This window comes from Pongo abelii, chromosome 12 (genome assembly GCF_028885655.2).
Source record: "Pongo abelii isolate AG06213 chromosome 12, NHGRI_mPonAbe1-v2.0_pri, whole genome shotgun sequence".
In the NCBI taxonomy this organism is placed as follows: Eukaryota; Metazoa; Chordata; class Mammalia; order Primates; family Hominidae; genus Pongo; species Pongo abelii.
Genome location: NC_071997.2, coordinates 32,492,791 through 33,069,506, shown reverse-complemented (window position 1 = coordinate 33,069,506; position 576,716 = coordinate 32,492,791). Strand labels below are relative to the sequence as shown.

At 39.1% G+C, this 576,716-nt stretch overlaps 4 protein-coding genes and 1 long non-coding RNA gene across 9 annotated transcripts; 2 read left to right on the top strand and 3 right to left on the bottom strand.

Moving 5' to 3' along the window:
• Positions 1-198,175: 198,175 nt before the first annotated feature.
• On the bottom strand, positions 198,176-308,615 carry TMEM182 (transmembrane protein 182). 5 transcript variants are annotated; one of them, XM_009236730.4, is made up of 8 exons: positions 308,488-308,611; positions 286,552-286,631; positions 285,372-285,493; positions 284,445-284,529; positions 280,217-280,316; positions 278,476-278,574; positions 245,350-245,487; positions 228,050-228,659 (listed from the first exon to the last, which is right to left on the bottom strand). In XM_009236730.4, the coding sequence occupies exons 4-8, from the start codon at positions 284,445-284,447 to the stop codon at positions 228,439-228,441; spliced, it is 561 nt and encodes a 186-aa protein (XP_009235005.1). In that variant the 5' UTR covers positions 284,448-284,529; positions 285,372-285,493; positions 286,552-286,631; positions 308,488-308,611; the 3' UTR covers positions 228,050-228,438. The 5 variants fall into 5 exon arrangements, with proteins under 5 accessions (XP_054403807.1, XP_009235005.1, XP_024098356.1 ...); XM_054547832.2 differs by lacking the exons at positions 228,050-228,659; positions 285,372-285,493 and adding an exon at positions 198,176-200,356 and having other exon boundaries at positions 308,488-308,615; XM_024242588.3 differs by lacking the exon at positions 285,372-285,493.
• On the top strand, positions 258,558-280,313 carry LOC129057634 (uncharacterized). Its single transcript, XR_008522263.1, has 3 exons — positions 258,558-258,624; positions 261,043-261,103; positions 280,184-280,313. It is a non-coding gene; the product is annotated as an uncharacterized LOC129057634 (long non-coding RNA).
• A 16-nt stretch (positions 308,616-308,631) lies between the features above and the next one.
• On the top strand, positions 308,632-328,837 carry MFSD9 (major facilitator superfamily domain containing 9). The gene is given in 7 exon segments (NM_001135366.1): positions 308,632-308,853; positions 313,116-313,186; positions 313,370-313,484; positions 314,412-314,455; positions 318,766-318,895; positions 322,011-322,220; positions 326,693-328,837. Coding segments are annotated over 3 exon segments (297 nt in total). The 5' UTR covers positions 308,632-308,688; the 3' UTR covers positions 313,431-313,484; positions 314,412-314,455; positions 318,766-318,895; positions 322,011-322,220; positions 326,693-328,837.
• A 5,008-nt stretch (positions 328,838-333,845) lies between these two features.
• SLC9A2 (solute carrier family 9 member A2) lies at positions 333,846-435,858 on the bottom strand. The gene is made up of 12 exons (XM_024242575.2): positions 435,274-435,858; positions 397,687-398,150; positions 389,927-390,177; positions 371,798-372,015; positions 370,953-371,155; positions 352,488-352,577; positions 351,880-351,950; positions 344,343-344,504; positions 343,055-343,151; positions 340,879-341,010; positions 339,634-339,724; positions 333,846-337,785 (listed from the first exon to the last, which is right to left on the bottom strand). Exons 1-12 carry the CDS (start codon positions 435,560-435,562, stop codon positions 337,415-337,417), a joined length of 2,439 nt encoding a protein of 812 aa, XP_024098343.2. The 5' UTR covers positions 435,563-435,858; the 3' UTR covers positions 333,846-337,414.
• Positions 435,859-517,349: 81,491 nt separating this feature from the next.
• On the bottom strand, positions 517,350-576,376 carry SLC9A4 (solute carrier family 9 member A4). The gene is made up of 12 exons (XM_024242735.2): positions 576,121-576,376; positions 570,841-571,304; positions 546,381-546,640; positions 544,614-544,831; positions 541,800-542,002; positions 541,144-541,230; positions 537,824-537,894; positions 535,833-535,994; positions 530,118-530,214; positions 524,931-525,062; positions 523,738-523,825; positions 517,350-517,708 (listed from the first exon to the last, which is right to left on the bottom strand). The coding sequence occupies exons 1-12, from the start codon at positions 576,374-576,376 to the stop codon at positions 517,350-517,352; spliced, it is 2,397 nt and encodes a 798-aa protein (XP_024098503.2).
• Positions 576,377-576,716: the final 340 nt, after the last annotated feature.

Genomic DNA, 576,716 nt, shown 5'->3' with positions numbered 1-576,716 from the left:
CGTTGTTCATTCTGTTGGGCTTTGTACTAATTTAGGACCGGTTACCCTTTTTTCTTGCCTGTTTCTTTCTTTTGGAACAAGAAAGTCTATCCTAAGCCTCTCCCAGCATTGTATTTTGGAAATGAATAACTTGTTTGATTTCATAGACTCACAGTTGGAGGGGAATTTTCCTCAGAGTGAATTGTACTTTGAGTCTCATTCATATCTCATTGAGTTGAGACTTTGAATTTATAATAGTCCATTTTCATGCTGCTGATAAACACATACCTGAGACTGGGTAATTTATAAAGGAAAAGAAGTTTAATAAACTCACAGTTCCATGTGGCTGGGGAGGTCTCACAATCATGGCAGAAAGGGGAATGGCATGTCTTATATGGAAGCAGGCAAGAGAGAATAAGAGCCAAGCAAGAGGCAAAAACCCTTATAAAACTACCAGTTCTTGTGAAATTTACTCACTACCGTGAGAATAGTATGGGGGAACCACTCCCATGATTCAATCTCAGGTTTGGAAACCCCTGGATGTCGAGGCAGAATAACTGAGGTTCCTAAACCTCAATTGTTGACTTCTGTGTGCCCACAGGTCCAACACCACATGGAAGCTGCCAGGGTTTGGGGCTTGCACCCTCTGAAGCCATGGTCTGAGCTGTACCTTGGCTTCTTTTAGCCATGGCTGGAGCAGCTGGGACACATGCCACCAAGTCCCTAGGCTGCATACAGAGGCAGAGGCCTTGGCCCGCCCCACAAAACCATACTTTTCCTCCTAGGCCTCTGGGCCTGTGATGGGAGGGGCTGCCAGGAAGGTCTCTGGCATGCCCTGGAGACATTTTCTCCATTGTCTTGGTGATTAATATTTGGCTCCTCGTTACTTATGCAAATTTCTGCAGCAGATTTGAATTTCTCTCCAGAAAATGGGTTTTTCTTTTTTCTTTCATTGCCAGCCTGCAAATTTTCCAAGCTTTTATGCTCTGCTTCCTCTTGAACACTTTGCTGCTTAGAAATTTCTTCCATCAGATACCCTAAACTATCTCTCTCAAGTCCCACAGATCTCTAGGGCAGGGGTAAAATCCCACAAGTCTCCAGTTCCCAACCAGTTCATCATCTCCATCTGAGACCACCTCAGACTGGACCTTATTGTTCATATCACTATCAGCATTTTGGTCAAAGCCATTCAACAGATCTCTAGAGACTTCCAAATTTTCCCACATTTTCCTATCTTCTTCTGAGCCCTCCAAACTATTCCAACCTCTGCCTGTTACCCAGTTCCAAAGTCACTTCCACATTTTTGGGTGTCTTTACAACAGCGCTCCACTCTACCATTACCAATTTACTGTATTAGTCAGTTTTCATGCTGCTGATAAAGACCTACCCAAGACAGGGTAATTTATAAAGAAAAAGAGGTTTAATTGACTCACATTCCACGTGGCTGGGGAGGCCTAACAATCATTGCAGCAGGCAAAATGTACGTCTTACATGGAGGCAGGCAAGAGAGAATGAGAGCCAAGCAAAAGGGGAGACCCCTTATAAAACCATCAGTTCTCATGAGATTTATTCACTACCATGATAACAGTAGAGGGGAACTACCCCCATGATTCAATTATTTCCCACAGGGTCCCTACTACAAAATGTGGAGATTGTGGGAGCTACAATTCAAGATGAGATTTGGGTGAGGACACAGCCAAACCATATCAGGACCTAAACTTTTGAGTTAATACTGGAATGAGTTAAAACTTTCAGATTTATGGAGATGGAATTAGGGTATTTTGTATGTAAGAAGGATAGGAATTTGTGGCAACTTGGGGTTAAATATTCTGGTTTGAATGTTTGTCCCCGCCAAAACTCATGTTGAAACTTAATTACCATTATAATAGTTTTAAGAAGTGGACCGTTTTAAGAGGTGATTAGGCATGAGGGCTCCATCCTCATGAGTAAAATTATGCCATTATAAATGGGCAGGCTCAGCCTGCTCTTTTACTTTCTCTTTGCCCTTCCACCTTTTGCCATGTTATGACTCAGCAAGAAAGCTCTCATAAAAGGCTGGCACCATGATGTTGGACTTTTCTGTCTCCAGAATTGTGAGCTAATAAATTTCTGTTCATTATAAATTACCCAGTCTATAGTATTCTCTTACAGCAACCTAAAACAGACTACTACAATAGTATTCTTAGTTTAACTTCTTCAGATTTGCAATTTTTTTTATTTTCTATTTTTCCATAAGTTATTGGGTTACAAGTGGAATTTGGTTACATAAGTAAGCTCTTTGGTGGTGATTTGTGAGATTTTGGTGCATCGATCACCCAACCAGTATACACTGCACCATATTTGTAGTCTTTTATCCCTTGCCACTCTCCCCCTCTTCCCCCCATGTCCCCAAACTCTACTGTATCATTCTTATGCCTTTGCATCCTCATAGCTTAGCTCCCACATATCAGTGAGAACATACGATGTTTGATTTTCCATTCCTGACTTACTTCACTTAGAACAATAGTCTCCATTCTCATCCAGGTCACTGCAAATGCTGTTAATTCATTCCTTTTTATGGCTGCATAGTATTCCATCATATATGTATAAAACACAGTTTCTTTATCCACTTGTTGATTGATGGGCATTTGGGTTGGTTCTGTGATTCCATGATTTCACTATGTTGAATTGTGCCACTATAAACATGCATGTGCAAGTATCTTTTTCAAATAATGACTTCTTTTCCTCTGAGTAAATACCCAGTAGTGGGACTGCTGGATCAAATAATAGTTCTACTTTTAGTTCTTTAAGGAATTTCCACACTGTTTTCCATAGTGGCTGAACTAGTTTACATTCCCACCAGCACTGTAGAAGTGTTCCCTGTTCACTGCATCCATGCCAACATCCACTGTTTTTATGATTTTTTTATTATGGCCATTCTTGTGGGAATAAAGTGGTATTGCATTGTGGTTTTGATTTGCATTTCCCTGACGATTAGTGATGTTGAGCATTTTTTCATATGTTTGTTGGCCATTTGTATATCTTGTTTTGGGAATTGTCTATTCATGTCCTTAACCCACTTTTTGATGGGATTGTTTTTTCCTTACTGATTTGTGTGAGTTTGTTGTAGATTCTGGATATTAGTCCTTTGTCAGAGGTATAGACTGTGATGATTTTCTCCCACTCTGTGGGTTGTTTGTTTACTCTGCTGACTGTTCCTTTTGCCATGCAAAAGCTCTTTAGTTTAATTAGGTCCCAGCTATTTATCTTTGTTTTTATTGCATTCACTTTTGGGTTCTTGGTCATGAAATCTTTGCCTAAGCCATTGCAAAAGGGTTTTCCAATGTTATCTTCTAGAATTTTTATAGTTTCATGTCTCAGGTTTAAGTCCTTAATCCATCTTGAGTTGATTTTTGTATAAGGTGAGAGATGAGAATCCAGTTTCATCCTCCTACATGTGGCTAGCCAATTACCCCAACACCGTTTGCTGAAATGAGTGTCCTTTCCCCACTTTATATTTTTGTTTCCTTTGTTGAAGATCAAATGGCTGTGAGTATTTGGGTTTATTTCCGGGTTCTGTATTCTCTTCCATTGGCCTATGTGCCAGGTTTTATACTAGTACCACAATGTTTTGGTGACTACGGCCTTATAGTATAGTTTGAAATCAGGTAGTGTGATGCCTCCAGATTTGTTCTTTTTGCTTAGTCTTGCTTTAACTCTGCAGGCTCTTTTTTAGTTTCATATGAATTTTAAAATTGTTTTTTTCTAATTCCATGAAGAATGTTGGCAGTATTTTGATGGGGATTACATTGAATTTGTAGATTGCTTTTGGGAGTATAGTCATTTTCACAATATTGTATCTACTCATCCATGAGCATGGGGTGTGTTTCCATTTGCTTGTGTGGTCTATCATTGCTTTAAGCAGTGTTTTGTAGTTTTTCTTGAAGAGGTCTTTCAACTCTTTGGTTAGGTATGTTCCTAAGTTTTTTCTTGTTTTCTTCTTTTTTTTTTTTTTTTTTTGCAGCTATTGTAAAAGTGGTTGAGTTCTTGATTTGGTTCTCTGCCTGGTGGCTGTTGGTGTATAGAAGAGCTACTGATTTGTGTACATTAATCTTGTATCCAGAAACTTCGGTGAATTCTTTTTTCAGTTCTAGGAGTTTCTGGAGGAGTACTTAGTGTTTTCAAGGTAAATAATCATATTGTCAGCAAACAGTGACAGTTTGATTTCCTCTTTACCGATTTGGATGTCCTTCATTTCTTTCTCTTGTCTGACTGTTCTGGCAAGGACTTCCAGTACTATGTGGAAGAGGAGTGGTGAGAGTGGGCATCCTTATCTTGTTCCAGTTCTCAGAGGGAATGCTTTTAACTTTTCCCTATTCAGTATTATGTTGGCTGTGGGTTTGTCATAGACGATTTTTATTGCATTAAGGTACGTTCTTTGTATGCTGATTTTGCTGAGAGTCTTACTCATAATGTGATGCTGAATTTTGTCAAATGCTTTTTATGCACCTATTGAGATGATTGTGTGATTTTTGTTTTTAATTCTGTTTATATGTGGTGTATCACATTTATTGACTTGCCTATGTTAAACCATCCCTGCATCTCTGGTATGAAACCCACTTGATCATGGCAGATTATCTTTTTGATATGTTGTTGGATTCAGTTAGCTAGTATTTTGTTAAGGAGTTTAGCATCAATTTTCATCAAGGATATTGATCTGTCATTTTCTTTTTTGTTTATGTCCTTTCCTGGTTTTGATATTAGGGTGATGCTGACTTCATAAAATGAATTAGGTAGGGTTCCTTCTTTCTCTGTCTTGTGTAATAGTGTCAAAAGTATTGGTATCAATTCTTCTTTGAATGTCTGGTAGAATTCTGCTGTGAATTTGTCTGGTCCTGGACTTCCATTTGTTGGTAATCTTTTTAACTACCATTTCAATCTTACTGCGAGTTATTGGTCTGTTCAGGGTATCTAATTCTTCCTGATTTAAGGTAGATGGGTTATATTTTTGAGATCCATCCATATTGCTTCATGTATTAATATATTGCTATTTATTCATTACTGAGTAGTACTCACATCTTGTTGATGAACGTCTTGAATTTTGGGGGGTCAATATGAATATTGCCATCATCATAAGCATTAGTGTGGACATGTGCTTTCATGCGTCTTGGTGAAATAACTTGAAGCAAAATTTAGGTTAAAACATGGATGATAAAGGCAATTATGACGATGTCTCAGAGACAAATGAGAAACATGTTATTGAACAATGGAGGAAAGGTCATATTTGTTTCAAAGTGGCAAACAACTTGGCTTAATTGAGTTTATTCCCTGGTGTTTTGTGTAGAGTAGAACTTGTGAATGATGAAATTGGATATTTGTATGAGGAAATACCTTAGCAAAGTGTTAAGATGTGGTCTGGTTTCTCTTGATTGCTCATAGTAAGAAGTGAGAAGACAGAAATCACTTAAAAATGGAATTGTTAATCAAAAGGAAGCAGAACTTGAAGATGTGGAAAATTCTTAGCCTATCCATATTGTAAAGAATAAGAAAGTGTGTTCAGTGGAAAAGACCAAGAGTGTGACCAAATGACTATCTCCTAAGGAGATTAGTTAACCACCTAAGTAGAAGCCAGGATTCATTTTCTATGACAATAGAAAAAATGCCTCAGAAGGTAATTCAGAAATCAGAAGGACTGTGCTTCTTATTACAAACCCAGAGTGATAAAACCTCAGTCAGCATGGAGCCATTGCAGAGACCCCCAGTTAAGGCACTATCCCACAAAATCATGGAAACATAACTACCTTTGTGACTCATACTGGCAGGGACATGGCATGTGATTCCAGCTCAAGAGAGACACAATCACATGACCCAGGCATAGAACTGCTGCAGGGGCAGGGTTAACCAGAGACATGTAGACAGAGCCACCACCACAGTGTGTCCAGGTGAAACACCCTCAGATTCATATGGAATTGCAAGTGGTTTCAAATGGCCAAAACAATCCTGAAAATGAGTAAAATTAAAGGATTTAATATTTCTCAATTTCAAAACTTAATACAAAACTGCTGTAATCAAAAGTACATGGTAAGTATAGACATACAGATCAGTGGAATAGAATTGAGGTTCCAAAAAATTAACATATACATCTATGGCCAATTGGTTTATAAGAAGGGTGTCAAGACCATTCAATTGGGAAAGAATATTCTCTTCTGTGTAAGGTGCTGGAACCGCTGGATATACACATCCAAAAGAATGAAGTTAGACCCTTTTTTTACACTCTATACAAACTTAACTCAAAATGGGTTAATTATCTAAATATTAAAGCAAAAACTATATAATTCTTACATGAAAATATAGGAATTAATCTTCATGGTTGTGGATTAGGCCATGGATTGTTAGATATTACACCAAAACCCCAAGTAACAAAAAGATATAGATATACATATATAGATATATATACCTACATATATGTAGGTATATATATATGTAGATATATATCTATATATATGTATACCTATATCTTTTGTTTTAGAATATATATAGGTATATATAGATATATATGTAGATATATATATCGATATTATGTACCTATATATATCCATATATATGTATATCTATATCTTTTGTTACACAATTGTGGTTTTGCACACATATATAATATGTGTGTGTGTGTGTGTGTATATATATATATACACACTGTATATATATATATATACACACTGTATATATATATATATACACACTGTATATATATATACTGCAGATTAGTTGTTTCTATGGCCTGAGGTTAGGGAGGAGTTGGGAGTGACTGCTTAATAGATACAAGGTTTTATTTTTGAACTAGATTAAAGTAGTGGTTGCATCACATTATGAATGTACTAAATGCCACTGAGATATACATTGTTAAATGATTAATTTTATGTTATCAGAATTCATCTCTTTAAAAAAATATGCTTCATGGTAGGATAAGAAATGAGATAGACAATTTGATATAAAAGTTAGTTTCAGCTGGGCATATAATTTTTAATAGATGTTTTTAAAACACATTGTGCCATTTATTACTATTTTCTTCATTTCTGTAAACAATGGATTAATAACTCATTAAAATACTACTTTTTATCAAATAAATACTTATATAGGCCAATTTTGGGAAAAGAAAAAAAAAACTTGACACTGAAAAAAGTTAGGCCAGCACCCATAGTCTCAGGCTGCATGTCTTCTCCAATGTCAGACTGTTCCTGGCAGCACAACAGTCCAGGTTTGCTTCTGCAGACCTGGGACATAGGTCTGTTCCTAGAATCCCAGTACCTAGGCCTTCACTAGTGGATCCAGTTTCCAGGCCCATAATTGCAGACCCAGGCACTAGGGAAGGTCCTGTAGTCCCAGGCATCATGGCCACCCAACTTCTGACCTAGACACCAGGCCATCCAGCCCAAACACTTTCTAGCAGCAATCTCACCTCATGGACCCCACTAGCTGGCCCACCAAAATTTTTAAACAGGCTGATGGGTGAAGGCCTTTCCCAGTCAAAGCCAGTGTGCAAAGACTACAAGAGGTGCCTACATCTTTGAATGCACAGATACTAATGCAAGATGAAAAGAATCACAGTCAGGAAAACATGAAGCCTCCTGAGAAACAAAATAATGCACCAATGACCAACTCTAAACCAATGGAGATCTATGAACTGCCTGAAAAGTACTCAAAATAATCATTGTAAGTAGTGCAGTGAGCTTCAAGAGAACAAAGATAAACAATTAAAAGAAATCAGGAAAACAATAAATGAACAAAATTAGAAGTTGAACAAACAGATAGACATCATTAAAGAAAGAACAAAACAGAAATTATGGCACAAAGAACACAATGACTGAACTAAACATTTCCATAGAAAACTTTAACAGCAGATTCAATCAAGCAGAAGAAAGAATCAGTGAGCTTAAAGATGGAGAGGTCATATGAAATTACCCAATCAAAGGAATAGAAAGGAAAAAGAATAAAAAAGAGTAAAAAGTTGTTTATAGGACTTTGAGAGATCATTAAGTAAACCAATATATACATTATGAGAATCCTAAGAGGAGAAGGGAAAGAGAAAAAGGGAAAAAACTTATTTAAAAACATAATTACTAAACTTCCTAAATCTGGAGAGGAAAATGAACATCTAGAATGATGAATCCCAAAGAGTACCAAAGATATCTTTCCAAAGATGTATTATAATCAAATTCTCAAAAGTCAAAGATAAAGAGAAAATTTTGAAAGCAGCAAGAGAAAAGTGACTTATCACGTACAGAAAAACTTCTAAAACATTATCAGTGGATTTCTAAGAAGAAACTTTGCAGGCCAGGGGAGAGTGGAATAATATATTTAAAGTTCTAAAAGAAAGAAAAAAATCTAACAACCAAGAATACTATGCAGAGAAACTTTCCTTCAAAAAATGGAGGGGAGATAAAGACATTTCCAAACAAACAAAAACTGAGGGAGTTCATCAACACTATACCTGCATTGCAAGAAATACTCAAGGGAGTTCTTCAAGCTGAAACAAAAAAACACCAATTAGTAATATGAAGACATATGTAAATATAAAACTCACTGGTCAAAATAAGTACATTGTCAAAATTAGAATATTCTAATACTGTAATGAAGTTTTGTAAATAAGTTTTTACTCTAGTATAAAAGTGAAAAGGCTAATACAAAGGTATTAAAAATAATTATAGTAGTTTGTTAATGGATACACATTATATAAATATATAAACCGTGACATCAAAAACATAAAATATGAGAGGAGAAGAAATTAAAGCATAGAGATTTTATTCATGGTGAAAAGTTGTCAACTTAAAATAGAATGTTATGAATATAAGTTATTTTATGTTAGCCTCCTGGTAACTACAAAGAAAAAAACCTGTAGTAGGTACACTAACGATAAAGAGAAAGAAACTAAATTCCACCTCTACAAAAAAAAAATTACCAAATTACAAAGGAAGACAGCAAGAGAGGATGAAAGAAACAAAGGAACTGAAAAACAGTCAGAAAACTATCAACAGCTGGATGCAGTGGCTCACGCCTATAATCACAGCACTTGGGAGGCCAAGGTGGGTGGACCACCTCAGGTCAGGAATTCAAGACAAGGCTGGCCAACATGGCAAAATCCCCTCTCTACTAAAAGTACAAAAATTAGCCTGGCTTGGCAGTATGTGCCTGTAATCCCAGCTACTTGGGAGACTGAGGCAAGAGAATCTCTTCAACCTGAGAGGCGGAAGTTGCAGTGAGCCAAGACTGAGGCACTGCACTCTGGTCTGGGCAACAGAGTGAGACTCTGTCTCAAAAAAAAAAAGAAAAGAAAAGAAAAGGAAAGAAAAAAGAAAATAACAAAATGAAAGCCGTAAATTCTCACCTATTAATAAGTGCTTTAAATATAAATGTGCTAAATTCTCCAATTAAAAAAAATGAAGGAGCTGGATAGATAAAAACCATGATCCAACAATATGCCCCCTATGAATCACTTTAGCTTAAAGGATAAACACAGGCTGAAAATGAAGGAGTTATAAAAGCTATTTCATGCAAATGGTAAAAAAAAAAAAAAAAAAAAAGAGAGCATGGGTGGCTATACTTACAACAGACAAAATAGACTTTAAGTCAAAAACTATCCAAAAAGTCAAAAAATATGATTATATCAGGGTCAATTCATCAAGAAGGTATAACAATTTAAGATATATATGTACCCAACATCAAAGCACTTAATATATATATATGCTTATATATATTTTATATATATATAAACTATAATATATATAGTAAATGTAAATGTTAGCAGAACTGAAGGGAGAAATAGATAGCAATGTAATAATAGTAGTGGAACACAGTACTCCACTTTTTATAATGTGTAGGTTATCCAGACAGAAAACAGCAGACATAAAAAACACTATAGATCAAATAGACCTAACAGATATATACAGAACATTCCATCCAACAGCAGCAGAATATGCATTTTTTTTTTCAAGCTCACATGGAACTTTCTCCAGAATAAATCACATGTTAGGCTGCAAAACAAGTCTCAGCAAATTTTAAAAGATTAGAATTATACCAAATATCTTTTCTGACCACAATGGTATAAAATTAGAAATCAGTGACAGGAGGAAAATTGCAAAATTGACAAATATGTAGAAAATAAATAACCACCATCTGAAAAACCAATGGGTTAAAACAGAAATCAAAGAAACTTTTTAAAAAATTATGTTGAGACAAATGAAAAGGGAAACACTACATAACAAAACTTATGGGATACAAGAGTTCTAACGGAAAGTTTTTAAAAATGCCTACAATAAGAAAAAAAGAAAACTCAAACAACCTATCTTTATACCCAAAGGAACAGGAAAAAAAAGAAGAAAATAGGCCCAAGTTTAGTAGAAGGAAAGCAATAATAAAAATGAGAACTGAAATAAATATAATAGAGACAAAAATTAAAAAGACCCATAAAATTAAGATTTAAATTTTTGAAAAGATCAACAAAATTTCTCAGGTTTGTCAAAGATCAGATAGTTGTGGATATGCGGCATTATTTCTGAGGGCTCTGTTCTGTTCCATTGATCTATATCTCTGTTTTGGTACCAGTACCATGCTGTTTTGGTCACTGTAGCCTTGTAGTATAGTTTGAAGTCAGGTAGATTGATGCCTCCAGCCCTGTTCTTTTGGCTTAGGATTGACTTGGCGATGCGGGCTCTTTTTTGGTTCCATATGAACTTTAAAGTAGTTTTTCCAATTCTGTGAAGAAAGTCATTGGTAGCTTGATGGGGATGGCATTGAATCTATAAATTACCTTGGGTAGTATGGCCATTTTCATGATATTGATTCTTCCTACCCATGAGCATGGAATGTTCTTTCATTTGTTTGTATCCTCTTTTATTTCGTTGAGCAGTGGTTTGTAGTTCTCCTTGAAGAGGTCCTTCACATCCCTTGTAAGTTGGATTCCTAGGTATTTCATTCTCTTTGAAGCAATTGTGGATGGGAGTTCACTCACGATTTGGCTCTCTGTTTGTCTGTTATAGGTGTATAAGAATGCTTGTGATTTTTGCACATTGATTTTGTATCCTGAGACTTTGCTGAAGTTGCTTATCAGCTTAAGGAGATTTTGGGCTGAGACGATGGGGTTTTCTAGGTATACAATCATGTCATCTGCAAACAGGGACAATTTGACTTCCTCTTTTCCTAATTGAATACCCTTTATTTCCTTCTCCTGCCTAATTGCCCTGGCCAGAACTTCCAACACTATGTTGAATAAGAGTGATGAAAGAGGGCATCCCTGTCTTGTGCCAGTTTTCAAAGGGAATGCTTCTGTTTTTGACCATTCAGTATGATATTGGCTGTGAGTTTCTCATAGATAGCTCTTATGGGGAAAGGACTCCCTATTTAATAAATGGTGCTGGAAAAACTGGCTAGCCATATGGAGAAAGCTGAAACTGGATCCCTTCCTTACACCTTATACAAAAATTAATTCAAGATGGATTAAAGACTTAAACATTAGACCTAAAACCATAAAAACCCTAGAAGAAAACATAGGAATTACCATTCAGGACATAGGCATGGGCAAGGACTTCATGTCTAAACACCAAAAGCAATGGCAACAGAAGCCAAAATTGACAAATGGGATCTAATTAAACTAAAGAGCTTCTGCACAGCAAAAGAAACTACCATCAGAGTGAACAGGCAACCTACAAAATGGGAGAAAATTTTCGCAACCTACTCATCTGACAAAGGGCTAATATCCAGAATCTACAATGAACTCAAACAAATTTACAAGAAGAAAACAAACAAACCCATCAAAAAGTGGGTGAAGGACATGAACAAGCACTTCTCAGAAGAAGACATTTATGCAGCCAAAAAACACATGAAAAAATGCTCACCATCACTGGCCATCAGAGAAATGCAAATCAAAACCACAATGAGATATCATCTCACACCAGTTAGAATGGCAATCATTAAAAAGTCAGGAAACAACAGGTGCTGGAGAGGATGTAGAGAAATAGGAACACTTTGACACTGTTGGTGGGACTGTAAACTAGTTCAACCATTGTGGAAGTCAGTGTGGCGATTCCTCAGGGATCTAGAACTAGAAATACCATTTGACCCAGCCATCCCATTACTGGGTATATACCCAAAGGATTATAAATCATGCTGCTATGAAGAGACATGCACACGTATGTTTATTGCAGCACTATTCACAATAGCAAAGACTTGGAACCAACCCAAATGTCCAACAGTGATAGACTGGATTAAGAAAATGTGGCACATATACACCATGGAATACTACGCAGCCATAAAAAATGATAAGTTCATGTCCTTTGTAGGGACATGGATGAAATTGGAAATCATCATTCTCAGTAAACTGTCACAAGGACAAAAAACCAAACACCGCATGTTCTCACTCATAGGTGAGAATTGAACAATGAGAACACATGGACACAGGAAGGGGAACATCACACTCTGGGGACTGTTGTGGGGTGGGGGAAGGGGGGAGGGACAGCATTAGGAGATATACCTAATGCTAAATGACGAGTTAATGGGTGCAGCACACCAGCATGGCACATGTATACATATGTAACTAACCTGCACATTATGCACATGTACCCTAAAACTTAAAGTATATTAATAATAAAATAAAATAAAAGATCAACAAAATTGACAACCCTTTAGCTACACTAATAAAAAAGGGAAAATATTCAAATAAATTAAATTATAAATGAAAGAGAAGACACGACAACTGATGTCATAGGAATACAAGGGATCATGAGAGACTGCTATGAAAACAATAGTTCAACAGATTTGAAAAACTAGAAAAATAGATAAATTGTTAGAAACATACAATCTACCAAGTCTGAATTATGAAGAAACATAAAATCCGAATAGACCAATAATGAGTAAGAAGATTGAGTCATTAATCATTTTTCTTTTTTTTTTTTTTTTTTCAAAAAGCCCAAGACCTGATGCCTTCACTGGTAAACTCTATCAAACATTTAAAGAATTAATTCCATTCTATATTAAATTCTTTCAAAAACTTAAAAAGTGGGAAATGTATCCAAACTTATTTTATGAGGCAAGCATTATCCTGTTACCAAAGCCAGAAAGAGATACTAAAAGAAAAGAAAATCATGGGTACAAAAATCTTAGATACAAAAATATTCAAAAAATAGTAGCAAACTGAATTCAACAGCTTATTAAAAGGATTATAAACCATCGTCAAGAGGGATTTATTCCTGAGATCTAAGGATGCTTCAAAATATGCAAATCAATAAATGTGATACACCTCGTTAACGGAATGCAGGATAAAATACAAACGATTATCTCAATAGATGCAGAAAAAGCATTTGATATCCTTTCATGATTACAAACAAAGTTCTCAACAAATTGCATATAGAAGGAATCTACCTCAACACAATAAAGACCTTATTGGACAAGCCCACAGTTAACATCATACTCGTTGGTGAAAAGCTGAAAATGTTTTCTGCAAGATCTGGGAACAGGAGAAAGATACAATCTTTCACCACTTTTCATTAAAATAGTACTGGAAGTCCTAGCCAGAGCGAGGTAAGAGAAAAATATAAAGGGCATCCACATCAGAAATGAAGAAGTAAAATAGTTTTTGCATACAGATGACATGATCTTATATATGAAAATCTTAGATACCTACCAAATACTGTTAGAACTAATAAACCTATTTAGTAAAGTTACAAGGTACAAAATTAACACACCAAAACCAATTGCTCTACAGTAGCAATTAAACAATTCCATTTAAAAAATAAAGAAAACAATTCCATTTACAAAAGCATCCAAAAAAACTCACTTAGGAATAAATTTAGCCACGAAGGTAAAATATCTATACACTGAAAATTATAAAACATTAATGAAATAAATTGAAGAAGACACAAATAAGTGGAAAGATAGCCTATGTTCACAGATCAAAAGAATTAATATTGTTAAAATGTTCACTACCCAAAGCAATTTACAGATTCAATGTAATCTCTACCAAAATTCCAATAGCATTTTTCAAAAAAACTTTTTAAAAAATTCTAAAATTCATATGGAACCAGAAAAGACACAGAATCACCAAAGTCATCTTTGGCAAAAAGAGCAAAGTTGGAGGCATCACATAAGCTGATTTCAATATATAACATAAAGCTATAGTATTTAAAATAGTATGATACCAGCATGAACAGACATACAGAACAATGGAACAGACTAGAGAACTCAAAAATAAGCACATGCTTTTGTGGTCCACTGATCATTGGCAAAAATGCCAATAACACACATAGGGAAAGGATTATCTCTTCAATAAACTGTGATGGGCAAATGAGTGTTGGAAAAGCTTAAAAGAATGAAATTGAACTCTTATTTCATACCATACACAAAAATCAACTCAAAATAGATTTAAGACTTAAGTATAAGATCTTTAGCTGCAAAACTACTAGAAGAAAACTTTTGAAAAAAGCTTCTTAATATTGGTCTGGGCAATGATTTTTTTTTCTTTTTTTTATTATTATACTTTAAGTTCTAGGGTACATGGATGAAGCTGGAAACCATCGTTCTCAGCAAACTATCGCAATGGGCAATGATTTTTTTTTTTTTTTTTGGATTAGATCTCCAAAGCATTGGCAACAAAAGCAAAACTAGACAAATGAGAAGCTTCTGCACAACAAAGGAAACAATCAATAGAGTGAAGGGAATGGGTAACTATGTACAAACTATACATTTCACAAGGTTTTAATATCCAAAATATAGAAGGGACTCAGCTCAATAACAAGGAAACAAAGAACTCAATTAAAAAACAGGCATAGGACATGAATATAAATTGTCTAAAAGAAGACATACAAATGGGCAGAAAGTATGACAAAATTCTCAATGTCACTAATCACCAGGGAGTTGTATGCAAATCAAAACCACAGTGAGATATCACCTGATACCTGTTAGGATGGCTATTATCTAAAAGACAAATCGTACAAAGTCTTGGTGAGGATGTAAAGAAAAGGGAACATTTGTACACCATTCATGGGAATGTAAAATAGTACAGTCATTATAAAAAACAGTCTGGACATTCCTCTGAAAAATAAAAATAGAATTACCATATGATCCAGCAACTCCACTTCTGGGCAAATATTCAAATGAAGTGATATCAGTATCTTGAAGAGATATCCTCTCTGTTATGTTTGTTGCAGTATTACTCACAATATTCAAGATATAGAATCAACCTAAGTGTTCACTGTCAGATAAATGGATAAAAGAAATGTGCTGTATATACACATATATAAAATGGAATACTATTCAGCCTTAAAACAGAAGGAAAATTCTGTCATTTGTAACAACACAAATGAACCTGGAGGACATGATGCCGAATGAATCAAACCAGGTACAAAAAGACAAACACTGCATATATGACTTATGTAAGGACACTAAAAAAGTCATACTTGGGCTGGGCACGGTGGCTTACGCTTGTAATCCCAGCACTTTGGGAGGCCGAGGTGGGCAGATCATGAGGTCAGGAGATCGAGACCATCCTGACTAACATGGTGAAACTCCATCTCTACTAAAAATACAAAAAATTAGCTGGACGTGGTGGTGCACGCCTGTAGTCCCAGCTACTCGGGAGGCTGAGGCAGAAGAATGTCATGAACCCGGGAGGCAGAGCTTGCAGTGAGCCGAGATCATGCCACTGCACTCCAGTGTGGGTGACAGAGCGCGACTCTGTCTCAAAAAAAAAAAAAAAGTCAAACTTGTAGAAACAGGGTAGAATGGTAGTTACAGGTGGGTAAGAAGTAGGGTAATAGTGAGATGTTGGTCAAAGTATCCAAACTTTCAGTTGCAAGATGAATAAGTTCTGCGGATCTAACATACAGCATGGTGACTACAGTTAATAATACTGTATTGAATACTTCAAATTTCCTGAGAGGATAGATCTTAAGTGTTATTACCACACACGCACACGCACAAAGGCAGCTACGTGAGATGATAAATACGCTTATTAGTTTGATAGTGGTAATCATTTCACAATATATACATAGCAAAACATCATGTTGCACACCATACATATATAAAATTCTTATTTGACAATTATATCTCAAAAGAGCTGGGGAAAAGATAATGAACAAAATTATTTTTGGAAGTGAGAAGATATCATTGTATATCACAGAAATATATTATTCAATTTAATTATCAAACATTTCACTTCATATACAAGGATCTCTTATTTTGTAAAATATTAAGAATATTTCTCATTATTTTTCAGAAAAAAAGTCGTTGTAATGTGAAAAACATTATATATATTTAGAATCAGACAACATAGGAAGGTATATCCTACTTTGATCCAAAGATAGTAGATCCAAAGTAGGAAAAAGTTCCTTGTAGTTTTCATCAGTGTTTTTTTATTTGGAAGAAAGTGGTCTCATTACACACCCTCTCCAAATATTTTCAAGTCTCTTATCTTTTTAAAATATATTAGAATAATGAGTCCAGCCCAACTATATTTTATCCAACACACTAATCTGGAATCTTATTATTTAGGGAGCCATGAGGCCCAGTGAAAGAAGGCACTACCTACATTTTCAAGAGAGGAAAAAAGAAAGTGAGAAGTAATTCAATTAAAGCTACTATAATTTTTTTTTTTTACAACTGTCATACAATATGCCTGACATATACCTGACAAGTTCACGGATATTCAACTTCAGAGATGACTGATATTTCAGTGTCAACTGAAGTTAACAAGACTAGCTTCTCTTAATTTCCCTTGATTCTGCTCTCTTGCATGTAGCGGCTATTAATTGCACCAGCCTACACCTATGCTCATTACCAGAAGAAAAACACTGTCACTCCCATTCAAGTCCAGAATTCTAGAGGCTGTAAAGGCAAGGAAATAAATCCCTAGATCCTCCAGAAAAGAACACAGTCTACCACCACGTAAATTTTGGCCAAAGTCATGTGGATGTCTGACCCACAGAATGGTAAGATAATAAATTTTTTTAATTTTATGCTTTAAAATCTATCACTTTAATCTTATGTTCTTTAAGTAAGTGGTAATTTGTTGCGGCAGCAAGAAAAAAAGAGAAAGAAAAACCAACACAATAGTATTTTAGTCATTTATAGAGATATAAATTTGTATTGAAATTGGGAGTGGGTGGGTAGGTATGACTGGGCGTACTACCTGTCTGGCCATTAATACAGTAAATACGGAGTCATGGGATAGTAACCCACAGCACTCCAGGTCCCTCCCAGCATTTGAATCCTTAGACTTTACTCATACGAGCTCCTTTCATTGATATTTTCCAAAAGATAATATCAAGAGAAAAAGAAATTAGTTTCAGGGAGAAATAGAAAGTTCAGGGTAAAAATGGTCACTGGTTACTAGCACAGAAAGAGAATCAACATAAACATCATTCATCCTTACATGCTAGGACATATCCAATGCCTTATCCCATTTAGTATTTCCAAAAACATTCAAGAAGATTGTATTATTCATACTTTTACTAGTAAATACAGAAACAGAGAAAGACTCTTTGACCAATGTTACAAGCTAGTAAAGATTAGAGTCAAGCTTCGAATCCAGATTTTTCTGAATTCAAAATTCTTGCCAGTTCTCCTCTACGAGAGCTGCCTTCCAGGGAAAGTAAAGTGATGAACTTGTGGCTACATTTGATGTGATTATGCTTTTTACTCAGACATGCTCACACCAAACAAGGGGTTAGTATAATGGAGAGGCGGATCTTTTCTAGTGCTTTAGAAATCTCCTTTTTCTCCACTCACAAACCAATCAACTTCACATACCCTCAGCACCATGCTAAGCGCTAAAGACAGGCATCTGGGAGAAAAACAAGGCACATTTTTTTCTGTAAGAGACTTGAAAATATTTGGAGAGACAAGAAAGGGGGGAATTTGAAGAATGTAATTGAACACTAAATAATACTGTGCTATCACCAACATAGTGGCACAGGTATACATATGTAACAAACCTGCATGTTGTGCACATGTACCCTAGAACTTAAAGTATTAAAAAAATTTAAAAAAAAAAAAAAAAAGAAACAGGACCGTGAAAAAAAATAATAATAATAATAATGTGCTATATGTTCCTAGAAGGAAGAAATTAGTGTGATCTGCCAGGCACGGTGGCTCACGCTTGTAATCCCAGTGCTTCGGGAGGCCAAGGCGGGTGAATCACCTGAGGTTGGGAGTTCGAGACCAGCCTGACCAACATGGAGAAACTCCATCTCTACTAAAAATATATATATACACAAAATTAGCCGGGTGTGGTGGTGCATGTCTGTGATTCCAGCTACTCAGGATGCTAAGGTGGGAGAGTCGCTTGAACCAGGGAGGCAGAGGTTGTGGTGAGCTGAGATCCTGCCATTGGACTCCAGCCTGGGAAACAAAAGTGAAACTCTATCTCAAAAAAAAAAAAAAAAGAAAAGAAAAGAAAAAAAAAGAAAGAAATTAGTGTGATCTGAGAGTATCAAGAAAGCCTGCACAGAGTGAGAAGGACTCAGGCAGACTCAAGGTGGGGCTGAATCCCTATGGTGCCTTCAGACAAGTGTGGTGCACACTTGTCTGAGAGTCAGATGGATACCAAGAACTTGCTAAGTGCAGGAAGGCATTCCTTGCCCTCAGGGCACTCAAGACACTCACAAACATTGCATGAGTTTGTGATAAACAAGAATTCATCTTGGGATGTGATATGTTTACATCAAAGAATTTACATAAAAATTGGAGAAGAGAGAGTATTATCAATCCTGACGCTGTAGGACAGGTTCATTAGACTCAATATTATGCCATGGTTTGTCCTTTGTTTTTTAACAGGTTCATGCCTGCAATAGTTCAAACTTTGGCAGTTTCATCATGTTGTTCAAAAGGCACCGACTTGACAATTTCTACGTAAACGGAAGCCCAGAGGCAGGCACCCCTGGTGTTCTGATGACTGAGAAGTAGTGCTTATTGGCAGAAATGAAGGGAACTGGCTAACCTTTATGCCATTCCAGTTTCACTTCCACATCCAGAGGGTAATCCTTTGATGGTATGAAATCGATTTTGAATTTGTTCATTTATAAATTCCTCTTTATAAACTTTCAGAAATATCCTCATTGAATTTTACTCACCTAACCTTTATATATTGGATATATTCAGCATCCTAATCTGAGAGTAGTTAATTTAACATAAAGTGTATTTCAGAAAATTGGTCTCTTTGTGCCTGTGGCCCTTATAGACTTCTTCTGCCCATTTCTTGTTTGATGGGTTTGATTCTATTTTTTTTTCTAGGGGAACCAACCTTGTTTCTCTGTCAGTTGCCTCTCTTTTCTACACAGCATCAAATCTAACATCTTCTGCTTTCTCTCACTTGGGATAATTCACTGAAATACAGCTCCAGCTCATGCTTATTTTTTTTATTACCTTGAAAAAAACAAAAACAACAAAAAAAAAACCTGTTGCCCAAGAAGCTCAGCCTGCCCTCCTGAGCCAGCCTGCCCCATGCACTCAGACCCAGAATACAGGACATAAGAATGGAAGGTGCCAGTGACATGATGTATTCCCCGTGGGCAGCTATTCTACTTAATTTCTTTATCTAGAAAGACAAGTTTGCAGAAATTTTAGATCAGTCACAGCTAAAGCAGTTTATAGGCAGCCAAAGCCAGAAGGGGTTAAGAACAATCTCTGAAGTCTGGTTGGGCAATGGTGTAGGAAAATAAAAAAATAAAACTTACAAATGTTGAAGGTGTTTAAATTTGTTTAATACATGTCTTTTTCTTTAAGGTAACTGCTTTATATGTGGTTGATGTTTTGAAATTATGCCAATTGAAATGTAAAATAATCAGAATTTTCCTGCCCTATTCTTATTTGAATAAATCTTATTACACATTGCTTTTACCCATGACTAGGTTATTGCAGTGCCGAGTCAATATCATTCACATGATTTGGATTAAATTACAGCAGTGCAGGTCTCTTTTCTTTCTTTTCCTTCTCTCCTGAATATAAACTCACTATGATTTTTCTTTGGCTGGCATTTGCTCCTTTGACTTTCCCCCATATTCAAGAGATGGTGTATGCTCCAAACACATAACATTATCAACTTTAAGGGCTGCAATTGATTGAATATTTTGACAAATATACCTCTCTAATTCCTGAAGCCATATGGACGTGCAGGATGCCATATGGAATAAAGTACTCTGCCTCATGAAATGATCCAAAAGCATTTTTTTTATTAGCGGTTATTTCCTTGAACTGAAAACTGATTAAATTTTGAATATTCCATCACTGGGGATAGTAATCTAGCCAACTCTATATTCTTAGCAGCATCTCTGGTGATGGAAGTATACTGCTGAAGTGAAAGTCCTTGACAGGGGTCACCACATTTTTTAAAATGTCAGGGGAAAGGTTACTTCTGTATTATTTGTATATCCATTAAGATGTTTGCTGCAGGAAGCAACAGAAAACCCTCGATTAGCTGTCTTAAAACTAGGAGGAGATGTGGTTATCTTGTATAACAGGAAGTCTCAGGCATGACAGTGAAAGGGTTGGTGAAATCTGAGGTTCCAGAATGCCAAGAACCAGCATTCTGTCTGCCGTGACTCTGTCCTCCCTGCCTGCCAGCTTCATTCTCCAGCTGGCTGCCCTCATGGTTGTGGGGCAGCTACAGCAACCTGGGTGGGACACAGACGTGTGGCAGTGTCCGGTGGAAGCTAATTCATCGGCTCCTGCTGACAGTCTCTTTTATAAGAAGAAATTCTCAGAAATCATTCAACAGGAACACCCTCACAGCTCATTCTGTGTGTGTCACATGCCTGTTCTAACAGTTAGCATGTCCAAGGGAGGTGGGATTCCCATGACTGGCCCAATGTAGCATGTGGATGCAGAAGAAAGACGTTAGACCCCCCAATTAAGCTGGAGGTCTCTTAGAAAGGAAGTTAGAAGCAAGAGCTCGATGAGGAGGCTTGTAACCAATAAAGTTTGCTACATGCTTATAATATTTCCTTGTACTTTAAAAATTGACTTGGCCATTCCACCTCCATGAGATCTGCTGAGTAAATTCTTTTACGTGGGAGAAGTAAGTGGAGTCACCCCCAAAGATCATTAGGAAAATATTTCACTGAAATCTGAGGCTGCCCAGCCATGGATATTTGTTGAAGTCTACCTTTCCAGTACTCCAAGGACTATTTCTTAGAGAAAATCTTAATGAAAATAAAGGACATGTAGGACTGGCTTTCTTCTTCATTGCTAAATGGCTGTAGAAGTATTTTCAAACCACTAATCTCTAATCTGCAATTCTATTTCTATTTACAGAATGTAAGGCTTTTTGAATATCTTCTATGAAGTATTAATGAAGACGGAAAAGCAAAATTAAGAGCATCTAATCCATTAGACATTCAGAACTGAAGCTTGTTTCAATAAAGTAGGTACAGGACATCCCATGCAGCTTAGAACATGAATGTCCTGGTTCATCTTGACCCTGTTGAATCAGGACAGTGGTGTCTTGAGCAGAATCCAGATTTTTTTCTTCACATTTGCAAATAGTTTGGACTGGCTTATCTCACTGAGAAGCAATGAAAGCCCTGTGATTTGGAATTCCTAATGTCTGTGCAAGCTCTTTCTCTGATTGGCTGAGTGAACTACAGCAACTTACTCTATCAGGAACTCAGAGTTATCCATCCGGTGGTGGTGGGTGAAAGTGGTATTCAGTGATTTCTAAAATTTCATTCAACTCTGACTCTATGATTCTCAGTTGAGTTAAAATAAATTGAATCTTCAAAAAGGTCAGATGAAAGCAAATCATGGTGTCTGACCAAGTCTCAAAGCCATAGCTAATAATCATTGGTATTAAACATTTAACTATAGCTCCTAAGCAAATATTGGAATAGAAATCAAATTTTCAGTGAACTACACTTCACAGTTAATAGATTGCAACCTGGAATGGATTTCTCAAGCCCTCCTTTTCTCAAACATTAAAAAGTTGTTGGTTTTTTATATCCAAAATCTGACTTTCTTACTATTGGCTACAAAGTATTCTCTGGTAGGAAGTCTAGGTTTTAGAGATAAATACATAAAACAAATAAGAAAAGGCATTAGAATTTATCTTTCCTTGTCTAAGATGCCATTGAACTTCAACCTCTAAAATCTAAAGTAACAAAGAGCATTTTGTATAAGTATATGAGAAAAACAGACAGTAATGTTTATAACCTACTTATGTCATCTGCTCTCAATTTCTCATTCACAATTCATTTGGATTCATCTTCATCTTATGTATTGAAATTTTTTTAGCCCATTAACACTTTTTCAAAGGTCTATAAATGAACATAATTAAGGAACATATTTTTGTAAGCACTAGCTTCTGAAATATTCATTATTAACCTGCTGGCTACACTTGTCCTTTTTTATATTTATATAATTAATTAAGTCTCTCTCTTCTAATCCATACATTTTCAAAAAATTATTAATGCTATTCAGGTTTTGACTTGTCTATTTCTCCTTTCTGCAGTTAAAGGAAATAGTTTTTGTTAATCAGAATGTCTCTCACCTTTCCATTTTCTAGTAGAGTTGAAGCACTTGAGGATAGTGACAGTTGGACCATTTTTCTAGTTTGCTAGAAAAAGAAAAAATGACAATACATTTAGAAGAGCTTGGGGAGAGGAGTAGTTCTAAATATAAGTGTTCCATGATAACAACATATAAGATGCATGGTCCAGATGTCAGCTCTAGGATATTTATGGGAGCAGGTTAGTGCCAGATCCAAGTAATTTAAATTGCTGCTCTTGTATAGCATTTGAATTCTGGCTGATGAGACCCATCCATTAGTTTTTCACAGATGACTTATATAAATAAGTCTTAGACAATTTCCAGATTGTAATTTTCTGTATTAGAAAACAAATTGGGTCAAGGCTAGTAATGAAGTCACATCTCACAAAGAGAATGAGCTAGGGTCATCCAGTGAGCTGCAACTATTTAGGATCAGGAGCCTCACAACCTAGAAGACATCCTAACCTGTCTAGCGTTACCAAGAAGGAATCAAAAGTTTATTTTAACTGTTTTAAATAACAAATTATCTACCTTTGATATTTTCAAACCAAATAAAATAAATATTTTTTAAATGAAAAAGAGGAAGTAGAAAACTTGGCATCACTTTTTCAAAGTGTTCCCAGATCTTGAGTCTTCTGAAATGACTAAATTACAATGGAAAATCAATTTCATGCTGGTTTACTCTGCAAAAGGCCTTAACTGGATGGCTAAGAAAAATAAAAATTGGAAATGGTCATGGTGACACCAAAAGCTGCAGCTGATTTCCCTGTGTAAGAGTTTCCATATGTACAAAAGTCAGTGAACTTTTACACAGATTTGCTGATTCTAATGAACTAATTTGACAGAATTAGGTCTGAGAGTGGTTGTCAGAGAGCAATCTGAGGCTACCCACTGAAAGTTGGGCCTCTTGTTTAAAATCTCAAAAAGAATATCCATGCTGAGAAAGCAGCTTGACACTGTGCATCTATTGTGTGTCAAAATACTTACAATTTTTAAAAAATTGTATATCTCTAAAAATGCCTGGAAGAGGCTTATACTCTCTTTCTTTATTGCAGCCAAATGTTCCACCTGGGGAAGACAACTGAACAAAAAATAAAGGAGATAATATCAGCTATGTAAAGTGTTTTTTAAAAAGGAAAACAGATTGATGTGATATAATGTATATGTGCTTGTTTGTTTCATTCTGGTGGTGGTGGATCAGCTCCAATTGCATGGCTGACCTTTGGACAAGGTGACAGGAGCGATGACACTTGAGCTGAGTCTTAAATGACAAAAATGAATCAGCAATTGGCATATCTGGACAAAGGGCTTTCCAAAAAAAGAGAACAGCTGATATGAAGACCTAAAGACTAGGAAAAAAATGTTGATGTGTTCAAAGGCAGCAAGAAAACCAGCGTGGAGTGAAGGTTGAACTTGAGGGAGGTGTTGTAGGAGAAAGAAAGGATAAGTTCACATCCAGGTCGGTGAGTTTGAAAGCTTTGCAAAAGAGTTTGATATAATTCTAAGAGTAGCAGCGAGCTGCAGGAAAGTATTAGGTAGGAGGATGAGTCATGTGTTCAAAAATAATTCTGACTTTATTGGGGAAAATAACTTATAGAGGCACAAAAATAAGAAGGGATTGATTACAAGGCTATTGCCTATTACTGAGGGAAGAAATAGTGGTGTGTTGGATTGGGTGGTAGAGGCAGGACTGATCAGACATAGATTCAGGACATATCCCAAAGATACTTTTGAAAGGGCTTGCTGATGAGTTGAATGTGGAGAAATGGGGGGAGCGGTAAGATCATGCATGATTTGGTGGCTTTGGCTTGAGTACTCTCTGGGGAGGTGGTAGGTTAGTTGCTATGGGGAAGGCTGAGCATGTTGAGGAATGAGGAATCAGGAGCTCTCTTTTGTATATATAAGGTTTAAGATGCTAATTTGACATCAGAGTAAATATTTCAAGTAAGTAGTTGGATACATGACTCTGGAAATTTAGAAATAATTTAGGGCTAGAATTTTAAGTTTCCAAATTTTCAATATTTAGAAGGAATGCACTCTCAAGGAGCTGCTGGAAATGACCTAGGACATGAAGGGTAATTGCACAACAAACTAAGAGCAAGAAGACAGCAAAGGAGACAAAGACAGGCTGTCCTAGGAAAGAGGAGGGAAATCAGGTCACATGATAGTACAGCTAAGAGATGAAGGAGAGAGTGGTCAATGAAATAACAACAAACAAGTGATCAATGGGTGGCAATAGGGGTCACCAATGCCCATGATGAGAACAGTTTTAGTGGAGTGGAGGGAACAAAAATTTGATGGAAATGAACTAAAGAGAAAATGTGAGGTAAGAAAGATGGAGTGGACTACTATAGATCACTTTTGTAAGTTTTTGGTTTTATTATGTTATTGTTTTGTTTGTTTTAACTCAAAAAAGTATCTGAAATAAGGTTGTAGCTGGAGACAGGAAGTCTGGATTCAAGGGAGAGGTTTTGATTTTACTTTTAAAGACCAGACATTATGGTAGATACGTTTATATGCTGATGGGACATATTAATAATGCACCAAATGAGAAGATACTTGCTGGTTCCTTCCTTTCAAAGGAAGAAAATAAAACTAAGCGGCCTGGAGGGAAAAGGTACTGCAGTGACTACTAGGTGCATTGCAAGATCAACCTGCAGCTGCATAGCCCTTCAGAGATGTCATTGCAAATGATGGAAACACTCTGGAGACTGAGGGTTCTGGAGTAAGAGATTTTAAGGCCAAGTTTAGAGATACATACAAGATGCACACATGCCACAACACAATTTTGTCGACAAAGCAAAATTTTCTGGTTGAATTCATCCATTAATTCCTTGATTTAATTCATTCATTCAACAAATATACATTAAGCACCTAGTATGGTCCGTTTACTCTGTTAAATACTGAGGGTAAAATAATAAAACAGACATGGTTCCTGTCTCTTTAAATACATTTCATTATATTGCTTAAATGTGGACCATGTCTTATGATACTCACACATACACACATGCACTAAACTATATATATTTTATATATAAACACTAAAACTATTTATAAATATATAAATATATGTAATATATAAAACTACATATATAGTTTTATATATAAAACTAAAACTGTATATATTTTTATACATATATAAAACCATATATGTATATGGCATTATTTTGGATGAAATTCTGTAACAGCCTATGTGTCCTAAAATTTGAAAAATGTGGATTTGCTTTAAATGCTTAGATCTAGGACTAATTATCATAGGCACTCAACTCCAGATTACTATAGGAATGATTTGGATAGACCACGAAAATTGAAAAGTTTGTCAAACTCTTGATTCTTAATCTAAATAATAAGGGACCTCAAAGTAAATTCAAGATGGAAATATATAAATATATGTTATCTGGGCTGTGAGGCCTCTTCTACCAAACATCCTTAATGGCGGAGGTAAGAAAGAGCTACACTATTCATTCATACACATTCACTCATTCCCGATCAGGGGAGATGTACCACCTAGGTTCAGCCTGACTTCAGGGAGGTCCACAGAGTGCAGACAATCTCACTGTGACCAAGAGTGAAACTGCATCTCCATGAGCAAAGGGGGTGAAGAGCTTGAGAGGCCAGTAAAAAGTCTATGGAAACTGTGTATTGGCAGGGATTTGAGGTGACCTGAGATGTTATTTCTGGTGGCAATTGGGAAACTTTGGGAACTTGATATCACCCAAGGCCTCTCAGTATCTACGATGTGCCTATTGCAGATTCTTGATTTTCTGATGTTGCTTTCTCGGATGTAATTTTATGCTGAAAAAAAAATAACTGCTGTCTCCTGTTCAAGTGCCTATTCATAACCACATACATGGTTATGAAATGATTAAGCAACCTGTGCTGCTGGGGCCAAGGAAAGTGTGTGTAGTGGAACACACGGTGAACTATGGGAAGTGATTTGGAGGAATAGAAGGGAGACTATTCAAAAGCCAACTTGCAACTGGAAGTTTTTGTTCTCTGACAAAAATAATCCTGTTTCCAAGGTCCTTCTGTACTCTTCTGTGTAGACAAAGAAAGAAACATTTCTAGTTGCTAATTTGAAACTTGCTGTAGCAGAGAGGTATATTACTGTAGTTTCCAAAATTATACGGGTACATGCAGAGGTTAACAGGAACAACAAGGTTAGAGTTGCAGAATAACTACAGTCCACAAAAGTGTTTGCTGTTAGAATAATAGCAGCCATGGGTATGAAAACAAGAAGACATAAAGCATAGTGAAATATCAGAGACAATCACCAGCACAGAAATGAGACAATATCAGAAAGAAAGATGTGAGGATAGAGAAGAAAATAGACACAGCTCGTTTAGCAACTGTTCTCTAACTCTTTACCTAGTCTCTATCAGAGGATAAACAGTTAACACCAGAATTGCACAATATAATATCTGCAGAGTATTCATGATGACTAGTTCTTTCTGTATATGTCTATAGATAGGTGTCATACTTTATCTTGTTATCTGTTAGTAAATTGTACTTGTTTTGCCATAATATGGGTCAGTTATTCTCAAATGTGCCTTTAAAAATAAGACCTTGGCTAAGATCAACACTATTTTATTTTCCAAAATACTTTGTTTATCTGGTAATGAAGTTTACTTTCTTCTTAGATATACTTATTATTGAAATGCATGTATTGGCTTGGCATGGTGGCTCAGGCCTGTAATCCCAGTACTTTGGGAGGCCCATGCAGGAGGATCTCTTGAACTCAGGAGTTTCAGACCAGCCTGGGCAACATGGTGAAACCCCATTTCTACTAAAAGTACAAAAATTAGTCAGGTGTGGTGGCATGTGCCTGTAATCCCAGCTACTGAGGCCGGAGAATTGCTTTAACCCAGGAGGCGGAGGTTGCAATGAGGCAAGATGGTGCCACTGCACTCCAGCCTGGAGACAGAGCAAGACTCCGTTTCAAAAAAAAAAAAAAAGAAAGAAATGTATTTATTAAATGCCTAATTGGGGCACTCTTTGGACACCCTACCTACTGAAAACTAGTAATTTAAGAATATATTAAATTAATATAATTTACCATTTTTAAGTTTACCTTCTCACTAACTTTTCCACAATGTTTATAAGAGTTTTGAATATTACTCATTTTGTTCAATTAATCGATAGTTATAAAAATAAAATATGGAATTTATAAAAACACTAAGTTAAACTATAAGTATAAAATGAAAGATAAATGCTACAAACTTTCTAATTTAAATAACACAAGATGCAAACAGGCAAGCATTACATAGACACATAAGAAAAGCAGAGATAATCTATGTTAAACGTTCTTCTGAGCTGCCTGGTAGCAAAAGCAAAGGGGTCTATACAAAAAGGTGGTCTAATTTCTCTGTTCAATAATATAAAATGAACATAATCTGAGAGAGTTTCACACATCAGTGCTTAAATGTGGGCCTCTGAGCTGTGTAATGAGGAAGACCTGTGAGCATTTTTTTCCAAGATGCAGAATTATTCTTATACGACCAATTTTTCTGTCATCTCATTCTATTAAGCATTTTCTGGTTTTGGTCTCAGTGAACAGAGAGCCAATCAAGTTTGCCTAAGTAAACAAAATTTAAGTTTGCTTAAGTAGTGGCAAATTGAAAGTTGACCTCACTGGTATCTAAAAATATGAGACCTATACATATTTCAAAGCATCATGTTGTACATAATTAACATACATACTTTTTTTTTTTTGACACAGAGTTTCGCTTTTGTTGCCCAGGCTGGAGTGCAATGGCTCAATCTCAGCTCACCTCAACCTCTGCCTCCCAGGTTCAAGCAATTCTCCTGCCTCAGCTTCCCAAGTAGCTGGGATTGCAGGCATGTGCCAGCACGTCTGGCTAATTTCGTATTTTTAGTAGAGACGGGGTTTCTCCATGTTGATCAGGCTGGTCTACAACTCCCTACCTCAGGTGATCCACCCACCTTGGCTTCCCGAAGTGCTGGGATTACAGGTGTGAGCCACCGCGCCCGGCCTAACATATATATTTTTAATTTGTCAATGAAAAAAAAAAAAAAAGATGAGGCAAATGTGGTTGGCTGTCCAGGGCCTGGATATTTAATTTGGTAACCAAGGTTAATGTCTTCACATAATGCCATCTCTGCATCTCTCTTTCTTATGACTTCATTTCACTCTGTACATCTATCCATTTGTCATTCTCTCCTCCAAGGGTATCTGATGTTTGATTATCTTATGCTTTGCTGAAAATCACTACTTCCATGGAGCCTCCATATGACTCTTCAACTCAAGTAGCTCTGTCTCTTTCAGTTCAAATTTCTGAGAGTCAGTGGTTTTACAGGTTTTTATTCACTCAAACACCTATTCCTGGTCCAATCAGTTATGGCTGAGGACTGGGGAATTAGAGGTCTTCAAAGTAGGATTAACTTTCTAGGGGCTGTGGAAAGACGACAGAATAAGACATATCTAATAATAGCTTTCAGTAAAATATGAGAACAATGTAAGAGGGTATTTTTGGGAGTTGATTAATCTTACATTGTTATTGAATTGTTACTCCAAACACACTTTGCAGCATGAATTACTATAGGGACATAGTGCTTTTATGTTTCTAGATTCTGCGTGCAAGCTTTACATAGTGTGTTCTGATGTAATGGGCAATGTCACAAGACAGCAGATCAGCTGAAGATGTGGCTGGACTCTAGGAGACAGTCTCTCTTCTCAAGTCAACCTTTGGCAGAACCAATGAGTCACACTGGATTATTCGCCTCCGGAAGCCTGGACAATACTATCTGCCTTGATCCCCATGTACACTCTACTAGCTATCAGCTCTATTATTGCACCTCTGGCATTCATCAAAAGCAGGGGCATTGAAGCTTGACCATCATTAAATTGAAGGAGACAGCTGGAAATTCTATATTTCAAAAATCCTTATTGATGGTCTACTATATGTTAAACTTTTTGCTAGGCTCTGGGATCACCAAGATAAACAAAACACAATTCCTTCTGAGTAACTCCCAGGTACTGAGCAGAAAGAAACACCCAGATGGAAAATGTTGTGTAATGTGATAAGTGTGGTAGAAGTACTGTGGACAAAGTGCCATGAAAAAAGAGAGGAAATGTAATTAGGAGAGACTCCTCTTCCTTTTGTGTATCGTAGAAGAATTCAAAAAATAATTTCTAAATAGTTGAAGAATTATAAACTGAGTAATCATTAGAGAGGTTTTTAGTGTTTTCTATTCATTTTATAATGGGTTATTGAGTTTGTAGTACATATAGCTCCAAATTGAATCAAGATCTCCAAAATTTTGCTCAATTTATATGTTTCTAAAATATTGTGATTTAAACCTATGTGTTTTAGAAAAAATACAGTGCCTTTAAGAAGGCTGTGATTTTCTACGTGTTCTTTTATTTTTTTCTTTTGGAATAAGCTCTTATCTTTTAAGGGAGAAGAATTTAATTTACCAAATTTTAGAATATGAGTAACTCCCAGGTACTGAGCAGAGAAATTCAGAATATGAAATTTGGTAAATTAAATTCTGTGGCATTTTCTATGGATAAGACTTTGACTTGTACACCTAGAAGTGCTCATGTAAATATACAATTGTTTATATTTAAAATGCTATTCCTGAGATGTCTGAATGCACCTGGATTAAGTTATAGTATCTGGACCATTTCTATGTCCACTTAAAATTGCAGTAATCATTTTGCAAAAAATATATACAGATATAGACATTCAGTCAAGGGATTAGGTATGAAGGTATGAGGTCTGCAGAAGAGGCTATGGTTCACAGCTGACTAACTTCAGGTTGATAAGTTCTTATCGGGATGCCACGAGAACATGCTCCCTGGCTTCCAATCTCCTTTCCCATCATCATCTAGACAGATCCAGTCTTCAATATATGCTTTATTCACATGGCAATTTGAATCAGAGTGTTGCTTATCTTGGATTTTGTTTCTTACACACTAACTAGATGTGGGAAAAGAGGCAGACAGCCAAATGTCTGTGGGACCCAAATGCCCATCTGGAAAATGAATGGTAGACTAAGCCAGTAGCCTCTAAAATTTTTATTTTTTTGATAGGCACCTCATCAGATTAATAAAAAGTGCATCTTCTTAAATGCAAACTTATTTATTCTAACTTGTAGGAAAGTACTACCACATAGCTACATTATATACATTATAAACTATATGTGAAACAGAAAATAAAATAATCCCGAGATATATGTACATGTAAATTGTTGGTAACATTTTAGTTCTTGCCTTGGGTGATGAATTCATGTATACTCATGAATCGTGCCTGTTTCAGATGTCATACAATAAAGTATAATTAAAATGAGAGGGGGCCTTGCATGAACCAAGGTCGACAGAGCGTCCTGAATTTAAAATAAATTAATCATTTCTATGGACCTGATTTTCTAAACTTAGATTTTTAAAATTTGAGATGATGAAAAAATTGTGCAATATTTTTAAATGTCTTCCTAACCATGATTATATAATCCCGTTTTATCTAAAAGACAATACACACTTAGAGTGCAATTCAGCATTACTGAATTGGATGCAGATCCATATGTTAAATAAAATTTTTAAAGACTTATTTATCTCCTTTTTTTGCAAGCCTCTGCATTTCACGTTTTAAAATGTCATGACTTATGCTATATGAGCTCTTCCCTCAATTGTTTCAACTGGGCTTATCTTACCAGTGGCATCTGAAATCAGTGGCTTCTTTACAGGAATAATTTAAATCACTTGTCCATTTTGTGCTGGTTAGTCTAGCTGAAACTACATAATCTAGTTCCTAAATCTGCTTAACTAGGTATACATAAACTCTACCGTGTAATGATATATTAGGCAATCTTGTGATTAAAATCGTCCTGTCCCTGGCTTTACATGGAAGAACTCCCTTTTTCTCCCTCAGTTTACCATGGGTACCACAAGGGACTCATACAGCACTGATACGCAAATGGAAAGCAACAGTGTTGCTATACTGGTTGTTAAAGAATTGAATCACTTTCATACTAGATGTAAATAGTCACTTTCCCAAGCTCCTCAAAATACCCACTACTCTGGCCCTTCCTCTAAACCCTCACGTCTCCCCAGGATACAGCAACTAAAGAATTAGCATCTGCATCTCTGTGGGTGGTGTCCATCCTGATTGGTCTGATGAGTGTACAAAGTTGGGGGATACAGCCCTGGACCTCTGACCTTCAGACTGGGTGACAGCATGGAAGAGAGCTTATATATTAAATATTAGTAAAGTTCAAGTTTTTTTGTTTGTCTAAGTAAACATAAATAGATAAGAATTAATTATCATATACTGTCCCCAAAACCTTCTTTAAGACCTCTGGACTTAACAGTATCTAAGATTCCTTTGAGATTACCAGGAAAAAAAATCTCCTGTGTTTTTTATAATCGACAAATGGAACTCTTCAAATTCAAAATTACATTTTTGCATAATGTTTCATACATAAAATTCTATTTTGGAGACAACTTTTCAGAAATATAGCTGTTCTAAACATATTTACTGATACTTTTGTTCATATAAACAGATGTAGGGGAACTAAAATATGATGTCTAAATTCAAATCTAAGCTTCATCACTTAGTCTTATCAACTTGATAAGAGGAAACTCAGTGTCACATAATTAAGGGTAATATTGAATATGTGAATTCTTCAGCAGTTGATCATATTTATACATTTAGACTTTCTATTTGGCTGCACACTTTGTGGGAAATTTTTCTAATTCTTTTGAATTAATTTAATGTCACTGCTTGAAATAGCCTAGGATATAGAAAAATGTCAATGATTTTCAAAAATGTCACCTTCTCTATGTAAAGAATGGCTTTTTGTTTTCTTTAAAAAAAGAATAAAGCATTTATATTGAAACACTCTATGGGATGGCTGCCACAGGAATCTGTGCATTACTCCACAGGTAGAAACCAATTGATCTTCAAGTGGGCAAGTTGGCCTTACCCCAATTTTGAGCAGATACATGTTGTATCATCAAAACCTTTGGGGCAGTTGTCCTGACTTGAGCATAGCAGGATGAATAAAACACTCCCAGAAAAAAATCATATTTAGAACTTTCTCTTTTTAGCGAAGGAACAGAAACAGGTTTATTGAAGTCCATCAGATCTTCCAGTTTTTTTTTAAGAAATACATGTTGCTGTATCCTATTGAATTCTGGCATCTTAAGAGAGAACTAATAAAGCGTATAAACATTTCTCTCTGTGCAAACATGTATGAGATTCAGAAAAATGTTAGCTCCAGGATCAAACACAAAACCCTTATCAGGCTAGCCCCTAAAAGCACTAAGAACATCAAAAGCAGTATTTAGTCCACATGTCAAAACAAAACAAAACAAAATCAAATGAATTTGTTGATACCTAGAATGATTTTGTTTTAATAACACAAATCATATACATCACCGTGGATTACATAGATTCTGGGTTAAGTTTGCATTTTAGCTGCTATTTTGATATCCCTAAGCGGATGGATGAGAAGAAAGTATAGAGTGGTACCAAGCACCCACATGACAAAGGGAGACAGGAGAAAAACAAAACAAAACAAACATCCAAACCACAATAATAATAAAGAATGGATCTGCCAAATATCTTACTGCAGTATCTCACTTGGTCCTTTCAACTATTTTGTTAGGTATTATGATAGATTCCATTTTATTAAGGTTCATAAAGACAAAACAAATCAGTTGAGGGTCTAACAGGTAGTAAACTGTGGAACAGGGATTAAAATTCGGATCTATCACATCAAGGTTTCTGCCCCTAATCAGGATTGTATCATGAAAGGGAAAGCAAGGTATTTATGGGCACACTTTGTGCCAGAGACTTTGCATACAATGTTCCATTTCATCTCCACAGCATTAATCTTTCTCAACACGGTTGGAAGTTAAAAAGTATATGTTGAAAGAATAAATGTAATAACAGAAAAGAGAGCATTTTATGTCTGGGAAAAATAATTGTGGAAGAGAAGGAAATAGGAACAAAAGGCAGAAGCCAGAGATCAGACCAGAGGTAACTGCGCTAAATGTAACATCACCACCGTCAGTCCAGGAGGAATATTATTTCTACTATTTGTGGGATAAATATTCTAGGATTATTATTTAATGCTTAAGGGACAGGATTACCCCAGTAGATATGAAGATTTGGGGGAATATCCAAACATCAGGGTTCAAAGAAAAAGACATCTAGGTGGTAAAAGTCTGACACAAGTGGTTCTGTTCCTCAAAGGCATTTTAGTCATTGTGGTTCTGTTTTCTTTGACAAATAAAGCAATAAAGCATTTTCTCCTAATAAGTTAAATTGGAATGAACACAGGAGGTATCAACCCAAATTTCAGAATGACACTTTTCTTTTTTTGAAAGGGTCTCACTCTGTCACCCAGGCTGGAACAGAGTGGCACGATCATGGCTCACTGCAACCTTAAACTCCTGGGCTCAAGCAAATCTCTCTGCTCAGCCTCCTGAGTAGACAGGACTAGAGGCATGCATCTCCACACCCAGCTAACTTTCTTTTTAACTTTTTTGTAGAGAGAAGGCCTCACTATATTGCGCAGGCTGGTCTCAAACTCCTGGCTTTAAGTAATCTTCCCCCTTTGGCATCCCGAAGTGCTGGGATTACAAGCATGAGGAACTGTACCCACCCAGAATGACACATTTTTTTAGAATAGAAGAGAATATCTAGAAAAATATTATCCTTCAAAGTAGTCAATTTTTTAAAAAGTACAGCAACATTGCAGGAGTTAATTGCAGATGCCATCTGGTTCCATTTCTGTATCGTATTATCTCCTACTGATTGTAGTAGTTAGGCTACGTTGGGTACAAGTAACAAGAAAAGTAGAGCAGGCTAAACAGCCAGGAGCTTAGTTCTCACCTTGATGAGCCCAGTGGAATGTAGGTGCTGGCATAAGTTTGTCGGCCTCCTGATGCCATTGGGGGCCCACAGAACAGGGCAAGCTGCATGCCCAGCAGTGCATACATGCTCAATGTCAAAAGAAGGAGACAGACAGGAAGACAAAGTGGTTTTGTGTGGAGACATTTTGTCTTTTTATCAGGAAGGAAACCTTCCTCCCACCTGTGTCCTGGCACACCACCGTTTGTTCCTCCATGCTTCTAGTGGATCTCGTCTTGAGTTCAAATCGTCCGCACTGTCCCATGCTCACTTGTTATCCAGTCACTGGCCACGGGGAAGGAAATTTGGGTAACAGAGTGATATCATCAGGAATCCTCCCAGACCTGGCTCATCTTGACTTCAAGGGATCTCAACCAGATGCCTGACAAATCAAAGTTGCATTGACAAGGATACCTGCAGGTGGGATAAGATAGCTGGCTGCTGTGTAACCACTAAGCCGTCTGCATGTCGATGACAGAGTTATTATTTCACAAGGAGGAGTTGTTTGGTTGAAATCAGTGTAAGCCTCTTTATCCAAAGATAATAGAACAAAAACATTCATTTTAAAATGAATTTTAAATCCATCCATATTTACTTTTACAAGTAAAACAAATAATGAGGCCACATTTATTGAAGGCATTTGGAATAAAAATGTAACTTAAGACTCGAGATTGTATTTCCTTTCAAATGACAATATCCGTATTTCAGACCACATTTTAATCTGCAGTTTTGAAATATGCAAAGTGCTTTTTATACTAAGAAAATACAATGATTAATATAACTACTACATATACTACATCCTTTTTCTAGTAAAACGTCAGTTTTCTTCAATGTAGTCGGTGTTGCACCATTATTTTAAAAGGCCATGGACAGTAACAACATGTTTTTGAAAACTAACTCCTAGATGGCAATGACAATGTGTAAATGTACTCATTTATATATAATGAAATGTTAAGTTCCTAAAAGGCAACTCTAATTAAATGGAAGAGGCAGAAACTCCACTGCTTGGTTGCATTCATTTGTCACACATCTCAATAAGACACAATTACTTATTTAATGTTTTAATGATTTGGTTAATGCTGTCCAACCCTTATTATAAACAACGAACATGGTAACATCAGAGGAAAATGTTAAGAAAAGGGAGAAATATTTCAAAATACATGTATGTAAAACAATGCTATTTATAATTTAATCATCTCAATTCTGTGACATTAATAATTTATCAGAAGCTGCAGCCTGGGTAACAGCCCAATATGTGTAATTCATCTCCTGGAGTCACTGCTGGTGGTCAGTTAACCTAATAAGTCCAGAGTGATTCAGCTTCCTAAAAATTAATTTAGTAACTGTCCAGCAGTTGGTTCCTTTAGAAATTTCATCATCTGCCATCCTCTGCGTAAAGTTCCAGTAGAATTGTGCTAGGAATGGTGGGGCTTGGATTAAATACTAAACTGCATTCAGGTAGTTCTTGTATAAATAGTCAGTGCCACTGTCAGATGTTTTCTGATAGCAGCATACCAAGAATTCACAATTACTGGACTCTGTTAGGGTAATACAGTTTTATTCTCAAACTATGTGAAAACAGCTCATTCTTTGAAGACCAAAACTGACTTGTTTTCTTAATCCCATAGCCCTCAGCTTCATAGAATTTCATGTGCTATTTATTTTGGGCATCAATCATAAAATGTCTCTTGTGATTTAGAAAGTGTGTATATATCAGAGTCAGAATTTTCTTATAATATCAGAAGCGGGGAGGTGGATAATGGTCTACATATTTCACTAGCAGACTTTGAGGCATGGGAGAGCATGAATCACAGTGAGAAACCTAAACAGAAGGGAGGAACAAAGCAAAATAGAACACTAAACTTTAAGATTCTGTGTGTGTGCTTGTGCGTGTGTGTCCATTTATAACATAGTTTTCTACCTTGGTAATGAGTTGCCAGTTAAGCAATTTTGCTACTAAGGAAACTGTCCTAACTTGGAAACATGTTGCTTTCACTCAAAGGCACAAGGAGAAATCTGAGTAAGTCAAGATCAGAGGGAGCATCTTTCCTAGACTAAGATAATAATCAGGTAAATATGCCATGAGAAATCACAATGTGTTACTATTTCTCATTCTTAACCAAAGATCAGCTGCAAACAGCAGGACAGTATCTCATGTAGTAAGTTATTTAGGTTGGGTTTTACCTAATAGTCTGAAAAATGCATTAATCCTTTGCTTCAGTCCTGAATTTAGTGGCTGGCTTGAGTTCCTGTTCTCTGGCATGAATACAGCATAACAGACAAGGTGTCTTTCTCATCCCGACCTTTCCTGAGGCTGCAGGAGTAAAGGGGACTGTGAGCTGTGACTGCTTGATTACTTGGGAGTATTTATGAATGGATTTTTTTTCTCAGTCCTTGAGCCAGTTCGTTCACACCAGTGTGTTTCTAATTTCACAAAACTGCTGAGTTTTGTTCTTAGAAATAAAGATATCACTAGGACCATAACTAATTACTAAGTCATGACTTTTGTCATGCCCTTGAATACAACCATCGTTTTTCTTCCCATCACAGATCTGTCCTGCTTTTTAAGTTGAGAGGCTGATCCATGAGAGTCCAATGATTTGGACTCTCAAATCATTTTCCTCCTGATTTAATTGCTTATGACTTGGGACCTATGCATAAATAACCCTTTTATTGTCATTCAAATCTTTTTCATGGCATTGTAGTATTTATAATCAATATGTTGTTTATGATTTAGAAAACTCCTTGGAATTATTTTATAAGATTCAAAGAAAATCCTCATGCTGTTTTTTGATTTGTCCAGAAAAAAAAAGAAAAAAAATAAAGGAGAAGGTAGGGGAAGGAGAAGATGCATACTTTAAAAATGCAAGGAGTTATATGGGAGAAAGGAAATGAAGGAGCAGGGGAGAAATGTGTGAAATACAAACAAAAAGACAAAAACTGATTCTGTGAAGAATGGAGTGAATTAAAGCAAGCAAGGAGAGCCGCTTAGCAGAACAGGCTGTCCTCCACGTACGAGGATCTTGCCAGTGAACTTTGCAAGAGTCTCTAAAGTAAGAACAGAGATATAAATGCCCACCAGGAACCAGACACAAGGAAAACACTTTTTTTTTCCCAGGCAGAAAAAGAAAGAAACGATATGTTTAACACGCACCGACCGTCTATACGGTGCCAACTGCGTTCAAAAGCTCGTCTCTCAAATGAAAACCACGCTTGCTTGGACTCTGCAGATCAAACAAAGCTGTTTGAAGATAATTATGCTCTAATCCATCTGTAGTCTCCTTATAGGTGTTTGGGAAAGTGAACTCAATTTTCAATAGGAGAATCTTCCCTAATATCTCGGGTCAATAGGATTGCCGGCAAGAGACCCCAATTTAAAGGAACTGGGCCTGGATCGAAGGCCCTTGCTAGGTGGTGGATTTTTATGACGTTTGAGTCTTCACTTTACTTTTGCTTTTCCCTCAAAGCCAAGAACAGAAAGAGATCATGTCTCTTCGTTGTAACTGTATTTCTGTTGTGGGCACTTTGCACTGAAACATTCGAGTCTTATTTATAATCAACAAGGTTATGATTTTCCTTTCTCTGTTTCCTCTTTTATTTTTGCCATATTTGGCAACAGAAGATTGGCAAGGCATTCTCCTTTTCAGCATACATCCCTGCTCAGGGACTTGATTAGCACATTTTTGCCAATAAAGCAGGCAGTAATTAATTTTTAATAATCAGTACATTTCTGCTATATCAGCAAGCCATTCCGAAGCCTGAGATATTTTAAAAACAGTGCTCAATAGCACAGGATGCCACATATTAACTTTGGGGCAAATATAGCTTTTAGAATAATGTTTTGAAAAGCAGCCTCCTGTAAATATAAGGTGGTATGGCACCATATGGAGACTGGCTTTCTGACATATGGCTTGAATTAACAAGTTTAAAACTGTTAGGATCAGTTTTTCTTTCACTGAAGGCAAAAACCACAAGATTCAGAAGTGAAATATGCTCCAGTCACTGATACAAAGGCTCACCAAACGCAGGGCCTCTTGGGCTAGATTTTTTTTGTTGGCAGTCAGTGCAAGTTATCAATAGTAAAGCAAGTCGTAACACGACGAGAAATCACAAGGCTGCCAAGCCTTAAGATTTCACTTCAAATAGCGCTTACATGGGCCCACACCACACTCCCTAGCAAAGGACATTGCCATTTTTGAAAGTGGCTTTTGAATTATGATTATTACATCCTCAACATAAATTGTTGTTCTTGGGTTGACATAAAAGATATTTGAAAAGATAAACTTGAGTGACAGATGGAAACGGTGTCTTCTGATCTCTCCTAATTGAACTTTTGTATGATGAATTGAACAGGAGAAGTTCAAAGATCCAGGATCTGTATTACACAAATATTGTTTCATTTAATCAAAACTGTCTTTGAAGTGTGGTGCTTGTGGGCCACCTGTAGCTTTGAAATTTAAAGTCACATAAAGCCTTTGGTGATACTGAAGAGGACAGGACGCAGCTAGAATAACTGCTGGACAAAAAAGGGAAAAAAGTGAAGATGCGAATGAAGGCAGTTTTCATATTCATGATTCCTTTTATTGCCCTTTCAGTTTTTCAGCAAGCTGAGCTCTCTAAAGTTGTAAAGAAAAGCATTCGTGCATCCAGACACTTACAGGGCTGATTTTCGTCATTGGAAATGTATTTGTTTGTGGTTCAGCATCTAAACTATAATTATTGCAGCTTTGAAATATCCCATCAGGGTGAAGTTAAGCCCGGCTAATCTGATTCCACTTTCTCTGTCTGCAACTCCCTGTATGAAGATGATTATAAGATTTCTCTCATAGAGATCTGGAAATCCAGTTCTTTTTTAAATCTTGATCCAAGTGGCATCAAATACATTTGTGGCCAGAATGGGAAACCTCTATCGGGATAAAATATTTTACTAATAAGAGGAAATGTTATCGAAATGATATTTTATATTTATACAGTTTGCAAAATACTATCAGGTATGTTGTCACCACTTAATTCACAGAACAACTCTGGGACATAGTCATCTTGCCATTTTATAGATTAAAAACAGCAAAAACAAAAGCCTGAGGCTTAGAAGGCTTAAATGATTTGCCTAATAGGTCACAGTTAGTCAGCAGCAGGAGGGAGATGAACTTGGGATTGGAGTTCAGGCTCCCAGCCCTGTCCATCATGTCCCTTCCCACAGGCTGGTCTCTCCAGCCACTTTCCTTGCAGTGTGGTGCTCCCTCGGAGTGGAAGGGAGCTGTGTTTCAGACACTGTGGAAGCTGCTCCTTGGTCTCTTTGTTTGCACTGTTATCCATGCTCTCTGCCATAGGAGGGCAGCAGGAAAGCAATGAGATGTGGGGAGGGAGAGCAGAGGTAGCAAGGCATTTGAGTCACCTGAAAACTCAGTATCCTGGGGTCTTGCTTTATTAATCAGCAGGGCACTCATTGCGCATAAACAATAGGTTTCCTGGGAGCCCGAGATGGTGGATCACAAGGTCAGGAGTTTGAGACCAGCCTGACCAATATGGTGAAACCCCGTCTCTACTGAAAATACAAAAAAAAAAAAAAAAATTAGCCAAGCTTGGTGGCAGGTGACTGCAGTCCCAGCTACTCAGGAGGCTGAGGCAGGAGAATCGCTTGAACCCAGGAGGCGGAGGTTGCAGTGAGCAGAGATCATGCCATTGCACTCCAGCCTGGGCAACAGAACAAGAATTGTCTCAAAAAAATAAATAAATAAATAAAAGGTTTCAAGTGAATCTGTGTTCTTGCTATAAACAGGTATATAGGCCTTTCTGTAAAAGCATTCTAGAAAACCCTTTCACAATGACTGTGCCCTCTTAACCTAGATCAGATAGCAATTCCTTGTGATTCTTCTGGATCCCCAGATACTGTTCTTCTATAGGTACTTTTAGATGTATGGAGGCCTGAAGTGAATCTAGTAATGATTTTTTTTTTGAAGCATTTGTTTCTGCCATGGGATAAGTCTTTTTGGCCTAGTTCGAGAAATTTCACTTAATCAGTTAGTTTAAAAATCAGGAGAGAATCACAGAGCAGACAGCAATCTTTGGGAGCATTTGGTTCAATCCAGCTAGGTTACAAACAAGACAACTGAGGCTTAAGAAACATTACTTATAGAAAATCGCACAACTACAGAGATTGGCACCCAGGCCTTCTGTCTCCCATAGTCCAAGGCTTTTTTAGTCAAACTACCTTGTCTTAAATGTTATCTAATAAAATGAAACAAAACAAAACAAAACAAAAAACAGACAAAAAGCACAATGTTTCAGGCATCTCAATCCATTATTCTCTCAAGCCCCTGCTGTTTTTTATCCTTCTTCAGAGGATAGCCATTACCTACCTGACCTATCACATATTTATGGTTTATTATTTGTCTCCTCAGCCCCCAGGAGATTGTAAGTGGTAAACATACTGGTAAATGCTTAACAACCAGCTCTCTGAAGAGAAGGAAAAAGCAATGACTTGTAGCATTTGCTGATTTTGTGGTGTGAATCCACCCACCAATGGTTGATGTCAAGCTATCAATGTGGCCGAACACAAAGTTGAAGATGCATGTCTACTAACCTTGCCGAGGCACTCCAACTGTTTCATAAAAGCTCTGGCTGTATCCCCAGTGTCTAGAACGGAGCCTGGCATGTATTGACTGCTTAATAAATATCTGGAACTGCCTTATGGGAGTCATGAGACTAGTTTTCTAAAAACTGCTGGAATTCTGCTGCTCTAATTTTCCCCCTAACGTGCAAGGCTACAGCATACCTTCCTTGGGGAGAATGTTCATTTTCCCAGCTTGTCTCTTTCTGGTTGTTGGACATTGGCCAGATTCTGTTTTAACTTAAACTTTAAGTGAAAAAAAAGCATAAAGGGTTTGTCAGGTGAAATTTTAAATGCAGATTGAGAAAAACTAGATTATCATAATGAGACTCGTGTTTGGGAACATTGTGATAACAATGTGATTCTTTTTCTTCCTCTTCTTTTTTAAACACTTGGGATGACATCATTCATTCTCTCCTTGGGGGTACAGGTCCAGCCCTCTGGCAACCATTTCTACAACCTTTCCCTCTGTAGCCTCTGCCTAGAAGCCACTCGCAGGAAACTAGTAAGCTCTGACCAAAGCTTTAAGCAATTGGAGAATCAGTGTCTTTGTGGCGGATAACATAACCCATTATGAACTGAGTTGTATGCTTTATTAATGAGAAAAAGAAATCTCAATTCTGCTCTGGTAATTAGTGTAACTGGAACTTATGTCGAAACCAAATGTGGGAGGGCTTTGTTCGGCCATATTCTTTTGACATTTTTATGTGCAAAACACTGTAAGAAATGAAGCCACCATAAAAAACATGTCCAATAATTTTGGTGATCTTGAAGTTAAAATATCCATGAATGCACAAAGGAAGAAAAGGGACACAAAATGAAAAATTAAAACCACATCCTCCTGTGCTGTAGGAGAGAGGTGCATCTTCAAATATTGAGCAGCTCTCTCAAAGGTCAGTTATTTTTTAAACATGAATTTTGGTGTTTTCTGTAGAGTTCCCAAAACATGACCAACAAGGCCTAACAGCAACTCTGTATATTTTTCACACAAATATATACATTTTGCATGCGTGTTTTATAGAAATTATAAAAAGAGATGAGCGTCTTTTTGGACCTTTCTTACTACGGCATGTAGTATAACTTATATTAAATTCCACAGGAACAGTGCAAATCAACAAGACATTTAGCCTGAAGATTTCAGTACTAGCATAAGCAAACAGTCTACTGGAAATTTATGCATTCAGAAGTTTCAGGAAATTTATACCTTTCAGAAATTCATATATTCAGATATTTTATTTTGGGGGACACATTTAATTTCAAGCAAATGATTTGAGGGGAAACATCTTAACTATGGAAAATTCTTAACGAAACATAAAAGGCTGCAAAAAAATGGCTTTCTGTTAGGGCACACTGAATACCTGAGTGATCATATACCCGCTGGAGGCAGCACTCATAGGCAGACATCTTTGTGCACTGTCCCCACCACACACACTGTGTGCTCAGCCAACGTACACGCATTAGGATTAAGGGAAATGATTCAAATGGACTCAAAAGCTAATTGAAAATGTACCCTTGTGATTCATAATTGTAACGACATGGGAAGACTTCATTTTGGATTGATTATTTAGACAAAACTTGTATCTTTCCTTATGAACACTATGACTTCCATATTTATCGAAGTAATGTTGACTTAAAACAAAAAAGAAAATTTTAGGCACTGTGGTTCTTCAAAAGCAGCCCAATTCAGTTGCCTAATTTTGGTTCCTATGGAAAACATAATATTTGTATTTTTCTTCTGCCTCTAATGAATATCTTAAGCAAAATCTAAACCATGTTGGCCTGTTAAATGAGGAAAGTGATGGAAATACAGACACAGGAGGAGAGCATTTCTGGGTTTTTTTTTTTTTTCCTATTTACATGAAACTGGCTAATAGCCAAGAAGTCTGGTGTTTCACTTTAAACATACAGTCGTTTACCCCACAGAGCATAAGTCAGCTGCCTTACCTGAGACAACCTGTTCCCTTCCAGAGCTGTTCTTTTAAGGAGGTTTATTTTGAACTGATTCATAATCAGCCATCACAAGGATATTAATACAGTTATTTTAAGGCAAGGATCCGTTCAATAATTAATTACTAGTCCGTCAAAACACAACTGGTAATTCCCAACTAAAAAGTGCAATAACTTACTTAATGTGCTGAATGAAATTCTTTAAAGCGTTAAAAAATACTTTATGAGTATTTTTAGAGTACACATAATCATAAAACCAGAGCTTAATTCTATGTTCTACATACAGGTGCAAAACAAAACAAAACCAAAAAAGAAAACGGAAAAAAAATCCTCCAGGTTTTCTTATGAAAGGCATTAAGACTAAATTCTCTATCAACAATTGCACTGTCTTTCTTTTAAATGTGCTGATCTAGGAAGCTTGAAGAAACTTTTAAATGTAAAAATTATAATGCTATGTATGAAGGAAAATATTTAGAATTGTAGGGATTTCTGCAGCCTAGAAAACTGCTTTGTGAGGGTCAAGGATTGTCAGTAAACAAGGCAGAGCAGACCACCATTTATACCTTTAATTTCTCCTCCCTGACTGAGAAATGTTAAAATTCTTGAAAGCTTTCATTAGAGAACTTTCCAAGCAAAAAAGAAAAGTCTAATCAAAAAAGGGGCATTAGCTTAGCTTTAAAATAAACGAGCTTTTATAGCTCAGGTGAAGTGTGCTATCTCTCTTTCTCTCCTCCTTACCCATCTCTCTCTCTCTCTCTCACTCTCCCCCTTCCATCCACCCCCTTCTCTCTGTCTTAGGCAAACAGGTATATTAATAGATCATAACCACAGCATTTTGCTAACAGTCACAAAGCTATATTTAAATGCAGAGTGCCTCTGCCATGAATTCTATAGTATCTTTATAATCTTGTCTTAAAAATACTTGCTATGGCACAGCATCTTTGATCCCAGGTGTGTGACCGTGACCTCAGAGATCTAGCTACCACCACCTTCTTTCTGCCTCACCCTCCAAGAGAGGCTGCAGGTGGAGGTGGCCCCAGGCTGACCCCTGCCCTTCAGACAACAGGAGGCAAATTCAAGTGTCTGGGGCCCAAACTTAGCTCTTTAACTCCCAGGTAAGCTGATTTGGGGAAGCTTTGCTCCTTTTAACCTAATAATTAAAATACATAAGAGTTTGCATTGAAAGGGCCCAGAGGCGCTGACCCAGGTAGGCTCAGACTCCTTTCTGGCTTCCAGTGTCCATGAGACCCCCACCCTGCCCCCAGTCACACATCCATTCACTGCAAGATAATTATGCAAATATATACTAACTAGGCTTAGTTCCCTACTTAGACTTCCTTCCCACTCCCTGCATCCTAGCATGGGTGCTGACAGTGTTTTGGAAGAGTTACTAAATAGCTGGAAGGCTTTCTGAATATATCTATCCTGGCCTGTCAAAGCTAGAACGGCGACGGTCCATCTGGGCCTGAAAGACAATTTCCATGGTGTAAAATACTCTTTCAATTCTTTCCTACCATAGACAACCAGCTGGTGCTACAGTGAGACAGCCAAATCCACTGTGTGTAGACCTCCGCTCCAAGCTACAGAATGGCCTGGGATGACCCTGAGGCCGTATCTTCAGAGCAGTGAGCACAAGCCTTTCCGAGGGGAGAAGGCAGGTCCGGTATTAGAGTCACAGTCTAGCGCTGAGGCTGTGGAAGGCAACAATGGCAGGATACACAAAGCAGTTGAAAAATGAATGAAAACGTATTTTTTTCCAACTTTCTGGATATTAAGCACAGAAAAAGATTTATGGGGAAAAGAGCCTAAAGTTTTTCAAACAAATGCCTACTTTTCAAATGTCTATCTTAACCAGAAGCCCTTTCTGGCACATTTCTGTTGTGTGATTCTGTATACCATTATAAAATCATAAACAGCATTTGAATCTGGCTATGTGGGCACAGTGGAGGAGACTGTTTCTTTCCCTGGAAGTCCTGGGATTCTGCTCACCCTTTAGTTCTTCTAAAAACATCATTTGCGAATGTGCTCCAGTACTGATGTATATAGAGTATTTATGAGCCATGTGGGCCTGAAACTCATTCAGGCTCCTCAGTAAGGATTTCTGGATACACATCTTTCATTATTATTATTATTATTATACTTTAAGATCTAGGGTACATGTGCACAATGTGCAGGTTTCTTACATATGTATACATGTGCCGTGTTGGTCTTTTATCCATATTACATCTTCTGGGAAGCATGAAAAACATGATCCTTTTCTGAACCACCAGGTCAAGGTAAGTCAGACTCAATATTTGTAAGGAGTCACAAAACACAAGCAAAATTCTCAAGCAATGGAAGTCATTAAGGCTCCATACTGCACTGCCAGCCCAGAATCAAAGGCAAAGGGCTGGGAAAGCATACATAGCTAGCAGCAGCCAGTGGGAGAGCAGAGTCAGTCATTGCACTATTCATTGGTCAAACCAGTTAGGAAGAGCAAGAACAAACAAACAAACAAACAGAGAACAAGTTGATTTTCTCAGGCAAGGTAAGAGTCAAAAAGGGTGGAAAAGTTTCAGGGGAAAGTAGTCATGGCACCCTGCGGGGGGAATAATTCTTAGGGACCTTGAATAAGCAGCTTTGACCTTGAATGAGTGGCTTTGATAACCACTACTCATAAGCTTTTTCCTAAACCTCAAGTCTTTGTTTTTATCAGGACCCCTGCAGAGACTGCAGGCCACAAGAGGTCAGTTGCTGAATGCCCTGGGCAGGGCCTTGTCTTCACAATTCTCAGTATTCAGAAGACTTCTTGCTGGTGTCCCAGGAGCAGGTGTTCAGGAAGGTGGGCAACATCCCTGTCTCAGTGACATCTGGTTTGGCAGCCTTCTGGCTATGCTACTACAGCCAGGAGAAAAATATCCAAACAATATGTTCTGGTTTAATCATGAGCTTGGCCAGTTTAAATAGAACTTTGTTCTCTGCTAGTGTGACCAATGTATTCCTTACCATCATTGGACAGGTAGGTCAGGGCCAGAGTGTGCCCATGAGAACCTCACTAATGGGATGCCACAGAGGAAGAGAACACCATCTGGATTTATTCTGTGCTATTGCCAGGGTTATAGAGAAAAGCAGTAGAGGTTGACAGTGTCCATGTACCATTCCAGAATCCCTGATGGTTAGAGTAGTGAGCCCTGGGATGGAAAAATGCAATTGAATCTCTCAATCTAATGATTTCTCTGAACTTGGCAACATTGCTGTTTGTTGCTAAGAGCCCACCCTGCTTATTCACATACAGTCAAGAGCGTCCCTCACTTTTGTAAATGAGTTTCAGATAAATATAGCTCCCTCAGGCACACTGACATCTCTGACACACAAGAAGCAATGTGTGTTAGAGTCTAGACTGCTTAGAATTGACCTGAAAGGTAACCATACCCCAAGTCTGCCTGGGTGCCAGTAGTATCCTGGTAAACAGTTTAAAAAGAGGCCTATAACAAATTAAAATTAAATGAGATGCCACTACATACCAACTAGTGTTGTTAAAATTAAAGCCTGATGATTCCAAGTGGGGACAAGGCTGAGGAGCAACTGACTCTTAGAATATACTAACAATGGAAGTGTAAATTGATAGAAAATTTACACTACAACTGTGGGAAGCTATGTAGCACTATCTATGAAGTTGAAGACGTCCATATCCTTTGAACCAGCAATGCCATTCTTGTGTATATAACCAACAGAACTACTTGAACATATTCATTAAGAGAGGTACATAAATGCTTACAGCAGTATTATTCGTAATAGCATGAAACATGGAAAAGCAAATAAATGTCCTTGATTGTCAAAATAGATAAATAGTTTCTGGTCTTATATTTAAGTCTCTAATCCATTTTGAGTTGATTTTTGTATGTGGTGAGAGATAGGGGTCAAGTTTCATTCTTCTGCATATTTATATGCAGTTTTGCTAGTGTCATTTTTTAAAAGGGTGTTCTTTCCCTGATGTGAGTTCTTGGCATTTTTATTGAAAATCATTAAGCTGTAAATATGTGAATTTACTTCTGGATTTTCTCTTCCATTGTCCTTTGTGTCTGTGTTATATCAATAGCATGCTGTTTTGATTGCAATGGCTTTATAGTAGATTCTGAAGTCAGATAATGTGATGCCTTCAACTTTGTTCCTTTTATTCAGTATTGCTTTGGCTGTTTGAAGTCTTTTGTGATCCCACATGAATTTTAGGATTATTTTTTCTATTACTATGAGAAATGCCGTTGGTATTTTGATAGGGATTGCCTTGAATCTGTAGATTGTTTGGGGTAGTATGATCATTTTAATAATATATATTTTTTCAATCCATGACCATCTTATACCTTTTCATTTGTTTGTGTCATCTTGATTTATTTTTTCATCTGTGATTTATAGTTTTAATTGTAGAGGTCTTTCACCTCCTTGGTTAAATTTATTATGGGTATTTTGTTTTATTTTTGTACTTATTTTAAATGGGATTGCTTTCTTGATTTCTTTTTCAGCAAGTTCATTATTGGTGTATAAAAATGCTACTGATTTTATTTTTATTTTTATTTCTATTTTTTTGAGGCAGAGTCTAGCTCTGTCACCCAGGCTGGAGTGCAGTGGCCTGATCTCGGCTCACTGCAACCTCAGCCTCCTGGGTTCAAGTGATTCTCCTGCCCCAGCCTCCTGAGTAGCTGAGATTACAAGCCTGCCACCACCCCCAGCTAGTTTTTGTATTTTTAATAGAGAAGGAGTTTCTCCTGTTTGTCCAGGCTGGTCTCGAACTCCTGCCCTCAGGTGATCTGCCCATCTTGGCCTCCCAAAGTGCTGGGATTACAGGCATGAGCCACTGCACCCAGCTGCTACTGATTTTTGTATGTTGATTTTGTATCCTGCAACTTTACTGGCTTTGTTATCAATTTTAAGAGTTTTTTAGTGGAGTCTTTACGGTTTTTTTCTATATAAGATCATTTAGTCTGCAAAGAGAATCACTTTGACTTCCTCTTTTCCTGTTTGGATGCCTTTTAGTTCTTTCTCTGCCTAATTGCTCTTGCTAGTACTTCAGTGCTATGTTGAATTAAAATGGGTAAATAAATTATGCTATACTCCTAGGGTAGCTAACTATCCTAGGGTGTCCAGACTAAGACATTTCCAGCAACATAGAACTTCCAGTACTAAAACACAACTGTTTGTGTTTTAGATACAGTGTGTAAGAAGGTTAGCAGTTACTACTCTCTCTTAAGAAATAAAAAGCAGATAAAACTGAAAAATCAACAACTCTTCTTAGATAAGTCAGAGAAATGAAGTCACAGGACAAACTTCCACCTCGTAATTGGACAAACAAACAGGTGAATACAGAGACTCACAACTTAACCTGAGCAGAAACCACAAGTTGAAACCAGTGCCAGGGTAAGGAAATTAAGCAACTAATTTCTGGAGGATCTCTGTGAGCAAATCTGAAAGTTAAAAAGTCCTGGGGGGTTTAGGCGCAGTCACTCATGCCTGTAATCCCAGCACTTTGGGAGGCTAAGGCAGGAGTGCTTGAAGCCAGAAGTTCTAGACCAGCCCGGGCAACAAAGTGAAAGCCTGTCTCTGCACTTTTTTTTTTCTTTTTTTTTTAAGCTGACATAGTGGCATGTACCTGTAATCCCTGCTACTATGGGGAGCAGAGGCAAGAGGATCTCCTTAACCCAGGAGTTTGAGGTTGCAGTGAGCTATGATCATGCCACTGCACTCTAGCTTGGGTGGCAGAGGAAGACCCTGTTTCTTAAACTTTTCTTTTCCTAATCTTAAATTTTTAAAAAATATTTTAAAATTCCATCCCAGTTCTCACTACTCTAATCATCAGGGATTTTGGAATGGTACGTGGACATTGTCAACCTCTACTGTTTTTCTCTATAACCTTGGCAGTAGCACAGAATACATCCAGGTGGTATTCTCTTCCTAAATTTATCTAAATTAAAATTTTCTTAATTAAAACAAAATCATGTGGGGTTCCCACACTTTTGTGGATTTTACCTCCTGAGACACCATCAAATTCTCATAGTGAATATCAGAGAAAAATCTTCTCAGGATTCTACAGGAGCAGAGGTAAAATAACCATTTTTGAACACCCCAGGGCAGCAGTCCCCAACCTTTCTGGCACCAGGGAATGGTTTCGTGGAAGACAATTTTTCCACAGATGAGGTGTGGGGATGGTTTCGGGATGACACTGTTCCACCTCAGATCATCAGGCATTAGATTCTCATAAGGAGTGCACATCCTAGATCCCTCACATGAGCAGTTCACAATAGAGTTCGCATTCTTATGAGAATCTAATGCTGCTGCTGATCTGACAGGAGGCAAAGCTCAGGCAGTAATGCTTCCTTACCTGCCACTCACCTCTTGCTGTGCAGCCCAGTTCCCAACAGGCCACGGACTGGTACCAGTCCACAGCCCAGTGGTTGGGGGTCCCTGCCCCAGAGCATACTGTGCTCCTTAACAAGATATGCCCTCAGCAGAAATTACTCAGTCAGAACCAAACTTTCTGGAGTTTTATTAGAGCCTAACTTACTTGGGGAAAGGGAAATGTCAAACTCCAGGCCCCACTAGCCATCCTGTCCCACCTAAGGATGGGAAAGAACTGAAAAGAACTTGTGAAAATCACAATCCAGAGATAGAGCCTTATGAAAAGACTGAAACCTAATCATAGGACCGTAAAACACTTCCCCTCTCACACACCTTACCACTATATTGCTAAATGCCTATTCTTCTTTTATCAAGTATTTAATGTCCATCTTTCAACAGAAAATTACAAGGCATATTAAAAGATAATGAATTCAGTTGAACAGCCTGAACAAGCATCACAACAAGAGTCAGATACAGCAGGGATGTCAGAACTACCAAACCAGGAATTTTGTTATTGTTAACATGCTAAGGGCTTTCATGGAAAAAGTAGACAACATGAAAGAACAGATGGATAAGGTAAGCAGAGACATGCCAATAAAAAATAAACGCTAGAGATCAAAAACACTATAACAAAAATAAAGCTTTTGATGAGCTTATAAGTAGAATGAACACAGATAAGGAAAGAAACTCTGAGCTTGAGGATATCACAATGGAAACTTACAATACTGAAAAAAGGAGGGGAAAAACAAAAAATCAGAATATCTAAGAATTGCAGAGCAGCTACAAAACATGTAGCAAATGACTAATGGGAACACCAGAAAAAGAATTAAGAGAGAAAGAAAGGGAAGCAACATTTAAAGCAATAATGACAAAATATTCCTAATTCCTCCTTTTGTCCCTGGATCATTGCTTTTATTCATTTCACTTAATATAAGCATATATATTTGCACCCATGCATCAAAAAATAACATTGTGGTCAATGACAGCCTACATATATGACAGTGATCCCATAAGCTCAACAAATTCCCCCAAAGGCCCAATTTTCCCAAATTAATAACAGACAGAAAACCACAGGTCCAGGAACTCAGATAACATGAAGCGTAAAACAAAACAAAACATTTTACCTATAGAGAAGCAAGGATTAGAATTATGTCTGACTTCTCAAAAACCATGCAAATAAGAAAACAGTGGAGTGAAACACTTAAAGCATGAAGAGAAAAAAACTCACCAACCTAGAATTCTGTACTCTATGAACTTATACTGTAAAATGAAGGACAAATACTTTCTTAGACAAACAAACATGCAGCAAATATTTTGCTAGTAGACCTGCCTTGCAATAAATATTAAACAAAACTTCAAAGAAAAGGAAGATGATATAAAAAAGAAACTGATGTAAATTTAAAAAGAAAGAACATCAGAGAATGAATAAGTGAAGTAAAATAAAAACATTTTTTATTATTAATTGATATAACAGACAACATTTTTTTCAAAATAGAAGCAATAATGTATTAGATTATTTAGTATATATATGCATGTGTATACATGTCTATATGTAAATATATGTATATATACACACACACATACAGGCATATGTGTCATTATGTGTCATATAACGACAGGGATACATCTTGAGAACTGTGTTCTTAGTTGATTTCATCATTATGTAAATATCATAGAATGTACTTATACAAATCTAGATGGTACCGCCTACTACACACCTAGGCTATATGATATTGCCTATTGCTCCTAGGCTACCAACCTGTACAGCATAGTACTGAATACTGTAGGCAATTGTAACACAATGGTAAGTATGTGTGTATCTAAATATATCCAAATGTAGAAAAGGTACAGAAAAAATATGGTATTATATTCTCATGGGATCACTATCGTACATGCAGTCTGTTATTAACCAAAATGTCATTATGTGATGCATGAATATATATACATATATGCCTATATATAAGGGAAATGAAGGAAAGCAATGACACAGGGCACAAAGAAGGGAATTAGGAATAATTTGTTATTATATATAATTGCTCTACCTGTGAAATGGTACATTGTTATTTGAAAGTAGACTTGAATTTGTTGTTAATGTATGTTGCAAAATATAGGGCAACAACCCGCAAAAAGTAAATTATATATACATGTATATATACATAGACACACACACACACACACATATACACACATATATGTGTGTATATATATATAATATAGTAAAAAAAAAAGCAGAGAAAATATCATATAAAATGCTCAAATGAAACCACAATAGGCAGAAAAACTGTGGAAGACAAAAACAGGAACAAAAATGAGGGCAACAAATAGAGAAAAATAACAAATATGACAAATATTAATCCAACTATATCAATAATCATCTTAAACATCGATGTTCTAAATACATGATTTGAAAGACAAAGATTGTCAGAGTGGATCAAAAAACAAGATTCAACTTATTTTCTATATGTTGTTGACAAGAAACCCACTTTATGTAATTTCAGATTGAGTAGGTTTCAGGGCAAAGAAATTAGTTAGGGAAAAAGAAGGGCATTATATAATGATAAAGGGGTCAATACTCCAAGAAGACATACCAGTTCTTAATGTGTATTTGCCTACTAACAGAGCATCAAAGTACAGGACACAGAACTTTAGGAAGAAACATTAATCCACAATCATAGTTAAAGACTTAAACCTCCCTGTATCAGAAATGGGGAGATTTCAAAGCCAGAAGATCGTAAAGAACATAGCTCAACTTACCAGGACCATCAACTGAATATAATGGACATTTATAGACCATTTCATTCAACAATAGAAGAAAACCCATTCTTTTAAGCTCACATGGAATAGTCACAAAGATAGACCACATTCTGAGCCATAAAACAATCATAATCAGTTCAAAAAAATAGAAACCATACAATGTTTGCTCTCAAACCAAAATAGAATGAATCTAAATATCAATAACATAAAGAGAGCTGAAATATCCCAAAATACTTGGAGATTTAATAACATACTTCTAAGTAACACAGAAGTCAATGGAGACTATTAAGAGATATTTTAAAATATTTTGAACTAGATGAAAATGAAAATATAATTTTTTGGAATATGTGGGATGCAGTGAATGCAGTGCTTAGAGGAAAATTTATAGCATTGAATGCATACATCAGAAAAGTCTAAAATCATTCTTCTAAGCTTTCACCTTCAGAAACTAGAAAAAGAAGAGTAGATTAAATTTAAAGTAAGCAATAAAAGAAATAATAAAAATTAGACTGGAAATAAATTTAAAACAGGAAGACAATAGAGAAAATTAATAAAACCGACAGCTGTTTATTTGAAAAGAGCAATAAATTGATAAGCCTTTAGCCAGGATAAGAAATGAAGTGAGAGAATACAAATTACTAATATCAGAAATTAAAGAGCAGACATTACATGTCCCATGGACATGTAAAGATAATCAAAGAGTACTGTTAACAACTCTATGCCCACAAATGTGAAAATCTAGGTGAAACAAAAGAATTTCTTGAAACACACAAGATGTCTAAACTCACACAAAAATAGACAATATGAATAGGCCTATATTTTGTAAAAAAAATTAATTAATTACCTTCTAAAACAGAAAGGGTCAGGACCAAATGAGTTCACTGGGGAATTCTATCAAATACTTAAAGAAGAATTTATATCAATTGTCTACAATTTTTTTCACAACATCTTAATCAAAATTGATCATTAATCTAAAGGTAAAAAATGCAAAACTATAAAACTTCTGAAAAATAACATAGAAGAAAATCTAGCTGACCTCGGATATCTCGATTACTTTTTAGGTACAACAATAAAGGTACTAATAAGCTGGACTTCATTAGAACTAAAAACATTCGCTCTATGAAAAACAAGGTCAGGAAAATAGAGTACAAGCCACAGATAGGAGAAAATATTTGTAAAATGCATATCTGCTAAAAGATTGCTACCCAAAATATACAAAGAACACTTAAAACTCAACAATAAGAACACAGACAACCTGATTGAAAAATTGGTCAAAGACTAACAGACACCTCAACAAAGAAGATATGCAGATGACAAACACGCCTAGGAAAAGAAGCTCCACATTCTGTATCATCAGGGAAATGCAAACTAAAACAACAATGAAGTATCATTAAACACCTATTAGTAAAGCCAAAATCCAGAACAAAAAGCTGGTAAGGATGTGGTGCAACAGGAACTCTTATTCATTGCTTGTGGGAACACAACATGATACAGCCACTTTGGAAGACAGTTTGGAAGTTTCTTACAAAACTAAATATACTCTTACCATACAATCCAGCAACTGAATTCCTTGGTCATTATCAAAGGAGGTGGAAACACATCCATACAAAAACCTGCACATTATGTCTATAGAAGCTTTATTCATAATTGCTAAAACATAGAAACAATCAAGATGCCCTTCAGCAGGTAAATGGATGAATAAACAGTCTGGTTCTGGGAAAACTGGGATGACTGGTCGTCATACAGTAATGAAATAGGATGAATGAATATAATACCTTGAATGAATCTCATAAGCAAATTGTTTGATGGAAAGAAGTAAAACGCCAAACAATAAGTTCTGTATCATCCATTAATATAAGTCTAAAAGAGGCAAAACTAAACTATGGTATTTGGAGGAACATACAAACTATGAAGAAAAGGAAAGATGGTTACTCATTGAGTGGCTACCCTTTCTCTGGGTGGGCCTGGGAGATTCATGAGGAAGGTTTCTGGAGTGGAGAAATGCTCTCATTCAGAAACAGAGTGGGGGTTTATCAGTATTAGTTCTATAATAAATCATTAAGATGTATTTGTGATTATTTCATATTTCTATACTTATGTTGTATTTTAGTTTTAAAAGGTTAAAACAAAAGATAGAGTGAGAAAGAATAGCTGTATTCCACAGCAAAAAAAAAGCCTTTCTGTGTCTATTCTGGAAGACCATATATTAGAGTGGAAACTGCATAGATCTTTGAGTCAAAATACCAGGTTTAAATTTTGGTTTTACTCCATGACCTTGGGCAAGTTGCTAAATTGATCTGAGCGTGTCTCTTCCTCTAGGGGCAAAAATATATTGGTTTCATTTTACTGAAGACATATCTATACAATATGCTTGGCACTTCACTTAAATACTCGGCATCATCTAACAGGAAGACAATAGCACCCATTTCACAAGCTGCTGTGAAAAATAAAAGAGATAAAGAAAGTGAAATGTACAGCAGGAACCCACCCATGTGAACCAGTCAGTGGGTGGCAGGGCCCCACTCTGCATCCTCATTTCTTATGTTTTTAGGACTATTCACTGCAAATGCAGTTCTCCCACAGTGCCAGGAAATATGATGTTTTACATTTGATTTCAGTTCTGCAACCATAAAACTGCACACGTAGTTGCAAATTGTTGGGAGCAGATGCTGCCATGTTGTGGAACGGTGGACCCCTGTCTCCTGCAAGAATGTCTTGTCTAACTTGAAGTCCCTACCAGCCAGCCCTCATCCACTCTTGCTCATGGGTCTGGAGAAGGGCCTCTATCAAGAGGGAAGAACCCCAGATATTTAACTAGAATGGCCAAGATAAGACTGTAACAAAAAGGGATAGGAAATACCAATTCCTGCTATATATCGCCATGTTTGAGTCAGTGCTATCCCATGGCACAGCTTCAAGCAGAAAACAGCGGCTCTGTATTGTAGATTTAATGATGAGTGAAGCATGGTCTCTACCTTGAAGGAGCTTAGAAACATGGTGGGCTCATATATTAGGAGGGTAAGCTCAGATCATTAAACAAGAGCATGTCTGACTTGCTGCCAAGGCATGCAAATGAGTTGGCCTTGCACTTGATTACATGGGACACATTCAGCTGCTCTTATAAAAATTCTGCCAAGGACAGAGAACCCAAGGTAAGCTTGACCAACACCTATGCAATATCTCCTCCATGGCAGACACCTCACTGACTGCAGTTACATTAATTCCCTTGGTCCTCATATTGCCCCTTAGAAGTGAAGAAATTGAAGCTTGGGAAAATTAAGTGGTTTATTTTTGGTGTCGCTGGAATGAAGTATTAGAACCAATTTATACAGCTGGAGTTAAAGTAAAGCCCATTTTCTTTCTGCCATAACCAGAGAGCTATTTATGAAGCCTTTTCTGTGGCATGTCACAGGTTAGCATTTCCCACATCATGGTATTCCGTAATACATCAGTGTCCCACAAAATGTTAAAATAAAAGGTTCAATTTAGTCAGAAAAATGAGCTAAACAGTTCTTCACCCTATAGGAGTTTTCATCACCTTAAGGGTTTCTATTACCAATTATGACCCTCATGGGAGAATACGTACTTCATTTTACAAATTAATTAATTAATTTATTTATTTATTTATTTATTTATTTATTTTGAGACGAAGTCTCACTCTGTCGCCCAGGTTGGAGTGCACTGGCGTGATCGCATCTCACTGCAACCTCTGCCTCCTGGGTTCAAGCGATTCTTCCACCTCAGCCCCCTCGGTAGCTGGGACTACAGGCACGCACCACCATGTCCTGCTAATTTTTATATTTTTAGTAGAGATGGGATTTTGAGATGTTGGCCAGGCTGGTCTCAAATTCCTGGCCTCAAGTGGTTCGCCCGCCTTGGCCTCCGAAAGTGCTGGCATTACATGCATGAACCACCATGCCCAGTCACGAATTTATTTTGACACTCAAATATTTTACTCTCTCTCTTGGTACACAAGTGTTCTATGGAACCCAGTGTGGGCAATGATGCCCACTCTCACTGAGATGCTTCTCGGTGCTAAATTGGATATGTAACTGCGCAGAGAAAATAATAAGCATCTCCCCATAAACCCAGCAGAATAAAGCTCACAAACTCACCTATCATCCTCCTTGTTTGAACATAAACTCAACTGTGTGCTTTGTGACAAGGCTAGGGGAAAACTCATGTTTCTAAGCAAACATCAGCAAGCTTGCATTTTTTGTTGTTATTGTTTGTTCTTTAGAGGAGTTCAGAACTTTAACTAGAATTAACTGGAAATACCATTTGACCCAGCCATCCCATTACTGGGTATATACCCAAAGGACTATAAGTCATGCTGCTATAAAGACACATGCACACATATGCTTATTGTGGCACTATTCACAATAGCAAAGACTTGGAACCAACCCAAATGTCCAACAACGATAGACTGGATTGAGAAAATGTGGCACGTATACACCATGGAATACTATGCAGCCATAAAAAATGATGAGTTCATGTCCTTTGTAGGGACATGGATGAAATTGGAAATCATCATTCTCAGCAAACTATCATGAGGACAAAAAACCAAACACCGCATGTTCTCACTCATAGGTGGGAATTGAACAATGAGAACACATGGACACAGGAAGGGGAACATCACACTCTGGGGACGGTTATGGGGTGGGTGGAGGGGGGAGGGATAGCATTAGGAGATACACATAACGCTAAATGACGAGTTAATGGGTGCAGTACACCAGCATGGCACATGTATACATATGTAACAAACCTGCACATTGTGCACATGTACCCTAAAACTTAAAGTATAATAATAATAAAATTTAAAAAAGAATTATAACCAAAAGACAAGAGACTTAGAAACAAAATGATTCTTAAATTCATAAATAGAAAACAATGTCTCCATGGCCTCACTAGTAAAAGGTTCTTAAAGCTAGATATCCACCAGAATTATCTATGGAGACTTTTAATTAATTGTAATTTTTTACATTTATTTTCTTTTATTTTTATAGATTTAGGGGGTACAAGTGCAGTTTTCTTGCATGAATATATTGTGTAGTGGTGGAGTCTGGATTTTTAGGGTATCCATCACCTGAATCATGCACATTGTCCCCATTAGATAATTTCTCATCCCTCACTCACCTCCCACTGACTTACCTTTCTGAGTCTCCAGTATCTATCATTCCATTCTCTGTGTCTAGGTGTACACATTATTTAACTCCCACTTATAGGTGAGAACAACAGTTTTCGACTTTGTATTTCTGAGTTATTTCACTTAAGATAATGGCCTCTAATTCTATCCATGTTGGTGCAAAAGACATAATTTCATTCTTTTTTGATGGCTGAGTAGTATTCCATGGTATATAAACATATACCATGGAATAAATGTATATAGTATATATAGATATGGATATATATCATTTCTTTATCCAGTTATCCATTGATGGACACTTAGATTGAATCCATGACTGTGCTATTGTGCATAGTGCTGCAATAAATATACAAGTGCAGGTATCGTTTTGACACAATGATTTCTGTTCCTTTGGGTAGATAACTAGTAGAGGGATTGCTGGATTGAGCAGTAGTCGTATTTTTAGTTCTTTGATAAATCTCCATACTGTTTTCCATAGAGATTGTACTAATTTACATTCTCACCAACAGGGCAGCTCCCATCATCCACGGTTCTGATTCAGCAGGTTTATTTTGTGTTGTTTAGTTTCATTTTTGTGTTCCATTGGTCTAGGCCACAGAGCCATCGCTCTCCAATGAAGTAACTCTACTTCACTGATAACAAAGACAGAAAATTATGATTTCAAGTATTGCCTTTGTGTTCTTGATTTAAAGTGTAGTTTTGTGAAGAAACTGGAAATATCCTAATGCATAAGAATAAAGAATTTCTTGGATAAAATATGGCACTTCCTTACAACTGAATACACTGTGGTTCATTACATATCATATTATGGAAGGAATTTAGTACCTCAGCTGTCCCTGCTAAATGGCCCACCCCACAGCCCTGACCTCCCAGTCAGTTTCTACTTTGCTGTGACATTCTTCTATCCCACCTGCCTAGTCAAGATCACAGATAAATGTCCCCTCCTCCCTTGGGTGCACATGCAAAACTCTGCAACTTATAAGCAACTCAGAGAGGAGAGATGACAGGTCCACCTAGGCGCTACTTTTCACCCCTAATCTCTGTATCTTCCCATTTCCTGAAAGGGAGTAGAAGGCTTCCCTGCTCACATTCTGTTCTGAGTTCCCTCTGTCCTTGACACATGGTCAAATTCAAAGACAGAATCCATCAGTTCTTCCTCTTTGTGCGGGTTTTTGTCATTTAGAAATCCCTTCCTCTCCCCACAAAACTGGCTTTTAAAGTGATCACTTTCTGAGAAAGTTGAGAAAGTGAGCTTTGAGACATAATGAGCAACAGGCTTGTCCTCCAGGCTGCTGCTCATGCCAGGAGCGTCAAGATTCAGCCTTGGCTGTGGACAGTAATGAGGAAACCATGGGAAGAGGAAAATTAAAAGACAGTCTTTCTATTTGCAAAATATTGGACTTATTATACTTTAAAAAAAAAACTTTCTTTCTTTCAATGGTAACTTTACCATTCTTACTTTCAATGGTAACTTTACTTCTGCCTGCCTGGTCACTTTCTCTCATTCTTAGGGACCACCTCCTTCCGTCCTTGCCCATCACTTGGGCCACACCAGCATATGGGGCTCTACTGGGACCCATGATTGAGAGGGACTGATTAGCCCAGCAGGGCAAGGGAACTGGTCTCACACTGTGATTCAGACAACCAGGGTGGGATCAGCCAAAGCTGGGACTAAGCCTGCAGTGCCCACAGCCACCTCCACTGCACAGGAGTGGGCTTCTGAGGACAGACATAGAATCCCTGTTCATATCATGTCCCAGCCCTTTGATAGAGATGCTGGAAATGAATCAATAGCTACAGCAGGGATCATTAAGCCTACCAGTAGTATTTGCTTCTGTGTTCAATGATCCACTTTTTCTGCCCCCAAACATTCATCTTTCTTTTCCTTACTGGGTTATTTTTATCTCTCTCTTCTTATCTCTTCCATCTTTCCCCCCGAGCACCAATACATATATGTAGCTCCATTGTCATAGGACAGACTTGGCATATTCTTGAACACTCTAACAAAATCACTACCTTTTATAGCTTGAGCACACCTCAAGAAGATATCAAGACCAATTCGTTTATTTTGTCAGTGGCACCAAGAGATGTTATCAGACGTCTCCAGGATTACACAGCCAGGTAGCAATGGTATGGAAACTAGAAATCAGGTCTAATATTGCACCTCTCCAGTTCTCCTGAAGTGTATTCATAAAAGGCAAATCTATTTTAACATTAACTCAAGAAATGCACAGAATGCTAAATCTGTGTACACACACACATACTCACACATAGCTCTCAACACCACACATAAATACTTTTGATTATCTGTCTTTTTTCAAAAAAAGTGCTTTCCTTGCTTATCCCCTGCAATTTCATTAGCTCAGAGAGCTAAAAGTTGACTCAGTATCTACATTTTTTTAAAGCTCTCCTTTTCAGAAGGAATGCCCATTTTGAAACAAGCCTACACATACGTGAAAAATGTCATGCTTTATATCATGTTGTGCCTCTGGGCATTTTGTCAAATTATTTTCTTTTTTTTACTTTGGGTCCTAATGATCCCAGACACTCACTATGCAAAGGAGTGAAATATGTTGCTCGCCTCCCTCCACTTGAAATATTCAAGTAAGAAGGGGCTCTGAGGCTCTGTGTCCTCTGCTCAGCTGGATCGCCCATGTCCTCTATTCATATTTGTGCCTGCATCCTTGCTGTTACCTTCATCTACATACATTCCCTGATCATCTGCAGGCTGTCTTTTCTCCTTTGAAACAATCTCTGTTCTTTATATCCAAGCTGCCAAATTCATGCATTCATTTTACTGTTTCCACTGCTACTTTGCTATCTGGGTATTTGTATCAATGATGGGGAGCAACTAGCAGTACATAAAATACATTTGTCCGGCATTTTTTCCATGGAAACAAAAGCAGGACCCCCTCCATGTCTCATGCAAGAGCTCCATTGAAAAAGATCTCCACCGGGTTCCAAAGGGAAAGTCATGCCTACCAGAACCAATCTGGCAACAAGAGTGATAGGCATGTTCTTCCTTTAATTCTAACATTTTCTTGTGCTGTTAGCATTTTCTACGGATCTTTGAGAGGGGGCAAAAATCAACATACTCTTTTCCCAGGCTGCAATGTGTCTCATGATGTGTGGGGCACCATCAGGACCTAGGTTACAAATCTTCATCACCTGGGCATATGCTCAGAGCTTCTGCTGCTTGCCAGCCCTGGGTCTAGGGTTGGCTCTAATAAGAACCACTTTCCATTAAAAATGCTGGCTGTCCCCTCAAACTCAGGAGACAACCTGACTTTCTTCAAGACTGATTAGAGTGTCCACAAAATAGTTCATTTAATGCAAAATGTTTATAATTTATTGGGATCATTAGAGCATCAAAAATCAGATAAAACATTTCAGCAATGGGATAGTCCAAAATCACAGAAAGTAGTTCATTAGGAAAATAAAATATACCATTGTGCTTAAATTAGAGAATATTTTTTCATTAGTAAAATAGGGTAATGCAAGATATCTGAAGGAATGAGGGAGAGCTTGCTACCCTTGAGGACATAACAATTCATCTTGACACTATTTCTTATACAGATAAGTGATTCTCGTACTTCAGCCTCCTGTGATGCTTGCTGATGCTTTCTTGAAGAGAGAATTCTGCCCAGGGACACAAGACAGCTGCCCATGGGAGATGATATAAGGCTCCCAGAAGGCTTTGCAGCTGGCAAGGGGAGATAGAGTAATGTTTTTCCAGCCACTGATGGGAGCCTGAAATTTCACTTACAGTGAATAATGAGTTTTTTTTTACTTAAAGATTTGGGCTCTGATAAAATACGAATGTCCCCAAGAGGAAAGAGTCTTCTGAGCTACGATTGTCTGCATATATCTCAGAGTGAAATATTTTTCAAAACATTTCTTGGGAGTGGGCTTTGATAGGGCAAGGGATGTGTTAAGGAGAAAGCCTTTAGATAGCATTAGTTTAAGAAGATGGGGAAAGGTACTAACCCCTGAATACACTGTGGAAAACTTTGTATTCAGTTGTTCACACCTTTCCCCTTTAGCAACTGAATGCACTGGAGGCAAAAGGAAGAATGGGAAGATGAAAAATTAGCACTTTTGTCTTGAGTCATCTCGGCCCTTGTTACTATATCCAGAGTTGAGTTCCCTGTCAGTGGAGGTGTTCTAGAATAGAATGAACAAGGGTTTGGCTGGCAAGAGGGCCATAGACAAGATCTAAATATCATATGCATGGCTGGACTCAATCCATGTAATCATTAATTTTGCAGGCACTTACTGTGTACCTTCTACCAGACACTGTGATAGGATGCGTATGGCATTGTTGTGGCTTCAAGGAGCTCACTACGTCAAAGGTAAATCCCACCAGCTCTGCTTGCCAGCCTAATGCCTCTTCTTTGTGAACTCTGCCGAGGATAATAAAATTTTTACTTGAGCAATAATATTAACCAAAGGCTTTGCCCAACTGTGTGTGTGTGTGTGTGTGTTTTTAAGCCAGTTAAGTGGCACACTGACTGAGCTTCTCACCCTGTGGCGGCTGCCAATAGAGCAGTTCATCATTTCTTAAGACAACTGCCGGAGTAGAGAGCCTACAGGACTCTGTGTAAAGAGATCTGATTAGGGATTGCAACATATGACTAATAAAGGAACGTGGTACCTTAGATGTTCAAAGCATTCCTTCTAAACAGAATTCCGAAGAGCTGTTTCTTAAGAACTATTTAAATAAATAATTTGCTGAACAGGAAAGACAAATATTCACTAGAAGTAATTGGCTTTTAAAAAGTAACTGATTCAAGGGAAAAATCAAAGTAAAACCAGCCTCTTTCATTTTTGTTTACAACATCATTGAGGGGCTCCCAAATCACCAATGTCCATGTTCTCGGCTGCCTGCTAGAGCCCACCCACAGGGAATAGGGGATAGAAGCTCAACTCAAGTGCATGAGAGCAGCAGTTTGATCTGAGTAGAACCAATGAATTGTACTTACTTGTCCTTTTTTTTTTCTTTTATAAGAATTTTTCCTTTTCCCATTTCAGTGTTTGAGGCCAGGAACTTGTATAAGTACTTCTCTTTCTATGCGGGATCTGAATGTGACCATATGAGTAAGACAGCCATGATCATCTTCCCAGTGGAAAGGCCACCAGTAGTTAACAGTTTTGAATCAACAATACACCTGCAAATGAGGACTGAAACAGTACACAGACCTCAGCAGTGGAATCATTTCTTCAAAACTAAATATTATGTAGTTATGATATAAGGATTGTGGTAACCATAAAAACGTAAACCAGAAATTCATCTTGACACTATTTCTTTGTTTTTTGTTTGTTTGTTTGTTTTTTGAGACAGAGTCTTGCTTTGTCTCCCAGGCTGGAGTGCAGTGGCGCGATCTCAGGTCACTGCTACCTCCGCCTCCCAGGTCAAGCCTCAGCCTCCCGAGTATCTGGGATTACAGGTGCCCACCGCCATGCCTGGCTAATTTTTGTATTTTTAGTAGAGACGGGGTTTCACTATATTGGCCAGGCTGGTCTTGAACTCCTGACCTCATGGTCCATCTGCCTCGGCCTCTCAAAGTGCTGGGATTACAGGCATGAGCCACTGTGCCTGGCGACACTATTTCTTATAAAGATAAAATTCCCTGTAATAATAATACTTTCCAAAGCATTTTCACATACATTATTGAATTCAGTCCTCAAGAAAAAAAGTAAGTAGATATATTACCTTTAGTTTTAAAATGAGCAAACTGACAATAAAAAGGTTAAATTCTACTCCAAAGTTAACAGATGAGTAGGGGAAAGACCTGATATTTGAACCAAAGTCTTAATACTTTAAGGTCAGGATTCTTTTAGTTGAAATGTACATTCTCTAACATATTGTCTTTTTGACAGTCTCCACGATTTTTAGCTATGCAAATATAGAAAGTGCTTTCTTTATTCTGTAACTCAATCAATCTATCTATTAACAGATATTGTGCATCAGAGCTGACACATGGAAGATACAGGGAAATCTCAGAGGTGATCTCTACCTTCAAAGGAGTCAAGTGTCAAACAAAGAAAAATATAATGCATACTTAAGGAAAATAATAAGAAGCAAAATATCAACGATGATTGCAATAATTAAGGGAGGCTGGGGGAGTAGATTGGAGTTGATAAGTAGTTTGTGAAAAGGCTTCAGAGGAAGGATAGAGTGGATATGGATATGTATAGGAGGGGGTAGGTGATGTCTGCAGTCACGTGGGCTTGTAGAATGTCATACACTTCTAGAATATCAGTCTGAAGGATAATGGGGGTTGTGTCCTGGGTGGAGACTGTCCAGTAAGTTCCAGACACACATAAACTGAATTTTGAGATAAGGATACAGTAACAGTAAGGATCTCAGGGACTTGAACAGGGCAAACCAAAGAAGTGACCACTGCCCACTGTGCAATGGCTTTGTAGGCACCAAGGATAACCCAAGTGTAAATGTTCAGTCTACAGCTTGGTCAATATCCTGCCAGTGGCTGCTGGCCCTGAACCCACTTAAATAGTGTGTTTTCTCAAGCTTGGCTCAAAAATGCAGATACTCCTTAACATACAATGGGGTTACAATCCAACAAACTCGTCATAAACTGAAAAATTCTAAGCCAAATCATGTAAGGTCAGGGGCCATCTGTACAGGTTAGATGAGATTGTCACACAGTGTCAAAAGTGGAACAAGGTGCAGAAGTCAGGCTGTGGCTGATAGATGAAGAACCAAAAAGTTAAGGACAACAAAAGTCAATGATGGTGGAAAATGCACGTAACTCCATTGAGAGGGAACTGGGAACCTACAATAAATATGGCACCGTTAATTTAGAAAGCAGAATGTGTGGATAACTTCCATGTCATCAGAAGATCTCTATCTTGCAATATAGTTGATGAAAGGGCTGTAATGGGTAAGAATCAACAATAATTACTAGAATTGCAATATCAATAGTATTATTAACAACATGTAGCAGCTAATATATATGGAGTATTGACTCTGTGAAAGACTTGGCTAAGCACGGCACACACAGTCTTCCAGTTAACTGGCAATAATACTGAATGACATGCACACTGTCCACTCACTCTATACACGTGAAAACTGAGCCTGTGACTTTCCCAAAGACTCTTCACTAAGGAGTAGCAAACCCAGTGTTCTTACCCCACTCTGTCTGATGCAGAAACCAAGTTATAACCATTATGCACTAAAGGTGTCCTTTGCATGAAAGATTAACTTGTAGATACCAAAGTATTCAGGGAGAAGAATTCCACTGTGCATTTATGAAATAAGTAAATAGCCACGTATGGTCCAATGAGGAACACCAGGTCAGAAAAATCCAGAGAGCAAATGAGAGTATGTCCAATGCCCTGTTGCTAAAGTTTGTATTTCTCTAGGTTAAGGAGAAAGAACCCCTTCTTGAAACCCTGTCTTGTGCCCTAATGTCATGAGTCTTCTCAGCCCCCTTTGGGGATGTCCTCAAGCTCATGGAGGGAATTCTTCTCTCATCTTATGGTTGAATATGCTGAGACAGAGGATATTGTCCTGCTTTCCACCTCCTTCAAGAAGTAAGTCTCTTGCACTCCCCATCCCCAGCCCCAGGACCTTATCCCAACCACAAGTCCATGGGATTTTAATTAAGAATATGAAAGCCTAAACCCTTATGCAGAATTTTCTTTTAAAAATTTCCTCTCAACCTGGCATCTGTGGTAGAGAAATGAAACAATTCATTTTGACAAGTTGCACTAAACTGAGGCCTGAAGCATACTGTGAGAGCCTCTCTTTGGATCCCATAAAGTACTCAGGAAATATGCACTTAACATCTGGTTTGCTGGATTCCTGCTGAGAAATGGAGGCTTTGGTGTGAGGCTGTCGGTCCGGACTGGCAGATTGGCTGTGCATATAACTGCATGAATCCATACAAAGGGGTCATGTTCAGGCAATACTTGGGCATGTTCCAACGGAATCTCAAGAAGGCATATGAATAGAGATTGAACAGTTGGATTCTTGTACAGAAAAGGCAGTGGTAACTTACGGATGGGAATGTTAGGCATGCACCTCTAAGAAACAGGGAATGTGAGGTGCGTGCTGCAGAATATGATTCAAACACCAAGATACTTTAAAGTACATATACTTGGAGGAAAGGGGGAAAAATAATAAGACCTTGGTAATTGTTAGCAGAATTGTAAAACTGCACTTCTCAGTGCTTTTTGGGTAGATCACAATAAAATATTTTTAAATATTTTAAGTTTTGATGTGAGTTTCAATGTATATCCACAAAACAGAAATGAAACGTGTGAAGACTAGCTTACCATACTTAAAGTCCAGTGGCAAAAAGACTGTTAAATAACAAATCTAATTGAATTTTTTACAACTTTTTGTAATACGTAGCAGCACCTTATTGAGCAGTATAGCATAACGGTGAAACATGCAAGATTTACGGTTAGGTTGCAGGGTTCAAGGTTGAAATCTACCACTTCCTAATAGTAGCCTTGGGTAAGTTAGTTACTGAAATGCCTTCTGCCCAGTTTTCCTCATCTGTAGAATAAGGACGTTAATATATTCTTCATGGCATTGTTGTGAGTTTTAAAGAAGAGTAATAAAAGCACCTTGAAGCTTCTCCACATAGATGTCTCTATGGACTGCTTGGGCTTCCTGACAGCATGGTGGTGGGGCTCCAAAATCCAATTTTCCAAGAGACAGGAAGAGGAAGCTATCATTCTCTTTTGGCTTTGAGCTGGAAACTGACACAACTTTATTTACACTGTGTTCAATTTGTCAAAGCAGTCACAGAATCTATTCAGGTTCAAGGGGAAGGAACCTAAACTCACTTCTCAGTGGGAGATCTGTCAATGAATTTGTGCCATCTTTGATCTGTCACATGGGGTCACAGAATCTTTTGCAAACTTAGTGAAATCGATGGGCCCTCTTTCCAAAAATTCAGGTATGCAAATGTACTGGGTTCAATGTTGGCTCAAGGCTTTATGAGAAACTAACATAACCATGGCTAAAATTAGATAGATAGGTTAATTATCTTTTACAGAAAAGTTTGGGATGGTGGGATACAGCTTCAGCTACAGAAGGTCATTCAGGGACCCAGGTTCCTTCTGATTTAATGGTCTGTCAATTTCTGGGGTATTGCATTTCTTAAACAAAACTGTTCAACATCATCATATTCATGCTCCATTCCAAGAAAAGAGAGGAATAGGAAATGGAGGACAGGTATATGGTTATAAAAAATATACCCATATCACTTTGGCTCACACTACTTCAGTCACTTGCTTACTCAAAACTTTGTCACTTTGCCACACCCAACTTCACAGAAGACTGGAAAATACACTTGTCTTAGTGGCCATGCAATCAATTAAATCTTTAAATGTTCTATTTCTAAAGAATAGAAGAGACTGGATATTATTTATCAATTCGTAGGCTCTTCTACGGCAAGTAACAAAAACAAGAAAACCTTGAACACAATTTCACGTGGTTCACAGAAAATCTAAGCACGCATTCTGGGATCTTAACCAAGGATCTAAAACTAAGAATCACCTTGTTTAGAATTTTAGAAGAAAGCATTTCAGGTTATAATATTTTTAGAGCTGGCAGTATCTTTTTTTATCATCTAATCCTGTTCTCTGATTTTAGAGATAAGAAAGCAGAAACCTAGAGAAGCAATTTCTTGCCCAAGGTCATACACCTAATTACCAGGACCAGCCTAGTTCTCCTCAAGGTTAATCAGTGTTCTTTCCACTATGCAGTAACCCCCTCTCTTTCAGTTCACCAACTAAATAAGTGCAAAACAATGGTGGCAGATAGCTATGAGGAAGTGTATAATCTCTTTGGAAATTTTAAGCTATTCATTCTCTCTCGTATTTATCAAAAACATGTGCCAAGCACCGAGTCAGGTGCTGACAATATGGTTTGCATCATAACAATAAACAAAAAAATCGTGCCTTTAGGGAGCTCACAGTCTAGTTTTGGAGGGAGAAGTAAATAAGTATTTATTATGCAAAGTGATAAAAGTGTTCCACTAGAATAAGTGGAAATATGAAATCACAGAGAAGGGAATGACAACTTGAGTAAGCCATGACAGGCATTCCAAAGACAGCAATGCTTGAGTAGGAATGCAGTAGGAGGAAACAGAAGGAAGCAGAGGACACATGGTGAGAGGGAGAGAGGAATGGCAGACTCGAGGTATGGTTAATGGAGATATGCCTAGACAAGAGGCATTTGCCACTCCTTAAGCGAGAAGCAATCATTTAAGCAAGGACAATCACGGAGAAGTTGAGAAGATATATTCAACGGAGCTCAGGAAATCATAAGATTTGTCAATGAAGTTGCTCTCAGGTATCAGGAAGAGTTGGAACCTAGGATAGTTCCTCTGTATTTGGATCAGACAACTGTGTGAGTGGCAAAGAAAGGAATAGTGGAGGCAGTCTGTTTGAATATACCATGATTAAGATAACTTTGTTTGTCTAGGTGAAAATATAGAGTAAGAAGTCAATGGCATGGTCTTAATATAGGAAAAGTAATCAGGCCTGAAGATATAAACAGGAGACTTTGTTGTTTACAAGGTAGAAAGCAGACGAAATGGCGTACAGAGAGAGTGTAGCATGAAAAGACATGTAAGGGGAGTATTTGTGACTCCCAGTATTTAGTGGCGGTATGAGAAACTGTAGCCAACAAAGGAAATTAAGGAGTATCAGAGAGGAAAAAGGAAAACCATGGGACCTTAGTGTCTTAAAAGCAAAAAGAGAAGTTGTGAAATTCAAAAGGACAGTAGCTAGCAATGCCAAATATTGCAAAGCTGTCAGGTGAGCAGGCGGATTGGAAATTGTTCCCCGGATCCTGCATCTGGAAATGATTGGCATTAGAGAGAGCAGTCCCAGAGGAGTGCAAGGACAGAAGGCAGATTTCAGCAGATTAAAGAAGTGAGATAGTGGCCACTGCTGGTGTCAACTTCTTGCTTAAGCAGGCTGGCTTATGAAGGGCAGGAGAGGAATAGGGTAAAGGCTGAAAGAAGGTACAATATGAATAAGACTTTTACTGATGGGAGATATTTGAGCATGTTTCTATGCTGATAAAAATTGGGTAGCAGAAAAGAGGAAGTTAAAATACCTTTATAAAGAGAAGAGAAAATCGATAGAGAAAAGTGTGAAAGGAGGCAAAAATTGACTCTCAAGAAGACATGGGGTTAGGCTGGAAGTTAAATGAGGAAGATAATAGAAAGCAGTTTTTCTCTGTTTATTTGGAGATAAAAGGAGGATGGAAAGAAAGGTAGGACAGAAGGGAAGAAAGAACAAAGGAGAGAGGGAGAGGAAAGTTACTGAGGGAAGAGTTGAGGAAAACTTACATAAATACATTTGTAGGTATGTGGGTGTGAGGTTGAGAAAACTCAAGCCTGAGCATTCTCTTCTGGAACCAGAGACAAGCTCAGAATCTGCTGGGAATAAGCATGGAGATGAGGAAAATAAGTCTAAGGAGAAACATAAAGGCTTGGAATGGACAAGGGACATGTGGAAATACAAATGGTATGTGCTTTTGTTCAGAGTTGCTCAACAGCTCTAGGAGGATTTGGTCTGTCATCGGGAGGGGGGGTACATTCAGTTGGAAAGGGAGAACAACAAGGACATTAAGGCTATATGAAGATGCAGATGAAGTGGTCCAAGGGACTAGGCTGGATACAGAGGTAGAAAAGCTAAAAAGAGAAGTCAGAGAGCCTGGGATCCGAGGAGAATAGCCTGGGGATTGAAGATGCCTAAAGGCATGAGATAGAAATGACTACAGATAATGAAAGGCGCGGAGTGAGAAATACTTAAATAGTCCCAGTAAATCCCATGTGGGTGGCAAAATAAAGGATTATTGAGAGTTCAGTTGAAAATTGATTGATTACGCAAACAGTAATGGTCAAAGTAGGAGTGGAGAGGGGGATGGCTGCTTCCATTCTGCCAGTCAGCAAGAAACAGTCACTATCTCCTCTAACTAGGGGAAACCTTCTACGATGTATGCACCAGATGGTTTTACATGTTCTTGGCTGGTGCGAGGACCTGGACCTTTCAAGGCGTTTGTTAACAATGTAACCATGTTATATAGTTTATGAATTAATCATAACACATCTATTGCCTTTCTCCTCAGGCTATCAACAGCCATGTATGAGAGGAAAATGCAGAAAAGATGAAAATATAGTATAACTAGCTATAGAATGACCACTGGGCAAAGTTCAAGAGTCATTCCTTTCTCTGAGATTATCAGATCACAAAGGGCACAGTTACAAATTTGGCTTCGCCCATGGAAACAGGCCTGCAGGTGCAGGGTTATATAATGTCCTGCTCCATTTACCAATGCTCTGATGTCATGGATAACGCATTCTCTATATCTGACTGTGGAAAACAGTGGTAATACTTCAGTATTTTCACTAAAAAAAAAAAAAAAAATGATTCTGTGTGTGACAATGGGGTTTATGTCCTGTTTCTGACTTTGGTACAATCCCCAGAATTGCACAATTATCATTTAGTCCTATGGCCACAGTAAGGAACGATGGAGGAAGAGAAAGAAAGAAGGAGTGAAGGACATCAGTAGGAAACATCTAAGCAACAAGTTAACAGAATTTGTGAAGCACCGGAAATTTCTTAAATACGTTTAAAAATGCATTGCAACAAAAATGGGCTAACTCCTCTATTACATTTCTTGGCTCTTTTTTGAGCCAGAGAACCATAATGAAGCCCATTTGCCTACCTTCTGTATTTCACTTTTCCCAGATTCCTCCACATGCCCATGTGGCAAAATACGCCCTTTAATGGGTGAAGGTTAAATACATCCGAACCTCAAAACCCATTCATATGGCAAAAAAAATATACTCACTATCTGTCCCCTTCATTCACCCTAGGCATTCTTGTAACAGGCTTCTCAATGGTTCTCAGATTTGCAAATTGTCTCCCATTCAATTCACTTGAGCAGATGTTTATTGAAAACTTCCTAGATGCTCGGCATAAGAGAGCATGGACTCTGGAGCCAAGATCTGTAGGTTAAAATTTACTTTGCCAGTTTAACAAGCTAGTTTTAAAAATCTCTTCTTCAATTTCCTTGCCAAAAAAATGTAGAAAGTAGTAATACTCTACATCATAAGATTATCATGAGTATGAAATGGCATAACAGGTGGAAAGAGCTTAGCACATTGCCTATGGGACAGTAAGTACTCAACCAGTGTTTGCTATTATCATTAGATGCTATTGAGTTTATTTAAAAAAAGTAGTGTATAATGTAATTCTTGCTCTCAGTCTTGTTTGTGGTAAAAAGAGAAATGACACAGGATCAGTGGAAGAAAAAAAAAACATATCCAATGTATACCAAAATGTGTAAATACTCTAAATGAGAAACAACCAGAGTTAGCAGAGGTTTCATTAAAAAATGCCTACATAATATGAACTTACAAGAAGTGGAGGAGCTTTGCTAAATTAAAAGGGAAAAGGAGACATTGCAGAATAGGATTTAAAAAATAGACTAGGAAGCTATAAAGGTAGGAATGATTGTATGAGACAGAGGGTAAGAAGGAGAACCATATGCCCTCTGAGCAACGTGCTGAAATGCAGGGAAATTGGATGGAAAGATTGGCATTCCAAAGCAATACTGCAAGAACACCAAAATGTGATAACTGTGTCTTGAAGAGTGCAAGACACACACTCTGGCATATTGGGAGAGAGAAGTCTGGTGCTGTGATTCCTTCTATGAATTTGTTCCAGTTTTCCCGCCACACCAAGAACTCCTGAGATAGACCATACCGTATTCACCATCAAAACCACAGCTTCTTTCTGTGACTGACACAAAAGAAGTGTTGAATAATTTGTGCAATTAAAAGAAAAGAGGAAGATGAGAAGGAATAAAGGGAAAGAGGAAGGGAGGGAGGGAGGGAGGGAAGAAAGGAAAAGAGGGAGGAAGGGAGGGAAGGAAGGAAACAATTTGCAATGTCAGAGCAGGATGATGTAATGTCTGGCTCCAGGAATGGGGGGGTATGTATTTGACTGTGCAGACTATGCCAGTCTAATGCCCATGCTTGTTCACTAGGAGGAGACTGCTTCAACTAACTGTTTCTGCTAGCGATGGAGTTTGGGCTGCAAATTAAACTGTTTTCTCCTCTTTCATTTTTGATGACTATCCCAAGGCATTTCATCCAGGGTCAGCCCCAATAATAAGGAGGCAGATCTGTATACCAGGCAGAATAGTAAACATGCTAATTTAAAGGTCATCAAGCAGTCATGTGATAAAAGACAAGCTAAAATAAGGGTGCCACTGAGCACTGAGATGAAAGCTGAGTAACTTCCTGATAGAAAACAAATGTAGCAGAACAGACTTCCCTCTCTTTTCCTTTTTCTCTAAATATGAAATTTACTAACACTTTAACTTTCCCCAGAGAGCTGCATACGGCTTGAAATATATATATATATGGTTTGTGTGAGTTCATCAAGGATTGAGGAGACTAGGTGATACATAGTAGGGGTTAATCACAAATTCCCTCAGTAGGGATCACAGGCAATCTTGACTGGTTTCACTGAGAAAGAATGGATGCATCTCGGAAAGAGAAAAACTCTGACACGACATTCCAAGAGTAACACGGAGTGTGAGGAGACAGCAGATAGCATCCCAGCAGAACCCTTTCTGCCCTTTAGTGAAGATTAACCAGCACCTTTGCCTTTGTGAAAATAAAGGATGGAGAAACATTTATGCAACTTGCAATCACCTGAGCTTTGCATGCTTCCTATTTCAGGAGATTTTCCATCCTTTCAAAAATTCCACACACAAATCACCAGGGCTCCGAAACAACAGAGCAGAGAGATTTTTAAGGAGTCCCACAAAGGGGGAGGGGATGGGCAACACCAAATCTTTAGCCTCATCTGTTTCGTTTTTGTTGTTGTTTCTAAAATAAAGCTGCAATTGGCCCGGTGTAATCTGATAAGTGTCTTATTATAAACTTGAACATCAACGGAGGGTAAAAAAAATGATGAAACTTGCAACTTACAAAAAAAAGAAAAAGAAAAAAGAAAGAAAGAAAGGGTCTAAATGACTGGCAGTTCCCATTTCTTTACAAGTGTTACATTTCAGTCCTCTGCCACTACCACATGTTTCCTGTTCACAGATAATTTGTACAACATATTTTATCATTCAGTTTTAGACACAGTTGAAAGGCTTTTGCCTAAGGCTTGGAACACTTTGAAAATTGTATACCATTTGCAAGGCTTTCTTCTGCTTCACTGTGCAATTAGGTGACTGTCTTTCTACAGACATCGAATTTATCATTTATGGGAGTGTGTGTGTGTATGTGTGTGTGCGTGTGTGTAAAACCAAAGTGAACTAGAATGAATGAGAGTAGCTTTCAATAACCTATAGATGAGGGATTAAGAAGCAAAACAGTGATTTCAGCTCCTTGAAGGACTACACTTCTCAAACAGCAAGTGGGTTTTCTCCGTTAAAGAAGTTAGGTTCTGGAAGATTTTAGTTCCAAATATTGTTTCCATCTTTACTCCACTCTACATTCCCTACTGGTAGTTAAATCACAGTGTAATAATCCTAAAGAAACCCAGTCTCATTAGTTTCTACAAAAGCGATTTCAGGACTTTTTGTTAGCTTCCCCTGCCGCCTTCTTTGCCCTGTCTTGCCTGAATTTCGCAGTTTGCCTGTGAAGCACTGATGTGCTCAGAGCTTCCCCTGGTGGAAGTTGCTGGCAAAAGGTGTTCTAGCCAGGAAGGGCGAATCTGAGACTTGCTCCCAGGCATGGACTCAGCGGAGTGTTCAGTTGCCCAAGAACAGAGAGTACACAATGTGACTGGAGGTTCTGATTGAATTTCCTATGCGTTTCTATGTTTTACATAACCTGAATTTTAAAGTCAGATTTGATAAAAGATAACTTATTCCCATCATTATGCCACTTTGTATTTTTCCACTGAATAATGCAAAGGAAAAGACAGAGCAAGGAAGCCCGATTCAACCCTCCCAGGAAGAGCTTGACTTTCCTCTGAGGTTGAATTCAGCATCCATCATTATGCAGGCAATGTGGTGCTTCTCCTGTATTTTAAAAATGTGCCAATAAAATGGTTGTGGAAAAGTCTAAACAGCATTGACCCTTTTGAAGAGAGAAGCTATTTAGGCCTGCATATGCTCTTTAAAGCATTGTTGTCTTTTCTTCTTCAAAGGTAAACTTCCCGTGTTAATTTCACTTGTATCATGTGTCTATAATATTTGTTAGTCTATAAATCCTGAATATAGCTTTGTGTATGTTTTAAGTCATAAACCCTGTCAAGGCAGGTTTTAGGGGTGTGGGTGGGGTTGGAAACTAAAAACCATAGTCAATTAATAAATGCGAGCACTGTTAATTATAGTGACAAGGATGATAGGTTTGTAATCCATGCCAATGGTGAGGAAGAAATAACAGAATTTGAAATCTATTTAGAACAATCTTTAAAAGCTCCTAACAAAACTTAGCTTTAACTAACGGGGGAAAGAGGGAGGGAAGAGAAATGTTTCATTTGTTATTTTGTTTCAGGAGACATTATCAACCTAACAACAGCAACTTTTTGAAACAACAAATCATTAGATTTAAATAATTTTATAGTCCATATCACTCTGAATGTTTAACAGGCTAGAAACACCAGAAACATGTTCTGATGTAAACCTATTTAAATAATTGCCTGAGTAATACACTTTCTATGATTATATATTTATTAGAGACAGATTAAAAAAAAAACCACACAATTATATTCAAAGATGAAGTCCACCTATCGATGACCCTGTCTATTCAGAAATAGAAGCCGGACCACGGAGGACTCGTAGGTCTCCAACTCAACACAGGCACGTTTGACTCCTTCGCTTCTTCGACAAAACACTGAGGATAATGTAAAATAAAGCCACTTAGAAATGCTATCCTCTGTAAGTACTAGGAAAGGACGATTAGAGTTGTACAGACATTTGTTAGATTTACACATGTACACAGAGCCAAGACCAAGGGGTTTGGGTCAGTGGGAATGCCATTATAATAATAACTTATGCAGCCGGAAGCAGCAAAGACACCCACGCTGAAAGAGCCATCCTAAATAAAGTGGAACGTACTTTCTTTTTGAAATCCATCCAGATTCTTTGCAATGACATAGACTTTTGGACCCCAGAAATCAGGGCAGCTTAAGCCATCGTTTATCAGAGGCCTGCTGCCCCTAGGCGGACCTGCAGGTGGACGTATGAGACTCAACACAGCAGCTTTTCATCAAGGCTTGCCTACTGCCCCTTTCAGTTTCCAGAAAGCAAGGACACGATTCCTGACGATTTGCCTGAACACCTTTCACCTAATCAGCTCAGTTCTTCAGCCCTTTATGAGGAACTTTCTTGTAGACTGAAGAGGCTACATGAGAGGCTACGCTATTCTTTACTGGCCAAGTGAGGATGGGAAAGTATGAGTGGGTGGGGGAAGGAGGGCTCTCTTTTTAAACTGTTGCTTCCTTAACATATGGCCCAAGTGAGAGCAAATCCTGAGAGATGAGAGAACAGCATCTGCTCTAGTTTGAATGTGTCCCCCAGAAAGCATGTGTTGGAAACTTAATCCCGAATGCAACAGTGTTGGGAGGTGGACCCTAAGGGGAGGTGTTTAGGTCATGAGAGCTCCACCCTCATGAATGGATTAATGCCCATTATAATAGGACTGGAGGCTGTGAGTTTCATATCTTGCTCTCTCACACTCACTGGCCCATCAGCCTGCCACCACGGGATGACACAGCACAGAGGTCTTCACCAGATGCCAGCACCTTGATATTGGACTTCCCAACCTCAGAACTGTGAGAAATAAATTTATTTTCTTTACAAATTACCCAGTCTGTGGTATTCTGTTATGGAGACACAAAATGGACTAAGACAGCATCTTACAACAATCTGATCACCTTGTGGATATGGACTTAGGAAAATTCTTAACTGTGCACTTCAAAAATACCCCACATCTAAGAGGCAACTTCCTATATACTGAGTTCGTGGGTGTACACACAATGAGAATACATCTTCCAGGGCAGGGCATGTAAGCAGATGAATTCACATGCAGGAATTGTTCAAGAAATTGAACCACTGTGGGCTGCTTTTTAAAAACTGTGGCTTTCAGGATTCTGAGTTGAGCCTATTCTTGCCATTGACTTTCTGTATGACCTTGCGCAAATCATTTAACCTGTAGTGCCTCAGCCACAAGAACAGTATGATTCTTGGTCTAAGATGCAATTTCAAAACAGAAACCCCATCTTCATTTTCCTTCCTTTTCCACTGCTTGATCTCTTCATTGCAATGCAGACAGCTGCTCTTAAGGTGCTTTCTGATTGACCTGCCTGCCCGTGGCATTTGAAAGCCTCATTCCTTCTCCTGGGCTGACTCACAATGTGTACCTAGCTGGAAGGGGGCTCTCTTGGTAAGGAGACACACACATCTGGCTCACCTGTACAACGTGCAGATGTGCAGACTTGAGCTCCTCTATAGACTAGACTATGCTCCACCCCCAGATCGCAATCAGAGACTCAACATGAACTGAAGGTCTTAGTGTCATCTCCTAATCCTACTGTATTCTGTGCCTCAGCACTTCATGCACTGTAGATGCACACAGAAGCCACAGAAATTATGCCTCCCATGTGCAAGGGGGCAGTAAAGCTCATGTTAAAAGGTCAGCTTTGGTGGGAACTAGCTCTGGGTTCAAGGAGTAGGACTTTCAGTTCCCTCTCACAGATAGAAAAGTTCCTGGCTGATAGTATTGCTGCCTGTTGGAGGACCACATTTTCATTTTGAGATCGACTGGCCCAGGGCTTTAATAGAGGTGATGAAGAACAAGTCAGGCTATATAGGAGAGCACTTGTGTCTTTCAAAGGTAGAGAAGTTAGGAAGCTCATTGCTTCCTCTCTTAATATCCCCTATTCTAACGGGAACCAGATGTCTCAGGCTTTCTTCTCCCAGCTGAAGGAAAGGATGGAAATTCTCATCTAGGAATGCTGCTCCAGGGGTCAAAACCTTGGCATGGCCTCCTTGGTATGCCATGAGGATCCTCCAGTCATTTCTTAGCTCTTGGGGGCACCACAGAACGCAGGCACTTGTTCATAAAGCTTAATAAAGAGTACCTGAACTAACAGCACACATTTGTCTCAGCTTGTAACTGAGCAAGTGGAGATATTTCCTGATCCACTTCAGGAACTGGCAAGTTGGTGCCACTTCATACTAAGGACTGGTACACTGCCTGCTGCCAGGGAAACCACCTAACCCCTCGTCTCAAGCACTTAGTTGAATTGAACTCAAAAACATTTAGAAATCCTTCTAAGAACATTCAGCAAAAATTGACTCTACTAATCTTATCACCTTCTACTTCAGACTCCTATTTATGCTAGTTCACCTATTTCCCCTACACATCCTGCAACTAATAATTCATCTAACACTACTCAATTTGTGGGACTATTATTTTTGGAAAGGACTTCATACATTCAGTACTTGTTTACATTAAATTCTATTTTTTTCTTTTCTAAATCCAAATTTTCCTAGTTAATAGGACTTGGAGGAGCTAAGAATATTAATAGTTCTTTTAGATGTAAGTCTTAATTCCACATCACCCTATTTGTCAATTCTCATTGGCTGCATGAAAAAAGTCATCCAAACTTTCCTTTCTTTGAATGTTTCTTTTATTATTGTTCTTGGGCTTGATAAAAAGTGATGAATACAGTGACTTTTCTCCCACGAGAAATGCAATGACTCATACTGCACTGCACAGAAAAACAAAGTAGAGAAATAAAAGCATACAAACAACCTAATGCTTTAATAAAAGTAGACCCCAGTGGCCCTTATGTTCCTTTGACTGCTTCCAAAATCTCCAAAGTTCATTGGAGGTCATGTCCAATGGATTGTAGTTTGTAGTGCTATACCCTATGTATCTTGAAATTCAGACTTCATACATTCTACATATTTTAGGCTAAAGGTGAATTCAAATTGCACATTTCCTCACACATTTTCTTGCTATAATCATAAATGTGATCTTGCAGGGAGTACCATTTACCTTTTGATTGAGAGATCAACATTAATTGAATAATCATAAAGAAATGCTTCCCAAGAATTCTCTTGAAAACATACAAAGCCTAGAAGGGAGGCAGAGTGCAAAAGCTTAAGTGCTCTTCTAGCTCGTGAATCTCAGGCCCATGTCTTATGTTTTTCAATATTACATTTTGTCCTGGACATTCCCCCCATGTGTAGGAAGGATTGATGCAATTTCAGGCAATAATGAGATACCTGTAGTATTAGAGGACAATGAGTGGGGTCCTGTGGGGAGGAAAAGCACTAAGCATTAGTTCTGCCTCTAAGCCTGACATCACCGTTACCAGTTGGGTGGTTCACGGGCTCCCCAAACTCTCTGAGCCAGAGTCCGGCAACTCCAAAATGGAAGTTGCATGAAAGCCAACCTCACAGGGTACTATGTTGCTACTGAGAAAACGTTTTAAAAGTAAAGCAAATTATAAATGTAACAGGGAATCAGACATGCCCAGGATGTTGATCCTATGTATAGATCCAACACACAGACATTGATGTTTTTGTTGTTTGACCAGGAAGAAAATGCTAAGTACGAATTTCCACTTTTCTCCAGTCCCTTTCCTATTGCTAAATGAAGATCATCTCATCATTGTGTATCAAATGCAGCATATGTAAAAATACCTCCCAATCATCTTTCACAGGAATTCTTTCCAAGTGAGAAAGTAATGGGGTCATGGGCTTTCTGGAGTAATACAACCCAGGTTTCTAGTGTGATTTTGATTAGCAGATTCTATCCCCAGTTTTATTTGTGTGTGGGTAAGCTGCAATCTATGATTTCATGCATTTTCTGCAGGAAAAAGAAGGAAACTCAGCTAAAGGTACTTTATCACATTTCATAAGAAGGAATCCTGGAATTCATGAGGAGTCATTTGAGACAGCCTACTGCTAACCCAAGCCAGGCAATTAATCATAACACAACAGACAGAAGTTGTGAATTGACAGTTAATGGAGCATACATTTAGATAACAGCTTATCACCTTCACTATCACCCTCTTCATCCTCTTCCTCATCTTCATCATCCATGGCAAAAGTAGTGAAATGGAGGTGGAGTGATTCCTTCTGTTTTGGTTCTTAAAAAATACAAGTCAGTCAAATGTCAGCCCGCGCCAAGCTTTCTTGCGGAAGATTTCAATCTATATTGAGAAAGGCTTCCATTGTCCTCTCTATCCTCCCCTAGATGTTTAACATCCCGTGCTAACAAGTCAAGTCAAAGTGACTTCTAATGCTGGAGAACACATACCAATGTATAGATTCCTCTTATTAAATTTGGGGGGTTTTGACCTTTCCAGATTACCTGACGTTATCCCAGATGTTGCCTGTTTACGGTGGGGCCTCAGTAACTCATGTTGGCATTTAACAAAATTTAGAAATATGGGAATTTTTAAAATGGTTTCACTTTTTTTCAAGGAACTTTGATTTAACCTGAAGCCATGAGTAAACTCAGATGGGTAACAATTTTAACTAACTCAAAATGAGAGATCACCTGTAAATCATTACGGTAGATTTTGGAGCAAAAGCAGAAATTTTTGCAATACCTTCTTTGGCAAAAATCACTCTGCCTGTAAGTTAATTAGGGTGATATTGCCATCTAGTTATTTGTGGCTGGATCATAGACAGCAACAACGGGGAAATGTATCAGCTCAGTGAATAAAAAGAAATGCTTCATTGCAATGATAGAATAACAAATTAGCTGATAATTAAACTGGTCTGAATTTACAGTGTCCACAAAGGTCTGGGAATCAGCACAGCTCAGTCTTTGTCTCATTCCTCCATGACCCCTATAAGCTTTGTCATAGGAAATTTGGGAACAGAATTTGATGAATCTGGTTACAAAAAAGCACATCCCTGTTATATAAAATATTTTTCAAATGCTAATTCCAAAATGAATATATTAGACACATAAGAAAGAAGATTGATAGAGAAAATGATGCTCTGAGTCACTCCAGAGTAAGAAGTCACATGAATAAAATCTGTCTTATCCACGCACACGCACATACACGTGCACACATACATGTGTATACATACCTGTGCACACACACACATTCTCACACACTTGCACAGGTTGAAATCTTGCTCTCCAGCATCTGTGGATAAATTGTGAATTCCTAACACGCCCAAGATCAGATTGTAGACAGAATTTTGGCCCTCCCAAAGCACTGGTGACTGGCATTAGTCAGGAACTCAGAATGGTGAGCTTCCAACTAGGTTGCTACACTTCTCTATCCCTCTCTAAATGAAAAGAGGGTCAATTTGTTTCAACTGTCCCTGTATTTTGGTTTGTAATAGGAGCTCCTTGCCTCCCTCCTAGAATTTCATCCCTTTTCAATTCTTTATGCTGTTTTTGGCCTTGTACTTACTTCCTTTTTGCTCACTCTTTGGGTGATTTCAAATCAGTTTTCAAAATATTTAGAGGTGATTCATTTTTCTATGTTCTTTTTTGTAGGCCACCATAAAAGAAGAAGGCCACCATTGTATTTATGAAATATGCCCTGATATATTTCAGGAGGCTGGTGAACACTCATTATAACATTTAAGACTTTGTACAGTTTAATCACATTCAGGGAATTCCATTTTCTAGATGGAATGTTTGGGTCTGTTTGGTTACCTGTACTCTGTCACTTCACTGTATCTCATATCTATAGGGGGGTGGAAGAGGAGGAAATTGTGAAAATGGAAGAAATTTTGCTGCCTAGATTTTAGCTCAATGGATTTGGAAAAAGATTTGCTCCCCAGATTTGACCAAGATTAATAAGGACCACATATATTAAGTGCAAATTTCATTCCTAATCATTCTCTCTTTAAATACGTGAGCCACACTGGGTTGAAAAAGCGGCTCTGAGTTTGATGTATCATCTGCTACGGAGCAGAGTTCATGTTGCTTCCATGTTGGTGCCTGGTGTGTTTTATCTGGTCTACATCTGCCCCTGGTTTCAATAATTCACTTTGTTCCAAGTCTGGGGCATGTGTGTTTATCAACGTTCTTTTTTGTTCAAAGGGATGTTCTATGACCCAAGTCACAAGTTGTTCCTTTAACTGTGTCCCTCCAGCTTCACACAGGGAATGTTGTACTTTTGTTTACATGGATATCCTCATCATTTGTTTTTCCTGGAAGGAAGGGCAGCAAATTATTTTATCTTGAAAAAAAATCATATTTTCCCAATGTTGTAATATTATTGGCACTGATGTCCTTAGGACCATTTCTTAGAAGTGCACATTTCACTTATAATCATCTAGAATCCAATTGCATTGGGCAATTAATCCGATTTAGATGAAAGGCATGTTTAATTACCCATTTACTTTATTTCTCACCAAAGAACTCCAGGACCCTGATTTATCTCGCAGAACCATGATCCCAGGTTACTACTGCTCTTATACTTTTTAGAGGAATCCCATGAGATTGACTCTTGGACCTCTCTGAAAGAAAATATAATTTATTTTGGAAATGACATTGATAGACTAAATCTCCATGAAGGAGAATAACAATGTTGATAAGCATTAAAGGAAATGCTTCTTCCCCATCCCTCTAGTTTCTACCAGCTCGCTCTCCTTTCTTGTAACTCCCCACAGGAAGCAGTCATTCTCCTTGGCTCTCCCCTGCCAATCATTTTATAGGAGCTGACCCCCAGCAGCATCCTACACTGCCTGGTCCTGGATGGGTGAGACTATCATTAGTAGAGTTCAGTAACAGAAAACCCACTTTGCTGCACACCCAAGCCACATTCTCCAGAATCAGTTTTAGCAACAAGAAAAGAAATCTAATTATAGGCCTCATAAGAGCCCTCCCTCTCATAAAATGCTGCCCAAATCCAAAACATGCACATATAATTAGTCATCTGCTGGCATCGTTCTCCTGTCGCTTCCAGTTATTGCCTAGCTAACCAGCAAACCCCAGGTCTGGACCGAAGGACTCATCTGCAGTCATTTGAGGTTACAAATGGTCACAGCTTTTACAGTACTTTCCAACATCTAACCTATATCCCTTCCTTTATTGCAGGAGTAATGAATGAAGTTAAGACTGACATAAAGCCCAGTATTCTCAGCAGGATGGCATGTGGCAAATTCACAGCAATAAAATAACAACATGCATTGAAACTTGTGTGTGTGTGTGTGTGCGTGTGTGTGTGAGAAGGGGTGTTACTAGCATCTAATAAGTAGAGGCCAGGGAGGCTGCCAAGTATCTTATGATGCATGGGACAGCACCCACAACAAATAGTTATCCAGCCAAAAATGTCGCTAGTGCCAAGGCAGGGAAACTCTCATCTAACCTCATATCACAAAGCATCATGGTGGTTTTCCCTACCCAGAGAGGCCCCTATTCTTTGGTACTTCACAAGGACACCACAAGATGTATGCTATTTAGGCAACAGTCATTTATAAACACAGAATGAAAAGGACACTTGTGAGTCCCCAACTGCAATTTGAACTCCATAATTCAATTTAAAATCCATAATATTAATACAACATCATACAAGTGTGATTGCAAAACAAAATTCCAAAACCATAATTCATCATGCCACAAGTATCTGATTAGCTACTTGGTATAAGCCATTCTCCATTATATATCCCCAAATTATCTAATTGTATTAAAGACATAATTCTGACATTTCCATCCTGTTGTGTAAAATCTCTAAGGATAGACTTAAAATGATTTTCCCTTCCGATTTACTCAAAATAAATAAATCACTAACCTCCACATCTAGCTCTTGTATCCTTTTATCCACCCCACCTCCTGTCCCCCCAGTCCTGAGCTACAGTCAACTTAGCACTTCATTTTCTCATTTTTTTCCCATTAGATTGAAAATATCTCATGGGATGGCATCAACTTTAATTTCAAAATATGGGGAAACTTTGAGTTAGAAAACCTGAATCTACTTTTCTTTTCTTTTTTTTTATTTTATTTTTATTTATTATTATTATTATTATTATTATACTTTAGGTTTTATGGTACATGTGCGCAATGTGCAGGTAAGTTACATAAGTATACATGTGCCATGCTGGTGCGCTGCACCCACTAACTCGTCATCTAGCATTAGGTATATCTCCCAATGCTATCCCTCCCCCCTCCCCCCACCCCACAACAGTCCCCGAAGTGTGATGTTCCCCTTCCTGTGTCCACGTGTTCTCATTGTTCAATTCCCACCTATGAGTGAGAATATGCGGTGTTTAGTTTTTTGTTCTTGCGATAGTTTACTGAGAATGATGATTTCCAGTTTCATCCATGTCCCTACAAAGGACATGAACTCATCATTTTTTATGGCTGCATAGTATTCCATGGTGTATATGTGCCACATTTTCTTAATCCAGTCTATCATTGTTGGACATTTGGGTTGGTTCCAAGTCTTTGCTATTGTTAATAATGCCGCAATAAACATACGTGTGCATGTGTCTTTATAGCAGCATGATTTATAGTCCTTTGGGTATATACCCAGTAATGGGATGGCTGGGTCGAATGGAATTTCTAGTTCTAGATCCCTGAGGAATCGCCACACTGACTTCCACAAGGGTTGAACTAGTTTACAGTCCCACCAACAGTGTAAAAGTGTTCCTATTTCTCCACATCCTCTCCAGCACCTGTTGTTTCCTGACTTTTTAATGATTGCTTTTATTTTCTACTGGTTGTGATTAAGCAGGTTACTTAATCTCACTGAGTCCCATTTGCTTGAATACAAAATGACCCAGCTCCAAGAACCACTCTGATGACCTCAAAGAGTTGCTGTGCAGGTTGAATTTAAAGCATGTACCTTGAGTTCTCTGAAAGTTTTGAGTTACCAGACATAAAATATACAAAAGTAACAACAGTGTCCTTGTGGTAGGTAGAAACTACAATGGCCCCAGTAATCTACCTACCTCAGTGCTACTCACACACTTGTGCCATTTCCTCCCTTCGAGTGCCAGCTGTACATATTAATTAATCTCTAACAAATAGAATATGACAGAAGTGGTAGGAAGTCATTTTTAAGATGAGGCTCTAGAGAAAAAGTGGCTTCTATCTTGGGTGCTGTGTTCTGCTCTCTCTTGGGTCACTTGCTCTGGAAGAAAACAGTTGCCATGCTGTGAAGCAGTCTTGTGGAGAGGTCTACGTAACTGCCCTTGAGGTCTTCCAGCAGCTTTGTGAGTGGGCTTCGAAGAGCATCCTCCACACATGAGCCTTGAGATGACTGTAGCCCCAGCTAACACCTTTGCTTGCAAACTGTTAAGAGACCCTAAACCAGAAGCACCCAGCTAATCTGCTCCCAGATTCCTAACCCACTAAGACATAACAAATGTTTAATGCTTCCAGACACTAAGTTTGGGAGTTGTTGCTGGAATGAGCTCAAAGTCTTAACATCCTTCCTCAGCTTGGTGATAACTTACGATTGCTTTCACTGGGTTTCTGCACCCACGGCTTAGTTGTCTCCTGTTTTCATTTCTTCAGACTAGTCCTAGCCCACAGGCTGCTCACTTTGTCCTGGAGTGTCATCGAAGAGAAGTGTGTGTCACTGACTCTGTCAAAGCAACCAATCTTTGGGGAAGACATACCTCAGGAAAGGTTGCTGAGAACTTGAAATTTCAGACCTTCATTCAGAATTCTCTTAGTTCGTCATTATCTTCGTGCTCTGCTACGAACGAAAAAAGTGCAAAATGAAGAACTTGAAAGAAAAGTGAAGCATTCACTTAACTCTTTCATATTCAAATATTAACAAATCTCTTTAAAATAGATCGCTATGTAATTCCATGAACAATGTTAATTTAGGAAAATTACATTTAAAACAGTGGAGTACCTTTGGTTTATTTTCTCTCTTTTACTATGTTTGACAATAATACTGTTTATCGATGTTTAGCTACATACCTTTATTTCTGCACATTATATTTCAATATATTTGGCCTTTTTGTTTGTATGAAGTATATGCATGTGTATAAGGCACAGCTTCTGCATGCCTTTATGTGAACATTACTAATAATTCTTGTGAGCCAATTCATTCTACTATGTGCTCTTCTCTCTATTCCTCAGTTGCTAAAGTCAACCCATGGGTTAGTCTTTATTTTACATAGATTCATGCCTGTGTCTTTGCAAATGCCATAAATTGTCAGTTCTCTATATAGGCTTAGTGCACTATATGAAGAATTAAAAAATTCCTGGCTGGGCGCGGTGGCTCAGGCCTGTAATCCCAGCACTTTGGAAGGTTGGGGTAGGCGGATCACAAGGTCAGGAGATCAAGACCATCCTGGCTAATACGGTGAAACCCCGTCTCTACTAAAAAAATACAAAAGAAAAATTAGCTGGGCGTGGTGGCAGGCGCCTGTAGTCCCAGCTACTCGGGAGGCTGAGGCAGGAGAATGGTGTGAACCCAGGAGGTGGAGCTTGCAGTGAGCCAAGATCGTGCCACTGCACTCCACCCTGGGCAACAGAGCAAGACTCCTTCTCAAAAAAAAAAAAAAAAAAAAAAGAAAGAAAAAAATTCCTACAGTATTCCACCTCCATTCAACCTGTTCCCAAACTGTTTCATTTCTCTGTCTTGCTATTTTGTACCTCTGACTACACCTTCAAAAGAAGTGAAAATATAATGGAAATATGTGTACTCTTTGGAAATATTTAGTGTAATCCCTGGGGGAAGAAAAACATAAAAATACCTTTGCAGTGTCTGCTCTGATGGGGTATCCCTTTATTAATTTATCTAATGGAACTTCTCTTTAATATGCATTTATGGTTTTTTTCCATTCCTGAACCAAGGCTCATGGAAAAATAATGAAGAGGTTGGTTATGTAATCTGTGTTGCCCTAAATTTATAATTAGGACAAAGAGATGGATGTGATATTAATTTGAGCATATGTAAAAATAAGGCAGATCTGAGGACCCAGGAGAAGAGATGCAGAAGGCACATATAGTTTTTAAGTCCTGTACTAAATTGCCTGACTTACGTCCCTGGAGATCTGATCACTATATCATAATGTTGAACAGATAAAGTGAGGTGTTTGGTACCCCTGAACAGAACAGAAGGCAGCTCATTTCCTACCGGCTTGGAACTTCTGAAATGTTCAACAATAATGTATATTTGATGAAAGAGATGGTTTTCTGGCCTTTATGCTACTCTGTATTAACATAGCATTCTTGGTACTGTGCCTATATCCTTCAGTGATAAATGCCATCCATACAGCTTTCCCAAATGCAGAAGGAAGGATAATTAAAACCAACCATCTAATCTCAGAGATGTGTGAAGATTAATAAAATTATTTCTCTAAAGGTCCCTGAGCTTTTGGAAAGAAGAATTCAACATACAAAGTATTACTCTGTAGTTTAATTTGTAGTTATGTGAGGTAGTTTATAAGCACTTTACATCAAGTGAAAAACATAATTAGTGCTACATTACTATTTCAAAGGTCATTTTATATACAAGGCAACAAATGTAAAACACAAGGATTTAATCATGAATTAATTTATTGCACAGCATATGTTATGTATATTAAGATACAGGTTTTTGAATTTAACTAATAATAAAAATGAAAGAAGTAACAATACTGGTGAGTTACTTGATTTTCTTCAAGTTTAAAATTGATGAAAAAATTTAAAGAAACTTCTTCTGCTCTATTTTTGTGTGAATTCCAAGTTAAGGGCAGGTTTCTGAAGACCATAGAGTTCAATGTGGGAGATAACTTGTTTCAACTGTTTTTGAATTTTTAATTGAAGCTCAGCAATGAACCTGGAAGGGATTGGACTGGAGGGAAGCTGGAAGGAAATAGATTAGGTAAGACCGAGCAATGATTCGTAGGGTGAGTAGTGGGACCTGAACTTTATGGGGATAGTAGAAGTGGGAAGAATGGAGGAGAAAAAGACACATTATCAAAGAAGAGTCAGGTCTTGTAACTGACAGCATAAAAGAGACAATGGTTTTTTTTCTATAAGGAAAACTGCCAGTGTGGAGGACTAGAAAAGTGCCATCCAAGAGAACTTTCTGCGATGATAGAAGTCTTCTACCTCTGCTCTGTCCAATATGGGAGCCACAAGGCACATGGGGCTATGGGGCATTTGGAATGTGGCTGGTGCAGCTTCGGAGGCTGAATTTTTTTTATTATGTTTCATTTCAATTAACTTAAATTTAAAACTCATATTTTACCATATTGGCCAGTGCTGATCTAGAAGAATAAATAGTATCAGAAGCACCATTGGTAAGAAAAAAAGGGAAGCCAGGAACAAGAGTTTGCTCGAGGAATGGCAGGGGCACAAACAGCGGATGAATATAACACACATACACACACACACACACGCACACACATATACACAAAACTGTATCATCACATGGTGAAAAAGTAAGATAAGAGCTACTTTAAAAAAATCCCTTTTTAAAAAACTCATTTGAAATCTTGATTATTTCGAAAGATTTTCAGGATTTCCTGTTCACAGTCTCCATCCGTGTGTGCCATTCCTGTACAGAGGTTTCATCTACATCACCTACTGGTGGCCACACACACTACCCAGGAGATCATGTGAGGAAAGAGGAAACTGAGACCTTGCAAAGGCAAGTAGATACCAAAGTAGCGGGGGGCAAAATGTCTTAGAGTGAGTCTGTCCCATTTCTTTTAGATCATCATATTGACATTTATTAAAGGCACATGATCTCTACAGGCAAGCCACGTGCAGTTCACAACACAGTCAGAGTTGATATATAGAATAAAATTCAGAGAGTAGTAATAAAGGCCTTTCTCAATTGCCTTAATAACTCATAAAGGGACAAACGTATTTGGTGCAAGAATTGTTTTAGGTTGCAACTGCTAACTTAGCAATATATTTTGCTTCTCTTTGCCTGCTTCCAAATTGCCAACATTTCCCTGAGGTTATAGATAAACAAACAGTTTACTATCTACTAGGAGTTTTCATTTTTTTTCAACTTTAGCTACTTTCCCAGGAATAAATAACATGGGTATTGTATTTGAAACTGCAAATACTAAACGTATGATAAAAATTAATATGCATAATGGGAAGTTTCCAGGGTTTTCCATCTTAAGAGATTTTATAAAAGTAGAAACTATTAGATCTGTGTATACGGTAGCAGTTTATTTACATCATAAGCATGTTTGTACACAAGTTGATTACTTCTGTATTTATTGCTTCTGATTAGCAACAACTTTAAAAAAAAATGGCATACGTTGTCAGCATGCTGTTATATGTAACCGTAATAATAAAACAGTTCACCAAGTGTACCTTAGAGGTATGAGCTTTCATCTTATATATGATTAAGGCTTCATCATACCATGATATTACAGTAGAAGGCCCTTTTCAGCTGCAGTATTCTATGAGTCTATAATGTTCAAGGAAGGAGAATGCCACAAGTGGCTTATTAGATTGTTTTTCAGTTCACAGTTTCAAAAACAAAAATGTCTGTTAGATTAGTTTGTACACTCTTCATGGTGATGATGTAAAGGTGTACCGTATTCCATTCACTGCATGCCCCTGTAACAATATATCCCACTAATGCAGTAGTTTTCATACTATATTATCCAGGTTGCCGGAAGATAGGGGGACGTGCTTCAGGTAGGGCCCCAGGCTTCCCTGCCTTTGTCTCAAATCAAACAGCTTTGTTTTTGTGTTTCATCTATTGTTCGTTGTAAGGTTTTGTTATAAAAGTGATTCTGCTATTAAAGCCAAAGGAAAAAACTAATATTGCATACACACACACACACACTCAGAACACATCTGTTATTTTTCTTTCATTTGTTGCCCCAGATGCCACTCCTCTGGTTTTCACCCTGAATTTGCTCCAGGAGGTAGAACATTACAGACAAGCCATGAGCTGCATCACTCTCTGCCTTTCACACAGGTTTAAGCAAGAGGAGGCCACAGCAGGAGCTCTCAGAGCAAGACGGGTGCAAGTCAGGTATGTATCCCTCCTCTCTTCCTGTGGAGATCCAGAGATGGCTGTGCCCCTCAAGGAAGGCCACCACACTCATCAGGTAGTCCACTCCATAGAATTATTCTCTCTAAATTCACAAAGTGCCCCCTTTCCTGGCCCTTTAAGCCTCCTTCCAGGGTATTGTGCTATCCTGCTTAATCTCCTAAACCCCATCCATGACTCTGTAAACAGTAGTCCATTTAACTCTCCTCAAATGACCTAAGTCAAGAGTGCCATTTGCTTTCGCTGGGCTCCCACCTAAGAAACACATGTATATTTGTGCAGACACAAGTCATAAACATACCACACACACACACCCCCCACATACAGAGAGAGAGAGAGAGAGAGAAAACCCAAACCTCTAAGTATAATTTCAACATCAAATCAAATATCAAATATCAACATCACAGTAAACGATTCATTTACTATAAAGCAAAAAGAAGATACTCATCCAGCCTACTCATAGTTTTTCTAAGTGGTTATAATTCTTGGAATTACATAGAACATTCACTTTTAAAGAGAGACAGTAATTTTAAAATATTAGGAAAGACACATTTAATGTTTTATTTTATTTATTTATTTATTTATTTTTGAGACAGAGTCTTACTCTGTCACCCAGGCTGGAGTGCAGACTGCAATGGCACGATCTTGGATCACTGCAATCTCCACCCCCCAAGTTCAAGCAATTCTCTTGCTTCAGCCTCCCACCATGACTGGCTAATTTTTGTATTTTTAGTGAACACGGGGTTTCACCATGTTGGCCAGGCTGGTTTCAAACTCGTGATCTCAAGTGATCCACCCACCTCAGCCTCCCAAAGTGCTTGGACTACATGTGTGAGCCACCATGCCTGGCCGTTTTAGTTTATTTTCAATGACTCTTTGCCACAATTAGAACTGGGCATAACCTTTAAATCAGTAATAACACTTCTAGGAAAACAATCTTTGAAAATGCACGTGCACAAAAAATGTACGTTGAAGAACATTCTTTGCTGCAATGATGTAATAGAGGAAACAGGAACACTGTAAAATAGGAAAGCTGGGAAAATTGTTAATGGCAATCATTAGGTGCTGTGGTCTGAATGTGCCTCCCAAAATCCATGTGTTGAAACTTAACCATTCATGTAATTGTATTAAGAGCTGGGGCTTTTAGAAGGTGATTAAGTCATGAGGGTAGAACCCTTGAAGATGATATTAGGGCCCTTATAAAGGGCTTGAGAGAGTGGGTTTGCTCCCTTCCATCCCTTCTGCCATGTGAAGACATAGTGTTCCTCTCTTCTGGAGGATGCAGCAATAAGGGACCATCTTGGAAGCAGAAAGCAGCCCTTAGCAGACACCAAACCTGCAGCCATCTTGATCTGGACTTCGCAGCCTCCAGAACTATGAGAAATACACTTCTGATTTTTATAATTTAGACCCACAAACAGACAAAGACATTACAGAAACATAAACTGTGATACATTTATACTATGTAATATTATGGAAAAAATAAAAAGAATATTAATATGCTCTGAAAAAGAGGTTAAAAACAAGCTGAACTGATAATAATGCATATACTATTATCCCATTTATATAAAGGAAGTTCACATATCTGTGTACATGTACATATGTCAAGTCACATAGGTGGTTATGAAAGGTGTTTTGAGTGGTTGTCTCTGAAGAGAAAAGTTAAACATTAGAGGCATATGGAGGGGCAAGTGTATACAGTTTTAGATGGATGATGAGAGCTTACATTATTTGATGACAAATAAATCCAACATATCAATCCAACCCAAAGATTTTTAGACACTGTCTCTTGATCATGTAGTGTGACAAATATTAATTTCACAAAGTATGTGAACATGTAATTATTCATATCTGTTTTTAGAATTGCCTATGTAGGCAGTTCTGTTTATTTTCCTCTACTTTTTTGTAGTTTCACATTGTTACCAACATCTTCTATATATGATCTTACTAAGTTTTTTTCGGGGGGTGTTAATTTTCTAAGTTATTTTGCCATTTTTATATACATTAACTTTATATTCTACCCAGGTATAACTATTTTCCATTTACAAAAAATATTTAGCCAAACACAGGGATTTCAGATAAAAAATAAGTTTTATTTCAGAATTAAAACTTATTTTTATTCTGAAATAAACTTAAATAAAAAGTGTTTTATTTCAGAATAAATCCTGGTGATAATTTTTCCACTGTGTTTAATTTTCTAATATTTTTTGAAATTTTAAAATATTTTCTCAAATAATAACAAATAAAAAATATTAACTATTCTTTTATCTGGGTTGTAAGTATTCCTATATTTTCTTCATGTAAAGTGTTATATCAATGCTATGGTATTTTTTTGAGGTAAAAATATGACCAAGTAGAAAAATTAGGTATTATTTATTATGAGGAATTTAAAAATAAAGGCAAACTAATTAAATATGTAAAAAAAATCCTATAACGCATAGTGGTTATCAATATGTGAATTAAGAGTTTGAAATATTTATTTTAGGGCTTACTTGTTTTCAAAGAGTTTATGTAAAGTTAGAGACAACATTCAAAATATAATTAAATCATTGGAAAAGAAATTAAAATTGGCATGATTGTTTTAATATGGACTAAAGAAGTATTTGCAAAAGACTGAAAATATAAAATCAAGTATAAATATTGTAAACTGACCAGGTACATGCATAGAAAACATTAAAAAAAAAAAAAACCTGATGAAAAGTTTTACAGATAAAAGCTTGAAAATGCTTAAAAGTTGTTAAAAAAACTGCCCGTATGCAAAACTCTCAAACTGCTTGTAACATGTTTCTTTTTCATTTATTTATCAGTGCATTTTCTGGTAAGTCATCTACTTCTAATCTCTAAGTAATTATTTAACATTCAGAAGAGATAAGAATAGAAAATCGGGGTGGGCCAGGCGAGGTGTAATCCTGTAATCCCACGCCTGTAATCCCAGCACTTTGCGAGGCCCAGGCGGGTGGATCACCTGAGGTCAGGAGTTTGAGATCAGCCTGGCCAACATGGTGAAATCCCGTCTCTACTAAAACTACAAAAATTAGCCGGGCACGGTGGCACACACCTGTAATCCCAACTACTCGGGAGGCTGAGGCAGGAGAATCTCTTGAACTCAGGAGATGGAGGTAGCAGTGAGCCAAGATCACGCCATTGCGCTCCAGCCTGGGTGACAGAGAGAGACTCTATCTCAAAAAAAAAAAAGAAAAGAAAAAGAAAAAAAAAGAAAATCAGGGTGGAACCATGTAATGATAGACGATAGACCTTGTATACCCTTCTCAGCCATTTGGTATGGGGAAGAGGGGTTATTGAAGAATGTTATAAGAGAATATATAAATGCTTTAGATTATCCAAATAATCTAAAATTTTTAGTTATTTCTTTAGCACTAAGTGGAAGAAAGGTGGAGACAGAACCAATATCAAACATCAAGCCAAGTTAATTAGGACGTTATTTTTTATTTATTTATTTATTTTTTTGAGACAGAGTCTCTCTCTGTCGCCCAGGCTGGAGTGCAGTGGCGCGATCTCGGCCCACTGCAAGATCCGCCTCCCGGGTTCACGCCATTCTCCTGCCTCAGCCTCCCGAGTAGCTAGGACTACAGGCACCCGCCATCACGCCCACCTAATTTTTTGTATTTTTTTTAGTAGAGATGGGGTTTCACCGTGTTAGCCAAGATGGTCTCGATCTCCTGACCTCGTGATCTGCCCACCTCGGCCTCCCAAAGTGCTGAGATTACAGGCGTGAGGCACCACGCCTGGCCAGGAGGCTGTTAAGATAGCCCAGCAAAAGAAACAGAAATGAACAAAGATGAACGACCTAGAATCAAGATTTGAAAAATGGATGTGTGGGATGAAAAGAGTCTGATAAAACTTCCAGTCTTGAGTGGCTTGTTGGTTCCACCAGAAAAGCCTCCCTTGTCCTCCTCAAGGCCACTTTCTCCTGTCCTTCTGGTATCAGTCTCTCCTTACAGTGCTGGGGATTCATTTGTGATTGAAGGCCAAGAGTTTATGTTGGTGCCAGATATCAAAGTTATGGGGACCCTAACATAGACAGGTATTGCTTCCTGGTCCTTTCTGAGGAGGACAGAATTCAGATTTTCTGTCCCCTCCTGACCATTTGTCTAGGTCCATTCAGAGAAATCGAGTCCCAGGAAATAATTGCAAAAGCAAAAAGCCCTGACTTCCAGGGCAGTCATATGACCTTGTGTTTTCTCTTAGGACATATGGTTCCTGGAGGTCAGCACTGTAGGCAAGAGGGAGAAAGCACAGAATCCCCTTAAGTCGTTCAGGCTATTTTGGTCTCTGACAACGCAGATTTCTTAAGAACCCACGTAGCAGGTAGGAGGTGGCACCTTGAGAGCCGCGCAGGGCTGTCAGAGGAACGGCAGCTGAAAGTGAACTTGAAGTAGGAGCATCGTGTATCCACCAGCCTTCCACTGTGGGCCTCAGAAGGAGCTGATTGTCATAAAGGGGCTGACTGAAGCCAGGAAAAGTCTACATGGTGAGCAAGCACGTCTGGGTGGATTACTCCATCTTTCAGCATGATTACATAAGAAATGGAGAAATAGTGTCAGTAAAACAGAAAAATACAAAACAAATACAAACCTAAAGTACAAGGGAGAAGAGCATCCGAAGGAAGAACACTGGCTGAAAATGACATGTGACAGCAACTGGAAGAAAATGTCAAGACACATCCTTAAGAGAATGCAGGAAAATAGGCCTCTGTCAACCAGGAGCACTGGACGGTCAGGAGAGGACAGGTTAAGATGAATAAGCAACACGATTCCATAACATAGAGTGAAAGAGAGAGAGAGAGAGAGAGAGATGATATAAAAAGACTAACAAGGAAACTAAAAACACACACCAAAATCAAAACCAGACTAATGCAATAAAGAAGAGAACTGACAAGGTAGGTATCAAATTGGTGATAGATCACATTAGAGAGGCTATTCCAGGGTGCAAAGAAAGTTGAAAGAAAGTCATATTAGTATAGAGATTTTTTTCTATTCTTGAAGAAGTGATGGAAGCAAATAGATAAGTCATAATCAAAGAGATGAAAGAGGGCTAGCTAGGCAGACTTACAGCTGATCACCTTTTTACAGGCACAATTCATTGAAAGTATTTACAGGTATAGTCTTGAACAGAGAAAATTCAAAACATACCACTTTGCCTTTACTCCAGAAATTAGAATAAAACAATAAGGTTTTGTTTTGTTTTGTTTTGTTTGAGACGGAGTCTCACTCTGTTGCCCAGGCTGGAGTGCAGTGATGCAATCTTGGCTCACTGCAACCTCCGCCTCCTGGGTTCAAGCAATTCTCTCACCTCAGCCTCCTGAGTAGCTGGGATTACAGGCATGCGCCACCACACCCAGCTAATTCTTGTATTTTTACTAGAGACAGGGTTTCATCATCTTGACCTGCCCGGTCTTGAACTCTTTACCTCAGGCGATCAATCCACCCACCTCGGCCTCCCCAAAGTGGTGGGATTAAAAGCGTGAGCCACTGCTGTCAGACAATAAGGGTAATATTAATAATTGAAAAAATGTACACCTATTGAGCTCTAACTATGTGCTAGTCCTAGTAATTCTTTTTTTTTTTTTTTTTGAAACAGGGTCTCTCTCTGTCACCCAGACTGGAGTACAGTGGCATCTTGGCTCTCTGTACCTGGGACCACAGTTGCGTGCCACCAAGCCTAGCTAAGTTTTGTATTTTTAGTAGAAACAAGATTTTGCCATGTTACCCAGGCTGGTCTCAAACTCCTGGACTCAAGTGATCCATTTACCTTGGCCTCCCAAAGTGTTGGGATTACAGGCGTGAGCCACTGTGCCCAGCCTGTATGCTAGTAATTCTTCTAAGCACTTTATGTGTATTAATTCATTTAATAATCTCTTTTTATTACTCATCGTCTACAGCTAAGGAAACAGACACAGAAAGGGCAAGGAACTGGTCAAAGAACACACAGCTAGCAAATGTCAGAATTGGATTCAAAGCCAGGTACTATAACTGCAGCTTCACACAGTAAATAATATTTTAAAAAATTAAAAATAGAAAATCTAGTAGAATATAAAACAACATATGCCTTCAGAATAGTGACAAAAATAAAAACGGCAAAAACAATATGCCTATTGCAAAAGAAATAGAAGGATTTATCAAGCAAGCACACATTTGCACATACACAAAACAGCATAAGGTGACTTAAGTAATACTGAACATCACAATAATAAATATAAACTAATTTGCTTGTCTATTAAAGATAAAAAACACTAGGCAAAAACCAAATTCAAACAATGTATCTTTAGGAAAAAATGCATCAAATACAGAGTTTTTACTGTAGGTAAGCAACAGGATAGAAAAAAATAGAAGTAACAAGTGCAATAACGGGAAATCAGGAATTGCAATATTTATATCAAAGAAAGCTGAATTATAAAAAATTTACGAGGCAAATAATTTTTTATAAATGTTTGTTATCAAAGGAGACATTGTTCCCTTAAGCCTGTAAGCATCATATACATTTTTATTAAGACATATTAATCATTAACTACCACTTATGTAACATAAAGAGAAAAGGACAAATAAAGGTATTCCATGACATTAATGTACTGTCATTGACGGATGTGGTAAATGAAAAATAATCTGGAAGACATAATTAGTAACACTGAGTTAAATAAATAAAAATTAAATTTTGTACTAAACGACAGAATTCACTCTCTTTCATATCATCCTTGAACATTTATAAAATTTAATCATTTATGGGCCACAAAAAAAAATTCACTAAATTTCCAACAGAATGAAGCATAAAGTCACACTCTTTCAGCTGAGGCTGCAGCCAGCAGAAAATAAAAATAAAGAAAAAATGAAGTCACATTCTCTGCTGTCATCATAATGAAACTAGCAAAGAAACAAATTTTTAAATAGAAATATTTAAAAATATTTCTATTTCATATAAAAGAAAAAGTATAAACTGCAGTTATTCAATATGTGTAAAATCATGACAATAATACAACTGCATACAAGTGGTTTTCATTTTCTTCTTTTTGTCAGCTTGTATTTTAAAAATTTCCAGCAAAAGGCATGTTATATCCTTTGAGATATTCTAAAACATAATTTTTTGAAAGATAAAAATAGCAACATCAAAAATATTACATATCAAAACTTTTGAGATAAGGCCAAAGCAATATTGAGAAAAAATCAAAACCATAAACACTTTTAAAGGAAAAAGAACTAGTAAATACAAATGTATGAAATTTTAGGTACAGAATTCATAGCATAACAAAAATTCTAGAAAAGTATGATGAAATAATAAGAAATATAAAAGAGTAAATTAGAAAACAATAGACAAATAAATCCAATGATTGATTATTCAAAAATCCTAATAAACTTAATAAAATTATAATGCATCTGGCAAAAACAAGTTAAAAAATAAAAGCACACATATTCCTAAACAGGTACAAAAATAGAAGTTTATAAATTCTGATGGTTTTTTTCTCAACTATCAGGATATACTACAGACAAATTTATGCTTATAAATTTTCAAATATGACAAAAGTAAAGTCTCTAGGAAATAAATAATAACTAAAATTGACACATATATGTGTATCCAAACTGATCAAATATTTAATTTTCATAAAATACAAATAATTTAAAATTTATGTCCACAATGGACATAAATGCCCAGTCCAGATAGTTTATGTAAGTTGGTACTTTTAATACAGTACTTTCAAGTTGGTGCTTTTAACACTCCAAAGTAAAGAGAAATTTTATTTTTTTCAAATATGATCAACACTAAAACATAACAGCTATTTTCACAAGTAATCTTGATACAAATATGAGACAAAAATAGTGATCCAAAATAAAAAATGCAGATAAATTTCACTCATGATAAAGATCCAAAAATCCTAAATAAAATACCAGCAAATCAAATTCACCAATATATTGCAAGAAAATATGCAGTAACAAAGCTAGTTCAGAAATACAAAAGATTTTCACATTAGAAAAATCAAAATATGGAAAATATTGCATTAATAGTAAGAAAAACTGTCCAGTCGAAGTAGTATGACATTGTGGAAGAGAGAGATCTTGTTGAAAATGGCAACTATAGTTTCTCCTCCCTGAGAAATGTCCACACATGTACAAAATGGGGTGCACAATGCCAAGGCTTTCTTTCAAGACCCATGAAAGTTAATCAAATTCATTATTATTAATTTTTAAAACAATAATAATCTTCCTGCAATACTAATAAAGGATATTTCCTTAACATTACATGCAATAAGCTGCAAGGATTTGGTATGGTATCAGAAATACAAATATACACCTACGTATACATAGGGACACACACAGTATATATGCACTATCATTGGGAAACATCTTCCGATTGTTCTAGCAAGTTTAATAAAACTATAGGAAAAAATGAGGTATAAATAGTGGAAATAAGATAAAAATTATGATTAGTTATTAATGATAAGATTGCCAACCTAGGAAATTATAGAGTCAACTCAAAAACAAATAAAATAAACAAGAAAATTTAGCAAGGTGGCTAACTTCAAAACACACCTCCCCTATACATACATGAGAGCTTTTTTACATACTAGAAATAACTAATTAGAGAGTATGATTGGAAAAGTCTCCATTCGCAAATACACAAAAAATTGCTCAGACCAAGTTTTTAAAAAGGTAAGACCTATATTAAGAAAACAATAATGTTTTACAGTGGAGAATGATACGAGATTTTAATAAAAGGTTGATATATCATTCTTCTTTATCAAAAAGTTTAATTTTTTACATCTGTTAATATTCTCATATATTGTTTATAATGTATAACCATAATTATAATTTTTGCAATAGTATACTTTATTATTATAATTCAAAATTGTAATATAAAATTAATACACAACTGATATACCAATGTAGCCTTGAGGTAAGCCCTAGTATCTCTAAACATTTAGCGTATGACAACAATGGCACCTCAGATAAATAGAGAAATAATAGAAAATATTTTAAATGATGTTACAACAATTGACTAACTGGATATTGTCTCTCATGAAAATATTTCCACTTACAAAAGTAATTCAAAAATACTGAGTACCAAATACTAAAAGTGGGAAAACTATCAATGAACTCCTGAAATGTAAAATGAATTCAATATAGTCCAAAAGTCAATGCATCAGAATGAAGAATGCCTTTTTCAAGTGAATGGCAAAGCCAAATTTACAAAGCAAATGTTGTGCTACTCCATAAAAGTTCAAATCTTTGTGCATCAAAACATATATGTGTGTTATTTTAAAAGATGGGACAAAAGAAGGTAAAATGTTTGCAATATTACATTTCAAGTGATCAATCACCTCAACAATAAACTGGCATAAACTATGGGACCATAATTACACAGAAGCATCAAAAGCCTTAAAAATCTTCACTAGATTTCATCATCAATTCCTCTTCTAGAATTTTTTCCCTAATTAATTAATCATATATATGTTCAAAGTTTTGTCCACTAGGATGTTTGTGGCAGCATTGTTTAAGATGGGTTTTTAAAGATGGAATTGATGTGGTATGCTAGACCAGTGCTCAGAAAATGTTCTGTGCAATTGTTTGCTTTTGATTTGGATGTGTGTGAGGACAAGATAATTTCATCTCCTACTCTTACCCTCTCAAAGTTGTCTCAGAGAGTCTCCAACACAGACTCTCCCAAAAGTCTAGGAAAACTAGTCAAGGTGTTTTATGTCATATGTATTATGTAGAAAATAACTTGGGAGTCCCATGAAGCACTTCTCTTCTTCCCACACTCATCAGTATCACGCTGCCACTGAGATCCCTTTTCCTCCCTTATCTTCACACAGGACCCCACTGCTGGCTCCTGATGCTGCCTCCTGAATTTTCAAACTGACCCTTCATAGTCCTCTTCCCTTTATATACACACAGCAATTCACCGGTGCCCAGCCTCTCCCTCCAAAAATGCCTACTCATACCTGCAGCCCAACAAACCACAAGCCCTGGAATGATAAGACCCACCCTCATCAGAAGGCAGCAGGGGCTTAGAAATAAAATTTTTCTTTATACTTACACAAGCAAAATAAACTTCCTAATAAATATTTATTTATGCATAAATAAAAATGCATATATGTACATATGCATCCATGTATGTATCCATTAAATGACTAGACTATATAGCAATTTCATAAAAATTTTACTTTCTTCTATGACAGACAGTTAGCTATCCAATGATGTATTCTCTACTTTCATAGTTGTCTTAGATTAGGCTCCTTGGAAAAAGAGTCAGAGCGAGAGTTGGATGCAGAAATTTGACCTACACCTATAAAGAAGTGGTGGCAGGATTCAGTAGAGGGAGAAGTCCACACACTGTGCAGTTGCAACTGAGTTTTCCGTCAATCCTTCAGATAGTTCTGGAGCTGTGATGGCCCTTCAGAATTTTCCTAAATTGAAGCAAAGGGCCTGGGTCTATGAATCAGCCAGTCATTAGCCACTAGCAATGCCCAGTGAGCCAACCAGCTGTGGGCCTTCAACAGCTGATATTCCCACAGCCAAGGACCACCATATCATATCTAACAGTGTAGAGAAGCTGTGCAGAAGAGGCTGGCCTGACAAAAACAACCTCTAGAAGAGCCCCAGGACTAGTTCCTACCAATAAAATGTGTGTGAACACTGCTTGGCAAGGTGGTTAAGAAGTAAGCCTGTCTTCCTGCATGAGTCAGAAGAGGTTAGGCTGAGAATGATGATTTCCAATTTCACCCATGTCCCTACAAACGACATGAACTCATCATTTTTATGGCTGCATAGTATTCCATGGTGTATGTGTGCCACATTTTCTTAATCCAGTCTATCATTGTTGGACATCTGGGTTGGTTCCAAGTCTTTGCTATTGTGAATAATGCCACAATAAACATACGTGTGCATGTGTCTTTATAGCAGCATGATTTAAATCATCATTCTCAGTAAACTATCGCAAGAACAAAAAACCAAACACCGCATATTCTCACTCATAGGTGGGAATTGAACAATGAGAACACATGGACACAGGAAGGGGAACATCACACTCTGGGGACTGTTGTGGGGTGGGGGGAGGGGGGAGGGATAGCACTGGGAGATATACCTAATGCTAGAAGACGAGTTAGTGGGTGCAGCGCACCAGCATGGCACATGTATACATATGTAACTAACCTGCACATTGCGCACATGTACCCTAAAACCTAAAGTATAAAAATAAATAAATAAATAAATAAAATAAAATAAAATAAAATAAAATAAATATTTTTTTTAAAAAAGAAAGATACAGGCAACTTAGACATTAAAAAAAAAAAAAAAAGAAGAGGTTAGGCTGTGCTGTGGCAACAAACAACTCCAAAATTCTAATAATTCTCAACACAAGAAAATCTTATTTCTTTCCAATGCAGTGTCCACTGTGCTTCCAGACATTTCCCCAGGGCAGCTGTCCTCCATCTGGTAACTCAGGGATTCAATCTGCTTCAATCATGTGGCTCTGTGTTCTCAACGTGAGGCGTTTATATTCACTGTGCAAAATGGAGACTAGGGAATTGAACCACTCGTGGACTTTTCACTGCCTCTGTCTAAAAGTGACACACATTATTCTGCTTACATCTCAGTGGCCAGAACTGATCCTCGTAACACCATATAAAGGGCAGAGAAGTATCACTTTCCAGGAATAAAGAATAAGATATGGGATCTGGTGAATACAGATTTGTCTCTGCCACACTCCTTCCCTGTTTCCTCGCTGCCAGAGAGAAGGAAATAACTCTGAGGCCCTGGGGGATAGCAGTGCCACCAGACAGGAGACTGGGTCCTTGAATTTCCACATGGAGGGCACTTGGCCAAACACTCACATTGGGCTAAGCAAGAAATAAACTTCTATTAAGACATTACACATATTAGATTAATCTATTACACCATTAACCATCAATTACAGCATCTAGTGTTGTGTTAACCACAATATTCTCTTTGGGCTTTGCTGAATTTTTAAATTTTTCTACACTTAACAGGCATTATTTTATAACTAGACAAAAATTATTTTTAGGAATCCATGATATGTATTTGCTTATTTAGAAATCAGAGTGGAAGAATGCTGGAGGATATTGCAGCAGTTTTTTGAGGATGAGGATTGTGTCTGATGTCTGTGGGCTCACAGAACCTGGCATCGTTCAAAGTCTACAAGGTGCTCAATAATACATCCAGAATTTACTTCATAATCACAGCGACTATTAATCATTGCCTGGACAGTATTAGGTATTTAGTGTTTATTGTTAAATATATAGCTGACTGACTACGTGAAGAGATGGATCAACTATCAAAACTAAGAGCAGCCAAAATATCCAGCCCGGCTCAGTGCTTTAGAGCATTCTGTTGGTTGCTCTTGTTCTTAGAAAAACTCTGCTTTTTAGCTGGACGTTTGGGAATGTTTATGATGTGACAGAACCCTCCTTTCTGGGGTCATCTCCTATCATAGGTGCACATGCTGTTTGCAATATAATTATAAAAAACTATGCATGATTCCTTAAGCAATCGCTGTGTCCTTTCTCACACTCCAGAGTTTTTGGCCTAGGCTGTGCTCTCTGTGTGAAATGCCATTTCTCTCCCTATGCTCCTAGCCAACACCAGTTCATTTTTCAGGATGGAGAATCAATGTCTTCTCTTACAGAAGGATTTCCAGGAAATGAACTATTTTTTCATCCCTCTTTTTTCATGGTGCTTAATTGGGCCTCTGTGGTGCTGGCATCACAATTTTGACCTTGTCTCTGGGTGCTGCTGTTTGCATATCTGTCCTCCTCACCAGACACGAGTCTGTCCAGGACAGCTCCTGTTTGCCCTGGGATCACATTTAATGTCTCATACACAGAATTATTTCCCCTAACCTACCGCAGTGCCTGAACAGACATTGCAGTGTATGTCCATTAAATAATCGCCTAGACTTAAGTGGGGAGACTATTTTTTTTCCTTTAAATGTTTAAACTTTTGGGGTACCTGTGCATCTGCTTACTTGGGATTAGCACACATCAAAATCCACCACCCCTGGAGGACTCAGTAATTCAGGGTCCACCAAGTGCTTTATCTCAAAATGAGGTCTGGACTCACTGATTGAATCCGGGAAGCTGCTAACTCAGCACCTGCGGAGTAGGTGTTCTTGCTTGCATTTAACCTAGTGCTTGGGGGAGGAGGGTTGCAACATATATGGTAGTGTTTAGATTGCTCTCCATTTAAATATCTTAAAATTCCCAGAAAATGTAATTTGAAGCCCTTGTCTTGCCACAATCAAGCCATTACAAAAAACCTGAACAAAAGTTATGCCAAAATTTAATTGTAATTTTCAGGGTCATGCCATTACAACCTAGTCATTGGGGTACTTTTAAAGATACTTTATAGGATGCAGTAAATCGAAAGTTTAACTTCTTAATATAACTGATTTTTAAAACAGAATAGATTTTAGTGGGTTCAGTAAAAAACAACCCTAAACCATCACATTTCTCTTAGTGTTAAATATCTTTCAATGAGAATGTTATCACAAGCTGGTAATTATGACGATTACATTTTTCAATATTAGGTACAATGAAGAATTTTGAAGCAAAATAATTGAAAGCAACTTCTTATTAAGAATTTTAAATTAAGCGATATATTGCCCATTACTACATGATTACTATTAAAACATTTATATGTACTCATGTGTGTATCACCCTCAAAGAGACAGACTACGTAACATACACATACATTTTGCTCACCTCCGTGTAAAATATTTAGATAGGATGTTTTATCATGATTCTTAGTCATGTGACCTACATATGTCTTTAAGATATTTGAAGATACTTTCTGTACTATTATTTAAACTCAAACCTTAATGCAAATGTTTTCTACATATGGTACTATAGTCAATGGCATAGTTTACATATATTGCATGTATATAGCATGTTTATTTCTAAATAGATTGGTGAATATAAATACACTTAATGGATATAGTCTTTCTATGCTACGTTCTACAGATCTAAGATACAATAGAGAACTTTAAATTCAACCAATTTACACTTGAGATATAATTTCTGTAGGTCTTTTGAAATAATCAGAGCAAGAAAACCAACAACTAAAAATATTTATTCTGTAATTTAATCCAGTCATAGTAGTAGATGCCTATGGACAGGTACGGTTAGGAAATATATGGTCACATAAAGGGGAGTCCTACTAAATCTCTTGGTTTGAATAATATTTTATGTTTACATACACAGAAATGTAATTATCTATTTGTAAATTTTTTACTCTTATTCTTACATTCTAAATTGTATAATTGCTGAGTAGTAAGTTAGGGGATGTTAAATTGAAATGTTTATAAAACTAAAAAATGTTGAAACATAAATTATCATCCTTAACACATTATATGAAGAGTAATATATATAGACATCTCCTTATAATTATTATCATATTGAATCCGGCATCACTAAATTTAAAATATTTCTGGATTATAATATATTTTATAGTATTTGGCCAGAGATTCAATAAATAACATTTACTTCAGACGTTAAATATTTTTTATCATACATTTATAAAAATGTGTACTCGTTTGGGATCTATGAGCTGAGATTTTATTTTATGTGATTCTATGGGCAAATTCTGACTTTTCTATTTTTTACCACTTTGTGGAGAGTAAAAAAAAATGACATCAATGTCAAAATCCTCTGAAATAGAAGTATCTAGAGAGCTGGAAAAATAGGCAGTCGTGGGACCAAGTTCAATAAATTATGTGAGGAGAATTGCTAACTATGTATAATTATTTTAATATGTATCATTAGGCCATATTTTTTGTAGTGTGCTGTTCCACTTTTACATTGTTTCCTTGTTTCCAGCCCAAGGACATATTTCAGCATTATAATTTGTTCCTCTTAATGTGACTGTTATTTGTGTTTTAGGAATGATTTGTAGATTTTTTTGACAAGGGACAGGGGCCTCCTTATATCATAAATATATTATAGAAAATTGGAACCAAACTATTGTTACTCATTGTTATGCTGGCAATTTAGAGAATTCACAGTTCATGAGCTTTGCTAACTTACATTTCCAGGACTTCATCTCTCTCTGTTAAGAATTTCTGTTTCTCCATCATTTTGACAGGGCTTTTTCTTCTAAGTGACTTGCCTTGTATATTTGACCTGCCCTGCCTGCATCTAAAGAAGAATGAAGCTTTGAGGGGGACCCATCCTCTGGTCTAAGACCATCCCCCATGCTTGAGCTAGCTGGAACAAAGAAGACCTGCATGCATCGTGCAGACTTGAACTTATTTGATCTACATGAAGGTCTCTTGCCATCAGACTTTCACAGGTGGAAAAATGGGGGCCAGAGACAATAATTGTCTGCCCGAGAGGTTCCAGTTAGTGAGGGGGCCAGCCAGGATCTGAATCCAGGCTTCTCCTCAAATCCTCTCGCCTTACCTCTACCATGTTGCAGGCGTTGGTGCATTTGTAGTTGGTAGAATGATATTAGGATTTTTTTCCCCTGAAGTTACCACTTTGGTTTGTAAGCAGTAAAAACAGGAAGTTTGGGATGCAAGCTGCTCTGCAGTGGCACCAGACATTACACACTAGAGTGTGTCCATCTTAGCCTGTGAAATATGCAGTCGCCTAGCTGCATCCGGGGAAAGACTATGCATCTTTCTTGTGTGTCTAAAATAATGCAGAGTCCATCTCACCTCTTTTTATTTTTTCTCTCATATTAAGCACTGAGAGCAGTTCTGACCCTTGAAAGCTGTGACAGCATAAGGCTGTCAGCCCCAACAGAAGGCTTCCTCATAAAGAATGAGTATTATGTCTTTTTCATAAGAATTAAAGATCTAATCTGACCAAAGCTCCATCGATGCTGATAGGGGATAGAGCCTTCTTCAGAAATGGAAGACACATGATTACCTTTTATGGGTGAGATATTCTAATTATTCAGTAGGGATTCGTTTCAGGTTACAGGATTTTTATTGGAAACCATTTAAATTTCAGTACCTGTCATTCGAAGTGGACAACGTAGAAGCACATATAAGAATTACTGGAGCACAAAGCCAGGCCCTCCGTAATTTGCATACACCCATATAATATAATTTTTATCTTCTTTTCACATAGGAAGGCAGTGAATTGCAGATATCATCCACAGACTGCTGCATAGCATATTGGTCGTAGCAAACTGTTAATAATAATAATGCAGGAAATTCAATTTTAGGAACTAGCTATATTTATCCACACAAGAAGAACTTTCTCAGATGCTAACTCGAGCAAATGAAGGGGAGAATGTATATTTTCTCCTGCTCTTTACTGTTCACCAAGTTAGAAATTGAGCCTAGTGCAGAATTTCCGGCAGCAACTTGATCATTTTAATAATGAAGATTAAACAAAAAGCGGACAGATGAGTAAGGAAAAAACTGTAAGCAAATAAGTAAGAGTTGAAATCTGTAAGTTGTTTCACTAATGTATGCTCCTGGTTGATCTTAGGTCTATTAAAGCAATTTGTGAAGCTATTACGCTTGGTTTATACAGTTGAGGAGTATCACCAAAGTCAGACAGCAAATACTCACACCATGCACTTACACTCATGCCTGCTAATATCCTTAGAGATGCTATTTGTCACCATTCAAATGAAGCTTCCAGACAATACCTTGTCTTCAGAAAATATCACCTTGTCAATAAATTTGCATTTCATATGTTGCAGAATTATTCTACGAAATGCCTTTTAGAATAGTGTACTTAAGGCAATGCTTTTTCCCAACTGTTTAAGATTCATACAGCACTGACTCAAAGCTTCCTCCCAAGCTCCTCACACATTTCTACCCACTCAACGTTATCTTCCAAATGCTACCACCAGCACAGCCATGAGGACACAGGATCAGATCCCATGGTCTTAGAAAGAGGTGAGTGAAGACACTGTTTTCCCTCTGGGAGAGAAGCTTTGATCCTGCCCATATAGGACCAAAATGTTCAATAAAATGATTCATGGCTAAAAGACTATCAGAATCCAAAGACAATGAAAAACCAAATTGGAGATGTCAAAGGGGACTTGAGGACTCCCGGAGTGATAGGAAAGCAGGTAAATGCATGGTTATATGGATGTGGTAGGGCTCCTGCCTGAGGATCTGCCAGTATCTCCAAGTGTCTCTCAATCCAAGAAATACTGATTAAATAGGTGGTCATGAGACCTAATTGGTTCTTCTATGGGCTCTATAATATAACGTTCAACATATCCTATAAATAAGGGCTCCGAGGAGCCTGTCAGGATTTAGAGCGCGACGATGGGAAGAAAGCAATAAACTTTAGCCATGGATCAAAGGAAGCCAATGCCTTTCCTATGAATTCAGGTTTTTGGTAACTGAAGGCCTCAAAGCTGCTAAGCTTTCTCTGTTGCCTCCTGTAAAGTTAACTCTGATGTAAACACCCTGGACCAGTGGCTTACAGGCCTCCATGAAGTTTCAGTAAACAGGGCCATCCCCTATCATGATATGCCCCTTCCCAGAACACTTGGTAATCCCAGCCAGTCTTCCAGCTTTGAGTCTTCAGTGCCCACCACCTGTGAGCAGAGACTTAAGGAAAGTGATCTGAAGAGAGCCCAGTGTCGAAAAATTCATATTGACACTTTGATCACAAGCAGCGTGGAACCCAAAGTTTTTGAACAAACCATTTGAGAGTGTGTAACATGTTTGTGAAAATATTCGAGGCATAATTAGATAAATAACAGATCCAGTGTCTATTTTTACTTTGCCTTGATGAGAAGCTTTGCAGGAGAGACTGCTGGTAGTTAATTCTCCTTAACAACAATCTGTGTAATCACAAACCCCAATTAGCCGTGCCTGTTCTATGCTATACAAACTATTTCCTTAGCGCGTCACATCACTACTTTGTAATTAGCTTTCACCTACACGATCTTTGACTAAAAAAATATAAAAGAGTGTAAGTGATTGTACTGCCACTCAGTATTCTGCGAAATAATCGCTACCGATTTCAATCAGATTAATTTTATCACCCGTATTAAGGAAAATTACCTCCCTCTTCACTCTCTACAGCTGAGGGCTATTTCATTTCCTGAGATGTTCATAAAAGCATAATATAAAGCAATCTGTAATTGTAAATATCCTTCCCTAATAACTTTGAGATATTTCCTTAATACATCTTTACATTTGGAGTTTCCGTTCCATAAAATACAGTAACAAGTGCTCTATTATGTTTTAAGTGTGTGCTGTTAAGCTGGACAACTTAGTGCTGTCCTTCCTGTTTTTACATAGGGTTATATTTAACTTGCAGATAATGGGAACAAGGTTTAAAAGTGATGGAGCGGAATAATGGCGTTACAGCAATAATATATCTTGCCTTTGTGAGGAATAGAACTTTACAGCCCTATTTCAGGTCAGCCAACACTGATGCCATTTTTCACAGCCTGACAACTTTCACCTTCACCCAAACTCCAAATGGGTTTTAAACACCCTTTCCAGCCAGGACACAGGCCTCTCGCTGCCTGTGTCCTTCCTCGTGGACCCTTTCAGAGATTAACAAAAAAAGAGCAAAATAAAATAAAATAAAATAAAGGGTGGGAGAAAGACTATTATACTCTTGCAGTTGCAGATTCTTCTTTGGGCATCCAGAGATCCCCAAATGTTGCAATTCAAAGAATTGAGATCTTCCACGAAGACTGAGTGATCACGGGAAAGGTTTCAATACTAGCTGTGCAGGGGGCTGGGACTTTTCTATTGGATTGTATTGCTTCTATCAGGCCTGGAGTGGAGTGGTTTTTCTGACGTGGTTGCAGGCAGCCCTCTATGCCACGCTGAACACTGCGTTGCAGCCCGCTGCCTCCCTGACAAGAAGTTTTATTAGATGGATCATTCCATCAGAGTTGTAACTGCAAGGTGGATTTTAGAAGTCCTCTGGATTCTGAGCTCAAAAGCATGCCAAAGCTGGGGACCCTGGGGAGTTTACTTGAAACCGCACTGATAATATTAAAATATAATTTGTATCCTGAGCTAACTATCCATAGTTTCATGCATAAAAAGTCTACCAACATCTAATACCTGACATACCTAGACAACATGCAACTGCATGTATCTGTCCTGGTGAGCACAGGTCATTCACATTTGATAAAGACCACGGGGGGTAGGCTGGTGAGGAGGGGAAGTTCCATCACTCAAGGCAGTGGACCTTGAATTGTTCTCATATAGTCAGGCCCCATAGGGAAATGAAGTGTTTAGGAGACTTTAATCTGCTCCCCTGCAGCAAACACAGTGGCTTTTGCCAGCTCGACTCAAAAGTGTTCTTCCTTGCTTAATATTCTTCCTGCCCCTCTGTCTCCTGGCAGGTTTGCACAGGTTTTTGTTTTTGTTCTGTTTTGTTTTCCTGCAAAATAATGCAGTGTGGAGCAAAACTTTGGGGTTCAAAATGGGAAAGGGTAAGAAAATAAAGTAAAATCATTTGTTCTTTTCTTGGCTTACCAATGCAAGAGTGGACACAATGGAGGTCTGTATTCCTGTGTGAAACAACACCCAAACAAAAGGGTTAGAGTATCCATTTCCTGTATTGCTATTTTTCTGGAAAAGTGTTATGCTCCCATCAGTGACTGCTGATGTAGTCAATGCTTTGGAGTGCCAAATGAGATCTGGGACACCCAGTGACATCGTGCTACCTCTGGGGACGGGCCGTCCAGGATGTTAGCAATGAGACAAAACAGACCCTGCAAATGAATAAGCCTCCTTCGTTGTATTTCCCCATTGTCTGGGTAGTCAAAAAATTTGGTTTAATGCAAGTTCTTGCCCTTTATAGTGTGATGTTCTCATCATGATAGAATTGGTTTTAGAAAGTGAAGATGTCATTGGCAATTATGAAAGAGACTCCGGCTTGTGCATTTTCTAAGAAATCTAGCCCAGACTACTGGAAGGCTCACCATGATGCAGCATTCATTTGGAGCCATCAACAAGGCTACATCAAGTTAAGGTCTAGCATAAAATCTTAACCCTGAGCTGGGAAACCCCAGTTGGTAATATCCAAACTTACAAATTCTACCTTAATGCGTATCTCCCAACATGTCAAATGTTAATGGACTATTACAAGTGAAGGAATTTAAGGCTAACAAATTAGAGACACAGAATGCATACGTAGAGATGGGGAGGTGCGTGGAGGAAGATAGTAGCCTCACATTGTACAAATAGCTGCTTCAAAAATAGTATTTCTATTTTGAATAGCTCTCATCAAGCATTAGTGATTAAAGGAGTCTTCTGGAGGAATCTAAATCCTCTGCTATTTTCTTTAAAGCTCTAGGGTGTAAGGAAAAGCCAGCAGGCACATAAATGGTGGTGACCGGGACATATATTCACACCAGTGAACCCACCTAATAAGCCGGTGTTCAAGATGGCCAAAGAAATGGGGCTCTGCCAGTACAACTTCCCATACTGTTCTGTTAAATGGGCTCATGTAAGAACCAAAGATCAACTGCTCTTTGAGATACACAATTAATATAAAGATTTTTCTTTCCCATTGTAGAAAAACTACCTCAAGAGAAAAAGTTTAATATCAAAATACTTTTAACCTGTGAATTTTAAAATCTTACAAAGACAGTTTAGTTTAGAATTGTCACTTTTAAATAGCTTTGAAGAGTTATAGCAATTCATTTCATAATTTCTTTATTCCTCAAGCAGTGATTTTTATTGAACATTTACTATGTCAAATGCTATTCTTTTTTTTCACACTTAGCCACTATTACACAGGTAAATAACCTGAGTAAGAGATGCAAGGCTGAAAACTATAAAATTCTTTTAAAAGTTTTCGCTTCACATTACTGGAAAATACTCCTTAGAGAGGATAAAGGTGAGGAAACTCAAATAAACCTAGCATATTTAAAATTTTCATGTTTTAAGAATGAATATAACTAAAAAATACCCATGCTGATTTATTAATTTACGTGAATAAAGTCAAAAATGTTTAATTCTCTTTTTATAGTAATACAGTGCAGCAAAAGAGATCCAGCTTCATTAGCAGAGGTGTCCATACCCACGCGTCTGACCCTGAGTCACACTGCTGGCTCCCGTAGCTAGGAACCGAGCAGATTGCACTGGTCTGGTGCCTTCTGTTTGAATTTAGCAAACAAAAGCAGGTCTGGCCAGAATGACAGCAAGACCCCATTTGGTTTATAGGCAAGAAACACTGACATCACTCTCTTCAGCCGGGAGCACTGTTAACATGCAATAAAAGCAGAATGATGGCATTGAGACAATATTCATCTAAGCTGAAAAAGTCACAAATGAATGAAAGGATAAAGAGGACTACAAGGCAGCTGGAACTTCATGTTCCCTAGGTTGGATGGGCTCCCACAAACCCTCCCTTTCTGCCCAGCGTCTCTGTGGAGAGATGCCAACCAAAACCCCAATATACTTGGTGGAGCCACAGGGATCCTCAGGATTAAGGAATACACACAGTTCCAATCTTGAGTGATGGGAAAATCACCAAACATTCCCCTAACTTCAGTTGGGATCAAGGTACAAACTACATCAAAATGAATGGTTTCAGAATCCTCTGCTTCTGTGACTCAGGGATGCATGAATCAGCTCAGGCTGCTGTAACAAAATACCCCTAACTGGGGAGCTCAAACAACAGAAATTTATATGCTCATAGTTCTGGGGGCCACAAGACCATGATCAAGGTGCCAGCAGGGTTGGTGTCTGGTGAGGGCTCTCCCCTTAGGTTGCAGATGGCAGCCTTCTCACTGGGTTTTGTTACGGCCTTTCTTCAATGTGTGTGCGGGAAGAATGGTCTCCCTGGTGTTTCTTCTTTAAAGGACACAGTCCTATGAGATCAGATCCCCACCCCATCACCTCATTTAACCTTAATTATTTTCTTAGAGGCACTATCTCCAAATACAGCCATATTGGGAGTTAGAGCTTCAATATAAGAATTTTTGGGGAAAACAAACATTCATTCCCTAATAAGAGAGTCTAAATGCCTCAAGTAAGATCAACACACAATGAGTGTCCTAATTTGCTTAGATGTCATCACAAAACGTAGACGAAGACAATGAAATAGGCCTTGGTGAATAAGTTTAACTGCATCATGCAGTTGAAGAATTGCAGCTGCTTACTCCAACATTTGCTAGCATTTACTATGTGCCAGACGCTAGGAAAACAAAGATGAGTAGGGCAGGATTCTTGTCCTCAAAGAGTTTCCAATCTCTCTCTCTTATTCATTGCATGAATTCGTTATTCAGAAAAGAATTCGAGAGGACCCGCTGCAACCTGAAGTACAACCGTGTTTTGCTTTGTTTTGTTCTGTTTTTTGAAGAAGGCTCCTCCTTTCCCCCAAGCTTTATCTGAACAAAATCCATTAAACTTTGACTGTTTTCTGGGATGCCAATGTGAGCTGCCCAAGATCAACAACGTTACTACCCTTTAGTCCTTTACCTACTACAGCAATCAGTAGGCTGCAATCAATCAATCAATCTAGTAGTATTCACTACTAGAGATAATTTTAGTCTATATGCAAATATCACAAATATATCAGGATACTATTATACCCAGCAAAACATCTCCCTGCTGAAAATTTTCCTGGTAGAAAAATTATTGGTGATTTCATCTTATGGGGATTTTGTTTGTTTATTTTATTGCTTGTTTGTTATTTGTTTTTGAGTATATCTTTTTGTTTCCCCTTTAATGGTTGCTCTAGCATTTAAAATATATATCTTTATGTTATCACAGTCTAACTTAAATCTTATCAGTACTCATGTACTATAAGAACCTTATAACAGCATACTGCATTTCACAATTCACAACTTCAGTGCTATTATTGTCACATATTTACATATGTTAGACATCTCATAATACATTGTTATTACTTTTGTTTTAGGCAGTGAATTGTCTTTAAATAACCACACAAATGAAAATGTATATTTTCTATTTACCCTTGTATTTACCAACTTGGCACTCTTCGTTCCTTTGTGTAAATCCAAGTTTCCATCTGTTATTATTTTTCTCTAGCCTAAAGAATTTTCCTTAATATTACTGGTAGCACAGGTCTGCTGATGATGAATTATTTCAGCTTTTGTTTATTTTTAAATTTCTATTTTATCTTTATTTTAAAGGCTATTTCACAGGATACTTTTAATAGGAAAAGTTTATGTTGACTTTTTTTTCCTTCCAACATTAAAAAAAAATTAATTGACATTTGCCTTGCACAGTCTCTAAACAGAATAGGCAACAATTCTTATCTTCGTTTCCCTTTACATAATGTGAAGTTTTTTCTTCTAGCAGACTTCAATATTTTGACTTTGTTATTGATTTTTAGCTACTTGATTATCATGAACTACAGTGCTTATTCTACTTGGATGTGTTAAGTTTCTTGAATCAACGGATTTATAATTTTAATTATATTTGGAAATTTTTGTTATTATTTCTTCAATTATTTCATATCCCCTCCTCTCTCCTTTCCTCCTGAGACTTGAAATATACATATTATAGGCCACTTATTGTTATCCCACAGGTCTGCTCATTCTTTTTATCATTTTATTCTCTGCATTTTTGTTCAGATATTTTCTGTTGTCTTGCCCTCAAGTTTACTGACCTATTCTTCTGTACTATCTAATCTGCTATTAATCCCATCCAGTTAATTTCTCATTCCAGATACTGTATTTTTTTTAGTTCTATGGTTTTATTTGCTTCCTTTTAAGGTTTCCATTTCTATCTCCATTATGTTCATGTTTTTCTTTTAAATAATTGAATATATTTATAATAACATTTTAAATTCCTTATCTGCTAATTACATCATCTCTCTCATTCATGTATCTGTTTCTATTGACTTATTTTTCTCCAGGTTATGGGTTACATTGTCTTCTGTCTTCAAATGTCTGGTAATTTTTTATTGGATGCTGCATATTATGATTGTAACATTGTTGAATGCCTAGATTTTGTACCCTTTGTATAAAGTGGTAGATTTTGCTCTGGCAGATAGTTAAGTTACTTGAAAATTATTTTTATCCTTTGGAAGCTTGTTTTTAAGCTATATTAGGATGAACCCACAGTAGCCTTTTGGGGTGCTAGTTCAGCCATGGTAATAAGGCCTTATCCTGCTGGTGTCTCTACTGAGTGTCCTACGTATGCAACAAAATTTCATCACTCTGGCTGAGTGGAATATAGGAAACTCCTCCTTTAGTATCTCTCTCTCTCTCTCTCTCTCTGTCTCAATATGTCTGGATATCTCTCTTCTGCTTTGTAAATTCCAGCCACGTGAAACTACCTGAACTACAATCATTTCCCAATGGCAAAAGCTTCTCCCCAAAAAAGAAATTCTCCCAATTCCAAATCTTCCCAAGGAAGCACATTCAAATCTTTAGCAAGCCTCAAATACTATCTAATAATATAAAGAATAGTTTTAGGGCTCATTTGAACAAAATCAGAAAGAGATTATCTAAAGAATATTTGAATCCTGACATTTGAGTCCTGCTGAAAGATGAGGAATTCAACCATTGATCCAGGCTTACCCCTGAACTGGCTCTAGTAAATAAAAGGAAAAATCAAGAGAAAACCTGAAACCTTTTGACCTAAAGAAGAGTTAATAGCAGCTGGGGACGATGTTGTGCACCTGTAGTCCCAACAACTCCAGAGGCTAAGGTGGAAAGATTGCTTGAGCCCAGGAGTCTTGGCCTGCAGGTAGCTATGATGGCACCACTGCACTCCAGCCTGGGTGACAGAGTGAGACTTTATTTCTTAAAATAAATAAATAAGTCAATATGATGAAAGGCTTTTGTGATGAATACACATTAAAAGTTCTTGTTATAAAGGAAACAACAGTTCATTAGAGTGTTGAGCACAATTTCTTCTGATGTGTAGTAGTTAAAAAAAAAAAAATACAAAAGCCCAGTACTGGGGGCTGATAACTCAAAATTCACAGAATGATTTTTTTTGACCAAAACTCATTAATTTGTAGGAGTTAAATAAGACCAAATCCTTTTAAAATACAAGAGCCCAATTTACTAATGATTTGTACCTATGCACAAATCAAATTAATTGCACTATTTCTGGAAAAATTACAAGTAGAGAGGGAAATTTCACATTCATCAAATCCATTTAAATCCATTTGGAACCCTTTTTGAGAGGCATTAAAAAGATTTAGCTGTTTAAGGAGTGAGCAAGGCTATTTGGACACAATTATTTAAAAGTATTAAAGCACACTCTGGTTTCCCCTAAATTTAGTAGCATGATGCCTAGGACCTCTTATAACACTCTCTTATGCAGTGAAACTGTCCTGTGTTTGACATTGGCCTCAGTTGTTTTATTTTAGCAAAGCTTCTGGCATTCATAAGAGCCCAGACCACTTTTGTCTTCAAGAAATATATATTATTAAGTCTCTAATTAGAAAGGAATCAAGAAATAAGCTGTCAGCTGAAATTTATGATTACTTATAAAATGTTAAGGGCCACAATGGTTCATTTTAAAATGCTGGCTGCCACTAACATTTCCTTTCCTTTTGCTGCAATCACTTAACAAGAAAAAAAAAAAAGCATTTCTGAGCCACCAAAATTACATCTAAAAAACTCACAGTAGTGATACTCAATGAAGTACTTTGCAGGATGGAATCTAATCATTGAGATGGGATTAGGTTTTAGTCTTGCATACAGAGACTCTGTTTTAAAGGCCCCTAATGACCCTTTTTGGGGGAAAAATGCAACCATTTCCCCAAATTTCACATGTCCTAGTTTAGTAGCATTAATAGACTTATATGGGTGAGGCTAGGCGTGGGCACAGCGGACGGGTGAAAGAGGTAAGAGATGCATTCTGTGCAGAGCAGGAGAGTTTAACAGCACTCCTGACATTTTTTTTGTTAATAGAAATCATGTGGTTATAGCCCCATTCACTCAGTGGACAAGTACGGTACCCCGACTTGTCCTATTACAGCCTTCCATTAGGGAACGACTGCATCTCTCTTCTTTCAACATTAAACGTGGGCTGCACTTTGTGAACAAAAACACTCAAGTATTGGACCAGTAACTTGGCTCCAGCTTCGACTTTGTTTACCCCTTGGTTCAGTGCATTTCTGCTCCATCACGAGGCTGACATGTGCAGGCAGCAGGCGGCAAGTCTGTGCATGCAGATCACCGCCCTTTCAGAAGGGCAGCTTCAACATTCCCAATGGAATTCGCCTTGCCAATTGCAGAGTCCCACCTGCTCGAAGCCATAGCCACTAACAGAAAGGTTTCCTGGGATGTGCAAATAAAGGGGCCGGGAAATTTTCTTTTTCAGATGTGTGCTGCGAAATGTATATCAATCTGAACAATTCACGTAAGCACGCCTAACGCAAATTATAAAGCTGGCTTTAGTGCTTTCTACTTTCTGCGTCTATAGTCCTATTTTCAAGAACATTTTTCACTGACTATTAAAATATTGGCAGGACACAGTGGCTCACACCTGCCATCCCAGCACTTTGGGAGACTGAGATAGGATTGCTTGAGCCCAGGAGCTCAAGACCAGCCTGGACAACATAGCAAGATCCTATCTCTACAAAAAAAAACCAAATTTACCAGGTATGGTGGTGGACACTTGTCCCAGCTACTGAGGAGGCTGAGGTGGGAAGATTGCTTGAGCCCAGGAGGTCCAGGCTATAGTAAGGCAGTAAGCCATGATAGTGCCACTGCACCCCAGCCTGGGTAACAGAGTCAGACCCTGTCTCTCGAAATACACACACAGACACACACACACACACACACATATATATATATATACACACACACACACACACACCTTTCTGCTTAGCACTACATGGTCCCATGAAAAGACTGGGGAATATTTTGTAATGCCAGAATGTTAGCATTCCCATGTCTAACAGATGCTTTACTCCCTCAATCACCCCAACTTCTAATGTGTAAAATGGTCCCAGTTTATCTTCTAGACTGTGTTCTGATCCCGCTTCACCTATAGAGTAACAATTTCTAATAACATAACAACCTTAGTGACAACCTTGTTCTGTAGGCAACTGGACCACCTTCTAGTCACACCCACTTACTCTCTGCAGTGCTTCAAGCTGTTACCAATGTTTTCACATACCAAGCCTCCCTCATCTCATTGAATTTGTTGATCTTTGAAAGAAGTGTTTTCACTATCTGGATTGGGTCAGACATCATCTTGCTAGCAGGATCAGCCAAACGATATTAGCCTGCTCTTGCTTCCAGCATCTTCTATGCCATTGAACAGCTCACACCATGCCCCAGGCAGCAATGGCTCTCCATCCCACTTTGGGATCTTGTGTTCTTCTCTGCCCCCCGGGCCTTTAAAGTTTCCACTACTTCACCATCCCTAGTTCTACTTCTACTAAACTTAAAGGTCCACTCTTACATTTAAAGAATCATGGACTTTTAAAGAAGAGAAATAAATGTGAGGTAACCTCACCCAAATGAGGAAACTGAAGAGCATGTTGATGAAGTGAGTTGCCCAAGGCCATGGCACTAGTCAGCGGCACAGCTGATGTCGGCAATTCTGTCCAAGGGTGATGCTTTCCCTATTTCAAGTGAGTGTTGCCCGAGGACTAGCTATTTGTGTGATGACTAGCTATTTGTGTTGCCCGATGACTAGCTAATTTGTGTTTCAAGACCATGCCAGCCTGCTTTCCAAAACAAGCTTAAGGTTAATTTGCACAGCTCCTTTGTGATCTAACTGAAGGAGAGACAGGTAGAGAAGTTATAGACACCATGCCATTTCCCCTTCTTCTAGGCTGGCAGCCACTTCCATCAGGACTAGTACTACCTGCTAAAAGGAAACAAAAATGCACCACCAATTCTGTTGTTAAGCTGGGGAGGTTTTCTCCTTTAGAGACAATGCCATCATGAATTATTTGTGTCTCCTACCCTCCAATTTGACCTTCAAGCCTTTTCTTCAACTCCCTTAACAAAGGGAACAATAATAAAAACAAGTTTCTTTATGAGGAGTTTGGAAGAGCTAAGAGACCAAGACATGCAAGGATGGCTGGAAGAAAGAATTCACTCAGGGGAAACCCTTGACTCTGAGGAGTCCTGATCCACTGGGGCAGAGACTGTGGGAGTGGTGGCTGCAATATCAGAGGCATTTGAGAGACAACCTTGGGTCACACTCAACTCATTTCTGCTCATCAACAGGTGGTTGTCTTGAAGGAGCACCAGTACATACATCTATGCCCCAAGGCAATGATCTACCTCCCTGTCCTTGGAGGTGTTCAGGCTTGGATATATGAGAGAAAAGGCTCCTTGGACAGAGGCGGCACTCCATGAGTACAAATGCTCTGTGGTTTTGTGATGGGTTTTACACAGTAATGATTTCGAGTATTGTTATTGACCTTGAAAGCTGCCATATCAGTAACCATCCCCCATCACAACATCTGTACACACTTCAGATGTGTGTAATTTCTCATGCCAATTAAGGGGCTACTGTTTTTCCAATCTCTAGTTTGGAATCCATGTTTAATCTTATTTTTGTTTTTCTTCAGAAGTCAATGGCAGTCTTCCTTTGTAAGGATCAGCTGAGCACTTTAAAAGAAAAAAAAAGAAAAACCATCAAAATATATGGTATTATCATTGTGGTTGTTCATTGACTTGGGAGAAAAGTGGGGAAACAATACATGTATTGACAGGAAGTGATCCCTTCGAAAATTTAAGTATATTTGCTTTAAAAATACAAATAATAAAACCGCCCAAGATATCATGCCAAATGCCACCAACAACAAATTAAAAGCTTTATACCTTCACACTACAAATTTTAAAAGCCTCAATATTTAGGTGCAGAGAAACCATAGCTATATAAATTTAAGACACAGACACCTGATCAGTACATACAAACATATATTTTTGTATCCACAGAAACTTATATGTGGAAAAAGAAAATCACACATGCAAACGCATTGGCTGCTTCCAAAAACTTGGCCCTGAAAGTTGACTATATTTTGCCATCGGCAGATGTTGTTGTTGTTTTTATCATTGGAGACGATGGTATTTTTACACATTTCAGAAAGGATCTCTGAAATCACGAATGCTTTTTAAAACACACTGAAAGTGATCATTTACATTCAGGGTCCAAAACAAGGTGCACATAGGAGCCGGCGTCATATCTTGGCACTTTAATGAGATGTCCTTTTTTCTTCTTCCCTAAACAAATGCAGAATGATGTGTGATTCCCTTTTCAAGCCAGGTCACCTTTAAGAGCCCAGGGATGGCCGTCACCGCTGAATTGCTAGCCGGCCCTCGCCAGAGATGTCTGCCCATGCAAAACCTGTGACAAAGGACTGAAATGACAGCTCTCTGACTCACTCCTACATTGTGTTTGTTTAGGAAGGCCCTAGAAATTGTATTTCACCAACCACATTCGCTATCAACACACAATTATCTGGCTTAATCATGTGGAACAGTGGCAAATTCACCTGGGGCTTAAGAATTAATGACATTCTCGTCTGAGCTGCTTTAGTGAAATGGCCTAGCACCTGAAGCAGGAACAGCGAGATTGCTCAAGAAAATTTGGTTTTCTGTTTTCATTTCACAGCATAGGGCCTCTGCTCAAATCAACAAACACTCCTGATTAAATAGCTGTGGTAGTCGACTTCTTCGCACTCGTGTGCGTGGCTCTGAATGTACATCGAGCACCCCAACCTTTACAGGAAAAGAATTGTCTGTGACTTGTTGGCGATGCATTGTCTTTTTGATGGGGGGAAGTAAGTAAATAAATTGGCATTGAATAATTTGGGTATGATCACAGTTATTAGTGTGGATGACCCCTCTATGGCTGAAGACAAGTCTGAGACAGGAGCCCCCTCAATGCACTAATACGCTCAGGTATATATTTTCATTTCCTCTCTCCATCTGCAGCGAGGGCATTGAGATTCCGCTTACTCCTGAAAAATCCAGCCCCTTCCTCAGCCTTAAACCCCCCATGTACAAGGGCTTTGTGGAGTCACTGCTGACTCTGCGGCTAAATCCCAAGGAGGGGAGAGGCCAATTTTCAAAAGCTGGCAGTGGCAAGAAATTGAGTGTTCAGACTTCCAAATGCTTCAAAGAAAGTGTCAGGTGCAGTGTTCTCCCTGAAAGGCTGCAGGAGAAATGGCCTTCATTTATCAGAATAATGATTTATTTTCATTAGTATGCAAAGGCTGAGCAGAATAGCGTACCAAATTCCTGGTATCCTTCTTGGTGTGCACACTACACCAAATGTCCTTGTATTTATTATTTAAAAAAATTTTTATTTTATCTCTCTTGTTAGCAAGGACCATGGGGCTCAAAGCTGATAGGCAGAACTGCAGAATGTTTTAACTTTTTGCTAAGTTATTTGGTATTACTGCTAGCACTGATGCTGAGCTTCTCGTATCAGAGCTCCAAAGCCTGCTGTTTAGAGAACATTGGGAAGTCCTTAGGTTTGCTTCTGTCAGCCCTGCCTCTAATTCATCTGCCTCTCATCTCTTTCTGCCTCTCATCTCACCACTTCTGACGGTCCCTATCACTACCACTACCCTCTGCCCCCAATAAGTTTGCAAAAATACACAGACTGAGTTAAAAAGTACTCAGGGCAGAAGCAGTAATAAACCCAAAGCAGTAAGATTCAAAAAAATGAAACAATAAGAGAAACTCAGTAAAGGTTAAGAATTGGTAAAACTCTAAAAATTCATCATCAAACAGGCTTAAATATTACTCTTTTTTCTTTTTTTTTTTTAAAGGGGGCATTTTATGGGAAAGTGTTTTTGATACTCGACAAGCTAAAGGGGTGTGTGTGTGTGTGTGTGTGGGTGTGTGGGTGTGTGTGTGTGTGTATGTGTGTGTGTGTGTTTTAGGTTGAGCTCCAAAATTAAACTGCTTTATAATAAAATGCCTAATGGCACAAACAGTGGCACAGAAGGATCCAGAGTGGGTACATTTGCTGCACTATTTCTCACCAGCCAAGTGAAGTTCATGTGGCTCCTTGGTATAGAGACTCATGATATCACTGTTTCAATTGTTCTGAGACAAAGTGTAATCAGCCTTCATTGTGCAGTTCACATAAAGTTACAACACACTAATCACAAACAGGGCGTGGATACTGATCATTGATTGTAACAGGCAGCTCCCAACTTCATCAGAAAAGGGGCCATGATATAGTCTGAATACAATAAATTATGAAAGATTTCTCATAAGAAGTAGGCATTTACAGAAGAGATAAGAAGTAGTCTACATGTGAAGAATTGGAGCTCAGATAGGAAATATCATTAATTCAAAATCAGTTAGCTATGAGAAGCTTGTCTTCAACCTGCATCAGTACCTTTTCAAGTACTTATATGAAGTTTCCAAAGTGCAAAGCACCTACAAAAATCTAAAACCATATTCTTCCAAAATATTACATATCTGGAAGTCTCTCGTCTTGCTAGACAGTTCGATGCTTTGTTGTATCTGCATCTGTTTTAGATCCAGTCTGCTCCCCAGAGTTTTTTTCCCAACTGTCCTTTTACCCATCGATTCAAAATGTTGATGTATCTTTATTCATCACCCACTAAAGGAAAATATGGATTAACAAGACACATTCTGCCATTAAGTAGACCACAGTGTGGAGGTTGCAGGGGAATAGAAAAATAAAACTCCTAAGTTTTATAGTATGTACTGTTGCCTTATGATTATAGAGAGATATGCAAAGGCTTAATGAGCAGAAATGAAAAAGATTACTTTTTTCTATTCCAGAAGAAAATGCAGAAACTTTCCACAAGAACAAAAATAATATGATATCTAAACAGAGTCTTCAAATAGTACTAAAGCTTTTGTTTTCATTTCTCTGAGAGAAAGGACAGGAAAAGTACATTTCAAACGGAGAGTGAATAGCATTTCAGTGAACAGCATTCATTCACTTATTCATTCATTTATTCACTCAATCATAATTGCTGTTGCTCTAGACACTGAAAATACAATACTGGAGGGAAATGATATGATCCACATTCTTGTGGACTGGAAGTCTACCAGGAAAGACATAAAATTATCAAATAATTACATAGCTACAAATAAGGCTGAGTGGCATAAAGAGAAAGAGCAGGGGGCTATAAGGTCCAGGAACAGGGACACAGTTCCAAGCACAGCCAGGACTCTCAGAGCAAGTGAGCGTAAGCTCAGACCTGAGGGAAGAAAAGGAGGAGGCACACACACACAGTGGTGAGCATTCTAGGCAGAAGGGGGAGGAACCTCCTTCTAAGAGCTGTTACTCTGATGCCTAAACCAGTTAAATCCTGACTGTGGCTGATGAGTTCAAACCTCTGCCCCAAAAAGGATAAAACCAAGTCAACAGCCCACTTTACAGAATTCTGCTTGACTCTTCTCTCACACCTCTTGCATGCATCCACTTCTAGCTGGGTGGAAAAAAAAAGGAAAAAACCCAAATCTTATGATAAAATAATAAAAGCAGTTCAGTGGAAAAAAAAATCTCCCGAAAGCTCTGGTTTTCTTTGGCATTACCACACTATCTCTTTACCTCTCCTACAAGGTCCTGCAGCCACAGTGATCTTCCCTACTGCCTCAGAGTGAAAAGTTTCCATCATCTCCCACAGCAAGCTGAATTATATACATCCCATCTGACCATTCAGTATTTACATGAACTATTTATCTAAGAAAAACAAAACAAACACTTCATCTCTTTCTTCCCTAGATGTAAACCTTCTACTTTGCTCTGTAATCCACAAATTTCCAAAATAATCTCATGATTTCTAATTAAGTATGATAAAGTAATACCCACATTAACTTGTTATTAAAAAGAACACTATTACCATCTAACCTTAGCAGCCTATTTTAAGTTTCAAAAGGAAAATAGCATTCATGAGCTGTACACCAAGTAAATCCCATCAAGTAAATAGTGGGGATCATTTATAAATGGTACAAAGGGAGAGAATCAATTCTCAACGAGGTAGAAAAACTAGGGACTGAGAATGTACAGAAATCTAGACTCTACTCAGCTGCTGGCCAGCTGTGCAACCTGTTATAATCCTCTTAAGTTCTCTGGGTTTTGTTGGCCTCAGATTCTCCATTAAATGAAGATGGGCCCTTGTTTTGCAATCTACTTGGGTAATGGAAAAACAAATGAGCTTCCATGGTTTAAAAAAATACTTTTCAAATTATGAAACTAAATACATCTAAACTTAGTATTCTGCCTTTACAAATGAGGTCCCTTAGATCATCAAAAGATGATAAGAAAAAGCTTCATCATCAGCCTAGTGGGAGCAATGCTCCTCAGGAGTAAAAAGAGATAGGCACAAAATATTGCACAGTGCTATGAACAAACCCACTGTTGGCTTATAAACCATTCTCTTCATGAATTCTCTGTAAGAGTCCCGGTATGTATTCCAAAATAGCCTCTTCCCTTTTACCAAAATATCCCTCTGCCCCTTGCTACAAATTGTAAACACTGAACTGACTAAATGTTTTTGGCAAAAGTTTCTAACCAGGAGATTATAAGAGTGCATTGCAATCTGTAAATAGTAATCAGTCTGGCATAGCTTAAAGGATGACATTTGAAGCTGGATTCATAGGCCTTGAATGGCATGGAAGGAATTCAGGCAATAATTTTGAGAAGGCTGTTAAAATCTGCCAGATGTTATCACCCAGGTTGCTTGTTAAGAAGAGCTGAGATGACCCACTGACTCCGTTCCTGGAGACTCTGATTCAGTAGATAGGGAAGAGATTCTGAGGATCTGGACATTTAACAAGCACCCCAGGTGATTTTTGCTATCAGGCAGGGTTGAGAAACACCACCATGGGCCTTGATGAGCCACTGGAGAGCTGTAAGCAGGAGATTGGCACCATCCATCTACACTAAGGGCCAATTTACAAATGCCATCATCTGGAGAGCTTCAGACTTTAGGAGCCTGACTTCTTGGAATTGGCAAAGGAGCTGTTAAAAATCCCAGTGCTCAGGCCAGAACACCCGAGGCCAATCACAACAGAACCTCTGGAGACAGGATCCAGGCACAGCATTTTTATTATTTTATTTTATTGGATTGTATTTTGGATTCAGGGGTACATGTGCAAGTTTGCTACATGGGTATAGTGGCTGATGCTAGAGTTTGGGCTTCAGGGAACACATCATCCAAATAGTGAAAATAGTACCCATTGTTTTTCAACACTGGTCCCTCCATTCCTCCTCCCTTTTGGAGTCCCCAACGTTTACCGTGTCCATCTTTCTGTCTATGCAGGCGCAGTGTTTTTAAAGCTCTACATGTGTTTTCAGTGTGCAGCCGGGTTTGAGAACTGAGAGGATACTGAGTATAGCTGTCTCTGACTCCTTACCAAACAGGATGGCAGTCCATCCTGGGGGCCTGGGGTCAGATAAGGAATAGTCAAAGCTCACTGGATTAGCTGTGTCACTTGCTTTATTTTTCTTCATTGAATTTATCATTACCTAACACTTTAATATACTTTAGCAATACTCAAAACCCACACATATATACTCACAAAGGAAAATACACACACACAATCTCCCCTTCTAGAATGTGTATTTCATTAGACCAGGGACTTTAGAATAATAGTTCCTAGTAGATTGATCATGCATGCATATTACATACATAGTTTCAATTATCAGGAAAGGGGAGCAAATATCATTAGCCAGTGCAAACTTAACAAAGCTTATAGGTTTTTCAAGACAAAAATAAAGAAGAAAGTAAGTATTAAGATTTTGTGGGCAATGGTAATGAAGAGAGAGATGTTATATGCAGAGGCAGAAACTGTCCAAAATATGAGCCTAATATTAGTAATAAAATGGGCATATTGGTAATGAATTCACCACTCCTTAAAGGGAAAAATTCTCATGGATAGCCAATCATTATTATTTTTTATTACAAAGTCCTTTAAATAATACAAAGATTTAACTACATCTAAACTCTGTACTCACAACCTCCTGTACCTTTATTCAACTTGACTCAGGCACGAACAAAACCACCAATCAATAAACTTGTATTGTAAAATTCTCATGGATAGCCAATCATTATTATTTTTTATTACAAACTCCTTTAAATAATACAAAGATTTAACTACATCTAAACTCTGTACTCACAACCTCCTGTACCTTTATTCAACTTGACTCAGGCACGAACAAAACCACCAATCAATAAACAGATTAATGTGACACAAGATATCTTGCAGAAACAAAAATGCTAATTTTGCATTTATTTCTACATTTAGTTGTATTTGTGTTTTTATTTTTGAGTTGTCTCCTTTTTTAACTTTTTAAGCATAATGGAACATTATCTGAATCACTATTGTTGAAATATTGGTATTTTCTGTTTGAACAATAAATTTGCATTTTCCTTAACTTTAACTATCAAATATATTTAATACTGCACCTCAAAATAAGATATTGACAAAATGTAAAATGCCAGTTTAGTCAAGCTCTTCAATGTGTAACAACTATGATATTAACAATAAATATAAATTGTTTTCTGCAGAGATTGGATGTCCTTCCACAGTAAGTGTTGCTGACCACAGGTTTCTTTGAGAGCAACATTAGAACCCAGGTTACCAAGGGCATGATAGTAGATAACATTTGTGTTTAGGTGTTTGTATTTATAGACAGATAAACATGAAAAAGGAGATGAAAGTACTATAAAAGGCCAATAGTAGTTATGTCCAAGTAGTGAGGTTATAGATCAATTGGAATTTTGTTTTTGTTTTCAAAATAAATATGCATTAGTTGATTTATGAAAAGTTTTTGTTTTACTGTATAGCCCATTATTAAGTGAGGGGTTTCAGAAAGTTGCATATGGTATGAACTAATTCTTTGAGGAAAATGATACAAATGGATTTCAATGTATTGATAAATGTCTGTATGTGCATGTACTAAAAATTTAACTATAACTCTCCTTGGGTGATAAGATTACAGATGGGTTTTCTAAGTGCTCGTCTTTGTGCCTTTATGCATAGGGTAGGTACCTATGAATGTGGCTGCTAATGATTCCCACAAGCCAGGTGTCAGGCCCTTCTGTGATCTGCCACCCTTGACAATGAGCAAGACTCTGATTTGCTTCTAACAGAATCCAGCAAATATGATGGAATGTCACTTTCAATATTAGGTTTTAAAAAGACTTGCTTCCTTCTCAAGCTCTGTCATGTTCTTTCTTGGAACACTTGTCTTGGGGAAGCCAACTGCCATGTTGTGAGTCTGTGTGGTGAGGGACCAGGGGCTAGAGAACTTATAAACAAATTCACACTCTCCTTCCTATACCCCTCCCCAGTAGAGTCTTCAGATGAGACCACTGTCCCAGCTGTCAGCTTGGCTACAGCTTCAGGAGAGACCTTGAATAAGACATACCTAGCTAAGCTGTACCCAGATTCCTGACCTAAGAAACATTCAGGTAATAAATGTTATTCTTTGTAGACACTAAATTTGGGGGTAATTTGTTATGTGGCAATAGATAACTGGTTTTCTATATTAAAAAATTAATATAACTTTATAATCAGAGTTTTGGTTGATTGGTTGGTTTCCTCTTTCCTTGTTTTCTGCCTTCCTTTCTCCTTTTTTTTCCCCAGAATGATATGGCTGAGTAGGATTACTCAGTGGCTTTTGATAACACTGCATTCAAATCATTTGTCCTATTGTTCTGATTTCTATTGGACCCATGTTTTTCATTTTCTATGGCAAGCCATTGTTAGAATATACACTATTGCACATATTAAATAGGTGGACTATATAAAGAAGTCCCTTGTGCTCTGAAAACACTTCCTGTGGACTGACATTGCCCCACTTTCCTCTTAAAGCTATCATTCAAATGGCTCTGATTTTTGCCTTGAGATACCTTGTCATAAAGATAGAGCAGCAATTTCTTACCAAGTAACACAATTAATGGATTAGGTTCACCTCAAAACACTAAATAATATATCTGTTCCTTACTCTAGTCAGAGACACAAAAATTGGAATCTTAAAGATGAAGAGGAAATGATGGAAAACGAGAGGAGAACCGTGTGATTAGACATCTAAATGGAGGTATGCAAGCATGTCCCATCATGAACAGCAGCAAGCGCCACTTCCCGCACAGAAGCTACTGTATACACAGCACTTATCACTGATCCCAGATTCCATATGACATGTCTGAATCAGGAATAATATGGTAATTTTCACAGTTACAGAGTGGAAAATCTTTATGGCGTAGCAGCAGAATGTGTCTTTATTTCACATTTTAAGAATCGTGCCACAGGATGGAAGTAAAAACATTTTGAATAGATGTAGGCGAGCTTCCGAATTCAGGCCTCAGAAGCTACACAGCTTTTTGATAGAAAATACTCTTCCTGTTCATCAGGGTTGCTAGCCTATGGTGAGCTTAATTAAAATCAATGGAGAAAAAAATTGAATACTGAGAAGCACTACTGGGGCTCATGAGATGTAAATGAGTCAAAATATGAAATACTCAAATAACCTAGGGTCATGGACTTAGTTTAGTGATCACCTTATTGATCTATTGAAAATCATCTCTCTTCTTTTGCTCTCTTGTGCTATCTCAGATGGAACTGGGAGTTGATAAAGCTTCCATTTTGGAGCGAGAATTCCTGCTTTTTTTAGCCCATACTGTCCCCACCCTCCATCCACCTCCTGTGCTGTTTCTCTATTAGCAGTTTTTACACCATCTCTGTTGCTCTTTTATTCACACCCTCATAGCAAAAAGAATATCAGCTGTCTAGAGGAAAAGCTTGTGTCTGCTAGTGGCCTGGAACCGAACCTGCCTCTTGATTTCAAATATGAGAGAAATGTACATTTCTTCCTTTTATCACATTTGAGCACAACAATACTATATTTTATGCACATGTAACTAGAGGTCAGAAAGGAGTAAACTGAACCCCAAGTGCACTCAATTCAATGTGATCAATATTCCTTTATTTTAAAGTGATTCATAAAATAGCAAATGTGCAATTTATGAAAACAGCCAAATTATTCACCCCTCCCTCTAACCATGCCTTTTGGCATGTCACTTTGAATTTCCTCCTACAAAAGCAGAGTATAGTCTTCTACCCCGTCTATTTTGTTTGGACCAATAGAGTAGAGAGGAAGTGGCAGTTCCAGGCCAAGACCTTAGAAGCCTCCAGGTTTCTCACTCTTACAACTCTGCCATCAATGGGGACACACTCAGACTGGGCTGCTGGAGAAACACAGACACGTGGAGCACAGCTAACCTGCCCTATTTGTCTAAGTGGAAGCCATCATCGATCATGCAACAGCTGATCCCCAGACCCCAAGCCCAACCAAGAACAGCAGAACCATTTATGCAACCCCCAGCTGACCCCAGATGGAACTGTGGGAGTTGATAAAGCTTCCAGTTTTATCTGTGTCTAATCACATGGTTCTCCTCTTGTTTTCCATCATTGCCTCTTCATCTTTAAGGTTCCAGTTTTTGTGTCTCTGCCTGGAGTAAGGAACAGATATATTATTTAGTGTTTTGAGGTGAACCTAATCCATTAATTGTGTTACTTGGTAAGAAATTGCATATATTGCATATAAACAATAAATGTTTTTTGTTGAATGCCATTGAAGGTATTGTGGCTTTGTTACATAGTATTATAACGGCACTAGATAACTGATAAAGCAGTTTCAGTGTCTATCCTCGTTAAAAATAAGACCTATTGTGGAGTGTAATTTGGGACGTAAATTAGAGTATAAGCATTGCAAGTGCATGTGTGCATGTGTATGAAATAGAGAGAAAGTGCACAGTCAGTGATTTTGCATGTGAATGACTAAAACCACATTTATTTCTTCAGTCTCAAAATGACACTGGATAACTCACCCACAGAACACTCATTCATTCACTCACTCACTTCATTATCCATTACCTAGCTAACAACATATTAGATATCAGGGATATAAAGGCAAATAGGCTGTGATCACTGCTCTTGAAGAACCTTTTTTATACTTGATGATACATTAGAAAATACGCTACGATAGAATGACAGCTCTACCTTCTCTCTGTTGTAAATTATAAACATGAGCCAATGTTTCATTACAGCTAATAGTTACTAGAAGGTTGCAAGTACTATTTTCTGTTTAATTGTCTATTAAAAATTTGTCTAAACTTTTCTTTTAAAAAGTCAATTTGTTTATTCCTCAGTGCATAATGTTACACCTCAAGGTAAGACTCCCTTTCAAATCTGAAACTCTTGACACTGGCAATATAGAAAAATAAAGTACATGTTGCACAGTGGGTGCCAGAGACCTATATTATGTCCTACTGTTGGTTACAGAATTTTCAATATTTCCTTATCCTTTTCACTCATATGAACTGCAGCTTATAGCAGTGGTAATCATTTCCTGTGTTTGAAAAAGAGATGAAAGCATTCATGGATGAAAGCAAGTTGGATTTAATCTCCTTCTCTCTCATCCAGTGCACTGTACTGATCATTTTCCAAAAAAACAAGACTTAAGCTCATATTTGTCATGACAAAACTAGTTTCATAATAATCAGATGGCAATTCCTAGTGTACACAATTCTAATATAATTACCAGGAGGAAATGTAGAGGGAGTTGCAGGTTTGAGATAAAGAAAAGCCTGTGAATTTTGTATTAATGTCTCAGACTCTCTTATTTGTGCAAGTAATCAATCTTTCAGGGAGTAGAATAGTAATTCTTTGTGAAAAAAAATGACAAGAGTCAGAGGAAGAAAGAAGATAATCTGAGTTCCATTCGGTACACAGCAGGTCAGCTGTGATTGACAAAGCTCATCACAAAACTATAGCTCACAGAGTAATCCCAGTAGCAGAGTCTCATTTGCAGCCGAAGCAGTGTTAATGACATGTTTAACAGCTGCTTGTTGAAGTTTGGAATCTGCATTAACCCGCAGAGCAGTGAACAGAGAAATGAGGAAAAGTATTGAAATCAAGCCTTCATTATTCTGACAGCCCAGGTGAAAGGGTGCCCAGAGGTTGTGGAGAGGTGGATAGGAGGGTCTGGAAGGTGGAGGGTTCAATTGCATGTAAGGACCATCTTTGAGATGACAGGGTCTGATCAATAAACAGAGGACTACAAAAGCAAACTGACGTGCTCAACTCAGAGACAATGAGGCAAGGAAGTCAGGCAACCAGAATGAAACCATAACTTGGACACCAAATGTTATGCAGGCATTACAGTCGCTAAAGATCAACTCAATATTATGCAGCAGTGGAGTTTGTTGCATGGAGAAGACCAAGTGATGCCATGGCTTTAGGCTTCTTTACCCCCAGAAATCTTATTTTTTCATCCCAGCTCAAAAAGCAAAGGAGCATATGTATCACAGTGTATTTTCTAGACTACTTATAATAGTATATGTTGAATTCACTTAAATTAACCACCAAACAGAGTTTCTTTAAATGCAACTCTTTATAATATTCCTTTTTTTTTTTCATGGAAGTATATCTCTGGCTTTTCCATTGGCTGAGGGCATCTGTCGCTGAGGGAGAAGAATGAGAACACAAAGGAGTTGTCAGGGGATTTGGGGCAAATCCTAACTTCTTCACACTTTTTAAAAGTAGCCTTAGGCAGCTTGTGCAAATGCCTTGAGCTTCAGTGTCCTTATCTGTAAAAAGAGAGTAATAACACCCACTTTATAGGGTTGTCGTAGAGAATAAAGTAAAATATGTAAATCCCCCAGCACAAGTACACACTTCATAAAACATTGGCATTATTTACTAGAGATGGCCGACATCAGTGGGTAAGTGTGGCAGATCTGCCAAAAGTACCTCATTGGTATAAATTGGTATAAAAATCTCACAAAAACCTGACTTTGGGTAGAATTTTAGCTGCATGTTACCAATGCATTTTTTTTTTCTACTTTGTTTACGGAGTTGTGTCAAATACCTAAAAACCATGACTGGCACATGACAGGCACTCAGAAAATATTGTGGGTGAGTATACCTGCTGTAGGAATCTGAAGAGTCTTTTTCTATACTGTATTTTGCTTCTACGGAGGCCTTTCTTCATTAAGAAGAAGAAAGCTGGAACTCCTGAATTATAGGATCTTGGAGCTCATTTCATCAACTCTTTCATTCTGCACATGAAGAACCAAGGCTGAGGGAGAGGCTGACTTGCTTTAGGCAAAGCAAACCATGAATGAAGGTTTCACAATCTTACAGTATTTCATAAGTCACAATGTGTTCCAACCCTTCTTTTCCCTTAACACAGACACTAGGCAATGAATTTCCATGGCAGTTTCAGTCATTGAACGGGCCTGCTCACAAGGTATTCTTTCTTTAGCTTCAAGTTATTTTACCCCTCAGATCCTCTAGGTTCTCCTATGTAAAATGAGAAGGTTGGAGAAGAAACTTTTGTTTTGCACTGTTTTCTGTAAAACTTGGTGGTTTGGGGGAAGTCCTACACATGAACGCTGTAAACTCACTTTCCATCCTTGTATTCCCATCTAAAATAGAGTACTTCTTTTTAAAAATATTATATATACCAGATTCTACGTAAGATTTATTCAGGACTAGAAAGAGTTTTTTCGGTTAAATGACGACTGACTAGATGATCTCTGGGATACCTTCCCTCCTGTCTATTATGAGAGTGGAAAAAGTGAGGCCAACCCACTGGGAATTCATTTATTTTTATTACAACGTTCACCAACTTTTCCTTCCCAAAGGATAAGGGGCCCAACAAAGCAAGCAGGAGGGAGAAAGGAGAGGGGGAGAAAGAGGACAAGAAGGAAGAACAAGAAAGCCACCACTAGTAAGAGGAAGAAAGCAAAAAATTCACTAACACTTTCAAATTATTTTGGTCCATGTATTTCTGTACCCATCATCTTAATCTTCCCAAAAGTTCTATAATGGAAGTAGCAAAGGCATTATTTCCATTTGTCTGGGAGAAACCGAAATACTAGAGGTTAAATTAATGTCCAGGGCTCTGTGTGCCATCAGTGCTGGAAGTATGGGAATAGAATGCCCATCTTGAATTCTTTCTACATTGTACACTGATTAAAGCAAGATGACATCACATCACTCGGGCTGCTTCCTTAAGGCCAATGTGTGTTACATTTGGAAAACAAGAGTGGTCCGTTGGGTTACATCTTTGAGGTCTCAGAATACAGACAATCAACTCTCTTTCCACACAGATTGTGCCATGTGTCTGAAATAGCCAAACCCTTCACAGAACTCTGTCATTGCCACCAACACTGCATGCATTTTTCTACTTTGCATCTAGGTAGTAAGTTATCTGTTTCAGATCAATTACCTGGCCATGAAGCCAATAAACAGTTAATGTAAGGTCAGGCACGGTGGCTCACACCTGTGATCCCAGCACTTTGGGAGGCTGAGGTGGGAGGATCACCTGAGGTCAGGAGTTCAAATCAGCCTGGCCAACATGGTGAAACACCGTCTGTACTAAAAATACAAAAATTAGCTGGGGCATGGTAGCAGCCACCTGTAATCCCAGCTACTTGGGAGACTGAGGCAGGAGAATCACTTGAACCCGGGAGATGGAGGCTGAAGTGAGCTGAGATCGTGTCATTGTACTCCAGCCTGGGCAACAAGAGCTAAACTTTGTCTCAAAACAAACAAACAAACAACATTTAACATAGACAGAGGTATTATACTCAACTTCATTTCCTTCATTTGGTGCAAATGAAGATAATTGGATCTTACTGAAATTTTGAGGTGTGTCAGGTGTTTCGAGCATGGACCCCCTATCTCTGGTTTTGTGACATTCTGGGATTTTCCCCCTCACACCTACCCCCACAACTCTCGGCCCACCCACAGAACCTCAAAGCCTTTTTGAAATTCTTCAAATGTTTTCAAATGCAAATGGTTTAAATTTACTTTTTGCATACATCTACATATCTGTTGGTATAAAAATAAATATTCATTTTATAAATATATCTACCTACGTGTTTTTAAATATACATATGGAGGTCACATGCCTTAGTTCTTTCTAAAATCCTAATTCAGACAGCCACTTTGGAGACATGGTGGGGAAGTTTTGGGGTCTCTCTTGCTTCCTTCTGCTCTAATACAGTGCTTCCCCATTAATTATGGTTTGCCCCAGCACCTCCCATGCTCAGACTTAAAGTGTGATGCCTTCCTTCTCCCCCACTTGGTTTTAATAATAATGATAATACCTACAGGTTATTCAGCACCTGCTATATGTGAGGTACCACATTGGTTGTTTTATAAACATTCTCTCTTATGATCTTCCCAATAGTAAGAATTTCTTCTATTATCTGTCTTTTATAAAAAGAAACTAGTTTAGGGGTTAAATAAAAGTCTAAGGACACATAAATACTAAGAGAAATGATTTGTATTCAAACCTAGGACTAGTTTTCCCTAAAATCTACAATATTATCCATTAAATTGTGTGCCCTGGGTCCCACTTTCTAAGGTTGTTCCTATGTATGAATGTGGTCTTCATTCCACAAATCTTTGCTGAATGTCTCCTCTGTGCCAGGCATCCTTCTAACATGTCAGATACCACAGTGGGTGAAACTGACAAAAGTGCCTGTGTTCAGGCAGCTCACACTCTAGTGATGAACACAATAACCACAAAAGAAGAAGAGGAGTAATCTGACACCATTCTTATTTCACAAATGATTGTGGTCGAGTCAATTACAAAGCAGGGGAGACTTGCCTTTTATTGTAGCCCCCCTGGAAGCCTCATGCTTGGTTAAAGAGAACTGCTTATAGAGAAGGGCAGGGTCGAAGAGGATGTTAGGGACATGGGGGTGTGTAAGGCACATTGGCAGGTAGGCTCTGGGTTTCCAAGGGAGCTCACCAAATCATACTTGCCAGCAATCAGCTTCTTACACAATTCTTGCCAAAAATAATGGTCCTACTTCAAAACTATGAAAATCACTCTTTTTAAGGGATAATTCACCATCAGATGAGAATTTGATAGCATATTAGAGTGCATAGGCTGCTTTAGGATACAGATTATATAAATGCGGTATTTGATGGGCACCATGAAAGCATATGTGAATGATGTTATTTGGCTCCGTGTCCCCACCCAAATCTCAACTTGAGTTGTAATCCCCATGTGTCAAGGAAGGGACTTGGTCAGAGGTGGGTGGATCATGGGGGTGGTTTCCCCCATGCTGTTCTCACGATAGGGAGTTCTCATGAGATCTGATATTTTTATAAGTGTTTGGCAGTTCTTCCTTCCTCTCTCTCCCTCCTGCCACCTTGTGAAGAAGGTGTTTGCTTCCCTTTTGCCTTCCACCATAATTGTAAGTTTCCTGAGGCCTCCCCAGCCAAGTGGAACTATGAGTCAATTAAATGTCTTTCCTTTATAAATTACCCAGTCTCTGGTATTCTTTATAGTGGTGAAAATGGACTAATACAGTAAATTGGTACCAGTAGAGTGGGGTGGTGCTATAAAGAGAACTTGAAAATGTGGAAGCTACATTGGAACTGGGTAATGGACAGAGACTGGAAAAGTTTGGAGAGCTCAGAAGAAGACAGAAAGATGCAGGAAAATTTGGATCTTCCTAGAGACTTGTTGAATGGTTTTGACCAAAATGCTGATAGTAATATGGACAATGAAGTCCAGGCTGAGATGTTCTCAGATGGAGATGAGGAAATTTTTGGGAACTGGAGCAAAGTTCACTCTTACTATGTTTTAACAAAGAAGCTGGCAGCATTTTCCCCCTGCCCTAGAGATCTTTGGAACTTTGAACTTGAAAGAGATTATCTAAAATTTGAACTTATATTTAAAAGGGAAGCAAAATATAAAAGTTTGTAAAATTTGCAGCCTAACGATGTGACAGAAAAGAAAGACCCATTTTCTGTAAAGAAATTCAAGCTGGCTGAAGAAATTTGCATAAGTAGTGAGGAGTCAAATGTTAATCACCAAGACAATGGGGAAAATGTCCCCAGAGCATGTCAGAGGTCTTCACAGCCCCTCTCATGACAGGCCCAGAGGCCTAGGAGGGAAAAATGATTTTGTGGGCTGGGCCCAGGGCCCCACTGCTTTGTGCAGCCTCAGGACTTGGTGCCCTGCATCCCAGCCTTTCCAGCTCCAGCCATGGCTAAAAGAGGCCAAGGCATAGCTCAGGCCATGGCTTCAGAGGGTGCAAACCCCAAATCTTGACAGTTTCCATATGGTTTTGGGCCTGTGGGTGCACAGAAGACAAGAGTTGAGTTTTGGGAAGCTCCGGCTAGGTTTCAGAGGATGCAAGGAAACACCTAGATGTCTGGGCAGAAATCTGCTGCAGGGATGGAGCCCCCATGGAGAACCTCTGCTAGGGCAGTGCAGAAGGGAAATGTGGGGTTGGAGCTGTCACACAGAGTCCCCACTGGGTTACTGCCTACTGGAGCTGTAAGAAGAGGGTCACCATTCTCCAAATTCCAGAATGATAGATCCACCAACAGCTGGCACTGTGTGCCTGGAAATGCCACAGGCACTCAATGCCAGCCAGTGAAAACAGCTGTGGGGGCTATACCCTTCAGAGCCACAGAGGCAAAGCTGCCCAAGGCCTTAGGAGCCCATCTCTTGTATCAGTGTGACCTACATGTGAGACATGCCATCAAAGGAGATCATTTCAGAGCTTTAAGATTTAATGACTGTCCCACTGGATTTTGGACTTGCATGGGACCGATAGCCCCTTTGCTTCATCCAACTTTCTCCATTTGGAATGGCAGCATTTACCCAATGCCTGTACCCCCATTGTATCTTGAAAGTAGCTAACTTGCTTTTGATTTTACAGGCTCATATGAGGAAGGAAGTTCCCTTGTCTCAAATAAAACTTTGGACTGTGAACTTTTGAGTTAATGCTGAAATTAGTTAAGACTTTGGGGGATTGTTGAGAAGGCAAGATTGGTTTTGAAATGCAAAAAGGACATGAGATTTGAGAGGTGCCAGAAACAGAATAATATGGTTTGGCCCTGCATCCCCACCCAAATCTCATCTCAAATTGTAATCCCCATTCATCAAGGAAGGGATCTGGTGGGAGGTGACTGGATCATGGGGATGGTCTCCCCCACGCTGTTCTTATGATAGGGAATTCTCATGACATCTGATGTATTTTATGAGTGTTTGGCAGCTCCTCCTTCCTCCCTTTCCCTCCTGCTGCCTTGTGAAGAAGGTGCTGGTTTCCCCTTTGCCTTCCACCATGATTGTAAGTTTCCTGAGGCCTATCCAGCCACGTGAAACTGTGAATCAATTAAACCACTTTCCTTTATAAATTACTCAGTCTCGGGTATCTTTTATAGCAGTGTGAAAGCAGACTAATACAGTGAGAAAAATGCAGAGGACACTAAGGCAAAATGCCAGTTACCACTGAGACCTGGGCAGAAGACCTTAGAGATCTGGTAACCTGTGGGGTTCCTCCCAAGGGCATGCAGAAGATGTGGTAACTGAATAGGTTAAGAAAGCACATGAGACTTCTGTATTTGAGACACATTAGTAGTGTAGATACAACCCAAGCTCTTCTACATATCCCATTCCTTTAATTACTAATAGACTTAAAAAACTGATTTGTTAAAAGTTTGATGCTTTGATATGTATTTTAACATAAAAAAGTTGCTTTGAAAGAAGTGTTATTTTATTTAACCTAGGGAGTCATTTCCAAAGTGTAGTTATGAGGGTCTACCAGGAAGTAAAAATATTCAGAGAATGGGCACAGGACATGTGTGCATAAAATCATACTTAATATTTTTTAATGAGGGTTCAAAGTAGGATAATACTTAATTTTTTAATCACATAAATATTTTCTCATAAAATGGGACAAAAATAAACTTCACATTTTGACCTCATTTTCATTAAAACTCATATTTTTGGTACTGTCTTTACAGTTACAAAATAAAACTCATCATGAGATATTAGTAAAAAAAAAAAAAAGAAAGAAAAGAAAAGTCGAGGAAGAGCTATTAACAAAATAATGTCCAGCTCTCTGCCTTCTAGGCATATCATAGGATTTCACTTTCCTGCCTACTGTGAAGTAAGCCATGACTGTGTGGTATGATTCAGCACATTCCCATCTCTATGCTGCAATAATCCTGGGAGGAAATATAGAGGAGTCACCTGGGTTCTACTGACTCCAAAAAGCTCAGACCCTAGCTGACTCACAAGGCACATGCTGTGTAAGTGAAATATCATCTTTTGTTGGATTAAGGCACGAGAAATGTGAGGGCTATTTGTTACCATAGCACATTTTGATGGTTAATACTGAGTGTCAACTTGATTGGATTGAAGGATACAAAGTATTGATCCTGCATGTGTCTGTGAGGGTGTTTCCAAAAAAGATTAACAATTGAATCAGTGGGCTGGGGAAGGTAGATCCACTGTTAATCTGGTGGGCACAATTTAATCAGCTGCCAGCAAATATAAAGTAGGCAGAAAAATGTGAAAATGAGAGACTGGCCTAGCCTCCTAGCCTATATCTTTCTCCCATCCTGGATGCTTCCTGCCCTCAAACATCAGACATTCTTCAGTTTTTGGACTTGGACTGGCTCTCCTTGCTCCTCAGTTTGCAGATAGCCTATTGCAGGATCTTGTGATCATGTAAGTTAATACTTAATAAACTCCCCTTTATATATAAATACTTAATACTTAATAAATTCCTCTCTCTCTATATATATCTTATATATATGGTATCTATATTATATATAGATATATAATATATATAATATATAGATATATAATATATATAATATATAGATATATAATAATATATATATGTTATTAGTTCTGTTTCTCTAGAGAACCTCGACTAATACAGATTTTGGTACCAGGAGTGGTTTTAGAAGAATGGAATATTAAAGATGGAGTTCTTTCATTGGTTTCAGGGTCTCTGGATTTTGCCACTTAATATTATTAGACCTAAAAATGCTAAGGACTCTACTTGTAATAGTAGGGAGAACACTGATAGTCTTTGGTATGAAGTGTTTAGAGAGTTATGCAAAATAAATGCATTTGACACTCCTGATTACTGCTTGTGAGAGTCAAGGAGTTTAGTGACACTTTGCATAATACCTTCAGCCATATGCGGAGAACCGAGGAACATAATGAAGCTGGTTGGTTGCTCCTAAGTTCAGGCGACAAAGTGTTGAAAGCAAATGATAAACTCAGAGATTCTGTCTCCCGGCTTCAGAAGCAGAAACTGAGCCTCAAATCTGCTAAGACTGCCCTGAGTGAAAGTCTTATCTCCTACAGAGAAAGAGATGAAATTGTGCAAAAACAAACACAAGCTCTTATCATGCGAGTGGCTGACCTGCAATGAAAGATGCATCCACAGCCTCACCAGGTGTCTACTGTTAAAGTGAGGGCATTGATTGGAAAAGAATGGGACACTGCAACTTGCAATGGGGACATGTGGGAGGACCCTGATGAAGCTGGGGACGCTGAGTTTGTAAACTCTGATGGACTTTTTGCCAAAAGGAACAGCTTCCCCATCCCCAGTAGTGACAACATCCTCTCCCTGGCCCATGATGACATCAGCCTTTTCACCTTTGTCTGAGGAGATAAACCCTGCGCTGCTTGAGGCAATAGTGATGGCCTTTCCTGAGGCAGTTGTCAGGCATGATAATGTTGATTCTCCTCAGGAGCCACCCCCAACACTGCTGTTTGCTTCTAGACCTATAACTAGACTAAAGTCCCGGAGGGCCCCTAGAGGTAAGGTTGAGAGTGTGACTCATGAAGAGGTGCACTATGCTTGAAAAGAACTGTTTGGGCTCTCAAATTTATATAAACAGAAATCCAGAGAACAGGCATGGGAATGGATATTAAGGGTATGGGATAATGGTGGAAGGAACATAGAGTTGGATCAGGCTGAATTTATTGAGTTGGGCTCACAAAGTAGGACCCTGTCTTTAATGCTTCAGCTTGGGGAGTTAAGAAAGGTTCTAATAGTTTACTTGCTTGGTTAGCTGAAATGTGTATTAAAAGATGGTCCACTGTGAGTGAGCTGGAAATGCCTGATCTCTTTTGGTTTAATGTAGAGGAAGGGATCCAAAGGCTTAGGGAGATTGGGATGGTGGGATGAATTAGTCACTTTAGACCTCCTCATCCCAGCTGGGAGGGTCCGAAGATATACCCTTGACCAATGACTTGCAAAACAGATTTGTGAGGACAGCACCTGCATCTTTGAAGAGCCTTGTAATTGTTCCTCTTTGTATGTCAGATCTAACAGTGTGAACTGCAGTCACTCAACTACAAAATTGAAATATAGTGGGGATAACTGGATGCTGAGGTGGCAGGGGCCAAGTGGTGGCAATCAACTATCAAAGGCAAGCTAGGCGTAACTACTGTAATGGACAGCAGAGGCAAAGCGGCAATCAGAATAGTCTGACTTGTGTAGAGCTCTGGAATTGGCTAATTAATCATGGTGTTCCTAGAAGTGAAATTAATAGGAACCCTACTGCATTCCTACTTAATTTATACAAGCAGAAAGCTTCTAGGTCGAATTATAAAAACAGAGAATCACAGCCCCTCAAACAATTTCCAGACTTAAGCCAGTTTACAGACCCAGAACCCCTTGAATGAATGGGAGGCTGCGTCTCATTAAAGAAGGACCCCACTACATTACCAACAATTTATGCAGTTAATCTTTCTCCCATTCTTCCCCAAGAAGATCTCCAGCCATTTATCAGGGTAACTGTGCATTGGGGAAAGCGAAATGATCAGACATTTTGGATACTACTGTATACTGGATCTGAGGTGACATTGATTCCAGGGCACCCAAAATGTCACTGTGGCCCTCCAGTTATTAAAGTAGGGGATTATGGAGGTCAGGTAATAGAGTTTTAGCTCAGGTCCAACTTACAGTGGGTCCAGTGGGTCCCCAGACTCATCCTGTGGTCATTTCCCCAGTGCCAGGATGCATAATTTGCATAGACATACTTAGCAGCTGGCAGGACCCCCACATTGGCTCCCTGACTGGTAGGGTGAGAGCTATTATGGTGGGAAAGGCCAAATGGATGCCATTAGAACTGCCTTTACCTGCAAAATAGTAAATCAAAACAAATAAAAAACAATATGGCATCCCTGGAAGGATTGCAGAGATTAGCACCACCATTAAGGACTTGAAAGATGCAGGGGTGGTGATTCTCATCACATCTCCATTCAACTCTCACATTTGGCCTATGCAGAAGACAGATGCATCTTGAAGAATTACAGTGGATTATTCTAAGCTTAACCAAGTGGTGACTCCAATTGCAGCTGCTGTACCAGATATGGTTTCATTGCTTGAGCAAATAAATACATCTGCTGGTACCTGGCATGCAGCCATTGACTTGGCAAATTCCTTATTCTCCATTCCTGTCCATAAGGCCCACCAGAAGCAACTTGCCTTCAGCTGGCAAGGTCAGCAATATACCTTTGCTGTCCTACCTCAAGGGTATATCAACTCTTCAGCTTTGTGTCAAAATCTTATTTGGAGAGATCTTGATCACTTTTCACTTCCACAAGATATCACACTGGTCCATTACATTGATGACATTATGCTGATTGGATCCAGTGAGCAAGAAGTAGCAAACACACGGGACTTATTTGTGCGGCATTTGCATGCCAGAGGATGGGAAATAAATCCGACTAAAATTCGGGGAACTTCCACCTCAGTAGAATTTCTAGGGGTCCAGCGGTGTGAGGCCTGTCAAAATATTACTTCTAAGGTGAAGGATAAGTTGCTTCATTTGGTCCCTCCTACAACCAAGAAAGAGGCACACACCTAGTGGCCCTATTTGGATTTTGGAGGCAATACTTTCCTCACTTGGGTGTGTTACCCCAGCCCATTTATTGAGTGACCCAAAAGGCTGCCAGTTTTGAGTAGGGTGCATAACAGGAGAAGGCTCTGCAACAGGTCTAGGCTGCTGTATAAGCTGCTCTGCCACTTGGGCCATATGACCCAGCAGATCCAATGGTGCTTGAGGTGTCAGTGGCAAATAGGGATGCTTTTTGGAGCCTTTGGCAGGCTCCAATAGGTGAATCACAGTGGAGGCCACTAGAATTTTGGAGCAAGGCCCTGCCATCTTTTGCAAATAACTACTCTCTTTTTGAGATACAGCTCTTGTTCTGTTACTGGGCTTTGGTGGAAACTGAATGTTTGACTATGGATCATCAAGTCACCAATGTGACCCGAGCTGCCTATCATGAACTGGGTGTTTTGGACCCATCTAGCCATAAAGTGGGTCATGCACAGCAGCATTCCATCATCCAATGGAAGTGGTATATACGCGATTGGGCTCGAGCAGGTCCTGAAGGCAAAAGAAAGTTACATGAGGCGGCTCAAATGCCCATGGTCTCCACTCTTGCCATCCTGCCTTCTCTCCCCCAGCCTGCACCGATGGCCTCATTGGGAATTCCCTGTGATCAATTGACAGAGGAAAAGAAGACAAGGGCCTGGTTCATAGATGGTTCTGCACGATATGCAGGCATCACCTGAAAGTGGACAGCTGTAGCACTACAGCCCTTTCTAGGACATCACTGAAGGAGAGTGGTGAAGGGAAACCTTCTCAGTGGGCAGAACTTCAAGCAGTGCACCTGGTTGTGCACTTTACATGGAAGGAAAGATAGACAGATGTACAGTTATATATGAATTAATGGTCTGTAGCCCATGGTTTGGCTGGATGGTCAGGGACTTGGAAGAAGCATGATCGGAAAATTGGTGACAAAGAACTTTAAGGGAGAGGTATGTGGATGGAACTCTCTGAGTCATCAAAAACCATGAAGATATTGATATCCCATGTGAGTTCTCACCAACAGGTGACCTCAGCAGAGAAAGATTTTTAAAAATCAAGTGGATAGGATGACCCATTCTGTGAATATCACTCAGCCTCTTTCCCCTGTCACTCCTGTCATCCCCCAGTGGGCCCATGAACAAAGTGGCCATGGTGGCAGGGATGGAGGTTACACATGCACTGAGCAACATGGACTTCCACTCACCAAGGCTGACCTGTCCACAGCCACTGCTGAGTGCCTAGAGCAGAGACCAACACTGAGCCCTCATATGGCACCATTCCTCGGGGTAATCAGCCAGCTACCTGTTGGCAGGTTGATTATATTGGACCTCCTCCATCACAGAAAGGGAAGAGGTTTGTCCTCACTGGAATAGACAATTACTCCAGATATGGATTTGCCTATCCTGCACGCAAAGCTTCTTCCAAGACTACCATCCGTGGACTCACAGAATGCCCTGTCCCCCATCGTGGTATTCCACACAGCATTGCCTCTGACCAAGGCGAGTGCCAAGAGATAACTCACTTTATGGCTAAAGAAGTGCAGCAGTGGGCTCATGCTCATGGAATTCACTGGCCTTACCATGTTCCCCATCATCCTGAAACAGCTGGATCGATAGAATGCTGGAATGGCCTTTTGAAGTCACAATTACAGTGGCAGCTAGGTGACAATACTTTGCAGGGCTGGGGCAAAGTTCTCCAGAAGGCCACGTATGCTCTGAATCAGTGTCCAATATGGTACTGTTTCTCCCATAGCCAGGATTCATGGGTCCAGGAATCAAGGGGTGGATGTGGAAGTGGCACCACTCACCATCACCCCTAGTGATCCACTAGCAAAATTTTTGCTTCCTGTGCCTGCAACATTACGTTCTGTTGGCCTAGAGGTCTTAGTTTCAGAGGGAGGAACACTGTTACCAGAAGACACAACAACAATCCCATTATATCGGAAGTTAAGATTGCCACCTGGACACTTTGGGCTCCTCCTACCTTTAAGTCAACAGGCTAAGAAGGGAGTTACCGTGTTGGCTGAGGTGACATGCCCTGTGATTAAGGACAATGGGAAACTACAACAGCCCAATTCAGGCAGGACTACAAATGGCCCAGACCCTTCAGGAATGAAGATTTGGGTCACTCCACCAGGAAAAATAAAAACCACGACCTGCTAAGGTGCTTGCTGAAGGCAAAGGGAAGACAAAATGGGTAGTAGAAGAAGGTAGTCATCAATAGCAGCTATGACCACGTGACCAGCTGCAGAAATGGGGACTGTAATTGTCATGAGTATTTCCTCTTTCTTTTATTTAAAACAGATTTGTGCATGTATACACTTGTACTAAGAAAATATCTTCATTTTATTATCTTTTTCTTTTATCATATGACATAAGATTTATTGACTTCATATCAGCATTTAAGTATTGTTAACTCTATGTAGTAGTATTTGGGTTGGAGATTGGTGCATTTCTGGTTGTATGAAGGATAGTTGTATTATGTTAGGTATAATTATGACCTTATTATTGTCTTTATTTGAAGATTATGTATGATCTCATGACATGTGTGTGGGTTAAAGTTGCCAAGGGATGGACTTGTGATGGTTAATACTGAGTGTCAACCTGATTGGATTGAAGGATACAAAGGACTGATCCTGGGTGTGTCTGTGAGGGTGTTGCCAAAAAAATTAACATCTGAGTCCGTGGGCCGGGGAAAGTAGATCCACCCTTAATCTGGTGGGCACAATCTAATCAGCTGCCAGCGAATATAAAGCAGGCAGAAAAACGTGAACATGAGAGACTGGCCTAGCCTCTCAGCCTACATCTTTCTCCCATGCTGGATGCTTCCTGCCCTTGAACATTGGACTCAAAGTTCTTCAGTTTTGGGACTTGGACTGGCTCTCCTTGCTCCTCAGCTTGCAGACAGCCCATTGTGGGACCTGGTGATCATGTAAGTTAATACCTAATAAACTCATAGGTATTAACTTACATGATCACAAGAGAAATACAGGCAGCTGAGAATGTGTTTTATATATATATATATATATATATATATATATATATATACACACACACATATATATACACATATGTATATAAATATACATGTGTGTGTGTATATATACATATTTGTTCTGTCTCTCTAGAAAACCCTGACTAATACAAGCACCCTAGCCCACCCCGACTGATTCAGCTGAGAAGTACACCCTTGAAGTCCAAGAGTCAACACACAAGAAACTATGTACAGTTTAATGGCTTCAGTGTTGGCTTTATTCCTCTGCTGTACTGATTGTTCCAAGTGGGAGATTAGCAGTTAGTGCAGAGACTCTGTAGCCCTCAAAATACAGATTCAGAAAGCTCATTTTATAGCTCACATTAATACACCTGCTATGTGTTCCTGAATCCCACTTCATCCTTCCACCCCTGAGACATCAATATTGTGGCAGAATGTCTAGCCCTACTTTCAAAACAGTACATAAAGTTGTTATTCGATCACTTCTTTCTACATTAGCAACCAATTAATGATAATGAATTTAACCTTGCATGCTGCCTCCTACTCTTCTATACTTTATTGTTGAGAAATGGGGAAATGAAAACAGAAGAGAAATGTAGGCGGCTGAAAATTTGTATGAAGCTGAGCAGGCTGGATTTAAAATCATGGGTTTTAGAAACATGAATGTAAGCTTTTATTTACATTCTCTATATATAGCTCAATAAAATAGAGGGAAACTGTGTATTAAAGTAAACATTTAGCTCTCTTTTAAGAGCAATATATAAAATATTAATCTACTGCTCCTTTCCTGATTGTCGCCCAGAATTTCCCCAGGTGTTGCTCTTCTTGATGGACCTGCTGGCCTCTGTAGACCCTGGAGAAGCAGCAGGTGGCTGAGCATTGACTTAGAAAAGAAAATATGCAACACAATATTAAATGGGACTTTTCTGGTAGTCTTGGCAGAGACCACAAAGGTGAATACAGTATGGAGACAATCACCTCCTGCATTCTCAAAAGAGAAGCCAAACCATCTGTATTCATTTTTCTATTCTTGCTGTAATAGGTCACCACAAATTCACCAGTTTAAAGCAACACAAATTTATTATCTCATAGCTCTGTCACTCAGAAGTCCAGGCAGGTTTGGTAGGTTCTCTGCTTAGGGTATCACAAGGTGAAAATGAAAATGGCATCTGGCCTGGACTCCTTATCTGGAGGCTTTGGGGAAGAATCTGCTCCCAGCTCACCCAGAATGTCAGCAGAATCCAGTTCTTGTGGTTGTAGAAGTGAAGCCTCCATTTCCTTGCTGACTGCTAGCCAGGAGTTATTCCCAGTTTCCATAGGCCACATTCTTTCGCTGGCTGGTGGCTCCCTTTGTCTTCGAAACCAAGAACAACAGATTGAATCTTTCTCACACTCTAAATCTCACTAACCTCAAATTCTGTCTCTGACACAGCTCTTTCCTTTTAAGGGCTTATGTCATTAGATTGAACATATTGGAATAATCCAATATTATGTCCCTATTTTAAGATCCCTCATCTTAATTACAACTGCAAAGTCCTTCTTGCTAGGTAATATAGCATATTGACAGGAATTAGGGCATGGGCATCTTTGAGGACCATTCTGCCTTACCCCACATTCATGTTTTGCTAAAGGGGTGGCCAAATTTAATTATGTGACCACATTACCAATTCCTATCCTCCAGCCTAGATATTAGAAGGCTAGAAGCTGATTGGAGAGAGTGAGAGGCTTACTTGAAGAGATGGAGGTTAGTGTGTATCTGCCTTCAGGGAAGGTGTCTGGGGATGTTTACTCCCACTCCCAGCTAAGGTGAATGGGCTCTGTGGCCTGGAGAATGATGAAAATATTTGGGGAATTGACCTGTGTCCCAACAGTTTGAGAGGCACAGAAATGATACCCCCAGAAATCTGAAGTCAAGAGGCTGCCTTTGACCAGAGAGCCATGAGGAGTGGCTGAGTGGGAGACGCTTGCACTCCTAATGCTGGGTGGACATGCATGGTTCTGGTAGGTCTGCCTGAAAAGGCTCCCCAGCAGAAAGAAGCTGCGAGCCAGAGGGCAAGCTGAGGACTTCATAAGGGTGAGAAAGAAAACTCCGCAGCCAAGTTGGTGAACCATGGAATAAGGGAACGCCCCATGTGAGATCTGGAAAGAGCCTATAAAAGTGTCTTGTTAGAGAAAGCACAGTATTTGCTATGTACCACACAGGGAATCCCATGATCCTAGTGCAAAAGCCCAGCTGGAAAGAGCTCACTTCTTTACCTCCACCCCAACTATAGAGGAGCTGGAAACATCTAAGCATAGAAGCTCAGAGAAACAGGAAGCAGAAACAAAGCAAAGCTAGACACGTTCCCCCCTTGTGAGGCCTCAAGCTGGGGTTGAGCTTGAGCTGGGGGCAGAATTGCAGCTTTCTCCTGGATGCCAGGTTCAAGTCTTGATTTGGATGTACTTTAGGCCTCAGGACCAACTCCTGATGTGGCAAAGTGACCAGCTTAGAATTGAGCTTCTCCTGCTCTGTCATCCTGGGTCAGGAAGGGAATGCATCAGAACTCATTTGAAATAGTGGTTTGAAATAATGGAGTTGTTTCCTGCTTACCTAGCAAATGTAACTCATTGGATAACCCAGTCACATTTGATTTCCTGCATGATATATGGAGATATGAAAATGCATAGAAAGATATTCAATTGTATATTTGAATTTTAATTGACATATAGGATATTTATGGTACAGATTTCAGGAAAGTAAGGTACAAGAACACTTGCATAATTCTGAGAAAGAAGTTTAGCCATATTTCCCCACCATCTTATATGCTTACGCATCAGAGGCTTTACTCAACACCAGGAAGAAACTCTGGAAAAATATTGGTTGGAATGAATCTAGTATTCAAAAATATTAAGGATGTGTTCAAGACAGAAGCTAGAACTTACACCTTCATAAGTTACCAATATCTAGTTTCTTTTTATTTGTCTTTTTGAAGACAGACAGCAATATTTTAAGACTCATAAAATCCCTAAGTAGTACCTAATCTCTCTCATATCCTCAATTTTATTTTTTAATCAATAAAATAGAGACATTAATACTAAGCTTATGGGGATTCAGTGAGGACTAAATGAAATGAAATAGCACATATAAAGGATTGAGCGTAGTCTGCGGTGAGTACTCAAGAAATGTCAATTATTAACACATAGAATTCTCTGCTTGAAAGTATAGGCAGATATTTTAAGTGCTACCCTTGCAGCACAGGCAAATTGGAAGCTAATCCAATTTACCAACTTTTATTGAGCATTTAGTTGCCAGTGGTACAAGGTTGAGAAGATATGGACGGTACCTGAGAACACAGAGATACCTAATTTATTCTGAAGAAGCAGACATAGGATACATGTTTAGTTCACTATGGGAGATAGACATGTAAACAGACCACCCAATGCAGGCTGATGTTTACTCATATACAAGTGTACGGACTACAGCAGGTCCTGGAATAACATCATGACACTATAATATTGATGAGAAAAAGAATTGATTTCTGCTGGGGCCACAGTCTGTGTGGAGTTGGCACGTTCTCCCCATGTCTGTGTGGGTTTTCTCTAGGTACTCTGGTTCCCTTGCACATCCCAAAAACATGCACATTAGGTGAATCCATGTGCCTACGTGGGCCCAGTCTGAGTTTGTGTGTGTGAGTGCAACTTGTGATGAGACGAGTCCTATCCGGGACTGGTTCCCGCCTGGCACCCTGAGCTACCAGGCTAAGCACTGGCCACCTCCCACCCCAAACTGGGATAGGAAGGGAAATAATTATCTTGTTTTTATTATTTTTTAAATGTATGTACAATTCACATGTATTTTAGTCTTTAATATTAGAAATGTTTTGGTCTTTATTTAGAAGTTTGGTGATGTTTTTATGACCAACAACAGGCCATAGGAACCTAACTCTTGTTTAGGTTCAATTAGCCTAAACATTGATTTCCTTATAAATACAGAGTTTCACTTAAAGTCAGTTTCCAACAACCAATGGATGGTGTTAAGTAAGGACTTACTGTCCTTAGACTGACAGATAGTGATGACTAAACTGTGTGGGGCCCTGGCAAGGCAGTGAAAGGGTTAAAAAAGAAAGTGTCCCAGAGGGAAGGTTTCTGCTGAGTCCTGAAGAATATTGACCAGGAAAATGCATGGGGAACCAAACCGTCATCTATGTTGTGCCACAGACACTCACTATCTGAGAGGCTGTATTCACATGGTGAGAGATAGAGGAAGTGGCAGGGCTCAAATTTCATTGTTTGGACCCTTGACTAAGCTACAGAAAAATATTCCAATTAGATTGGACTAGGTTATCAAATCCCCACTTTAAATAGATTGGCCATATTGAACCCAAAGTAACATTATGAAGACATGCAAAAACAACTCTCTACTGCACTTGCAATGGCCATGGTGAGCCTCCAGACATTCCCAGTAAGTAATCCCCGAGAAGTATTATAGCATATTAGCCCCTCCACAAAGATGGGCTGGCGTTGCTCTATTGCCTCCTGTGAGGCAGAGTCCCTTCTGGCATATGTGTCCAGCATGTTCTACAGCACTGGTTCCTGACAATATGCTCTGCTGAGTTCCGCACACTTCACTTCAAGTCCACAAAATATGTGGGTGCATAACTGTTGCTCCCAGGTTCTCCCACAGGAGCTAATGCTTAATAGATATCTAGTCAGTAATTAGATTTTTTTGCACAAAGAACTAATTACTGACTAGATATCTCTCTTTACATTCAGCTGCCAAACTGGACATTTTTTGATTTAAGGCATCCAACCACCAAAGAAATCATTGACCTCTGCCTTCGCCAGAATCAGATGTCTTATCTATTGCCTGAAGGGCTATTTGCTAATCGTACAGACACTGGAGGAGAATTATTTTTCTCCTTAGCTTATTTATCTGTTAGGTTAAGATACTGGGTATGCTCTGGACAAAGCTAGATTACCAATTTCTTCTTAGGAAACTGGTAGGTTGTGTTACTAGTTGAAATAAACACCACCTTTTCTGGTGGGAAGATAATATGTCTTCAAACCATTGACATCGGGTTTAGCCATATGAATTAGAATGCCCCTCCCTAGGAAAGGGTTATACATTTTTTATTCAATGACATCAATCATGGCCATATGACTTCCTTTGGCCAAGAAAATTTCAGAGCAAGTGGCATGTGACACCACGGAGCAAAAGCTTTATAATCTCATTTGAGGCTCTGTCATGGTCTCATTATTTTCTGCCATGAAACAGGCAATATTCCAGACAGGAGCTGCTTCTTTATTCTGGGTACAAGACATGTAGCTGACTTGTACCAGATGAGTAGCATGACCCAAAAATTAACCTAGATTTTTACAAGCCACAAAGACTTGGAGCATGTTTGTTACTACCACATAACTTAGCCTAAGCTGACTGATGCAGTACTTGAGCCCTGAGGTCAGCTGTCAATCTGATGATGACTAGAGAGCTTGATTCTCAGAACATATATCTCACTGAAGATATGAAACACTGAGTTGATCAAACTTTGTAATATGGCCTGCAGAAAAGGAATTTCTAGGATACATCTGCACAATTTGATATTGCTAGTTGATGCTACCATTGAGCCTCAGCCTGTACCCTGGGCTCTGTGAGGAGTCCAGTAAAGAAGTTCAATTTCTACAAGTCACAGCAAACCAGGCCCTTCAGATAATCTATCAGTAAAATGTCGTCATGTTTACATTCAGCCAAACACTATTCAAAATTCAGACACTATAATTCAGACTTCCCACAATGCCCTGGGGCTTTCTCCTGAGTTGGGAATGATGCAAAGAAAGAATGCACCCAGCTCTAATAGCACGTGTTCACCAACAATATTTCAGAGATCCTCTTTGCATTATTCTAAGATTATTACCAAAAAGATAATCTGTTACATCCATTTACTTCCATTTAAACATATACAGCCTCCTTTTAAAATTTACGCCACCCCCTTTTTAGGGATAATTATCTCTAAGGTCAGAATCCACTACTCAGATAGTAGGACTGTTATGTTTAATCCTACCTAAATGAGCAGGTCCTAAGAACACATATTCAATAATACTAAGCTATTAAAACACATCACAAACCAAAAAATATTAAATATGTAGCTAATGAAATAATGTTTTTAAAGAATTTAGTTTGGAGACTGTGCCTCTATAACCACACATGCATAAAATATTTAAAATTTCTGACATTTAAATTATAATTATAATTGCTTATATAATATCTATTCTATTACAATTTGAAGAATTATAAAAACCTGGAACATTCCTGTCTGCTTTCTTCTTTGTTTTTGCCATAGAAATGCTGTATTACTTATCCTTCAGACTAGGAGCAGAAATTATACAACTTTTAAAATAAACAATGCTATGTGACCACCAAGAAGAATGGATCTCACAGAGTTTGGCTGCAAGAAGTTGACGACAGCTGTATAGACAATCTTATGTCCAATTGTAATTGATTCCTTACTTAAAAATTATCAATCTGTTAGCTAGAAAATCTAATTTTTTTATTTTCTTTGTTGTTTCCATTTGAAATGGAAATGAACCATAATTTATTCCTTTATGTATCCAAAGAGCTTCATTAGTATTGATCTGAGATATCTGGTGAAACAAATCCTGACTGCCGCTTAGTAGCACGGAGGTGTGATCCTGATCAAGTTTCTCGACCCATTTGGGGTTCTTAGCAGTAGCGTGGGCTATAGTAGTTCCCTTATGAAATGGTAGTGACAAGTAAAGAAGGAATCTCACGTAAAGAAGGAATCTCACGTAAAGCACAGCCCGGTGCCTCGTGCATCGTACATCAATATTAGCTTTTACTATTATTATTACAGCTGCTTTTATTGCCGTTGCTATTTTTCTCAGTATTTATTCCTAATAATTATCCCTAAGATGTTTCAAAGAGAAAGTAGACAATGGAAGGCGTGGAGAAGAGATACGCTTTACTCTTAGCCCGGGTGTATCCATTCCTAGGCAACAGCAAAAGTGTCTCCGATTGCCTGCCGTGTACATTCCAGATGTTCTCCTGGTTATTTGTCAATTTCCCTGTGAGGACACTATCCCTGAGGTAAATGAGGAATCTTGCCTACATCAACAAAGATCTTAAATGGGGGAGTGCAAGAATTTGACTCTCTGCCTTCAAAATCCCAGCCTTTTTACCATCATAAAGAGCTTCCAGGCAGACTCTTACTAAAGAACCACAAAAAAGGAGTAGTACAATCTAGCTTGGGATTTTTAAAACATTCTGGTTTGTCGTACAGTCAACATTTTCAGGTTGTAAATTACAAGCAGAGACAAAAAGGGATAACACAGCAGATTTGTATTGCCTGTGTCCTATGAAAAGAATAATATAAAAAAAGGAATGTTGTTATAAAAACAGCATGTCCAACATCGATGTTAGTTACTGTGCTAAGTGATAACAACTGAGGAATATCTCTTCAGAATACTGACACTTTTGTTATCACTTCTCAGCCTTCTGGCTAAGATCAGGTGTAAAATTATGTTTTAAAATTATTCAAAAATGTCCACTAATATTCAGTCTGTTTAAAGCTTTTCAGTGGAAAATGGAACTCTGAGCTCCCTTGAACTTGAAGCCTCTTTGAACACTGCCTGTTGCATGAATGGCTAATTTGTACTAATTATCCTCTTCCAGCCTCTTTGTTAATGTGCAATGTCCTGAAAGAGTAAAATTTTAAAAAATGAATTAATTTACATACAAAAGCAGTGGCATTGAAATTTAAAAGAATAATGTCGAAAGAACAAGAATACAAATAAACAATAAATTTCAAAGTAGCAACAGACAAACCTGAATAAGAACTTCCATGAGGGAATCATCAACCACAGAATGAAGCCACCTGTCCTTCTTCACTCTCTCCGGGTGTCTGTGGCTACAAGTTTTCAAGACTGCCCACCCACCTGTTGTCCCAAACTGTCCTTTTCTCTCCTTGAGTTGTGTCTTCTAGGCACTAGAAATCTACAAAACCAGGATCGTCCCAGCACCAGGATCGTCCCAGGACTGTGCACCAAATACCAAGGCAGGGCAGCACTCTCCAGCCAACTCCTCCTTATCTGAATGCCAGTGAAGTTTGGTCTTCGGTGAATGATGGCAAACAAAGAAATAGTACTTCATGGTTTAACCACTTCTTGTCAAAATTTCCTGATAATATGCACTTCTTTGTTACGTAAACAAAAGATCTGTGGCAATGGAAGCTTTTCCCATCATTGTTACTGCTGTATTTTTAAGAGTTTCAAGGGATTAAATTTCCCTGGCTGGGGAAAGGGCACCTTCAGCAGTGGTTTCTTTATATAACTTAGGGACATCAAAGTCATAGGCATTCTTTTTTTTTTTTTTTTTCAACTTTTACTTTAAATTCAGGGAGTACACGTGCAGGTTTGTTACCTGGGTGTATTGCGTGAAGCTGAGGATTGGGGTACGAATGATCCCATCACCTAGGTACTGAACATAATACCCAAGAGGTAGTTTCTCAGCCTCTGCCCCTCTCCCTAGCATTCCTTTTTTTTTTTTATACTTTAGGTTTTAGGGTACATGTGCACAACATGCAGGTTTGTTACATATGTATACATGTGCCATGTTGGTGTGCTGCACCCATTAACTCGTCATTTACATTAGGTATATCTCCTAATGCTATCCCTCCTCCCTCCCCCAACCCCACAACAGGCCCCAGAGTGTGATGTTCCCCTTCCTGTGTCCATGTGTTCTCATTGTTCAATTCCCACCTATGAGTGAGAACATGCGGTGTTTGGTTTTTTGTCCTTGCGATAGTTTGCTGAGAATGATGGTTTCCAGCTTCATCCATGTCCCTACAAAGGACATGAACTCATCATTTTTTTATGGCTGCATAGTATTCCATGGTGTATATATGCCACATTTTCTTAATCCAGTCTATCATTGTTGGACATTTGGGTTGGTCCCAAGTCTTTGCTATTGTGAATAGTGCCACAATAAACATACATGTGCATGTGTCTTTATAGCAGCATGATTTATAATCCTTTGGGTATATACCCAGTAATGGGGTGGCTAGGTCAAATGGCATTTCTAGTTCTAGACCCCTGAGGAATCACCACACTGATTTTCACAATGGTTGAACTAGTTTACAGTCCCACCAGCAGGGTAAAAGTGTTCCTATTTCTCCACATCCTCTCCAGCACCTGTTGTTTCCTGACTTTTTTATGATTGCCATTCTAACTGCTGTGAGATGGTATCTCATTGTGGTTTTGATTTGCATTTCTCTGATGGCCAGTGATGATGAGCATTTTTTCATGTGTCTGTTGGCTGCATAAATGTCTTCTTTTGAGAGATGTCTGTTCATATCCTTCGCCCACTTTTTGATGGGTTTGTTTGTTTTTTTTCTTGTAAATTTGTTTGAGTTCTTTGTAGATTCTGGATATTAGCCCTTTGTCAGATGAGTAGATTGCAAAAATTTTCTCCCATTATGTAGGTTGCCTATTCACTCTGATGGTAGTTTCTTTTGCTGTGCAGAAGCTCTTTAGTTTAATTAGATCCCGTTTGTCAATTTTGGCTTTTGTTGCCATTGCTTTTGGTGTTTTAGACATGAAGTCCTTGCCCATGCCTGTGTCCTGAATGGTATTGCCTAGGTTTTCTTCTGCGGTTTTTATGGTTTTAGGTCTAACATGTAAGTCTTTAATCCATCTTGAATTAATTTTTGTATAAGGTGTAAGGAAGGGATCCAGTTTCAGCTGTCTACATATGGCTAGCTAGTTTTTCCAGCACCATTTATTAAATAGGGAATCCTTTCCCCATTGCTTGTTTTTCTCAGGTTTGTCAAAGATCAGATAGTTGTAGATATGTGTCATTATTTCTGAGGGCTCTGTTCTGTTCCATTGGTCTCTATCTCTGTTTTGGTAACAGTACCATGCTGTTTTGGTTACTGTAGCCTTGTAGTGTAGTTTGAAGTCAGGTAGCATGGTGCCTCCAGCTTTGTTCTTTTGGCTTAGGATTGACTTGGCAATGCAGGCTCTTTTTTGGTTCCATATGAACTTTACAGTAGTTTTTTCCAATTCTGTGAAGAAAGTCATTGGTAGCTTGATGGGAATGGCATTGAATCTATAAATTACCTTGGGTAGTATGGCCATTTTCATGATATTGATTCCTCCTACCCATGAGCATGGAATGTTCTTTCATTTGTTTGTATCCTCTTTTATTTCATTGAGCAGTGGTTTGTAGTTCTCCTTGAAGAGGTCCTTCACATCCCTTGTAAGTTGGATTCCTAGGTATTTCATTCTCTTTGAAGCAATTGTGAATGGGAGTTCACTCATGATTTGGCTCTCTGTTTGTCTGTTATTGGTGTATAAGAATGCTTGTGATTTTTGTACATTGATTTTGTATCCTGAGACTTTGCTGAAGTTGCTGATCAGCTTAAGGAGATTTTGGGCTACGACGAAGGGGTTTTCTAGATATACAATCATGTCATCTGCAAACAGGGACAATTTGACTTCCTCTTTTCCTAATTGAATACCCTTTATTTCCTTCTCCTGCCTGATTGCCCTGGCCAAAACTTCCAACACTATGTTGAATAGGAGTGGTGAGAGAGGACACCCCTTTCTTGTGCCAGTTTTCAAAGAGAATGCTTCCAGTTTTTGCCCATTCAGTATGATATTGGCTGTGGGTTTGTCATAAATAGCTCTTATTATTTTGAGATACGTCCCATCAATACCTAATTTATTGAGAGTTTTTAGCATGAAGGTTGTTGAATTTTGTCAAAGGCCTTTTCTGCATCTATTGAGATAATCATGTGGTTTTTGTTTTGGTTCTGTTTATATGCTGGATTACATTTATTGATTTGCGTATGTTGAACCAGCCTTGCATCCCAGGGATGAAGCCCACTTGATCATGCTGGATAAGCTTTTTGATGTGCTGCTGGATTCGGTTTGCCAGTATTTTATTGAGGATTTTTGCATGGATGTTCATCAGGGATATTGGTCTAAAATTCTCTTCTTTTGTTAGCATTCTTAATTATGTGCCAAAGCACTGAACCTAACAGCATAGCTGGAGACAGTTCTATTGCGGAGATCACCTAGACTGAACTAAGCTGATTGTTTTTATTTACCCCTTGTGATGCGCTGAATTATGTCTCCCAAAAATCAAACACTGAAGTCCTAACCCTCAGTAACCCAGAATATGACAATATTTGTAGATAATGACTTTAAAGAGGTAATTAAGATAAAATGAGATTATTAGAATGAACCCCACTCCAGTGTGACTGGTGTCCTTATAAGGAGGAGATTAGGACACAGACCCCCACAGAGGAAAGACACAGAGACACAGAGAGAAGGCAGCATCTACAAGGATCAAGAAACCAACCCTGCTGACACCATGATCTTGGACTTCTGGCCTCCAAAATTATGAAAAAATAAATTTCTGTTGTCTAAGCCACCTAGTTGATGGCACTTTGTTATAGCAACCCTGTCAAACACTTTTCTTTGAGCGATTCCAATGAAACAATATTTTCTAAACCAAAATCCCTAAAGCTAATATTTGTTGGATGCTTACAGTGTGCTAAGAGCTTCACAGTGGTATCTCTGTACCTGGATATCTACTTCTGTAAATCAAGAATATTAATCATACCAGCATTGTTGTATGTTGTAGTGAGTGAGGATTGCATCAGTCTGTTTTAGCTGCTTGGTTACATCATTAACCTTTAAACTTCACAGCAGCCTTGCAAGGTATTTTTGTCCCCATTTTACAGAAGACAACACCAACGTCCAGGTTCTACTAACAAAAACGATGAGAAAACTGAAACTCGTGCTTTTCTCCCAAGTATTTAAACACAGTCATATGTCACTTAACGACAGGGATACATTCTGCAAAACACATTGAGAGGCAATTTGATTGCTCTGCAAGTGTCATAGAGTGTGCTTACACAGACCTAGATGGTACAGCCCGCTACACACTGAGGCTATGTGGTATGGCCTATTGCTCCTAGGCTACAAACCTGTGCAGCATGCTTCTGTACTGAATACTGTAGGCAACTGTAACACAATAGTAAATAATATGTATCTAAACATAGAAAAAAATAGTAAAAATATGGTATAAAAGATTTTTTTCAAATGATCCTCCTGTATAGGGCACTTACCATGCATGGAGCTTGCAGGACTGAAAGTTGCTCTGGGTGAGTCAGTGAGCGAGGACTGAATGCGAAGCCCTAGGACATTAGTGTACACCGCTGTAGACTTCATAAACCCTGGATTCTTAGGCGGCACTAAATCTATTTTAAAATGTCTTTCTTTGATAATAAATTAATGTTAACTTACTGTAACCTTTTTACTTATAAACTTTAAAATTTTCCACTTTTTGACTCTTGTAATAACACTTAGCTTAAAATACAAACACATTGTACATCTGTACAAAACAAAAGCTGTTTCTTTATATCATTATTCTATAAATTAGTTTCTATTTGTTTTTCACCTTTTACACTTTTTTGTTAAAAATTAAGATCCACATACAATGAGCCTAGGCCTACACGGGGTCACGATCCTCAATGTCACTGTCTTCCATCTCCACATCTTTTTCCACTGGAGGGTCTTCAGGGGCAATAATATGCATGGAGCTGTCATCCCTATGATAGCAGTGCCTCCTTCTGGAATCCTCCTGAAGGCTGTTTTACAGTTAACTTTTTCTTTTTTCTCTCTTTATTAACACTCCAAAATAACAATTAAAAGTATAATCTAATAAATAAACCAGTAACATAGTTGTTTACCATTATTATCAAGTATTCTGTACTGTACATAATTGCATGTGCTATACGTTTATACAAGGGCAGTGCAGTAGGTACCTACACCAGCATCACCACAATCATGTGAGCAATGCATTATACTGTGACATCCCATGGCTATGAAGTCACTAGGCAACAGGAAATTTTCAGCTCCATGATAATTTCACATGACCACCATTGAATGTGCAGTTCCTTGATTGACGTGTCCTGATGCCGTGCCTGACTGTAGTTCTGCAGCTCCACTGAAGAAGAGGCACTGAGGACTACAGGCAGCCAGGGGATTGCAACTCAAAGAGGTTAGTGACCTGCTGGCTCATATCCCAGCAGGTGGCTGATGGGTGTGAGAGAGAATTGGCTTCCAGGGCCATGTGCTTACCCATGACAACTTACCTCCCCTTTCTTCCTGTTCTTGGAATTGTAACTTCCGGTGAGCCTCAGCTATCAGGAACCATCGTTGAACCAGTGTGGATTTACACACTGCATAAGAGTGTGTAGCATGATCTGTTTAAAACTTGAGCCTGGATTCCTACCGATCTTAATTCAAGCCATTCCAAAGTTTTTAGTAGCATGATTTGTTTTCTGATTTTCTTCCTATTTACATATTTATTTATTGAATGAATGAGTTTGGACTTCTAGGTTCAACTTTATGTATTTCAAAATTTATCTCTGTTGCTAGCTCTGTTCTATTCCCATTTAACACATGAGTTTCACGTAATGGAATTAGAAAATGAGACAGAGCCTTTTCTCCAGGAAAGCTCCATTGCATCTCTTTTTGCTGTAAGGCTGGAGGAGCTGCCTTCCTGAGAGGCAGAGGAACACAATGTCTTGTCCTTGACATTCAATCCCTACCCCCTTCAGACGCTGAGGCCATCCACAGAACAGACCCAGAGAATATCCAAGCAAGGTGCAGGATGCCAGCTCTGTGTCCACTTGCAAGCCCATGTGTGTAGGACCACCCACTTCCATCTGCTCTGACCTCAGAGATTAGCCTAACCCGCTCCCACAAGCTGCACCCCAGTTTCTGCCCTTCCAGCCTGTCTCCTCCACCCTACCAGATGGTTCCTGGTAGCTGAGGCTCACCAGGAGGGGAAGGGAGATCTGGAAATATATATCTCTTTGCTGACTCTGTATGCTTTGTTTGTCATTCTTAGGTTTTCTAGAACCAGTTACTTCCAAATTATGTTCTATTAGGAAAGAGAACTAAAGAATATGCCTCTGATATACTTATTTCTCAGCCTGAATGCTGACTTCATCGACTTTCAAAGCAAAGCAATAGGTGAGGAGCAAAGGAAGTAGTTCTGCTGGTGGTTCAGGACCTGTGTGGGTAGGGTGGTTCACTAGTCATCCTGAAAGGTAAGCTCTGACATGGAGACGTTCAAGCATGAGCAGCCTGGGTCCTCTGGAACAACAGTTTCCAACTTTTTTGGCACCAGGGACTGGTTTTGTGGAAGATGATATTTTTCCACAGACAAAAAGAGGGGGAGATGGTTTGGGGAGGATTCAAGAACATAACATTTATTGTGTACTATCTATTTCTATTATTATTACATTATAATATATAATGAAATAATTATACAACTCGCGATAATGTAGAATCAATGGGAGCCCTGAGCTCATTTTCCTGCAACTAGATGGTCCCATCTGTAGGTGATGGGAGACAGTGACAGAGCATCAGGTGTTAGATTCTCATAAGGAGCCCACAACCTAGATCCTTCGCACGCACAGTTCATAATAGGGTTTATGCCTCTATGAGACTCTGATGCCGCCACTGATCTGAGAGGAGGCAGAACTCAGGGGGTAATGTGAGCAATGGGGAGTGGCTGTAAATAGAAATGAAGCTTCACTGGCTCACCAGCCATTCACCTCACACTATGTGGCCCGGTTCCTAACAGGCCACAAATCAATACCAATCTGTGGCCCGGGGGTTGAGGACCCCTGCTCTGGAGCGTTCGATTGGCATTGGTGCCAACCATTCACCTCAAACTTGCCTCATTTAAGATGCAAATAACATAAGTGACAAAGCTGGTTTTTAATCTGTTGGGATCGCTGCTCTAAAGATGCAGTGAATGAGAATCACAATAAGAAGTAGAGAACTGTTTGCATGTCAAATTAAAAATGACTTTTTTCCTGGATTTTCCTCATATAATTAAAACACAAGTAAACTTGGGTTATGAAGCTTTTAACTATTAAACTATTTGGTTAGCATAAGGATTAGCCAGAAAGGGACCGAATACTTTTTTTTTTTTTTAGGTTTTTGAAGTGATCGTATAACCGTAAGAAAAAAATTCTCACTCTTGAGATGAATGTTATAATCGTACTTGTGATAAAACTCATTCCTGGTTTGTTCTAATCTCAATACAATCTTGGCTGTGTATTTAATATTTTAAAAGATTTTCTACAAGATTTTTTACAATAAAATATTATTTTTTTTCTTAAACATTATTCCAATCAGCTTGGTTAATGTGATGAGAAGTGCGTAGCAGGGTAACGAGTGCCGTGTTATTAGCCACCAAATGCTCCACACGATGCTGCAGTGTTTCAGAAGCAAAGGGCACATTGAAATGAAATCACACTAAAAGTGTTCTTCTAGGTTTATATCCTATAATAGCAATCACCGCCTCAGTGCAGGCGTTTCTTAGGAAGGACTGACTGGCTGAGGTTAACTGCCCAGAGTACAGTTGAAGGCCACCAATTCCTCCCAGCTACTCATTAATCCCCAGGAAATCTCCTGAATGCTGGCAGTTATTGTTCAATCCTTTATAGACGATTTTTCTGAGTATTTTGAGTGTTTGTTCTCCCCAGGAACACCTACAGCTGGCCAGATCGTGTGTGTATAGAGAAGAAAACTCTTTTTCTTAAAAGTGGATTGAATTTCAACCTCCCTATAAAGACCCCTTATGGGCCAATGACTCAGAAAAAGCCACTTTAATTGCATTTTGGCTTCTCTCCTTTCTAAGGGAGCAAGAGACTAGAGAAGCCAGGGAAAGTCAGGGAGGGAAGACAGAGGAGCCCAGCCACTCACATTCTTTCTGGCTTCCAGCAATCACCCAGTCAAATGTGGGGCTGCTGGTGAGGACAAAAGGACCCGGCAGAACAGGTGCACCTAGGAGGGGGGTTCAGAGCCAAGAGACCAAGAGCCCTCCCTCAGGACAACCGGGGTGGCCAACTGGACCCCAGACTCAACTCGGCAAATGGGGGCAACTCCAACGATCTACTTCCACAACACTGAGTAATTTCTAGCCACAGAGCCCCACGCACGCAGTTTTAATATTATAAAAATGTGAAGACAAATTAGTCAAGTCAGGGCACTAAATAAAATTAAAAATTCTTGTCCTCTATTCAGAAAGGATTTTGTATTTTTACCTCAGCATTTAATGTTTTCTAAATCAGGTGTCTGATATTTAAAAGCTAAGTAAATAAGAGAGGTTATTCTACAACTACAAATTAATTATCGTTGCCCAATGTTAATTGAACTTGCTAGGAAGATTTCATTATCGTGTGTGTGTGTGTGTGTGTGTGTGTGTGTGTGTGTGAGAGAGAGAGACAGAGAGAGTCTTCTGAAGTCAAAATGACCCTTTATGTTTTATATGTTAATATCCTTTATTCCAAAATCACTTTTCTACCACTTATTTGTATCCCATAAGGGAAATAATTCTTCAGTGAAAATACAGATTTATCAACTTTATAGTTGAAAATTAGTATATCCCTATTCTGACTGAAGACTGTTAGATTCTCTTCCTAAGTCACTTAATATCAAAGACAAAAGACTGGATACATAGAAAAGACACATATTTTGTTTATAAATTAAAAAGAAAAAATGTGTGGACCCTGTCTCAAAGCAGCATCAATAAGTCTTCTGAAGTCATCATCAGGAAAATCTCTAGAGTCTTCTTTTGAACAAGAGAATGGAAGAAAACTTGTTCTCAAAATCAAATCCATTCCCAATTGCCCTATATCCATATACTCATTCCCTTACTTCTTGCAGTGGGCTTCCCAATGTAGATTTATGAAACATTGTCTTAAATCAGTCCAATAAAAGTCAACAAGCTATGATGGGGCAGCGGGCAGGGAAGTCTGGCTCCGTATTTCCATGAGGAGTTTAAGGTGCATTGTGATGTGGTAAACACAAAGGGAATAATGAGAATTGCCTTTTAAACAGGGTGGAGTTTGGGGAAATTTCTTTTCATTGTTTCCTAATTTGACAATGTCCATACAAGCAAAATTACAGTATTGGGCAAAGCAAGTTTCATTATTTCTACATTTTAGACATTCACAGAAATGCATAGCAATTCAGCCAAGCAAAAATAGTGTTGGGTCCAGTCTTTATGTGCTTTGGTATTGGCATGGCTTTAACCACAAAATGCTTCAAACAGAGCCCTGAGCCAAAAATGTGGGTTGGAGGAAGTGTTCTTACACCATCGGCCTTTATGACTTCTAATTCAGAGGGAAGCAAACCGTTTGGCTCAATTGAACTTCCTTTCTCTAAAATAACTCCAAATTCCAGAGCGTGAGAAGGAGAAATACTGTCTGTGGCTGACTTCGGCCTTACACATGATCACCCTCTCCCTGAAGGCTGTTGGACGACTTGCTAAATGCAGCAAATCCTGTTGAAACCTGCAAAGTTGTTATAAAAACAGATGGACCAGGACTTCCGCAATAACTGTTTGGATGGGCAGGTATATAGTTAATTATTATGTTTTTGCTCACCTTTCCAGAATTCATAAACTCTGTTTCAAGGTCAGGGGATGGTTTTGCTGTATTTTTAACAGGTCATTTATTCCTAAAATGTTTTGGGGCTGGGTTTCGTTTTTTTGGTTTCTTTGTTTTTGTTTTTTTAATAGCTATGTATCTCTATGGGGAAAACCAATAGCCCAGTTTGAAGGAGATGACATGTGACCAAATGTTTGTTTTTCTTAAAATTTTTATTTTTTTACCTTGTTTTTTAAAAAGCTGTATGTATCAAATTATTGGTATATGTCAAACACTCTGCTAAGAACTTTATGTATGTTATCTTTTTAAATTTTTACAGTAATTTTATGAAGTGGATATTTCATGACCATTCTCATTTTATACACTGGAAGTCAGAAAATTTTTAAACCTTTGCTGAATCTCTTTATCTTATTTATTGCAAAATTTTGCAACTGAAATGTGTTTTTGCGAGGATTGACTCAGCAAACAAAATGAGATTTGTATTTCCCTCCCTATAGTCATATTCACTCAAAGGACTTTTTTAAAGCACTGTATCAGATATTCATTACCTTGTCATTTTGTTTAGTTTTCTTCATTTCATGAAACAAGAAGCCACATCTCAAAGACCAAATTACAAACCTCAGGTAACTAACTGTACCCTAATTATATTTCACCTTTAAGAGAATCTTATAGAGTTAAGGAAGAGGGTGGCTACCCCCATTTTTACATAAGCAAACCCCTCTAAATCACCAGAGCTTTGTAATGACAGGTTGAAATTATGATGGTTTTCCTTTTTACACTAGTGTAGAACTAACTAGAAAATTTTTAACTAGAAAATTCAAATAATCAATGTAGAAATGTTATAGAATAAATAAATTCAATATCTGCAGTCCCCTTGGAATGTTGAAGTCTTTACATCTTTTTAAATAAAGCTTTTTTCCTCTTCTCTTCCCAAGGTCTCTTAAAAAAAATGGTACCAATATCATTACATTCCTACTTTTGCCCTACACACACGCATACACACACACACACACACACACACACACAACAGTCTCATTCTTAGAGGAAGAAATAATGAACAGGGTATTTGAATAAGCAGCTAATTAACTGCATTCAGCCTACACTACTATCAGCTTTCTATTCAGCTTAATGTATATTTCTTTACCTATGTAATCAAGAACTACACCTTGGGCTATCAACACCTCAGCCCAAATAATCAAAGCAGCTCCTGGTTAATAAAGAAACAAAATGCAAGCAAAGTAAATCTATATTCTTATGAATTTATGTATGGCTCAAAGTTCTTAGATATTCTTTCTGTGAATTTCTGATTCTATCATCATTGTTAAAAATTAGTGAAATATTCATGAACAGTTTCTTATGCCAGTTTACACTGTTAACACAAACATTTACTTAATAAACCTTTTATCTAAGTATAAAAGAGTCTTCATCATAAACTATAACAAAGTAGCACATGTGGCAGAATCACAGGAAACATGTTATCTCCTAAAAGGGTATCTTTTAAAAAGTTCAAATACAGCATAACTATTGAAATGGGTGTTTCAGCCATCTGAATGTTTTCACAGGAGAAACCTGCAAATCTGTATTTGTTTTACAAATATATTTCACATTGATTACCAGATCATTATCAGTCTGGAAGGAATTGTTGTTTTTCCAAATTTCAATAAATAGGAAACAATCCTTGAGGAATAAATACATAATAAAATACAAAGTGGAATTGCCTTGTTTTCCAGCTGCAAAATTGCTAATCTGTGACCCCAGTTTACATCACCACAATTCTGAAGGGGAGAATTAGGTTACGAATGAATGCGGCTGAGAAACAGAGGTTGAAGAGAAAGGATATGACACTTCTCAATCAAGCCCAGGGTGTTATGAAAATGCATAATATAGTGTGAGGTCCTTCCTAATAAACCAGTGACAAGTACAACTGAAATACAACCACCAGAGCCCATGGTTGGAGGCCAGGCAAAATAGTCATGAAGAAATTATCTTCTTAGGTGAACATCACATTGCAGATTATATTTATGTGTTTTTACTAGAATTGATTAATAGACCAAGGTGTATGCACATTGTAAACACTCAGGATGTGCAATTATTTTAAGGTGACATTCTGTGCTCCAGGGAAATAGAACAGTTACGTGAAGGTAAAAATCAGGAAAATGTACTGATATTGAAAAAGTTTAAACCTTCACCAGCTTTTGTTTTATACTAGTGTAGTACTAAGATTTTAATTTAAAAAAAATTTAATGATCAATGTAGAGATGCTATAATATAACAAAATCAACCCTTGTGGTTTCAAAGTGATTCAATATCTCTGTTAGCCACACAGCATTTTAAAAGTAGAAAGATTTATTGTTTTGGGACAAACATAATAGACTGTAAACCAAGCTACCATAACAACTATAAAAACTTATCTTGTGATTCTCTACCTCTAGGCTCACCTCTGCCCAAGGAAGTTCTGAAAACCTTTCTATTCAATCAATAGACTATGTTTTGAAACATTTATCACCCCTTGTGATAAGGTAGCTTGACTATTGCAGTGAAGTGCCTAGACACTTGGTTTGTCTTAACTTGTAGTAATAAGAACAAAGGAAATTTTGATTCACTTGGTTTTGATGAAATGTATCCATATCATAGCAATATTAGGACCTTTTAATCATCTTTCCATAAGAAAAGATTAAAATGCCTTAGTTATGGGAGATTAAATGCTCATTCAGTAATTGCAATGGACAGTATGCTTTCAGAGTGGGAGAATTAAATTAAAAGAAAGACAACTCTGGAAAATGTACTAGTGGTAGAATTAGAGAATGTTTCATCAGATCCTGATGCCTCTACAGTAATGAATCTGCCAAAAGATAATAATATTTTAGTGAAAGGTGTGATTGGATAAGTCACATTATTTATTAACTGTTACCCTAAAATATCACTTTTGTCTTATTATTAAGAATGGTTAGAGGGCAGCAGGGATGCCTGACACAAGGCATTAAAAATGGATTATGTCTATCAGAAATCCTGGAAGACGTGATCTGCCACACTGTGTGTGTGGTGATGGAACTTGCTAAGACCTGATGGCCGGGCATTCACAGCCCACAACTAGAAAGGTCTCAGTCAAGTCCCCAAGATCAGCCAGTTGTCACTTGATCTTTTTCAGTGCCCTAATTAAGAACTGGTCTTTAATTTCTAAATTTGCTTTTTGAAGAATTTCAAATAGATACAGGTGTTTAAGAAGATGGCTAGAGACCAGGGAAGATGAAGGTTATGACTGATAGAAAAGTGTCCTCAAGCTATCTCCAGAGGTTACTGTCATTCTTCTGCCTTTATTAGGAAATAATTATTTCCCTGTTTTCATGACCAGTTTAATTTAACTACTCATATTCATTCCCAAGGAGTGTATGTAATATGGATTATGATGTGAAAATAGATGCCACCAAAGAACAAAAGAATATACACTGCTTCAAGCAAAGCAGGCATGAAGGCTAAGGAAGCAACTGGCAATCCAGGGTCTTAGGTTTCTGAGAGCTTGGAATTAATGCCCTGAATGGTGATATTAATCATAAGTCTAAAACAATTCTGACAAATTGATAGGCATTTAGTTGGTCAACATTAAAAAAAAAAAGCTGGAGGAGAAGTAACGAAAAATATAAGATGGAAATAGAGTGGTAAGGCCAGGCATGATGGCTCATGCCTGTAATCCCAGCACTTTGGGAGGCCAAGGCGGGCAGATCACTTGTGGTCAGAAGTTTGAGACCAGCCTGATCAACATGGTGAAACACTGTCTCTACTACAGATACAAAAATTAGCTAGGTACAGGTGAGCGCCTGTAATATCAGCTACTCAAGAGGCTGAGGCAGGAGAATTGCTTGAACCCTGGAGGCGGAGGTTGCAGTGAGCTGAGATCATGCCATTGCGCTCCAGCTAGGGTGACAGAGCAGAACTCCATCCACAAAAAAGAAGGAAGGAAGGAAGGAAGGGAAGGAGGGAGAGAGGGAGGGAGGGACTGAGGGGAGGGGGGAGGGAGGGAGGCAGAGAAGAAGGCAGGGAGGAGGGGAGGGGAGGGGAGGGGAAGGGAGGGGAGGGGAGGGAAGGGGAAGGGAGGGGAGGGGGGAAGGGGGGTGAGGAAGAAAGGAAAGAAAGGAAAGAAAGAAAGAGAAAGAAAGAAAGAAAGAAAGAAAAGAAAGAAAGACGGAAAGGAAGGAAGGAAGGAAGGAAAGAAGGAAGGAAGGAAGGAGGGAGAGAGAGAGAGAGAGAGAGAGAGAGAGAGAGAGAGAGAGAGAGAGAGAAAGAAAGAAAGAAAGAAAGAAAGAAAGAAAGAAAGAAAGAAAGAAAGAAAGAAGAAAGAAAGAAAGAGAAAAAGAAAAAGAAAAAGAAAGAAAGAGAAAGAGAAAGAGAGAAAGAAAACCAAAAAGCTAACCACCCCAGGATATCCTTTCATGAAACAAAGAGTAGACATTACACCCACAGGAGGTTTCTAAGTGTGATGCCTCTTTCTCTAAGTCTCAAGTAGGGTTAATGTTAGCAGGAGAGAAACAGGTCCTTATGTACTGGGAAAATGATCTAAATTCTCGGTACATTTCTGTTTATACTCTTTGTGGATAACATAAACTTAAAAGTGAAACAAAACCTAAGGGATAGCAAGAAAGAAACCCCCTCCTAAGGTGAGCCCACACACAGGCAGGAACAGAGCTATGCTTGCTCCAGCTGTGCTAGCACACTGCTAGGACTGCTGAGACACTGCACAACGTCCACAACATCACCCTGGTCAGGCTTCCTGAAATTGTTCGCATCAGAGTTTTGTCACTTTTCTTACAAAGACTTTGAAATGCAGCTCTAGCCCTCTTGGGTCAATAGAGCATATTTATTAATAGCATCTCATTATTCTGGTTTTAGTTTTCTTCTTACTGATCACAATTTTACAATCTGGTCAATAGCTTTGCCTACTAAATCCCTGCATATATAAAGTGCCAAATATTATTAAATAAAACTTTTTATTTAATTACACTATATTTTCAAAATCCCACCGAAAGTCCACAATAGTGAAAAATTCAGTAAGTTAACTGGTTATTTCATGTAAAACAAGCCCACAAAAGTTAGCCTTCTTTCCCTGACACCCATGCAATGACTTGGCTTTTCGTCGAGTTGCCTGACTTAGTTGTTTTCTAACACATTCTGCTTCCAGATCAGGTGTTCCCAATATTTTCTACATAAAAGTCCAATTTAATGATTATCCACGCCCCACATTCTTTCAAAAAGTTTGTCCACCAAACTGCCTTTATGAGGAAATAATTATTTCCCTGATTTTTGTTTTTTAAAAGGGCAGCAATTGAAATTGCTACAAAACAGTTAATAGCAATGGGAATCAGATGAAAACAGCTTCTCCAACACTGAGCACAAGGTCAGCTATATACTTTCTAGGGCCTAGTGCAAAATGACAACATGAAGCCTTGTTTCAAACAGCGGGGAAAAAAAAAAGCTTTTTTTTCTTCTACCTTTCTTCTGAGTTATGATGGTATTTTTAAATCGTTATTTAATGTGGTATTGCAGGCACAGTAGTAATTGCCAGGTGAGTGTGGACAACTCTGTGTGAGGTGCATGCACCTGCTCTCGCCCCTCCCCATGCCATATCCAGACCTGTGGGTGAAGTGAGAAGTCAGCAGCCTAGAACTCGTTCTGGGGAGCAGGAGGCTGGAGGCAGCAAGAGGCAGTCACCAGCACACACCTGAGTCTCACCTAATTTTATTTACAAAACACAAATTCAAAGACAAAATTATAAGAAATTCAAAGTAGTGATCATAGCACATTCAACCCCTTCTCACCCTAGGTGACCTCACGTTCCACATACCCCATCTCAGAACCTAAGTGTTAGTTTGACTTATGCAGTGATATGACTGCCATTGATGTTAGTCTGACAGTGTATTTTTTTATAAATGTATAACATTACTAAATAGACTTGTGAAATATTGAAAGTTATTAGTTAATATTTTAATACCTTCAGGGAACCCAAAGTCCTAAAGGCCTAGGTAGAGAAAATAAAATTATCATTCCAAATATTACCACTAACTGCTATTATCTATTAGGTCCTATTTTGGGTGTCAGGCAATTGCTCTCATTGCCCCTTTAGTAGGTACTTCTATTTGACATTTCCTCATTCTTCTAGAGCAGCATCATTCAACAAGATCGTCACTGGTTGAATGAGGTTATTTTGCTCCTTTGAAAGATGGCTACTCTGAATTGAGATGTGCTAAAAAGTAGAGGGTACATACTGATTCAAAAAAAGGAATATAAAATTTCATTATATATATGTGTGTGTATATATATATATATATAGAGAGAGAGAGAGAAACAGAGACAGAGAGAGAGTTTTGCTGTGTCGCACAGGCTGGAGTCCAGTGGCATAATCTCAGCTCACTGCAATCTCTGCCTCCTGGGTTCAAGTGATTCGCATGCCTCAGCCTCCCAAGCAGCAGGGATTACAGGAACACACTACCATGCCAGGCTAATTTTTTTTGTATTTTTAGTAGAGATGGGGTTTTGCTATGTTGGCCAGGCTGGTCTCAAACTCCTGACCTCAAATGATCTGCCCACCTCAGCCTCCCAAAGTGCTGAGATTACAGGCAGGAGCCACCACTCCCAGCCTCATATATAATTTTAAAAATATTGATTGCATGTTGAAATGATCATATTTGGGATATGGGTTAAATAACGTATATTATTGCAGTTAGTTTCATCTCTTTATTTTCATTTTTTTAAATGGTTACTTGAAAATTTTAAATTTCATATGTGGCCCAAATCTGTGGCTCACATGATATTTTATTTATTATAGAGCCAACACCTTCTGCTGTTATTATCCCGAATACACATCTCCAAGAATAGCATAATCTATCCTTGTCCATGGTGCCCTTCCATCTTCTTTTGATTGTCCAAGATTTTGCTCTGGTTCTTGAAGGACTAAATAAATGCACCTCAAAAATAATAGAAAGAAAATTGGACTGGAATCAGGGGATCTGGAGTATGGTTCTTACTATTTCACTGAGATGGCTTGAGCTCCTTTTCTATAAATAAAAAATGAAATTGAACCAGATTATCACTTGGGTCCCTTCCAGCCCTAACTTGAGTGTCTTTCACTGCATATGGAAAAGCACACTTCTGCAATCAGTAAAGTCACGTTGAACTTTTACTAGAAGAACTTCCACCAACACCCAACTCCCCAAAACTGACTCAGAGCTTTAAAAACTATGAATTAGCATGTACATTAATACCACTCCTCAGATTAGCTATTAATTAGAAAGGAGGTAATGCATCTTTACAATGGAGAGATCTGTCAATCACCCTCTGGAAAAGAAAGAGGATGAACTGGGTGAGCATCGCGCCAGTCAGGAGTCAACCTGGCATCAAGTGCCTCCCAATGTGGAGAAGAGAGCACCTCCCAAAAGAACAGCAGTAGTGCTTTCCTCAGAAAGCTTTGTCCTACATCTAATAAGGAGGAATGTGTCACATTCAGAATGTGGTACATCCTGCAGGACATATCAAAGCCTTCCATATCTTGAAGAGCACAGAGTGGGTTTAGGGGTATGTTCGAGATTGGGAAACAGCACAGACATTCAGCAGTCAAATGTAATGAATAAGTCTCAATTAGATCCTGAATTAAAAAACAGTTCAAATAAAAAAGTTACAAAGGCACTCCATCAGACTTAAAAAAGGAGGAAATCCTGCCACTTGCAACAACACGGATAAACCTGGAGGACACTATGCTAAACGAAACAAGTCAGTTACAAAAGGACAAATACCACATGATCCCACTTAGGTGAGGTATCTAAAATAGTCAAACTCATAGTAGCAGAGAGTAGGAGGGCGGTTGCCAGGGCTTAGTGGGGAGAAGCGGATGGGGTGGTTTTGGTCAAAGGGTACAAAGTTTTAGTAATTCAAGATGAATATGTCCTAGAGATCTGCTTTACAGCATAGTATTTACAGAAAAAAAAAAGTTTACTAAGAAGGTAGATCTGATGTTAAGTGTTCTGGTCACCAAATCATATCAATAATAATACATAAAAAGGCCAGGAAGTATCTTGTGGAAGAGATAGATATGTTTTTGGTAGAGATAGTGGTGATCGTTTCACAGATGTGTGCCTATCTCCAAACTCACCAAGTTGTATATGTTAAATATGTATGCATTTTTTGTATGTCAATTAGACCTCAATAAGTGGTTTCAAAAAAGATATTTGAGAAAAACTGAGAAATTTGTGTTTGGATTGTGTGTTAGATCTCATTTTTACATCAGAGACTTTCCTGAGTGTAGACATGGTGAAGTGGTTACACAGGCTAATTCTGGTAACAGTGGGGTGATTTGTCATCATATCCGTGAGCTACTTATGAACAGTTTGACAAAAGAGGAGAAAGAGAGTGAGAAAGAGAATAGATATGACCACATGCTAAGAGTTGGTGAATCTGAATCTAGCTGGGGGACATAAAGATGTTCATTGTATTATCCTTTCAACTTTTCTGTGCGTTGGAATATTTTCAAAATTTAAAAAATTAAACTAATAAATAATTTATTCAAGAATATTAATAAAACTTGCATAGAATTAATATGCATTGTGTTTACCTTTGCAAAACATTTCGTCATTATGGAATTATTACTTTTATAAAACAGACTGTCTTCAATTACATTGTATTTGCTCTTCTCAGTTTTTACTTCAGTCCAACAATGTCTATACTGGCCGGCACATGTATGAGCCCACTAGGGATTGCTAATGCATCATGAAAAAAAATCATTTGTTTTATTAAGACCAAAGTGGATGTTTCTTAAACTTCCATTTATTTTAAAGATAGAACATTCTTCTTGGGCACATTTGCCAAATGTTTGTTTTCAGGAAGTTGTCAAATATTTCTTTTAGAGGTCAATTTGCTGTGGGTGATTTTTTTTTCTATTTACTATCTATCTTCCCATTCCTTTCCCTATTTTTTTTAATATTATCTTTCAAAGGAATTTTTTACTCAGTTATATTTGTATTAACTCCAAATACATAATGTAGCAATTCTTTCCCTGTCTTATTGTTTATTTCACAGATAATGAAGGTAAATTGGATATAAATCAAGTCACATGAGCTAAAACTTGCCATGTCATTAGTATCATGCTCTATACAGAATAATTCACAGGATGTGAGTAAACATGCTACAAAGTCCGTGCCATTCACAGGGTGAATGGGATCGACACCTGGACCGCAGTTAGAAGTTATAGATTGGTAATCAATACGTAAAATATGCAGGCATACTTTTGCTCGATTGGTAATCAATAGGTAAAATATGCAGGCATATTTTTGCTCGAAATTCTTCTCCTAGAATCAATTCCCAACTTCTTCCCCTGGCATCAGGTCACTCAACCATTGGCTGCAGTCTCCCTATCCAGCATTACTCCCTCTTCCTCACTTCATTTAAAACACCATCCTCTCAGACCAGTCTTTGGAACTTCCTGCTCTACTGGGCATGCACTCTTTTCTCTCCATCAAACACTGGTCTCACTGTCCTCTGCTGCATTATCTCATCCTAAGAGATCCAGTTCAAATGACATGTTCTTCTTTAGTTTCTTATTTTGGAAGCAGCCTGTGATTGGTCCCATTTTTTCTTCCGGACCACCTACTTTTGTGTTTCATTTTCTTATATCAGCCACCCCATTCTGGTTTGTTTTTCCCATGTTCTCATCTAAATAAAGGCAGAGACCAAAACTTATTCATCTTTCCTAAAACTGCACCTTAACTTTACACATAGCACTTATTCATTAGCTATTTGCATTTAAATACATAAAAGATGCTTATAGCTTAATTAACTCCCCTCAAAAAATTTTTAAGCATTTTAAAAAATACATAAACTCATGGCTCCAAGAAGTTCCGTCAATCAGAGTGCTAGTTTATCAGATTAGGAAGTCTAAGCATTTGGCATCTGAGTTGGTCCCTAGGAATGCCTAGAAACCAGAATTTTGTAGGACCCTATCACATGACCACTCTGATCCATCCTGGGTTCCTCCCGCAGCTACAAAACATGAGCCCCCAACACTGCATTGTCTCAGTTCTCTGAAAGCAGACACCAAGATGGTACAAGACATGCAAGAGATTTCTTAGGAAAAATAAAAAGCCTAAGAGGGGAATGAGGAGGGAGGGAACCAGACAAGGCTGAGAGGACTCACAGACCACAGTGAAGCTGTGACAAAGGGAAGGAAGTTGTGATGAGACCAGAGTCACAAAGAACACCTCAGAAGGGTTTCTTCACATAACAAAATCATTTAAACCAAGGGTGTCCAATCTCTTGGCTTCCCTGGGCCACACTGGAAGAAGAATAATTGTTTGGAACCACACATAAAATACACTAACAATAGCTGATGAACTAAAAAAAATGTAAAAACAACTCATAATGTTTTAAGGAAGTTTATGAATTTGTGTTGGGCTGCATTCGAAGCTGTCCTGGGCCACATGTGGCTCATGTGTCGTGGGTTGGACAAACTTGATTTAAACATTTAAACTTTTTTCAAATTGGACCAAGTAAATAATGACATGAGAAAAATAAAATATTTGTACATAAGATATTAAATCAAGCCCGGGTATAATTGTGTAAGAGCATGTGATGGATAATTTTAAGTGGCAACCTGGTTAAGGTATGGTGCCCAGCTATTTGGTAAAACACCAGTCTAGAGGTGGCTCTGAAGTTGGTTTGTGTGTGTGTGGTCTTTATCTAGGTTAACATTTAAATCAGTAGACTTTGAGTAAAGTAGTTTACCCTCCATAATATGGCTGAGCCTCATCCAATCAGCTGAGTAAGAAAAAGCACTGAAGTCCCCTGAGAAAGAGGGAATACATCCTATCTTACAGATTTTGTCTCTCTGGAGAACCCAGACTAATACAGTGAAAGACTGGGTTTTATCAGAAAATGAGCCTAGTACCTAAAATACTTCTCTTCCAAAATTGGTGTGCTGGTCTTTAAATAATCCTTATATCTTTTTTTAAGTATATGTTTATATTTGTTTACTTTTATGTTACATGAGACACACTTCACAAGCAATTCACACAAAGTTCTGGGAGGCGGATACTTACTATAAGTGTGCCTGGGATTTGTTCACTGTCACAGAGCGAGCACTTTTTGAGTGAATAAAGCTTACTAATTATCACATATCTTGCTACATTACAGTTAAATTGTTTAGCCATTTCTACAATATAACTGTAACCCAGTTACAGGAAGAGGTTTGTGTACTCTCCAGTGACTCTAACAGGAGGCTGCCTATGCAAGTACAAAATGAGTGGAATGATGTTCTTTAGTTGATAGCAGAAATGGACAGTCAGCCTTCACCAACCCACCCCACCTTGTGTCTCATACACAGCAAGTTTTAAAGATTTCCAGGAAACATATTTTACCAACTTCCTTAGTAACTGACTCCAGAAGAAATGAAGAAATCCACCTGCGAGCTAGAAACGATGTTCGCTTGATGGCACAGAATATTCAAGTGAGTTTCTAACTCAGTTAACAATATGATAAAACCAAACATATGCACATGCAAAATTATTAAAGATTTGTTTATGTGAGACTCTGATATTTGCCATGAGAATTTCTACAATTAAAATTTGATTAAAAATATAGAAATATTTTCCCCCTTTCAAAATCAGTTTCAAGAAACCCTTGATAGAATCAGCTCATTAATTCTTGGCCCCTTTAACTAATACCACATTTGAAGTCACGTGTTATAAATCAGTTTCAGTTGAGATATTAAAATCAGATTATAAGAGAAAAGCCTTGTAAATATTTGCCTCCAAATGAGTTTAAGAATAAATATATATTCAGTAATTCATCCATATTTAGCAGATATTAATAAGACAAAGCATAGCTTTAAGTTCACTTATCATTTAATACAAAGAAGGGACTAGGAAACTGTGCCTGATTAGCTTGTTTATTCTTGGGCTTGGTAATACCTTATGAAAATTTGAACTTCAAAATTGATATAATCAGTCAAATATCAGCAGAAATATTTATTCTGTAGATGAAGCTTTAGTTAATAGAACTTTAATTTGAAGTACTTTATATTTTCTTCTTCTCCATAAGAAAAAGGGAAAGGAAGGATACAGGAAAGTTTGATAGAAATAACACAGAGGTTTGAATTTTCCTTCAGGTCTGTGCCAACACTAGAGGTCAGCAACCTTCCAGAAATGACATGTCAAGTCTTCACTTATTGTAATTTACTTTTTTATTTTTATTTTTTTACATTGGAAGAACTTTAGGTTCTAAAGTTTAGGTTTTAGGTTCTAAAATTCCAAAAGGCAGAATTTTAGGTCAAAAAACAGTCTTACTAATGACTAATTTGCTGTCTTTTTAGAGGTAAAGTTCTGCTGAGGTGTCAGGACACGGCTAGTCTCACAGTTATGCTGAGGTAGAACTAACCTCAAGCTCCAATGAGCTGCATAGGGTTAGGAACTTCCACGGCCCCCAAGAGCGACAGAAATTAGGTGTTATTAATTGTGGATAATTGTGCGGACTGATGTTGTCAGAAGGGATGGGGAAGGAGAAAAGAGTGGTTGGAAGCTTTGACAAATCTTGGCTCCTGGGGAAGACAAGGGATGAAAAATGTATAAAATGTACCAACAGCTGAAAGGTTCCAACTTCAAAGGTCTTCTTTCTGACCTCTTCTCTACATGGATCCCAGGACTTGGACCCTTGCTTCATTTCTTTACAAACCCCAAATTTTTTTCAAACCCCAAATTAAATTCCCACAGAGAAAATTGCTCCAATTTCTAATTAACCTGGAATTTTACTAGGTTCATTGCCCTCAAAACGACTCTTGGCCTCAACGCCATCACTTGCCAGCCCTGACCCACACTCTGGGTGGCAGGTTTCATTTAGATCATGTGACCCCCACCACCTCCATTGTGGGGCAGCCTCTCAGAAATGATCATCAACAAGGGGAAACGAGGAGGAACGGCTAAGCCTGGGCGTTGGGAAGCCAAAGTCTTTCTGAATCTCTGCCCTGCCAGGAGCTAGGTAATTTTAGACAACTTAGTAAGCTTCTCTAAACCTCAGTTTTCTCATCTTTACAATGGGGATTATAATTATACCGGTTTCATGGATTTTTATATGCATTAAATAAGATGTGTGTGGCCAGGTGCGGTGGCTCATGCCTGTAATCCCAGCACTTTGGGAGGCCGAGGCAGGTGGATTGCCTGAAGTCAGGAGTTTGAGACCAGCCTGGCCAACATGGTGAAACCCTGTCTCTACTAAAAATACAAAAATTAGCCAGGTGTGGTGGCGGGTGCCTGTAATCCTAGCTACTTGGGAGGCTGAGGCAGGAGAATCACTTGAACCCAGGAGGTGGAAGTTGCACTGAGCCAAGATTGTGCCATTGCACTGCAGCCTGGGCAACAAGAGCAAGACTTCCTCTCAAAAAAAAAAAAAAAAAAAAAAAAAAAAAAAAAAAAGATTTGTGTATATATCCCAGCTCGTTTGTATGTGAAAGGAATTCGGCCCAAACTTTCTTATTAAAAAAATAAAATGGGCCTAGGGTGAGGAGGAAATATCTGGACATTTAGCTGCCAGGAGGGGAAGATGCCTGTGCCTCAGCATCCCTGGCCATGTCTTGACAGTTCTCCAATCTGCCTTTCCTCCTGCAGGTGCCGTTCTCCAAAAAAAAAACAATGAGGGCAAGTGACAGAGAGTCCTGATTTGGTGTAGGTCTGTGCTTGGCACATGATAAGGGTTCAGTAAATGTCACCCATCTTTACTGTTGCTGTCATCATTATCATAAGTCACACTCACCTGTGTCTTGCTGACATGACAAACTGCCATGTTTTTTACTAAAGAAGGGATCAAAGCTCATGGAAGTGAAGAAATGTGTTCTGATGATTTGGATGGTATATTCATACTTACACCCTTCTCAACTCCCCCATCATGGCCCGGGCCTACAGCCTGGTTTTATTAATGCACGAGGCTCACCAGGAATGGCTCCAAAGGCTTCTCTGTGCTGAAATGTGGATGTTACTGAAGACATTGAAATAAAATTGGCTACGATACTCAGATTGATGCTGAGTCCAAAGATACCAAGATAATTGGTTGGCAATTTGTTTTAAGATGGAAAGGAAAATTGTATTCAATAACCAGGTTGTCTACAAGACATCAAATGACCAATTTCAATTTTTTTATTGAGAAAATCCACTTGATTTCAATATTTTCAGTACCACATAGACATGATCTCAGTACAGTGATTTTTGTAAAATTGGCCCCTGAATCTAGTCCAATTCAGGTTTGTAAAATGTCTACTTTTTCTACAATGGGAAATGTTCAACATTAGCTACAGGATGCATTCAAAGTTTTCCCTCCATTGGGTTTAGAATACCTATGACATTAGGGAGACAAAGACCCAACTGTTTCACTTATCTTGGAGAGGTTTAAATAGTTGTTTCTCCTCTGTCCTCCCTCCATCTGGTACTATCTTTTGGAAATACAGAAGAAGAATATAAGTTTATGACTCTTGAAAAGGTCAATTAGAATATCAGCCTAAGTGAATATGTAAAACAATGTAAACACTCTAAATACCCCAAATTAAACATTTTGATGATAATTTTTTTTAAAAAATAGTCACTACCATAAGTAAATAAATCCAAATGAGCTAACGTAAATAAATATTACTTTTCAATTGTGGAAGTGGGCAAACGGCACGTAAGGAAATTCAAGTGACGGGCAGCCATCCAGAATGACCCTTTCATAAGTTATGTTTTTTGCATCAGAACTGACCACTTTCTCTCAAGTATCTTTCCTTTTTTTTCTGAGACATGCAGTGGGTCAGGAGAAGAGAAATACGTTAAAATAAAATTGTTAGCCTTACTCTACACCCCTTCTTTTCCACCAAAAAATGTACAAATTGACTTCCAGTTTGGGTGAATTTGCATAAATTTTTCAAAGATAGGTTTTTCTGACCAAAATTTTGTAGTGTTTCTGTAGATTCTACATTTATTAAAATCTATTATAGTTAATTTTGAGCTTCTCCTGTCTTTCAATAATACTGTCATTCAAACTTACTCAACTGAAGAGAAAAATTATGTTTGGATAGACACAACGTATTTGTTTGCCTTTGTAGCATCATTCATGAGAAAAACAAGAGATTATCTTGAAGCAAACCCATGATATTTTACAATAAGTACCATTTTTAATATAACTCTTAAATCCTCTAAATCTCTGAGTATTCTATTGGCATTTGTACCAGGTATTATTTCACCTCTGTAAATCTGTGTCTGACAAGCGTGACAGAAAGCCCATTGCAGCTACCATGTGCCTTTGGCCCACCTTTTCCCCTTCTTCCTGTCTGGATCCCAGAAAAACGTGCAGAGGTACACAAGGTACTAACAACTGAGAGGAAGAAATCTGCAGGCTATGGATGGAAGAAATCTGTGGGCTATGGATAGAAGAGCAGGGAGCTAAGGATCACTTGGGTTCCCAACGGCATCACTGAGCCTCCACACCAGGCCTAAACTGCCTATCCCCAGGCCTTCTGTTACTTGCAAAAGAGGCAACTTGAAGTTTCTTTAAGGAATGATGGGTTTGATTTATCATAATCCAATGTAAACTCTTTTTTTTTTTTTTTTTTTTTTTTTTTGAGATGGAGTCTCGCTCTATCTCCCAGGCTGGAGTGCAGTGGCGCGATCTCGGCTCACTGCAAGCTCCGCCTCCCGGGCTCAAGCCATTCTCCTGCCTCAGCCTCCTGGGTAGCTGGGACTACAGGCGCCCGCCACCACACCTGGCTAAATTTTTTTGTATTTTTAGTAGAGACGGGGTTTCACTGTGTTAGCCAGGATGGTCTGGATCTCCTAACCTCGTGATCTGCCCGCCTCGGCCTCCCAAAGTGTTGGGATTACATGCGTGAGCCACTGCGCCCAGCCATAAACTCTTAAGATGATAAAACAAATACTATTATTTTTGGTTTAGTTTCTGCATTTAAATTATAAGTTTCTTGAGGGCAAAAGCCATATCTCACCTCTTTAGTACCTTTGCGTAACAAAGTAATGTGATCAAAGCAAGCATAATAATGATTAATAATAAGTATGAAATGAATGAAACCTCCTAGCCCACATTGGGCTTCATTGATACAACTTCTTGTGTTGAGCGCAAACTTCATTATATGTTATCTATTGCTTCATAACACATTAACACAAAACTTTGTGGCTGGAAACATGAATATTTATTATCATTTGTTTTCTGTAAATCAGAACTCCAGGAGTGGCTTAGCTTGGAGACCCTCACGAGACTGCATTCATGGCTTTGGCAAGGGCTGCAGTCATCTCAAGGCTTGCCTAGGAGAGGATCTGCTTCTGAGCTCACTCATTTGGCTACTGGAAAGACTCCCAAGGTCTGCACCCAAGACCATGCACATGGACCTCCCCAGGTGGCCTTCTCAAGACATGGGACATGGCAGCTGTCTTCCCCAGAGCAAGCGAAAAGTCGGAAAGAGAATGAGAGAGAGAGAGAACCCAAGACAGAAGCCGCTATTATTGATAACCTCATTTCAGAAGTGGCTTCCCACCACTGTTGCTGTATCCATTGATAATACATCACCAAGTCCTTCCAACAACATTAAACCCAGAGGACATACAAGGAGAAGGAATCACACCAGTGCACGAGTCCAGGGGTCACTGGGGCCGTCTTAGTGGGTACCTACCGCACAAATGTAGATTTCAAACCTGTATAAAGACACTTAATATATCACTCGCATACATGAATGTTTATAGATTTTTAACAGTGAAGATCAATCAGAATCTATTCTTCATGATTCACAGGGTTTTCTCTTAGTGACCTCTACTCAGCTGAGAGAGAGAATTAAAAAACTATAGAGAAATACATTTCAGATATTTATCATCACAATGTTTTTCCAGAATCTAGCAAAATATTTTTTGGGTATTTCTGAGGTCCAGCACCAATGGCAACCTAAAGCCAGCAATGGCAGTGACTACTCACTGTCCTGTCATATCTGCTTTTCTTCTTCCAACTTAACAGCATTGTTAGCTGCATGTATTTTATAGTTGCTTCAGCTACCATAAAAAGAAAAATAAATTTAAAAAAAACACTGTTTGAATGGTTTACACAACAGGCATTTATTTTCTCACAGTTCTCAAGACCACAAGTCATGATCAAGGTGCCAGCAAATTTGGTTTCTACTGAAGGTTCCCTTCCTGGCTTGTAGATACATTCTCACTCTGTCCCCACAAAGCCTTTCTGATCTTTATTTTTTTTAATTTAGTTCCTTGTTGTTGTTGTTGCTGCTGCTGCTGCTGTTACTGTTGCTGTTGTTGTTGTTGTTGTTGTTGTTTTAAGAGACAGGGTCTCACTCTGGAGTGCAGTTGTACAATCATTGCTCATTGTAACCTCAAACTCCTGGGCTCAAGCAATCCTCCCACCTCAGCCTCCCTAGTAAGTAGGAGTACAGTGCCCAGCCCTCTCTCCCTTTAAAAACACCAATTATATTGTATAATGACTCCAATCTTATGACCCCATTTAACCTCAGTTACTTCCCCAAAGGCCTTATCCCCAAATTGCTATCGCACTGGGGGTTAGGGCTTCAACATATGAATTGCATCAGGAGAGGACACAATTCAGTGCATAACGGTACATCAGTGCTTAGTGTGAAGGCTACATTTCATAGCTTCCTTTGAAGTTAGGTCACTAAATTCTCATCAATGAGATGGAAAAGGAAGACTCGTGAGATAGTTTCTGGTCTTCTTTAAGAAACTGCCTGCCTTCTTCCCTCTTTCCCTCCTTCTGCCCTTCCATCTTTCCTTCCTTCCTTCCTTCCTTGCTCTCTTCCTTCTTTCCTTCCTCCCCTTTCTTTCTTTTTAATGTAAAAAAAAAAAAAAGAAAAAAAAAAAAGAAACAGCCCTTTGTTCTGTCTTCTTCATCCCTTCCTCCATCTCAAAGCCTGGAACATAGACTATGGGGACAAGAGTCACACCTTTGGAATGGCCTGAAAGTGTCTGGACCCCCAAGAGCATTGTGGAGTGGAGCTGCTGATGTTCTCTGAACTCTTATAAGAGTAAGAAATAATTTTCTGTTTTATCTAATTTACTACCTTTTGAGGGATTCTTTTTTACTTGCAGCTGAATGTAATCCTAATTAATATACCATACTTATGCAACTAAAGTGGAGATGTCACATAATTATCAAATGCTTTGTGGAACATTTGTATTTACATTGTCAAATGAAAAGAAACTTCACAGTTGATTTAAAGTAGTCATTTACAAACTATATGTACCTTTACTAAAACCCAGCATAGTGTTAAAAACAAATTTTAACCTTTTTTTTTTTAAGACGAAGTTTTGCTCTTGTCGCCAAGGCTGGAGTGCAATGGCGCGATCTCGGCTCACTGCAACCTCCGTCTCCCAGGTTCAAGTGATACTCCTGCCTCAGCCTCCCAAGTAGCTGGCATTACAGGCACGCACCACCACGCCTGGCTAATTTTTGTATTTTTAGTAGAGACGGGGTTTCACCATGTTGGCCAGGCTGGTCTCGAACTCCTGACCTTGTGATCTACCCTCCTGGGCCTCCCGAAGTGCTGGGATTACAGGCATGAGCCACCACACCTGGCCAAACTTTAATTCTTTTAATTAGGGCTTGCATGGCTCCAGTTTGCCTCAGGCTCAAGCACCCCCTCTCATTGATACTAGGCCTGCTTTACACACTTTCCTCACCTGCCTGGCTTCTTACACATTTGAAATTGCAATGACTGATTTATTCTAATCCAACCCCTTATTTTATAGATGAGAAAGCAGAGATCCAGAAAAGTAAAGGAATCAGAGATTATGGAGAAATAAGTACTAGAACTGAGGATATGGACTCCCAGTTCAGACCTCTTTCTGTTGTTCGGGCACAAATTATCCCCTTTGAATTTCCCTGGGAAGGAATACCTTTGGGTGGACCCTTCCCTCGGTATTCCTGCAGCTACGCTGTGGGCCTAGCCCTTTCATACCACAGTAGCTCAGCAGTAGGACCAGTGAGAGGACACCTCTCCCTGCAGTGGAATTCCAGGATGACTAGTTGAAGGCATCCCCACTCTAGACCACCTAAACCTTCCCTCTAGATGTGGGGACCTGGGGAGGTTGCACATCTACCTCTTGGAAGTTCTCTCAGCACTCATTTTTTTATCACACAGACAGAGGGACCAGAGTATTACATTCTCAACCCTGTCATCTCCTATCACATTAATGTGATATTATTTTAGTCTATTAGAGTGTCATCACAAAAACAGAGGTGTTAGAGCATGGCAGCACCTGTCAGGGGGTTGCAGAGAGTTATTTGAAATATTGGATTAACCCAGTTTCATGACATTAGTGGCAGTAACTTGTCCCTGCAGACTAACTTCATTATTTGCAATATGTAAATGAAGGTGTCCTGTGCGGGCTACCATTAAAAAAAAAAAAAAGGTCCCCTTACAGAGTTGTGGAATTTTAAAAGTCTAGCACTGAGAGGAGTTCAGAGACCATTAAAGGCCACGTTACAGCATTTCTCTCCTCGCTTTTCAACTTTGAGATGACCAACCACCTTGTCCATGGGCACTTGCTAAGCTTCTCCATCTATATGGCTGAACACAGACCATTTTCAAATAGGGCATTAAAAGTATTCAGTTTTACACTGTAAATTAGCTGCATCTGTACTTGTTTCCTTGACTAGATTATAGACTCCTCAAAGGAATGGGAATAATCTTCTTTTCCTCTTTTTTTGTAGCATCCAGCATCAGGCTTTCTATGTACCAAGAGCACAGTGTTTATTGAGTGATGATCTAGTGGAATCTTTTAAAAAAAAAAAAAAAAACATAAAGACCATTCAATGTAAAAGAGTTATTCAGTGGGGGCAAATTATTTATTCACCTCTCCAAAGCTCACATTTACTTATTGTACAGAGTAATAATCTCACTTTATAAGAATTTATGTGGACCTTACACCAGGCACAATGGCTCACGCCTGTAATCCCAGCACTTTCAGAGGCCGAGGTGGAGGGATCACCTGAGGTCAGGAGTTCAAGACCAGCCTGGCCAACATGACAAAAACCTTTCTCTACTAAAAATACAAAAATTAACTGGGCCTGGTGGCACGCGCCTGTAGTTCCAGCTACTCAGGAGGCTGGGGCAGGAGAATTGCCTGAACCTGAGAGGCGGAGGTTGCAGTGAGCCAAGATTGTGTCACTGCACTCCAGCCTTGGCAACAGAGCAAGTCTGTCTCAAAAAAAAAAAAAAAAAAAAAAAAAAGAATATATGCAGACCTTAAATCAACAATTTATGACTAGGCCTTCACATCTAAAAATGGGATATAAAATTATCCATCTAGAAGTTGAAGACACTATTTTCTAGTCACATATTATTACTAGGTGGCTAAGTTCAAATACCCACCTTAAAATATCCCAATGATGTTCTAAATTGGTGATGAAATACTGAAAGAATTTGTTTTAAATGTTGGCAAAACCCATTGATTTATGTTCCACATTAACAGCCTATTTGGAAAATACTACCATTGGCGATGATGATCTTGGTTGGGGTTGGTGACACAGTAAAAACAGCCATAGGAAAACTCGAGGGCCCAAGATACAATCAAAGTGGAATGTGACTCCAAGATTACAACCAGTTTTTAATGTTCATGACTCTACCAGCTTCTCTTCTAACTGGTTTCCATGTTTTCTTAATGTACGAAGTAACAGGTTTAGAAGAAGGAAAATGAAGTTGCCTCCCTGCTTTGGAGTGTAGGAAAATAAAAATGTTCGGTTTAATGCATGTAAATAAATATACTACAAACCTCAACAAAAAGTAGAGCATGGCATTCCCTCAGAAGCCCCTCTCTGCCCTCATCAAAGGGCACTTTGATGTCAGGGCACTGTCCTGACATCCATGGAAATCACTTCTTTGTACTTGTACCACATGAACGTGCATATTCCAGACACTATGGCTTTAGGTACACCTGTTTTGAAACTTTTCTGCTCAACATTATGTTTGTGAGACTCATCTATGTTTTTGTTTCTAGTTGTGAATTTATTGTCAGTGCTATATATTATGCCACCGTATAAATATATCCAATTTATTCATCCATACTACTGATAATGGCAATTTGGGTTTTTTCCCTGCTTGATACAATAATGCTGTAAAAACTTTCTCATATATATATAATTTTCATATATGTGTGTATATATATATTATATAGGGGGAGAGAGAGATGAATGATAGCTATAGATGATACCTTAGTGCACATTTCTAGGTGTGAAATTTCTGGATCATAAATTTGGATTATCTTCAACTTTAGCAGCTAATTCCAAACCATTTTCCAAAGTGATTCTACCAAGATTTACCATCATTAGAAGTGCATTAATGTTAATATTGCTTATTTTCCTTGAACACATCATTGGTCTTTTTAAATTTCGGCCACTCTGTAGGTTACTTGCATAGCAGATCTCGTTATGTGTGTATGTGCGTGTTGGATGCCTCGTTCATGAACAACGTTAAGTATGTTTAAATACACTTATCGGCCACTTTTGAGAGGTACTTTTGCAAGTCTCCTACTTTTTTTTTAAATTAGATTGCTTGTCTTTCCCCTACTGATATATAAGAGTTCCTCATAAATGTTTGACATGAATTTTTGGGGTGTACCTGTATTACAAATATATGCTCCAACTCTGTGACATTTATTTTAATCCCTTACTGAATGACTTTGTAGAACAGAATTTCTTAAATTTAAAATCATCACTGTATTCTATTTCAATTGTATGGTTGCCTATCTTTGAGATGATGAGACCTTGTCTTATTTTTTTAAGTCTGATGTCTAGTAAGTTCTACTACGTTACTATTCTTTCCTCAATACTGTCTTAGCCATTCTTAGACTTTTGCATTTCACAGCAATGGTAAAATAAAACAAAGTTCCGGAAAAATCAAAGTTGAATTTTGATTAAAATTGCACGGAAACTGTAAATCAGTTTGGAAGCAATTTGCATATTTCTCAAATTGGGTCTTCTCGTTTATAAACTCGATATATCCCTTCATTCATTTAGGTCTTTTATAGTTTTCTGGGTGGAGGTTTTGGGCATCTTTTGTATGATGTACTTTTAGGTGTTATATCATTATAAATGGCATCTATTTAAATTTTCTAATGTTTTTCGTTGGTAAGTAAAAATTCAATTTATTTATAAATATTTTGTGTATTATATATGTACTTTGCATATTTATATATTTGTATGCTGTTACAGACTGAATGACTCAAAATCCATATGTTGAAACCCTAACATCTAATTTGATGTTGTTTGGAGGTGTGGGCTTTGGAAAGTAATTAAGTTTAGATGAGGTCATGAAGGTGGGTTCCTCCTGGTGAGGTCAGTGCCTTTAGGAGAGGAAGAGAGAGAGGAAGGCACCAAGGAAAGGCCATGTGAGCACAGAGTGAGACGGCGGCTGTTCACAAGTTGGAAAGCGGGCCCCCATCAAGAACCAAATCTGCCAGCAACCTGATCTTGGACTTCCATCCCCTAGAACTGTGAAAAATAAATGATTGTTATTTAAGCCACTCAGTCGATGGTATTCTTTTACAGCAGCCTGAACTAAGACATATGCTGCTCACCTTTCTTGCTGAACTTATTGATTACAACAACATATCTGTAGATTCTTCCAAAGTTTCTTCATATATAGTCCTATTTTATTACATCATAGTGGCTTTTGTATTTACTATTTTCCAATTATTAAATCTATTATTTATTTTTCTTACTCTACTCTGTTCAAGTGCATCAAGTATGATATTGAATAAAATGGTGACAGCAACGCTTTTGTCATTTTCTGATCTCAAAGGGAAAGCCTTCACGTTTTACTTCTAAGCGTGATGTGTGCTGTAAGTTTTCTGTAGATCCTTTTCAAGTTAAGAAAGTTTTTTTTTCTATTTCTAGTTTGTTGGGAACCTTTTGTAAAATTATAAATGGATTATATTATTTATAATTTTTAAGATTCGATTTATAATTTTTAAGATAAGATTTGATATTATTTTATTTAGAGGTTTTATATTTATGTTCACGAGTAAAATGACCTATAATATTTCCTTTCTCATAGTTATCTTAGCAGATTTTGACATCAAGGTTACACTGGCATTTTAAAACTAGTTCTGGAATGTTTCCTCCTTTCCTCTCTATTGTCTGCAAGAATTTGTGAAAGATTGATAATACTTATTCTTTAATCGCTTGGTAAACCCACTGGTAAGCCATCTGGATCTGGAATTTTATTTGTGGGAAGGTTTATAATTACTCTTCAATTTTTTTTAAGTGAAAAGATTATTAAGGTTTTATATTTCTGCTTTAGCCAGCCTGGGAATTGACACTTTCTCACAACTTTACCAATTTCATAATAAATGCATTGAAACAAATGTGTTCATGATAGTGTTGGTATTTTTAATGACTGTAAATTTTTACTGAGGTCTCCTTTTCCATTCCTGTTATTGCTGTCTGTGCCTTCAGCTGTTTTTCTAGATCTGTTTCAACAGGTGTCATTAAAGTTATACAAGTTATTTCTCAATGAATTATTATCAGTTATTACTATTTTAATTATTATCCTTTTGTTTTAATAATTTAAAAAATATTTTCAGCTCTTTATTCTTTTCTTTTCTCCAATTAATTAGGGTTTAATTTGATTGATTTTTTTTTGATGTTTGCCTTGAATGCTTAGTTCATGAATTTTTAAACCTTCTTCTCAAATGTAGGTACTTAATGCTATATATAAATGTCTAAGTGTGACTTTAGTTGTATTTCACAAGTTTTGGTATATATGGTAATTTCATTTTTTAAGTTTATAATTATTTTTCTTTGCTATATGGGTCATCCAGAACTTTTATTTTCCTAAACATCCAAACATACGGGGACTTTGTATTATCATTTTGTTATTGTTTTCTAGCTTAATTGCATCAAGGAGATATATATATATATATTTATATACATGTATATATTTGTATATATGTACATATATTTATATATGTGTATATATGTATATATCTGTGTATATATGTGTGTATATGTGTGTATATATGTGTATATGTGTATATATGTATATATATACATATATGCTACAAGATTTCAATTCCCTGAAACCTCTAAGGCTTGCTATGAAAGAATGCACTATTATTTAAAACTTACCACCTTGCCTCTGATGCTCCACTCTGCAGTGGAAGTATACTTCCTGCACTGTTGATGTCGGCCTTAAGCCATGTAACCTGCTTTGTTCAGCCAAATGTGCATGGAAGTGACATGAGATATTTCCGAGATCTCTTTTCCCTCAGCCAAAAGACTATCAGTGTCCCTGATAGAGGTAACTATGCCAGCTTGAGTCATGAAATGAAGAAGACATGACAAAGGGCCAAAGGCAATCTCAATGACATTTGGGGTCTGAAATGGTTTGGATGTGTGTCCCCTCCAAATCTCATGTTAAAATGTGATTCCCAATGTTGGAGGTGGGGCTTTCACGTTAGCCAACTTCTTTTATCATCTAGTTCTCTGGTTCCCCTTAAACCTCTTTTATCAGCAATTGCTATATCCTGAGGAGGTCCAGGCAGCCCGTGCAGTGATTCACATGGCAAGGAACTGAGGCCTGCCAGTATAAGTGAGTTTGGAAATGGATCTTCGGAGCCAGGCAAAAAGTGAGCTGCAAAATGCATTCTTTAGCCCCAGCTGGGCCTTCAGATGATTGTAACCCCAGAAAATAGCTTGATTAGCAGACTCATGGGATTCTGAGCTGGACTCATTCTGCTTAGCCACTTCCACACTCTTGACCCACAGAAACTGTAAAATAATAAATGTTTGTTGTTTTAAGACACTAAATTTGGGGTAAGTTATCATGCAGCAACAACTAAATAACACATATTTTAGTATCTGGAAATGGGGTGATACCATAACAAATGCCTTAAAATTTGGGAGTAGTTTGGAACCAGATAACAGCTGGAAAGATTTTTAGGAATATATTAGAGAAGCAACAATTTTTATAAACAAATTGTTAACACAACTGTGGATATTGAGGACACAGACAGTGAGGATTTACAAGAAAATGGCACGCATGCTATTGAAAATTGAAGGAATTGAAATCATTGTTAAACTGTGATAAATAGGTCTGCAACATCACTGGCAGTAACATGGAAAGTAGAGCATGTGTCAAATGAACTAAGGAGATGTCTAGGCAAATTGTCGACATACCATATAGTTTCTTTTTGCTGCTTATGGTAAAATGCAAAGGGAGAGAGTTAAACTGTGGGAAGAACTGTTAGTCACAAAGGAACCAGGACTTTCTGGATTTGAATTCTCAACCCCTCAGGAAGACAGGTGATGCTTAAGTTAAGAAATGGCTTCATAGTGAAGGTCAAATCAAGGGCACATTCAACAAAACAGTCTAGAGGTGAAACCCAGGGTGGAATTAGAAAATCTTTGCAGACCTCAGAAAGTCCAAAGTTGATATCCCAGAATACTATGGAGTCACACAAAGATCCTTTAAATACATTTAGGGTGTGCCTCGTAGATCCTCTTAAGTGAACAACAGGGCCTCTAAAAAGCCTAAGGGCTTATCTAAAAGGGATTTGGATTTACGGCTATTATCTAATGGAGTGAATCACAAGGAAATTCTAAGGAGACCCACAAAGTTTTTGAGATAATTATATTAGGAGAAAAAATGACCAGTTTAGATTGAAGCAGTCAGAGAGAGTACAAATTGAAAAAAAGCATGCAGACCCCAAAAATTCTACTGGCAGGAAGCAGGCTGACAAAACCACTCAGCTGCAAACAAGTGCTACATTTCATGAAAAAGAAAGATGACTTACAGGATGAAATCAAGAGCCATGGAGAATTTCATCCAGGCCTTAAGAACTAATCAAGGAGATTCCAATATTTTTTACAACTAGATTTCAAAATTACTATGGACCAGTGAGTTCTTTATGGTCTCAATTTTTTGCTTTTTTGAAGAAGAACATAGCAATTTTTCAATCCTTGTTTTATGCTGGATATGTGCAGGGACAGATAACTTCTCTCCTTAATTTCACAAATTTACATATAAGGAGAAGTTACAAGTAAGGAATTATACTTAAAGAAATACACCTGAGGCACCTCATCCATAGCTGGACCTGATTCAAATAATAACATTCTGAAGTTTGAGCTGAGATTATAATGGGATGAGACTTTTATATCCATTTAGAAGGTATACATGTATTTTGCATGTGAGACAGACAGGACCGATTAAGGGCCAAAGGGAACATTGTGTTAGGCAACTTGTAAGATGTCCCATCCAATCCAGCTCCTGGTAATCACATCCTTGTGTGATTCTTTTTCCCTGAGTGTGGGCCAGATTAAGTGATTTGTTTTTATTGCATAGAATGCCACAGAGTTCATGGGACATCACTCTTGAAAACACACCTCCAAGAAGACAATTTGTACTGCCTTGGGCATCCTCTTTCACTCTCTCGGTCACTTGCTTTGAAGAAACCTGCTGCCATGTTGTGAGGTGCCCTATGGAGAGGCCCACATGACAAGTAACTTATGTCTCTGGTAAAAGGCAGAGAGAACCTGAGGCCTCTAAACAGCCCCACGAGTGATCTTGGAAGTGAAGCTTCCCTCATAAAAGCTTTAAGATACCTGCAGTTCTGGCCAATATCTTGACTGCAGCTCTGTGAAAGACCTTGAGCTAGAGGCACCTAGCTAAGATATATTTCCTGACTGTTGACCTACCAAAAAAGAAAGAGACAACAACTATTTGTATTGTTAGGCAGAATATTTGGGGGTAATTAGTTACAAAACAGTAGATAACCAATACACCTAATTTAACCCAAGCCAACTGATAATGTTGCTTAATGGCCTAAATATAGAAATTTATGTAAATGGTATATGCATGCTTAAACTAACAATAAGACCACATATTCTGCAGTCATTAGATGACATTTGAGTCTGTAAAAAACTGTCAGCCACTATCCCTTTAACTTTTGTTTCTGTCCTATCTTGTCCTCCCTTTCTTGTGGGATTCCAATTAAACATGTATTAAAACTTCATCATATAAATTATATATCTTTTATCCCCCTTTCTAACTTTTTGTCTTTCTGTGCTTCAATCTGCATGATATTTTGTGAGTTATCATCTAATTTATTCCTTCTCTTTTTAGCTATGTCTACTCTATTCTTAAAACCATCCACTGATTTTTAAATTTCATTTATTATATTTTTAAGCTTTAGAATATACATCTGCCACTGACAACTCCAGTACCCAGAATTCTTGGATGGGCTCATTTTATTTTTATTTTTTCTGTTGCTTTATGTTCAGGCTGTCTTATACCACCAAGTCTCAATCAGATAAGCTTACCATATTTTTACTGTTTACAGTAAAATAAAGTAAAATGCTAAACTTATATTTTTACTGTTTACAATAAAATAATGTTTATCTGATCGAGACTTGCTGGTAAGTCAGGCAATCTAGCTAGGCATGGTAGCTAATTCCTGTAATCCTAGCACCTTGGGAAGCTGAGATGCGAGAATCGCTTGAGTCCAAGAGTCTGAGACCAGCCTGGGCAACAGAGTGATATTCTGTCTCTAAAAAAAAAAAATGAAAAAAAAAAAGCCAGGTATGGTGGTGCATGCCTGTATTTTTAACTAATCAGGAGGCTGAGGTGGAAAGATCATGTGAGCCTGGGAGGCTGAGGTTGCAGTGAGCCATGATTGTGCCACTGCACTCCAGCTTGGGCCACTGAGAAAGACTCTGCCACAAAAAAAAAAAAAAAAAAAAAAAGTAAGCACATGCCTTCATGGAATGTGCTCTTACAGGTACCTGGATACTGTTATACTCTGGGATTCAGTCCAGTTTCAATGATTGAGGTACAATCCTCACAAAGGCATCTGTCTTCATTTGTAGCTTTTAAGGGTCCCAATCCAAAGCTAAAGGGGCTCACCAGAGCACTTCTTCTTTCAACAGATCTTGAATACCAGTCCACATTGTCACAGTCCCCAGAGCTTGTCCAAAGCAGGGCTCGTTTTCTCCCTATTTCAGACTCTCCTTTATGAATCATCATTTGTCCTGTGCAGAAAAAGGGTCAAAAGCCAATGCCAACTTTTTGGACCTGTCCTCCGTTTAATCCCAAACCACTGTAAAGATAATTATCTTCTTACTAAAACAGTAATAGGAGGCTTATTCAGATCACACAGAGGCAAGGGGACAGGAACCAACATTTGTGGGCAATGAGGAGATGACATGTGTTTACTATATGATATCTCTTTTATTCATCACTTTTTAAATGTGATCTGTAAGGTAATTCTCTTCTCCTTATTTTTACTGAAGAAAACCCTGAGATTCATAGGGATTAGTATATCTTCCCCAGGAAGTCAGCGAAGAATGGAAACAGAATTTGTATCCCAAGTGTGCTTGACATCCAAGACACAGTCTCTACTATATCCTCTATGCTGACCTCTCTTTAGGCTTCCATTACAGTTAGAAAGGAGAGAGATTTTTAACATTTTATTTGCAAATAACAAAATAAACAATAACCCACCCTACTGGAACACATACTACTTACATGTCCTAGAGTTTTCAACTTTGGAAATCATGTATTTAATAGCTCTATATTATGCACTCTTCTGAATTTGCTAAGCCTCTGACAAATTGATATTTCTGCTTCTTATGAGATATAATATTTGTAATAAAAGAAGAGACAAAGTCAAAACTGGAGAACTTGATAAAAAATAATCTATACTTGCTGATATGGTTTGGCTGTGTCTCCCCCAAATCTCATCTTGAATTCCCACATGTTGTGGGAGGGACCCAGTGGGAAGTAATTGTATCATGGGGCAAGTCTTTCCCATGCTGTTCTCATGATGGTGAATAAGTGTCACGATACCTGATGTTCTATAAGGAGGAATTGCCCTGCACAAGCTCTCTCTCTTTGCCTGCTGCCATCCATGTAAGACATGACTTGCTTCTCCTTGCCTTCCATCACGATTGTGAGACTTCCCCAGCCATATGGAACTGTAAGTCCATTAAACCTCTTTCTTTTCTAAATCACCCAGTCTCAGGTGTGTGTTTATTAGCAGTGTGAAAACAGACTAATACAGTAAATTAGTAATGAGAGTGGGGTGCTACTGTGAAGATACCCAAAAGTGTGGAAGCAACTTTGGAACTGGGTAACAGGCAGAGGTTGGAACAGTTTGGAGGGCTCAGAAAAAGACAGGAAAATGTGGGAAAGTTTGGAACTTCTTACAGACTTGTTGAATGGCTTGCCCAAAATGCTGATAGTGATATGGACAATAAAGTCTGAGGTGGCCTCAGATGGAAATGAGGAATTTGTTGGGAACTGGAGCAAAGGTGATTCTTGTTATGGATGGAAATAAGGAACTTGTTGGGAACTGGAGCAAGGAGACTGGCGGCATTTTGCCCCTGCCCTAGAGATTTGTGGAATGTTGAACTTGAGAGAGATGATTTAGGGTATCTGGCAGAAGAAATTTCTAAGCAACAAAACATTCAAGAGGTGATTAGGGTGCTGTTAAAGGCATTCAGTTTTAGAAATTTGTAAGCAACAAAACATTCAAGAGGTGACTTGGGTATTCAGTTTTATAAGAAAAGCAGAGTACAAAACTTCAGAAAATGTGCACCCTGACAATATTATAGAAAAGAAAATCCCATTTTTTTGAGGAGAAATTCAAGCTGGCTGCAGAAATTTGCGTAAGCAATGAGGAGCTGAATGTGAATTGCCAAGACAATGGGGAAAATGCCTCCAGGGCACGTCAGAGACCTTTGTGGCAGCCCCTTCCATCACAGACTGGGAGGCCTAAGAGGAAAAAGTGGTTTCATGGGCCAGGCCCGGGTCCCCCTGCTGTGTGCAGCCTAGGGACTTGGTGCCCTGCATCCCAGCAGCTCCAGCCAAGGCTGAAAGGAGCCAACATAGAGCTCAGACCATGGCATCAGAGGATGCAAGCCTCAGGCCTTGGCAGCTTCCACTTGGTGTTGAGCCTGCCAGTGCACAGGGGTCAAGAATTGGGGTTTGGGAACCTCTGCCTAGATTTCAGAGGATGTATAGAAACACCTGGATGTCCAGGCAGAAGTTTGCTGCAGGGGTGGGGCTCTCATGGAGAAATTCTGCTAGGGCAATGCAGAAGGAAAATGTGGGGTTGGATCCCCCACACAGAGTCCCTACTGGGGAACCATGTAGTGGAGCTATGAGAAGCACATTAGACCCCAGGATGGTAGATCCACTGACAGCTTGCACCATGTGCCTGGAAAAGCTGCAGACATTCAGTTCAATGACAGTACATGAAAGCAGCTGGGAGGCGGGCTGTACCCTACAAAGCCACAGGAGCAGAACTGTCCAAGATCATGGGACACCACCTCTTGCATCAGCATGACCTGGATGTGAGACATGGAGTCAAAGGAGATCATTTTGGAATTTTAAGATTTGACTGCCCTGCTGGACTTTGGACTTGCATGGGGCCTGTAGCCCCTTTGTTTTGGCCAATTTGTCCCATTTGGAACAGCTGTATTTACCCAATGCCTGTACCTCCATTGTATCAAGAAAGTAACTAACTTGCTTTTGATTTTACAGGCTCATAGACAGAAGTAACTTGCCTTGTCTCTGATGAGACTTTGGACTGTGGACTTTTGAATTAATGCTGAAATGAGTTGTTAAGACTTTGGGGGACTGTTGGGAAGACATGATTGGTTTTGAAATGTAAGGATGTGAGATTTGGGAGGGGCCAGGGGTGGAATGATATGGTCAGGCTTTGTCCTTACCCAAATCTCATCTTCCCATGTGTTGTGGATAGGACCTGATGGGAAGTAATTGAATCATGTAGGCAGGTCTTTCCCATGCTGTTCTTGTGATAGAGAATAAGTGTCATGAGATCTGATTTTTTGTTTGTTTGTTTGTTTGTTTGTTTGTGTGTTTGAGGCAGAGTCTCACTCTTGTCACCCAGGCTGGGGTGCAATGGCATGATCTTGGCTCACTGCAACTCGTGCCTCTTGGGTTCAAGCAATTCTCCTGCCTCACCTTCCTGAGTAGCTGGGATTACAGGTACTCGCCACCATGCCAAGCTAATTTTTGTATTTTTAGTAGAGACAGGTTTCACCATGTTGACCAGGCTGGTCTCAAACTCCTGACCTCAGGTGATCCATCTGCCTCGGCCTACCAAAGTGTGGGATTACAGGCACGAGCCACTGTGCCCAGCCAATCTGATGGTTTTGAAACAGGGAGTTGCCCTGCATGAGCCCTCTTTCTTTCCCTGCCGCCCTCCATGTGAGACATGACTTGCTCTTCCTTGCCTTCCACCATGATTGTGAGGCTTCCCCAGCCACATGGAACTGTAAGTCCATTAAACCTCTTTTGTAAATTGCCCAGTCTCAGGTATGTCTTTATTAGCAGTGTGAAAACGAACTAATAACACTTGCACTCTCCAAAGAGTGGTCTGCAGACAACCTGGTCTGCTAATTGTTATCAGTTCATGAAGAGAAAGGGGCAGAAAAACAGTTGAGAGTCAGTATTTGCAAATCTTCACAGCAACTTGACATTGCCACGACATCTGTGTACGTGAGCAGTGGATTCTCCTGCTTGAACAAGATTCAGGCTTCTCTGGGTGTTGCTGAGCCAATGTACTGAGTCACATCACATGTGGCACTGCATGCTGTCAGGCACAAGAGGACACAGTGGGGCAGGGATCTATGAACCAGTGGCAACTTTAAAACCATATTTTTCACAGCAAATAATTTGAGAAGCACTGATCATTTACCAGGGTCGGTTTATATGCTACTCTGGGTGGGGGCTCTTGTTTTCTGGAAAAAGCTACCCTCCCAGAGGCTGGTGCTTTACAGAATCTTGCTGCCAAGCCTGTAGACCTAGGAGCCCATGCACATGCCAACTGCCCTCTGGCAAGATCATATCTATGGAGCTTGGCTTCTCCAGTGGCTAACTGGACAGGAAGGAGACACAACTTGGAAGTAGAGGGAACGTCTGAGAGATATGGTAGGTAAATTCTTTTTTCTTTCTCTCTCCAGGTCACGTCCACAGCACCATAACACACCCTCAGATCTATTTGCCCTCCTTCTGGACTTCATGTTCCTTTTCCCTCACACTAGCTTCCCAGGGCTTGCATACTCCAATAAAGCATTCACATATAAGCTTTTGCCTCAGGTTCTATTTCTAGAGAACCTGAGCCAAGACGTATACTATGTAAAACGAACCTGTGAATGACTATTCTAATGCTTTTGACCGGTGCTGATACCACCAGACCAGTAGTATCAGCATCATTCACAAATTGTTAAAAATTCAATTCTTGGGTCCCACCCAGAACTACTAAATCAGAAACTCTTGGTGTGAGCCCCATAAATCTGTGTTTTAACAAGTTCCAGATGATTCTGTTGTAAGTTTGAGAACCACTGCTTTACACTGACAATGAGAACCGGAAAACGTTCCTTCTTTTTAAAGTATGTCAATCTGCTAAATCTTAGCTCAAGACTGGACCGTTTTGCAGGCAAAATCCATTATGCTAACTTGACAGTATTATAATAGCATATATCTAGTAGCAAAATGTAACATTTTTGTCTTAGTGTGAGATCAACCGAAAAAAGAATGTTGCATAGCACATTTGTCATAACTTCTATCTTTTTAAACAAAACTTTCTTTTATATATTTTTTCATAACTTAGACCCACATAGAGGAAACTTAACCCTCTAAATCATTATCCCTGCCTTTTTAGAATGAAAACATCATTCTGTTGAGTACTTCATTTATTTTCCTCTCATTGCCTCCTTCCTAGTTGATCTACCCTCCAAAATTGCTATCTAAAGTAGTAACTACTTTGTCTCAAATAAAGCATATTAAAAGTAATGTTTAGGCTTTTGTGACATACCTGGAGATCTATAGAGCTCGCCATGGCTGTGGACATCGATGTTTGGAACCAGTACTCTGATCTACAACACAGACTGCAAATTAAAATCACCTGGGGAATTTTAAAAGCATACTCATACATTTGGCCCAACCCAAAGAAACTGATATAGTTGGTCCGCATGTGAGACCCAGGTACTTAACATCTATTTCAGAAGCCTCATACGAGTATTCTAATGTGTAGCCAGGGTTGCAAAACACTTTGAGTCCAACTGTAGCTCATAGAGTGCTTGATTTTTGCTCCTTGACCTCCTAAGCCCGGGATAAACACACTGACTATTTCAGGTGTTTCTGCCTTTCCAAGACAACGTAAAAGGAAAGCCACCACTACAACCACCTCACAACAGTCATGAAGACTTCTAGTAAAATCACATTCTGCAAGTTGAAGCCAAAAGACAAACCAGAGTCCTTGTAAAATTAGTCTCAAACTGAACTTTCAAAGGATATAGACATCTGGGTTTTGTTAAAAAAAAAAAGCTTGCAACCTTCCTATGGAATTTTCATTGTCTTAGTTCCTGCTCAAAGTTGCAGTCAGAGAAAACTTTGTCTCCAATCATCCCAGCCTAAGGACTGCAGCCTGCTGCTCTCCAAGTGCAGAAGGCAGGATGGGAAAGGTGTGTACATTGACACAGAAGGTGAGCTCTCAGCCTCCCTGCAGCTCCACGGTGCAGTCTCACGGCCGGGCTGGCTCTGGAGGAGCACTGTCAAGACACAGGTACTCCTGAGCCAACACCCAAGATTCTGCACACCAGCTTTTAGCCTTATCCTGTAGGGTGGCTTGTACTAAAATGTTTGTGTCTGATTCTCACTTTCTATTCCCTTAGTGAAAATCCCATTATCTCTAACAGCTGTGTGTCAAGAAAAAACATGAATTTTGTGTAACAAAAAAGAATCCCATACTTGTTTCTCTAGATAGCCTTAGGCAAAACCATTTAATCTCACTTTCTTTATTTATACTATAAAGACTTTGTGCGGAAAGGGGATAGGTACTTTAAGGTGGGAAACTTTTGAAAGAATGAATTAATCTCTATAAAACAGAAGGAAGTTTATAATTATTATTATTTTTTAACAACCTGGACCAAAAAAATAGAACAAATGTGCCATTGAAATAGTATTTGAAATTTACCATTTCCAGATAAATTCATAAAGGGGAAGAAAACCAAAAAGGTGACACACACTGCTTGTGTAAGCTTGGAAATTGATTTCCAAAGCATCGGAGCTCACTACAAAAGAACTTCACAGTTTAATTAGGATGGCTCAAATCCAGAGTCTATATTTAGGATAAGCTGGAAATTACAGTGTAGAAATGAGAATCATTTAGCAAGAGCCTAAATGGGGAGGGAGGGTGTCTATGGAAAAATCACCACAGCATTTCTCAGCTAACCATAAAATGTCTTAACTTTGTGTTTCTCTGGACACACACTAAATAATCTCTAATGATTTTACCTATGCAGCTGAGGAATGTGTGTTTTAAATTTGCCTTCATACATGTTACCCACATTCTCAATACCTGTATGATCTGCTTAAGTGCAGATGAATTTGGCATTTAACTCACAACATATCAAGAGAATCTCATTAAAATTCTGAATGTATATAAACATATTTTATACCATTAATATTTTGGCTTCTTATTTTTAAGTGGTTGGCAAAGTACTCATGGCACTATATCATTAATTTCTTAAATATTCCTGTTTTCTTCTCATCATTGATGTATCATCAAATAAATTAGTTCATACCCAAAATGTGACAGAAAGAACCATATGATTGATTTTTTTTCTGAATTTTTACTTCTGGAAATGTTTAAGATGATTTTGTACAAAATATATTGGCTTACAATCTAATAATTTATTAGAGGAATACATGATTATTCATGACCTAAATTATGGCTTCTGGATGTTGAATGAGGGTGTTTATCTTCTTCCTCTTTTTCTTCTTTACAGTGACCTGGCTCTGAATTTAAATATGCTTGTCAGTAATTTCCCTAAAAGCCGTTTAAATGGTCTAAATAATATACTCAAAATTGTTAAGAAAATAAATCGTTTCAGCAAACTGACCTCATCAGCAAAGATGCTCTAATGCACAATGACTATACAGGCAGAAAGACACAGAGACAAATTGAATCGCAAGAGTAGAGTTTGAAATTCATTTAAATTAAAGTTACTTGCTTTGGCTGAAGGTTTAATTTTAAATTACAAGGAAGGAGATACTCCAGGTAAAATAGCTCTTACTTAATTTTAACTAACAAATTTCAGATATCCATCTTAGAGCTTCAGTGTGCACTAGTCACCTACTAGTGAATTAATTTATCCTCATTAATTTTGCAAAAGTACACACGTGGCCCTACTCCATCATTCCAAGGCCAGGCCTCTCATTCAGTGTGATGACTCAAATTTTAAAAAGGCAAGAAACTCGCCGAATTCCAGCTCTGAAGACCCAATCTAATTGAGTTTCCTTGCTTTTATGTTAATGCTAATTGAACAACGACTATATGACAGGTACAGCAATTCACTCCTTTAGTCCTTACTACTTAGTGATTGTTGTTGGCATTCTACAAATGAATAAACTGAGGTTAAGTATGATTTAGTAATTTGGTGCCACAGCCTTAATGTAGACTACACTTCTAAGCAAACATTGTCCCCGTGCTGTGCCGGTCACTGTTTTGATCTCCAAGGAGGCAGTGTTGGAAAGATGTAGATGACTGTTCCAAGACTTTCCTGACATTTGGATGAAAAAATGAGCACTGAAAGTGTCTCAGAGATTGAAGGTTAAAGTAACGGAATTGGTGGTTATCTTTTGTGAGGAAGCAGGAAAGGGGGTCGTGGCTGAAGTAACAACTCGGGCTGCCATCAATTTCTATCGAATTGGCTGCTGTCTGGAACATTCTGCAAATCTTACTGCTTATTTTAACTCAAATGGAAAACTCTCAGTTTTTAATCATCGAAAAACTGTCTTATACTTTTGAACCAATGAATCCGAAGCACAGCCAGTGATTTCTGCAGCAAGGCAGGCAAAGCCGTCAGTCACGCCCACTCCAAGTCCCCAGTGGACCCAGGGAGCGGCTCCCCGGCAGGCAGAGCGGCCCCCGGGCTGGAAGCTAGTCTTTCCGCATGCGCAGGCGCTGCTGTGGCTGGCAGGCACCGGGAAAATAAGAGAACTCAGGGGAGGGGCAAGGTCCCTGGCATTGAGGAGACTCACCCAAGGAAATGTTGTGCCTAACACTGCCACCAGGTGGTCTTTCCTGGGAGAGGTTTATTAAAATAAAATTTAAAAAAAAAAACCTCCTAGGAAATTTCCCTGCTGATGATAAGAATCTAATGAAGTCTCAGATGTATCATAAGTTTGCACTCTAAATGACTCTGGAGGATCCCACCAGCCAAATCCAGAATGTGCCAATCTTCAGGACATAACCTGCTGATTTGAACAAACTGATGTTAGGAAAGAAAAAAGAATGAAACGGAGGTAGTAAGTAGAAAGACAGGCAGGAGAGGGTCACTATTTATTTCAAGACTACCTAATAGATCAATGAAATGCACTCAATGTATGGATCTTTTATAGGTATTTATTCAAACAAACCATGATTAAAAGTTACCTTCGAGCCAATGTTCGACAATTGGTTAAGGCCTGGGTAATTAGATGGCATTAAGAAATTATTGTTAATTTTGCCAATAATGGTATCGAGATTAATTTTTACAATGGGGGAAGGGCTTTAGCTATGAGATAGAGAGTATCCATTGGTGAAATGATGTAGTATCAGGGATTTGCTTTAAAGTATCCCAGAAAATAGTGGGGCTGGAATAGATGAAAGGAGACTGGAAGACTGTTGATAACCTGTTGAATGTGGAGGATGAGCACATTGGGGAGGGGTTCTTTTCTTGTTCTTTAGGCTTAAATACAGTATTTGAAAATATCTACAATAAAGTTTCTTTGCTAAGTTGCAGGGGAAATGATTGATGACTCTAAGTTAAGTAAAATACTATATAAAGGTTGGTGCAAAAGTAATTGCAGTTTTTGTCATTACTTTCAATAGCAAAACCGCACTAACCTAATATATAAAAATATTGCTTTTTTAAATCTATCTTGTGGCAAAGTTTCATGAGCATATCACCTTTCTCTTCACACACAGAGACACACATATTTACCATATTAGTTGTTACAAATGTCATATGTATTGCTGTAAATAACTAGGCATCAAATCCTACCAAAAAATTGGCTTTCGAAGTAGTAACAACTTTATTAACCAAAGCATTCACAATTCCACTTTATAAGTCTAGCGATATTAGAAATCCATTTTGTCCTCTCTGATTAAAGGCTTTTCTCAGTGAAACACTTTATACTCTCTAATTTATATATTTCCCTCTTCATTCATTTCTATGACATGGAAAGGTAGAAAGCCAGTATATGAGATGTCTACTTCTCATTTTTTAAAGCTCATTCCTTGGACACATGTAAATATATTTCTCTAGTACTTGAAGGAAAACATCATTATTGTTGATAATGATACAACATAGTATCTGCATTCTGAAAGTCAAGTGGATATTCTGTATCTAAATTCCAAAACAGTAGCACTCACACAATAAGATATTGTTTATATGCTCAGGAAATGAAGAAAATCAGAGCATTCTCATAAAATTGGGCACCAATCTGCTTTGATTTTCCGGCTTGAATTTCAAGAGTGACAACTCTGCCCATAGTGTAACCATGCATTTACAAAAAGTTCGAGATATTTTCCCCAAAGATTTGTATTAGTTTTTGGTGTTCTGTTTTTTGTTTGTTTGTTTTGCTTGGGAGTGGGTGGGGTGGAACGTAAATAAACATACCAAATATGTTCAGGGCAGTGGTAACCCTCCTTGTTAATCATGTGTTTTGTTTCTGAATCGAGACGATCACTTCAGGGGATTAAAAGGTGCTGAAAAATCATTGGATACTTTTCAATTTTCCCCTAATTACCATTTCTCTTACCCAAAAGAGGAGAGCTGGTTTTGCTTCACAGATTTCAGGGAAGTCTTCATCTCTGATCATATACTCATGCAGAGAGACTTCCACTGGCCTTTCATTAAATTACTAACTTGGTTACCAGAATAACTTATTTCATCTCTCAGTTTCCCCCATTTTAAAATGGGCGTGAATCATACCAAGGTTGTGAGGATCCAGGTGACTCTATTCCCTCAAAGTGCCCAGGGAAAAGTAAGCCTGTGAGAGCAGCAGCTAAGCCTAGCCAACAGGCAGGGCCCACCCAGCTCTCACCCCACTGCCCGCCTTCACACTCACACCCCAGATGGGACCAGTCTCTGCCCAGGGGGAAGAAACGCAGGCAAGATTATGACCTCCTCCCTATCCATGCCTTTCTAATTCAGGGCTTCAGCATCTTCTAGTCCCTCTGCCTAGAAACCCCTCCATCAATGCAACTGGCCAGCTCCTGCTTATTCCTCAAGCCTCTGTTAGCTGCTCGGTAACCCCACTTCTAAGAAGGTGAAGTGCCCCAAAAATCTCCTTACAATTCCTGGGTTTTTAATATGTATTGTTGAACAAGAGTAGTTGTTGAATAACTAAACACCACTCTCACTGGATGGTGAGTTCCAGTAGGGCTAGGGGTGCCTGTCATTTCCACTGCTATGCCCCATGTGCTTGGCACATAGGAGGTCCTGAATAAATATATGTGACAGGAGCTTGCACTCTATAGAGAACATACACAGCTTTACAGAAAGCGACAAGAGGGACAGCGAACATGCCGCACAGGAAGGTACTGGGAGGGGGTCAGGTGTCATAGGAGGCTTCCAGGAGGAAGTGCCTTTCTCCAAATGAGCAGGCAATTGTAGATACACGGAGAGATGCAAAAAGGTAAGGGCAATCATCACTGCAATTTATTGATTGTTTACAACGTGCTCAGACTATTCTAAACAGTGAAGTGAACATGTATCATTTTGTCTAATCCTTATAGTAGTCCTGAAGAATTAGGAACTATAATAATACCCACTGTACAGTGAAAAAACTGGGATACAGGAAAATTAAGCAGACATCCAATGTCTGGTGCTAGTGAGCAATGGAGTTACTTACTATTTATTATTTATTATTTATTTATTTTGAGATGGAGTCTTGCTCTGTCACCCAGGCTGAAGTGCAGTGGCGTGATCCCGGCTCACTGCAACCTCCACCTCCCAGGTTGAAATGATTCTCCTGCCTCAGCCTCCCGAGTAGCTGCGATTACAGGCACGTGCTACCACACCCGGCTAATTTTTTGTATTTTTAGTAGAGATGGGGTTTCACCAGGTTGGCCAGGCTGGTCTTGAACTCCTGACCTTGGGTGATCTGCCCATCTCAGCCTCCCAAAGTGCTGGGATTACAGGCCTGAGCCACCATGCCCAGCCAATGGAGTCATTTATGAACATACGTGGGGTATCTGGGGACTGTTCTCCTACCCACTAGTCTGTGCTGCTTACAAAACCCCCAGAACAGTGCCTACATCCCAGGTCTTTCTATAGATGCAGGGACATCCACAAAACACCCACACCTAGAGAAAGAAAGAGAGACACGCAGAGAAAGTATCTTTTCTTCTAAGCTATAGTGCAAGCAATTACTTTTTGGCATTTATTTTAGCCTGTAGAACAGGTCTACATGTAATAGGTGCCCCAAAATAGTTGCTGAGTGATCAAGTAGGAGGCTCTTACCTAACCTCCTGCTAAGCGTACAGTTTACCCATATACATATCCTGAAATATAGCTGCAATGAGTAGTTGATTAGTAAGAGCATTTATAGGAGTGCTCATTATTCTTATAAGAGTACGTATGAGAGTAGGAGTGATGTGGCTTTAGACAAGTTATTTAACTTCTCAGTGCCTCAGTTTCTGCCTCTTTAAAGTGGGATTAATAGAAGTACCTGCCTCATGCTGTTGCTGTGAGGGTTAAGTGAGAAAATCCATTAAATGTGTGCAACACTGCCCAGGCCTCATTCGGCTCATGTGCCATGGTACACTAATAGTTCTGCACTAGTGCTAGTATGCTGCTAGCTCCCAGTGACCTGGGCCATTTCCTGGAAGGGGAGAACAGAAACAATAACGGAAGGCAGCCCTCTGGCCTTCCTAGAGGCAGTCTTGGAAGAGCACATTCAAAGCCTCATTTCCTTGCTCCCAGTATATGGGCTTTCTTTGCACCTGCGGCTCCAGCCATTGCAGATTTTCTCCTCGAGAAGGAAGCACTGCTTTCCACCAGGTGAGCAGAGCAGTTGTGGCCAGGAGTAATCCAGGAGTCTCAGAAAAAGAGAAACAAGGACACTCGCAACAGCAACGTGAAGAATGGAACGGTTAGGCCAGACATCCCTCTAACCTCAGTGACTGGGCAGTGAGCCAGTGCAGGAGGGATGGGGAAGCCCTACTTCCTATTGCCTCCTGACCCTCCAGCCACCTTTGGCCCTGCAAGGCCAGCAAAGAGATCCTCAGCCTGAGATGTCAGCAGAGGGCAAAACAGGCCCAGGCAGAAGAAAGCCAGCCAAGAGGAAGAAAACACATTTGGCCCAAGGCACTGGCCCTACTCCAGCCTGGATTGACCATCCCACCTCCAGTCGGGAGGAACTGCCGAGCAAATCAGTCTTCCCGCCTGGATGCAATTAGCTATCGACAGGCTCCGGGAATCTGCGGGCAAATGTGCCCATATTGCAACCTTAGTTCTTTTCCAAAGCCAAAAATTTTTTTAAAAACCTTATGCAGGGGCAGAAATATCTGAGACAAGGTGGCCTCTGCTGACCACCAGGTCACCATGGAGGTTCCTGGTCATAAACTGCTATCCATTAATCACCCTGACAGGGGTAATTACAAAGCGGACATTCTACAAAGGGAATGTTGCATTTCCAGCCTACATGGGAACTGACAAGGGAATGGGTAATTGGAAACATTTTTGGAAAAACAAATACTATAATCCCAAATTGCCTTTAATTAGAAATATAAGCAGCTATACATTTCATCCATTCATTCAATCAATATTTATAAGGCATGGTATAGTAGGAGAGAAACTTTTAAACAATAAGGATTTAGAAAGAAGAGTAGTACGGAAACATTTAGGCATTAAGCATTTATGAGAAAAACATTAAAAAACAAATGTAAGTCTTGGTCTGTGCTTCCAATTGTCTTGCAACTAAATGGGAAAACCAGTTATATACAAGTGTAGAGGTAAACGTCAATATAAGCCCACTGTAATGCAGGTCCAGTGACTGGTCCATCCCAGCAGTGGCATAAGGGCTTGAAGGAGTGAGATGTCATTGATGGCTGAAGACGTTTCACACAGAGGCTGGGACAATAAGGACTTTGAGAGGCTTGAGTAACAGAGAGAAGAAATTCCATCTAGAAAAGAGTGAAATTTATTAGAAGAGTCACCTGGTTTTAGAGAAGAATTTATGACCGAGAATTATGGAGAATAACATGAATTAGGTAGATTGGAACTGTGTCATGAGCAGACGAAATTCCCAACAATGTGTCAGATTATGCTCTGTCATTTGCTGGTAAGAGGGACTGACTCTAAGTGACTTGAATACAAAGGGAGAAAAAGAGACAACTTACTGGAGGTGTCATGGTATCTCCTGACAGGGCGGATCTGAGCAGCCAAGGCTCAGGACGCACAAACCCTGGCACGCATCGGGGAGCCATGGCAACAGGAGACCTTAGCACAGGGCCTGCCGTTCATGTTCATGTGACTACGTGTCCATGACATCTGATCTCAGGGTCTCTCCATTTTCTGTAAAGAGTATGTTTGTATACATTGTATCAAAAGCCCGCCCTCTGTGTCAACAGCTATGGCCAAGGGGCGGTGTCAGTGGCCCCTCCATCTATGTCATGAGCAACCCTGGAAGGGGCAATGGCTGTGATCCAGGCAACCACCCAAAGGGAGCTATTGTCAGGTCTACGAGAGGCCAGGCACTTGGCTCTATGATGAGCAAGGTGCACACTGTCCCTTCCTTCATGGCACCGAGAATGGAGTGACATCATCTCATTCTGAAGTTAAGTCCATCCTCCAGGAAGTGGGAAATCGCAAAGATGTGCAGCAAGGAAGGAACAAAATTAAAACGTGGCTTTAAGAGGAGCTTTATGTCAGTGACATGCCCTTTGGTTTGGAAGGTCAATCTAACTTGAGGTCAGAGATGTATGCGACAGGGATTCCCAATGAAATCCAAGTGTATGTATGCTAGTCCCATGCCGTCCTGGGCCCCTCTACAATTCTGACCCTGTGGATCTAGGTGGAGCCCTGGAATTGGGATACAGGGAAAGCTCCCCAGAAGCCAATGAGGTAGGAAACTGAACTAGTAATCCCGACAAGGAGCTTTGTGAGGGCAGCAGGTAGACACAGAAGATAGTGCAACATTGGAAATGGCACTGCAAGTTCAAGGATCTGTTTAGATATGGAAGATAGTGATGAAGGAGAAATTGAGGTGATCCTAGCAATTCAAGGTTCAGGAAAAGGGGACAGCACCATCAATCGGAATAAATAATGCATAGAGGGAGGTAGGAGCATACAGATAATAATTCTGCATTTGAGTTCTAGCAGGACATCTGAGCAGAGATGGCGAGTAGTCATTGCAGGTGGGAGCAGGGGACTTAGCCCAAAGGAGACAAGTGAATTATCCTCCTAGAGGTTATACTTTATATATGGGTAATACGATATGAACAGAATGTATTCAAAATGAAATTAAAATATTAGAATGATAATGAAATCTAAACAGTATTTCAGTGATGCATCTGGATTCAGATGTAACTAACCATACTAGATACTTTCCTGAATACATTTTATTTAACCTTCGCAATTACCCTGTCATGGAATGGAGTCTCAGAGCTCTAAATTATGTAAATTGTCCAAAGTAACATACACATAAGGAGATGGAAGCAAGAATCTGAATCCAGATTTTTAGATTCTGCATTCTTTCCATGTCATCAAGTTACCTCCCACAATGAAAAAACAAACGAACAAAACTACCTGTCCAAACAGTCAGAAAATAGGACAAAAATTGATATAGCTATTGCCACCTTGAAATGGAGCTATCTATCTTTTTAACATCCATATGGATAATTGTTCTGCTTTAGCTCCCATTTTAAAACTTGGAAGATCTGGTGAACTTAGTTCAAAGACAACAGACACCGCATGCTCACAGCATTGGACTCAGTGGTGGAGGGAGTTTTTAAAGCTGCTGAGTGTCATTGCTGCGGAGCCTGTGTGCAGTTTTGGTTTAAGATCCTTTACTGGGGCTCGGCTTGCTAAAGCACAGCTCTTTTTTTCTCCGTTTTAATGACTCCACAGTGACACCTGCTGGGAAGAAAGAACTGCTCAGTCCTCTGCAGAATACTCACAGGGCCATGCTGAGGGGTTTGCAGGGCCATAGAGCATTGGCTGTCCCCTGTGCTTCTGCAGGGGACGCTTCTGCACGGTTGCTGTATCACATGGAGACTGGAGCTCTGCCACACGATTAATACCCAGACCCTGGTGCCCCTCGAAGTTGGGCCGGAGTCCCAGCCTGGCCCCAGATCAGTAGAGCTCCGTGGGACTGTCACGTGCAGGGAACACAGACATCGCCTCAGTTGCCCTTTCCACTCCAGCTCCCCGATCCGCCTCCGCCTGCAGCTGTTAGTTCCTCCACCACAGGCCACTCTTGATGCCACTATTTGTTTCCCCATGGATCTCCGTGATCCTGCACTTAGTAACAAAGTAACACTGAAAAAAAAAGTCCCCTGGCATCATTGAGAAGAAGACGACTTCCGCAGAAAGTGCCAAAATGTTTTAGAAATAAACGGCAGACAACAGAGTCGTTGCATATTTCACTAGGCAGGATAGTAATTTATGTAATGTATTTTTAACTGTGAGAAGTGATGGGGAAACCACTTAAATATAATGTGAATTGAAGATTTGTCAGTTATGTAGTTCATGCAGTGGCAGATCTAGAAAATGTTATAAAAATTGAAGGATTACCAACAGAGAATGCCTAAAATCAGAACTCTTATTCGAGTTCTAACTCCCCCTATCTCAGGGAATTCTCTGCTTTCTGGGAATATTCTGCTTTCTGTGAAAGGAGCTGGAGTTATACATTGTCTGTAAAATGTTCTTTTTTAATCGGCCTTCCTCATTTTTGTTTTAATTCTTTGGCTCTTTATTGTAGCCTCTATATGAGCCTGATGCTAACTCACTCTCCCTCACCCGCTATGCCTCAGGATCACTTACCTGACCCACCAACGCCGGTGTTTACATTGGTTCCTGCCCCGTTTTAGGTGGAGGGGCCCTCTGGAGAACAATGGTGCATTCACCAAGTCTAGATTCCTCTGTAGAAGAGTTATATGGGAAGACGTAGTCTACTTTTTTCCTGGAATATGTGCTGCAGGTACCCAGGTTACAACGATCAGGAAAATGCAGCATCCACAATACATGGCGATTTCGCACTTAGGCACACACCTTTCCCCAGAGTTAAGCAAGTCAATAACTCTCTATCTCATATTCCCTTTTGCCCCTCCACCTCCCATTCCCTCATCCCTCCCCAGGCCCGCCACCCTTTGAGATGTGCTCAAAAGCCTTTTGAAAAGTTCCCGGGTTTTCAATGGGAAGGTTTCTTTATAGATGAAATGCGCCCTCTAGTGGCAGATGTAAAAGTTGCAGCCTCTATTTTTAGGATTTGGGGGATGTTGGTTCCTTCTCCCCGTGAGGCACTCAGAGCTACTTCTCACTAAGAACAGATGCAAATCCCATGCTTTGTTGCTGCTTTTTCTCAAAACAATTCTACACTCTTTCCCAAAGTTTGCAGCATCCCTGAGAATATGTCTTTTGCCTATTATAACCTTATGACTCATTCTCCTGTATTGGCTGCCAGAAAATCAATCAGGGATCCTCTAATCTTCTGTGCTTCCCTTGTAGAATTGCTGGGCTTCTGACTTCAGAAGTGGCACGCTGAGAGTGATAGCACCACCTTGGCAATTCATCAGGTGGATAACAAACACGTATTTCTGCACTCTTCTCACAGAGGACTAGTTTCACAGTGTGGCTAGGAACTAGAGCTACATTGCATTTGAGTTTCATGGTATTTCAATTTTTACCTAAAAATTCATGTCATCCATCATGTTGGTCATAAGTAATACCTACGCTCTTGTTTTTATGCTCCAAACAAAAAAGACCAATTTTGAAAATTTAGGATAGGTGCTGGGATCTAAAGTTTAGATCTTTAAAATCTACTCTTTTAGCACCTTGATTTAATAATTCCACTATATAGAGAGGAATTATTTTTGTGTGTATATATTATATATATATATAGCAAAACATCACAATGTACCCCATAATTATATATAATTATTATTTGTCAATTAAAAATAAATGGTTTAGACCTTCACAATAGTTATGTGAAGCCACTAAAAGCAAAGAAATTGGAAATCAGTGCTAATCCAGATATGCAAATTGCTCTATCTCCTTCTTTTCCAAGCATTCCAGTCAATAGAGGAAGTCCAAGTAGCCACTTAGACAGCTTTGATGTGCTCTGTGGGATCTTCATCAGTCAGAAAAAAGTGGCATGTATTTAGTACCCATTGTTTATGCCATGTGAAACAAACAATTACAAAGGCAAAAAGAAGAATCCTGGTCACCTAGTGCTCATGCAGGAGGCAGCAAGACAAAGAGGTAAAAATCAATTGAGAACCTCTTTATCAGAAGCTAACACACAAGCACAATTACTACTGGTGTCTTGATGCTATACGGGGTATTACTAATCACGAATGCATGCTATTCACTCAGATGAAATACAGGACTCTGTACAACCTTGGCGAAGATGGCAGTTCTTTAACCATTCTTGACTTCTCTCTCATTCCTTTATTTTTCACAGCATCAGTGTATCTCAAATTCATTCTCTTGCCATCCTTCCTCTGCCAATGGCTTGGTTGAGGTCTCATGGTCTCTCTGCCTAAACATCTGTGAGACTTTATGGACTCAAACCTTCTACATTCATTTCACTACAGGCCGTTCCACCAATTCCCCACAGAGCCCCAGAACACACGTCTGAACTGATTTCTACTTTTAAAATGGTCGTCCAGCCCCTGTTGTCCACTTCAACATTTGCCCCAAGTGTTTTCAGGATTTTGATTCTTCAGGTTGTTACTAATGACAAATGAAAGGGGCACCCCATTAGGAAAATAGCCAATGCATACTGCGAATTGCCAAGAGGCAGAGAGGACAGATGGAGGCAGTGCCTAGGTCCTTCCATCCTGGAGCCCTCTGAAGAGCCTTCCCTGACCACCTGCAGCTGAATTTTCAGCCCTTCCCCCTCTTCACACCGGCATGATTTTATGCATGCATTCTATACACACCACATTGCACTACACTCATTTAGTTATGTGCTTCACACATTGTGAAAATAGGAGCCCTTAAGAGGAGGAACAATATATAGCCATCTCAGTAGTCCACTGCACCAAGCAGTGAAGCTAGGAAAACCAAAATCACAACTTCTAGAATCAACTAAGTTAGACCTTAAGTTAACACTATAGCTATCCCTCAAAAGTAATAATGGAGCTTCACAGTTTCCTGTTTTGAAATTGAAGACTTACAAAACCTACTTCTGTGCAACATTTGAGAATTAGGTTTATCAAGTAAAAGGGAATAAGACTTCATGAATTTATAAACAATCATCCACTGATGCTGGGGCAGGGCCAGCTACCGGGGTAGGGTTGACTTGGGCAGTCACACAGGGACTGGCGCTTAGAAGGGCCCTGCACTTTGTTTAGTGCTTTGCTGCCGCCATCTTAAAATTCTCAGTAATTTTTCAACAAGGGGCCCTGCCTGTGTTTACATTTTGCCCTAAGCCCCATGAATGACGTAGCTAGCCCTAAGGGTGAGGAACTCTCAGAAGCCACTTCTGCCTCCTTAAACAGGTAACTTCCCTGGAAGTCTCCTCCCCAGAGCAGAGAGAAAACAAAACCAGCCTGCATGGTTGGGTCTGGGGACAGCAGGAGAGTGCAGCTAGACCCAAGGCCACTTGAGGCACTCAGGGCCCATCAGCCCCATTCTGCTCTATGTGGTCAATGTGAAATGAACCAAGTGATCCTGCAGCAGCTCCTCTTGTTCTTCTGCTCTGGTATCCACCATTACTTTATTAACCACATTTCACGCAGGAACCTTGGCACTATCAAGGTGACACCACAACAGCCCCCAGACCCCCTGAACCCCCCACAGCACTGACACACACTAAGATCCTACAAGGCCCGCACTGGCCTCCTACACCCTCAACTCTGCCATCAGTTTCAAGAGTTTCCATATTTAATTTTCTAACAGAATCTCCACCCTATTAACAACAGCAAATCATTCTTCAGTGTATTGGTAGAGTCTAGTCAACGCTGTGCTGTTTGTGCTTTTCTTCTCTCTAGTTTAAGTTAAAAACAAATAACGTTTTTCTTATTTATCTTAATGAACAACTTTATAATTCTTGACGTTTTAGGGATTACAGCCCTCTAAATTGGGGAAAAAAAACCCACAAACTTCACCTTCTTATGTCTAACATTTGTTTTTCAAATAGAATTGGGTTGGAACTAATGTTCTAAGAATTATCTATGACATATGAAAAAATTAGAAACACCACAGGGTATCAGAGAACTGGGAATGGAAACTACCTAAGAAAACAATTAAGGTTGGAGGGAGGTACCATAATAACACAGAGCTCTCATCTGCAGCTGGTGTTCAGGCACAGGGCGGGCAACATATTTCAACCGATCATGAGGCGATGCTAAGTTTTATGTGTTGCACTCAAGAGAGGTATTGTCTCCAATCAGAGCATTAAATGCATTCAGAAATAAGCACTGGATTGGAGAAGCTTGGAATAGCCATCAGGATTCCTAGTATAAGGCCAAGGACTGAACGCTTTCTATTAATGGCCAACCCTGCCATGACTGAAGGCTGAGAAGTTGTCTGTGGGACAGCACAGCTGACAGAGACCGAGTTCTCTTCCTGTGTCCTGCTCTGTGTGGCACTCCGAGTGAGTCCTTTAACAGATCTAGAATCGAGGCCCTCCTTTGTAAAAGCAGGGAGTGGACAAGCAAACCAGCACTGAGAACGCCTCTGAACACCTGGCTTTGTGCTTGCTGTTCATGGAATCTTGGGCAAGTTATGCAGCCTCTTTAAATTTGCCTTTACTAATTTGGAAAATGGGAAGACAAAAGCACAGCACTCACCTCATAGCATTCTTATAAGGATTCAATGAGATCATTGTTTAAAGTGCTTAGTCCAGTATCTGGCACTTAAAACACTTCAGCAAAATGAGATACCATTATATACCTATTACAGTGGTCAAAATCCAAAAAACAAACAGCATTAAATGCTGGTGAGGATGTGGAACAACAGGCATTCTCATTCATTGCTGGTGGGAATGCAACATTGTGCAGCTACTTTAGAAGATAATTTGGAGGTTTCTTATAAACCTAAACATATTCTTATCATATGATTCAGCAATTATGCTCTTTTTATTTACCCAAAGAAGTTAAAAATTTGTGTCCCCACAAAAATCTGCACATGGATGTCCATGGCAGCTTTATTCATAATTGCCAAAACTTAGAAACAGCCAAGATACCCTTCACTAGGCAAATAGAACTGTGGTACCTCCAAACAATGGAATATTATTCAGTGCTAAAAAGACATGAGCTATCAAGCCATGATAAGAAATGGAGGAACCTTCAATGCATATTACCAAGTGAAATAACCCAATCTGAATGGACTACATACTGTATGATTCCAACTATAGAAAATTCTGAAAGGCACAAAGCTATGAAAATGGTGAAAAGATCTGTGGTTTTCAGGGGTTGGGTGGAATAAACAGATGGAACACAGAGGATTTTTAGGGCAGTGAAACAATTCCATTTGTACTATAATGGTGGATACATTTGTCCAAACCCAACACCAAGACTGTACAGCACCAAGAGTAAACCCTAAGTAAACTATGGACCTTGGGTGGTTACAATGTGTTATGAAGGCTCATAAACTGTAATAAATGCACCATTGTGGTGGAGGATGATGGTAACAGACGAGGCTGTGCCTGTGTGTGGGCAGGGAGCAAGTGAGAAATTTCTATACCTTCTACTCAATATTGCTGTGAACCTAAAACTACTGTAAAAAATGTCAATTTTAAAAATCGAGTCATGACTATTGTTATCCAAAAACCCTTCTACCTTTGGATTTCAATGTTACATGTAGCCAAAATATATTTGTTGAATGAAGTTACCATTTGCCAAGCATTTGTATTATCCTGGCCTCTGGTGGTGAATTTGCAGGGATGTCTTAATTCTTCCTACTGCATTTAGCATTTCTACAGCACTTCTCCCTGATCCTGGTTTTTCTGTGAGCTGTTACAGTCACTGAGCCTTTCCCACCCCCGCCCCCCATAATTGCTTTGTGTGCAGCTGATTACTGTTATTATCCTTAATTTCCAAAGGAGGAAACAGGCACAATAAGTCCTCATCTAGGAGGTGTTATTTGGGCATAAATAACACCTCAGGTGAAACGGGTGAGGCACAATTTGCATCTTGGCATTAAATTAGAACTAGACCCCAGGAATATTTTATTCCTAAGATAACAACCGGCAAGTGGAAAACCCAGAGTGATTAACGAAGGATGCTTGGCTTTTGTAACAGCTTGGTAATAAATCGAGAGTTCGAGTCACCTGCTTATATGTTGGACTGCTCTGGACCTGCAGGAGCCCTGAGCCTGTTTTCCTGATGGGAAATATGTGGTGAGCCTGACCAGCAGACTAACTATTCAGAGACCCTGGATCCTACAACCCACTCCGCACTGTCACAGCCATATGACCTTGACAAGTCCTTGAACGTTGTTAAGCATCAGTTTTGTTTTGTTTTTCTATTTGTAGCAATAACACTCTCACTGATCTGCACACCTCCCAAGGCTCACCTATATCTGTTGAAATGAGACGGTGCATCTGAAAGTGGGTTGGAGACCATGGGGAACTGGCAGACGTTTTTACATTCCACTTCACTTCCATCCCCCCATCTTCTAGATTTCTGTTTACAGCACAGGATCCCAAGAGAAGTTCAGAAGGAAAAAAAAAAGGGAAATGTTACATATACAGAAAAAAATAGACAAGTCCTAAGATGGTAAATGGATGAGGGTTTTTTTCTTTACAGAGATTGTTGTGCACGAAGTTCATCAATGGATAATCCTTCAGCCTTAGAGTTAGGCCGACGGCAAAGTAGGGATGGCTATAGGCAGCCATGTCATTGCCAGAGACATATTTAGACCTATATACCTTTGTGGTCACACTTCATAGAGCAGAGAAATTAAAAATGCAAGCCCACCCAATGACTGGAAACACTGAATCCTTGCTCAAGATACATATATACTATTTAACTTATGTATTTATTAAACTAATAATTAACATAAGGTTATCTAGGTTCCATGGCTGACCCAGGTCCCATTTACACAAATGGGATAAGTTATTGATTTAGCAGACCCCATCTTAATCAATAGAATCAATGGTGCCATCACCAGGAATAGGATATGTTAATATTTTATGTCCTCTGATACAATGCGTTCGGAAGGGCACATGGCCTCTGCTGGTATTCTTTCCCAAAATGTATGGTTCCAATCTATCAAAACATCAGACAAATATAAATGAGACACACTAGACAAGGTCCTTGACCAGTACTCTTCAAATGTTTCAAGGTCATGAAAGACAAGGAAAAACTGAGACATTGTCACAGATGAGAGGAGAATAAGGAGACATTGCAACTAAATGCATGGTGGGATCCTGGACCCAATTCTGGAACAGAGAAAGGATATTGGAGGAAAGACTAGTGGACTCCTAATGAGGTGTGTAGTTTAGTTCTTGGTATTGTACCAAGGTTAACTTAGTTTTAAGAGTTGAACCATGGTTTCCTGGGATGTTAACCTTGGGGAAAATAAATCAGGGTGTGTGTGTGGGAGCACTCCATTCTCTTTGCAACTCTTCTATACGTCTAAATTTTTTCAAAATTAAAAGTTTAAAAAACAAGCATGATATTTGACCTGATTTTCTAGTCCCCATGCACAATTCCAGGGAGAAATTAGAGCTGCAATTGGATCTGGTGATGGGAGGGGGATGATATCTAAGTTGTCTAAATTGAGGCAAAGGCTCAAAATTAACATGGTTGTTATTCCTGCAAAAAGTCTATCTATGACTGATACCAGACTGTGAACAAATAACTGAGAATTAGTTCAATAAGCCCCTGCCAGCAACCCTCTTCTCCCTAACCCACCACTCCTCCTCCAACCTCCCACCTGCCTGGGAAAGGGGAGCTCCTCCCTGAAATCATAGCATGTTCCAATTTTTGTGTAAACCACGGCAAAGGCACTGACTCTTTTCTTTTTGCATTGTTCCCATGAAGTGTGCCATTAGGGGCTCAGAATAATAAAGACTGCTGTCATAATTAAGCTCCGGGATGTATTTCAAAGACTCACAGACATTAGAGATGAGAAAGACCCAGCAGGTCATCCAAGCCTGTCTCCCTGCCAGTGCAGGATGGCTGTGTGCAATTTGGAAGATCTGTTATCAGGCTATAAAAATTCTAAACTATTCAAAAAATTACCACATTGTATAAATTATAATAAAAAGTTTACCTTATTCCTGGGCAATTCTTGAATGTGTGTGTGGTGGGGGAGAAAGTAAGTCACTGAATAGCTTTCTAAAAACAATTACTGTCCTATTTAGAATATATTTTCCAAGGTGAAAGTGTGGTTATTTTCTGCTCAATGTGACAGCCTGCGCTTATTGTTATGCAAGAGTTGTCTCCCTGCATCTGATAATTTAAAATTTAGCACTGACCCCAGCTGTCCCTCAAATGATATTATAAATGTGCTTGCAATAGTTCCAACTTCTGGCTTTTATTTAAGTGCTGGACTTGAGCACAGTTGCATAGGATTCTGCCTCTGGCTCAGACATCCTGGCCCCAGTATCTTCGTTCTTTAAGAATAAAGGCTGGAAGGAAACACTTCAAAGGCCTTCAAAGGATGATACTCAAGACATTGCACCTTATTAAGCTGAGTGAGGCCTTTTTTGATGAGAATTGTGAAATGACTGTGATGTATGTGTTGATTTACAATCCTAGTAGAAATGAACAAAACAACTATAACAATACCAAAAGTAGGATGTAATTTCAAGGGGAAGAATTTAGAGGAATATTGAGGAGAATTAGTTAAATGAAAGAGTTAATTTATAGTTCAGAAATACACCCCTGGAATACATTTGAATTCTGAACAAAACGGCACAGTGGAATAAAGAATGTAGGCAGATAGAATCCAGTGAAATACATGACCACTATATCCATCAAGAATGGCTATCCGTCTGTCACTCTGTCATGCCAGGTATGGGGATATGAGAGCATGGCAATATGAAATACATCAACATTTCCCATTGTCTTCTTGCGTTTCCTCTACTTGGCATACACAATTCACCTTTACATAATACATATGAAACTGTAAGCCTTGTCCTATGAAAAGAAAGAACACTGTCACAAGGAGAATGCCTAGCTCTTCTTTGCAATCAGTTGGTGGTTGGGTGCCCCATGTTTGCAATAAGTCATGGTGAAGACTCCCATTAAGAAGCATATCCCAAGACCCAGAAGTTCTGCATCTGGCATTCGTCATCACTCTTCTTTTTCTTTTTTTTTTTTCTCTAGACAGAGTCTAGCTCTGTTGCCCAAGCTGGAGTGCAGTGGTGCGATTTCAGCTCACTGCAACCTCCGCCTCCCGGGTTTGAGCAATTCTCGTGCCTCAGCCTCCTGAGTAGCTGGGACTACAGGCATGCACCACCACACCCAGCTAATTTTTGTATTTTTAGTAGAGACTGGGTTTCACCATGTTGGCCAGGCTTGTCTCGAACTCCTAACCTCAGGTGATCTGCCCACCTTGGCCTCCCAAAGTGCTAGGATTACAGGCATGAGCCACCATGCCCGGCCCACCACTCTTCTTCTTTTAAGATGACTGCATGTTAACATATCGGTTGTGTATGCAGGGTGGATCCTGTTTACCTTTGTGTATCAAACTTTCATTTGTTAGCTGGTTAAAATGTAGAATACATAACAAATGCTGGCAAGGATTGTGGAGAAAAGGGAACACTTGTCCACTGTCAGTGGGAATGCAAATTAGTACAACGACTAGGGAGAACAGTTTGGAGATTCAGCTACCATATGATCCAGCAATCCCACTGCTGGGTGTATACCCAAATGAAAGGAAATCAGTGTATTGAAGAGACATCTGCACTCCTATATTTGTTGCAGCACTGTTCACAGTAGCTAAGATTTAGAAGCAACCTAAGCGTCCATCAACAGATGAGCAGATAAAGAAAAGGTGGTACATACACACAATGGAGTACTCTTCAGCCATAAAAAATAATAAGATCCAGTCATTTCCAATAACGTGGATGGAACTGGATCATTATGTTAAGTGAAATAAGCCAGACACAGAAACACAAACATCACGTGTTCTCACTTATTTGTGGGATTTAAATATCAAATCAGTTGAACTCATGGACATAGAGAGTAGAAGGATGATTACCAGAGGCTGGGAATGGTAGTGGAAAGGTAGTGGGAGGGTGGAGGTGAGGATGGTTAATGGGTATGAAAAAAATAGTTATAAAGAATGAATAAGACCTACTATATGATAGCACAATAGGGTGCCTATAATCAATAATAATTGTATATTTTTCAATAACTTAAACTGTAACTGGATTATTTGTACCTCAAAGGATAAAATGCTTGAGGGGATGGACACCCCATTCTCCACGATGTGCTCTTTTCACATTGCATGCCAGTATCAGAACATCTCATGTACCCCATAAATATATATACCTACTATGTACCCACAGAAATAAATAAATAAATAAATAAATAAATAAAATCCAGAGCCAAAAAAAAAAGCACTTGGAATTCAGTTTTTCAAAGTCCCAGTGTTGTAAATAAAGCTTACTTCCCATGTTAGCCCACAAAATTCATGATTAGAGCTAGGATCATGGCCTTGACCATATCTATACACAGAACCCTTAAAACCCAAGTGCTGAAAGCCCCATGACTTCACACAGCTATCAATGCCTGATGCCAGCATTTCAAACCTTCACTCAAGTGTTGAGTTTCCACTCCATAGAGAAAGCATAGTAATTTGTATGAAGTGGTTTTCAAAACTTGATTGTTCATTAAGTCTGAGTATTGTAGTTTTGAAAATAATAGGTAAAGATTTAGACACACGAAAACAGCAAAAGCAATAAGACATCTCTGTGACCATAACAAGGAATGGCGGGCCGATGAGAAATCACATAGACTGCAGAAGACATAAACTCTTAGACAAAACTGGGTGAACACTAACATCTCAAAAAACACAGCTTTCTCCATTCCTTTAATGTTTTACAAGCAATACGAACACACTTCCCTTTACCCTTCAACTCTCACTCTTACCGGTAATATGAACAGTAACCTATTGTGGGAAAACTGCTCCTAAATTTTCCTTTTCTGTTTTGGTTCAGATCTTTGGGTTTCCAAATATGGGGAAACCTTCCATGCAGTTTAATTGGGGGAGGAGAGTGGTCAAGCAAAATACGTGATGCAAGAAGGGAAAGCCTCACAAAAAGCCAAGAACAGGAATCATAAAGCCCCAGGCTGCCTGGATCCTGGCACTAGAGGCAGGAAAGCTCCAGGCAAAAAAAAACTCTGGACCATTCAAGAGTCCTCTGCTATCCGATGGACTCCTCTACACTCTCTGTGTGGGTGGCTTTCTGACCTGCTGGCAAAAGCTCCTATACTTTCTCATGGTCTCTGTCACCTAAGCCTTATGCCTATGCCTAGCACATCACTATCTCTACTTTTTCCATGGTGACTCTTGGCACATCCTTCAGGGTTCTGTCTACTTCTAACACCTTCTGATATTTTCTGATATTTCCCCAGTATAAATTGCTGTTAGGATAGAGATGGGGGCGAAAAGAGAAAGAAAGGTGGGAGAGGGAGAAGAACCTGACTGTCCAATCCACCTTTCTTTAGCCATTGGCTATAGGTCATAACTTGTAAGTCGTTGGACAGGCAATGGACTGGCTATCCTCCAGTCAGGTGTCCCACCCTGATGCAGTTAGCATATGGATCCTGTGGCATAAACTAGGGACCTATCCCCTAGAAACTATACCAAGAGCCAGGTCTGTGACATGACTGTCCCCTAAGCCTTCTGCCCACGAATAGACCATCACTGTCAAAATACATGATGCAAAAAGGTGCTACCTGATTGGGAATGCCAGCTACTCCATAACCTCAGCCTTCCACTTAAACTTCTCATGCGGAGAACTGAAGAAATAACTTGCTCATCAGGATGCATTAAAAGAGAAAGATGGAACCCAGAATATTTGCTGACTTCTGTTCTGTTCCAACCATTTAAATGAACAACTTTTATTTTTCTGAATAACCATAAATGGGCCACAGAATATTTGCTCAATATACATATTCACAGGCTGTTCTTCATACTCCTTATTTGCTGGAAATCAATTCTTAGGCAATTTCAGGTTAAATGTTTAGTCTTACAGTCTTTTTAGATGCTACTCCTTCATTTTTCATTCTCCAGTTTCTTCTAAGGCATCAATAAAAGTGACCTTGCCCTGGGCAAAAATTTCCCAGCAGCATGACCCACTCACTCCATGCAGTCATTCATCTAGCCAAGATCTACCGAGCTCCTATTGTGGCGCAGCCTAGTGTGGAGACTTGGTTAGAGAAGGTTCAGCTAGAAAAGTTAGGAGAAAAGCCCGGGGCCCCAGAAATCTTGGGCAAACTGTCAGAGACACTTCCCTCACCTTGGCCATCACTTGGAAGCGTTAACTGCCATGTAAATCTTGACCAACAGGTTATCTCCTACTAGAAGCAGAAGAGATGTCAAAACCATGAACATTTTTCCTAATGACTTTTTTTGCAAAGATATCATGTGGCAACCTGGGACTTGAGCTGGCTACCTTGCTCTTCAAAATCTCTATTTCACTATTTCAATTACACAGGCAGAAAAAAGTAAGTGACATTTTTCCTAAGATTATGACACATATCAGCCCTGAGTAGAAACAGTGTCTCCATGCCCAATTTCCCTTACGTGCTAGCAATTCTATCAGTTTGCTCTGACAGGAGTTAACTCTGTTACATGTGATCTCCTGAGACACAGTTCACATCCTTTGACCACTCATTTAGCGGGGATTTGTTTTCTCTTCCCTGGTTAATAACTACAGAGAGCCATGTCTCCAAACCAAGCCGCATTCTGAAACATTTTCATTGGTCTACACTTAAAGCCACAAGTCACTTTCTATTTATTTATTTATAAGATGGAGTCTCTGTTGCCCAGGCTGGAGTGCAGTGGCACGATCTCGGCTCACTGCAACCTTCGCCTCCTAGGTTCAGATGATTCTCCTGCCTCAGCCTTCCGAGCAGCTGGGATTACAGGCACCCACAACCACACCCGGCAAATTCTTGTATTTTTAGTAGAGATGGGGTTTCGCCATGTTGGCCAGGCGGGCCTCGAACTCCTGACCTCAGGTGATCCCAAAGTGCTGGGATTACAGGCGTGAGCCACCACGCCCGGCCTAAGCCACAAGTCATTTTTATCCAGCGTACGTATTAGCCAAATCTTTGTGGAAGTTGCTCGTTTGTTTTTCTTGAATATTCTGGGAAATTCCAGTCTGGTGTAGGGTAATGAAGGCGAGGTTAACAGCTGCTTTCCTAACACTCAGCACTCAACCGCACCTCCAAATCTTGTCATAGGCTGCTTAGGAAGGGGCAAAATGGTTTCTTTTCAAGAAACAGTCTTCCAAGATCAGTGATGCACGAAGTACTTTGATTTGAAAGGAGTGAAAGAAAGGAGAAGACAGCAAAGGAAAAGGAAGCTTCGAGATAGCACAGAAACCCAGACTGGAGGGCCGTGAAGCTGAGAACATTTTTGAAGTTGTTCACAAATGCCACATCTACCCTTGACAGGTCATTTCATTCCACTTAGCACTTTTTATTCACTGTGGTTTATAAGCTCTTAAGCAAATGTAGAAGGAAGGAAAAGCTAACATATCTGGTAGTATAGTATATCAGACTGACAATCCAACTGAATTTCCCCTGCATTGTGAGCAAGACACTTCCAAAAAGAAATTATACAAAAAGAAAAGAGAAGGAGGATTACAGAGATCATGGCTTCACATTGAATTTCAGAGAAGACCTGAGTTGATTTCTGTTTAGCTCAGTGGTACACCAGTTGGAACATGGTGCCTGGCCATGCTGCACTGTAACATGATCTGTGCTATAAATAGCTGCCAAATAGCCATGTGGCGGCTGGCAGCATGCTACGTGTTGTGATGAGAGTGACCCGTTTCAAAGGGAAGCCACATAAGACAAGGGCAAGTAAAGCTGAGGTGCAGGGGAGCAGTTTTTCATTATCTTGCTGTGTTTTCCTTTTTAAATGTATTAAAGTGTATTCCTCATTTTAAAAGGGCACTAATTGAATTAGGATTTTTTTTTTTTTTTTTGATTGGCCAACCAACCACATTTGGAACACATCCATGTAACTTGTGGGATGATTTATCTTCTTTGGTGGTCTGTTTTCTCCAAAAGGGACATGATATTACTATTGCCACCCCCTCCCTCAAGTTTTCTGATTATGCTCCTGGGCAATCTTAGACATCCAGAAGCAGTGAGATGTAAGAAGTCCCTAAGATGAGTGTGGGAATGAGGAAAAAATAATTAGTACTGAAGAAACTGTATCCAGTGACTTCGGAATAGTAAGGTCAGAAATCTTGGATCAGAAACCCTAAAAACATGGTACAGAAATTCAAAACTAGAATAATAATAATAGTTGATAACATTTATTGAGCACTTACTTTGTGTCAGATACTTTTGCAAACACGTTGCATGAACATTTTCACTGTCCCTGCTTCGTGGGTGAGGAGACTGAGGCATTGGAACTTTACACAATTGCTCAACACCACACTGCCAATGGTGGAAGTTGGATCCTAGCCCTGGCCATCTCTCGCTCTCCAGGGACCTCTCTCTAAGCCACAATAGCCCCCACCGCCGCTCTAATGAACATCAATTGGGAACTTTGTTAAAAAAAATAAAAAAAAAAAAGGCCAGCTGCAGACTGCACGCTGCACTGGGGCTTTGCCCAGTTATTTTGCTTGGAGGAAAGTGAAGAGGCTCAGTAACTTGCCCGAGGGCATCTGGGTAGGCTTCAGATGCAGAAGTTTTCTCCCTACCACATGCCTGGATGCCCTCATAAATGTTATGAGTCATGGCACCATGACATACCCATGGTCCCATTTAATGGTTCAAGCCCAAGCACTAAATCACAGTGAGTGGCCAGTGGAGAATTTAAAAGTGGCTGACTTTATGCATTTCAGTTGTTCATTCATGCAACTAACCCAACATGTAGCCTCAAGCAATTGTTCCGTTTTCATTCAAAAGTGTGCAAAACATCTTCTCTCTGCTATTAGGAAGAAACCAGTTGGTATCATGGAGAGAACATGGAGACTCAAACACCTGGAAATCCACCTCCAGTGGCTTTTTGGCTGTGTGGCCTTGGGCGAGTTACCTATTCTTTTAGTTTCAGTTCCCTCAAATCTCCAACGGGACTGACACCACCAGACAAAGTAAGAAAAGCTACTGGCATGGAGAAGTGTTCAAACATCACAATCACCGCCACTGTGAATCTTCTCTTGACTTCCATTCAGTGGCAATTTAGACAGCACATTTTATTTTTCTTACAGGATTTCAATTGTCCACAATTATTTAACTCACAATAATTTTGGGTGGATAGTCACTATTGTTCCTTTGTTTTTAAATATGGTCACCTGGAAAACAGCAAAGTGACTCAAAAACTCAATGGGCTTTCTAAAGCCAAAGACTCAAACACTGACCGTGTCTGAGTGTGTGTCTGAGCTATGCTGGCTTGGCTGTGATTCAAAGAGTCTCAGTAATACTGGAAATATTTAAAGACACAAAAAATGTTAAAACGATACAATTAAGTAAAAAACTAAGTTTAGGAAACTTTGCTCTGTATTATCTGCTTCTTGTTACCTATTAGAACTATTAACACCAGTTGACTCTGAGGGCAGAATTGTAGGTAAAAGTTGTTTCTTCCTTTCTGTTCCTTTGTCCTTTTTGAATTGTCTAATGAATATTTATTACTTTTGTAAAGAAAAACAGCTTGGAAAATTAAAATATTTCTTTAACATCTTTTTCTGTCCTGTTGTGTCTTCCAATAGGCAATAACAGACCTTAGATACCATGTGTTTTTCTAAAAGCTTGATAGGTACTGAAATTTTTGCCTTTGAGGCTCATCATTTCATGATTAAAACAACATAAAATAACATGTTATAAAGCAACAATGTTATGAAAGCAATTTGGAATATATTTGTATTAGTCCCTTCTCACACTCCTATAAAGAAATACCTGAGACTGGGAAATTGATAAAGAAAAGAGGATTAACTGGCTCACAGTTCCTCATGCTGCACAGGAAGCATGGCTAGGGAAGCCTTAGGAAACTTTCAATCGTGGCAGAAGGCGAAAGGGAAGCAGATACATCTTTTTTTCTTTTTCTTTTCAGATGGAGTCTCGCTCCGTCACCAGGCTGGAGTGCAGTGGTGTGATCTCGGCTCACTGCAACCTCCACCTCCTGGGTTCAAGTGATTCCCCTGCCTCAGCCTCCTGAATAGCTGGACTACAAATGCACACCACCACCATGCCTGGCTAATTTTTTTTTGTATTTTAGTAGAGACAGGGTTTCACTGTGTTGGCCAGGATGGTCTCAATTTCCTGACCTTGTGATCTGCCCACCTCGGCCTCCCAAAGTGCTGGGATTACAGGCATGAGCCACCACGCCTGGCCAGCAGGTACATCCTACATGGCCAGAGCAGAAGGAAGAGAGAGAAGGGGAAGGTGCTTCACACTTTTAAACAACCAAATCTTGAGAGAACTCACTATCATGAGAACAGCAAAGAGGAATTCCACTCCCATGGTCCAAACACCTCCCACCAGACTCCTCCAATACTGGGGATTATGATTCGACATGAGATTTGGGCAGGGACACAAATCCAAACCATGTCAAAATATTGCTCTCCACAAACAATCACTGAGGACAGGTAAAAGTATTAACTATTATAAACTGGGGAAGATGCTGAAGATCAGTCAAAAACCACAGTATCTATCAGCATAAAATATAGTCATTTACTGTGATGTAGTCAACTGAGTGAGGTATAGAGAGTGGTAAAAACAACTCTTCTCCCACGTCACCTCTTAAGAATCAAATCCCCTGCTTTTATTAATAAAAAATTCAATACAAGAGTTGTTCAGAATCCAAATGGATCCATTTTTAAAACCTCTTTCTGAATCTTTTATTTCATCACCCCTCTTTCATAAGCTGCACTTTCCTTTTATCTTAAAGCATTTTTCTTGCTCAAAAATGGACAACTTCAATGATGTGGAATCTATTAACAAGTCCAATGTTCTAGTGCAATATTATGATACGCCTTTTGATTGGCCTTAGACAGAAAGCTGAGTATTCCCATTAAACTAGTGAATGGCTTTTGGACAGTCACTGGGATTCTTCTAGATAGGAACAAAACTAAACTAATGTTGAGAATGTGCTATTGAGTGGCATTGCTTCACTTTCTTTCTAAGGCCTAATTTGAACGGGTTTACATATCTCCTTTAAAAGTTAATGTAAGCATCTCTCCTTGAGGATGCATTATGTGCTATTTTCTTTCAGTGAATGGAACTGTTTAAGAAGGACAGAACTGGCTGGGCATGGTGGCTCATGCCTGTAATCCTAGCACTTTGGGAGGCTGAGGTGGGCAGATCACGAGGTCAGGAGTTTGAGACCAACCTGGCCAACATAGTGAAACCCCGTCTCTACTAAAAAAATACAAAAAATTAACTGGGCTTGGTGGTGGGCACCTGTAATCCCAGCTACTTGGGAGCTGAGGCAGGAGAATCGCTTGAACCCAGGAGGCGGAGGTTGCAGTCAGCCGATATCACACCACGGCACTCTAGCCCAGGCGACAGTTTGAGACTCCATCAAAAAAAAAAAAAAAAAAAAAAAAAAAAGGAAGAACTCTGTAATCTAGTGTTGAAAACATGCTATTGAAATACACTTCACATTTTTTCTAAGACATTAAAAACCAAATGCCATCAGAAATACATAAGAAATTTCCTTCTCAAATGCTTATCTAGAAAATCAAGTCAGGGGAACATTTAACTTCACTAGCAAGATGGAACCTTCCAGATGTACACTAACATCCTGACAGACTGAGATGCTGTCATTTTCTATTACTGCTCACAGTGTTAAAAGACCTACCTTTCAACTGTGTTGACTCTCGGGGATCTTATTTTTGTGCTTTGAGGATGAGCAGTGAAGACTATTGATTTGACTTGTAAAAGGTGACCCCAACACCTGATGCTGGAACTGAACAATAGGGATTTTGTTTGGTTGGTTGGTTCTTCTTCTTTCTTCTTTCTTCTTTCTTCTTCTTCTTCTTCTTTTGTCAAATTGAATGTACTGAGTGCTTTCTACATTCTGGGTGTTTACTTTGAGGTGAGGCAGGCACCACCATTCCTCCACACATACGTTGGCAGGCTGCACACTCCACTTTTTTCACGGTCCTCTTCACACCATCCACTTCTTTGTACAAAATAATTTTCAAAGTACACACACTTGCCCTTGTTTTCCCGGGTCTTCAGAATGCTTTATTTTGATCCCACATTCTCTCCTACCCATTCCCATGGCCCTGCTCCGCTTCAAAGACAGTCAGCTTTTAGAAGGTGCACAACAACCTTTTCCACGCTCTTACCTCCCGTTAACTCTTTAAATCAGTCACATCTGGCTTCCATTCCCACCCCTATACCAAAACTTCTGTAGTCACCATCACCAACCACCTCCACGCTTCCATCTCCAAAGATCACCTTTTTTCCTTGTCCTACTCATCCCCTCAGCACCACTGGTAAAGATAAAAACTCAGTCGCTTCTCGAAACATCGTCCTTCTGGGTTTCCTCGATATCACATTTCCCATTAATTCTTCATTGTCTATTTCTGGCCTCTCCGCAGGCTCGGTCTTCCACTTATCCTCCCCTGTTTGGTTCTCCAGTGCACAGAGGATCAACCTCTCTAGCTCTCCTCCTCAGAGGTCTAATCTTTGTCATGGCTTTACATGTTGTGACTCCCCAGTGTGCATCTCCAGGCCCACATTGCTCCTCTGAACTAACTGCCTAATCTGTTTTTAAAAATTTATTGACATATAATAGTTGCACATATTTTGGGGGTATACGTGATGTTTTGATGCCTGTATACAATCTGCAATTATCATATCAGGGTAATAGGGACATCCATCTCCTTAAACATTTATCTTAAGTGTTGCATTTTTTTTTTTTTTTTTTTTTTGAGACAGAGTCTCGCTCTGTTGCCCAGGCTGGAGTGCAGTGGAGCAATCTCAGCTCACTGCCAAGCTCTGCCTCCCGGGTTCACGCTATTCTCCTGCCTCAGCCTTCCGAGTAGTTGGGACTACAGGCACCTGCCACCACGCCCGGCTAATTTTTTGTATTTTTAGTAGAGACGGGATTTCACCATGTTAGCCAGGATGGTCTCGATCTCCTGACCACATGATCTGCCTGCCTCAGCCTCCATTTTTAAATAGGATGATCATGGGATGTTTTCCTGAGAAGGTAACTTTTGAACAAAGACCTAAAGGAGATGAGAGACTGAGTAGGGACCACTGTATTAGGCCACTCTTGCCCTGCTATAAAGAAATACCCGAGACTGTGTAATTTATAAAGAAAAGAGATTTAATTGGCTCATGGTTCTGTAAGCTGCAAAGGAAGCATGGCACTGGCATTTGCTCAGCTTCTAGGGAGAACTCAGGGAACTTTTACTCATGGCAGAAGGCAAAGAGGGAGCAGGCATGCCACATGGCTGAGCAGGAGCAAGAGAGAGTGGGGGAGGAAGTGTCACACACTTAATCAATTACAACTCGTGAAAACTCAGTATGGCAAGGATAGCACCAAGCCATGAAGGATCCACCCTCATGACCCAAACACCTGCCACAAAGCCCCACCACCAACACTGGGGATTATAATTCAACATGAGATGTGGGGACAAATACTCAAACTATATCAACCACTGTATGCAACTGTGCAGGTCATAGTCGCCTAATTTTAGAGATTTCAATTATGACAACACAATGCGGACTATACATTATGTTCAAGGGTGTTGAGTCTGCAGTGCACCTTGGCATGTCTGAGGCACAGAATGAGAGTGGGGAAAAGTAGTAAATGAGGTTGGAGAAGTAAGTAAAGGGGTCAGCTTCTACAGCATCCTGTGGCCACTGTAGGACTTTGAGAAATCCAACTCTTTATCAGGGTTGAAACATGGACATGTCACAGCCATCTCAAACATGACACCATGAACATGGACCATGGATTCCTCTCTCCCTCAAGCCTGTTCTCCTCCTGCCTTCTCCATCCACCCATTTGCTTAAGCTAGAAATCTGAAGTCATTCTTGGTTCTTCCCTGTCCTCAACCTCTATCTAATTCACAGCAAGTCCTTTCAACTTTTTCCCTCAAAATATACTATAATGACACAAGGGCTTTGAATGATTGGACCCTTACTGCTTCTCCAACTTCATCGCAAAGCTCCCTGCTTCAATGGCCAGCCACACAAGCTGCCTTGCCATTTCTAGGACATGTCAAGTTCTTTTCCATTTTCAGGCCTTTTCTTCCACTTGCTCCCTTGTCCCTGAAATCCTTTTGTTTCTACTTTTTACCCAGTTAGCCCCTTTATGTATTTTGTGTATTGGAATAGTCAGAATTCTTGCCTTAGAAAGAATTTCTCTTACTATCCAACAAGCATGGTTTCATCTCTCATTATGTCTGTTATGCATTTTTCCCTAGAGGATTTATCACAACTGATAAAGTCAAAGTTATTTTTCTCAGTTGTCTGTTTTCTATATCCCTTGCTTGAATTTTAGTTTGAAGAATAAAAAGACCATGTCTGTTTTGTTCAGTAATATGTATCTAACATCTAGTGCCATTTGTGACAAGTAGCATGTATGCAATTACTGTTTGTTGAATAAACTAGTGAGCATCTCAGATGAAGAAACTGAGTCGAAGTGAAGTAGAATGATTTGGCAAATTGCAAGTTTAAAATCAAGGACTTGAAATCAACTCTCCAAACACAGGCTTATCACATTCCACACACCACCCTAGGAGCCTCCCTTCAGGGGACCCAAATAAGGAGCTGACAGGGAACCAATTAGTATAATCTTCTGCAAGGGGATTGAAAGAATAAACCAACTACGACATGTGGCTCTAGAAAGAAATCATTTTGCCCAAAAAGGTTTGTAACTATTAAATAAATACTTATCGACAGCTATCGATTGCCAGTTGGTGTGCAGAACATGTTCAAAGACACAATCATGGCCACTGGCATTTACAGGGAAAACATGACTAGTTCATTTTATATGCACCACCACATATGCTCTGGATCCAAGGAAGAGAAGGCCATGGTAGCACTTATTGTTCGTCCCAATCCTCACTCACCAGTGCAACAAGCATGCAATAGCAGAAAGATAAAATATGCCCTCCTTTCCAGCAAAACTTAAGAGTTTGGGAATGCCTGAGACAGAAATTTAGATATGTGTATATGCACATATAATATAATGTAAGCATTTCTTCTATGCATTCATGTATACAATATAGCATATAAAATATTTTACATACATACACATACATTATGTGTATATATGTGTGCATGCATGTGTAATCAGATATATAGAGGCATGTGTGTATATAGTTCTATATGCATACACACCGATATATGTATATAGTTTTATCCAAATCCATATATACATATACATGCATACCACAGACATATACATACATATACATGCCTAGGTATGTGGTTATAGGTACACACAGACAAGTTAATCCAACTTTCTACTTCACATATCTTTCAGATAGTTACATATACCCACAAAATTTTTTGAGAAAAATTTCCCTTGAATTTTTGGGGGATAAAAACAATACATCAAATTTTCTTACAGTGCCTTTATATATGCTAGACCAAAATATGAGGCAATAAGCATTATTCTTTACACATCACTCTTCTGTAGTCTATGCTGTTTAAATATCTGTTCATTTAGGTCGTTTTTAACATCAATACTATGTGCAAGCATTGGTGAATTTTTTAACAGTGGCAGTCTCTCTTTAGAATTAATGGGAAAAAATGCTAAGAAAAGAAAAAATGAATTGTCATATAAAAAGAGAACTATCCTATATCTTCAGTGAATTATGTCACTGTAATTCCTAGACGTCCAGAAGAATGAGAATATTAAAATCTTTGCTGCATGTGTACTTATTTTATCCCAGTGAGCCCTCTCCTTCCCTAAATTATCTGCAAAACATTCAGAATCTGTGCAGGATACCAATTACTTCAACCATGCTTATTTCATAAACCCAAGGTAAACTATCCTGTCATTTGAGTGAACTAGGAAAACCATCATCATTTGAAGAATCCAAATCGTTCTAATTTAGTTACTTATATAGACAATGTATAGATATAGAAAGTATCTATCTATATAGAGATCAATTTAACTGTATAATTTATAGATAGATAGATAGATAGATAGATAGGATTAAATAGAATTATTAGATATATCATATGATTCCTTATATCTAGAAGTGGATCATTTATAAAGTTCAACCATCCAATTGCCCCTTCAATTTTTCAGTCATAGCTGAATCCTATGGGCAGGAGGGATGATCTTTCAAAAAGTGGGTCTCTTCGGGCATCTCCATTGTCATTCCAGACTTGCTGTCTCTGATACATCCCCCTCTCACAGGCTAGTCCAGGTTTGTCTCACTGATCTGAAGATGGAGCCCCTAACGCTTGATCTGTGGAGTTAGTTCAGAAAGTCTAATCTGTAACTGGATGTTTTCCTTTCTTTCTTTCCTATCTTCCCTGCTAACCAAATTAAATGTCCCTTTGCTAACTTTATGCTTATTATAATATGAAAGATACTATACCCCCATCTTCCTTGGTTTTTAACATATCTAAGGTATTGTCATCCTACATTCTTATTGGAATTTCTCCACCTACCCTTGACCATCACTGAGGAAATGTCTCCATATATTTAACTCCTTCATACAATCAATAAAAATTCAGTTTTCTGTTTCATCTCTTGTTTATGAGTTTCCACTTCTGGTGGAGTCCCACAAAAATCAAATCTGGTTTTGATTTAGCTCATCTTATATTTTCTTCAATGTAACCCCATCACATTGGTCTTTCTCACAATTCCACCAACCTTCAGACTTATATCCAGCCAATTTTACTGGTATCCAATATCTGCCTAACACCTCTGACATTCTAAGTCTCTTTGTAAGTCCAACATGGTTACTTTCAAGAAAATAGAAATCAAATTATGTGTTGAACTGAATAAACCACCATCCATTGGATGAAACAGTTAAAGTGGCACTCAGGGAAACAACAAAAATAGATTGCTGTTCCCCAAAGGAAACTGATTTTTTTTTTATTTGCTTAGCTCAAATATATCGATTTACACCATTCAATGTATCTCTTTCTACCCAAACATACAATACACATGCACACTTACATACACACAAATATACACAGACATGCACCCATATATATTGGTGATAGACAGATAAATAGATGAATAATTACCAACACTGACACTTCCTCCAATATATTCCTTTATAATTCCATTTAATCTTCAAATTTAATAAATATATTTACAGATTAGTAATAAAAATGACCAAATGAATACTAACAACACACTTGATATTGCTTTTTTTAGAAAGCCCTACCATCAACCCTCAAATTGTACACGATCATTAAACTTCTCTGTGTAGTCTCTCCAGCCAATTCCAATGTATGTGCAATCATCCACCTGAGTGAATTAAACCAGTTGAACAAATACAATATGGAGAGATGATAGCTTTCACCAAGTCCAACAGCATAACTCACTGCCCTTTTTATTCACTCTTCTAAAAGTGTAACTGAAAAGATATCCTTGATATCCTTGTTAAATTGAAACTTTATGATGCAAAATCAACACTTTTCAAAAAGATTCTAACACAGTTTAAAGGCTTCTAAAAATTAATAAATACAACCAATAGAGAAATAAACATAACATGGACATTTGGCAACACAGTATCTCAAATCAGATATAAGGTTGCTACAATAATGTACTATATATCTCTGCCATTTTTAACTATATTTCACTCATTGACATAGCAATCACAACTCATCTTCATTCCTTCAGAGGGTTGCTGGTAAACTGATCAAGAAATGTGCTTGAAATTTATTTGATTGATGCATTACAACTATAAAATACTTCCAAAGTGCAAATCTATGTAAAAGTGTCATACACATCAGCTATTCAGCCAATTGTCATATAAAAAATATATGGTAGCCACATAAGTGTACTACAAAGTGAGGATAACCATCTGAAATTTATAAATATTCAAGCCTTTGCTGAAAGCAGCTTGTATGTGAAACTTAAATGGCATACAGTACACCAGAAAAAGGCTCCATTCCAAAGTACTACAAAAAAGAATTGTATTTACAGATGACATGAACGAATCAGATACATCCAGCATCGTCTGGAAAACTTAATGGCATGCCATAACTTCATATCACAGTCAACATGCACAACAGACCTCATAATTATTTTTTCTAATAACCAAGCCAAAAGAAAAGAAGTAAATGAAGCAATATAAAAATGAAACAGTGAAAGACAAAGGAAAGTACCACAAAAACGTTTCAATGATATCACTGAAATGACTTGAGAAACCAGTTAGGCCTCTGGAGCTTTATTATTATTATTATTATTATTATTATTATTATTATTATTGGCAAGTCCTGTCATGAAAATGCCCTCAAGATTCAGACCTTTGCAATTTTTCCAAAGCTCCTTCCCACTGGAACAAGTCTTAATGGAAAAGCACAAGATGTACAGAGAGGACTTGGAACACCTCTCCCACGGCATTGGAAGAGCTGATGAAAAGGAGCAGTTCCTCTATCCCAGAGCATCTTCTGGGTGGTGACTTTTTTTGCCTGTCAGCCATGCCTCTCTGTCCTCACAACAGCTGCAGAATGAAACACCGCACCTCCAACAAAGCTCACATACCCTGCCGAGCTCCCCTGCGATGGAGGCTTCCAGAATGCAAATACGAGCTAGGCATCTCAGATGGATTTGATTTCAATCAACATTAGTGCCAAATGAACATCTTTGATATGCAAAATGTCTATGCTACTGAATAATACAGAATTATCTTTCCCCACAAAAACTTTCTTCTAGGAGGTTAAAGGAAATAGTCGATCTGTAAATGTTAATATACCTATTGTAAAGATGAAGAAATTGAGGGACAGTAATTAAAGGAATCAAATGATCAGAAGAACTGGAACCCATAACATCTTGGGGAAAGTTAATATTTTATGGTCTTTAATAAAGCAGGGCTATTATAATCCTCATATGGAAGTATATTGAAAGTTTATAGCTAAAGAATATTAAAATCACATTTTATCAATAAATTTTCACATGCTGAACGATAGCAGTATAATTTTTAAATGAGAATTTAAAAATATCAAATAGAATTATGGACCAAGCTGAAATGCTTGGTTTTTACATATTTTAAACAATATTACATATACAATTAACTCACTTTAAGTTCATAAAAATTCAATCTACATTATACATAATTTGGTATGCAGATTTGCTAGTTTTAAATGTAGTTTAAAGTTTATGTAAGTATGCACAATTAAGTGAATAAAACTAGGTAACCAAACCACTGTTGGTGAAAAAGCAAGATAAGTACATGCTCTCAGTCTTGTTTGTTGTGGCCCGTTTTAACTGGTGAGTACATGGCTCCCACTAATTAGAACAACTGCTGTCTATTTTTAAATTCATTTGCTCACAAGAGCCAGTGAATGTGTATGGGGATATTATCTGTGTGGGGAAGAAACAAAATAAATTCTCTGACAACCTTGCCCATTCTTAATTATTCTTCAAGGATTTTTTTTAATTAGCAGAAGTGAATGCCAAGGAGACTTTAAGCCAAATCTATCAAGATTTTCCCCATGTCATGGTATTAAGCTATTATCAGGCCTTTGCAACCTGCATGAACTCTCACATGTTCAATGAAAGGGAGACCTGTTTACCTATTCCCTAAAGAACTAGGTCCTTGACAACACTTAGACAAGATGGAGGCTTGTTGGTGTCTGGAGAGATTCTAGGACCTTCTTATTGAAGAAAATTTTAGTAAAATGATTAATTTGAATAGCAACTAAAAAGTTATATCTACTAACTTTATGCTGGGATCAATGAAACAAAATGGAAAAAAAGTATTCTCAAGAAAATACTTGTGGCAACAGTTGATTTAGTGATGTATCTGAATATGCCGTCCAACAACTAGAAATAGTAATCCAGCTAGCAAAGAAAAAAATATCCCAGCTGGGGCCAGGAAAAATGACCAGCCATACAGAACAGAAGGGGTGAAATCCAGGCAGTCCTTCATTTTCATGTTTCGGTAGCTTTCCATGTCAGCCACTGCCTGGACCCAGATGACATACAGCATCACCACCAATGAAAATAGGATGCCTGAGAAGGATGAAACAAAAGACTGTTAGCCTTTCTGAAGATGTTTTCTCAAGAACGCTATCTAAACCAATCATTGACCGGATGACAAGCTCCTGCAAATATATTTCTAGCAAAATCAAATACTCTACATCAGACCTTTTATTATGTACTTTATAGATATTTCTTTTATTTTTCATCTTCAAAGCATTGAGAGGAGGGCTATAGTAGCCTAAGAACAGCAATCACTGACAGGTATTTATTGAGTGTTTCCTGAGTGCCAGGGACTGTAGTAAGTGCTTGTGAACATTAGTGAAAATCTCAGCACTTATAGAATTTATATTCTAACTTTTTTTTTTTTTTTTTTACTGTACAACTGGTTTGGGATGAGCACTATACTATGTTATTTCTTTCAATACATAGAATAAATCATTGAAATAGGTACACTTATCATCTGGTTTTAGATATACACAGACACAGACAGTGGTTTTCAGAGCTGATTTTCAGCCCAGGTCTTTCTGACTCTTGTTATATTATAACCCAGCTAACTAATGCTGCAATTAAATATGGTTATAAAAATAGAAACCAAAGCAAGCACCAGACAAGAACGGAGATGAAAACACTGAACAAACATAAAAGAATATACGTGATTCTTCAGAATCTAAATATATATATATATATATAAACACTAACGATTGATTACAGCATAAAGAAAACATTGTCTTGAATAAATGAGGGAGGATGATTGATGATAAAAGATTTTGTGGAATATAAAGTCATGGACTAGAGATCAACAGCCATATTAAATGAACGAAAAAAGAAAGAAAGAGAAGGAAGGAAGGAAGGAAGGGAGGAAGGGAGGAAGGAGGGAAGGAGCGAAGGAGGGAAGGAGGGACAGAGGGATGGAGGGAGGGAAAGAACAAATGCCTAACCACTAACTAGAAGGCAACATCCCAATTTAGCAACAATTACAATGTAACTGTAATCCACCGGTTCCAAACACTGTTGGAATTAGATGAAATATTACAGTTTTGGACCCATGACCTTTGGACCCATTCACAGAAAAGCTCTGTGAGTCCTGAAACTGGAGAATACCACTAAGCATGTCCTTTCCCATGTAACTGTTACCATAATTGCCAGAAGGAAACAATGCCACTGCGCTCAGCAGCAGGCTCCAGGGTCCACTGGGCAGACTCACCAGTAAGCAACAGGCTCCATACACAAACCGCACACACAGCCTGACGGATTCAAATTTGTCCTAAAGCAAAATCTACTTGAGAGCACTTGCTATTTGTCCAAAATTTCAATCCAAACATGCCAAGGATCTATTACACTCATTGAATTAATGAGTTGAACTGTTAGGTATAAAATCTCCATAGTCTAATTGCTAGAATGTCTGAAAGCTAAACGCAAGTCTGAGACTAGGAGCAGAGACTGAGGCATATTGGCAGAGAGTAGCTTTTAAGAGCTCAGTCATCAATTACATTTCTCACATTAATTGTGGTCCTACAGCATTTAGGATGCCCTCTCTCTCCTGGGCCATCAATTTCATAAAGAATCTTGAAAAGTAAACGCAAAAGAAGAAGGGCTCATAAATATGTTGTGGTGTGTCAGTATTGGAGCTTAAACTTCCTTGTAATCATGACACAAGCTACAGAGCAATGAAGAATCAAATAGATGCTTCGCTAATAAGAAACATCCTTCACACCGTGGTCTGTAATGTAAATGCAAATATTGGCTCACAGAGTACAGCAATGTAGCCACTGAGAAACAACTAATCACAGAGAAATAGTAAAGCCATAGCCTGCAAGCAAACTCCTTACAACGCCGTACCTCAGATTTTGACAACAATATGGCAATTCCATGTGTTGTCTAGCAACTCTGTGCATTTCAATACATTTTCCAGCAAATATATAGACAGTGTTCTCTGTTGATGTAAACGTTTCGCTTAGGCATTTGCATAATATCATTTGCCTTATGCAAACACCTTGCAAAACTTTGTATTATTTGTTGACATGGTTTTTATCTTCCTTCCATCATGTGACTCTCTTGTGCTTTCAGATATTTTAATGGAAAAAGGAAACTGCCTTTGTGAAAAACCAGTAGCCTTAAATTTATCATTTCGAAAACTGAAAAACCCATCACTGAATTCTGAGTATTAGGAAAACGTATTGCAGGTAATCAGGTAGATGATTTTCAATAAGAAAGAATTAACTTATATTTAAATATTGTCATCATTTGAAGAGGAATTCCATCTTAAAAGAAGGAAGAGTAGTCATTTCTATCACTACAGTCTTTAACTTGTTCAGTAATGGAAGATACTGTCCATTCAATTTGTATCAGATCAGTTTATGATTATCTCACCCAGGGGGTAAGCCTGTGGGGGGTGGGGAGGTGTATGAGTGTAGACAAAGAGAGAGAGAGAGAGAGACAGACAATGAGAAGGAATTTACACCAAAGGCCAATGGTTTAGTGGATATGGAAGCAAGAATTAATCATGGCAGCCTGCATAAGACATGTGATCAAGAGAGGAAACAGAAGGATACTGTATTCGGGTAGACTGATCAAATAAGTGAATGGCCAATGAGAGCCATGTATCTGACTGCCAGGAAATAGAGTTACAAATTTGAAAAGGAGGAAAGCTAAAATAAGCCCTACAGTGATTAGAATTTGATTAGAATTGGATATATCAGTGTGACTTCATGGTTTTTCATTGATAGATAATACAGAAATAAATATAGAAGTAAATGTGTGTGTGTGCGTGTTATAAAATACACATGTGTGTATATACCTAGATATATTTCATGGCTGTTTCTTGAGAGCATCTGGCAACACCAACATCCAGTCACATAGAGCATACCAAGTGTCCAGATCTTGACTCCTAAACACCATGAAACAGGGATTCTCAAAGAAATTGTTGAATCCAGGCTGGGGCACAAAATACAAGATGAACCTATAAAATCTTGTTACCCCAGAAAGTAAAGATGTGTTCAAAGAATGACAGGGGTGTTTTGGAAGCCAGCTTGATGGGGCCTCCCATAGCTTAAACTGAGACAATCTGATCACCAAATGAATAATGATAGTGGTACATTATTTCTCATTGAATAAAATAGGAACTCACAGTGATATAAATAAATGAGTGAATAAATGAATAGGGAGAAGGGAAGCTTTTCCTTACAACAGAAAACTAACTTATAAGTGTAGAGGGATGGCAGAATTAGAAATCATCATTTGACAATCACTTAAAAATAATTCAGAGAAAAAATAAAAATGAATGCTAAATCTAGTGGATAAAATTGAATGAAACAGAGTATATTTACATAAGTTCAAAATCTCTTCCAATAAAATGCTTATTAATTTTGAAGGAGAAAATAGTAACCTCATACTACAGAAACCCAGCAAATATTGCCTTATTCAAGTAATCAAAGTTAACATCACCAGTGACATGACAAATTGATATCACACATCACCTGATGGGATGCAGTGAGAATCACACAGCGTCAATGCTATAATCTTAGAGCCAAAAATACACAGCCTGAATTCAATCACTAAAGAAAAAAATCAAACTCAAATTCAAGACCTTTCTACAAAAATCACAGGCCTGTACTTTTTTCAAAAGTGTCAAGGTTATGAAGCACAAAAATGGACTTAAGTCTCGCTTAATGGAGACTCAAGCAACAACTAAATACAAAGCATGATTTAGAATTTTTTTTTTTTTTTTTTTTTTTTGCTATACAGGACATTAATGGAATAGTTGGAAAAACTTGAACGGAGTCTTTAGGTAAAAGGATTTACAACATCTATATTTTGATATCTCAGGACTTTTAAAAACACAAACAATAACTGGCTTGAATAACAGTGAGTTACAAACCTACTTGCCACAGTGACTTTAGCAAGAATAGAAAATACCGCAATATATACGCAGTAAATTGTTGTAAAACAAAATTACATTTAAATTTGGTCATACGTTTGGAAAGCACACATTTATTTCCAATTGAATTTTATAATACCTATTTTTTGAAGTCCAGAAAATGTATAAAATATTTCACTGGAGGCAGAATCAAAACACAGCCCCAAACCCATGAAGATTTGTGACCACAATGAAACTGCAGAAAGATAATTGAGTCACACCAAGAACATGTTGGATCTCTTGTTACTGGCAGTATGTGAAACAATGATTGAAACTTATAATTTTGCATGGGTTCTCCTACAAAATTAAAAACATGTCCTTTAAATGCCATGAATTCAATTTGGAAAGCATGTTTTCTCTTTCTGAAACAAAGGGTACGTAAAATTTAGTGACAAATGGCCATTGGGCATGCAATTGCTGATGATAACACTATGGAAACAATCACAGTATGGAAACAAAACAGATTCCCCCAAGACCAAGTCAAAAACTGAGACATAAAATTGTATATCCTCACTGTTTCACAAATACAAGAATGAAAAATGGAGGCATATTCTAAAGATCTTTTCACTATACCGTAAGAACCAGATTTAAAAACACACCCATAGAAGAAAAAAATTTAGCCCGAGAAATGAAAACTTTTTTCCTAAAAAAGTTCGGCAAAGTATCAAACTGCTGTATTATTGTCTAGAAGCACATATACTCTTACATGTATTTTTTTTAAAAAAAAAAGAGAGTGTTTTGGATTACTTAAAAATGATAGACTTGATCTTTCACTGCTTAGATGTAACTTGATTGCCTTTAAATGGGCTTTCACAACTTGAGTCATGAGCAGTTATAGGTTACTTGGGGAAGAATAATAAATTCAAGATGATTCAATGGCCTCCTTTAGTCATGCTTCCACACAAATGCAGTGGCAACTCATTTCAGTTTTCCATGGGCATAAGAAAAGCCATAGAACTGCACAGTCAAAACACTTATTATGAAGTTAAGGTGAAAAGTAAACTAGAATCAGAAAATAAAATCGTCCTTTTTCTACGTAAAGGCTGCACACACTCTAAAGGTAGGGCGATATTTAGCAGGGCATCTACATAGAATTAGAAAGTAAACATCATAAAATGTTAAGGATGATAGCATCGGCTTCCTCATTGTGGCTGTTTTCAACAGAGTATGGAAATGAGGTTTGCTGTCATTTATTAGTCCACCAAGGTCAAACGTTGAGCCTGTGGAATAACTCAGACTGAACCCTGAGAGCAAGTCTCACAGGTTAGGATGAAAACATTCCCAAACATTCTGCAACAGGGAAAATGTTTCCAGGAAGCAGTGGGGGACTAGGTTACTTTTCTAGGTGGAGCTGCCTGGAAGGCAGCAGGTCACATTTGTGCTAAGTATAGAATCAAAGAAAAAATCTGGGGCCTGCATAAGTGTGCTAAGGATAGGAGCATTCATGAAACGGTGAATTTAGAGCAGACGTGTCCAGAAGAAAGAACAAAATAGAAATTTGATAAGCTATGAATTTACTATCATTTTTGAAGAAGAAACATAGCAATTCATCATGGGAGATACCGGGAATGCCTTCTGCAGATCTGCACAGGGACACTGAATACCATGACTGACCATACCCCTACAAAAGGCTCTTGCAGAAAATACATAAAACATCTCCATATAAACATTTCTTAAATCAGCCCATACCTAATGTTTGAAGATATGATATTAAACTGCCATAGTCTGAAGGTTTTCCTAATGGGTAAAAATATTCCAGGTTTATTGTTCTTCTTTCTCATTCTTTTTAATTGACATATACTTTACATAGAGTAAAATGTACAGATTTCAAGTGTATGATTTGATGGGTTTTGGTAAACATAAACATCAATGTAGCCACAACCAATTAAAAATAGAATGTATGCATCACTCAAAGAGGTTCTTTATGCCTCTTCACTCTCCTACCCAAAGCATCTAGCACTATAGCTCAGTTTTGTCCTTAGAACGTCATTATAAATGGAATCGTAGCAGTATACAGTCTTTTGTTTGGGAATGTTTTTACTCAGCATAATGCCTGAGAATGCATTCGTGTTCTTAAGATGTGTTCACAGTTCATTCCTTTTTATTGCTGAGCATTATTCCATCTTATGAGTATACCACAATTTGTTTATCTGTTTATCCACTGATAAACATTTGGGTTGTTCTAACTATTATGAATTAAACTACTGGGAATATACTGTTTTGTGATGTTCTAACTCATACATGAAGTTTTCAAATGATGGATAACATTTTCCTAGACAAATGATTTTAGAAAAATATGGTAGTGAAATTTTTGTATGGAGCACAGTCTTATGTGAAACTGATAAAACGGCACTGGAACTTATCGATGCTATGGGAGGCACCTGAAGTGCACCTGCTGAAGCTTCCTCCCTTTTCCCCACCCCCAAGCAGCCCTGCTAAATCTAACTGAGAACACGGTTCTTAATAAAACACTGCCTTAACTGTCTTCCTCAAACATTAATTCCTCAGCAAAACTTTTAACAATTATTCCATAGCGCTCAATTATTGTAGGAGATTGGAAAGCTGAATGGCTCATTCAGCTTTCATTGTTCAGCCACCTAGAACACAACTCATACTTATAGCATTATTTCTGGAACTCCTTTGGAAAGAGACTTGCCTCTGCAATATTTAAGGAGCATCTCTAGGCTTTAATTTAAGGGGTCAAAAATTACAACCAAGGAGAAAGAGCTAGATTCTTAAGAAGCTGGCTGTGTGAGAACAGGCAGCTGATTAACCTCTTAGGATGGAATCTCAATGCTCCCTCATGCTACGAATGCCGTCGGGGTCCATTAGGATGATTTGACTTTAGCCCTGCATTCATAAAAGACTCCCAATTAGCCTTTGCATGATATCTACAAATTATGTTATATATAGGGTCATTCATTTATGTATGAATTGTAAAAGCATAGAGAGTTAATATATTAAATATAAACACTAAAGATGCTACAATATTTGCAAACTTGTTTTCATATGTGTTAACTTTAACAACGAGGAACCTTAGAAATCGCAGTGTCTGAAGGCTTTCTCTACTTCCGTGAAGTCCTCTATGTCTTGCTAAAGGACGAAATATGAGGATTAGTGCAGCGTGACCGGCTATCACAGGTGCATTCCAGAGTCCAACATGTACTCTTAACTTTCTCCATATTACATTCTGGGAAAAGGGAAATTTGCCACTTCCGCATTTGCTAAAGAGTAATATTTGTCATAATATTGTAATGTACTTTCAAAGTAGTCTCATAAATATTATTGCATTCATCAAAATATTTAGACAATCTTTCTGAGAAAAGCTAGAAGTTATTTTAAATGATTTAAAATTGTGTTTTTGAAAAATTAGTTTGCTCTTCTTTACATTAGTATGCTATTGTTTTCTCATAAAATTATGCTTCAGATTACAGAACAATTAATGCATAATTGTCCACATTCTTTATCTCCATTCTTCATTTTCTCAGACTTGTTTTCCATTTTTTCTTCAATTTTCTGATGCAGCCTTAATTCCTTCTGCTGTTACAATATCATGATTACACTTTTCTGATTTCCAAACACTCACTGCTGTACACACTTCATCATTCTACTTTCCAAATACATTAATTCCCTCTTCCCTTTCATTTTCTAGACTCATAGTTTGATTTAGTCAACAACATATATAAAATGCTGATTGGGTTTCTCAAACATTTATGACTTTCTTAGATTGTCATAATAATTTTTATCATTAAACATCCTACATACCCAGTGCTCTGTACTCTACTGAGTAACAATTATTAACAGAGAATGATCATGGGGGTTTATCTATTTCTACAAGTTAGGGGTTTAATCTGAAAATAAGAATTTCATCTAATGCCAAGGAAACATTTATTCACAAGAATTGAGTTTCAGGAAGTAGGATGTGATTGAGGGCACACCCCTGGATTCCGACTGCCCTGGTTCAAATCCTGCCTCAAAGGTTCACACTTCACACTTTATTGAGTAACCCTGAGTAACTTTCGTACTGCTCTGTCTCAGTTTCTTCATTGGTAAAATAGAGAGGATCCAAGTGCCTACCTCAGAAAGTAGTCATGAGGACCGAACAGAGGAAAAGTGCTGAAAACAGTGCCTGGAACATGACAAACAACTAATAAGCATTGGCTAATTTTGTTATTATTATTATTATTATTAAGCTTTGGCACGAGTTCCTGCTAATGGTTAGCAAATGTTACTCTCTGAAATCTTCTAAAGCATCAGAGATTCTCATGTGACTGGGCTATTTCAGGACAGGCCAAGAGGCAAAAGAATAAACTTGCTGTGGTGTCTTCCAGTCCTGAGATTTCAGAGGAGTAAGGGAATGATGACCTCCAATGCATCTCCCAGTGTCTTTCTGGAACTCTCCACGAGGTGGCACCAGTCACCCCACAGTCCCATGACAAAACGTTTTGCCAAGAACAGAAGGTGAATCCAGGCTCAAGCTCGTTTGTATTGAGGACAATTTCTTCTTCGAGTGTCCAGTCAAGCCAACCACCTTCCCCTGCCCATCAGCCCTTTACTTCTAGGAAGTAAAAATTATTTCCAGGACAGACTGTCAGCCTAGGTCAAGCACAGTAGGCTTCTCTTTCCATACACAAAAATGTAAAGAAAACAAATGGCTCAGAAAAAAAAAAAAATTATAAAACTTAGTGAAAAAACCAACACAATATTTTTTGACCACTCACCACTAGTTAGTTCTGAGCAAAGTGACTATTTGGGGGATAGGATGGTTTTCAATGAAAGGAAATATTTGCAAAGAAATTAAATCCCTTAGTACTGAGTAAATAGTAGACAGTAACGAGACACATATTTTGAAAAAGGAGAATAAAGCTTATGGAAATTCAGTCTGCCTTTCCACTGTGACAAAACCTAATTCCAGACCAGAGACAGTATGGGTTTTTTTGTTTTTTTAGAGACAGGGTCTCGCTCTGCCAGGCTGGAGTACAGTGGTGCGGTCCTAGCTCACTGCAGCCTGGAACTCCTGGACTCAAGCAATCCCCTTGCACCAGCCTCCCGAGTAGCTGGGACTGCAGGCACCACCACCACACTCGGTTGAGAGAAATAATCTTGTCACTTTGCACATCTGAAAACCGACTTTCAGGATAAAGATTAATGATGCCTCATTATCGTATGTCATATGAGTAAAAACGTTTGTTTGCCAGGCCTGTCACTTTACTTCTCAGAAGAACAGCACATTTTTTTTTTGAGGGAACAATAGGAGTGTGGGGAAGCATTTATTCAAGTTTGAAGTTTAAGGTTGTTCAGAAAAGCTCCACCAGAGGTATTCCTGAGATGGTGATTTATCTGGGCAGGAGTTAGACCTTGACCCAGAATGTCTCCAACAAGGTTGGAGGTTGGGTGGACAACAAGGTCCGTCAGGTTGGGTGGACACTTACAGGAAAGCAATGGCTCTCTCCAAAGAAATGGCTCTGTGTCTCCCCTCTTCACATTCTCATTCCCATTCATGGCCTTCACCCAACTAAGATGTTCCAGACTCAAGGAGCAGGCTTTGGGATTTGATTTCCTCATTTTTCTCCCATACTAGTGACCCATTTAAAACAGATTCTAACAACCAGTTAGACACATTTCCACTGAAGAGCAAAGTGGGGAAAATAAACTTGCAAGGAAGAATCAGAGAAAGAAAAGTAATCACATTTAAAATATTTTTGTAAATAAAAGCCATCACATCTCTTTTCTACATAATATTAAGCAAGGCTGACTAATGCGGGCATCTGACATTTATGGAAAATGTCAGACCAAGAACGTTGGAAAATCCACATTAAAATTTGAAGGAAGGTGTTTCCACATTATACCAGGAACAGTATCTGGATGACAGTGTTTTTTTAGACAAATCCCAGCTGTGACAATGGAAGGCATGAAGCGAGTCTACAAAGCAGGTACTTTTAGAAATATGAGTGTGACTAGTCTATGCTCCTGTTTAGAAGGCAGATCTAGTGTACCTGGGTCTTTTGATCATCAAAACTGAAGACACTAATTCTCCTACAAGAGGTGCATCTGGCTGGCATATCAGTAGAAATAGTTTGTATTAACTACTTTTTTTTCCCACCACCTACCTCCCACACACCAGAGCTCTGAATGTGTTAAGTTCTGAACTCGGGTAAAATATTCGGTTTCCTATTGGGAAGCTATGCTTTTAATTTTCTCCTGAAAGCCTACTTGTCACAGACCAGGGAAAGTCAGAGAAGCTTTAAAAAAAAACCAGTGTAGTGGATCCAACCCAAATGCCCATCAACCAACAAGTGGATAAAGAAACTGTGGTACATATATACAACAGAATACTACTCAGCCATTAAAAAGAATGAATTAAAGGCATTCACAGCAACCTGGATGAGGTTGGAGACTACTGTTCAAGGTGTAACTCAGGAATGGAAAACTAAACATTGTACATTTTCACTGATACGTGTGAGCTAAGCTATGAGGACGCAAAGGCCTAAGAATGATACAATGGACTTTGGGGACTTGGGGGAAAGGATAGAAGGGGGCAAGGGATAAAAGACTACAAATAGAGTGCAGTGTATACTGCTTGGGTGATGGGTGTGCCAAAATCTCACAAATCACTGCTAAAGAATTTACTCATGTAACCAAACACCACCAGTACCCCAATAACCTAGGGAAAAATTATTTTAAAAAATAAAATAATAAAAAAAGAAACTAAAATGTGAAGGAAAAAAAACAAAAAAAGAAAGGCCACTGTAGCCACACCTTGGCCAGCCCCTCCCAGGGAGTTCCCTGGGCTTGTCCACAGTGTGCAGCTATTTATAGCCCAGATCTCTCACTGGATAGACATGGAGACAGCAGGTATAGACAGCAGGGCTGCGTGTGCATGCAGATGTAGACGCCAGGGCTGCGTGTGCCTGCAGGTGTGGACGGCAGGGCTGCGTGTGCCTGCAGGTGTAGACAGCTTGCCTCCAAGCCGTCGGCAGTTCTTCCTAAGCCGTCCTGATCTTGCCTTGGCCCACACACTCTTCTGCTCTGATGGCCACCACATCCTCCTTTACCTGGAGGAAAACATGAGGAGCCTCTGCGAGCAACATGTTCAGTCTCAGCCAAAGGAAAATGAGCACCTGAACTACGTCGCTTGGTTTCTGCGAGCTGTTTTTTCTAGTATTAAGGAGAAAAAAATCCTGAGTTACGTATTTACATATCCATCATATCTCTCTTATCTCAGCTGCAAATAAATGTGGTTTACTGATTGGCTATTGCCATTTCTTTTGATCTTTTGAAAACAAAAAAGGAAACCAAACCACAAATCCCACTTCCTTTTAAGTCAGTCTAACCTGCTAGAGATGGGAACTTTCTATTCCCTTTATATCTACTGACCTTTCCTACACTAGATTAAGTGTTTCCATCCCTACACTTATAGAAAGCACTGCCTCCAGAGCAAGGAAGGACGGGTCAGCTGCAGAAGGCTGTGCTTCAGGCATTTTGCCGCACATGGCAGAGGATTCACACAATTCATCCCAATCAGCCCTGCTCATATCCCTGGTAAGTGGCAATAACTTGTGAGCTGTCTGGGACAAAGAGCTCACCCTGTGCTCACAGAATGGGGCAGAGCAAGCAGGCACATGCAGGAATCAAGACTCAACTGGGCCTCTGTGGTGTTTCAAGGGACTAAGCTACACTGCAAAGATACCCTTTGCTTCTATGAGCACATCCTGGACCTAGAATAGGGGCTTCTTGAATCCTTCTACTCTCAAGACATCTAGGTAGTCTCACCAGCCTGAGAGTCTAACAAGGGATTTAGCCCAAGGTTCAGAGCTCTGCAGTCTCCTCAACCCAGAAAGAATCTGTTTCTACTTTCTGCAGCAAAATTCCACACACATCCCAGTTTGCCATTTAAGAAAAGCCTACTTCAATTATGGCAGAAAAAATGTTTCTACCTTGATGTGCTGGTAATATATCAAATTTTATGGCTGATCTCCCAATGCCAGTGTCCTGAGTGTCCAGGCCACATCCTTACTCATTTCACACACGTAGATGTCTTGCTCACGTACAGAAATTGCTGTGTTGATGTTGCTTTGCCCAGGGATTATGACTATTCAGCTCTACAGTAATTTTATTCATATAAGCCAATGTTTAGAATGCCATGCCTACCCATCCCAACACTTCCTGCATCTTTCCTCTCACATCCAATGCCACGGGGCAGGAGGAGATGCGTGACAACCGCTTTCTATCTAAGAGTTCTCTGTGAGTCCACGTTAAAACAAACAGCAGCAGTTTAGGTCCTGCAGAGGTGTGTGATCACTTGCTGAAACACAGGCTGAGGGTTAATGTCCTGACAATGACTACACTTTGCCCAGAACTGACTCTCCTGGAAACAGGTGGCCTGGCCTGCCCGAGGAAGTCTCTGCCCAAGTGTAGGGAAAAGCAATATCCACCTTCCAAGCCTTCTGAGCCTTGCTCTGAGCCTGTTGACCCAGCAAAGGGAACACCATGGACCCTACCCCTCCTACCCCACAGCCCTGATATCAGCATCCCTCTGCCATGCATGGAATGTCTAAACACAGTGCTGCTGATGCCAAAGAGTCTTCCTATGTGCACACACCCAGCAATGGTCATAGAAAATGTAGCTCTGCCCTTCCCTAACACCATCTGCCCAAAAATACAGACAGCATCCAATTCTGTTTGTGGCATTGATAAAGCAACCACCGCAAGCCTGAGCCCAGGCTGCACCTGCTCCTAGTTGTGGGCAGAGCTCAATGTGCTGGCCCAGGGCTGGCATGGAAGCCTCAGGAGCGAGTGACCAGTCACATTCCATCCCACGCAACAGGGTAGCTCCTCCTGCTCTTGGTAAACAAATGGTCATACACAAACAACGTAAAATTGTGCTGAGGTGGAAATTAAAGAAAGAAAAATAAAATTAAGTAGAAAAAGAAATAAGCTTTCCTGTATTAGGCTGACTTATCCCAGAGGCAGCAACAGGCATAGCCTAGACCCAGGAAAAGCCTTGATAAACACTATCTGAGAAGCTAGGACACAAAGGAATGTACTCTGGAGAACTCCCTCAGCAAAGGGAGAAGAAAAACAAATTTTCCTTTCTCTTTTTAGTATGAGTTTATAGATTCCTGTTCTCTGTAACTAGTAACTTCAAGTATTTTGTTTTATCTAAGCGGCACAATGAAGGTCATGAGAAGCCTGAGCAGGCCTGAACTACAGCCGTCTGGGCACCATAGCGACGGTTATGAGATAAGCCCGTGCTAGACACTAGAGCAAACCTAGATAACAGCCATCTGGGCTGCATAGCAACGGTCATATGTAATCCTGAGTTACATAACTGCCACAATTTGATTAACTGTTTTTGTTCTGCCTCTGTTTCTTTGCTTTCATGCCACCAAAAGCCTGCTTCAAGCTAGCCCACCCCCTTTTTGAAGTGTGTATAAACTTCAAGAGCTGTCTTTGTTCTGGGCCCAGTCTCAGGATGTTAATCCACTGGGTCTGAGTGCACTCAATAAAATCCTCCTGCTTTACCCTGAGGTCTCTCTGGTCCTCCTGATTCCCGCAACAGTGCCACAAAGGAAATTATAATACAAGTCAAATGTAAAGTAAGTGTCCTCTGAATCACCTAGTTTCATGGCTTTGAAAATGGGCTCCCTCAACACCTTGGACACCTCAGAACTTCTCGGGGCTTTTGCATGAAGTCCTGAGCAAGGAAACACTTGGCACTTTACCATAAGCAACAGAAGGTTCATTTAAAAAAATCTGACATGTACAATTATTGTGTCAATTAAAAATAACAATAAAGACAAAACGAAAAAATCCACCAGTTATAGGTGTATGGATATATGAGTACATTAAATGTTTTATCCTCCTACACAGTTCTCAGCCAAACATAATTCTTCGCATATATATTGCTTTCTTGCACAAATTGCAAAATGGAAAAAGACCAGCAATTTTTTTTCAAAGCTGCTAAACACACACACACACACACACACACACACACACACACACACACACACAATTGTCCAAAACCAGGACCAAAACCAGGATCAAAGCAGTCCTGAGTTTAAAACGATCATGCTGCCCATAATAAATTATCACTAAACTATGGTGATTACATGTTCCCTCTATTGAAAAACTGTGGTTACAAAAAAAAGCAAGGAAAAAGAAGAAACAAATATTTGTACATGTAAACAGAGCACTGTTATTTCTGGGAAGACCATAGAAAAATGCGTACCCTTACTGGAACTTTGAAAAGTGAAAGGGTAAAGTGTCGTTTGGGTGAGAAAAATTTTTTTGGCCAAGAAGATGCTTGGTTTTAAGGGATATAAGGATATGGGATTTGGTCCTATGGAATTATGAATTCAAGCAGAGGGATGATAATTTACCAGATCTAAGTGAAAAAAGCCAGACACAAAAGTCCACATATCATGTGATTTCATTCATAGGAAATATTCAGAATAGGCAAACCCATACAGATAGAAAGTAGATTAGAGGTTTCTTAGAGCTGGTCAGGACAGAAGGAGAGTAGAAAACAAGGTTTCTCTGTGTGGTAATAAAAATATTCTGAAGTCAGATACTGGTGATTCTTGCACAACTCTGTGAATGTACTAAAACCCTACTCTGAATTATACACATCAAAATGGTAGGTTGTATGTTGATTACATCTCAGTGAAAAAGGCTTTTATAATGAAGAGCTCTAACGGCTAAATCCAGTGAAAGAAAACAGTTCAAATAAAAGACAAAAGAAAGAATGGTTTAAACAGCGTTCTTCACAGAGTGAGTTTTTTTTTTTGAGCTCTTTAAACTGTTGGGGCTCAGGAAACAAAACCCCAAAATGAAGTCCCAGCAGCAGCCTCAGAAGGAAAAGTTTTTCTCTGACCTTCTCCTGCCCTCCTGCCTCCCAGTCCTGTTCTCTCCTGAGGCTGGCCTTAGAAACCACAAAGGTCCCCTCTCCACAAAGGTGAGTCATAGAAACCAGAACTCCTTTCCCCAAAGCCAGCCAGGAAACCTGACCATATTACTCTAACTCTCCCTCCACCTTTCTGTGTAAAAACTGGCCACAAAGGACAAAGGAATGATCTGACCTACCTTGTTTGCCAATTCCAGAGAGGGTCTTGCCCCACACCCAGAAGGAAGGCATGCTGCTCAGCGAGGCCAAGAAGAAGCTAAACAGACAGGCCTCGCTGGGTTCCCCACTTAGTCTATGACCATTAGATCCTACCCTTTTTGTCCAATCATATTTCTACACAGCTGCCCATCCTTTGTTGAACCTAAGCATAAAAATGGACAATTTGCCCATATCTTTTTGGGTCTTCAATCTGAAAGCTCCCAGGTATACACATTAAATAATATGTATGCCTTTCCTTCAATGAATCTGCCTTTTGCAAGTGGATTTTTCAGGGAACCTTCTGTTCCTCTTGGCCCCTACAAAATACAGGATCTATATCTGATTATTATTTTTATTCCCTCTGCAGAATTAAGCACCATCTTATGCAGAAAGTACTGTGTTACCTGAGCACTGATGAAATCACACTGGGCAGCATTATGAGCCATCTTTCCAATGATTAGAAGGACAATAACCTTCTCCATTCTGTTCTTTTCCTTCAACTGTCACTACAGCGTCACCTAGGAGCATTCTGTCACTCTGGTTTGATGTTACAATACAGCATAGTATGTACAGTTTGGTCTCACTCATACTGAAGTTTCGCTAGTTTTCTAGAATTATCTTTACAAATAATAGCCTTGTGCTTATGTTTCCAAGTTAATGGTCTGGCTTTTACTTCCTAATTGAATGAAAAGGGCTTAAAATTCACAAGACTCACCTCTTCAATTACTTTTCTATTTGTAGTGTGATCATTTTAGCAGGAATTAAATTAGTTAGAAACTTGACTAATATAAATGCAAGCTTCACACAGAAAATAATATATTCAGATAATTCATATGGATCACAATTAATTAATTAATTTTTTTTAGACAAAGCCTCACTCTGTCATCCAGGCTGAAGTGCAGTGGCACAATCTCGCTCAATGCAACCTCCGCCTCCCAAGTTCAAGTGATTCTCCTTCCTCAGCCTCCTGAGTAGCTGGGATTACAGGCGCACGCCACCACGCCTGGCTAATTTTTTGTATTTTTAGTAGAAACGGGGTTTCACCATGTTGGCCAGGCTGTTCTCAAACTCCTGACTTCAAGTGATGCACCCGCCTTAGCCTCCCAAAGTGCTGGGACTATAGGTGTGAGCCACCACACCTGGCATCAACAAACAATTAAGAAAATGAATGGTAGTGATGTAGAAAAATATTTTTGTACCTATGATAAATCATGAGTGTATGCTTATCATAAATATCATCACAGGGCTATCTTTGAAGAGCTCAGAAAATGCATACCCATATCATATGCTGACATGTTACAGGGACATATGTTATGATCCCCATTTACAGACAGAAAATTAATAGGGTAAGAGGTTAACAGTCTCTTGCACACCTTGGAGTGAGTCAGTGACAGAGTTTTCTCCTCTAAGCATCAGTGTTCTCCTCTTTATAATAATGGCCTTACAGTGAGCAGAGACTATCATGATGGTTAAATGTGTCAGCATGTGGAAAAGGGAAAGTCCCTGGAAAGTGTCCGACACACAGGTAGTGTTCAAGAAGTATGTATACAAATATTATTAGTTAGTGTTCAAGAAGTATCGTATACAAATATTATTGTGTTACTGTTACTAGAAGGCTGACACCTGAATATAGAAATGAGAAATAGAAAGACATGAAGAAAAACCGTGGCTGAAAGTCATACCCATTGCACTGTACGTACCTGCAGCAATATATGAGCCTCCCCCAGCTTTGTAGAGAAAATGGCTGGCGAAGGGGGCTGCACAGATGATCAAAAAGCTCGCGATGACTACAGCAACTACCCCCAGGAGCATCAGGACTGCCCAGAAACCACGGTAAACTGGAAACCCCAGAAGGAAAAGAGAAAAGAAAGAAAAATACACTTAGATTGTGGACACAGCAGATTGTCACAGTCAGTTGCTTTCATCTTCATTTTTCTAATTTCAGCCATGGCACTGCTAGATAGAATGCCAGGGATGGGTCTGAAAAAACAGGAGATCTTATCAGATGACCTTGGAATCAGTGATGTCCAAACTGGTGACCTTCAATCAACTCCTCTTGCTCAATGTTTGTACCACACACATGCTTAATATACTGTGGGAGCTCTTTTTTCCATCAAGATTTTCCATTTTAGAAGCAAGAAGACCTAAGGTTCTTGCTTCTGAAGAGTTCCCCCATTTAAGTACCCAGTTGGGTAGCATAGAAGTGTTTCATACCGAATGTCCAAACACATGTAAAGGCATTCACATTATTTACAAACACTACCTCACATATTCTGCTAAGATATATTTGTACTATGATTATCTCTGAGAGCTGATAATAGTCACCCCAAGCCCCTAACCACAACAAAAATACCCACTTCTATTTAGATTGTTGGCTCTATAGAAAACAGTCTAAGGCAATAAAAAATGACAAGCAAAACCATAAAAGAAGTTCGTTTAGCTATGCTTTCCAAGAAAATCTGAGAATTTAAATCAGATGTATTTAAGGCCTACCTCTTTCTATTAATATTTTCACTTAGAAAGATTCAAAATGAGAAGTATAGGAGTCTATAGGAGTCAAGGACAAGCAAGGCTAAGTTAATGGATACAGTTGGTGAGAAATAGATAGTAGGTTTGGTGATATATGGTAATCACACAAAAAGGAATTCTAACGATCATTTTTGAGTTGGATAATTACCAATCTTAACCAATTTCATCATTTCCAGAAGGATAAAACGCTAAAATAAATTCTTGATAGTATAGATGGGGGAACACTCAGTGAAACATATTAGTCAAGTTATATTTTAAGAAAATACACAACTTGATAAGAAGGCAAAGAATATTTTCTTTTCTCAAGAAGCCTTCCTGGCAAAGAAGAAATCTATCAATCAACTGGAGTTTTACAGGAAAGTGGATGGGAAGATGGAAATTTGAGAAGAGGAGTCACCTCAGTTAAATGGAAAAGGAAGGCTCGGATTTTTATATGAATAACCAAGTCCTGAAAACAGGAATACATGATAGGCTTTCACTTCCCATACCAATGCTGGCCACTTGGCATGGTTTCCAGGGCTGCTGTGTTAGACAATATTCTGCAGTTGTATTCAGGCTCAGCAGGGAACAGGGCAGTGAAGAGATACTAATGTCAACTTTGAGAATGGAAATTAAGAGTTGCAGAGTGTGGGCCAAATATTTGCTGTCCTTGTCCTACCACAGTTTATTAGGCAATTGGTGAGTCTCACATTTTACATTTTCGTTTACTTCATTTAGAAATAGGTTGAGGTTATCTTTCACAGGACAGCTTCTGTGCCAAGTGCTAGGGGTATAATCATTAACAACAAGAAGCAGCTAAAAGAATAAGAAATCCATTCTACAGCTGTACTGATCACAACTAAAACTAGGTAAGTATGACAAGCAACCATATAAGGACTGAAAGTAAATAATAGCAAGTGGAGTGAGAAGGAAAGTCAAGTCTTAACAAAGATCAAGTTGCAAAGTTATCTGATTTTCTTCTTCTTTTTTTCCTCATGGATTTGGCCTGAAGGCAAGCCAATTGGGAACTGTGTAAAAGGTGCGAATAGCAAAAATCTTAAGTTGAATTCATTTCCTAGAAATCTAGGAAAATAGGCCTCTTAAAGCCAGAGTAAATCCCCATGTTTATTTTTTCCTCTTTTTATTCCCTTAGTCCTGCCTCCAGATCAGCTTTAAATATAGGTCTGCACTGCTGCCCCAGTGGAGGCGTGGGCACTTAAGATCTCAAATGATGACCCAACCCTCTAGATAGAGGAACCACAAAAAGGAACCCTCATTGTGCAAAGAGGAAGGAGGAATCATGGTTATGTTTTTTCCCCTTTCTCTTGCTGCTTGCTATGTGTCACGGCTGCATGGAACTGTGCCACAGCACAGGAGGCCAGAACTCAGAATTCAACCTTTCTGGCCAGAGAAACTGGGAAAAAGAGTCCAAGGAGCCAGAGGGCGTAAAGAAAATCCCACAGAGAAAAGAGCTAAAGAAAAGATTCTAAAAGTCTATGTTTGAACCTACACAAGTACCAAGCACACCCCTAAGTTGCACATGCACAGCAAACAGACCAAGAAGCATAGCAAAGTCTTTAAGAACCAAATTACACTTTGAAGACCATCCAGGTTCCAGAGCAAGCCCTGAGTGGTGTGCGCCCCAGGGTGCACGGCACAAAGAGCATCACATAGACTTTGAAAAATGAATTGACATTGAAACTGCCACCACAGAAGAAAGGGACAGATTGGGTTGGTTGATTGCCTGCTGAAAAAAAAAATAATCAAATTTTAAAAAATCAACATTATCCAGAGAATTTTAACAGTGAATTCTCCACTGAATTTAACACTTTGAATTTTGACAACATAAAAGTCAGGGTGTCCAGGATACAACCTGAAATTACTTAATATACCAACAATAATGAAAATCTGATCAATTATCAAAGAGATAGCCAACCCAAAGATGATTCAGATATATGAATTATCAGACAGACTTGAAAGTAGTTATTGGAACCATTTTCTATAGACTGGGGTGGATACTCTTGAAATAAATAGAAAGAACTTATAAGGTCTATAAATTATGAAAATAAATTTTTAGAATTAGAAACCACAATAACTGAAATTAAAACCCATGTGATGGACTCAATAATAAAACAGGGATGAGAGAGGACAGAGTAAGTGAACTTGAAAATAAAGCAATAAAAATTATTCAATATGAGAAACAGAAAAAAGATTGAAAACAAAATAAATGAAGTTTCAAAGGCTTGTGGAACAATATCAGAAGTTCTCATATTTGTGTCAATGGAGTCCTAAAGCAGAGGCCGTAGATATTGGTGAAGAAAAATATTCATAAAAATAATGCCTGAAAACTTTCCAAATGTGATGAAACACAAATTTACAGATACAGGACACTCAGCAAACTCCAAAGAGAATAAACTCCCATAAATTAGTCAAGACACATAATAATAAAATTATCAAAAGCTCTAAACAAAAAAAGAGTCTTGAAAGCAGCCAGAGGAAAAAATCATGACATAAAACATATGGGGAAATAATCCCAAGGCTCTAACTTTCTCATCAAGAATGATGGAAGCCAAAAGACAGTGGGAAAACATTTTTAAGGTGCTGAAAGAAAAGACCTTCAACTAAAATTCTGCACGTGGTGAAAATATAGAAATAAGGGTAGGGTGAAGCCATTTGTGAAGAAGGAAAGAGTAGAATGTGTTACCAGCAGACCTGTTCTACAGGAAATGCTGAAGAAAGTTCTTGGGCTAAAGAGAAATGACACCAGAGTGCACGTTAAACTTCAGAAATGGAGGTAGAGCAGCAGAAATGATTAATATCCGTGTAAATAAAGTAGAATCTATTTCTTGTCTTAGTTTCTTTAAAAGATATTTGTTAAAATTTAAAAAATCAGCATAATACAGTAGAAAAACGTAGGTGCTGGAGTCAGAGTGACCTGAGTATTTACCACTTTCTTGCAAGGTAACTTTGGACCAGTTACTGAAACTCCTAGAAGTCTCTTTTTCTGTAAAATAGAGATGTTTGTGTCCATCCTTTAGAACTATTAGAAGAATGACTTACAATGTATGTGAAGTGTGTGGCATATAATAAGAAACCAATAAAAGGCATTTCTTTTTTTTTTTTTCTTTTTGAGACAGAGTCTTGCTCTGTCATACAGGCTGGAGTGCAGTCATGTAATCACAGCTCACTGCAGCCTCAAGCTCCTGGGTTCAAACAATCCTCCTGCCACCTTCACCCAAAGTGCAGGGATTATAGGCATGAGCCACCATGTGTGGTGGCTTTTATTGCTATTATTATCAAGATTGCATTATCACTGCACAGCAGGGGGTCTTGTGTTCAGCAATAGGAACATGTATTCTTTCCCTTAGTTTGTATGGTCAGCCCTCTGTATCTGGGTTTTGCATCTGTGGATTCAACCAACCATGGATCAAAAATATTTAGGAAAAACACAACAAAAAATGTCAATACAACAATAAAAATCATACAAATTGTAAAACAATACAGTATAGCAACAATTTACCTAGTACTTGCATTGTAGTAGATATTAGAAGTAATTTAGAGATGATTTAAAGTATATAGGAGGATGTGCATAGGTTATATGCAAATACTGCACCATTTTATATCAGGGACTTGAGTGTTCACAAATTTTCATATCCTCAGGGGGAGAGGTCCGGGAAACAATTATATGTGAATGCTGAGGGACAACTGGATGGCTGTACACTGTTTCTGATGTGCCACTGAGGTTGGAACATCTCTTTAAATGATAGCTTAGAGTGTAGTAGTCATGTTTGGGCAAAGTAGACTACTGATACAGAAAGTTCTACGAAGTTCTCATACCATCTCTCATGGGAACGTTTTCTGTCCATTTACCTCCTAAAAAAGGTAGTGACCATGTTCCATATCACATGACTCTACTCCTACAAACCTAAAACATCAGTAAATGGGAGCAGATACCTGACACACAGCCAATGCATGGTGACCTCTGACCCAAGCCTTCTGAAGAACAGTTTGAAAGATGAATTGGAATCATCCCTGTGATCCCCTAGGAACTGGAAAACTGAGAAAGCAAGGTGATGAGAAGCAGAGCAGAAGCTCACAGGAGGCACTGATAGCCCGGTCCAGATGAGCCAGGGAAGCCCAGGCTCAGGGATCCTGAACCAGGTCACACAAATGGCAGAGGAAGCAGCAGGAGCATCAAGGCAGCTGGCAGTGGAGGGGATGTAAGAAAGGGAGGAGACACACGATGAGGCAGAGGAAGAAACAGAGAGCAAGACAGAAGTGGGGAAAAGATGCGCCCCAGAATGCTGTCATTCCTCACCACTGTGAGTCCCTGCCCTTTCATTTGCTCTAGCAAAGGCGCCCAGCTTTTGATTCTGAATCCCCTGTACCAAGCAGGAACCACAGATTGGTATTTAAAGGAAGGGAGGGCCTTGGCTGCCTGGAGAGCTTTGATCACATAGAAATAGCCTCCAAGTCAGATGCCTGAGTGCCGTCACCATGTGCTTTGTTTCCTGCCTATGCTTCTAACATTCAAAAGTGCATAACATCAAGCATATTACAAAATTTGTTGGAACTTCCTATTTTCTAGCTAATTATATTACATAGTTTTCATATGTACCATACTTCGATTGCAGAATTAAAATATGCAGTCGTAATAAAGAATTGTCTTGTAGAATTGCGTACAGTTCATGCACTCTCTAAAGTAAAACTGAGCCAATCAGAAAATCTTCAACACAGGATGAACTAAGTGCATTCATTTGGGAATTGAAACATGATATGGGAGCTCCTCTGCTTAATTGTGTGACTATGATAGACTTTAGTTTTCTAATACGGAAAGCAGTATTCTTCTCATAGGTTTATAGTGAGGATTAATTGATATAATATATGAAAAGTGGCTGCATGTAGTAAGCACTCAAGTATATTTGCTATGATTCTTATTAATGATGACACCTTGTAATAAAATGGTCTTATCAACAATGTGGCTGATACTAACAAATATCATCCAATCTCATGGATCTAGGGTGGAGATAGGCTTTAAATTATTTATATATATATATATATGAACATACACATATGCACACACACACATATATTAACACTGAAAACTGAAAGACTGTCCTTAGAGGCTAATAAATGTGTGTGTGTGTATACACACATATAAAATTATATATATATTTTTAGGTATATATATAAAATTTTATATTCCTATACAGTTTTTGGAGGATATTTTTGTTTGGTTAGTGATTTATATCGTTTCAATCTCTTAGATCTTGACTGTATCTCAAAGAAAACTGAGTTGGTTTTCTTGTTCTTTATATGAGCTTGTAAAACTACACAGCCTTGTCTTTGAAGGTTTTGGACTGTGCCTAGCAGAAGCATCTCTAAAAATCCATTTGTCTCATTAGATACAATTCAATGTTTAACTCAAATAATATTGAACTTCTATTAGTGCCTATTAGAACATGAAGCAAGATTTACAATGGAAATACATTTACATGTAATCTATACAATCACAATGTGGATAATTAAAGGAAAGCACATGTGAATCTGTGAAAGGATTAAAGAATTAAAGAATGGTTTTAAAGAGAGTAAGTTCTGTTGATTTTTCAGTCAATTGGTAAATTAGCCTATGAAGAGCATCTTGGGCAGGTGCTGAAATGAGGATGGCGGCCAATCACTCCAACAACAGATGTTGTATAAATAGTTCTGGAGAATTCAGTTTATTTTCCCAAACAGATTAAACTTTTACAGAATTACATTTTCTAGCAACTTATTTCAAAACCTTATTCTAGTAGATCTAGACTGAAAATCATCAGCTAAAAGTGTACTGAAATATGATATCAACATATTCTGTGTAACTATGTCATTTCATATTTTTCTAACATTTCCCTTTATACATAGTATTTTCTAGTAATTATTTGAGAAGTATTCTGTTGTTTATTTATAAATAAAACAGCCTGGGCATGGTGGCTCACGCCTGTAATCCCAGCACTTTGGGAGGCCGAGGCAGGCAGATCATTTGAAGTCAGGAGTTCAAGACCAGCCTGGCAACATGGTGAAACCCCGTTTCTACAGAAAATACAAAAATTAGCCAGGCATGGTGGCATACGCCTGTAATCCCAGCTACTCGGGAGGCTGAGGCAGGAGAATAGCTTGAACCTGGGAGGTGGAGGTTGCAGTAAGCCGAGATGGTGCCACTACACTCCAGCCTGGGCAACAGAGCGAAACTCCATCTCAAAAAAAATTCAACAAATAAGTTAACTAATAAAATAAAACAGTCACTCAATCATTAGACAGTGTCTAGTTTGTTAAATAGAGGATTTAGGGAATGTAAATCCATGTTCCTGATGTTTCAATTTTATCCATAAAAATATATAATAGAAAGAGTATTAACTGTATCACAAATTCAAATTTCAGATTCAGGCCAAAGGAGCTCATGTCTTGGGTATACCTGAAAGGTCAAATTTCAAAGTGATGTGAGTAGGCAGTACAGGGAAACGTCTGTTAAAAACCCTTCAGGAAGGAAACTTAAAAACAACCAAAAACTACAGGACAATGAAGGCCATGAAGTAAAGTTGACTATTAATTATGCACACTAACATGTGTGTGTGTCTGTATGAGTGTGCTTCTGCATATCTATGTGCCTTTTTGTGCATGTGTGACGATTACCACAGTCAAGAAGCTAGTGGCAGAATGGGAATCTGTTCTGAATTCAATGGAAAAAGTTAGGAAAGTAAAGCCCCATAGTATTTCTTTTTCCAGAGAAATAGAGTAAAAAATGCACTAAAACCTCATTAATTTAGATGATAGGCAAAAGCAGCCTGACGTTTTAACTGTAGCTGATTTTAGAATAAGTTCCATTCCAAGCCATTCACATCCATCCAACAACTCAAACTGGTGTCTCATCAGGGGCCTCTAAGAGGGGCCTTGCCAGGCTTGCTTAGCAAATGGGCACAGTGCTGACAACCAGAAGCCACTTAATTTAGCAAACATATGCTGAGGGCTTTCTACGTGCAAGGCACCAAAAACTGCCAGAGTAAGACATAATCCTTGCCCTCGCAAGTTCTTTTCCCCAGAAGGAAAAGCATATTTGCTTTTTTTAACGCTGGGTGCTAAACATACCTAGTAGAGGTATGCTTGAATATTATGGTGTCGAATGGCATGGAAAGACCATGATTTCAGGGCTGAGTAGCAGTGAGAAAGGGCATATGGTGCTGGGTCTCAGCGTTAGTCTACAATTCATGGGGCAGAAGGCAGGAGCAAGGCCATGCCAATCAGAGAGGGAAAGAGTTCCATGGAACGTGGGGTACCATGCTGCTCCCTGCGGCTGCCACCAGGTGGATGAGGGGAAGAGAAAATGGGGAACCTGGAAAAGTGGTTGAGGCTTTGTTTTCCCTTCCAAGGAGCTGGTCCTCTATCACATGGGTGTCAGGGGGTACTCAAGACCATTAATCAGAGACAGCAATCCAACTGGTATCAGAGTATCCCTGTTGTAAGTATACAGAGAATGAACTGCTAGGAAAAAATAGAACAAGGAAAAGCTAATTAAGGTAGCTATTGTAGCAAACCCAAGTGGGAGCTCTTAAAAGACTGACCCAGAGCTAAGCAGCTGGGATGGAGATGACATAAGCTTTGGTGTTACTGTTGTTACAGGTGGTGAGAAACCAGGAAGAATCAAGAGCGTCTCTACGGGTTTTCATTTGCAAGCAAAACCAGTTTGTTCTGTTAAGATATTTAAACATTTCCTCTTGATTTTGCATAATATAATTTGCAGAACAAACCTTCTTTCATAGAGGGTATAGAGAGATAAGTCAACCCAAATGATCACAATTCCAAATTTGTAGTGTTTTGATAAGTGATTTTGTTGTACATACAAAAATGTAAATATTTTATTTGCAGCTTAAAGATAAACTTAAGTGTTATTCATTTTTCAAAACTTGCTATATTGCCTCAGACACCCACAAAGCTAGTTCATAAAGCTAATCCTGTGTTTCGACACATCCTCAAGCACACGCAGTGTGAAGTGCTATAAAATGTTCCAAATGAAGCCAAAACAAAACACGCCACTACCCCCCACCTCCCTCGCAGCAAATGAGGGCCGCCAGCATATGTCGCCTCGCTTTAGGCAATGTGCTTCTGTTGTGCAGGCCAGCAAGCCTGGCCTTCATCTCCATATACTGCTTGTCTTGGCAGTGTCGGGCAGGTCTAAAAATACAGTAGTGCCTGCACCAAAGCAGAAGGACAGGCTGTACAGTATCTCTGCATCTGAACCCCACAATCGTGAACATGCCAAGCAAAGTCCAGTGCTCAGAGTGGCCCATTGATTTGTTTTCTGGACGCTAAGAACTCTGAGATCAGATGGAGTTTATTAATCTCCCACCCTTAAACATTGCCTGATTCAGGAGATGCTTCAGGGAGGAAGCACATTGGGCAGAAGGGGGAGGGATTCCACTTTCTACTCTGGCAGTGACCTTGAGAAAGTCCTTGAAGCAGGAGAGGCATGAGTTTCTTCACACAGGGTTGAGAGCACACCCATGTTCACTATCTCACTTGCTCCTTCTAAGGAGCCTGGGGGCTAGAAGGGAGGCTTCCTGGGTGCTGGGAAGGGTGGTTTTCCAGTAGTACTGGTCCTATGGGTGGTGGCTGCAGTAACAGGAGCAACAGTCCAATGCAACTTTGAAACAGCTGTCACCAGAATCCTCAAGGTCACAGAGCTGAGGGGACTGAGGTCCTGTGTACAAAGCCACTCAGTGTCCACCCCAGGGGACCAGGTGAGCACACAAGACCTAAACTCCAGCTCCAAGGTCCTCCCCTGCCTGCGTCTCCCTCAGTAGGGAAGGGAGGCAGGTCAGTGGCCCCCATCGCTGCCACACATCAGAACCACCTGGAGAGCCAAAACATAACACCCATGCTAGGATTCCAAACCAGACCAGCTGAATGAGGATCCCTAAGGGTGGGCACAGGCATCTGTGTTTTCGAAAGCCCAGTAAAGCCGGGTGCAGTGGCACACTGTGTAATCCCTGTTACCCAGGAGGATCACTTGAGTTCAAATCCAGCCTGGGCAACATAGCGAGACATTCTCCACCACCACCCTTGTCTCTCAAAAATAAAAAAATATATTTTTAATAATAAATTTTAAAAAATAAAGCCCACTGGGACACCGTGATACGCAGCCAGATTAAGAAAGATAAGACTCCTGGTCCCTCTGCACGGCTACTTTTAATGAGCAGGTTCTGCAAGTCAGGCAATGGCTTAGCCTTCACGTGTGTTCTTTCCTCTGTCTTCCCAGCAATCTCTATGTTGTATTTTACAGATGACGCTCAGAGAGGTTAAGGCACATTCCAGAAATTAAAGAGCCAGTAAAGGATAGGTTCAAGATTTTAATTCAGGGCTATCTGGAGAATCCACTATCACTAGTCTTAGGTTTGTTGTGTTTTTCAAAGTTGCTTGGCACTGATCCCTCTGTATCTTCTAGGTTCAAATCTTCCCATTCTGGCTCCTCCCATGTCCGCCAGAAATTTTGAAAAAATGCTGAAGTCCTCTAAAGGAAAAGTTATTACTATCCCTCAAGGCCCTTCTTTGCAATCCTGTTTCCTCTAACTAGAATAAATAGCCTTCCTACTTATCATGGACTGAATGTGCTCACTCACTCAAATTCATATGTTGAACCCCTAACCCCCAAAGTGTGAGAGAATTTGAAGATGGAGACTTGAGGAAGTAAATAAATTTAGATGAGGTTGTGAGAGTAGGGTCCCCATGATGGGATTAGTGACTTTATGAGAAGAGGAGGAGAGAGTTCATTCTGTTTCTGCCAGCAAGAGTACAAAATACAAAGCCATCTGCAACCCTGAAGAGAGCCCTCCTCAAACCCAGCCATGCTGGCACCCTGATCTTGGACTTCACGCCTTCAGAGTGATGAGAAATAAATGTCTTGTTTAAGCTGCCAGACTGTGGTATTTTGTTACAGCAGTCCAAGTTGATGAAAGCACTTCTTCTCCTTCATCTGAGAAAGCATCCTTCCTTCCTTAAAGGGACATCACAGAGAAAGTTACTTCCTTACCTCCACTAAAGGCAGGATATGTGCAGAATCAGTCAGAATAGAGGTATATTCAAGAGTTGGAATACCCTTTACCGGGTGTGCAACCTTGTTCAAATTACTTGGCTTCTCCATGCTTCAGTTTCCTTCCCTAAAATGTGATGATAATACTTTTTTTATAATTAGGATGATTAGGATGAACGTCAGCGCTAACTGAATGCCAGTCACTAGACTGAGCACTGTACTGCCATTCCCTGTACAATCCCCCTCCACTTCCTGATTGTGAGTGTCCAGGACTCAGTCTTGCTCATCTCTCTAAACCTAGTGGAAGCTTTATGGTTTGCATGTAATAGGTGCTCAATAAAATATGAGTAAGTAGAGAATCAATAATTTACCACTCAATACCCCCTGTAATCCCAAGGTTAATGAGATATTCAATGGCCATGGAACAGAGTGAAGTGAACTCGTTGAAAATGCAAATGAACCCAGGATCTTGACCTCCTTGTCACAATCACTGGAGAGTCTTTATCATGTAAATCCCTATGAAAGAGAAGCAGGCCTTGGAAAAAGAAGAGCTGAGGCATCAAGGGATAGACCATTAACACCTGAGTACTAAGTAAGAGCGCTGAGGCCAGGCGCGGTGGCTCACGCCTGTAATACCAACACTTTGGGAGGCCAAGATGGGTGGATCATGAGGTCAGGAGTTCAAGACCAGTCTGACCATGATGCTGAAACCTCATCTCTACTAAAAATACAAAAATTAGCCGGCTGCGGTGGCAGACACCTGTAATCCCAGGTACTCAGGAGGCTGAGGCAGGAGAATCCCTTGAACCTGGGTGGCAGAGGTTACAGTGAGCCGAGATCACGCCACTGCACTCCAGCCTGGGCGACAGAGTAAGACTCTGTCTCAAAACAAACAAACAAACAAAAAAACACAGAAAGCTGAGTGCTATGTAATCTTCCTCTCCATGTGCCTGAATTCCAGTGCTTCAAATGAATCAAGAACATCAGGGACTTCTGTAAATGCTCCTGCCCAATTCTAAAACTGCCAGAAAAGACAAATTTCCTCATTCACTGATTTCCTTAAAAAAAAAAAAAAATTGATCTACACCTGAAAAGACCTGTGATCTTTTAGACTAAGCCATGATAGGAACATTTTTTTTTTTTTTTTTGAGACGGAGTCTCGCTCTTTCACCGAGGCCGGAGTGCAGTGGCGCTATCTCGGCTCACTGCAAGCTCCACCTCCCGGGTTCACGCCATTCTACTGCCTCAGCCTCCCGAGTAGCTGGGACTACAGGCGCCCGCCACCGCGCCCAGCTAATTTTTTGTATTTTTAGTAGAGACGGGGTTTCACCGTGTTAGCCAGGATGGTCTCGATCTCCTGACCTCGTGATCCGCCTGCCTCGGCCTCCCAAAGTGCTGGGATTACAGGCGTGAGCCACCGCGCCCAGCCGATATTAAGACCACTTTATTCTTATACTTTTTTAAACACTAAATTGGAATCTGCTTGCTTTGGCTTTTGTACAGACAGTAGAAAATAATTACAGCAAAGGCTTATTTACTTAGTTGTAAGTATTCTAGGACCCCCGAGTCTTCATTTTCATAATTTTTAGGTGATTTGCCTCATAAACATCTAACATCCAAGAAATCACATTTCCCCAGGGAAACTTATAGTCTTTTATGATATTGTTATTATACATCTTGGAATCTTTATCTTAGGTATATGACTTAAAAGTAGTTTCTACGATTTCTGTATCAGAAAAGTTATTTCAGAAATTTCACAGTACTAAAATGATTTGATATTTCCCCTCTATTTGTATTACAAGACACCCAGCAAAAGGAGTGGTTAACAAGTAAATTGAGTTCCACACTCTCATTTACATGCTTGAGCACTGATTGAAAATCTACCTTGTATCAGCTACTGTGCTAGGCTAGGTGAGCACTTATTGGTGATAGACTATGAAAAAGTACAATACGTGCCACCAAGCAGTCTAAGAGGAAAGAAATATACAATTAGATGGCTATCGGCTATGCCAAGTGCAAGGAAAGACTATGGATGGTTTATTACGCCAGAATACAGAAAGGGTGCAATCTTAGTATATTGCATAAAAGCTCTTTGGGGGAGGTGATTCTTAAAGGGGAGAGTGGGACTGGCCTGAAAATGGAAACAGCAGAGCAGGCAGCAAGAAGAAAGGGGACTGAGGAGGAGTGGGGAGTGGTGCTTGGAGGAGCTCAGCTTGCAGGTGCAGAACAGTGAAAAGCTTTGGCTTCAGAGAAGTAGCTGGAGGGAGAATGTAAGGAACATGTCATAATGGTCCTTTTATGATGTGCTCATTTTTCAGTGGAACATTTTGGCCCAAGTTGCATGAACTTTTCATACAAATGATATTGTCGGAGGTGTTGGAACCAGAGCAACTCCATCTCGAGCTGGGTAAGATGAGGCTGAAACCTACTGGGCTGCATTCCTAGATGATTAAGGCATTCTATGTCACAGGACAAGATAGAAGGTCCGCACAAAATACAAGTCATAAAGACCTTGCTGATAAAACAGGTTGCAGTAAAGAAGCTGGCAAAAACCCACCAAAAAACTAAGATGGCGATGAGAGTGACCTCTGGTCGTCCTCACTGCTACACTCCCACCAGCGCCATGACAGTTTACAAATGCCATGGCAACATCAGGAAGTTACCCTATACGGTCTAAAAATGGGAGGCATGAATAATCCATCCTTTGTTTAGCATATAAACAAGAAATAACCACAAAAATGGACAACCAGCAGCCCTAAGGGCTGCTCTGTCTATGGAGTAGCCATTCTTTTATTCCTCAACTTTCCTAATAAGCTCGCTTTCACTTTACTCTACAGACTCACCCTGAAGTCTTTCTTGCACGAGATCCAAGAACCCTCTCTTGGGGTCTGGATCTAGATGCCTTTTCTATAACAATATTAAAAAAAAATCACTGACTAACTTAACATTGGCTGTTTGTCCACATGGAGCTTCAATCCATCAACACCACCACTGACAAAATGCTTGCAGTCTGGTTTCCCATGGGAGTGTTTTCAGTAAGAAAAATAGACCAAAAAAAAAAAAAAAGGTAGAAAAACACATACTTTCTTTTCTTTCTTACAGAGCCTTATATTTTCCTGATGCTTTTTTCTTAAGTGGTAAAATACTGTGAGACAAAGGCACGGAAAACTCTGACAATACTTTCTGTAAGCTAGTCTACCCAGTGGGGAAATTGACATGATCAAGGGACCTTATAGAGAAATTTGAATAAAAAGGGAGAGGTACAAAAAGTTTCTAGGAAGAAAATAAAGATACAGAGATAAGAGTAGCTATCAGCTGATGGGCTGAGAGGGTTGTACCTGCAAATAGTGGCCTGTGCCTGCCAGCAGATGCCTTGGAAAAATACTTGGCCGGTTCAGAATCAGGTCCTGCGTAGTTTGGAATGTGAACCACATACGCACAGCCAGGGTAAGATGAGTGTCTCGTTGGGACAGACAAGATAGCTGAGACATAGCTAGCATCTCTGTCAGGGCAAGCATACCTCATTATCCTGGAACAAACGTGCAGTTTATTTATTCACAGGCTGAGAGTGGCATTTTCTTTACTTATCAAGAAACATGATCGTTGGTGTTTTTTTTGTTTGTTTTTTAAGAGACAGCTTCTCACTATGTTGCTTAGGCTAGAGTGCAGGGCTGTTCACAGGCATGATCATAGCTCACTATAGCCTCAAACTCCTGTGCTCAAGAGATCCTCCCACTTCAGCCTCCTGAGTTGCTGGAACTAAAAGAGCACACCATTGCACCCAACAGATCGTTGGTGTTTAATGTCAGCATTAACTGAGTGCAGTACCTCCCTGGGCATCTTTTACGGACTTGGCTCTTCTAGGGATGGAGCTAAAGGAATGTGGTGGAAATGTCTGCTGGTAGCCTTGAGTTGTCCTCACTGACCTGACAACTATTTGCTGTGTCTTCTTTAGAAGCAAGTCACTTAACCAGCCCCCTTAGTTTTCTGTTTGCTTCTCCATAAAAAAGAGAATCAACAGCATCAGAAGTCACTTCCGACTCTCCTGCTTAGAGTCCCAGCATGTAGATTGTCAATATTTCTTTTTGATAATGACCTGCATACATTGAACTTTCCAGTTTCTATTTGAAAAAACCAGCCATCTAAAATTGCCCATTTTACGCAGGAAATCATTGCAAAAATCAAACATAGTGTTCCCATAGCTACTCTGTAAACGGTTTAGGAGGGGGTTTCATTTTCCTTATTTATTTGCAGTGACAGGATATATCTTTGGAAGACTTCCTCTCCAGCTACTCAACATAGCAAGCTGTTACAGCAAATACCCTCCATAGTGCATAACAACAGCTGTTGCTCTGGAAACAAGTTAACACTTTGCTTTCCATAAGACATTTCACTTTCCTTAACAATATTAAATCAATGGTTTACTGGTATAAATAACAGCCTTGGCCTTGGCTATGTACAGACTTGAAGCAATGAATTTGAGTACTAGGAAAAGCACCTGATAAAAATCAATTATATTTAAAAATATTAACATTTAAAAGTCACTGTAATTTTATCCCCATCCCCAAACTTGTTTCTAAATAGAAAAAAAAAAAAAAGATATTGATGCTCTATACAAAACTAAAAAGTAAAATAATAGAGCTTACCAAATCTTCCCTAATTAACAAATAGATCTTGTTTTAAAGTGACTATTGCTCATGAGGAACATGAAACATAAATATTTTTTAAATGTTACTGAAGTTGATTACAAAGAAAGTTATGGAAACGCAGGCAGCTCGCTGATCTTTGGGTGAGAGACCTAACTTCTTTGTTTCCTTGGCTTCAGATGAAATCCTTGGCTTCAGATGAAATCCTTGGCTTTCAAGTGAGTCCTGATGTACTATGAGGTAGGGTATTAAGATTCAAGGGGGCAATATATAAAAAGTAAAGTATGATTGTATAAAATATGAGCCCCATATATGTTTTCATCATTCCATTTAATTTGAAATAAAAATAAAATAAAGTCATTTATTGTGGTATTAATAATTTTTATAAAATAGCAAATAAAAATTATTTTTCTATTTTATAAATTATCAATATGTTAGTAGAGTTTTATTTATTTTCTTTTTTTTTTATGGAGTTTTACTCTTGTCACCCAGGCTGGAGTGCAATGGTGCTATCTCGGCTCACTGTAACCTCCGCCTCCCGGGTTCAAGCGATTCTCCTGCCTCTCAAGTGATTCTCCTGCCTCAGTCTACCATATGGCTGGGATTACATGCACTGGCCACCACACCTGGCTAATTCTTGCATTTTTAGTAGAGGTGGGGTTTCGCCATGTTGGCCACACTGGTCTCAAACTCCCGACATCAGGTGATTCACCTGCCTCGGCCTCCCAAAGTGTTGGGATTACAGGCGTGAGCCACCATGCCCGGCCAATATGTTAGTAGGTTTCAATAAGTAGACAGAAGAAACAAGAAATAAATAGCCTTGATGAAATTACTATGGTGCCTTTGAGCAGTTTATGGCTCTAATTGTTGATAATTTCACTGGGTCAAGTTCCTCATCCCAGCACTGGAGTTCAAGCAGTGAGCTTCGTAAGTAAAAATCCCATGAGGCAAAACGTTAGGTCAAACGTTTTTCTACTTTGCTCTGGACAACCTACTAAATCCAAGGATCAGATTTCGGTTGTGCCTTCCTCTACTTCTCAGCAATATTTGGTCCATCTCATCATTCCCTGCCCTGAGAAAAACATTCATCATGATTCCTGCCTCCCAAGCTGCCCATCCTTAGTCTCCTTTGCTGGCCCCTACTCTTATCCCTGACCTTGTAACAATGGAGCATCCTAGGGCTCAGTCCTTGGACTGATCTCCCTTCTCTCTGCACTCACTCTCACATGGTTTAGTCTTATCCCACAGCTTTATAACCTCCAAGCCATGACTCTTAAATGAATAGTTCCTGCCCAGACCTCCACCTTTAACTCCAGACTCTGCAATCCAAAAGCCTACAAAACTCCACTATGTATCTTAAATGTAACATGTTTAAAAACTGCAAATCATCCTCTTAAAAATCAGCTCAACCTCGGTCTTCCTTCTCCATCTCTACTAACAGCAACTCCATCCCTCCAGCTGCTAAGGACAAAAAAGAGTCATTAATGACTGCTCTTTCCCTTATACCCCATACCCAGCCCATCAGTTAATCCAGTCAGCTGTTCCTTCAGAATATAACCAGATAAAGTTAACTTCTGCTTCCAGGAAGATGAAGTAGACACACTTGTCCCTATTCCTCCTGGTAAGTACAAATAAAAACTCTGGACATTATCTATAAAACAAGCATAAGAAGTCTCTAGAAGGAGGACAGCAGAAGACAGGCTGGTGAGGGACTTTGGGGCCCAAGGAACAGCACTGTGCCTGGTGAGTTTCCTGGGTTTTCGTATTGCCCATGTATTCTAGACTTAGTGATGGAAAAGCCAGCAAGCCAGAATCAACAATGGGCACAGATTAAAAAACAAACAAAATGCCCATCCAAAGGACCAGGTAAAGGATAGCATGCCAAGGCAAAAAACTTTTAGAAAATAACCCCTCTACTTTGATCAAACACTACAAAATACTGCAGTCCCACCGCTACAAGCAAAAACTGAGAGCGTACACTCTCTCCTCCACAGTTTGTAACAAGGTGCCTCAACCACATCCCCTCCACCCCGACAAGTCCAGGTCATATCAGAGAAAGCTGAATAAGGAGCCTGGACTTTCATCCCTGCAAGGTGGCCATGAGGTCACCCCCACAGTGATAGTAGAGACCGTATAGGGTTTTAAGACTTCTACTCCTAAGAGGTAGAAATGAGGTAGGCCCTCCTAACTAGAGTGGTGTCATAGGAGGCCTAATGGAGGGTCAGGACCCTCACCACCCCCACTGCATAATGCCGCCCCCACCACCTTTGTCAGTGGAAGCTACGGTTAGAGCTGTAATGAGGTCTTGCCCAGCGAGGTTGGTATCAGAGGAAGCATCATGGGAGGCCAGAACCCTCACTAGCACTCAGCAGCAACAGGGAGCCCCTCTCTACCACAGGTAACAGAAGAGGCTTAGGGGGTGCCTGGAATTAATGAGGCAATGCCTACTCCTTCCTTCACTGGAGTGGTATGAAAGGAAGCCAACTAAAACAAAAGATTTAAATAAGATCCATAGTCTTATAATATTCAGAAAGTTCAGGCTTCAATAAAAAATTATTAGTAATACCAAGAACCAGGAAAATCACCACTTCAGTTAAAAAGAATAATCATTAGACACTAATGCTGAGATGTCAGAGATGATGAAATTATCTGATGAAGATTTTGAAATAGCCACGATACAAAAAAAAAAAAAGGCTTCAATGGCAAATGTGAAAATGCTTGAGCCAAATTTCTTTTTTTTTTTTTTTTTCCTAAGACAGAGTTTCACTCTTATTGCCCAGGCTGGAGTGCAATGATGCAATCTCGGCTCACTGCAACCTCTGCCTCCTGGGTTCAGGCGATTCTCCTGCCTCAGCCTCACAAGTAGCTGGGATTACAGGCACCCACCACCACATGCAGCTAACTTTTTTGTATTTTCAGTAGAGATGGGGTTTCATCATGTTGGCCAGGCTGGTCTCAAACTCCTAACTTCAGGTGATCCACCTGCCTCGGCCTCCCAAAGTGCTGGGATTACAAGTGTGAGCCACCACGCCCAGGCTTGAACCAAATTAAAAAAAAAAAAAAATAGAAAGTATGAAGAACCAAATGGAAATTTCAGAATTGGAAGATATAATTACTAAAATGAAAACCTTAACATATGTGTTTTACAGCTGAATGAAGGGGACAGAGAAAACAGTAAGTTAACTTCAAGACTGAGTAATGAGAATTATCCAATCTAAAAAGCATAAGGAAAATAGACTTAAAAAATGAACAAGAACTGACAGATCTGTAGAATTATAACAAAAGGTCTAACATTCACGTCTCCTAAATCTCAGAAGAGCAGAAGAAATAGGACAGGGCTGAAAAAGTATTCAAGGAAATAATGACTGAAAATTTCCAAAGTCATCAAAAGACATAAATCTAAAGTATTGAGGAGCTAAGCAAAGTCTGAACAGGACAAACCCAAAGAAATACACACCAAAACGTGTGATAATTAAACTTCTTAAAACTAAAGGCAAAGAAAAATCCTGAAAGCAGGGATGGAGGAACAACACCTTACATAAAGGGAAAAGGAACTTGAATGACAGTGGATATTTTATCAGAAGCCATGAAGGTCAGGAAAAAGTGGCATAACATTTTTCAAGCACTAAAAGAAAAAAAATTGTTAACCCCAAACTTTATACCTAGCAAAAAATATAATTCAGGAATGAAAGGAAAATCAAGACATCCTCAAATGAATGAAAACTAAGATTTGTCACCAATAGAACTGCTAAGAAGACAAAAGGAGTTTTCTAAACAAAAGCAAAATAATAGAAAAACACCAGAAAGGAAGCAAAAACAATAGAAAGAGTAAAAATATGGGTAAATACAATATATATTCTTCCTCCTCTTAAGTTTTCTAAACGATGTTTGATGACTGAAGCAAAAAGAGTAAGATGTTGCATGCAGTTCTCAACATACGTAGAAGAAATATGTGAGAATTATAATTGCTAGAGGGTAAAGGAACATAAACAAGGCAAAGTTTTGCACTTTACTTGCATTGGTAAATGTCAACAACGATAGATCATCATAACATGTATTTATGATGTAATAGCTAAACCGATGATTATAGAAGTTATACAAAAAGATACACTCAAGACCACTATAGATAAATCAAAATAGAATTCTAAAAATATTTCAAGTAACCCCTAGGAAGGCAGGAAAAGAAAGCAGAGAAATATAGAAGGCAAAAATCAATATGATAGAACTAAGCCATAACATATAAATAATAATGTTAAATATAAATGGTCTAAATACATCAACTAAAGGCACAGCTTCCCAGACCAGATTTTTATTAAAAAATCATGCAACTATACATTGTCTATAAGACACTCACTTCAAATTTGGTGATATAGGTAAGTTGAAGGTAAAGAATGAAAAAGTGTTATATCATTCAAATATTAATTAAAAGAATGTAGCAGTCACTATATTAATATAGGATCAAGTAGACCTCACCACAAAAGAAAACTACTAAAAACATCACATATTGATAAAAAGCTCAATCTACTAAGAAGACATAGCAATCCTAAATGTGTATGTATAAAAAAGAACAGAGCTATAAAATATGTGAAGCAAAACCTGATGGAACTGAAGAGAGAAATAGACAAATCCACAATTTTAATTGGAGACTTTGACACCTCTCTCTTACTAGTTGATGGAACAACTACACAGAAAATTAGAAAATACATAGAAAAACTAGACAACATCATCAACCAATAGGATCTAACTAATCAACATTTATAGAACACAATGAAACTATACAATATGCATACTTCTCAGGTACCAAGGAACATATACCAATACTGATCATATCCCAAGCTGTAAAACAAATCTCAACCATTTTAAAACAATTGAAATTATATGGATTATGTTCTTTGCCCACAATTGAATGAACTAGAAATCAATTAGAGAAACATAGTACTGGAAGTCATAGTCTGTGCAATAAGGCAAAACAAAAAAAAAAAAAAAGGAAATAAAAGACATTTAAATAAGAAAGAAGAAATAAAATTGTCCCTATTTGCAAATGACATGATTATCTATATAGGAAATCTCCAAAAATCTCCAGAAATTTCTAGAACTAATAAGTAAATTCAGCATATTTGCAGGAAAGCAAGCTAAACATTTAAAAATCTATCATAGTAGAAAAACAAAGAAGACTGACACAATCCAACTTCAATACTTACTATCAAGCTAGAATAACAAAGGAATTGAAGTATTGGTAAAAGAATAAATAGATCAATGGAACAGAAAAGAGAGCCCCGAAAGAGACCTACACAAATATAATCAACTAATCTGACAAAGAGTCAAAGGGAATTCAATGGAGAAAGTAGTTTTTTCCATAAATGGTGCTGACACAATTGAAAATCCATATGCAAAATAATGAACCTAGACACAGATCTTACACCTTTCACAAAATTTGACTCAAAATAAATCATAGATCTAAATGTAAAATGCTAAACCATAAAACTCCTTGAAAATAAGGGAAACTCTAGGGAATCTTGGGTTGGGTAATGACTTTTTAGATACAATATGAAAAGCATCACCCAAGAAAAAAAACAAAGACAAATTGGACTTTATTAAAATTTAAAATTTCTGCTCTGTGAAAGACACTGTTAAGAAAATGAAAAGAAAAGCCACAAACTGGGATAATTTTTTTTTTAAAGAAACATGTATCCAATAAAGGACTGGTACTGAAAATATGCAAAGAAATCTTAAAATTCAAGAATAAAAAACCAAACAATCCAATTTGAAACTGGGAGAATTTAACAGAAGTCTCACAAAAGAAGAAATACAGATAGTAAATAAGCATGAGAAAAGATGTTCAACATCATATGTCATTAGAGAATTGCAGATTAAAACAATGAGATGCTACTACACACCTATTCGAAAGGCTAAGTCCAAAAGCACTGACAACACCAAATGTTGACAAGGATAAAGAACAACAGTAACTCTCATTCATTACTGGTGAGAATGCAAAATGGTACAGTCTCTTTGGAAGACCACTTGGCAGCTTCTTTAAGCATGCTCTTACCATATAATCCAGAAAATGCACTCCTTGGTATTTACCCCAGAGGTGAAAACTTATGTCCACACAAAAACCTACACACAAATGTTTACAGCGGCTTTATTAATAATCACCAAAGCTTACAGGCAACCAAGACGTGCTTCAATAAATGAATGCATAAATAATGATACACCCACTAATGAGACATTATTTATCACAATAAAGAAATGAGCTATCAAGCCATGGGAAGACATGGAGGAACCTTAAATGCATACACTAAGTGAAAGAAGCCAATCTGAAAAGGCCACATACGGTGTGATTTTAACTATATGACATTCTGAAAAAGGTAAAACTATGAAGCAAAAAGATCCGTGGTTGCCATGGTTTGGGGGCAGAAAGGGATAAATAAACAGTACACTGAGCATTTTTAGGGTAATGAAACTAATCTGTATGATACTATGGTGGATACATGCCATTATACACTTGTCAAAGCTCATTCAGTGCCTAACACAAAGAGTGAATCCTCATGTTAACTACTGACTTTAGTTAATAATAATGGATCAATGTTGGCTCACCAATTGTAACAAATGTACCAAGATAAAGCAAGATGTTAATAATAGGAGAAACTGTGTAGGTGGTAGGATGGGAACCCTCTGTACTTTCTACTCAATTTTTCTGTAAATATAAAACTGCCGTTAAAAGTCTTATTCTTTTTTTAAAAAACTGAATTTCATTTCTATATACTAGCAATAAACACATGGAGAATGAAATTTAAAATACAATATTATTTACAATTCCTCCAGAAATGAATTCATTGGATGTAAATATTACAAAACACATAGTATTTGTGTGCTAAAACCTGCAAAATACTGATGAAAGAAATCAAAGAAGACCTAAATAAACAGAGGGATAAACCGTGTCCATGGATTAGAAGATTGAACGTAATGAAGATACCAATTCTCCCCAAGTGGGTTTAATATAACTCATACCAAAGTGTCAGCAAGATTTTTTGTAGATACATAGACAAGATTATTCTCAAATTTATAAAGTCAAATAATCTAGACTAAATAAAACAAACAATCTAGACTAAGTAAAACAATTTTTTAAAAAAAGAAAATAGGAGGAATCACTCTATCTAATTTTAACATTTACTAGACAGATAAATAATTAAATTGATGTGGTACTAGCAGAGGAATAGAGACACAGATCAATGAAACAGAATCCAGAATCTAAAAATTAGTCCCATACAAGTAGGATCAACAATTTTTTGACAAAAATGCAAAAGCAACTCAATGTAGGAAGGACAGTCTTTTTAACAAAGGGTGTTGGAACAACTGGACATACATCTTCAAAAAAGAGTGAGACTCACGTCTTATACAAAAATTAGCTGGAAATGTATCAGAAATTTAAGTGTAATTCATAAAACTTTTAGAAGAAAATGTGGGAGAAAAATCTGTAAGACCTAAGGAATGGCTGTAATCCCAGCACTTTGGGAGGCCGAGGCGGGCGGATCACGAGGTCAGGAGATCAAGACCATCCTGGCTAACACATGGTGAAACCCCATGTCTACTGAAAATACAAAAAAAAAAAAAAAATTAGCCGGGCATGGTGGCATGCACCTGTAATCCCAGCTACTCAGGAGGCTGAAGCAGGAGAATTACTTGAACCCGGGAGGCAGAGGTTGCAGTGAGCCAAGATAGCACCATTGCACTCCATCCTGGGCTACAGAGTGAGACTCTGTCTCAAAAAAAAAAAAGGAAAGAAAGTAAGTTTAAAAAACATCAGAGAGTGTGCAGAATCTGTAAAAATACATATGGACATATTTATGGTAGAAAGTATATGATGTTTAGAATTTGCTTTAAAATAATTCAGTGTGGATTATTTACATAGATTTATATAGATGTATAAATAAGATATGTTGATAATTATTAAATTTTGTGTGATGGTAACATATGAGTTCCTTATCTCTTTACTTCTGTGAAAATTTAAAAATTTCTAAAATGAAACAGTTTTTTTAAAAATCTAAAATTAAAAAACATTCCAGAACTGATATTTTAAAGTACATAGCAACCCATATATACACAGTTTTTTGGTGTTTTCTTTTGTTTTGTTTTTTACAGGTGATGTCTATTTGATAGATTCCCTTATGGTAGTTAAATAATTTTAATAGGACTGTGTTAGAATGAGACACATTTTTACCTCCTAATATCCTGGTCCTAGTCATCTGGAATACATCAAATCTCCTAAATGGACTCTCTGATTCCTCCCTTGCCTTTCCATAGGCTGCTAATGATACAACAAGCTGGAGAGGTTATTGTATAATATGTCAGATTGGAAGCATTTATTAGTTCCCCCCTCATCTCATTCAGAGGATGAGCCGATGTCTTTTCAATAGCTCAGCCTCCCCAGTTGCCTCTCTGACCACGTCTTCTACGCTCCCCTCACTTGCCCTTCATCAGCTGTCCACCTTCGCTTCTGTTGTTGTCACCCATGAAGTATGCCCTGACCTCTGAGCCTTTGCATCTGATGTTCCCTCTATCTTGAACACCCTTCTTCTCATTGCATGGCTTGCTCCCTCGGTTTCTTCTGGTTTCCACTCCAATGTCAGAGATGTGCTTTCCTCCGGCCACATTACAGAGTTCTTATTTATATCCACCCCCATAGTCTCCAGCCCTGTCCATGTCTTAGGTTTCTCCAGAGCACTTATCATCTTCTAACTACTGTGTAATCGGCCAAGTATGTTGCTTCATCTGACTCCCCTCACCCAAATGTCAGCCCCCTTAGGGCAGGAACTTTTATCCTTTTTTTTTTTTTTTTTTTGACTACTGTTCCCCAGAACCTAAAATAAGTGTCTGGCATATAGTATGTGCTCAAAAAATATTTGTTGAATACATTTTAATCACAATTACCAGCTAAAGAGTGGCATATCTTGGTCAGTACAGATGGCACAATATTAACTACCATGTACTAGGATGACAGTGATAATGACAATAATGAACATGTGTCTATGAAGCACTAACTCTTGGCTGGAAAGTCTGCCAAATGCCTTATGTGGACACGCACGCACACACACACACACACACACACACACACCCTTCAGAGAGCAGAAAGTGTTTCACTAGGGAGAAGCTATGATGAATTTATGTTCCCTAGTGATGTCTTATTTTTGGTGCTTCAAATTGGTATATCATCATAAGAATAGCTGACATTTATTGAATACCAACTACATGGCAACGACTCTGCCAAGCATTTGTATTATGATGTCTTTTCATTTTGAAAACAACTGTGAGGTTGGAACTATTCTTATCTCCCTTTTACAAACCTGTTTGTGGAGATTAAGAAGCCTGACCGAGTGCTCTTAGACAAAGTGATGGCACCAGGTGATGAAGGCAGACCGGAAGCCCAGCTTGTACCCCCATAGAACCCTTACCATGAGCCAGTCCCTGTGCTAAACACTCTACAGCATCTATCTAGTCCCCGAAAGAAGGACTAGAGGAGCTTCCAAAACAGCTCATGGGATGGCAGGACCCACATTCAACCCAGGGATGTCTATCTCAAAGCAAACCTCACCTGTTCATGAGGCCTCCCTGGACACCCTATTTAGTGTGGAAGTCCCCTCCATACACACACACCCCTCTCATCTTTTACTTTCTTCCAAGTGCTTGACTGACTTATTGTTTATTTTTAGCCTCCCTGCTATAATGAAAGCCCCACAACGGCAAGAATTTAGGGCTGATTCTGAAGCATCCAGAACAGTGCTCAGTATACAGCAGGCACTCAATAATTGCTTTTCCCTGGTTCTAGTTGATGCTTTCTCCTAAGAAAAGGTCCAAAATTTCAGGCAGAAGTAATAATGCCTCAAGATAAGAGAGGCCCAAACAGCTCCTTGCTCCTTCAGGGTTTGAATACCCTGCATGAAAGAAGGCAGTGGAAGGAAGCTATTCTTGTGTGTGTTCAGGCCCAGACCTGGAGCTGAGCACACAGTGTAAGCAGTATGAGTATAATTTCAAAGAAGATCCTGGGCCTGGGTTAGAAGTTTTGGGACTAAATGTCTAGACGGCCTCAGTGATTCTCATTAGAGGGTGATTTTGTGCCCACCCACACCTAGGACGCCTGGCAATGTCTGGAGGCATTTTTAGTTATCATAACTGGGATCTATTGGGTAGAGGCAAGGGGTGCTACTAAATATCCCACAATACTCAGGACAGTCCCACAACAAAGAATTATCTGGCCCACAATGTCCATAGTGCCAATGTTGAGAAATCCTGCTGTACACATCAGGAGTTCCTAGCATGAGAGGAGATTTCTGCTTCTGAGTGTGGCGGGCATTTTCAGGGATCTCCTGAAGCCTCCATGGAGGTGGAAGCCTGTCCTTTGTGAAGGGAACCCAGGCCATGCTGCTGGGATAATCACAGGTCTTGTTTTCAGAAAGCGATTGCCTCTCATCATTGCAGGGATATTACATAAACTGCCAACCAATTCTCAGAAGCCCACAAATAAATTGTACAGGACACAAAATGGCACTCTCTGAAAAAAGGTGATTTTTAAGTACAGCCTTGATGTTGCGCCCTAGAACTTTCAAGCCAACTCTACCCTCAAGAGCTGGAGCGTGTGGAAGCCCAGTGAGCCACCCTGGGAGCGGCCCCAAGCCTGCATGCAATGGAGCCTGGGCTGGGGTCCCAGATGAAAGTCAGCTGTTATTCAGGAACGGCAGCCACTCCTGTAACGTGATACTGTGTCTGTGGTGATGGCTGTGTGATCCCAAATGTCTGAACGAATATCAGAAAATTAAGTTGATGTTAGACATTTCCAGATGTCTAAGTACTGGACATTTACGGGAAAAGGAGGCTAAGTTGCATTTTCCATTAAATTTTGTGGTGCACAGTTTTTTCTAGCTAACTAAAACACAGTGGAAGTATTTGGAGTGATTTGCTGTATTTAGGACAATGTCCAGAATCCCCATATACGAACACCCAAAAAACTGATAAATAAGACCCAGCTACAACAGAGTAATCGATCTGCAAGCCAGGGTGGGGGCTGAGGTGGGGGTATCTCAATGAGATTAGATACCTACAACAGGTTGATGTGCTTCCTAAATTATTTAAGAATTTACATTTATATAAACTCTAGACTCAAATCTTAATTCTTCCTGTGCTGTTTCAAACTGCCAAATGTAAGGACATTCATGTTTGTATTTTATTTTGCCTTGTATGGTAAAGCAAGTTGTTGTGTGTGGATGTGGCTGTTTTTATAAGGACTCTGTACCCTCTGCCATGCTGTGCTCTGTTGATGGCTATTCCAAGCTGCAGTGTTGGCTGATTGAAAAGGTCTCTACTTCCTCACTGCTAACTCCCCAAGCATCCGTGTGCGGTTTCACAATCCCATCATTCTGATATCACCCCTTTGTGAGATCACTGCTGTCTGACCTCTCTCCCTGTGAGAAGAGAAGAAAGGAGGAAGCCTGAGGTAGGGTTTGGCTCTCAGGAGGATCCTCAGGTGACAAAATGTGCAGGAAAATGGAATGGGATCCCTGAGGGAGGACGGGCATTGCAGGGTAAAGAGGACAGAGTCCTCAGGTCCTGTCTAAGAGAATGGGCAGTGAACCGGGATGGGATACACAGCAGATGATCTGGAAGTGTCAGGTGGATTTAGGATAGAAGTAGGTGCCTGGAACAAGGAGACTTTGGGTGTCTGTAGCTGAGCCCTTGGTGAAGACGGAGCTACTGGGCCCCAAGAACTTTTGCATCATTGCCTTATGATCCAATTCCTTCCTGCCTGCTTCTCATGTCCATTCAGTCTGTGTTTGACATTGAAGACTACTGCCTCCTTCCCAAGAAAATGCACCAGACTGCTCACTGACTTGTTTCTTAATGCTTCTTTCTCTCCCTCATTTGTGGGCTTTCTTCTTCCCTTCTTCCCCTAAGAATAATTGGTATTTTACTGTCCTCTTTCCTATGATTGTTTTCCTTAAAGATTATATTTGAAATCAAAAATCACCTCTGCAATTTCTCATCACTATCAACTATGATAATTAATGACTTTCAGGAAAACCAGTTTTGCATATCAAGCTATTTGCTGAATTATTATTACAAACTGGTATTCCACCATCAACTCAAGTTTAATATGTCCAAACCAAAGTAAATCACCATGCTCTACTTCAAAACATGCCCCCTCCTCTTAATTCTCAGATTTCTGTCCACCTTACCAAATTTTCTTAGTCGGAAGCAATTCACAGTTTAGTACCAGTTGGCACGCAATTTTATAGTATGGCACAATAACAACGCCAAAGAAAACTTATTCCTATATTTTGATTCACTATTCACACTTCTGGAAATATAGCCCAAAGAGTAAATACAAATTATAAAAAAATGCTACATACATAGAATTATTTTTGATGTGGAGGTAGCAACCAACATGTTTAAAATTTGAGAAATCACTAAGTAAATACATGGGGAAATGTGTGCTAACATAAAAACAGAAAAGCAAGATAGACATGTGTATTTATGACGATTAAAACAGAAAATAATATGCCTTTAAAAGGATTAAAAACCCACTAAAATAATATTTTTTGTTTGAAGGTATGTGTCCACATTACTTTTTACTGTATGTTATTTAAACTGAATTACACCTATTTGAAAAGGAAACTTCATCATCCTTGATCCCTCCAGCTCTTTTTTGTTTGGCTACCAATTTTACATGTTAACTCCTCACATATCAATTATATTCTTTATTTCCTTTTCATTTTTACTGTCCCACCTTTGTTCAACCCCTGATGATACTGATTCACTGAATGATTTTGATTTTCATTCACTCCCAGGCTTTCTCCATTTCCCTTCTGTGTTGCTAGACAGCCCAAAACAACATGTCCCAACCAGAGGGATATATGGCATTGTTCTGATGAATAAAACATTGGCAGAAACTGACTGTTAAATTCTAGAAGCACTTCCTCTTTTCTGAGGATGAAAGAGCATGAAGGTGACTGTCCACCTCCAAGGGTGGTAGAAGAAACAGTTCACAGAGCCTGGGTTCCTGGCAGCATCATTGTGGAAGCTGCTTCTGACCCTCTTGTTCCAGGAGAAAAATAACCTTTTTGTTTTCTGTTACTTGCAGCCTAATGCACTGCCAACTAACATCTTGCCTCACTGCCTCCCTGCTTGTAGCCTCACATCATTCACTTCAGCTTACACTTCTATAAGGGTGAAAGAAGAAAAGACCAGAAAATAGTACGAGATAAATAAACATCGACAATAAAAGCAAAACACAGCTGGCAGGCGAAAATAATGTGGAAGACCAAAAATTACAAAAAGCATGCAAAAAAATAAATTTTTTTTGAGATGGAGTCTTGCTCTGTTTCCCAGGCTGGAGTGCAGTTGCATGATCTCAGTTCATTGCAACCTCCGCCTCCCAGGTTCAAGCAATTCTCATGCCTCAGCCTCCCGAGTAGTTGGGATTGCAGATGTGCACCACCCCACCTGGCTAATTTTTTTTTTGTATTTTTTTTTTAGTAGAGATAGGATTTCACCATGTTGGCCAGGCTGGTCTCTAACTGACCTCAAGTGATCTGCCCGCCTCAGCCTTCCAAAGTGTTGGGATTACAACACTTTGGCCACCACACCTGGCCAAACAAATTTTTTAAAGAGCTGTGTAGGTCCATTTAGTAAAGGGCTAAAGAAATTCTGCACATCAATAGTGACTTAGGGCATCAGTATTAATACCACAGTACAGTGTAATAATGAAGTCTCCCCAAAATATGCATTCAGCTTTTGGTCTACAGTGGATACAACAGTGAGTCAAACATACAAGACTCCCACTCTTATGGAGCTTAGAATTGAACTAGAAGTAAAGTATATGAACAAGATAATTACATGAGTAAATAATTTAAAACTGTGCTATGAATTATCAAATTAAAGACTGGGTTTTATAAAGGAGAGCATGGCCCAGAGCATGTACCAGTGGGGAAGGGGCAGGTAAGGAAGTCTTCCTTGGGAAACTGAAGTTTGAACTAGCTGGAGATAAACCCGCTCTGTTAGAAAAATGAACGGAGGAGGAGGAAGGAAGAGAGGAACAGCATTTGGGGAAGTTTAGGGAAGGTCCTGGGGCAAGGGGACAGATACTGAGACGGAGGACCTTAAAGAAGGTCAGATAGCTCACCCCTGTAAGTATATATTTGTTCCCACTGATCAAGAAAAGATGAAATTGTGTTCATTGCATTCTGCTTCAGAAGAAACTAAAAGTATGCAATTGAGTTTCTAAACATTTCCACTTGGAAAAATAAAATCAAACTAGTTTATTACAGAAAATAGTAACTGTAATTTTGCATAAAGTCATTCTAGACATATTTTTAAGCATCTAGTAATTACCAGGAACTATGCTTTGGAGAGCTCAAATAAATAATGAAGGAACTGAAGTAAACAAACAATTCCAGTTAAGCATAATGAGCACTCTGATAGAGGGGTCATCAAAGGCTATGGGGACACTGAGAAAGCAAAAAATTAATTCTCTCAGGGTTGAATTGTCTTGAAAATTCGTTTATGTTCAGTACATCATTGCCAAATGATACCAAACAAGTGAACTGTGACTGAATGTAAACATGAAACAAACCAGAAAATCTAGACTCTGACAAGTCTCCAAAGGTAACAGAATTGTTTAATGGACTTAGAAGTACACAAGCCTACCTCAAAAGCAATTCTGCGAATTAGACCACCCTCACCAGGCTTGGCCAGTCATTCAAATAACTAGATTTGAGGATAATTGAATTTCAGAATATGTATTTGAGATTCTTTTAAAAGAAAGAAAACACTGAATTAGACCTGATTATACACACAAGTCAGATTCGAATATAAAGGTAGAAAGAGCCAATGTAAGTTTAATTTGTTCTTTTGTTAAGATACAAATAAAAGACTTATATTTTTTAATAGTATGCACTACAGTTAGCCTTTTCATTCATTGTAGTTTATTAGATTATCGATAAAACAAAAGCCAGAGACTTGGTTCTTTGCACTGGTTCTGCCAATAAGCAGCTGTATGAAGACAGAGTCACATGATTTCTCTAATTCTCAGTCTCCTTATTATAAAAGGATAATTTCATCGGTAGTGTCCTATAATTCTAAAATTGTTACTCCAGAAAAATCATACACCATTATATTATTTTCACTGAATTCAATATTGGCTAACTGCAATTGTAAAAACTCAGGACATTACAAAGCCATTTCACCAATAATTTGCCAGGCCACAATACATCAGAATTTATAAATGATACTTTCAATTTACCAAAGGTGACCTGGCAAGTATCTGATGTTGAGTAATTGTGAAGCTATATGAAACTTAATAGTAGCTCTAAAGCATAGTGAAGGATATGTAGTCTCATTAACTAGGAAACCATACTGAAAAGTCAGGTACAAAGCTTCCAATGAAATCTATACCTTTCTCTTGGATACAGGAAAGAAACAAAAAACCCCAAATTTAACAAACATAATATCAAATTTCCTTGTATTATTATGGGGATGAATGAAACTTGTGTATAGTATTTCTGTTGTAGAACACATCTTTGCACATCTCAATCATTTTTACCTAAAGTGATTGACAAAGTTTCTGAAAGTAAATGAGTTCCAATACGTGTGCCAACGAGGAATTTGATAATTTAAAAAAATTGGATGTGGTTTTGTCACTAGATCAAAAAAGTGACACACTAATTAAATGCAGTGCTGCATAATAATTTTAAGTGTAATTGCAGTATTTTTCTGACATATATTTACAATCCATCTCCATCATAATTACCATGCACAGATTACGTTACTTTGTTTTTCAAGTTCTCAACTATCTCCTTGAAGTGCAGGCTTTTCAAATATGTGATCATTTTAAAATATACAGTGCCTACACTACCTATCTTATCACAGGACCTCATTATATGAATAACAACAATACTAATATTTATGCTAATACCTAATGTTCTGGAAAACCAACCTTATATTACTTTTCAGTTCATTTTATAAAAGTAAGAATGTTGGGAAAGGAGCATCGTTTTCTAACTTGTCTGTAAAACAAAAGAGTTTCTCCTATTCTTTCCTATGCCATCCATCTCTTCTCTTACTAGTGACAGGTAGGCTTGTATACATCTAAGTCCATTTGACATGACACAAAGGTTTTGACAAATGTGAGTGAGGTGCCTTCTGCAGTTTTTAATGGGAAGGAGCATCCATACCACACGTTTTCAAGGAAAATGGTCCCAGTCCTTCAAACCCAAGGAACCCTGGTGGACAAGCACAGCTGTGGGTCAGCTCACCTCTTTCCCTATTCAGACCTCATACCCTCTTTATAAGTGTGCTATTAATGATGTAATACAAGCAAATGCTACATTCTTTGACAAAAGTAAAACAAAATTATAATGTATGGAATTACATATTTAACAGGAAGATGAAAAATTGTTCCATGTAAAGATGTGTTGAGTTCTGTGATGGTTATTGTTATATATCTACTAGGTTGGATTACGGTGCCAAGTTGTTGGGTCAAATACCAGCTTAATATTGCTGTGAAGGTATTTTTAGATGCAATTAGCTTTTATAATCCCTTGACTTTGAGTAGAGCAGATTACCCCCTACCCCATACTATGAGTGGGCCTCATCTAATCTGTTGAAGATCTAAAGAGAAAAAACAGGTTTCCTGAGGAAGAAGAAAGTCAGCTTCCAGACTGCAGAAGAAAAATTCTACTGGAGTGTCCAGCCTTCAGACTGGAGACTGCAACATCAGCTCTGACCTGAATCTCCAGCCTGCCATTGCCCTGTATATTTCAGACTTACCAGTCCTTACAATCACTCTCTCTCACTCTCTGTGTATGTGTATGTGCACATGCATATGTATATACATGTATGTGTATATATAATATATATTTATGTGTTCTATTGTTTCTCTTTTTTCTGGAGAACGCTGACTAATATTAATTTATTGAGAACATTAAATATAATAGCTATTATTTTTGAAAAATTTTTTTGTTCTATATATGACATTGATAGTCTGTATCAACCCTTAGCAAGTTATTACAAATTTCATGTTCTTAATGTGATTTTAAGTTAATGATATCTGTCTGTCTGTCTCCTATGGGATATTACATACACAGAGTTCAGTCATTTTGTATGAATATAGTAGCATAATTATATATTTATATCATATATATTTATTGTATACATATTATATATTTATATGTGATATTCTCATTTGTAATGATGACAAAAAGTTTTAGAAGTATAATGTATATTACAACATTTTCAACTGTAGGACTCGTTTTAGGTCTGTTAAAACCTTAAGAAGTGGTTCTTCTTAATAAATATTACTATCTTCATATGGAAAAACACATTTAAAAATACTTTTATAGGCAGCTAGTAAATTACAATGACTTTACTTTTAGATCAAAGTTATGTTCTTTAAAATTATAAATGGCACATTAAAAATAACATTTTTTAATCTAACAGAGATCAAAAATATTGAAATTACAGGTCTTAAATTGTTTTTTAATTACTCACAACAATTTTGATCTGGGCATCCTTCAGAAAGATAAGACCCTTTCAGAAGTAGGCTGAGGACAGAGGGTACTTACTAACTGCAGAGTCATAGGAGGTCGAGTTGTGCTCGCCTCTCATGAAGGGGTACGGAGACAGGTAAGCGTGTGTGCAGTTCTTGGACGGTGGCTGATTGGCTAGGAAGGACAGCAAAACAATGGCACTTGTTATTGAAAAGCTCAGTGATGACTCATCCTTAATGGAACAGAAATACAGAGCACAAGGGTTACACAAGCAAAATAAAACTACTGGTTCCATCAGCAAATTCAGCGAATTGTTGTGAGGAGGAAGGCCTTCTAGGAAACTCATATCAAGATGCACATGAGACGAAGGTGGATTCATCCAGAACATCTAGCTACATGACATAATTCAATGGAATAAACACAAATGCCCTTTATATCACCTTACGATTTAAGGTACCACATTTCATCTTTTTTCACATACTCCCCAGTACCCAACAGTGTCTAGCACACAGTAGGGAATAAAAAATAATTGTTTTAAAAATCTAATAAACTTAAGTTTAACCTTGATTAGTTCAAATTAATAAAAAAATTCTTCTATATCCATTTTATTGTAGGGAAGAATGCAAATGATAAGTTATACAATAATTCAAATAATTTTTAATATTTGAAAACATCACAAGAAGGCACTTTTATGTTGTCTGAAAACTTAAAATTTTTATATGTGCACTTTAAGGTGGACTGAAGTATTGAAATATTCTTTCTTTCTCTAAGTCTTTGGCAAAATCTTCCTCTTGCACAGTCTGACTTACTTCCCTTTACTAAAGTCTAAACCATTTCCACAGGCAAGTTGTATGCTTATTCTCCTGCCCCCAAATCCACTGTAAGACAGTCTATCAGGTACTTGCCTCAAAACGCTGCTTCATCACTACTTTGTTCCTTATATATGCCAACTTATCACCAGCTTGCTTAAGTCTTCCGGGACCTCCTATTTTTATTAAATATTCCATAATCCTGACTATTATGTAAATACCATACTTTGATTTTTGATAAGAAGACTAATAATTTCAACTCTCAATAAGCTTTAGGCTAATAAACAGCCCTTTCATTGTTGAATACAATGAAATAAGTGCTAGCTATTTTCAATAAATTGATTTTCAAAGATTAATTCAATATAAAGAATAGAGTTGAACAAATGCATTATAGTTTTTAAAAGTTATGCTACCTTAAAAAAGAACTTTAAAGTTTCAATGAGAACACAAACATCAAAAGCAAGGCACTTCTTGATAGTGCCAACAAACTTGGTTAAAGCTTAAATAATATAAGCTTTCATCTGCCATGGCTGGTAATTAAGTTTCATTATTTTTTTAAAAAAAGATACTGTTAGCTTTGAAGTTATGAATATAAAATAATACATCTCTATTTATGGATTTTTACATTTGAGATTTCAAGGGCTGATACCAAAAAAATATTATTTATTTGCAACATAGTATTCACAGACACTTGAAAAAATGCTATAGACAATACCTGTTCTGTTTGTTAGAGTTAGTGTATTCTAAACAGGAGCAGTGAAACAATGGATAATTCAGTTTTGCCATAAATATTCAGACTCCTGTTTTATGCTAAAAGATAAAATAATTATTCCTATAGCCATGTCTACTTACTGAAAAGGAATCTGTACATGATGAACCTTTTAAAGACATCTAATTGAGATTTTGTAACTCACAATCCAGTCCGCTAAAAGTGACATATACTATGTAAGAAACTGTTCATTTTTATTTTACAGACTAGAGGGAAAATAAAGCTAAATTGTACTTACTGTACCAGAACTTCCAAATATTGGAGTCATTCTCTTCCACAATCCCATTAAACCAACACCTCCAGAAGAACCCTTCATGGTGAAAAGTGACGTTCTCTATCTGCACAGAACAAAATGAAGTAACTTGCCATCAATACAAGAAATATAATCAAAATCACTACAGCCAGTAAATTTTTAAGGACATGTATTTTATCCCAAATAACGAAGCTCAGTAGCTTTCTACATATCTCTTCTATGAAGAAATAGACACTCCACTACTATTCTCTGGTTTCAAGAGCATACATAAGGCTATCTTCATAACTACCATGTGCATCACTATTTTGAAGAAGAGACTCACATTCTGTTCACCTGAACATCTCCCCACTTCAGTTGCAAGAAGCCAATAATCCGATCCAAAAGCCACCAAAAAGAGTAACACCCCCAAAGCACCAAAGAGAGCTCCAAAGAAGATAGCAATATTTAATCTCATTTTCAATTCACTGGTTTCCTTTTAAATAAAATATGAAATTTTAAAATGGTAAGACACCTAGTTTCTCAGAAACAACAGCAAAGAAAAAAAAAAGAATAATATTTTTGAGTTGGCAGAATCTTCTTGAGAAGGCTGTCCTAGCTCATGTTTTGGTGGCTTCTCGCTCACGCCCCACCAGCAGATTCATATTCCCTTTGCTCGCCCCTGGAGGGACTCCAGCCCAGCAGCTGAGAATTGCTGGCTATTTTAAGATAGTGATTGAGGAGCTGTCTTTCTCCCATGGGGATCAAAAAATAGCTGACCTTCTCTTGACTATAGAGAGAAGTATCAGGAACTGGCTCAGATTATCATTATTGCTGTTGGGTAATCCACAGAAGTAGAAAGAAGATGGAATGGCTATGAAGTCATTGAAAGCATTGGCCCCAAATCTTGTGTCTGAACAAGCTCCTCTTAGTCTAGAATGCCCATTACAATCCCAAAGACCCTTAAGACTCTCTTTGAAGATATATAAATCACAGATATAAAGAACCACAAAGACCGATCTTGAATACAATTGAAGTTGTAATTAACTTAATTCCTTTTGGACTTTTTTTGTGGTAGAAAACACGTTTTTGGTCAAATAGTCTAGCATAACACAGTACAGTTCACGTTTATAATCTAAACATTCAGAGGTATACTTAAAAGGTCAAGAATGTTCATGGTAACATAATTCTTGAAAGTATAAAGAAGAGGTTTTATGCAGCATACACTAGTGACATAAAAACAACACTTTCTGCAGCAGCCTCATGAGTCTTATACAAGTTATTCCAAAAAATCATCCCCAAAGTGGACTGATGAAAAAAGTCTCAAAAATGTATTATTTCCTGAATTAAGATGAAATAATCCGATCTACTTCTTTTTCCTTCATTTTAAAATATCTAACTTCCTCAAAATATGAATCATACTTAATACTCACACAGACCACCTAATAGCAATGAATCTACACTTTCTTCAAGCCTTTACTCTTTACAGCTTATTTGTTTGTTTTGTTTTTATGTCTGATACGCCAGAGGAGAGTATTTTTCTAAGTATTTGTGTGCATTTAAAATCTTGCACCGTTCCTTTGGCTATTGTTTTCATATTCTCAACAATAATCTGGACCATTTAATCTTCCAAGGGGGCATCTCAACTCTATCAGCTTTCTTCAGCCCTTCTTTTTTGTGACATGGGATAGATCCTTACAATGGATTCTGTGAGAACAAAAAGATTCTCAATAAAGATGAAGGGCCCTGTTAGGCTGTAGCTATATGCAATCGGAGGTATTCAAAAGCTATGAATAAGGCTGGGCGCAGTGGCTCACACATGTAATCCCAGCACTTTGGGAGGCCGAGGTGGGTGGAGGTCAGGAGCCTAGCCAACATGGTGAAACCCCATGTCTACTAAAAATACAAAAAATTAGCTGGGCATGGTGGAGGGCTCCTGTAATCCCAGCTACTCAGGAGGCTGAGACAGAAGAAACGCTTGAACCTGGGAGGTTGAGGTTGCAGTGAGCCGAGATCGTGCCATTACACTCCAGCCTGGGCAACAAGAGCAAAACTCTCAAAAAAAAAAAAAAAACAAAAACAAAAACAAAACCATGAATAGAATTCTAAGCCATATAGAACGTTACACAATCATTAAGGATTAGATTTAAGTTAAGGGTTCATCTGAGTTGATCCCTCATCTAATGCTTAAATATTTTTATAAGACTTCCCACACCATCAAGCTATGACATTTCTAGCCTGTGGCATTTAAGGACATCAGTAACAGCCATAATAGCTCTGCCTGATTTTCTGCCAAAAGCTGCATCCTAGAAGTTTCCAGATATTTATTCTATTCTGTCCTTTGAGATTGTGAAGCACAAGTTTCAATCCTCTGTCTGTGACAGAACCTTCTGATATTTTGAAGACAGCCATCACCTCATGCCTCATCAATCACAGTCCTCCCCTACCCCTATATAGAGGTCTAAGCCATATTTTTCTAAGCCAAACACTCTATTCCTTTAAACGCCCTTGAGATTGGTACAACTCCAAACCTCCTCCTCTCTGTTCTGGTTCTTTCCTACAATTTTCAAGTGCTCAATTGAAGTGAGACATAGTAAAATATTCGGGGTATATTCTAACAGCTTAACACTACTGCCGTTCTTATCTGGATGCTGTGCTAAGAGTACTAATGGCCTCACAACAATGTTCACGCCATAATCCTAATCTATGAATATGTTATTTTACATGGCAATATCCTGGATTACACAAGTGGTCCCAATCTTATTACAGGAAACCTTACATGAAAACCTGGGAATCTGTCCTAGCAGAGTGGCCAGAGAGAGAAAGGTGACCACAGCAAAAGGGTCAGACAGTTGCTGGTTTGAAGACAGAGGAAGGGGACCACAAGCCAAGGAATATAGAGTGCATCTAGAAGCAGGAAGAGGAAAGAAAACAGATTCTCCCCTTGAGCCTTCAGGAAGGAACGCAGCCCTGTCCACAAATTTGAGCTCAGTGAGATCCCTGTGAAATTTCTGACCTCTGGAACTGTGGGATAGCAAATCTGTGTTGTTTTAAGCCATTAATTTGAGGACAATTTGTTATAGTAGCAATATAAACTTAATACAGATGCTATTCTATAATTAATGCAATATTAGAGCAAACTAAGTTTTCTGCAGGGGAGGGGAATACATCTTCAGAAGTGCTTATTGTGGACTTTTGAGGGTCCAGGTATTTTATCAGATATTGAGGTTACAATATATAGGCCCTGACTTTGAGGAGTTCATGAGCTAGTGGGGGGAAAAAAAAAGATTTGTTAGAACAAAATATATGGAGGTTTAATAATGAGCTCTGGTCATCCTGTACACATTTTACTGCTCCCCCACACACCCCCTCCCTGGATTAGTGTGGTTGTGGTTGCAGTGGTTGTACAGTTGTGGTTGTAGGTGACAGTGCTGTTGTTTGGAAAGAAGGAGAAATCTGTTGGATAGGAAGATTTTATCTTATTTATATTTCAATGGCTTATGGTTCAAATTCCATGCATTAATACTAAATCTTTAACACATGCATATACAAAAGTAGATTGTTTTTAATTAGGGGAAAAGAGTATAAGACTTTGTTGTTATTATTTATCACAATTTTGGTCTTTGTCAGAGAAAAGGATCATCTTTCTGGACTAGTTTCATCAATGAATAACATTTTCTCACCATTTTTGGTTTATCCAAAAATATATAAACATCACCATAAAAATGTTGCTAGAGTGTTTACAGGACAGGGCAGAGCCCGGATAAATGCCACGAAAGACCACTCTCTAGGGCGGCATTGCCTCAGGAACTAGGTATGTGTATTCAACATATTAAATCAGCCATTAATTTTATTAACTTCAGAATTTCCAACCTTTCTTATGTGTGCATCAATTGAGAAAAATAGAATACTTTTGCTATCATAAAACTGAGCCATTTTAGCTTGATAATTCTCAATGCTTAGCATAGGACTTGGCACACAACAGGCACCGAAATAAAATAGAAATCAATTTGTGTTAGGAGTCTTGGCTGAGATGCAAATACATGACCTCCTGAGCAATCCAACTGGCAATCTACCCCTAAAAGAAACAGTGCTGATCTGGCCCAGCTTGGTCCTTGTTAAGCTCTGGAGAGCTGGATTTTAGCAGGGTGCATGTTTCCTGTACAGATGTTTTCAAACCATCTTTTAACAAATCCTTATTAGACTTTTGCTAATGAAGACATGAAATGGAGCTTACCATCGAGGAGGTAAAAGGTGTCTTTCTTCTTCAGAAAATTGGACATTTGCCTGTCAGTTGAAACTCTTCTAGTTTTCCATGATTCCTAAGGAATTTTAACAGCCATTCAGTGTTGCTTCCCCAAGTAATCTTAGAAGCCTAAGAAAATGTCCATGCACTAGGAAGGCTGTTAAGCAGCTGTGGTGTTCTTCACAAATTCACAAATTGAGACATAGGTTCTCTCTTCCCTTTCTCTCTCTTTTCTAATGAAAGGGCAGGAAAAGGGGCCTTTCAATAGAAAGGGCTGGTTAAGCCTCAACCTCAACTCCTAATAATCCTATAATAAAACGGCTCCATTGCTAGTCTATGTATCTATTTCTTATGGGAATATTGACTCTTTACATTGATAAGGTTATCACACTGAGTGATATGGTTTGGATTTGTGTCCCCACCCAAATCTCATGTCAAATTGGAAGAGGGACCTGGTGGGAGGTCATTGGATTATGGGGATGGATTTCCCCCTTGCTGCTCTCATGATAGTGAGTGAGTTCTCATGAGATCTGATGGTTTAAAAGTGTGTAGCACTTCCCACTTCACTCTCTTTTTCCTGCCACCTTGTGAAGATGCTTGCTTCCTCTTTGCCTTCGGCCATGATTGTCAGTTTCCTGAAGCTTCCCAGTCACGTTTCCTGTTAAGCCTGCAGAACTGTGTGTCAATTAAACCTTTTTTCTTCATAAATTACCCAGTCTCTAGTAGTTCAGTTCTTTATAGCAGTGTGAGAACAGAATAAAACACTGAGTCATTAGGGCCACAAGAATAAGCATGGTATCTCAGGATCAATACTGTAGGAGAAGTTGATTGTCAAAAATGTAAACTGAGGTGCCTAATAGCAGCTAATATGCATAAGACTCTACCAAGTGGCAGGCACCATGACGAGTACTCCAATACCTTGAATACAGATAAGTCTTTAGTAGGCAGAATATGAAACAACCAGTGTCTCTGTGGGCATCCACTCTCTTGGGCAGGAATTTCATCTTCTGAAGGTCTTCATGGTTGTAGGAGCTAAAGATCTTTGTGACATGAGGAAGGACAGAGGTAAGCAAAGAGGGATCTTCACGGGGTCCCACTACTAAAGGCAACTCACAATAATTTATGGGTAATGACTCTATGTTAATTTCCTAAATGTTAAATGTTTGTTTAAGACTTTCAGCCGTCCTCCCTGTGCTCCCAAGTCTAAATCAGGAGGCAATGTGGCTGAGCAGGGGCTGCGGAGTGATCATCCAAGAGAAGATGAGCCTGGGGAAAAGAATAGGTAGCAGGTCTGCTCCCCATGTAGATACTCTACTCTCCCTCCTTGCCAATCTTAAGAATAGGATTTTGGCCAGGCCTGGTGGCTCATGCCTATAATCCCAGCACTTTGGGAGGCCCAGGCAGGTGGATCACAAGGTCAGGAGTTCAGGACCAGCCTGGTCAAGATGGTGAAACTCCATCTCTACTAAAAATACAAAAATTAGCAGGCGTGGTGGCAGGTGCCTGTAATCCCACCTACTTGGGAGGCTGAGGCAGAGAATTGCTTCAACCCCGGAGGCGGAGGTTGCGGTGAGCTGAGATCACGCCACTGCACTCCAGCCTGGGCCACAGAGTGAGACTCCATCTCAAAAAAAAAAAAAAAGGAAAAAAGAATGGGATTTTGCTTAATTAAGAAGAGTTGGAGTTCCCTTTCATTAATGAGTGATCTTGAGCCAATAGCTCAACTCTCTGAGTTTCTGTTTGTTTGTTTTTTCTTGAGACGGAGTCTTGCTCTGTTGCCCAGACTAGAGTACAGTGGCAGGATCTCAGTTCACTGCAACCTCTGCCTCCCAGATTCAAGTGATTCTCCCACATCACCCTCCCAAGTAGCTGACACTACAGGCACGCACCACCACACTTGGCTAATTTTTTGTGTTTTTAGTAGAGATGGGGCTTCACCATGTTGGCCAGACTGGTCTCCAACTCCTGATCTCAATTGATCCACCCACCTCGGCCTCCCAAACTGCTGGGATTACAGGCATGAGCCACTGCACCTGGCAGATTTCTGTTTTTTAATATGGAAAACGGGAATACTGCTTCAGAGGATTATTAGGGGTACCTGGTAAGATGACGTGTATCAAATGAGCCGGTGTTTCTACGTATTAGCTTTCTATTCCACTTTGGCTGGAGATCACATTTCTGACAAAGAAATTAAAAAACAAATAATAAAATTAAAAAGCAAAAAACACAATAAAATAAAACTCCCTTTGCTAGCACTGCAAATCTGATTTAAATCTATTTCACCAAACCAGACTAATTTCTCACCAGATGTTCCCATTGCTCCCACACCAATACACACACATCATCCTTCCTCCTGGAGCACCAGTAGCTCCTCAAATCTTTGCTTGTTCCCCATCTGATTAGAATGCCTTTCTCTTCCATCTACCTGATGACCTCTTCATTAGTTCCTTCAATAAATGTTTACCAAGTGCCTACTATGAACTACATGTTCTTTAAGTGTTAACGGCAACACTCTGCAAGGAGACTCACATAACTCATACAAGTTTTCATATGCGTTTAATTACACTGTCCCTTTCCTAGACAGTTTTTAGAATTCACATGTTGTGGAACAAATTGAGTCAATAAATGTTTTTTTCAACAATCAAATCAGTTTAATAATGAAGGAGCAAATGAAGAAAAGCCCACATACAATTTGCCCCCTTGTTCTTAACGATGTTACTGGGGACATTGGCCCCTACAAACAGCATCCCCTTACGAACGCCAGAGGGAAATGTCTGAGTGCTAAATACAAGCTGAATTTCTACAGAGCACTACTGTTATTTTTCATCTTAAAGACACTATAAATCTTGATTCATTTGACAAATATTTGTTATATCAAGCATATATCACTTGCCTGCTCCAAGACATACCATGCTATGCCCTGGTTGGATACAGTGACTAGAATGTGTTCTCTGGCCTCAGTGAGGTAATACTCTCATGTAACTGAGAGTGCTTCTCTCTTCACTTTGGTACCTGGTAAGATCAGAAGCTAAGTACAAACAGTGATGTGCTAGCTTTCACCCTGCCTTCCCTAATTTCCTTCCTGTGCTCCTCACATTTTTGCATGTGTTTATATGCACTGCTTGGAATACTTTTGAGAACAAGGAAAGGACTCAACAATAAAATCAACAAAGTCAATTTGTAAAATCAGATATCTGAAGGAATAACGTGCCTGGCTAAGAACACTGGTATGGTTCTTCCATTTGAAAAGCTCTGTGACCTCATTGGTTATCCTTCTTTTTTTTCCCCCTTATCCTGTTTATTTCAGTCATAACTTCATTTGAAGATTCTTCTGGCTTCCTGGAAATAATATTTCTTTTAGGGTTTCTATTCACTTAGAGAAACTGCAGTGAAAATGTTCTAAGTTTGTTTCTTAAATTACAAAATTAAAAAGCAATCTGTTAAAATCTGGAATCCACTAAGATCAGTAATATTCTATTACGGTAAATTCTACCCTTGGTTTTCACAAGTTAAATAAAACTGAATAAGCAACAGCTGGATGACTATAAGCAACAGAAGGCTTTGCCTGCTTTGATTCAGTATCTTTTTACTTAACTTTTTAGTTAACTTGTTTTTATTATCAGTAGGTACACTGAAACTCAGCAGAAACTCAAGTCACATTTTTAAGTGATCATGAGCAAAATATTCTTTTTTCTATAGTCAAAATTTCTAATCCTAACATTGCAATATTCTTAATTAGCTCAAAATATCCAATGAAATGATTTAAACATTCCCAAAACAAAATTAATTCTAGTCTACTTTAGTTTGAAAACACAAGCATGCCATTGCTCAACACCAAACAATGCTGAACAAATTTTTAAACAAATGCAGAACTCAAACTCCCATAGCTTCTACAAGCTGTGAATCCATGTTCTAAAAAAGTGGAATGGTTTACCAAAGAAAGTTCTGACATCTTTTTTGGAGATTTTAGGGTAGATTCTTTTTTCATGGGATAGTATGTTATAGGTCTACAATACCTCATCTGCCACCCTAATATCCAAAAGTCTCTGAAAACCCAAAGCTTTGGCAAAGCAGATCTGACCAACATGAAGCCATATAGCATGGATTCTCATATATTTTATGGCATAAATATGAATGTGTTTGATTTATTTCAAGGTTCCCCAGGTTCCACGAGTGGGTGTTAGGTAATGCACAGTATATGTACTGTGTTACTTTTCTAAAATCCCCAAAATTCTGAGTTCTAAACACGTCTGGCCCAAAGGATTACACACAAGGGATTGTGGCCCACCATCCTAGACACAGGACAGTAAACTGAGAGATGACCCGAAGAATAAATTGCTTCTCTATGATCATTATTGAAACAGATTTTAATGCCTATGAGGCACATGTCTCTGTGATTCTACTGACCCTTTAATCTTAATTTTGTATTATAGTTCGTGATTCTTGTGTGACATCCTCTCCACTACCTCCCTTACCCATCAATATAAAACACGGTCATATTGTAAGCATTTTGAGGGATTATTCAGAGGTTTTCTAGTCTTACACATAGTACAAGAACAACAAATAAACTATATAGGGCAATACGTGGTTCCATTTTTGTTTAGTGTTGCATCTCTTACACCTAGCACAATGCTGTAAGGTAGATGCTCAGTAAAAATTTAGCTATTCATCTTACTGAGCTTAATTAAATTGGTTTGAACACTGCCACCTGCTGGCCATAGGCAAAATTTGCATTCCACGGTACATTACGGTCAGTTGTTGGGAATTTTTATCTATCAAAAATGCAGAACTGGCTGAGCATGGTGGCTTATGTCTGTAATCCAAGCACTTTGGGAGGCTGTGGAAGGAGGATCTTTTGAGCCCAGGAGTTCTAGACCAGCCTGGGCAACAGAGCAAGACCCCATCTCAATTTTTTTTTTAAAAAATAAAAATATATATAGTAGAACAACGACTTATTAATTTCACATTATTTGATGTCGAATAGCCTTAACTAAGATGATTTCATCTAGGCATCTAGACCCCAATGAATAGTTTACACTGAACATGACTACAGCAAGATCCATAAGCTCATTCACCTCATTAATTTAGGCAGTTTATGCTCATTTAAATTGAGAGTTACCTATACAAGTAATTCACACCAAGGGAGTTATATAACAAAAACACCCTTCCCTCTGCAAAATGGTTTGCTACCTAGCTCCAGGCTCTATTTCATAAAGGATTCTATTAGTGCATTTAAGTACAGTAACTCTTAAAAGGCGGTGGGGGGAAGCTTAAAACTCATTTGTTAAATTCCTGCCTTCAAATGCAATAAGCACACAGTAAAACATTTCATAAACAAAACTGGGGACCAAAGAGTGAAATCATTTCATATAGAATTTGGGGAATTTTAGAAATCAAAATGATGTGACTTATAGGGATAGATCTATTTTATAAACAAATACACATTTTAAACTATTGTAATTTCAATTTAACTTCCTCATTCGTTTAGAATTAAAATAATTCTTTCTAAGGTTGCATATTACACTTCATAAGCTAGAAGCTGTGTGAATGAAAAGGTTCTCCTCTTCTGTCCTTCAGTTATAAAAGTGCTCCACACATTTCTTATGTGCAATGACTTGAGTCTTAATTTAGAGAAAGAAATTTAGAGAAAGAAATTCTGATTTATCCTTGTCTCTGGGGTATGTTACTAGTTCCTTCTTTATCAGGAAACATGTAATGGACTTGTAAACTCCTTTCCAACTGACTTTCCAGAGGAGGTGCTTGTAAGAGGCTCTAATGACCCAGCAAGTTCAGGTCATATGGCCCAAAGGAAAGACAACCTAATCAGTGAGAGAGAGAGTGAAATGCAAGGAGACACGTTGGTGTAACCAGAGTGCCACCAAGTCTCCAAGAGGAAACAGCCCTTGCTGTTGCATCATTGTAAAATAGTCAGAAGTGGTCCAGGCAGAGGCCACTGTCCCAGGCCTGCTGAAGGTGCTGCCACAGGTTCTACATAGACAGCTCCACAGCCGTCTCCTCATGTTCTGCTCAGCCAGGTCCCTTAAATTATTATATATATGTGGTATGGGGTAAGCACTTAAAAATTAGAGCATATCAGGATACCCAAATGACACAACTAAATAACAAAAATGTCAAAGGTAACAAAGTAACAATGCCCAACACTTAGGTAGCTCTCACACGGGTCTCCAGCTCTGTTCTAAGTGCTTGATGTTCGTCAGCTCTTTTGCTCTCCACAATCACCCACTGCAATAAGCATCAGGATTGCCCTCATTTTATTGATGAGGAAATTGAGACAACTCTGAATCTCTTTATGGCAGGGCTTTTTGCCCTAAGCACTGTCTATGGACTAAATCCTGTCCCTCTAAAATTCATATGTTGCCCTAATCCCCGTGGGACTGTATTTGGAGACAGAACCTGTAAGTGGGCAATTATGGTTAAATGAGATCAAAAGGGTGGGCTCTGATCTGGCGAGACTAGTATCCTCATAAGAAGAGGCTGGGCACAGTGGCTCACATCTGTCATCCCAGCACTTTGGGAAGCCAGGGTATGAGGATCTCTTGAGGCCAGGAGTTCAAGACCAGCTTGGGCAACATAATGAAACCCCCATCTCTACAAAAAATTTAAAAATTAGCCAGGCATGGTGGCATGCACCTCTAGCCCTAGATACTTGGGATGCTAAGGCAGGAAGGAGATCGCTTGAGCCCTCAGGGGTTCAAGGTGACAGTGAGTTCCAGCCTGGGCAACAGAGTGAGACCCTGTCTCTAAAAAGAAAGAAAGAAAAAGGACATAATGATACAGGAGTTAAGAAGAAGTTATGTAGCAGATAGTGAGGTAGGAAAGTCCTTGGTAAGGTTTTCCTTTTAATGAAAAGCAGCCCCAAAATCATTTTCTTTGCTAACAAAGAGTAGCCTATAAAATCAAGCTGCAGACATAGAACGGCAGGCTGGAAGCTTGCATGGATGAAGGCCAGCAGCTGTGCCAATAGGAAAGGGCCACCTAGGACTATGCATGTTCAAAATGGTGGCTCCACCCTTCCTTCTCCTTTCCAACCACATTTGCAGTAGGCAGCAGATGACACAGCCCAGGCCAAGTGGAAAGCTCATTTGCATAATAAGAAAAGGGTGGGGTGGCCAGCTTCCCCATGCACTATGTAAACGTCACACCTGGTCCAATCAATCTGTGTGCCCTATGTCAATCAGACACCGCCTCCTCAAGCCTGTCTATAAAATCCGGTGAACTCCGCAGTGGGCCGGAAGACCCACTCGGGCAACCCTCTCTCTCACGAGAGAGAGCTATTCTCCTTTCTCTTTCTTACGCCTATTAAACCTCTGCTCCTAAACTCACTCCTTGTGTGTCCGTGTCCTTAACTTTCTTGGCATGAGTTAATGAACCTTGGGTATTACCTCAGACAACAACGTGGCTTCAAAACCAGAGAAATCTCTCTCTGAGCATGCACAGTGAAGGGGCTAAATGAGGCCACAGCAAGAAGGTGGCTATATGCAACCCAGCAGGGCAGGCCTTACCAGAAACCAACCCTGCTTGCACCTTGATCTGGACTTCCAGCTTTCAGAACTATGAGAAAATGTCTGTTTTTAAGCCACCTAGTCTGTGGTATTTTGTTGTGGCAGTCCTAGCGGACTCATATAGCACTGTGAACACACTGGGTGGGTAAAAGGCCTATCACACCTCACCCAGGTTGGGACAATAAAAAAATATATGCAGAGGTTGCCAAATGTCCCCTTGGAAACCACTGTTCTATGGAATCATCACAAAACTGATTTCTGCAGAGTCTGAGAGAGAATGAGCTGAAGTGACACTCATCCCAGTAGCAGACTCCAAATGTGTTCAAGTTATTATTCATTCACCTATTGAATACCCAGAAAGACCTTCATAAGGTTTTGACTGTCTGACATTTGGAAGAATGCCCTATTATGGCAAATCAGGGAGATGGAAAAAAGGAGGGAATAAAAGATGATTCTGGGAAGGTGTACGTTTGCTTCAAGGAAGACTCAGATGGCAGAATTTCCTTAGGACAGAAGCAACATCAGCAAAAAACAGGTATAGGAATAATGGTCCTACTTACAACCATGGGAGGCAAATACAAGTTGGTCTATTTCAGTTTTCAAATCTCATACATTATGGAATGATAAAAGTTCTGGGAAGGTCTAGCAAAACTTCTATTGTGCCACTTTTTTTTTGAACACTGAATTTTTAAAATTTGATAGCAGAAATGCTTAATCTGCTTTCTCTAGCAGACCAATAAGCAGAAAACAACTGCCTCAGAGTTCAAACCAGAAAATGAAACATTGCAGAAGCAAAAGTGAATCTGTGCAAGTAGCATACTACTTAAGCAAAAAAAATGCTTTTTTTTTCATTATTGAGGTATTAGGCAGCCATCTTTTCCTGCTTCATTTTTAAAAAAAAAACATTTATTTATTATAAATTAATTAACATGATCTCCAGATAGAAAACTGAAAACTATGCAAAGAAAGAAAACAAAGGGTAATCTCACCACCTAGACATAATCACCGGAAACATTTTGAAGTATGTTTTTCATTCCTTGTATTATTCATATAAACATACATCTAATTTTTTTGGTATAGGATGGAAGCAAATATTTGTATTTTTTACATAAAAATTATAATTAATTTTGAAATTTTACAGAGGCAGTTTGTGGTTGAAACTTTATATTGTCATGCAAAGAGAAAATGATCTTTTCTTGAACAGGATGAAATTAATTCCATGTGAAATATGTACAGGTATATATATTATCAATGCTCTTTTGTACATAATTATGTACTTTTATGTTTCCAAATAGTTTCACAACAGATGATTGGTTCAAAGTTTTCTCTAAGGCACCTTTATTAAGATATAACTAATATACCATAAAATTATCCTGATCAAAGTATAGAAAATCCTCAATAAAATACTGGCAAACCGAATCCAGCAGCACATCAAAAAGCTTATTCACCATGATCAAGTGGGCTTCATCCCTGGGATGCAAGGCTGGTTCAATATACGCAAATCAATAAATGTAATCCAGCATATAAACAGAACCAAAGACAAAAACCACATGATTATCTCAATAGATGCAGAAAAGGCCTTTGACAAAATCCAACAACACTTCATGCTAAAAACTCTCAGTAAATTAGGTATTGATGGGACGTATCTCAAAATAATAAGAGCTATCTATGACAAACCCACAGCCAATATCATACTGAATGGGCAAAAACTGGAAGCATTCCCTTTGAAAACTGGCACAAGACAGGGATGCCCTCTCTCACCACTCCTATTCAACATAGTCTTGGAAGTTCTGGCCAGGGCAATTAGGCAGGAGAAGGAAATAAAGGGTATTCAATTAGGAGAAGAGGAAATCAAATTGTCCCTGTTTGCAGATGACATGATTGTACATCTAGAAAACCCCATTGTCTCAGCCCAAAATCTCCTTAAGCTGATAAGCAACTTCAGCAAAGTCTCAGGATACAAAATCAATGTACAAAAATCACAAACATTCTTATACACCAATAACAGACAAACAGAGAGCCAAATCATGAGTGAACTCCCATTCACAATTGCTTCAAAGAGAATAAAATACCTAGGAATCCAACTTACAAGGGATGTGAAGGACCTCTTCAAGGAGAACTACAAACCACTGCTCAATGAAATAAAAGAGGATACAAACAAATGGAAGAACATTCCATGCTCATGGGTAGGAAGAATCAATATCGTGAAAATGGCCATACTGCCCAAGGTAATTTATAGATTCAATGCCATCCCCATCAAGCTACCAATGACTTTCTTCACAGAATTGGAAAAAACTACTTTAAAGTTCATATGGAACCAAAAAATAGCCCACATCACCAAGTCAATCCTAAGCCAAAAGAACAGAGCTAGAGGCATCACGCTACCTGACTTCAAACTATATTACAAGGCTACAGTAACCAAAACAGCATGGTACTGGTACCAAAACAGAGATATAGATCAATGGAACAGAACAGAGCCCTCAGAAATAACGCCGCATATCTACAACTATCTGATCTTTGACAAACCTGAGAAAAACAAGCAATGGGGAAAGGATTCCCTATTTAATAAATGGTGCTGGGAAAACTGGCTAGCCATATGTAGAAAGCTGAAACTGGATCCCTTCCTTACACCTTATACAAAAATTAAGTCAAGATGGATTAAAGACTTAAATGTTAGACCTAAAACCGTAAAAACTCTAGAAGAAAATCTAGGCATTACCATTCAGGACATAGGCATGGGCAAGGACTTCATGTCTAAAACACCAAAAGCAATGGCAACAAAAGCCAAAATTGACAAATGGGATCTCATTAAACTAAAGAGCTTCTGCACAGCAAAAGAAACTACCATCAGAGTGAACAGGCAACCCACACAATGGGAGAAAATTTTCGCAACCTACTCATCTGACAAAGGGCTAATATCCAGAATCTACAATGAACTCCAACAAATTTACAAGAAAAAAACAAACAATCCCATCAAAAAGTGGGCAAAGGATATGAACAGACACTTCTCAAAAAAAGACATTTATGCAGCCAAAAGACACATGAAAAAATGCTCATCATCACTGGCCATCAGAGAAATGCAAATCAAAACCACAATGAGATACCATCTCACACCAGTTAGAATGGCAATCATTAAAAAGTCAGGAAACAACAGGTGCTGGAGAGGATGTGGAGAAATAGGAACACTTTTACACTGTTGGTGGGACTGTAAACTAGTTCAACCATTGTGGAAGTCAGTGTGGCGATTCCTCAGGGATCTAGAACTAGAAATACCATTTGACCCAGCCATCCCATTACTGGGTATATACCCAAAGGACTATAAATCATGTTGCTATAAAGACACATGCACGCGTACGTTTATTGCGGCACTATTCACAATAGCAAAGACTTGGAACCAACCCAAATGTCCAACAATGATAGACTGGATTAAGAAAATGTGGCACATATACACCATGGAATACTATGCAGCCATAAAAAATGATGAGTTCATGTCCTTTGTAGGGATATGGACAAAATTGGAAATCATCATTCTCAGTAAATTATCACAAGGACAAAAAACCAAACACCGCATGTTCTCACTCGTAGATGGGAATTGAATAATGAGAACACATAGACACAGGAAGGGGATCATCACACTATGGGGACTGTTGTGGGGTGGGGGGAGGGGGGAGGGATAGCATTAGGAGATATACCTAATGCTAAATGGTGAGTTAATGGGTGCAGCGCATCAGCATGGCACATGTATACATATGTAACTAACCTGCACATTGTGCACATGTACCCTAAAACTTAAAGTATAATAATAATAATAAAAATAATAAAGAAGTCAATGATTTTTAGTATATTTACAGAGTTTTGTGGCCATCACCATAATCTAATTTCAGAACATTTTCATCTTTCCCAGTAAGAACTGCCTATTTGCAGTCACTCCTCATTCCCAATTCACCCTCAGCCCGGGCAACCACTAATCTACCGTCTGTTTCTATGTATTTGCCTATTCCATGTATTTCATCTAAATGGAATATATAGAGGACACTCAATATGTGGTCTTATATGCTGAGCTTCTTTCAGTTAGCATAATATTTTCCCCAGTTCATTCATGTTGTAGAATGTGTCAATACTTCATTTCTTATTACTATCTAATATTTTACTGTTTTATATGCTACTAATATTATTAGAAATAATATTACATTTTTAAAGCTAAAGTGTTCTTCTTCTACTTTTTAGAAAATAGGTTCAGGATTTTACATTGCAAACCAAAGTGAGATAAGCAAGAATATAAAGTTTTAATTCTTGGAAATATGTCCAATTTTAGGGTACTAAATTTATCTCTTTAAAATGCATAAATCCAAGAATCTGGTCCATTTATTGTGATAAATTCCTCCAGTAATCTTGGATCTGTGTCATACATTATTTATTTTAGAGTTATCCTTGAACTTGCAGACGTCTTGAAATTACATTCTTCTTTTCCAGAGCTCTAAGAGTGGTGGAGAATCAAAGCTTTGATAACTGGAGAAATAATTTAAGATCAATCTTAATGAAAGAGTAAAAAGAGGGCTGGGTTAGAATTAATGTAAATTTTTCTCAGATAATATCATTTTTATGTTATCAGCTTAATTTGAGAACTCAGAATAAAAAAGAAAACACAAAAGAGAAAAAGATGAGAAGAAAATACCCTTTTAACTTAGGAGGTCACAACACTTATAACAGTAATGCTTCTTTCTTGACATTGCTAATATCTTACATCAGGAAAACTGAGGTGAAATGCAATTAAGGACTCTGTTTTGTTTATTTTAGTCATAGTTAAATCCAGACTAGACTAAAAAATAGAATTCAAGCAATTAACAAAAGATAACTTTAGTAAAGTGCCTAGCATAGGACCCACCACATTGCAGATAATCTATTAAAAAGTTATTTTGTGCCCTTTCTCATTCTAACCTGAGTATGTCTAAATTATCTTTAGACCAAAACATACGCTTTATCAAATTGACTTAGAATTATACATAGGACAGAGCAACAGGTTAGCAGCAGTAGGATCAATGACAGCAGCAGTGAGAGGGCCACTCACAGGACTAGATAGACCCAGAGTCAAGAGAACCAGCTGATCAAAGGCATTTCATTGCAGGGCAGATAAACTGTCTGTAGCAGACTATCAGTGTCCATGGATTTCCCATTTTCCTTGGCATTAGATTGGAGCTGCACTTCTGGATTTTGGTTGTTTGTGCCTACACGGAAAGTTACTTCCAATCCAAGGATTTCAAGAATGAATGGGGCTTATCTATCTCTCACTTTGCCTCTGAAGGCAACCTTGAAGATAGGAGAGCTACGAAATGGAAGAGGCATGGGCCTCTAAGTCACTACAGGGAAAAAAACTACCTGGCGGAGTTGCCTGACCTTCATAGTGTTATATGAGCAAGAAAAAAAAAAAAAAAAAAAAAACTTTCTGTCTTAAATCACTGAGGTTTTAGGAGTTGATTTCTAAAGACAGCAGAGGAGCTAGCCTATTCTGGCAAATGCATTTCCCATCTCAAAAGCTCTTGAAGATTCATATTATTCGAACAAAGAATAGTTACTGAAATTCCTAATAATGGCAGTGTCAGATATTTAAGATGTTTAAAACCACCAGAACTCTGTCACAGCCAAATCTGTCTATACAAGACCCTCTGGACTCACTTAGCAGCCTATCTAGTTCTCTCTCATTTTTTTCCTTCAAGGATCCTGTTTTTTTTTTTTTATTTTCCCATAGGCTCTACATTTCATAGTTACATGGCATCTCAACTAAACATGGGAAGACCATGTTTCTACCTACTATATACCTACCTGACTAACTACTGTGCAGAAGCTCCTGTTGTCATGACCTCTGCCACCATATTCAACAATTTGGATGTCAGTATCATCCTGGACTAGACATGAGTTTAATATGCATGTTCCTTGCTCATTAATATTTAGATAGTGATCATGCCTATATTTAAAACAGTACTCAAAGGCATAGAATTAGTTGGGTCTGTATTATCTTCCACACCTGTCATAACTGAGACTATACAGATTATGACACTTTCCCTGGCAAAGACAATGTCCAAGGAGACTGGATAAACACACACCCTTACACTGAAGAACTAGCGGAAAGGAAGGACTAGCAGAAAGGAAGGACTCATCTCCAACTGAAAATATATATACATCTCACTATGTGTCTTATGCGTCATGTTAAGCTTTCAACAAAATACTACAGAATATACCAAAAAAAGGAAAAAATAAAAACAGTCCGAGTTCCACTCCCAGGGTGACAGCGTGAGGAGCTCCATGAACCACTCCCCAGTGGAACAAGTATAACTGATGAAAACCATTTAAGATATCCAGTCATTTAAAGTCTAAGTAATTTGTCCTAAAGGCATAAAGCAAATTGTAAAACATTTGTTAAAAAATATTTTAAAATTCAGTAAGAAAAGCAAGAGTTTGTGTTCTTCCCTCCATCAAAAAACATACAAAAATTAACACCAGGCATGGTGGCTCACACCTGTAATCTCAGCAGTTTGGGAGGCCGAGACAGGCGGATCATAAGTTCAAGAGTTCGAGACTAGCCTGGCCAACATGGTGAAACCCCATCTCTACTAAAAATACAAAAATTAGCCGGGTGTGGTGGTGGCTGCCTGTAATCCCAGCTACTCGAGAGGCTGAGGCAAGAGAATTGCTTGAACCCGGGAGGGGTTCAGTGAGCCAAGATTGTGCCACCGCACTCCAGCCTGGGTGAAAGAGCAAGACTCCATCTCGGAGAAAAAATAAATAAATAACTCAGAGGGGATCAGAGGCCTAACTGGAAGTGCTAAAAGTATAAAACTCTTAGGAAAAATTATGAACAAATCTTCATTGTCGTGGGTTAGGCAATGTTTCCTTAGATATCACAGCAAAAGCATAAGTAACAAAATATAGATAAACTGGACATTATCAAAATTAAAAACATTTGTGCATCAAAAGACATTGATATCAATAAAAGATAACATTTAAAACTGAAGAAAACATTTTGAAATTACATATCTGATAAGAGAATTGTATTTAGACCATATAAAGAACTCTTACAACTCAATTTTTAAAAAATCACAATTAATAAACAGGAAAATTATCTACACTGGTATTTCTCCCAACAAGATATACAAATGGCCGATAAACACATGAGAAATGCTTAATATCATTAGCCATCAGAGAAATGTAAATCAACACCATAGTGAGATACTACCTCACATCCACTAGAATGTGCTATAATCCAATTACAGAAAGTGAAAAGTATTGGTGAAATGTGGAGAAATTAGAACTCTCATACACTGCTGGTGAGAGTGTAAATTGGTGTAGTCACTATGGAGAACAGTTTGAGTTTCTCCAAAGTTTAAACACAGAGGTACCATCAACCCACTAATTCTATGGCAAGAGAAATAAAAACATATGTTACCATCAAAACTTACACACAAATGTTCATAGCAGCATTATTCATAATATCCCAAAATTAGAACCAATCCCAATGCCCATCAACTGATGAATATATAAATAAAATGCGGTATATCCATAAGTGGAATGTTATTGGGAATCCATGCTACAACCTGGATGAACCCTGAAATCATGCTGAAGGACCCAGTCACAAAGTAATATCTATTGTATAATTCCATTTATATGAATATACAGGACAGGTAAATATACAGAGACAGAAAGTTTATTAGTTGTTGTCTAGGGCTGAGAGGGACTGGAGGTTTGGAGGGTAATGCCTAAAATATATAGGTATTTTGGGGGGCAGGGATTAAAACATTCTAAAATTGTGGTGATAGTTGCACAACTTCATAAATATATCAAAAGCCATTAAATTGTATTTGTTAAGTAGGTGAATCACATGGTATGTGAATTACATCTTAATAATGTTGGAAAGAGAGGGAGAGAATGGTCTGAGAGACAAAGGAATTATTACAAGCAAACCCAGATATGACTCCTATGTTGAAGCTATCACACAATCACCTTAAAATAACTATAACTAATATGTTAAAGATTATAATGGAAAAGTTAAACAACATGCAAGACCAGATAGGTATCTTCAACAGAGAGATAAAAACTCTAAGAAAGATTCAAATGTAAATTCTAGATATTAAAATAAAGTAACAGAAATGAAGATTGTCTTTCACAGTTTTATCATCAGACTAAACACAGCCAAGGAAAGAATTGGTGAACGTAAACACAGATCAATAGAAATTATCTAAACAAACAAAAAAAAAAGCATAAAGAAAAAAGAGTGAGGGGACAAAGGAAAAAAAACAATACACTATCCAACATCTATTGGGCAACAGCAAATGGTCTAACCAATGTGTTGCTAGAGTTCTAGAATTAGAAGATGAAGAAAATGGGAAAGAAGAAATATTTGAAGATACAATGGCTGAGAATATTCCTGAATTATGGATAGACATCAAATGACAGAGACAGGAAATGCAGAGAATATCAAGTAGGATTAATGCCCAAATAGAAAACAAACACATGTAAGCATCTCATATTCAAAATGCTGAAAGTCAAAGACAAAAATAAAACCTTAAAGAAAGTCAAAGGCAAAAAAGATAAACTGCTTTCAGAATAAGGGCAACAATTATAGCAGATTTCTCGTCAGAAAACATATAAGGATGAAGATAATAAGCGAAATATTTTAAGGGCTAAAAGAAAAAATGAAACACTTGTCAATCTAGAATTCTGTACACTTCAAAACTGAAGGAGAAATCAAGCCTAGTTATATAACATAAACAAAGGGAGTTTACTGTCAGAAGATCTGCTCTACAAGAAACGTTAAAAGAATTTCTTCAGAAAGAAAATATGATATAGGTCAGAGATCTGATTCTAAACAAAGTAATTAAAATTGTTCTTCCTCTTAGTTCTTAAGATGGCAGCATAAATTACCGATTTTAAAACTTCTTTCTAATATATACATTTAATATTATAAATTTCCCTCTAAGCAGCACATTTGTTGCATCTCACAAATTTTGATAAGTTACATTTTCATTTGTAGTTTGTTTTAAATATTTTCAAACTGTTCTTGAGGCTTCTTTAAGCTAGGTGCGATTTATAAGTGTATTGTTTAATATCCAGATATTTGAGTGTTTTCAAACTATTTTCTGTTACTGATTTCTAGTTTCACTGTGATCTGAAAGTATAGTTTTTATTGTTTCTATTCTTTTAAACTTGTTAAAACGTATTTTACGGCCCCGAATGTGGTCTTTCTTTGTGAACGTCAATTTGAGCTTGACACAAAGGGGTATTCTGCTGATGTTAAAGTATTTCACAAATGTCAACTAAACCCAGTTGTAAGATGGTATCTTATCTATAAATTACTGACAGAGAGGTGTTAAAGTCTGCAACTGTAATTGTGGATTTGTCTACATCTCTTTGAAATCTTATTAGTTTTTGCCTCAAGTACTTTGATGCTTTGCTGTTAGGTTCATACACAATAAGGTTGTTACGTCTTCTTGGAGAATTGACCCTTTCATCATTATGCAGTACTCTTTTCTACCCATGATTCTTTTTTTGTTTTGAAATACATCTTGTCTGAAATTAATATGGCTACTCCAGTTTTCTTCTGATTAGTGTCAATATGATATAATTTTCCCTAGCCTTTTATTTTTAATATGTTTTATATGTAAAGTGGGTTTTGTGTATACAACATATAGTTGCATCCTGTTTTTTAATCCATTCTGACAGTCTCTCTTTTAATTGGCATATTTAGACCAATCACATTTAAAGTGATTATTCATATAGTGGAATGAATATCTACCATGTCTGTTACTGTTTTCTACTTGTTGCACTGTTCCTTGTTTCTTTAATCTTCCGCCCTTATCCAGCCTTCTCTGTTTTGTTTCTGTTCATTTGTTTGGTTTTGAGACAGGGTCTCACTGCCTTGCCCAGGCTGAGGTGCAGTTGGCAATTACAGCTCCCTGTGCCTCCCATTCCTGAGCTCGAATGATCCTCCCACCTCTGCCTCCCGAGTAGCTGGGACTACAGGCATGTGCCACCATGCCTGGCTCTTCTCTGGTTTTAATGGAAGCATTTTGTAATTTTACTTTCTCTCTTTTCTTTCCATATAAATTATATTTATTTTTCAAAACATTTTGTGGTTGCCCTAGAGTTTGCGATATACATTTACAACTAATTTAGACTAGTTTCAAATAACATACTGACTTGCAGGTACTGTTGATACCTTATAACTTTGTATTTCGAAATGCTCCCTCATTCCCTGATAATATTGCTGTGATTCATTACATTTATCTTCATACTATAATCACTTGGTACACTGTTACATTATTACTTTGAACAAACCATTATCTTTTAGATCAATTAATATTAAGAAAAATAAAAGATCTTATTTTCATAGACTCCTTTTCTGACACTGTTCACTAATTTATGTAGTTTCAAGTTTCTGACCTATTTTCCTTCTCTCTGAAAAACTTCTTTCAACATTTTTTGAAAGGCATGGCTAATGGAAATGAATTTCATCAGCTTTTTTTTAACCTGAGAAAATTTTTATTTTTCCTTCACTCTTGCAGGATAATTTTTCTGGATATAAAATTATTCTAGGTTGGTGGATTTTTTCTATTAACACTTTAAATATCTCACCCCTTGCTTGTATGTTTGCTGATGAAAAAACAGTTGTATTTTCTATCCTGGCTCCTCTATAGGTAAGATGTTTGTATTCTCTGGCTTATTTCAAGATTTTCTCTGTTTTCAGTTTTCTGTGTTTTGGATATGCGATACCTCAGAGTAGATTTTTTGGTATTTATCCTGTTTGGTGTTCTCTAAGCTACCTATACATGTGGTTTGGTGTCCATCATTAAATTTGGAAAATTCTAGTCCATTATTTATTTCAAGTAATTGTTCTTTCTTATCCTTTTGATATTCCAAAAGAATACCAAAGGGTATCTTACACCTTTCCTTTTTGGTATAGGATACCAAATGGTATCTTATACCTCTTGAAATTATCTCACAATTCATTAATATTCAATTCTTTTGAATTTTTATTATGTTTTTTTCTTTGCTTTTCAGTTTAGGAATTTTCTTTTTTTAATAAACTGAAAGTTTTATGAAAAGTTTTTTTTTTAATTTTGAAATTTATTGAAACAATTCCCCTTTTTATTCATTAAGGCTGGAGGGATGGGGCTTGGTGGATTTAATTTTCTATTGACCTAACTTCAAGCTCAATGATTGTTTCCCTAGCTATGTCCAATCTACTGATGTGTCCATCAAACACAATTTTCATTTCTGTTATAGTGTTCTTGATTTCTATAATTTTCTTTTGATTCTTTCTTAAAGTTTTCATCTCTCTGCTTACATTATCCCTTCATTCCTGCATGTTGCTTACTTTTCCATTAAAGCCCTTAACATAATAGGCATGGTTATTTTAAATTCTATGTCTAATAATTCCAAGACCTGTGTCATATCTGAGTTTAATTCTAATGCTTGCTTTGTCTCTTCAGATTATGTTTTCTCTTGTCTTTTAGCACACATCGTAAACATTTTGTTGAAAGCCAGACATAATGTCTTGAGTCATAGGATCTCAGGTAACCAGGCTTTTTGTATGAGGTTTCATGTTAATCTGGCTAGGAGCTAGGCTGTGTTAAATATTTTCACAGTTGCAAGTTACAGAGGCTTCAGTTTCCTCTAGTTCCTTGTTTTGTGTTTTCTCCCCTCTTGCCTTTGGGTTTCCCTAGAAACTTCTTAATTAGTCTGTGTCTTGTATCTCAATTGTAATTCACTGTTATTATGCTGGAACCTTGTTAATATTTTTGTAAGGTGTTGGGTAGGGGAAAGTTTCTATAATCTTATGATTAAATTTCAGTGTTTTAGTGGGCTTAAGTGTCTGGGGTTTAACCTTTAAAAACATTTTTAGCTTTTTTTCTTCCTTCATATGAAACAAAGATAGAGGAGACTCGAGTTATCAAGTTTCCCTTTTCCAGGTAACGTAAGATTCTGGCTAGTAGTTTCCCTTACATGGTTCACCTTTGTTACAGAAAACACTCTTGGTGTATTTCAATAAGGTTAATTTTCCCCTGGATGTATTGTTAAATGCTTACTTTTCTTTTCCTTCTGCTGGGAACCTGACGGAATTTTTCTCAAGATCTTCAACATAAGAACCTGGTGGATCTTCTGTAGGTAATGTCCATTAAATTGTGGGGGTATCCCTAAAACTAACTCTCCAAGAGTTTCTAACTCTCATGCCTGCCACATTTAGGTCAAGTAATTCATCAAAATTACCCCTGAAGTCATCCTACTAGTTACTAGTCCCAGCAGCTTCTGCTCCCAGTAAGCTGATCTTGACTGTAATTCTATATGCTAGTCTGTCTCTCCAGATTTCCAGGCAATGGGTTGCCCTGTGATCCCCAGTTCTCTTAGGTATCTATGAAAAGTTGTTGGTTTTCAGTTTATCTATCTTTTTATGTGTGTTTGTTTTAATAATGGGAGTGGCAACTTCCCAAGCTCTTTATATGTTGGCACAGATACCAGAAGCCCTCTACAATTTTTATATGAAAGGAATCATAAAGCATGTGTTCCTTTTCATTTGGCTTCTTCACTCAGCATAATTATGTTGAGATTCATCCATGTTGTTATAGAAATTGAGAGTTCATTGTTTTTATTGCTAAATTATACTGCATTGTATGGCTATACCACAATTGCTTATCCATTCACCTGTCAATGGATATTTGGATTTTCTATTGTGGGGTTATTACAAATAAGGCTTGTATGGATATCTGTGTACAATACCTTGTTTACATATATGTTCTCATATCTTTTGGGTAAATATCTCAGAGTGTAATAGCTGGGTCACAGGGTAGGTGTGTGTTTAACTTTGAACTTTTTAAGACATTCCTAAGCTCTTTTTAAAAATAACTATGCTATTGCACATTTCCACCAGCATTATTGGCCCAGATATTAGTCCATTCTCACACTGCTTATAAAGACATACCCGAGACTGGGTAATTTTTAAAGAAAAGAGGTTTAATTGACTCATGGTTCAGCATGTCTGAGGAGGCGTCAGGAAACTTACAATCATGGTGGAAGGGGAAGCAAACATGTCCTTCTTTATAGGGTATAGCAGCAAGGAGAAGTACTGAGCAAGAGGGGGAAAAGCCCCTTATAAAACCATCAGTTCTCTTGAGAACTCACTCACTATCATGAAAACAGCATGGAGGTAAACACCTCCATGATTCAATTACATCCCACTTGGTCCCTCCCACAGCACATGGGGATTAAGGGAACTGCAGTTCAAGATGAGATTTGTGTGGGAACACAAAGCCAAAACATATCAGTTCATATTCCCACCAATTCTTGCTACAGTATTTTACTCATTAACAAATCAAATGACACATAGTTACATGCAGTACACCATAAATGAGAATGGTTATCTTAATAATATCTAGTTTCCCAGTTCACAATCATGTTATATTTCTTCATTTATTTTGAAATTTTTTCCTATTTCTGAGCAATATTTTTCAGTGTACAGATCTTTCTTGGGTCTTTGATTTTATCTCACCCCATTCACCACATGTAAGATCTAAGTTAGCCTATTACAATTTCATGAATGCCAGCAGAAGACATAGGACTACTGGATCAGAGACAAAGGATTTTATCACTCATGACACAGTGAGCAGCATAAACATCGCATATTTGCATGAGTTTTCCGTGCCTCTACATCCCATGGAGGTTGTATTAGTCCATTCTTGCATTGCTATAAGGAAATACCTGAGACTGGGTAATTTATAAAGAAAAGAGGTTTAATTGGCTCACAGTTCCACAGACTGTACAGGAAGCATGGTGGCATCTGCTTGGCTTCTGGAGAGGCCTCAGAAAACTTACAATCATGGTGGAGGCAAAGGAGGAGCTAGGCATCTCACGTGGCAGGAGCAGGAGCAAGAGAGAGTGAAGGGGAGGTGCTGCACACTTTTAAACAACCAGATCTCACAAGAACTCCCTTACTCACTCACTATCATGAGAACAGCACCAAGAGGATGGGGCTAAACCATTCACGAGAAACCACTCCCATGATCCAATAACCTCTCACCAGGCCCCACCTCCAACACTGGGGACTACAATTCGACATGAGGTTTCTTGGGGACACAGATCCAAACCATGTCATCAGTGGACCCATATGAATGCTATGCATCACAATTGAGGAACATTCAGCTTGGGGTATTCATCATTGGTAGGCTTTCTGTTTATTTCATTCCCAGGGATGCTATAGTCAATTAGCCATAGTCAAAGATCCCTGCAGGTCAAGGCATTCTGGTGACTGGTACATTCCTGCTGACCTTAAAAGTAAATGTGTCCACCTTGTCTTTTGAGTTTAAGTGCTATGACCTGGCCTCTGATAATCTGGAAATCTTATCCTCATATAATAAGGGAGCTTATCTTAACGGTGGTATCCTCCATGGCTATACCTGGCCTACAAAAGAGAACAATCGCAAATCTTTTCAAAACTACAAGTGCATCTCTCACTAATACGTTCCTCAGTGCCTTAGTACAGGAATTGTCTTCTTGGCCTCTTCGTGGAATATATTTGAGTATTAGGCTTGCAGGTCATACAAAATAAATCCACTCTGACATTGTCGTTTTTCCAAAACTTTTGGAGCCCTTTATCCACATTTTGCCAGGAAAACTCTGGCATCTGAACATCATTAAATGTAGGCCATCTTTGAGTCTAAATTTAAACCAACTGAGTAAACTATTAGAGCTGCCTCCAGCTGCACAAGCTAACATATTACATCGGTATCTGTTGCAAATGCACCTATACTAGTGAATTCTGCCTAATTTAGTGTTATATTTTTCTCTTTTTTTGTCTAACACCCTAGAAATCTCTCCCCCATGTTTCTAAAGTTTACATTGATTATATATTAGCAGAGACTTCCAAATATTTTATTTTATTATTATTATTTTTACACAGTCTCCCTCTGTTGCCAGGCTGGAATGCAGTGGGGCGATCTCGGCTCACTGCAACCTCTGCCTCCCGCATTCAAGCTCTCCTGCCTCAGCCTCCCAAGTAGCTGGGACTACAGGCACGCACCACCATGCCCAGCTAAATTTTTTGTATTTTTAGTAGAGGCAGGGTTTCACCATATTGGCCAGGATAGTCTCAATCTCCTGACCTCGTGATCTGCCCACCTTGGCTTCCCAAAGTCCTGGGATTACAGGTGTGAGCCACCGCGCCTGGCCGAGACTTCCAATTCTTTTGGTGTGTATGAGATGTCCTCCTAGGTTACAGTGTGTACCTGTCACCAGAGCATGCTAAAATTTCACCCTAGCTATGTATTTAGTAGCCACAGTGAGTGATTTTAATGGGTTAACATGAGCAGCCCCTTCAAGGCGCCTTTCCCATGAGTTACTCACAAAATTTCAAGCACAAAAAGACGAGTTTCCTCAGCTATAGGAGAGCAAACTAGTTCTCCTGCAAAGGAGTCTCAGAATAACTTGGGGGGTTCAAGATTGACAGTTTCACCTGGATTCAATTATATGTCTTAATTCTAAGTATCAGTATTTCACTCCTCCCTATTCAGTGCCCCCTCCCATGAGAAACTTTGCAACACTGAATTTAACAGATCTCAGAATTTAGCAACCTACACAACTTAATTGAGATTTTGAGCAAAATCTCAGTAAAATGTCAGACTCTTCTTGATCCCATAGTGAAAGAGGAATAAATAACAAGTTCTAAAGAAAAGAGGGGCTAGTCACTATTGTTAATATTTATTACTTACCATGTGTCATGGGCTTTGCTAAGTAATTTAAAGCATCTTTTGGTGTCATGCACTCACTTAATTCCTTTCGTTGCACTCAGAATAAACCCCAAATCTCTGTTATGGCCTTCTGGGTCCTAAATGGTCTGCACTCCTGCTGACCTCTCAGTTTGATGAGGAAGTTTCAGCCACACATATCTTATTTCCATTCTTCTCAGCTTACATGTCACCTCCTCCAAACTGCTTTTCTAAAGCAGCTCACTCCCCCACCTCATTACTTTCCACATCAAGACCGTGCTTCTTTATATTATTTATCACCATATTATTTTACTTATGCTTTTTTATTGCATGTTTAGTATTTTTATTTATGTTTATTTACTGCGTGCTTATTATTTTTACTCCATGAGACTGTAATCTCAACTCAGGCACAGACCATCTATGGTTTGTTCACATTGCACTGCACCAGAAAGGATCTTAAGAAGCATATGTAGAATTCTCACACCTCTAGAAGTTGGCCTACATTATTTCCTACTGCTTTTTAAATAGGCAAACGAAAGCTTGGAGAGCCACGTTAACGTATTCCAGGTCTGTCACAACCAACTGGTGGCCAGGGTCTGTGGATCTTCAAGCTGGATTTGGTCACCTCCTAGGATAACTCCATAGGAGGAAGTGAAGCTCATTACAATTCCCTCCTGTCATCCAACGATAGGGGCAGCAGGGTCTGTACCCAGAGGAAACAAAGCGCATCATCATTATCATCATAACCTGGTGCGTGCTTACCGTATTGACGACGTGCCCAGTCCCCACCTTGCCTGGGACCAGAACTCCCAACCATCACCGGCCACGCACCCGCGGAGCTGCCAGGTAGCACCCGCCCCCTCTCTCTGCGCAGGCGCGCCTCCTGCTTCCGCTCGGGGCGGGGCTGGTCTCCCGGGGTCGGTCCGCGGCTGCTGCTGCGTCCGACCCCCGGCCGGCGCGGGTATGGAGCTTGGGGGTCACTGGGACATGAACTCGGCCCCGAGGCTGGTCTCAGAGACCGCAGAGCGGAAACAGGAGCGGAAGACAGGAACCGAGGCGGAGGCTGCCGACTCCTGTGCCATCCGAGCCCGCCGCTTCCTGCTCTGTCTCTACTTGGTCGGCTTCTTGGTGAGTGCGAGCGTGGGGGCTGGGAGCAAGTGCTGACTGTGTTCGGGCCTCGGGACCCAGGCTGTTCTTGGAGCTTCCGAGGAGCTCCCAGGGAGTGGGAACCCGCAGTCCGCCTGGTGAGTGCCTCACTACCTATCAAGCTCTCCTCTTGCCCCATCACCCACTTCAGTCTGCATCTGGCCACACTGCTTTATTGCCCCTCGCGCGTTCTCTTGCACCCCGTTCGCGGAACCTCTTCCCTTCCCTGCTTTTTGAGAATCCCTGGTACCAGCCTCAGGTGTGACCAGGTGTTAAATGCTGTGGCAGGTGCAGCTTTTGCAGGGCGGAGAACAGGGGTGTGGGCAAGCTTGGAAAAGCCCAGCTGCTGCGCGGCTGCTGGTGAGGTAGGGACACGCAAGCCTTTTTACCAGAACAGGCAGGGGAGGCCGCTGTTGATGACCCCGCTTGGACAGATTTAGGCACATTTTCACTAGGATTCTTGGCTGACTTAAACGTTAAAAAATGCAGATCAGAGTGAATGTTACCCATCTGCCTTTCGACAAACTGCGCATTGCACAGCGTAGGTTTGGTTTCATCATGATGTGTGTGCCTGTGGTTTGCTTTTTTACCAGACCAGGCTGGAGAAGCTGCTGTTGATGACCCCACTTGTACAGAATTGAGTGCATTTTCACTACAGCTGTTGGTTGACTTGAATGTTTAAAATTGCAGATCAGAGTGAATTGTACCCATCTACCTTTGGACAAAGGGTGTGCATTGCACAATGCAGGTTGTGTGTGTGTGTATATGTGTGTGTGTGTACGCGCGCGCGCGTGCGCGTGTCCTGGTTTGCTCCCTGAGTGCTAATTTCCCACGTAGAATGGAAAGTTTAGTAAGCTGATTCATGGCATTTCTGAACACCTGCCATGTGGCAGGTGCTGCGGAGCTTCACTATTGTAATCCACAGTTCTGCCACCGAAGAATTCAGTCTTAAGGTGAGCTGATGTTGGTAGTTTCTGGGCCATTATCTGCAAGAACCCTAGATCCACCTCTGCACTCCTCCCTTTCAAAGGCTAGGCCTGATTCAGCCCTGGGTGTGAGCTAATCCAGTATCTTGAGGGCAAGGGAGCTGAGATAAGTGTCAATGGGAGAAGGCTGCCTTTGAGGCCTTGAAGATGGTATCTGATGGCACTGGGCCCTGGCAAGGAGTCGTCGTTTTCTGCCCAGATGCAGATCAAGACCACCACTTCTCCCAGTTTCATGCACTCTCCGTGCCCCCACCTCCATGCAAGGTGTTCAGTTGGTAGCAACTCTATGTTGAGTTAATAGTTAAGATCACCATGAAAGCATGTTCACCAAATTGCTGCAAGCCCAAGAAGCACAAGGCCTTCAGGGAGGGTGGCTTTTTAGAGAGGATTTCTCTGCCTCTAGGCCATTGCAGGACCTACCCTCCAGCTCCATGCCTTTAACTTCAGAGACTGGCACTCCTTCTGACCACTGTTCCTTTAATCTATTAGTTCATTCTCAGCATGGGGATGCTGCTTCTGCTTTTCAGTCTAGGCACCTAGAATTCACAACCAGTGAGTATGGGTGGTTCTTGGAGAGGAGTTGGCTGACATCCAGCCTTTTTAGATGTGGGTCCCAAGCTGCTGCTGTCCTATCTCAGAAGGTACTTGGGCTGGTTCAGCCAGATGAAAACATTTGAGCCCTTACCTGGAAAGTCCAGACTAGGGTTCAGAGAATTTGACTTAGAATTCAAAATAGTTTTAGTATTAGAATAAAACAAAGCAATTCGCAGATCATTTGTTAAGGTCAGCCTTCCAATACAGATTTGAATATTCACAATTTCTCATATGTTTTCTTTATGCTGTGTATTTGGAAGTCTAATCTAGCAAGCCTGATACAGAATTTTAATAACTTTAATAATGTATTCAAGAGAACCATTAGGTGTCTCATATCTTAAGGGAAAAGTTTATGGTTTCCCAAAAGTTGAAAGAGTAGGGATTTTTTTTTAATGGAAAATATTGTAAACAATTAAAATATATGAAGCTTTATATGAAAGTCACATAAAGCTACCTAACAGATGATTGTTAGGTAACATCTAAGGAATATTATACATAATTTAGTTATTTTTTGACATATTTAGGGATGTAGAGACCTCTAAGATTCTTGGACAAATGGTTTCTGAATGGGAGAGGAAGGGAACAAGATTAGAGATGTCATTTGCCAAATTGTTCTGCTTTAGCAGTTATCTGTACTTCCAGGTTTTAATTTGTTTAGGAGGGAAGACCAAGATGACCCTTGAGACCCGTTTTGTTTAGGACGCTTAGATGGTGATGAGATCTATTATTTCAACCACTTTTTTCCTCCAGATACTTGGTGAGATTTGTTTTCCATCCCATCAGCTTTATTCAGGTGATAATTCATTTTTGTTGAGATAGTCCAGTAATCAATAATTACTGGGGTTCCTACCCTGAAAAGAGTCCTGAAACTTTTGAGTGTACATATTCATCAATTTTTATTGAAAAATGTTGATGTTCACTGAAAGTTTAAGTGGCCCCTTCTGACGTGATCTTTTTATAAGTGGTTACATGCACATGACCAGATGCCAAATGCAATGATTTTGAAGAAGCTATGGATTGAGAAGCAGAAAGGAGTTGCCTTTTATAGTAAAGGAGAAGACAATTTTAGAACAGAACTTCCTGAGAGGAAAGATTCAGTGGCCAGTCTCCTTGGAAGAATATAGTGTTTTTCAGACTCACCAAGTGCTAAAGTAATAGCAATCATCAGTTATTGCCTTTGAGTCTGTATTTTCATACTTACCTTCCATAGATCTCAGTCTCTTGACCTAAATATTTCTCTCCATCTCTTATTTAGGATACCCATTTTATTAAATGATATGTTGTACTGGGACTTTTTTTTTGGAAAAAAATTGTTATTGGACAATCGAGTTTCCTTTTCTGAAAGATCAGAAGATTCAATAGGTGGCTGGTACATTTTGAGTCTTTTAAATGTATAAACATCAGTGGGCTGATGAGATGCAACTGACAGCAAAGCCCAAAAGAAATGGACTCAGACGCAAAGGAAGTTTTAAGTAATCGCAGTATTGAAATAATAAACCATCACTCTGGCAATGTAATTTTAAGAGCTAATTATAGTCACTTGATATTAGATAACAGGGTCATCTAAAGATGTAACCATGGAAAAGGCCCACTGAAAAGAGCATGTGGAAATGTATGTATCTGTAGTTATATGAATGTACAGCTACCAGGACAAGGAAGGGGGAACAAAAGATTAACTCTGAGCTCAAGGAAAATACATATTTCACGCAAGTTCTTTCCAACTAACCAGGTGTATGAAAGAAGGAATTCAGGTCGAATATAATGAAAATGTGTGTGTGCACTGTTTTTTCTCTCACTAAACCAACTGTAGCAGGTAACCTAGTGAGAATAAGAACAAAATTAGAGGAAAAGTTAACAGTCTGTCAGTTAACTCAGAATACCTAACAAAAAGGACCTATCCTTATCCCCAGAAATGAAGAAGGGAAAAGACATGTTTGAGCTTACATTGTTTTATCAGGCCTTTCTCAAAGCCTGATGATGAGCCACTTAATGCTCATCATATTTCTACCAGGCAGGTATTACTGTTCTAACCTTTGCAGATGACAGCACGGAAGCTTGGTAACTTTAAGTAACTTTCCAAAGACACATGTTTAGTAAGTGATGGAGGTAGAATTGAGAACTGTCTGCCTGACCCCAAAGCCCATTCACTTTCTATGACTTAGCTGCAAAACAGTGGCCTTTCCCCAGTGCATCAGCTTTTTCCTTCTTGCTTTACTGAGCCTTTCTTCTCAGGTATTATTTTATAAGCTTATAAACTACAGGTCCTAGGACATTAGCCACTTTCGCCAACTCCAGAAGGAAACATATTTTTAAGCAAGTGCTGGTTCACCAATAAATACAAATTATGACTGCATTTTTTCTTATGACTTATCCACAGAAAATATGGGGGTTTTTTTGTCTGTTTTGTTTGAGGAACTTCTGTAGCATATCCTCCTTGAGTGTAAAGTTAAAACGGATCCCAGGTCAGACTAATCCAGGCATTTGCAAGTGGCAGCGAATTTGTATGGCATGCTATGGAATCCAATTATGATTTCTTACATGTTTAAAATTTTAGATATTGGTTTTATTTTTTAAATTAGTTTAAATTTTTAGGTTTACTAGTTTGAAAAATACTAATTTGAGTCCATCAGCATTTATTTTGTTTTAGGATTTGTTTGGTGTCAGCATGGTTGTGCCTTTATTGAGTCTTCATGTCAAGTCCCTTGGAGCAAGTCCAACAGTTGCTGGAATAGTAGGTGAGTGGTCGATATTGCTCATTTTTAGAGCACTGAATTTTAAATCCTCTGAACCAAGTACCTGAAAACAATTCAATCTTGTAGCCAAATATTATCCAAAGGTAAGTGGGAAATGAGATAAAACAAATTTCCAGAATATTTTAAAATATTACCCTATGGCAAATGCAATTCCTTTTTTTCTAGACGACGTATGTTCAAAGAGATTTTGAGATTTGAGCACTATAACCAAGTCCCATGCCACTAGTGGCAACAGGTACTTATGGAGCCTCTGCAAGGAACTGGCTATGTGTATAAAAGGGTAGGTACATGTGGACTCCTGCCTACGAGAACCCTTAACCTAATGTGGAGACCAGGGAAACATAATCTACAGAAATTACATCTTGTGGGAAAGGGTTTCGGTGAACATTAGCCAATTAGTTGCAAGCTTCTCACACCGTCACCAGCACATCATAGAGATTGTAGGGTTTCTCTGCCTGTGCAGCATAAAAATTCCATCCAGAAGTCATTGATTTACCAAAAAGGCAAGAGACAGCAGGGCTTAGGACTATGCTAACTAATGAGAAATTGTTGAGACTAACAGCTCTTGATCATTCACAAGCCAAACAAGCAGTGTTTGTGGACAGTCTTGTACATAATATTTGTTAAATCGTGGTCCATGCCGTGATTTATATTTCCCTCAACAAATGTACTTGGAATAACACTGGACCACCCGGCAGTGTGAAGGTTTTTGGGAAAAGCAGATGGGGCATGTTGCATGATAGTGGAGGTAAAAGAACTCTGTAAAAAAAAATAAGTTCTTTATAAAATTAAATCATTTTATAAAACCATTACACATTAGAAACATAAGAGACAATGTTAAGATTTTAAGGCTTAGTAGGCTTTTTCCAGAATTTAAATTTCTATTCCCCTGAGTACTCTCTATGCTGTTTCATAAGTTGAAGCTACACAATCTCATATGATGGAAGGACAATCATACAGCGTCTATAACATCACCTTTTGCCTTTTTTCTCTCTTCTGTTTACCCTCAATTTTTTGAAAACCTTTTGTTAGAAATTGTATTACTTCCATTTTTCCAAGTAGAAAAAAAAAAGATGTGAGATAATTTAAAACAAAAAGGTATCTTACCCTAATGATTTTCTGTTGGTTTCTGTGTAATTGTTATCACATTAATCCATTTTTGTGATAGGTCTAGCTGATTTTATTGTTATTGATTTGTTTTTTACAGGCTCCTCCTATGGCATTTTGCAACTCTTTTCTAGCACGTTGGTGGTAAGTTATCTTCCATTTGGTAAAACATAATCACATGTCTCATCCATCACAGATGTAGTAAAATTGGGGACTTGAAGTTTATCAAAAAGTGATAGATTTGGGATGAGAACACCTTTAAATTGTAATATGTTCTTCCTATAATTCCCTGCTTTTTACAGACAAAAAGAATGTAAACAAAAGTTATTACCACTTTTAGGCTGGGCACAGTGGCTCACGCCTGTAATCCCAACACTTTGGGAGGCCGAGGCGGGTGGATCACGAGGTCAGGAGATCAAGACCATCCTGGCTAATACAGTGAAACCCCGTCTCTACTATAAAAAAATACAAAAAAATTAGCTGGGCGTGGTGGTGGGCACCTGTAGTCCCAGCTACTCAGGAGGCTGAGGCAGGAGAATGGTGTGAAGCCGGGAGGCAGAGCTTGCAGTGAGCCGAGATCGCACCACTGCACTCCAGCCTGGGCAACAGAGCAAGACTCCGTCTCAAAAAAAAAAAAAAAAAAGTTATTACCAATTTTATTATTTATTTCACTTCATTGACAGTAATCAAATCCATTTATATTTCTGCTATTCTATTTAAAGTTGTGTATTTTGAACTAAATAAAAGCTTTTTTATAAGACTTAAGTGTATAGACAGAAGGGGATATTTGGATTGGCTTATTGTATATCTGCAGCATGGAGTAGAAAGATCCAGAGGTGGCCAGGCATGGTGGCTGGCACCTGCAGTCCCAGCTACTCAGGAGGCTAAGGTCAGAGGATCACTTGAGCCCAGGAATTCAAGTCTAGCCTGGGCAACATAAGAAGACCCTGTTTCTAAGAAATAAAAAAAAAGAAACACAGATTCAGTGGTGACCTTGTCACTTCCCTACTTCTGACCACTCAGTTGTTTGAATTTCAGAGACGTTACCTGATGTCCCCTTCTCTCTCCCTGTGATCACTCTGGTCTGGAGACCTCAGCATCCAGTGATTCAGGTGGTTCAGTAGAATAGTCTATTTAGTCTCACAATTGATCAGTAGTGACTTTGGTCTCAATAGCTGGCCTGGGAGTCTCATATTTAATGAACACAAAGTGTACTTATGTTTCCCAAGAGTTGCTTCCTTGTAAAATATATTTTTAGAAGAAATTCAGTCAGATTCCATAATAAATTCTTAAATAAGTAAACAGCTACTTCCTGATTTATTGAAGTATTTCATATGTTAGATTTCTATTACAATAATAGTTTTTGCCTTATTTAAACTTTATAGTAACCCAGCAAAGTAGTTTGGTATCTTTCTTTTATATAGGAGGAAATTAAGACCAATTAAGACCCACATAGGTTAATTTGACTAAGCCACCTAATCTCAGTGTTTAGACTCTAAGCCCATATTATTTTTTTTCTAAGAGTCATCTGTCATTGCCTTAATGATATAAAATGGTAAATAGGTAACTAGAGTTATCAGATTGTACAGGAGAGCAATGCACTTGCTTGTCAAGCAGAATGTTGTATTTCACGTTCTTTCTTGTGAGAGAAAAGTTTGAGTTACATCTTAGTAAACACCTTTTCTCTTTATTTATAAACTCACTCCCAAAATATCTGATGTGTGTATCTGTTAGAGCTATTAGGTCACAGTGTATGTTAATTCTTTAAATGTTTTCTCTTCCTGGACTCTGGTCTTCCTGAGATACAGACCGGGCTTACTTGCTTAATTTTTTTATACTCTTACTTATCAGAGCACCTGGCAATAGTTAGCACTTTATGAATGTAAATTTGTATTTGCTAACTATGACTCTACCCTTTTTTTCAGATTTTCCTTTGTTGTTTTATGTTTGTACTTACACAGAACATTTCATATGTCTTTTAGCTGAAATTTAATGAAAACCTTTCTTAGAAAGCCTTAAGATACAGAAATTCCTAGTTAAAATTTCCTTTTTAACCCATACTTTTGTAAGCACGTATTTTAATTATAAATTTTACCAAAAAACTTTTAATTTTGAGAACAAATCTTTATAAAGAAAAAGTATGTTCTGTCAGATTTGGCTAATGTTTTTAAATAAATGTATTTTAATAAAAAATGATCCATTTATTAAGTACTTATGTGTCAGGCCCTGTTTTGAGAACTTTATTTCCTCTAATCCTTATAATAACCAGCCTCAAAGGGTGGTTGTGGGTCTTTAATGACTCATTTTATATTAAGCACACAGAAAGTGTTGAGTGGGGAAGATAATCTCTGAGGCAGATATTATTCTTGTTTTACAGGTAGAGAGACTGAGGCATAGAGAGGTTAGCTCATATGTCCGAGGTCGATATTATTCTTGTTTTACAGGTAGAGAGACTGAGGCATAGAGAGGTTAGCTCATATGTCCGAGGTCGATATTATTCTTGTTTTACAGGTAGAGAGACTGAGGCATAGAGAGGTTAGCTCATATGTCCGAGGTCGATATTATTCTTGTTTTACAGGTAGAGAGACTGAAGCATAGAGAGGTTAGCTCATATGTCCGAGGTCGATATTATTCTTGTTTTACAGGTAGAGAGACTGAGGCATAGAGAGGTTAGCTCATATGTCCGAGGTCGTAGCGGAAGGAATGATGAGTTCAGCGTTGAGCCCAAACAGCCAGGCTCAGGGCCAGGGTGTAACTCCCAGATTGTACCACTGCCCTGTGAATACAAGGAGGCCAGTGACCCTTTCCCCAGATCAAAAGAGTATGGGGAATTTCTAAAATTCATTGAAATGAAAACTGGGGAGTAGGATTGAAGACACCTATAGGAGGATGACAGTATTTTGAAGGTTTACCTTAAAAATATTTTATAGAGGAAGTTTACATCCTTATGTAAAGGGATCTTTTGGGTCCTTAAGAAAAAGATAAACATATCAATAAAAATGGGGAGAGGGCATGAACAGGTACACTTGGCAATTGGCATGGAAGAGTGGCCTGCTGAGATTCCTTCCATGGTTAGTGGAGAAGGTGAGGAATGGTTGTGGAACATCACCGAGGAAGGAGGGACGCAGGAACCAGCCTCAGTCACCTCCCAGCCCGGACTAACGGAGACCAGCCCATTGTACTGGAACTGGGGGTCATCCAGGGTGTCACACAGCACAGGGGACCCTGTTTCTTAACCCTTTTACACAGTGCTCCGTATAGTGTTTAGTAATTGTTGTTTTAAGGCAGTGACTTTTTTTTTTCAAACATAGCTTCACCCAGAACATCAGTGTGTGAAATGGCAGGCTTCCTCCTGGGTCGTCTCTATGGTCTTGCTCAACATCCTTACTTGCATAGAGTGTTCAGAAGGGAGCTACGCCGGGCAGGTTTCTGAGGCTTCCCAAATGTGGGAATTCTAAGGGGGCAGAAATGCTGCCTTATTTGCCTCTCTCAAGAGAAAATGCAAATAGTACGCAAATTTTTAAAAAATTGTCAGGAAAAAAGGCAAACATAATTTTAAAAGATGCTGCTTAACAAATCTGTAGATTTTAAACATTGACAGTAACAGTGCTGATTGAAATACAGGGAAATGGAGACTCTTACTGTTATAATTACAGTATATATGGGATTACAAATCTTTCCAGAGAGTAATTGCTCAGTATATGGCAAATGCCTAAAAAAAAATGCCTGCATAGAATTGGAACAACTCCAATTCTAGGGGTTTGTTCTAAGGGAATTTTTAAGGGTATCTGTGGAGAATTTGCTATGAAGATGCTTATTGTAGCATTATCTATATTTTTCACAAATTTTTAAAGAGCAAAAATCTAACAAAACTATTTGTTAAATAAATATTGGTATGTAGTGGAATAAGGAATATGATTAAAATGGTAACAAAGGCAAAGTTTTAATAACATGGAATGATGCTTAAGTCATATTAAGTAAAAAAGCAAGTTACAAAATAGAGCATATTGTATGACCATTTTGTTAAAACATAGGTACATTTGGGATTATGAGGTATTTTTATATTGGTCATTTTGTTTTTCAGTATTTTCTAAATTTTTAAAAAATGTACATGGTATCTGAAGAGTGTAGTTTTATAAAGTAATGAGAATGGAGACAATAATGAGGCTTTATAAATTATACGTTATCATCTCTCCTGCCTTTCTTAGCTACCAGATCATCAGACTTTTTTGTTTGTTTTTGGACAAAGAAAAATACGTTGTGTTTTTCCATTCACTGTGTGTGAAGATCAGAGAAAATAACTTACTCTGACGAATGGCATCATGGAACTGAGCATCTGAGGATCTGACACTGAATCTTCTACTGTTTTCCCCTGGTCACTTTGTTTTGGTCATTTGCATGGTAGTAGTTGTTACTGTGGATGGGGTCCAAGGGTTTTTTCTTGCTTTCCTCAGGGCTGCTGGAGCGATGTAGTGGGAAGACGGTCTTCCTTGCTGGCATGCATTCTACTTAGTGCCCTGGGCTATCTCCTTCTCGGAGCAGCTACCAATGTGTTTCTGTTTGTCCTGGCTAGAGTCCCGGCAGGTGAGTGACTTTTTTTTTTTTTTTTTTTCAAACGTAGCTTCCCCCAGAACCTCAATATGTGAAATGGCAGGCTTCCTCCTGGGCCACCTCTGCAGTCTTGCTCAACATCCTTACTTGCTTAAAGAGTGTTCAGAAGGGAGCCGTGCCTGGCAAGTCTCTGAGGCTTCCCAAATGTGGGAATTCTAACAAGCAGAAACGCTGGCGTGTGTGTGTGTGTGTGTGTGTGTGTGTGTGTGTGTGTGTGTGTGTGTGTGTGTGTGTGTGTGTGTGTGTGTGTGTGTGTGTGTGTGTGTGTGTGTGTGTGTGTGTGTGTGTGTGTGTGTGTGTGTGTGTGTGTCTATGTCTAAAGCCTGTGTGTGTGTGTGTGTCTATGTCTGTGTCTATGTCTAAAGCCTGTGTGTGTGTGTGTGTGTGTGTGTGTGTCTATGTCTGTGTCTATGTCTAAAGCCTGTTCCTGCTGGACATTGCCTCTTTGATTAGCACTTACATAAAGTGCTAATTAAATGGCAATTGTGACTATAACTGACACCAGCAGCTGCTGGCCATTGAACATTTAGCACGGGCCAGGCACTCTGCTATCTTGACCAAACCTGGAGTTGTACTTGACAGAGCCCCTTGCCCCTCAGAGCCTGTCAGCGTGAATGATCACACTACTGTAATGGGATTTGCCTCCTTCCTGTTGATCTTACTCTACATCATTCAGTAAGCATTTGTTAGGTGTCTTTGGCCAGCACTGAGGTTCCTGTTCTGTCCGTTGGTGAGCCTGTAGTTTTGTAACTGGGCTTCCTCACATCAAATTGGGATTCACCTCTTTAGCTTTCCTGTGGCCTCCTTCCGTCTGACCGTCAATTAGGGGGGACACTGGAATTATGATATAGCAGCTCGTGGGCGAGTTTGCTGTTTCCAGGCTGGTCTGCACTGTTTTTAACATTTTGAGCTAGCTTTTATTTTGTCCATTTTTTGAAACACCTCCTGTGAATGCAGGGTAGTGCTTGGTGGGTAGATTATTCCTGTAGAAGCTCTTTGTTCTCTCTTTGCCGTTCTTAGCAATTAGAGGAGTTTCAGTGTCTCTCTTACTGTACCTGTCAGAGCACTGGCAGGCTTTGCTACCCTGCTCGACAAGTCAGAGGCACTGGGCACCATCCCGAGTTTTGTTAAACTGCTTGCTTTTAACTGACTCCCCAAATAAGTAGAGCATCAGATAACTCATTTTAACATAGACGTGATGATCAGCTGACTCACCTGGGATTTCCACACCATTTCTGTGGAATATATACTTTTTTCATTTACTCTGAAAGTCTGCAGAGTTCAGCCCCCAACATTCTTAACCATGCCTTTTTGTTGACTAGATAAATGCTTTATGAAGGTCTTTGCTTAAATGTTGTCAGTTGTCTTTACAAACCCCAGTACCACACAAAATCCAGGTGATAGCCATTGTATGTGCATCTGGTGTTGAGTTTATTGTCCTTGGTGGGCAGCATGTCTTTCTGTAGTATAACACACTCCACCATTACGTGGTATGTACTGTTCATAATTCTAAAGAAGCAGACGGGGAAGATGAATAAGAACATAGAGTTGTTACAAAATGCATTGAGATTTGTGGGGAGGATTAAAATGTTTTATTTAATAGGAAACGAGCCTGAGCTTAAGTAGTGAGAGTTCTCTTATATGAACTGTCACTATGATCTTCACAAATGAGAGCTATACATAAAAACTCCTCCTTGCCCATGTAACCTCCACAGTGTTGAGTGGTCTGTGAACAGGAGCAAGCCGGGGGGGCTTCACAGGGTTCTGCTTCACAAAGTCAGTTGTGGATTCAGATCCTTGTGTCCTAAAAATGAACCACTGACTTCGAGTCTGCCTGAGGTTTAAGTGCCTGAGTTGGACACCTCATTTTCCATTCCTCTCTGTCTACCACCGCAACCTCTGAAAGACAAGAGAAGTTTAGGCTGGGTTGTTCACGGGATACTCTTACCACAGTCTTCGCCCCTCATGTATGTAAAGTGAACCTGACATCAATACAATTTCAAAAAGAATCATAGAATTCCTGCGAGACCTGTAGAAATCATGTTCTGGCCCAGACCTCTCTGACGTTTAAGGAAACAGGTCTAGGGAGAGTCCATCTACCTAATTCCAAAAGAGATTTATACATTTGCTTTCCAAAAAGGCTGGCTGTCAGGCACACAACCACACTACTTTTGAGGCAGAGCTGGGAATATATTAGTAGGACGAGTGTGTTGAAGCACTCGGCGACAGCACAGTGATGTGCAGAGTGAGACTGCCCACGGGAGATCACAGAGAAATGCTGTGTCACATCACGCTTGAGTGATTCACGCAGATCCGCCAGCCACATTTATTCAGTTTCTACTATGTGTTGATCAAAATAGTGGGCTGCTGGTTACCAGAATCTGTCAGCATGTTTGCAAGTATGATTGTTCTGCACATAGGGGTCTAGGGACATAGGGGTCAAATCCATCTGCAGAGATATGAGGAGTATAGTTGTCAGTTACTTTAATTTCTTATTAAAAGTTATATCACAGCATTCAATTTGTTCAACAAATTCACAGGCCTCTTACTGGTAGGAAATCCATTGGTATTGGTTCAGTGATGGTGCTATCAAATTTCTACTCGCTCCTTGTCCTCTCCCTAGCTCCGTTTCTCTGTTCCTCGGTTTATCCTCAGGGTCAAGATTAGGGCTGGCCATAGAGTAGGCATGCAGTAAATATTGGCTCAGTGAGTTAATGTGTAAAGAATGAAAACTCGCTTTATGGAAGCCACCGTGAAATGCAGCTGGGTAACTGGGAGACACTTGGGAGGTCATGACAGGAGATAGGCAAGCTGAGGGCTAAGGGACTTGGTTGCCAGAGATAAGGTGACTGACTAGGATCAGAGTGCTAGGCCAGGAGTCCAATTATGATGGGATGGAACCGGCAGACCTCAGAGGTTCAAAGAAAAAGAAGATCAGATGCTTTGGTGGTATGGTGGTGAGCATAGCTGCCTTCCAAAGAAACCGGAGATCAGAACTCCATTAGGGATACAGGTTAAGCACAGGATCATAAGTGAGATCCTTATGGTCTGGAAAAAGTTACAGAGCATGTTTCTTATTCCCTTGCAGGTATTTTTAAACACACTCTCTCCATCTCAAGGGCTCTGCTTTCTGATGTGGTTCCAGAGAAGGAACGGCCGCTTGTAATCGGACACTTCAACACAGCCTCCGGTGTGGGCTTCATCTTGGGCCCCGTGGTCGGTGGCTATCTCACTGAATTAGAGGATGGGTTTTATCTCACAGCCTTCATCTGCTTTTTGGTCTTCATTCTCAATGCTGGTAAGTTGACAATCATGAGAAGGTTGTTTTGTGTATTCATACTGACCAATCTACCTACTTTTCTCTTATTTCTTTGCAATTCGTTTTTATCAGAATAGACAGACTCATTGTCCAAAAACGAAAGTCATTTTGAGGAACCCCCCTAGTGTTTTCCATAGTAGCTGGTACCAGTTTACATTCCCACCCACAGTGTGCAAGAGTTCTCTTTTCTATTTTTTTTTTTTTTTCTCTTTTGAGACCGAGTTTTGCTCTTGTTGGCCAGGCTGGAGTACAATGACATTATCTCAGCTCACCGCAACCTCCCCGTCCCGGGTTCAAGCGATTCTCCTGCCTCAGCCTCCTGAGTAGCTGGGATTACAGGCATGTGCCACCATACCCGGTTAATTTTGTATTTTTAGTAGAGACGGAGTTTCTCCATGTTGGTCAGGTTGGTCTCGAACTCCCGACCTCATGCGATCCGCCACCTCCACTTCCCAAAGTGCTGGGATTACAGGCCTAAGCCACCGCGCCCAGCCCAGGAGTTCTCTTTTCTCCACATCCTCATTAACACTTACCCTTTAAAAATATGTCTGTATTAGCCCTCCTAACATGTGCGAGGTGATTTTTCATTGTGGTTTTGATTTGAATTTCCCTGATGATTAGTGACATTGAATACCTTTTGTTTTTCCATCAGCCACTCCTTGGAGAAATGTCTATTCAGATTTTTTGCCCACTTTTAAACTTGGTGTTTTTTTGTTGTTTTTTGGTTTTTTTTGCTGTTGAGTTGAAGGAGGGCCTTGTATAGTTTGAATATCAACTCTTTATCAGATGTATGATTTGCAAATCATATCCACTGTGCAGGTTACTTTTTGGTTTGCAGATTGTTTCCAGGTTGCCTTTTCACTTTGCTGATTTGTTTCCATTGCTGTGCAGAAGCTTTTTAGTTTCAGGTAGTTCCATTTGTCTATTTTTGGATTGGTTTTGTTGTTATACCTAAGAAATTATTGCCAAGGTCAATTTCAAGAAGCTTCTACCTTCTTTTACAGTTTCAGGTCTTATGTTTGTCTTTAATCCATTTTGAGTTGATTTTTGTCTTTAATCTATTTAAGTTGATTTTTGTAATGTGATGTGAGGAAGGGATTAATTTTATTCTTCTACATGGTACATATTTTAGTTGCAATTTAAAAGGGAAATCTTTTATTTTTAATGTATTTAATATAAATTTAAATACAATTATGGAAGTAAGAAAGAAAGACTATGCAATCTCCTGCTACAGACCCCCAGTTGTTTCCATCATGGTAATGCACATGCCTCACAGCTGGCACAGTGGTAGGTGATGGGCAGACCCTGCCCCTCTCTCTGCCTTCCTCCATACATCCTGGCCACGCTGGCTTTCTGGTCTACCATATGTATGCCAGGCTCATTCCCATAGGAGGGCATTGTACCAGACCTATCCTCTACCTGCCACATTCATCCCACATCTGTTATTTGCTCTCTCTTTTCATCATTCAAGACTGAAATATCTGCTTCCTTAGGCCTTCTCTGACCATTCTGCCTAAAATAGCTTAATTTTCTTCATAGCATTCTTGAAATTATGTTATTAATTTGTTTTACTGCTTACATTCTGTTTGTTCCCCCAAATCAGTAGGCAGACTCCATGAGGGAAGAGATTTTGTCAAATTTACTCACTGCTTTCACCCCTGTGCAGAATGCACATTGGGCCGGGTGCAGTGGCTCATGCCAGTAATCCCAGCACTCTGGGAGGCTGAAGTGGGAGGATTGCTTGAGCCCAGGAGTTCAAGACCAGCCTGGGAAAGATAGTGAGACCCTGTCTACAAAAAAATTTTTTTTCATTAGCTAGGCATGGTGACACATACCTGTAGTCCCAGATCCTCGAGAGGCTGAGGCAGGAGGATTGTTTGAGCCCAGGAGGTCAAAACTACAGTGAGCTGTGATCACACCACAGCATTCCAGCCTGGGTGACAGTGAGATCCTGTCTCAAATAAAGACACACACACACACAGACGCACAGACACACACATACGCACAGGACTATGAGCTCCTTGGATGCAGGGCTGGTTACTTAAAATGTCTTTCATCTTCTTCACTTAGAGAGTGGTGCGTGGCTGGCCCTTGGGTAAATGACTTCATAAATGAGAATTCATGCTAGGCAGTTTTCCTCACGTTTAATGATATTGTACTTTACTGCAGCTTTTTGAATCTTCATATTCAAGGTTCTCTTTTGCATGATGATTTCCATATTGGGTTAGGATGTCAGACCCAGGAAGCAAAGTTCATGAGCTTATTCTCAGTCCTCACAGAAATACATGATGATTTTTTGCCAGGAATTTACTTAGCCTGTAACTTGAATCAGGAGGGGTGGCCTGATGGATTCACATAAACCTAGATAAAAGTCTCAAACACATGCCTCGTTGATGTGACCAGGTATCTTCACATATAAAGGAAGGTACATGAATGTGGTATCACTCAAAATTGAAAGTCAGCATATAACAAAGAAATTGGTTATGGAATTATATTTTGGATCCTTCAACAATAGTGCCATTTAATATGCTGCTCTTTCTTAAACCTATAAATGGGTCTAAGCAGTTAGGAAAACATTCCGCTGCAAGTGTTCCCAACTACAATGGCTTCAAGGAAGAGTCACTTGTTTTTCCAACATAAGAAACTTGAGGATAGGCAGGCTGGGGCCAATAGAATAGCAGAGGAGGAGAGGGAGGATGACCTGGCTAGACAGCACACACTGTCCCACCCAGGGCTTTGGCCATTCAGTTCAGTGAACATAATATTGTGCTGCTTTCTCATCCCAGTCTTGCCATCCTTTACCCCCGAGTGACTATAGCTGTTTCCCTCAACGCTTTTACTCCGTTAGCTTCTTATATCCTCTTCTGATCCGCCACTTTGCCTGAGAAAGCCTTTTCATTGTGATTTCTGTTCTTATGGTTAGGAACTCAAAACTCTGGAGTCTGACAGACTCAGGTTCAAATCCCTGCTTTGCCAGTTTTTAGTGTGACCCTTAGGCAAATTGTCTCCCATTTTTTCATCTATAAAATGGGGTAACAAAACACATAGCCTTGTTATGAGAACTGTAAGAGGTTCTTTATACAAGCAGCTTACCCCAGAGCCTGAGGTAGGATTGCATAGACCTTGTCTTGTTTGTTAATATTTTCTTAGCGTTTCACACTTACGAACTCCATGAATATTGGAAGGTTGGACAGATGGATGGGTAGGTGGGTGGATTGCTTATAGTAAGCACTCAACAGAAGTTAGTTGCTATCATCATCATCATTTTTATTAATTCTACTTTTTTAGTTCAGCAATAATTCTTTCACATTTTTATCAATATTCTGTGTAATGTTCAAGGGCCCTTTTAAGATTGAATTATTAAAAGTCCACATCCACGTTCTCATGTGTTTGGTTTTCTGTTGTAAATTTGTCTATGGCTGAAGCACTTATACAATATTTGGAGAAATGACACACAAATGAAGTTGCTGAAAACAACATGAAGCAGCACTGAATAGCCACTGGTCTGAGTGGAACTTTTAAGTGCTCTTTAACACTTAAAAAACAGTAGGATAGAGTTTGGAAGGATGTCCTAGAATGGCAAGTTTGAATTCAGTTTTAAGAACACTTTTGGGCATGAATTGGCAAGACATCAACAGGCAAGAATGTGCTAGTCCTATGAGGACAGAGGTGGGATCATCTGAGTGGCAGTTAGAGCCACTGTGTAAGGTTGTATATGTTGTAGTCTATGAGAATGGTGCCCCCTGAGGTTTTGCAGGTGCACAAGCACTAGATGACCCTGACCTGGGGCAGATCCAAGCAGGTGCTTCCCAGGGAGAGTTGGCCAAGCTGTCCCTGCCCATTGGTCAAGCCAAGGCAGGCCGTCACATATGTGGCAGCCTGCACTTGCCCCAGCATGGCCCTTATATTGCAATCTGGTTGCCTCTTTTCTTATCTGAACCCCTTTTTAGGTTTTAGTGTCTTGAGTACAGTGTTTTCAGAGGCCTTGTCTGTGTTAATGTATTTATATGTTTAGCACTTAAGAAGCACTCTATGAATATTGGAGGTCTAGATGGTTGGATAGATGGATGGATGTTAGGTGGATGGACAGATAATGAATAGGAAGAGAATTAGAAAGTTATTAAGGGAAGAATTTAAATTTATAACAATTCAGATACGAAATGATGAGATGTAGAACACTATCATAGGCTTTTGAGCCGGGAGAAAGCAGTGAGTATTTTGTAGGTATCGTGGTATTCTTTTTTAAAGGCGAAGGGTCTTTTGCCAGAATCCTGATGTCAGAATAAAGCCACAAGAGTGGTGAAAGATTAGATACAAAAATGTAGACTAGTAAATTTAGTACCAAAATATAGATTAGTAATCTAACACAAATAATTGTCCCTTCCCTAAGGAGGTAGTGTATGGATTCAGTGCATTCAGATGCTTTAACGGGTCTCATGCCATTTTAACAGGTCTTGTTTGGTTCCTTCCATGGAGGGAAGCAAAACCGGGCAGTACAGAGAAGGGCCTGCCATTGCGAAAGACCCATGTGCTGTTGGGAAGGAGCCATGATGCAGTGCAGGAGGCAGCCACCAGCCGCGGAGCCAGGGCCAGCAAGAAGGCTGCCCAGCCCTGGGTCGAAGTAGTGTTGGCCTTGCGGAACATGAAGAACCTGCTGTTTTCCGAAATGTGGGACATATTTCTGGTGCGCTTGCTGATGGCCATGGCAGTCATGCTGTACTACAGTAACTTTGTCCTCGCCCTGGAGGAGCGCTTTGGGGTGCGACCCAAGGTGACAGGCTACCTCATCAGTTACAGCAGCATGCTGGGGGCCATGGCCGGCCTTGCCCTGGGGCCAATCCTACGGCTGTACAAGCACAACTCACAGGCACTGCTGCTGCATTCCAGCATACTCACCTTCACACTGCTGCTGCTCTACTCCTTGGCCCCCACCATGGGTGCAGTTGTCCTCTCCTCCACTCTCCTGTCCTTCTCCACTGCCATCGGCAGGACGTGCATCACGGACCTCCAGCTGACTGTGGGCGGGGCCCAGGCCAGCGGCACCCTTATTGGCATGGGGCAATCTGTGACTGCAGTGGGCCGCATCATCGCCCCTCTCCTCTCGGGGGTTGCCCAGGAGGTCAGCCCTTGCGGCCCCCCAAGTCTGGGTGCTGCGTTAGCCTTAGTGGCCATTTTCATAATGTCTCTAAACAAGCCACACTCTAGTGGTGATGGGAATAGTAAATTAAAAAGTGAGTAGATGGATTTAGACAACATAAAACAACACAATTTGAGGTTGTTGAATGAGGGCCAGAGGCCATGATGAGAAGGGCACTTTGGAAAGGGTTGGGGTGGAAGGGAAATATTTTCCAGGTGGGTGTGAGCTGTTGGGCTTCCAGGTCAGCTCTTGGCCATGCAGCCATACCTGCATGATGATCAGAAGTCACGGCAGCTCGTGGGAAGGTTAAGACTGGAGCAAAGCTTTTCCAAGGTGAGCATATTCAACGTTTATCTGGAAGTCTCTTCTTCCCACCTGGGCTAATCAGTTACAATTTTCAAGGGTAAACAAACTACCAGCTACAGGGTAGGGAAGTGGTGGTGGAATAAGAGAACATGATACGTGGAGGAAGGGAAGAAACCACATTTTCCTACTGAAAAATAGGGTGACATGTCAGTCAAATTCTGATCAACTGGAACTTGAGTTTCCAGTTAAATTCCATACACTAGGAGGGAGTTTTCTATCAAAATCCTGCAGATCGAAGAAGCTGGTTTATTAGAACCAGCCTGTCACTTTTCAAAGCTGCTTAAAAATAAGATGCTGACCTCACCCCTAGAGATGATTCAGTGGGCCTGGGTGGAGCCAAGAAATCCGTGATGTTTCGTAAGCACTGCTGGCGATTTCTTGTGGCAGTAAAGAAGACCACACTGAGACTGCACTGATTTTGATTAAAGTACATAGGCTTGGCTGTTTTTACGCAGCTAACTAAATTTGGACTCTTAAAATTGTATTTGTAATCACAATGTGTTACACCTTTCCCAGCTCTCAGCAGTTGTACTGCATGATGGAGCAGCAGGCCCTTGGGACCTGTTCCCTGTGCTCCCTGCCTCTTGGACTAAACCACTTAGATGCTGGGGTTGCCAGCCTGCTCCTGGAAGCCTGCATTCCAGTCAGGTTGCATCCTTCTGGTGCTGACAGAACCGGGTGGTGAAGCCAAAGCACAGGAATGCTCTTAAAATGAACGGTTTATGCAGAATAAGGGTCAGGTGTCATGCCAGACCAGAAGAACTTGATGCTACTGTGTCTTGTGTTACGAATCATTTCCTGGCCGGGCTCGGTGGCTCACGCCTGTAATCCCAGTACTTTGGGAGGCTGAGGCAGGTGAATCACGAGGTCAGGAGATCGAGACCATCCTGGCTAACATGGTGAAACCCCATCTCTACTAAAAATACAAAAAAATTAGCCAGGCGTGGTGGCGGAGGCCTGTAGTCCCAGCTATTCAGGAGGCTGAGGCAGAATGGTGTGAACCTGGGAGGCGGAGCTTGCAATGAGCCGAGAATGTGCCACTGCTCTCCAGCCTGGGTGACAGAGTGAGACTCTGTCTCAAAAAAAAAAAAAAAAATCGTTTCCTTTATTTTTAGTTTCACGCCTGTGAACACGAGCATTCTGTTGATCAACAGGGAAATATTTTGATGTGCCATTTCTTGTGTAAATGAGTTTCGTATACAGCGCCGAGGGGGCCACGAGGGGCAGAGGCCCAGACAGAAGCTGAACATAGCCTTGTTAGGGAGACATGTGCCAGGCAGGATGACCATTGGGATTACATCAAGTATTAATCAGTTACTTAAGGGCTTCCTGTCAGACAGTTGTAGTTCACATTCCTTTTACTTTTCTTAATTAGTCCACTAGGATGGTAAACACGTGCATAACTGTAAATTGTAAACACGTGCATAATTGTAAATTTAGTACACTACAGTAATTTGTCATATCTTTAATATTTATTGTTTGTAAAGCAGTAAACATTTCTGTGTTTTAGAAGTCATGGAGTAAAATCAAATATTTATGATAAATAATTGGAAGTATGTTTTAATTTGAAGATTGTCCTTTTTCCTATCTTGCTGCAAGGAAAAATGGACTTTTGATTAGGTTTTACAATTGTGAACTTTTATGTAAATGTTAAGTGCTTTCGAGGAGACCAAACTATTATTAATATATAAAATGGACTTGCCCTTAAGTAGAAAACTAAATGTCATGGAGATTAGACTCAAAAGGCAATAAATAATCAGGGGTTTATGCAATGAAATGGAATTTCAGAAGAGTTTGGATCTCAAAGATTGTCCTTCACTCTCAGAAATAGGCAAGTTTCTTAAAAGCCCTCATAGCCGTGATTTTATGTTAAAAATCGTAGCACTTTATTTTTGAAGTTTGAAAAGCCCATAAACTTAATGAGTCTTTATAATCAGACACATGGAAATATTGAAAACCAAAGACTGATCTTAGAATATAGAGTAGAGAGACATGTTTGTTATTCTCCACTAGTGACTTTAGTATTTTGTTACGTGATATTTTTTAGGTGCACCTTTTCTCATGACTCCTTTTACTTTATCTAATGTCTTCCTCTTTAAAGTGTGACCCAGAGACCAGTAGCATCAGCATCATCTGGGAGCTTGTGAGACCTGTGAACACTGAAGCTCCAGCTCAGACGTGTTGGGGACCATTTTAATAAGATACCTAGCTGATTTTTTGCACAGTAAACTTTGAAAACCCCTGGTCTAATGGGTAGTATTTGTATCACTTATGGAATATAATCTCAGGGAAATTAAATCTGCTCAATTAACATTTGTGGTGTTTCATTTTTTAAATTCTCTTGAGTAACTTCTGTAGCCCTTTCCAGAGTGTCAGGTTGAGCCACATGAAGTTGCTATTTTTGTAAGTCAAAAATATCTTCATAGGGTTCAACTTACTATTCTATGGAATCTTATTTTAGAAGTATTGAACCTTCCTGAAATGTCTGTGAAGGAAATGTCACCCTTTCCAACACTCTGCCAGCCATAACTGCTTGGGAACAGGTCTCCAGGATTTGGGTTCCATAGAGCGGAAGGTAGGCCTCTGCCCTCATGTCTAGAGGGATGAATAACATTCTGAAAAGATACAGGATGTGTCTGGTCACAGGAGTCACCTGCAAGGCTCCAAACTCAGGCTGGATGGCCCCTTGGGGAGTGAATTCTGCAAGAGTTGCACCTGGGGCCAACAGAAGGAGCTGGAATCACTGATTCTGTATCCTGGCTACATGCCTTAGACCACAAGAACCAGACTCTGAAGCACCACAGGTGTTTCTGTGAACATTTGGAGTTGGGAATCACTGAGTTAGATCAAGAATGGATTCAGCTGCCATGCTCGGGTTGAAATTGTATTGACGGATGAAGGGGAATGACGAAGAATTCCTGTGGTAGAGTGCTCTGAAGACACTCCTGTTTTGGAAAGAGCTCTCCAGCTGCAGCGAGTAGGATTAACTGGAGGACCAAGGAGTAGTCTGGACTTTGGGGCAGTAACTTTAGGGGGGCCCTGAAGGAGAGCTGGTCGCGAGGACAGGGACAGCAGGCAGAGGTTGTGGCCCTCAGGGCGATCACAGGAGAGATTGTGAATAATTCCCAGGTGATGAGTGTGCAGCTTTGAGGAATTTCAAAGGGTTGCTTGGCGTCTTTTCCTGAAGACACTTCTATAAGATATTTAGAAATCTATCAGGAGTGAGAATCAGTCCAGTCTGAGAAAATTTTAGGCATTTGGGCAACTGCATTCAGAAAACAGCTATTTATTTGGAATGCATAATAAAAGCCATGAGACTGAATCTCCATGCCTCTTTGCTCCCCAGAAGCCTTCAAGAAGTCTCTAAAACAGGGTTACCACAGATTTAGCCAGGATGATGTGTAACACAGCTTTTCTTGGAACAGGTTGATGGATTAAAATAACTTTTTTTCAGCCTTAATGTTTTTTTCTTGAATTTGCTAGTCACATGTTAATTTTCTTCAAAAATAAAACTTTGTAATTGTAATGAGGTACTATCATTTATTCTTATAAGTTGTATTTTTAGAAGTTATTGATGTGTCTTGCTACATACTTCAATTCAGGATCCAGAAGTGCTTTGAAAAATATTATCTCCAGTATGCTAGAATACATCTTAATAGTAAAAACAAGGCTTTGGCTTTTGAATCCATTATGCAGATACCAAGTATATATGTAATCTGACATTTATACTGATGGCCAGTAAGTAGAGGACAGTTGATCCTTGAACAACACAGGGGTTAGGAGTGCCAAGCCCCCAAAATGGTAGAAAATTTGAGTGTAACTTTTGACTCTCTAAAAATTTACTACTAATAGCTTACTGTTGACATGAAGCCCTACCAACAATATTAATAGTCGATTGACATGTATTTTGTATGTTACATATATACTATATTTTTACAATGAAATAAGAGAAAAAATGTTAAGAAAAAGAAATAACATTATTAAATGGAAATGGAATCATAAGGGTCTTCATCCTTGTCACCTTCATTTTGAGTAGGCTGAGGGGGAGGAGGAGAAGAAAGGATTGATCTTGCTTTCTTAGGGGTGGCAGAGATGGAAGAAAATCCCTGTTTAAATGGAACTGTATAGTTCAAATCGGTGTTGAAGGGTCAACTGTAGTTTTAAGGTAACATCTCACAGTAGGATTTATTTCTAGTTAAGCAGATGCACAAATACTTGCATCTCTCATTTTTCCCAAACAGGTATCTAAACACCATTTTATAGATAGCTGTCTACTAAAACAATAAAAGCAAAACTTCTGTTTTCCTGATTCAATATATTATAAGAAACGTTTATTTATGAGATGTAGTCTCACTCTGTCGCTCAGGCTGGAGTGCAATGGCACAATCTTGGCTCACTGCAACCTTTGCTTCCGGGTTCAAGCAATTCTCCTGCCTCAGCCTCCTGAGTTGCTGGGACTACAGGCACGCGACACCACGCCTAGATAATTTTTGTATTTTTAGTAGAGACGGGGTTTCACTACTGGCCAGGCTGGTCTCAAACTCCTGACCTCAGGCGATCTCCCCACCGCTTTCTCCCAGAGTGCTAGGGTTACAGGTGTGAGCAACAGTGCCTGGCCACTGATTCTTATTTTTAAAAGTGACTTAACACAGTTTGTATTGTTCCTTCCAGGGAGAAGATAATTATAAACATTAAGGAAGGAGTGTTAATTATTGCTGAAAACTTACACAGCATAAGAATGAACTGTAAGGATCTTGTTTGAACAAAGAATTGTATTTTGATCAGTCTTTATACTACATGTTGATAACAGTTCTTTTTTCAAAACGTCCACTGTAGAGAAAGAAAGTGGTTAAAATACCTATTAATGATTGCAACTTATAACATGGATAGGAGACAGTCTTCCTTCAGGCTTACCAAAGAATCTCCATGCCATTTTGAGTAGTTGAGACACAGCCTCTTATCCAGACTGAGAACTAGTTTTTGGTGTGATAGCTTACCTACCTACACCCGTCCCAAGTTTGCTTAATGAAATTGAAACCACATGAAATATCCAAAGCAAACCTAATAAAGGTGTTCTGCCGCTGACTGTGGGGCTGGACCCTTGTGGGGCTGTATGTATGCAACTAGGTAGGTGTTTGCCTTAAGTAGTCTGTTCTGTGGGGCTGAAGCACAGGCCTGGCCATCTCAAAGCCTAACATCTGTCAGGCCCAGTCTGTGACGTCACTGACAAGGGTGAGCATTTTCTTTGGGGCACCTTCAAAGTACCTTCACTGTGCGTCTCTTTGGAGTGAATAACACCGAAAGCATGATGAACTGTTACTGCCATTCAAAATAACTTTCTAGCTAAAGGTCAGGACTTAAACTAAAGGTTCAATAGTAAGACATAGTTATGGTAGCAAATCTATTATTTATTAATCAGATGCCAAACTATGTATTCATGGAAACCTAAAATTTGATGTGTTAATACACATCTTTGCATAATCTTTAAAAATTATTTGGTAAGGCAATAATTGGAATTAACTTCTTTACGTTTGCATTGGAAGGCCGTATTTAATATTTAAAAGCATACACCATTTTTGAGCCCTTTTGCAGAGCCTTTTTAGATATTAAAATTAATGAACCAATTAAAATGTTTATTCCTCTAATCACGTTCTGTTACACTGTAACAGAGTTAGTCTAGTCTGAGATATATGTATTTGGAATTAATAGAATTGAAATTTTCAATATTCTGAAGCTCTTACCTTTCAAGAATTCTAGCCATCAGAATCCCATTTAACACAAATGAAAGTGGTTTCATACACAAATATAAAAACTGGGACTGTTCTGTTTTCATGTATGTACCATTTTCTCCATAAGTGATTAGAGGTTTACATGTGATTTAATATTTAAACTTTGGTAAGATTTTTCATAGAAACAAGGAAAAATTTCCTCTGTCCGTGTACATATACAAAATTTGTTTGGTAAGTAGGGTTATCCTAAGTGGATACAAAGAGCTTCATCTAAATTAGAAATTTAGTCTCCAGTCATACTTACGACTCAACAGGAGCCAATAAAATAAGAAAGGATAAAAATGTTTGAATTTTTAATTCAAGATGTTTCGTTCCAGAAATCAGAAAAATCACAGCCTCCGTATCTGGTATTCTGTCTGCTGGGCATCTCATGGAGTGACATTTCTGTACCCTCCAGTAGGAGAACAACAGATTCCCATACAACCTCTGCACATACTGAAAGGTCTTGATGTACGTTCTGAGCCATCAAAATAATCTATATGCTGTGTAGATTGAAAAGTTGATAATAATCCATTCACAGTAGATAGGTTAACTCTACACCTAGAAAAACTCATTTCCTGACCATGCGATTAAGAGAACAAAGCTATGATTTATTAGCTATACTTAGTAAAATATGATTTTATCTGAAAAGGTGCAGGAAGTTTAAAAAGAAAAAAGGATCAAAAAATGATGTGCCAGCATGACACTGAAGTGGTCTGCAAAGTCCCCATCTGCATATTTGACCTGCACACCCCCCAGGGTGGCTGATCCCTGTCTGAGGGTGTCAGCTAGACGCAGAGTGAATGACTCTGGGGGATTCTAAAGGAAGGTGTCATCTGTCAGGGACAAGGAGCCATGGTTATGCCACACAGCTGGTACCCAAAGGGGACTTATGCTTTCCTTAGAAGGGGGTTGAAGAAAGGGTTGGTTAAAAAGTGAAATAAAAAGTAGCAGTGAGCCACACACTTTAACCTCGTGTGTTCTGAGCCATGAGTGTTATTTTTCAGATTGATGAGAGAATCAGCACGTGGTGTTCAAGCTTCAGCGGATAATGCCAACAGCGGCTTCATCCAGACAAAGTGATCTCTTTAATCACGTTTTTAAGAAGAAAGTACAGTGTGCATTTTGACAAAAATATTGCAGATTATGAAACGTGACTTTTAACATAAACACAATTTGGGCAGTACAATAAATGCAAAACGTGCTGAGACTTGTACTGTGTTTGTCTACAGTTTTTATATAAATCAATACCCTCACCGCCCAGGTAAAACAGTACACCCCACCATAAAGCTGAGCAAAAGCTGAAAGAAATCTCTTCACAGACATTTTGTGAGCATATACACAAAACACATGCTTTTAAAAGTATCAGACTTTGAAGCCAATTTCTAGTTTGCTCGTTGACATAACTGTTCCCAACAGTCTCCCCTTAGCATTACATATAAAGTAATAAGCCCTGACTTTTCACTTATAGGTAGTTCAAATCAAATTTTGTTACAACCAACACCAAAGACCTATCAAAAATCCACAGTCACACTGGAACTTTGGTTGGATCAAGTGTTGTTTGGAAGAAGGAAAGGCTTTACAAAGGGCTAGGGCTCTCTCTACTACAGAAATTTAGATTGTGACAATATTTAGATTGTGAAAATATTTAGTCAATACTCTCCTTCATAATGACTAGTGACTAGAATTTAAGAATTACAAAAAGAAGAAAGTATAGAGAAAAAGCTAAATAAAGTCAAATTTATTTTTATTGCCTTTGTCATTCAACAAACAAGAAAAATTTATACTGATAATAAATAAGATTTAAGTTTTCCTTTATACATAGTCATCCAAATTCTATATGGATGAATTACTGAAAGCTGAATTTGGTCTACCTGCTTAACAAGAAGCAATATAAACATTTTCATGTTTTCTCCTTCAGTTCCAGAAAGTTAAACTCTTTATAATAGTTATAAACATGGGAAACTGGGAAAAATTAGGAAATTTATTCTTTAAGGTCACTTTCAATTTCTGTTTCTTTTCAGATTTCATATTGTAGCTTTTCTGAAAATTGATTTTTGGCATTCTCAAAAATCTACAGCACATTTCTTGAATCATATTATTATCATAAAATTTTATGTCAGTTTTAATTTGTGTTAAGCAGAATAAATGTATTTTATATAAATATTTTCATTTAAAATAGATATTTTGGCACAGAGTCCTAAGCCTGTAGTTTTTAAATTGCATTCTATGCTACTTTCCCTGGATCAAGGAATTGTGCTCCTATGAACTTGTACCTTGTGTATCTAACCTTTGCTCTGTCTCATGCTCAACAATCCAGCAGTATTCTAAGACTTTAGAACATAAGAAAAAAGTGTAGATTGACTTCTTCTTGCTGGTGGAGGTGGAGAAGGGGTGGAGAACAACTGCTGAGGATTTTTGTCTTAATATTTTCATGTTCTCCTCCTGATAATACTGTAGGCACTTGCATCCTTTGGGGTATCTTCAGTGGGAAATCAAAGGACTGTGAGTGGCTTCATTTAATTTCTACACTCAGAAATGCAGAGGCGTGTTCCAGTCAAGTTTTAAAGAATTATTTAGAAAAAAAAAAACAGGCCAATAAAATCTACAGTTAAGAGATAGAGAATCAAATATTAATCTTGAATGCTTATGTTCCACTTCTTTTCTTTCTGCTGTACTTTTAAAAAGTACTCTAATGAGTAGAATTCAATTTTATATGAAAATTCTGAGTTACTATATTATCGAATGGGGAGAGGTAACAAATTACAGACTAGTGCAAAACAGTAGGACTCTCACATTCTCCAAAGTGCTTCCTGAATAAAATTCAAAACTTGATATCTCATCAACTCGTGAAACATTAGAATACTGTGTCTACAAACTTTCTTCTTTGTCTGCTTGGAGCCTCTAACCTGGAGGCTCAAAATTCAAACAACACTCTACAGAAAAATTCTACTGAAGCAGGTGATCATAGATCAGCATAGATCACCTGCCTCCTCCTCCTAGTATTGCACAACATAAAACCCACCAGCAAGTTGTAACCAGGTGCTGCCCTGTGGCCCCACTTGCCACATGGACCCTCATGGGTGGAACTTCATCGAAAGCTGCTCCCAAATCTGTCAACACAATAAGCTGGTGTATGCCTGGGCATCCTTTCTCTCTGCACCATTTAAACAAGAACAGGAAATGGAATTTAGATGTCATCCCCAAACACACGGTAGACAGAGGAATAAGTTAAAAACCAGTAGACTCTCAGTAGTTCATAGGAGTCCTGGGGCCTCCAATCTGCGCTCTGGGAGTCAGGCCATTCCTTCTGCATGACGTTCCGATTGTTTGCCCAGTTTGAGTCATAAGGTGTCTCTGCTTCCAGCTGTGCTCTTCACTTACCGGCTGCTCCATCGGGTCAGAACAGGGAAAAGCTTCCACCCTGAGCTTAGGAGTCACCCCCGAGCGCCATCCTTCACCCCTGGGAAAGAAAGCTGTTCTCGATACTTTTAGTGCCATTCACTTAACAACTGATTATAGATATACATATTTTTTCATAAATAAAATTTGAAGCATATATGTAATATATTAAAATCTTCACCAACAAGGGTGTGTTAAAAATTTCAAGTTCTGTCATTCAAGTTCAATAAAGGCACACATTACCATTTTTTTTTCTTCAGGCCTGCAAATAATATGATTGCTACCCATAAGTCACAAAAGGCATTTTGTGGGACTATTTTTTATTGGATTTTCCTTTTCTTCGGATTTGCCTCATTTATCCGTGGCATGAATCTATCGCCCTCCAGAAGTATTTAGATGCACTGAGAGTTTTACATGGATTCCACCATTGTGTCAGGTTTCAGAGTGACAAACCACAGCTGTCCTGGGTCAGACGCTCAGATCTGCTTTCGCTGCTTCTCTTAAGGCTTCTCACTCCCAAATCGGGCTTTCCGGCTTCCAGGTTCCGATGCCCTCCAGACCAGCCGTGGTGGAGGCTTGGGCGGGATGCCTTCAGTCAAACTGTCTTCCCTTTCTGAGCCAGACTGGTCTTTAGAGAGAAGGGGCTGCTGTAGTAAGCCTGGCGTCTGGGTGCCCTTTTCTCTGCTGTGGGGTGTTGGGGGGGTGCTGGGCATATCTCGGCCAGAATCAACATCTACCTCGTTCTTCCATTCCATTTTATAGGACTGGAGGGATTTCTTGGAGAACTGTTCTGGCAAGAAGCGCCTGGCTCTGGGCTGCAAATTGAGCACGGTGGTCCCGGCATCTGCGTCTGAGTCGCTGCTATTGCCATCTATCACGGAGCAAAAGACAAGGTGGGCAAGCATTTTAGAGAGAAGGCATTGCAAGTAACTTCAGTACCTTAGTGAGTCAAGCAACTGATACGTCCTGGGGCTCTGGGGAGAGGGGAGGCTAGCAGGCTCATGCTAATTTTAGGTGAGTGGCCTTGTGCATCTTACATAACCCCTGAGAGCACCCATGCCCACAAGTATATATTCATGCTAACTTTGAAGAGCTTACTGTGTGCCAGGCACTGTCCTAAGTCCTTTCAAATGCATTAGCCCATTTTGTCTTCACAATCACCTACTTTACAGATGGGGTAACTATGTTCAAAAGGTATTTGTAGGTGGTGGAGCTGGGATTCCAACCGAGCCCCTCTGGCAGTAGCAGCTGTGCTCATCTGCCCCACAGGAATGATCCCAGGAGGGCTCAGCCTGGCATCTGGCACACAGTAGGCAGTCTGATAATCACCTGCTATAGAGAAGATTCTTGCCTTGATCTGGAACCTCAACCATGGCTTTGCTGATTTCCTTTACATTTCCACAAAAACGGCCAAAACCCTTTGCAAACAAAGGGAGGAGACAGCTTTGGAACCAGATTCAGGTGCTGGAGTGCTGTGGGTAGGGCAGTGAACAAAATGCTTGTCCAGGAGGTGAGATTCTTGGGAACTGAGAGCATGTTTGCTGGTGGGACCATGGGCCACTGTTCTAAATATTCAGTATTGCCTTGTCTTCCCCCTATTATTCTCACCTCACCCTCCTTTACCACCAGCCATCATTTAGGTTTCCCTCTTCTCAGTTAATTAAAGAAACAAGTAAAAAAAAAAAAAAAAAAAGTAAAGAGGGGTAGTGATTGTTCCATCCCACATTTGAAGAAAATTTTATTTTAGATTCTAGGGGTACATGTGCAGATTTGTTACATGGGTATATTGCATGGTGCTGAGGTTTGGGCTTCTAATAATCCCATCACCCAAGTAGTGAACATAGTACCAATGGGTAATTTTTCAACCCTTGCCCCTTGCCCGGCTCCCTATCTATCTCCCCCCTTTTGAAATCCCTAGTGTTTATTGTTCCCGTCTTTGTGTCCTGTGTATCTAATGTTTAGCTCACACTTGTAAGTGAAAATATATGGTATTTGGTTTTCTATTTCTGCATTAATTCCCTTAAACATCCCACATTTTAATAACATAAAATCCTAATATAGTTCTTCTGGGGTTCACAGACAATGGCTTCGGTGTCTACATAAAGATAACCATCACATTAAAAAGATATTAGACATTATAACAAAGCTTTATAGTTATAGCCAGAATAAATATATGGCTGCTTTCATGAAAATATATTAGAATTACGGTAAAAATTTAATTACTTAAACATTTGCAGACTTACAACTTTCTGTTTACCTACCCTTGAACCCCATGATGACAATATTTCCTGGAAAATAACTGATTGGATTCTTTAGAATCTACACAGAATGCCATTCCAAAAGGTTGCAATGCAAATTAAAATTCACCCAGTTATTATTTTAGATTTGCAAACTCTTGAACTATTTTATTATTATTATTATACTTTAAGTTTTAGGGTACATGTGCACGATGTGCAGGTTTGTTACATATGTATACATGTGCCATGTTGGTGTGCTGCACCCATGAACTCGTCATTTACATTAGGTATATCTCCTAATGCTATCCCTCCCCCCTCCCCCCACCCCACAACAGGCCCCGGTGTGTGATGTTCCCCTTCCTGTGTCCAAGTGTTCTCATTTGAACTCATTCTTAATGAAGAAAAATAATAGGAAAATTTGTCTAGTTTATAAACATTGGCAAATAAATTTAAAATTTTTCTGCTCCAACTATATTCATTACCTGCAATAGAAATAGTCCTCCTCTTTTGTAGCTTTTCTGGAAGCTTTGTATTTTTAGGTAAGGATAAATATCGGGAGGTTGAAGTGGAAGCCTGTAAAAGAAATATAAAATCTTACTTAAACGATACAAATGGCACTTATTGTATATTAAAGATTAAAAATTTTATGGCAAAACTTCATGTTAAAAGTCAGAATTTTAATTCCTGATTCCAAAATTACTTTGTGAGGGGCTGTAACTATTATAACTTGAAATAATTAAATCCCTTCCAAAATGGAATGGAGACCCCTACAAAGGGAAATAGAAATAAGTGGGAAATAAATTAGAAACAAATATGAAAACCACTGGGTCTTCTCAAAGAAAAGCTACTGAAACATCTATGTATAAAAGTACTGCCAGAAAGACTTAGAACCTACATGTATGGGGAAGAAGATATGTTTACAAATATATATATGTAAGGTGTTTTTTTTTTACTTTAATCTTAAAAATGATATCAATAGAACAAAAAGTATTACTACAGCTAATTTACTGGCATTTCAAATACCACAGTCGCTAGTGTTTTAAATTAACTTTTAATTAATACTGCTACATTTTACACATAACTCCTTGTTCACATATAACCATTTTGATTTCTGACAACCCAATATAGGATATTATTAAAAATAAGCCTCAATTCTTGCTATGTGAAAACAATATATTACAATATTATTATTATTATCGAGAAGGAGTTTCACTCTGTCATCCGGGCTGGAGTGCACTGGCCCAATCTCGGCTCACTGCAATCTCCACCTCCCAGGTTCAAGCGATTCTTCTGTCTCAGTCTCCCAAGAAGCTGGGATTACAAGCGCACACTACCATATCCAGCTAATTTTTTTTTTTGTATTTTAGTAGAGACGGGTTTCACCGTGTTGCCCAGGCTGGTCTCGAACTCCTGAGCTCAGGCAATCCACTCGCCCTGGCTTTGGCTTCCCAAAGTGCTGGCATTACAGGCATGAGCCACCACGCCTAGCCCACAATATTGTTTTTAAATGGCTTTCCTTATCTATTGACAATTCCTTGAACCAACTGCAATGCTGGCCACACTACCTGTGAACACTCACTTCCCCCAGCCACCCCGGCCTTCCTGCAGCTCCTCAGAGAACCGTCAACAGCCACTTGATCGGCAGAGCTGATGATACCATCAGCTGATCAATGGAAGGGCTGTCGGCTCCACCCCTGGAAGCCTCCCAGAGGCGTACACTCAGTTACCCTGTGTTCTCGATTCAAGCTGCTGTCCTTCCGAATGCTTTCTCGCAAACTGTGTCGCCGGCGAATCAGAATCTCCTTGGCTTGTCTCTCACTTGTGTCGGCTGTCAGACTGTGTCTGTTGTAGGATAAAGTCTGAAATGAAAACATATAGAGGACATTAAAAAAGAAAAAAAAACCTGATCATTTCCCCAGAAATTCCAAGACTTTACCACATTTCTTTGGATCTGCACCTCAGCTAAGCACTTATAACTTCTGTGCAGAGCAAAAAATTAAATTAAGAGTATAAAAGTTAACAGTCTTCAGATCTTCAAAGAATTTATATTTTCTTTTCATTTTGTGTTTTTTTCTTTTTCTTTTATTTTAGAGTTGGGGTCTTGATCTGTCACTCAGGCTGGAATGCAGTGGCACTCATAACTCACTGCAGCCTCCAACTCCTGGGCTCAAGCAACTTTCCCACCTCAGCCTTCCAAGTTGGTATTACAGGTATGTGCCACATAGTTCATCCTTTAATAAAAGTCAGATCATAAGGTTTGTTTTTCATTGCAAAGTGTGATTTTCATAAATGAGAAAAATGATTGATTTCATCAAGTGCCATGTCTACCTTGAAGCCTCTTGTAGGTATTTAGCGATCATGAATATCTGGAAATAAAATACAAGCCATCATCCTACAGTCTGTTTTGAATAGGAATTACTGACATTAAAAACAAACCACTTTGAGCCACTTGGTGGTGCCATGCCCTTCTGATTGACTTCAGAACGTTCCCTTTTTTCAACTGGGTTGTCACATGAAGAGAGCTGGTGACACTCCCCACAATGATCACATCCCAGTGTTTGAAAAGTAAAATTTCTAAACTAGGACTGTACATGGCATCCACTTTTAGTTTTATAGGCTATATAGAAATGTGTTTCCTAAAATAAATCATAAATAATAATTAATTTCTGATAGAATAAACATGTACTTCTTGGGAATATCCCTGTGTCCAGAAATATATTAGGTTCTATTGAGAGATGCAAACATAACACAGAACGAGGCTTCATTCCTGCCTTCAGGAGTTTACCATCTCGTTGGGCATCTCTAAGGCTAACAAAATTATGCAAAATCATGGAAATATGTGCTGCAACTACATGGTACAGTATAAGCTCCAAGTGCTATTCCATTTAAACACAAGGATGGGAATAATATGGTGGCTGTTGGGGGAGCCTTAAAAACTGGAGGCTTTGGACCAGCTAACGGGAAGGTGTGAGATGCTCCCAGGGAACAGTGAGAAAGCCACCTGGGCCAAAGAACAAAAACAGAACCTCTCATTCCCTGGGTGTTTCAGGGGAGCAGATGGGTGAGGGAGATGTGGAAGTATGGTTGGATAAAGTGGAACTTGGAAATAGAGTCCAAATTTTCAACGAATAGTTTAGCTTGGGAGCCACAACTATTGTTTTGTTTCATTTTAAATTAAAAGGTACTGTAGGAAAAAGGGTCAGGTAAGAGTCATGTGGATGGAATGGGGACACCTTATGGGTAGACCAGCTAAGAAGCTGCTGAAACAGCCCCCACATGAGCAAGGAGGACTCCTGACAAGATGTGTGGCCCGTGTGCCACTTCACCTCCCTGTGCCTCAATTTCTTTATCTGTGAGATGGCGACAACAGTAACACCTACCACTCATTGGAGGATTAAATGAGTTAATGCATGCAACACACTGAAATGGGGCTTGGAAAATTGAGGACACTCTCTACTCCTTAGCTGTTTTGTTAGCAAATTATTAGAATAAGGTGCTAACAATGGAAATGAAGTGAAAGAAATGGCTCAGAAGAGAAGAAACTATAGCACTTCATAAATAACAAGGAGGGTGAGATCCATTTTAAACGTCTAAGCTATAAAACTATTTCTTTAAAACAAACATCAATCAATTCATTTCTTTAAAATTAGTCAACATGTGTATTTCTTTATATCCAAGCCCACAGCAGCAGAACTCCCAGGGGACCCCAAGGCTTCAGCCATGGTGTCCAGTAGGATAGTAGGCCCCTGAAGAGGGATGGAGAGAAGCAGAAGGAGAGAAGATGCCCAGCATGGGACCTGCTGAGCCCAGTGTCATGGTGCAGCCTCCAGTTACAGCAGAAAACCAGAAGGCATCCTGTTAGCCAAAGGTAAGTAAATATTTTGCTACATAAATTATTCTTACTCGCTGACGGATTTGATAGAGATTTCTTGATAAGAGTTCTCGAATTTCATCAGTTTCACTGGATGTGACCTTCCTTATTTTTTCTTCACGACAATCACTGTGAAAGTTTAGAAAAAGAATATTTTACCTTTCAACAAATATTAGAATCATTGATTTTCTTCCTTAGAGATATAAGTATTTAAGACGAGTCTTAATTTTTAAAAATAGCACTTAGGGATAAGTGCTATCCTAGAATCTAAAATAACTTAAAATAATTCCAAATTCTGTAACTCTTATTTCAGTTTCAAAATCATTCATGGCAAGTTTAACAATTCACAAGTTTTCAGAGTCTATTCATGTCATTATGTTTTCAAGGAAGAAAAACTACAATGGCTTATAATGCTACCTCACTTTATTATTTCTAATACCCCATAAGTAAAGTAAAATAGAATAGATTTCTCCAACAGAAACCTAATTGACTTCAATTTACCATTAAGTTTTCATATTTTAAAAACCTCATCATAAATATTTGCAAACACACCATTTATAACATGTATGTATATCCAGTCAATCCTCATTTGTGGGTTCCATAATCATGAACTCACCTCACCTACTTGCTAATATTGATTTATAAACCCAACATCAGAATTTCAGTATTTTTGCAGTTATTCACAGACATATGGAGAGTGACAAAAAATTTGAGTCACTTGACACAGTTTCCCTGAAGATGCTGAACCAGGAGACATCTGCTTTCTTGTTTCCACTCTCATACTATAAATAATGTCCTTCTCACAGTCTGTTTAGTGACATGATTTTTTTATATTTTTATGTTATTTATTGGTGATTCTGCTGCTTTAAATGGCCCCCAGGCATTGCTGAAGTGCTGTCTAGAGTTCCCAAGCACAAGAAGCCTGTGATGTGCCTTATGGAGAAAATGTGTTAAGTAAGCTTGATCATACATGAATTTCTAGTGTTCTTGACCATGAATTCAATGTTAATGAATTAGTGATATATATTAAATAAGGTGTCTGTAAACATAAACATGCATAAAATAGGTTACATATTGATTGGCTGATGAAAATTTTGTGACCACAGGCTCAAAGGAACCTAACCTTGTATGTCCCCATAGAAAAATGATTCAGTATTTGCAGCTGGGCACGGTGGCTCATGCCTGTAATCCCAGCACTTTGGGAGGCCGAGGGGGGCAGATCGATTAATAATAATTTTTTTTAAATTATTATTACTAGTTTCAAAATACTATCAATGCATATTTAACAATACTAACTTTTATTTGCAAGATGATACTTACTTTAGAGATGCAAATGTAGGGACAGTACTTATCATCCCAGTCTCTGCCATCTCAATGGCATGTTTTATTTCAAGCTTTTTATATAAAGATACAATGCTTGACTTTGGTTGGTTTTCCCGAATCAAAAGCTTTCGCAGATATTTATCATCAAACTTCTTAAACCTGTAAATAAAGAAACATTCAATAGATTAGTAGTGGATTGACTAAGAAAATAGTTGTTGTTTTTACCAATAAAGTCATTTCCACCATTCCCAGGAAAATACTTAGTAGCAGCATTTAGCTAATCTGGTCATTTTATATATTTAATATGTGCCTACCTGTATATATGTGTATGTGTATATATGTATATATGTGTATGTGTATGTATATATGTATGTATATGTGTATGTGTATATATGTATATATGTATATGTGTATGTGTATATATGTATATATGTATGTATATGTGTATGTGTATATATGTATATATGTATATATGTGTTTGTGTATGTATATATGTATGTATATGTGTACGTGTATATATGTATATATGTATGTATATGTGTATGTGTATATATGTATATATGTATATATGTGTTTGTGTATGTATATATGTATGTATATGTGTACGTGTATATACGTATATATGTATGTATATGTGTACGTGTATATACGTATATATGTATGTATATGTGTATGTGTATATATGTATATATGTGTTTGTGTATGTATATATGTATGTATATGTGTATGTGTATATATGTATATATGTATGTATATGTGTATGTGTATATATGTATATATGTATATATGTGTTTGTGTATGTATATATGTATGTATATGTGTACGTGTATATATGTATATATGTATGTATATGTGTATGTGTATATATGTATATATGTATATATGTGTTTGTGTATGTATATATGTATGTATATGTGTACGTGTATATATGTATATATGTATGTATATGTGTATGTGTATATATGTATATATGTGTTTGTGTATGTATATATGTATGTATATGTGTGCGTGTATATATGTATATATGTATGTATATATGTACATATATGTGTGTGTATGTACATATACACACATATGTATATATGACACATACTGCTACATTTCTGTATATGACCCTGACTCACATAAATCTAGTATTCATTAATTACAGATTAAAACACATATGTTTCTCTCTTTACCATTTCTCTACTTCTGCTTTTAGCAAAATTGCTCAGAAACGTTATCACTGTTTGTTTTCCCCAATTCCTCTCCTCTGATTCTCTCTTGAACATTCACATTGCCTCAATACTCCATTAAAGCTACTCTTATCAAAGTAGTCTGCGAACCACATGATATAATTGCAATGGGCAATTATGAATCATCATCTTTCCTACCCTCACTTGTTTAAACTATTGTTTTCATTTGGCATCCAGGACACCACCCTGGGGTACCCCAACCTCTTTCTCACCCTCTCTCTCGGTTTTGTTTTCTTCTTTTGACCTCTTAATGTGGGAGTGCTCTGGGCCTCAGTTCTTGGTCCTCTTTCCTACCGCCACTCACTCCCATCACCATCTTGCCCAGTCTCCTAGCTTTTAATAGTATCTCTATGCCAATGACCCCCACATTTGTATCTCCAGCTCCAACCTCTCGGCCAAACCCCAGATATGAGCTTTTGGCTACTTACTCAACATCTGCAGTTGGATATCTATGGGGCATCTCAAATTTAACATATTCAAACTGAACTGATATTCTGCCAGAGTCCTCCCATCTCAGCAAACGATGACTCCACCAGGTCAAAAATCCTGGTGTCATCCTGGATTCTTCTACTTTTTTCATGTTCCATGTTATGGGCTGAATTGTGTCCCGCCAAAAATTCATATGTTAAAGTCTAATCCCCAGTAGCTCAGACTATGACCACATTTGAAGATCTAGTGTTTACAGAAGTGATTAAGTTGAGGCCATCAAAATGGGCCCAAATCCAAAATTACTGGTGTATTTATAAAAAGAAGAGATTTGGATACCAACACATACAGAGAGAGGGAAGATGATGTGAAGAGGCAGGGAGAAGACAGCCATCTACAAGCCATGCACAGGAGCGTAGAACAGAACCTGCCCTCGTGGCCCTCAGAAGAAATAAGCCCTGCTGACACCTTGCTGTCTGACTTCTAGACCCCAGGATTATGAGACAATTCATTTCTGTTGAGCCACTCAATCTGTGGCACTTTGGTTATGGCAGCCCTAGCAGACTAGTACTCCAAATCTTTGCGCCATCAGCAATTTCTGTTGGTTCCACATCAAAATACATACAAAATCCAGCCATCTCCCACCTCATATAATGCTATCACCCAGGTCCAAGACATCATTCTCTCTCGGATTCTTGTAGTGAGCACCTAATTGGAGTTCCTGCTTCCACCACTACATTCCTACAGAAGCCCAAGTGCTCCTGTTAAAATATGTCTAACGATGTAACTGTTCTGCATCTTCCTTGGGTACAAGTACAATGGCCTGTGACTTCCTACACAATCTGGATCTGCCCCTCTTGGTACTGTGCCCCTGTTCCTTAGCTGCAGCGTCACTGGTGTCCTTCCTATCTTAAAGACTTACCAGCGTGCTCCCATTTCTGAGTCTTTATACTTACTATTCCTTCTACTAGGAATCCTTTTCCCCAAGATACCTGCAGGGCTCACTTTTTACACTTCTTTTAAGTCTTTCCTTGACTATCATTTTCTCAAAAGTGCCCTTCCTATCCTTCCTGTTAGAATTGCACCAACCTTCCTCCTCCAGCAGTCCCCATCTTGCTGCCCAGATGTATTTTTCTCCATAGTAGTTATCACTTTCTAGCATGACATACAATTTACTTGTCTTACTTTCTGTCTCCTAGCACAGAATGTAAGGTCACATGGACAGAGATTTTTTTTTTCTGTGTCACCAGTTCCTGGCACACTATAAGCATGTGTGGTAGAATGAATCATTTGGTCCCAAGTCCTCCCTGTATCCACACCCTCTGCCATATTACTTGGCAATGGCCTTCCACCATGGAATAGATGACTTGCTTTGCCCTGTTCCTTGCCAGCATGCTCAATAATGTTCCTTGCTTTGGTTAGTGGGCTATTAGCAGACACAATGAAAGAAACAGTGGCTTAACCTGGGCTTGCACATGGAGGCTTACGTCTTGTGCTTCAACAATCACTATTAGAAGGATATGCAGAGTGGCTCCTTAGTCCCAGGACAAAGGTGACTGTCACATGAAGCAGAGTCACCTCACCCCAATCACACCAGATAGGTCCAGCCAGAATCAGCTGGCAGCCAGCCAACCCACTGGAGCCCATGAACAAGCCCGGCCCCAACTGGCCAGGCCCAACCCCAATCAGCCTCTTGACTCATGCACTTTAATAATAATGACGTGTTCTGGGCAGCTGAGTTTTGGGGATGGTTTGTTACACAACATTATTATGCCAATATATAAGTGAAGCAGCATACAATAAATATTTCTTGAGAAAGAAATAGGTGCACTACGTGATCACCACAAGCCCAAGGAGGTTTATAGACACACCTGTTCCGTTAAAGGAATCGATGTTAACCCACATTCTTGTTGATAGTTCTTTGTTCTAAATACTAGAGGGCTCTGAATAATTAAAGAAGAGCCATCCTGAATGTGCTTTGTTTTTGGGTGGCCACTACACTAAAGACTGGGTCTACTTTTTTCTACTTTTAATTGGAGTTTTATGTTAGGCCCATTGGGCCAGGACTCCTGACAGCAACACATCTTTTAAAACTTCTTTTATTATTATTGTTGTTTTAGCTTTTCACTAGAGAGAAGTAAAAGGAAGAACAAGCATCAAGAACAATGGCATCTGCTCTATTTCGTGTAGGGATAGTGTGTTTTCCTTGCTTCATTTCCACACCTTTCATTTCTCTGCTAAGCTACACATAGGCATTCTATTTCACCATCATTAGACTGCTTGTGCCAAGAGTGAGAAGGGTCCCTACTGTATCACCCTTCATTTCATTCTCAAAGGATCAAATGCCTCAAGAATTCTCTGGCAGAACAACTGGAAATCCACAGCATAAGGATTCCAGAGAAAAGGGAAAGACACCCAACATGCCTGAAACAATCTCTTCTTTTTGATGCTGATTTTTAGTAACATTAACAATCACCAAGGATGTGATCTCAGCAGAACACATTTTTTAGATGTCTTGTGTCAGCACCACATCCCCCCGCACCCACTTCCCTGCTCTACCTATGATATACAGCATCTATGATGTCTATGACACTGTATATCATAGGTAGAGCAGAGAAGTGGGTGCGGGGGGATGTGGTGCTGAAACTTTGAAATTTTCCTGGAAAAAAAATTATGCATGGAAATATATCAATGCTTACAAAATTATTAAAAGAAGTGTATCCACTGCAGTGGCAAATGCTAGCCATGTAACATTAGCTTTCAGGCATGGAGCAAGGTTGGCTCTCCCATCTTTAGGACTTATAGCCAATTAGTCTGGCAGCCTTTGGATGTGTGCCTAGGGCAGATTCATGGACCCCAGAGATAATGACAGACGTAGCCAAACTTTCTCTGACATTTCTTCTCCTGAGTTCCAGACCAAACCCAAGTGACCACAGCATCTACCTCTTCTGACAGTGCCCCAGGACCAGGTGGCCTCATTACTGTGTGAGGCCAATCTATATTCCCCCATTTGGGAGGCAGAGGAGCAGTAGACATCTTGAACCTAACACTCACTTTGGAAAGGGAACCAGCTGTTCTGGGTTACGCCTCTCATATGTCATTTCAGAAAAGTACTGAGGGGATGCTAGGGAAAGGGAGGAAAGTGGTTGAGTTGAAAGGAACAAGGTAGGCAGAAAATAGGCATTGCTATGAAAACAGTGGAGAAGACAGGCAAAAAGGTCTGTTCTACTGGCTTAGCACTGACGGGGACTTCTCCATGCTAGGAAGGTCCCAGAGTCATAGGGCAGATGTATAGGATCTCTGGTCTACCACTTGCCTCCAGAAAAGGGAATACTTCCCATGAGACATGGCCATTTAAAAAATAGTTTTACAATGGAGAATATAATTTGCTTAATTTTATTACCTTGTGTTCCCATGTAGCTAGTTGGGCACACTCTCCATACAAACAAAATCTTTTTCCTTTTATTATATAGTAAGGCTGAGTCCCAGGGCTCTGTCTACATTAGTAAACAGTGCTGTAAAGCTTGTAAAGGTTGTTCTAGCACTGAAAGTCTTTGTCACTCATTATATTACCTAATGGTCTCTCTCTCACACACACATATATACACACACAGGAGTCTGCTTGCTGTGTGACTGTTTTGTTGTGTCTATAATATTACAGAATTTCAGAGGCCTGAGTCTATGGCTTGTATTTCTTATGTAGCCCAATATTATGCCAGCATATATGAGCAAACAGGAAACACTAAAAAATTCCCTTGTGTTAAGTTGCAGACATTGGTAGGTTGGTCAATTTCATGTAAATTAGCAGTGGAGGGAAAAAAATTCTGTTAGCAACTTAGGAAAAATAAAACAAGAGGGATCTACCAAATATAGTTTAAAACGTATTCTTCTGTCTTCAGGGATTAGCTTAAATGCTGCTTTCAAAAGTCTCACCTAGCCAGTGATGTGTAATAAATGTTTAACAAACTGCTCTATGAAAAAAAAGGGCCTTGATTTGTAGCATTTGTCAGTTCCATGATATGAGCCCTGATTCAAGCAACCACTATGGACGGTGCGAAACGTGCAGTCAGGAAGAGAGCAAGTGGGGACTGGCTCCTGTACCCCATTGCTCCTAGCTCTGTTGTCAGAATTGAACCAAACTTCTTGACCCATAATGCTGTTTCTCAGTTTATATTAAAGCATGCATCTAATTCTGCCTGTCTAGTCTACCTTTTCCACTTCAACTTTAAGATCCTTGAAGACCAGTATTGAATTGTATTTATCCAACACAGAGCCTTTTACAGAATGGTAAACTCTGTGTATGTGTGTGTGTGTGTGTGTGTGTGTGTGCCTGTATGTATGTGCATTTATATAAATGTATGTAATTTTTCAGATAATTTTAGCCTTTTATATATATATTATTATAATATATTGTTATATATAATATATAATATATTCTAGAATATATTATATATGATATAATATATTCTAGAATATATTATATATGATATAATATATTCTAGAATATATTATATAATATATTATATATGATATAGTATATTCTATAATATATTATATATAATATATTCTAGAATATATTATATATGATATAATATATTCTAGAATATATTATGTATGATATAATATATTCTAGAATATATTATGTATGATATAATATATTCTAGAATATATTATGTATGATATAATATATTCTAGAATATATTATGTATAATATATTCTATAATATATTATGTATGATATAATATATTCTATAATATATTATGTATGATATAATATATTCTATAATGTATTATGTATGATATAATATATTCTATAATGTATTATGTATGATATAATATATCATATAATATAATGTATTATATATGATACGATATATCATATATAATATAATGTATTATATATGATACGATATATATATAATATAATGTATTATATATGATACGATATATATAATATAATGTATTATGTATTATACGATATATATAATATAATGTATTATGTATTATACGATATATATAATATAATGTATTATATATTATACGATATATAATATATAATATAATGTATTATATATTATATGATATATAATGTATTATACATTATATGATATATAATATATAATATAATATATTATACATTATATGATATATAATGTATTATATAATATATATAATACAATATAATTATAATATATATTATAGTATATTATAATAATTATTTATATATATATAAGTTATTTCTGCTCATCTGTTTACCTCCTTAGATGGTCTGAATCTCTGCATTTGACAAAGTCTCCCACCACGTGTGGCAAAATGGATAGTAATGGAAGCCCTAGTTTTCAGCCAAAGAGATCACATTCCTCGGCCCGCTTTGCAGAGAGAAATGGCCACATGACTGAGTCCAAGACAATGATCAGAACAATCTTATGGAAGCTTCTGATGGTTTCAGTTAGAAGGCAGCTATTAATAGCACATATGCTTTGCCTCCTCATCATCTTTCATCCTTCTTGCTGCCTCTAATGGCTAATATTGATGCAGCCATTGTGGTTCAAGAAGCAACCTTGGAAATGAAGGCTACTCTTAGTGGATCGACTAGACAGAGGGTCCTTGGACCCTGGGGAGTCTTAGAATAAACCTCATCTATTAAACCTAAATTGCCTATCTCTGGCTGTTTACAGAAGAGGGAAATAAGCTTTTACCTTGTTTAAGCTATTATTATTCCACATCTCTGTTATAGCTGAACTTTATCTTAGAGGACATACTATGGTACAACACAGGAAAGATTTCCAATTAAAAAATAATACAAATCAGTAAGTCCTGCTTTCAGAGTGACCCTGGGCCACTTCATAACCCAATGGCATAAGACCTTCTTACTTGTCTCTCCAAAAGTTGTGACCCCAATGTCCACAAACATCTTCAATTCCAGTCTTCACATGATCAAACAACTAAAACAGAAAAAGCAGGCAAATTGATTAGTCTTTACCTGAAATCAATAATTTTCAATCTACTTATATCATTTCTAAACTCCAAAGACCTTCATGGCTTTTGCTTCTTATTTGTTTATTATTTATGACCAAAAGCATAAAACAGTTTATTTTCAAACAAATGGATGAAATGTTTGTCACGTCAATATTAGGTAAGTCTTCGATTATTTTGCTCACCTGTAACAGTTTGTTAATAATTTTGAAAAGTATGAAATATGGTAATAATTTCCCAGTAGGAAGATTTCCAGGCTGAAGGAAGTAAAAAGAGGGGACTTCTTGTCTCTCTACTCATGCAGTTTAGCAAGCTAACCTGGAGAAGTTACCATGGGGCCATATCTATTCTATACTCCCCCAGCAAATACCTTCTTCAGGCCCTCCTCCCCCTCACCCTGCCATTCCCTTCTTCTTCAGGAAATGGACAACGTGGTACCAAGCTGTATGACTGATTCAAATATTTTTCCTTTATCATTAAAATTATTACACTCTCTTAACACCTACCCGACAATAGATTTCTTCACTGACAGCTTGTTGTTTCTTATTGGACCTCTTGACATCAAGAAACTCCACCAGTGGTCGAATAGTTATTCCCTGAACAGGAAACACAATTTAAGCATTTCATATATATTTATACAATTTATAAATTGTTTACTATAAAAATTTTTATATAATTTTTTATAAACTACATTTTAATATTCAGGGGTAACTTCTCCTAAGCTTTGATAAGCAGTGACAAAAGATATTTGGCTACCAAGATTTAACACAGTAAATGTAACTTTTTGTTAATTTTTCCTTCTTTTCAAATAGCTGGCATATTTTAAAAGGACCATGTCCTAACAAAAACAAGGACAAAATGGAAGAAGCAGAGAAAGTAATTACACAAAATAATAAAGTAGGCCAGGTGCAGTGGCTCATGTCTGTAATACCAACAATTTAGGAGGCCAGGGTGGACAGATCACTTGGGGCCAGGAGTTCAAGATCAGCCTGGGCAACATAGTGAAACTCCCTCTCTATCAAAATAATAATAATAGTAATAATAATAAAGTATTATCCAGTTCAAAGGAATCACCTACTTGTTGTATTATCCACAGAAAACATCAATGACTCCTTCATTTGTTCATTTATTAAAAAAATTTTCACTGAGTTTCTACTGCACACGTATCAGGGTCTTGGGCATTTGGAACCCAATGATGAATAGTTAAGGACCTGGATTCTAGGACTTTGTAGTCTTATACAAAGTCAGATACTTCCGAAAACAGTTACAAAGTAAGCAGAAAAGGGATGACAGGGCTAGCACAGGAAGCAGGTCAAGGAAAGCTTGGAGCAGAGGAGACACTGGCAGGCAGTGGTGGAGATGCTGGAAGCGTATCCCAGTGGAGACCACAGCACAGCAAAGCACCACAGTGAGAGGGAGCTTGCGGCCAGTCTGGGCACGTTCATGAGTGAACTCGGGAAATGTGGAGAACTATCAGCTCTTCAGTAAACTAGGAGGAGAAAAATTCCTTAATGTGACAAAGACATATGCCAGAAATCAATAGTGAACATATCACTTAAAAATGAAACATTATAAGCATTTCTATTAGAGCCAGAAATAACACAAGGATGCTCTGTCTGTCTCTGTTCAGCGCTCTGTCTCTCTTCAGCACAGTTCTGCATGTCCCAGTCAACTGAGAAGAATAGACAGACGAAGAGCTAGATGTATAAGTACTGAAAATGAAGTGACAAAGTTTTTGTTGCTCCTGGATGATTGAGTTTTTGTCCTAAAAAACCTGAAATAATATCTTTTCATTTAAAAATAACAAGAAAATTTGGTACAGTGACTAACACAAATTCAAAATGCCCAATCCATCCCAGATGTTAATTTTTAAATGAAACAGAATAAACACCTACACAATAGCAATGAAAAAAACATATAAAAAGAGAGTGTGTATATATATATATATAAAATACTAGTATATACTAGTATCTAATAAGTATATGCTAGTATCTAATAATATGTTATATAATACACTAGTATTCTATATAGATACTAAATATGCATAGATACACTATCCATTATCTCTATATATGTATAAAACCCTATCATAAATGCATAAAACCTTTACAAGGAGAACTATACAATTTAACTGAAGAAGATTAAGGACATTTTGAGATATCAGGAAAAACACAATTCCTAGACAGGATAACAACATTGTAATGACAGTTTTCTCTCAACTAACATGTATCGACAATACAATTCCAGTGACATATTCCTGAAGACTTTTAACATAACTTGAGAGGCTGATTTTAAATCAACCTGGAAAAGTAAATGTAACCAGAAGATTTTAGAAAAAGGAGACTGGGAAGTGAGCCAAGATGGCCAAATAGGAACAGTTCCGGTCTACAGCTCCCAGCGTGAGCGACGCAGAAGACAGGTGATTTCTGCATTTCCATCTGAGGTACTGGGTTCATCTCACTAGGGAGTGCCAGACAGTGGGCACAGGACAGTGGGTGCAGCACACCGTGCGCGAGCCGAAGCAGGGCAAGGCATTGCTTCACTCGGGAAGCGCAAGGGGTCAGGGAGTTCCCTTTCCTAGTCAAAGAAAGGGGTGACAGTCAGCACCTGGAAAATCAGGTCACTCCCACCCTAATACTGCACTTTTCCGACGGGCTTAAAAAACGGCGCACCAGGAGATTATATCCCGCACCTGGCTTGGAGGGTCCTACACCCATGGAGTCTCACTGATTGCTAGCACAGCAGTCTGAGATCAAACTGCAAGGTGGCAGTGAGGCTGGGGGAGGGGCGCCCGCCATTGCCCAGGCTTGCTTAGGTAAACAAAGCAGCTGGGAAGCTCAAACTGGGTGGAGCCCACCACAGCTCAAGGAGGCCTGCCTGCCTCTGTAGGCTCCACCTCTGGGGGCAGGGCACAGACAAACAAAAGACAGCAGTAACCTCTGCAGACTTAAATGTCCCTGTCTGACAGTTTTGAAGATGGCAGTGGTTCTCCCAGCATGCAGCTGGAGATCTGAAAACGGGCAGACTGCCTCCTCAAGTGGGTCCCTGACCCCTGACCCACAAGCAGCTTAACTGGGAGGCACCCCCCAGTAGGGGCAGACTGACACCTCACACAGCCAGGTACTCCTCTGAGACAAAATTTCCAGAGGATCAATCAGACAGCAGCATTCGCGGTTCATGCAAATCCGCTGTTCTACAGCCACCGCTGCTGATACCCAGGCAAACAGGGTCTGGAGTGGACCTCTAGCAAACTCCAACACACCTGCAGCTGAGGGTCCTGTCTGTTAGAAGGAAAACTAACAAACAGAAAGGACATCCACACCAAAAACCCATCTGTACATCACCATCATCAAAGACCAAAACTAGATAAAATCACAAAGATGGGGAAAAAACAGCAGAAAAACTGGAAACTCTAAAAAGCAGAGTGCCTCTCCTCCTCCAAAGGAACACAGTTCCTCACCAGCAATGGAACAAAGCTGGACGGAGAACGACTTTGATGAGTTGAGAGAAGAAGGCTTCAGACGATCAAACTACTCCAAGCTATGGGAGGAAATTCAAACCAAAGGCAAAGAAGTTAAAAACTTTGAAAAAAATTTAGACGAATGTATACCTAGAATAACCAATACAGAGAAGTGCTTAAAGGAGCTGATGGAACTGAAAGCCAAGGCTTGAGAACTACGTGAAGAATGCAGAAGCCTCAGGAGCCGATGCGATCAACTGGAAGAAAGGGTATCAGTGACGGAAGATGAAATGAATGAAATGAAGTGAGAAGGGAAGTTTAGAGAAAAAAGAATAAAAAGAAACAAACAAAGCCTCCAAGAAATATGGGACTATGTGAAAAGACCAAATCTACATCTGATTGGTGTACCTGAAAGTGATGGGGAGAATGGAACCAAGTTGGAAAACACTCTGCAGGATATTATCCAGGAGAACTTCCCCAATCTAGCAAGGCAGGCCAACATTCAGATTCAGGAAATACAGAGAACACCACAAAGATACTCCTCGAGAAGAGCAACTCCAAGACACATAATTGTCAGATTCACCAAAGTTGAAATGAAGGAAAAAATGTTAAGGGCAGCCAGAGAGAAAGGTTGGGTTACCCACAAAGGGAAGCCCATCACACTAACAGCGGATCTCTCGGCAGAAACTCTACAAGCCAGAAGAGAGTGGGGGCCAATATTCAACATTCTTAAAGCAAAGAATTTTCAACCCAGAATTTCATATCCAGCCAAACTAAGCTTCATAAGTGAAGGAGGAATAAAATACTTTACAGACAAGCAAATGCTGAGAGATTTTGTCACCAACAGGCCTGCCCTAAAAGAGCTCCTGAAGGAAGCACTAAACATGGAAAGGAACAACCGGTACCAGCCACTGCAAAATCATGCCAAATTGTAAAGACCATCAAGGCTAGGAAGAAACTGCATCAACTAATGAGCAAAATAACCAGCTAACATCATAATGACAGGATCAAATTCACACATAACAATATTAACCTTAAATGTAAATGGGCTAAATGCTCCAATTAAAAGACACAGACTGGCAAATTGGATAAAGAGTCAAGACCCATCAGTGTGCTGTATTCAGGAAACCCATCTCATGTGCAGAGACACACATAGGCTCAAAATAAAGGGATGGAGGAAGATCTACCAAGCAAATGGAAAACAAAAAAAGGCAGTGGTTGCAATCCTAGTCTCTGATAAAACAGACTTTAAACCAACAAAGATCAAAAGGGACAAAGAAGGCCATTACATAATGGTAAAGGGATCAATTCAACAAGAAGAGGTAACTATTCTAAATATATATGCACCCAATACAGGAGCACCCAGTTTCATAAAGCAAGTCCTGAGTGACGTACAAAGAGACTTAGACTCCCACACAATAATAATGGGAGACTTTAACACCCCACTGACAACATTAGACAGATCAACGAGACAGAAAGTTAACAAGGATACCCAGGAATTGAACTCAGCTCTGCACCAAGCGGACCTAATAGACATCTACAGAACTCTCCACCCCAAATCAACAGAATATACATTCTTTTCAGCACCACACCACACCTATTCCAAAATTGACCACATAGTTGGAAGTAAAGCCCTCCTCAGCAAATGTAAAAGAACAAATTATAACAAACTGTCTCTCAGACCACAGTGCAATCAAACTAGAACTCAGGATTAAGAAACTCGCTCAAAACCGCTCAACTACATGGAAACTGAACAACCTGCTCCTGAATGACTACTGGGTACATAACGAAATGAAGGCAGAAATAAAGATGTTCTTTGAAACCAACGATAACAAAGACACAATGTACCAGAATCTCTGGGACACATTCAAAGCCGTGTGTAGAGGGAAATTTATAGCACTAAATGCCCACAAGAGAAAGCAGGAAAGATCCAAAATTGACACCCTAACATCACAATTAAAAGAACTAGAAAAGCAAGAGCAAACACATTCAAAAGCTAGCAGAAGGCAAGAAATAACTAAAATCAGAGCAGAACTAAAGGAAATAGAGACACAAAAAACCCTTCAAAAAATTAATGAATCCAGGAGCTGGTTTTTTGAAAGGATCAACAAAATTGATAGACCGCTAGCAAGACTAATAAAGAATAAAAGAGAGAAGAATCAAATAGATGCAATAAAAAATGATAAAGGGGATATCACCACTGATCCCACAGAAATACAAACTACCATCAGAGAATACTACAAACACCTCTACGCAAATAAACTAGAACATCTAGAAGAAATGGATAAATTCCTCGACACATACACTCTCCCAAGACTAAACCAGGAAGAAGTTGAATCTCTGAATAGACCAATAACAGGCTCTGAAATTGTGGCAATAATCAATAGCTTACCAACCAAAAAGAGTCCAGGACCAGATGGATTCACAGCCGAATTCTACCAGAGGTACAAGGAGGAACTGGTACCATTCCTTCTGAAACTATTCCAATCAATAGAAAAACAGGGAATCCTCCCTAACTCATTTTATGAGGCCAGTATCATCCTGATACCAAAGCCTGGCAGAGACACAACCAAAAAAGAGAATTTTAGACCAATATCCTTGATGAACACTGAGGTAAAAATCCTCAGTAAAATACTGGCAAACCGCATCCAGCAGCACATCAAAAAGCTTATCCACCATGATCAAGTGGGCTTCATCCCTGGGATGCAAGGCTGGTTCAATATACACAAATCAATAAATGTAATCCAGCATATAAACAGAACCAAAGACAAAAACCACATGATTACCTCAAAAGATGAAGAAAAGGCCTTTGACAAAATTCAACAACCCTTCATGCTAAAAACTCTCAATAAATGAGGTATTGATGGGATGTATCTCAAAATAATAAGAGCTATCTATGACAAACCCACAGCCAATATCATACTGAATGGGCAAAAACTGGAAGCATTCCCTTTGAAAACTGGAACAAGACAGGGATGCCCTGTCTCACCACTCCTATTCAACATAGTGTAGGAAGTGCTGGCCAGGGCAATTAGTCAGGAGAAGGAAATAAAGGGTATTCAATTAGGAAAAGAGGAAGTCAAATTGTCCTTGTTTGCAGACGACATGATTGTATATCTAGAAAACCCCATTGTCTCAGCCCAAAATCTCCTTAAGCTGATAAGCAACTTCAGCAAAGTCTCAGGATACAAAATCAATGTACAAAAATCACAAGCATTCTTATACACCAATAACAGACAAATAGCCAAATCATGAGTGAACTCCCATTCACAATTGCTTCAAAGAGAATAAAATACCTAGGAATCCAACTTACAAGGGATGTGAAGGACCTCTTCAAGGAGAACTACAACCCACTGCTCAATGAAATAAAAGAGGATACAAACAAATGGAAGAACATTCCATGCTCATGGGTAGGAAGAATCAATATTGTGAAAATGGCCATATTGCCCAAAGTAATTTATAAATTCAATGCCATCCCCATCAAGCTACAAATGACTTTCTTCACAGAATTGGACAAAACTACTTTAAAATTCATATGGAACCAAAAAAGAGCCCGTGTCGCCAAGTCAATCCTAAGCCAAAAGAACAAAGCTGGAGGCATGACACTACCTGACTTCAAACTATACTACAAAGCTACAGTAACCAAAACAGCATGGTACTGGTACCAAAACAGAGATATAGATCAATGGAACAGAACAGAGCCCTCAGAAATAACGCCGCATATATACAACTATCTGATCTTTGACAAACCTGAGAAAAACAAGCAATGGGGAAAGGATTCCCTATTTAATAAATGGTGCTGGGAAAACTGGCTAGCCATATGTAGAAAGCTGAAACTGGATCCCTTCCTTACACCTTATACAAAAATTAATTCAAGATGGATTAAAGATATGTTAGACCTAAAACCGTAAAAACTCTAGAAGAAAACATAGGCATTACCATTCAGGACATAGGCATGGGCAAGGACTTCATGTCTAAAACATCAAAAGCAATGGCAACAAAAGCCAAAATTGACAAATGGGATCTCATTAAACTAAAGAGCTTCTGCACAGCAAAAGAAACTACCATCAGAGTGAACAGGCAACCTACAAAATGGGAGAAAATTTTTGCAACCTACTCATCTGACAAAGGGCTAATATCCAGAATCTACAATGAACTCAAACAAATTTACAAGAAAAAAACAAACAACCCCATCAAAAAGTGGGCAAAGGACATGAACAGACACTTCTCAAAATAAGACATTTATGCAGCCAAAAGACACATGAAAAAATGCTCATCATCACTGGCCATCAGAGAAATGCAAATCAAAACCACAATGAGATACCATCTCACACCAGTTAGAACGGCGATCATTAAAAAGTCAGGAAACAACAGGTGCTGGAGAGGATGTGGAGAAATAGGAACACTTTTACACTGTTGGTGGGACTGTAAACTAGTTCAACCATTGTGGAAGCCACTGTGGCGATTCCTCAGGGATCTAGAACTAGAAATACCATTTGACCCAGCCATCCCATTAGTGGGTATATACCCAAAGGACTATAAATCATGCTGCTATAAAGACACATGCACACATATGTTTATTGCGGCACTATTCACAATAGCAAAGACTTGGAACCAACCCAAATGTCCAACAGTGATAGACTGGATTAAGAAAATGTGGCACATATACACCGTGGAATACTATGCAGCCATAAAAAATGATGTGTTCATGTCCTTTGTAGGGACATGGATGAAATTGGAAATCATCATTCTCAGTAAACTATCACAAGGACAAAAAACCAAACACTGCATGTTCTCACTCATAGGTGGGAATTGAACAATGAGAACACATGGACACAGGAAGGGGAACATCACACTCTGGGGACTGTTGTGGGTTGGGGGGAGTGGGGAGGGATAGCATTAGGAGATATACCTAATGCTAAATGACGAGTTAGTGGGTGCAGCGCACCAGCATGGCACATGTATACATATGTAACTAACCTGCACATTGTGCACATGCACCCTAAAACTTAAAGTATAATAATAATAAAATAAAATAAAAAAAGAAAAAAAAGAAAAAGGAGACTGAAAGGGAACTTACAGACATGAAAATGAACTGTCAGTGAATATACTTAAAAGTAATGCAATACTGGCACAAAATAGGGCAGGTAAGGAGCACGTGAGAGTCAAGATTCCCAAGTTTCTTGCTTGGTGGGCAGATGGCCACCACTTCCAGGCCTGCAGGAAGGATACATGGGTAGGAAGGGTAGTTAGGATTTCGGGGACAGAGGGTAGCTATATAGGGGGATATTCCCTGCCATGCATTTGACTTTCATCTCATCTCTCCTCATGTCTTTCAGACTTTAAGAATGCTTTTGATAATGCAAACTGACTGAGACACACACACACATCCATTTTCTTAAAGGAGGTGATTGGTTTTTTCCCATCAGTCTAGCTCTGGGCATTTTTCAGCTTAACTTTCATTTTAACTTTCTGAAGTGTGAACTGATTTTGACCAAATTTGGTATGAAACACATCTTGTGTTCTATTTGTATTTCAGTCTGCTACTTTGAGATGACATAAAAGGTAATAGCAGTTTTCCAATCAACACATGTTCTGTAATTTCTAACTTATGTAAATGAAAACGGGTGTAAACATGTGGTTCACAGAGATGGGAGATTTCACTAAGTTCCAGATTCCATGAAGCCGGTAGTTTAATAATAGCTCAAGAAAAAGTTGACAAAATCAATGTAAATTTTAAAACTCTGTAATGTGTTCTAAAGACACAAGCTGCTGTTTCACATGCTCTTTTCCTATCAGTGTTCATTTAGTAAGTAATAAGTGAGTCATGAGTCTTTGTAAATACAGGACATAAAGTAAAGATAGGACACAGGGCTTACCCCAGTCCATATGTTGATTCCTTCCACCCTACAGATGATCTAGAAGTGAATGCACTACCATAAGTAAATCACAACTCCTCAACTCCAGGAAGCAAGTGTGGCCTACCACCCCATCAACTCAAGTTTTTGAAAGCATAATATATTTATGTTTACAATCATAAAGCTTATAACAATATGTGTTTGTATATACAGTCCCTTTTAATAGTCGCCCTTTTTCTCTTTGAATTGCCTGCAATAGTCATATCATGCTCAATAAGAATTATTTGATGAAGGCTGCCTTACTTCTTCTCCCTCCCTTCTTACTTTCCTTCCTTCTTCAATCCATCTATTTTGCAGGCAGAGTATATGACATCTGTGTATGCCATATTAAGCCCCCAACGTTGGATGTTATATTCTAGGAGCTTGGGTGTCTGGTTGGGAGGGAGAAAGAATCAACAAAGACCGAGAAAGCACCTTATTTTAACCACATTAGAAAAATTTCTAATTTAGATCACCCAGGGAGTAACCCGATAAGGCTTAGAAAAATCAAATAGCTTGCTACCATCCACACAGAATAAAAAAAAAATAAAACCTTTAGTTTTTCATCAAACTACCAATAGAAATATTTGCAAATACGAGTTAAATTTTCACCCGTTCATTCACTTTGGCATACATACTAAACACCACCTCTGAGGGTCAGGCCTGCCTGGGAGAATCATGTAACAGCAGGAGCAGGGAGAGGAACAGGGGAATGATTTGTTTTGCATCTTGTTCCATCTCTCCTTTCCTCCCACCCAGCATCCCCCAGCTCCCGTTTATATCAGAGGGGAAAACAAACAAACAAAAATAATACAACTGCGATGTGAGTGTCATGAGCATTCTTTTTGTCTTTTTTTTTTTTTTTGAAGAAAATGAGTTCTTGTTTTGTGTTGTTTTTTGGAATTAATATTTGCAAAATAAAAAGGATGTGGGAGAGAGAAATTGCCTTATATTTCCTTGCTGATTTAGCAGGTAATTTCCAGAAAAACTTACAGAAACGATTTTCATGTATTAAAAAATATCACTATCACTGCTATGCTGTCTTATGGAAGGTCTTTCTCACATCACACACTTGGTCACGCAGATCATAAATGCATTTGTGCAAACAGTGTTTATCTTAGAATGGGATAGGTGGAGTGAGAAGCATTAAGGAGTCGCAGTAGCTGTTCACAGTCCCCATCTGTGTGTCTGTCTTTTAGCACTTTCCATGCTGCACATTGATTTCCCCTTCTATGTCTGTCCGTCTCTCCCCTATACTCCAGCTTTTTCTTTGCTGATCAGGGTTTCCCTCTCTCCTGTACCATCAGTCTCCAAACGTGCTCCCATCTTTGAAAATCAGAAACAAAAGCCATCCTATGACAGATATCCACCTCTGGCCACCACCTCCTTTCTCTAAGAAACCTAAGAGAGTTGCCCATATCTCCTGCCCCTCATTTCTCTGTTACCCTCCCCTCTCAAATCCAGCCAATCGGGGTTTTGTTCTCCTGACTGACCCAAAGCGCTCTTGTGCAGAGGCCACTCATCACAGCGTCACTACATCCAAGGCTGCACTCTCCACTCACACTTTTTCTGACCTTGCAGCTGTATTTGTCACAGTTGCTAGAGGCCTCTCCCCTCCTTCCTATGTAACCCCTTCTGATGTTTCCCCTCCTTTAGTGTTCACCCTTTCCAGTCTCCTGGGCTGATTCCTCAACCTTTTCGTGATTTCTAAATATTGCTATGTTTCAGGGTTCAGTTGTCAGACGCCTTCTTTTCTGTATTCTTTCTATGCTTATACCCTCAATAATTCCAGACTTATGTGTGTTAAAAACCATATATTGAAGAATCCCAAATGTATATCTCCCACTCTGGCTTCTCCCTCAAATTCCAGACTCATATATGTATATATAACTGCCTATCCAACATCTCCACTTAGATGTCTAATAGGCAAATATATATGTCCAAAATGGATACATCCAAAACTGAGCACGTGATGTCCCATCCTTCAGACCTAATACTCTCCAGGTAGTCTCCACCAAATTAAATGTCACCTTCATCCACCTGGCTGTACAGTCAAAAACACATGGAACTGTCTTTTACTGCTCTTCCTCTCATATCCTAAACTTTTCACCTACATTGTTCCATCTTAAAAAAGCCTGATCATCTTGCTCGTTTTATTGTAGGATTGTTGTAAAGTATTCTAAATTCTATGGAACCCCACCTAATAATGGCATATGTTAATTAAATATAAAGATGGTGTCCTTATTAAACGGTACATATATAAAAATATGACCATTTATTTGACAAATGAAGGCACATTTGAGGGTCTTCACAAGGTCTACAAAATAGTGAGCACCGTCATTCCAGTTGGATAGGCTAAATCAGCAAAGATTCATGTAATTGCTGGGAGAGGCTATCCCATCACGGGCCCTAAGCACCCCCACATGTTCTTGCAGGGGATGCCAAGAATGTCAGGCCTTGATTACTTTTTTACCTGGGGCATTTCTTCGGGTTGCAAGCAATGAGCACTCTTGAGAAATGAAGTAAGATCACCCTTCTGAGAGAGCAATATATCCCCAAACTCAGTGTCCCCCTCCTGCAATACAGCCCATGACATGTGCAGACATCCATCGTGGGTCCTTTGTGTCACCCCCATGGGACAAGGAGGTGTGGAAAACTGACACAAACCAACACAAGGCTATGGCTACAGCTTTTGTCATGGACAATAAAGTCCTTTGTCTCTGACTCAGGAGTTTTCTGTAGTATTCATGAAATAGTAACAGGCGAACTTGTTAGCTTACAAGTATAATAAAATCCCAGATGCTTCTGCACAGTGACTTAACGTAAGTTACATCACTAATGTGCAAAACAGGCTGCTATCTCTTGAATTTTGGTTAACTTTCTCACTTGATGGACTTCTAGATAACCACTTAGTACATTTACAGAATTCTTGAGATCTGCCCCTTTTTATTATAGGGATTAACTACATAATAATTATTGTATTCTAATCATTTTTCCTTCCAAAGAAAAGTATATTGAGATAATCATGTGGTTTTTGACTTTGGTTCTGTTTATATGCTGGATTACATTTATTGATTTGCGTATATTGAACCAGCCTTGCATCCCAGGGATGAAGCCCACTTGATCATGGTGGATAAGCTTTTTGATGTGCTGCTGGATTCTGTTTGCCAGTATTTTATTGAGGATTTTTGCATCAATGTTCATCAAGGATATGGAAGAACATTCCATGCTCATGGGTAGGAAGAATCAATATCATGAAAATGGCCATCCTTCCCAAGGTAATTTACAGATTCAATGCCATCCCCATCAAGTTACCAATGACTTTCTTCACAGAATTGGAAAAAACTACTTTAAAGTTCATATGGAACCAAAAAAGAGCCCGCATCGCCAAGTCAATCCTAAGCCAAAAGAACAAAGCTGGAGGCATCACGCTACCTGACTTCAAACTATACTACAAGGCTACAGTAACCAAAACAGCATGGTACTGGTACCAAAACAGAGATATAGATCAATGGAACAGAACAGAGCCGTCAGAAATAATGCCACATATCTACAACTATCTGATCTTTGACAAAACTGACAAAAACAAGAAATGGGGAAAGGATTCCCTATTTAATAAATGGTGCTGGGAAAACTGGCTAGCCATATGTAGAAAGCTGAAACTGGATCCCTTCCTTACACCTTATACAAAAATTAATTCAAGATGGATTAAAGACTTAAACGTTAGACCTAAAACCATAAAAACCCTAGAAGAAAACCTAGGCAATACCATTCAGGACATAGGCATGGGCAAGGACTTCATGTCTAAAACACCAAAAGCAATGGCAACAAAAGCCAAAATTGACAAATGGGATCTAATTAAACTAAAGAGCTTCTGCACAGCAAAGGAAACTACCATCAGAGTGAACAGGCAACCTACAAAATGGGAGAAAATTTTCGCAACCTACTCATCTGACAAAGGGCTAATATCCAGAATCTACAATGAACTCCAACAAATTTACAAGAAAAAAACAAACAACCCCATCAAAAAGTGGGCGAAGGACATGAACAGACACTTCTCAAAAGAAGACATTTATGCAGCCAAAAAACACATGAAAAAATGCTCACCATCACTGGCCATCAGAGAAATGCAAATCAAAACCACAATGAGATACCATCTCACACCAGTTAGAATGGCAATCATTAAAAAGTCAGGAAACAACAGGTGCTGGAGAGGATGTGGAGAAATAGGAACACTTTTACACTGTTGGTGGGACTGTAAACTAGTTCAACCCTTGTGGAAGTCAGTGTGGTGATTCCTCAGGGATCTAGAACTAGAAATTCCATTTGACCCAGCCATCCCATTACTGGGTATATACCTAAAGGACTATAAATCATGCTGCTATAAAGACACATGCACACGTATGTTTATTGCGGCATTATTCACAATAGCAAAGACTTGGAACCAACCCAAATGTCCAACAATGATAGACTGGATTAAGAAAATGTGGCACATATACACCATGGAATACTATGCAGCCATAAAAAATGATGAGTTCACGTCCTTTGTAGGGACATGGATGAAATTGGAAATCATCATTCTCAGTAAACTATCGCAAGAACAAAAAACCAAACACCGCATATTCTCACTCATAGGTGGGAATTGAACAATGAGAACACATGGACACAGGAAGGGGAACATCACACTTCGGGGACTGTTGTGGGGTGGGGGGAGGGGGGAGGGATAGCATTGGGAGATATACCTAATGCGAGATGACGAGTTGCTGGGTGCAGCGCACCAGCATGGCACATGTATACATATGTAACTTACCTGCACATTGCGCACATGTACCATAGAGCCTAAAGTATAATAATAATAATAATAATAATAATAATAAAGAAAAGAAAAAAAAAAGAAAAGCAAAGCACAGTGATTTTCCCATCCTGATTACCTGGCACTGTTTTTTATTTCAGTGCTTCTGTTTCTTTGCCGTGTAAATGCCTGTGATTTGCCAGGTCATTTGTCCTGATTTTAGTTCGAACAGTGCAGTCATCATACTTGCAGAATGATACAAAATAATATAAAATATATTGCCTTTGTACTAAACAGAAGTGCCTCTCTCTTGGTGAAATAATAAATATAAACAAAAATAATAATTAGTGATAAAAAAAGTATATTGAAAGAACTTACCTTTTTCTTTCTTTCCTTACAAGTTTTCTTTCATTTTTTTTTGTTTGTTTGTTTTGAGACAGAGTCTTGCTCTGTCACCAGGCTGGAGTGCAGTGGCAAAATCTTGGCTCACTGCAACCTCTGACTCCCTGGTTCAAGCAATTCTCCTGCCTCAGCCTCCCGAGTAGCTGGGATTATAGGCACGTGCCACCATGCCCAGCTAATTTTTGTATTTTTAGTAGACACAGGGTTTCACCATGTTGGCCAGGATGGTCTTGATCTCCTGACCTCGTGATCCACCCGCCTTGGCCTCCCAAAGTGCTGGAATTACAGTCGTGAGCCACTGCACCTGGCCTCATTATAATTTTTCTTAATGTAGTATATTAAACATGGCAACTCGTGAGGCAAAAACCCTGTGTCAAGTGTCATACTCTATACACATATTTCCCCTGAGCTTCCTGGAGCATTGTCTAGATTTTACAGCTAAGTAAACTGAGGCCCACAGAGGCTGCAAAAAGCAGGCTTAGAATATCAACCCACAATAGTCTTACTCTAAAACTGCACTTTATACAACTGTACTCCACCCTCCCCAATTTTGAATATAATTTACATATATGAGAAATAGCTTATATTTGGTATAAATAACATTACCAATCATATTGGAAAAAAATGAACTCAAATGTCCAAGGAATCAGAATTGTTTCCTCATTCAATATTCCACGGCCGGGCATGGTGGTGCTCACTCTTGTAATCCCAGCACTTTGGGAGGCCAAGGTGGGTGCATTACTTGAGGCCAGGAATTCAAGACCAGCCTGGCGAACATGGCGAAACCCCATCTCTACTAAAAATATAAAAATTAGCTGGGCATGATGGTGCATTTCTGTAATCCCAGTTACTCAGGGAGGCTGAGGCAAGAGAATCGCTGGAACCCAGGAGGCAGAGGTTGCAGTGAGCCAAGATCGTGCCACTGCACTCCAGCCTAGGTGACAGAGTGAGACTCTGTCTCAAAAAAAAAAAAAAATCCCCCAAACAGCACCATATTCTGATAACATGATAGTGTGCCTCATAAAGGGACTACATCAGTTGCTAAGAAGCAACACGATTCAAACAATGTGAAAATTCTCATGATAAACTATGATATCAAATAATGCATCATACATCATGGGAAATCCTATTTTTGAAGATAGTTACAACTCAGTAGTACCAGGTTGGAAGAGCTTATCATATAAAATATTGAAATAAGGGGAGAAAAACATATTTAAAGTTTAGTAATCGGTCCATCAACATAAAAGTCGTTGTTTGAAAAAGAATACATAATTCTTACTTGAAAGGCAACATTTTATACATGGATTTATAATTAGTTATTCCTGCTATATTTATATCTCATCAAGTATTTCCCTCCAGGCTTCCTTCACTGAATTCCTTAATTATTGATGTATTCTGGAAAAGAGATCTTTTCTGAAGGGAGTATGTGTGTATTTGTGTGTGTGTGTGCATGCATGCTTGTGCACCTGTGTGTGTTCAGAGTCTCTTAAGAACCAGTGGTAGGTAGGAGAATAGGAGGAAGAGGAAGTGGTCAGAGTCATGGAACCAAGCAATATGCATGCAGTCTCCGATCTGTGCACACAGAAGGGTAGGCAGAGAACAGGAAAAGGAAGATATCAACACAAGTGGAACCGCAGCAATTTCTCTTCTCTGTGGATATCCAAGTGAACTTGGCCAGACTCTCCTTTAACCTAACAAGAGGAAAGACTGACATCTCTACACCTGCAGGCTCTAAACAATGATCCCCAGATGTCTCCCTTAGTGGAGGATTAGCTTGATATGTTCACAATACCAAATTTGGCTAATACATCTCAACTGTGCTGTTTGTTGCTTCAGGCTTCCTCCTTTTCTATCACGGCCTTTAACCACCTTCATCTCTCTCCTCCTATCTATCCTCCTCCTGTCCTCTTCACACTCAGGGAAAGCCATGCTCCTACATCACTGAGAACAAGTGATCCATCTCACATGAACTTCCTGACTTCCAGCCTCCCCTGCCCTCACGAGCTCTCTGACATTCCACACAACACAAGAGTTAGCAGTCATCCTTCGACTGATCCTCTGCCCTGCTTTGGCTCACTTCTCACACAAAGTCTCATTGAAGAGTCTTCCAAAATAAAGAGGGTTGCATCTGCTTTTTCTCAGCTCTGCCACTACTTCCCAAGGACAAGTCATCACCATTTCTGGCCCGTATTACTGCACGAAAGCAGAAAGGTGTTGATAATAAAGACAATAACAGAAAGTGGTCATCTTAACTCAGGAAAGGGTCTTCTTCAGGATTCCAGAGAACTCACTGTCCTCAGTGTTGGAAGGCATGAATGAATGAAGGATGAACTGTCTTTTGAAGAAATGACTAGAAGGAAGGAGGAAAATCATGATGCATTACAATACTGAGCACTCGCTACACACCAGGCTCTCTCCTGGACACCTTATTCAGGGTCAAAAGCAAATAGGTTTTGACTCTGCTCTACATTTTAATATCTGTGCAAATTTGGTAAACTTACTTAGCCTCAGTTTCAGTGCCCCACTTTCCTCTTCCACAAAATAGGGATAATAAACCATGATTCCTAGAGTTATGTGCCATGGAATTGTTATGAGGGTTAAATGAATTAACATGTAAGATGCTTAGATTTGCATCAGGCACCTAGAAAGCATTCTGTGACTGTTAAATAATTATGAATAAATTTTTAAAACACACGCACATCTCCTGATCTTCCTCCTTTTTTACCGATCACTCATTCTCAGTTCTTCTTGGCTGCTGTCTTCTTACCACGATGTCTTAAGGTGGGGCTGCCCCAAGGCTCAATCCTTACTCCTCTATTGCAGCCTCTTCAATGTATGTTTTCACTCCCTTCACAATCACATCCAGCTCATGGCTTCTAATACCAATTCTCTGCTAGTGGCCAGAGAGCCTCTTTCCTGAGCTCCAGACTCATAATATCTGCCTCATCTGTATCTCCATTGTAGGTCTAATGGACACCCCTAATGCAGCATGCCCATCATTGAACTGACAGTCTCCCCACCCCCACCTCTGCCATGCACAGACTTCCCCTTCTCACTTGAGGGCAAGTCCATCCTTCTAGCTGCTCAGGCCAAAACCCCTGGAGTCATGAGTGACACCTCTTTCCCTCACAACATGTCTAATCCATCAGGGAATCCCATAGGTTGCTCCATCAGAATGTATTCTAGGATCTTACTACTTCTCACCAACTGAACTTCCACCAGCCTGGTCCTCCCTAATGACTTCAGGGCTTCATGCTGGATTCCCACATCCACCCTTTCCTTGCAACAGTCTATTCTCAACACAGTGGCCAGTATGATCCTTTTACAAAGGAAGTCAGAACATATCAGGGATCTGCATGACACTCTCTAATGGCTTCCATTTCACTTGGAGAAGAGCCAAGCTTCAAACACTGGCCTGCATGGCCCTGCATGATGTAGGACTCCAGACCCTGCCTCGCCTCATTCTCCTACACTCCACACCACACTCTGTGCCACTCCAGCCACACTGGCCAAGAGCACACTGCCTTCAGAACACACTTGATCCCTTAGCCCATTTGCCTGGGATGTTCTTGGGCTTAGCCAATTCCTCCACCTCCTGCATGTCTTTGCTCAAATCTCATTTTTCTCGCTGTTCCTTTTCATGACCATTTGATGTTGGAATTGTAACGTTTCCCCCACGACTTTACCCTTACCATGCTTGACTCCTTACTCTATCCTTATTGCATAACATTTTTCACCTTCTAACATGCTCTATGATTTACTTGTATTTCTTGTTTAGTGCTACCAACCCCTCTGAAATGTAAGCTCTGCAGCAGGGACAGGGATCTTTTTATGTTCTGGCTCCTAGAGCACTGCCTGGCACTTAGCAGGAGTCCAGTAAATATTTGATAAATGAATATCTGCAAAATATAATCTTCTAAGAGTTGGCATCTTAACTTAAAGATATTGATTAACTTGCAAAGTAGGGATCTGGACACAGGTCCACCACACTTTCTGCCTCCCAATATTAAACGTGCATTCGTCCATTCCTCTTTTAGGGGAGTCACCGCCAGGCAGTCAACTCATGTCAAATAGCTGTTGGAAGGTCATATGCACAACTAGCATTTAACAAGTGCATTCACTAAGTCAGAAAAATAATAAGCATTAGCAAGTGCAGTTCCTAAGTTTCCAGTCATAAGATGAGAGCACTTAGTTTAGTTTCCTTAAATAATAATTTCTCTGTGTAGGCCAAGTGACCAAATTGGACTCTCTGAGGCCCCTTGACAATCTAGTGACATGAACCCAGACAGGAAATATCATTTTCCCTAGTAATTAACTACCAAAGTTTCAACACACCTTTGCTACTTTGCATCCTGTAAACAGAATCCAATATTCTGAACGATATTTTTTACCCTCCTGGTAAAGGGATCACTCTACTCACCAGAATGAAGACAGTAAAGAATATGACAACAATGGCAGCTGTAATAAACAATTTTTTCCGAGGAAACACAGCAGCAGGAAGGAGAAACACTAGTGCAAAACAGATGGCACCTCGAAGTCCTCCATAGGCAATGATGAACTGGTCCTTAAAAGTCAGGGGAATGGTCCGGAACCTATTAATGACCTGAGTCAGGACAAAAACACCTGCAAAGAAAGAAAACCCAAGAGGAAACAGACTGGGTGAGGCCAAAATATGAAAATACATAGACTCATTTTCTGTGCTTCTGCGACAGGGACAAAGGATTTAAGAATAGGCCCCAAAGTCTTTCCCCTTTTTCTCTGTCTTTCTAGTAATACCAGGTTCTGGGCCTTTGATGTTGTTTCAGGATTGTGAGTGAAAATGTGAAATCGGAGAGGACAAGACAAACTAATCTGACTTATAACAAAGGCATGAAGATACTCAGAGAAGAAAAGAATATATCAGGAAGGGGCGGGAAGGGCAAGAGAGAGAGAAGATGAAGAGGCCGATGAGGAAGGAAAGGGGAAGAGGAAGAGGCAGAGGAAGGTGAGAAGGAAGAGGAGGAAAAAGAGAAACAGGAGGAAGAAGATAATAGGGAAAAGGAGGAAGGAAATGAGAAAGGAGAAGAAAAGGAGGAAGAGGAAGATATAGGAGAGAAAAAAGTAAAGGAAGAAGAGGAAGAAGAGGAGGAAGAAGTAGGTAAGACAGAAGAAGAAATTAAGCAGACATAAAAGAAGCCACAACAGCAGAAAGGGAGTGACAAAAGGAAAGCCCCATTCAATTAGTGAGTGTCACATATGTCCAGTTAGCAAACAAGCACTCATTACCCAGGGCTCGCCAGATGAGGCAGAAGGCCAGGGTGAAGCAGACGAAGGCCCAGTTCCACTCGTGGTTCTTGCCCACGGTAGACACACCCATGAAGATGAAGATCAAGGTTTCGCTGACACTGCTCAGCATCTTCATGAAGTACTTGATGGTCGTGTAGGATTTCTGAGATACATTTTCTTCTACGTACTTATTCATAGTCATTGCACAAGCAGTGATTCTGAAAGAGAAGATTCAGCTTCTACTGAAACCTAACAATGATCCTAATCAGAATGCAAGAGATAGTACTTAAGAGCTAAATTATGGCTCTACTCTTCTGCCCAAGACTACAACATCATCGAATGATTTTTATAGGTGAATGTGATTTGCATGTAAACCTTGGAAATCCTACAATCTCCGGAGGTCTTCTTTAGCAACTCTGGCTGAACTACCCGGCTCTGCCCAGCATTCTGGTCCCTCAATTCCCTTACCCCAGATTCATGCTTAAAGGTCTATGGACATCGACACCATCAGCTTTCCTTTCTGTATCTCAAATAAAACAAGTCCAAAATAAACTTGAAACTCACTGTCTTTCTGTAAGCTGATTTATTTTCCCACATGTGCCCTGTTCCTCTGTTATCTAAAAGGATTCTATTGTATAAAATCCTAAACTTGAAAATGGGCTTGCATTAGACTTCTCTCCCTGTCACATCTTAGTAGCCCCCTGCCATATAATTGGTCAACAACTGTTTTCGATTCTTCATCCTGAATATCTCTTAGACCCACTCACTTCTTTTTATCCTTAGTGCTGAGTCTCATATCTATGTATCTAGTATCCACTTCTGGGAAATTCAAAAGGTTTTAACAGGCTCTGAGAATTCCTAAAGCAAAGAAACTCTTTTGCTTTTGCTTTTTCTTCTAAGTATTTCCAAAACTTTGGGACCACAGAGTCCTTTATTCCCACTCTCATGATATCTACTGCAATATGGCACCTGTAGAAAAGGAAGGGCTCCAGGGTCAAGTCCACACTCCTGAAGCTCTTCACACACTTCCCTCAGTGGAGAATTCCAGTTTCACATCTGCCCTCTCTCCACCCTGGCACACACCATGTGCCTCCACTGTATGGAATTGCCCAACCTGAACTTGTTCTTTACTGTCTTCTTGCCTTACTACACACATGGGTCCCTCTCTGTCGAGGATGCTACCCCTGATCAACTCAGACACCACCCACAGAGGGGAATTTAGGATGAGCTTGGTGACAGCTCATGGTAGGTCTGTTCTATGGAGACACAGTTACTATAAAGTACCAAAAGAATTTCATTATGAAGGTCCTGTAGAATGAAACAGGAGGATGGGATTAGAGGGAGCCACCCTGCCTTCCACTAAGTGGTAACCATGCCATAAGCTGAATACTGGTCATGATCTGCAAAGTTTCCAGCATTCTCATAACTCCAGCACTACAGTGACCCTAGCTTAGCTCTGTCTACTCCCGTCATCTGGTCCTCCTCACTCAGAGAAGACTTCTGCTGTCTTAAGGAAATCCTCTTACTGTGAGCATAAGAATAGGTAGAAAAATGCAAACCTAAGCATCCTCTAAAACCTAAACAGGTCACCACGAACACGTCTCATTGCAAGTAACATATCTGTTGTTCACATAGAAAACAAAACAGGTATGTTTATTTTAGTGCCCCTTATTAAAACAAAATGAAGACTTCATCAATCTAAGGACCACACACTAAGCCACCATGTCACTGTCCCCAGAATAAGTGGGTATTTCTTTTAGATTTCTATAAGTGAAGAATGCCTAATTTATTGGTTTCCCAAAAGAAGGAATGGCCTTATTAAATGTGCTAATAAAATTCAACAGCTATAAACACACGGCAAAGCCTTTGAATAGTTGAGGACTCATATAAAAATGATCAATCTTCATAGCACCTTTACTCTGTGCCAGGTATGAATGGATTATGTCAGTTAAACATTATAACAAGTTTAGGAGCAAGTTCTATTATCATTCCTATGCTTATAAATGGGAGAACAAAGGCAGACAGAGGTTCAATTATGTAAGATTCCAGTGCTAATAAATGGTGGTGCTACAGTATGAATCTGGGCAGTCTGATTTAAAGACAGTACGGGGCCCGGCATGGTGGCTCACACCTGTCATCCCAGCACTTTGGGAGGCCGAGGCAGGAGGATCACTTGGGCCCAGGAGTTTAAGTCCAGCTATGCAAAATGAGACCTCATCTCTACAAAAACAAAGCCAGCACTGTGGAAGACTTAATCCTCACACTTTCCAAGTTCTCAATGAGCCCTACCATCTCTGATGGGAAGGAGGTCTTCCCCGCCCACCAAGCTGTGGCTTATCCTTTCTCAAGCACAAGCCTGTTTGTATCCATCTCCTATGGCTGCTGTAAGAAATAACCACAAACTGAGTGGCTTCAAACAATGCATATTTCCATCTTGCACTTCCAGAGGTCAGAAGTCCAAAATCACATTAGTGGGCTAACATCAAGGTGGTGACAAAGCTTTTTCCTCCCGGAGGCTTTAGGGGAGAAGCTGTCCCCTGCCTTCACTAGTTTCTAGAGGGTCCCTGCACTCCTTGGCTCATGCCACATCCCTCTGACCTCTGCTTCCCTAACCACATCTTCTCTGAGTCTGACTCTCCTACTCCCTCTCATAAAGGCTCTTATGATTATATCAAGGCCAACCAGATATTCTAATGGAATCTCCCCATCTCAGGATTTTCACCTAATCACAACCACAAAGTCTCTTTGGCCATAGAAGGTAACATATTAGCAGGTTCCAGGGATTAGGATGTGGACACCTTTGGGGACATCTTTGAGGCCATTATTCAACCCTTCCAGGTTGCATTCTCCTCCCCTAAACTGTATCCTGAACCAAGTGTATGGCCCAGATGAGCATGGCCTCTGCTGCTTGCATGCAGTTGGGTGACAGAAGCTAGCAGGAGCTCTGTCACACTGACTTAACGTGAAATCCTGGAACCTCCTCCAGCAGGCAATAGGAACTGGGAGAACAGGCTGGAAAGTGGCATCTGTCTCAGTAAGCCAATATCGGGCATCTCGCCAGCACTCCCCCAGATATAAATCACTGGTTACCCACATTTCTGAAAATCTTCATCTTTCATATTTTGGCTTAATTTTTCTTTAACTAGACTTTAAAAAGTAAGATTTCTCCAATACAATGTAATGAGGGCAACAGATTAGATTAAGAATCTGAATTATAACATGTTTATATATATATATAAAAAGACATGTATACAGAAACACACACTAATGAGCCTTTCAAAAATGTTGCTTTTTTAGGTACTTCATGTAGTGGAAAAAAATGTTGCCAAGTAGAAAATTTGTAATAAAAGTAATTTATAATGGACATATATTTTTTAATTCTCTAATCCTATCCAAATATACTTCAAAGGGTTTTATTATAAAGCACTTTAACTTATAGACAAACATGGAAAGACATGAACACCAAAGTACCCACTACCCAGCCTTCTCCAGTCACTTGTATTTGTTAAAACAAAATGTCATCTATAGAGTGGAAACATCAGCAATAAAGTTGATTTTTCATATTCACCCCATTCCCTTCTCTCCCTCTTGGGTTGATTTTTTTGAATCATTCAAAAATGTAACTTTAAAAGGCTGATGAATAGTGTTTCTCTAAATGTTCTAAACATTTCCCTCTGAAATTATGTTCATATCATTCACTGGGCAAAAAGTAAACCATACAGGCAAAAAGTAATCTCCAGTTTATTACATGAGCAATTTAACAATTTCTATTTAGAAACAATTAAAATATAGCTTTGGTGGCTGGGTGCAGTGGCTTACGCCTGTAGTCCCAGCACTTTGGGAGGCCGAGGTGGGCAGATAATGAGGTGGGGAGATCAAGACCATCCTGGCTAACATGATGAAACCCCGTCTCTACTAAAAATAAAAAAATTAGCTGGGTGTGGTGGTGGGCGCCTGTAGTCCCAGCTACTTGGGAGGCTGAGGCAGAAGAATGGTGTGAACCCGGGAGGCAGAGCTTGCAGTGAGCTGAGATCGCGCCACTGCGCTCCAGCCTGGGCAACTGAGCAAGACTCCGTCTCAAATAAATAAATAAATAAATAAATAAATATATATATATATATATATATATAGCTTTGGTGTAGGAATAAAACATGAATTAATTTAACATGAATGTCCATGGGCTCATTTTCCATTGCTTTGTATCCTTAACACGATACCAAGAGTGATGCTCACAGTAGCCAGACACCTTGCTGTAACTCAGTGAAGTTTCCTACCAGCCTCAGTGAAACACTGAACAGGAAGAAAGAAAGCCCTGGGTGGGTACCACAGGCCCTAGCATCTGGTAGTGTCCTGTTCAGGGAGTGTGTGCATGTCTGTGGCACTGAGGCACCTGAGGGGCTGGGGGAAACATTCCTAAAGTTCCCATTCTGGTCTGCCATGTACAACTTGAGTCACCTGGCCTCTCAAGCAAAGGTCCGGGGCTGTTTTTATTGCAAAGAGATTTTTTTTGTTATAGTGTACTCTGACCTGAAGTCAAACCACCTCTCCTTCAAAAATATCAGAAGTAAACAAACTACAAATGAGCTAGTCTCCCTTCCACTAGAGAGGTACAGGCAAAACAGCCTCTTAGGGATAGAAAGAATGAAACCATCTCTGCCTACTCCACCAGGTCATCTTCTAGAGCTGATAGTCATCACCATCACAGTATATACATATGAGTCTCCATTTCTCGAAAAGAATCACAAGAAACTTACAGAGCTGGCAAATGATGCAAGATAGTACTGGACTGTCCTTGGCCTTACTGAAGTATGTGGCCAGGAGAGTCCTTGGGTACAATGTCACGTCACAGCATTATCACAGTGTCACCACACTATCAAGAGATGAGATTTCTTCCTCCATCACATGAACACATGAGGATTTCATGCCTGGAGTCCACAGCCTCACGTCCTCATTCTGTGTCATCAGTATGACATTGTCCCCAACAAAATAATAGCCTAAATAGATTCTTAATATTATAGAAAATTCTGGTTAAGTTTCTTAATTCTAAAGCTTCAAAATGAAACTATTGGCCTTCAATATTCCTAGTACATCCTTACTTTTATTAGCTCATGTCATTGAATTATCCTTTTCCCCCCTTTTCATGCATGTCTCTCTCTCTCTCTTTTTTTTTTTATTTTCCATACCTAGTTAATGTGATTGTGAAGTGCAATTTAATATCAACCAACATTTTCTGAGCACCCATTCTGAGCCAAATTCTGTGCTGGGATCTAGGAAGATGAAAGCAAGTAAGACCCAATTTCTGCCTTCGAGAGTTCTTCTAAGGGAAGAAACAGACACAAAGAGATCATCGGAACACAACACTGTACGTGCTAGAATGAGGAAAGGGAAGATGCTATAGAAGTGCAGGAAAGCAAAGGGTGACTTCTGCCACAAAAGAGGACATTTGAGCAACAACTTCATGGATAAGCTCACCTGTCAGGAAAAAGAGGAAGTGAGTAATTCAGGGAAAAGCAGCAGCCATATGCAAAGGCATAAAAGAAATAAACAGGGTGGTGCGTTCAGAAAACTGCCAAATGATTCTGTTAGCTGGAGGAGAGGAAGATGAAAATGTTAAGAGATGAGGAAGGATGAAAGAAGTTAGGGCTCAATGACACTGTTATACTTAATGCTTAGGAGTTTTAACTTTATAGGCTGGAGAGAAAAATGAGAAATTATAATTTCAGTCACATAATTAATGTCTATCTCCCCAACCAAACTGGACGCTCCATGAGGAAAAAGAAAAGTGTTGCCAATGCTTAGCATAGTGTCTGGCATGTATTTTGCATCAATGACTACATGGATGAATCATTCATAGGAATGGTGGTGCAATATGAATATATTTTCTCTATATCCATTGCCCATTTCGCATGCCAGAGCATGCCCAGATTTCAATAGGTCTTAGGCTCCACTCTGTAGGACAGAGTGGAGATGAGGCATGCACAAAATTCGCAGATGCACCCTGCTATGTTATTATCTTGCCCCACTTTAACATAAATGTGTGGTGATTATCACCAATTTAGAGATAGAGACGGGAGAGCATTATAATTAGTGGTTTTCACCTATACCAGCAATTGAGGTTTTCTTTATCAGTATATCAATCAAAATACAGTGTAGGACAATTCAGGCCAGCTATAAACACTACCTCCAAAGAGTTTTGTGTTTTTTTTGTTTTTTTTTTGTTTTTCCTGGGGAGGGTGGGTGAAAATAGACTTTCCTTTCTACTTAAATGATTTGTCATTTGACTATTTTCTGAATAGAAAATTCTAACAGATAACTTTTTTCTCTGTATTACTCCATGACTCCATTATTAACCTGCTTTCCACAGACATTTATTTCTTTTCTACCAGAATGCGTGCTTTGAGATTATGGACTAATGCTTAGCATGGTCTGTGCCTATAGTGGTACCAAGTACAAGTTCAATTAATGCTTGTTAAGTCTAGTTTAATGAAGATTCGGAGTGCTTTATCTACAATCTGAACTGTGTAGAATTAACCAATTAAGCAAAATTCTTTTGCTCCCATTCCATATGATTTTAAAAAGTATGATTTCAACTGCAGGAAAGCATCACCCAAATAATATTTGTATATTCTCAATTAAGGCTTTGCCAAATATGAAAGCATATTCCACTAATCAGTGCCAAGCATATGCAACGATGAAGACCAATTAAAAAGCTTTTTCTATATTGATTAAAGCCAGGTCTTGTGGTGACTCAGGGCACGTTGCATGCTCTCAGAATAAAGTGCTCACTCAAATGAAGTAAATTAAATTATTCCAGGACATGAACGTACTATACAGTGAGTTGCTTCTTCCAGAAAACCTGACAACCAAGAGAAACAGAGTTTGACATATGAGAAAATGCAAACAATTGTTTTTTAAAACAAGATCCAAGCATAAAAACTGAACAATCTTTTTTAAAAATATCGAAAATGAAATAAAGTACATTGAAACTGTCATAAATCCTGGATTAATCATGAAGCCTTGTCCATTGCATAAATTCTCTGCAACTTTTTTCTCCTGTATAACTGCTTTCAATTCAATTCAACTAATGTTTATAGATCACTTATTGGCACCTAAAGCAACTCTGGTTACGTGGAGAGAGAACACCAAAGGATCACAACTCAATGTCAACAGCGTCATGAAGCACAGGCACCAAGTGTCCCATGGAGTGTCCCCACTCTAGCTGGGAGTGTTAAGAAAAGCCTCAGAGAGGCAGGAAGATTTGACCAACATTTTGATGATGGAATTAAAGTTTTCCAGGTGGAGGACTCCTGGTCTATGTGGGCTACAGGTGGGGCCTGGGTATGTGAAACCTGCATGCAACAATCCTGCACCAGACACTTACACAGAATACTTTGTGGTTCTACATGAGTTCTAGAAACATCAGCATGAGTTGCTGTTTCTGGAAGTTCTTACAGCTACTAGCACGTATATTAGAGCAGTATGGTCTGTGGACCATGTGTAAATGTTGCAAAACTACAAATGCCTGTGCCCCATCCAGGGCCTATATCAGAATCTCTGGCTGAGGCCTGGGATTCTGTCCATGTAATGACATTTCCAGGTGATTCCTAAACACATTAACATTTAAGGACAGGAAATGGAAGTATAGGCAGAGGGTTCCAAAGAGGAAGGAGAAATGAGAAAAAAGAGCTGAAATTTGAGTCATTTTATTTAAAATCGTATTGGAGGGTGAGCATAAGGGTTAACATGGGATTTGAGGAGTAATGTGGATTTAACTACATTTGCCAACTATTCTTCCTTCCTGTCTCTCAATTTTTATGACTTGGATCCAGGTGCAGGTCTCTGTGTTCTCTTGCCTAGACTGGTTAGTGTGCAGGCATCTTCACACACTTTTTTTCCTGCCTGAGTCTCTACCTAGGCACCTTGTCCCTGCTGACAGCAGCATTTCCTGATCCTCCTCCTTAATCAAGGATTCCTCAGCCCTAGGGCAGCCAGTCAGACTGGAGCCATGACCTACAGTTTTTACCCAGAGTACCATGAAAACTTTATCAGTTATAAGTGTCATGGTGTAGAAAAGTTTTGGAAGCACTCTGATTATGTATTTATCATAAAACAGAAATACAATTGTGTCACTTCTCCTTAAAGATTCCAAAGCCTCCCACCTGCCTATAGCACACAACAGGTCTGGCAAGACCAGGGACCCCTCCTTCTCACCAACCTAGAGTTCAGTTCACCTTGGAGCCTTCAATTACACCTCTGCCTCTACCCAGAATGTCCTTCCTTTCATCACTGAGGCTTCAACCCAAGCATCATCAACATTTCCATCCCAGTATACTTTACTATAAAGGATTGAGCTTTCTTTGCTAGCTTACAGTCAGCACAGATTAGGATGGTCATCTCACTCAAAGTGAGTTTAAATTCACTGCCTTCTTCTGGCAACAAACCCTACTTCTCATGTCACAGGGCTGGTCATGTGACACAGTCTGATCCCATGACAGTTCTCCAAACCCCAGGGCCAATCACAGTGCTTCTTCTGAAATGTTTTCTAACAGGACCTGGCAGGGTAGATCTCACTTTACTCTTCAGTGACAGAGTTGCAGAGATATAAAGCTCGATTTGTCTGTGACCCTGGTTTCATGCTTTGGAGATGCCTAACCAACTAGAAGGAAGCCTTCTCATGATGGGACACAAAGTCAACAGAGGGAAATGCTTAGGCAGACATAGGAGTCCCTTGTCCTATCACCCTAAGGCTAAATCCCACCTGTCCTCTCAAAAATGTATTTATTCGCATGAGCCAGGAAATCCCTCCTTTCTGACTTAACCTGGTTTGAGTTTGGCTTCCTTCATTAACACAGAGCTTCTCTCTACTGTTTCAGCTGGGCTTCTGACTACAAAGATGCCTGATGACTCAAGTTATGTCAAATAACAGGGCATTAACTGTGAGGACACAAGTGGAAAGACAGAATCAGGGCCACTTGGCCAGGTCCCCTGGGAATACTGACAAAGTCAGACCTCATGTTTGATTGAGGTAAGGGAAATGGCAGCAGCAGGAGTGAGTACATAAGAGAAATGCCACAGCATCAAGAGGAGCTGCAGGCAGACTCTCCTCGCCCCAGAAGCCAACACAGGAGGGCCTGGGGTTCATACAAGGCCAGTGTCCTCCCCTGTCCAGAGAATTGCTGAGAAGTAAACTGAGGTATGTTCAAGCAAGGATAAAGAATAATGGGTTTTCCTTGGGACACGTATCATGTCAAGGAAGGGCCAAGCTTGACCTCCATAGCTGTATTCCTGGCTCTAACCTCCTCACGAAGGGGCTGAAACACTGACTTAATCCATTTGTCCAAGCGTGTCATCCTCAGAACTACTAGCTGGGTGGTAAGTGTACATTTCATTTCAGTTTTTCTGAAAAAATTTTTATTAAAAAAGAAAAAGTGGCCAGGCATGGTGGCTCACGCCTGTAATCCCAGCACTTTGGGAAGCCAGAGCAGATGGATCACCCAAGGTCAGGAGTTTGAGACCAGCCTGACCAACATGGCAAAACCTCATCTCTACTAAAAATACAAAAAATTAGCCATGCGTGGTGGCGGGTGCCTGTAGTCCCAGCTACTAGGGAGGCTGAGGCAGGAGAATGGCGTGAACCCAGGAGGCGGAGCTTGCAGTGAGCCGAGATCGTGCCACTGCACTCCATCCAGCCTGGGAGACAGAGCAAGACTCTGTCTCAAAAAAAAAAAAAAAAAAAAAAAAAAAGTATTTCTCAGCAATTATACATTTCTGACTTATTATCTTTTATATTTTGGCCTACACATTACCAGAAAGTAATATTATTTCCCACAATATTCCTGAAATATAGTCCAGAAAGGATATCATCATTTTTAAAAAATAAACATAAAGAACAGTCAAGAAACAGTCCAAAAAGCAAAGTGAATTTTCAGTTACACAAAAATATCCACTCTTCAAATAGATTTAGAAGAATCAGTTCTTAATTCAGGAGCTAATTGTTAAAGTTTTGTGTAATTTAAAGTTAGCAAGGAAATATCAAGTTTTTTCTTGTCTAAAAGATTCCAACATACCTCTAAAATCTACCGTTATCTGCACTGAAGGAGAAAAGCAATGGTATGATTCATCTTAATAACAAAAAAGCAATATCAATGTCCTATCTTTTTAGATAAATATTCTAAGAATGCAGTGAATTGATTTTCATAAGCCAGTCAAGTACAGCATTTATTGGATTTATTACACATTGTACCAATTTTTCCTAGAAAATGAGCTTTTTTGCTTGTGTTTCACTTAAACTTATATTTCTATTCCTTGAGTACCCAATATATTAATTATTCCTTTAGTACCCTGACCACTTGATAAACACCAGAAGACTCTAAGACACAGGTGACAAGTTGAGGGAAGACTGACTAGCTTCATAATGTATTCCTGATAACCTTCAAGAATGGAATACATAATCTTACTTAGGATGATTTTGTTTGTTTGATTTTTTTTGCCTCCATCAAAAATCAATATATTTTGGCATTAGCTAGAATAAAGACCTGTAGACCTTAATATAGAGGCTCGATTGATCTTCAGTCAGTCTGCAGAGTAAATACAGACAAAAACAGAGATGAAAATAATGTCTTTAATGTTGCTTTACCTCTAAGAAGATGAGGCAAGAAAATATAATGTTTTGAATACTGACTATTGTATAAGTTTACAAATTCAGCTTGCAAAATATATATATTATCTCAACCCAGGGAATCTGTTTTAAAGTACGCTGCTCATTCCTGCAGGAGCCACAACTTTCCCTCCCACTTTAGATTTTGAGGATATTTATATCCAAATCCCTGAACGTGGACCTAGGGAAACATTTTTCATTTTCACAAGCTGGCTTAAATTTGACATCTTAATATCACAAGCCACTTCAGAAGAACCTCCAACTTCCCTTCAGTCTCTCCTTCCTTATTTTCTTTCTAAACTTCCCCAATCTCAAAGAAATGGTCTTTATAAAGAACACAATTATCATCAGAGCAGGGAGAGCATTTCTCTTTTATTTCTCCCATCTTTTCATAACCTATTTTTTTACCTTATCAAAAGGAATAAAATAGATGTCACCAAGTCTTCAAATATCCAAGTAGAAAACACTAGTGGTGAGCACTACAGAACAACAGTGTCTAATAGGAATCATCGGAGCTGTATATGTAATCTGCAGTTTCTTACTATTCACAGTGAAAGACACGAAAAGAAACTGAAGGTAATTTTCAGGGCATATTTATGTAACTCAACATGTCTAATACATTGTCATTTCAACATCAAATGAGCATAGAAATTACTAATGAGATACTCTAGAATCCGTTTTTTCCTACTCAGTCTTAAAAATCTGCTGTATATTTTTAAATTTATTATTATTATTATTTTGAGATGGAGTCTCATTCTGTCTCCCAGGCTGGAGCACAGTGGTGCAATCTCAGCTCACTGGAACCTCTGCCTCCCGGGTTGAAGCGATTCTCCTACCTCAGCCTCCTGAGTAGCAGCTGGGATTACAGGCATCCACCACCATGTCAGGCTTATTTTTGTATTTTTAGTAGAGACGGGATTTTGCTGTGTTTTCCAGGCTGGTCTCGAACTCCTGACCTCAAGTTATCCACCTGCCTTGGCCTCCCAAAGTGATGGGATTACAAGCGTGAGCCACCGTGCCTAGCCTCTCCTGTGTATTTTAAACTTACAACACAACTCAGTTCTACTTTCAAGTGCTCAGAAGCCACACGTGGCTGGTGGCCACCCTATTGGACAGGACCGAGGAAAGAAGTGACAGCCACTATTTTTGTTCCTCCTTCAAAGAACCAAGCAATGCTGGGGTTCATCTATTGAATCTACTAAATTAAACAGTTTAAACCATAAAAATAAATACAAATAATTTCATGAATTGTTTACATTTGTCTAGATTAAGGTTTATAATTTCCAATTCCTTTCTGTCTTTACTAGTCTTACCCTACAGTTCAGGCAAAGTTATACTATAGAAAATAAAAGATAATCACAAGCTTTCTGTTGCTTTCTTTGCTTTTCCTTTTTCGTGAATATGTCCAAGAAATTAAGGGGTATATGCTTTGTTTTTGTATCACTTAATTTCTAGTATCATTTTACTACCTTTCCTCCTCCCACCTCAGGCTTATTTATGTTTGGGGTGGTCATACCAGATTTTAAAGTGGTCAGTCTTGGCCAGTCAGAGCTATCAGTGAAAGCATACACTATAATTAAAAGTAAAACTATTATTTGTCAAGGCAATGTAATGTACAATGACCCAGTGAGAAGAAAAGAAACAGGGACCCAGAGATCTAAGGCTCTAGTCTTGATTCCCCGCTTCCTTCTCTGTAAACTCCTGCTCTTCTTTACACTTCAGGACGTTGAGATGAGGGCCAGTTGGCGTCATGTGTTTAAAAGCATTTTATAAACACAATGCGTCATATAATGTTTTATGAATGTCCTACAATGTCTTGTGTTTATTATTTGTATTCTTTGTGAACAAGTAAACATGTTGAACTGGTTATTCTGGCATGTAGGGCTATGGTTTAACACTCTTGGATGTTGAAGAGATGGTCTCCTTAAACGCTACAAAGTGTGGGTAAATCAAAAGGAACTAGGATAGGCAAAAAAAAAAAAAAAAAAAAAAAAAGGCATGCTTTCCTATTTTTTTCTCAAAGTGTTAAACAGATGACAATTATCAGCTCCTACGAAGAAAAACAGGAAGAAGAGAGCATATGATCTTTGCACCTTCACCAGTGACTACTTCAGTCCAGCAAGCTGGAGCTACTCCTGGATTTCATTCCTAAACCTATCATTCTGGAAATTCCCGTTACAAATTTACTCATTTATAAATTTGCATCGGGATGTGCTGGGTTTTTTTTTTTTTTTGGTCGTGGGAGGGGATATTGCACATAAACAGGACTGGCCTGGTAACTGGGGATGCAGGGTCAGGTCTCATTCTCCACTGAGTCTTCTGACAGCCATGTTTTGTCCATCTGGGCCTTCATTTATTTATTCATAAGAATGAAACTAATCACCATTTTCTACTTTCTTTACAACAATGCTGCTAGAATAATTAATGATAAATAGAAAATACTTAGAAAGTACCCTTAAGGAAAGAAATACTAAAGAATTATTTAATCCATTAAAGCATAACTAAAAAATATTGGGCACGGCCGGGTACGGTGGCTCACACCTGTAATCCTAGCACTTTGGGAGGCCGACATGGGTGGATCACGAGGTCAGGAGATCGAGACCATCTTGGCTAACACGGTGAAATCCCATCTCTACTAAAAATACAAAAAAAAATTAGCCAGGTAGTCCCAGCTACTCGGGAGGCTGAGAGGCAGGAGAATGGCGTGAACCTGGGAGGCGAGTTTGCAGTGAGCAGAGATTGTGCCACTGCATTCCAGCCTGGGGGACAGAGCAAGACTCTGTCTCAAAAAAAATAAGTAAATAAAAATAAAAAAATACTGGGCACTTACTCTCCTGTCTGAAGGAGGAGTTAGCCATTTTCAAAATTTGCTGCTGTGGAGGCCAAGTACGCCCTTCCCCCTTCAGGTCAATGTGTGCTTCCAATGTCCCACTTATTAGAGCCCAGGGGACTGTGTAGGGTAGAAGAGGAGGATCAGAAAGGAGCCTGAAGTCCAAAAGTGGATAACAAACTTTCGCTTAAGTTGATTTCTGTAATGGCCCTGAATTTTAGTGATCAGTTTATCCAACCGTTAGTGTCCTTGGGTAAAGAAAGTAAAATGAGGTCAAATACACCATTACCCATAGGAATCATCAGTGCTTTGACTCTGAGCATTTTTCTGAATATAAAGTTCAAAATACATGAGTCAAGGCAAGAATTTCTAAAATCAATAACTATTAGTTACCCTTCATGCCCTGCTATAGTGCTTTGATACTCAAAAGTGTCCAACGCTATTGATATGTGAAGTTTCTGGTTTAAAGGGCTATAGAAACTTTCCCTTAACTATAGTTCTGGTGCTGTGGAAACAGAAACACACATATGTATGCACACACAGGCCTATGCACACACACACACGCATTTCCCTATTGCCACAATTTATTCCAGTATAGTAATGTGTAGAAGAATATTAGAAAACAGGGAATTGCATTTACCCTATTAGTGTTTGAGTCTAAAACCCTTCTGAATATACAATAAAACATAAGCGTAAATCATTCCTTAACATTAAATTAGGTTTTGGAGTATTAGGAAGGGCCACAAAGGGGAAACCAAATTTAAGAATGCTCAGAAGACATCTCTCCAAATATTTTGTGAGACAGAAGACTTCACCTCATTATTTAATTTACTTGTCAGTAAGAAGCCTATAAAACCACAGTCTTGTGATAAAATTAAATAGCAGCAACAGTAGACTTTATGAACACCCGAGGTGTATGGCTTCCAGCATCTTTCCAAAGAAATCAAGATACTGAAATCCTGTCCAGCACTTTCCTCTAAAAGCATCCTTGCATTTTTAACCCAAACCAAAATCTTCTGTTACTCAGAAGATTGTTTCTTTTTCATTAGATTCATCTAGTAACTACCTGCTCATTAAGTGACATCTGTCTAGAACAGGCTACCCAAGAGTCAACAAAGCTAAGCAGAGGGTTACAGGCTCTGAAAGGCAACACGAAGAGGACAGAAGGAAGGATGGATGGAAGAAGGTGGAAGAGGGAGAGATGGAGGAGAGCAGGCAAAACTCAGGAAAGCCAAGCTTCACAACTGGGTTACAAATCATTACAGAAGCAGTTTAACCTTTCTCCCCGCCCAGCAGCTGCCTGTCCTCTCTGCCTAGTTGCCTTTCTCAGGAGCTGCCCATTTCTCTTAAGAAAACAAGGGAAAGTCCTGAGGATTCTCAGTATGTCAGGTGCCTTCACTCCCATTAACCTTAAAATTGGTTTATAAATGGTAAAAGAGAGAGTGCAATTAGTACAAAGTATGATAGGAATTTCTAAACTCAGTACAATTTAAGCCCAGAAAAAATGACTAGTTCTGTAAAAGAGGTGTGTGTAGGTATGCATTTTTTAATTGCATCATTATGCTGTATCCCCTGGACCGAAGTAAATACAGTAATTACAGTGTGGGAGTGCACATAATGCTCTTTAGAGAGGGGCAGGGCATGCACATCTGTAATCTACACCATAAGGAAGCAACACACGGTCAGGTTTTGAATGGCATACTGATTATCCCACATTAGAAAAGAGGGTATAACTTCTGAGAACAAACATACCCCAATGTGAATGTGTACCTGCATTTGTCATGACAGAATAATGGGTGCACATGGTAATTTTGATGCAAAAATATTTACATCACTGGCAATATCTTATTTAAGGACCCATTTATTATTTTGGTATACTATGAGCCATGACAATATTAGTTTATTTTTTTATTTTTCTTTTTTTTGAGACCGACTTTCAGTCTGTTGTCTGAGCTGGAATGCAGTGGTGTGATCTTGGCTCACTGCAACCTCCACCTCCCAGTTCAAGTGATTCTCCTGCTTCAGCCTCCTGAGTAGCTGGGATTACAGACATGCACCATCATGCCGGGCTAATTTTTGTATTTTTTTTAGTAGAGACGGGGTTTCACCATGCTGGTCAGGCTGGTCTCGAACTCCTGACCTCGAGTGATCCACCCGCCTCGTCCTCTCAAAGTGCTGGGATTACAGGCATGAGCCACTGTGCCTGGCCAATGACAATATTAGTTTAAATGTAATAAAGAAATTTCCTCTACACTAAGTTGTCAAGAAAATCTTCACTTTGAAGTTGGAAACAAAGGCCCACAAACCACAGCAGAGAATTACCTGTGCTATTTACCAGGAATATGTGGCCCTATTTGTCTCTTACTTCTGAATTCCTGGCATAAGTAAACCTGTGATCCCATCTTCACAAGAGGCCAGTGACTTGATATAGCATAGGCCTTCCAACCGTTCCATCACCGACATCGGGGATGCACCAGGATTCCCACCCCAAGCAATTCTTCAACTTTCCCCCCATATGCTGGATCTTTAAGAACCCTAATTCCTGCCTGTGAACATCTGGCAAACTGACAAATTTACATAGCTCCTTTGTGGGTTCTAGAACATTTACATATACTCAGACTTGCAATGCAATTCAAGGTTCTCATACCCTGACTCTTGCTGGAACAACACTGCTGGAAACTGGATACTAAGTCCCGCCTCCACACTCTTTTTAGAGACCTTGTAACTAGCTGGTCATACATTTTCAATGACACTGGCCAAAGAACAGTGAGGAAACTGGAAGTCATACAAATGATATGAATAGCAACCAGAAAGACACGGAACATTTCATTACTGGGTCAAACTAGATTAATGCGTTGCTTTATTTAGGTTTCTCTGTGAAACAAAAAACCACCCAACCTGTAACTCAGGGCTTTCATGACCCCAGGTTCCACTCTCTTTGTGTAGGGGGTCTTCAACTTCCTCCACCACAAACCTCATCTGCTTCTGACACAGACATGCTGATACATGGCAAAAGTCAAACTAGCCCCCAATCAAATGATCATCTTAATCAGATTGGAAGAGAAAATTTCAGGAAGATCTAGGCTTATGCTTATAGCTGCAAAATTCTAAATATGTATGGCAGGTCCTAGCATTTAGCCTAGTGCATATGGAGCTGTAAATACATATTTATCGAAGTAAAAAAAAAAATGTAAAAGCATTCCATTACTAAGTATTTCTCACTGACCGTATACAGGGTCTTACCATAATGGAATAGAAGCTTGTTTTTGGAAGCTACAAAAACATCGACACCCAATGAGCAGCCTCCGCCTCCTTCAAAGTGATCCTCCAAATGCTACAACAGGATTCGAACTCCATCATTCATCAGCCTACTTGTCTAACTTCTCAAAAACTTCCTTCAGAACCAGTTAGTGCATGAGACACTAACCATATCTTTAGTAAATAAACAATTCCTGGCTTTATACATTTCCTGCTTTATAATCCTGCATCTTTGTTTAAAAAGCTAAACCGGCTGGGTGCGGTGGCTCACGCCTGTAATCCCAGCATTTTGGGAAGCCGAGGTGGGTGGATCGCGATGTCAGGAGATTGAGACCATACTGGCTCACAGGGTGAAATCCCGTCTCTACTAAAAATACAAAAAAATTAGCCGGGCATGGTGGAGGGCGCCTGTAGTCCCAGCTACTCAGGAGGCTGAGGCAGGAGAATGGTGTGAACCTGGGAGGCGGAGCTTGCAGTGAGCCGAGATCGCGCCCCTGCACTCCAGCCTGGGCAACTGAGTGACTCCGTCTCAAAAAAAAAAAAAAAAAAAAAAGCTAAACTGAAATTGCATGGTCACAACTCTCATTTGCTGATTTTGCTTTGAATGACTAAGCTGTTATCCCAAATCAAATCTACCATTCAAAATATTTCTATGACTAAGGTTATGCCAATGAATATCCATAAGCCATTCCAGAACTCCAAGAGTAGCTTGGGATGCAACTTTGTTGGAATAAGCTTATAGGTTCCCATGTGGACAACCCTGATTGGGCATCAAGCTCATACAATTCTTGGTGCCTGAGCAAGATCCACCCCAACAGTTTTATTTCATGAGACCCAGAAGAATGTTTAAGCAGCTTTCTATCTGAGCAACAGATCATGGTAGCATAAGTTTTGCTGATATATATTTCCATTTCTTTGTAACAAAACATAAGAAAAATCTTTTTTTTTTTTTTTTTTTTTTTAGACAGAGTCTCACTGTGTGGCCCAGACAGGAGTGAAGTGGCACAATCTCGGCTCACTGCAAGCTCTGCCTCCCGGGTTCATGCCATCCTCCTGCCTCAGCCTCCCGAGTAGCTGGGACTACAGGTGCCCACCACCACGCCTGGCTAATTTTTTGTATTTTTAGTAGAGATGGGGTTTCACCGTGTTAGCCAGGATGGTCTCGATCTCCTGACCTTGTGATCCACCCATCTCGGCCTCCCAAAGTGCTGGGATTACAGGCATGAGCCACTGCACCCGGCCGAAAAATCTATTTTAAATTTTTCTTAAAAGAATAAGAAAACCTAGTGTTTCATATAACTTATTCAACTTTACTATCTTGGTTGACAGTGCATGCATTCATTGAAATGTCATCATCCAGCACTTTTAACAAAGAAGTACTTACGCCATGATGCCCGAGAGGTGAAACATTTCGGCTGTGATGTAGGACAAATAACTGTACAGGAAAACAAAGAGTGGCTCGATCACTCGGATATTATGGGTGAATCGAGTAGTAAATGCCGCTATAAAGCCTAGGAAGATGCCAATCAGCACCCCACCGATTCCCACAACAAAGAAGTTGGCGATTCCCGCAAACACATCAATGGTCTCAATGGTTTTCATCTGGCAAAATGACTTGAACAAGTTGTACAGGACCTGCAGGAAAAAGAAAACACCTTGTCAAGACCCTTTCCCATTTCCCCATTGTCACTCTGGGCACAAACACATCTACCTGGCCTTCTAATAAGGACATTTCTTCTGTGTACCCAAGTAGGAAAGTGACAATCATTGTGTATTCATTTGTCTCATATTTTAATACCATAGCTTTAAACTAACCAAAAAACCTTTCAATAAAAGTGAGTTGTCAGGGAATTTATTTCTAAAAGTAAGGGAGAGGCAATTTCAAAGTTATTGCATAACTTATTCCAAAAACATTATTTTTTCCAGATATCATCTGAAAGATTATTTTAAAATATTTGTTTGCTACCCAGCACACCCAGCTCATGTTACCATTGCTTGGTAAGTAATATGACAGCGAGAAAGCTTATCAGTGCTGCTGTGAACACATTTACCTTATAAGGTCCTATTGTGGAGCCACATGACAGAAGGGACCCACGCATCAGGACAGGTACCTAAGATGAGTCAGTCATCCTCCCAGTCACCAGTTCCTCGCTCCACACTCCACCTCCTCTCCCCGCCCACACATACATGTCTGGTGTAACTGAGACACACCCAAAGGAATTTTCTTCAAGCAAAGAGGCAGCAAACTCATATGTGTGTGTGTTTGTGTGCATCTGCTGAAACTTCATACATATTTTGTATATGAAACACTAGGTTTTCTTATTCTTTAAGAACAATTAAAAATAGATTTATCTTACATTTTGTAACAAAGAAATGGGAATGTACATCAGCAAAACTTCATGCTGTAATGAGACTGCTCTGTTGTTCTTTTTTTTTTTTTTTTTTTTTGAGTCTCACTCTGTCACTCAGGCTGGAGTACAGTGGCGCGATCTTGATCTCAACTTACGGCAACCTCTGCCTCCCGGGTTCAAGCCATTCTCCTGCCTCAGTCTCCCAAGTAGCTGAGATTACAGCAGGCGCCACCACACCCGGCTAATTTTTGTGTTTTTCATAGAGATGGGGTCTCACCATGTTGGCCAGGCTGGTCTCGAACTCCTGACCTCAAGAGATCCACCCACCTCAGCCTCCCAAAGTGCTAAGATTACAGGCATGAGCCACCACACCCAGCCTGTTGTTTAGTTCTTTACATAGTCTTGGTTTAATGAAGCCTTCAAGAATGTCAGGCACTTCATGTCTGGTGGACAATATGCTTTCAACTTGTGTCTGGGGCCACTCAGCGAACTGAAATGGAAAGTCATGGCTGCAGCCCCACCACTTTCTTTTCACAAAATAAGCAAGTCAAATACCAGCCAAGCAGGTGGCCTGCTTCTTTTTCACTGTAATATTTACAACTCTGGGAGCACCTGGAATCTCCAGGAAAACCGACTGATAAGGACATTAGGGAGAAACGCTATGCTACACCCTCATTTGGGTTCTGAGAAACTCAAAACTGATCCCGTTTGTTCAAGGTCAAATGACACAAAACGTCAGAGGCAATCTTAGCATCCAAGTCTCCTGACCTCCTGATTAAGTTGTTCAAGGTTCAGTCATGGGAGAGTGAAGTCATACTGCCTGGTAAGCAGTGTGCGGCCTGGCAAATGCCATCTCACTTTTTCTACTTCACTTTATGGTCATAGCCTACCACGATATGGGTTTAATATGTTATTTTTTTCTCCTTTCTGCTTGATTATAAGCTCCTTGTGATCAATCAACACCTTACTACAATTTACATCTTCCAAGTTGCCTAGTAGATGACAACAAACGTCTGTTGGCTTTGAAAAATAGTGGATTATTTCCTAGGAAACAGTGAACTTTTCCTTTCCCTAATTGTTGGTGTAACACTCGAGATCATTTGCCACCCTACCACTAAGAAATGACTTCAGAGAAGAACAAGAGAGACTCATTCTCCTGAAAACTTAAATATTTTAAAGGCATCATTGTTTGCCAGACAGAAAAGAAAATGGCTCCATGTAGTACCCACTTCCACTTTGAACCTGCTGTCAGCATCAGTTTTCATTGGCATCAACACGCCACAGTTACTTCCTGAGACAGGATCACAGATGTGCTATATATACCCCTTGCCTCCAAACAGCCAAAGGCAAAAGGGACGGTCACCAGTGTCCCAGAGGAGAGGCGGGTTTCCCAGCCATCTGCTTCTGCATGGACAGCCTCTCTCCAGGGCCACTCAGGCACCACAGTTCTGTCTCCGGCCTCCAGCCTGCACCTAGGAGGCTTATCTCTTCTTTGCTCTAATCCCACTGCAGCCACTACAAGACCTACTTCCTTCAAAGGCTGCCACTCCATTTTCACGTCAGGAAGGCCTCATAGTCTCAAAACACCTGGTACGCATTTTTTTTTTAAACTGCTTTCTAACACACTTCAGATTGCGAAGGATTTCATCACTGTTCCATAAAACACACCGTGTTTATTCACTCCTGCTCCTGGTTTTCTTTCCTTGTCCTTTCTCTTGCCGGCAACCTGCTCCTAAACCTAGGGAACATTTACCTATCTTCCAAGGCACAGCTGAGCTGCTGTTGCCCCCAGGAGCCCTCCTGCACCCCTCCAGCCTTTGCAAATACCCGGCCCTCTGACCTCCTGCACCACAGATGATCTCCCAGAACATTCAGCATCTTGTACTGTTGGTGCTGAGTTTTGAGTGAGTGCCTCATGTCCCCAACAAAACTAGAAATTCCTTTAGCACAGAGCTGAGTCTCCTTCTCCTTTTCCTCCCTCTCATCTCTACACCCTAGTCCATCCAGTGCACTGAAGAGTTCTCTGAGGGAAGCCCAGGTACTCCTTCCACAGATTAATGGGCATCTGCAGCTGGGTCACACATTCCTAATCCTTACAAAACTATTTTCCTGGCAACTTAATGCATGAAATCTATCAAAGGTACAGCCTGTCTTAAATCCCCCCTTAGACTCTGCAAAGAGTTAAGATGGGTCACAGGCACTGTACTCTCAGCACATTGGGCCAAAGCTCCATTTTGATCCTTCTCCTGCCTGAGATGCCACGGCAGTGTCAGAGCTAATATCTCAGGTAGAAGCGTTACCTTAACAACCAGAAAGCTTTCCACAACCTCCCACCTGTTTTACACTGAACCTGATACCTAGTTAGTGATCAGCACGAGATAAAATTCTTCTGGTTACAACTGGCCGAAACCACATACTTAGTTCATTCCAGTTAAATCCTTTAATTGTATTATGAGGGAATCATGCCGAAAAGTGTTTTAGAATTTTAATTTATATAGGTATATGTGTTATGTGTATATATTATGTATGTGGGCTACAAATGCCTCTAGTGAGTTGGTGCAAAGTTGGTCTCCCCTTGACACTTGTATTCTTAGATTAAAATGTCAGTGATACCTTTGTACTAAATTCTGTCATGGGCTAATTTGACAGCTTTGAAATCTTTCAAATAATCAAAGCTATACTGCTTAATGATATTTTTAAATAGCAAACATATATATATATATAAACATTAGGAGTTATGAACTTTGAACTTTGATTTTAAAAGTACACTAATTCTGTGAAATCATATAAAGCAAGGGTGCAAATTATACAAATACAGTTGTCTATCAGAATGGCTCTGTTTCAGAAAAAAAAAAAATGTTCAGGTAATTTCTTCCTGTATGAAACATACAGGATAATCATTTTGCATACGAAATTTTAGAACTATTCTGCTGTTTGCAAAATCAAAATTAAGATCCAAGTGTTCACTGCTTACCCTCCATCTTCCTAAAGTTACTTTCCACTCCACAGCACACAGTGACCGGGCCTCTGGGGTCCATTACTGGCTTCTGTCTACAGAGCCAGCTCTCCTTAACCAAGCCTGGTTATGAGCAGATGGAGGAAACTCTTTAAGTCTTCTTGGAAAATTTATTGGAATATTCAGCGGCTGCATTAACATGTTCTAGAAATAACCTGAAAAATCTTTGCCTAATAGGGAAATTTTGGAAAGTTTTCACGCAACATTTATTCTAACGGAAAACACAACAATCCTATTTAAAAACCACACCTTTATTTTTTTCAATTGTCATGTCTTTAGTTGCTTCTAGTTATTGTACAGTTATTGTAGCTACTACAGCCTTGTACAATAGCATGAAGTGTTTGATCTGCAATTTATACAATCCATTTCTCTTGCTTTGAGACATTTTCATGCTAAGCTTTCTTCACTTCAGCTTTTCAAGCTCAGTGTTGAATTTATCATAATTTGGGAAAGGAGTTAATGGCACTAACCTACCATGTTACCCATCCTCGAGATTATATACTGTGACAATGAATTTTCTCTGATTAACCTCTATTCTTCTATCTGCAACTCCTAGTGACTCATCATTTTTGCCATAGGCATCATGGTCCTTATTTTTAATACCTTTCCAAAGTCCGTGAGTTCCTTAAACTAACCCCTATTCTTCTATCTGCAACTCCTAATGACTCATCGTTTTTGCCATAGGCATCATGGTCCATATTTTTAATACCTTTCCAAAGTCCGTGAGTTCCTTAAACTAACCCCTATTCTTCTATCTGCAACTCCTAGTGACTCATAGTTTTTGCCGTATGCATCATGGCCCATATTTTTAATACCTTTCCAAAGTCCGTGAGTTCCTTTAACCTCTCCTACGGATAAGCCTGAATGAATGAATCAAAGAATCTTCCATAAAACATCTCCACCTCTATTCTTTGAAGGTACCTGACTAGGAGATAAAATTAGAATTTTTGACACCATTGTTCTAATTATTCTTAACACACGCTCAATTCGGTACAGGACTCAGACAATTCAGCGAGAGAAATGTCTAGTAGTTTATTCTTTGGCAAACCTGTGGGCACGCCCTGATATCTTGTGGTTCTGGCTTTGAGGGTCCATGGACTCTCAGCCAGGGCAAGTAAGTTACCAAGGGAGGCCCTTAGATATGAAACCACGACAGTGGTTCTGACTGACAGGCTCTGGCCATTCCTTGATAAGAGCTTCCACCTCAAAGCACCAGCCAGGGCCTTGCCCTGTCTGTGCCCTCCTTCTGAGTGGAGTGACAAGCTCTCACTTTGGCCGCCTGCCTTCCCTGGGTCAGCCCTCCCTTTCTCTCCATAAAACCACAGTTGTGCCTCTGTGCCTCCTGAGAGGAAGCACAGGGTGTGCGTTTGGATGGCCTGCTACCTTTGCATACTCTAAACAGTGACTTAGCCAGACCCTATCCTGAGATCTGATTCAGGACAAACTCAAAGAATGGACCACTGAAGCTGGAAACCATCATTGTCAGCAAACTATTGCAAGGACAAAAAGCCAAACACCACATGTTCTCACTCATAGGTGGGAATTGAACAATGAGAACACATGGACACAGGAAGGGGAACATCACACACCGGAGCCTGTTGTGGGGTGGGGGGAGTGGGGAGGGATAGCATGAGGAGATATATCTAATGTTAAATGGTGAGTTAATGGGTGCAGCACACCAACATGGCACATGTATACATATGTAACAAACCTGCACGTTGTACACATGTACCCTAAAACTTAAAATATAATAAAAAAAAAAAAGAATGGACCACTGAGATGTCTGAATAAAAATTTGATCAGAGGTAGGAAAGCAGTGTGGAGGCCTAGTGTGTCATTCTGAAACTAATTTGACTCTACTGAGCTGCCCTAGAAGGACTGCAACAGGCACTCTTATTTCTCTGTAAAGTTCCCTTTGCACTAAATAGACTTACTCCAGGAATTCCCATTCAAATGTCTGCAGTCTTCCTCAACAGGGTAAAATTTACATATCGAGCATAAGTCAGAATGGAAAACTTCATGCCTTCTGCCTCTGGAAATTAGAATGAGTTATAAAATGTCTCTACTATTATGGCAGTTTCCCAGTTAAAATTTAATATCGGTAAGTTAATGACTACTCAGTTCATGAATAATGGAATATATGAAGTGGATTTTGTTACTTAAGTGAGGTAACTTAGCTGTCTTAAAATATCTATACTATGAATTTTGATCGATAAATTATCTTCTGTATAATAATGTTCACATGAAGTTAATGGATGCCCTTAGAGATGATATTTTATTCATTCTGAGGATTTGCTTTTGCAGTAGAATACAGGCTAACAGAGAATAAATCAGTTTCTATGTAGGCTTTTATTTTATTATTATTATTACTATTGAGATGGAGTCTCACTCTGTTGCTCAGGCTGGAATGCAGTGGCATGATCTCGGCTCATTGCAATCTCTGCCTCCCTGGCCCAAGCGACCCTCTCACTTCAGCTTCCCAAATAGCTGGGATAACAGGCCCTCACCACCACGCCCAGCTAATTCTTTTTTTTTTTTTTTTGTATTTTTAGTAGAGACAGGGTTTCACCATGTTGGCCAGGCTTGTCTCGAACTCCTGACCTTTAAGTGATCTGCCTGCCTCAGCCTCCCAAAGTGCTGGTATTATAGGCATGATTCTCTGCACCCAGCCTACTATGTAGACTTTTAAATGAGTCAGGAATGGCATTTTAATGATAAGAGCAAATGGAGAGGGAATTAAAAATTAAGTCCTTTAAACACAATCTTTTTCTGCCTCACTTTTCTTATCTGAATAATGGGAGGAATGCCTGTTTCATAATTTGTCATAGAGACCTGAACACAGAGGGAGAATTCACAAGTTAGTGGCTATCATTACTGTCACCTTTACTACTACCGAGGTGTGGCTAACAGAAAACAGCATCATCAGTGCTCCCTAACTGATTTATCAATCGAGCATCACTGGAGTGTCTTTAACTGGTGGACACAGAGCTCTTTGGAGGTGTGTGGGTAAAAGGAGAGGCTTTCTCATCCCTTCTCTCAACCCTTGCCTGTGTTCAGAAGGCAGGGTAGAAGTAAATTCTGCTAACCTTAAGATCATAACAGCCCCTGACTCTAATTACAGGTAATCTAAGACAGAGTTACAAATAATTTGTGCCTTCTGAATAAATACTCATTTATGAGAAGGTGATGAAGGCCAGAAATGTGCTGGTTGAATAGTAACAGAAAGTGAGCAGTGAGCGTGTGACAAAAACTTTCCATAAAATCATTAACATGATAACTAAAGCATCCCCAGATAGAGAATGGCACTTAGCAGGTATCATTTCAGCTGTATTATATACATTGGATACTGACAGTATTACTTCTCACAAAGAACTCTGGGATCTGAAGTCTTTTAAGTTATGATTGAAGACCATCATTTCTGAAAATGCCAAAATGATACATCATCAGAGTTGCAAAGGCCAAAATCATATGTTCCTCTGGCATGAACAGGGCCTTGTCAGCACAGACCAGCTACATATTTTGCGGGGCCCCGTGCAAAATGAAACTGAGGAGACAGTTTTATGATAACAAATAAATTATAAATAATGAGTTTAAAAGTATTAAGAATTACAAGACAGTGACGTCAGAGCATTAAACCAAGTGAAGGGCCTTGGGCAACTGCTCATGAAACCACCCTGTGTGCCGGGTCTCGCCCCTGCCAGTTGAGGTGCAGAGAGCCACCGCAGGTAGCTGGGCAGCCCCCACCTATTGGAGTCATGCAGCGTGAATGTGACTCACCACTGTTACCGCATCATTCAGCAGGGACTCTCCAAAGACCAGGATGTAGAGCTGCTCATTGACGTGAATGTTCTCAAAGACAGCAAGCACAGCCACAGGATCCACAGCTGAGATTAAACTGCCAAACAGCAGGTTCTGGAGCAAAGTGATGTCGCTGAGGCCGAATGCTTCGATCTGGCAGATACCAAACAAAGACACACCAATGCCAATGGAATTCCAAAGTGTCCCTACCACAGCATACCAGAAAATGGTGCCAATGTTTTCAAAGAATGGGCGAGTGGGCATGAAATAGCCGGCATCCAGCACGATGGGTGGGAGGAGGTACAAGAAAAACACATCAGTCTTCATTGCAGGGGGAGACTTCTCATCAACACCAAAAATAATCCCGCCTAGTAGAAGTCCAACCATTATAAGAAGGCAGCTCTCAGGCACTATTGTGGGCAACTTGTGATACAGATGGAAGCCTGGTAAGGAAAAAATAAAAACACAAAACTTGGGTTATGGAGGAATTTTGGAGACAGGAAATTGGTTCCCTTTGATAGAACCAGTGGGTCCTATTTCACCATCTCCCAAGTCAGTATCACTGTCTTTACAATGGCTTCCCAGATTACAAAGCAAACCAGAGATTTCCCTTAAAACTATTCATGAAGCACATGTAGACAAAAAATTAATGTTACATTAAAATTGGAGTGCTATAGGTACACATTATCTACAACGTACAGATTTTATTTTTTCTAAACCCCTACTGAGATTTTCTTCAATATTGGAACTGTGGAAATGAAATAACACAATTTTATTATTATTATTTTATTTTTATTTTTTTGACATGGAGTCTTGCTCTGTCACCCAGGCTGGAGTGCAGTGGCGCAATCTTGGCTCACTGCAACCTCTGCCTCCCGGGTTCAAGCAATTATCCTTGCCTCAGCCTCCCGAGTAGCTGGGATTATAGGCATGCACCACCATGCCTCGCTGATTTTTGTATTTTTAATAGAGACGGGGTTTTGCCATGTTGGCCAGGCTGGTCTCGAACTTCTGACCTCAGGTGATCCGCCCGCCTCGGCCCCTCAAACTTCTGGGATTACAGGCATGAGTAACTGCGCCCGGTGCAATTTTATATTTGAAACAATTCAGTGATTTCTAAAACATTTTCAGATGTGACATTTCATTTCATCCTCATAAAAACCCTAATGAGTAGGCAAGGCAGTTATTTTCACGCTTTGTAAAAATGTAAGCGGGAATTGAAGCTGAAAGGGATCCAGGGTCTTATTATCAAGGTGGTTGGGTCACAGCCCATTTTTAGATTACTACTCTCATCTGTGGCATTCAGAAACATTGGCAATTTATTTATTTTTAATGTCTGATTCTTGCATTTGGAACACTGAATAGGTTTAATATTTGAGACGTTTGCTCCTTCAGAGACAACCCAATCAATTCGTCGGGATGCCTCAAGTAACTACTCTATGAGGGGTATAAACGTGCCATGATTTCTAATCTCAAATAGTTCCCAATCAAGCTCCCAAAATGTATTTATGACTTACTCTAATACAAGGCAAAGTGTGGTCAAGCCCCAGCCAAGTGCTATGGAAACAGAGGAAGAGGAAGTCTGCTTAGGAAGACCCAGAGCAGGGCAATATCTGGGCAGGGCTTAAAAGACAGACATTAAACAGAGCCATAAAGGGGCTTCTCTAGTAAATGGAAAAATGGTGGGAAATATCCACTTCTTAATTCATGGTAGAGCCCATTGTGGCTTTAAAATGGAGAACATGTTAAGAGGAGGCCTGTAGGGAAAGAGGAGAGAGATGTGAGTTGGGCCAGCACGTGGAGGCAACCTGGAAAGTGATAACACACGAAGGTCACTGGACAGAGCTTAAGTTTGGAGAGCACTTATTTGCAAGACAACAGCAGTCATCCTTCAGGCATTCAATACATTTTAGAACTAAAGCAGAATATGAGAATGCTACGCTTTGGCAGTCCCCCCTCTAAAACTCAGGTGTTGCCAACATGATAGCCTTAAGAGGTGGAGCCTTTAAGGGGTGATTAGGCCATGAGGGCTCCTTCCTCATTGGTGGGTTGAAGGCCCTTACAACAGAGGCTTCTCACAGCATTGCTGGTTGGTTTGCTCTTCTGCTCTCACATGCCTTCTGCCTTCTGCCATGTGAGGCTGAAACAAGAAGGCACTCACCAGACACCAAATGCCAGTGCCCTGAGCTTAGACTGCCCAGACTCTGGAACTGTGAAAACATAAATGTTCTTTATAAATTATCCAATTGTGGTCTTCTGTTATATAGCAACAGGAACAGAGTAGGACAGAAATTTATCTGAATTATAGAAAGATAATACAGTCATTCACCACATTCAATGTTTCAGTGAACAATTGACCACATATATGATGGTGGTTCCATAAAATTATCATGGAGCTGAAAAATTCCTGTTGCCTAGTGATGCCTTTGTGATCCTGACCCTGTGTAGACTTAGGCTGATGTGTATGTTTATGTCTTGTTTTTAACAAAAAAGTTTAAATATCAACAAACTATTTTTTAATTTACAAAGCTTAGAATAAGGGTATAGGCCAGGCGCAGTGACTCACACCTGTAATCCCAGCATTGTGGGAGGCTGAGGCAGGTGAATCATCTGAGGTCAGGAGTTTGAGACCAGCTTGGCCAACATGGTGAAAACCCATCTCTAGTAAAAATACAAAAATTAGCTGGGTGTGGTGCGGGTGCCTGTAATCCCAGCTACTTGGGAGGCTGAGGCTGGAGAATCGCTTGAATCCAAGAGACGGAAGTTGAACTCAAAAAAAAAAAAAAGAATAAGGGTATAAAGAAAGAGAACATTTTTGTGTTGCTGTACTGTACAATGTGTTTGTGTTTCAAGCTAAGTGTTATTACAAAAAAGCCATTTTTAAATAAATTTAGCATAATGTACAGAGTTTATGAAGTCTACAGTAGTGTGCAGTAATGTCTAGGAGTTCACATTCACTCACCACTCACTCACTGACTCACCCAGAGCAATCTCCCGTCCTGCAAACTCCATTTACGGTAAGTGCCTTATACAGGTGGACCACTTTTAATCCTTTATACTACATTTTTATGATGCCTTTTCTATGTCTAGATCTGTTTAAATACATAAATAATTGTTGTTGTGTTACAAATACCTACAGTATTCAGTACAGTAACATGCTGCACAGGTTTGTAGACTAGGAGCAATAGGCTGGTAGATGACATCATATACATCACAGGCTAGGTGTGTGGTAAGCTGTACCACCTAGGTTTGTGTAAGCACACCCTATGATGTTCACACAATGAGAAAATCGCCTAAAGATGTGTTTCGCAGAATGTATCCCTTTTGTTAAGTGATAAATGACTATTAAAGTGATAGAATAAGTCCTTAGATACTTACAGTCACAGAAGTTTTAGTAAGTAAATCCTAAGAGTTTACAAACAGGACTAAAACCATAGCACTAAACATTTTGTGAGCCAAATCAATATAACTGTAAAAATTTGAAAATGTTTAAAGAACTGTTAAATAATAAAGTGATCATCTGTATGTCGAGCATTCAAATCTAGCTTTATTTTGATATTCATACTACAGAAGGCTCCAGTAATTTGTGGGAACTAAATGTATTCAGTGGGTGCAGCTGCTCTTTACCTACAACCTCTGGCAAGCCCACTGACCTCACTGATAAATGAGGAAATAAAAAAGTTCCTTGAAAACCATGCCTCTGTTCCCCTAAGCTGACTCCTGCTTCTATGTGCACCTGCTACTGCATGATAAGAGTCAGCCAACAGCAGCATCTCCAGTCCCCTAATATCCAAATGCAATCACCTCCTTTCCTTAACGCGGTAGCAATCTGGAGGTTTCTGCCATGGGCCTGCAGTGTGCCATCGGAGGACTGCCCCCTTACTCGAAACCCAGCTCTCCAACTCTCTGCCTGTGATTGTGGAAAGGTTCCTAACTTGCCCAGGCCCCACCTACTCATCTGTGAAACAGACACAAATGCACCTGCTGGGTAAAAAACTGTACCTATAACCAGGCAGTCAACTGCACGGTACTTACCACTGTGCCTCTAACATCACAAATCCCTCCAAATTTTAGTTGTCTTCCCCTCCTATATGTAAGAAGGCAAGAGAAAACAGTTTTAAAGAAATGCACAGAAGCCACAGGATCCATGGAGACAAACAGGAAAATGGACGAGGACTGGTTTTGGAGGCTCCCATTTGCTCTTTCACCTTTTTCTTTCCTTTCACTGACCCAGCAGCCTCAGAGACCCATGCTTTCACATGGGGTGCTGCTCTTCTTGCTGTATCAAAAGGATATTCTCATTCCTAAGGTTGGAGAATAGAAAGCTGGGGAAAAGAGAAAAAGGAAGGAACAGAAACTGCTGAAATGTTTCACAGAGGCCAACGCGCCTGCCATGCTCAGGCAATGAGACTGATCCTGACCAGAAACTCGGGCAAGCAGAAACAACCAAGAAGCAGCAAATAAAACACGGCAAAATAAACGCAGGATGCAGTTAGAATGAAGACCAACCAGAACAGTGTGCCAAAGGAGGCATGGAGGAAGCGAGGCAGAGGAAAATCCAGGGGAATTTTGTTGCTGCAGAAAGGAACAGCAACAAACCCAGGGACGCTTGTTGAAAAAAATAAGACAGTTTCATGTGTTCAAATCTGTACTCCTTTCTTTTATGAGTACTTGGGTCATTCAGAATTGACCTGAATGACCCTTTCTTAAAGTAGGACAGCAGTTACTGAGTTTGCCAAATTGTTTCATTGGCAAGAAGAGATTAAATGAATGGTGGTCACACAAAATCTTAGTTCGGTGCTTTTTGGTGACCATAGGCAGAGAAACTGTGTTGTGTAACATGCTCTCTGATGGCATAAAAGATTTTCTGGGCAGGTGTCTGTGCTTTGATGAACTACCAAAGTAAAACTCATCAGCTAAGTAATTAGTGACAACAAACAAAAGAAGGCTTCTTAAATTTCATTGTTCACAGAATAAAATAAATAAAACATTAGAAATGTGCATGCATTTATGGCTTTTCCTCCCCCAAGTATTTCTTGAAGAAGAAATGAACTTGAATAGAGAAAATTTGCTTTCTTGGAATCATCATCCTACCTGATATTATCAAGAAATATATCAGTTATTGGGAAAAAATGTATCAGTCATTGACAAATGTATCAGTTATTAGGGGAAAAAAAAGCAAAGGAATTTTTGGATGACTTTTACAAGGCTGTCCACAAGCTACTGAAAGTACAACCTACTGTGTAGTCCAGTGGTTGGCCAAGACTTTTCTGTTAAGGACCAGATAGTAATATTTTCAGCTTGTTGGCACAGAAGATAAGAGAAGGGCACAAATCGTTATAATACAAGATGGAAAGTGATAAATGCTATTAAAAAGGAGATGAGAAGTGGGGGTGTGAGGGTTCATTCAGAAGCAGAGACTCAAGAAGACTTCATGGAAGAGGTGGCATTAAGATTGCTGGATGTGGATTTTCCCATTCCAAGGAGAAGGAAGCCAAGCACAGGTTTGAGGAAAGGCTGGGCGCCATGGGAAAGAGGTGCATGACTGGCCTGGTTACAAGGTGCTTGGGCTGCAGGGGAGCAGAGGGGAGGGCTAAGCCAACAGGAAGAAGCCGTATCTCTGAAGAGCTGCCTCTGTTCTCTGAGCATGTGGGAGCTAGTGAAGAAACCTCAGAACCACCCTGTCTTCTGCCCATGGAGTGACAGGGAGAAGTCTCTCCCAAGAAACAAAAGAACCAGAGATTGGATTTGGAAGAAAGCAGATCAAGACTGGCCAATGAGTTAAACCAAACTGATGTGATTAACCACTAGTGAAAATAAGTATGTTTTCTTTAGTTAACATTTTCTTTTAAAATGTTGACTAAAACATTTAGGAACAGCCCAACTTTCAAATGGACCCATGCTTGGTCCCATAGAGTCTGGAAAAAGCCAGCCAGAACAAGGAGAGGCAAATGACAGAATGTGACTATTTAGCAATAAAAAAAGAACTCCTACATATAACAACAACAAAAACCCATATCTTTTGCAGATAGCACATAATATTAGAAAATTCAAGAAAAGCTTTATACATCAAGAATATTAAGGCATTACATATGATCGAGAAAAAGAGGAAGCCATAAAAATTACCAGCCTCATTCAATCATTTTTGTCATTCATTATGCATTTATTGAGACCTCAGGTGCTGGGGTGTAGCAATGTGTTAAACAAAACCTCTGCACTGGAGAGCTGCAGGCTAGTGTGGGAGACAGAAAATAAGTCAGTCAGCCAATAAAGACACAGTAGCACGCAGTGATGAGCACTGCAGACAAAAGCAGAGAGCATCCTTTTGATTGATGAGAGAATCCTCTTGAAGGATATTTTGTATCAATGTGCTCAGGGAAGCCTCATTGGTGAGTGACACCTGAACAAAGCCCTGAATGAAGTGAAGCCCTGAATAGTGAAAGAACTTTCCAGAGCAGGGAAGAAAAGAACAAGGGGACAAGCCCTGAGTTGGGAGCACCTTGAGCAAAGAGGCTGCTCTGGCTGGAGCTCGGAGAATGAAGCAGAACAAGGTAAGAAATGAGGACAGAGGGACAGAAAAATGCTAGAGCCTGCAGAGCCTGTGGCCCTGGGACAGACTTTGGTTATTTCCTGAGAGGCTTTTGAGCAGAGGAATGTCATGACCAGGTCCCCGCTGTTGAAAAACACTGCTGCCTTTGAAAACCAGAAGCAGGTAGGTCAGTGGAGTCTTTTTCAGCAATCCAGGAGAGGGCTGAGAGTGGCTTCCAACCATTAAAGTGGTGGTGAGTATGACAGGAGGGCGATGGGGGGTGTAACAGGTGCTCCAACAGAGTGTGCTGCTGGCCTGGATGAAGGATGTGAGACAGATGATCAGGGATGAATCTATAGTTTGGGATTCAAACAAATGGGTAGAATGGGGTTATTTACTGAGATGGAAAGCAAAAGAAAGGCAGAAAATTTTAAGAGAGAAACTCAAGATGGTAAACGCCAATCAGAAATCCTTTAAAAATACCATGGCGCTTTAACAAATTGACAGCATGATTTAGCTAGAAGAAATGGCAGACAATTTCTAGGGAGCACTAGAGAAGAGCCATCACTTCTCAGAGTATGATGCCCCCCCACACCACTGCTAAACACTCCCCCACACCACTGCTAAACACACCACCATATGTTCTTATTAACCCCATAATGGATGTCAGGGATGAAATAGTAAATCCACACAATGATGTACAGAGGTACATGAAGGTCATATAAAGTAAGGAGCTGTACAACAACAAGGAAAGAAAGCATAATTTAACCAGTGTTATAGGAACAGGCAGATAGAAATAGCAAACACATACCTACTACAGGTTTCTTTTTACTTCCACAACTGTGGAAAATTCCACGAAGGTCAAAGAGTTTAACATTAAACAAAAATAATCTACAAAAACAGAAAATAATTCTTTTTTATTATTTTTTATTTTACTTTAATTTCCGAGATACATGTGCAGAAGGTGCAAGTTTGTTACATAGGTATATATGCGTCATAGTGGTTTGCTGCACCCATCAACCCATCATCTAGGTTTTAAGCCCTACTTAGGTATTTGTCTTAATGCTCTCCTTCCTCTTGCCCCCACCCCCCTGACAGGCCCCAATGTGTAATGTTCCCCTCCTTGTGTCCATGTGTTCTCATTGTTCAACACCCACTTATGAACAATAACATGCAGTGTTTGATTTTCTGTTCCTGTGTTAATTTGCTGAGAATGATGGTTTCCAGTTTCATCCATGCCCCTGCAAAGGACATGAACTCATTCTTTTTTATGTCTGCATAGTATTCAATGGTGTATATGTGCCACATTTTCTTTATCCAGTCTATCATTGATGGACATTTGGGTTGGTTAGGAGTCTTTGCTATTGTGAATAGGTGAATAGCGCTGCATGCAAGAAACACACGTGTGCATGTCTCTTTATAGTACAATGATTTATAATCCTTTGGGTATATACCCAGTAATGGGATTGCTGAGTCAAATGGTAATTCTGGTTCTAGATCCTTGAGGAATCACCACACTGTCTTCCACAATGGTTGAACTAATTCATACTCCCACTGACAGTGTAAAAGCTTTCCTATTTCTCCACATCCTCTCCAGCATCTGTTGTTTCCTAACTTTTTAATGATCACCATTCTAACTGGTGTGAGATGGTATCTCGTGGTTTTGATTTGCATTTCTCTAATGACCAGTGATGATGAGCTTTTTTTCATGTTTGTTGGCCACATAAATGTCTTCTTTGAGAAGCATCTGTTCATATCCTTTGCCCACTTTTTGATGGGGTTGTTTGTTTTTTTCTTGTAAATTTGTTTAAGTTCCTTATGGATTCTGGGTAATAGACCTTTTTCAGATGGATAGATTGCAAAAATTTTCTCCCATTCTGTAGGTTGCTTGTTCACTCTGATGATAGTTTCTTTTGCTGTGTGGAAGTTCTTTAGTTTAATTAGATTCCATTCGTCAATTTTGGCTTTTGTTGCAATTGCTTTTGGTGTTTTAGTCATGAAGTTTTTGCCCATGCCTGTGTCCTGAAGGGCATTGCCTAGGTTTTCTTCTAGAGTTTTTATGGTTTTAGGTTTTATACTTAAGCCTTTAATCCATCTTGAGTTAAATTTTGTATAAGGTGTAAGAAAGGGGTCCAGTTTCAGTTTTCTGCATATGGCTAGCCAGTTTTCCCAGCACCATTTATTAAATAGGGAATCCTTTCCCCATTACTTGTTTTTGTCAGGGTTGTTGAAGATCAGATGGTTGTGGGTGTGTGGTGTTATTTCTGAGGCCTCTGTTCTGTTCCATTGGTTTATATACCTGTTTTGGTATCAGTACCATGCTGTTTTGATTACTGTAGCCTTGTAGCATAGTTTGAAGTCAGGTAGTGTAATGCCTCCAGCTTTGTTCTTTTTGGTTAGGATTGTCTTGGCTATACAACTTTTTTTGTTTCCATATGAAATTTAAAGTAGTTTTTTCCAGTTCTCTGAAGAAAGTCAATGGTAGCTTGTTGGGGAGAGCATTGAATCTGTAAATTACTTTGGGCAGTATAGAGGTTTTCATGATACTGATTCTTCCTATACATGAGCATGGAATGTTCTTCCATTTATTTGTGTCCTCTCTTATTTCCTTGAGCAGTAGTTTATAGTTCTCTTGAAGAGGTCCTTCATGTCCTTTGTAAGTTGTATTCCTATTTTATTTTCTTTGTAGCAATTGTGAATGGGAGTTCACTCATGATTTGGCTCTCTGTCTATTATTGGTGTATAGGAATGCTTGTGATTTTTGGACATTAATTTTGTATCCTGAGACTTGGCTGAAGTTGCTTATTAGGAGTTTTTGGGCTGAGAGGATGGGATTTTCAAAATATACAATCATGTCAGCTGCAAACAGAGACAATTTGAGTTCCTCTTTTCCTACTTGAATACCCTTTATTTCTTTCTCTTGCCTGATTGCCCTGGTCAGAACTTCCAATTCTATGTTGAATGGGAGTGGTGAGAGAGGGCATCCTTGTCTTGTGCTGGTTTTTAAAGGGAATGCTTCTACCTTTTGACCATTCAGTATGATATTGGCTATGGGTTTGTCATAAATAGCTCTTATTATTTTGAAATATGTCCCATCAATAACTAGTATATTGAGTGTTTTTAGTGTGAAGGCATGTTGAATTTTATTGAAGGCCTTTTCTGCATCTATTTCGATAATCATGTGGTTTTTGTCATTGGTTCTGTTAATACGATGGATTATGTTTATTGATTTGCGTATGTTGAACCAGCCTTGCATCTCAGGGATGAAGCCAGCTTGACTGTGGTGGATAAGCTTTTTGATGTGCTGCTGGATTCGGTTTGCAAGTATTTTATTGAGGATTTCTGCATCCATGTTCATCAAGGATATTGACCTGAAAATTTCTTTTTTTGTTGTGTCTCTGCCAGGTTTTGGTATCAGAGTGATGCTGGCCTCATAAAATGAGTTATGGAGGAGTCTGTCTTTTTCTATTGTTTGGAATAGTTTCAGAAGGAATGGTACCAGCTCCTCTTTGTACCCTGATAGAGTTCGGCTGTGAATCCGACTGGTCCTGGGCTTTTTTTGTTGGTAGGCTATTAATTACTGCCTCAATTTCAGAACTTGTTTTTGATCTGCTTAGGGGTTTGACTTCTTCCTGGTTTAGTCTTGGGAGGGTGTATGTGAACAGGAATTTATCCATTTCTTCTAGATTTTCTAGTTTATTTGCATAGAGGTGTTTATAGTATTCTCTGACGGTATTTTTCATTTCTGTGGGATCAGTGGTGATATTCCCTTTATTATTTTTTATTGTGTCTATTTGATTTTTCTCTTTTCTTCTTTATTAGTCTGGCTAGCAGCCTATCTATTTTGTTAATCTTTTCAAAAAACCTGTTCCTGGATTCTCTGATTTTTTTGAAGGGTTTTTGGTGTCCCTATCTCCTTCAGTTCTGCTCTGATATTAGTTATTTCTTGTCTTCTGCTGGCTTTTGAATTTGTTTGCTCTTGCTTCTCTAGTTATTTTAATTGTGATGTTAGTGTGCCGATTTTAGATATTTCTCACTTTCTGATGTGGGCATTTAGTGCTATAAATTTCCCCTTAACACTGCTTAAGCTGTGTTCCAGAGATTCTGGTACCTTGTGTCTTTATTCTCATTGGTTTCAAAGAACTGATTTATTTCTGCCTTAATTTATTTACCCAGTAGTCATTCGGGGGCAAGTTGTTCAGTTTTTTACCCAGTAGTCATTTGGGAGCAAGTTGTTCAGTTTCCATGTAGTTCTGTGGTTTTGAGTGAGTTTCTTAATCTTGAGTTATGATTTGATTGCAGTGTGGTCTGAGAGATGGATTGTTATGATTTCCATTCTTTTGCATTTGCTGAGGAGTGTTTTACTTCCAATTATGTGGTCAATTTTAGAATAAGTGCTATGTGGTACTGAGAAGAATGTACATTCTATTGATTTGGGGTGGAGAGTTCTATAAATATCTATTAGGTGTGCTTGGTCCAGAGCTGAGTTCAAGTCCTGACTATCCTTGTTAATTTTCTGTCTTGCTGATCTGTCTAATATTGACAATAGAGTATTAAAGTTTTCTACTATTATTGTATGGGAGTCTAAGTCTCTTTATAGGTCTCTAAGAACTTGCTTTATGAGTCTGGGTACTCCTGTATTAAGTGTATATATATATATATATATATATATATATATATAGGATAATTAGCTCTTCTTGTTGCATTGATCCCTTTACCATTATGTAATGCTCTTCTTTGTCTTTTTTGATCTTTGTTGGTTTAAAGTCTGTTTTATCAGAGACTAGGATTGCAAGGCCTAATTTTTTTTGCTTTCCATTTGCTTTGTAAATATTCCTCCATCCCTTTATTTTAAGCCTATGTGTGTCTTTGCACATGAGATGGGTCTCCTGAATATAGCACACTGATGGGTCTTGGCTCTTTATCCAATTTTCCAGTCTGTGTCTTTTAATTGGGGCATTTAGCCCATTTACATTTAAGACTAATGTTGTTATGTGTGAATTTGATCCTGTCATCATGATGCTAGTTGTTTATTTTGCACATTAGTTGATGCAGTTTCTTTACAGTATCATTGGTCTTTTTTATTTTGGTATGTTTTTGCAGTGGGGCCTGTACTGGTTTTTCCTTTCCATATTTAGTGCTTCCTTCAGGAGCTCTTATAAGGCAGGGCTGGTGGTGACAAAATATCTCAGCATTTGCTTATCTATAAAGGATTTTATTTCTCCTTCGCTTATGAAGCTTAGTTTGGCTGGATATGAAACTCTGGGTTGGAAAATTCTTTTCTTTAAGAATGTGAAATATCGGTCCCCACTCTTCTGGCTTGTAGAGTTTTTGCAGGGAGATCTGCTGTTAGTCTGATGAGCTTCCCTTTGTAGGTAACCTGACCTTTCTCTCTGGCTGCCCTTAACATTTTTTCTTTCATTTCAACCTTGGTGAATCCGATGATTATGTGTCTTGTGGTTGCTCTTCTTGAGGAGTATCTTAGTGGTGTTCTCTGTATTTCCTGAATTTGAATGCTGGCCTGTCTTGCTAGGTTGGGGAAGTTCTCCTGAAAAATACTCTGAAGGGTGTTTTCCACCTTGGTTCCATTCTCCCTGTCACTTTCAGGCACACCAATCAACCATAGGTTTGGTCTTTTCACATAGTCCCATATTTCTTGGAAGCTTTGTTCACTCCTTTTCATTCTTTTTTCTCTAATCTTGTCTTTAGGCTTTATTTCATTAAGTTGATCTCCAATCTCTGATATCCTTTCTTCCACTTGATTAATTCAGCTATTGACACTTGTGTGTGCTTCATGAAGTTCTCATGCTGTGATTTTCAGCTCCACCAGGTCATTTATGTTCTTCTCTAAACTGGTTATTCTAGTTAGCAGTTCCTGTAACCTTTTATCAAGGTTCTTAGCTTCCTTGCATTGGGTTAGAACATGCTCCTTTAGCTCAGAGGAGTTTGTTATTACCCACCTTCTGAAGCCTACTTCTGTCAATTTGTCAAACTCATCCTCCATCCAGTTTTGTGCCCTTGCTGGAGAGGAGTTGTTATCATTTGGAGGAGAAGAGGCATTCTGGTTTTTGGAATTTTCAGCACTTTTGCACTGGTTTTTTGTCATCTTTGTGGATTTATCTACCTTTGATCTTTGATGCTGATAGCCTTTGGATGGGGTTTTTCTGTGGGCATCCTTTTTGTTGATGTTGACGTTATTGTTTTGTGTTTGTTAGTTTTCCTTCTAACAGTCAGGTCCCTCTGCTGCAGGTCTGTTGGAGTTTGCTGGAGGTCCACTCCAGACCCTGTTTGCCCGGGCATTACCAGCGGAGGCTGCAGAACAGCAAAGATTGGTGCTTGCTCCTTCCTCTGTAAGCTTTGTCCCAGAGGGGCACCCACCTGATGTCAGCCAGAGCTCCCCTGTATGAGGTGTCTGTCGACCCCTGCTGGGAGGTGTCTCCCAGTCAGGAGCCACGGGGGTCAGGGACTCATTTGAGGAGGCAATCTGTCCCTTCGCAGAGCTTGAGCACTGTGCTGGGAGATCTCCTGCTCTCTTCAGCGCCTTCAGGAAGGTTTAAGTCTGCTGAAGCTGTGCCCGCAGCTGCCCCTTCCCCCAGGTGCTCTGTCCCAGGGAGTTGGGAGTTTTATCTATAAGCCCTTGACAGGGGCTGCTGCCTTTCTTTCAGAGATGCCCTGCCCAGTGAGGAGGAATCTAGAAAGGCAGCCTGGCCTCAGGCACTTTGCAACACTGCCATGAGTTCTGCACAGTCAGAGTTAACACTGTAAGGGGAAAACCACCTACTCAACCCTCAGTAATGGCAGGCACCCCTCCCTGTACCAAGGTCCAGTATCCCAGGTCAACTTCAGACTCCTGTGCTGGCAGCAAGAATTTCAAGCCAGTGGATCTTAGCTTGCTGGTCTCTGTAGGAGTGGGATCCGCTGAGCTAGACCACTTGGCTTCCTAGCTTCAGCCCCCTTGCCAGGGGAGTGAACAGTTCTCTCTTGCTGGCATTCCAGGTGCCACTGGGCTGGGGGAACCTCCTGTGGCTAGCTCAGTGTCTGCCCAAACAGCCACCTAGTTTTGTGCTTGAAACCCAGGGCCCTGGTGGTGTAGGCACCCAAGGGAATCTCCTGGTCTGTGGGTTGCAAAAACCAAGGGAAAAGTGTAGTATCTGGGCCAGAATGCACAGTCCCTCACAGCGTCCCTTGGCTAGGGGAGGGAGTTCACTGACCCCTTGCGCTTCCTGGGTGAGGTGACACCCCATCCGGCTTCTGCCTGCCTGCCGTGGGCTGCACCCACTGTCTAACCAGTCCCAATGAGATGACCCGGGTACTTCAGTTGGAAATGCAGATATCACCCGCCTTCTGCATTGGTCTTGCTGGGAGCTGTTCCTATTTGGCCATCTTCAACAGAAAGTAATTCTTTGCTGTAATCATCTCTCTAAGTTAGAAGTGATATAATCAGTGACAAAAGTAATGGCCATTAAGTTAAGAGACAGGTATACCTGAATTCATCTTTTTAAATGTCTGTGCAAAAAAAAAAAAGGTAAGAAAATGAAAATTTAAAAAGATACAATGGGTCAAAACTCCCGTGCTGATCATTAGTGGGATCACGCCTATGAATAATCACTGCACTCCAGCCTGGGAAACAGAGTAAGACCTCCATCTCTTTAACAAAAATAAAAGTGAAAAATGAAAAAAACAGAAAAAAACAGATTGCTGTTTTTGGGAAGATGGAGTAGATGCATTTTTCTCTATTCCACTCTATACACCTAAAGAGCCTGGATATTATATGTAAAGCAAATATAACTCTGAAAGCTAGCAGAAGAAATGCTGGCTGGAGACCCCCAGACCATGGCATTCAGTTCTCTGGGTCTTCTTTTTGTCTCTCATATCTCAGACTTGGAGCCAAAGAAGCCAGCAGCCCAGAAACTCCAATGGGCACAGGCAACAAAAGCCCCAACAATAGCCGGCTTTATCTAGACAAGAGAATAGGGAAGAGTCAACCTCGCAAGGCACAGAAGTTTTACACAATAACTGCTCTTCTTCAGCCAAACACCACAGAAGAAACGGTGGCCCCAACTGCAGCAAAGTCTGAATGGGCTGTTTAGATTCCATCCTCACCAGAGTGTAAGGAACACCCTGGCTTTTCTACTGGGGTGGTATCAGAGAAGGAAAAGGGCAGAAGAGGGACTTTCTTCTCTGCTGGGTGGTAATGAGCACTCCCCTCCCTATAAAGCCAGGAAAGACGACGTAAAGAACGCAGAGAACATGGACGTCACCATCGTCCAGCCACAAGGCAACCCACTTTTGACCCCTGATTGACAAAAAGACAGAAACCACAGATTATCAGTTTGAGAATGAAACTGTATCACTACAGACCCTGTAGAAATCACTACAGACCCTGTAGAAATCAAAAAGTTCATAAGGGAATATTTGAACAACCATATACACACATGACATCTAAGCTGAAATGGACCAGTTCCTCAAAAAACACCAACTGCAACAACCAATTCCTCAAAAAACACCAACTGCAGTTTGTGTTGGTGAAGAAAATATGAATAGCCCTCAACCAATATGAAGAAAATAATTGAATAGCCCTACAACTAGCAAAAACAGTTAAAATTTGAAGTTGTAGTTTTAAAACTCTTCCCCCAAAAAATCTCCAGGTCCATATAGTTTCTCTAGTGAATTCTACAAAATAAAAGCAATTCTATACAACTTCTTCCAAAAAACAGAAGAGGAGGGAACACTTCTCGATTCATTTTATGAAGCTAATATTGCCCTGACAGATACCAAACCAGACAAGAGCAGTACCAAAAAGAAAACAATAGACCAATGCCCTTTAGCAAAAATATTTTTTTTTTTTGGAAAAAAAATATTGATGCAAAAATATCAGCAAATAATTCAGCGATATATAAAAAGAATTGTGCACCAGGACCAAGTGAAGTTTATTCCAGGTATGCAAGGCTGGTTCAATATTCAAAAATTCACCAATGTAATCCATCATATCAATAGGCTAAAGAAAAAAAAACCACATGATTATATCAATTGATGCAGAAAAAGTATGTGACAAAGTTCAACATCTATTCATGATTAAAATTCTCAGCAAATTAGGAATAGAAATGAACTTCCTCAGCTTGTCAAAGATCATCTTCAAAAAGCCTGACTGGTTCTAAATGCCAATTTTAACCACACGGAAAGGTAGCCAGCTCATCTTTAAAACTCCAAGGAGGTGCTGGAGACAGCATGTTGAAGAAATGCTTGCACAGCCTGTAAATCATTAGGTGGAAGCCACGTACGTTATGGGAAAATCATTACAAGGATTCTTCCTTCCTAGAAATTGATAAATAACTTATGTTACTACTTATCTTTTCGTTCATTAACTCACAAGTATTTCTTTATTATTATTATTATTATTATACTTTAAGTTCTAGGGTACATGTGCATAACGTGCAGGTTTGTTACATATGTATACATGTGCCATGTTGGTTTGCTGCACCCACCAACTCGTCATTTACATTAGGTATTTCTCCTAATGCTATCCCTCCCCCAGCCCCCCACCCCCTGACAGGCCCTGGTGTGTGATGTTCCCCACCCTGTGTCCAAGTATTCTCATGGTTCAGTTCCCACCTATGAGTGAGAACATGCAGTGTTTTGTTTTCTGTCCTAACTTAACAAGTATTTCTAAGCACTCACCATCATGAAATGTGTCAGGCACTAAGGACACAGCAATATCCCAGACAGACATGACTTCTGTCCTCATGGAGTTTACAGTTTACAGGGAAGAAGGATGTCGAGCAGGTAATTACACACAGCATGCTTGTTATGGAGCAGGAAGTGTGAGTTTCAACACAATTACATGACAGGGTCTCTGATCTTGTCTTCCCTGTGGGGGAGGGGCTTTTTAAGGAAATCATTTTTCACCTGAGAAGTGAACAGGAGTTGGAATTCTCAAAACCAAGAAGGGTCTGAGGGTCTTCTCAAGCAGAACAGCACATGCAAAACTCACTAGAGTGGGGACAAAGGTGGCCCACAAGAGACACTGCATGAAATCCAAAAAGAGGGAAAGGGTGATGTGTTCTGGGACCTGTTATCCACAATTTGGATTTACCATAAGGCCATGGGATGTAACACCCAATATGGAAAGGAGGTGAGGAAAGAGCTATGCTTTTCATTTGAGACGTTTACAGAGCATTTGGGCAGACTGTGCCTGAGCGCTGCGTGGCTCTCTCTGTTTCATGACCCTGCTGACGCCCCTGACAAAGTGACAACCATCCTGAGTTCATAAATCCATTGGAGAGTCTGTCGCACCCACTAGAGTACACGGTCACAGGGCTGGCGCAAGTTTTATTCACTGTGGCACTCCCATTGTCTCACACGGTATGTAGTAAGTTGTGTCAGCAAGAAGTATATATTTGGTCTCTGCTCCCAGTTTCTGGCACAGAGCTCCTAAAACCCTTGTAATGTCCTGAGCAATAAGGGCAATAGGAGCATCTGTTATAATATTCAGTCTTAGTGTCTGGTTCTAGAGACATAAGAGCTTACAAGACTTTCAGAATCCCTGGAGTGATAAGTGTCTTTTGTATGCTAATGAGATGATTGGTGGCTGGGGGGCCCCTAGATAGTCCCCTAGATGGGGACTGGTTGCCAGAAAGACCAAGGCAGGATTAGAGGCTTGGGACTTCCAACTCCACCACCCAAATTCTGGGGAGTGGAGAAGGGCAGGAGGTTGAGTTCCATCACCTATCTAATGGGCCCTCCATGAAGACCCTAAGTGATGAGGTTGGGAGCTTCTTTGTTGGTGGGTATGTGGTGGGGCTGGGAGGGTGCTGCATGCTGAGAGGAAATAGAATCTTGGCACCCTCCCTGTGCCTGCCCTGTGCACCTCTTCACCTGGATGCTCATCTGTATCCCTTTATAACAACCAGTAAACTAGTGTTGCCCTCAGTTCTATGAGCTATTACAGCAAATGATCGAAACTGAGCAGGTCATGGGACTCCCCAGTTTGTAGCCAGCTGGTCAAAAGTATGGGAAGGCCCAGGACTTTTGATGGTCATCTGAATCATGGGCAGGTTTCTGGGACAGAGCTCTTACCTGTGGATTCTCTCCCGACTCCAGGTAGTTAGGGTCAGAATAGAATTGGATTTTAGGATACCAGGCTGCTGCCTGGAGAGTTGGAGAATTGGTTGTTGGTGTCAGGGAAAAACCTACACATTTGGTGTGAGAAGTGCTGAGAGATAGCAGAGAAAAACAAGTTTCTTCCTAGTATGGTAACAAAGAAAAAGGCTCTTAACCTGCCCTCTGAGCTGGCTAGTTTCCTTAGGGATTGTACACCAAGCCTCAGGAGACAGATGCAGTGAAAATGCAGCAGATATGCGTGTTGTAACTGGAGACTCCAATGCCAGAAAGTTACAGAGTTTGTATCTCACTTTTTGTCTCACACGCCTTGCAGTCCTAGTACCAACCTTTCTGTTTTCTCTGATCTTTAATTATTTTATTTCCCAAGAAAATGAACAGCCACTGGTCTATATTTGATTGCACTGGAGGTTTATGCTTTTATTACTACCGGTCATTTCTATGTTTGTCTCAATTTCATTAAAGTTGTAAGAGCTATATTGTTCCTCCTTAAAATGTTCACTTTTGCCAGACATAGAAGAACAAATACTATATGATTCTGCTTACATAAGGTACCTAGAATGGACCAATTCACAGAGACAGAAAGCAGAACAGAGTTTACCAGGGACTCAAGGGAGGAGGTGATGGGGAGTGAGTGTTTAATGGACACAAATTTTCAGTTTGTGAAGATGAAAATGTCGTGAAGATTGATGGAGGTAGTGGTTGCAGAACACTGAGAATGTACTCAATGCCACTGAATTGTACACTTACAAATATTGCTGTGACTGCATAAGCACTGCTAAACCAACTGGGAGAAAGGATAATGCTGCTAAATGGATCTCTGCTGGTAGGCACGGTCACCATGCAGTGTTCTGAAATTCTGATTGATCCCCTGATACAGAGTCTAAACTAGTCCTTCAAAAGGCAACTCTACAAATGTTGATGTAAAATGTGCAAAGCCTGGGCTGTTCAAAAATAAGAAGCAAAACAACAGAATTTTTTGGCAGCTCAAAAGGTAAAACAAGTAATTTTTCACAAAAACATTCACAGCAAAATGTCAAAGAATAGGAAAATGGTTGAGTGAAAGATAGCCTATTAACATGATATAATAATCTACCACAGCATGCACGTTTATTATGTCAGTTTTTCTGCAGGTTTCTATTTTTTTAGACAGGGTTTCATTCTGTCACCCAGGCTGGAGTGCAGTAGTGCAATCATAACTCACTGCAGCCTCCAGCTCCTAGGCTCAAGAAATCCTCTCACCTCAGCCTCCTGAGTGTCTAGGACTATAGGTGCACACCAGCACACCTGGCTGATTTTTAAATTTTTTGTATAGACAAGGTCTCGCTATGTTGACCACGCTGGTCTCAAACTCCCGCTCTCAAGGGATCCTCCCAATTCAGCCTCCCAAAATGTTGGGATTATGGGCATGAACCATCACTCCTGGATTTATTTGAAGTAATGTTCAGTGAAAAAAGAGCACAGAATGGTTTTAAAAGTTTTTACTTTGTTTTAAGACTGTTAAATTCTTTGATTTTACTCACAGATATGTTTTCTCAAACTCCTGGCCTCAAGCAATTCTCCTGCCTTGGCCTCCCAAAGTGTTGGGATTACAGGCATAAGCCACTGCGCCCAGACTCACGGACACATTTTTAAAGAAAGTGCATCTCCACACTTGATAAAAAGGCTGAGAAGCAGTGGAAAGTGCCTCTCTTTGGTGAGCATAAGGAACACTTTCATTCAAGATATCAATAATTGCCAGGACCACAACTGATGTACCCATAGAGTTTACCTTTCATAGACGATGAACTCATTGTGTGACTTAACACAGTGCCTCCTGAGTGCAATCCCAGCTCAGCTTCCCTTTGGCTTGTGCTTCCTATTCAAGGTGGGAAACATGAACCCCTTTCCCTTAGATATTCCATAGTGTCCTTCCCACATTTGTCAATGGTCAGAGTATGTCGGCCATTTCTATTTATTTGTCTTTTTGTAACATGATCACTTTCTGAGAATAATACTGATTTTGATCAGTGTTAACTTGACTATAAAACATATTCCAACTGATTCTGAGTGCCTAAATGTCCCACATAATCAGCTCAGCCCTTTTAAATATACCCAGGTGTAAATACTAGAAGCAAAATTTCATGTAACATGAAAAAGTCTGAAGCAGAGTTTGCAAGCTTGCAGGCCACGAGCCACCATGGCCTGCATGCCTATTTTGTTCGGCCTATTTAGTGGGCTCAAAGATGGAGCTCATATTGAGAAACTGAGAGGATCCACATGTAAATTCTTCTGTCCAAGTTATCTTGGAAAATCAGCAAAACTGGGCTTTTGTCACCCATCTTATGCCAATTTCTGCAAAGTGGCCATCAGCTGGAGCTTAGGCAGGGCAAGAGCTAGCTGTCCAGCTTGCTCCCCGTAACCCCTCCCATCTCTCAGGGCATGAAGAGGCACCAACAAGGCCCACACTGACAGCTACGTGTCTATCTTTTTAGACTCCTTCCTTCTAGTCTCAACCATAGCAATGAGAACACAACTTAGGCAGAGATTCCATGAATTAAGTAACAGATTTCCCATCCTTTAAGCAAATGAGTGAGGGGCCATCTCCTCAGGGTCCAGGGGTGCCTCCCTATCCCAGCTGGGGCACTGCAGTTGGTTTTTATCAATGGGGTGAGATCTCTGGCAGGTCCAGTACAGCACACAGAGTTGGTGAAGTTCACTTCTGCAGGTAGGTGGCTCTGCCGCCCTGGGAGTCTCTTTTTCACTGGAGGCAGCCGAATCCTACTCTGATACCCAAGCCAGGGTTGGACACAGGATTTGACTCATGCCCTGGCCACCTCACTGCCTGCATTATATTCTTTCTGTAACCCACACCACACCCACTGGACAGCTCGGAAATGATCACTGGCTCAGTTGTGCTGGCACTGCAACTGTGCCCCGGGAAATAATAAAGATGGCACTGGCCAGTTTTCAAAGTATTTCAGCATGTATTCTATCTGGGTGTGAAACTTGTGTCTCCCCAAGCTGAGAAAAAGACTCTACAGATGGCAAGGGAATTTCTAATACAGCCAGGTGGGAAACAAGATCCTCGCTATTAAATACTGAGAGCTGCCCTTGGACACGCAGAGTATTCTTATTTAGAAAACTCTGGGACTCCAGTTTCCTGTGAGGAACGGCAGGTGAAGCAGTCACAGAGCTTGCTCTCAGTCTGTTAGGACTGCAGGTTTAAGTCTCACAGCTATGAAACAGATTCAACGGATCTTCTGTGATTCCACACATCTTTAACTTTTTCATCTCCTCAAGGCTCTAAGCCCTCCACTTTTTCTTTTTCTTTTTCTTCTCTTCCATTCTTCCAACCCTCCCGTTTTAGAAACACAATCTGATGAAGGGATTTGACCAAGGAAGGATTCCATTTGAAGAGATCATTCTGAAGGTAAAACTTGCCAGTGCCTAGGCAGTGTTTACGAGGAGTTACAGAGTCCAAGGGGTTGAGAAGTTCTAGTGACTATTTCTGAACAGATCCTTTGCACAGCTTAGTTAAGCTGGGGGAAGGGCCACTAGGGTGTGCCAGTGGTGATAAAGACCCTGGTATACTAAAACCTAGATCCAGAACTTTCCATGCCAGCCAACAGTTGAAAGCAATTTTTATTCTACTGCCCCAGGCTAGACGTTAAATCTTAGGATTTATCATTCTCTCAACTCATGTGTTAGTAAACGATTTATGCCAATTTTGGCTTTGCTGTTTGCACACTGCTATCATTAAGCCATATAAGGTTTTCCAGGGACTGTACCCCACCCACCTAACCGCCTTGTGTGGGAACCGTATTTTCTGTTTTCTGGTTTCTATTCCTTCAAGAGCTTGCCTTCTAAGCAAATTTACCACTTGCTCAAAATACATGGATCAAAGTATAGTGAAGGAACCCACAATTGCCAGTAATTGCTACCTGATTTCATTTTTCAATTAAGAGGTTGCTAACACTTAACTGCAGTCACCAGTTATTTACATGGCAGGGAAATATTTGCACACTGTTGGCTCAGGCTAAACTAAGAAACTATCCCATTTGGTAAATGACTGTATTTTCCAAGCTTGCTAGAATACTATCCCTTTCATTCCCTTTCCCTCCTCCCTGACTTCTGTTACCAAGTTGGTGGTCTTTGTACATCCAGCTGTCTTCCCATTTGCTTATGGTTGCAAAAATCAAAGAGGTTTCAATGAGTATTGGGATGTGTATTTTAAAGATTCATGGCGATTCCTACAGTTCCATATAGTTCTACAGTCATCATAATTATTACGTTCCATTAAAATAATGGTCAAACCTACTAACACATTCAGTGGGAAAACAGAGGACTAGAGTCTTGCCAATTATATTCATTTGTTCCAAGATTTAGGAACAACAGCTCCCTGGTTTTAGTGGCTTCAAAACAGGAAATTGAAACAAGACCAAATAAAAAGAAAAAGATCAAAAAAAAGAAGGAAAAAACCCATGCAGATGGAGCCAATCATTAAGTAAACAGATTAGCTATCTTGTCAACCAAATCCCTTTAGCAAAACCATCACCTCTCATGTGTTGTGCTTAGAATGTGAGCACATGAATGAATGTCAGTTGTAACACAAAACAAAACAAAATAAGATATAGACTCTTGTGAGATTCAAAGCAGATTACAAATTACATTGTGAAATGATTGAAAATATAAAACAGTGTTACTTGGTTTTAACTATATACATTGTAAGTGACATTTATAAAAAGACACCCATGTCCTTGGAACCTCTCTTGAGGAGGGATGAACAGCGAGTGAACGGCCAACTCACACATAAATAATCAGATGTCAGAGAGTGATAGACAGCTCAGAAGAAAGCAAACCTGGGCAACAGGATACAGAGAAACTGGGGCCAGGGCTATTGCACACAGGCGTGCATGTATTCTTATTTCCCTTTAAAGCTCCTCGAGCCGGAGTCAGCATCTTCCATACTCATCCAGAAACTTCACGAGCGAACACACAAAGAATGCTGCCATTCTCCTAAGTAAGCAGACCAGGCATGTTGACACGAACAATGTATCCTTCTCAACCCTGAACACCAAGACTTTCAATCAGACAGAAAAGAAGAAGCTGCAATTTTTCAGTACCATTTCTCCTCACCATTCCAGTGTTCCGTAAGAGAAAATGTACAGTCAGCCGATGCATGCTTCTGCCTTAGAATACTGGTGATGAAAAGCGCGGGTTGACATTTCTAAAATAGCAATAATTACTTTAGGCAGCACTTTGCTTTAACATTCTTTCCAATCTAGATTCTGAAAGAAACACTATTAGTACAAAAAGCACAAAAGGCCTAGGAAAGCAACTGCTGAACAACGTGCTTACCACAAGTGTGTGAGCTGATGCATCTGTGGACCCTGATGACACAGAGGAGACCCAGAAGCTCTGGGCTTTCCAGGAAGTGTCCGGAGGAGGGTCAATGAGAGAGCCTACTCTCACAGGGAGTCTCAGCTGACTGTGAGCCCTGCATGCCTAGTCTTTCACCTAGCCCTCCACCAATTATGCCTGGCTGCTCATCTTTCATTTTCCAAGACAAGAACCTGGAATAAAAAAAAAGATGTGCGTGCCTTTCTTTTTCATTGCAAACTAACTTAGCAAAAGCAGAAAAAAATGATTTTTTAAGCTTACGTAACATATTTCAGAGGCTGACATATGTATAATTTAGAAATAAACCTATTTATTCATAACAGCAATGGCAGAAGATCAGGACATCTAACAACTTGCTATGGAGCAAACGGACAAAACAGATTTTCATGGTATAATACTATTATATGTTGGAGAAGAAAGAAAGAAATCGGTTCTCCTTCAAGGCTATCCACATTTCCAAGGTCTATAAAGTAGCAACTGTTGTAAATGTGTTAACTCTATCCTCACAACAACCTAACGAAGAAGCTACTACTATGAGCTCATTTTACTGATGAAATAACAGAGGTTAGAGAAGTTAATTGACTCACCCAAATCCACAGCTAGTAAGTAGCAGGGCTGGGATTTTGGGCAGCAGAGCTTAAGTTACCACTAAAAGTATATCCAATAATAGTATATACACTATAGTGCAGTGATCAAATCAATTACCATCCAAATGAGGATATTTGAGAGTGAAATGACACAATAATAATATATGTGACAGGTCATTTGTAACAAATGTAAACCAGAAATATCATGGACAACCAAGGAGTGTGGTAACTTTAATTACATCATTAAAGTGTGGTGAAAAAAAAGAGTTTCTCCAAATGTTATTGAGTTACTCATTTACTCAGTAATTACTTATTGAGTTTGTGCTATGTACCAGGCCTTGTTCCAGACAATGAGTCAAACACAAAATCCTTTCCCTCATTGAGCACACATTCTAATGAATGTCATTTATATGTACATGTGTTTCTATATGTGCCTGTTTGCATGTGTAATACGTGTGTATGTGTGTGCAACAATGAAACATATTTAACATCTTTTCTCCTGTAAATCTGTTGCAGTTGAACTTATTAAAATCTACATGACAGCTTAAGTTATGTGGGTTGAACCTTTTCTTAATCTATGAATACTTAACATGTTAAATATATATCTCAAAAGCATTACAATTCTGTATTCTGTGCATCATGGATGATGGAAAAGACCAGGCCAAGATTCTGAAGTTCTAGACTCATGGTCTGGCTCTGGTACTACTAAGTTCCGCTACCTTACCTTTTCCTTAGCTCTTTGTGTCCTACCCAGTTTAGAGTTGTTGTGAGGTCATACTAATCCTAACTTTTGGGTTGCACTGTACTTTCTCCATGTATTACTTCAATTCGTCCTCACAGAATCACTCGAAGGAAGCCGGGTGCTATTATTATTGCGTGATTTTACAATGGCAATCTGAGACTGTCATAATGAAGCCTACGGGTCAAGCATGAGCCTCAAATGCAGGCCTCTGGCTCCGGGTTAAGAGGGGTAAAGTGTGCTGGAGACCACACCGGAAGTGTGGTACTTTAATATTCTTTCCTGTGAGAGACAGGGGGCCGGGTGAGACACATCCAAGTGATGAAGAACTAGCTGTGGCCTACCTCTGCCACTTGATAGCTGACACCTTGGACGAGTTACCTAAGCTCCCTAAACTCTTATCCTCATCTATTTTTTAAAACTAGGAATAATAATGGTGCCTACCTTCCAGAATTACCATGAGGATTAAATAAGACAATGAATGTAAAGCGCTTGGCTCAAATACCTGGCAGAGAATAATGTTCTGTCCTTATTAGCTATTATTATTTTATTAAAGAAACTGTGATAGAGGAATTACCAAGTCTCACCCATCTCCACCCTTCTGTGCTATAAGAAAATGCACCACTGGTTGCATTACCCTGATCAGCTTTCCTGGCCAGTGGGTTTCCAGGAAACAGGCCCAGGAATTGGGAAAAGCAACCAGAGGGAGAGTCACAGAAATATGGCTATGGAATTGTTTCACTGCCCTGTGATTTTCTAAAGAACTTTCTATGGATAGCAAAACCTTTATCCTTCTTTAGAGTGTTTCCCAGACAGAGCAGGCAGGTGTAATCTGATTCATTTTTAGGTGAAATTTCTAAATGTATTGTGAGTTTGATTTTTCTTTTCTGTCTTTCCCATGTGAGCCTTTGTATGCCAACAGAAACTAATAACATGAAACTCACCTGGAAAGTGTGCTTGTCACAGTCATAACAGAGATCTTTTGGTGGAATTCCCCTGCCCTACCCACCGGAATTATTAGAGAGGAAGAGGAATACAAGTCGTCTTCAAACAAGGGATGAATTTGACAAATCAAGATGAGAAAGCCTATGTACAGTAATAAACAATGCACAGGACTGTTGCAGGAAGCGCATCAATTATGACTCATATATTTAAAAGATGTAATTGCGAGAGAATAACCTATCATTAAAACGACAATACGCCCATGTCTACACATCACTTTAATATAATATTAATATAATAAACATATGCTTCTCTTGGCTTAAGTCTCTTTTGCTGTAAAAGTAACAGCTTTGTTATAAATGATGTCCTCCCCTGCAGACAATCTTATATTATCCTTATGGAAATATTAAACAGATAAGGCAAATATGTGTATATATATATAGATATATCCCCACTTTCATTAATTAAATGGAATAACCAAGTAGATGAATACTTGTCAGGGTCATAAGATCAAGTTAATGGCAGATGTGGAATTACAACAGGGTCTTCCTCCTTCTAATCTGGGGCTATCTTTCCCAAAACTTAGGTCAAACACTTCCGTCAACTGCTAAGCTATCCCTCCTCTACACAAGCATGAAAATACGCAAAATAAAACAGAAGCAGTACAGTCACACCCCCACATCCTTCAGATTGAAAACTAGGAAAGTACACATTATTTTTACCTTACATTAAAGAGAAGCCATTATGATAACATAACCATGAGAATTAAACCTTCTATAGAAAGTATGTCCTTACAACGTGCTGTGTAAAATGTCACAGAGATATCCAACAATATGGACACAAATGGTGTTTCCTCATACTACTACATAAGATATTAGTATCTAGCTGAGCTCAAAATTAAGGAAAAGGTCTAGGAGGCAAAAAATAAGAAGAAAATCAAAATGAGATATGTCAGTAGGATTTGAAGTCACAGTGAACCAGGGCAATTCCTGACATAGTTGCGTGACCTATGTGCTAGGATGTGGCATTTTAACACCTACAGGAGGACGAGAAATTTGACTTCAGACCACTAAAGAAAGGGCTCCTGAAGAAATTCCTGAATTTCCAAGAGCTTCATTGTCCTAAATAAATAAATACTAGGAAAAAAAAGAAAAGATGCTTTTAGCCAAGAAAAAAAGGAAGGAAAAGGAATATGTCAACTCCTTATGGCTGTGAGCCAGGGGAAATTTGCCCATGAAGTATAAAATTCCAGGTCTATACCACATACAGGTATTAAGTCTATATCTATAGTACTCGAATCACGTAGTAAAGCCAAGCTAAGAAATGAATAGTAAAAACAAATCATTAAAACCCTAGGTCCCAGCAAGAAGCACACTCCAAACCATTTTGTAAGAACATTTTATAACTTAAACAAAACAGACGTTTACCAAATAAACATTACCTGCTGAAGTTAAGCTCATAATTAAAACTACACTCTACATAAGGAAATAAATATTGAAAAGAGAAAGTCAGTAAATGGATAAATATGAGAATTAGCACCCCAAGTATTATAAATAACAGAACAATCCAAAAGAGACTATAAAATGAATATAGTTTAAAGGAATAAAGGACTAAAAGAAGAATAAAACCAATAATTACTTAATTACGTAATGCAACAGCATGAACAAAACACAGATAGACTTGAAAAAGGGCCCAAACAGCTTAAATGAAAATATAGTTAAAACTAAAAATCCAATGAGTAGGTTAACCACAGATTAGAAATGCACTGAGAGTAAAATATGGAAAGCTGGAAAAAAGATAAGATAAAATCACCAAGAAATACCACAGCAATGAAGAGACGAAAAACATGAAACAGCTGTTAAGAAGCATAGAAGTATAACAAGTTCTGAGCAAGAAAAATAAAGTAAATCTACACTTAGACACGTTGAGAAAATAGCAGAATATCGAAAACAGTTAAAAAAAACTTAAATAAAACAAGAGACATAAGTCAAATTAATATGAAAAGGCAGTGTAACAACATAATTCTACTTACCAACAAAAGAGGACAAAAAGTATTGAAGTAATATATTCCGAGTGATAAATAACACCAAACCCTACACTCAGTTATACTATCATTTAAGAGTATAATAAAAATAAAGATGTTTCCAAACAAGACTAAAACCTTCCCTGAAGTATCCACTAAAGAATATACATCAGTAAAAACAAAAACAAACAAAAAAGAATCTGGAAGGCAGAAAGAGATAAGAAGTAACAATGAAGAAAAACTGGAAAATATGTTTACAAATCTATGTAACTACTTCTTATACAAAGTAAAAACTAATTTGGAGGAAGTTAAATACAGTCCAAATATGAATTATGACAAAATATTATAATTCTGAAACATGCAGTTAGAATTTTTTTAAGTTCAAATATTTGGAAGAAGATAATAAAAATAGCAAATACTTTCATGTTCTAGGAACATATTTGATACCACTATGTTCCATGAAATTATTTTAACACTTTACATGTATTAGCTAATTTACTTTACACAACAGCCTATGACATTGCTACATTTATTGTCCCCAGTTTACCACCAGGACTACTGAGCCCTGAGAGTTTAAGTTATATACTCAAAATCACACAACCACAAAATATGTAGGAAAATGTATCTGAGATGTGAACCATGGTATTCTGATTGACTCCTGTTAAATCAGATAATCACACTAAACTGTATAGTAACCTTAAAAAGAATAGAAATAGAATATAGAATTATGTATAAAAAATAAATAAGAAAGAGAAATCAACCAAGCCAAAATATGGCAAGAAAGAAAGATTAGGATACCAAGTGAAAGCATGGTAAACAGAGAGCAAAATAAGTCAAAATATATCATTATTCACAATAAGTGTAATTACATTTCTCTTTTTAAGCTATGATGTTTTAAAATGTGAAATTAAAGATGCAAAATCCAGATCTATGTGGTTTAATGAGGCCTAGCCAAATGAAAATAACATAACTCATTTGATAGTATAGGTATAAAAATATACATCTGGAAAATGTAGATGTAGAAAACAGATATGGAAAAAAGTGCATGTGCAAAATCAAGTTTTCTTTTAAATGGTAATAGTTTTATATGAAAAAATACACTGAGCCACAAGTACTGAAAATAAGGAAGTTACAAACTTAATAATTAAATGAAGAACTCACTCTGGAGATGTAACAATATTGAATGAGTATGCAATAACATAGCATCAAAGCAAAGCAAAAATGGAAACAATTACAAATAGTAATTGACATCACAATTTTAGAAGTGATTTTAATGTACCCCAGGAACTGATAAAGTAACAAAAAAACTGGTAATGCTATGGAAGATTTTAACACCGTAATTAGAAATTCGATCTAGTCTCTGTGTGTCTGTATATGTATACATCTAAGTATATAAAATCCTGTATACAATAAATGGAGAATATACATTGTTTTTTCAAGCATAAATGGAAAATATAGCTTTAAAATGTTCATAAAATAAGCCATAAAGGATATCACAATCAACACTAAAAATCAGCATTATACCTATCTAGCCAAAATGCAGTAAAATGTCAATAAAATGAAAAACAACTGGGCATGGTGGTGCATGCCTATAGTTACAGCTACTTGGGAGGCTTAGGCGGGAGAATCATTTGAGCTAAGGAGTTTGAGAGGGCCAAGTCAACATAGTGAGAACCTATCTCTAAAACTGACAATGACAACAAAAACTCCAAATCTCCAATAGTTTATTAACTGAGAAGTAAAATTCTAACTAATTATTGAGTCAGAATAAAATATCACAAGGGGGTTTAAAAATACTGAGAGCTGAGTGACAGTGGAAACCCCGCATATCAAAACTATGCAATACAACTAAAGTAGGAAAAAGGGGCCATATTTCTAGCCTTAAATACATATATTGCTGTTCTTCCAAAATTTACCCATTTGGATCATGAGAATTCATCTTTAAGAAGAATAATCCTATTTTAGTTCATGAAGCATTCCTTTGGCTCCATGAAGATCAAACTGATTTTATGGACTCTGAGCATCCTGAGATGAGATCCATCAAAAGCAGTCATCATTCCAGTTTTATCATTGGTATGTCGTATTAAGTAATCCTTTCAGAATACCCACGGTTTCCTACTTAACAGCAGTAAAGATATCATGCAATTTATTCAGAAACTGATATGTCATTTGCATAATTTCCCTTAAATCTTTTGTCTTTACCATTCTCTTTATTGTTATTATTATTTGTAATAAAGATGAATTTACATAAACTTTGAGTATTATGAATATGTTTAGTTTGTGACAGAGTCTTAAGTAGACAGTATATCATAGATTTGAATTTAATGAAAAGAAGCAAATACCCATATTTTGGATACATTGATTAGGGGAATTGGCGTATTAGGAGTTTCAATAAGTAAGTAAGCTACTGAAGTAATTTTGTTCATTTTAATAAGACTGATGTCATTTTAGCATAAGTGCATGTCAATTTTGGAGCTCAGGGATTCATAAAAATACCTAGCAGAGAAACTATTGAAAATAATATTAATTATGTTTTTAAATATTGGTGTTTCTTACTCTTGTAAAGTGGGAATTAACAATCTTAATAGAACATAAGTAAACTAAACAATTAATGGGTTAAGTTTCCAATTCAAGGATTAATTAAATAAACAAAACCAAAGGAAGCTGAAGTAAGTAAATCATAAATGTAAGAGCAGAAGCAGATAACTTAGAAGCTAACCAAAAGCTAGTTATTTGATAAAGTATCAAATAGACAATTACAATACCTGATCAAAGTGAAAAAAAGAAAAACATAACAATATTAGAAACAGAAAGGAGAACGTAAATGAATATAAAGTGGAGATCTTTTAAATCATAAATTAACTTCCAATAAGTTTTTAAAAACTCAAAATAATAATTTTATAAAAAATACAAATTACCAAAATTGACCCCAGAAGACACAGATAAACCAAATAAAACTATAAACATTAAAGCCATGGACTCACTGGCTAAAATCTATCCATATACCAAAACCATCAATTCACTTGCTTTTACAGATGGGTTTTTATACCATCCAAGGAAAAGTTTGTTTTTTTTGTTTCTAAGAGAGCAGGTCTCCATCTGTCTTTGCCCGCCCCCACTGGAGTGCAGTGGCATCATTGCAGATCACTGTAACTTTGAACTCCTGAGCTCAAGTGATCCTCCTGCCTAGCTCCTGAGTCACTGGGGACTAAAGGCACAGGCCACCAAACCTGGCTTTTTGTTGTTGTTGTTGTTGTTAACGTTTTGAAGAGATTGGGCCTCACTATGTTGCCCAGGCTGGTCTCAAACTTCTGGCCTCAAGTGATCCTCCCACCTCAGCCCCACAAAGTGCTGACATCACAGTTGTGAGCTACAATACCCGGCCAGAACAAACGGTTTTATGCAAATAGTTTATTGTATACTTCTTAGGGATTCAATCTAGGTGAAATAATTCTGTAAGAAATAAAGCTGAGTATTGTTATCATTGTTAAAGTGGGTATAATGTAACATTTTCATTTGGTGATAAAAATATCTATTATTTCTCTGATGGCCAGTGATGATGAGCATTTTTTCATGTGTCTGTTGTCTGCATAAATGTCTTCTTTTGAGAAGTGTCTGTTCATATCCTTTGCCCACTTGTTGATGGGGTTGTTTGTTTTTTTCTTGTAAATTTGTTGGAGTGCTTTGTAGATTCTGGATGTTAGCCCTTTGTCAGATGAGTAGATTGCAAAAATTTTCTCCCATTCTGTAGGCTGCCTGTTCACTCTGATGGTAGTTTCTTTTGCTGTGCAGAAGCTCTTGAGTTTAATTAGATCCCATTTGTCAATTTTGGCTTTTGTTGCCATTGCTTTTGGTGTTTTAGACATGAAGTCCTTGCCCATGCCTACGTCCTGAATGGTAATGCCTAGGTTTTTTTCTAGGGTTTTTATGGTTTTAGGTCTAACATTTAAGGCTTTAATCCATCTTGAATTAATTTTTGTATAAGGTGTAAGGAATGGATACAGTTTCAACTTTCTACATATAGCTAGCCAGTTTTCTCAGCACCATTTGTTAAATAGGGAATCCTTTTCCCATTTCTTGTTCTTGTCAGGTTTGTCAAAGATCAGATAGTTGTAGATGTGTAGTATTATTCCTGAGGGCTCTGTTCTGTTTCATTGGTCTATATCTCTGTTTTGGTACCAGTACCATACTGTTTTGGTTACTGTAGCCTTGTAGTATAGTTTGAAGTCAGGTAGCATGATGCCTCCAGCTTTGTTCTTTTGGCTTAGGATTGACTTGGCAATGCGGGCTCTTTTTTGGTTCCATATGAACTTTAAAGTAGCCATCAGAGAAATGCAAATCAAAACCACAATGAGATATCATCTCACACCAGTTAGAATGGCAATCATTAAAAAGTCAAGAAACAACAAGTGCTGGAGAGGATGTGGAGAAATAGGAACACTTTTACACTGTTGGTGGGACTGTAAACTAGTTCAACCATTGTGGAAGCCAGTGTGGCAATTCCCCAGGGATCTAGAACTAGAAATACCATTTGACCCAGCCATCCCATTACTGGGTATGTACCCAAAGGAATATAAATCATGCTGCTATAAAGACACATGCACATGTATGTTTACTGCGGCACTACTCACAATAGCAAAGACTTGGAACCAACCCAAATGTCCAACAATGATAGACTGGATTAAGAAAATGTGGCACATATACACCATGGAATACTATGCAGCCATAAAAAATGATGAGTTCATGTCCTTTGTAGGGACATGGATGAAGCTGGAAATCATCATTCTCAGCAAACTATCGGAAGGACAAAAAACCAAACACCGCATGTTCTCACTCATAGGTGGGAATTGAACAATGAGAACACTTGGACACATCACACACCGGGGCCTGTTGTGGGGTGGGGGGAGGGGGAAGGGATAGCATTAGGAGATATACCTAATGTAAATGACGAGTTCATGGGTGCAGCACACCAACATGGCACATGTATATATATGTAACAAACCTGCACGTTGTGCACATGTACCCTAGAACTTAAGTATAATAAAAAAATTTTAAAAAATCCATTATTTTAAAGGGTACAAAAACACTTCAGAGGTAAAGTGTAGTGGCGAAATTCTAGAAGACACCCAAATTGGTTTTTAGAGAGAAGATGAGAAAGCTGTTGAAGTCATCCTTCAGACAGGGAACAGAAAATGTGTGAGCAGCCCACTGGGAGAAGATGGAGGCTTTGAGAAGGAAAGGAATCAGTGCTCTTCTTTTAACTTTACTAGGAACCAATACCTGCCACCAGAAACTCCTGAATTTAGAAGTGTATTCAAAGTGAGATGTGGTTCAGATAGCAGGTGAAGACCCTGAGGTCCATCCATTGACCAACCAGTTGATAAATATGCCTCAGGAAAACCAGAGGACAAAGAAAAACAGACGAAGTGCAAGGATAAGTTTTTTTCAGAGATCAAAGTCTCCGTAATTCAGACAGATATGAAACTCTTAGGTTTCATATTTCAATTTCAGGATAGCCTGGATCCCAGGGGAGACGTCTTCATGAGCCAAACTGCTTTCTATCTCTCCCCTTAAAATTATGAGAATATAATTTCTTTAATTTCATGACAGCAGGATGGAGGGAGGCAGAAAATTCTGCATCTTACTCCAACTTAGGGGCAGAGAAAATCAAAAGAGCAGTGTGACCAGTGACACTTGAAAGGAGACGGAAATAGGCCAGCCTCACAAGACCTCAAGATATGGGAAGGTATGTTAGGGGAACCCCAGGACAAGGAATGAGGCTCTGTTACTTTAGACAGCAAGGTACTCAGTGCTTTGTCCTTAAACCTTGAGAAGAAATACAGTCCATGTCCAAGTTCACCCAAATTAGCAAAAACCCCAGTGGGCCACTTCACAGGCAAAGAAATCAGAGGAGGCAATCTTAAAACACATCAGAAAATTTTATCTCAATTCTTTGGCTACCCATTATTCCAGGTTGTAGAACCCCATCTCTCCATACAAGATTTATCAAGCAAAGTGTGTATTTATAACAGTAAAAATAATCCACGGTTGCTCAAAATATAAATATTCAAAGTGAAAGGATAATGTGAATTCACATGTGCGAGAACCTAAGTAAGAAACAAGTGAAGAAACATTTCTTGCCAAAACTTTTAAAGCTTTTCTGAAGTATATTAAACTTGCTGTGTCTTAAAAAAATATTTTGACCTACTTCATAAGCACATACTCATCATCATCTTTATCATCATCACCGTCATCATCATCATTGTTTTGGTAAATGTTATAATTACAAAACTACTTTTTCTGGACCAAGTAATTAGGATGTTGATTTTCCCTGATAATCAAGTGTAACAATTAAGAGCTAAGCTGAATCATTCAATGCTTTGCCAAAAATGGATTTTCTTACTTCTGATTGTAATATTTCTAAGATTATATTGGCTTATAATATATAATGTAATATATATTATATTAGAAAACTATTCTGAATTCACCATCAGGCATTATTTAAAGCCCCTACAAATGTTATTCGATCCTCCACTTTGGACAACCTGTTAATTTAACCATGTTTAGATTAATCACTAGCAATGTTTCTCCATGTTCTCTGAGGCAGGTAAGGTCCGGTACACTACGCAAATGGCATAAAAGTGCCCCAAATGGAAACCATGGCATTTTGCAGGTGTTAGCATTTGCATTACCCCACAGTATCACATCCACCTGCACAGCTCAATTCCTCTTCATTCCCAAATATGAGCAACTTAAGTCATATAAGCCACCATAAAACAGCTTTTTCAGAGCAAAAGTTGAAAGAGAAATAACTAGATGACTGTTTAATGGGGTACAAAAGTGTCCCACAGCATCAGGACGGTCCTGCTTAAAACCAAACAGAAAGTTCAGGACCCTGGGAGCAAGAGGAGGGGTGGGGATTTCTGGGCATTTCCTGGCTCCTCTAGGAACACAGGGGAAGCTGCAGGACGAGGCTGGGCTCTATGCAGGAGAACCTAGAGAAAATACCCCAGGCACCAGCATTTTGGACTCTAAAACTCCACTTTCTGTCCTGAGAAATATACCCTTCACTCTACCCATAGCAGTCTCCATTTGGCTGTTCAGACCACTCTCTGGGTGGAAATTATCATCTCTGTGACACTCAGATGCAGAAAGGAAAGATAAAGTAGTAGCCAGAGATGTTCCAAATTTGGGGGAGGACAGGAGGTGCAATATGTGATGATTTCCATAGCAAAGCACAATGCAGGGGAAAGCAGAAACTGGCAACTAGAACAGAGGGGGCCCAGGGAATATAAACATATCTGGGCTAAAAAGATGCTAGTGGGGAGACAAATACACCTGTTACACAAGCAAGCATGAATGCCTTTAACCAAATACCACACAATGAAAGAGAGATGGTCCAATAAAATGAATGGAACAGGACAGCAAGAGAGTAAGTGCAGGAAGGCAGCCCACAGAATAAGAACACTTGCGGAAGGCTGAGGCCAAAACAGAAGTAAAGAGAGACAGGAGGCAGCCCAGGACAGTGAACAGTGGAAAAGGTTCTGTAGTGCCAGAAACTGTACAGTTAACTACTGCTACTCTGACTACACCACTGTCCTCACTGCTACTAATGATGACAGTATGGATGGAGTGATGGAGTGCTTACAGTGTGCCCAGCTTTATTCTAAAGATGTTACACATTCATTCTCATTTAATCCTCACGAAAGAACAAGCCTTCTGGAAACGCACAAAGATGAGAAATGAGACAGACCTGGTTGGAATTCTGGCTCACCACCCACCACCAAGTTAATCTCCCCATTTCTTCATTTTCTCCTATATGAAACCAGGAAATCAACACCTACCCGGCATGGTGACTGTAAAAATTAGAGATAATGCCCTTAAGTGCCTCCTAGTGGCTGTTATTATTGTAATTAATCTGATTAAAACAATCAGGAATGATGAACAAAGGAGAGAGTTGGAATAGAAATGGCAACAGAGAAGCAGTAATGGAAACTGGCACAGAAGCAGCCCTTCAGTGATGGAGCCTTGAGGCTCAGAGAGAGTGACAGGGAACAGGTCATTCATTTTGGCTTGCCACTTTGTGTGCTTCTGGGTGCAAATTCATTCAGAGTTTCCACCTCAACTAGTGGGAGTATTAATAACGCCACTCCCTACAGGGCGGGCTTGTGGCATCTGAGTTTATTATTAGAGGCAATGAATTTACAAACATGTGTGTATCTGGTTGATAGATGGGGAAGCCCATCTCCCTTATACCATTTCTCAGTGGAATTAAGACACTCAACTAGTAGCACCACGTCAAAGCCAGTCAATTTCAGACTTCAGAGTCATTAAATAATATGTGTCTCTCTTAGTCACCACTAATAGAATCTAATTAATCTTATCTGGCATGAAGATTTGCTTCCGGTTTACCTACCACAACTTCCACCCTCCTGTAAGCCATCCCTTCTACCTGCTTTGCACTCCTCTCCCAATTTATGTCTTTGTTCATTCCTCTCTGGAATGTGGCTCCCTTTTCTCTCTAACTGACCAGATCCTGGTCATCCTGGAAAATCCAGTTTAAATGTTTGCTCTGCACGAGGAAGTGTTCTCTGCTTCCCTGCAATGGCATACTATGTTTTCTGAGTTTGTCACCCTACTCAGCACTGTCCTGGGCAATAATCACATAGTGTGTAAGCCTCTCTCCACTCATCAATAAGCTCCCTGAGGATGGCAGACAATGCATCTTTTTATTCTTTATGGAAATCTGCCTCATCTCACAAGGTAAAGGTGTAAAACACATGTAATGCATACATTCTTTGGACCTAACAACTTATTCGAATCATTATAACAGTAGTTAATATATTTCAGGATTTTTATAAAGTCTTTAAAATATAAAGTTAAAATAATATAAAGCACCATGCTCATAACATAAAAGTTTCTGGGGCATGGGTAATGAAGATGAGAAAATATATTCTGAGGTTTCTGCTTTCAGAATGAGAGTTAAAGGTAGTGTGAAAGTGGGTAATTTTTTTTTTTTTCCTGAGACAAGATATCTCCCTGTGGCCCAGGCTGGAGTGCAGTGGTGCCATTCATGGCTCACTGCAACCACAACCTCCTGAGTTTAAGAGATCCTCCTCCCTCAGGCTCCCGCCTCAGCATCCAAGTAACTGGGAATACATACGTGCACCACAACACCAGGCTAATTTATTTATTTATTTATTTATTTATTTATTTATTTATTTATTTTTGAGACAGAGTCTCGCTTTGTCACCCAGGCTGGAGTGCAGTGGCGATCTCGGCTCAATGCCACCTCTGCCTCCTGGGTTCAAGCAATTCCCTCCCTCAGCCTCCTGAGTAGCTGGGATTACAGGCACCCACCACCACGCCGGGCTAATTTTTTTGTATTTTCAGTAGAGACGGGGTTTCACCGTGTTGACCCGTGGTCCTCGTGATCCACCCACCTCAGCCTCCCAAAGTGCTGGGATTACAGGCGTGAGTCACTGCGCCCGGCTGATTTTTTATTTTTGTATTGTTTGGTCTTGCTATGTTGCCCATGATGATCTTGAACTCTTGGCCTCAAGGGATCCTCACGTCTGGGCCTCCTAATGTGCTGGGATTACAGGCTGGGCCATTGTCCTGGGCCCAGAGTTAATTATTTTAAAATATGCATCTCACCTCACTGGCCTCAGCCACCCCTGAAGCAAAAGCTTCCTGGAGAGTGACAGCCTGAACCCAGTAGAGGGAGGAGAAAGGGCGTTTCTATTGCAGCTGCAACCACTCAGGTGTCCCTGGTCCCCTTCCATGCACCTCATTATTCAGGCACACAGCAGGGTCTGTGTCACTGCCAAGGTGCCTCTCTCTTGTAGCATCCAGGGTTTTAACCACATTATGAATAGCCCCGCGGTTCGTCTGCACCTCTCTCCCTGCAGGTGAGACTGGTACACTTCAATAAACAGACCTCACTCAACTTAAGCAGAGAGCTGACAAACTTGGCGTTCCCTGCGGCAGAAGTAAGCAGCAATCGCTAAGTTTGTAGAACTTACACTTGGGGCCATTTCAAGACCAATGTTCACTTAAGAACCAAAACGCGAAACTGCTTTTCCAAGGTTCCTTTTCAACCAGAAGAAGCTGCTCCATCTGTCGCCCCTTCCCTGATTCCAGATGAGGCGGTCACTATCTAGAGGTCAGCTGGCTGACCCGGTCACCCTCCAGGTGTCCCCCCGAGATCGCCCCCTCCCATTCCCCACGAGTCCAGCTCGCTCACCAATCTTGGCCAGGGAGGCCAGCAGAATCCAAAGGGTGATCTCGAAGGGGATCTGCACGTGGGGGTAATCCAGGGTAAACACAGGCAGCCGGCTCTCCTCGAACAGCGTCGTTCCGGGAGCCACCACGCTCGCAGGGCTGGGCGGGCTGGAACTGGTGCCCATGGCCCTCGGCGCGTTCAGCAAGGTCTCTGCCAGGGCGCCTACGGGCCCCGCCACCTGCAGGAGCAGCAGCAACAGCATCGGAGGCGGTGGCGCCCGCAGGCTCCTCCAGTTGCCCAGTGGTTCCATGGGTGCCGCCGGTTGCCGCCGAGGGGACCGGCAGTTGGCCCTCCGAGCGCTCAACGCATCGCACCCGGGCTGCGCAGCCCGCTCCGCCCTGCCCCGTGCAGAGCAGGGCAGCGAGAGACACCCGCCGCTGCTGCGGGACCGGGTCTCTGCAACCAGAGGGCTAGGTCCTCGCTGCGAGCAGGCGCACTGCCTGGCGAGGCACGTGCAGGGCGACGAGAGGCCACTGCGCGGACCCTCAGCAGCCCTCAGCCGCCCTCCGCCGCCGGCCGCCGGCCCATGCCCGTGCGCTGCTCTCCAGCCGCAGCTGCAGGCCCTGCCCAGGGCGGCCCGCGGGCGGGGGCGGGGCGGGCGCGGCGCCCAAGCTGAGGGGCAGGAGGACAAGGGGACCTGGCCGGCACACCGCGCACCTGCCCGAGCCCGCGGGGAACGCGGGGCCCCAGTGACCGTGGGGGCGATGGCTGCCCTCCCTTAGCGCAGGCACCGCGCGCCAAGACCCGCCACCCCCAGAGCCGGCGAACTGTGGGTGGAATCGCCGCATCGGGCGCATGGTGGCCGGAGCTGTCTCCGCCCCGGAGGCAGCGTCGGACGTCCATCCAGTGAAGGGACCGGCGCGACCCACGCGTCGCACCCTTCCCTCCTCCCCCGCCCCGCAGGCTCCTGCAAGGGGACGCCCCGGTGCGCTGGGCGCGCGGGGAGGCGCCACAGGCTCGCGGTCCGGAGGAGAAACCCGGGCCGGTGGAGGAGGAGTGCTGTCACCCCAGCCCGGCGCTGCGGAGTCCAAGACAAGGCATGGGGTTCTCAGGACGTACAGAAAGTTTAGGAAAGCTAAATTTTGTTTCCTTTCCGAGAGTTATCAACTCGCGCACAAGGTGCTCTGCACAGGGAAACTCCCTGCGCGGAACTCAGTGTTCCCACGCCCCCACGGAATCGTAATCCTGTTCTCTCCTCTGCCACAGTGTGCTGCTTTCACCTATTTGCTACACTGTCGCTGCCACTTTTCTTCTCCTTCCCCCAGCTCACGTAAAACCAAAACATCTTTCTCCGCTTTTAGGCTTAGAGGTATACATGTCCAAGAGCATAAGAAATATAATTATTTCATGGAAAACCAGTGATTTGCCTCTCTCAGATTGACTTGCTCCTCTAATTACAGGACAGGCTGTGGTCAGGCAAAGAAAGGAAGCGTGGTTCTCCTTCTGGATCTAAAAGGGCTTTCTCATGCAGAGCCAAGTTTTCCCGTCCTTCACAGCGCAGCCTTCTTCACTGGTTGCGATCTCACTGTTTGAGCATCTTTATCGCCAGAAACCGAAATGAGCACAAAGGGGACTAGTTGCTGTTCAATTAACTGAAAGTTTTCCCTTTGATATTTATGAAATAAAATCCTTCTCTTTTGTTAATCTTTGATGTGTCAAAACACGTGGCTTCTACTATTAAACAAACACCAGGCAGTTCGACCTTCAAAGCAGTTTTTTGTTTTTTTTTTTTTTCAAAGTTCTAACATAGAAAATCAGTGAGATGTCAGCAGAGGGTACAAGAAAAAAAAAATCCTCCACCTGCATAGAAGAAAATAAGGAACAGTCCTCTTTGGGCCTTCAAAGTAATGGAGGGACAAGTCCAGGCTAAAAAGAGAGAAGAATTCTGAGAGATGTTACAGAGCACTACTTCATTTGATATTTCACAAAGCATCAGTTTTTCAAAAGTGCTACAGAATTGAAACTAAAGATATTATCTTAAGAAGAATCACTGGGCATCCAAAACTCAGCCTCCCCTTCTCCTTTCACTGGAAACTTTTATTAAAGGTATGTGCCTAACATACCCCTGTGAAAAGGCAGCAAATAAGAGCTTTTTAAATTTTTCGAGTATCTATCTCTACATGGGAAGCTCAATACAAGGCACTTTACTTGCATTTTTTTGTTAATCGTAAAAATCCAAAGAGGCAGATATTTTTTACCCATTTTATAAGTGAAGAAATATAGTGTAAAAATGTGTAAAAATAAACAAATAGGCTTAATCAAGTTTACATATTAAATAAGTGTCTGGAAGGAATTCACACCCAGGCCTACTCAGGCTAACAATGGTTTCATCTCACCCTCTACCCCATGACTAGTTGCCCATAAACAGCACGCTATATTCTCAGCTACTTTAAAATAAGCAGTGGAGAATATTTCAGGGATTGTTCAAAAAAGTTATAGCAGGATAAAGTTTTAGTAAGTGAATCAGGCAGCTCTACAAACTTAGTGACATAGTAATAGGGAGAGGGCACATTTAGACAATACTTTCTAGGAGTTTGTCACACAACACTTTTCAGAATGATTGTGCATCATGAACAAGAAAATGAATGACAGATCTGTTTCTGGGTCCTCACTGCCCGTAAACCCTATGTGGTATCACTTTAACTTTATACATCTATGCTACTGCAGTTAAAGGCTATCCACTTTTTTTTTACATTTGAAAAAAAAGTTGTTTTATTTATTATTGTAAATGGGAGGTGAAGAAATTAGTTTAAAAAGTCATTCTTTTCATCTTTCCCTTAAAGCAAATTTTAAAAGAGTTAAATTATGTCCCTATGCTGAGAGCGACTTGGTCTGGCTATTTCTTCAAAGTGCCCTCTGACTAGGAGCTCAGCCGTGAAAGTGATAACACCACCCACGGAATGACTGAAGCAAGAAGCGAAACGTGTGTACACATTTAAAATCCTTTAGTGGTTTCTTAGCGACCTTTGGACGTCTTACCTGGTAGCTGAATTTCTGGACTAATTGGGGGGTCTTCTTTTATGCCCGTTGATCTCCCATAACTTTTCAGCACTTAATCATTTTGCTTTTCTCCCACTGAAAAGCTCTGTGAAAGTATTGGTCTGTTTAACTCATTCTTTTATCTTTAGTTCCTAGCATAGTGCCCGGAGACAGTGAGTACCCACTAAATATGTGTTGGACGAATAAATGTATGAATTAATGGTGAAATCAACAGCTCTCACACACTACGGATCTGAGCTTCAGGCCTTTCTCACAGTTAAGTCAGTTGCAGGATGGACATGAATTCTCCTAGTTTCACATGAAATGTTTTCTCCAGTGATCCCTCGTTCACATTTTGGCATCTCTCATGTCTTTTTCCCCCTTCTACCCAAATGATGTGTGAATTTAATCACATTACAAGATTTCTAAATATTTTTAGAAATTATAGTTACCTGACTTGAGATTGACTTTCACATAGCATAGAAATATTTACTAGGAATTTATGAATCTTCTAAGGCAAATGCGTACTTTTGTCTGCACTTTGCTCAAGAGTGGTCCATTAGAATATTACTGTATTTAATGGAGTACTTTAATAGGAATAACTCTCCTGAATTATACAGCCATCAAGCAAGACAGTAGATCTGGCATCACTAGGAACCACAAAGGATTTTGGAATACTTTCTGGTACAAGGGAAAGAAACTAGTAAGATAAAGCTAAGTTAGCTTAAGAGGACATGCACTTTAAAATATAAAACTGTGAGCTGTGCGGAGGAGATTAGGATCCTGACCGAACCCAGGACTGATCTTAAATCCCCCGCTCCTGCACTGAAAACTTCAGGAGGAACTGAAGTTTAACTTTGTGTCTCTTGCCATACAGAGCTTAGAGCTTACTGAAGAGTTGTAGAATGTTGAAACCTCAGGAACTTCTGTATGGAGGAGCAGGTAGAAGTCTCTGCATGCCAGCAAACATATTCTTCACAACTCCAAAAGGTTTAATGTGCTATCCGTCTTTTTCAGATGTAGAGTGGAGGCTGACAGAGAGGAAGGGAACTGCTCATTAGTGGCAGTAGCTCTTCTGCACCACAGTGCGGCGCCAGAGGTTAGCACCTCCCTTAGAAGCTAGCGTGCAGGAGCAATGTATGCTCTATCAAGAGACAGAGACCAGGGAAAGGCTCCATCCTCAGATACCAGTGTAGTAGTCGCAATAGTTACTAATAATAGTTAGATACTAATATGTCATACTATTCTTTGCACATTTTTATAATATTCATATTTTATGTTCCCCTTTCTTTAAAATCTACATTGCACAACCACTAGCCATTAGTTGTGTAACATATCAATTGAGAATCTTTGCCTATAAAAAGTTGACACTCATAATATTGTTGATTTGGTTATTTTATTATTATATTTGAAAGTTCTCAGTGTTTAAACTACTTTCTTTTTTTAAGACACTTAATTCTCAGCAAAAATCTAAGGACTTCTTCCTAGAGAGCAGTCATGCAGTGGTGTGAACATTTTACTGATGCCCACAGAATTAATGCTTTCCTCTCTTTCTTTTTGGCCAAATATATTTGTTTCAGCAGAGAAATGTTTTGCTTTATGAAAAGGTACTTTCTGCAAATTCAAGCTTATAAATAATCGTGGTGTTTTTTGTTGTTGTTTTGTTTTGTAGAGATGGAGTCTCACTGTGTTGCCCAGGCTGGCCTCAAACTCCTAATAATTCCTGGACTCAAGTGATCCTCCCTTCTCAGCCTCCTAAGTAGTTGGGACTAAAGGCACACCACCACACCCAGCTAACAGTGGTACTTTTAATATTGAATCCTCCTAATATATTTAAGCTAAGAGTCAGTTTTCAGATATCCAACCACCAAGTTTTTCAGTGCTTTGGTTTTCCTCCTTAAAATAAGAGACTTGGGGACAAGTAACTTTATGTTTCTTTATAAAAGGTTTTAAAAATTTAAGATATTAATCTAAAACATCTGTGTAGAATGGACACACACCTACATCCTGCTCCAGATACTGTGATGTCTTATGTGGGAAGAGAGACTCCCTGTCCTTTCAACTCTGTCGTGTATCATCTGAACTCTGACATGCAATGCAATCAGAAAGCAAAAACTGAACTGATCTTGCAGGGACAAAAACTGAAGTCTGTCTTGGGTACTGATGCTTATATACCCTGCTTCTTAGGGGAACGAGAGATACGGAAATATGGATGATTTTAGAGGGATAGTAAATGACTTTTACAGTTCCCATAGGAACTTCTAAATAGAATCCTGTTGTTACATATAAGGCACACTCACTCATCAATTCAACAAATATTTGTAGAGTATATATAGTTGCTAGGCACCTGCAACTAAGCCTCTTTGTACCTTTGGGGACCCAATAACTGAGAGTGCTTCAAGGGATCATGGCAAAGATGTTTCTAGAAATAGGAGTGAGAAATAAGGACTACCTTTGCAAATGTATATTTTGTTTACTATTCTAGAATTTACTTAACTGCTAACATACTGGAAATAGAAATCTGAAAATTTCCAATCTTGGAAACAGAGAAAGCAGAGTCAAAAATGCCTATCTTCAAAAAATGCCAGTCTTCACTCAAGCACCTTTCTCCACTTCCCACTGCTCTATGATCTTTAGTAATTTCCTGCAGCTTTTTGAGTTTCCATCTATCCAACCAAAGTTCACTCTAAAAAACATGCTTGTGTAGATCTTAACTAACAAGAGTTTACCTCAGAAAATCTCATCAGCTGCTTCCAATCTGAATGAGGTCCAGATTGCTCACAGAAGACTGTTTCTGTGGTTTCTTAGTAATTTCTTTATGGGGAAGAAAATCTAGTGAGTATACCTCTGAATCTCCATACTCCCTCCAGTCCCTGAGCTCATATTGTTCTACTATCAGCCTTAAAACTTGAAAACATCTAAAAGGGACAACATTAGCTTAAAACTTAGTGGGTATTACATTATGCCTTACCTATCTTTACTTATATTTTTCATCCATCCGTCCATCTATCCATCCATTCATTCATTTCTTTATTTGTACAACCAAATATTAAGTATTTTTTAGCTTTCTGAAGATCAACTATGTGCAAAGCATTCATTCCTGCAGGAGATACAAAGATGGATCACATGAATCTTGCCCTCAAGAACTATAGAACATGACAGAAGAAATATAGTAATACTGTTGGGGCTAAAGTAAGTTTCTCTTTACCCTCAGTAGTTTCACTGAAAAACCAACTCACAATAAGGCAGATTAATAAGAGAAGAGGCTTTACAAATTTATTACTATCGTGAGCATGGGGAGAATCACAGAGTGATTTGCCAGTATCCCAATGGGGTACCAATGCTATTATATTTCTTAGGGAAAAGGGAGATAGGGAAGTGTGGATGATTTTAGGGGGATAGCAAATTATTTTCACAGGAATTTAATGGGCTTGAAGAGCATGCAGTGGTCTAGGGCAATGTCTGTTGAGCCCATAGAGCAGAAAATTGTTTGTAACAAGAGTCTGTCCAGGTAAGTTGACAGACTTCAGTCTTTCTTCCTCCAAGACAAGTTCAGTTAATGAAAACTCAAAGACGGGACTGGAGGTAATTGTTTTTTCTCTTTAGTAAGTCCAGACTTTAGGCAGATAAGGGAACTTCACAGAATAACTTTATCCTGTACTTAGGGGGAGATGGTGGGTAACAGGAAGGCCAGAGAGACCTTGGGGCCTCTTCTTCAGTTCAGCATGTACAAAGTACTATATTTTAAGGTATCAGTTTTTGAACCCCAACATTAGCAGTGGCTAATATTTGCTGAGTACACACAATGAGACAGGCTCTTTTTCAAATGCTGTATCCACCATCTCGTTAAATATTTATAATACCCTAAAATTATAGATATCATTGGGGTATCTATTTCACAAATAAGAAAGCTAAAGACAGAAAAATTATGTAACTTGCCCAAGGTCACACAGCTAGTCAAGACCTGAATATAGGTAATTTGACCCCAGAAGTTACACTCTTAAACACTATACTACAGAATAATGATGATAAATACAGTGATGGTAATAAGGATGGTGATGATGGTGATCATGATGATGGTGGTGGTGGTGATGATGGTGATAGCGTTGATAATTATGATGTTACCATGAATTTAGAGATTCTAGTATTTTTTTACTTACTAGTAAACAACAATCCTATGTGGTCAATATTATGTGCCCTAGTTTAGCAAATAAGAAATGTAGGACTCAGAAAAGTGAAGAAAGTTGATCGAAAGCTATTCACTCTAAGTGAGAAAACTGATACTAAAACACAAGTCTCTTTTCTGTCTTCTATGCCATGCATACATAGCTACAAGAGTGCTTAGAATGTGAGAAGCAACAAGAAAAATAAATATCAAAGGTTTCGGGAATTAGGGAAGGAACAGAGGCCTTAGCACATAGGGTCCTGGAGGCCCTGGCAAGGACATCAGTATTTACACTAAGATGGGAAATCTTTGGAAGGTCTGGGCAGAATCAAGTGAGATTATCTGACTTTTATTTTAACAGGTTTCTTCAGTTCTTGCATTGAGAATAGACTTTAAGGGAGCAAGGAGGAAAGCAGAGATGAAGGTAGAAGGCTTCCAGAATAATCTAGGCAAGAGATGAAGCTAGTTTGACTCAATTTGGTGACAGTAGGAGTTATAAGAAGTGGTCAGATTCTAGAGATGTTTGAATTCTGAATATATATTTGAAGGTATGTCTGAGATTATTACTAAAAGATTGGACTTGGAGGGTGAGAGAAAGGGAGGAAACTTTTAAGTTAACAGTAGGCCATTTTGCTCTGAGGACTAGAAGAATGGAGTTGATTTTAATAGAGACAGGGAAGGTTGTGGAAGAGGTAGGTGAGGGAGATATTTGTCAGGAATTTTGGAGATGGTAAATTTAAGGTACCTGTCAGACCTCTAAGAGGAAATGTCAAAGGCAGTTGAATATTCAGGTTTGGAGTTTAGGGGAGAAGATCAGAGTGGATATATAAATCTCTGGATCATCAACCAAACAATTGGCATATTATTAATAGTTGTGAAAATACTGTGCTATTACAGAGAAACTCAGCCCCTAAATGATGGAGCTGAAATTCAAGCCCCAAACCCTAGTGACTGAAATGAATAGAAATCTCTCACTCAGTTAAAGTCCAATTCACAATAGAGAAAAGGAACTGGTTTGTAGGAGGGGTTCTGCTCCACAAAGTCATTCAGGAATCTAGGCTAACAGAGGCTTGCCAGTTGGCATCGTCACTCTGCTGGTATGGAGGACAAAGAAATGATGCACATAGGAAACTTTGGGGAGTATGGATCACTTCTGTTCATACACCATTGGCAAGAAGTAGACTAGTGGTCACATTTAGATGTGAGAAGAACTTGGAAATATAGTATCTGGCTGAGCAGTTTTTTTTCCCAAGCAACCATCCTACACTAAGGAAGGGAAGTACTGGTCTTTAGCAGTTACCTGGCCACCTGTTCCATAGCTAGCACTGAGATCACCTATGAAGTGAGTGTAGGAGGAAAAATGAAGAGGCCCAAGGACTGAACCATAGGACATACCCACATTTGGAGGCCAGGGAGCTGATTAAGAACCCGTGAAGAGACTGAGACATTAAGAAAATAAGAAGAAACTCATGAGTGTTATGTCCAGGGAGCCAAACAAAAAGAGTATTCTATAGATGAGAGTGAAAAACAGTATTAAATGCCACTGATGGGTTAAGTAAGATGAAGACTAACACATGGCCTTTGATTGAAAATCACGGAAGTTTGGGGACCTTGAGAAGAACAATTTTTGTGGAGCAGTAGATGTAAAATCCTGACAGGAGTGGATTCAAGAAAGCTATGCAGGAGAGAAGCTGGAAATAGTGAGGATCAACATTTAGTTCAAGAATTTTACTGTATGGGGAAGGAAACAAATAGACTTTTAGCTGGAGGGAAATACACAGCTAAAGAAAGAAAATTTTTGGCCAGGCGCAGTGGCTCACACCTGTAATCCCAGTACTTTGGGAGGCCAAGGCAGGTGGATCACCTGAGGTCGGGAATTTGAGACCAGCCTGGCCAACATGATGAAACCTCATTTCTGCTAAAAATACAAAAATTAGCCAGGCATGGTGGCACATGCCTGTGATCCCAGCCACTCGGGAGGCTGAGGCAGGAGGATCACATAAACCTGGGAGGCGGAGGTTGCAGCGAGCCGAGATTGCACCACTGAACTCCAGCCTGGGTGACAAAGCAACACCTTGTCTCAAAGGAAAAAAAGAAAATGTTTAAAAATTGGAGAAATAACAGCATATTTGCATAGTGGTGAAAATGAACTAATGAAAATACAAAAATGGATGACTTGGAAGAGAAAAAAGGAAATAACTGAAGCACTGTTTATTAAGATGAGAGGGATAGTATCTAGATGCTGGTTAAGGGATTGGGCTTGGCTGAGGACGAGTTATCCACAGCAACAGGAAAAGGAGGGCACAAGTACAAGGTGGTGAGCAGATGTGATAAGGAGAGCTTGGTAAAGTTCTGGTGTCATTGCTTTAATATTCCATTAACAGTGAGAATGAAGAAAGAGAATTGGAATTTTGAGAAGAAAGATGAAAATATAAAATGTTTATTAGAGAAAATAGAAGAGAAAATGTAGGAAAATAAATTCTGGATTCCTAACAGAATTAAGGACCCACTTGAGGTTAATAACCATGAATTTAAAATGGGGCCAGTTAGCTCAATTGTGTTTTCTGCATCCTGTATTCACTTGCACAGGTGTAAACATGGAGTGAGCAGAGATCAGACTTAACCTACATTGCGGTTTATCAGGCATATAGGAAGGGGCGAGTGCTTCTGCAAAGGAGTGGTATATGGTGGAACATGGAATTTGTGCCAGGTATGAAGGAAGAGCAGACACGGTTGAGATAGGGGGTGGGGATCCCATGGTAGGATCAATGGTTTTCAGCTGCCTCAGTGGAGGCAATTAATGATGTAGTCAGAGTATTAGGAGGAATGAACTGGAAAAATAGGAGGATTCAAGAGTAGAATGTTTTAACTTTGAACATATATATATATAATATATATATTTGTTTATTTTAATGTATACTTTGGGTTTTGAGAAAAGGGCTGCAAAAAGATAGCCATTGATTCATTTATTCAACAAATCTTTCAACTGATTTTTTTAGACTCGTAATAGACACTCATAATTAACTACTGAAGTTAATTTTCTTATAGATTGCCATAAAACTTACATGGAAGCTCAAGCCTCAAGTCAAACTCTGAAGAAAGTTCTGATTCTAGAAGCAAATCTATAGCCTGTAAGATACTGACCTTGTAAGCTCAAATCTATCAACTGAAGATGTGGATCACAAGTGGTTTTTTCACAAGGCCACAGTCTGGGATTTCTTCCGATTTCCATGCCTAAGTAAAATATGCTATTTGTATTAAAAAGTAACACCCCTAATCTAAGCATATACATTTAAAGAACTATAAAAATTTAGAGCAAGATTTAAATATCATAAAGTGGTGAGTTTAGTAAAGTATTTCCAGATAATTTCCAGTGCTTAATCTGAGCTAGAATTCACTTGGTTAAAAAAATACATCACCCAGATATGGTTTGGATCTGTGTCCCCACTCAAATCTCATGTCGAATTCTAATCCCCAGTGTCAGAGGTGGATCCGGGTGGGAGGTGATTGGATCATGGGGTCAAAGTTTTCATGAATGGTTTAGCACCATCCCCTTTAGTACTGTAGAGTGAGTGAGTTGTCATGAGATCTGGTTGTTTAAAAGTGTGTAGCACCTCCCCTCTCGTCCTCCTGCTCCTGCCATGTAAGATGTCTGCTCCCGCTTCGCCTTCTGTGATCAATAAAAGCCCCCCGAGGCCTCCCCAGAAGCAGATGCTACACCATGCTTCTTGTACTGGGTATAAATTACCCAGTCTCAGTATTTATAGCAATGCAAGAACAGACTAATACACACCTTGATCTTGGTCTGAAAACCTATATCCTTCTGGGTCACAGATATTGCTTAGAGATAGTTTTGTCAGTTCTGGAATTCTGAGGGAAACCCTAAGCAGAAAAATCCTTGCTGAGATGGCTTCATATGGCTCTCCATTTGCTTCTTACAAGATAATCCAAGAGTCTCCCTCCTGTGTTCCTTCATGACACGGGCCAGTAACTGTCCCCATCTGTTTATATGTGTGCCTCCCCACTATACTCAAGCTCCCATAGAGAAGATCCATGGCTGAGTCATGGGGTTTGGTAGAAGAGTAGCACTTGGCAAATGCTCAGTGTTTGAATGAGTGAAAAACATCAGCCAAAGGCATCCATCGGCTTTCTGGTCATTTCCTATTTCATTCTCAAAGTGTTATTTTTCATTCTGTTTGCCATTCTGTCAAATGTTTGTTCTTTGCAGTTTTTCCTAAACTCTCCTTTCATCTTTTATACATGCTTTCCTCATTCTTGAAAAGTATCCAGATAAACAAAAGGAACTTGAATCACCTGATATGTATGACCTAGCTTAGAGTTGTCTTTTTCTACTCAGGAGTCCTGGGAGCTTCCTCACAAATTGTAACTTTGTCCCACTCATGGCTTCCCCTTTAGATGGAAGTGACTGTGTTGTATACCAAAGACAGTTAATCCCAGTGGTTTCTTTCTGAAGTTAGGGAACCAGGCTTCTTCAAGCAATTGATGATTTTTGCAGAATATCCCCATTTTCTTTTTGCATATAATAAGCAGAATAATAAAATTTTTCTGCATCACATACAGTGGGTTTTCCAAAGCAGCACTTCTTGGTGTGTTATTAAATTTGCCCAGGATCCAAATCTACAGTTAGGCAAATGAGCAAAGCCACTCCAGCAAGGCTGAATCTGAGCACAGATGCAGGCAGGGTCACTACAGTCTTAATCTTCTGAATAGGCCACTGTGGGTCCCAGAGCCATTGGCTCAACAGAGCGCCACTCCACTTACACCCCAGCAGGAAGGTTCCCCTCTCTCTCTTCCCATGCCTAGGAAGGGTGACATGGAAGCTGAAATGTAAGGAATCAATTGACTGAATTAAAAGGAAAGGAAAGGGTCCATGTATGTGAAAACCTCATTGAAGAGTATAAAAGCAAGTACACACAACTGTTTAGGTGCAGACCATTGTCTTTACTCTTCCTTATGTTACCCTTTACCACAGAGTAATTGCAAAGCTTCCTTCATAAAATGAGACATTTTTCATTCAAAATGTAACCTCCCCCATCTTTCTAGAATGAAACTTAAATTGCTATCAACTCCATGTAGGCTGCCTGATTTCCAGGGCTGTGCATTGTCAGTCTCAGTGAACAGGACTGTCCCTCTAACATGACAGGTCTTCATTAAGTGTTTCCAGATGAGTTATACCATTTTATTTTACATCATAAATATATTAAAATTAGATCTCAAATATATTCTGGCAATGGGATACGCAAAATGGATGAGCCTGATAAATATGAAATCAGGATCATAGGAAACCAGGACAAAGATATTTTCTACACTATCACCTGTTCTACGTGTTCTCTTTTGAAAGAAAAAGTGGAAGTTAATGCACAACAACTCTATACATTACTTCTAATTCAGTAAATCTACTACTTACATTTTCAATTTTTTGATGTTTAGAAAATAGTACATACTTCCTGTTTATGCCACGGTCCCAGGTAGAGAACATTTTGCATATTCTGGGCTTAGAGATTTGAGATAATTCAGGTAGGCTGTTTGCAAAGATACTTGACTTAGCTTCCACACAAATTATGTTTCAAATATCAGGAAAGTTTTACTCCTTAAGACTAATTGTAAATGCATATTTTCTGATATGCATTTAATGTATTCCATGCTCTTCTGGAATATAGGTTTAACTTTATGAAAAGTATTATAGTAGTTTTGAAGAGAAAACTGTTAACTTAGACCAATGAACCGATATGGGATATATTTTCCTGTATTAAAAATAATGATAATAATAATTATAATGCTCTCCTATTGTAAAAGTATGTGTTCAGTAAAATGGACAAACTACAAACATTCAAAAACAGATTCATTTATGAAGACAGTATGACATCATCAAGATAAACAACCAAATATGCAAAATCAATGGCCCTAGAAATGAAATTTCATATTACAGTGAGACTCACTGAGAATTCCATTGAAGAGTAAAATTGTCCTTCTATAAATATCCTCTTTTCTGGAATAACTGACCAAATATTAGGCTTGATTGCTTATCAGTGCATATTATATTTACCATTCTTTGACAATTAAATATAAATTTTATACTTATCACATTGTTATCTTGAATTATTCTTTGACTTTATGTTTGAATATCTTCTTTTTCCTCCTGGAATTAGTAGAGGAAAAAAAATGAATGACTGTTACAAATGAATGAATAGTAAACAAAATATAGTAGTTATCATGAATAACTTCCAATATGGTCACATTTCTATAGTTTCTCAGGCTTTAATTCCTTTATTTTTTCATTTATGAAATCAGGGTAATAAGGCCTACTTTAGACAGCGCTGTCAGGATTGACTGTGGGAATGTATGTATAAGCACCTAGCACAGGTTTGCACAGAGTACACACTGAATGAATATTAACTAACCACCCTATATGGTACCAGGTATTCTCTGCCAGACCCAAGAATTTCTGTATCACATAATACAATGCATAATGGCCAACAATATTGGTCAATAACGCTTGCATCCTTTATAAATCTCAGGGAATCATAAAAATATATATTTAGACTAGGCCTCAGTTTTCTTACACAAAGGGTGGACTGATAGTAATGTAACTTCTTCACAAGTGTAATTAGGAATGGATTGAAGGGACTTAAATTGTTGTATTTGTCCGTTTTCACACTGCTATAAAGATACTACCCGAAACTGGGTACTTAATAAACAAAATAGGTTTAATTGACTCATAGTTCCATAGACTTAACAGGAAGCATGGCTAGGAGGCCTCAGGAAACTTACAATCATGGCAGAAGGTGAAGGGGATGCAAGCAGGTCTTACACAGTGGAGAGAGAGAGAAAGAGAGAGAGAGAGAGAGAGAGAGAGAGGGAGAGAGCAGGGGAAACTGCCAGACACTTAACAAGCAATCGCATCTTGTGAGAACTCACTCATTACCATGAAAACAGCATGGGGAAAACCACCCCCATGATTCACTCACCTCCCCCCAGGTCCCTCCCCCAATATGTGGGGATTACAATTCAAGATGAAATTTGGGTAGGGACACAGAGCCAAACCATATCAATTGTCAGTGATTCAAAAGTAACTTGTGATCTTACTTTTATTTTTATAACTTCTTGTAGGTACTTATGAAAACAACCAAAAGGATATTTAAAAATGGATGAGGAGGGGTAACTTTCCAGAATACCAGTCTATACTGTGCACTCAATTCACTATTTTCCTTTGCTTTTTTTTTTAAATGGAGTCTCTCTCTGTCACCCAGGCTGGAGTGCAGTGGCGTGATCTAAGCTCACTGCAACCTTTGCCTCCTGGGTTCAAGCGATTAGCCTACCTCAGCCTTCTGAGTAGCTGGGATTACAGGCATGCACCACCACACCCAGCTAATTTTTGTGTTTTTAGTAGAGACGGGGTTTCACCATGTTGGTCAGGCTGGTCTAGAACTCCTGACCTCATGATCCGCCAGCCTCAGCCTCCCAAAGTGCTAGGATTATAGGCGGGAGCCACCACACTCGGTCTCCTTTGCTTTAAAAAAATTGCTTTATTCAGTTTCAATATTCAGAGGAAACACTATATTCCTTTGGATCTTTAAGTATGATGAACATCAAGAATGGCTAAATCATATCAGATATGAAAATAAGAAATTAATTTCAATTCCACTGGACTTAATTTCACATCTACTCAGGTTTAAATTCAGGCCTATCTAGGTTTTAAGTTTTAGATTAAATTCACTCAGATTCATTTCCAACTACCGAAAAGCTTTGGCAAAGTTGCCAAGCTCAGAAGTTAGTAGGTCAATTCGCCAAGAATTCCCTGCAGTCCTTGAAGTTAAAGGTTAGCAGAAAAGAGTTGCAACAGCACTTTATTAGGAACACACACACTATAACCATCAAAGAGGCTGCCTGTGAGAAGTTTCACTGGGCCTGAGGCACTGTTTTCCCAGATGTTCATGTTTAGTAGTTACATCACAAGTGTAAACCAGGTGATCCAAGCTCATGAACTGGAGCCAAATGAATCACTGAATGGAAAGCATTCAGAAGCATTTTTAGTAGTACTTACGCGAGAGGTGACAGCCTCCACAGTGCCAGCAAGAAAAGACAACATCCACATCCTAGTTATAACTAATGGTATCTTCAACTCCTATCCTTTCCTATGCTAAACTGGATATCTGACTGGAAGAAGAAAGAGCTGGGTCTTCAGGATTATACAAGCACACGAAAAAAGTGCACACACACATACACACACACTCCCAATCTTTTCCATTGCAATATCTGCATTTACATCTGCAGAGAATGAGGTCCTTAAGAATGCACTGACTTGCCAGGCACAGTGGCTCACACCTGTAATTCTAGCACTTTGGGAGGCTGAGGCAGGTGGATCACCTGAGGTCAGGAGTTCAAGACCAGCTGGCCAACATGGTGAAACCCCGTCTCTACTAAAAATACAAAAATTAGCTGGGCATGGTGGCTCATGCCTCTAATCCCAGCTACTTGGGAGGCTGAGGCAGGGGAATCACTGGAACTCAGGAGGCGGAGGTTGCAGTGAGCCAGGATTGCCACTGCATTCCAGCCTGGGCAACAGAGAGAGACTGTCTCAAAAATAAAAAAAAAAAAAAGGCACTGATTTGCTCAAAGGTCAGTGCCAACCCCAAGTAAAGAATCTTGCCTTCTGACTCTCAGCTTGGTCTCTTCCCATTTGGCTAAATGACAACTGGTACTTTGATCATTCAAACAGGTTAGTGTGCCTTAAATATTTATTTTCAGGTATCTACCCGAGATTGATTGGGAAGTTTTTCATATGAATATATGGCCTCAATAAAAGATGCTATGTGAAGGGCCAGGCGCAGTGGTTCACACATGTAATCCCAGCACTTTAGGAGGCTAAGGCAGGCAGATCACCAGAGCTGAGGAGTTCGAGACCAGCCTGGCCAACATGGTGAAACCCCATCTCTACTAAAAATACAAAAAAAATAGCTGGGCGTGGTGGTAGGCACCTGTAATCCCAGCTACTTGGGAGACTGAGGCAGAAGAATCACTTGAACCTGAGAGGTGGAGGTTGCAGTGGGCCAAGATTACACCATTGCACTCCAGACTGGGCAACAAGAGTGAAACTCCGTCTCAAAAAAAAAAAAAAAATACTATGTGAATAAAACAGAATTTCAGATGTTCAGAATTTCAGACATTAAAGAGATTACACACTATTGGACTGTCATAATAAAATATTACATTTATATCAGTGTAAATGAGATTTAGGAGGAAAGAGTCAGATAAGGCCAGAAGAGAAATGAAAATTATTTTTCTGGTCCCAAAGAATGCAGGAACAGCCTCCTGACCTATGGAAAAGAAAGAATTGTCCATTTTCCATGGAAAATACAAGCTCACTCAGAAGGTAAAATGAAATCTAGCTAAACCCAAGAAACTTTGTTTTGCAATACACACACACAGTCAGACACACATGCACACCCAAGCTCAGGCATGGTCTGGATTCTCAGCAACGGAGCCAGGCAGGGCCTTTACTGACACTGGCACCTGCTGCCTTGCATGCCCTATTTTCTAAAGACGCCACAACCCTGCCTGCCCCTGGTAGAGAAAACAGCTGCAGACAGGAGGCTACAGTGACTAAGCACAAAAGCAGATGAAACACAGTCCCATGCAGTAAGGCCTGCAACAAAGGTCGTTGGCTGTGATAAGAATCTCCAGAGTTGTTGATAAAGAAGAAACAAAATCAGAAAAGAAATCTCAGCACAGCGTTTTTCCCCTGTTCTATATTTATTCACACAATGATGTTCTTACTATTTTTCCAACTTCAGTTGCTTGTGTACTGACAAGTGAAAGAAGGATTCCATCTGATGTTAATATATACCTAGCTCTATCCATCTTTTTATCTTAGATTTTGATATAAATACTTGCACTCCCATAATTTTTCCCCAGCTAAACAAGGACGCATGCTTCCTTTTCTTTATAATCCAATCCAAATCTAATTCCAGGGTTTTACTGTATTTTCACCTTGTCTGAAAACTCTCTCTGATTATTCTCTTCTTCATATTATTACACCGTTAGCTTTGGTTCCAAAGAGAAGATATTACAAGATTTATGCTTACAATGATGACAAGGAAAACTTGGAGTCAGACCACAAGGGAAAAATGAAAATGCCCCTTTACCTGAAAATAGTAGCTAGGTTGTGTTCACAAGAACAAATTATTTGACTATATTTAAATCATTTTTAACAACTGATGGGGCTCACTGCCTGACTGAGTCATGGTTAGATTGTGAAGACAATCAAAACATGTAAAATATTCTGGCTGTCTTGCCATGTGTACATCCAACAGAAAGTACTTGTTTTTGACTTTTGAAAAACATGACCACAGTGCAATTCAGTCCTTACTATTTAAGAACCACTTCTTAAAACCTGTTGCATAATTCACTGACATCAAACAAAGCCATGGAACCAGTTCCTCTATTGGGCTGTAACAAGAAGACAAGAGCCCACTTCTTTAAATCTTTTTATTAGATTATGTAATTGTCTCAGTAAGTAGACCTACATTCATCTACTTATATCTGGGTTCCACCTGGTACACTAAATCCCATTTAAACAACTCATGATTTACTATTCGCAAGATGCTTTGTCATAATGTATAAATCTAATGACATATGCATGTCTTGCATCCACATCTCCATGTTTTTCTGTCTTGAGATGTATTTACATTCTGGGAAGTGGGAAACTGCTTCCTCAGGCATAGTTGTACTTTCATCCAAAGGGCTATGCCCTGCAGGATGCCCATGTAGAGATGTGTTTCCTTCTTAGATGTAGTAACATATAAAATCTTAATATATACAAAATTTTCAAACATTGTGGAAATATCATGGTGAATTAGCAGATCATTACATAAATATGTCCTAGCTATTTGGATATGAGGAATAAGAAAAACCAATATATGCACTACTTCCATTGAAGTCACATCAAAACAAACATGAGAATGTCAACAAGACATTCAGCAATTAAACATGAAATGCTAAGGGAAAACTCATTTTTCTTTCATTAACATTGACCAAGGAATTGATCGATTTTGAAAAGCATAAAAAATAACTAAGTTCTGAATTTTTCAATCAATTCTGAGAAAGTATTACAATTGCAGAATAAGGAGCTGGTTTTGAGCAAAAAATAGAATCCAGTATCCTCAAATCTCTTCTTTTATTGTTCTTCTCACTCCACATGTGGGGAAACACCTACCTGAATCAGGCCAAATGTCTGCTTTCTCTGCACATACACCCAAACACCACTGGCAAGTAGCACAGCCGTTAAGATTCAGAACATGATAAATTCATGATATCACACCATTCCTGGGTGCTCAATGATGCCAAACAAATAAACAAACAAAAACAAACAAAAAAACAAAACAACAACAAAATCAGGTTTTTTAAGTTTCTTCTCTCAATTTTTGGGGGGATTTTCTAACTTTATCTAGTTTCCTTAGACATAATACTTCACCTCTTCTTTGACACTACTCTACCCTCTATTTTCCAAAAAAGAGAAACTATCAACAAGAATTTTCTCCCATATACCAGATTAACTATTTATTTTGTTCCATGCTGATATTTTTCTCTTTCCCTTCAGCTACAATAGAAAGGGTACCTCATTTCCTGTCCAGACAGGACAGGAATTTTGTTCTTCCATATGAGCTCCAAATCTCCCTCTCTTGGATAGTGTTAAGAACCACACTACACTAATTACTCCCTTACTCTTTGCTGTTCAATTTCTTCCTCCATACAGGCATCCATACTTCCTCCAAAGCATTCCTAGTATGGCTTTGACTGTACCTTCTTAGGCTCCATGGCAGGGTCCCTTCATCTGTCCCACCTTTAATTGTTGAGCTATTGGTTGATGTTCCTCACCATTCTGATCTCTTCTTGTATTCTCTGTGAGTGTTTCTGCTTTCTCCCTTGACATCCAGATCCGATCATGCTTGGGATGTACAGATCTAGCACTAGCCCTAAACTCTCCACTGAACTTCAGATTCATATTTATGGCTAACTTCAAGACAGTGCCTCCTGGATATGTAACAGGTAACTCAATATGTTTAGAATATAAAATTGAATTTGTATCTTACACCGTACACACAAATCAACTGAAAGTGGATTAAAGACCTAAGGAATAAGGCCTGAAACTATAAAACTAGAAGAAATCACAGGAAAAAAAGGTTCACAACATTGGTCCTGGAAATAATTTCATGGATATGATGTCAAAAGCATAGGCAACCAAAGTAAAAATAGACAAGTGGAACTACATCTTATGAAAAAGCTTCTGCACAGTAAAGGAAACAATCAATAGAATAAAAAGGCAACCTACAGAATGGGAGAAAATATTTGCAAACCTTGTATCAGTTAAGGGGTTAATTTTCAAAATATTCTATATAAAGAAACTCATGCAACTCAATAGCAAAAGAAATAATAACTTGATTTAAAAAATAAGCTCAACACTTAACTAGACATTTCTCCAGTGAAGACGTACAAATTGTCAACAAGTTTATGAAAAGATGCTTAAGGTCACTAATGACCAGAGAAATGCAAATCAAAGCCACAATGAAATCTCACCTCGCAGCTGTTAGCCTGTTATTAAAAAAAAAAAAAAAAGAAAGAAAGTATTGGTGAGGATGTGGAGAAATTGAAATCCTTGTAAGCTGTTGGTGAGAATGTAAAATGGTGCAGCCACTGTGGAAAAAATGTATGAAGAATCCTCAAAAAGTTAAAAATTCAACTACCATATGATCCAGCAATATCACTTCTGGGTATTTATCCAAAAGAATTGAAATCAGGATGCTGAAGAGATATTAGCACTCTCATGTTCATCATAGCACTGTTCACAATGGTCAAGATGTGGAAACAACCTAAATGTTCATTGATGGATGAACAGATAAAGAAAATGTGGTGTATACCTATGACATGCCTGGTTGTTTGATCTGGTTGTTTGATAAGACTCTGGCCCTCCTCCTTTCTCTCTCTCTCTCTCTCTCTGTCTCACCTATCACCATGTTAAGACATGCCCTGCTTCCCCTTTGTCTTCTGCCATGATTGTAAGTTTCCTGAGGCCTTCCCAGCCGTGAGGAACTGTGAGTCAATTAAACTTCTTTTCCTTATAAATTGCTCAGTCTCAGGTAGTGTCTTTATAGCAGTGTGAAAATAGACTAATACAACCTACAATAGAATATTATTTAACCTTAAAAAACATGCAGCAACATGAATAAATCCTAATGATATTATGCTAAGTAAAATAAGCCTGTCACAGAAGAACAAGTATTGCATGATTTTACTTGCATAAGGCATCTAAAATAGTCAAACAGAATCCAAGAGTAGAATGGTGCTTGCTAGGAGGTAGGGGTAGAGGAAACAGGGAGCTGCTCATCAATGTGGCATAAAGTCTCAATTATGCAAGGTGAATCCTTCTAGAGGTCTACTGTACCATATCATTTCTATAGTTAACAATACTGTATTGTACACTTAGAAAATTGTTAAGAGGGTAGAGTTCATGTTGTGTTCTTGCCAGAATAAAATAATTTTTTTCAAAAAAGAAACAAATGCATTATGTGTCTCTTCCTAAATCCAATGTGACCTTTGCCTCGAATCCTCATTTTATTAAATGCAAGACCATCTATTTGGCTGCTTAAGAAACTTTGGTATTATACTTGGTTTCTCTCTCTTCTTCACATACCACATCAAGTCAAACTCCAAGTCTTCTTACTATGACTTCCAAATATCACTGGAATTCATTCACATCTCTTCATCCTATTTGCTCCACCAGCACCTCAAGCCTAGGATACCTCAATAGCCTCTCTGCCTGCTGTTTCTCTAATTCTGTGATCCATTGTGTGGCCACAATAATCTTTCCACTCAAACTCTATGCAACATCTAACTGCTTTAACTTCTAAGCCATCATGCCCTCCATAACTCTTGTGCATGCTAACACACCTCTTCTCTACCTCTGCCTTTTCAATTCGTATTTATTTGCTTTTCTAACTCATAGCTTAGATGTCATTTTTTTTGTAAAACCTTGCTTTGTACCATGAGTCTAGGTAATGGGCTCCTATAGCATTTTTCTTTGTAAAACCTTGCTTTGCACCATGAGTCTGCCTTTCTAATTGGCTCCTGTAGCATCCCACTGAAATGAAAGTTTCTACTTAGTTTTCTGGATCCACTTCTGAATTACAGAAAATCTGGTTGTCTTGATCACTGCTGTTGTGCTAGAACCTACTACGACACCTGGAATATAAGAAATATTCTAAATAATTGTTGAATTAATTAATTCATAAATTAGTAAATCGTTTTAGGACTAGTTGAAAACTAAACAGAAGTAAGAAATTAGGTTTAGAGAACTAAGGTGCAAATTATCTAAATTATTCACAATGTCTATTTTGTGTCATAAATTCTTGAAAAAATGCACTTGTAAACATGGCTTTTACATGTCTGTGATAGACTTCATTAATTACTGCCCATTCTTCATTTCTTTCTGTATCTATGCCATTTTTCAAGTAAGTTAGCAAAGCTCTCTCACTGTGGGCAGGATATATTTCTCTACCTCTTAACCCTGGTTTCAACCACGAGGCATGCTTGAGGCAATAGATTGACGTGAAAGTAACACTGTGTCATTCTGAGTCTAGGACTCAAGGGGCCTTTCATGTTTCTGCTAGCTCTCTTGTGCCTCAGCCACGCCATGAGAAGACTATGCCTGTGGTAACCTGCTGTCCCCAGGAGGAGAGTGAAACCATGGAACAGAGCTACACCAGCCAAGATGCTTTGGCTGAGCCCAACCAAGTCATACCCTTGGTGGCTAAATGCTTATTGTTTTAAGCCACTGAAGATTGGAGTAGTTTGTTATACAGAAAGCTTGTGTCAATCAATGCCCGACATGTAGGTCTGTCACTTTAATCATTTGGGGCTAGCTACCCTAGAAAATGGTTATGACATTTACTTGCCATTTTTCTTTAGGAGATAATGACATTTTTAAAAAAAAATTTTGCAATACACATATCTGGCTAAAGACTTGAATCCAAAATACATAACTCAGAGAAAACAATAATAAAAACACAAAAACCCAATTACAAAAGGCCACACTATTAGACTTGGATGAATATTTCCCAAAAGAAGGTATACAAATAGCCAATAACACATGAAAAGATGCTCAATATCATTAACCATCAGGAAATGCCAATTAAAACCTCAATGAGATACTGTTTTACATACAGTAGTGTGACTCTTATAGAAACATCTGACAAAGCTAAATGTTCGTAAGTGAAGCAACTGGAACTCTCATCTATTGCTGGTAGGAGAATAACAATGTCCAACCACATTGGAGAAGTCTTTGCAATTTCTTATAAAGTTAAACTTACTCCATGACCCAGAGATTTCACTCCTAGGTATTACTCAAAGAAGGAAAGACTCTATGTCCACAGAAAGGCTTAGAGAAAAATGTCATGGTAGCCTCATTCATAATTGTCTCAAACTGGAGACAACTCAAATGCCCATCAACAGGAGAGTGGATCAATGAATTGTGGTGTGTTCATTCATACACACTGAGTCAAAGTAAAATACTTCTCAGTGAAAAGAAACAATCTGCTGACACACACATCAATTTGGATAAACTTCAGAAACATAACAGAAAAGTCATATGATTCAATTCTTATGAAGGTCAGTATAGCCAGAACACATCTATGTGACAGAAATTAAAATACTGTTTTTCTCTTGGGAGAAGCTTGCAGAATTGACTAGAAAGGAGCATGAGAGGTTTTTCTGGGGTCTGGGAAATGCTCACTATTTGCTCGTGGGTGGTGATTAAAAGAGGGTATACAATTGACAAAACTAATCAGGATAAATACTCAAAATCTTAACATCTATGTATTTTATTTTAGGTAAATTATGTATCAATAAAAGATTGCTTTGGCCAAAGGGAGGGATGCATATATAGAGACAGATAGATGAGAGAGAGAAAGACAGAGAGAAAGAGAGAGAGAGAGAGACAGAGAAAGGGAGAAGTAAGCAAAATTCAAAACTACACTTCAGCATAATACAGCAACTGCTGTGTTATGTATGCAACCATGTGATAAGGGAAGGTTATTAAGTTGTGTATAGGGAAAACCTATACACAACTTAATAACAAACAGGAATAGTCCCTTATATAGCATACATAAGGAATTTGCACAATGAATGCTACAAATGTTCCTGAGGTAGACACAGCGAAATCTTCCAAAGACCTGGGGCTACCTTGTGAAGAATACTGAAGTGCACGTAGAACACAAGAGGCTACAACTGTGACCTAACAAGACGTTGCTCTACGTGGTCCGCTGTAGTTGGGAGCCCCTAGAGGCTGACAAGGCGCTCCCCTGACTAATGGCACAATAGCAGCACTCATGGGACTCCAGGTTTCCTAGAACTGGATGGCTCCTGCCTGGGCTCTACACCTGGCAGAACAGCAGACCATGGCGAGCGCCATCTACTTACTCGGCATAGGTATTGGTATTTGGTACAGTCCGAATACAAATGAAGCAAATATTTTGCTTTTTGCTAGCTGGTTACTAAATTGAAATGGAAGTATTTTTACTTAGGCTCGTCTTTATTTTTTCTTTGTTTCTTTTTCTTTTTTGAGACAGAGTCTCACTCTGTCGCCCAGGCTGGAGTGCAGTGGTGCAATCTCGGCTCACTGCAATCTCTGCCACCGGGGTTCAAGCAATTCTCCTGCCTCAGCCTCCCAAGTAGCTGGGATTACAGGTGCCTGCCACTGCACCCAGCTAATTTTTGTATTTTTAGTAGAGATGGGGTTTCACCATCTTGGCCAGGCTTGTCTTGAACTCCTGACCTCGTGATCCAACTACCCACCTCGGCCTCCCAAGTGATGGGATTACAGGCGTGAGCCATTGCGTCCAGCCATCTTTATTTTTTCTAATCTTGGAAGCCAGAGATCAACAAATGTTAGTTCTTATGACTCTGTCCTGTATTTGAAATCTTGAACACCATTTGTGCATTGTGTGTGTCCCTCCCAATTTATGTCACAGTGTAACATTTTTTGTTAAAAAATGCCCAGTCTTACTGAGAGCTGATATGACTGTTCTCTAGTTGCATTCACTCTAACGGTTCTTTTAAAATTTAGATTCACTTTGCTTATTACCATAGATGAATTCCTGGGAATTTGATAAACCAATTATCAAATCATCTTCATGCACTGGGAGGATTCACTGTTTAAAGGTTTTGCAATTTAAAGGAATATTATAATGAACCTCTATATAATCGTGGCAGCATTTGTGGTTGCAAGGAGAAGGAATGCGTTATCTTAAAGAGGAACTAAATGCATTGGAAAAGTATGCTCACAGCATACCAGCATATGTTCCAAACTAGACCAGGGCCACAGAGCTCTGGAGCACTGTGATACAAGGACCATAGACAACATCACACTGTAGCTTCCATACACTCATGCAGCAGCCATCACACACTTACACAGCAGCTGCCAGTGCAGCAGCTGTGGCTCCAACCTGTGCCATCGCCCTTGGGTCACTCTCTAAAGAATCAGTGTCCACAAGAGGGTCATATTGTCCAAGGGTAAGCCACATGGTATCCACTGCCTTGCTGGACTCTACCTCCTACCCACTGACACACAATGGAGCTGTCCTCAAAAGATGATCCCATAGCAGTGGGAAGTGTGAGAGGGAGCTGAGCATAGGGGATGAATGCCGGGAGCTGAAAATTGACAGATATCAGCTACAACTGCATTCATAATTGATGAATTCCGAATTGATAATAAGATGGACAAGGCCGGGCGTGATGACTCGCACCTGTAATCCCAGCACTTTGGGAGGCTGACGCAGAGAGATCACTTGAGATTCGGAGTTCGAGACCAGCCTGGCCAAAATGAACCCTGTCTCTGCCAAAAATATAAAAAATTAGCCAGGTGTGGTGGAGCATGCCTGTCATCCCCGCTACTTGGGAGGCTGAGGCGGGAGACTCACTTGAACTGGGAGGCAGAGGTTGCAGTGAGCCGAGATCATGCCACTGCACTCCAACCTGAGAGACAAAGAGAAACTCTACCTCAAAAAAAAAAAAAAAAAAAAAAGATGGAGATATTGTTTCTTTTACCTATAAAACTGGAAAAAGTTAAAACCTTCAGTTACTAACCATGTTGTTACTAAGGATGCTGGACAGCTTCTCTTATTCTGTGGCTAGACAGAAAATTGATCTAATTTATTTAGGGGCAATTTGGCAATTTCTATTAAACATAAAACTGGGGAATCTATTTGAGCCCAGGATTGACCTTCTAGGACTCCATGTACAGCTATACCAATATACATGCGCAAAATAAATTTGCAGGGATGCTCTGGGCTGCACTGCTTATGAAACAAAAGGTGAGAAACAAAATAAGTGTGTTCATCAATAGGGACATTGTCAAGTAAATTATGGTCAGGATTTATGTTCTTTGAGGAATGTTCAAATATTTTGTTTTGTTTAGTAAATTCTATAAAATTCTTGAATGTCAAATCAGGGAATAATTTTGAATTTGAATGTATGGGGAATCAATTTTACTACAGATGCAAAATTTTGGGATTCAGATTTTTAAAATTGTCTTTAGAATATGTATTGAGTTGGATGTGAGGAAAGAAAAAATTAAGTCCTACATCTTGATTTTGTATTTAAGTAACTACATTGAGAAAATGCAAAGTTTAACTGCTTCATACTAAAATTAACAGAATAAGTTATTAGATGATCTAAGTAGCTATATTTTTCTTCCTAATATTAACAATTAACCATGATAGGAGCATTTCATCTACAAAGAAGAAGGAAATTAAATGGCTTTGATAATACATTTTCTAAGTATCTACATGTAGTTTTAAAATGTTTTACTAGTTTAGATAGTCATCTAATATTAATGTCTAATATTAGATAATTCGATATTAATATTGGTAAATATAAATAATATTAACTAATTATTAAGTAGCTAAATCATTTACAAATATTCATGAGCTTTGAGATATTGATTATTATACAGCCAGATCAAAGACATTCAAAGTAAAAACGCAAAAATTTTTGCAATGTCATTTTTGTCCTTTTTTTAATCAATAATTAATGCTCTAAAATGCATTTGGAATATCTTGCTACATTCTCACAATCCATTATATTGGTTAGAAGCTGTATTTTAAGATATTAACTATATATATAATTTAAGATATTAAACTATGTCAGTGCCCGATCATTTATATGGCAACAAAAAAAAAAGTAAACAAGCTAAAACACTAGTGTTCCACAAATTGTTTGTAGGTAAGCAGTAATGACCTGACAAAATAGTCAATTTCCGTGCACTTTTAAATAGAACTTCCACCAGCCCTCAACTCTCCCAAAAGTGATTTCTCATCAAATGTTTTAATTTTTGAGTGTGGGTGAATTTTTTTTTACCCTAGGTACTTAAACTCACTAAGCTGTAGCTCTGATCTGGGCTGGTCCCTGCATGGTGTCATATATGTTCAACAGGGATATATGTATGCACAGATGCAGGGATCTGCATTTTGATACGAAGCTTTCATCCACGGTTGCAGATTTAGCAAATATAATTACAAGTGCCCACTGAAATTTGAATCATAGATAAATCATGAATAATTGTTTAGTGTAAGTATGTTTCCTTTGTCTGAAATTTAAATTTAACTGGGCTCCTCCTCAAGAGGAGCAATTTCAGGAAAAGCCTTATGAAACTTCGCATCGTGATATTGTTAAGGACGTTGTTTATTGTACCACATAGTTTCTCTTTTCACAAAGAACCCAAGCATGTTTTTCTTTTTTCTGGTCTAATACCAGGAAGAGTTGGTTGTCTTCTGTGAAATTTATTTGTTTTTGTCTTATGTGAAGGAGTTCTTGACCAGGCTACTCTGCAGTGTGGCTGTTAGTATACGTGGTCCTTGCATGTGTAAGCGTGCACATAGGTACCATGGTTATGCATATTCTTAACTTCTTTACTGGCTCAGTTTTATGGCCCCATCTTTGGTTTCCTTCCTTCTACTTTATTATTGTTATCTTCTTGGGTTTTGTATCATTTTTAGCACTCTTCAAAAGTTTTGGGGACAGGGTGTGTAAAGAAAAATAAACAGACTAAACCTGGAGTCTTATAAAAATAGTTGGATAATTTGATATGGAACTCTTTGTTTTGAATTCCATCTAACATGGTCTGATGGCTAAAGGTTCATTTGTTGCTATTTGGAGGCCTACAACACAGGCCCACTGTGAAAGTGGTCACAGGACCAAAGCCCCAAAGATGGCAATGAAGTGAGGATCCAGCGTGTTTTTATTCTTCATTCAGAGGAGATGATGTTTTAATGATTTAACTGGCATGTTATATACTCTTTTCTTTCTTACCACCTCTAAAATCATCATTGTTTTGTTCAGGTAACATTTGTATCAATAGGACATTTCTATTCAAATACATACCTCACCTCCTTTTTTTTTTTCTTTAAACTCTAAGTTATCAGTTGTATGACGATAAGCAGTTTTATACCTTCTGATTAGATGGGGAAGTAGGCTCGCAGTCCATATGGGATGTTGTATATATAGTCCCATCAGAAGCTTGAGTTAATTAGGCAGAAAGTTAACTGATTCAGTCGGTGCAAAGGTCTCGAAACTGGAACACCCAGTTTAGTGCTAGATTCTCAAAGTTAACTCTTAGCTGGCTGGTCCCCTATATTATCAGTGCTTATTATTTGGTGGCAATATTCCTGTTTTTACTTCTTTCATAGGATTAAGTATTCTTGCAATTAATTTCTTAAGTAGTTATCAAAGTCTGCCTCTTTTATTTTCTCTTCCCCCGAAATTTTACACCAAGTACTAGGAGTATGAGAGGAGACAGGGAACTGGAGAGATGGGTACCAGCTCAATGGCTCCGTGTATCAGTATGCAAACAATAAGTATGAATAAAAATAAAAAGCAAGAACAGTTTTTAAAAACCTACCCTAAAGCACCATGATTTTTTCTTTTAAAATGGAGTGCAGTTTTTTTAGATATCTTAATTAGAACACCTTGAGTAATTTATTTAAAAAAAAAATCAATTCACATTGGCCAGGTACAGTGGCTCACACCTGTAACTCCAGCACTTTGGGAGGCCCAGGCGGGAGGATTGCTTCAGACCAGGAATTGAAGACCAGCCTGAGCAACGTGGCAAAATTCAGGCTCTACAAAAAATGAAAATCAATGCACAGTATGCAATATTTAAGTTTTTAATGATGACAAGCTAGTAAAATTATTTAAAAGAGCAAATTGAAGTTTGGGCCCCTGGCATATGACCATGGGGAGAAAGAATCATACAAGCTGTTAAGAAAAATGCTGAGCTGGCCTACTCGCTGGGACAGACCAATGGTGCTATTGCTCTCTCCATATGCTGTGAACACATTCGCATTTCATACCATTTTCTCTTCAGTTCTGAGACTGGGCACAGCTCGCATTTCAACCTCAACTTGACATTGAAATAACTCCTTTCTTTCAGGAGTTTCTCTCTGCACTTCCTGGTTTCATCAACAGAGGTCACTGTGGCACTACTACTACTAACAGCCTATCCAGCTAGCAAAACAATAAGGAAAAATTCATTCATTCAGTCAATAACCATTTACTGAATGTTATCAGACACTACTGCCAGGCACTGGGGATAAGAAAGTGTATAAAGGAGGCAGTCTAGGCATTACTGAAAAGGAGTATAAAATGAGGATAGAGTTAAACATGCTAAAACAATAAATATGGATCAGATTGTTGGCAAAAGTATCTAAATATCCTATTTAGATTTGGCATGCTGATATGCACAGATAGAATTTAGCAGCATTTATGTAAAGTATCAAACATGAACTATTTTTCTCCCCTAAATCTGATTAACTTGCATCATTTGAATCTATTCTATATTTCTAGATATTTTGCAGGCGTTTCTTCAAACAAACAAATAGACAAGAACATCCTCATGAATCTTTTCCTTTGAGAAATAAACTAATATGTGTTATCATTCATCTTTCATCATTGGAACTACCTGCAGCAGGTAGTAGTCAGACCCTATCCATTATCTTCCCCTAGAGCAGTGAGTGTTTCTCAACCTAGCTTAGGAGGTCTTTTACAAATCCCCATGCCTAGGCTTTATGCCAGGCCGATTACGTCAGAGTCCTGAAGGAAGTGGAGGTACAGGCAGCCATCATTATCTTCTAAAGCTCCCACAAGAGTCCAATATGTACCTAAGATACACAGCTATTGCTCTAGCATGTCTTCAGTTGTGGTCATCAACTTAGGCTCCAAAACTGATATTTTATGAATGATTGTTTTTAAGTCTACTTCATGGAAACTGCCTGACAAATAAAAGGTCATTTAGTTCTTTAAAAAAATTGCATGGACTGAAAGCAGGGCTGCTACTGCAGTTGGATTTGAGGAAATGGTGTAGTTGCAGAAGCTTGTACCCTTTTGAAGGCTGCCAACAATTATCTGTGGGCCATATGAAATGAGTTTTATGTCAACAGAGTTGAAGCTGTTTTCTCTGAGTGGTTAACTACTTTTGCCTGCTTAAATAAGCAAACAAAAGTGAAATAGGGAAAAGAGCAGAGTTTGATTAGCCTTGTGTTCACCTGAGATAAGTGGCCTCCCTTTCTCTTAGGTTTAGTCTAGAACAGAAACTACCTCTCCGGCCTCCCCGGCCCTGGATTGTAATTGACAGCAGGTGCTGATTGATACAGGGACATTAATATCCACCATATTCATCGGTTCTCATCACAACGAGTATAGGTCCATGATTTGAGTTTTACAACTTCCTTCTTAAATGAAATGGCTACTCTTTTAATTGACATGAGCTTTAAGCTAGGTAAACACTAGCTGCATGATGAGAATTAGTATAATTAAAAATATTCTTATAAAAACTTAGTTTATTGAAATCTGGTGATTATTTTTAATGACCCCAAATTGCTAAATTAGTTTACTACATTATGGACAAAGTATATAAAAAAGATAATTTACCTAAAAGAAAATAAAAATGTATAAGCAAGATGAAAATTGTTCAACTTCATTTATAGTGAAAGGTTGCAAATGAAAGCAAAAATAAATGTTATTTCCTCTACTAAATTATTTTAAAAAGTATATCATGGTGTCTAATGTTGGGAAATATAAAAATGAAACTAGTAAATCTACCCATTGCTGAGAAGCACATAAACTGGCAGATAATGTTTGAAAAATAATTTGACAACAGTTATAAGAGCTTTAAAACATTCAAACTCTAAGTAATAGCAACCTAGCACTATTACTATAATACTCAGTGTTGGTAATATTAATATTGTAGGCTATAAGAGGAAAATATATTTTAAAAAATTATAGGACAATTTGTAAGTCAAGAAAAATTCCAGAGTGTAATATCCTTTTTAAAAATTAAAATCAGAAAATAGAACAAGGACATAGATTTATTTGAATATACATTATTTTCCAAATACTTTTGAATTCAATTATTTGGAACACAATTGAATCTAAATGTCTAACAATACATTATGCAATTATATCTACATATAAGGTATTATTCAGGTATGTTGAATATGCCAAAAATATTAGTTTAATAATTTAAAATTATCAGTGAAGCAACATAGAAAAACTTTATGCCATACATGTGATCAAGAATGAGTCCATTCAAAGCTCAGGAATACAATGATGAGTTCCTTAAGACCTCAGGAAAGATAAAAAAAAAAAAGTCAAGCAACGTGCAATCTTTGCTATAATAGAGGTTTACCTAATTATTGTGTAACTTAAGGTGGAGAGACAATATTGGGTATTTAGTCAGCTTTTGAAGTGAAGGAGGAACCACCTGAAACAAAATTTGGGAGGACCATATCAGCAGGCAGATATTTGTGTACAGTTGGTTAACCAGCTATAGAAAGCAGACTAATCAAAGAGAGAAATATGTGTTTGCAGAAGGCATGCTGGGGAAGTGAAAATAAATTATTTTGTTGATAAAATTATACACTCTTATCCAGCAATTCATCCATTCATTCAATCCATCAGTCAGGATCTACTCAGCAGCTACTTTGACTACACACTTCCGGGTATGCAATTTAGTGGCGAATAAGATCCTGTCTCTGTACTCAAGGGGCTCAAAATCCAAAGCATAAGACAGAAAAGGAGTTAAGTGTTGAATTGACGTAAGTGCTATGCAGAGAATTCATATGGGGTGGTGATGCTCCCAAACATTCATTATTGGATTTCATGACAATAGTAACCTATGAAGTAGGAATTCTGTGTTGGGACCCTTTAAATTAGTTTGGTGAGGGAGTAACAATCATGACATCAACACCCAAACCAAAAATGCACTCCTGAAATAAATTTTCCAACAGAAGAATAAGGACTAGCAGGAGGAGGAAATCACAACTTTACCAAAGAAGCGGAAACCATAGTTTTTCACTCATCAGACTTTGTTCTCCTCCAATTTTTGTCCTTTAAGATTCTGCCGGGACTTTGAGATTTAGTAAAAAATCCACCTTCCCTATCCAAGATAAGGCATTTCATTTAATGAAGAAATATGTGCTTGGTACCTACTATGTGTTAAGCACACCATTAGGGCCTGGGAACACAGATGATTCTTGCTCTCTGTCCTCAAAAAGCATTGACTCTAGAGGAGGTGGCCAAAAACTATGTGATCAAAGCTGACAGTCTTGTACTTCAAAACCAAATTGGGCAATCAAGGCCAGCTTCCTGAGAGAGGTGTGATTTGAGTAAGGTTTCGAGGGGTGAATAAGAGTTCAAAAGTTAAAAGAAAGATGTGTGGAGTGGTAAAAAAAAATTCAAAAGGAAAAGCACAATGATAACAAAGATCTCATTTATTACCCTGTTATACTGGATGTCATGCATTTTACATACATTAATCAAATCTTAACATCGAATCTTAGCCTTATGAAGTAGGTGTGACTCCTGTCATCATCATCTCTATTTTATAGTGAACTGAGGCACAAAACTGTTCAAAATGTGGCTCTGGAGGCTAATTTTTATCACTGGAAGCTACCAAGAATATTTGACCTCTCCTGGTGTTGGGCTCCTCTCTCAAACTACAGCTCATTCTACTGGCTGTGCTGTGTTGTGTTATTTTCTGTTCATGGATGTATTTTATCTCTCAAATGTACTGGAAATTTCCAGAGAGCCCCACACTGTGCTTCTTCTATCATGCACACTGCTTTACACATGTGCTGAGGCTTCGTGTTACCAGACACTTCAAGAGGAAAAGTCTGGTTTTAGCAAATCAGCAATTAAAACAAACAAAAAAAAAAACACAAAAAACACAACTCTTTGCAAGACATAATCCTGGTCTCTTTCAAATGTTAGAGATGAGGCTGAATACACTTATTTTTTCTTAATTATTTCTTCATGTGTGCAACATACATTAAAGTCTCAAGAATATTCTTAAAATCTTTTAGGTGATTTATTGCTAGTAATAAGTTGCCTATATTTAATCCATAATTTGTTGGGCAACATATTGCTTTTATCTTCCCAAAACTATCTCTTCTAATCTGCGATAGGTCTTCTGAGTTTTTTAAGAAGAGAAGGCCAGGCGGGTTTTGCTCTTACCTACGTGTTTGCAATGTCTCTGGAGTGAGGTGCCAGCACTTCATGACCTCCACGGCACCGCCTAGTTCTACCGGTCGGCCTCTGTGGTTTTACCTCTAGGGAATTTTCAACTTTCCAGATATACAGATTCTAACCTATTTATTCTACCTCCTGTGAAACCTTCTATAACACTTTAATCATACCGTTGCTTTTTAGATCTGCCTTTTTTTGTGTGAAGTGTGATAATCAAATCCACATGGCAGTTTCAGATGGATCATTTTCTTAAGAGTATGAAGCTCATTCTGGGAGCACTGAAGCCTCAGCAAGGGAGAATTTGTTTCCCATGTGATTAGCACCTGCCCAAATGACATAAATCATAACGAGGGATTAAATTAGACACCAAGGAAACAAGCACAACAGGGTTTAACTCCTCGGGGAGGAAGCAGGGCAGGCAAGGGGAGAAAGAGAGGCTGGGTCACGCAGCGCAGGTCCGGCCCAGAAAAAGAGCCTTTACACCAGAATTGGTTACAGAGTCCTGCAGTCTCAATGAAACACTCTGGTTTACCTATGATCAAACACTTGATGTAGTTCTCAAAAATGTAGATTCCTGAGCTCCAGGAATCAAGTGATCAACTAGATCACTTGAAGGAGAAAGGCGGAAGGGTGTATAGACATCTGAGCCTTTAAATTCCCCAGGTGATCCTTTTAAATTTTTTCTTAATTTTTATTTTTTGTGGTTACATAGTGTATATATTTGTGGGCTACATGAGATATTTTGATACAGATGTGCAATGTGTCATATTCATATCAAGGTTAATGGAGTAGCTATCACCTCCAGCACTTATCCTTTGTGTTACAAACAATCCAGTTATACTTATTTATTTATTTATTTATTTATTTAGAAACAGAATCTCATTCTGTCACCCAGGTTGGAGTGCAGTGGCATGATCTCGGCTCACTGCAGCCTCCGCCTCCCAGGTTCAAGTGATACTCCTGCTTCAGCCTCCTGAATAGCTAGGATTACAGGCATGTGCCACTACACCCAGCTAATTTTTGCATTTCTTGTAGAGATGGGATTTCGCCACGTTGGCCAGGCTGGTCTCGAACTCCTGGACTCAGGTGATCCGCCTGCCTCGGCCTCCCAAAGTATTGGGATTACAGGCATGAGCGACTGCGCCTGGCCCTTTTAAGCTTTTTTAAATGTACAATTTAATTATTATTGATTAAAGTCACCCTTTGTCCTATCAAATACTCGATCTTACTCATTCTTTCTATTGTTTTTGTATCCATTAACCATCCCTACTTCCCCCTCTCCCTCACTATCCTTCCCAGACTCTGGTAACCATCATTCTACTCTCTCCCCAGGTGAGTGTGATTCTTCTACCCACAATGAAGTTTGAGAATCATTAAGATAAAATGTAATATTATCTTACATTTTATCTTATAATGTAATAAAGTGTAACTTAAAGTTACACTTTAAGTTAAGATAAAGTGTATCTTAAAATGTAATAAAGTGTAACAAGTAAGTATTATTTTAAGTGTGATTACCCTTAATCCTGAGAAAATATTTCATATGTCCAAATGTCCAGAAAAAAAAACTTTTTAAATCTTTCTACTTGTCCAATTGCTTCAACTGAAAGCCTTGAAAAAAAAAAGCAATTTAAAATCATGTGGCAAATCTAAGATGGCGTAATCTCATATTTCTTTCAACTTTGGTTAAAGATACATTCTAGACTGTTGAGAGAATGCTTCCTAGTGTTTAGTTTGGACTTAAAGTAACCACTTCGAGTTAGTTCAAGTTCAGCCAAAATACTAGTTTAGACCAATTTTTGTTTTAGTTTGAATTTGTATGCTAATCTGTGCAAACGCATTTCCTTTTAGGAAGTCTGTCCTTAGTATGAGAGGGAAGTCCCTCTTTCCCCAAAAAACCCTTTTAAGCCACTTTCCTGCCTGAAATTCACTTTTCTCAAACTTGGCTCAGAATCTGGTGTTCTGAGAAATCTAACATGCCACAATGGAACGTGCTTGTTCTGAATTTTCCTAAGAACATATTTTGATAAGCGGAGGTTGGTGTTGAGGCCTGGAGGCGGGCAAGGGCAAGCAGAGGAACAACAGGTCAGATCCTTTCAATGACTTTGGCCACTTCGTTATTTCCCCAGGACCAGCTCTGATGTTTTACCACTGCATTTCCCCAAACGAAAGAGAATAGCCATTTGAAGATAATGGCTGGGCACTCCCAAAATCATAGCTGCTGGAGCTAAAGAAATCACTCACTCAAAACCTAGCTGTTTGTCTAAAAGGAACAGAGGCAAAGTTGTTGCAATGTACCCAGATAATAGATCAAACCAGGGAAAAATGATTAGTCCATAAAAGGCTTTTGGCCCTGACTGTATTTGCTATAGAGAAAAGAAAGGAGTTCTATTTCAGCTACCCTGTACCTCCTCCCTGAGCTAATTAAGGGTCACTCCGGGATCTTCAGAGTTTTCTTTGGTGGCTTCAGAGGAGAAAGATAGGAGGTGGCTTTGAACAAACAGGAACCTCACCCAGAAAGTCAATCTCATATTTCAACCTCAGTTCTTTTGCCAGCTAAAGCACCCGCATAGAGCTGGGAGTGGTCCATTGTGCCAGGGAATTCACCCTTAGGGAAAGACAAAACCTCAACAAGCAAAGACTAACAAAAGAATCTCAGAAACAAGGAGTCACACTGGCTTTCAGGGAGAAACACGCTCTGACTCCTCATTCCTTATCATTGAAGATAATAAGACCAAACATCAGGAGCTGGATCCAAAGTTGGACGGGTACAGTGTGTACTTAGGGATAAAACTTGGCCTTCCCCAGTTGTAGCCAGGGGTCATCTGTAGTCTCTTGAAAAGCTTCTGATGACTTCCAAAGCCTTCCCTGCCTCTCTCCTAGCTTCCCTCTCTCTCTCCAACCTCACAGTGCTCATCCATCTGGCAACTCTTTTCATGGTCTTTGGGTGTCACCTAGTGATTCTGTCCTGCCACCCCCAGGCCTGAAGGCATCTTTGAGGAGGTTTGAAGAAAAGCCAAATGGAAAGTCAAACAAGCAGAAAGCTTAGCAAAGAGATTAGTTCACATTAAATAATGTGTGTTTTGCAGGGCTGCCTTGTGCATGGAAAAGCATTGTGGAGGTTTACTTTGGTTTTTAAAAGTTAATAATAAATGTATTATTATTATTATTATCTAGCAAATTTTAACAATCACCTTTAAAAGGGCCTTTGGCTAACATTCTATCTACTTTACAAACAGGAAAACTTCTCTTAACACCTCAAACCGATATTTTAAGTTTAATATAAATATGTTTAGGTTAAAATCTCCATAATTAAAAAAAAACTCTTAAAATTTTGATGAATCAAACTTATAATTATTCAGAAATTTGAATTATCTTAATCTTTCCATTGATATTTTTAATTTTACTAAGATGTCTACTTAAAAATCATGAGTCTTTCAATTGCTTAAAAATATACTTCAAATTGGAATTATGAGGCCAATCTGTTGTTTCTATCAAGTTAAAATTTTGAGTGATACATATATATGTAAAGTATCAATCATGCACAGATTTCTTATTTCAAGGATATTAATACCATACATTTGATTCTCTCAAATATTTTCTATATTTAGTTTTAAGTCTTTCTGCCATTGAAAGATATTTGCCCATTAAGTAAACAATTATTGCATTCTACACCATTTGACGATTATTGTCCTGTGCAGTTTTAGGGGACAGCTTCTCAACTTGGCAAGTGTCTTAATAACCAGAGATTTCAGGCAGGACATGACTGATGTTTGGTTTGAGTCAAATGGGCTATATCGCACCTGTTTGTGTTGGCTAAGTCAATTACTCCAATACTCATAGGAGGTCATCAGGTAGTCCAGTCTCAGAATTAATTATACAATGAGTAATTACATGGGAAAGACCTCCAGAAGTTATACAATAACCCAGAGGGTTAATTAGATTTTGCATTTCTTTGGCTCTTGAGATACATTTTTTTTTCCATTTAACTCTAAAGAACTGTGGATCTGATATAACCCTCTACTCTGTTTCAAATATGTCCTCTCTCTCACTGATATTAAATTATATCTGCTTAAATGTTGACTCTCCTCTTACGGCTTTGTCTGAGTACTGGATCGCAATTTTCACAGTCCTTCTGCTAACATTAAGATTACATTGAGAATATGCTGCAAGACCACCTAGACAGCTATCTGGGCCTGATTCATCTGAACACACGTGGGCAATAAGCTAGAGAAGTCCGTTGCTATAAGCTGAGCAAGTTCTCCATGCTACTTTAACTGGTCATTTCAGCCCTCATTTTTCCCCTGATACCCTTGCCATTGTTATTTTCCACAAGCCTTGTTATTGCCAGAAATGAATGCAGGGGACCATGTTAATCCGAAGCTCGAGAAACAGAAGAGCCACGTGTGAGGCTTCCCAGGGAGGATTTGTCACATTCTGAAGGGCCTGGTATATAATAGCAAGTGTTCTTTGGGAACAAGAATTTGCTGCCTGTACGACTCTACAGAGAAGTAGAGTTGGGAAGATGCCCAACAATAAGGCAGAACTGGAAGGTAATATGAGTTCCAGGTACTGGAACTATAAAATGAAAGTGAACACTATCAATCAACCAACCAACAAAAATCCCAGCAAAAAATAAATAAAAATAAAACACTGGACATAGTAGGAAGTGTCATATTATTAAAAAAAAAAACACAACAAAATTCAACTGTTATGTACAGGAGGAAATGACCCATTTTGACTAGAAGAATTAGGGACCAGCTTCATGAAAGAGATAGAAAAGTTGTAGTAAACTTTGAGGTATAGATTAAATTTAGGTTGCTATAGCTAAGGGAAAGGTCACAACTTGAGCTCTGTGATGACAAATATATCCCACTGTTATGCCTCCTTCTGTATAAAATGCATATATATATACAGCCCTTCAGTGATCTGTGGGGCAGTATCAGGCAGTTTAACATTTATGTGATTAAAGTCACAGAAGAACAAGAAGAGAAAAAAAATGCAGAAGAATATTTGAAGGAATAGCTAAAATTTTCTTCAATTTGGGTAAAAACATCAAGATACAAATCCAAGAATCTCAGTGAAACTCAAGCAGGATAAAACAACAAAGAAAAAGATACATGAACACACCATAGTAAACTGCTGAAAATTAATGGTAAAGATAAATTCTTAGCAGGAGGCAGAAAAAAAGACATTAAGTAGAGAGGAACAGCGTAAAATTATGGCTGAATTCTCATCAGAAACAATGGCAATCAGAAAACAGTTGAATTATGTTTTCAAAGTGCTGAAAGAAAAGATGGCGAACCAAAAATTCTATGTCCAGTGAATGTATGAAATAATAGCACAAAAGACAGGAGAAGGGGTAAAATGAATTATACTGTTAAAACATACTGGGGTGTGTGTGTGTGTGTGTGTGTGTGTGTGTATGTGTGTAATATTATATCAAGTTGAATTCCAAATGTTGGATTAACATTCAAGTAGAATTGAAGTTAATTCAAGTAGACTAAGATAAGGATACATATCATGATTCTCAGTGTAATTCCTTAAAAATAGGAAATCCAATAGAGGAGATAACATGCAGTGCACAAACGTGCTCAAATGTATGCAGCCCTAAAGAAGGCAAAAAGTGAAAAACCAAAAATAACATATCCATGAGACCAATAAAACATACACTTAAACTCATCCATAATTACATTAACAGTATATCAACTACACCCTTCCATTAAAAGCCAGAGATAATCATACAGGGCAAAAAGGAAAGAACCAACTATATGATATTCATGATTAATTTAAATATAAAGACACAGAAAGTTTAAAATTCCGAGGATAAATAAAAAGATATATGATGCCATCAGTAAGCATAAGAAAGTTGCTTTAGCTGTATTAATGTCAGAGAAAGTAGACTTCAAGACAAAGAATATTAATAGAGATAACAATGGATATTTTATAATGATGAAATGTTTTCAGTTCTTCAAGAAAACATAATAATCGGAAATGTGTATGTATCTAATAACAGACCTACAAAATAAATGAATAAAATTGGCAGAAATAAATAGAAAAATCTCTAATCATAATCTAAAATGTTAACATCCTTCAGTAATTGATAGAACAAGAAGACAAAAAAAGATATAAAAAATTTGAACAACAATATCCAACATGGCCTAATTGATATTTATAGAAGGAAACACCCAATAAATGCAAAATATACGTTATTTTCAAGTGAACATGGACATTGCACCAAGATTGATCATCTGATAAACCATTAAAAGAACCTCAATAAATTTTAAAATATTGAAATATTTAGAGTATGTTCTATGAAGTTAACAAAATTAAATAGAAATTAATAACAAAATATCTAGAAAATCTCTAAATATTTCAAAATAAAGTAACACATTCCTTAAAAAGATATAGTTCAAAGGAAAAATAACAAAGAAAACAGACAACATTTTGAACTGCATGATACTGGAAAATTTGTGGGATGTGGGTAAAACAGTTCTTAGAGGAAAATTAAGTGCTTGTATTAGAAAAGAAGACTAAAAGGTCTAAGCTTTCATCTTAAGATCTCAAATAGAAGCACAACTTAACCTTAAATTAAGGAAGGAAATAGAGGGAATAAAAGAAGAAATGAACTGAAAGAGAAAACATTCCAACAATAGGCAAAGTCAACAAAGCAAAAATTGGTTTTTTGAAGAGATTAATACAATTGAGAAACCCTTAGCAAGATTAATCAAGAAAAGAAAATGTAAGTGGAAGTGACATCATCAATGTAGCAGAACAGGAAACTCCTAACTTTCCCTCCACCCACAGATGCACCAAATAAAAATCTGTTCATGAATCAGTTTCCTCCAAGAGAAAGTCAGAGACCAATTCAGAGACTCCTACCCACTAGGCAATTGAGAAAACATCCATATCAAATAGGTAGGAAATGCCAAGGCAAACTTGGGTATGGACCCCACCCAGGCACTGCAGCATACAATTGGAAAAGGAATCCCGGTGGGGAAGAGGGTCTAGACCTCACGTGTAGGACCTAACCCTATCCCATGGATTGACTCTTAACTCACTAACTAAATTACTGGAGCATAGATTAGACAAAAGTGTTGTTTCTTTAAACCATAAGAAAAAAGTGGTGGTTTTATACAGATGTACAAACACTTCCAGTGAGTTTATCCCTCTGGGAGTATGCAGAGAAAGTGCTTAAAGAAACATAGCTCTCTGCTTCTTTCTCCAAGGGGCTTAGAGAACACTCATCCAGTGTTTTTTGTTTGTTTGTTTTTGGTTTTTTCTGGCATAACTCACTTTTTAAAAAAATTATACTTTAAGTTCTAGGGTACATGTGCACAACGTGCAGGTTTGTTACATGTGTATACATGTGCCACGTTGGTATGCTGCACCCATTAACTCATCATTTACATTAGGTCAGAACATAGGCATGGGCAAGGACTTCATGACTAAAACACTGAAAGCAATGGCAACAAAAGCCAAAATTGACAAATGGGATCTAATAAAACTAAAGAGCTTCTGCATAGCAAAAGAAACTACCATCAGAGTGAACAGGCAACCTACAGAATGGGAGAAAATTTTTGCAATCTACTCATCTGACAAAGGGCTAATATCCAGAATCTACAAAGAACTTAAACAAATTTACAAGAAAAAAAAAACAACCCCATCAAAAAGTGGGCAAAGGATATGAACAGACACTTCTCAAAAGAAGACATTTATGCAGACAACAGACACATGAGAAAATGCTCATCATCACTGGCCATCAGAGAAACACAAATCAAAACCACAATGAGATACAACCTCACACCAGTTAGAATGGCGATCATTAAAAAGTCAGGAAACAACAGGTGCTGGAGAGGATGTGGAGAAATAGGAACGCTTTTACACTGTTGGTGGGAGTGTAAACTAGTTCAACCATTGTGAAAGACAGTGGGGTGATTCCTCAAGGATCTAGAACTAGAAATACCATTTGACCTGGTGATCCCATTACTGGTATATGCCCAAAGGATTATAAATCATACTACTAAAAAGACACATGCACACGTATGTTTATTGCGGCACTATTCACAATAGCAAAGACTTGGAACCAACCCAAATGTCCATCAATGACAGACTGGATTAAGAAAATGTGGCATATACACACCATGGAATACTATGCAGCCACAAAAAAGTATGAGTTCATGTCCTCTGTAGGGACATGGATGAAGCTGGAAACCATCATTCTGAGCAAACTATTGGAAGGACAGAAAACCAAACACCGCATGTTCTCACTCATAGGTGGGAATTGAACAATGAGAACACTTGGACACAGGGTGGAGAATATTACACACTGGGGCCTGTTGTGTGGTGGGGGGAGGGGAGAGGGATAGAATTAGGAGAATACCAGTGTTTTGAAACTAGGCTACTAACTTGCATTGAAGGGTTAAAGAGACAGTTAATTATTAACCCACCACCAGTCTGGGAGGAGTTTGCACTCACACCATACACCCTAACTCTTACAATGCCTATCCAAAGGACTGAATCCTAAGTCTCCTAGCTCTAGGAGGAAAAGGGAGTGACGTACACACGTCTCTGCATCTCCAAGGACTTCATCCCTCTGGAGCAGTGCAGAGAAAGGGCTTAAAAAATGCAACTACCTTTTTAACGCCAGAAGTTTAGGACACATATTAAGAGCCCCAGCATTTAAAGCTACCTGCCACCTCCCAAAGGACTCCATTTTAAATATAGTAGCTTTGGGAACAAAAGGGACTAGGCATATGTGAGTCTCCCTTGATCACTGAGCAAAGAGGTGGCCTTAAACAGGTGTCCAAACACTTCCAGGAACTACATCCCCTTGGAAAGGTGCCAAAAAGGGATAAGAACATGCAGCTCTCACTTTCTCTCCAAAAGGGGCTTGAGATACACACACCCCCAGTGGCTATTTGATAGCCTGGTTTCTAATTAACTTGCACGAGGGAGCTAATGGGTCAAAAAACAATATCCCTTCATTAGCCAGAGCCAGGGCTTGGCACTTCATTAGACCTACCCAAGCTTGTCCCAGAGACAAATCCAGGGCTATCCATTCTTTTTGGAAAGCACTGGGTCATGCACCAAGCACCACAACTTTCATAACTACCACCTAAGGGACTCTCTTCTTAACCTAGCTCTAAAAGTCAAAGGGCTTTTGCAATCCTGAGTGACCCATGGCCATAGAAAACAATCAGGCAGACACATAACAGGCCTGCAGCCAGCAGCTATTCCTCCAGAATCAGAAGGTGCAGCCTGAATGTGAGTATAGGGATTTGCCAAGATCCTCTCTTCAGCTTAGTGCAGAGAGAGTGGAAGACAACACCTGCATGTAGCACCACGATGAAGATAGCAAGACCTAGAACATACCTCAAACACCTCAAACTTTCTAGCTACATCTAAGAAGCCAGGCTCCTATCACACTAATATTGGTGTACTGCCAAGACATGGCACATTCTAAGTTCCAGGGGCACCTTAAAATCCCTGGTAAGACAAATTGGTGAAAACCTTCTCCCACACAAGGCCAGTGTGGGAGAGCTATAGAGAAAGTTGTCTTACCTAATGTGCAGAAACCAGCATAGAGGATAAAAGAAAATGCAGAAACAGGAAAACATATTCCAAATAAAGAACAAATACCCTGACTTGATCATCACACATTTTATGCATGTAAAAAAGTCACATGTACTCTTATAAATATATAAAACATTATATGTCAATTTAAAGGAAAGAACAAAATAAATCTGCAGAAACCCAAATGAAGTGAAGTTTTGTGATTTACCCACCAGTGAATTCAATATGATAGTCATCAACATGCTCATAGAGGTCAAGACAACAATATAAGAACCAGCTGAGAACTTCAATAAAGAGTTGGGAAGTATTTTAAAAAGTGCCAAATGTAAATCATAGATCTGAAGAATGCTAGCACTGAATCGAAAAATCTGCTAGCGTAATTCAACAAGAGAATAGATCAGGCAGAGAAAAGGATCAGTGGACTTGAAGACAGATCCCTAGAAAGCATTCAATCTGAGAAGCAAAAAGAATTTTAAAAGTAAAGATAGCTTAAGAGACTTAAGGGACACTGTCAGCAGAACAACTTACGCATTATTGGTACACTGAAGGAGGAAAAAAGAAAGAAAGGAGCAGAAAACACATTTAAAAAATGGCAGAAAACTTTCTAAATTTGGGGAGGAAATTAGAAAGTCATATCCAAGAAGTACAGGGGATACCAAATAGAATAAATCCAAAGACACTTAGAACATGACGCATCATAGTCAAATTGTCTAAAGTTAGAGACAAAGAGTGTTGAAAGCAGCAAGACAAAAGTGACTCATCCCAAATACAGGAACCCCCACATGACTATCAATGAACTTCTCAGCAGAAACCTTGCAAGTCAGAAGGGAGTAGAATGATATATTCAAAACCCTGAAAAAATTGCCAACCCAGAATATTAAACTCACCAATTCTCTCTTTCAAAAATGCAGGGGTAATAATGGCTTTCTCAGACAGAAAAAAGCTGAGAGAATTTATCACCACTATACCTGCATTACAAAAAATGCTAAAAGTTCTTTAAGCTGAAGGAAGAAGACACTGATTTGTATCATAAAAACATATGAAAGTATAAAACGCACTGGTAAAAGTAAGTACACTGTCAAATTCAAACAGTCTAACAGTGTAATGACAGTGGATAAAACATATATTTATAGTATAAAGGTCAAAGGCAAAACTATTAAAAACAATGAAAGCTACAATAATTTCCTAAGAGATCTTTATCATAAAAATGTATAAAGTGTGACATCAAAAACAAAACATGGGAAGAAGAGTAAAAGTGGAGAGTTTGTATATGTGATCAAAATTAAGCTATTATCAGCTTAATTTACCTGTTATAAATATAAGATGTTTTTAAGCCTAAGAGTAACCACAAAACAATAGCCTGTAACAGATACACAAAAGATGAAAAGAAAAAAATCATACCATTGTAGAAAGCCATAAAACCACAAGGAAGAAAGTAAGACAAGAAAGGAACAAAAAATCTACAAAACAACCAGAAAACAATGAACAAAATGGCAGCAGCAAGTTCTTACTTATCAATAACCTTAATTCTAAATGAATTTAATTCTCCAATTAAATGACATACAGTGGCTGAATAGATTTAAACTACAACACCACCCAACTATATTCTGCCTACCAGAGACTCACCTATAAGGACACACATAGACTGAAAATAAAGGGATGGAAAAAGAAATTCCATCCAAATGGAAACCAGAAGAAAGCAAGAGTAACTATTTTTATATCAGATAAAATAGACTTTGAGTAAAAAAGAAAAACTATAAAAAAGAGGGAAAGAAGGTCATTTTATAATGACAGAGTCAATTTAGCAGAGGAATATACCAATTATAAATACATATGCACTCGATATGAGGGCAACTAAATAAATAAAACAAATATTAATAGATCTAAAGAAAGAGATAGACGACAATAATATAGTAGTAGAAGACTTCAACATCTTGTTTTCCTCAATGGACAGATAGTCCAGACAGAAAAGCAACAAAGAAATGTTGAAGTTAAACTACACTCTAGACCAAATTGGCCTGACATTTGCTGAACTTTTCATCCAACAGCTGCAGAATACATATTCTTCCCAACAGCACACAGGACACTCTCCAGGATTGACCCATATGTTAGGTCACAAAACAAATCTTGACAAATTTTAAAAAATCAAAATTCTGTTAAGTATTTTTTGTGATGACAATGGAATAAAACTAAAAATAAATAACAAGAGGAACTTTGAAAACTCTACAATGCACAGAAATAAAATAGCATGCTCCTTAGTGATCAATGGGTAAATGAAGAAATTAAGAAGCAAATTTTAAAATGTCTTGAAACAAATAAAAATAAAAACACAACATATCCAAACCTATGAGATAAAGCAACAGCATTACTAAGAAGGAATTTTATAGCAATAAATGCTTACATCAAAAAAGTGGAACAACTTCAGGCCGGGCACAGTGGCTCACACCTGTAATCCGAACACTTTGGGAGGCCAAGACAAGCAGATCATTTGAGGTCAGGAGTTTGAGACCAGCCTGGCCAACATGGTGAAACCCTGAATCTACTAAAAATACAAAAATTGGCCTGGTGTGGTGATGTGCACCTGTAATCCCAACTACTTGGGAGGCTGAGGCAGGAGAATCTCTTGAACCTGGGAGGCAGATGTTGCAATGAGCTGAGATCATGCCACTGCACTCCAGCCTGGGCAACACAGTGAGACATCGTCTCAAAAAAAAAGTAGGACAACTTCAAATAAACAATATAAAAATGGAGCTCAAGGCACTAGAAAAGCAGGAAAAAAAACAGAATAAAAATTTATTAATAGAAGGAAATAAAGATCAGAACAGAAACAAATGAGACTAAAAAATAGAAAATATTAACAAAGGTTGGTTTTGATGAGATAGCCAAAAATAAAAATACCATAAGCTAGATTAAGAAAAAAAGGGAAAATAAATAAAATAATAAAATCAGATTAAAATAAAATAAATTTAAATAATTAAAATAAAATTTAAATAATTAACCTAAAATAATTTTAATCAGATTAAAATAAAATAATTTATAAAAATAACAAAAACAAAGATTGGTTTCTGACAAGATAAACAAAAATAAAAATACCGTTAACTAGATTAAGAAAATAAAGGGAAAATAAATAACAAAATCAGGTTAAGATAAAATATTTTTAATCAGATTAAAATAAAATTTAAATAATTAAAATATTTTAATTAGATTAAAATAAAACTATATATAAAATAAAATAATAAAATAAATAAAATCAGAGATGAAAAAGGAAACATTACAACTAATTCCACAAAAATACAAAGGATCATGAGAGTCTATTATGAACAGCTATATGTCAACAAATCAGAAAACTTGGAAGAAATGGACAAGTTCCTGCATACATACAACCTACTAAGACTGAACCATGAAGAAATAGAAAACTTAAACAGATGAATAATGAGTAAGGTTATTGAATCAGTAATGAAATATTTCCCAACAAAGAGAAGTCCAAGACTGGATGGCTTCACTGTTGAATTATACCAAACTTTCAAAGAAGAACTAATACAGATTCTTCTGTAATAATTTCAGACAATTAAAGAGGATTCTTTAAAACTCATTCTATGAGGCCAGTATTACCCTGATACCAAAATCAGACAAAAACACAATAAAAAGAGAAAACTACAGACCAATATCCCTAATAAACATACATGCAAAAATCCTCAACAAAATACTAGGAAACCAAATTCAATAGAACATCAGAAAGATTATATACGATGATTAAGTGGGATTTATCCCAGAGATGTAAGGATGGTTCAACAAATACAATTCAATAAACATGGTACATCATATAAACAGAATTAAGGACAAAAACCATATAATCATCTTAATAAATGCAGAGAAAGCATTTGATAAAATTCAATATTCTTTCATGATAGAAACTCTCAACAAATTAAGTATCGAAGAAATTATCTCAAAACAATAATGGCCTTATATGACAAACCTACAGCTAACATGACAATATTTTCATACTAAATGGGAAAAAGTTGAAAAACTTTCCACTAATATCTAAAACAAGATAGGAATGCCCACTTTTACCACTTTTATTCAATGTCATCCTGGAAGTCTACTGCATAATCTTATATGTAGCAAAAGCTAATGACTCCACTAAAAAAACTTAGAACTGATAAATGAATTCAGTAAAGACACAGGATATAAAATCAACATGCAAAACCAATGGCACTTCTCTATGCCAATAGCTAACAATCTGAAAAAGAAATCCCATTTATGATAACTAAAAAATAATAAAATCCTGGAAATAAATTTTACCGAATAGGTTAAAGACCTCTACAATGAAAACTATAAAACATTTATAAAAATTATCAAAAAGAGCAAAAAATGCAAAGATATCCCATGTTCATGGATTAGAAGACTATTTTTATAATATTCATAGTGATCTACTGATTCAATGCAATTGTTATAAAAATACAAAAGACATTCTTCACAGAAACAGAGAAAAAAACCTTAAGATTTATATGGAACCACAAAAGACTCCAAATGACCAAAGCAATTTTGAGCAGAAAGAGCAAAGTTGGAAATATCACTCTACCTGACTTCAAAATATACTACAAAGCTATAGTAACCAAAACAGCATAGTACTGGCACAAAAACATACACACAGACCAATGGAACAGAACAGATAACCCAGAAATAAATTCACATATTTATAGCCAACTGATTTCAACAAAAGCATCAGGAACGTAAAGTGGGGAAAGGACAGTCTCTTCAATAAATAGTGCTGGGAAAACTGGATATACACATAAAGAAGAATAAAACTAGACCCATATCTCTCACCATATAAAAAAATCAATTCAAAATGGACTTAAGACTTAAATGTAAGGCTGAAACCTATGAAGCTTCTAGAAAAGAACATAGGAGAAATACTTCAGAATATTGGTTTGGGCAAAGAATTTTTGGATAATACCTCAAAGGCATAGGAAATGAAAGCAAAAATAGGCAAACATGATTATATCAAACTAAAAAGCTTCTGCACAGCAAAGAAAACAACAGAATGAAGAGACAATCTAAATGGGAGAAAATATTTTCAAATTATCCACCTAAAAGTGATTAACATCCAGAATACATAAGAAACTCAAACAACCCAACAACAAAAAAGCAAAAAATCTAATTAAAAATGGGTAAATAATCTGAATAGATACAAATGTCCAGTATGTATATGAAAAAATACTGAGCTTCACTAATTATCAGAGAAATGTGAATCAAAACCACAATGAGATATAAAAATAACAAATGCTGGCAATGATGTAGACAAAAAGGAACTCATACACTATTGGTGGGAATGTAAATTAGTACTGCCATTATGAAAAGAAATGATAAATGTTTGAGATGATGGATTTGCTACTGAACCTGACCTGATCCCTTTACGCCACATGTATCAAAATATCCCTATATATCCCATGAATATGTACAATTATTATTTGTCAGTTAAAAATAAAATCTAAAACACTTAAAAATAGAAATACCATTTAATTTAGCAATCCACTACTTGGAATATATCCAAAGGAAAGGAAATCAGTATGTCAAAGCAATATCTCCATTCTCATGTTTATTGCAACACTATTCACAATAGTCAAGATACAGAATCAACTTAAGTGTTCATCAATGGATAAATAGATAAAGAAAATGTCGTATAGGTACATAATAGAATACTATGTAGCCATAAAAAAGAAATCCTATTATTTGGGGCAACATAAATGAGCCTGGAAGACATTACATTAAGTGAACCTAGGCACAGAAAGCCAAATACTACCTGTTTTTACTCATATGTGGCAGCTAAAAATGTAAATTACATACAAGTAGAGAGTAAAATAATGGTTACCAGATACTGGGAAGTGTAGTGGGGAGGGGAAAATAAGGAGAGGTTGGTTAATGGGTACAAGATTACAGTTAGATAGGAGAAACAAGCTCAGTTTTCTATAGCACAGCAAGGTGACTGTGGTTAACCATAATTGTTGTATATTTCAAAATAGTGAAAAGAGGTTTTTGAATGTTCTCAACACAAAGAAATGCTAAATGTTTGAGTAGATGGATATGCTAATTACCCTAATTTGATTATTACACAGTGTATACAAATATCCATAAATATGTACAATTACTACATTTCAACTAAAATTGAAACGAAAGAAGAAACACACAATTATTACATATTAGAGATTGTAAAGGACATAAAAGTATAATAAGATGGTATTATGAACAGCCTCATGCCAATAAATTTGCCAACTTAGACAAAATAGAAAAAGGTATTGAAATACGCAAATCACTAAAAGTGATTTCAGAAGAAATAGTCAAATGGCTTAATATCTGTTAGAGAAATTGAGTTTATTGTTTAAAAACCTTACCACAAATAAACTATAAGTTTAGATGGTTTTACACACAAGTCCTATCAAAAATTTAATGAGGAGATAACACCAAACCTATATGAACTCTTTCAAAAGATACAGGCAAATACATCATATCTCATTTTATGAAGCCAGTATAAGCTTGATATCAAAACATGTTAAGGGCATTACCAAGCAGAGAAAATGATAGACCAATATTATTCATGAACAAAGATACATCAATCTTCAACAAAAATATTAGTGATAGGATCCATGAATATATTAAAAACTACTACATGATGATCAAGTTGGGTTTATCTCAGGAATGAAAGGGTAGTTCAACATTTTAAAATTAATAAAAAAGTTAATTTGTTTACTACATTAACAAAATACAAAAGAAAAATGATTTGATTACTTTATTAGATTCTGATAAAGCATTTGATGTAATATACAATCCATTAATGTAAAAATTCTTAAATTAGAAATAGAAGAGAACTTACTCTGATAACAGGTGTCCATTAGTCGCCCTCCACAGTTAACTTAATGCTTACTGGTTAATTAATGATGAATTTTCCCCCTCTCTACATCTTTTCAACGTTGTGTTAGAGATGCTAGTTAGTACAATAAAGCAGGAAAAAAGAATACAAACTACCAATATTGGAAAGATACAAAGTTATGTTTATTTGAAGATGATATGATTGTATACATAGAAAATGTTGATGGATCCACATAAAACATACTACATCTAATAAGTGAATTTAGCAAGGCCACAGGATACAAGCTTAATTTGAAATTTAATTGTATCTGCATATATCAGCAACAAATAATTGAAAAATAAAATCAAAATGTAGTAATTTAAAAGCACAGAGCATAGCCTAAAAATACTAAAATGCTGAGTGATAAAGTTAGTGAAAGATGCACAAAAAATCTACATTAAAGAATATAAGACATTAATCACTAAGTTAAATTAAATACCCCAATAATGGCGAAATATACCATGTTCATTAATTGGAAGACTTATTGTTTATAAGATGCAATTTCCCCCCACCAAAATGGGATTCACCACAGATTCACAACAATACTAATCAAGACTCCAGTGGATATTTTTTATGGAAACCACATGCTTATTTTGAAATTCATATGGAAATGCAAAAGGCCAGAGACGGTCATAATTATCTTAAAAAAAAAAAAAAAAACAAGTTTGAGGACTTACATTTCTGGATTTAAAGATTTGCTATAAAGATACAGAAATCAAGACCATGATATTAACAGTAAGGACAGACAATAATTTAATGCAGCAGAAGAGAGGGTTTTGGTATAGACTCATATATATATAGTTAGTGGTTTTTGACATAGTCACCAAGACCTACCTATTCTATGTTGACTAGGTCAGTGTGGAATCTGTAAGGCTGGACGTAGAAATTCAAAGCTACTGAGCTGTGGCAGCCCCAGCCAAACTGAGGGTACTGGACAATTGGAGGTGTGAAAATATATGTTAGTGGCAAAGAATAATATCTTTACACGGTATGGATGGGGGGTAAGGAGCCAAGAAAATCCTGGGTTTTTAGAGTTGGTTGAACATAAGGCTCCTACCCACCTCTGTGGACCACATCTTTCATGGGAAGTGGTTCTATAATTCCCCTGGACACAAGAAATTACTTCCGTTCCACTTTAGATTGGAGAACACTTTTAAAAAAAATGACAGTGTACCAATGATCAGCATGATTAAAGGCTAAAGGAAGTTTGAAAAACGGTCATATTTTGTTTGGAAATAATTATAGCAAATAACATTTGTTGAGCAATTACTATAGACAAGCATGTCCTACACGCTTTTTAAGCACTATAAATTCCCCAGCAATGGTATGACCATCATTACCATTTTAGAGATGAGAAAATGAAGGCCATTTGCCCAATGTCATAAAACTGATTAAGGTAAGAAAGATTGGATATAAAAACCCAGGTAGAGGCCGGGTGCAGTGGCTCACACCTGTAATCCCAGGACTTTGGGAGGCCGAGGCGGGTGGATCACCTGAGGTCGGGAGTTTGACACCAGACTGACCAACACGGAGCAACCCCGTCTGTACTAAAAATACAAAATTAGCCAGGCATGATGGCTCATGCCTGTTATCCCAGCTACTCGGGAAGCTGAGGCAGGAGAATCGCTTGAACCCAGGAGGCAGAGGTTGCAGTGAGCAAAGATCACGCCATCGCACTCCAGCCTGGGCAACAAGAGTGAAACTCCATCTCAACAAAATAAAAATAAAAATAAAAATAAAAATAAAAATAAAAAATCCAGGTAGTCAGACTTCATAGCCCACACTCTTAAAAACTAGTCTATATTTGCCTCTCCAAAAGCAAACACTTTCACACCTCTTCTTGGCATTTATTTCTCCATATTTGATCTTTGTGATTCTAGTCACATTTCCTTAAGATAAGCTCATGAAGCCTTATGGATGGTATACATGTATTTGAGGAAGCACTCACAAAATTCTGTTCAAATCTGCTCTGTTAATTTATACTTTACAGAGGGTGTATGTAATTGGATTATTTGCAATATAATGAGGTACAATCTCTCTAAACATCACATTAATATCATTAATATTAAACACCATTCTCACTTTCTTTCCGTCCTCCTTTAACAAACACTTTCCCAGCTTGTACTCAGCCTTCATGCTTTCTTTGTTCCCACAGTCTGTTCAGAGATGGATTGCTACATTTTCTGAGTTTAATTTCTGAGTCATATTTATCTTTATCATTTCTCAGTTTCTTTGTCCTCTTTTTTATGATATATTGAAGTTTCAGAGAAACTCTTGCTCTTGTCCTTATCTTACACGAAACTAGGCACTCTCTCAGAAAACATAAAAAACTCTTATATTTAGCCAACATTGATAGAGTGAGAACTTGAAATGTGTAACTCCTTTAGCTAAGCATATTTAACATAAAATTGAAAATTATTTTGATACATACCACATAATGCTAGCATCTGCTATGTGTTATGTATAATACTAGCCTTTAAAGGAGCAAAGGTGAGTAAGACTTGGTAATTACTCTCGAGCAGCTAATGATTTGGTGGCAGGCTTGCTAATGGACCCTTGTATGTTCCATGGATTTAGAGAAATGCTAGAGAAGAAAACTCAGCCAGAGGAAAAAGGGCCCTGACTGAGGCCCTGGAAGTGCAGGAACCATATCTCCATATATGATGGTTTAATGAATTGGCCATTTGTAAAAGCAATAAATAGCAGTGGAATGTCTACCATGTGGCAGACATTGTTTTAGGGTCTCTAAGTATAATTTTTTAAAAATCAGGACTATTTATGAAGCAGATACAATTATTACTGTCCTCATTTTATAGATAAGGAGACCGAAGCACCGAGAAGCAGAGTAACTTGCTCAGCATCACCCAGCTGGTAAAAGGTGAAACCATGCTTTAAATACAAACATTACAATGGCAGAATATACATTTTTAACACCAAAATCACATGTCTCCACTAACTGGGTAGTCTCAGGCAAGTTATCAAAAGTCATGCAACCATACTTATTTTACTTCAAAATAATGGCTACTTTTGATTGAGTGCTACCATATTTCAAGCACTTTTTTAGACCCTAGAGAAAACAGTAGTAAAGATTGTAATTGTTGGTGTGCAAAATGGTAAGCCACATATCAAGAAGCTAACTAGATGCTGCTTTTTAATTTTTAATCCATTCAATGTATATCTACTAAATATTTTTTATGGTTTAGAAAATGTCTAGGGTAGGGCAGGCAGAAATGGCTGTGAACATGATACTCCTAGTTCTCCTGAAGCTTACTGGTTAACAGAAAAATTAACAAATTATACATAGATAAATAAACAAATAGACTAAGGTTACCTATCATGGTACATTCTGCTTTTTTATAACTATCATCATATTGTAATTTTTTGATATTGCAAAAATGTTACAGATCCCCTTTATAGATAGATAGATTAGATAGATAGATAGATAGATAGATAAACGTCTTTTGAAAATCCTTTTGACATTGGAGCAAATTCCCATGTGATATGGTTTTGCTGTGTCCCTACCCAACTCTCATCTTGAATTGTAGTTCCCATAATCCCCATGTGTCCTAGGAGGGACCCAGTGGGAGGTAATTGAATCATGAGGTGGTTGCCTTCATGCTGTTCTTATGATAGTGAGTGATTTCTCATGAGATCTGATGATTTCATAAGGGGCTTTCCGTACCCTTTGCTTATACTTCTTCTTGCTGCCACCATGTGAAGAGGGACACGTTTACTTCCCCTTCCACCATGAGTGTAAGTTTCCTGAGGCCTCCCCAGCCCTGAGGAACTATGAGTCAAAAATTAAACCTCTTTTCTTTATAAATTATCCAGTCTCAGGTATGTCTTTATTAGCAGTGTGAGAACGGAGTAATACCCAATGCTGTTACGTATACCTTATTATGTCATAGAGAGAACTCAATCTGTACCTCTTTCAGCAGTAATACAGGTGGACTTGATCTCCCCTCATCAGCTACACTAGCATGGGATTTGAGTTCAGAGAGTGCAAGGGGAGGAAGTTGGTTCTGTAGAATTTCTATTTGCTGATAAGAGTGGTGGTTAGGTGCCTGTCTTTTGGGGCTTGTAAACTCAAGGCAGTGATATAAAAGTGGCAACAATGCTAACAGTAGTGATATTGTAGTAGAGTTCCTGGCATCTAGGGCCTGCTGTCTGTGATGGCAGCAGAAAGAACAGCAGCAGCGATTTCTTTAACAGGCCATCTCTGCGGCAATTGCAGACATTTTTTCTGGACATTTAACCCCAAGCCCACATTTCTGCTTCTTTCCCAATGATACTATGAGCTACTGAACATCAAATAATAACTTCCCTATAAACTAGATAGTGAATTCCATTGTTAGTACCTGAGATCCTTATGTTATTCAGTAATTGTTACCAGGGGTGGGTGCAAGGAGTAGGTCCTCATTGAAAGAAGAAGGTGATATTGCTTATCTGGCCTGGTTGAAAACAGAAAAAAAAAAACAATTAGGATTAGAAGAGAGGATTCTGGTAGCCAGTTCATGTAATGCTGAAATAATTTCTTAAATTATCATCATAATATTGAATTAAGTGTCATTAGAAATAAGGTTTTGAAGGAGATAGTGTATGCTGCCTTAGGACAGTGGGAAGGGCATGAGGAACATAGCACTATGGTGGCTGCTCCTAACTGTGCTGACAGTGTCGAGAAAGACAAGTCCCAATACTTCAGATTTTTCTCTGAATGCAATATAGCCACAGAATCAGAGAAGTTTCTATGATTCTACTAAGAGAATGTTTGGGAACTACAGACCTATAGAACTAATGTAGCTGAAAATCACACTCCTTGATCATATGAGTTGCTTAATTAAAATACAGATTGAATTCCCAGCTCACAAAATCTCTTATGTGTGTCCATAGTCACTACCTAGGAAAGAATGAGATGCAGTTCATTTGAGTGGGTTCATTAAGGAATATTTGAGTCACTCAAAATACCCCAAATTTTAAAACTCCACTGACCCTCCCAGACAGAAGAAGCATTCCTTTGACCCTGCATGATGAATGCCTGCCTTATTGAAGACCTTAAAATGACCTCAGCAGGGAAGCTACTTTGCAATGTAAAGTCACCCCTCTCACTACAGGTCCTTATCACATCCCAGCATGCCCCAGGGCCAATTTCAGGAGGAAAAGATTTACTCTTTAAAATAACTGTAAGATATTCTCTAGTTTATATTGATCAAGCAAGGGAAGTATTTGTGGCAATGAATTAACAGGCCTCCAGAGCAGAGAGAAATAAATACAATTTTAGATCAAGATGACTTTGATACCAATGCACTAACCAGACATTCCAGATTTAATGTACATTTTTGGGTGGTAGGAAACACTCTATTTGCTTATTTTGTTGGCTGAAACCTGAACTCAGTGGTAGTCTATGCTAAATGAAGTACAGAGGCCAGAAACTCATTGGTAACATATAACAGGATTCCAAAGACATGAAAAATGTAGTGAACGTATCTGCATTATGTTTTTCTCCATCGTAGCTCTGTCCCTCAAAGAAGAATCTGAAGTTCCTCTTTTCACCATGATAAGGGGAACACTGGCATCTGTGAAAATGCTGTAATGTTTTTTTCCCATAGGCCATTGAGTGCATTTGGGAGATACCACTATTGAGATGGGCTCCCAAATTTCAGTGGAAGATAGACTCTTGATATGGCGGAGACCAAGTAGCGGTATTCAGTAACTATAGACAAGGTAGCTGTTGCCACTGTGATCATCAAGTTGATTCGTGTGATTATGAGAATGGTCTCATCTTCAGGGATCTTAAGCAGGCATTGATTGATCACCAGGTTTCCAGAACTGAAATAGCTAGGAAACTTAATAATATTCTTCTCAATCCCCTGAAACTCTGGGACTGTAGCCAGAGGTCTTACTTAAACCACCACAGTAGGTTCATGACGATTCACCATTTCTCAGATTTAAGTCAGTTCACAAACCCTGTGCCTCTTGAATAAAGGGGACCCCAGGTCCTCTTGAGCATCTTATAATAACACTAAAATGACATGCATTAAGCTTCCTACCCAATATTTCCTAGAGTTATGGCAGATATTTTACATATAATTGTGTCCAAGGAAAAGAAAAAAATCCAGGTGCTTGGGGAATATTGGACACTGGTTCAAGGTAACTTCATTTCTACAAATCTAACATTTCATTGTGGAGCGTGAGTCTAAATAGGGGCTTATAGATGAAGCAACACATGGAATTTGTGCCTACCTTTAACTATTGACTCACTGAATCTATGAATCCATTTGTGGTTAATGTTTTAGATGTTGAATGTATAATTGAAACCTAGCAATTGGCTCCCTGACTCATCTAACGGGGACCATTATTTCATAAAGACCAAGTAGAACTCTCTGGAGCTTCTCTTACTAAACGAAATAGGAAGCCAAAGGTATTACCACATTCCTAGGGGAATCACACAAACTGGTGCTACTTTCAGAGATTTCAAAGATGCAAGAAGGGTGATTTCTACCACCTCCCCACTTGACTGTCTGTTTAGGCTGTGCAGAAGACTTCTGGAGGTGGTGAGGGCTGCGGTCCCCCAGTAATACCCCCTTAGGACTTAGACACAGCTATCAGGAATGCTGCCTGCTAAAGGTTTGAGGCCTATTCCCTCCTCAGAAATGCCCTTAGCTGAAGAGAGTGGCCTGGCCCAAAGTTAAGACCCTTCCCCACGGCAGCCTACATCTAATGATGGGTCCTCATTAAGAGATAATGGCTTGACTTCTTTGCCTGAGTTCAGGTCATCTCTGAAGGGTCCCCACACCATCAGAGCTCCCTGGGGGTTTGGCAATGACCTTTGTTGCCATTCTATCACAGTTAACTCTCTCCCTCTGCCCAATCCCCATCACTCACAGGTGTTCCTGGGCATGCTCTCTGTAAAAATCCCTGCAAACAATCTGCTGCTCAGAGTCTATTTCCCAAGGAGCCAGACCCAAGTCAATTGGTGCCAACATTGGCCATAGGAATCAAATTCAAAATGAGATTTTGCAGCTAGGTCATCTACAAATTGGCCATGAGGACCCCATATCTGATGGTAGGTAGAATATATAGTCTGTGGTATGCTGTTATTGTGTAGTTATTAAATTTTCATATACTGGTCATATACTGGGATTGAATGCCAGCGGGAGGAGATACACAGGCAGGTGAAATAACCAAAGTGTTTGGGAGGCTTGGGGAAGTACACATTATATGGAAAACGGAATTGGATGGTTGCTGCTGAATACCATGAATGCACTAGGAAAAGGTGGTGAAATGCTGATGGTGATTAATCACCAGTTTAATCCTAGATATGAAGCCAGAGGCCTCCTGAAAATACATAAAGAGACTCACGTCTTGCCTCTGGAGAGCAGAAAAAGCAAAAGACTGGCTCCAGAAGTTAATAATACAAGCGGCAGACTCCTCAAAGTTAGTAGAACAAGCAAAGACAAATTAATTATCTTACAGTTCTAGAAATCGAAAGCCTGAAATGGGTTTTACTGGGTCAAAATCAAGGTGCCAGCTGGGCTGCAATCCTTCTGGAGGCTCTAAGGGAGTCATTCCTTGCCTTTTCCAGCTTCTAGAGGCTATTTGCATTCCTTGGCTCATGGCTCCTCCCTCCATCTTCAAAGCCAGCAGAGTAGCATCTTCAAATCTCTCTCTGACTTTGACCCTCTGTGTGCATGTCTCAACTCTTTCTGACTCACCCTCTTGCCCTGCTCTATAAGAACCCTTGTGATTGCACTGGGCCTGCTTGGTTAACCCAGGATAATCTCCCTATGTTAAGATAGTTTACTTGATTACATTAACAAAGTTCTTTTTGCCATGTAAAGTAACATATTAACAGGTTTTAGAGATTGGAATGTGGATTTTTTGTTCTGTTTTGTTTTTGAGACAGTCTTGCTCTGTCGCCAGGCTGGAGTGCAATGGTGCAATCTCAGCTCACTGCAACCTCCGCCTCCTGGGTGCAAGCGATTCTCCTTCCTCAGCCTCCTGAGTAGCTGAGATTACAGGCACCTGCCACCACACCTGGCTAATTTTTTGTATTTTTAGTACAGATGGAGTTTCATCATGTTGGCCAGGCTGGTCTAGAACTCCTGACTTCAAGTGATCCACCTGCCTCGGCCTCCCAATGCCCAGCCTGGAATGTGGACATTTTTTTAAAGGGCATTACTCTGTCCATTACACTACCTATATAAACAACAATTCCTTGCCAGTTTTCCAAACTGGTCAGATTTCAGAACAAGAACCCACTGACTGAAGGAGAGGCCAGATCCCCAAAATCACAGATCCTGTAACTCTAATACAAGTATATATGATGTGATTTCCTACTCCTTCCCTAAAAGGATCTATAGCTTTTTACTCAGGAAACCATCAACTAGGAAAAGGGGAGTACCCAGACATTTCAAGGGCTGTTGGACACAGGGTTGACTTGACATTAATACCAGAGATCTAGAGGATCATCGTGAACCAATTGTTAAAGTGAAAGTAAGCAGGAACAAGGTCTAGCTGACTATGGGTTCATCTGCCACAAAGACCCACCCAATGGTCATTTTCCTGAACCCTAAATGTATAATTGAAGTAGACTTATTTAGAGATTGACAGAGCCCCACAATTTTTTCTTGTCTTTTAGGGTAAGAGCTGGTAAAGATGAGAAAGTCAGGTTGAAGCCTCTAAAATGTCCCTTCTGTGGCCAAGATATTAAATTAAGTGACAGAGATTAGTTCCACCTTTAAAGACTTAGATAAAATAATGGGTTCAATGCCAACAATATTCCCATTTAATTCACCAGTCTCGTTCTGCCTAGAAGCGGATGGAACCTACAGGCTGGTAGTGGACTATTACAAATTGAAAGAAATAGTTGCTCCAATTGCAGCTGCTATTTATATGTGGTATTATCTTTGCTAGACCTGATAACATGGATGCAGGTATATCTTATGCTATCTTATGCAGCCATTCGTCTGTTTAATGCATTTATTTTCATCCCTATCAAGACATAGAAACAAAAACAGTTTGCATTCTCACAGAACAGACAGTAATATGCATATAGTCTTTCCCCAGGGCTATATTAACAATCCATTTCTCTGTCATAATATATTTTGAAGTTACCTAGTCCTTATAAACTTTACATATCAGATCATAGTAATACCATAAGAAGTGACCTGAATGTACAAGGAGTATCAAGTGTTTTGGAGGCCTTAATAAGACACATGCACAGAAGGAGTTTGGAGATAAACAATACAAACATTTAGGGACCTGCCACATTAGTGAACTTTTCATGCCCCGAATATGAGGTCTACTGAGACCACCCCTTCAAAAATAAAGGTCAAAATGTTGTGTCTTGCACTTCTCACTGCTAAGAGGCAAGCACAAGGTCTGGTAGATTTCTTTGGGTTCTAGAGGTGGCATATTTCACACTTGGGAATATTTCTGTAGTTTACTTATCAAGTAACACAGAAGACTGTCAATTTAAAAAAATTATAGATACACAATAGTTGTACATTTTTATGGGGCATGTGATATTTTGATATAGTCATATAATGTATAATGATCCATTTAGGCCAATCAGGCTATCTATCACCTCAATATTTATCTTTTCTTTGTGTTGGGAACATTTTAGATTCACCCCTCTAGTTATTTTGAAATATGCAATACATTCATGTTAACTATTGTCACCTTGCTATGCTACCAAACACTAGATCTTATTCCTTCTAGCTACCTGTAGTTTTTGCACCCGCTAACCGACTGGGACTCCTCAGAAAAGATCTCTGCAGCAGCTCCAGGCAATGTTTCAAGTAGTCCTGCTACTTGAGCCATGTAACAAACCCTATGTCATTCAAGATATTTGTAGTAGGAAAAGAAACTATATGGAGTTTATGGCAAGCTTGTGTAGAAGACTCACAAAATCAATGTCTAAAATTCTGGAGTAAGGCCATGTCAAAAATAGCAAAAGATTACATGTTTTAAAAACAGCTGTTGGCATGCTACTGGGATTCTATAGCATCTGACATGGGACATCAAGTGATCATGCTTCCAAATTGCCTCTCATGATCTGAGTCTGTTAGACTCCCCCCTCATTGAGCCGTAAGTTTAGTCAGGTCAACCAACAAACAATAACATCAAATTTGTATTTCTGGGATCAGGCATGAGCAGGGCAAAAGAGCACAAGTGAACTGCACAACCAGGTGGCCTGGACCCTGTTCCACCAGGACCCTGCTCTACAGTCTAGGGGTGGAAAAGACTTCCCATCTTCACTAGCCCAAGGGTCTTTTGTTATTCCTTGTTGACATTCCTAACTTTGTCTTCATCTTTCTGAATAGATTCTTCACTAAATAATTATTAATTGTCATTACATAGGGTTGCATGGTTTTCTGACAGAACTCTGAAACTATGGGAAAGAATAAATTGTTTCAGACTTGTGACCTACAGAAACCTAACTGGCTAGGACAATCGTTATATTTTCATTGAATGGATCACATTTTCTCTAACACATGTGTGTCTTACTAAGGCATCAATATTTCTTGCTGTTCCCTGGTAACCTAGGCCTGTCAGCAAGTCATGGAATAGTATGTCCTATGGGATGATAAAATAAAGCCCTTGTAGTCTAATTTACAGAACAGAACTCAAGTGGATACAGCCTGAAACAAAATGGCAAAAGTGCAGTTGAGCCTTGAACAACATAGGTTTGAACTGTGTGTCTACTTACATGTAATATTTTTTCAGTAAATATATTGGAAAACTTGTTGGAAATTTGCAAGGATTTTTAAAAACTTACAGATGAACTGCATAGCCTAGAAATGTTGAAAGAATAAGACAAAGTTAGGTATGTGGTAAATTCATTAAATATAGATACTAGTCTATTTCATCATTTTCTACCATAAAATATACACTAATCTATTGTAAAAAGTTAAAGTGTATCAAAACTTATGCATACAAACACAAACTATACATGGTGCCATTTGCAGTTGAGAGAAATGCAAACAAATGTAAAGATGCAGTATGAAATCATAACTGCATAAAATCAACTGTAGTACAAAATGCACTATTATAATAATTTCATAGTCACCTCCTGTTGCTATTGCAGTGAGCTCAAATATTGCAAGTATCTGCTTAAAATGCAATGTGATGCTGATCACGTCCATGTGAGCAGTTCATTTCTCCAGTAAATTGTGTATCAGGTTCTCTCGTGCTTCTCTTGTATTTTTCATTGTGTTTAATGTGATATTGTAAACCTTTAATAACACCATGGGACCCGTATGAAGTGCCGCTAGTGATGCTGTAAGTGCTCCCAAGATACAGAGAAAAGTCATGACATTACAAGAAAAAACTGAATTGCTTGATACCTAGCATGAATGGAGGTCTGCATCTGTGGCTGACCGTCATTTCAGGCAGATGGTTCATCTTGCAGACAAACGATGAGATCAATAAATATAGTATAGAACTATAAATGTATTTTATTTTCCTTATGATCTTTAAACATTTTCTTTAACTTCCTTTATTGTAAGAATATATTATGTAATACATACAACATGCAAAATACATGTTGATTGACTGTTAATGTTATAGGTAAGGCTCCTGGTCAACAGTAGGCCATTAGTGAAGATTTTGGAAGTCAAAAGTTATACACAGATTTTTTTTACTCCACAGGGGTTTGGAGGATTCAGTGCCCAGACCCCAATGTTGTTCAAGAATTAATGGAATTAGTACTACCTCTTCTAAATTAAAAAAAAACTACTGTTGGTGTTCCCTGCTTATTGAAATAGAGGGGGAAACACATTTTCTAGTTCAATAGCTGCCTACTAAGTGCCAGGAGTTATATTAATTTATTCTATTAAATTTGCCAAATCTGGAAAAATCTGGTCAGATTCTCCATGAAAAAAAATCTTTAATACAGAAATTTGTGTGCAGAAAGTTTATTTGAGAATAATGTTAGCAACACTTATGAAGCTCTAAGGGAAAGGATTTAGAGCAAAGAAAGAAGCTATGCTGTAATATACTGCAACACAGTCTCAACTCATTTCACAGAATATTCTGAATCAGAACCATTCAGAAATGCCTAAAATGAGGCAGGAAGAATGTCCCTTTTTGTCTTCATATGGATAAGTTACCAGTTCTAGTCTGCTCCCATGAAGGAGGAGAAAACTTTGCAATGCAATTCCCTTCACCTGAGGGCAATCTCTGGGGAAGACTTAGCTGTTGACAGGCAATGCTTTTGGAAGCTGGGAGAGTGGATATCAAAATCCTGAAAGAGAACCTGGGTGGTTCACCACAGGGTCCAGTATAGTCCATCCTTTGCACCACTTGACTCCACTTATTTTGTAAAAGTTGACATTATCTGGGAACAGCTCTGAAGGAAACTTACAAGACGAAGAATAATGGGACAAACTGTGGTCCTCACATCTGCAACTGGTCTTGGGGATGCAATGAACCACACTCATTTCCCTCCTGTATTAAGCCTTCTAGATTCCTCTCATCATCATCCATCACTTCTGGTTATCTAGGTGGTTTTTCTGGTGGGTAGTTTAGACCCATATCCCTGAGGGCGTTGAGTCACTGCTCACTTTGCCCTTTGAAGGCTGTGGCTGCTGCATGTGTTCATTTATCACAAAATTGGCCAAGAAAGTATCAAGAGAAGTCCCACTGGATCATCTTGGGGACAGCCATATTCTTCCCTGTCTCCACTGTGTGAGAACGTCTTCACCATCAGTCAATTACCCCTACCCAGATGGTGAGTCCTTTTCTTATGCACTGCTTTTCAACTTAACATAGTCCCAACTTTTCTACCTTTCTCTTGACCCTGGATGGATGACCATTATGGGCTGTATCAGTGAGGTCCTTGTCCTTTGGCGTCTGATGACTGTGTTCATCCTGTAGGAGGTAGACAGGAGCAAGAGGAAGATGAAATTTTGGTATTTATTACCCCAGCTACCTGACTACTGGGCTGGGTAGTACCATGGATAGAGATATGGAAGGCCACAGATCCCTTTGAACAGCCTTCTCCTGCAGCTCCTAGAGACTCATACCCAGATTCATAATTTGGCCAGATCTAGCTATATTTTATCCTCCTTGATAGAATACTCTTAGAACCCACTCCTACACATAGTCTCCAGACACATCTCAATACAATTAGCAGAGTTCTGAAACTATTTTAGTATAGGTTATTTCCTATGGAATCATGCCTTGAACTACTCACTCCAGCACGTGCTGCTGGACCTGACTCTAATTATGGTTCTAGAGGCATCCAGGGGAAATGAGGTATGCCGGGAAGAGAATTATTTCCTTCTTGAGAAGGAGCTATCACAGTAAAGTTACTGAAATATTTGTATACAAAGAAAAGCTTGTTTCTTCTAATGAGAAGAAAACAAGGACTACTTTTGGCAAGGAATGACCAGAAGCTCTGCAATGTCAGAGTTTGCAGAATCATCTTTGTCTGCCTAGATATTGCTATCCCAGGTCTCAGAGTTTTACCCTTGTCTTTTTCTGAGCATAAGTAACTTGGCAGGGTTGAGTGTCTAATTGGAGGTGCAACTCTACAACCATTATAATCAAGCCCAGGGCTTCATCATCATACTTGCCCTGGAGGTTGCAGTCAATATATGCTGCATTTGGAGATGTTCCTCTGATATTTTTTACCCAATTTTCCACAAGACTGCCAAATTTGAGTGAGGTGCAGAAAACTTCAAATAACTAAGGCTATAAGACAGTGGCTTCTCTTCTTGGCCCTTATGTTACCACAGATTCACTGATGCTTAAAATATTGTAAAAGACCTGAAGCCTTTTGAAGCCTGTGTCAAGTACCAGTAGAGAAGTCACAGTAGAAACCCCTAAGTGTTTGGCGTTAAGCCATGCAAGTAATTTTTTCTTCCAGGTTTTCTTTTGACATGTAACTGTGTTTCTTTTGAGACTGCCTGATTATGGAATATCAGGTGCCCCTGCTATCTGAGTTGCCCATTATAAACGGGGTGTTATCTGAACCATCAAGCCAAATGACACCCAGCTGTCAAATAGAAGTGTCGGGTAGGCCAGGCATGGCGGTTCACGCTTGTAATCCCAGCACTTCTGGAGGCTGAGGCGGGTGAATCACAAGGTCAGGAGTTCAAGACCAGCCTGGCCAAGATGGTGAAATCCCATTTCTACTAAAAATACAAAAATTAGGCAAGCATGGTGGCCGGTCCCTGTAATACCAGATATTTGGGAGGCTGAGGCAGAGAATTGTTTGGACCCAGGAGGCGGAGGTTGCAGTGAGCCAAGATTGCACCACTGCACTCCAGCCTGGGTGACAGAGCGAGACTCCGTCTCAAAAAAAAAAAAAAAAAAAGAAGTGTCATGTATAGTGTGTAAGTTGCCAATTTCTACTTACCAAATTACCACAAATATAGTGGCTTAGAACAACACTAATTTATTATCTCACATTTTCTGAAGTCAGAAGCCTGGCATGATGTGGCTAGGTTCTCTACTCAGAGTGTCATGGGGCTGATATCATGGCATTAGTTGGGTTGGGTTCTTGTCTGGAGGCCTTGGGGGAAATTTTCCTTCCAAGCACATTCTTTTTGGCAAAGTTCAGTACTTTGCATTTGCAGAATGGGGGTTTGTACTTGTTAGCTGCCAGCCAGGGGCCATTCTCAGCTTCTAGACGCCACCATATTTCTTGCAACATGACCTCTATCTTCAAGCCAGCAATGAAGAATTCCTCTGTAGTTGAAGGCCTCTAATGCTTTGTATCTCTCTTGCTTCCCTTTTGTGACCAGCCTGAGAAAACTTTCTGCTTTGAAGGGATCATGTGATTGGATAAGCCCCATCCAGATAATCTTCCCTTCTTAAAGTCAGCTGTGCCATAAAACATAACTTAATCACAGAAGTAAAATCTATCATACTCAGAGCCCCAGGTGTTATGCAGGGTGTGTATACCCACAGGAAATCTTAGGGGCTGTATTACTTTCCATTTGCTGCAGTAAAATACTACCACACAGTGGATTGAAACAATGCAAATTTATTCTGTTACAGTTCTTGAGGTGAAAGTCTGAAATAAATCTTATTAAGCTAAAATTAAGGTGTTATCAGGGCTGGTTTATTCTAGAGGTTTCTAGGACTCCAGAGAAGTTTCATCATTTCCAGATCCTACAGGTCTCTGGCATTCCATAGCTCATGGCCATATCACTCCACTCTTCCTTCATCTCACCACCTTCTCTGCCTCCTGACCCTGTTGCCTCCCCTTATAAAGTCACCTGTGGTTACATTGGGCCCACCTGGGTTATCCAGAAGAATCTCCACATCCATGGTCTTCAAGCTAATAATAACTGCAAGGCTACTTTTGCCAAATATATTCACAGGTTCCTAGGATTATCATGTGGATGTATTTTGGGGGTCATAATTCAACCTACCTACCAGAGGAGCTATGTTAGAATTCTACTTACCACATATAGGATTGGGCGTGAAGAAGTCCTTTATTTAAAAGATGAAATGCATGAGCATGTGACTCACACTCCCAATATCTATTTCTTGCTCATTCTATGGATTGGACTTCATGAAAAGTTCCCTATGGCCAGTTGAGCCCACCTTACAAGTAGCTCTGCATGAGCTCTGGCATGTATGCTGGCATGATTGGGGAAAGGACTACTTCAACCTGATAATCACAAATGGTGATGGCCCTGTATTTACAACAGAGGAAGGAAATTTTACCAATGGCTAGAACTGTGATTTACGTATCTGTTCCCCTATGTGTAGAAGGGGAGATTACTCAATGAATTAAGCCGCAAACATGGCTCACTACCCATTTGTTGTTGGTCAGATAGTTGAGGTCATGGAATAGAGGCATGGATGACTGGAGACTTGGAAGATTAGTGACAAGCAGGTATAGAAAAAGGAATATAGGTGGACCTGGCAGGCTGGGAGAACATTTGAATCTCATGTTAATACTTGGCAAAAGTCTACCTCTACAGAAGCTCTTAGTAATATCATGGAGAAGAATTCAGGATATTAGTCATCCCTCTTTTTTCGTGATTTCATGAGAAAAATGTCATGAAAATTTCATGAGAAAAATGTCATGAAAGCAGGAACAGAAGCTATGTATAAGCTCATTATGATAAATTTTTCTTCATCAAAACTGACTTTTCCCCAGTGCTGGTGTTTAACTTTTTCAGGATATGATGTAACCAACTGGAAGAACCCAACTCCAGACTATCAGCCAGTTTATTACATTGAATCTCTTTTACTACAGAAGAAACAATGATTTTCTCTCACTAGAATAGGAACTTACTCTATTTCTCCATGTGGATCTGAGTTATTGCCAAGTGTCCTTTTATTTCAGCCTGAGAGACTCCCATTAATATTTCTTGTATGGCAGGTTTACTAATGATGAATTTTTCTAGTTTTGTTTATCTGAGAATGTCTTTTCTCCTTCATTTCTCAAGAATAATTTTGATGGCTATAGAATTCTTGCTCGATAGTCTTTCTTTCGGCATTTTCTTTTTTTAGATGGAGTTTTGCTCTTGTTGCCCAGGCTGGAGTGCAATGGCACAATCTCAGGTCACTGCAACCTCCCGGGTTCAAGCGATTCTCCTGCCTCAGCCTCCTGAGTAGCTGGAACTACAGGCATGTACCACCACGCCAAGCTAATTTTGTATTTTTAGTAGAGATGGGTCAGGCTGGTCTCAAACTCCTGACCTCAGGTGATCCGCCTGCCTCAGCCTCCCAAAGTGCTGGGATTGCTGGCGTGAGCCACCACACCCAGCCTCTTTTGACACTTTTAATATGTCATGTTACTGCCTTCTGGACTCTGGTTTCTGATGGGAAATCATCTGTTCATCTTACCAAGGTTCCCATGTCTACAATGGGTCATTTTTTCCCTGCTGTTTCTAAGATTCTCTGTCTTTGTCTTTCAACAGTTTGACTATGATGTGTCCAGGTGTGAATCTTTTTTAATTTGTCCAACTTTGAGTTATTTGAGCTTATTTAATATGTAAATTAATGTTTTCACCAGAATTTGGAAGTTCTCAGCCATTATTTATTCAAGTTATTTTTCTCTCTCCTTTCCTTGGTTTCCCATTATGTGTATATTGGTATATGTCCCCCAGGTGTCTGAGGGTTTGTTCATTTTTCTTCATTTTTTCTTACTGTTAATGAGATTGGACAATCTCTGGTGACTTATCTGCATGTTTATTGTTTCTTCTGAAGGCTCAAGTCTGCTGCTCACCCTTTCTAGTGCATTTTTCATTTCATTTATTATACTTTTCAGCTTCAGAATTTCTATTTCGTTCTTATTTTTAAATAACCTCTGTTGCTTTATTGACATTTTGTATTTAATGGAATAACATTACCATACTTTATTTAATTCTTTAGGCTTTGTTTTCTTTACTTTTTGAGCATATTTCTAACAGCTGATTTAGTCTTTGTCTAATAAGGCTTTAGATGAAGTCTTAGCATTGCTGCTGACAAAGAAACATATTTTATAGCAAAAGAAGTAATGCAATACACTGAAACTGATAGAATTCACTAACTTTACCATATACCCCACCACTCAGAAGTAAATAGTGGAATAGTCAACTGAAGGCTCAGTTATGAATGAAGCCAGCTGGGAGGAACTGCCTTGTGAATTTGGATTACAGTCCTAACAGGATGTGATGTGTAGGCTGAACTAATCACTAATATGCGATTCCATGTTTATTGCAACCCAAATACATGGGTCCAGGAATAAAGGATAGAAGCGAGATTGGCTCTTGTCACTATTACACCCAATGAAAATATTTTGCACTTACTATTAATATACTTGAAAATATTTTTTTCTTTCTGATCTCATGACTTGGCTATTTTTGACTCCTTAATCTTTGTTCAAGTTAAGGATGAAACTGGGTCACATGAGAACCAGTGACATTGTCTGATAGGAATGATTAGTTGTGGCTCTTTTGTGTTATGGAAGAAGGATTATACAATATTGATGTTGAGTGGTTGGGAGAGGGAGGGTTGGCACCATTTTTCATTTTTATGGCAGCTCACTATCCTTTGAATGTTTCCATATTTGGGATATATGATGATTATGGAGGTGCTGTGCTCAGATACCATTTTAAGAAAACTTGCTATGGGGAACATGGATCATTGACTGCCTCCAGCTGCTATACCTTGGGATCTAGCTTGGTGTTCACACCAGGCCATACTTTCTCTGAGCTGCTCTCAGCCAATGAGTGAGCACAGGAAGGCTATTTTAAACAGCCACTCTTGTTCAATGGTGAATTTCTTTAAGGGGCACCTTAGGCTCAGGAATTTCCCCCAACACACACACACACACACACACACACACACACACACACCAGCTTGGTTTAAACTTTCTCAGAACTGTGCTGCTATCTGAGTTTATCCCGGCCCAAACCTTTCTTTCCTCTCTCCCTTCATAGGTGTGAATCCTGCATTGTTGTCTGAATTTTCTCCCTGTCTACACTCATTACCCATTTATCCCTCAGAATGTTTCTCCCAATAAATCTCATGCATGCCTAATTTCATCTGGGAGTCTTCTCTTGGAGACCCTAGACTAGCATATGAAAATTCCAGGAGAGCTGTTTTCCCCATAAAATAGTCAAAACACAATTTTGACTACTAGAATGTGGGCATATGACCTAAGTTCCAACAAGCAGGCATAGCTGACTAAGACTGTTTCAGATGGGAGCAGTTTGGGCAAGAGACTTGTCAAGGTGATAATTGCAGCAGACTGTCTGGCTCTTTGAGTTTGCAAAATCAACTGTCTGAGTCAGAAGTGGCATGGTAAATGGAATGGCAAGGAAGAGTAGTAATTGCAGTAAGGTCAATTTTCTTCCATTTTATGCTTGGTGACATCAGTAGTGGTAGCAGCAATGGCAATTTCTTCATCAAGTGTTAGTTAATTGCCTGGTTTTATACATTTTTCCTGAAAACCTAATTTCCAGTATAATTTGACAGTTCTCTCAAAAGCCTCCATAAACTCTTCAACATCTATTAGTAAATTCCTTTTTCTGATTAAACTAGAAAAATTGTATTTGTATTTGCATTTAAGAGCCTTGGCTACTAAGACAGTCTTCGTAATTTTGTCAGTGAATGAGTTTAATGTTAAGAAGTTCCTTTCCTGGTGGTATTTTTACTAACATACTTTTCCATTCCAATAGTGATCGCAAGTCAACAATTTTTGACATATACCCTGGCTTCAAGGATGGATCTTCAACTGTTTGACTACTGGTTATGATTCCTATTACATATTAAAATATTATACTATTGAAAATATTTTTACTTGATTACCTTGATGAGTTTACCATGAACTAATGTCAGTCAGTTTGTAGCCATGTAGCCTCAGAAACCAGAGTTAGCATATTGAGAATGAACCAATATCTTAGAAGCAGATGACACATGAATTGATGACTTAAAACATAAGATGTTTGTTTAAAATGAGGACTGTCATGGGCATCCAAATACACAACATCTCCAAGGCAGTGGCTCATCTCCCTGTGATAAGGTCCAATATGGTGGGCTATTGGTCAGTCCATTTCCTTTTTTTATTCATCCTTATACTAAGGGTAATTTATGGAGTCCCAGTTTTATGGGGGGAAAGATCTGTTAACTCATGATGAATTGAGACTATAAGGCCATTAAAAATAAGTTAGAGTCACCTGATTTGTCAAATATCTTTCAGATGACAGCTGCTTTCATTGCTCTTCTTACATCTCTGGATGCACACTTTTTTTTTGTTGTTGTTGTTGTTGGTTGTTTTTTGAGACAGAGTCTTGCTCTGTTGCCCAGGCTGGAGTGCAGTGGCGTGATCTCGGCTCACTGCAAGCTCCGCCTCCCGGGTTCATGCCATTCTCCTGCCTCAGCCTCCTGAGTAGCTGGGACTACAGGTGCCCACCACCATGCCAGGCTAATTTTTTATATTTTTAGTAGAGACGGGGTTTCACCATGTTAGCCAGGATGGTCTGGATCTCCTGACCCCGTGATCTGCCCACCTCAGCCTCCCAAAGTGCTGGGATTACAGGCGTGAGCCACCACGCCCGGCCTGGATGCACACTTTTATTTAGGTTGTGGCCCAAGTATTTTGCATTTTTTTAATCAACAATGCTTTTTAGAAGCTTACAAAATGTGTAATTTCATAGTTTAAGTAATTTTCAATGGGAAAATACCTCAAATACCATATTTTCATAGTTAAGTATTAAATGCATGACGAATTGATTTTTATGTATAATGAAAGGTGGCAATCCAATTTTTTTCCCAATGGATAGCCAGTTGTCTCATCATTTATTGATTAATCCCCAGAGATGTGCAGTCTATTCAATTATCAAAAAGTATGTTTCCATATATGTGTGAGTCTATTTATGGAGTCTTTTCTCTATGGTCTTTGTATCTATCCTTTCCCAATACTATGCTGTCTTAATTACTGTAAATTTATAAAAAGACTTGAGATTTGATTTAATTCGTCTCCCAAATCTTCTTCTTCTGAAGTGCCTTGTCTATTTTTGAGACTTTGCAATTTTACATAAATTTAAAACTTATCTTCACAAGTATCATATTAAACCTGTGGATATTTCTATTGAAATTTCATTAAATATGTAATCCCACTTAGGGAAACTAATAGGTTATTTATACTAATTAGATATATTAATTAATATCTTTATTATATTGAATCTTCTTATCCATCTTCTGTCTTCTATTGGGTCTTCATTAATATCTTCCAAAAAAGTTGTATAATTTTCTCTAAAATGACTGGTATACCATTTCTTAGTGGAAAAAAGTTCAATAATACCAAGAAATGGTATAAATGTAAAAGAAGGACACTAATACCCTTTTCCTATATTACTTGGCATTATCTTCTGAATTTTACTATTCAGATACTCTATGATTCAGCAATTGTATTTTTAGGAACTTTTCTTAGAGAACATTGGATTTTTAAAATATAGAATAGACAAATTCTAGTACATTCTCACAATGAAATTTTATGCAACAGTAAAATATGAAGGAACTCTATAGCTAACTGCAACAATAGAGATGAATCTTAGAAAAAGTATATACTGAACGAATGTGTTTCAAAATATTGCATGTGGCATAATGCCATTTTTCTAAAGTCTGAAAATGAACAAAATGGAACAATATGTCCTATAGGAAGGAACACATCTATATAAAACCATAAACATAGAATAATAAATGTGAGATTTAGAATATTGATGATGCATGAAAATGTGATATTTGAGGTATTTTCCCATTAAAAATTACTTAAACTATGAAATTACACATTTTGTTAGCTTCTAAAGGAAAGAAAAATGAGATAGAGAAAAAACATATTCATTGACATAGGAATTTTTCTAGTCCTTCAACTAGGTTGTAGGCTCATGCATGTTTATTTTAGTGTCTTGATCAGTAATATACACATGGTTCCATATATTATTCTTATGTATCAAATGTTATATACTACAAAAAGAGCAATTTTTTATTACTTCAATTTTTAAAATTTTGTTAATTCTCTGGTCAATCTTAGTTAATCTTTATGAAATGTGCTAACAGACTTTTGTTTTAACTTGATCTTCAAAATATTATTATTACTTTTAGTGACACATATTGAAATATTTACATATAAATTTATGTATTGTCTGAAAATTCACATCAAAACAATTTGGTGAATGTGGTAGCAAGTATGGGTATAGCTGAAATTAAGATTGGCCATGAGTGAATATTTATTGAAGCTAGGGATGGATATAGAGGTACTTATTATCATCATCTTGTTACTTTTGTATATGTCAAAATTTCCCATATTAGAAAGTGTTTCTTTAATCCCAACAACCACAAAAGAAATAATAACCATAGAAAAAACATAGATCAATTGAAGCTAAGTAATGCAGATGGGAGATTTGTGACCATGAGAGGACAACTATACACAGGCAGGCAGATCACCAGCTCCATGTGCATTGACAGCTCACCAGCCCCACATGCTCTTAGATCACCAACTCCGTGTATACTCATGCAGATAGCTGGATCCATGAGTACTCAGATAGGTCACCAGCCTACATGCTTTTGTTGAAACTTACAGGAAACAGCACCACCCCAGAAAACTCCACTTCTTCTGGCGAAGGGGATAAGCTTCATCCAGACTATTGCCTACTGTTGAATTTTGCATCTCATTCAAATGTTTTCTCCTGTGCATTCAGGCAGAACACCAAGCTAGTGGCATTGATTCCATTTAAGTGTCCATTGTGGGTTGCCTTAATATGTTATTTGTGTTTTGTCTTGAAAGATATAAAAGACAATCAGGACAACATTGATTAAGTTCTGTCAATACTGGCAACAATAGCTCCCTCTCACTAGGAACTGTGGGGGAAATTGTCCATGTCTACCTTCCTTTCCTATTCCACACCTAATCCCAACAGGGCCATGAGGTACACACAGAACTCTCATTCAAGGAAGATCTCAGAGTTCTGTGAACAAGTTACACAAAGAGAATATTGTCAGTGCCTTCATTTCTCTCTCCCTCTGCCTCTCTCTCTCTTTCTCTTTCTCTCTTATACACACACAGAGTCACACACACACAGACATCCTAGAGACATAGAGGGAAGGGTAGAAATTTTTAAAAAATTAATGTTCAATAGATTTCTTGCCTGGGGTTTTACATAAATTTTATTTTTTAACATCAGAGGTAACATTATTGTCACCATGTTATAATTCAATAAAATAAAGTTTCAAAGAGCTATGGTAACTTGTCAAAGGTCCCATAGTCTAATGAATTCTATTACCAATACATCAAAACAAACAATCTGAACAACAAAAAGGAAAAACTTTTCAGTTGACTTTAGACAGCTTTGCAAAAGTTGGGCATATCTTAGAAGCAAACATAAATACATAATACAATTCATGGGGTAAAAATGGTATTTAAATAGACAACTTAAATGAACTGAATCCCATGGTATTTGTTGATACAGTTAGTAATAATTAAATGAAGGCCGCTGATGATTTTATTCTTAAGAAATAGTTGGATCAGTATATTAAGTGGATTCTTTAAGGTATTGAAAGCACAAAGGAGTCAAATTTGAATGAGATGCAAAATTGAGCACCAGGCAATAATCCAGATGAGGCTCACCCCTCTGCCAGAGGAACTGGCCCTTTCTGGATGGTAGTGTTTCCCATCAGTTTTTACAAAAGTAAAATTTAAGTTCACAACATTAAGGTATCAAAAGATTTCACTTTCTCTGATTTCTAGATTAACTTTAATCTGCTCCAAACACTGTCATTTTAGTCTTTCATTTTCTATGAATTATTTTGTTGTCTTTCAGCCAATTATACTCTGAAAATTATAGAAAACTGTTGGCATTGGAAGTAATTCTTGTTCATAGACATACAAATGGTTCTATCAGGTGGAGAGACAACTTTTGATTTCCCCTCCCATCATGCAAAAAGCTAGTTTTGCATCTATTTGTAAGTTAGTTTTAGCATTCCCGATTGTCTATAAATGGTATTTTGAATTTGCCTTCAAACTGCTTGAAACATCATATTGGTTTTCTCAATTAATGAGTTGAATATAGTCTTTGACAAGTGTTCATCTTCTATTTGAGAGTTATGATTTTATCTTTTTTAAAAAATATATTTTCACAGGATCTAGACAGTCTGACTCCATAGCCCACACCTGCCAAAGATTCTTTGCTTGACCAAACATTAGGCAGAGGCTGAACCTTCTCCTAGGCCCATTTGTGTACTTCCTTATAAAATCTGTTTTAGAAAAGAACCCTGCTAAGTCAGTTTAGCAAGAAACACCACCCCCAGCCCCTACCATGTCTGATTACCCTCAATATCTCATTGGGGTCTTTTCCTCCACCATCCCCCAGGTGATGACTGATTACCCTGGCCTGTCTTCAGCAAGAGTACTGTTAGGTTGGTTTGGCCAGAATCCCCCTTACCCCTGATGTTTCCTCTTAGTAATTTCCCATTCAATTACTCCCACTCTGCCAGTGCTGTAATCAGAGTGGACTCAATCTCTGTTTCTCACTGCAAAATCTCATTACAGTGGTCTCTATATCTATCTTGATTCTCCCAAATGAAGTCTTCCTTACTGTGCCTTAACAAGTGTAATTGAATAATTTTTTCTTTAACACACCTTTAACTACAAAACTATCTAAAACCATCAATATGGTAATAGCTAACATTTACTGTGCACTAAACTATATGTCAAACACTCTGCTAATGCTTGGAAGGGTTAAGCAAATTGTCTAAGTAAGGTTTTACAAAATCGCAAAACAGCATTCAAATTCAGGTCTGTTTTACTCTTGTACTCCAGCTCTTAACCACTTGTATTTCCTCTTTAAGTTCTTTCATAGGCACAAAAATGTTTCTGGTTGCTCAAGACAGAAAGAGGGCTCCATACTTCAGAGTTTACTAAACTCTTGACCTCATCCAAGTCTCACAACCACTTCATGAGTTAGATGGAGTAGATGTCGTTATCCCCAGTTCAGTGACATGCAACCGACTTCTTTGGTCAATATCACACAACTGCTAAGTAATAGAGCTAATACGCCATCCCACACCTGCTGATTCAGAAATATTGCCTTGTTGAAGGAAGAGGCTATAGGGTTGTCCCCAGACAGGTGAGGCTAATGCCTATTGGAAAGACATCTACTGCAAGGTAAACTACATTTACTGTAATCCTGGAGATAGTTCAGAAAGCTGAAAGAACTGACCCTGTAGTGCTAAACCAAGGTTTAACCATTGCTCTAAGATATTTAGATCTTAGGACTTAACAGGACACATTAATGCAGCAACATTTTCCCAGAGCTTTCTTTATGTCTGACATCCAACGCATTTATAGTCTTGTAGAGAACACTGGACAGGACTCTAAGCCTTGCAAATAATTTATCAAATGTAAAATTATCTTCCTATGTATGGAAGTTTCCTGAGCCTCCGTTAAATACCACAAAAGGCTTAGTGTTGTGATTTAATCACGATAGTACCTTTTCTCCTCCAATAAATTCACCCTACTTCCTCAAGTCATTATGAAACTAAACCCCTTGTGAGATACCCCAAAATGTCTTATTTTCTGTTCATTCTGCCTGGAAGAATTTAATTGCCAAATTCACCATAGATGTAGTTTACTTTTCGAATTTTCATTCTTATAATATTTGTCCAAATGTTTTTTTTTTTACCAGAGAGCTGCCTGAAACTGCATGTGTTGTGGAGTGAAAGTGCAGACATTCCAGCTGTATTGTCTAAAATCAGAACTTGAAATTCAGCTCCAGGGATGTGGGTGGGGTAGGGCAAGTATTGTTTGCTAAACCCTGTGTTGGGCTGGTCTGTACTGCCCGGCTCTGTGTGACTTTCCATGGGCATGTCCTTGGGTGAGGACCTGTCCTTTTGTCCTCTCAAGAATATCCTTTTTTGGAGGACAAAACATTTATCCTCCTTTCTGGCTGGTTGTTTTTTTAACTTCATTTAGAACTTTAGTGATATCCTCCCACCGCCCCGCCCCCTCCCCGAAACCTCATCTACACGACCCCTTTTGAAGATGGCACAGTTAGATAATAGAGCTGCCTCCTGAACCAGGTCCAGGACAAGCACAAACTCAAAACAAGGGCCGCCTTCACGGGTGAAATAGTACACCAGTGAAACCCAGAGTCGGAGTTTCACTCACTCTTAGTTACCCAGAAAAATTGCTGTAAGAAAACAAAATAAATGAAACACTATGGGTCCTTCCTTCCTTTTAGACTGGCTCAGGGCCATGGTGCTAGGCGACCCCTTATTTTAAAAGTTTCTAACTGGTCCAATTTCTAGTGTTTTCACTAGTTCAAAGATAAAATCCAATGAAAACAAAAATATTGAATGGAAATAATTTAATTCAAGCATAACTCATAGCCTCACTTCACTATATTTGTCCAAAGACGCAGACTCCTGAATGAATGATTTGGTCACACCCTCTGTGAGCATGAATTAGCACTTCAGCATCAAGTAAAATGGAAAGGAACCTTGGAGCTGTGGCAGCAGCAGTTAAACAAGACCTAAATTTTACCTGGTTTGGTAAAGTAACCTTTAAAATTCAAGTGATGGTGGCAAAAAGCTTATTCTTTTTTTCAGTGTATTCTCTATAACAGTTACGAGGGTAACTACAGCTTAGTGGATAGAGTTAGTGACATTGGAGTCAGACTGCTTTAAATGATACTGCCACTTACTAGCTCTATGTCCTTTGTGATAACTGAGACTCAGTTTCCTCTTCTGTACAGTGGGGAGAATAAACATAACAACTACTCTATAAGATTGCTATCAGAATTAAATTTTTAAGTGTATATATACTTAGTAAAATTATGAGCATATAGTGTATGTTCAATTATTGACAAAGTACTCGCCAAGAATATAAGTTCTTTTGCAAATATTATATGAATGCTTCAATAGTTGAAGTCGGCCGGGCGCGATGGCTCACGCCTGTGATCCCAGGACTTCGGGAGGCTGAGATGGGTGGATCACAAGATCAGAAGATCGAGACCATCCTGGCTAACACGGTGAAACCCGTCTCTACTAAAAATACAAAAAATTAGCCTGGCTGGTGGCGGGCGCTTGTAGTCCCAGCTACTCGGGAGGCTGAGGCAGGAGAATGGCATGAACCCGGGAGGCGGAGCTTGCAGTGAGCCAAGATCATGCCACTGCACTCCAGCCTGGGCGACAGAGCAAGACTCCGTCTCACAAAAAAAAAAACAAAAAAAAAATAGTTGAAGTCATTCTCCTTATCCCCTCCCATTTTCTTCAGTGGAAATGTTGGTTTATGTGTCCATTCTAAGTAAACAACATAGTTCATGTTTCAGCATTGCCAAGAACTGTGGACATTGTCTGGCCAGGGACTCATTTGGGAACCATGAAAAAGTTCTTTGGAAACAACATATAATTGAAATTCAAAAAGAAACTCAATTAAAATCAGACCAGAACATTTGTAAGTCCTCAAAAACAAAAACATAATGACTCAAATTAGCAATCTTGCTTATCATCTAATTTTTACATTATTCATTAAGTTTATAAAAACAAATTTTCAAAACGACAACAGTTTCCACTGTATTTACATGTCCACTTTAAAGCAAAGTTGTTTTTTGGCAAGACGGAGCTTCTGTTTTTTCCTATTGGATCTTTCCCAAGCAAGAAAGAATTTTGTGCAGATCTGAGTCACTTATTAAATTCCCAATTCTGCTCAAGGAGGAAATTTAGGTCAGTGGTTATGAGCCAAGACAGACCTGGTGTCTAAGGTCTTCCTTAAAATTAGGGAGACCTTGGACCTGTTACTTAATCTCTCTAAACTCATTTCCCTTCATTTCAGATGTACTGAAACTAGTATGTAAAGCATTTTAATAGTGCCTGGCACATGGTAAGCACTCTAAAAATGTTGGCTATCACTTCTCTATTCAAGATTGATTTCTTAGAACACAGAGGAAATACCTTGATTTTAGGACCACCTATTTCAATTTGAGATCTGTATTACTAAGGAAACAGTTTTGGTTCAGTCCACAACATGGTTTTTAGTTAATTTGTTGAATAAACCCCAACTTGAGGAAGACTAGGCAATGGAAATTGTGTTTCTAGCCTGCCACACTTACTTGGGTACCCCTGGCTTGGAAGCTCATTAGAGCCTCAGAAAGAAAAAGAATTTATTAAATCAATTATTGCGCACAGATGAAAGGGCACATCACTTGCTAATTGCAGCAGTGGTTAGCACTGATGCAGGCATCTCTTTTATTCTCCTTAGCTTATGGCCCCATTAGCAATTAACGGTGACTGATGTCCTGAAAGGACACGTTCTGTCTGCCCTGCTGGGTTTTCTCAGGAGGAATTAGAAATGAGATACTTGACAGAGTTTAGCCAGAAAAATAAAATAAAATAAAAATTTAAAACTACAAGAAACCACCTGTTTTATTTGTGGATAAAATATACTTGCAAAAACCTTAAACAACATCAACACACTCATTGACTTCATTTATTAAGAATATTTTACTTTGCCTAATTTTGGAACATTATGAAATGTACCAGAAACTATTTTGTTCCATACTAAAAGTGCTTAAACACTTATCTCTTTAGTTAATATTCACAAGTTAACAGAATCACTTTTTTGGAGGGAAGGTCTCTTATAGAAATGAAATTCCAAACTGAGGAATTCAACTCCATTGAGTTTTTTCTCAACAAAGAGGTTTCCCTTTTCCTCGTTGTGTGCCCATCACAGTGTGCAGAAGCAATGCCATGGTCACTCTGGGAGTGAATCAAGATTAGAACTGTACACCAGGGTATATATACAAAAAGCAAGCAAGCAAACAAACAGAAAAGCAATATTGCTGATATTTGAGGTAACGACCTAAAAAAAACAATCAAGATGAAGTTGTGTTTTGGTCGAAATATGTGACTCCATATTCAGGCCCCATCTTTGGTCTGCTCTTGACTGATGGATGCTGGGTAGAGATGTGTCCAGGTAGAGCTGGGATCAATGTGGTGATGTTCTCTTTTTCTCTCACATCTACTCCCTAGCTCCCTCAAATATCCTCTCTTCTGCCAATCTAGCTACCTTTCAGAAGTCTCACTATCAATTATTAACACCTCTTCACATAATTAAAACAATGTATGTCCTCTTTCATAAGCACATGTACTTTAACCTAAATAATTATAGCTAATAGTGATCAAACTCTTCTATTAAAAAAAAACTAAGCTTAGAATTTTACATGTATTATTTCATTTAATCCTCACAATCATTCTATGAGGTAGATAAAATTATTACCCTATTTTATCCATTGATACATTTCAGCTTAAGTATGATAATTAACTTCTCCAAAGTCTCACAGCTACAAGTGGTCTGATTTCATAGCCTGGGCTTTGAAATAACTATATTACTGAAAATCTAAAGGATCCTAGTGGCAGGCTTCTTGACAGGTGAGGCCGTATTCACGGGGCTTCTCTGCAAGCTGAAATCAACATTCCAGGCTGAAGACTTGAATTCTGCCTTAGTAGTCACCTCTTATACAGGAAAAGTAACTTTATCATGAAATTTGGGTAGTAATTCCAGCTCTGCCTCCCATGACCCTTCAACTTTTTCAGAGAAGCACAGTATAGAGCCTTTGTGAGAGAAAGAAAAGAATAAAGGAAACGAAACGTAATATAGTGTCCAGAATCTCATTCTCTACTTTGTCATAGCGTATTCCCTTATAGGCCCATGTTTCTGTTCTAGCACGTAGGTTAAAGACAGGAGAGGTGCCCATGCCATCATGTCAGACTTGAGGAGGATGAATAAGAACATTTACCATATCCCAAACACCAGAAATGTGTGGAAAATCTTTAAAGTGGAAAGCTACTATATAGGAAAAATAAAAGGAAATGATATTTTACTCAACTTCAGAAATTCACTGAAACCCAAGACCCTTCAGGCTAATAATATAACTAGGTTTTAGAAAGTTAAAGACAAACAAAACAAAACAAACACTCTCAGAGGAAAATTAGGATTGTGTGTGTTGTGCATGATTTTTTTTAGATTGAAAATAAAAGGACAAATTCTTTGGGCCCATTGGCAGAGAATGTTTGACTGCTTAGTGGACCAGAAGCCAGGCTCAAAATAGGAAACTTAATGCAATTTAATTTCCTTTCAGAGGGAAGTAGGGAAGAAGCACCAGGTGTCCTTGACACTCAAGAGAATATCCCCTCTGCTGCACTGCTGGATGCCTCTTGGAAAAACTCATCATGTGAAATTGATAATCAGAGCATTCCTGGGCTAGCTGCTGTACATTCAGCCAATCTCCAAAGTGCACTGTCCTTCCAGAGAGTATGGAGGGAAGATCCGATCACACTGCATTTTCAGACAATAGTGGATGATGCAATATAGAGGCCATTTTGGCTGTGAGCTCTCCATGTCTGACAGAGCCAGCAGCCTCACAGCATCAAGGGGGCCCTCAACTTGCCACGAGTTTTAGGAAGTAGCTTCAGGGCCTCTTTCCAGGCTTGAACAGCCACGCCTGTCTGTCCAGATGAACAAATGCCCTTGGGGAAAACAACTCTGTTATGACCTCTACCAACTAAAGGGTAAAGTTCTACTCTACTAAGTCATACCATGCCTCACCTTAATGGCACCAGCATCTCAGAGTAAAACAGGAGAGTTTAGATAGAGTCCACTGATTCTTAGACCTTGCTGGCTGCTCCGGGAAGGGGCCTTTGCAATGGATTTCTGTTGTTGTATGGATAGAGTCCAGTAAAGGGTGTGGGGACACTTCAGGTCTCAAGAGTTCGTTTTCTTAATGGCACTGGAAAGGTTAATTCTGATGACTTCTCTCCTCTGCTGTATCTCCATCTATAGTTCAAGGATAATGGCCCACTGCCTTTCTTTCATGGGGCACAGTTTTTTTCTGTTGTTGGTTGCTTGTTTCTTTAAACAAAGAGAACAAAATCTGGCTGGGTGCAGTGGCTCACGCCTGTAATCCCAGTACTTTGGGAGGCCAGGGTAGGCGGATCACTTGAGGTCAGGAGTTGGAGACAAGCCGGGCCAATACGGTGAAACCCCGTCTCTACTAAAAATACCAAAATTAGCCGGGCATGGTGGTAGGCACCTGTAGTCCCAGCTACTTGGGAGGTTGAGGCAGGAGAATTGCTGGAACCCGGGAGGCAGGGGTTGCAGTGAGCAGAGATCACGCCACTGCACTCCGGCCTGGGTGACATAAAACAAACAAACAAACAACAACAAAAACAAAACAAAGCAAACAAACAAACAAAAAATAAGGACAAAACCAAAGATTCCTGAGTTTTATGTGTGCTTCTATCCCTTTAGGCTGATTGCTGTTACTTGATAGTGCATAATTTTTATTAAAATCAAGATATTTAGACAATTTTGAAGCAGCTTTATATTTCAGGTTCAGAAGGAGAAAGACAAATGGGCTTCTTTGATGGCATTTCTACCACTGCAGCAGGAAAATGAGTTCAAGTCATTAAAAAAAAGAGACGTTCAGGAGAAAACACATGTCTTTAGTCAGTAACTAGCACCCATGGGTTATACTAGAGGACAAGCAAACATCCTTCAAGGAAAAACAAACCCTGAGGTGGCATCAGAGACCATCTCAAGACCTCATTTTTATCATCTACAAAATAAAAATGCCTGACAGCACCTTTTCTAATGTCCATTACAGCTCTAAAATGCTACTATCAGTTTAACATTTATAATCTACCATGCATGAGGCACTATGATAACCGATAACAGAAAAAGATGAAAAAAAGCCAAAAAATACAAAATAGATAAAGGGGTAAGATAAAAAACACAACAGATAAATGGATAAAATTTAAAATGAACAAACTGTCCTCCCTGTCCTTCACCCCACTGACCACCAGAACAGACATACGTGTGCATGCATAGACATAATTCACAGATAAGGTACATAGCATATCCGACGGGATGTGGGGGCACCAAGGGAGAAGGTAAAGGCTGGTCTAGGGAGCAGGATGCCCTTGGTCATGGCCTTTAAAGACATATAAGGACATGGATGAAATTGGAAATCATCATTCTCAGTAAAGTATCGCAAGGACAAAAAACCAAACACCGCATATTCTCACTCATAGGTGAGAATTGAACAATGAGAACACATGGACACAGGAAGGGGAACACCACACTCCGGGGACTGTTGTGGGGTGGGGGGAGGGGGGAAGGATAGCTTTAGGAGATATACCTAATGCTAAATGACGAGTTAATGGGTACAGCACACCAGCATGGCACACGTATACATATGTAACTAACCTGCACATTGTGCACATGTACCCTAAAACTTAAAGTGTAATAATAATAATAATAAAAAAGATTAAATCAGCTGAGGATGGTACAGATGCCAAAAACAGTGATGGCAAAAGGATATTTGGTTAGTTGCATATCGTAGGTTAGTTATTTGGCCCAATAAATGTTTGTTAACCTACTGGTGGCCAGAAGAAGAGAGAGAAGGTGGAATAGAAGACAAAAAGCGAGGAAAGATAAAGTGATCTAGTAAAATTGAAGAGCTGGAGTTTGAGATTCAAGGTCAAATTTGGGGATGATGGGGATGGAAAATGAAATTGAAAAATAGTTTTATACCCTAGGGTAAAATGTCACACCCTACAAATGCACCCCTTATAAATACTTGTTGTTAATGTCATTGCTATTAAACTCTGTTTATGGCTGTTTTGTTTCTAATATTCATTTTTAAAATAAATATTTCAATTATGAAATAGACTGTAAACCCACTGTTCACAGATTAATCCTATAGTATGTATGACATCTATCATTGCTAATGATTAAATAAAGCAAATTCATAACAAATTTTATCTCTGATAAAACATAATTATTGCATATTGAATATGAAATCAAAATCAAATTAGTTTCAGTTTGGAGGGAGGACAATCCGACTGTGAACTCACCATGCAACCTTGGACTACATGTCCTTGTCTGTAAACACAGGGGGCTGAGTCAGGTGACTTCAAAGTCTCTTCTAGTTCTAATTTGATTATAAGTTGCATATGCATATTGGCAATGTGAATTACTGACCAATCACACTTGTGTTTCAATATATGGCTTGGATCCAGTGTTCTTGATGTAAAGTTCTTAGGAATTCTTAGTGACTAATTCCTGGGGTGATTAACTTCTCTCACTCACAGGGAATTCATCTAAAGGTACCCCACAATAAGTACATGGCAGAGCCTGCAAGTTTGCTCCCAGTCCTTGGAAAAAATCTTCCTGCTTCTTATAGATCCACGTTTAATAGCTTCAACACAGCAAACTCAATAGCTCTCTTCTGAATTCCAGAAATCCTCCTTTCACAGTTATAGGAAGACAGACTCTTGAGAAACACCAAAACAATCTTGTGGACAATAACACTATTTTTTTTGGAGCAAAGGACTGTGGGACCTGTGATGGTCCCTGCCATGTCCATGGTCAGCTGTCCACCTCGACCGAACCTCAACCAAAGAGGCTTTGCCCTCACTCTCCCCTCCAGACTCACCCTCCTCATCCACTGCATGAAACAGAGGTTTGGGTCTTAAAGCCACCCTCCTTACTCCACCCAAGTACTCTTCTTGGCTTATGTTTCTTTGATAACCAAAGCTGAATGCCTTCCTTCCTCTGTGTAGGTTCTTCATCAGTATTATTTCTTGTGCCTCTTGCTTCTGAAGTGACCCTATCCGAGAGAGTGCGCTGAACATGATGGATGGGGATCCTGCATCACTGCTGTCATCATCTAGGAAAACATCATGGCAAGAAGGGGAAAGAACAAGACTTAAGATCAGAGTTAAGACTTAATATCCACATGGCAGGAACTCAGAGTGAAGCAAAGCTCTTCCTGAGGTTTCAGCTCTACACTCAACTTTCTTATCAGCGCAATTTTTCCTTCTCAAGGACACTGCCCCAAGCAGATGGGAGGACAGAAGCTATAAGTGCAGTGTCATAAATAAATAGAAATGCATGCAAAATGGTGTATCAAGCCAGTCTCCCCAGGTAAGTAAGGTAGTGTCTTTCTACAGAATCAGATCAGTTGGCCATAGACATAAACCATGGGACACAAAGATGCTTGGTCTTGTCCAAAGCCAATGCTACACACAAGGTTATGTGGTGCAGCCATCTGAAAGTAGTTGCTCTTATCTTGGTTTGCTTTTTAATCAGTGGTTACCAGAAAGCATAACATCTGAGTTCCAATCCTTTGATATAGAAAAAGTCAATCCTGGAGAAAGGGGTATAGAAGGGAGCCACAGCAGAGACAAGGGCGTGACCGGATGCCCTCCTTTCAGAGGACTAAGCAGGTGACAGACTGTGACCGGCACTTGATGGGAACTTCCCTTTCCTGATAATTTACTATATGCCTGTCACTGTGCTAATCCTTTTATATATATCATGCCATTGAATCCTCATAGCGGCCCTTTTGGGTGAGTAAAGTTATGAATCTCACAGGTAAAGTGGCTGAGGTTTCACGAGGTTAAGCAATGCTCAATATCATAAGCTGGTGAATATGGGACCAGAGTTTGAGCAGAGCCTACCCAGCTTCAAATCCACTTCTTACCATCAGGTCTCCTTGCTGTCTTACATGTGTATCCACATGTAAGAGGGAGGGCTACCTCATGAGAGGGGAGCCAGCAGCTGTCTATGCAATGTCCCCTCTTAGATTCTCTTCCAGACCCCTAACCCATGCCTAGGACATTGCCTTGTCCCCACTTCAATGTGCAAACATCTTCAAAGGAATATTTCTCACATATATCATTTACTCTCACTTCCTCAAAGTCTTAGCCTTATAAATTTATTTTCCCTTTAAAAATTCTCCTAAGAATTTAGGTATTTTCTAGAAAAAATTAGCCGGGCATGGTGGCGGGCGCCTGTAGTCCCAGCTACTCGGGAGGGTGAGGCAGGAGAATGGCGTGAACCTGGGAGGCAGAGCTTGCAGTGAGCCGAGATCGCGCCACTGCACTCCAGCTTGGGCGACAGAGCAATACTCCATCTCAAAAAAAAAAAAAAAGAATTTAGGTATTTTCAGACATTTATATTTAAATCTGAAAGCCATGTTCTTTCTCTCATTCTCCCTCCTAAAAAAAAAAACAAAAACTCCATATCTAGAATGAATATGCCCAAAGATTTACACTTGAAAAAATGTATTTAGAATGTGGGACACCTGAAAATCTTAAAATATCCTGTTCAATAATGTTTTTCTAAAATGTGACCAAATTATACTAAGAAGCTAACTTGGAAATTGGGCAAAGGAGACCAACTTCTTTCAATAAAGAAAACATTAATTAATATATCTATATATCTGTCCATTTTTTTTCCTTGACTCTCCTTTAACATGTGCTCTACAACAAGGCCTGGGACCAGTCCCTCTGGATCCTTGGTGCTTGAAGCACTAGCTAAGGAAACAATGGCCTGGAGGCTTCTGTCCCCAAACCTTGTTCTTTCACTCCAACCTTTCCTGTTGAGTGCTCCAACAGTGGACAGACCCTGGTCACTGTTTTGGTTTCGTAACCACCCTCTGGGTTATTTTACAGTGAACTCCAAGCTCTAGGAAGAGGCATGGGTATGTGACTTGCAAAGTTTCACTTGGCTTAGAGCTGCCCAAAATTGAAGGAAGAAGTTGGCTGGAAAGCAGAAGGCAGAAAAAGGAAGAGTGAGGACTGTGTTTTGTCCTTTTCGCATAACTCTCCTCCACATGGGCACCCAGGCAGTGCAGTTCCAGGCAGAGCAGTGGATACTTTGGCAACAAAATCTGAGTATCTGTTCTTTTACCTCCCACCTGACCAACAGCCTTAACTTCTGGATATGGGCACCCTGGCATGAAAGGAGAAATAAGGAAGGTGCTTCTGCTCAGCACAGGGTGGGTCCCAACACACAGAGGATGAACTACCTGATGCAGGATACACTGTTCAGACACCCAGACTCGGAGTGCAACCCTCCCCACCTCCACATTTTTTAAACTTGTGGTAAAATATACATAACATAAATTGACCATTTTAACCATTTTTTCATCTAACTATAAATAAGTGTACAGTTCATTGCATAAAGTGCATTCACATTGTCGTGTTACCATCACCACCATTCATCTCCAGAACTTTTTCATCGGCCTTGATGCACATGGATTCTAAGCAGCCTCGGGTCATATAAGAGGTTTCCAGTCAAGACCTCTCTACTTATAACACCAAGTGAGCCCTAAAGGCAAAAGAGCCCTAGAAGAGCATGTGAAGTCCCCCAAACCAGCATGGAGCTCCAAGACATCCAGAACAAGAAAAGTCCTGACCCTGGAGGGCAAGGGGAGAGCTAGGAAAGAAAGCATTCTCCAAGTTTCAGGCGGGTAACCAGGGACTGCTTGCCTGCAGAGCATGACTCTCCACTGTCTCCCCTAGATCCCCTCCAGCCATTCTCCTGGTGCAGAAAGACTTTGGGTTTGGAGAGAAGAATTCCAATGATCAATTGTGCTTGGCTACACATTGAGGACTATCTCAGACTTATCCTGATCACTATTATAATCCTTTTTAAATGTATCATGGTTTATTATTTTTCATAAACCATAACCACAGAAATTACAAATTATTCACAGTATAGTTAATTCCAAGCAAGCCAGAAATGAGTCTGCATAAATAAGCATAAGTTTCCATGACAAATAAGAACAAGTATATAAAATCCTGCAGACATATGACCCATTAACATACTGCAGAGCACTGATTTCCCATCTTTAAAACTTATTAAAGAAAACTGCTAACATAAGTGCTATTTCATTACTTTTCCCTCAGATTTCTAGTTTAACTACTCTCTTTGTTCACCTAGATGAAATTTAGAACCAGTCGAGTATATTTGAAAGAAAAGAAATCATTAGGACTAACAGTTCATTCCAAGTCTGAATTCATTCACGTAGAACTGACATAGTGAAGCGTTGTCTTTCTTTCCAAGAACATCTGTATTTACCCATGTCAAGCCTTCTTTAAGTCCCTAAGTAATAGTAATAATGACTAGTATTTCTTGCACATCTACTTGGTTCCAGGCTCTGTTCTAGCAGCTTTATGTACCTGTTCATATGTATATCCTGCATGTATGAGACTGGCTTCACATCAGGACAATACAATTGCATATGGAGGGAACCAATATTATCCTCTTTATAAAACAGAAATGACAGTGTGGAGAAGTAGAATTTTATTTTTGTTTCATATAGATCCTGTCTATTTTTTCCTGGCATTTTATGGCTTTGACTGAAAGTGTGACTGAGATATCCTTTAGTGAGGACATCCATTAAAAGGCTAGGATCCTGTGACCTATTTATTAGTCTAGTGAATAATGTATGTATGTTTCCAAATGTTAAACAGCTCTCAAATTCTGGAATAAACCCCACTTTGCAAGGTGTATTGTACTTTTAATGTTCTGCTGTATTTTGTTTATAATGCTTATTTAAGATTTGTTCATTAGTGCTCAAATGAATCTGCTCCATGGTCATCTCCTGCTACCATAGGTATGCAGTATTGATGCTCATCTCTTAAGAAACAGCTGTCCTCCAGGCGTGGTGGCTCACACCTATAATCCTAGCATGTTAGGAGGCAAGGCAGGAGGATCCCTTGTGCCCGGGAGTTACAGATCAGCCTGGGCAACATAGGGAGACCCTGTCCCTTTTTAATTTTTTTTTTCTAAAAAAATTTAAATTAAAAAAAAAGAAAGAACTGTGACACTTTCTTGTTTTCTCACTCAAATAACAAAAATAGTGCCAGGTTATTTGTACCAGGAAGATTGTTTAAAAAAATTAAACTGTTGGCAAGACTCAGTGGCTCACGCCTGTAATCCCAACACTTTGGGAGGCTGAGGCCGGGGGATAACCTGAGGTCAGGAGTTCAAGACTAGCCTGGCCAACATGGTGAAACCCCGTCGCTACTGAAAATACAAAAATTGGCCAGGTGTGGTTGCACATGCCTGTAATTCCAGCTACTCAGGAGGCTGAGCCAGAAGAATCGCTTGAACTCAAGAGGCAGAGGTTGCAGTGAGCCGAGATCGCTCCACTGCATTCCAGCCGGGGTGACAGAGAGATACTCATCTCAAAAAAAATAAAAAAATCATTGGCAACATATAGGAGAGAAAATGGATGATATCCTTGTTATATAGGGTTCTTCAAATTCATCTCAAGAAAATCAACAACCAAATAGAAAAAAACAAAACAAAACAAAACAAAACAAAAAACGAGCAAAGGCAGGAACAGAAAACTTCACCCCAAGAAATATCATTGTTTCCAAAATGTGAAAGATATTCAACTTCACTAAAAATCAAAGAGATTCATATGAAAATTAAATCTGGCATATAAATTTTATGCTACCATATCACAGATTACTCAAAAGTTTGACAACAGCCCGGTGGTATTAGGAAAAGATCATTCTTACAGACTGTTGTTGTGACGGCAAATTAGTGATATAATCTTTTGTGATGGCATTTTGACAATATATGTAAAAATTTAAATCTATATGAATTTGACCTCAAAATTTTACTTCCAGGAAAATATACTAAGGGAATAATTGCTTATTTGTGAAAATACCAATCACTAGTGGTCCAGAGTCCTTAATATGTATCATTATTATGTCCTTAATATGTATCATATATTAAAAGCTGATAATACCTGAAGTATTTATTAATTAGGAATTAGCTTAATAAGCTTTGGTACATGCATATAACTATTATTAACTCATTAAAATTAGTATTAGATCCACATCTATTGACATGGAAACCTATGTACAACATTTGTTCAGTGAACTAGGCAATTTATAAAGATTGCAAAACAACGACTATACTTTGCTTTTATGTATAATATGATGCAATGTTTTTGTGATTTTTTTGTGGAAGGAGGTGTCAGTATGGGTAGTGTGGGATCAGGCAGGTATAGGAAGAATTCTAGAAGGGTGCTCACCAAAACATTCTATGGTGATTATACCTTGGCATTAGGGTTGCAAATGCTTTTAACTTTCTTTTTTATGCTTTTCTCCACTGAATGATTTTGATTTTGTATCAAGTATGTTTTTAAATCAGAAAAAAAGTTTCATTTTGAGGTAATTACATATACTCCTTAAAGATTAAATACTAAAATCCTTTATGTTTAGTTTACTTGAATTTCCAACATGATTTTAACACTTAAAAATTAGGAAAATAAAAATAGATAACATGGCATATTACATATATTATGTCACCTTTTGCTAATAGCAAATCATTTTATACACATATAAAAATAGTAACTTTGCTTTTATTAGAATAATAAAGTTTCAATAATTCTAAGAATTCCACTTAATAATTAAATATTAAATGGAAAACATTTAATCAGTAAATCTGGTGAAATCATTTTAGTGACATTAAACCAGCTTTGGAGAACTCTGCTCATGTTTAAATAGTGGGTGAATATTAGAACTTCAATGAAACACCCCTTTCACATTTCTTCAAGATGAGATCAAATTATGACCTTTGGGCTCTATCTGGCCTACTTCCTCTTTGTGTATGGCCTGTCAGCTACAAATGGTTAGTACATTTTTAAGGGGCTGAAAAAAGTTAAAAGAAGATAATATTTCATGATAAGTAAAAATTATATGAAATTCAAATTTCAGTGTTCATAAACAAAGTTCTGAGTTTCATCTATAAAAGAAGTTGTTTTCTTCTTTTTCTTATCATGTAAGTAACCTACATAATGTTCTTAATGCTGCCTCTTGGCCCACACCCCCAGATATTTACCATCTGACTCTACAGAAAAGCAGCAGAGCAGCCAGGTGTGCAGCTTACCTGAGAACTCAGCAGCCCCTGTGTGTCTTCCCGCAGACTGAGGATTCCCGTAGGGGAAAGAGAGGTAGCGGATATTCTTGGTGCCAGCCTGTGGGTAGCAAGTAGAAAGAAAAAGCAGAATAAGCTGTCTCAATTAAGAGCTTTACATGGCAAATAAAGGGAAGGGCCAGACACTGTGGCTCACGCCTGTAATCCCAGCACTTTGGGAGGCAGAAGAGGGCAGATCACCTGAGGTCAGGAGTTCAAAACCTGCCTGGCCAACATGGTGAAACCTTGTCTCTACTAAAAATACAAAAATTAGCAGGGCGTGGTGTTAGGCGCCTGTAATCCCAGCTACTCAGGAGGCTGAGGCAGGAGAATCGCATGAACCCGGGAGGCAGAGATTACAGTGAGCTGAGATCGCGCCACTCACTGCATTCCAGTCTGGGTGACAGGGCGAGACTCCGTCTCAAAACTAATAAAATAAAATAAGGGGAAGAACACAGACCTGTTCTGTGGCATCTTGTTTGGATTACTGGCTTTTAGTTTTTTGTTTTGAGAAAGCAGAACACGCCAGTCTCCAATATGTATTTCCTTTCCCTCTCATGATAAAATAGACCATTAGCAACCTTTCAGTTACTCTCATATCCCCACTGTGGTTAGGTTTGAGATTACGGTCTGCTTCTCACCCAGCCTCCATCCAAATTGCCAGTAAGACTGGTTTGTTATGGCCTCCAATGGGAAGACTGCAGGAACAGAGTGGCTGATGTGAAGGTGAGCCCAGGAGTCTTGGTAACAACCAATCCCTTCCTATACCTTCTTGGGAGAGAAGTAAGCATCCTGGGGTCAGAGGGTCTGGTCCAGACCCAGACCCCATGGTGACCAGGTACTGACCATGAGGACTGAAGGGCATGGTCAGTACCTGGTCACCATAAGGTCTGGGTCTGGACTCACAGCACATCAATTGCGTTGCAGTCCCTGACCCACCGTGGAGGGAAGCACCCTGTGGGCAGATGCCTTGGGGCCCTAAACCCAGAGAAAAAGGTTGCTCTAGTGTCCTACACTCTTGCTTTAGTATCTCTCAGGTAACAAGGTGGGGTTTGTTTGTTTAAACATCGATGGTCATGCATGTGAGATCCTGTACAGGAACAGGCTCAGCAGGTGAGAAACACTTGCAGACTGTAGGAATGTCCCAGTCCCCAGCCCCAATGTACCGGCTTTCCCCAGGGCAGGCTGTGGCCTTTCCTTATGCTCTCTCTTAAGGTGTTCTGGCGGCGGATCAGAATCTCTTTAGCCTGCTTTTCACTTGTTTGGGGTTTGAGGTTGTATTTGTTGTAGGACAGGGTCTGCAGAGAAAATGGAATGTCAAATACGTAAGGACTCCTCCATACAACTTTCAGCCAAGGAAGCCATGGAAACATCAGGAACCTAAGACCAGGAGAACAGGTGAGCACCTTGGAGGTCAGCTAAGCATTTGCCTTGATTACGAATGAACAAGCCTCAACCCCAAGAAGAAAAGTCTATGACCCCAGGTCACTGCTCTCAGGGTGGACCTGTGGCTGGAGCCTCTGCCTTCTGCTCTAATCCTTACAGAGGTCCTTCTCTTAGTTACCCACAGACTTGGCCTGCCCCATACATACACTTTCCTTTCCAGGTCATATTTTTGATGCCAGGCCAGTGAACTTAATAAGAAAGGAAAATAACAAAACTAAACTACTTTGGGAATTTCCATAGAGTTGTTGTTTTTTAATTTTGCCAATTAAGGATACCTACACACACACACACACACACACACACACACACACACAATTTCTATCACCATTATCATCAATTCAGAAAGTCTCTTAACCAAAGTCACAGGAAGAACATAATTTGAGATTTAAAAAAAGAGTCCTTCAAATTGAATCAATTTAGCTTTATGAGAATTTCTTCCTTGTCCTTTCCCCCAGACCAATGGAAATTGTCATGGACCCTAGGCCAACATTAGTCAGTCCTCAGATAGATGTTTGCAAAATGCTGAACTGAAATTTCTTCTCCCTCTTGGTGGTCACTATAGGTCCACTATAGGTGGACACAAATGCTCAGTTTGCCAGGGGTCAGTAGGTGACACACTGTGTGCACTAATAAACCACAAAGTCCTGGTGGATGACAGGATCTGGACAGCAGGGGCTCTCCCTCCCAAGTGATGGATGCTGTGATAGAGATAGTCAGTTCCACTTCAATAGAGAAAATGCTCTATGTGCCAGGTGCTATGGAAGGCACTGGATTAAATAAGTGAGTAAATTAGAATTACAGCCTTCAAAAGGCTTACAGTTTCCTGGAGAAGTCAAATCAATAGGGATAAGATGCTATGCGTGCAGCTAAGTGATAAGATTCTGGGATCATCAGGGGTCATAGAGTACAGGCTAATGGCACTTCATCCAGTCTTGGATGGGAAAGGTTCAGTGTACTGAGATAAGTCTTGAAAGATGAGTGAGTGTTATCCTGGGAATAAATTCCAGGAAGAGAAAACACATGAGCTAAGACATCAGCTGGTAACCACCTTGGAGGTGAGAGAACAGTCAGAGGCTGTGCTGGAAAAGAGCCAGGAATGAGTCTGTTACCACAAAAGAATGGGGTACTTCATTCAAAGTGTGTGAGAGGTGAGACTGGAGGGGCATGAAGGGGCTGGGGCCAGGCCACAGGCGGCCTGCCAAGGAGTAGAGGCTCCATTTTTCAGGTTATGTGTTTTTTAGGTGGGTGCACACACTCCAAAAAGTGCCAAAAAATGCCCCACAGGGAGAGAAAGAAAATACTGATACTTCTATTTCTATTGATTTTTATCCAAACAAAACAGATTAAGCTCTATTAGTACTTAATATATGAATTTATAGTGGGCCCTCACTCAGTCCACACATGAGACGGTCAAGTCAACAAGGGATTGACAATGGCATCCTCATCGGTTTCACCGGCTTGCAGTTCATTGTTCGTGTTTCAGTATATGTGCATCCAGTGAAGTAGATTTGTGGTTTCCATTAGCTATTAACTAAAGTAACCCTCACAAAATAGATAATTGTACAAAAATAGTGTAGTAAAGAAGGTGTAAACTGGACTGCCAAGGTGGCTCACACCTGTAATCCTAGCACTTCAGGAGGCCAAGACAAGTGGATCACTGAGCCCAGGAGTTTGAGACCAACCTGAGCAACGTGACCAAACCCTATCTCTACAAAAAATACAAAAAAAAAAAAATAGTTGGGTGTGGTGGTGTGAACCTGCGGTCCTAGCTACTCAGGAAGCTGAGGTGGGAGGGTCGCTTGAGTCTAGAAGGTCAAAGCCACAGTCAGCCATGATCATGCCACCACACTCTAGCCTGGGTGACAGAGTGACAGTGACAACTGTCTCCAATGGAAAAGAAAAGGAGGCATAAACTGAAGGCCAAGGGAACAATGAGGGAATGGTAAATCCAACTTTCTCCTTCTCCCAATGGGAGCTCTTTATTGTCCACTTTTGGCAAATTAACAGATCTGACAAGAATTTGCCCCAAAAAGTTGAATTTTGAAGACATTTTGAAATATGAATTCTTGTCTATCATTAGTAATGATAACTTCAACCTATGTGCATTTGAATATGTTGAAATATTAAAAAATGGTAACATGACACTCTTGTGAAAAATAACACAAGAATTAGGAATATAGAGACAAAATTTTACAATTGTTTATCAATTTTAAAATCACACAAAACTGAATTCAGTGTGTGTGTGTGTGTGTGTGTGTGTGTGTGTGTTTTTATACATACAATGTATTGCTAGTAGGATTTCCTACACCTAGACTTGGGAGGAGGCTGCACTTTATAAGGAACACTTGGACATTTGGCTTCCTATTTCACCTCCCATAACCTCCCGTGACCAACGTGCTTCTCTATTTTGCCTATCTGCAGGGAGCATAGAAGGCTCTATGCATATAATGTCCATGCAAGTGTCTTCCCTCCTCTCCCTCCATTTCTGTGTTATAGTGGAGCTTGCATTTCCCACTGGACCTTGAGCCCTAAAGGAGAATGAACTTTGTCTTATTCAGTGCGGTGCTCCTGATGCCCGGCGCATTCTAGATGTGTATTGACTATTCGCTGAAGGAAACCGAAATTGCTCTCTTCCTTTGAAAGTACGTAGAAATTCTGAGAGTGATCTGATTATCCAGGCTACTCGGGAATCACCCATCAATCTGTGACCTATCCTGGAGATCTGGGCTGAAGCCAGTTTCTTCTCTTCTAAGTTTAGTAATAGTGTTTCTCAATCTCCATTCCCACTGTGTTTCAGAGAGCTTCCTCTGTGGTTGTCCTACCAGGAACCTCCAGAAGTGAGTCCCTTAAGTTTTCCACCCATGAAGATTCTGTCCTGGGTGTACTGAGTCGAAGGACATCAAACAGAATTGGCTGGAGTCCTCCTAGGAGCAACAGAACCAGCAGGGCCAGCTCAGTTTCGGATCAACTGTGCATTAGGGTCGCCCAGAGTCAAACTCTACATTCATCCTGGTCCTGCTCTGAGGTAAATCCCGATGCCCAAGATGGCCTCTTTCAAGATGTGAACAGTGAGAAATGCCCTGGCTACCAGGCCTGCATCTATCACCCAGGCTAGAGAGTGCAGGATGGCTAATGTACACCCCTTGTGACATTCCTCAAAAATGTAGATTGTCTGCTAGAAACAGAGTAAATGTATAATTGTCCTGAGTTGCATTTTCAGGTAGACTTTTCCTTCAAGAGATCAAGAGGACCGTGGTGGAAGACAGAATTCTTATGACCTTTGTAAAGCTGAGTAAGGAAAGGAAGACGGGAAGGGTAGGACTGGTGAGTTTGACTTATGGAGTAAGCAAAGTAGAGTCAAAAAGCCACTTCATAGGCTTGTAACTGCCCTCTGTTTATCAATGGTGTTTTCCCTATTTGGCTCCCAAGGTCGTCAGCAATAAACTTTTTAAATGGAAAGAGGCCTTTGTGCTTTAATTTGAGGGCAATGAGGAAGGGAGGTGCTGTATAGCTTAGAAAGTAGAACACGGGAAAGCAGAATGAGCAGGATATTTACTAAAAGAGACAAAAGGGTGCTATCTTGGAAACTGCATCCTAGGAAGAAAAGAAAGGATGAGCAGTTGACCTTATTTTAGACTGGATTAGAGTCCTAGGATCTCCGTCTCCGTTTCTAGACCTTTCCCTAAACTTGGCCTTCATCCACATAGGGAAAAGGCTGAGTACCAGGTACCCTATGGGCTCTGGCTCTCACTAAGCTAGCCACATTTTTCAAACCAGGAAGTTGTTATCTATTATTTATCTAAGGCAGGATGTGATAGTCTTACTGAAACAGTTTCACTTGGAATGATTTGAAAGCCGTGGAATTTACTCTAAGCACACTACCATTAGTGCTGACCTGTATTTCTCCAGCTGGTGCAGAGCCTTTCACTGACACATTCCTCTTAATCATTGACCTTTGAGTTGAAACAGGAGACCAGAAAACATTCACTTTCATTGGATTATATAAGTCCAGAGTCATGAAAAGAGCACTGGGTGGGTGGGTAGAAAACCTGTGTTCTTAACCTGGATTTGTTTTGTAACCTTGAACAAGTCAGATAACCAACTCCACTGACCTCAGCATCTTCTCTTTGAAAATGGGGAGCTTTGCCTAGGTGATTTTGTTTTAGTTTCATTAAGACTATGATCAACGACACAGTCACAAAACCAAAGGCCCTCAAAATGAATTCATTTCTAATCACACCCAAGTACTAGGATTAAAATGGATGATCAAATCCTCAAACTTGAAAAAACTTCTCATTATATGACTTCGTTAGATAACTAATTAGATGGAATATTATTTAACTAAGTCAAAGTTTCAGAAAGATTCATCCACTGTCCTCAGAAATCTTCTTAGTATGCACTTTGGACCAGGTCCCAAGGACTAGTAGAGATTTCATACCTAGTTCCAAAATAGAGAAATAAGATGTCTTCTTTTATTCAGGCATTTATTCATTATAAATTATAGTTTCAATATTGTAACCTAAACTATCTCAACTTTCTCATCTTTACTGTAGTCAATACAATTGGGACAACTGCACTGTGATCAGCATCCTGGTGCCATCTTTGTTCTGTGGTGTGGTGGATGAGCTTCTCTGCAGAGAGACCTGCTAGTTCTGGAAAGCACCAGGCTGCAGGGCTAGGGCAGCCTGCCCCCTAGAGACGGTAACTAGATTTGCATTTCTTTTTATGCCACAGGTGCCAATTTTGGAGCAGAAACATGACAATTAACTTTCTATTCTCCAAATTAAGCAGAAAGAAAATATTCGGCAAGTGACCACCTTACAGAGGGTGACGTGAACATCAGGAGACTCCTGAAGGACTGTTTTCAAGGACAGACAATGGGGACAACACAGGTGGCTCATACACACCCTTTGCCGAACTTGGTACATGTTGGATGTCAGAATGTCCCTTATGGACTCCACATCTTCAGGGGAAAGTCTTTTGATTCCTTGTATCCTCTGGGCCCTGGAATCATTATTGGAGAAGAGACAAGCATTATTCTTTCATTTGGCAAGTGGTGCCACAAAAATATCAGTGGGCCTTGCTCTGTACTGAGGGGAATCCTAAGTTCCAGAATCCTACATATAATTTTTCCTATTGTTTTAGTAAGTTGATTTGATGTTAGAACATATGTCTTGACTTCAGGTTTTGAAAATACTGTTCCCTTGCCTACAGCTTATATATGGTAATTATTCCAACCCATTTTTTTAAAAAGGTCTAAAGTGGTAACAAGTTATTTTTTCCTCCAAATCTGTTATGAACTGAAATGTTTGTACAATACAATAAAAATCAACTGCTAGAAAATGATATCATACCATGCAATCCAAATATTTTACCGTTAAATGCAACAGAAAAAGATGATTCAGTCAAAGACAAACTCTTTGCTAGTTTTGTACTCACCTATCTCATTGAGGACAGGTGACAAGCAATTCACAGATTAATACCATCTACACACCACATTTTGATTAGCATTTATCTAATAGAATACTAGTTTCATGAGTACATTTATATTGGAATTGTACCTGTAGGGATTTTACCTTTGGTTAAGAAATAATTGAAGAAACCAGAATCACATTTTACAAGGGCAATTAGACCATTTATACCATGAGAGCCAGCCCAGCTGTAAGATATTGTACACCATGACCCCTTCCTACCTCTGGAAGGGATTAAAAACTGGGTTATGCCTGTGCCTAGGTTAGCAGTCAATGCACAATTGTCGTCTGGGGATTATAAAGTCCTGACATTGCTGGGGGAAGAATTATCATGTGACAAATGTATTTGATTACAATCTAGTGGCAGTAATTTTAAAAAACTTTGTATTACATGAATAATATCTATTCCATATGGAAAATAAGAACAAAAAGGAGAGAACTAAAAATAATTAACTCCCTTTTTAATACTATCACCTTCCTTAACATCTTGATATAAACCTTAATGGGTTTGTTTGTTTATTTGTTTGTTTGTTTCTAGCCTCAGTTCTTTTGAATTTTGAATGCATAAGGGCACTGAAGCCTTTGATATCTGCTTGCATATGCTCTTAAGATAATTGGCCACAGACGTGAGTATTTATTAGTTTTAATACAGGCCACCTTTTAAGTATTTTTCAAAACATTAGTAGCAATACAGCCATAAATAGTGAAGACATTTTAAAAGTAATGTACATTTGATAAAAGATATTAAAGGACTTGGATACTGAATATCACAGCAAGCCTGGATTTTGTTTAGCAATGCTATCTGTAGACTGACTAATGTCCTCTCTATAAACTGATTGAAATCAGTTTCCATATCATAAAGCTGTAAATGCCATCTCTATTGATATACAGTCACCACCCTTGGTGATCTAAACATTATTATCAGGGCATTTAAACCTAACTGTTTAAATGTCCTTCAAATAACATTTATTCTGATTTAGATATGCCCACACACTTCCACAATCTGCACACATTCCTTTAATGTGGTGAATGTGATGTACTGCTAAGCAGAAACAACAGCTAGTCAAATAGTTCCATTTATGTGTTCATTATGAAACAACCTAATAGGAAAAACCATTGATAAAGGAAATGGTAAAGTTACACTTGATATAGCAGTAGCTCTAACTTGGCACTCTTCCCAGTTTATAATTGACCACCTTGAGGAGGACGAACTTAGTTAAAGTTCATTCAAGCTCTGGCTGGAATGGGTGCTCCAGGTGTCCCAAAGGCATTTCCCTTCGTGGAGCCACACTGAGAAGCCACAGCTGTAGAATTATAGCAGCTATCATTCTACAGCTATAGAATTGACTCACTTGGGCAAGGTGATACCTGGATTTTTCTTCATGCCACTTCATTAGCAAAATCGTCCCTGAAATACTCACAGCACAAGCACATGAGATACAGCTTTAGAAAAACTGAATGAGTGATCATTTCTGTATCAAGTCAACTTATAAACCAAAAGACTCTTGTCACTGGACCATTCATTCATTATTCATAAAGGAGATCTTCATTACCTTAAATAAAAGTTCTGCAATAATTTCAATCAAACTGGAAAAATCTGAACCTAAGTATATTGAATACAATGTTCATCTTTCCCATAACTCCACTTACTTATCTTTTATATTGATACATAATAGTTGTACATAGTTTTGGGGTATATGTGATAATTTGATACATTTGTATAATCAAATTAGGGTAATTGAGATATCCATCACCTTACATTTTTATCTTTTCTTTATGTTAGAAACATTCAAATCATTCTCTTCTAGATATTTTGAAATGTACAGTCCTATCAACCTACAGTCCTATCAACCACCAGAGCTTATTTCTTCTCTCTAAGTGTATATTTGTTCTCATCAATCAATCTCTCTTCAGTCTGCCCTCATTCTTTTTCTCTTTTGGTCGGTTGTTATAATAATGTAAAAAGAAGCTTCAATTCCACTATAACGTCTAGTAGAATACACATATCATAGTATGAAGTTCCAAAATATCAAATATGATTTGTGAATTTATTTAGAAGAATACATCTTTTTTTAAGCAGCTAAGATGTGAAGTCTGTAGGAAAAGTGGGCTTAGAGGACAAAAGACTTGCCTGCGGTGCACACAGTGGAACCCACCAGCAGCCTTGTGTGCAGCTGCTTAGCATGTTTTTACAGAAGTCACCAAGATGAACAACATTTGGAATGAGTGATGAGTGGCTGAGATGCTGCTGCTCCTCAAAATACAGTGTTCCATTGTGGAAGTGAAAAATGGCATCAGAATCTGCATCCTAGTCTTCTGTGTGAGAATGTGGAAATGTGAATTTATACCTGTCAATGTGCAATCCATTAGAAAATTCTTAGACTACAATGAAGTTACTTTAGGCCTCTTTAAAAAAAATGACACATTAAAATTATCTGGGAGTTTTAAAATACATTTTGAAGTTGCATGGTTGTTATGTTTGTTATGCCTATGAATATGTAAATATTTTATATTTTAATATCACTTTAATCAAAAAATGTTTAAAGCTTCAACACTTTTAATCAGCTTGAGTCTCTATCTCTGATAATTTCTAACAGCTTACCACTCATTGGTGAGATGAGCTGCTTCATATTTGAGATAGTAATCAAAGTGCATATTCTACTTATTCATAGGATTGTTTTGAGTTTCAAATAAGATAATGTATGTAAAAGCAATGGGATTCCAAAAAATCAACATCATCCAAACTGTGCAAATAGACAACCATAGTGGCAGTGTTCTCCTGAAGGTCATAGAATTTGAAAATCTAAACCTTTTGTAGAACAATTGCTTGAACTTCTAAGGAAAAAAATACCTGTGCATTTTGTTGTTATCATCTCATACAGAATAATAAAAAGCGAGCTGAGTACACACTTCTTTTTCCTATTATTGTATGAAGGTTTGTTTGGTAAGAAATTAGCTGCTTTGATCTCAGGAGAGGAATTCCTTTTTGCTTGACGTCCTACAGCTTTCTGATGAGATCAAATAAAGGCAATTTAAATACTAAATATGTATTAAATATCAACTTTAAAAAATCTCTCCCACCCCAGTTAACTAACTGCTTGGGGTGTACGAGGAAAAAAAAATTATCTGGTACCTATAAGGCTCTCTCACTAATCTTAAATTTATTTCTAAAGAAATAATTGACTTAACCGGCAGGCCCCCACTCCAAATAAAACTAGTTTAAAGATTGCCTTGAGATCAGAAATTAAGGCAAATGCTTATGACTGATGCAATGTAATACAAAAATTCAAAATATGCTTTGCCACCTGGCAGACTGATTCTCATTTGAGATAAGCACCCATACCTTCCTAAACCCAGTGCTCACATAAGTGAGCAAAGCAATTAAGGAAGTTTCTAATGGTCTAAACTGCATTAATCAGCATTCATCCTTCAGTGAGCAGGTCAAAGACAAGGAGCCCAGGTGAGGTGCACCTCTCATAGACTTGCATAGCTCTCTATTCTTTATGATTATGTTTGTGCAGCCTTTTTTGTTAACATCATGACCCTACCACAGTATGGTATCCATGAGGGCAAGGCCTGTGTCCGCTTCAAGGTGCCTGGCACATAGGAGGTGTCTTAACAGACAGGATTGGATCAAAGGTGTCAAATGCAAGGGGGTTGCAAAAAACTCAGTAACTAAGGTAAGTCAGATTTAAATGCAATATTTTTAGAAATAAAGGTCAATGCAAAAAATTATTGATGAATATAATATCAACGTTTTAAATAATAGAGGATCAATATGCCTGATGTTTCCTTTGCCTGGGCCTCCACTATGATGCAGCAGAGCACTGCCAGTATATATTTGTCAACACTTTTCCATTTTAATATCAGAAGTTTCCTTAAAGCCGTGTGATGAGCAGCATCAAAACAAACCAACACCCCCCCCCACCACCCTCAAAGAAAAGTCACTAAGAAGGCAGAAAGCTTTGTATTATACTGAGATATCCTTAGGGATTATCTCAGTATAATACAAAGCTTTCTGCCTTATTTCTTAGTGACTTTTAGTTAGGATTCTTCTCAGGCCATGTAAGAAACGCAAGGGTGTTTCTGATTTATTAGCAGGCAAGGGATGAAGGTGTTATCTCAGAAATAACACTCAGGCAATAGTGACAATTTTATTGCTACCTATTCTTAGCTCTTCTTCCAACTTCCTTTTTAAATGTGAAGACATAATTGAAGCATATGATCAAGTGTTTTTACCTGCTGAAGACAACAGGATGGAGCGGGCCCATGTTCCTTATCCTAAATATATGTTGTGATTAATTTTCCCAATAAATCATTTGTTGGAGAAAAACCGGGCATCTTTGGGAAATTAATGAATTCTTTTGACATTGAAGGGGCTCTTATTAAATGTCAGAGTTAAAACAGCTTTAAGAAGTATTTAGCCAGCTCTTGGGACAAGTGGCTACCAGAGGCTCTACCGTGTTGCATAGAAAATCATCTTGTAATGATGGGTTTATATTCCAGTATCACCCCTCTCTATGTCCTGCTTCCATAACTCCCTGTTCCCCAGGAATCCAGGCAACTCCCTGCTTCTACTCCAAGCTGGTCTCACATAGACCCAAGGCAAATTTCACAATCTCATGTAGACCTTCGCCTTAGATGCAATTACAAACACAACTTTCTCTTCACATAGACCACCAATGACCACACCTCTTGCTATCATCACTCCTTCCCAAATCCAAGTTATCATCTCAGAAAGTTAACTCATCTCTCACGTAAAAGAGGAAGAGAAATGGCTTATGGGAAGAAACACAATGGTAGGAAGGACAGAATCACATGCACAGGGGTCAGGTCAGGAGGAAAATGAGACAGTCTTGTAAAATATGCTGCAATTCTACACAGTCACTTGCCCTTCCCTCCCAAAGAAAGATGTCATACAACTCTAAGGAAGCAACATTTGCTAGAAAGTAATTTTCAAAAACTAGGTAAAATATGTGAGCTTGGGCCAAGCCATAAAAATGCCAAGACTTAAATTACATATTTTAAAAATAATTTCTTCTTTATATTTCTGCCTCTTTACTCCTCGTATACCTTTAAATGAGGCAATGAGTCAGTGCCCCTTGGAATTCTTACAGTGAAAGTTTAGAACAAAGAACAGATATGACTCACTGATGGGGTATGGAGAAAGCTGTAGAGCTCAGTATCCCAGTCTCCACCATCTCGATGGCTTGTTTCATTTCCAGCTTCTTGTACAAAGAAACAATGCTTGATTTGGGTAGGTTCTTTCTGATGAGGATTTTCCGTAAGTATCTATGATCAAACTTCTTAAACCTAAAAATGAAAACCAACATTTTGGAAATCTTGAACGTCTGTATGTGTCACGTAAGTGTGCGTTTCTCTTAAAACAAACTACTTACTACTTAACTTTATTCTGAAGAAACATCAGGACAGTGCCTGGAATTCATAGCATTTGAACACATTTTTAAAAAAAAATTCATAGTATTTATGCATTTTTTTTTAAATAAAAAAAAAAGAATGGCCTACTGGCCTGAATACATTGAAAATCAGCTAAACAAAAGGAAGGGACAAGCTGCAATCAGGGCAAAAAGTGTGCATAAGTGAGGCGCGGGGGAGGCCCAGCCCAGCACAGCTCCAATTGTAAGAGAAGAAATGAGGGGGCTGAAGCTTTTGAACAAGTGTTCCATTCTAATAGCGCATAACAGCGGCAGCTGCACTTACAGTAATACTGGCCTATTCAACCAGAACCCAATAACTTTAAATGGCCCGGTAGTTACAGTAGTTTTGCCCCATTATGCTGCAGATCATTTTGAATCCTACCAATTAAGGGGAAGAAAAAAAACCCTACATATGTCCCAATAGCCTGAATGATGGAGATTCTGAATAGGCAAGACTGATGGCCGCTGACTATTGTAAGGAACCTCTGGCCAGCCCATTCGACTGAGCTGCGCTATGCATATGGTGCCTTCAGAGTCAGCCATTTGTTTGGAGTTGGAATTTTCAACACTTTCAATCATTTTACATTCAAAGAGTAGTTTGCCCGCCTGCTTTATTTTCCAGAGGGGCACATAGCTTTCCGGGCTGCTGGTTTATTATCTGGCAATTGGTTTCCTGGTCTGTGAGGTGCGCAGGCTCTGTCAGCTAAGCCCCTCCAGGGTTAGGGGTTGGCTTCCTAAGCTTTGTTGTCCGAGCTCGGCTCAGACCAGGCCTCCTCTTATTCCAACTGGGTCGATCTTCTGTCTTCTAGTTTTCTGCCCTCATGAGAAGCCACGGTTCCTGTGTATTCTCAGCCCACGGTAATCACCTCCCCAACCATAACACCCTCCCTGACTTTCTTCTCACTGAGCCTTGACCTTGTCCTGTTCAACTCCAGAGGCTGCCCTTATTCTTCCCATACTGGATGCTTTGTGTCTCCTGACATGCTGGGTCCTCCCTCTGTGCCCTCCACATCCTGACTGGCTCTTGCTTCCCTGCCAGCATTCTTGACCACTTCTTCTCAATCTCCTTCCGCACTTTCTTTTCCTTGCCTGCGCCACGAGAGTGAGAGCTTCTCAGAGTCCCATCCTCAGTGAGCTTCCAGCTACTCACTGACAAAGCCAGCCGCAACCTCCCTCCTGAACTGGAAACTAAGTCCAGTAAAACAATACATTCTGAAAGGTGAGATATGGTGAAGAAGAGGGATTTGGGCATTTTAAAAAAAATTACTATATTTGAGAATCTTAAAGATCTTCCACCATGGCCTCCCCAACAATGAAGGAATCCCTTGCCAGGATTCCTAAGGAGGCACGAAGCTCCCTTTCTAAACTCCTGTTCCAAGCTGGACATTCCGTGGTAGAGCTGATCTTATCATTGGGAACCTTGTCCTTGTTTTTAACTTAAATATTACTTTTCTAATTTCTACCCACTGGCTGTACTAGTTCTCTCTGAAACAACCTACACCAAGTCAACTGCATCTTCCACCTGACAATTCTTCATTTTCCAGGCTTAGCATGCCCTGGAATTTCAACCGCTTCCTGTAGGGGATGGCTCTGGAGCACTTTATCTTCTTGGTCTCCATTCCCTGAATTCTCTCTGGTTTTATGCCCAGCTTCCAATGGAACCTTTAGAAGTTTGTCAGGGAGTGAAACCCTCAGCCTCCTTACTTGTCTCTCATTTGGTGGTGACTCCAGTGCCCACACACATCTTCGATTCCAGCCTTTAAGTGATCCATCAGCTGCCAAACAAACACAAGAAAATGATTGCTGGAGAAACGCGAACTCTGAAAGACACACAGGACAACTAAGACACTTTAAAAAACAAAGGAGGCTTTAATTTTCTGGAACCTATCTGACTTTCCATCACTGTGTTCATGTAATAAAATATTTGATGACTTTCATAGTAATTTCAACTTTGTTTTGTGGTTTAAAGACTCTGTAGATAAGTTTCTTCATAATTCACATAATACGTAATGAAAACAGGGCACCTGGCATTTGCTTTGGATAATACTTTTCTAGAATGAACTAGGAAATTTCTCATTACTGAAATCATTTGGAGGACAATTAATAATAATAAAATATATCATATTTAAGATATTATTAAATAGTTGTAATAACTTTTAATTTCATTGCAAAAGAAAAGAACACACTGTTATCCAATCATATAATTTCTGAAAATATAATTCTATCAATATTCTACTATAACATAGAATAACAAAGTATCTATATTCCTCATTTTAATATGCTTGTTTGATCAAAGTACTTACATTTGACCACTCAAGCAAATTATAGTGCATTTGTTTTATCCAAAATTGTTTATGGAAATTTAGGAAAAAGAGCAATCTTCAAAATATTTATGAAATTAGTCTTCAAATATTTTAAATTTGAAATTATTGAAGTCTATACTGGCTTCTGAATTTTGTTTTGAAAAACAGATTCAAATTTTAAATTAATTATTAAATAATTGATTCACTACCTTCTACCAAAAATTATAACTTTTTTGAGGAAAAGAAAAATAAATGAGAGAAGAGTGAAATATCCAAGTTCCATGGACTTAGGTGGATTATGTAATTTGTTGAAATAATAAATCATAGGAGATAAAGATAGATGTTAAGGTGTTACATGTTTTAAAACAGTCACTACTTATCCTTATCTGTTAATTATTTTCAAATGGTCTTGAAAATTTTTCATTAGGATTTCCTGAAATTTAAATAACCAAATTTCGTAGGTTACCTTGACCACGAGCTTTAGGGTAGATTTTGGAAGACTTCATCATTCATCAGTTTCTCTGGTATTAAAATGGTGAATTCTCAGGGATAGAGGAAACCTAAAATTTTTCAGGTTCAACTGTCTCCTCAAAGCTTGAATCTCATGTACAGCAACTATGCCACATGTTCCCAATCACTGGTTAGACACATCCACTTCAGCTTCGGGTGTGCCAATCAAGAAATGATTGTCAGAATGCTCTTTCATTAACTGAGTTGAAGTCTCCACCTATAACCCTTCAGACATTAGTTCTCATTTCTATTCCTTGGAGCTGTACACAATGTTGTGCTAAACTTAAACAAACAAGTAGAAACCATGCCCAATGTGATATTCATCTTTGCCTGACTGGGATGTTTTCACTAAAATCTGCCACTCGGCCATGTTTGCAAAAGAAGTAACACCCTTTGCCCCTCCTATATTCAAAAAGGGCAGAGGACCCCATATTTCATTGGAACAGTGATTTTAGAAACAAACAGGACAATTTTGAATGTTAGTCACTGTGACAGTATTTTGAGGAATCAATTTAGACAGGCAAGTCCCCGGTTATTCAATAAAACAGTACTCTAGATGTTGCTGTAAATGTATTTTATAGATCTAATTAAAGTCCATAATCAGTTGTCTTAAGTAAGGGAGAGGACCCCAGATAATCTGGGTGGGACTGATTCAGTTGAAAGGTCTTAAGAACAGGCCTGAGGCTTCCCTGATGAAGAAAAAATCCTACTTGTAGACAGCAGCTTTGGCTCATGCCTGAGGGTTCCAGCCTGCTCTTCTGGATGGCCTGTCCCCTGGATTTTGGGCTTTCCTAGCCAGCGCTAACACTAGTGAAAAACAATTCCTTACAACAAATCTCTTCCTATATCTATATCTATATCTGTATCTGTATCTGTATCTGTATCTGTATCTGTATCTGTATCTGTGTCTGTATCCGTATCCGTATCCGTATCTGTATCTATATCTATATCTATCTATATCTATATCCATCCATCCTACTGGCTCTGCTTCTCTGTTGAACCCTGATGGAAACACCACCAGCTTGGACAAAAAAGGAGGACAAAATAGGACCCTCACAATTCTATAAGCAAGAAATAGACTGATAAAATTACTCAGCTGCAAATTTATGCTACCTTTATAAAAAAAAAAAAAGAGGGGAAATATGATTCAGAGGGTGAAGTTGAGAACCCAGTGGGTGGAACAAAGAGTTGCAAGAGATTAGGGGATTCCCAGCCCTTGAAACCAAATAAAGCTTGCCCAGGAAACATTGAAGTTTGCTTAGTATGGATGACTCCTTTTTTTCTTCCATTATCTCCATAGTTTTTTGAAAGGCAACAGTTATAACTGTTATTCAATGAGTGTCCTACCATATATTTTAAGAGCAGATAACTTGTTTCTTGAGTTTTGCAACTTCATAGATGAAGAGAAACTGAGCCTCAGAATAGATTATACCCAGAGCCTTACTGAGCCCTGCTCTAGATGATGGGGGTATTGAGATTTGGGATTTTTGAACTGATAAGATTCAGATGATATTTTTGGATTTTGAATTGATGATGCAGTGTATTGAGATTTTTGGGGTGTTGGGATAGAAGGAAGGTATTTTGCATGTAGAACAGATATGAATCTTTGGGAGACAGAGGGCAGACTGTGGTAGGGAGAACAATGACCTTGCAAAGATATCCATGTCTTAATCCCCAGAACTTGTGAATATGGTAGTTTAGTTTAAAGGAGGATTAAGTGGCAGATGGACTTAAGGTTGCTAATCAGCTGACCTTAAGCTGGAGACAGTCTCCTGAACTATCCATGTGGATGCAGTGGGATCATAAACCTCCTTCAATGTGGAAGAGTGAGGCAGAAGGATCATTGTTGGAGGGATGCAGCCATTGCGGGCTCTGAAGATGGAAGGGGCCATGAGCCAAGGAACGCAGGCAGCCTCTGGAAGCTGTGGGAGGTGAGGAAACAGATTCTCCCCAGGGCCTCCAGAAAGGAGCACAGCCCTGCAACACCTGGATTTTGAACTTCCGACCTCCAGAACTATAAGACAATAGATCTGCATTGTTTTAAGCACTAAGTTTGTGGCAACTTCCTACAGCAGCCATAGTAAACTTACACAGTCGCTCTTGGTAGAGTGGCGGAGGAAAGAGGAAGTCTAATGACGTGTGCACACATCTCATGGTGACAAAGGAGAAACGTCTTATTAATTTATTAATTGTGACTATGAGATAACTTACACGAATATGAAGCTCTTCATTGATGGATTCTTTTTTATTGGTTTTTTTAACATCCAGGTACCTGACCAGAGGGCCAACTGTGATTCCCTAGATCAGAAATAACAAAATAAAGGGTTTTGTTGTAATGAAGACTGTCACTAGAGAGAGCAAATTTATTATTAACAGAACAATTAGAATGTCCAATCTATATGTTTTTGTACTAGCTATTACAGAATAAATGCTCCAATGTTCATTTCAGTTTTTCATTCCTTTAAGTACTGCAATAAAAATAGATATATTGCCTGTATTTTAATATAGGAATTTGGTTTCACCCATTAAAATAATCTTTCATTAGTTCATTAAGAGCTAACTCCAACTAAAACAAAAACTTGTACTACTTAGTACTAATTAGAATCTCATTTTCAGAAACGTAGAGTGACTATTAGTCACCTGTTACTCAGGAATCTTTTGACTAATATGCTGTATTGATTAAAAGGCGATATATTTTAGAAGTTAAAGGATGGTCACAAACATGATCTAGAAATCTCCGGAAATTTAGTTTGGGTATTGAGCACAGATCTGAAAATCAGATAAAATGCCTTTATTTGTATTTTATTAATTTACTACATTGTCCTGAAATAATCTATTTATTTTAAATATAAGGGAAACCTACTTACCTGAATAAATACAGTAAAGTATATAACTACTAAAGTAGCAGTGACAAACATTTTCTTCCTAGGAAAAAGAGACAGAGGAAGCAAAAATGCAAGTGAAAAACTTCCAGCTCCTCGAACACCACTGTAGAAAATGATGCACTGGTCCTTGATGGAGAAGGGGAAAGTCCGAAACTGGTTACTGATATAGAAGAGAGCAAATACGCCTAGAAAGGGGGAAATATGTATTAGAGCAGAGGATCATGAACGAGCAGAGACACAGAGCTAGTGAACTGAGGTTGTGTGCGCGTGCCCTGCAAACAATGCAGCCTAATTCCATCATACACCCATGATTGTCTATCACAGGTAGAGTATCTTTTATGGATTCTCACTTTGTTAGTTGTGAGACAGTAGCACTTCAAGTGGGAAGCTTAGCTACAGTTTATTGGCATGTGTTGTGTGTGTGTGTCTGCATTTATGTGTTTAAATTAATAAAATCTTGATTTTTTTAATGTAAGGTATATATTTTCTAATCTATATTCATAATTTTTGTCCCACCTTTCAAAACTAGTCAAAGCAAGGATATTGTTGAGTGGGTTGGAGGGGATAAATGCATTCTTATCATCTCATATTTTCATTGGGTATCCAAAGGAGTTCTGTAATTTAAAAATGAGAGGGGTCCTCTTGGAGACTGTGGTCTCTACAATCAAATCCCTTATTGTTGGCTTGTCCCTCTTGAGGTTCAATGCAAGCAAGGAAGGAAGTTGGCAAGGGTTGGGGTGTAAGTGGGTGCTTCTTACTGCCAGTGAGCTTCTCAAACCGAAGGTTTAGGGTGAAAGAGCTTGCTTGAAACATAGAGGAGTTTTCTACCACATTGGTTTTCATCCCCAAGCGGCTCACATAACCTAGGTACCACCAATGCAGTGGTGCCTGCTAGGAAAAGTCCTTTCACTAAAGCTCTGATGAATCAAAGAAGAGTTTCACTTAGTAGAATAAAACTCTCCACATCCTCATGTGCGTCTCATCACACAGACTTGCCAGCAAGCATTCTTTGATAATAGGCACATGGATAGTGCAAAAGATAAGCGAATTTACTTTTTAAAATATTGTTGTGTTTGTCCTGGTTCCTCTCCATGCCAGTCATGTGACCTTGAGCAAGGTTCTTAACCATTTCATGTCCTCAGACTCCTCATCTGCTTGATGGGGTAGCCATCGTTTTTCTCTCAGAATGTGAATGTAAGGATTAAATAAATTTAACATCCATAGATAGCATAAGATGCAGCCTTTTATGTAGCAAACCTTCACGAGTGTGAACTACTATTAGTTGTGATGAGTCGGGGTGGGAAGAGAACAGGCTATGAGGGGGAGAACCGGATTCTAACACCTGGCTCTGTCAATTGCTGTGATGTGGCCAATTTTGTCACTGTTTTGGTGGTTTTTCCATCAGTTTCCTCAACTGTAAGAGTATGGGGTTGAGCTGGATCATGAAGGATTAACAATGTCCAGGTTCCTGCAATATAAATCCTCTCCTAGGTAGTTTCTTTTCTTGTTGGCTGGGCTAAAGCTCTGTAATTTTATTTCTCTTGGCATTAGCTCTACTCCCCTGTAGATTCCCAGAGTCCCAGAGTATTAGAACTGAAAGGGAACTAAGAAATTTGTTCAAATCCATCATTCTGTGGTTGAGGGAGACGATTTTGAGCAGTTACATGTCTGTCCAAGATCAAACAGCTAGTTTGTAATAAGGCCAGTGATAATGATTTAAGATAATAAACTTGTATCACAGCTTCTTCTATTCTCCCCCAAGGAGCCCAACAAACATATATATTCAGAGTTACTTACAGATATTTTAATATTTCTGTATTCTTGTTAATCTCCTCTAGAGCCTAAAACCCACCCTAAATGAATTTGGAATTAATATGTTCAAGATAGGTTATCAGCCATTTCACCTAATTTCTCTTTGAGTAATTGGCTTGAAAATATTGGTCAAAGTCATTTAACATAACGCTTCAAATATTAGTCAAGTCACTTAAAAATAGACTTGCTCTTAATCAAAAGGCAACACATATATTGTAGTTCAGTGCTTAATGTTCTTTTCTAGCTCCTGAAACATAAATGTACAAGATAAATCATCAGCCACTAGTTCTCATTTTAAAAGATTAGTTACATTTTACAGATGTGATGCCAGTTACACTCTAAAGTTGTTCTTACTAATTAATACAAGGCTCTTTTAAAAATATTCACTTCCTGATTTTTTTGTTTGCTATACATCACACATTCATGCACTCAACCCTCAAATAAAACCACCTATACTATTTAGGGGGATGCTTTCTATCAGTATTTTTCTTCCATAGAATACAATTTGTGAGATCTCACTTATCCTATAGTGAAAGTATAAATAAATGCCCACAGTTAATAATCCACATCTGATTTAAGGTGCAAGAGGATACAAATCTGCAAAGAAGTGAAGAGCAAGGGATATGTTGGTCTTAGGAACCAAAAACATTGGTGCAACTCCAAATAAAAAGTAACAAACATGTATTTTTCCATTGACTGAATTATATTTAAATAGGTAGATGTGAAAGTTCTTTCTTCAATTAAAAAAAAATACTCCTTGCCCCAGCCTTGCTTCAGTGCAGAACCTTACCAACCACTAATTACTTTGAGCTGACTGAGGGGACAAACAGAAAAGATTCCTGCTCACGACCAGGTGCCTAGTCTACCCTAACCGGTAAAACCAGTTAGCATCTACTCAGTCCTCCAGTTTTAACATTGCAGAAGGGAATAAAAGAACTGAAAATGCAGCAGGACCGGAGACTCTGGAGCCCTGCCCTCTCTTACTGATGGCTCTCCAGATTTGGCAGAAGGCCAGGGTGAAGCAGATGAAGGCCCAGTTCCACTCGTGATTCTTGCCCACGGTGGACACACCCATGAAGATGAAGATTAAGGTCTCGCTGACGCTGCTCAGCATCTTCATGAAGTACTTGATGGTCGTGTATGATGTCTGGGACACGTTTTCTTCCACGTACTTTTTCATTGTTACTGCACAGGCTGTGATTCTATAAAAGGAGCAGACTCTCAGAGAAAATCCATGAGGTTTTCCCCCTCCACAAAACGCCCTCCCCACAGGCAATGCCACAGATGCATGAAGCCCGTGTTGATGGAGGAATATCTCCCTTATTCCCTTCTGTGGCTGCAGATTTTCCACAGATTTTCTTTCTCCCTCTTTTCCCTCCCTAAGGGATCTTTACAAGGTAAAGCTGAATGTGGTGGGAAGGTGGGTGTGGCACGGTGAAATAAAAGGACACATAATCCCCATGGGCACACCCAATGCAGAATGCTTCTCTCTTCTCTCTTGCCCTCTTCATGAAGAGTTTTGTCAGTCCCAACTCACACTCTCTACTTTACTCTGCCTTAAACCAAAATAACAGAATAATTCAGCAAGGTTCTCATTTCCTCCAATCCAACCATAAATGATCAAAACTTCTAAGACAATGTAAGGTTCTTTTTTATTGGCTTTATTTCAAATATTTCTGTTCTAGAGCCATTAAACAAGTATGGGAAAGAGAAATAAACTTGCCTTGTCTTAGAAGTTTTGATCATTTTCCAGGTGGGAAAGTGACAGATGCCTAGAGTTTACACTATCACATTTAATTGAAAGAGGTATTTCTCTACAATAAAATTAAATGTATCTGCCTGAATAGCTGGAAAGAAAGATAATGCCGTGCAGAAAACAACATCACCAGATATAATAAGCCAAGCTGAGAAGCCTCATTCAAAGATAAACATCTCAAGGATACAAGGACATAAGGATAAGCATTTCAAAAATGTTTTCATTAGAGCAAGGAAATGTAGATTTCTAGTCTTATCCCATCTGCCTAGTTTCAACCCACACTGAAGAGCCATGGCTGCGTGATATGGTTTGAGGGGCACAGAAGAAGGCAGAGCCCAGGAATGTCAGTCCCTCGTTCATGCCTCTCTTCAACTTTAAAATTAACTTTTCCACTTTGGGAGGCCAAGGCGGGCGGATCACGAGGTCAGGAGATCGAGAACATCCTGGCTAACACGGTGAAACCCCGTCGCTACTAAAAATACAAAAAATTAGCCGGGCGTGGTGGCGGGCACCTGTAGTCCCAGCTACTCAGGAGGCTGAGGCAGGAGAATGGCGTGAACCCGGGAGGCGGAGCTTGCAGTGAACCGAGTTGCGCCACTGCACTCCAGCCTGGGCGACAGAGCGAGACTCTGTCTCAAAAGAAAAACAAAAAACATTTCAAGGAAAAAAACACACTACTGAGATGAGAACTTAACCTTGAAGTTTTCCCAGATGTTCTCTGTACCAGCTTTCCCGAGCCTTCTAAATTGACGTGATAATTGCTATGCTTTCCTCCTCAGGCAAATCACAAGAAGATGAAGGCAGACATTGGAGAGAACGTTGGTTTGACAAAGAACCCGAATCAGGTTTTATAAAAGTTTAGAAGCTCCTAAATCCTGCAACATGTTGGAGGGTTAGCGTTATTAGTTATGTCTTTCCTAGATGCCTGGTTCACGCGGTGTGGTCCTAAACTTTCTTTCTATTACTATGTGACTTGATCCTTGCTTTGTACTCACGCCAGGATGCCGGAGAGATAGAGGGTTTCAGCAGCTAAGTAAGACAAATAGCTGAACATGAAGACGATGAGTGGCTCAATTGCAGAGATATTCTGAGTGAAACGTGTGATAAATGCAGAAATAAATCCAAAAACGATGCCAAACAATACCCCTCCAAGCCCCACAATGATGAATCGGGCACATCCAGCCAAAATGTCGACAGGTTCTATCTCTTCAAATTTATGCATCTTTGTAAAGGCAATTAACATATTGTATAAGACCTAGACAAAAAAGAGAGAAAATAAATATGAATTATGAATAGAGACTAGGAATACTTTGTATGCAGATTCTCAGCTTTGTGTCTAGTTAAGTAATACACAAAAATAAATTACACAACAAAAAATACTAAGATGACTGTCTTTTAACTGTATTCCCAATAATTTAGATGTACTCGGTTTCACTGAATAAAAAGTGTAATACTCACAACTTCCAATCACTGAGCACCTACTACGTGCCTGTCTCTTTGCTAAGCTTTCAGTGGCAGTTAATTTATTGCCTCTAAACCCCAAATGTACCCTTCCATTTGTGTTCTATAATAGACAATGGAATTCCTTTAAGCAATTTTTCCTTAAAGTGAGCACCTAGTTAAGCTCTGTCCGTAGAGGGCCTAGAAAGGACATTCAGGTGCAGGCAGAAGGGCCTTCCTGCAGTTTTTCTGGGGCCTGTGGGGAGAGTCAGCCATGTGCATGTGAGGAACTCCAGCCGATCCCGCCTGAGCCACAGGCCCTGAAAGTGATCCTTCTGCCACCCTGCGACTTCAGCCTGGTGATAACCTGTCTGCAAAAAGCCCCAGCATGACCCACGTGCCACATGTCTGTGGCCCAGGGCTCCACCCGAGCAGCCCACTCTCTGAGAGCCTTCTCCCCGTCCTCTCATGCAGCCTGCTCCTCTGAAGATTCTCTGCCAGCTCCCAAGTGCAGGCTCCCACTGCAGCCCCGGCACAGGGATTGCTGACTGATGTCTGGCCCTGCCTGCCTTCCGGAGGGTGGTGGATTGTTTGCCCACCAACTCCAGACCAACTCCAGTCTGGATAAATCAGCCAACTTTTCTGCTACCCAGTGGCCAGTCCACACCTTCTCCAGTAAGAGGTGAACCCCTCCCAAGCGTGTCCTTCCTTAGGGGCCCTCCCTCAGCCCTAGGGTACATAGATAGTTTCCTTATATCTTATGCCTTTATTATAGTTAATACATTTTATAATGCATTCACATTTTTATTTAACCTATCATGTGGTGTATCTTACCTGATTGCACCTAGACCGTTATACCCTCCATACACATCTTTCATCGAATCCCCCAAACGACTCCAGCCTATGTGACACTCTGAATTTTCATATTATTTCTCTATTTATTTCAACATTTATTTTGGAGCTGCAGGGATCTACTTATCACTATTTCATGCCACTCCACAGCCCAGAACTATGATCTAGCTCCTGAAAAGCAGCAGCAGGTGTACAGGTAATGAGACATAGAGAAGAGTTGAAAGAAGATCTCTGCAGAAAATGAAGACCTTTGGGAATATCAGCCCCTGAAGAGTCCTGCGAAATCACAGTACATGCCTCTTAGCATCTATCTACACCAGGAAAAATGCAAAAAATCAGAGCAGAGGACGGAAGCTAAAACTCAAGGAAATCGTGGCCGTGATGGTATTCTGCATGCTGCAGAAGCACAGATGGACTGCATGGACCTTCTAGAACTGATGATGCCCCCTCACCTTCACAGTTGGCTCTCATTTCCCCTCTGGCTGTGGCCCCTCACGTGGCACCTTGCCAGGCTCACCCAGGCCTTCTGCTTGACTCTGATCTCTCCAAGATGGGAATCATCTTCCTTATGGAGACACTCAGTGTCTCCACTGATCTTGGGTACGTCCTGACAGCCTTTGGGTTCTGGCTTTGGCTTCACTTCAGGATTCACCAGAACCGCACACTGCATTGTGTGCACACTGACCCCTTTGCTGTGGTCTGCAGCCTTCAGGAAGCCATTCCTCCCCCCAGCCCCTTTCCTAGTTCTGGCCCCTCCAGGTCCTCTGTAAGCCCGACCTCTGCTGATTTCCTATAACATCACCTTCATGATAAAAGATTGTTGTTTTTGGCTGGGCATGGTGGCTCATGCCTATAATCCCAGCACTTCGGGAGGCCGAGGTGGGTGAGTAACCTAAGGTGGGAAGTTCGAGACCAGCCTTGCCAATGTGGTGAAACCCCGTCTCTACTCAAAATTCAAAAAATGAGGCCGGGCGCGGTGGCTCACACCTGTTATCTTGGCACTTTTGGAGGCCGAGGTGGGCAGATTGCCTGAGCTCAGGAGTTCGAGACCAGCCTGGGCAACATGGTGAAACCCTCTCTCTACTAAAATACAAAAATTAGCCAGCCATGGAGGCATGCGCCTGTAGTCCCAGCTACTTAGGAGACTGAGGCAGGAGAATTGCTTGAACCCAGGAAGTGGAGGTTGCAGTAAGCTGAGACTGCACCACTATACTCCAGCCTGGGTGACGGAGTGAGACTCCTTCTCTTAAAAAAAAAAAAAAAAAATAGCCAGGCGTGGTGGTGCACACCTGTAATCCCAGCTACTCGGGAGACTGAGGCAGGAGAATTGCTTGAACCTGGGAGGTGGAGGTTGCAGTGAGCTGAGATTGCACCATTGCACTCCAACCTGGGAGACAAGAGCGAAACTCTATCTTATTTAAAAAAAAAAAAAAAAAAAAAAAAAAAGATTGTTGCTTTTCCACAGAGAGGTTGGCAGTAAATGGTTGATCATGTGTGAAGTTGTCCCTAGGCTGCTATCTTGTTTTGTTCATAATCATGAACAGTCAGAGTGCATTGATGACAAAGGCCTTCTCCGTGCTCTCCCTTCTAAAGAATGACTCACGTTTGTTTGAGGGAGGCTGTCCTCTAGGGACAGATAGAAGCAAAAGCAGCAGAAGGTTATGGGATGGACATATTTATGCTGCAGTCACCATGTAACTGTACACTTTTTGTTAATCCCTTATGTGCAGATATCAAACATCACACAGAGTGGCTGTGGGCTTGGGAATGTGACCTGGCAGTGAGGGGCATGCCTCGAAGTAGCTCAGGTGCCATCAGTCCTCATCTAGGATGCTTCATTGCCAATGCACTTTGTTGACGGGGGAGGGCACACAAGGAGGTTGCACAGTGGCCCTCTGCTAATGAGTATTTTGTCCACAAGCACCTCTACAATAAGTCTCTGTCACCTTGACTCCTATATGACTCTCCTAGGGATGCTGTGACAAAGTACCACAAGCTAGGTGGCTCAAATTAACAAAAATGTATCCTCTCACTGTTGTGGAGACTAAAAGTCCAGGCTCGAGATGTCAGCAGGGCCATGCGCCCTCTGAAGGCATTAGGGAACGGCCCTTCCTTGCCTCTTTTGAGCTTCTTCTGGTGGCTGCCAGCAGTCCTCACTGTTCCTAGGTTTGTGAGTGCATCACTCCAGTCCCTGCCTGTGTCTTCACCTGGTCTTCTCTGTGTGTCTCCTCTGTGTCATATCACTTTCTTATAAGGACACCAGGCATTGGATTAGGGCCCACCATAGTCCAGTGTGAGCTCGCCTTCAATAAGGATAACTGTAAAGACACTGTTTCCAATTAGGGTCCCATCCTGAGGTTCCAGGTGAGCATGGATTTTTGAGGGGACACTATTCCACCCAGTACAGCTTTTATAAACAAAATGACCATACCGTGAAATTAACTTGTATTACAGACTAGAAGTTTTCGTTATAAATCTCTCAGAGCACAAATAATTTTATTTTGAATTTTATAAGGTCTTAAACTCTGGCTTATTCCCCAAATGGTTCAATCATGTTTCTTAAGAGAGCCTAGGATGCAGGTTTTGAGTGTATGAACTAGTGCTTACTGTTCAATGTAATAAGTAATCAGTAGCCAATAAGCATGGTTAGATAAGGGAATGTGGGCAGAAGGTTATAATAGGCTTGCCTTCTTCTCTCAAAGATAAGTTTCTAATGTATTTTCTGGGAGGAGGGGAAGCTGGGGAAGATGAAGAAGAATCAGAAAGCTTGGTGCCAATGGGTCCAAGCAAGTACACACACAACATACAGACACACGCAATATACACACACACACACACAACATGCACACAACAGATACACAAGCAACAGACACATGCAACAGATACACAGACATACACACATACCATGAACATTGTGAATTTCTCATATTAGGAAAAGAATTACTTAAAAAGAGAAAGACTTGCAGAAGTCTTAAACTGAATTTGGTTAAGAATATACATGAAAAAGTGTAGAAATTGCCCAGAAACAAAAGAGCAAAGGGAAACCCCCACAAATGTCCTACAATCCCTCCTAGAGAAAACTACTACAGATATGTATTTTCTAATTCTATCTATCTGTCTATCTATCTATCTATCCATCTATATATCATCTATCCATCTGTCTATCATCCATCTCTCTATCTGGGGCAGTTGGAGCCCCTCAGATCTCTAACTGCAGGGATTCCCATCTGCCATTCTTAGCTAAGGCCTGAGCTTGGCAGGGACACTGAGATAGGCCCCTTCCTGGAAGGCAAAGGACTCCTTGGATACGTGTTTTAGCCTGCGGGTTCCTGATGAGCTTAATAAACTCTCTAAGAAATGCAGCAAAGACAGTCCCATCCAGCTTCTGTCCTTCCCTCTCTCCTTCCCCTGAAATCACTCTGCACTGCGACCTGAGGGCTCTCCCATCCCCCTGGGCTTCTTCCCCATTTTCCCTCACAGGAGTTTCTCTAGTAAAACTCCCGTACATTTAATGCACTCTGAGTGTCTGATCCATGAAGGACCTGGACAACATCTATCGGTCTGTTTGTGTATCAATCACACTTTACAAAACTGTTAAAATCCTGGTGTATTTTATTTAAACAAACTGAAGCTATGCTTTAAGAAAACCTGGGCTGAGTATTTGAAAAAAAAATGTGACTTATGATTTTGAATGAATCCAAAAGAATCTTAGTGGTTGTGTATTGACTCGATGAGTTTGTTTAGCCCAATTTCACTTTCTGCCTCATATGGGTCTTAAAAGGCCTGGGTATTGCACTGTCGGAGTTGAGCTCACACTGAAAGGAGTGAAGCCACAGTGAGGAGTCACACACTCCCCACAATCTCAGAAAAGGAAAGTTTGAATGAGGTTAAGTGGAAAGTGACTGTTTATTTGACTCTCAAATCCAAAGGAAACTCAGAGAATATGACTGAGACTTAAAGATTTGAATATTGTTGCCACAAACTAAAACTCTTTTACATAGCTTGTTAGATTATTAGTAGCTACCCAGACTGTTCCAATGGCCTGGGAAAGTTAATTGGGCCAGCCTTGTCTCTGGACACCAGTGTGTCCTGCCAGGAAGATGCCATGGCAGTTTCAGAAGCTAAAGTAGTACATATAATTAAGAAGACTGCATTTACAATCACAATCCTTACTACTGCACGAAAAACAGTTCTTACCTTTCAAATTGCCAGGCTCTGGGTAACATTATAGCTGCAAAAGATTTTCTTTGGGTTCATTTCAAGTTGCAATAATGTGTGTGTATCTTTTATACACTGAAGGAAAAAGCTCAGCCAATGCTAAATCTCAAACATGTCCACAGCCCCATGGAGAACAAGGTTAGATTTTCCCTCTTCACTCACTGTCTCAGCAAATGGTCCTTTTGTGTTACCTTTAACAGATTCTGCAAGCCTTCCAACATTATAATAATGATGATCCTTTAGCTGATGCCACTGTAAAAGTTTGCAAAGCCCTTTTAACACACAGAGACTCACACAATGACTAAAAACATTAGGCTTTCAACCAGGGCTCAGCAGAGGTGAAGAGTCAATTCCGAATGTGCTGACATTTTTTTTCTTGTTAACTTTATTGAGGAAAGATTTACATATGATAAACTGCATCTAAAATGAATGAATTCTGGGCATTGTAGATACTCGTAAAGACATCACCATAGTCAAGATCTAGAACAACCCCAAGAACCCTGAAAGGTTCTTCATTCATTTGAAGTCCATCCTTCTCTCTGATCCCGGCCCCAGGAAATCTCTAATTTATTATTGTCACAATAGATTAACTTGCATTTTATATAGTTTGAATAATAAATTATGAACTCTTTTTTTCTGGCTTATTTAACTCAGCATGACGTTTTTGAGTTACCCAAGTTGTTGCAGATATTAGCGGTCCCTTCCTTTTTATACCTGAGTAGTATTCCAGTATCTGGTTATGGCATATTTTCTTCATTTATTTACCTATTTACCTGTTAATGAATATTTGTCCACTCCCAACTCCCCAGTTTTGGGCTGTTTGAATGTTGCTGCTGTGAACATTCATGTACAAGCCTTTTTTGTAGACCTATGTTGTCATTTCTCTTGCGTATATACCTAGGAGTACAATGGCTAGGTAGTATGGTAGACACATGAAAGTTTTAAGAAACTGCCAAATTGTTTTTCAAAGTCATCATATCAGGCCAGGCACGGTGGCTCATGCCTGTAATCCCAGCACTTTGGGAGGCCGAGGCAGGTGGATCACTTGAGGCCAGGAGTTCAAGACTAGCCTGGGTAACATGGTGAAACCCTGTCTCTACTAAAAATACAAAAATTAGCTGGGTGTGATGGCATGTGCCTGTAATTCCAGCTACTCAGGAGGCTGAGACACGACAATCCCTTGAATCTGGGAGATGGAGATTGCAGTGAGCAGGTGAGCAGAGATATGCCACTGTACTCCAGACTGGGCAACACAGCGAGACTCTCTCTCAAAAATAGAATGAAAACAAAACAAAGTCATCATATCATTTTACATGCCCACCTGTGGAGCCTAAAGCAACCTCATCTTGGATGCTAATCCACCATGTTGATTTCTGATTAATCCCAGTTCTGGGAATGCCTCTAAGATTTCTGTTTTATCTACTTGTAAAACAAGTAGATAATATTTTACAAAAATGTTCTTTTTGTAGAAGCACATACTATAAATTGTGCCCTTGATTTACAGTAAGTAAAGTAAGTACAGTAAGCCCAAACAACTTTGCCCATAAATTCTGCCCATAGACAGATTTATACAACATTCTTGCCTTTCCCTACAATTGTCCTACACATTCCTTCTCTATGGTATATAAGCCCTGGGTCTGGGAGCTAATGGCACAGTGCTCCACCATATTGTCTCACCACTGCTGAAAACAAAAGCATAGCTTCTGTTCCTAAGCCTCTGCTAAATGTTTATTTCTAAAAAACTGGGTATATCCACCTCTTTTTTCTGCCTCTCAGCTTCCTTGGACTTTCAGGGTAGATTTGGACAAACCCTATCTACTGCAGAACACCACCAGAAATGTATGAGATTCCCAGTTGTTCCATATCCTTGTCAACACTTGATATTGTCAGTTTTTTAAATTCTAGTCATTTGAATGGATGGGTGGCATTTCACTGTGATTTAATTTGCATTTCCCTGATTACTATGTTGGGCATATTTTCATGTGCTTACTGGCCATGAATATATCATCTTTTATGGTGTATCTGTTCAAATCTTTTTCTTATTTTTAATTGAGCTGTTTATAGCCTTATTGAGAACTAAAATTATTTAAAATTATTTCCATATTCTCTGTCTTTTGTGAAATGCATGTATAGTGAATGTTTTCTTTCATATGTAGCTTGCTTTTTTGATTGTGCATTTTGAAGAGCATTTTTTTCTTTTGATAAGATCCAATTCATTGCTTTTTCTTTTTTTTGTGTGTTTTAATTTGTGCTTTTCCTGTCTTTTGACTACTCCAAGGTCAAAAAGTCTTTTTTTCTATAGTCATAAAGATTTTACTTCCATGTTTTTCTTCCAGGAGATTTATAATTATAACTTTTCCATTTCATCTATGATACATGTTGTGTTAATTTTTAAATATGGCTTGAGGTTAGGGGTGATTTTCATGTTTTCCACATGGATACCAGATTTTTTCAGTACCATTTGTTGAACAGACTTTGCCTTCCATTGAATTGCCTTAGTTCTTTTGCCAAAAATTAATTGACCATGTGTATGTGAGTCTATTTCTAAACTCTCCAGTCTCTTTCATAGTCTATCTCTATTCTTTAATTAATATTGTCATTTGTGTAGAATTATTATAATTATCGTGGCATTATAGTAAGTCATCAAATAAGTCTTTCAGCTTTGTTCTTTAGTTTTAGACATTGCTTCATGTAGTCTAGGTCATTCACATTTCCAAACAGATTTTTAGAATCAGCTTTGTCAATTTCTACTAAAATGTTTTCTGGGATTTTGATTGGCTTTTATTGAATCTGTAGATCAAACAGTAGAAAACTGATAACTTAAAAATGTTTACTCTTCCATTAATGAATATGACATTATTTAGGTCTTCTAATTCCTGTCAGCAATGTTCTATAATATTCAATGAAAGGATCTAGCATATCTTTGTTAAATTCACTTCGAAGTACTTCTGTTTTGGGAGTACTTTTAAATGTTATTTAAAAGATATCTAAAATGTTATTTTCTTTCTTGAACCATGAAACATCTAGAAGTTTGTTTTTTAATTTCCAAATATTCTTAAATTTCCTAGATATTTTAAATATATTTTTAATTCTGTTGTGTACAAAAAATATACTCTGTATGGTATCAAACTTCTAAAGTTATTGAGGCTTCTTTAGTTGTCAAATGTATGACCATTTTTATTAAGCATACCATAAGCACTTGAAAATAATGTTGAGTTTGCAGTAGTTGGGCATAATATTCTATGAATAGGAATTAGGGCAAGGTAGTTGGTAATATTCAGATTCTCCATGCCTTGCTGATATTTTACTTAATTTTAGTATCATTTCCTAAGAGAAAGCTATTAGAATCTCCTACTAAAATTATGGAATTGTCATTTTCTGCCTTTCAATTTGTCAATTTTTAATTCATGTATTTTGTTGCACTGATATTAGGTGGATATACATGTACAATTTTTAGGTATTCTTGATTAGTCAGCTTTTTTATCATTATGATAGATCCTTCTTTATCTTTGTAATACTTTCTATCTTTATGTCTTTTAACTAATATTAACATAGCCAAATCAACATTCTTATGCTTATTGTTTGCTTGGTTTATCTTTGTGCATCCATTTACTTTCACCTTATTTATGTCTTTATAATTAAATTGCATTTCTTATAAATAGAATATATTTGAGTCCTGCTTTATAATCAGTTCTGTTAATCTCTGGCTTTTAATTGGAGCGTTTAGTCCATTAACAGTTAATGTAATATTGTTATGGTTAGATTTAGATCTACCATATTACTATACGTTTTTTTCTTTTCCCTTCCTTCACTCCTGGTTTGTTGTCTTTTCCTGCATTCATTTTTATTTATTGAATACTTTTTAGAATTCTATATTAATTTTATCTATTGACCAAATTTTTTGCATCATGTTTAGTGGTGCTCTACAGTAACATCCTTAACTTTTTACAGTATAATTTTGGCTAACATTATACCAGTTCATATAAAATAAAAAACCTTATAGCCATGTCAGTTCATTAAGTGTATTGACTTTTAACTGTCCTTAAGAACCAAAGTAAGAAGGCTCCTTGTAGTCATAATATTAAATCTTGTGGATTCATTTGACACTGATAGCTGAGGCTCTAATCATAATTAATTGCATTTTTTTGTGACCACCAACCCTCCTAGTCATGATAGTTATGGTCTCCACCATGCACATGGATCCCTGTAAGGGTAACTTCTATGACATAGCATCTGAGGAAGGGGTAGTCTTGTTTGACTACATTACTTTTAACAGGGGACTTTCTACTCAAGGGTGAGAGTAGACAGACCCTCAAGAAGTCTATCTATAGACTGGGGTCTGGGAAGTAGTCTGAGGTGAAACCCTCTGCCCAGCTTGCAGCTATGGTAACTGTTTTTTCTGTCACAAACATAATTGATTTGGAATGGATGACTAGAGAAAGACAATCACACAGTGAGATAGATTAAGGGACAATGAGGGACCATGAACAACTATGAGCTGTGGGACAGAAAAACTGAAAAATAGAAACTAAGAGAAGGGAAAGGATAATTGAGTGGATGATATGGAAGCTAACTGGAGTGGTGATATGGTTTGGCTGTGTCCCCACCCAAATCTCATCTTGAAATGTAGTTCCCATAATCCCTATGTGTTAGGGGAGTGACATGGTGGGAGGTAATTGAATCATGGGGATGGTTATCTCCATGCTGTCCTCATGATAGTGAGTGAGTTCTCACAAGATCTGATGGTTTTATAAAGGGCAGTTTCCCTGTACATGCTCTCTTGCCTGCCACCATGTAAGACGTGCCTTTGTTCCTCCTTTGCCTTCTGCCATAATTGTGAGGCCTCCCCAGTCATGTGGAACCGTGTGCCAATTACACCTCTTTCTCTTTATAAATTACCCAGTCTTGGGTATTTCTTCATAGCAGCATGAAAATGGACTAATACAGTAAATTGATACAGGTAGAGTGGGGTACTACTATAAGGATACCCAAAAATGTGAAAGTGACTTTGGAACTGGGTAACAGGCAGAGTTTGGAACAATTTGGAGGGCTCAGAAGAAGACAAGAAAGATTGGAACTTCCAAGAGACTTGGAAGGCTCAGAAGACAAGCACGTATGAGAAAGTTTGAAACTTCCTAGAGACTTGTTGAATGGCTTTGGCCAAAATGCTGATAGTGATATGGACAACAAAGTTCAGGCTGAGGTGGTCTCAGATGGAGATGAAGAACTCATTGGGAAGTGGAATAAAGGTAACTCTTTTTATGTTTTAGCAAAGAGACTGGTAGCATTTTGCTGCTGCTTTAGAAATCTGTGGAACTTTGAACTTGAGAGAGATGATTTACAGTACCTGGCAGAAGAAATTTCTAATAGGCAGAGCATCCAAGAGGAAGCCGAGCATACAAATTTGGAAAATTTGCAGCCTGACTATGAGGTAAAAAAGAAAAAAACATTTTCTGGGGAGAAATTCAAGCCTGCAGCAGAAATTTGCACAAGTAATAAGGAGCTAAATGTTAATCACCAAGACAATATGAAAAATGTCTCCAGGGTCTCCAGAACATATCAGAGACCTTCACAGCAGTCCCTCCCATCACATGGCTGGAGGTCTAGGGGGGAAAAAATGGTTTCCTGGACTGAGGCCAGGGCCTCCCTGCTCTATGCAGCCTTAGGACATGGTGCAGTGTGTCTCAGCTGCTTCAGATCCAGCTGTGGCTAAAACGGGCCAAAATACTGCTCAGGTCATTGCTTCAGAGGCTGTAAGCTCCAAGCTTTGGCAGCATACACATGGTGTTGGGCCTGTGGGTGCAGAGAAGTCAAGAACTGAGTTTTGGGAACTTCTGCCTAGATTTCATAGAATGTATGGTAATGCCTGGATGTCCAGGCTGAAGTTTTCTGCAGGGGCAGGGCCCTTATGGAGAACTTCAGCTACGACAGTGCAGAAGGAAAATGTGGAGTTGGAGCCCCCACGCAGACTTCCCATTTGGGCCCTGCCTAGTGGGGCTGTGAGAAGAAGGCCACAGGCCTCCAGACCCCAGAATGGCAGATCCACTGACAGCTTGTACCTGGAAAAGCCACAGACCCTCAACACCAGCCCATGAAAGCAGCTGGGGTGGTGGGGGAGGTGGGGGCTATACCCTGCAAAGTCACAGGGGCAGAGCTGCCCAAGACCATGGGAACCTACTTGCATTAGCATGACCTGGATATGACACATGGAATCAAAGAGATCATTTTGGAGCTTTAAGATTTGACTGCCCTTCTGGATTTTGGACTTGCATGGGGCTTGTAGCCCCTTCATTTTGGCCAATTTCTCCCATTTGGAACAGGTGCATTTACCCAATGCCTTTACCCCCACTGTATCTAGGAAGGAACTAACTTGCTTTTGATTTTACAGGGTCATAGGTGGAAGGGACTTGCCTTGTCTCAGATGAGACTTTGGACTGTGGACTTCTGAGTTAATGCTGAAATGAGTTAAGACTTTGGGGAACTATTCGGAAGGCGTGATTGGTTTTGAAATGTGAGGACATGAGATTTGGGAGGGGACAGCAGTAAAACAATATGATTTGGCTGTGTTCCCACCCAAATCTCATCTTGAATTGCAGCTCCCATAATCCCTACTTGTCACGGGAGGGACCCGGTGGGAGGTAATTGAATCATAGGGTGGGTTTTTCTCATGCTGTTCTTGTGATAATGAATAAGTCTCATGAGATCTGGTGGTTTTATAAATGGCAGTTCCCCTGCACACGCTTTCTTGCTTGCTACCATGTAAAACGTGCCTTTGCTCCTCCTTCGCCTTCCGCCATGACTGTGAAGCCTCCCCAACCATGTGGTACTTGAGTCCATGAAACCTCTTTTTCTTTATAAATTACCCAGTCTCAGGTATTTCTTCATTAACAGTAAAAAAAAAAAAGAAAAAAAAATGCATTAATACAAATGGGAAGAGAAATAAAAAAATTCAATTGAAAAAGCAGTGGAGTGTGAGCGAGCAACCAAATGCATCCCTGATGAGGCTCTGAAATGACAATGTAATAGCTATTAGTACTGCTTATTCAATATTTCTTTCCCTTCTAGGAACCTTGTAGGACTGCACTTCTAGTCTCTTTGAGGTTGGTTGTCACCACGTGATTATGCCTGGCCAACTTTTGAGTTTGAGAGTTTTTGTTTGTTTTTTTCTCAAGAAAGAATTACAAGAGAGAGTTTCAAATAGAAGAGATATGTGTCATTTCCAGAATAGGGCATTTGCTTGCTGAGGTGAGACCCTCCAGAAACCTCTCTTTCCTCCAGCACAGTGACCAGCAATGTTCAATATAGTAACTGCTCTATAAGCTAAAGACCTTGAGTAACCATTATAAAGGGAGACACCTGTTGGCTAGCAAAAGGCAAGTAGTACAAGTAAGAAATAGACCTTTGTTGTTTTTGGCTATTTAGGTTTGGAGAGATGCTTATTACACAGCATAATCAAGTTCATCCTGATGGTAAAAGATCTATGAACTCTTGCTTCTGAAATTCCTAAAAGCAGCTTGGTTCTAGATGAACCTTTGTGACACCTCATCATAAAGCACTTATTATTCCTGGGTTCCTGAGGAGTCAGCTAAGGGGTTGAATCATGCCACCCTCTCCAAATTTATTGTTGAAGTTTAACTGCCAGTACCTGATAATGTGACTGCATATAGAGACAGTATCTTTCAAGAGGTCGTTAAGTTAAAATGAGATCATAAGGGTGGGGCCTTAATCCAATATGATTGGTGTCCTTATAAGAAAATGAAGAGATACTAGGGAGGGTCACACAGAGGAAAGGCCACATAAGGACAAAGCAAGAAGGTAGCTGCCTGCAAGTCAAGGAATGAGGCCTCAACAGAAACCAACCCTGCCCACATCTTGTTCTTGGACTTCCAACCTCCATAATATGAAAGAACAAAAGCGTGTTGTTTCAGCCCCCCAGTCTCTGCTATTTTATTACAGCAGCCCTAGAGGGCTAATACAGAGGGCTAGGTCTTCCTCATTGCCTTGCATATCTTTATAATTAATCTTCACTGCTTGAGCTTGCCATAACTCAGTTTCTTAAAACAAAAAGCCTAACTAATTACTGACCCTTTATTTGTTTTACTGTCAAGTAAAAAAAAAAAAAAAAAAAAAAAAAAAAAAAAAAAACATTGGAAGTTAAGAGTCACAACATAATACAATAAAAATGATCTTTCCTGCATGCCGGATAATGGAAAAATGCAAAGAATATCATAAAGACCTGTAGTCAACAACCTGACTCAAAAAATTAAATGATGAACCCAGTTCATTTCCTAGCTTGTATTAAGGAGCTCTGGCATAGTAAACTCTGTCATGGGCAGTTTCTTGGCAACCACCTTCTCTGACTCTCTGACCACAAAAGGAAACCAACTAAGAAGACCAGCAATTACCTAGCAAGCTCACATAACAATGTAAAAGGCAGAAGAGAGGAAGCTCGTTCACTTCACTCCTAAATGAGGGGAAAAAAAGACCTGAAGCCCAGGATAGGGAAGTTAAACAAGGTGTTCATCCATGTTCATGGGGTTGAGATTTCTGGACATTCGTTGTTTCTAAGTTCAGCGAACAGAGGCCAAGCTGGTGAACTGAATGGATGTCAGAACATGTAATGAGGAGGAGAGAAAAGTATGTGTATCAGTAAATCCTGTTTATTGACCTAGGGCACAGCAATGACATTTCTTTAAGGAATTCTTTTTCAATTTAAAACGTTTGAAACTCTTCTGAATTTGAAGAAAGTTGGAGGATCGCCATAGTTCATAGCTGCAATTATCACCTACTTGCCAGTGACTTCCAAACATGCATCTTGTTTGAGCTGTGGCCCAGGCTCTAGATTTTCATTTCTGTAACTACTGAACAATTTCTTTCAATTGCCTGTAGGTTTCTAAGACTCAACCATTAAAAACCAACCTAATACTATCATTCTCCTCCACCAACACCTGTTCCTCACCCCTGGTGCCATCCAAGAACCTGCCTGAGTCTACCACCCCTCAGTCTATGCAAATCCCTCTCCTCCTTCACTCCCCACATCAATTTGGAGCAAAGACTTTAGGACTATCTTTTACCATCTAGTGTCAGTTCACCTGCATGATACAAAAGGTAGTTTAAAAGCCACTTAACCTCAAAACTCTTTTAACCATAAAAGCAAGCAACAGTTGTAACTGATAGATTTAAACTCACTAAAGACTAGCTTTGTAATTTGCTTTCTCTGAGAGGGAGATTGCTCTGGCATAGTGGAACAAGCAGTGTCTGACCCTAAGTAGTAGCTCAGTAATATTTTTTGATAAACAAATGGATGGAGGATTAAAACTCAGGGGACCTCTGGCTCCACCAGACACTACTGAACTCAATTGTTAACATAAAGGAATTAGATTTCAGGCCGGGCACGGTGGCTCATGCCTGTAATCCCAGCACTTTGGGAGGCCGAGGTGGGCAGATCACGAGGTCAGGAGATCGAGACCATCCTGGCTAACACAGTGAAACCCCATCTCTACTAAAAATACAAAAAATTAGCCAGGCGTGGTGGCGGGCGCCTGTAGTCCCAGCTACTCGGGAGGCTGAGGCAGGAGAATGGCGTGAACCCAGGAGGTGGAGCTTACAGTGAGCCGAGATCGCACCACTGCACTCCAGCCTGGGCGACAGAGCGAGACTCTGTCTCAAAAAAAAAAAGAGGGAATTAGATTTCATGGTCTCTCAGCTCTCTCGGTGGTATTAGCCTATTACTCACCAACAACCAAAGCTGGTCCTGGGGAGTAAGGAGGAAAGTATGGATTACCCCAGCCTGGAGGCAGGGTCAATGGCTTCCTCCCTCACCCATTGCCTGGATCTAGTGCTCCCATCCAGGCCTGTGTAACAGGTTCTGCTGGATGTCATCCATTTATGCAACCATGGAGGAAGCTATAAGGAAACTATTTGTCAGCCAGCGCCTCCCAAACAGCCAACTCATGGGGTTTTTCACGTGACACCGGGCATGTTTTTTTTTCCCACTGCAGCCCAACACACCCACAGACCCTTAAGGATTCATGAACGGGTGTTGTTGGGGGTGGGACAGCTGTTGAAAACCACAGGACTAGGAAAGTCCCCAGGCTGTGCTTGAAGCTCTATGCTTTTCTCTCAACTTAGGAATTTCTATTAATGTATTATGCAACCTCCTAGGAATTCTCTGTGGCTAGAAAGGGTTCTAATAAAACACAGAACAAGCAGGTCCATGGTTAAAAGGAATAATTTATAAACAAAAAGAAATAAGTCATGTGTTCATAGCTGTGGTTCCTCAAAGGCAAGAGATGAAGCTTGTTTGCTTTTGCATCCCAGGCACTCAGCAAGGCTGGCGGGAGAGAACTTCTCCCATGCGCTTTTCTGCACTCTTTCTGATTACTCCATAAAAAGCTAAAGAGACATTGCTTTTCTCCCTGTTTCTCCTCCAAATCCATTTCCACAGCTTCTCAACCCCACCTCCTGACAAAGAAAAGACAACTTGATAACCAGAGAGGCTTTGTTCTTTTTTCTTGTGCCTGTGACCTGAAGTGAGTTCTAATCACTCCTAGGTAGCTCACAGTGTAGTCTAGTTGAAAGCCAATTAGTACAATTCAAACTTCAACCACTCTGTTTATTTAGCCAGAAGAAAATGAACCAAACAAATGTTTGATGAATCAAATGGGAGGTGTTGCAGTGAAATAATACAGTGCCCCTCCAGCCCTGTCCTGCTTTAGCATGCCTCCCAAGGATTAGCCCACACCCTTCAGGCTGCTCCTTAAAGGGTGAGTCTGCGGCTTAGACTCCACAAGTGCAGGAAGTAAAGGGGTTGCCTGTTGTGAAAGGTTAGGAGTCAGATTTGGTGAACCTCCACCCCCTGCAACACTCTCCTTCATTTACTGGGACTTGCACTGATCTGCTCCTCACTTCTCCCAGGTCCTCCCACCTCCCCAGGCAAGTCCAAGCTCTTCCTCACAAGCTATAGTGGTAGCTGCATCTCTCTCTCTCTGTTTATCTCTCTCTCGGTTTACTTCTCCCTCTGCCTGTGACACACACACACACACACACACACACACACCCCCCAACTGTGAGCTGAGAAGTTCACCGTGAAAACCTCCAAATATTTTGGCTGAAAGTGCATGTTTGAAGGCAAATGCCTGAATCCTTTGGAACCCATGTCTGGGCTGGGTGGGCACCAGACTCCTGCCCTTCCCAACAGAAGGTCAGAAGCAGCCCCAGGGGAGAGCCTCACAGATAAGGCACTTGCTGAGACTTTGCAGGGTTGTGGCGTTCGCTCCCCAGGCACCCAAAGCCAACCAATCAAGGCTGCATGGCCCTTTCTGCCTGAAGTTTAGGCGTAATCTCCATTTCTATGCCTGACAGACAGCCGGCAGATGGTTGTACTTGTGTGGACCCATCTCTGGCACACAGGAAGGGCAAGGGGACATTTGTGTATCACCTGCCCTGTGCCAGGCATCCGGAGTCTCATTTCACAACATCTTCACAATCACCCTTTGAAGTCAGATTAATCATTCTCATCTTACATATGTGGAAACTGAGGCACAAAAGGATTGGGTCCCAAGATCATGCAACTTGTAGGCCCATGTCCCCCATACACAGTGAGCTCCCTATATTCTTGGCCAGAGGAAACTGTCTCCTGGTAAAGCTATCTCCTCTTGGCTCCCATCCTTGGAATCAGAATGAAATGAAAGGAAATATAAAGAAGACAAGGAAAAGATGCCTCCTCTCCCCTCAAGATGCTGTTCAAGTGCACATACAGCTCTTCTGTAGGAAAAGCTGAGACTGCAACTTTCAGATAGACAGACCCGACGATGTGGCATCATTAGGGTGTCAGGAGAGCTCTGTGGCTCAGACGTACTCATGCAGGTGGACTTGGATGAATAACACCAAACACAGGGGCTCACTCTGTGCCATGTGCTATTGTAAATGCTTTACGTGTATCAATTCATTTTAACCCTCCATCAATCCTATCTCCATATTACAGAAAGGAAACTGAGGCCTAGAGAGGGTAAGTGATTCACCTGAAGTCACTCAGCTTGCAAGGAGTGGAGGCAGGACCTGCAATGAAGCATATGGCTTCCCATGCATGCTCTTGGCTGTGCTTTACTACTTCTTGAATAGGAAGTAATAGAGTAAGGATCCCTTTTGAGGCAGGAAAATATAAAGCAGGAAGCATCATGAAGGAAAATTTGCCCTCAAATGAATAGGCTGGATACGTGGTTCACCCTCATGTGCCCTGTGTCCAGGACAGTGGGGGTGCAGGACACGTGCATGACAAGGTGTGGGGAAGGAGAGATAGGACCCTGGGACTCTTCCCTCTGCCCATGCCTGCCCCTGATTTTATCCCACCCTTAGCGTTTAGGCTCAGGAAGCAACTCTGAAGTTTGGTGGTGACAGTTAATTTGAGGAAAATCACCCCAGTTTGCTCCCTCTTGGGGGCTTGAGGAAAGAGGGCTTCAGTTTCACTGGAAACAGAGACCTGGGCAGCAGGCCAGCCCCAGGGCCAAAATGGCCCCTGCCCACCTCTCCTAGTCCCCACTGCTTGCTGCCTTATCATTATTCACTCTTTCTGCTGCATTCGTTCTTCCACTAGAGCCCTTGACTCAACCCCCTCTGCAATGCGCCATTCTAGATGCTGAGTCCTGTGACTGCAGGAGGGAACAGCATGGAGAGAAATTAAGAGAGCCAACAGGCAACTAGCCAGCAAAGTTATGTTGCTACAGGGACAGACAGATGAGAAGAGAAGAGCGCAAAGGAATTCTAGCATGAGGGATCAGGAGATATAGGATCTAATGCTAGCAGCAAGAATCCACAATAAATAGAGGGCAAACTGCAAACTGCATACTGCATGAAAGGTCAATGGTCTCTGATAGAAACTGTTGCCACTGATTGCCTCACCCAAAGGGAATTGCTGCCTGGGCAAAGCAGTGAGTATGACTTTTCACTCTGTCTCTGGGATACTGAGCTGCATAGAATAAACTCTAGTCAATGAATAGATAAATGACTTCTATGAGAGTCTGTGTCTTTATAACAAAAATAACAGTCAAGAAACTTAGGCACATGGCGATCTGCTAAGTCACCCAAGAGGCCTGAAGGACCGAGAAGGGTCAGTACAGAGATGTGGACGTAGACAGTCTGGGTCCAGGGGGTCTCTGTCCTTAACCACTGTGTACTATCACCACCTCACTAAGGTGCCATGAGGCTTAAATAAGGAAAACAGCATGAAGCACCCATCAAGGTGACTGGCCCAGTGCTCAGAACATTTAGCTCCACTTCCCCTCGCACTGTCCTCCTAGAGAATGGCATCCAGAGCCAGGAAGATGTCACCAGAGGAGGGAGCAAGAGTAGGAGGGGAGAGAGGGATGAGGAAAAGGGGAAGTACCGGGTGGCAGTCAAGAGCAGAGACACCCTGGAGTCAGGCTGCTTGGGTTCCAGCCTCAGCCCTGGCCTGTCTGGGCCTTTGACCTCTCTGATGAGGTAGAGGATATAAGGAGCTGGGGGTGATAGAAAGCTTGGTGGCCTCACTTTGTGCTTATCCAGCAAGCTGATCCAAGAAAATGAGGGCAGATTATAAATCTAAGAACAATCTGCCCTCCCATCCGTGAGGTGGTGCCATATTTAAAATCAGCTGCTTGTTCAGAATGAGCCGACCACTAAACAGTGTCTGGGAGCTGCTTCAATACAAAGTCATGGCCAGCATTCATTGAGTGCTTACTCCGGTCTGGGCATTCACTCTGCTAAGAGCTGAATATAAATTTTCCATTGATCCTATGAGCTGAAGAATGTCATTATCCCAATTTTACAGCAAGAAGAGGCACAACAGGATCAGAATGTTGCCTTGAGCAACACTGTTTTGCAGAAAGAACACTGGCTTCACTCACTGGACTTGAGCCCAGTCTCCTCATCGGTAGCACGTGGGTTCTCTCTTGTCCCTCCAAGTTTCATGAGTGGAAAATTCAAAAGGTAAGGAAAAAAGGAAAAAGTTTGGGAGGAGGGAGAGCTGTGCACACCCGTGTCTGCTCTGTCATTGTTCAGGCAGTGTGCCCTTGTGCAGTTTATTTTAACCTCCTTTGCCTTATTGTCTTCATTCATGAAGTAAGGGCACTTGGTCATGCCTCTTAGTAAAAGCAAAGGGTTTAATAAAACACTGATAAATGCAAAAGTGACATAGTAGATGCACCTGTCTTCCTGCTGTGATTTTGACCATGAGATTTAACTAGGGACATTGTTTATGCAATTTTAGAAACATTCTTTTTTTAAAATAAAAAATTGTATATATTTAAGCTGTACAACATGATGTTAATATATATGCTAATATGTTAATATATAAATATATATTAGATATTTTTCTATATATTATATATGTATATATGTGTATGTTTGTGTGTATATTGTGTGTGTGTATATATATATATACATATATATATACTGTACATGGTGAGATAGTTACTAAGGTCAAGCTAATTCTTGTATCCATCTTCTCACGTTGTAACCATTTGTGTATAGTGGTGGGTGAGGACACTAAAGCTATCTGGGTTTTGTCTCCCTCCTTTTGCCTACCATGAAGTGTATGTGTGTTCTGGTGATTAGTGTCATAACCTAAAATATTCAGCAAGAGGGAGAAAAAAGTGGGACAAGAGATCTGGAGAATCAGATTCATCAATATTTCGACTGTTGGGAGCAACCCCTTCTCTTTGGTGGGAAGGCAGCTCTTTCGTGGATGAAGATCTGCAGTGTTGTCACATGTAACCCACAATCACAGACCACCTTCTGGATGACTCAGCCTCCTTGCCGAAAAGGCATGCTTGTGACTGCTGCCCCCAAGAAGGCTCCTTCCTCAATGAAAGGGTGAGGTCAAGGCCGTTAGCTCAAAATACAACTGGACGGCAGCAAGTACCCGTTCCTTTTCAGCTGTGTTCTAAATATGGCCCTGGGGCTTCTCTGGTTTCACTTAGGGACCCAGCAGTGCCAGTGCACACTTAATACTCACTGTGCTGTGGGTGACCACAGAGTGGCCCAAGATTGACATGTGGACAACCCCACGGAGCCAACGCAACAGCAGCTCTGCCCAGCAGAGGTCACAACAGTGTCCTCAGCAGATACTCCGGCCGCTTGAAAATTATAATTTTATCCTGAAATGATCATTCTTATAAATGTCTCCCTCAAAGCAATTAAACTTTGGGGAAGTCAAACACATGTTGCTAACAAAGAAACCCCAACCAGAAACCAAGCCGGAGTTGGCTCTCCATGTGAAATCTAGAGACAACTCAGGAGGAAGTCAGATTCTCAAGCTCGAGGAAGGAGTCAAATGCTTTCCTTGGTAATTGATAAAGACTCTTTCTTGGTATGAACTTTTGTAGATTATATCTGAGTTTTTGATGAATAAAGAATATGCTATGAAAATTAAAGAGATGGTATTTATCCAGTAGTATCTTGACTTCTGTAATAATTTATGAAGGAGAGGTTGAATAATTGCTTCAGAATGGACTTCCAAGGGGTGTCCCTGGTCTTGCCACAGATGAACACCCTCCGGGACATTGTTAGTAGTGCGGGTGAGAGTAACCAAATAACCTCCAAAAAACTTGGATCTGAGTGAAAGAAGGTTATCTCTGGGAGATGAACTAGGAAATGGACACATCATGGGTCAGAGGGGCTACCTTAAGGGATGGAATGGATTCCCAGACAAGGACACTTACTCATTTGTAACAAAACTGAAAGTATGACAGTATTTATAGAGGGAATGAGTTGGGGAAAGGGGATCTCAGAGACTAATCCAGTGCAGTCTGGGGAGATGGATACGGTCCTTGTTCTAGGGGTATCATCATTTTATATCAACATATATCAGCTTCTCTCAACCTAAAGGCAATAAATCCATAGTTCTCAAACTTCAGCAGTCATCTGAGGTTTTAATAACACAGGTTTCTAGGCTCAACTTCCAGACAGTCTGGGTCAGAGGGTGTGAAATGGGACTGGACATCCGAAGACTCATCAGTCCCACCAGTGTGATGCTGAGACACATGGCCTAAGGACCAGACTCTGAGAAATGAAATCTCTGAATCCTATGACAGTCTGGAGTCCAGGCTCCCCGGGCAGCTTCCTAACAATGCGGCTTTTTGTGAAGCTTGCCCTCAAGGGTAGAATGCACCAGCCTGATGATTCTAGTGCCTTGCCTCAAAAGTTAGGGATTCTCGTTATGAATAAATGATTTGACATCTGGCTTCATGTATGGGTCTCCTTCTCTTAGGAAATCCATGGGTATAGCTCAGATTGTTTCTCAAAGGGGACTTTTCCTCTCTGTACTATTTTTGCATAAAGTTTTTACAAAAAAGATCTTGCTTGTCAAATGAATTAGTAAATTGTAAATGGGAAAAAAATTAAAAACAGAATGTTTGCATGTCTTTTGGTTAGACACAATCTCTGGAAGCAAAATATGAAACCCAGGAGCAAAAAAGAGTCATTAGTAGGTTTCACTATATAAAAGTTTAGAACTTCTATAGGGTAAAAGATACCATAATCTAAACAAATTTAAATAATAGAATGGAAGAAAATATTTGGTCTTTATGGGACATTGAAAAGTTTAAAGGTAAGATGATTTAATGAATTTCTATAAATCTTTTTTTAAGCAAGTGGTCCCAAAGAAAAATGAGCAAGATGCAACATTTGCATATAAAAATTGAGATATGACATACTTATACTAAAAAAAGTATTCGTTGTATATCTGAAATTTAAATTTAACTTGGTGTCCTGTATTTTTTTAAGTTTGTCAACCCTGAAAGGACATGAGCTTTCAATGCACAGGATGTGACAGAGTCATGATTTGCAGTTGCTGAAAAGTTGCTTAATATTATCATGCAAATTAAAACAAACATGAGAAATCCTTTCTGCTCATGACATTAGAAAACATTAAGGAAACAATGTCCCTTGTCAAGGATATAAGAAAATATGGGTGCAATACACTGTCTAAGGAAGTATAAGCTGATAAAGGCTTTCTGGAAAATCTTGACAGCTGTGGTCCAGAGCCTGGAATTAAGGTTTGATATTATGTACTGCCATGATATTTGGCAAAATTATGAGGACCTCAGCTGGTCTACATGCAAGTTTCCCTCCCCACTCCGATCCCTGGATAAGGTGCCCCAGCCAAACCACCCTCCTTATCAAGGGTACCAGGCACAGTTCCTGCTTCTTCCTGAGTAGAAGGTCTTAGGTCCCTGCCAACCTGCAAAATTATTCCAACAACTCAGTCACCTCCTCCTGTGAGAACCAGGGAGCACCTCACCCTCTTGTTACTACAAAGCCTGCCTCCCGCAGCTCCTGGTTGTTCATTCCGTTCTCAAGTGCAGCCTCTGTGTGGTCCTGCGGGGCATGTGGCATCCTCCTCCCCTTGGCGGTGAGTACAGGTGACTGATAAACTGTTGTCAGTCTCATCTGCCCAGTGTTGGGTGTATGTGTTTGGCCATCTATAACCTTAGAGTGACAATCTCTCATTTACCAAGGAGGCAGATAGGAGCTGATTAAAACAGCAGCACATTTTAAATTGTTAAATGTACATACTGTTTAAACTGGAAATTTCACTTCTAAGAAAACATCATATAAAAATACGAATGCAAAGAGACAGGAATGCAGAAAAAAGAATATTCAATATGCATTTCAACATTGCTTGTAAGAATGAAACATTGGAAACAACCTGAATGACCCATTCATCAGGAAACTGTTAAATAAGTTACTGTAAACTTAATTTATGCAATACTATGCAATAGCTGAAAAGACATAGAAAGAGGTCCAGACACGGTTGCAGTGAGCCGAGGCTGCATCATTGCACTCCAGCCTAGGCAACAAGAGTGAAACTCTGTCTCAAAAAAAAAAGAAAAAAAAAAAAAACAAAAACAAGACACGGAAAGACTTGTTATATCTAAGCAATACATAAAATTCACCCACTTTATATTAAAAAATACAGATCACACACACATAGATGATAAAAGATTTGCAAAAATGTTATATATGCATATAACAAATACAGGAGGGAAAAGGTCAAGCTGATAAAAGTGGTTGCCTCTTTCATAGAGGAGGAGGTGAGGGCAAGCAGAAGATTTTGTGTTTCATGCTATATAGTTTTGTACTGTTTGATTCTTACAGTGAAAATGTATTCTAGTATTACTTATGTGCTGTGATAGAAATTTAAAAATAAGAAAAGTATATAAAAGTATGTATAAAAGTCTTCTTGTCTAACAACTGCTGAAAGTTTGTAGTAATTAATGAAATTGAGCAACGGGACTGGCTAGTTCTCAATATTCCAGCAGCTCCAGCCTACAAACATCCCCTGAGCCTTAATGCTGGGTGTTGCTCAAGCCTGTACATTCTTCTCAGTTTCCCACCAGAAAGACTCATAAGCAAAAAATGCCTCATTCACTTTTTTCCATACAAGTCCTGTAACTGAGTGATACAAAAACTAACACATTTTCACAAATCTGTTGTCATCTCTTCCCTGACCCTTATCTTTTATTTAACCTAATCTAATGTGGTATGTTAAAAACAAAACAAAAACGCATATAAAGGGAATGAGAGTGAGGTCTGATGATGGAGAGAAAATAAAAACATCAGGTTCTGCTTTAGCTGTCGTGAAACCCCAGAAGGGCCATTAGCAACAGTTTCTGTTTGCTAAGTGAAAAAGTACATTTAAGTCAAGAATGACACTTTCTCTCTCCTTTTCCACTCTTTAAAGAAACTAGTTGGTTTGTGAATGACAAGCAGTGTGAGTGAACCGTTACGTAGGCAATGCAGATCCTAAGGAAATTCACCAGAACTCAGACCACACCGCATGGGCTAAAGCTCATCCCTGTCCTGCTGCACTGAGCCACACTGGAGCCCTCTCCATAGCCTCCGGTCCCCAGCCCCACCCCGAACCCTCATCTCCCCCGGAAGCCGGGCGGGCACATGGCATCTCACCACAGTAATGCCATCATTCAGCAGGGCCTCCCCAAAGATCATCATGTAGAGCTGCTCATTCACACGCGCTTCCTCAAACACGGCCAGCACGGCCACGGGGTCCACGGCGGAGATCAGGCTGCCGAACAGCAGGTTCTGCAGCAGGTTGACGTCGTCCAGGCCAAAGGCCTTCACCTGGCAGATGAGGTAGAGGGAGAGGCCAATGCCCAAGGCGTTGATCAGGGCCCCCAGTACTGCCCACCACAGGATGGAGCCGATGTTCTCAAAGAAGGGCCGGGTGGGCATGAAGTAGCCGCCCTCCAGCACGATGGGTGGCAGGAGATACAGGAAGTAGATGCTGGAGTCCATGACCGGAGGCGATTTGTGGTCGGTGCCGAAGATGATGCCGCCCACCAGCGCCCCCACCAGGATGAGGAGGCAGCTCTCTGGCATGAGGCCCGGCAGCCTGTGGTAGAGGTGGAAGCCTGCGGAACAGCGGAGAGCCCAGTTAGGTGTTTGCAAACGAAACGGTCTGGGTGTTCCTGAGGTCTTTTAAAGTCAAGCAGACAGGACCGTGGATAAGCTGGCTGGCATCTCAGCCTCAGCGTCCCATCTGTAGGGGGAACTGGTAGTGTCATGAGGGTCGGCAATAAGATCAGTGGGTAACATGCCCAGCTCAGTGCAGGTCACAGAATCATTCTCAGCCAGCTGCCCCCTCCCCCATCCTCCTTCCTGTTTTCCCATCTTACAAGGACCTGCGAGGGTGCATGAGGGAAAAGGAGAAACGAGGGTGAAACTTTTGCACTCGTGCAAGCCCAGCTTTCAAGCTCATGCAGAATCTATCATAGTCACTAAAACCTCAACTTGTTCCAAACTTACCGGACCTCATTCCCCTCTTCACCAAACACATACACAAAAATTAAAAGTCCTTTATTTTGTCTCCTGTGTTTAACCAATGACATTGCTATCTGGTCAGCCACTGAAGAGGGAAATCAGGTCGCATTCTCATGAGTGACCCTTCATGCAATCATCTCTGTATTTATTTCTTATGTCATGACTCTCATTTGCTACATCTAAAATCTGTCCTCTCCTCTCTATTTCTTTGGCCACTGCCTTTATTTAGGATCTCCCCATTTCTCATCCTAATGATTGCATTGTCTTCTTGACCTCCAGTCTCACCACACTCTACTGCCAGATGATTTTTCTACACCATGGGTCTCTGATTGTCTCAATTCCCACCTAAGATTCTGAAGGCACACAAAGCACCTTCTGAATTGTAAACCAAGGGTATTAGTTGTGCAAAGACTATGTTAAGTACTGCCAGGTGTAAGACCAAAGAGGTGGACAACTGCAATTCCCACTATTGATAAAGTTTTAGAAAGAAGATATGAACAAATAAGAAGATGACATGTAAGCATATAATGAAGGGTATATTGAACATATCAGCAAACGTGGTGAGAGATCAGAGCTCAGCAGATCACCATGGGGCTCTCTCCAAGTCCATCTCCCACACACTCTGCACTGTCTTTATGTAACCTGCATTGAGCCAAAGGGCCTTGTCACTCTGCAGGCCTCTTTCTTGTCTTCTCATTCTATTGTCACTGCTTGGATTGTCATTTTCCTTGGTGCCTTTAAGTCCTGCTCATCTTTTGAGGCTTAGCTTTCCTTAGCTTCTTCCTGAGTTCATTTCTCCCTCTGAATTATAATAATAAAACATGTTATCTGACTCTGTCTAGTAACAATAATCCCTGTCTACTATTTTTTTGTGCATGATTCATGTCTCCTACTAATGTGGAAACTCCCCAGACTCAGGCAGAATGATTTACATCTTCATATCTCCCCAAATGCTTAGCACAGTATCTTGTCCACAACAGCTGGCCTATTTGCTGAAAGCATCTGTAAGTGTATAAATGAATGAATAAAAAGTTAAATGTTTATCAGAGAAGTTTTTTTCATGAGAAGAAATTGAACAAGGTGTTGGAGAATGATGAGGATTTGCATATTTGGGTAAAAGAATGGGAGAGATTTTAGGTGGGGAGAACATCAAGAGCGAAAGAAGAGAGGAAGAAATGGCCTAGCCAGCTATCTTTGACATTCATTGAGGGGATCCACCTGGCTGGAGCAACCTTTGAATTGGGAAAAGTGTCAGGAGAGGACTTGGAAAATGATTTTGAAACAAATAATGGAAGACCTTGAATTCAAACCTAAGGAAGGTGGTGGAAGTCCAGCCATAGGCCGTGGGGAGCCAGCAAATGTCTCCTTGGGAATTGTTAGATTCACCCATCCATAGATGATATGAGCTTCCCTGACCATGGCTTTGAACTTCTCCATTCACTATAAGCAAGCAAAATAACACAACAGGGTATAATTATCACCAAGGAATACCATGCCCACTTTCATCTGGCTTCAGGGTCAGTGTAAGCACCTCTTCTGGAGCACTGAACTCATCGTTTTCTAATCACTGCTTATTTCTGCATTTCCTCTTCCTCCTCTTTATTTTACTTCTTTCTTCTTCTCCTATTTCTCCTCCTCCTTCTTCGTCTTCTCTTCGTCCAGCTCCTGCTGCTCCTTCTTACTCTCTTCCTCCTTCTCCTTCTTTTTTCCTCCTTCTCCTTATCCACCTCCTCCTTCTTCTCTTTCTCCTTACCCTTTTCCTTCTTCTTCTTCAGTTAGTGCTTATTTTAACCAAACTTAACTTTTTTTAATATATAAAAGAGGTGGAAGGGCCCATAGCATGATTTTCTCAGGCCCTGTGGCTCCCCAGTTTGGCCCTGCTTCCAGGAATCCAGTTTCCTGAAATGGATGCAACATTCACCTGCCTAAAGCCAAGCTGCTCTCTACACAATTGCAGCAGGAAGAGGCCACACATCCATAAGTAGGGCCCTGTAAAGGGAAATGCTACATGCCTTTCATATTTTAAAACTTCTCCCTTTCATGATGGACAATAGCGTCAATCACTTAAAATTTACAGTTTCAGTCCTTAGAGCTTCAATGGAAACAAATATTAAAAGTCCTGTCTGAAAGTCAAAGAATGCCCTGCAATTATGTTCTTCCCAAAGATTCAAGGAACATTCATCTATGATCTAAGATGTGGAACTGAAGTAGAAGATAAACCACAAAGTCTGAGGTGGCTTTGTATTATCTTTGTTCTACATTATCTTTGTTTTATAAGTGCAAAGTTGTGTGTTTTAAAAAGGACTGGGGTAGAGTTTTGATGTTTTTCTGTCAGAGTATCTACGGGCAGTAAGTACTAAGTTAACCTATCTTCCCCATTAGACCAAGTCCCTTGAGGTCAGGGACCATGGCCATTTCCACATATTTCATGGGTGCTCAGAAAATGTACCTTGATAGAATGAGGAATAAAAGAATGAATCATAATAATGATTATTTTATTCTGATTCATGTTTTATAATATAATCTTTAAAAACCCATATGAATTTCTTGTGTTAAAATTATAAATCATCATCATCATTATTATTTTGGCCCTAGTACATAAGCCCTTATACATAAAACTACCAGCCCAGTACTTGGCACATGGTCTATATTCAATAAATATGGCCTTTTTATCTCCTCACTCCTCATGTCCATATGGAATATAAAAATAATCTAAATTCTTGAAGACTAGTAAATATGAAATTGTACTTGAATAAGCATGTTCTGATATCCTACTCTTTTTTTCTAAAGTATGTTAAATTACATCATGAGAATCAAGAACATTTAAACCAACAGTTCTATGAATAATCGTATTTTCACAGTGCTCTTCGCTCCTAGACAAAATGAATCTGGGTGTATACAATGCCTCTATAAAACAAGCTAGGTTTTACACAAATATAAAACCAAGACAAAATGCAGCCTTTCTGCATTTAGATGTTTACTGATAGACAGAGCAGCTAGCTAGTCAGTGACAGGATGAGTTTCCTGGTACTCACATCGACCTGAGCCATTTCTGTGAAGACGAAGCCAGGTTGTGGAGTGGGGAGCAGGGAACACAGAATCTCTAGCATATTGTTTTAAAAGGAAAACTCAAGTACCAAGTAAGATCACCTCGAACACAATCAGTGTCCATATGATTTCACAAAAGATGTTAGACTGCTCTGAACTGAGAATGTTATCCATTTGGAAAGCCATTTTTACTTGTATACCTCTTAAAAATATAGTAAGACCCTTTGTGTAACTTATTCACTAAGTAAATTGCACAAGACTTCTTCAAACTAACAATTCCTATTTAATATTCACACTTTACTAGCTCAAAATAAATAGCAACTATAAAGGAGAGTCTAAAAGGGACACCTATACCCGTGTCCCCACACCCACGGGGAGGGAGCTAAGTGAATAGCCAGAGCACACAGAAGGTAACTGCCAGACTTTAAGGCTCAACCCACATTACACACCCATCCTAGAGAAAATATACACATATAAATAAGAATTAAAATGTTTCATTGATTCTATCTCAATAAGGCAATCTACATACTCAAATGACATAAAGTTTATAGCTGAGGTAAAGGAGGCATTGTGCTTAGCATTTGAGATACTTATATTAATTTTCCACTTTAGAATAAGCTGGTTTTAAAGAGACAAGGGGGTGCAGTTAGGGATTAAACAGTCACAGAGTACAGCCACCTTTTTGGTTTTTGACACAAAGATCCCTTGATTGGAATTTAATCTATTAACCTGGATTCACTTTATTTCACAAAGGAAACTAGAGGTGCCTCACTGTCCCCACTTGGTAGGTATAAACTAATATTTTATTGACAGATATAATCTTATATGCCCCGATATCCCATCACTGAGTAATACAAGTTGCCTATGGTTTTCTTGTTTTTTGCTTTCTGTCAATTTGCAAGAAGCACACGCTACTTTTAAAGAATAAACAATGGGGTCATTGATGAAGCCCACAATTACACAGCCAAGAATATTTTACAGAAGAAACATTATGTGTTTCCTGAAATTTCCACCTTGCATCATGCCCAGGTCTACGTGCTTTATTCTCTATACTTTTAAAGCATAGAATTTGAGAGTTTTGCATGTCAACAATGTCACATGGTTGTCACCCTGAAAAGAGAAGAAACCAACACAGCCCAGTACCCAGAAGTATGCTCTCAAATTTCAAAGCGCAATCTCAAAGTATTAAATAGCTTAGTAAAATGCAGTTATGACTTTCCCTTGACTGAAGGGAAGAGAATTTTTAATGTAATAGCAGTAACAGTTAAAATCCTCTTAGCCCATTATCTATAAGGCATTTTCACATTCACTATCTTATGTAAAAAAATAACCCACCAAACCAGGTGTTTAAGGACTTACCTATTTTTGCAAGGGATGCTAGAAGTATCCAGAGAGTGACCTCATAAGGAATTTGCACATAGTCATAATCCAGTTCAAAAACAGATATCCCTTCATCTGGCTCTGAGCTGGCAGCAGCAAACCAAGCGTTAGGTGCATACTGAGCAGTGGAATTTGCAGATTCATTCAAATCAGAAGATGCTTCAGAACACTCAAGAGCCACTAGCAGTAGCAAACAATTCCAAGGATTGTAAGTCATGAACATCTGCAGAGCCATTCTTGTGGGCTTCTCTCACCTACACCCCTGTGTGGATGTGTGCCACACATCTGAAGTCGGAGAGGCTTCTAGAGACTGACTGCATCCACCTGGGTCAAAAGTAATATAGGTACAGTCCGCGGGTCCTCCCAAGAAGATTCCGAGTGTGTTATTGAGCTCTGTATGTAGACACTTTCTAATCTTCTTTAAATCATTTGTGTTCAGGCAACTCAGCTTCCAACTCAAACGCAGTTATTCAATAGACTTGTTAAAGTCCATGGAGCTACCTGGAGGACCTCCATCCAATCATGGCTTGAGCAATTTATGAAAGGAATAAAAATCTCTTCACTTAAAGGTATTT

Bases quoted from the DNA above. Each gene is read 5' to 3' on its own strand.
- TMEM182 (XM_009236730.4), bottom strand. The intron at 245,488-278,475 runs GTAAGTACCCTC...TGGGGTTTCCAG, and splicing joins CTCCTATGACTCTGCAGTTA to TTTACCGTGGTTTCTGGGCA. The intron at 228,660-245,349 runs GTACGTACAGTG...CATCCTTCTCAG, and splicing joins AGGCTCATATATTGCTGCAG to GCATCCTATTTTCATTGGTG.
- SLC9A2 (XM_024242575.2), bottom strand. From the start codon at position 435,562: ATGGAACCACTGGGCAACTGGAGGAGCCTGCGGGCGCCACCGCCTCCG. The intron at 352,578-370,952 runs GTGAGTAGAGTG...TTTCCTGTTCAG, and splicing joins TCTTTACTGTCTTCATTCTG to GGAATAACTATTCGACCACT. The intron at 337,786-339,633 runs GTAATGAATATA...GCTCCGTGATAG, and splicing joins GAGGACTATTTCTATTGCAG to ATGGCAATAGCAGCGACTCA.
- SLC9A4 (XM_024242735.2), bottom strand. From the start codon at position 576,376: ATGGCTCTGCAGATGTTCATGACTTACAATCCTTGGAATTGTTTGCTA. The intron at 525,063-530,117 runs GTGTGTATGAGC...TTTTCTCTGCAG, and splicing joins TGTACCAAGTTCGGCAAAGG to ACCCTGTCCTACAACAAATA. The intron at 523,826-524,930 runs GTACATTGGGGC...TGCTACCCACAG, and splicing joins GCCTGCCCTGGGGAAAGCCG to GCTGGCACCAAGAATATCCG.